General features: G+C 45.3%; 5 protein-coding genes, 3 long non-coding RNA genes, 5 other non-coding genes and 2 pseudogenes across 34 annotated transcripts; 9 read left to right on the forward strand and 6 right to left on the reverse strand.

The window, feature by feature from the left end:
• Positions 1-1,420: 1,420 nt before the first annotated feature.
• On the reverse strand, positions 1,421-170,166 carry LOC109551151 (uncharacterized). 4 transcript variants are annotated; one of them, XR_012325722.1, is made up of 6 exons: positions 169,818-170,166; positions 167,423-167,484; positions 90,161-90,341; positions 10,830-10,942; positions 6,730-6,920; positions 1,421-6,092 (listed from the first exon to the last, which is right to left on the reverse strand). It is a non-coding gene; the product is annotated as an uncharacterized lncRNA (long non-coding RNA). The 4 variants fall into 4 exon arrangements; XR_012325721.1 differs by having other exon boundaries at positions 1,421-6,920; positions 169,818-170,161; XR_012325720.1 differs by lacking the exons at positions 1,421-6,092; positions 6,730-6,920 and adding an exon at positions 7,489-10,436 and having other exon boundaries at positions 169,818-170,158.
• On the forward strand, positions 89,371-98,975 carry LOC141276345 (uncharacterized). 2 transcript variants are annotated; one of them, XR_012325724.1, is made up of 5 exons: positions 89,371-89,489; positions 91,754-91,910; positions 94,482-94,569; positions 95,461-95,727; positions 96,096-98,975. It is a non-coding gene; the product is annotated as an uncharacterized lncRNA (long non-coding RNA). The 2 variants fall into 2 exon arrangements; XR_012325723.1 differs by lacking the exon at positions 89,371-89,489 and adding an exon at positions 90,974-91,127 and having other exon boundaries at positions 91,750-91,910.
• HAAO (3-hydroxyanthranilate 3,4-dioxygenase) lies at positions 169,167-196,011 on the forward strand. Of its 4 annotated transcripts, none has more exons than XM_073791410.1 (10): positions 169,167-169,389; positions 185,589-185,667; positions 189,040-189,123; positions 189,419-189,525; positions 192,100-192,189; positions 192,523-192,566; positions 192,852-192,997; positions 194,830-194,898; positions 195,090-195,172; positions 195,271-196,011. In XM_073791410.1, exons 1-10 carry the CDS (start codon positions 169,376-169,378, stop codon positions 195,347-195,349), a joined length of 795 nt encoding a protein of 264 aa, XP_073647511.1. In that variant the 5' UTR covers positions 169,167-169,375; the 3' UTR covers positions 195,350-196,011. The 4 variants fall into 4 exon arrangements, with proteins under 4 accessions (XP_073647511.1, XP_073647512.1, XP_033694537.1 ...); XM_073791411.1 differs by having other exon boundaries at positions 169,168-169,496; XM_033838646.2 differs by lacking the exon at positions 169,167-169,389 and adding an exon at positions 184,402-184,665.
• TRNAI-UAU (transfer RNA isoleucine (anticodon UAU)) lies at positions 169,716-169,808 on the reverse strand. The gene is given in 2 exon segments: positions 169,716-169,751; positions 169,771-169,808. It is a non-coding gene; the product is annotated as a tRNA-Ile (tRNA).
• On the reverse strand, positions 194,234-364,138 carry MTA3 (metastasis associated 1 family member 3). Of its 14 annotated transcripts, none has more exons than XM_073791408.1 (19): positions 363,755-364,138; positions 363,060-363,082; positions 362,036-362,103; positions 352,909-353,002; positions 316,747-316,873; positions 300,017-300,080; positions 298,862-298,979; positions 287,288-287,390; positions 283,077-283,176; positions 261,927-262,115; positions 248,137-248,211; positions 246,192-246,250; positions 240,240-240,364; positions 238,089-238,240; positions 236,387-236,609; positions 228,677-228,763; positions 225,518-225,664; positions 197,966-198,106; positions 197,596-197,783 (listed from the first exon to the last, which is right to left on the reverse strand). In XM_073791408.1, exons 4-19 carry the CDS (start codon positions 352,928-352,930, stop codon positions 197,596-197,598), a joined length of 1,920 nt encoding a protein of 639 aa, XP_073647509.1. In that variant the 5' UTR covers positions 352,931-353,002; positions 362,036-362,103; positions 363,060-363,082; positions 363,755-364,138. The 14 variants fall into 14 exon arrangements, 12 of the variants coding, with proteins under 12 accessions (XP_073647505.1, XP_073647509.1, XP_073647508.1 ...); XM_073791407.1 differs by having other exon boundaries at positions 363,060-363,133; XM_073791406.1 differs by lacking the exon at positions 363,755-364,138 and adding an exon at positions 354,841-355,062 and having other exon boundaries at positions 363,060-363,676.
• On the forward strand, positions 198,104-201,927 carry OXER1 (oxoeicosanoid receptor 1). The gene is given in 1 exon segment (XM_033838645.2): positions 198,104-201,927. A coding segment is annotated over 1 exon segment (1,098 nt). The 5' UTR covers positions 198,104-198,277; the 3' UTR covers positions 199,376-201,927.
• LOC117307903 (hepatic leukemia factor pseudogene) lies at positions 216,422-217,410 on the forward strand (annotated as a pseudogene).
• LOC117307980 (U6 spliceosomal RNA) lies at positions 287,906-288,015 on the forward strand. Its single transcript, XR_004521921.1, has one exon. It is a non-coding gene; the product is annotated as a U6 spliceosomal RNA (small nuclear RNA).
• On the forward strand, positions 353,434-356,963 carry LOC109551141 (uncharacterized; annotated as a pseudogene).
• Positions 364,139-397,393: 33,255 nt separating the features above from the next.
• Positions 397,394-405,850, reverse strand: LOC117307904 (uncharacterized). Its single transcript, XR_012325725.1, has 2 exons — positions 405,732-405,850; positions 397,394-399,688 (listed from the first exon to the last, which is right to left on the reverse strand). It is a non-coding gene; the product is annotated as an uncharacterized lncRNA (long non-coding RNA).
• A 773-nt stretch (positions 405,851-406,623) lies between these two features.
• On the forward strand, positions 406,624-434,214 carry KCNG3 (potassium voltage-gated channel modifier subfamily G member 3). Its single transcript, XM_019942749.3, has 2 exons — positions 406,624-407,269; positions 429,778-434,214. The coding sequence occupies exons 1-2, from the start codon at positions 406,638-406,640 to the stop codon at positions 430,421-430,423; spliced, it is 1,278 nt and encodes a 425-aa protein (XP_019798308.1). The 5' UTR covers positions 406,624-406,637; the 3' UTR covers positions 430,424-434,214.
• A 1,577-nt stretch (positions 434,215-435,791) lies between these two features.
• On the forward strand, positions 435,792-435,895 carry LOC117307994 (U6 spliceosomal RNA). The gene has a single exon (XR_004521935.1). It is a non-coding gene; the product is annotated as a U6 spliceosomal RNA (small nuclear RNA).
• A 3,564-nt stretch (positions 435,896-439,459) lies between these two features.
• Positions 439,460-439,566, reverse strand: LOC117307965 (U6 spliceosomal RNA). Its single transcript, XR_004521906.1, has one exon. It is a non-coding gene; the product is annotated as a U6 spliceosomal RNA (small nuclear RNA).
• Positions 439,567-489,618: 50,052 nt separating this feature from the next.
• Positions 489,619-500,128, forward strand: COX7A2L (cytochrome c oxidase subunit 7A2 like). 2 transcript variants are annotated; one of them, XM_073791416.1, is made up of 4 exons: positions 489,687-489,777; positions 494,418-494,593; positions 498,311-498,442; positions 499,886-500,128. In XM_073791416.1, the coding sequence occupies exons 2-4, from the start codon at positions 494,444-494,446 to the stop codon at positions 500,024-500,026; spliced, it is 423 nt and encodes a 140-aa protein (XP_073647517.1). In that variant the 5' UTR covers positions 489,687-489,777; positions 494,418-494,443; the 3' UTR covers positions 500,027-500,128. The 2 variants fall into 2 exon arrangements, with proteins under 2 accessions (XP_004310910.1, XP_073647517.1); XM_004310862.3 differs by lacking the exon at positions 494,418-494,593 and having other exon boundaries at positions 489,619-489,777.
• On the reverse strand, positions 494,976-495,082 carry LOC117307970 (U6 spliceosomal RNA). Its single transcript, XR_004521911.1, has one exon. It is a non-coding gene; the product is annotated as a U6 spliceosomal RNA (small nuclear RNA).
• Positions 500,129-514,801: the final 14,673 nt, after the last annotated feature.

The raw sequence follows: 514,801 nt of genomic DNA on the forward strand, positions 1-514,801 counted from the left end.
CTCTCACGCGACGCGCCCTGGAGCTCCTGCACCACAGGCAGCGCTCTCTCCTACATCTTCAGCCTCTTCGTGGAATGCGTCCTTCTCCTCCTGGCCCCGAGCTACCACCTCCCAGCAGCCCTCTCAGGTGGAGGATGTTTAGTCTCACATTCTCTGCACCTCAGGGTGAAAAGATGGAGTTGTCCGTATTATTCCTCATGGTCATTTCCAGCCCATTACTCCCATCCTCTTGTAAAGCCCTGAACCATTGACACTGCTGCTTCCAGCTATGCCATCCTCCCTCCTCGGCCCTGTCATCTCCCAGCCTCCCAGGCTTGCTCCCTCCCCCACTGAAGACCCACGTTCCAGCCTCCTCATCTTCTCCTGTACCCCCTCCTGCCACTATCCTAGACAAATAGAATGACCTATATCCACACTCTGACCTCTTGCTTCCATCACCTACATCTCCAATAATTCCCGCCTTAGCTATCCATCGCCACATTTAGCCCTGAAGACCTTATGGCCACCCAAAGCCTTACTTCTGAAATCAGAACGTCTCACCTTCCACTATCCATCCATCCATCCACTGCCTCCAAGCCTTTCTGCTTCCTGGCCCAGGTGGCCCTGCCATAGGTCTCTGGCCTCATAGAACTCTCCAGTCCACTGATTCCTTCACTTTGTCTCTATCCATCAGCCCCCTCCTGCCTTCACTCCTCTCCTCTCCCTGCTTAGAGTCCATGGTTTGTGGATGAATAAACTGTGGGATGTTCACACAATGGACTATCACAAAGCAGGTTAAATAAATGAGCCACAGCAAAGTAAAACAATGTGAATAAATCTTAGCCATATACAATTAAGTAAAAAAGGTCAGTCCCCAAAGATTGCATGGAGAGCAATACCCTTTTAATGAGGTTAAAAACAATTAATATAAAATGTATAATTTTTGGAAATATATGTAGATGCAATAAAACTATATAAAAAGGATATCAAGGGAATGTGGTACACAGACTTCAGGATGATAGTTACTGTGGGTCGGGGGAGGTAGGGGGCTGGGATGGCGATGAGGAATTGTATGGAAAGATGTGGGTCATTGTCAAGGCTTTGGTTTGGGTGGTGGTTCTGCAGGAGCCTATTTAATCATTACAAATAACGAATTAAAAATATAGCACGAGGGCTTCCCTGGTGGCGCAGTGGTTGAGAATCCGCCTGCCAATGCAGGGGACACGGGTTCGAGCCCTAGTTTGGGAAGATCCCACAGCAACTAGGCCCGTGAGCCACAACTGCTGAGCCTGCGCGTCTGGAGCCTGTGCTCCGCAACAAGAGAGGCCGCAATAGTGAGAGGCCCGCGCACCGCGATGAAGAGTGGCCCCCGCTCGCCGTAACTAGAGAAAGCCCTAGCACAGAAACGAAGATCCAACACAGTCAAAAATAAATAAATTTATTTATTTATTAAAAATATATATATATAGCACAAGTGGATCAACGATGAGTGCGTCAGGGAACAAAGGATGTGTGGAGGAGTCCAATGAAATCAAGATTCCATGGGTTATCATGGCTTTACTCTCTTGCAATTATATTGAACCTCCCTCACCTTCCCACCACTAAATTCACAGATATCCCCGTGTCTGCCTCATTACAATGGAAGAAGCGTCCCAGTTTTTCAGTGAAAGAAAAATTCCATCTCTTGTTCCCTGAATCCCATTGCTTCTCATCTTCTCAAGGGCTTTTTTCCTTCGGCTATCTCCCCACTCTCTTTCCTCATCAATCTCTTCCTCCTTAATGGGTTATTTCCACGAGCACACAACATGCTCTAGTCTCTCCCATCTTAAAAACAAATAAACTGGGAATTCCCTGATGGTCCAGTGGTTAGGATCCGGCTCTTTCACTGCCGTGGCCCGGGTTCAAACCCTGGTCGGGGAACTGAGATCCCGCAAGTCATGCGGCACGGCCGGAAATAAAAAGGAAAAAACAGATAAACTTTCTGTATTAGTTAGGATAACGTTAGGCTGCTGTAACAGAGAAATCACCGAAGACTGTCTCAAAGGTAGAAGTTGACTCTCACATGAAAAGCCTAGGAAGGCAGTGTAGGGGTGATATGGTAACTTCTTCTATCTGTTGCTCTGCCATCCTTAACTTGCAGCTTCTCTCCAAGATGGATGCCCCAGCCCTTGCCAGCACTTCAACCTCCCAGCCAGAAGGAAAGGGGAAAAGTGGAAGGAGGAAATAATGCTACTTCCTTTGAGGGACACGACCTGGAAGTTGCATACATGTCCAATCACAAGGTATTGCCCTCAGACTTGGTCAAAAAACACACCTAGTGGCAAAGGAACTTAAGAAATATGGTCTTCGTTGGGCAGCAATGTGTCCACTTAAAGATTCCATCACTATTGAAGAAGAGGAGAATGGCTATTGAGGGAAAGCTGGCGATCTCTATCACCCTCTGCACCTTTGACCGCCCAAATAAATGCACGCTCTCTTCTCACACGTGCAACATGCTAATCCCCTTCCCAAGCCCAAACCCACAAGGTTTCATCCATGACTGCAACCAGCTCAGAGCCCAGGCCTTCCTGACACTTGTCAGATCTTTATATGAAGTTCAGATGTTGGTCTGGTGACATACAAACTAAAAACCAAGTTATCTATTTGTTCCCCTTTACCAACCAGCAACACATACACATATACTCTACAAGGCAGAACAGGATAACCCCAATTAATCTGCCATTTGGAGAGGGAAAAATAGAAAACACATAGCAGGAACATAGCAATTTACAGATCCCACTGGGCAGGAATTCCAAGGGTTCCCTATCTCAGAGAGGAGAATGTTCTTTGGTATTGAATACCTGAAAACATTCTCTGTGGCTCTTGGCTCTGCCTTCGGGGCAGTACTTCTTTGTCTACTTGTTGTCCTCCAGGGCCACATCTGAAAAGGGCATTGGAGAATATACCCTTCTGGGTGGTGAGGGTGCAGTGTTCACAGCCTGTTTCCTGCCGGTGCAGGTTTGGGAGCTCACAGCTTGCTTTAGGAGTTGAGCAATTCTAGAGTTGTACTGGCCAGCCTTGTAGACTTTTGCCAATGACTTTCCCTCAAAAACTTAGCATAACATTAATAAGTGAAATACAAAACATAATTCAATGTACAATCATATAGAAAAGAATTAAATAGGAATAAATCGAACAAGGCTTGTACATTGAAAACTATAAGACATCATTAAAATAAATTGAAGAGAAACTAAATAAATGGAAAGTCATCCTGTGTCCATGGATTAGAACACAATATTGTTAAGATGGTAATATTCCCCCAAATGACCTACAGACTCAATGAAATCCCTATTAAAATTCCAGCTGCCTTTTTTGCAGAAATTGAAAATGTATCTAAGATTCATATAAAATTGCAAGGGGCCCAGCATAGCCAAGACAGTCTTGAAAAAGAAGAACAAAGTTGGAAGACTCACACTACCCTATTTCAAAACTTACTGCAAAACTATATTAATCAACACAGCATGGTACTGGCATAAGAACAGACACATAAGTCAATGGAACAGAATTGAGACTCTGGACATGGAGACTTTGACACATGGTGAAAAAATAGTCTTTTTCAAGAATGGTCCTGGGACAACTAGATCTCCCTATTCAAAAGAATGCAATCAGATCCCTACTTCACACCACATATAAAAATTAACTCAAAGTTGATTATAGACCTAAATGTAAGAAAGAAAAATATAAAACTTCATGATCTTGGATTAAACATTGACTTTTTTTTTTTTTTGCGGTACCCGGGCCTCGCACTGTTGTTGCCTCTCCTGTTGCGGAGCACAGGCTCCGGACGCGCAGGCTCAGCGGCCATAGCTCACGGGCCCAGCCGCTCCGCGGCATGTGGAATCTTCTGGACCGGGGCACGAACCCGTGTCCCTTGCATCGGCAGGTGGACTCTCAACCACTGCGCCACCAGGGAAGGCCCAAACTATTTTTTTTTATTTATTTATTTTATTTTTGGCTGCATTGGGTCTTCGTTGCTGCATGCGGGCTTTCTCTAGTTACTGTGAGCAGGGGCTACTCTTGGTTGTGGCGCGCGGGCTTCTTATTGCGGTGGCTTCTCTTGTTGTGGAGCACGGGCTCTAGGCACACAGGTTTCAGTAGTTGTGGCACACGGGCTCAGTAGTTGTGGCTCGCAGGCTCTAGAGCGCAGGCTCAGTAGTTGAGGCGCATGGGCTTAGTTGCTCCGTGGCATGTGGGATCTTCCTGGACCAGGGCTCAAACCCGTGTCCCCTGTGTTGGCAGGAGGATTTTTAACCACTGCGCCACCAGGGAAGTCCCTAAAACTATTTTTAAAAAATTAGTATGACTACAGTCTATTTGTTTCTAATCTGTTCCATAAGCAAGTAACCCAGCCAAAAAAGCTGGAGCAGACATAGTTCTTAAACCTGAAGACATTTTTATGCACATTTATTTCCCAGCCTCTATACTCTGCCCATCCTACCCTGTCTTAACTTTATAATAGTTTATGAGGTTACCTAACCTAGTAGGCCTGGGTGGAAAGGCAGCACCCTGAATCTGCTCTGGGCTGTTGAACTGACTCCCATGGTCGGGCAGGGTGTTCCTAACTGGAGCTAACTGGGAAAGGCTTGGGCCACAGTCTTGTCTCCTGGGAAAGCTGCCTCTTCAGGGCTCCTTCACGTCACTTCCTCAGTTTGGGGTGCAAAAGCAGTTGACTTCCTCAGCACCTTTCCAAATACTGGATTCTTAGTCAACTTACCTTACTGGCCACAGGCAGGAAGAATCTCCATGAACAGAGCTGTTTATTTTCATCTATGCTTGCAAACTGCTGTCTCTCTTCTGAGTTTTTCTCTCTTCCAGGACCTTGCTATAAATGTGGGGAGAAGACTACCCACCAACACTTGCACCTTTTCTAACTACTTCCTCTAGAACTAGAGGCTCAGTAGGCATGTGAACTGTCTTCCAAGACATCAGAGGAGATAGTGTTATCAACTGTTTTGCATAGCACGGGTCACCAGCTTTCCAACCTGACATATCTGCTCACCGCACAACGCCTCATGTTTAAAATTTTGCCACATCCAACATTCCACTTCTGGATGTCAAATTCTATGTTAATCAGAATATAGTTTAGACTACTGTAACAAAGGCCTCAAACTACACTGGCTTACACAAAATAGAAGGGTTTTTTTTTTTTTTGGTTTTTTTTCTCTCATGTAGCTTGATGGTTCAGGGCTGATACGGGGGTTTAGTGGTTTTGGAGGACTCAGGTTTCTTGTATCTTTTTACTTCACTACTTTCAACATGTTGCTTCCAGCACTCAGTCTAAGACAGCTTCTGTCAGAGGTTGGATTACTCAGGAAACAGACTCTGAGACAGATTTGCAGCCAGGTGTTCTACTGGGGAGTGAACCCTGATGGCAGGGGGAGTGATGGAGGTAACACTGGGCAAAGGGCAGAGCTGAGCTGTGATGCAGTCACAACAGAGGACTCAGCCAATCCCAGAGGAGCTCTGGTGCTGGGGTGGCCTTCATAGTTGTCTCAATTAAAGCAAGGAACTAGGTTTGTTACCCCACAAGTCATTGGATATGGGCCCCCTTTTGATACTCCCAGGGAGGAAGCATAACTTTGGGCAAAGCAGTTTCTGGGGCAAGATTCAGCTGAGCTGTGAGTGGACAGTGCTCCTGGCAGTTGGGGGAAGGAGGGCCTCGGTTTTAGATGGGGTATCAGGCAGTGTCCACTGGTGTCCAAGGCTACAGAGTCCATGGGAGCTCCCAAGGTTCTCATCACCAGGTTTGCCTGGTGGGAAATGGAAAAGCCCACACAGTACTTCCACTCACATCCCTTTAACCAGACTTAGCCACATGGTTGCACCTACCTGGAAGGTAAAAACTCGAGAAAGAAAGCAAAAGTGAAGTCATTTGGGAGTCTCTGCCATGTGTCCCTTGATTCGGTGTCCTTCTCTAGCCACTGTCTCATTTGTCTGTCCCTCCTCAGAACCTGGCTTCCTCCATTTCTGCATCTGTCTTTGCTCCAGAAGCCCCACCTGACATCTCCTGGATGCTGTGTTAGACTTATTGGATTGTCTCTTTCAGTCACCTGCAAAAGTATTCAAACTAGCTCCTAGGGGGAAAAAAGATTTTATGAGGTCATGTATTGGATCAAAGAGAGGATCTACCTTCAGGCATGGATGGACCCAGAGGTTCAAATGATGTTACCAGAGTTGTCTCTCTCCATTTCCTGATCTGTCTTTCCTGTGTTGGTTTCATTTTCTGACTGAATGATGCCACTGACAGTGCCAGCCCTACATTTTCTTACAGCTCACAAACTCAGAGAAGAGTGCAATCCTCTCTCCTTCAGTGTCCCCCATGTGTGCTCACCCAAGGACCAACCTTTGTGTCCAGGGGGTGAGTGCTCTGACTGGCCAGCCTGAGTCATGCCCTCTGGCGTGCTTGGGGAAGTGAGGCCGTATATGTGATAGCCCAACCAGAAACACTGGCTGGGGCGGGGGCATAGGCAGTGGGCTTCTATTGCTAAACAGGAGGGAAGGGATGCTGATGCTGTTATAGCCTGGGCATCTCAAACTTAACATATCTACAGCTGAACTCTTGGCTCCCCTCCCAGCCCCAAATATGTGCTGTCTCCACTCCTCCCATATGGTAAGTGGCACCTGCATCCACCTAGCTGCTTAAGCAAGATAACTGCGAGCCATCTTTATACGTCCTTCCCTCTTCACCCCCACATCCCAACGTTCACTTACAGATTCTACCACTCAGATGCTCTTCGATCAGTCCCATCGTCCATTTTCTCCATCGCCAATAGGTTGCACAGCCTCCATCACCTCTTCCTGTGCTATTCTGATGGGTTCCCCTGTCTCTGTATGCTCACTCTGTCTTGTTGCTGGTTGTTACATGGCAACCAGAGGCATCCTCCTGAAACCTGCACACGAGACTGAATATAACATGATGACTAGGGGTGTACCTGGAACAAACGGGCACCAGTGCAAAGTATCCAATTCTTATTTTCCACTGGAGAAGTCCCAGATTAGAATTCACTGTCACTCATCACAGCGCTTGGCACCTGAAGACTTGTTCAGTACCCATTTCCTCCCCCAAACTGGAAGTTCTGGGAGGGCAGGGATCTTGCCAATCCCATAGTCCACCTCATCCCAGGCACTGTTTGGAGCACACAGCCCTGGGGGCTCAGTGAAGGCAGGATGATGTTCTTGGTACGAGTGGGAGGGGGTCTTGGAGCCAACTGCTTCCCCCAAGGCACCTTAGATTTTCCAAAGAGGCCAGAATCCTGGGGTGGGTTGGGGACCACAGAGCTGCCATCTGAGCTCCCTCTATGGGAGAAGACCCAGGGAGAAGGAGGAAGATGGGAAGAGAGGCTGGGCCTAAGGAGGAGGAGAGCCTAAGAAAAAAGGCAGGAGAAAGCCAAAGATATGAAGGGCGCAAAGCATGGAGCTGATCTCCCTGTGCTATGCAGCTGCTTCCCACTAGCTATCTATTTTGGGATAGGGAGGGTGGGAGGGAGATGCAAGAGGGAGGAGATATGGGGATATATGTATACGCATAGCTGATTCACTTTGTTATACAGCAGACACTAACACACAATTGTAAAGCAATTATCCTCCAATAAAGATGTTAAAAAAAAAAAAAAAAAGAAGGGCAAGCAGAATGAGAGGGATGGAGAATTCCAGAGAAAGGGGCAGCTAGGATCAGAAGGAGGTAGGCTGGGGGTGGGAGGTTTGAAGAGGAAAGAGAAACCATTCTTTTTGAATGGGTCAGGGTGTGTGTGGTGGGTCTCCCAACACACTGATTCCAAGGTGTGGGAAGCTGAGATCGCCTGCCTTGTGCTTGTGTGGTTTTCTCAGTCAGCCCAAGACCCCTGGGAGGAGAGTGGGGGACACCCAGCCAGAGGCTCCCCCAATCAGGAGCACCCACAGTCTATGGTGACTATCCCAGCACCCTAACTCACTGTTGAGCGGTGGCCCAAGCCCAGCAATGCTCTATCGGGACATGCAATTACAGGGCTTGGGTTACAGTTCCAACATTGGCAAGGGCTCGGTGGCCGGAGATAGGAAGGTGGCACCCGGAAGGGTTGTGTGTGTGCTGAACTGCAGGCTCCCAGCACCACCCCCCAAGGCCAGCTCACAAGGCCTCCATTGTTGGGGGCTGGCTCCCAGCCCATCACCGGCCAGATAGGAGCTGCTGTTCTGACAAGGCAACAAAAGCACACCCCAAGTTCATACAGATGCCGTTACCCCATCCTTATCAGGCGGAGGGAAGGGAGCTAGCAAAGCTAATGTTGATTCAGAGAGAAAAAGGAAAAAGGCATATTAACAATCATGGCAAAAGTGAGTTCCGGCAGCAGGGGTGAAGACCACGGGTGCTAATCTGGGGGTTTTATAACGAGCAGCTGGAGGCAGGGGTGGGACGGTGAGGAGTGTCCGGTGGGTGGGGGAGGAGCCCCCCCAGTGTGCCCGGCCCTGTGCCGGGGACAGAAGCCAAGCAGGTGCATTCTGCCGCTTAGAACTTGAAGTCTAGTTAGGAAAACAGGGCTCTTTTCTTCACCCAATATAATCAAGGGTCCACCACTTGCAGGCTCTGTTTATAAATGCTGGGGGTTCCCAGGGCTGGCGTTCTAGTGGATTGTACTGGAAAATAAAGAGTCCTGAAGACCAGCACCTAGGAGAGCAGGTCGGGACTCAGACAGAGAGAAGGGGGTCTCGGAGATGGCAGGTCAGCAAAGGCACTGAGGGCTGGGCCTGGGCTGGGGGATGAAGGAGCAGAGCTCCTACCCCGGCTGCCTGCTTCTAGGCAAGGAACCTTGTCTCAATGAGCCAGTTTCTTCTTCTGTAAAATGGGGACAAGAGAAACTACCCAAGGGAATTAACATTGAGAATGGAAAGAGAACCCAGGTAAGCACGGAGCATGGTGGTAAATCACGATAAGCCTTTGGTCAGTCAGATTCACAAGGGTGAGAGAGACGCAGCCACCACGTGCAGGGGGCCGACAGTCAAAAAAGGGAGGTAAGACATGGGAAAGGTGGGGTGGACCCAAGTCAGGGTGGTGGGCTAGGACTGGGTTAGCTGGTGAGGAGTGGGGAAGGCAGCTCTGAGGACAGGAAGAGCGGGAGCAAAGGAATGGCGGCCCAAAGGAGCCCAGCCCATCTGGGGGTGGGAGGTGGTAAGGGCGGGACCATTCACATACCATTGTCCCCTCCCTCATCCCATCCCCAGAGGCCCCAGCGTGAGCACACCAAAGATGGTCACTCATGGGGATCACCATTTAAAAATTCTGCTGTGCCCTTTGGGTATGCTTTGAAATATAGATTTGGAAAAAAAGCACTTTAAAGATGAAAAAGGGCTTCCCTGGTGGCGCAGTGGTTGGGAGTCCACCTGCCGACGCAGGGGACACGGGTTCGTGCCCTGGTCCGGGAAGATCCCACATGCCGCGGAGTGGCTGGGCCCGTGAGCCACGCCTGCGCATGCGGAGCCTGTGCTCCGCAACGGGAGAGGCCACAACAGGGAGAGGCCCACGTACCGCAAAAAAAAAAAAAAAAGATGAAAAGTCCCTAGAAAATGTCAGTCTGTAGAATCTGCTGCCCTTGAAATAGAGACACAGATGTAGAGGACAAAATTATGGACACCAAGGGGGGAAAGTGGCCGGGGGGGTGGGTGGTGGTGGGATGAATTGGGAGATTGGGATTGACATATACACACTAATAAGTATAAAATAGATAACTAATAAGAACCAGCTGTACAAAAAAATAAATAAAATTAAATTTAAAAGAATAAAAAACAAAAAAGAATCTGCTTCCCTCAAGGCAGTGAGTAAAGAAGCCCATTCAATGGAGAATGGACTTGATTAAGAGGAAAGGGAATGGACTGCCTGGAAAGTTGGTTGCTGGGGAAACCTGCTATTAGAAAGGGGCCAGGGTTGGGAGGGGGGAAAGCATGTCCTGTGCATGTGTGTCATGCACTAGCAGCAGTCTGAGACCAAGCTGCCACGGGCAGACGCGGCATGGGAGGAACAGAGAGCCTTATTTGTCCACTCGGGCTGCCGTAACAAAGTACTGCAGACTGGGTGTCTTCAACAGCAGACATTTATTTCTCACAGCTCTGGAGGCTGGAAGTTCAAGGTTAAGGTGCCAGCTGATTTGCTTCCTGGTGAGGACTCTCATGGCTTGTAGACGGCTGCCTTCTCTCTGTGTCTTCACATGGCTTTTCCTCTGCGCAGGTGCAGAGTGAGAGAAATCTCTCGTGTCTCTTCCTCTTCTTATAAGGACATCAGTCCTATTGGATTCGGGCACCACCCTCATGACCTCGTTTAACCCTAATTACTTCCTTAGGGGCCCCATTTACAAATACAGAGTCACAATGGGTGGTGAGGGCTTCAGTATATGAATTTGCAGGGAGGGGGGCTCACAAACATTTAATCCATCACAGAGATCTCCTTTAGTCTGCAAGAGGCAAGAGAAAGTAGTGTGTAGAAAATAAAGTTTTCCCTGGGATTAGCAGAACAGATCACACATTTAGTCCTCCTCTTGGGGCAATTAACGCTGACAGCACAGGAAGAGCTACAGATGGCCCATTACTCCCTGGGAGTACTGAGAACACTTTCCAGAGAAATTCTTACATTGGAATAAGGAAAACAGTTTTTGCATTCATTTGCGAACAGTAGAAACTTAATGATGGAAATACCTGACTGTACCCAGATATTAGTTTTTCTTTAGATCTTAACCATCGGTGAGTAACAAGTCTTTATGATTCTTAGTTTAAGAAAGCTTATAAATACAGGAAATCTCACTGGGATATTAAAAGAGTATGATGTTCCATCTCTTAATTATGAATACCTTAGAAAATCTTGGGACTTCCCTGGCGGTCCAGTGGTTAAGATTCCGCTTTTCCACTGCAGGGGGCAATGGGTTCAATCCCTGGTCAGGGAACTAAGATCCGGCATGCCGCGCTGTGTGGCCAAAAAAAAAAAAAGACTTAACTGGTTGGTCCACATTATATAAATGTTGTTGCTCTTATTTTTCATGTGATGACTGCTGTGTGAATAGCAGGTGTGGTGCTTGCAGGCAAAGAAAAATAAACCTTTACACAGCCAATTATGTGCCTGTTATTTTATTTACATCATCTCATTTAATCCTCCCAACAATCCTGCAAAATTAGCATTAGTCCCATTAATTTGTTGGTTTGTTTGTTTTAAGGTAAGGCTAGGTGGAATTTTCCCCATTTTGCAAAGAGGGGAACTCAGGCTCAGAGAGGTTATGTTAACTCAGTGGAGATTAACCAGCTAGTAAGTGGTAGAGTCAGGATTCGAACTCGGGTGTTTCTAAAGGTGATGTTCATGCTCTTTACATCCTTTGCTGCCCTAGTCTTGCAAGCCCAAACCAATGAGACAATAAGAGATGTCATGCACTCAGGCACCCGGCCACTTCACCCAGCCGTACATGCTGACATGCATGTACATTCAGGTCTGTGTCTGGCCATAGTCCCCTCCCTCACATCCAGCCATGGGTTGGCTAACTAAGTCCCAGCTGGGGTGTCATACAGTGGAAGGGAGGATATCATGGTGGTTCCTGACACAAGGTCAAGGTGACACCTGCCATTTCCCCTTCTGAATGCCAAGCATTCAATCTGTAATTGATTCTGGGTCCTTCTTTGCCTCAGCCTTTTATAGAAAGCATAGGCTACCCATACAGTTGGAGTTTCCTTTGTCTCTACCTGCCCTGTCTTGCATGCTAGCCTTGGCTCTGGCTCCTTCAAATGCCTTCAGTCCTGTCCCAGTTGACCGCCCCCCCCCCCCCGCAGCCGGTAGAGAGCCATTTAAATGTGGGGGTCCCTGTGCCAATGCACAGAATTGCAGCCCGTCTCTCCCGTCCCAGTGCTCACTGTGGCTCCCCACCCCCGCTGAGTTTTTATGACTCATTGTGGACTGAATTTTTGTGTGCCCCCAAAGTTCACATGTCAAAATCCTAACCCTGACAGGATATTATTAGGAGGTGGGGACTTTGGAGGTGATTAAGTCATAAGGGTGGAACGCTCATGAATGGGATTAATGCCCTTATAAAAGAGACCCCAGAGGGCTCCCTCACCCTTCCCACCATGTGAAGACACAGCAAAAAGATGGTCATCTGTGAACTAGGAAGCAGGCTCTCACCAGATACTGAATCTGATGGTGCATTGACCTTGGACTTACCACCTCCAAAACTGTGAGAAATAAATTTCTGTTGTTTATAAGTCACCCAGTCTATGGTATTCTGTTACAGCAGCCTGAACGGACTAAGACAAGGCTTAACTCAAGCACCCTTCCTCCCGGAAGCCTTCTCTGACCTCCCAAGACCAGGGTGGCTTTCCCTTCCCTGGGCACCCATGGCACCCTGAAATTCCCCTATAAGAGCCCCAGCCCTCCTTGTGGTAGGGCTGTATTTACTTGTCAGTCTCGCCCACTACACTGGAAGCTTCCTGAGGGCAGACACTGGCTCTGTCGTCACTGTATCTCCCAAGCACAGCTCACAGTAGGTGCTCAGTTAGGTCCCCACGTTTAGCAAATAAAAATGCAGAATGTCCAGTTAGATTTGAATTTTGGATAAACAATGAATACTACTAATAACAAATACTACTAAGAATGAATAAAAATACTGCATTATTGTGTCTGGTAACCCTAAGCTCAATAAGTGTTTATTGTACTCCTTACTATGTGAATGAGCAAAAAGCACAGAGAAAGGAAAAGGTCTTGTCTTTGGAAGAAAGCAAGAAGCATCAGTTTGCCTGGAACATAGCCCTGGTGCAAATCTGTCACAGAGTGAAATGAAAGGAGCCCAGCACGCCTGTGCTCAGAGCAGCACCCGTACCTAGTAAGAAATCCATCATCATTGATGGAGGGATGCAACAGAACGAACACATTGCAGGGGGGCGAGGGGGGGGGTTAAGTGCCAGAAAAAAGTAGTGAAGATGTCAAAGCAGAAATGGAGGGCGTGATGATGGCAGTGGCTGTGGTCACGGAGGCTTTTGAGGGGGTCAAGTGACCAGCAGGCTGCAGCCTCCACACCCTTACAGAGTGGCCATGTCCTGATTCCACGAGCAGCTGAAACTCTCCTCCCAGACATTGTAGGGGTCTGTGCCCATCTCGAGCAGGAAAAGTGCAAACCCCGATTCTCCTCTCCCCACCCAAAGAGTGGAGGGGGTCCCCCGTCCCTCTGGTGTTCCTGAGGCAGGAGTTACATCCCCCCATCCCCGCCCAGGCTGGAGTTTTCCACGAGCCCCTCATGCAGAACCTGGCCTCTTGGGGAGTCTCTCTAACCCTCTGCAACAGGCGGCTGGGCTCCCAGGCCCCAGGGTGGAGGATTGCAGGGAGAGGGAGGAAATAGGCCCCCTTTGTCCCCTGGGCCTGGCAGCACAGTGGGAGCCTGTGTCACGCCAGCTGCTCTAATGTGGCTCTGACTCTGGTGGACACCAGCCTTGGAGGAGCACGTAGCCTGGGGGACCCCATCTGCTTCACGTCCCTCCGAGTGGGACCTGTGGGCTGGCTGTCTGTGCCTGAGGGACGACCCGTGTCTGGGGGGTGCTGGCTGTCTCTAGGAGTGCGTATACGTGTGTTCACACCAGAAGGTCTGACGGAGGGCAGGCAAGTGCATGTGCTTGTGTGTCTGCCTGTGGGACACATGTGTGCCTTGGGCTGGCCGCGTGAGTCTGCAAGTAGGCACAGACGCGGGTCTGTGCGCGTGCGCTGAGGACAGGTAATGCTTCTGAGCACGTGGGGGGACACGTGCCGAGGTCTTCTCCCGTTGCCAGAATAGGGAGCCTTTCCCAAGCACCAGGCCAAGGAGGGCAGAACTGGCTGAGAAGCTTCCTTGGAGAGAAGTCCTAGAAGATGGGGACCAAGACTCTGTTCCATTGAAACTTGTGTTCTGCACACACACCCCCTGGGGCTCTGGGTTTGGCTGTTCCCTTCACTTGGCCCCTCCCAGCCTCTCCCTGCACCTGCTTCCCTGCATGCTGGACCATCAGGGACCCTCATCTGGGATGCGGACCCTCAGCCACGTAGCGGCTGGAAGGATGAGAATGGCTGAAGCTCTTCGGGGTTCAGGATGTTCCCCTAAGGGCTGAGCTGCCCAATCTGGCTTTGCTTCCCTCCCACTCCACCCCCCACAAATCAGAGCCCGGCCCACCCAGCCTTCCCTTCCAACCTGGCTGGAATCAGGAAATGAGATTTCAACTCCATTCAACTAAATCCAACAAATATTTACAGAGGAGGTTCTAGGCACAAGGCTCTGTAAAGCTGGAAGCAGTGGGGTGAAGCCCTTCTACCAGGGCCTGCCTCCCAGATGACTCCAGGTTTAGGGTGATAAGGTCCCACTTTAGGGCTTTGCTCCCTACCAACACCCACAGCTGCTGCCTCAACCGTCCCCTCAACCAGCAATTGATGGAGGCCCTGCCTGGTGCGGGTGCACCTGGGAACCTCCCAGAGAAAATGCCCGCAGCACTGGCAGCCCCTTCCCTGCCCCCGGGGGCCCTCTCCCCACCCTCCAGGATCAAAGGACCCCTCCGAGAGGCAGCCAGAGGAGTAGGTGGCAGAGGAGTGGCGGTCCCCTGCCCACTTCAGGAGATAGTACCGGGGACTGAGGGACTTGGGAGTCTGGGTTTTCCTTCTGGTTAAAAGGAAAAGCTATTACTCCCCCAAAGGGGGCCCTCCAGCCTTCAGGGTCCAACCTGCAGGCAGGCGTCTCAGCTGATGCCCCAGAAGTCCCTCCCTATATCTTGGTCTCCAAAGTGAAAACTGCAATATGATCCTTGGAGTGAGGCATAAAAATATTGAGTCGGGTTTTTTTTTTTACTCTAGAAATTTAAGACTTACCAAATATTTAATAAATGGGTTGACACTGTGCCCTCCCTCAGTCCCAGTTTCAGATTATCCTGAGTCCCAGAAGGTTCTCTGGGAATCCTAGAGGTGAGGGCCAGCTCCTCTGTGTGGGGCATTTAGGGAGCGCCTTCCTACTTTGGCTCCCTGTCAGCACAAGGCTTCATTTGTTCCTAAGTGCTCCAGTGTGCCACCAGTGCGGTTGGTTTTATAAAAGCGATGCCTTATCCTATGATAAACCATAATGGAAAAGAATATATATATATATGTGTGTGTGTATAACTGAGTCACTTTGCTGTACAGCAGAGATAGGCACTTGTAAATCAGCTATACTTCAATAAAAATAAAATAAAATAAAAGCGATGCCTTAAACAGAAGTATATTTTCATACTTTGTAAAAGAGAAGGGTATAACAGGAAACTTTCTGAACCTGCAGGTCTTCTGGGAATCAAATCTAAGGACAATTTGTGCATTTTTCTTTTACAGAAAGACAAGTATATTCTAGACTCTCTGACCTTTTCTATGACAAGTGTTTATTGGCAGTGTGTGACCCCAGCCAATATTTCAGACAAAAAATGTCCTTCTTATCAACCTGTAGGGAACATTTCAGCAGTGAGTGAGAGAGGCACATCTTTTCAACTAAAATATAGGCTAAGGAGAGAGTATTTTGAAACTGGTTATTTGGAACTGTTTCCATCATAAGGTGATGTTATTCCTGAAAACTAAGTAAATATGTCACCTATTAAAAATTCTATCTACACTACACAATTAAAGAAATAAGCTTGGACAATTTTCCAGAGAGTTTAAGAGAATGTTGAATTGGTTGGCTAAAAATATAAAAACACAAAACCTTCCAATTATTTTGCAAGAATAACCAGGAAAGGTGGAAATTTACTAGCTAAATGTCAAATTAAATTGCACAACGGATGGATGGGAGTGAAATACAAATGCCGTGATTTAATGGGCCCAGCGAATGATGCATGTCTATCATTTGGTGACGTATCTCTTACAGCTGTGGCCATTATGAATATCAAGATTCAAAATGTATAAAGTTAAACATTCACTTAGCAAATGATTCAGCAATCCTACTTCTAGGTATTTACTCAAGAGAAATGTAAACACATGTGCACACAAATACCTGTATGCAAATGTTTATAGCAGCTTTATTCACAATTGCCCTAAACTGGATACAACCCAAATGTCCATCAACTGGTGAATGGATAAACAAACTGGTATGTCCATACAATGGAATACTACTTAGCAATAAAAGGAACAAATTACTCATATATACAACATGCATGAAACTCAAAAGCAATACGCGAAGTGAAAGAAGACAGACACAGAAGATTACATACTGTGATTCCAAATACGTGATATTCTAGAAAAAAGGCAAAAGTATAGGGACAGAAATCAGGCCAGTGATTCCTTGGGGTTGGAAGAGGGGAGTGACTATAAAAGGGCTTGAGGGAAACTTTTGGGTGATGAAAATATTCTACGTCTTGACTGTGATGGTGGTTACATGCCTCTATATATTTGTCAACACTCATCAAACCAAACACTTGTAAAGTGAATTTCACCATACATATATTTCGATAAACCTAATGTTAAAAAAAACAGTGCTTAGCATATAATGCTACAAAAACATTTAATAAAGCAAATATTTTAAAGCATAGAAAAAAATCTATAACCAAAGGGAATTTCCTGGTGGTCCAGTGATTAGGACTTGGTGCTTTCACTGCCCTGACCCGGGTTCAGCTCCTGGTCGGGGAACGGAGATCCCGCAAGCCGTGCGGCCAAAATTAAATCAAACAAGGACTTAAAAAAAAAGAAGTATACAACCAAAATATTATCAGGGATAGTCTCTAAGTGGTAAGATTATTGTGATTTTTACTTTTTTCTCTGTGTTTTTTGTATATAAAAGTAAACAGAGGTTTGAAAACTGACTCTAACATTCATACGGAAGTGCTAGGGACCGAGAATCATCAAAACAACTTTTGAAGAGCAAAGTTGGAAAACACTACCTGGTTTCAAAAGTTATTAAAAGGTTACAATAAATCAAGACAGTTTGATATTGGCATAAAAATATACATCATTGGAACAGAATCAAGAGACCAGAAATAGACCCTACACTTTTTTAAAAAACAGCTTTATTGAGGTGAAATTGACCTATAAGTATTATCCTATACTTACAGGACAAGTGATTTTCAACAAAGGCACAAAGGCAATGCAGTCCAAAAAAGATGGTGTTTTCAACAAATACTGCTGGAACAATGACACACCCATACGCAAAAAGGTCTCTATCTATACTTTGCACCATATACAAAATATAACTCAAAATGGACTATAGACTTAACTGTAAGTAAAACATCTAGAAGAAAACCTTTGCAACCATGGAGTAGGCAAAAATTTCTTAGATATAGCACCAAAAGTATGATCCATAAAAGAGTAAATTGATCAATTGGACTTCATCCGAATTAAAAATGTCTGCTCTTAACAGACACTATTAAGAGAACACAAAGAGGAACCACAGACTTGGAGAAAGTATTTGCAAATCATATATCTGATAAAGGACTTGTATCCAGAATATATAAAGAACTCTCAAAACGTAATAGTAAGAAAATAATCTAATCAATAACAGATAAAAGATTTGAGATACCACCAAAAACCTATTGGAATGGCTAAAATAAAGGGACTGACCCTATCAAGTTTTGGCAAGTGCATGGAGGAACTGGAACTTGCATACATCGCTGGTGAAAATGTAAAATGGTACAACCACCAACCACTTTGGAAAACTTGTTGACAGTCTCTTAAAAAGTTAAATATATACCTATCGTGATCCAGCCATTCCACTCCTAGGTATTCACCCAGAGAAATGAAAGCATATGTTTCTCAAAGACTTATTCATGAATGCACATAGTAGCTTTATTTGTAATAACCAAATACTGGAAACAACCAAAGGTCCATCAACAGGTGACGGGATACATAAACTGTGGTATATCTGTACAATGGAATATTACTCAATATTAACAAAGGATTAACTATTTATATGTGCTGCAACGTGGATGCATCTCAAAAATAATTATGCTGAAAGAAAGAAGTCAGACTAAAAAGAGTACATATGATATGATTCCATTTATATAAAATTCTAGAATATTAAAAAAAAAAGCAGATCAGTGATTGCCTGGGAATTGGTAGATGGGGAAGGGGTGGGAGAAGAATTACATGAGAGGAAACTTTTAGGGTGATGGAAATGTTCATTTTCTTGCTGTGGTGATGGTTGCAAGGGTGTATAAATATGTCAAAACTTATCGCATTGTATACTTTAAATATGTGCAGTTCACTATAGGTCAATTATAGTTCAATAAAACTATTAAAAATAAACAGATTACTTTTGTAACAATAAATTCCTTAAAGGGTAGAAATAAGAGACTAAAGTCATTATATTATATTATACATATCTTTTTGTGGTTAGTTACTGTGTGGCCCTATTTAATTATTCATATACTGTTTAGAAACTTTGTAATGTAGAGATTATGGGTATACCATTATAGTTCCTTGAGTTTGGTTTTGTGGTCAGTTCTATAAAAATCTGTATGTCAGACCCACGGCCAGGAGCATAATCCTCTTTTATAACATTGTTTCTGTGGGAAAGTCAAAATTGACTTGCATTACATTTACATAGTGCCTTTCCTCTGCCCCCAGGCTCTCTTTTCTCAAATCCATCTTAAACACAGTTGCAGACCTATTAAAAAAAAAAAAATTAGATCATGTTACTTCCCTGTTAAACCCCTCCGTGTTTCCAAATAATAAAGTCTAAACTTCATAGCATGACATTCAAGGTCCTTCCCAACTGACTCCATCTAAGTCACCAGTCCCATCTCCCAGAACGGCCTCTCCCTTTATGCATCTTGAGCCGTTTGACAGGTGCTTTCACCACTTTGAGCCTTTGCTCATACTGTCCAACGTCCAGGTATGTCCTTCCCTTTCGCCTCACTTGTGCATCTGGAAAAATCTCTCACCCTTCAAGATGCATTTTAAATATCATCCCCTCCTGGGAGTCTTCCCAGATTTCCCCAAAACAGAATTAATCACTCTTTTCACTTCACTCCCATAGCACCTTACATATATGTGTACTAGAGCTCTTACTCCACGGTATTGCAGTAATTGAGGTGCTGTATTACTTAGGTTAGAGGCTCAGACGCTACAACAAAAACAAATAAAACCTCCAAATACCAGTGATTTGAGCAAGTTTATTTCTGTCTCACTTAAAAGTCTCAACTGGGGCTTCCCTGGTGGCGCAGTGGTTGGGAGTCCGCCTGCCGATGTGGGGGGCGCAGGTTCGTGCCCTGGTCCGGGAGGATCCCATGTGCCGCGGAGCGTCTGGGCCCATGGGCCATGGCCGCTGGGCCTGTGCGTCGGAGCCTGTGCTCCGCGGCGGGAGAGGCCACAGCAGTGGGAGGCCCGCATACCGCAAAAAAAAAAAAGTCCCAACTGGCATGCTGCCTCAGCTCTGCAATGCTGGGATTCAGGCTCCTTCTATCTTGTTGCTCCACCATCCTTAGGGTTTGCAGTCATATGCGTGGACCAACATGACTCTCCAACATGTCTGCCTTCTAGCCATCAAGACAGGGAAAGGGGATGGAGAGAGTGTCTCCTGCCTTTCTATGATATCATCCAGAACTTGTACCATCACTTTATTCACATCCCACTGGCCAGAACTTAGATTTATGGCCACATAAAACTTCAAAGCATCAGGGAAATGCAGTTTTATCCTGGGCGGCCACTTGCTTCACTCTACTTCAGGTGTTATATTATTAGAGAGACAAGGGAAAAATGGATCTTGGGGCAAATTAGCAGTCTCTGCCACAGTTCACCCCTTTGGCCACCTTACTATCTGTGATCACTCTTCTTTTCACACATAAAACACGAACATTGTCTTCCAAGACAAACAACCTCAAACACCAGGTCATCTTGCACCCAACACCTCAATCAGATCTGGATGTGGTTACCTGTGGCCTGGAGAGCAACATGCTTGAAAGACACAACTGGAACTTCCCTGGTAGTGTAGTGGTTAAGAATCCGCCTGCCAATGCAGGAGACATGGGTTCGAGCCCTGGTCCGGGAAGATCCCACATGCCACGGAGCAACTAAGCCCGTGAGCCACAACTACTGAGCCCACGTGCCACAACTACTGAAGCCTGTGGGGCTAGAGCCCCTGCTCCGCAACCAGGAAAGCCACCACGATGAGAAGCCCGCGCACCGCAACGAAGAGCAACCCCCGCTCTCAGCAACTAGAGAAAGCCCGCGTGCAGCAGCAAAGACCCAATGCGGCCAAAAATTAAATAAATGAATAAATAAATAAATTCATATATATAAAAAAAGACACATCTGCATCCCACCCTCCTCCAGCAGACAATGATGGAACAAGAACCACATATCACATTTTAAAAACAATTCTTACTCGGAAAATAAAACAATGGGAACTACACAGATGGCCCCAGTCCACAGCAATTACCAAATCATGCTAGTTAGACGTTATAAAGACTCCTGTCCTTCTGTTTTCTAGAAGTAACTCCCTTGTCCACTGTCCTCCTTGGCTCTTGGCTTTGTCCTCTGGGAGACTCTTACTAGGTCACTGACCTCCATAACCATATCTGAAGTGGGCATCAAAGAATATGCCTCCCTCGGGCTCCTGGCCTATTTGCTGAGTCAGTTCCATGTGCAGGTAACTCAGCCAAAGGTCTTGTCCTGACAGAGCTTGTCAGGCTGTATTTTTACTGTCTTCCGTGCTCTGCCCAGACCCCTCTCTCAGCTTCATGGCTGCTATCTTCAGGCCATCTGAGACAATAGGCCAGGGTGGAAAGGGAACACCCTTAATCTGATCTTGGCTGCCGGGCTGGCTCCCACAGTCTGGCAGAGAATTCTCACCTGGGAAAGCTTGAGGAAGGCTCAGGGCCATAGTCTTAACTCCTACTAAGGCTGTCTGTTCAGAGCCAACTTTGGTCACTCCTTCCATCTGGGGTGCAGAAGCAGTTGGCATTGCCAACTCTTCGAGGCTCCCAAATTCCAGACTCTGAGTCAATTTAGGTTGCAGGCAGCAGGCATAGGTGCCCTCAGCAGAACTGTATTCCCTTCCGTCTCTGCTTGAAAACTGGCTAGGTCTAACCCGAGTTCATCTCTCTTTTCTAGGAATCTGCCCAACGCAGCAAGTAGTCAGGACCTCCCCAGTTCTCAAGTTCTCTACAGGCTCAGAGAGCATGTGGTCTTCCCGTCAAGGTACTGATCAAGATGACAGTTTACTAAATCTTCTGCCAGAGCATAACAAGGGTCCCCAACTTCCCCGTCTGCCTATCTGTGTCTGCCCTACCTGACTGTGAAGCCAGTACCACATAAGTGAGTATTTTTTATGACAGTCCTCTACTTCCAAGTAGTCGAAATCAAATACGGAAAAGATTTTGGCAGCTATAACTGGGAGACCAAACATGACAGCAGCTTCGACAAGATGGAAGTTTACTTCTCTCTCGTGAGAAAATCAAAGCTGGTCTGATGGTTTTACTCTGTGACACTCTGCGCTTCTTTTGCCCTTTTGCTTTCCCATCCCGGGAGGGTGTCCCCGCCTACAGGATCCAACATGGTCACCCCCAATTTTCAATTCCAGGGAACAGGAAGGGGGAAAGGGGCTGGGGAGTATGCAATTCAGAAGTTGTACACACCACTCCTGTTCACCTCCCTTTGGCCATGTGGCTACGCTGAGTTGCAAGGGAGACCGTGAAAGGCAGTCTTTACTCTGGGCTGATGTGCCCAGCTGAAAACATGGGGGTTCTATCACAACGAGAAAGAAGGGGAGGCAGTGACGTAGGGGACAATTAGTCATGTCGGTCACAGCCTGTCGTCTCTTAAGAGGACTCTCGGAGGGGCAGAGACCTGTCTCACCATCATCACCTGTGGGCACAGCCAAGTGCCCAGCGGGGGGTCAGTGACTACATGTGTTCAACCTCAAGTTTCCCAGACCATAACCCCATCCCATGACGGCAGCCGTCTGTGGCATGATCGTGTTTAAACGGCATCTTCACTGATGTAACCAGGTGCCCCTGGTCTGTGTGTCTTCAAGTTCTCCAGCCTTCTGGAGTCACCTCTCACGCTCTGTATTCCTGAGGGCTTTCTGAGGTGGGCGGCTGGTTTCTCCTGATGCAGCCGGGATGCTACTCTTTTTTTTTTTTTTTTTTTTTTGCGGTACGCGGGCCTCTTACTGTTGTGGCCTCTCCCGTTGCGGAGCACAGGCTCCGGACGCGCAGGCTCAGCAGCCATGGCTCACGGGCCCAGCCGCTCCGTGGCATGTGGGATCTTCCCGGACCGGGGCACGAACCCGTGTCCCCTGCATCGGCAGGCGGACTCTCAGCCACTGCGCCACCAGGGAAGCCCCGGGATGCTACTCTTCATTGTGGCCCTCAACCCTGCGCCTGGCATCCCGTTTGAGAACTGCCTCTTGCTAAGCTGATGCCAGTCTCTTCCTTCATCCCTGCACAATGTAACAGAACCCAAGGCTCATGGGTGTAGCAGATATTTAATCACATTTAGGAATAATGGACAGTGATTTTAGCATCAGGTGGAAACGACTTCAAATTCAAGGTCACATTCTACATTCTCAAAATGTGTTGGTCATTCCCTACCCGAGGAGCTTCCCCTTGGCAGTATTCTTCTGTTGGCCTCTCCTCTGCCCCACAAGGTATTTTTCAAGCCTCCTCTCCAGACTCCCAACATCACTCTGTTCTCCCCTATTCCTGGGTCCCTTGAGCGCTCCCAGGAACGGTCCTCACAGCATCACAGTTCTGCCCACTTGCTTCAGCTCAGCCTCACCCCTCCAGGCTGCGCTCACAAGCACTCTGTTTTCTAAACTCTAAAGGCCGATCACTGTTTAAGTAAAAGGACCATTAACCCAGAGATTAATCATGCCCTTCCCATAGAAGGCAGAGGAGGCTACAATCCGTGTGAACTTTAGTCACTTTATTTCCTCCCCACTCTAAGTACAAGATCTCATTCGACCCTTGAAACCCCCCTGCGAGGAGAGGTGAGGCCCCTGAGGCCCAGAGGTGTTAAGCCACCGTCCAAGGCCACAGAGCAGCTGAGAGGCAGGGCTGGCCCACACACTGGGCGCCAACGCCCCTGCCTGGGAAGCGTCCAGCATCATCTTGGGTCAACTCGAGTGCTCTGTGACATGAGTCTCATCTCCTCTGTGCGTGGCTCCCAGGGGACGGTGCTCCCTCTTTCTCCCAGACACCTAGCCAGGCTGGGCCCACAGCAGCCTCGTGTGGGCCCACCTGTCCCGCCAACTGAATGAAACGGTCATTGTGGTGAAAACCACAGGGCAACCTGCCTCAAGGATGCTCTCCTTGCCGCATCCCACTAAGTCCCCCAAACACACCCGTTCGGACTCCAGCCTCGCACTCCCTAATGCCCCGTCCCCGCTCACTGGCAGGGCCAGGTCAGTCCCCATGGCTGGGGGAGGTGGAGGCCGCAGGTGGGAGGAGGAGGGAAGGGGAGAGGCTGGGGCAGGGGACCGGACTGAATAGCTGCTTTCTTCTCAGAGGCTCCCCCCACCCACAGTGGTCATTGATTAACCCTCCAGACCAGATAACCCCTGTATGGGAGAAAAAAAATGTGTGTTTATCTTGGGTCATAAAACATCAATATTGACTTCTCACAGGTGAAGCCAAAGGGGAAAGGGAGAGGTGGGGTTGAGGAGGGGGGGTGAGGCTCGCCACCCCTCCCTCTCAAGGCCTGAGACACACTTGCCTGACACCCAGGGGCCGGCCCACCTGGTCTCCTTCCCTAAGGAGAATACTGGGTGATCGGGCTGAACAAGCTGGATCCCACCCCCTTCCACCTCAAAGGCATCCCCAGGCAGCACCCTCCTCAATTATTCTCCACTCTCTGCTACTCAGGGGGGGCCGTTCCCCTTCCCGCAGCCCTCCCCCCTGCCCTGACCCCAGGAGATAAGGGAGTGGTACAGGTCACAGGGCTGGAGTCAGACTGCCTCTGCTCTGCTGTTTCCCAACTCTGGGGCTTGGACAGATGACCGGCTTGTGCCCCAGTTTCCTCAGCTGTCAGATGGGGTAGACACAGCAACCGGTTCAAAGCTCTTTAGGATGATTGACCGAGATCACTTAACTCTTATAAAGAAGCCCTAGGAGCTGGAGCTGCTATCAATAGCATCGCCCTCCCCTTCTCGTTCTCTCTCTGCTCTCCTCCTCTCCCTCCTGTGGCTTGAGATGCCCATCACAAGGTACCTTCGTCCATGCTCCCGGCTGAGGCCTCCCCGACGTGGCTTTGGGGTGAACAGTGCCTGACTCACCCAGGGCCAGAGACCACAGGTGGTCTGACCAGGGCTGGTGGTCCTTAACCCTCTTCCCTCTGGCCCAGGAGTCAACCCAAACATTCTCTCTGGCTGGCATTTTCCATCGGGGGCCTGAGGAAGGGGTCTGTGGCCACGTGCTGTTTGGGATGGGGCCACTGGGTCTAAGAGTCCAGCTCTGTCCTCCTCAGGGGACCTCACACCTGCCTTCCAGGGTATTCTCTCCATCCTCCATCTCCTTTCTTCTTGGGGTAAAGGTGCTGCCCCTGCCCCGCCCTGTCCTTCTGGAGGGTCACAACTACGAGGCTTCCCGCCACCGTGGGCTGGGCCCTCTCTGCACCTCACATGATTCTGGGCTTGGGGAGCAGTGGGGGAGGCATCGGGCTTCTTTGAGCCTCACCTAAGGCCAGGATTCTCTCCTCCCCCGGCCCCAGGTGAGTCTCACCTGATGCTGTGGGAGGCCAAGGCCCCAGCCCTGAGTGCCCTCCATCCAGCTGGCCGGAGGGGGCCCTGTCCCTGGGCACCTGGTCAATTATTAACACTGAGCAAACTCAGGCCGGCAGGCCTCCCAGCAGGGTCAGGACCAGACAAAGGCCCTGCTGTCTCCCTAAGCTGCCATCTTGGTGGGGGGTTACTGGCCGGTCAGTCACCCCATGGTGGCAACACCCCTGCCTCTCCAGCAGGGCGCTGGAGTGGCTGCCACTCTGCAAGGAATTGGCTAGAGACGGGCCCTGGAAGAAGAAGACGATGGGGTGGGGTTTGGCCACAAGCCTGTTTTTAAGCCTCAGCTTCATATTTCCGAGCAAGCCCGGGATGGGAGCTGGGGAAACGAGGGCCTGCCATGCGGCTCCCCAAGGGGCGTGCTTCTGCAGCTGTCAGCCCCAGGGCTAATGGGGGGGTGACCTGCCTCTGAGAGCAGCTCTCTGCCCTCCCCTCTCTCCCGCCTTCCCCTCGCCCCCGCTTCCTTCCTTAGGAAATCTGTTGAGTGTCTTCTGTGTGCCAAGTCCTTCCTTAGTGTCCCCCACCACCTCTCCCCATCCCCCCAAACTTCCACTCCTTCCTGATGCCTTTGCTTGCACTGTTCCATAATCTTGGAAACCCTTCCTCTTTCTCCATCTGAACCTCCTTCCTCTCTCAAGAAGTCCTCCTTGCCCACCCTGACCCCATCCCCCTGGTTCCTCCTACACTGAAGCTCTTACATCATCGTGCCCGGGCTGTTTCCCCAGGTGCACCGTAAGCTCCTTCGGGGCTGGGAGCCGTGACTGCCCCCTCTCCCCACCATGGGCAACGAGCACCATTAGTAGGTTTATCAGAAGTGTCACCCTCAGCCATAAATCAAGCAAGAAGCTACTTTCTTGCAGAACAGCAACTCGGAGGACAACTTTTACCTCAGTCAGAAAATTCCAGATATACAGCAGAGTCCCAGAGTCAGCCTTGCCAGCCCAGACCTCCCTCCAGCTGGCTGCCCAAGACATCTGAGGACTCTTTATCATCATCCCCTTCCTCCCTCACTTCCAGCCCAGCCTGCGTGCTCCCTGGATTGGGAACAGACGAGGACACTCCTGGCTGACCTTTATGACTGCCCATCGATCCCGTCCTGAGTGCAGGCCCACCGCTCCTGGCCCCTTCCTCCCTGCGGCAGCCCCACGCCCACTGCTGGGGCGCCACTGGCATCCTTTCCTGAGCAGCGACAGAGCAGTTGACAGTGACACCCTTTTCTTGCCTGGTTGTCTTTGCCCCACTTTCTCTGATATCCTCTCATCTCTCCCCCTCTGTTCACACTTCCTCTCTCCCAGCCACTCAGCACCGACCCACCTGCCCCTGCCCAGGTGCACGTTGAAACAAGAGTTCACATCTAACCCACAGACTCACCATTGCCTATGAAACACTGACCACCTAAAAGTTCAAGGTGAGCCAGAGCTATTAGAGAGAGGGCAGCCCATCCCTAGGAAGGCTGAGTGTGACAACTGGCTGCTTATTTAAGGCTGAAATACAACGCAGCAGCCCACCCACCTCCAGCTGAGGTAAGGGAATGGATGGCAGCTTGGGGACAGGTGGTGTGGGCGCCAGGGAGGGGAACTTCTTGCTACCAGGCAGCCCTTCTGTAACATATTCTGCCCTATTGTCTCATAGACGGCCTCGTTCTTATCAAACCAACAGCACCAATTTAAAGTCTAAAAAACACGGCAGCTATCCTTGAGGAATCCCGATCAGGGGAGTGGCAGGCGGGGCACTGTGTATCCCAGGCGGAGATGAGCCAACACACACACCTCTTGCCCCTGCTCTTTTCCCCAGGAGCCCTCATGCCCCTAAGACCCCGTGCTAGGGACTCTGAGGTTCCTTTGGAATCTTCCCTGGAGGTCTCCCCTTGGTCCTTCTGCCCCGGGCATCCTTGGTTCCCCAACCCATTGCCCTCCTGGGCCCACCCCCAACTCCGTGTACCGCCAGCACCAGCTGACACCCGCTCTTTGCCTCGAGTGGGCTGCCCCACCCCAAGCACAGGAAAGGAAGAAGTGGAGAGAGAAAGGGCTCTTCAGGTTTTCCTTCTTGACTAAAGACCTAGAGACTGGGAGATACCAGGCACTGTCATCAGCGGAAGTTTCCCCACCATACTGAAAGCTGCTGTAATTTATTTTGTCATTCGTTCACTCAGAGCGAACGCCCTCTCTACCCTGCCGCTCCTGCCACCATCCTGGTTACCCCCTCCCCTAGTGAGGAGCACTGAGCACCTCCTGAGGACATAAGATGTGCGCAAGCCCTTGGGTGCTGCTCAGGGAAGACCCCACAGGGACATTCCCACTGGCAAACGCATCCCCCCTGGCTGGGCCTGGAGTTCCCTTATTCTGTGATGATGCCTCCAAGTGAACCAGCTCCCGGACGCTGACCCCAGCTGAAGGCAGAAACGGAGGGTGGGGGACAGCGAGGGAAGCAGGGACTAGGGGAGAGACAGCAAGAGGCTGGCCATGAGGCTCAGCCAGTGGGGAGGAGTGAATGGAGCGGCCAGGCACGAGGTGAGGGGCCCAGGGAGCAGCAGACCCTCCGGGAGGGAGGCAGGACTGGGGTGCCCCCTTCCACCCCCTCCAGCAGCTCCCAGCGCGGGCTCCCGGCCCCTCCCAGTCCCAGGCAGGGTTTCCGGGCGGGATCCCTCAGGCACCTCGGTCACCAATCCCAGCACGATGGCGCCATCTGCTGTGAGGAGGGAACAGCACGGCTTACTCCTTTAAAGGGTTTGAGAATTTGGGGTGGCAGTAACTCCCATCTTGGGGATCACAGCCTTGGTTCTGGGCCATAGGAAATAGCCTTCAGTATGGCGCCATCTCCCATCACTCCCAGGCACCTCTCAGGTGGCCAGTGCTCTGGGCGCCCAGAGTCTTTCTTTCTCCTCACTTTCCAGGTGCCCACACCGCTACTCAGGCCCACTTGGATAGGGCTGGAACCCTGCCCGTGTCTCTGGTCTTTGGCTGGACCTCTCCTGACTCACTGACCCCAGCCCAGTGCCTCCTTTCTTCGGGCTGACCTGTGGCCGCAGCTGCCTCTCCACCCCAGCACTTCCCGACTCACAGGTCCTCACCACCTTCCAGCTAAAGGCCGGCTTCTACGAGACTGAGCATCCCCCGGCAGGAGGGCAGCAGGCTGGGGTAGGGGTTTGGCTGGGTCCATGTGAGGCCAGGCTGTTGGGGCCACGAGATCTTCTGAAAAGCAGAGGGCTGGGTTTGTGCTCGACCTGGATTAGACAGTTTCTCTGAGATGAGCTGAGACGGCTCAGTCTGTGGTCCGGGCTGCCACTCAGCCTCTAGGCAGGAGTGGATGCTGCCCAGCCTTCTAAAGGCCTCTTGGGCTCCTTCTCTCCTTTCCACCCCTGCTTCTTCCCCCGCAGGCATAGCCCGGGTTAGTGCCCTCTCCTCCTGGACTCTCCCTCTGCAGATCCCCGTTCCCACTGCCCGGACACTCTTTCCAAGTTTCCGAGCAGATCCCTTCATGCCTCTGCTTAAATTCCTGCATAATCTCCCTGTTGCCTTCTGGAAGAACTCCAAACCACCCCGTCTGGCGGGCAGGGCCACATCTCTTCTGGTCCCTCCGGGTTCATCTCTCGACACTCTCCCAGCCGTCCCGCTGAGGCAGTGCCAGGGATGCCTCGTGCTCTGCCACACCTGGGCCTGTGAATGTGCCGGTTTCCCAGCCTAGAACACCCTGCCTTGCTTGGCTTAATCCTCCTCCCCTTCAAGAAGCAGCTCAGACCTCACCTCCGGTGAGAAGCCTTTCCTGACAGCCCCCCGACCCTCCTTAAGAAGGTATGCTCCTCGTACATAAACAACCCTCCAGCTCCGACCTCACAAGAACAGGGACCTGGACTTTGTAGCAAACAGGCATGCAGGAATGAATGAATGAACGAATGCATCTGTGGCCGGGGGTGACAGCCAGGAAGATGGCATGCTGACCAACAGAGGACCATGTGGCCCTCTGGGTTTTCTGCCCTCCCCCACCCGCTAAGCCCTGTCTCTCACCTGACCACCCCATTCCTTGTCTCACTTTTAAGTCCCTCTGGGGCCCTACCCTGCCTCGCGCCCAGAAGCCCCCTGGCAGCCTCTCTCCAGTCTCAGAGTGCCCCCTTCTACACACCCTTGGTTGTCCAGTGAGCACGAATCAGTCCTCTCACTCAGCCAGGCCGCTGCAGGTTTCCCCATCTGACTGGTCTGCAGGTACCAGGCCTCCTTCCACGAGGAAGAGCCACTTGGGGCAGGACAAGGGGGCAGGGTTTTTCTGCCCATTCCCGGGAAGCCTCCTGCTGCCTGACTGGTCAGCTCATGTTGTCCTCAGAGAGCTCATATCACTTCTCTTGGACCTCAGACGTCGCATTTTGCGGTAGGGACATTTCATCTAGCCTGCAATACCATAACATTTTTGAGAGCAGGGACCATTTGGGAAAGTGCGACTTCTGGGGCCAAGTTGTCATGAAAGACATTGCTCGTTCCCATGACTTATTCTGGAGGAAGTAAGTCATCATGTCATGAGGACACCCAAGCAGCGCTAGAAAGAGATCCATGAGTTGAGGAACTGAGACTCCCTGTCAACAGACAGCACCAGCTTGGCAGGTGGGTCCTAGGATCAGATCCTCCAGCCCCAGTTGAGCCTTTAGACCACATCTTGATTGTAACCTCATCAGAGACCTGGAAGCATGTGTGATAATACATGTTTATTTCAGCTAAATTTTGGAATAATTTATTATGCAGAAATAGATAATTAATACAGATTTGATGATGTGATGATTCTCAGCTCCTCAAGGAAAGGTCTGACGGATAGAATTAAAAGTACAGGGGACTTCCCTGGAGGTTCAATCCCTGGTTGGGGAACTAAGATCCCACATGCTGTGGGGCAAATAAGCTCACATGCCACAACTACTGAGCTCGCGCACCTCAGCTAGAGCCCGCGTGCCGCAAACTGCAGAGCCCATGCGCTCTGGAACCCTCGCGCCACAACTAGAGACAGAAAACACGCATGCCACAACTAGAGGGAAGCCCGCATGCCTCAGCGAGGAGCCCGCGTGCCGCAACTAAGACCCAAGGCGGCCAAAAATCAATCAATCAATCAAGAAATAATCTTAAAAAAAAAAAGTACACTGTTGCCCCAGCAAACTCGTACAGACATGATTGTGGCAGGGCTGAAAATCACACACTCCTACCCAGATGGGTCAAACCAGAATCATTCTTAATTTTTCTTATACTCTTCTCATCTTGATCTGATGATTCCTACTATTGACAAGAGGGGAAAAAAAGAAAAGAAAACAAACAAAAAGAAACCTTTAGACTGCGCCTTAGACGTACCTCCATTTCTGTATGTTTAACTCAGTCTCCTTTGAGTAAAATTGCTCAGTTTTCACCCCTCCCTCATCTCCTAGCCAAGATAATTTCCTGGTGCAAAGAGACGTTTACGGACCTCATGGTAGTGGGAAGAGGAGGTGGAAGTTCTGAGTGGAGTCCTCTGCATTCTTACAAACACACACAGGTGGGACAGGGCTGGTCCCGCCTGGTCCCTGGGGCTCGCTGGTTGGGGTGAGGAGGGGTGATGCTGAAGTGTGTGGTCCCCACATGTGGCTGGTGGTACAGATCTTGCCTCTATGGCCGCCGGGACCTAGGACCACCTGGCCGCATTCTTCCCAACCACACCGGAACAAGCAGCGTTCCAAGAAGCCACTTCCCAGACCCCTTTCCTCAGCCATTTCAAACCACCTCCTGGTTGGCACCATATTGCTTTGGCACCATTTGAATCTCTGCTTTGCAAAGGGGAGTGTCATTAAAATTTCCTCCCCACTGCAGTCTGAGTCAATCCCCACCCATTCCTTGCAGCGAGATTTTCCCTCAGAGCTGACTGGGGTTTCTCCTGAGGTTGAAGGATGGTGCCGCCTTTTTGTTTCTCATGTTCCCTCTTCCTTGGATCCCCCTTTCTGGTCCCATTGCCATCAGAAGCAGCTTCTCTACATCATGTCTGCTTCACCCCTGCTTGAAGCCTTATTTTGAATCCTCCCTCCAGTTCAGTGGGCAATAAGCCTCACTGAGAAGGGCTACAGGAAAACAGTAATCACGGGGAGATAAAAACACATCATTTTACATATCTGCATGCAGAGATCCATAGACACGAATACCAAGACCCTTGCCTATCTAGACGCCCACCACAGACACCCTGGGGTGAAGTGGGACCAGTTCAGGGATTTCTCAGTGGTACCCGAGGAAACCCACTCCTGGATCCTTCCTTTTCATGCTCAATGTTTTTCTCTCCCCATCTCTCAAAGGCCTTGGGAGGGAGGCAACGATACCTCTGTTCAGATCTTCCTAAAGATAAAAATCTGGAGGGGTCCTCTAGCTGGTGGACTTCCACAGCTTAAATGCCTCCTGTCCCTTGAGGCTTCTGGATGCATCCCCTCTGCTGAGCTCCAAATCCCTCCATTGGCTGCGCTGAGACTTTGCTAGCTGGTCTCCCAGCGGCTTCTGAAATTCAGCCTGTCCCAAACTGATTCATCCTCTTCCTCAGAAGTACCTGCTCCTCTCTCCCCAGACCCACACGCATCTGGTCCTCTCTTCTCCGTAAACAGTTCTCATCCCTCCCTCCCTCCCCCACTGCACTGGATCAGCCCTCATTTTCTGCTTCCCATCTGGGTCTCCTCTCGCCACCTCCCTCCCAGCCCTTCATGGTGACCACAGGACTTTTCTTAATGGGAAATTAGGTCTTAAGCCCTCAAGCTTAAAATTCTTCCCAAACTCCCCAGTGTCTACAGGATAACAACCTTGGCAGAGTGGCAAGCTCCTTCCCAATGCGGCCTCCCCTGGCCCTTCTGCTCTGATGTTGACGAGCTACTTCACGGGTCCCCAAACAGACCTGGCTCTCTTGATTTGGCCCCTGTCACACCTGGTGTTGGAATGCTCACTCTCTTGAGTGACTGCTGAACCGCTCATTTTTCAAGATCCTGCTTGAGTCACATCCCCTGGGAAAGCGTCCTTCGTCAGACTTAATCACTCCCTTCTCCCGTTACCATGGAACCATATTCAGGTTTCTCCCGGGGTGCCTCTCCCATCCTCCACCGTGCAGCCTGGCCACAGCACCGTCGCCTCCCACCTGGACTGTTGTAAGTGTCTCCTGACTGGTCCCCCTGCCCTTGCCCTAGCCCCTTCCAGGCTACTGCAGACACAGCAGCCCAAGCGGTCCTCTGAAAAAGCCAGTCAACACACATCTCCCGGCTTAAAACTCTCCAGCACCTCCCATCTCACTCACCATAAACGCTAGAACCCTACAGTGGCCTCTGAGATCCTCCTGGCCAGGTCCTCCTTACCTCTGGACCTCCAACCCTACTCACCGTTCCCTCTCCACCCCAGATGCACTGGCTTCCTTGTTGCTCCTGAACTCCCGAGGCCGCCTCCTGCCCCCGGGCCCTTTGCACACCCGCCAGAAGCCCATTCTCATCTCCCCTGTCAGCTTCAAGTCTTTGTTCCAGTCTCACCTTCTCAGGAAAGTGCACCCTCCCAGCCCTGTGAATACCGCAACCAGCCTGTGCCTCCTGACCCCCCTCACCTGCTCCGTTCTCTTTTCTTATAGCACTTTTCACCTTCTAAACATATTATTTAACTTATTATTTATTTATTTATTTATTTATTTATTTTTGCGGTACGCGGGCCTCTCACCGCTGTGGCCTCTCCCACTGCGGAGCACAGGCTCCGGACGCGCAGGCTCAGCAGCCATGGCTCACGGGCCCAGCCGCTCCGCGGCATGTGGGATCTTCCCGGACCGGGGCACGAACCCGCGTCCCCTGCATCGGCAGGCGGACTCTCAACCACTGCGTCACCAGGGAAGCCCTATTTTTTATTTTTATAGTCTGTCTCCCCTTGCATAGATGCTATGAGCCTAGAATACTGCTGACACATGGTATACACTCAGTAATCAATCAGTCAGTCAAAGCTGTTTATTGGTGGGCTCCCTCAGCAGTCAGTGAAGCCCTAGAGATGAAATCCATGCTCAGTCACCTTTGGATCCTCAGGGCTTAGCCCACTGCCCTGGCCACCGCGGGTATACAAGAACCATTTACTTATTGAATGAATGAATGATTGAATGAATGGGGTCCTGCCCCTTTGGCTGAGGGAGAAGAGCAGAGGCCTGAGCAGAGACCCCTCCACACAAACCATGCCATTGCCAAGTCGTTCCTGGGCCCCTCCTCTGCCAGGATCTCCAGCCTCTTCCTCCAGAGCCTTGCCTCTGCCCTTTCCCCTTGGGGCCAGGTCCCACTGGCCGTTTGTTTAGAAGAAGGTGATAAGTTAATCTCCACTCAGGTAAGGTTGCCTGAATACTGCCTAAGACCGGATGCTTTCCCAGAAAGGTTATGCATTGCAACCAGGGACAATCCCTTAACACAAAGGACTGGAGCAAAGCGGTGAAACACCAGGTGTTTCAGGCTGTAAAAGACATCTGGGGCCTGGGCCGAGCCTCAAGCCAGCCCTGGGGGGAGCCTGCTGTGGCCTCTGTACAGGGTGCCTTGGCCTTCCTGGGTGTCCTCCAGAGGACAGGGACTTGCTGCTGGGGCTCAGCCCTGAGCTGAGGGGCAGAAACTACACCCCGCCGCCCCCTTACAGAGTGAGAGTGAGAAGGCCTGGCAGCCAAGGCCCCAGTCTCCCTCAGCCCCTCCTGTCTCACGCTCCCTCCAGGATCTCAGGGGCTACCCAGGAGGTAAAGTGTGGGGATGAGGCTTGGCTCCCCAGGCCTGGGGCGGACCCCCAACGATGTGGGGCTTGGGGGTTTCAGGCTGTTTTTGTAACCACAGTCACGTGTTCCTTCGTGTAACCTGAGCCCCCTGACACGGCATAAGCCTGCACCCCAGCTCCCGAGCCACATCTGCTTCTCATTTCCGCCCAAAGAAAATGGCCCAATTTCCACGAGTCTCTGGCCCAAGCCAAGCCTGGAGCCTCTCAGCAGCCAACCCCACTCAGCTGGGTTCCATTACTGGGGTGGGGGGTGGAGGCCGACAGCATTAGAGGCAATGGGTGGATCATGGCGCTGGACAGGGGGCCAGGAGGCCAGAGTGCTTGGGGTGGCTCTGTCAAGACCTCACTGTGTGTCCCTGGGAGAGTCCCTAACCTCTCTGAGCCTCAGCTTTCTCACGAGTAACACATGTGTTACTCTACTGATGGACGTATTATTAGGACTTGGGGACCAAGGTGGCTCTTCAGGGATAAAAACAACAGAATTTCCCCAAAAACAGAACAGAGAAGGAATTGGCCTGGAAACAGAACCACCGGAGTTGGCCCATGTCAGGAAGCTGGTGGGGTCCAGAGTCACTTCACTACCTGAGCAATGGATTGGGGGACCAACCCCCTTGGTAGTTTGGTAGTTTGGGCCTAAGTCCTCGTGCTGGCAGGCTAACCCCAGTTCTCAGTTCTTGGTCTAACAGCATTTATTAAGCACCTAGGAGGCGTCAGGCCCTGGGCAGGGGTTGGGAGACCAAAGTGATAAATACAACTTCAGCTCCTTGTGGGGGGGTGCCTACCAGTAAATAAATAAATAGAGTCCAACCCAGCAGAACGGAAGAGATGGAGTGAGGCCAGAGCTGGAAGTAACACATTCTATTTCGAGACTTTCAGTGGAGACTCTTAACTTTTAAGATGTTCTTAAGTTGATATTTTTTTCTAATAAAATCTACAGCAAACTCCATCCTCCTTCCAACAAAGACCAGGAGGACCTTAACAAGCACCCTCCAGACACCTCCCGTCCTCCACATTCTAAATCCCAAATCAACTCCCTCTGTGGGAGCTTGTCAGTGACTCCACAAAGGGAGGTCCCCTCCTCCCATGCCGCCCTGGAGAGCCCTGGTGTCACCCTGCCACCTTTGCCCTGCATGGGCCATGCCCCACCGTGCCCCTGCTTCCCAGTCACCGGGCAGCACCTGAGCCAAAAGCCACAGAGGGTCTGGTAGAGGCAGAGGAGGGTGCCGCATGAGAGCCTCAGCTTTGCCCCCAGTGCACAGGCACGAACAGCAGGACAAGAGCACTGAGTACAGCTTCTGGGGACATTGTGGTGTTCTCACCCTGTGAACAGGTCCCTGACAGCACCCTAAACCACCCCCTTGGGAGGCCCATTTTGTAGGTGAGGCTCCGAGAGGCTCTGTAATTCGCTCAAGAACAAGAAGTCGGTAGGTCTGGAACCTCATCTTTCTGACCCCAGGACCGGGGATCTCTGCACCAGCTTGGTACGCCTCTTTAGCCTACGTTAAAAATCCTAGTTCTGTCACTTACTAGGAATGCGACCTTGGGCAAGTTCTCAAAGTCTCAGTTTTCAAAATATGTTTTTTAATAAATCAACTTTATTGAGGAATAATTTACACACAGTAAACGTGCAGATTAAGTGTACAGCTTGATGAATTTTGACGAACGTCTACATGCACGTCACAAACCACACAATCAAGATAAAGAACATTTCCCTCACCGCAGAAAGTCTCTCCTTCTGGGCTCAGTTTTCCCATCCATAAAAGGGGCAGACAAGAGTACCTCTCTCTTGGCGTGTTAGGAAGATCAAATGAGGTAATACTGGCAAGATACTTAGCAAGGCACCTGGCGTGAAGTAAGCACTCACTGCATTGCTTTTATGACCTCGTGCTGCATCTTGCCTCCCTGGTCGCCCGCTGGCGGCTCTGGCAGGGATCAGGGCAGGTGCTGAGATGCTGTCTCAAGCCTCCCCCTTCCCAGTGTGAAGGCATCAGACCACCTAAGAGAAGACTTGGGGGGGATGTCCTGGAAGAAACTCAAAACTCCCGTCTGCCCCCAGGAGCCCCGCGGGGCTGAAGACAGAGGAACGGGCCAGCTTTTGCCCTCAGGCTGGCCCGGAAGATAGGTACTCTGTTCTTCTGAGACCTTCCCATGTCTGTCTCAGGCACTGGGGGCAGGGCCAGCTTCATGAGTTTGCAACCTGTCGGTCACTCAGGACTACGTGCTCAGAAGGCCCTGCACTTGGTTTAATGCTCTGATGTCACCTTCTTGCAATCTTTAATCATTTTTGAACAAGGGGCCTTGCGTCTCTATTTTATATCGGGCCCTGCAAATTATGGAGCACGGGATGATGGCAGTGAAGGCGGGGCGAGCTGGCTGGTTTCCTCCCTAGAGAAGCTGGCGCACACCCCCTACACAGGCATGCACGCGCGTGCGCACGCGCACACACACACTCACCACACACAGTCACCACTTTCACTGTCCTTTCTCTGCTGCTCCCCACGGCGGGGCAACTGGAGGGCCTGGGTCACACAGAGCCCTCAGCCGCCAGGAGGCACCCACAGAATCTGGCAGCCTGCTCGGCCTGGAAACCCCCTTGGGGACAGCTCTTGTTCACAGGGCCTGTTGGCCAGGCCACCCGAATTCCCATCCTCTGACAGTCCTCTCCACCCGCCTCCGCCCGACTCCGCGGCTCAAGTGTGAAACCACAGCTGGGCACCAGCCAAGGGGGCTTGGGTTTCATCACACTCGACTTCCCACACCTCGGCCAGAGGCCAGGGTCTGATGGGGCCGCTGGCCCGAGGCCTGGGCTTGAAGGCAGAGTAGGGGTAGTTGGTGGGTCCCAGTCCCCTCAGCTTCCTATGCATCCCAGAGCGCCCTCTCTCTCAGGCCTCAGTTTCCCCTCCATGCAATCGGACAGGATTCCATAGGACTGGAGCAGATGTCAAGGGGGCAGGGAAGGTAGACCTCAGAGACAAAGGCATTGAGGGAGATTCTAGAACATCACTATGCAGGGCAGTAGTCGCCATGAGCCACAAGTGGCTATCTGAACTTAACTTAAATGAGAGCAAACTTAAATTTCGGTTCCTCAGCCACTCTAGCCACACTGCAAGTGCTCGACAGGGACATGTGGCTTGTGGCTGCCATGTTGGACAGCACAGACATGGAACATTTTCATCAACACAGGAAGTTCTATTGAGCTGTGTCTGCCAGTTGGGAAAACCAAGATGCAGGGAATCCTGGTAGCTTTACTGACCCTGGGGGTGGGTGGGCAGAGGGCTATGGGTGGGATACACTTGAGAAATGCTCTCAGTCGTCTCTGGACCTCAAGAGTGAGGAGATGGACATGCCATAACGGAGAGTCAGAAGTCAACCTCCAAGGGGCACAGAAACTCTCCAAACTCTCCTAGAGTGGAGAGTTGGTTTCTGGGCCCTTCCTGAGTGACTAGAGGCCCCAGAGAAGAAGGAGGTGGCCAAAGCAGGTGTCCTTCCTAGCAAAGGACTCCCAGAGCCATTTGCAAGTAAGAAATGTCATCGCTCCCTCCTGCCTCACCTCTAGGCTTGGGAGCACTTACACACTCTAGAACAGTGGTCTCAAACTTTAGCCTGCCTCGGAATCACCTGGAAGCTTGCTAAAGCACAGCTAACTAAATGAAAACTCGAAACACATACACTTTTACTTTGTTTATGAGTCACGCTGAAATACAGATATTTGGGTTCAGTTCACCTGAGAGTTTGTTCTCGTTTGGATGTCTGGGTAAATCACTGAAAGATATTGGATTGGTTTCACCTGGGTCCCTTTTATAGCTATCAATGGATGCAACGGAGGGGTGATGTGGAGACCTCAGCAGAGAATGGAGGGGGTCCTCGAAAGGGGAGGGAGGGGGAGGGCTTTGCGCCTCCCCTGCTGAAGTTGCCCTTCCTATGCCTTATCTCATCTACTCCTCACAACGTCCTTATAAGTTGGCAGATGTGCAGCTCCGAGAGGTTCCACAACCCCCGAGCAGACGCAGGGTCACTGAGGAATCAGGCTGGACTCTGTTTCTTCTTCCTCCTCTCTCTCCGGCTCTGAATATTTTCAAATGAAATAAGCCTGGGAAGCGGGGAAGGCTGAGAGCTGTGAATACGTTTTGTTGTTTTCTGGGCGCATTTGGCTTTGACAGGAAGCTTGGCCGAGTGCAGGCGTCTGGGCCCTTGCTCTCAATGGTGCTTTTTAGGCATGCCTCACACAGAATGTAAAGAGTCGCCGTTAAAAGCATCGGCAGGCCTTGGTGGCCCACTCAGTCCCTGAGGCCCACGCGCAGCCGGGACAAGGTGGGACTTCCCGCCTGCCCTTCCCAGCGCCACCTTCCAAGCATCTGGGGAGGGTGGGGAACCATGGATCCTGAGTCGGGAAACCACGGCTCAGGGACACCCGAAAGCTGGCCTCTCATTTCAGGAGGACTGTCTTCAGCCTCGGGGGAACTACAATCATATAGCCAGCCGTGAAGATTCTAGCATGACCCTCATTTGCAGGTGAGGGAATAGAGGTCCCTCCAGAAAATTTTTAAACCTCCTCTCCCCAGACCCTCCCTCCCAAGTGGGAATGAAAGTCCCACCTCCTACTTTGTCTCTCCTCCATCCTCTCGCCACAGCTGACCCGTGAGGAAGGCAGGGCGAGGCATGGTCCCATTTTACAGATGGCCAAGGAGATGAAGTGAACGCACAACTCATCACTGGGAGGGCTGTCTGCACCCACCTCCTGATCACACAGGCGAGCTTTGGCAGACTGCCACCCCCCGCTGCCTCCCAACACACCTCCTGTCTCCTCACCAAGACCCAGGAGCACCGCTGATTTAGAATTTCCGGCCCTTCTGACAATCTGTGTGCACAAGATGGGCTTTATTTAAACCACTTTGAGAGGGCATCTCCTCTACCCCTTCCTCTGCTTCATTAAGCCACTAATCTGAAGCAGGATAAATCATCGGCATGTAACAACCTGATTACAAACATGTTCCTGATTCCTGTCCCTTCCCTGATGGGAAGCTCATTTCTCAAAGGGTTAATTAACAGCCTTCACACAGGCCGCATTTAGCAACGAGTACAAAGCCGCACACATAAATAACGGCTGGAGCGGAAGAAGAGGGCGCAGATGGTCTGTGACTTTGCTGTCCAGAGTTTTTTAAACCGGTGTGAACCACGTCCTGTCGGGACCCAGGACCGTGAGTCAGGGTCAGGCTTCGAGGTGGGCCAGGCCAGAGACACTGGTGGCCAACTCTGGGCTCTGTTTGAAAGAAAGTCTTAAAGCAAAACAGAGCGCGGAGCCAAGATGTGGGAGAGAGAGGGCGGGCCTGGGCTGGGGAACGGGCCTGCTGACTGACCCGGATGGAGAGGAGCCAGGGGAGAAACCGCACCAGAGACCCAGCTCCCTGCACTTGATGCTGGATTTACCAAGGGGGGCTCCACCCAGAAAGTCAGACCCCGGGGCACAGAGGCCCGCGCAGGCCCTGCAGCCTGGGATGCCAAGAGGGCCCAGGCTAAGAGGAATTGCATGGGGCTGGGAAAAGGGCAGCAGAAAGTACAGCCCTGAGGAAGCTGGGAAAGTTCTGGAAGTGGTACAAACTGGCAGTTTTCTGCCTCCTCTGTCGGTAAGCGAAGGTTCTGTTCCTCCGCAGAGCCTTCAGTTCTCAACTCCCATGACCACGGGGACACATCTGCAATTTTATCAAGCATCACACTGATTTTATCAGCAGCAACCTAGGACTCACTTTACAGAAATCAGCACTGTTGCAAGGGACCTGAAGCCAAAAAAGAGGAAGACGAAAGCCAAGAAACAGAGGGAACAATGTAAATACACACTGGACATCAATGAAAATGAGAAACAGGAAAAGGCAGAGGGAAGAAGAGGTCAGAACACAAGCTTGCAACATTCTGTCTTTTCCCATTTTCTTTGTTTCTCTGGTTCCTTATGTTCGTCCGCTCAGCCCTTAAGTGGATCCCCCTCAGCTTGGAGAGCCCCCCACCATCCTCACTCAAACCCTCTCCTCCTGGGAGCCATCTGGGGAGGCGGACAGGGGGACACCCAGAGGCTTTCCACCCTGGAGATGAGGGCGCCCCCTGGTGGCAGAGAAGAGCCCTGTCTCAGCGGTAACCCGGCTGCCCTTCCTGACCCAGGGCTGAACCTGCCCGGCTCGGGCCAGGGGCTGTTTCCCAGTGCCAGGCTCAGCGCCCTGGCGGGGTGAGGGAGCAAAGAAAGAGATGGGGGCCACTGGACACTGGCCTAACAGCAGGGCTCTGTGTCCAGGAGTGGCGGTTTCTCCCTGACTAATTTTCCACAGTTCGCCCTTCTCTCCGTACAGAGTCGTGCTCACAGCGCTCCTGTGGTGGCTGCCATCCTCCAGAGGGTTATTCTGGGCCAATCACCTGCTCAGTGACCCCACCTGCTTTGATTTCTGCCCCCATCACTCATGCGGCTTTGCTTCTCAAAGCTCCCACACCCATCCCCAGGATATGGTCCCTCTGGATCCCAAGGTCCCCATCCCACCCCCTCAAGGCCTAGCTCTCCGGTAGTTCTGCGAAATCCCAAAGGCATCACTGTTGCTGGGCTGAGGGCAACATTTCTGTTTTCTCAGAAGGATCAAAGCCCCATCCCAACCCTGCCAGGAGGAAGCAGTTTTGACTCGTGCAAATATCTGCAGTCCATTTGGGATTTGACTTTGGTGAGAAATAAATACACAGTCATCTGAAGATGATGGAAATATGACTTAAGTAACTTTTTGGTCAAGGCTGTTGGGCCACAGCCCAGATGGAAATAAGACCTTGTATCTCAGTCTCCCCCTGCACACTTCTGAAAAAAAGAAAAAGCAGAGGAGAAGATGAAAAAAAGTTGGTGGAAACCAAAGTTCAAAATGGAGTATGCTCTATTTCTTGGCCTGGGAAAGGAAAAGTAAACACCAGACAGCTACTCCATTCAAGCGTGTGTTATCTGGCTCATCCTCGCCAAGAATTCCCTCTCCTCCCTTCTCTGACCGGGAATTACTGTGCCTAGAAACAGCGCCCACGCCCACTCCTAACCCGGGGGCAGGCAGACAATGGGCCAGAAAACCCGGCTGGGCCAAGGCCTCTCCCTGCAGCCCCCAGAGGCTGTAAGATTGGGAAACACAAAGCTATTTTTAATGTCCTGTTTGTCTACCAACTGCGGCTCCATGAACCTGAGAAATGGTATCATTTGTGGGAGATGGCATTGATTTCTTTTTTAACTTGCTCAAAGCCACATTTTCGCAACTTTCAGAAAAGCCAAAAATGCAACTTTCCAAGAGTGACCTCTTCCCTGGCTTGCCCTCCTGCCCTAGGGGAAGGGCTCTCTCAGGTGTACCTGGGAAAGCAGCCCCCTGCTGCTATGCGCTGGTCAGCAGCAGGCATAGATCCAGGGCCGAGGAAATGGAATTAAAGGCCCAGACCTCCTGCAGGAGAGCCAGTGAATGAGGAAGGAGCAACGCAGTGAGACAGATGTAGGATCAGAGAGGGGTAGGGTCCTCCACCTGTGAGGAAGGCACAGCTCTGCCCTGGGAGGGCCCATTTGATAGAGAGGATAAGCAACCACCTGCCCTGGGGAGCCCCAGAGAGAAAAGGGTGAGAGGTCACACCCGGGAAATGGCTTCCCAATAGCCATCCAGTTCCTCATAACCATGGATGGAAGCTTTGTGTGGTGGATGTGTCCGGGGTCCGAGGGTGCCCCCAGGTGTGTCTACTAAGCTGAGGCAGACCTTGGACTCTGGGCCGAAAGGATCCAACTGCAATAACAAGAGCCTCTCTGTTCTTGAGTCTTCTAAGGGTTTTGGCTGCGAGGGCACAACCCCACCTGGGCTCCAGAGGCCTCCCCCTACCCGCTGCCAGGACAAAGAGATAGAGAAAGATGGATGGATGGAGAGAAAGAAAGAGATTTGAGTGAGACACAGAAACAGAGGAAACAGAAGCGTCAAGATGCAGAGAGATGGAAGGACAAAGTGAGGAAGAGAGAGGAGGGTTTTCTTTGTTGATACCCACCCCCAGCTGACAACTCAGGACAGATGGAAGGGTGGCCACTCACGAGCACTAGAATAGAGGGACACGCACAGTGGACCATTTCCTTTCTCCACTGGGCCCATGGCCCATGGCCTAGAGGCGTAGTGAGGGCGAGGAGTCTCCAGCCGCTGCCTGGGCACCAGCCCTACTGACCCTCAAGAAGCTTCTTTCCCGGCTCCTTCCCCGCACCTGGGATGCCCACTCAGCCCACATTCACTCAGACCTTCCCTCTGCGCACTGGCTGCATGACCTTGAATGGGTCTCTTCACTTCTCAGTTCTCTCATATGCAAAAAAATGATAACACTACCTTCCTCCCTTGGGCATTTTGAGTATTAATTGACTTAGCACACATGTGCGTGCGCATGTGTGTAAATGCTTCATACGTGCCTGGCACACAGTGAGGGCTTGATAAATGGCAGCTTTAATGCATGTGGCATGCGGTCAATAAATGGTGGCTGTTATTGCTGGGATTCCCGGGAGACAGGCAGGGCTGGGAATGCTGGGGGGGAGAGAGGAGGGCAGGCGGGAGGGAGAGGCAGAGGAGTCCGGCGAGAAGGGGTCAGAGGAAGGCACTGCAGAGTTAGCAGAACCGTATGTCCCAAAGCTGGATGGGCCCTGAGTCCACCCTGACCCACCTGTGGCACCCCAGGTGCTGATCCTAACACGGACACTACAAAGGGCCTGAGGGTGTGGGGAGCAGGGCCCCCCTGCTGATGGCTACACGTCCCTGGTTCCGCGGCCCTCCAGGCTGGGAGCGCAGGTCAGCCTCCCACCAAGCCCTGAGCCTCTCCATCCTGGGGAGGTCTTCCCTTTGGTGGGACAGTTTGGATAGTCGAGTGCCCAGAGGAGCAGAACAAGAGCCAGATAGGCCAGCAGGTGACTCAGGGCCTACCCCCAGCCCCCAGTGCATTTGGGAAGGTCAAGAAACCAAGCAGAGTCCATCATCCTGGCTGATCAGAGAAGCCAATTCTTTGTGAAAAAGGGCTCCCAGCAGCCACTTTAGCTGCCCTGGCGTCACTATAAGGAGTCTGGTCCTTCTGTCCCAGGAAGCCCAGTTCTGGGGAGGGGACAGATCTTCATCCCTCTTTATAACCTTCAAGAAGCACCTCCTCACCACCCACCTAAGCTGACCCAGAGCCTGCTCTGCCTCCACAGCTGCCCCTTGGGGACGCAGGTGCACCCCCACCTCCATTCCAGAGAGGGACCCCAGCAGCAACACTGCCCTGTCCCAGGAGGCAAGTAGACGAAGGGGAGTCAGACGGTGCGGGCTGCCAGGAGGAAGTGTGGAGACCTGAGTCCTGAGTCATAATCCCTTTAAGAAAAGCCGCTCACCCTCTCAGAGCTTTATTTTCCTCCTCCAGAAAATGGGAATAATAATTTTTACATGTTGGGGGTTCGGTGAGACAATGGCATATGTCTAACCACTTACATAACATTCTGACCCATTCCTTTCGTGGGTGGGGAAATAGAGCAATTGGGTGTGTGTTCGTTGGCAGCCTAAAGACCGTGGCTTTCAGCACAGCTGGGTGTTTGCATTCAAACCACCCACTGGGAGGTGGGTAAAATCAAGAGGTGGGTCCTTCCGGAACCTGGAGGCTGCACGGCGGATGAGAGTGCTGTGTCTGGAACCAGATGGCATGTCCCCTGGACTAGGTTAACTCTCCACACCTCGATTTTCTCATCTGTAAGTGGGGACGATAAGAGCGCCCCAGGCATTTAGGTTGAGGTGATGATATCCACATGGATCCTTCAGCACAGCATCCAGCAGCAGCAAATACTCAATGCAGGTGGTCAGTGATGGTAAAGGCACAGAGACACCTTCTAGGAACTGACAGGGAGAGATTGCCACGATGGATGTTGAGTGGAAAGCATGGTGTGTGGGATGCTACCATCTGGGCAGGGAGTGGGGAAATCAGACCACATGCCCTATTTGCTTGGATTTACAGAAGGATATTCTGGAAGGATACCTAAGGAACTAGCAAATGGGGTTACCTCGTGTTGGGAAGGTGAAAGGGGATGGGGTGGGAGCAAGGCTTTTGACTGTACACGTCTTCATACGGTTCTGATCCATCAACCATGTGAGTGAATTACCTATTGCACAATGTTTTGAGCTGACAAAAGCGTGACCTACTGGTATTACTCTGTCTGAGCTTCAGTTTCTTCCCTAAGCGAGGATGGTGATTTATGCCTCACCCGCCTACCTAGGGTTTTGCAGCAATTCAGACAGAAAGTGAATACACAAGTGCCCTGAGAAAGAGGCTGGGATGGTGACGCTGAGGAGGAGTGCAGGGATGGGAGGCCCCCAGTGGGAGAATCACCGAGCCATTGTCCCAGGAGCTGAGCCTCAGTAAAGTTGACACGCCAGCTGGACACGTTTTGCTCTGGCCTCAGCCCTTGGCCTCTTTCCTCAAACATCCGTGGTCCAAAGGAGGCCCCTCGTCCTGCCAAAATTTCCAGGGGAGGTGGCTGCAGGTGGGTGGGGCCAGGGGTAGGGCTCATGGGCACCTGCACGTGACCCTTGACAGCTGGCCAGAGCTGTTGGGAGTAGGAAGGGGTCCTGGGAGTGGAGTCGTGAGATGGAGGAGACACTGCCAAGGAAAAAGAGAGACTCTGCCCAGCAACAGCACAGAGCGGCTGGACCTCACCAAGGGTGTGGCTTGTGTTGCCTGGTCCTGGGCTCGGTGAAAGGAGAAGGGGGGAGTCGTCTCATTTATCACACCCTCACAACCATTCTATGCCGTAGACTGGATTACCCTTCAGATGAGGAAACTGAGGCTCAGAGACTTGCAGGTATGTTTACAGCCAGCCACTAGGTAGCTCGGATCCAGGCCCAGGCAGCGTGGCTCCATCTCAGCACCACCACATCCCACCTCATCGCCCCAGACTAGGGCTGCCCGCCTTCCAGGGGACCCCGTTTACAGCAGAACAGAAATTACCAGCGCTGAGCTCAGAAACTGCAGCAGCAGCAGCATCTGTGGCCAGAGTCCCTCCTCCAGGAGGTTTCCACACTAGTTAGATACCCAGAGCCCGCAGGCAAAGCCTGGGAGGGACCGGGCTTGGGAATCCCTCCGGACCCCATGCCCCTGAAACTTCAGGAGCACAAGGATGAGAGAATGAAAGCACTTTTCATGGGATTCCAACAGGAAAACCACGAGAACATTCCTGCTCGTGGGATTCCAACAGGAAAACCAAAAGAACATTTCTCCTCGTGGGGTTCCAGCTGGGAGCCAGAGTCCATGCTCCCTGATAAGGAGGCTGGCCAAGGGGTGGAGGGGAGGGCTTGCCCCGCCCTCATCAGCGGTCCCCAGCCCCTCAGACACATTCAAAGATTCCTCTGGCCTCTCCGGGATTGGATGGGCCATTCAGGAACCGGCTTGCTCGGCTCCCAGCCCTCCTGCCTTTGCTCCTGCCACCAGCTTCCACGCAGAACTCACAGCCCCCTGCCCCTCCAAGGGTCTTCGTAATCAGGGTGAGGACTTGCAAGCATGTAACTAAAACTATCTTAAACTTAACTGCTTCTTGAGATGCCTCAGTCAACAGTCAGTTGCACCTGAAGACATATGGGACACACACCTGATTCTGCCCACCCTCCTCCAAGTAGCTATGGTGCCCCGGCATCAGGAAGCTGCCTGAAGCTACATACTGGGAAGGGCCCTGAGACACAGGACAGGTTCTTGACCTCAAGAGACTTCCACTCTAGTGGAGGAGCTGAGAGGCACTCCAACAGGAAGTGCTTTTAGCGTGCTGCAAGAGAAATGACCATTAACCCCAGGCGTCATCAAAGTAAGCCATGTTTATGAAGTACCTACCTCGTGCCAGGCACTGTGTTAGGCTTCAAGGCAGAGTGACATAGTTTGTCCTCCAAAAAACTATGGCCTAATGGGAGAGACCCCAAATAAATGGCTATATCACAATGAGAGAAGAGTTACAATCAAGGTTCACTCAGGATGCAGAGAGAGGGGGGAGATCAGGGAAGGCTTCCTGGAGGAAGTGATGCTCAAACGTGCTGAAGAACTCGGCTGGAAGTGCAGTGGGACTTCAGGGGTGGGTTGGGAGGTGGCAGGTTTGATGGAAACCTCAGTAATGATGGTTAGGATCTGGTTCATGAAACAGTGATAAGACCTTAATAAAGGCAGGGAGGGAGCATGGAAGAGTAGGTTTTGGACACAGGACAGCAGACGCAGACACCAGATGGGTGGATCCGAAGGGGAGGGTTGGAAAGGACAGAGGTCCCGGAGAGCCAGAGGGGCTGTGGGTCAAGTTGAGACGTGTTCCTTCACTCAGTGAGGGAGAGAAAGTCAGCGAATGAGGGCATGGGAGAGGGTTGCCCTCAGGAAGACAGGAGGGAATCCAGGCTTTGAGGGGGTCTCAGAGCACTGCGAGGGAAGAGTGTGACATTTGGAAAATGAAAGAAATTCAGAGTGAGATCCCTGGGCCTCTTCATCTGCAACTATCCAGACACCCCAGTCCCACATCATGGGGTGGAATGTTATGTCCCATTCGAGGCCCCGGGGCCCATCCAGGCAGGCTGCCAGGGACACGGAGAAGCTGTGGCCAAGGTAGGAGGGAATGGGTCCTACAACACGCCATCCAGCCCGTTACCAGGAGAGGCCAGGGGCAGGAATCTGGGGTCAGGATTAAGGGAAAGCAGAGGCGGCAAACCAGAGATGAGGGTAGGAACACACATGGCAGCGTCAAGGTGGGGGGCCACGAGCTGAAAGCCCACAACCAGGGTCGGGGTGGGAGAGGGACAGACCTGCCAGCAGAAGGCAGGAGGGGGCCTGTGGGCCTGAACTAAGTCAGGATGGGGGGGCCGGGGGCGGGGGGCTGTGGTGGGCGCTGTCTAAAGCAGAGGTGTGCTGGAGCAGGCTCCTATGGGCTCCAAGAGCCGATTGTTAAATGCCAGTAATTCTGCAAGCAAGCTGTTTAAGTGTTGGCAAAATCAGCCACGGCGCATTTACACCATGGAAATCAGCAAATGCTACAAATCTGGGCTACTTGTTTTCCACTCCCAGAAAGATGGCTGAGACCAGGGTTCTGGCCTTCCCCCACCGTGTGGTTTTGTGCTGCTGTGGCCTCATCTGTAAATGACAGTTCTCAGCCCTGCCGACCATGAAGGACTGCTGGAGGGTCATATAAGAAAGTGTAGCTGGATGTGCTCTGTAGGCCAAAGCGTTGCAGAGAGAGAGAGAGAGAGAGAAAATTGCAAGTGGATTTCCTAGCCTCTCCCTGGATATCTGATCTAAATTTAGGTCCTTTTAGTCTATGTTGAATCCCAGCCACTGCCTTTCCTTCCTTCCTGCAGGCTCTCTGGAGACAGCCATAAGGAAGTCCCTGCTGGAAGGCGGCTGCCCTTTGTTGTTCCACCTGCGAGTTTGCATGTGTGCTTTCTGGTCAAAGTCCCCCCAAACCTTCCCTGTCCCTCCCCCAACTACCCCTTCCCTCATGCTCAGAAAGTTTCAGTGGCTCCCTACTCCTCTCCTGGTGTTCCAGAGGCCTCACCCCTGCCCCAGGTCTACCCCCTGAGAGGACATGTCCTTTCACATCAGGACACCTCAGGCAAGTCCTTAACCTCTTCAGGTCTCATCTGTACTCTAAGGGTAATGTCTATAACAGAGCCTGTGTGTTTTTCTGCAAGTAATAGAAACTGACTAACAGGGACTTCAACCATAAGAGGGTTGCTTACTAAGAAGTCTAGAGGTAGGCAGTTATCAAGCTGGCTTTGCAACTTCAAGATGCCAGAGCTCTGGGTCAGGGTCCAAATTCTCTCAATATTCTCCCTTACAGTTGCAAGACGGCTGCCACAGCTCCAGATATCATATCTTAAGACTTCCTCCAAAGTCAGGATGTAGGGTGATGGTCAAAGTGGAAAGAGCTCTCTTCATGTGCTTTTCTTATTTGATCAAGGATGAAAAATCTTTCTCAGAAGCTTTTCCATTGCCATTCCCCACAACTCCAGGCAAAATTTTCTTACGTCTTGTTAGCCAGAACTGGGTTATGTGACCATTTCATGCCCCAAAAGAGGCTGGGAAAGTGTCGCTTTTTCAGCCTCTAAGGTTGGAAGAGGGCAGGGGAGGGGGGGCGGGAAGAAGTTGAGAATGGCCTTTGGGTGGTCAATTAGCGTGGTGTTTAGAGGGTAACTGAAGATCAGACACGATGGCCATGAATGTCCTCTCTGTTGTTAGGAGGGCTCACAACCTCCCAGACCCCTGCTCTGCCCTCCAGTTTGTCACCCCTGGGGCTGTAGGGGCATCGTCTCCCCTAGGGGGGCTATTCATCTTCCTCTGAAACAACAGTGAGTGAACAGGCTCAACTCCAACTAAGCAGTCGCAGGGCCAATTGTATCGATGATTCCAGGAGAAGAAGGGAGGTCTGAGTCTTGTCACAGACAATCAACAAGTCTGTATTGGCCTCTCTGTGTGCCCAGCCCAGGGTGGCAAGAACCTGTCCATTGTGTGGTAATCATCTGGGTAATGTGTAATGTATACATTCAAGCCTGCGCTGCAGACCAATGACATCAGACCACTGCTGGGGGCGCCTCTGGGCTTCCCCGTTCAGGTTTCAGTTCCCCAACTTCTTAGCATCTCAGAGACTCTTGGATTCCCTGTCACTCCCGAGGCTGCCTTACCTTCCATTCCTCCCCAGCGGATGGCGCAGCAACAACCTGCCTGGTCTCTAGGCTTTTCCTTCCCTGGCACGACACTGGCAATAACCCTGGGGTCCCAACTGGATCTTCCCCCAAAGAGTCTCCAGCAGGAATCGGGCTCCCAGATGGGGATCACAGTGAGGGGCAGAGACTGGTTGGAGGAGAGCGGGAGAGAAGAGCCACTCATACCCATGTTAGGTGTGCTGGCTGCTCCTGAAGGCAAGTCCCTTGTTTTTTGCCAAATTTCAATTGATGAGAACGAGGAGAAACATGGTTACGCAGGAAGTGTATGAAAGCTGAGGGAGAAAGCTGCGTCCCTTGGAGATCAAAACTCACACAGATTACACAGAACACTAGAGTTAGGAGAACTGCAAATTTTGCAAAAATACCTCCCAAAGAATGGTGGAAATTTAGAGGAATAGCTATGAACACAGGCTTTGGGGCCTGACACGTTTTGGTTCAAATTCTAGTTCTGCTGCTATTAGCTGAGTGATGTTTACATCAATCAGGATAGGCTAAGTTATGCTGCAGGAACAAATAACCCCCAAATCTCAGTGGCTTAAAACAAGAAAGGTCTGCTCACAGACACAAAGCCTTGCTACATGTCTAGGTGGCTCTGTGCAGCTGCCCTCCATGTGGAGACCCTGTGGTGCCCCTCCAGACGGACACGGCCTTCTTCGACCACTGTGGAGAGGGGAGAAAACTGGGGGTCGAGCACAAGCGATTCAGTGCTGCCACTGGGAAGTGACCCATATCAGGTCCATTCACATGAAAGTCACACGACCTCATTTAACTTCAAGAGGACTGGGAAGCACCATCCTCCCATGTTCCGGGAAGGAGAGGGGAACTAGGTGCTGGTGAGCAATAATAATGTCCTCCATGACTTTGGACAAGTAAATGAACCTGTTTCCACATCAGTTTGCTCATCTGTAAAATGGAGGTAATGATATTTACCTTAGAAGGTTGTTGTGAGGATTGAATAAGATCATCTAGGCTGGCTATTCCAAGTGCACCGTCCTCTTGACAAATTGATTGGTTCGGGGACGGACACATCCCAGTGATACCAATCAGGGTTTTGCTTAAGATTTCTTTATGGATGTCAGCGAGAGTTTCTCTACCTCCGAGATACTGAGCGGTGAGGATCAAGAGGGCCTGAAGCTCTTGCACATAATAAGCCATTCTTATAATTTGTCTTGATAGAAAATAAATTCCAAGGACTGTGAGAGTCCCCGAACTCCATTTAACCGTAAGACTAAACTGCACCTAAGGAGGTTTCCTAAAGCAACTCCCTCATTCAGTAAAAAGTATCATTTACTCCCATGGAATTGATGAAATTCAGTTAAACGGATTCATGGAGCCCAGTAATTTCCCTTCATAATGTGTAACAATTTGTAATTAAATATAGAGGTTAATCACGCCACAAAATTTACGGTGCAAGAAACGTTGCATTTTAAAATTTCCCCAAATAGGTTACATCTTGCTAAAACCTGCATTTGTCATGATGATAGATAAGTTATCGAAGGACCCCAGGCTATGCCTGGCCCATGAAGATTGATGGCGGGGGCTTAATCGTCAATCCATGGTTGTCCCTGCTGTCGCCCACATGGTCCCTGCAGAGGAGGTACCTTGATTCTGAGGCAGACTTGGCCTGGAGACCTTTCTCAAGGTCCCTGAGCCTCAGCACCTGGGGTCCAGTTCTCGTAGGCACAGAACAGCCCCTCTCCCATCCAGCAATTCTTGGGGGCCTATCTCTGGTGTTCACACCCCACAGAACCTCCAACCCTTCTCTTCTTCAGTCCAAGAAGGCCCACACTCCCCAAAGGCCATGCCCCTCTCCTGGCCCTACCGACAGATTCCCCGTTTAACCACCTGATGGGCACAGGCCCTCCAAATCACAGGGCAGCCCACCCTAGCCTGGCAACTTCTCCATTTGGCCGGAAACACAGACCAAAGACTGTTATTTCCCTCATGCTGATAAGGAAAGCTCAAACCTCAAGAACTCAAAAGCTGGGCTTTCCAGACGTGTAAAGGAAAAGGCACACACTCCCTCTTCTATCCTGATAAGCCAGCAACCTAAAAAGTAGAAAAATGAGACCCCATTTCTCAACAGGTTGTTCTCCGACTTTACACTGGCATCTGTGTATGGGGACAGGAGGTCCTAGCATCTCGTGTCTAATGTGCTCACCACTTACCCCAGCCTCTGGCTCACAACATGAGCTGTAGGTCTCAATACATATTGGCTCAATAATTACTTATTAATCAGAACTCTCTCAATGCTAGGTGACAGAAATTCAAACTGAATCAATTTTATAAAAAAGGTCATTGGCTCTTGCAACTGGGAAAACTGAAGGCAGGCCTGGCTTCTGCGAAGATTGCAATGATGCAGAGTTGGATCTTCTCTCTGGCCCTTTGGCCTGCTTTCCTCGAAGTGTTGGCTTCATTCTGCCAACAGCTTCTTCTTGTGTCCTTGGGCAATGGCTCCAGCAGCCTCAGGCTCTCATCAGTCAGTACCTCCTCAACACTCAGGATCTCAGTGGAGGAGAGACTCTCTTTCCAGCATCCAAAGCCTGAATCTTAAGTGAGACCGATTGCATTATGTATCTACCCCTGAACCAATCACTTGGCCAAGAGGATGGTGTACGCCAATGGCCACTGGATCACATGCCCGCCTCTGGGTGGTGGTGAAGAGACCCCATAAGAAATAACTTCACCGAGAAGAGGGGTGGCTCCTTTGATAAAAATGGGAGCTATGACCAAGAAAAGAGAGAATGGTGCTGCACAGGCAGACAGAAACAGCAGGCACCCCCTACACATGGTGTTGGGAGCTGAAGCTGGTGGGACATGTATTCAGTTAGTTTCAGTCATGGTGAGTGTATCAATTAGGGTGAATTAGCTGCTGTAACAACCTCCAAATCCCAATGATTTAACACACCAGACTCGCTCACATCACAGTCCAAAGCAGGGTGTTGAGGTGCTCTTCATGTGGTCATCTAGGGACGCTTGTTTTATTGCCTTCCTCATCCTCCAGGGCTCTAGAGTCCTCTAGAGTTCTAGTTGCACAGATGGGGAAAAGGGGAGTGCACAGAAGTACATACAGGAAGTTTTTAGGGGTTAGGCCTGGAATTAGTATACATCACTCTGGCCAGATATCCATTGGCCAGAACTTGGTAACTGCACATACTAATTGCAAAAGAGGCTGGAAAAAGTGCTTAGGAAGAAGAGTACACAGCATTTGGAGAGTTCATAGGCTCTGCCCAATTGAGAGAGGGCCCCTCACAGGACCAAGGTGGGGTTTGGGGGGGTGGGGCAGGAAGGAAGGGTGAGCTGGGCCTGGAACGGAAGGCTGCCAGCCTGTGCCCTCCAGATTTTTCACCCTGGGCAGGTCACTCTCCCTCTCTGAGCCTCAGTCTCCCCATCTGTCAAATATAACCCCCTTTAAAACGCTATGCAAGCAGTTTTTGCTTCTATGATTTACCCCCTGCCTAAAGCCTCCATAGCCTTTCCCAGCAGAGTTTCTAAGATCTTATAACTCTGACTTTCCCTTTAATTTCACTACATCCCCCCAACCAAGTCCTTCTTTTCCCCCTTCTCTGCTTTATTTTTCTCCATAGCACCTATTATCACCTGATATACCAAGTGTTTTTCTCATTCGTTCACCATCCCCCTGCACGAGAATATAAGCTCCAAGAGGGCACAGATTTCTGTGTTTAGTTCACAGCTGTATCCCAAGTACCTAGAAAGTGCTTGGCATATTGTATGTACTTAGTAAATATGTGCTGAATGAATGAATGAATGAAATTTAAAACTTTTCTCAGAAGAGAGGGTTGTCTAAAATTCATAACAGAGCAACACTGCCATCTGGTGCCAGACACTTGAATTGCAAGCACATAGTCTGGGTGGTTGGGGGCTGGGGGACAGAATCCAGGGACAAGACTTGTCAAATCAACCCTACTTCATTGCTTCAAACACCACGGTCTGACTTTGGGTGTTTGGATGGCTCAACAGGCCCATAGGGTCTGATTTTCTGTCCCATGAGTGCTTCCCTCCTGATCACTAGATGTGACCTCACTAACCATTCATAAGGTCCTCAGATGCACTAGGCACTCAATGCTTGCTCTGACACGGCTAAAATATGGGCAGCGCTATCTCTTCAGAAGACAAAAGCTCAGAAAACAAGACTCCAGTCCTGAGAGAGGATGAGAGAATACATGAGGTGAGACCAGTAAGAAGGACCAAAGCAAGAAGAAAAAGCCACTGGGAGAAGCCAGGACACTAGGCCCTACCTCAAACCTGACCTTGAATTCACTTTGGTTTCCTCATTTGTAAGATGATGGTGATGGACTAGATGAGCCCTAGCGCATACAGGTAGGTAACCCAGCCCTAAAGTCTTTGAGAAGGCACAGAGAGGGTCATGGGTGGCTCCAATCTCTAGAGTTAACCTCTAGAAAGAGAGGTAAGTGGCTCGTCCCCCGGTCAGAAGCTGGTGTCCTCAGTTGGACACCAACTGGGGGTCTCCTCATTACCAGGCAATTGTCTCAGTGCTGTGGAGGGCCTCTCCTCTCCAGGGGAGGACTTGGCTGTTTAACTCAGTTTCCCTCTCAGAACCTCACCCAGACTTTGGCCCAGCCTTGGTGGGTGTGGCCCAGTGCCCTTAGTGCCATGGCAACCAGGAGCCCACTCCCTGCTCCCCCCTGACCCCGACACACACACACACACACACACACACACACACACACACACACACACACACACACCATGTTTTGTTTGCATTACTCTTTCAACAGCCTGAGGATTCAGTCCAGCTGATCTCTGATTTCCTTCAGCAAGGTTTGCTCCTCCAGTTCCCTCATTTGGGTTGGCTGCCTTGGGGGATGAAGGGAAGTGGCTCTAGATGGACTTCTGCCCCTCCTTCCATAGCCTTGCCCATCGGCACGGAGCAGCCTAGGTGACTCTGCTGATATCCACGGACCTTTCCTTCTGGCTTCTGCCACAGCTCGGTCCAGCCCAGATATATGGAGCACCTTCCAGAAGTGTGTGGGATTTTGAGATAGCTTGGGCCTCTGATGCCAAAGGGCTGCATGGGGGACACAGCACACGCAGAACAGCAAGCAAGCCATGACAGTGCGTGTGTGAGCAAGTGTCAAAGCAGGGGGCTCAGGCTGAAGGGAGAGTGGACTGGGAGGTCTTCCTGGAGGAGGTAGGACTCCTATGGCCTTTTTTGTAATAGTTTTTTTTAATTTTATTTATTTATTTATTCACCTATTTATTTATTTGGCTGCGCTGGGTCTTTGTTGCTGCACGCGGGCTTTCTCTAGTTGTGGCGAGTGGGGGCTACTCCTCGTCACAGTGTGTGGGCTTCTCATTGTGGTGGCTTCTCTTGTTGCAGAGCATGGGCTCTAGGCGCGCGGGCTTCAGTATTGTGGCACGCATGCTCAGTAGTTGTGGCTCGCGAGCTCAAGAGCACAGGCTCAGTAGTTGCGGCGCACGGGCTTTGTTGCTCCACGGCATGTGGGATCTTCCCAGACCAGGGCTCAAACCTGTGTCCCCTTCATTGGCAGGCGGATTCTTAACCACTGTACCACTAGGGGAGTCCCTCCTATGGCCTTTAAGTTCAGAGAGCATCTGAGACCTTGGGAGCAACCACCTTGTCCCAGCAAACCTTAGCATCTAGAGTCAGGGGGAGGGACAACTGTGAGCACCTCCTCCCTCCCCACCATGGGTGTTATTGAGATATAGTCCTGGCCACCTCATGACACTGGGGCATCTGGATGCCCAGAACAACTTAGGGGCCCCACCATTCTCCTCCCTCCATCCTCCTCCTCCTCTGCTTCCCCTACCACCACCAGAGACTCCTCTCCTCTTGGTTTATTCAGGGTCCTTGCTCTACCTACTGCCTTCTCTCCCTGTCTGTGCTCTGCTTCTGCTGCCCCTCCCATCTGGCAAGTCCTCCTACTTACTCCTAGGAGCTAATGGAATAATAGGCAGATCATCTGTAGTCAGCTCAGCATCACTACCACCCCACCTTAGGTCTCCTCTGTGGCACTGAGAAAGGCTGGGAACTACAATTCCCAGAATCCCCTTGATTGTATGGTTCCATCTCGGAAACACTAAGGAGAAGCTCTGGTCCAATATCTGTCATATTTGTAAGAAAAGGAGAGGTCGTGATTAAATCTAAATCAAGAGTTTTCTATGAAAATTTAGCAGCCAAACTGACATATGCTATAAGTGTAAAATACATTCCAGATTTTGAAGACTTTGTACCCCAAAATGTAAAATACATCATTAATAATTTGTATATTGGTTCCATGTATTTTTGATATACTGAGTTAAATAAAATACTAATTTTGCCTGTTTCTTTGTACTTTGTTAATGTACAAAAAAGCACTGAAATTCTTAAATTACGTATTAGCTCACATTATATTTCTATTGGGAAGAGCTGGTTTAAAATGTGTGGAAAGTGGATGGAAAATAAACACACAAAACACTGCATAGATGCACGAGACAATGAACAATGTCACAGTGTTGAATGTGGATTAATGTCACACGAGAGAGACACAGATGTCAAGAGTTAAGAGCTCAAAGGAGAAAAAGAGGTCCCCGAGGACTGCTGGGCAGGGAAGGGAGGTGGTGACGGCAGGACCACCGGGAGGATGCGGACCAGGCAAGGGCATTGAGGCCATTCCAGGCAGTGGATTCAACATGCTAAGGGAGGAATAACTCAGGTATGGCAAGATGCAAAGGCCTTGGGGTCTCAAGCAAATGTGAAGGAAGGGTCGCTGTTTCCACCTGTGTCTTCAGTCACCCCTCCATTCATTCCACCCTGTGGCTAGAGTGCTGGGGAGGGAGAGAGGCAGGTAGGAAGGTCCTGAGCTGTGTGCTACGAACATGGGTCCCATCACCTAGGGCACCAAAAGGGTCTTTGAACACCAGGTCACAGTGCAAACTCAAACGCAGATCCAAACACCTCCTCGGCTTTGTCTAGAGTGGGTTCCCTGAGGGACCAGGTTTTTCAGGGGTGCTGGGGTCAGGGTCCAAGCTCCAGCAGGGCAGGATGCTCTACCCAGGTCCCAACCCAAGCAGCCCCATGCCAAGCAGGTTCCTGGGGCGAGTCAGAGGGGAAACACACGCTCCAGTCTGAGATGAACTCACTCCATCTAGGCAACATGGAGTTTGGTGGAATGAGGCCGTGGGGACAGAAACACGAAGCCCACGGCTTGAAAGTGCCTGCATTTGCATTTTGCAGAATTTCTGGCATGGCTGTCCCTGATCAGAAGCAAGATCTTTCTGAGAAAAGCTGGGACCTCTGTGGTCCTGGCCTGGTCCTGAGGGACTGGCCGCCGGGAGCCGGGGGAGGAGCTGGAGCTGAGTCCAAGTTGGATGTTGAGTCATTTCAGGAAGGGCCGCTGTGGTTTCCAGCCCAGGCCAGAAGATAGGCCCAGAGACTGGACCCAGAGGAGTGGCAAGGCCAGCCAGACAAGAGGGGGCACCAGAGCGTCCACTGCAGCACAACCAAGATCAGGTAGCACGGTGGCCTCAAAAAAGCGCTGATCCCCAAACCCTTGGACAGGCCTCCTTGTTGGGAGATCTTTGAAAACAGGAGAACTTTCCCACCATTGCCTCAAGGGACCTTCACTCTTGGTTCCAGAAAGAGGAAGCCTTAGCAGCTCAATAAACCCTTCCTAAGCACCTATCTGTTCCCCAACACTGAAGCAGGCACCATGGGAGAAATGAGAGGAAAAGGAGAAAAACTTTAAATCTCAGCGCAGAAAGAGCCTTAAGAGGTCATTTTAAAGTGACTTTCCAAGGACTTCCCTGATGGCCAAGTAGTCAAGAATCCAGGCTTTCACTGCAGGGGGCACAGGTTCAATCCGTGGTCAGGGTGGGCGGTGGGGCCTAAGATCCCGCATGCCATGCAACATGGCAAAAAAAAAAAAAAAAATGTGACTTCCTAAAGTAGAAATTCTTGCAACAGCATCCAGGGCAGTTCCATGTGGCCTTGGTGCTCTGAGAGCAAACAGTTTAACAAAATCGAAGACTTTGTAAGCAACCTTTGGAGGACTGGCCCAGGATAGGAAGGGGCACTAAAGCATGCAGCCCAGACTGCAGGTGCCACAGAGCCCTGAGCCAGGATGGCCGGTGACAGGGACGGCCAGGGTGACGGGGATGGCCAACTGTGCATGGGAATAGGTAGAGGAGGCCTCCTGGACAAGGGGACTGGAAGTGGGCCTTGAAGGACATGCAGGCTCCGGGGGTGGGAAGAAGAAAAGGGGATGCAAAATGGTTTAAAAAATAAAAATTAAAAAAGAGGAAGAGAAGGAGGAAGAGGAAGGGAAGGGACAGGAGAAGAAGTTGACAATAGTGATTTGAGAGGCAGCAGGACGTTTTCCAGCCCCAAAATCTCTGTTGACTAAACTCTCACCATGAAATTTTCATTTGGTGGCAGAAGTGGGGAGGGATGACTAAGCTTTTCATTCTTTATTTTCATCTTTCAAAATGAAGCTTTCCTTGCTGAGATAACATGTGAAATCCCTAACAGGACATAAGATGGTGACAATCAAATAACAGGCTGATAGGAACGGAATAAAGACGAACGCTGCCACTGTTTTGCCACCAATTAGCCAGTTGGACCAGCGGCTAGTCATGTCCACAAAAACGCTATGGCAGTACGGAGGGGAGAGAGATTGGGTTGGTCCAGGGGGCAGGGTCGGTGTGGATCTCCACCTCATTGACTCAAGAAAACCCCAACTTTCTCCCTTCAGTCTCTATGAAGTTCAGCCCTCCAACCGAATCTCAAAGTGTAAAGAGAAGCAAGGTCTCTCCGAAGCGATGTGTTCTTGTTGGCCTGAACAGCTTCTGTGTGATCTCAATCTCCTTTCCAAAGGGCTCATAGGACAAAAGCCCTGAGAAAGTTTCGCAGCAAAATTGTTAAGTTCCTGGGCTCTGGAGTCAGGCTGCCTGAGTCTGAGTCCTGGCTCTCCTGGCTGGATCTAAGACCTTGACCTCCATCTCTCTGAAGCCAAGTTTCCTCATTTGCAGCATGGGGCTGATAAAAGTACTTATTTCACAGGGTTGCCACGAAGGTTAAAATATATAATGCACTCAAAGTATGTGGAACAGCAGGCATTATGCTGGATAAATGTTGCTCTTAACATTCTCACAGATTTTCTGCAACCAACCAATACAAAGAATCCTTTGGGTCTTTCAAACAAAGACAGAGTCTACCCAACCAGGACAACAATTTTTAGCATCGTTCTTCCATTTATTCACTTCTTACTTACTGAATACCTGCGACGAGCAGGATTTTATAAAGAGTATAAAGACACAAAGGTAGTGTGGAGAGCTACCCTGTCTTGAAGGAATGTACAACCTAAGTAGGCACAATAAGACATGGTCTCAAGGCAACACAACATGACACAGTGAACAGAGCTGTATGCTGAACTTACAAGGTCCCATATCATTTAGGATTGGGTTAGGCTGCAAGTAACTGAAAACCCCAAATGATGGTGGCTTAACCGAGGTGAAAATTTATTTTTCTTTGCTATAATTAAAGTCAGGAGGCAAGCAGTCTGGGCTGGTGTTTGTGGCTCAACAAATGTTAGGGTCCAGGCCACCCTCAACATACGGCTCTACCCCACCATCCGACATGTCATTCAAGCTCCAGCCTGCTCATCCCCTTCTTCATCCTCATCACCGTCTTCCTCACCAGAGCCACACTTGCAGAGCACATACCATGCGCTAGGAACCATTCTAATCACGCTTCAAATTTCAATTCGTGGAATCCTCACCCCAGCCCTATTATAGCAATATTATTTTTACTCCTGTTTTGCTGCTAAGAAAACTGTGGCACAAAAGGGTTTAAGTAACTTGCCCGAGGTCAGGCCCCTAGATGGCAGGGCTAGGATTTCAACTCAGTCTGGCTCCAGAGTCCAGCTACTAAGAAGAAGCTAAGAAGGGCATTCCCTGCCCTTTAATGACATTTTGGCCAGACCTGAGTCATATGGCTGTATCCAACCACAAGGGAGGCAGGGAAATGTCGTCGTCATTCAGGCCAGCAAAAACTGGGAGTTCTTTTACTAAGAAAGACAGGGACCAACTGCATCTGTGGTACGGATCCCCATAAATTCATCCCCTCTCCCACAGTGCGGCACCCCCAGCAAGAATCCTGTATCACATGACCCCTTCCCTACCCTTATCCAAGAGAGGCTGGTCAGAGCTCCTGAACTGGGACCGAGAGAGATTCTATCTTGCTGTATTGGACAGTGGCATGTGCCCTACCAGGGCAGTGGGCAGAAGATTTCAGCCAGCTCTTCAAGGCTACAGTCTATAAAGAAAACACTTAAGTGGATGTTGCCCAAGCAATATTTCCAGCTGCCAATGCCAGGGCCCTCTGAGGTGCCACAGCGTTCCTGCCGTTGGGTGCTAGAAGACCCACCATATGCTTGTGATAAAAATCTCCTTGTTTGTTCCAGTGGATTTCTGACCATTTCCCAATTGTCATCAAAGAATTCTAACTCCATAACCAGGCAAGTGTGGTGAGTGCTACCAGCAGTGTCAACAAAAATGCTATGGAAGTATTGGCCCTGGGGGATCAAAGGAGGCTTCATAATCTGGGTGATTATCGCTGACTCATAAAGTGCTGACCACGTGCCAGACACTGTTCCACGTTACAGAGTTACCTGGTAAGACAGGTGTTACTATTATTATTATCCTCATTTTACAGATGAGTAAACCAAGGCACAGAAGTGTTAAGTAACCAAAAGCACAAACAATAAAAGTAGTAGAACTGGGTCTTGTACCCGGTCAGCCTGGCTCTAGCTTCCTTGTTCTACCTTTTGGGTTTGGGTGTTTGGTGCCTAGGCTGGGTCTTAAACAAAGGGTAGGACTGTGATCGGCAGAGGCAGGGCTGTCCATGCCAAGCAGAAGGCACGTGGGAGCCACATCACGGAGTCAGTAAGAGCAAGGCTGACTCAGGAAATCTGGAAGAGTTGCAACACATGGGTTCTAATAAGCAAGAGTGGGCAACCAGGGGAGGAAGTGGGGTTGGGAGTTGATTCAAGGTGGGGACTGTGAATCTATGCTAAAGATTTTTGAGGGTATTCTAGAGGTACTGGGGAGCCATCAAGAGTGTTGACATTGGGAAGTAACACACTCTGGGCCCGGCTTGGGGATGACTGCCCAGGAGCTACATGACTGGAAGACTTTCAGGAGGCTCTTGCAAAAAATGATCCAGTCCATGGGATTTTGAGAGGGATGGAGAAGGGACGATGGAGATGTGACCTCTGGGGTCTAGAAGCAGGACTTGGGGCCACCTGGGAGACTAGGGAGAGGGAGGTGCCAAAGGCAATTCCAGAGAGGTTCTGGGCCCACTGGTGGGGTGGGGTGGGGGACAAGGGGAGGATGAATTTGGGTTAGACAGCACGAGTTTGAGGTGCCTGTGGGGCACCCTTGTGGAGAATCTTACAGGCAGACATGGAAGAGAAGTCAGGACTGGAGGGCTTCCCTAAGGGAGCAGTGGTTAAGGATCCGCCTGCCAATGCAGGGAACACGGGTTCGAGCCCTGGTCTGGGAAGATCCCACATGCCGCGGAGCAACTAAGCCTGTGAGCCACAACTACTGAGCCCGCACGCCACAACTACAGAAGCCTGCACGCCTAGAGCCCATGCTCCGCAACAAGAGAAGCCACTGCAATGAGAAGCCCGTGCACCACAACGAAGAGTAGCCCCTGCTCGCCGCAACTAGAGAAAGCCCGTGTGCAGCAACGAAGACCCGATGCAGCCAATAAATAAATTAATTAATTAGTTTATTTATTAATTAATTTAAAAAAAAGGAAGTCAGGACTGGAGACACAGCTCTGAGGTCATCCACAGAGCGTGATTCCTGAAGCTGTAGGCACAGACGATACCCCAGGACGGAGACGCTTGACTAGAACCTGGTGAGAGGCAGCAGAATGAGGCAGAGGAGCTAAGAAGCAGCCGGCTCAGTGGTCTGAGGATAGTCAGGAAAGCGTGTGCCCTCGACGCCCAGAACAGTCTCTCAAGGAGGAAGGCAGGACCCTCGGCGCCAAGCAGGGTGGGGGTAGGAGGGCGGGAGGTGGCCCAGAGCTCTGGCCTCCCCTGGGGGCCAGGCTTCAGCTTCCTGCAGGCCCAGCCCTGTTAGAGCTCCAGCAAGCCTTCCTGTTGCCCTGGAAATGGCTCCAGCACTGGGGCTCTGCAGAGTCCAGTTGTTCAGATTTATGATGGAAAATGGCCTCAGGGACTGGGGCAATTTACTGGTCACAAACGAATTCCAACTTGCCCATGAAAGTGCCTCATTCTGGTCCCCACACCCAGGCCTGTTTACACCTCTGGTAAGGAGTCAAGCCTGCCCGGAATATTAGCGTGTGGGCCGGGCTCTGCGGGGGGCAGCTCTGCGTCTAAAGGAGGCCGGACAGCCGTCAGAGCCAGGCCTGTCTCCCCAGAGCATGACGAGGGGACGGGGGCTCCTGAGGGTGGGATCCCAGCACAGGGACCACTGAGCCAGCTCCCCACTGCTTACATCCGTCTCCTTCCCAGAGGAAGAGCCCTCATTCCCCCGTCCCTCCCCTGCTTACCTCTGAGCCACAGCCTCCATTCTCAGGCAGGCCTCCCTTCCAGGAAATGGGGTGTAGTGAGGGCCCAGCCCAGGGGAAAGCACCTGTTCACAGTCCAAACCTCCAGGCTGCCCAGGTGGAGGCGGAGGCAGGCGGGCGGGGCCAGCAGGCTTTGGAGGGACCGGGGCAGGACGGGAGGGGCACCCTCAACTCCTTAAGCCGCTGGCCTTGCAGGCTAACCGGCAGCCCAAAGTATCCTCCCCAGGTTTACATTGTGTTTTGCTGTTTCTTCTCTCCTCTCTCATTAAAATTCCATTTCCCCGGCCATGCTGTCTTTACCAGTCTATACGAATATGGAAGCAAGTGACCAGTTTCAAAACAACGCAGAATTCTTCATGCTCTTGCCTGACGTTCACCTCCCTGGACTGCTGACTTCCCCCACCCTTGGCTCAGCCCCAGGCGGGCTTCTTTTCTTTGCTGTTCTCTTTTTTTGAAAATTGGGATTGGAGCCAGGATGAAGAAACAGATTGGGGATTCGACTGTTTCCAGCGAGATGCCCGCCCTCCACCCGCTTCGCTGGAATCCACACCGGGTGGAGTGCGGAAAGGCGCTTCCCGAAGGGAGACATCACCCTCTTGCCTCCTAGCCCTCTGCCCTTGCACCCATCCCCAGTGTGTGTGGGGGGCTGCATCCCAAGATAGCTGATGAGGCAGATAAAGAAAGGTTAGATGTGTTCCAGTGCCCTCATCTGCCAGCCCTCACACAGACACCCTGGGACAAGGGTCCTTAGCCACCGTGGTGAAGGCCAAAAACTCATCAGCCCCAACCCAGACCCCAGGTGGGTCGTGGGAGCAAAAGGGGGTGGTGACCAGGGCTTGTGATGGGCAGGAAACCCAGTTCCTGCCCCAAGAAGGTTTTACAATGTGCAGCTAGAGATGAGATTGACAAACGTGAATCACTTAGAAACAGAATAAGATGTAGGATTTTAAAAGCTGAGGTTCTAGAGGCAAGTCCTATCAGTGTTTGCAGGGACACAGTGGGCTCCAGGTAGGGCCCTGGAGGGTTTGAGAGCAGGGCAGGCCTGCACTGCTGCCGTAGCGGGCAGTGAATGAGGGAGGGCGGCTTGGGGAGGGAGGCTGTCATGACCACCCCGCACAGAGCCCCCAAGCACCCAGTTATGAGACTGTGTCTCAACACGGTGGCCAACCGTGACCCGCTATGGCTGAGGTGGGCCGGCTCCTCTCAGAGCCACTGGGGGAGGCTGAGGTTTGGGTTTTGTTTGGGGAGAAGCTTAAACTTCAAGAAGGGTTATAAGCAGACACCTGACTTACCCACCCATGAGCCCCTCACCATGGTAGAGGCCCAGGAACGCCCAGAGGGGCGGGGACTAAAGGGGGACCGAATGCTGCCAGCGCCAAGGGCCCCCTGGCGTCCCTGAGTGGGGATGGGTGACGTGAGCTTTCTTGGCTGGAGGAGGACGAGAAGATAAGTGGAGACAATGATCTCTGGGGTGGCGGAAGATGGCCCAGCAGATACTGAGTCCCACAGCCAGTTGCAGAAAAAACCCCAACCTCACTTCAAGCGACCCCAGAGGCCCTAGCATCCCTGATTAAAGAGCTCGGGTCGCCTCCTAACACCCCCATTGCCATCCCAAAATCAGCACTAAGGGCGACCAGGAAGGCTTGCTCCTGACACCCTTGACTGATCTCTCCAGAGCGGAGGCCAGAGCCCCTGGAATCACCCAGATGCACCCTGTCCAACGTGGCCCCCCTCTGCAAGCCTGCAAGGGCAGGAGCGGAAACCAAGAGCGTGCCACCCAAGATAAAGGTTTCCGTCTGATTTTGCGGTTCTGCTGAAGTCGTGTTCCTAACTGTCCAAATAAACAGTTTTCAGCCTGGAGGCCAGGACGTGCCAAAACATGCCACTTCCATTTCCAGCACCAACTGGGTGCTACGGGCACAAACCCATTTGCTAAGTCACCGCCAGCACTAAACAGTGCCCAGTGGGCCGTGGTCGCCAGCAGGGAGGGCTGGCTACCAGCTGTGTGACCCTGCGCGTAAGGACATGAGGCAGGGCTGGGCAGTAGAACGTCCGCTGACAGGGAGGTGAGAATCCTGCCCTCCCAGCTGCACCATCACCCCCTGCTGACCTTGCTCAAGATGCGTTGTCCCACCAGGTCTTGGTTTCTACATCCATAAAATGGGAGAGGAGGGCTAGTACCATGGTTCTCAAAGTGTGTCCCTTCAGCACAATCATCACTTGAGAACTTGTTAGAAATACAGATCCTCAGACCTCACCCCTACTGAATCAGAACCTCTCAGGCAGGGCCCAGAAACCTGTGTGGGGTTTTTTTTGTTTTGTTTTTTAAAATTTATTCATTTATTTATTTTTGGCTGCGTTGGGTCTTCGTTGCTGCACGTGGCTTTCTCTAGCTGCGGTGAGCCGGGGCTACTCTCTGTTGCGGTGCGCAGGCCTCTCACTGCGGCGGCTTCTCTTGTTGCGGAGCATGGGCTCCAGGTGCGCGGGCCCCAGCAGTTGAGGCGTGCGGGCTCAGTAGTTGTGGCTCGAGGGCTCCAGAGCACAGGCTCAGCAGCCCTGGTGCACGGGCCCAGCTGCCCCGCGGCACGTGGGATCCTCCCGGACCAGGGCTCAAACCCGTGTTCCCTGCATCGGCAGGCGGACTCCCAACCACTGCGCCACCGGGGAAGTCTCCAGAAATCTGTGTTTTAACAAGCCTTCTAGGTGACTCTGATGCCAGCTAAAGTTGGGAGATCTATACATTTCTGTCCAGCTCTAATATCTAATGAGCTGTTTTCTTTTACCCAGAAGAACGATTTACCTCCCAGGTTATGTTATACCCTTGAAAGAAGGACCAGCCCTTCTCTTGAGAGAGACTGAGAACTCAGCCTTGTCCCCAGCTCCAGCCTCGTCTGAAGCTGGCATCACCAGAGCTCTGGGATCTGCCTGAACTCAGACCTTGGTCCTGCTGTGCTCTGGGAACTGGCCTGGGCTCAGGACTCTGGATTCTGGGTGTGGCCTGAGATATAATAGCCCAGAGGAACCAAGTTCAGCCTCTGTGGCTGTCACAGGGCAGCAGAATCTTATTTCCAGACAGACTACCAAGTCAGCTCCATCAGGAGAGTTGGAGGAGGCCAAGAGCTAAAAGGAGGCTGTGCTAGCTCTGGGGATCACAGGCATTAGGGTGAGAAACAAATTTTATTTCCTTGCCACCAGCCTTCACTCAGAAAAAAACTCCAAGGAGAGCACCCCGCTATAGAGACACCAGCTGTGTGTGTATGCTTTCTCTGCAAGGAACTTCTAAACGCAAACAAGGCCTCTAGGCCCATGAAGGGTATTAAGAGGCATCCCTTCCTGGCTTAGATCCAAGCCCTAGATCTGTCCACAGGGACATCCTCAGACATCTGACTGTCCCCAGCATGGTGGCCTTAGCTGAGTGGTCTTCAGGAGCTGGATTCCTGGAAAACACCAGCTCTGGGACTGGTGCAGGCCAGCTCACAGACTGATTGAGATCGAAGGGCGGACCCAGGAGGGCCAGGGCCCAGCCTGGACTATAGGGGAACCCTGGGAGCTGGGCCCAGAAACAGAGGGTACAGTGAGCAGGGACAGGAATCTGAGACAGCAGCTGGACAGGCTACAGACTCTCATGGCCTAATAGGCCCCCTCGGCCTCTCTAGTACAGGAGGAATTCCGGTGGGGGGGGATTGGTGGCGTGGGGCAGGTGATGGGGCTGCTCTCTGGTGAGGATGCAGAGAGGTTGGCAAAGCCAGACCCTTGGTCCAGTCAGTAATATCTTCCTCCTTGGGCCCTGGGCCACTGAACCATAGGGCCCATTCCCACTGAAACACATTTCCCCCAGATTTCTGGGGCCTGTGATTAAGGTAACACAGTGAGTTACTAGCACTCAAGGAAGAGGCAAGGCTGAGAGAGGGAGGAGGTGGGCCCGACTGACACATCTGTCACTAATCACAGGCCAAGGCTCAGACCAAAACTCATTTTGGACCCAGAGGCTCTGGGCCTGTTTTGGGAAAGTTGACTAATCACGTAATCCTGCCCATCAGACAATTTTTCTGCCTGGCTTCCAAGTGGGAGTGGGTGAGAGCCCTGGGGGTAACTGTCCTGCTGAGGAATGTATTCTCTTAAAGGGGAAAAGCCACCTTAGTTAAGCTTTGTTTGTTCCACAGAGGCCTATGGTTTAGGAGTGTCAGCAGCTGGGCCTTGATGGCAGCGCCAGTGCCGGGTGGAGGCCAGCCCTCAATGCAGCGGAAAGGCGTGGGGAGCCCCGCAGGACCACTGCCACCTCTCTGGGCCTGCTACTTAGACGTGGGCCGGGACTAACAGCTCAGCCTGGCCAGGAAGCTGTTACAAACGCAGACTCTCAGCCCCTCCAAGCCTGCTGCACTGGTCCTGGAGCAGAAACCTTGCTCCCTGGCCCGGGGCCACTTGGGGGATGGAAACAGCACAGCACCTTCCTCCAAGAACTGCCTTCATGGGCTTCCCTGGTGGCGCAGTTGTTGAGAGTCCGCCTGCCGATGCAGGGGACGCGGGTTCGTGGCCCCGTCCGGGAAGATCCCACATGCCGCGGAGCGGCTGGGCCCGTGAGCCATGGCCACTGAGCCTGTGCGTCCGGAGCCTGTGCTCCGCAACGGGAGAGGCCACAACAGTGAGAGGCCCGCGTACCGCAAAAAAAAAAAAAAAAAAAAAAAGAACTGCCCTCTTTCCAGTCCAGACAACTCAGGTGGGAAATGACAAGTGTCCTCAGCTTGTCCACATCCCCCGTGCTGAGGTGACCCCTGTTCAGGGCAGAGACCCTCAAGGCAGCCATCCGGCACCCGTGCGGACTCGTGCACACACAAGTACACGTACACGCACATACCCTCACCCCTGCCCCACAGTGAGTCCGTCCCACCAAACCAACAATACACAAACGATACAATTTAAGACCACAGCCTCCTCAAGTCACAAAGTAGCCAAGTTCCAGGCAGGTTGTGTGCAAACGAGATTTGTCCCACGGATCGTATTTTCCCTTCAACTGATGTGATCACTTCAGAGATGTGTTTGCTTGGTGGTGGTTGGGAGGGAGGTTTGAGACGAAAATATACATTTTTTAAAAATCACACTTGAAAAGGAAGGAATCCTTTTCAGATCATACAGACAAAAGAAAATAGTAGTCTCATGGTCATACCTCACCAGTACCTCAAGGCAGGGATCAGGGAGACCTCTGCTAGTGCGAAACCCTGAACTATTTCCTCCTGGTCTGTGTCCTCCAGCGAGGTGTGGGAAAGGAGAGGCATCTCCTAGGACACTTTTTTGGTAAACCGCTTAAAGTCAGCTTCTTCCTGTGAGTGTCCCGTAGTGATCCCTCGACACCCTTAGACCATCACACCTGGGTCTCTCACAGACTGAGCAGGAATGAGCAAGCAGCTGGCAATAAGCATGCACTGTCCCTTTAAGAGTGTGGCCTGAGAGTTTATTTACCGGGAGGCTTGGTTGGGTCTCAGTGGGAGGAAAGGAAGATAAAATGGGTTGGGATACTAGAAAGACAGAAGACAAAAAAAAAAAAAAAAAAAAAAAAGAATGCAGAGAAAGCAAGATTAGAAAAACTAGGTCTAGAGGGAAAATTTATTTTTGCAACAAGGATTCTAGTTCCCCAGGGGCTGTTTCCACCCAGCAACTTAATCACCAAATGTGTAGGTTGGTCAAACACAAGTCGCCGGGTGAGCCTGACTGAGGCAGCCTGAGCCTGGCTACTGGGAGCCACCTGCCCAGCTCAGGCTCTGGGCCCAGGGGCTGGCACTGCAGGTTGAAAGGAGGACAGGGTGCGGGTAGCCTGGAGACAAACCCAGCAGCTGGGCCTGTGGGAGGGACAAAAGTTCCCAACCTGGGCTCTGGGGCACCCAGGATCCCTGCAACTATTTGTATCTTTGTGTGGTGGACACACATGTGCTCTTGAGAGACCACAGCTTTCACAGGCTCCCCTGATCTTTGAGACCAGCAAGAAGAGTCCAGTTGGGGTCAGGCCTGACTCAAGCCCCTTGTGATGTGAGGTAGGCCACTGGGACCCTCTGCTTTAGGTGTGCTGGTAAATCTGTTTCCCCAGGAGCTGGGGAGCCGCTGAGGCTGACCAGGCACAGAAGTGGTAAAATGAAAGCTGTCATTCCAGGTGGAAAAGAGGGGGATTTTCAGGTGGCTTTGCCAGAGGCCAGAGTCCAAAGATGGTTGACACTGAGTGAGCTTGTGGGACAGGGGGAACCCTGTAGGCTTGGACCCAGTCTCTGGTGAGACATTCTGGGTACAAAATAAGACCATCCACAAGCAGGTTGGACACACAGCACGCACGTGTGCACGCACGCACAGATGCCGTCCCCTTCCTCGCCCAGCCCTCCTGGACAGCAGGCTCCCTGCAGAAACGGATCTGCCCATGCTGGCTCTTTGAGGCCGTGCCTCTGCAGGGAAGACAGCTGAGGGCTATGGGTCATGCTGAGGACACTATCCAGCCCCGCTTGAAGGGGCAGAGGCCACCAGGCCCTTCTCAGGGGACAGCTGGGCCCTGATGTTCCAGGAGAACTCCCAGAATTTGTCTTCATGTCATATTCTGAGGATTGGGGGACAGCCTCTAAGTGGGATTATACCATCAAGGCTGCTTTGAACTCTAGCTGCACCGGCTCCAAAGCATGTCCCGTCTCCTGGCAGTGGAGATGAGGAGGGGCGTATAGGGCAGAGACTGGGTCACGCTCAGGTCATGGGACTGGGCGGCCAACACCTCTGCCCCTTCACACCCCCCAGTCCCCCACAGACTCTAGCACCTAGAGTCCTGGCCCTGGGGTGTCAGAGCACCTCTGTCCCCACTGCCACCTGTCAGAGGCATAACTCCTTAAGTAGGGAAAAGTTGCAGTTTGGGACCTCAAACCTCACTCACCAGGAAACTGGGTGATTACACTGCCTCAAAAACTCAAAGTGGGGCTTCCCTGGTGGCGCAGTGGTTGAGAGTCCGCCTGCTGATGCAGGGGACACAGGTTTGTGCCCCGGTCTGGGAAGATGCCACATGCCGCGGAGCGGCTGGGCCCGTGAGCCATGGCCACTGAGCCTGTGCGTCCAGAGCCTGTGCTCTGCAATGGGAGAGGCCACAACAGTGAGAGGCCCGCGTACCGCAAAAAAAAAAAAAACAAACTCAAAGTGTTTGATTTCTCCTGGGGAAGCCAAGGGCAGTTTGCGTAAAAGGTTACTAGACTGCGCTTCTTGAGGGCAGGGGCCGTGCCATCCCCCCCCACACACACAGAGCCCCATTGGCGCTGATGTCGAGCACACAGGCAACTTAATACGTGTGTTGGCTAAAAGGATGGGACGATGGGCAGGTGGACAGGCTATATCCAGTCTTCCATTTTGGGCCCTCCATGACAGCCAGTTCAGAGAGAAGAGGCCAAAAGAGAGTGAAGCTGTCAGAGGGAGGCAAGGGACCCTCAGGTGGGTGCCCCTGGGGGAAGGAGAAGGAAACATCGACTGGTCAAATCAAAATCCCTACAGCCCCAGAAATCCCTGCAGGGCCTGGCAGGGACTGGGCTGCAGTGTCCACTTGCTCCAAACCTGCCTCAGGCTCCCATCCTCCTGCCCAGCTTTCAGGGTGCCCCTGTCAAGCCGCCTCTTGCTAAATAAACCTGCCTTTGTGTGTGTGTCCTGGAGGAGAGAGAATGGACTGGGGGAGGGGAAGAGGATCTGTTTGTCAAAGTAGACCTCCTGAATGCTTTTAAGGTCCTGCAGTTTGGATGAGTAAATATTTTCCCCTTTGGATGAAAGGTGCAATCATCACCGTTTTTTAATTACTTTAATTAGAAAAGATTGCCTTAATCTTTTACTTATCTGTACTATTGTGGGAACTGCCGGAAAATGAAGTGCAGGGAAAACAGGTGGAGTTTGACCTTTGCTCTAAGCATCTTGAATTTCTTCTAGGCTGGTAATTACGAAGAATCAGGGGAAGTTCCTTGCAGAATCTAGGAAACGCAAACACACACACAGTCGCGGATACGAGGGCACGCTGGCTCGCTCTCTCCCCTCCCCTCACACACAGGCACACTCTCACGCACGTGTGTGTACATGAGTGGAAGGGAAAATGGACCGCAACGGGGCAGACCAGAAAGTTCCAACTTTGGGAGCAGCGTTCCTCTCAGAGCCCTGAGATGTGGCTTAATGAGTTTCCCAGGGTGGCCTAAAATGATTAATTAAGCAGACAGCTCCTCACCCCCTCCCCAAACAACGGAAACCCAGTAACGGTCTGTTTGGGGAGGGAGCGGCAGGGGCCCCCTGACCCCAGGGGTGGCTGGGGACGTGATGTAAGAGCCAGGAGCCCAGATAAGGGACGATAGCAACGGCCTATAACGGCCACCGAGGCTCACCCTGCCCAAGCCCTGACTAAAGGGCCTCTCTCTGCTCCTGGCCTCTGGCCTCCTGCCCTGTGACTGGGCACTGCCCAGGCCCAAGGGGACCCTTGGCAAAATGGCAGATTGGGGACAGTTGTCTGTGGCCTCTGTCCCTCCCGCTCAGGAGCCCTCCTCCTGCCCATATCTATCGTGCACCGTTCCTGGGCTCATAGCTGAACACTGGGAAGGGATTCTAGAGTCTGGCTGGGAGTCCAGACCCACAGGCGTGGAGCATGATGGGAAGGGAAAGAGGAGAAGTGGATGGGGGTTTCCTTGAGGGCTTCCCTCTCAGACCACCTGTGTGTGTGGGGAAACTACTCTGTCCTTCAGAGCTGTCAGAGGCCCCCAGAGCCCAGCATCAGCCAACATGTACTGAGCACTTCCGGTGTTCAGGACACAAGGGGTGAGCAGTGGTGTAAAATGCAGGTTCCCAGGCCCTAGCCACGGGGATCCAGCTTTTGTTGCCTGAAGGGAGTCCTGGGATCCAGGTGATGCTTGCACACAAGCAGAGCTAGGCACTCGGGTGTCCAGCGGCACCTCCATTTTCTATCACCGGGACAGGCTGCCTCCAGAACCTGGATGTTTCTCTTGGAAGGTGCCCCAAGGATTCAGCCGTGGTGCTGCCGTTGTATCCTAACCTCTTTTCCACAGACAAGGGCATGGCCTTCCTTCCCAGACAGTCACATCCCCTGGGGACCGGGACAAGAGCAGGACAAAGGGCTTCTCTGGCATAAGGAACACCCAGCTGGGGGTTTGCAGTCTGCCTTTGTAAACAGGCCTTGCAAAGGGGACAGGGGCTCCAAAGCAGGCCCAGACCGGGCCAGCCTGCAGGGTGGGAGGAGATGGAGGTGGAGGTGTGGGTCAGGCAGAGCCAGGAACAGTGTTTTCCTTTCTAAAACGTTCCGGGTGCTTGGAGCGGATTTCCAGCCTTGTGTTTACAGCATCTGCAGCCGCGTCCGTGACCGCGTCTGTCTGTACCTGTGTCTTTCTCTCCAGGTGTCTGTCTGTGTGTTTGCGTGCTCTAGCTGAGTCTCTGATCACACCTGTGGGTGTTGGTCCCTCTGTGTCTGTAGGAGGCCTTCTGAGAAAAATGGCTCTGGCTTCCACTTGTGTGAGCGCTTCCGCCTCAAAACGTGGCTAAAATAAACCTTGCTGAAAAAACTTTAACAACGATTTTTTTTTCCTGTCCCTGGCAGGGGCAATAACACCAGCGGGTCTCCACGGTCAATTTAGGAAGCTTGGGAAAACACTGCTTATAATTAAAAGTCTAGAAGGGCCTCAATTAGGGCAGTGTTTGCCCTGCCGGGCCCGTTCCCAAACCCCGCTCGGCAGCATTCCTCTCCTGGCTGGAAAAAGCCTTTGATTCGCACCAAATGTTCAGCGGTCACACTGGACCGGGCCTTGGCACCGCAGCCCCTGCCAGCTGCTCAGGGCACAGGCAGGCCTCTGCCCCGAGGCTGCTACCTGAGATCCCAGCCCTCCCCCCGCCCCCGACTTCTAGCCCCTCCGTCATCCTGAGCTCCTGAGGTCTGGAGGTGCAGACACCCCTGGAGATGGAGCAGCCCGGCCCACACCGGCGCCGACTCCCTATCCAGGGCGGCAGTGCTCACCCTAAGAACTGAAAGCTGAACGTCAGGCCTATCTGAGGATGAGGCGGCTGTGTCAACGTGGAGAGAGGTGGTGTTAAGACAAAGCAAGGGACACCCCAGTGCCCCTTCTTACTCCCCAGAGGCTGCCTGCATCTGAGCACAAGCCAGCCTTGAGTGACAGCCACCTCAGGAAATTTAGCCAGAGGGCTCCAGATGGTTCTTCCAGGACCAGAAAATACAGGGCTTGGCAGAGAGGGTCAGGAAATAGCACAAGCCTCTGACCTCTTGAGTCCCCAAGGATTAAAGACAAGGATCTAACTGGGATGGGGCCCAGGGTGCCATGCCTGCCCCCTCCTTTTGGTGGAGGTGGGGCCTCCAAAGACAGAAACACGGGGACCCGGGGTGTTGCCTCCTCTCTGGGGAAAGGCTCAGCCCACTCAGCTGGGTGGGCGGGAAAGAGAAGTGCTGAGTCAGCTCCGGAGCAAGCCTCTTCTCCCTCCCAGGACACACTCACACACACACACACACACACACACACTCTGAGGCCACAAGTGGGCCCTTGGTGTCCCAGATCACAGCCACCCACACAAACTCACATTTCTGCTCAGGCTCATACTGACACCCACTCACAATCACAGACACGGCAACAGTCGGACACACAGACACTGCAACAAAGGCTGGCAGGCCCCGGGCAGGACCAGGCTGCCTTCCGAGGTCCCTGAGTCCTTGGCAGCCCCCAGCACCTCTTGCGAGAGCAGAGGAATCATTGGGCAGGCAGATCCTCAACCCCACTGGCCGCACCCCCGGGGGGGGGGGCGGGGGCGGGAGAGTTTGGGGAAATCTTGAAGAGGGCAGCCTAGGTGTCCGCCCCAGATCTGCTGATGCCCCAAAGGGAGGGCCTGTCCCCAGCGACAGGGAATGGCAGGGGAAGGGTTACAGGCTAACCAGAAAAAACAATTACTAACGGGAAAGGCAGCACATTCCAGCCCCGCTTAGCAGGGCCGCCAGGGCCGTGGGTGGTTCTTGGATTATGCATTTCCTTGAAAACAAAAAGGAAAGTTCAGGGCAGTTCAGCTGTGCCCTGAATCTCACTCTGGGGCCTTTGTCTCCAGCCCCCTCATAGCCCGCGTGACCGCGTGCTCACACACACACACACACACACACACACACACACACACACACACGATCCCACTGGCCCAGCCAAATGTCCACTGAGAAAGGGGGAACATTAGTACCACTGAAAGCTTGCAAGAAAAGTGGGGAAAGAAGAACTGAAGCGAGAAAGGGGAAAGGGTAGGGAGTGGGGACCCCAGAGAACTCTCATCGCCCGCAAGTCTCCATTCTGTGGGTACTGTTGTGGGGAATGTCTGTTGCTTCACTCAGCAAACCTATCTGGAGCCCCTGTTCTGTTCCAGACACCGTGCCAGGTACTGGGCTTATCCTCGAGGGCTTCCTGTCAGGAAGACCTGCTCTCCCATTTTCCCCACAGTGGTCTCTTCTACCCGTTTCTATCTCAGATCCCAGCTCTCTCATCTATGAAATCTGGTCTCCTGAGAGATTCTGATGATCGAATTCAGACTGAGAACTACGCCGCTGATAAGGCTGAGAGGAGGTCCTCCCAGGGTGGTTTACTTTTTAAGGAGCATGAAGATGGTAGCACTTCCCTGTGCAAGAACTGGAGGGGAGCAGCTGTCTTGCCATAAACATGGGAACAGATTCAAATGGCCGCTGAGCCTGACTGGACATGTCCTTTCTCCCCGTCCTTCACCAGAGCCCTGTGAGGACACAGCTTCCCCACCATAAACGGGGAAACGGAGTCATGAAGAGGGATCAAGCAACTCGCTCAAGCCACAGCACAGGCTGCCTCCACCCCCCCCCCCCACCCCGCTCCCTGGGAGCTCTCTCCCTCCTCGGCTCTCTGAGTGGCATCTTTGAGGTCTTAGTTTAAACACTGTCCCTCTGAGAAGGCCTGTCTGACCACCCGTCCGAAGAAGTCTGCTCCGTATTGCCTCTTGTCCCCTTCCCCTTGGGAACGTGCTGATTTTGTATGTGTTTATCTGAGGTCTGTCTTCCTGGCCAGACTCTCACCTGGAGGGAAGGGCTTGCGTCCATTTTGTTCACCACCTATATCCAAGCTCCTGGGATAGTGCCGAGCACACAGTAGGTGCTCAATAAATGTTTGTGGAAGGAATAAAGAAATGAGCGGCTACATAGCTTGGGTAGGTGGAACCAGGTCAACTTCCAGGCCTCCCTGTAGATTTCTGCCGCTCTCCTCCATCGAACTCCCTCCAGAATGACAAAGTGAGAAGGAAGCTTGGGGCCTCTCCATTCCAGCCCTGGGCTGGATCTAAAACAGCCCAAACTTAAAAAAATAAAATCAGATGCCACAGCTGGGCTGCATGTTGCTTCTGTTAGGCCCAGATACCTGGTACGTAGGGGTCCTGATGGGACCTCGCCCAGAGGGAGGGCGGGGGGCACTGGCCCATGGGTTCCACCTGGACAAGCTCATTCATGTCTCTGCTCCACAGGCACTGACCAGGTGCTGAGCTGGGGTCTCACAGGTGGTGCCTGCCCTCAAGCTGCACCCAGGCTTTTCCAAAAAGACACTCAAAGAACCATACTGGTGAACTATGCTCAGACCCTGTGGAGAGTGAGATGATCTGGGGGCCACAGCTCTGCTGGCGACGTCAGGGACAAGGAGGTTGGGCGTGGGCTGAGAGAGGGGCTGACCAGCATGGGCGTGCCAGGGACAGGGGACAGCATGTGCCAAGGCACAGAGGGAAGAGAGCGCCTGCGTGGGCCTAGGTCACGCCAGGAGTTCACTGGGCCTGCATCAGAAAGTTCAGGGAGCGGAGATGCCGGAGAAGGGGCTGGAGGAGGGATGGACCAGGTCACGGGCGGCAAGGTCACTGGGGGGCAAGCCCTGGCGCCTCAGGCGGACCCAAGGAGCCAGGGCTTTATTGGGTAGGCAGTGGAGAGCCCACCAGGGCTTTTAAAAGGGAAAGGGAAAAGACATAGGCAGCTTTGCATTTTAGAAAGCTCAAACTACCAGAAATTTGCAAAAACCCTGGTGGAAAGTAAGAGTGGACAAGTTGGGAGTCTGTGGCTGGCACCTAGGCAAGCACTGATGGCTGGGACTTGGGGCTGCGGGGTTAGAGGTGAAAGGGCAGATGTGAGAGGCATTTAGGAGGGAGTGGGAGAGCCTTGCGATGAACTGACATGGTCTGCTCAGCTGAGTGCAGATGGGCAGGCAGGAATCCAGGGGGAGAGGATGATGTATCAGCCTTAGCCATGTATCTGGGGGCTGTTAGGGATGTGGGTCTGGAGGGGAAGGTGCTGGCCTGGAGCTCTGGAATTGTCTAAACCCAGACCTGGGTGTTGCCCAAGGAGAGGACCAGGCAGGAAGATTGAGCTGAGTGACAGAGGAGGGCTAAAGGTAGAGCTGCCCCTCCCTCTCGGCCAGATCAAATCCTAGCATCCGCTGAGATCCACTTCATGTCCTCCTACCCCATCCTATGTGTGAGAGACAGCATGTGGCAAAGACAGGAGGGAGGAAAGGAACTTGCACCAAGCCCGAGGGGCGGGATTAGGATGGGTGGAGGGCCTTGGATGGGGGAGCAAAGGTGCAGAGGTAGGATAAGGGGCCATGTTCCAGAACTGTAGGGGTCTCCCCAGCCCGGGCCTGGCCAAGGCTCCTGGGAGGCAGATGCTTAGAATGACCTGCCTTTGTTGGGGGGGACAGACCCCAGCCCACTCAGATGCAGTGGCCAGATGCTATGGGGGGCAGCCCTTCCTCGGGGGGCTGTTAGCCCAAGGCCTGCTGGGTCCAAGCCAGGGTCTCTTGTTTCTCTCCACGTGGAGTCTCCATGGGCCGGGCACAGAGGTGACAGGGAGAAGTACGTGTCCGGAAACAGGAACCTTGAGCTGAGCATCGTTTTCCACTCCTTGTCCTTTCTGTGATGTCGAAGAGAGGATTTTACTTCTTCGCATTCTCCAGGCTGCACCCTAGCTTGTCCCAGCCAAGGGGGCCGTGGTCCTCAGGGATCTGCCACCAGCCCTCAGCTTCTCTCCCTGAGTCACTCCAGAGAGGCCAGGCGAGGCCTAGGACCCCAGCTGGCTCCCCACTCCCTCTCTCCTCCCAGACCCCACTGCAATCCCACCTTTTACCTGCTCTCCCCCTCTTCAGCCAGGCACTCCCGGAAGAAGGCCCTGAGGACAGGGCTGTGAAGGACCCACATGGCAGCTGACATGGCCAGCCTACCTCCCTTGGCTCTCCTAATGATGCCGCTGTTGCCAGTGGCTGGCTGCTAGTGGTCCACCCTGTCCCACAAGCCTGTGCCCAGCCAACCTCAGATGCCAGCGGATGGCCCATCCTCTTTGGTACCCTTGCCCATCCCCATCCATCTCTCCCTCGTTTCTCTTTCTGATATTCCTTCCCCTCCCTGCTCCTCAGCCTATGTGTGTATATGGTGGGGGGAGGTGCCCCAAGCCTCGATTCTGGCCGGTGAGACCTGCCCATCGAGGTGGAAATCATTGCAGTAATTAACAAGCCTCCCGGGCGGCGCTGGTCAGGGTGGAGAGGCGAGGAGACAACTAGGGCGGCTGAATCGTCTGGTGAGCCCCCTGCCTCCCGCCCCTGACAAAGGCCAATGCTTCCCAAGCCATGCTTGGGGCCAGAACAGAGAATGAGCCCCTTGTCCTTCGGAGGTGTCACAAGGCCTGGGATCCAGCGCATTCCTTGGGGCAAGAGAAATGGAGGCTCAGGGTGTCCGGTGGGGAGGGCCAACTCCCAGGCCAGAAATGGGTTTAGCCAGGGAGGTGGGTGCTCCAGAGATGCCCCTAGGGGCCTGCTGAGTCACCACCATCCCTTTCAAGGCACTGGTCTCCCACCCATGATCCTGCCTTGGACAGCTGGGTGGGGGGGGCCTGAAAGGGCCTAAACCACACAGTCTGGAGGAGCTGGAGATGGGAAACCAGCTGGCCCCCAGCCTGCTTCCTCTGGAGCCACTCTGTCCTCAGCCCAGGCCTCTAGGTGTGGCCTGTCTCCCCCTTCTTTTTTTTTTTAGATGTTGGAGGTAGGAGTTTAGTAATTTATTTATTTATTTTTGCTGTGTTGGGTCTTCGTTTCTGTGCGAGGGCTTTCTCTAGTTGCGGCAAGCTGGGGCCACTCTTCATCGCGGTGCGCGGGCCTCTCACCATCGCGGCCTCTCTTGTTGCGGAGCACAGGCTCCAGACGCGCAGGCTCAGTAGTTGTGGCTCACGGGCCTAGTTGCTCCGCGGCATGTGGGATCCTCCCAGACCAGGGCTCGAACCTGTGTCCCCTGCATTAGCAGGCAGATTCTCAACCACTGCGCCACCAGGGAAGCCCTGTCTCCCCCTTCTTACAGCTCTAGCAACAGATTTCAAAAGTGGGAGCTCCCCACTCCCAACTCAACTGCCCCCTCCCAGCGGTGGAATTAAGCACAGGAGAGTCATCTTCAAAACCTCTTCGTTGGGCTTCCCTGGTGGCGCAGTGGTTGAGAGTCCGCCTGCCGATGCAGGAGACACAGGTTCGTGCCCCGGTCCGGGAAGATCCCACATGCCGCGGAGTGGCTGGGCCCGTGAGCCATAGCTGCTGAGCCTGCACGTCCGGAGCCTGTGCTCCACAACGGGAGAGGCCACAACAGTGAGAGGCCCGCGTACCGCAAAACAAAAACAAAAAAAAACCTCTTCATCACCATGAGGCTGGCACCAAGGTCGCGTGGGCTCTGCCACCCACCACCCCAAGCAGGACTTTGGGCTGGGCCAGGAGAAAGGGGAGGGGGCAGTAAATATTTATTGCTTTCGATTGAGATAAGCTAAAGTGATGTGTGTGACAGCTTTTCCTCTGGCTCTGCTGGTGTGCTGTGGGTCTTCCTGCTTTGGGCCTCAGCTTCCTTCTCTGTAAAATGAGGATTTGGGATGAGATCTGTGGTTTTCAAACTCTGCTCTCAGAGCCCAAGCATTCTATAGGAAAGAATCAGGGCTAGAGCAACTCTGGTCTTATCAGTTGCGGACTGGGCTTCACCCCTAAGATTTCATGTGCGGAATGAGTTCACAGCTGAGAAACATTTGATCACCTCTGGGGCAGGTGATACCTGTTTCTGTCCCAGCTTGAAGTTTCCAGAGACCGGCAGCACCACATCCACTGCAGGAGGGCTCGGGCTGCCTGGGGAGAGAGGAAGGACCCTAGAAGGATGAACCAAAGGGACTTACTCCTCAAACCTGAGGTTGGGTACAGTACTGGACACATAAATACATATATATGTCCAGGACACAGAGGGACGAGGCTGGCTCAGGAGGGTCAGGGCAGACCCAGAGGAGAATGTGTACCCATGTTCACTCATACATGCTTATGTGCACACACACGCATACACACACGCATACACATAGGCATAACACGGTTGACCCCTGCAGCCCTGCCTCCACGGCAAGGCTCCAGCTGGAGGAATTTCCTTGTGTCTCCCTCTGAGCCCCGCCCCACTCCCACTTACCTCCTCTTTGGACTCTTCAAGCTGACCTGGCTGAGCTCTGTCTGGTGATGAGGAAAATGCCTCTATCTGTTTTCAAATATCTGGGGCTCGCTAAAGACCAACGCATTTTTTTGTTTAAAGTGTGTATAATTTGAGGGCAATTTGATCCATATGTTTCTGATTCTCTTGCACTTAAATCATCAAAATATTGATTTTTAAGAGCCATTTGATGTCTACGGACCTTTTTAATAAGCTTTTAAAACTCTTTAAACCCAGAGACTGGAGCCGGTGCCAGGGCCCGGGCTGGCTGCTGGCTGGTCGCAGCCCCTCCCTGGGTTGTGATTACTTGGAGCTGAGTCTCACGCCCCCGCTGCAGGCCTCACCTCTGCCTGGACTCCCTGCCTCCCCCAGAACTAGCCAGGGGTTCCAGCTACAGCTTCTTGCTATCCTGACAGAGGGGCTCACCCCCCTTTCTTTTCACAGACCTCACTCATATTTCCTCAAAGCACCATTAAGACACAAACCAAGAGGAGCAAATAGGATTTTTAAAGCCTGCATAATATTTTGCTGTAGAACTATGCTACGATTTATTTAACCAATCCCTATTGAAGAACATTTAGGTCATTTCCAGTTGTACACCTCGCTGCACATTTCTGATTATTTCCTTTGGATACGTTTCTAGAAGTGAAAATACTGGGTCAAAGAGTATGCACGCCCTTAATGCTCTTTCCACACATGTTGCCACATCATTTTTCCGAAAGATTACACCAATTTATACTTCCACAGGTCTCCCCTCCTGTACTCTTGAGAGGAACGCTCATTTTTATTCAAACAATGCTGTCCCATTTGAACACAGAGAAGCTCTCTCACACAGCACAGATCCAAGAAGGCTCTAAAACCAGAAGGCCTGCGTTTGAATTCCAGTTCTGCTATTTACTAATTGGAAAAGTTACTTATTCTTTCTGTGCCTGTTTTCCCAACTATAATTTGGGGCTAATAATGGCACCACCACATATGTTTATCATGGGGATTAAATGAGATCATGTATATAAACTTAAATAACTTGGTGTCTGATGCATAGTTGGTGGTGAATAAATGATGGCTAATATTATTACTATACCTTAGCTATTCCTTCAACCCAGAATGCCCTTCTCTTTCTCACCTGTTTTTTTTTGAATTTTATTTATTTTTTTATACAGCAGGTTCTTATTAGTTATCTATTTTATACATATTAGTGTACATATGTCAATCCCAATCTCCCAATTCATCACCCCACCCCACCACTTTCCCCCCTGGGTATCCATACGTCTGTTCTCTACATCTGTGTCTCTATTTCTGCCCTGCAAACCGGTTCGTCTGTACCATTTTTCTAGGTTCCACATATATGCGTTAATATACGGTATTTGTTTTTCTCTTTCTGACGTACTTCACTCTGTATGACAGTCTGTAGATCCATCCACGTCTCTACAAATGACCCAATATCGTTCCTTTTTATGGCTGAGTAATATTCCATTGTATATATGTACCACATCTTCCTTATCCATTTGTCTGTCGGTGGGCATTTGGGTTGCTTCCATGACCTGGCTATTGTAAATAGTGCTGCAATGAACATTGGGGTGCATGTGTCTTTTTGAATTACGGTTTTCTCTGGGTATATGCCCAGTAGTGGGATTGCTGGGTCATATGGTAGTTCTATTTTTAGCTTTTTAAGGAACCTCCGTACTGTTCTCCATAGTGGCTGTATCAATTTACATTACCAACAACAGTGCAAGAGGGTTCCCCTTTCTCCACACCCTCTCCAGCATTTGTTGTTTGTAGATTTTCTGATGATGCCCATTCTAACTGGTGTGTCTTTCTCACCTTTTTGATGCCCTTTTTTCCCCCACTCACCTTTTTTGATTCACTCACTACCCGGGTCATTACTTGTCTCTACAGTTAGCTAAGTTCCATTTCAATTCAAATCAATTCAATTCCATCTCAAGAATTCTGGCATTGTGCAAGCCAGGGCCTGGGGAGCTGGGCAGACACATAAAATAGACCATCTCTGAGGTACAGGCGAAGATGTGCTCTTTGAGATTTACAGTGGCCCCCACCCCAGCACACTCCATTCCTTGTGCTTTGATCTCCTATAACACTTTGTGTCCATGAGGTCATTATGGAAGAGACTATGTACCGCTCTCCATCACAGCTTAACTGTGTGTGTGTTTGCATGTGCATCCATGTTCTTGTACACACGTGTTTGCATGTGTGTGTTTCTGTGGGCACGTGTGTGGGTGTGCATGCTTGTGTGTGCTTAGAGTTTAAGTTCCTGAGGTGCGAAGATAACATGGTGAGTTTCCTCTGACTTTTCCACAGATCTTACCCAAGGCAAGGCACAAAGCTGCTATTCAAGAAACACACGAATGAATGAATGAATGAACAACTGAACGAACGAACTAACGAAGGAACGAACCATAAACCCTAAACTGGCGCTCAGGCTGAGGATGTGGGAAGAGGGTTCCACTGGGAGTCAGGAGTTCTGCATTTGAAATGCGACAGGTCCTGTGTGACATGGGCAGGACTTGCCTCTCCTATTCCTCCGTGTTCATCCCTGACAATTGCAGGGATTGGATTAGATAGTTCTTCCCAGTTTGGAGGACGCTCTGAAGCCTCCATTCCCCAGCAGGCTCTGTTCCCAATTGTCAGCCCCACTCAGTCCCTCCAGACGCAGACTTCATCAGACCCATGAAGGCCCCAGTCCAGCTTGGGGAGGGCCTCATGCTCCCCTGCCTCATGAGGCTCAAGGATATTTTGTCTAAATTCTCCAGGAACAGAGAAAAAGCACAGAGGCTTTTGCTAAAACCCAATGAGCGGGTCTCTCTGAGGACAGGGATTAAGTTTGTCTCTGCTGATCTCCCCTCTAGTCGCCTCCCCTGTCTGGGAACCAGCTTCGTATTCTCTGGGGTTTATCCTCCCTCATATGGTTCCACTCCCTTTGTGTTACCCTTGTGCCATTTTCAGCCATCCCTTTGGAGCGCCTCTGCGAAGAATAGATCCCCAAAGAACAAAGCAAATTTTGGTCCAGGCTGGTTCGAAATGAAGTCCCCCTTCCTTCCATAATTGCAATTTGGGAAAGAAATGAGACCCTCCTGACTCCCTGGCCTGGGGTAACTCTGCCAGACCTCTCACCAGACCTAAAAGACCATCTCTACTGGCGAGGAACGGGACAGTCTCAGGGGCCCAGCTTCCCTTCATCCCAGCCCAGGACATTTCAGGCTCTGACAGAGCTGCTGGTGATGGGCTGGTGGCTTGATTCTTACAGGATTATCTGGATTTGGAGGGTCTCTCCGGGGTCAGCAAGTCTGGGAGGCTCGAGCCTAACTCCACACAGAAGAGGTAGGCAGAGGGGTCTCTATCTCTGAGTGACCCCTTCTGTCTCAGAACTGCCTCTGCTCAGGGAAAGAGGCCTGATGGCTCTCAAGGGTCTCACTTCCCCCACCTCACCCTTACCTCCCAGATATCACTTTTGGGCTATAAGGTGCTACTTCTGTTGACGAAACAACAACAGGAATGTGAGCTTTATGTAAAGAGTGGAGGGTGCTTTTGAATAATTGATGTGATATTTTTAATCCAAGTTTTAAAAATCCTAATGTTCCAAAAACAGAGGAAACACTGATGCTTCAATATTCAAACTGAACAATCTTTTACTTAAAAAAAATAAAGTCTTGGAGTTCATAACCCATTGGCGGGCTCTCAGAGAGCCCCTTTTAAAAAACATTTTTTGGCCGCGCAGCAAGCGGGATCTTAGTTCCCCGATCAGGGACTGAACCCAGGCCCACGGCAGTGGAAGCGCCAAGTCCTAACCACTGGACCACCAGGAAATTCCCAGAAAGCCCATTTTAATGACCTTGATTCTGACTCACCTTACTTAGAATATATGACTTTTATGCCCCTCTTTTGTACACACACACACACACACACACACACACACACACACGCAACACACTTGCTCTGTGATCCTGGGCAAGTTTCTCAATATCTCTGGGTCTCAGTTTACTAATTTATAAAATAAACATAATTTACCTAATAAAAGATTGGATAACTATGTCCAAGTTCCCTTCCAACTCTTGAATTCTATGATATCAAGGGAATTCTGAGCATGCAAACTTACTGCAGCAGCTGTATAACAAGCAAACTATTTTGCCCTGGATAATCCTCAGGGCATCCCTCCAGCCACGGGCTATGGATGGGGCAGAGCTGAGTGAACTAGTGAGGGAGACAAAATACTGCTCATGCTTTCAAGAAACACCTCTGTGAGCTACCCGAGGGCAACACCACATCTACCTTGCTCACTGCTGAACTGCTGTCACCTAGCACAGGCTCCTGTACATAACAGCTACCCAAAACAGTCGTTGAATAAACAAGGGAATTAACTAATTCATTAAGGCATGCATGCTGTGTCTCTTCCAGGATTCAAATAACTCTTTTCCCCCCAAATGCAAAAGTTTTTGTCACTAGAACACCTAAGATGAATTTTTTTCAGAGGATTCTAGACCAGATATTGGTAAATGTATAACATATTAAAACAGATCCAAAGTAATTCCTATGAAAAGCCTCCTCCCCCAAACGTAACCTGTGATGATACAAGCAAACAGATTTACTGACCCACTGCACCCAGGTAGAATGTTGCAGAGAGAATCCTGAAACGATGTCTCATTAGGAGAAGTGAGGCCACGGTTTTCATTTTAGAGTTTAAGTTCCTGAGGTGCGTAGTAGATATCCACCTAGTAGAAGGTGGATATCAGAAGTGGAACCAGTATTTGGACTGATTATTTTCTTAAGGCAAAGGTCGGTTCAAGTGAGGTGAGGTGATGAGTGAAGAACAAAGTGTTACAGAAATCCAGATATGCTGTGGTGATAACTGCGTAATTGATGGGAGAGGGGTACTGGTTCTTATCCTCCAGACCCTCCCCTTTATGGCCATTCTCTGGCCAAACCAAAGGGTCAGCCACAAAAGCAGCCTCTACACCACTGTCAGGATGCTGGGCGACATTATCATCTCAGAAACAACAGTTTGGAGTTGGACAAATCTGGCCTCCCTGCTCCGTTCATCAGGTGATGAGTTGTTGGATCGTATGATGTGATTATACTTGTTCACCCACAGTCAAGACTCCGGAGAGTCTACACTCGGCCACCACCATGGACATGGAAATGAAAAGGGTGATGTTTAGGCTTTGTGGAATCCCAGGTTAAAAATCATGTCCTAGAGTCCATTTGGGTTTACCTTAGAGAGAAAGGTGGCCATCTCCTTCAGTTTCAAAATAGATTGTTATACCTAGTCAGTAATATTTATCCAGGTGTAACACAAAATGTTGACAATGGCACAGATAATTCCCTGGCCCTTTACAGAAAAAGTTTCTTGATTCCTGGTCTAAGGCACTATTATGATGGGCCATTTGGGTCATATTGTAAGTTCCCCAACCTGGCCACTGTAATTCCACACTATTCTTGGAGGGGTTCTGCCATATTATAAAATATGCACAAGAATTTGGGTTACAATGAGACCCCTACAAAGAGTGGGCCTCTAGCCTATTGGAGAAGCAGACTTAGATTGAGATGACCCCACGTAAGTTAATGACAGTTGGCCAAATGAGCTGCTTCTGCACCTCCTGTCTCGGGCTCCCAACCAGAGGGTAGCTATCTCCAGCTGCAGTCCCTCAGCAAAAGAGGTGTTTGGAAATTTTGTCTCCCACATCTACCCTCTGGGACACGAACTCAGGATGGAGGCAAACATTTTCAGATGGAGAGCCAAGCTGAAGTTCATCCTCTGAAGGTCACCTTGGTCCTTGGGGCTGGTTTTGGCCATCGACTTATTGGTACTCATCTGCTGACTATGCTATGGCCATTTTTTCCCCTTAGAGACCAAGAAAGTTTATGACTAAACAGAACAAGACAAAGGTGAGATCAGATGAATAATGTCTAAATTGGAGAAAGCCCTTGTTCAGTTAGAGAAAGTTGTTCTGATAGAAGGAAAACTGACTTTTACTGATCTAGTGCAGCACGGGAGAACACTACACTGACAGTTCTTAAATGACCTCTTGTTTGGAGAAATGAATGCATTTTATTTTACTCCTCCTTGTGGGGCTCAGAAGCTCCTAGAGCAGGATATCAGAATAGGACACACGCTTAGACTGGTTAATTTCTTAAGGTGAGGGTCCGTGTATAAAAGGCAAGGTTCTAAGCAAAAAAAGGAAGTCTTGTACTAGTCACCAGGTCTTCTGATGTTGCTACTGCACAACTGATGCGAACTTCTGGTTCTTACTGCCAGTCATTCTATAGTGATAATGGCTGTCACTTCTTGAGCCAGACAATGTAGATGGTTTACCTCTGTGTACCCTGTGCCAGACACTGTCCACATTCCATCTCATTTAAAGCTCACAACAACACTGTCAGGTTGGCATGATTCTTCTTTCCATTTGACAGAGGTGGAAACTGTAGCACTTGCCCAAAACGTAGCAGTTAGTAGGTGCCCAAGCCAAGGCTAGCTCTTTCTCTGCATCGGTGTCTCACTGCCTCTCCCGTGGGTGTGACCCCGTGAACACTGAAGCCCTCATTCCCAGATTCCCCTTCTACTTGGTCTTCAAGTAGTGGAGATGCACCTCTCAAAGTCCCCATACCCAGCAGTCACACACCTTCACACTCAGAAGGCCTCTTCCCATTTCTCTCACTCAAAGTTCAAAGATAAAGCCATGTCAAACAATAATCACTTAAAGGGTGCTCAACCTCATTAGTCAAGCAGGAAATGCAAATGAAAACCCAACCAAAATGAGATACGATCAAACTCCCACCAGACAGAATGGTTCAAATGAAAAGCACTGATAATAGCAAGTATTGACAAGAATACGGAGCAACTGGATCTTGTATAATGGCGGGAATGTAAACGGGTATAACTTCTTTAGAAACTGTTTAGCAGTGTCTGCTAAAACTAAACATATACCTTCCCAGATATAGATCCAACAGAATTGGGTACATGCTCAAAAGAGTGCTATTTCTAATAGCTAAAAACTAGGGATTACTCAAAATATCCATCAGTAGTAAAATGGATAAATATACTATATTCACAAAATGGAATACTATACAGCAGTGAGCATGAATGAACCACAACTCACATAACAACATGGATGAATATCAAATATAATATTGAACAAAGTTGTGCACACGAGAATATATACCATATGATTTCATTTATAGGAAATACCCAAACCGTTTTGATCAGCATAATGGTTACCCTTGGCAGGGGGATATAAAGACTGGAAGGGGGCGAAGAAAAGGGCTTCAGTAATGTTCTGTTTTTTGATTTGGGTGAACACAAGTGTGTTCCCTTTATGAAAATTCATTGAGCTCTACTCATAATTTGTACCCTATTCCGAATGCATGTTATACGTAAAACTGAGAGCTTAAAACAGATGAAGGCGACTTCCCCGGCGGCCCAGTGGTTAAGACTCTGCGCTTCCACGGCAGGGGGCGCGGGTTCAATCCCTGGTCGCGGAACTAAGATCCACAGGCCGCGCGGCACAGACAAACAAACAAAAAAATAAAGGTATATAGCCTCTTCTTTCCATCCCACTCCATCCATCTTCACCCAGTAAAGTCCATTTTCAAGGGGAAGGAGTTACAAATCCAGAGGGCCTGTGTCTGAAATGCCATGTTCATTGGTCCCTGGGATGGAGGTTCCCAGGTTCTGAATACCCTGCCCACCCCAGTGTGCAAAGTGTGCACACTCTGCAGTGCACACTTTGGTCTTGCACCATGAAGATGACAGACTGGAAGTAATGCGGCTTTTAGAGCCAGATAGACCCCAGCTCTGCTACTCACCTATATGGGGCATTGGGCAAGTCCCTCCCTCTCTCCAAGCCCCTATTCCCTTATCTTCAAACAGAACAGTAGCACATGCTGTTCGTTGTCTACCCCAAAATCATTCCTTCCCACTTCTCTGCTTCCCACTACAGCTGAGCACCCCCGTTGCGTGACTTCCTAGCCTCTCAGGTTGCTAGATCAAGAGCGTGTGAGCCTTCGAAATGCAGCATGGGAGGGCACTTGTGTTCTTGGTTGGCACACTGTTGTGCCAACCTGGAACTCTGGCTCTGGACAACTGGAGGGAGACAGAGGCCCTGGGTGGCCTGTGAGGCTCAGGGCGCAGGCTCTCCTGAGGGGCTTGAGAGGCTCAGCTCCCTCCACTAGAACTGAGAGGTGAGAGAGCTTTTTCCAGACTGCAGGCCAAGTCCCAGAGGAGGATGAGGAACCAGGCCTATTGCATCCAACTGTGAGTTGTTCAGAAGTGCCTTCTTATGTCATTTTCAATAAGTATTTGTACAATGCCTACGAGTGCCAGGTACCCTACTGTGTGCTGGGGACACAGTGGTAGACAAGACAGATAGGTTCCCTGCCTATCCAATGGCCACAGCAGTTCCAATGAACACAGACTTCCCAACTTTCTAAATCACTGTGAGCATAACTGTCAGCATATTCCCACCTCTGTGTTTTGAAATCCATCAATAATCCAAGGACACTCCCACAGTCCCTGGCTTGATGTTGCTCAAGATGAATTGTTTTGCAGGAAAGTGAATATTTATTGAGCATCTTCTACGTGTAAGACTTGTAAGACTTGTAAGACTGTGTAAGACTTGGTTCTATAAACATGAGGTCCATTTTCACCCCTCAGGGAGCTTACATTCTGGGGTGGTTGGAAGAGGACAAATGTTTGATCTGAGTAACACAAGTTATCATGCCTGAAGGAACCATAGGGAAGGTCCAGAGCAGCTGCGTCTGCTTTGGGGATGAGGTGACCCTAAAGGTGGTAGGATTCCATCAGGCAGAAAAGGATAGGAGATGACCCACAAGAACAAGTTAAGGGGCAATGCCCAAATGGGGAAAAAAAACAAGCTGAGGATGGGGATAGGAATCAAACTGGCCTAGAGACGTGGTTTGCAACCTGATCGGAAGACCTTAAATACTAAGCCAAAGAATTTGGACTGCATCCTATGGGCAAAGGGGCATTTCAGGCCAGGAAGTAATGTGACAGACCCAGTGCTGTGGGAAGATTACTTTGACATCTGTGATGGAGATGATTAAGGAGGAGGAGACCCTGGAAGCAGCAAACTGAGGCCTGAGCAGCTTCAGAGCTTTCAGAGAGGGGCTCACACCCTCCGGGTTTGATTCCTGGCTCAGTTGCTCTGCTAAGACTGAGCACATCCTGCTGTGGAAGACTGCTGGTTGCCTCTCAATATCCACTTCCCTCTCTCTCCTTTCTAACAAAATCTTGAGTTTGTCTGGGGCAGCAAAATTCCCTGTTAAAAATATTCACCTCCTCCAAATCTAGCTGAAGATGTCCATATTTCTGGCCAATGAGGCATACAAAGAATTTTATAGTGGGGCTTCTGGAAAGGTTCTGTTTTCTTGATAAAAAGACATTGATCCAGCCAGCACACATTTTTTCCTTACCCACTTCTTCCAGCCTGGAACTCAGTTGTGAAGCCTGGAAGTGGTGCAGCCATTTGTGACCATGAGGATAAAAGCTACCAGTCAAGGATGGCAGAGCAGGAAGAGAGCAGGAGTCTTGATTCTTAATGACTTTCGTGAACAGCTGTACCAACCTGGACTGCCTATCTCTAGCCTTCCTATTATGTAAGAAAAATAACTGTTTAACTTGTTTAAGGTTTCTCTTAAGCAGCCAAATGTAATTCCTAACTGATATACATGGCTACCCTGAATGCCTCACTTTCTCCCTCTTTTCATGATCTCACAGCCTGGCACAGGAATGGATTATCCATCGACCACGTGCTTTTCAGAAGCTGCCCACAAGAACAGCTGAAGAGGCCCTCAGTCTATACTGCCCCCTCGGTCCCAACTCTCTCAGCCTTGCAGGGCCTCCCTAGCTTGCCTGGATCTTCCAGAGACCAGAAGGCAATGCCAGCTGGGACAGCCCCAGGAGATCTCCAGCTGTGAATCTAAGGCAAGAGTCCTAGACCAGCAGTCAGAAGTCCTGGGATGCCGGGCCACCTCTGCTACTAATCAGGACATGACCTTGACCCAGTCACTCCCAATGCCCTTGGGCCTCAGTCACCCTATCTTGGGAATGTGGGGACTGAGCTAGGTCAAAGTTTTCAAAGTATGCATCAATTAGTTCGCATTTAACTGTAAATAATAAAAGCAAGCAAAAAATGAACAGCAAAAAATCAAAACCAAAAAGATAGTGTATTCAAACAGGCTTAAACAATGAAGAAAGTTATCATCTGATAAAGTCCAGAGACAGGACCACTCCAGGGCTGGTATGGTCAGCTGCCCACCAATGTCGTCAGGCGCTCTGCAGTTCTCCATGGATTAGCTTTGCCCCTGATCTGGCTTTCTTCAGGGGCACAGGTTGGCTACCACAGTACCAGGCAGCACAACCAAGGCACACCCCTAGCCAAGAATGAAGTGGATCCATCTTTCTTGTGTTTGATTTTTAGGAGCAAGAAGTTTTTCCCACAAGGCCCTATCAGACTTCCTTTTACCACTCACTGGCCAGAAGTGCCCCTTTCCAACCCATCACAGAAAAGGAAAGATGGGATTGCCATCTGGTCTGAACGTATTCCGGAGAGCCAACCATGACCAGTGCAGAAAGGGAGCCCTCTTCTCTAAAGAAATACCACATGACCCCATGAGGCAGAGCAGATAAAAGCAGAGGCCCTTGGAATGAAGTTAGGAATGGGAAGAAGGCTAGCCCCACTCCTACTGTCCTCAAAGTCCCAGTCGGAGCCCTTAACACCAGTTTGAAAGCCACTGGGCTTGATCTCTAAGGCAGCTTCTCACTCCAACACCCCATGGGTCTCTGCTTCTATGATTCATGGCTCTAGCAGAACGGGGTCAATAAGAAAGGGGAAACTACCCACATCCCCTGAGGTCACCCTGAAGACGGGTCCAGTCAAAGGGCCTGGGGGCTTCTAGCCTGGCTGCAGCTAGGAAAACTCTATAGATTGTGTTGTACACTCATCATAGTGACGCACACTCATACAACCGTTTCCAGTTTGCAGGCACACATAATCTCATCCAGTCTAAGAAGCTGCCTTATGAGTAGCGTATGGCGCAGATGGCTCTAAACGAGAGCCACAGAGGTGGGGAAACCGAGGCATAAAACAAGGAGGGCCTTGGCTCGCAAAGCCAGGGTCTGGAAGAGCCTAGCTGGAACCACAGGCTGCCAATTTGGCCTAAGGGTGAGTGACGCTCCTGGGAAATTGAGGATACAAGGAAAAAAGACATAGGCATGACGGCAAGGCCCCAGATCACGGAGGCACGGGCTTGCTGGCTGGGTGATTGGGTCTCTCAGTCTCTCTGAGCCCCACTCCCCTCAGGGTCACTGGGAGGATGGGGCGGAGCCCTGTGAAGGGTTGTTTAAAAGAGCTGTGGGATCTTCCAGGCTGAGGCTGCAGACAGCTTGGGGAGGGCAAGCTCTGTTTCCTTACTTTAGACTATACCTGAAGGAAGACTGGGCCCCAACCACAGACTGCCACCCTGTGCCTGCCACCTCCTCCTGGGCACTTCCCCCACTCCCCGGAGGCAGACGGCTGCTGAGGGCGCTCCCCACAAGCCGGCTCATTAAAGATTTGCTCTGTCAAGCAGCAATCAAAATAAACAGACCAGCCTGAAAGCCAGGGAACTAAAAACCAATTAAGAGGGAATGGAGATGGAAGGAGGGGTGGAAGCAGGAGGGGAAAAGAGGCCGGGGCTTTCCAAAGACTCAGTTCCCATGGCAGCCAGCTTCCAAAATAGTCTGGGAATGAAAAATAATGAAAACCACAGCGGAGAGAAAAGCGATCCTGGCAGAAGAGTCCCGACCTCGGGATTGGCTAAATCCCCTTGCTCCTGGCTCCCAGAGGGCGCCTCGTGGGTCAGAGCACCGGTGACCTGTCCCTCGCCACCACCACCCCCCCGCCCACCCGTTCCTCGTTCCCTCTCAAGGCTGTGAATGGTGCAGACCCTTGCAGGCCCTGCTGCCAAGGCCCCAGGGTGAGGGAGCCACAGTCAACACCTGCCCCACAGGGAAACTGTGATGGAGACGGGGAGGGCTAGGGACAAGACCGGAAGGGGAAGTTCAGGTCTGCCAGCCTGGTTTCAGAGGGCTTCCTGGAGGAAGTGACATTCAGACTGAGATCTGAAGTAAGAGCTGGCCAAGAAATGAACAGAAGGAAGAGCGCCTCAGGAAGAGAGAAGAGGAATAGAAAAGGCCCGGGAGTGGAGGAGCAGAAGAGAGAGAAACACCAGAAGTTGGGTAGGGCTGACAGTTATTGAGCTGGGCATGCTCTGTGGCAAGCTGAGTGCTTTTTATGCACTGAATCCTGAGTGGTGAGAACCCCAGCAGGCTGTGACTCCCAGATTTTGTGAAGGTGGTGGAGCCAGGATCCCAGCCCACATCTGCGGACACTACACCTGCCCCCTTTCCCCTCTGCCTGGAGCCGGGCCTTCCGGGGAGCCCCCAGTTCCCTGCCCCTTCTCCTACCCGGGTGACAGGGGACCCTGCATGGCATTTCTAGCGTCACTTCCTAATGATATCTCCGAGGAGGCCCCTCAGCCCACCAGGAGGCATCACCCGAGGCATCACCGTTTAACCATCTCCAGACCCCCTTGTGGTCTGGTTTCTGTTTCATTGGTGAGGCAACAGGAAAGCTGAGATCCTATTAAGCTCACTTGCAGTTGCCAAAAAGGAATAACGGCCAAGATTAAGTTAACCCTTTCACACTCCCTCGCTTCCTGAGCCACAGAAATAAGAGCCCTGAACCATATTACCATCAAGGGAAGCAACACCTCAGCCCCAGAGGAACGGGTTCCCAGGCCCAGAGGGACACCTGGCCTCCCCAGGAGGCCGGACCGCTCGGGAGCCTGTTCTGCACCAGCGTAAGCAACGGCGTGATAACGGGCAGTGCCCTGCCCAACAGCAGTTACTCAGTGGACGGGCTCCCAGTTGGGAAGCAGGACGGCGCTAACTGGACCTGGGTCTTCCAAACAGGAAGAGGCGAGGTGAAGGCTGTGGAGTTCAGTGGCAGCTCTTAGGCTCTGATTTTTCACTCTCTTTCCAGGAAGCCAAGCCAGCACCAAGTGGGAGTCCACTGGAAACGGGGTGCACCTGAGAAGGCAAAAGCACAGCCATCAGATCCCAACTTAGTGTCCTCTGAAGTCTCGAGCAGGACAAGGGGAACGTGGGCCAAGGAAAGAGCACTGGACTCAATGTCCAGAAAGCTGGCTTTGAGTAGAGTACCTGTCCTGTCCTCGTGGTGAATGAAGCATAGACTTTGTAATCAGAGCCCCCCAGGCATCAACCTTAGTTCCATCATCTGGTAGCTGTGTGATCATGGGCAGATGACTCCTTCTGAGCCTTGGGTCTCCTCAACAGTAAATGGGCATAATAATACTGACCCCATAGGGAGGGTCTCTATAAGGGTGACAAAAGGTGCCAGAGTGCCCAGTGTAAGCTGGGGGTGGAGTAGGAACTCACTAGCATTCCTTCCTCCCCTAAGCCTCAGCTTCACCACCTGTAAAATGGGGTACCAACTCTCCTGGGTTAAGTGTGCAAAGCGCTCGGAAAACTGCAAAGGCCTATGGATTCGTGCAAGGGGCCTCTGGCTGGGGAAGATGCTGAATCCCTCCCTTACCAGCCCACGCTACCCTCAGCATTTCTCTCACCTGCCATCAGCCGTAAGGCCTTCCTTACCCTGCACAGCCCCTTCCTGGGTGGCCTTGAGGAGTCTCTGGGGCCACAGAGTTAAAAGAACATTTATGGGGCAAATATAAGAAACTCCCAGCAAGTATAAGAAATCGGGATTATGATGCACCCCCGCTCCCTGGCTTCCCACTTATTGTGGAAGGAGATGGGGCCCGCACACAGAAGGTGATCCTCCTGAAGTCATGGCTTGTAAGTGTCTGGGTTTGGAACCCCAGGGCTGTCCCACTCCGAGGCCATTGCTCCTGCCCCATCCACACCCCCAGTTCACTGGCTGAATGACTCCCAGGCCTGAGGGGTCTGTCCAGGGCCAGCACAGGAGCCTCCTGAGACCTGGGGTGGGTCCCTCTGCCTCTGGGTGCCGAGAGTGGTCACCCTTCCGCCAACGGGAGACAGTGACGTGCTGAGTTACCACCAGCTTCCTCGCTGGCCGAGGGCTGCCCGGAAGTAGCCCACAACGTGATGGGAAGGACAGCCTGCCCGGGAGGTGGTGACCCTCAGCCCCGGGTTTGAATCTGCACTCAGCTGTGCAAACTTGCACAACCCTGAACCTCTCTGGCTCTCAGTCACCTCAGCAGTACATCTGTAAATCCAGGAAAAACGTGCCCCATCTCACAGGCTGTGGGAAGATTGGAATGAGATGACTGACAGGTGTTGAAAACAGACAAACCTTGTTGTCTTTCGTAATTAGCACACTCATTATTTGTTTGTGTTTCTAAGCAGCAGATTCACTAAGTGGGTTAAACAGCTTCTCACTCCCCACTCCTTGGGCATCCCCATCCTGTTGACACTAGTCCTCTTTGTGCACCAACAGTGAGAAGATGAACCCGTGCCCGAGTCAGAACATCCCGGTGGAGCAGAGTCGACTGCTTATCTCAAGGGCTGGCTGTGCTGACCCTGGGACGAACTGAGCTGAGAGAAGCCACGTGTGGTTCCTCCATCTGACTCTCATAAATTAATAAGATGACGCGTCAGGTCAGTAGCCACCTGACACATTTGCGAGGGGCACGGGGCTCGCCCTTTACAGACAGAATCCTAGGAGCACCACATCACAGCCCTGTGATGGAGCAGTGACTGACTTATTTCCTCCCTCCCTCCCTCCCTCCCCCACTTCCTTCCTTCCCTCAGATTTCCACCTTTGATCCCTAAAGCCACATTTCCAGGCAGTCCCAGGGCTGTGCCAGGGGAGGAGGGACTGCTGGCCTCAGGGCCCCCGTCCTGGGCAGGCAGGAAGGGCCCAGCCATCTGAGAGGACCCAGGGGAACTGACCCAGTCAGAGCAGCAAAGGGAACAGAGCAGGGGCAGAGATCTGGGGCTCAGAGAAGGCGTTTGCTTGGAGATTTGGGGCACCAGGCCAAGTAGGGAAGCCCTTCTGCCTGGATGTCCATGAAGGAACGTTTCCCAGCCAGCCCCACAGATCCACACCTCGAAAGCTAATGCCAGAGGCTCCCGCAGCAAGGCCTGGGGCACCAGAGGCGCACAGTCAAGGAGTTATCAAACCAAACCAACCAGGCAGTTAGATGAAAAGGCAGCCCCCGCCAGCATCAGAGGAAATCAGGGGAAGCACCCAGACAGCTGGGCCAGGTCTTGAGGAAGAAGCAGGGAGTCAGAGAAAGCCCAGAGCAGCTGAGAGGGAGGCTCTGGCCCCGAGAAGCTGGATTCTGGGGCTGAGGGGAAGCCCCTCATCCTGGGGGGCTCCGAGGAACACATGTCCCCTAGGCTCTAGGTGGCTGCACTCCCATGTCCCCGGGGGCCACAGAGAGATATGCTCAGCCACTGGGCTCAAGGGGACCCTGTGTTTCTCATGGGTCATCCATTCAACTCTCACAGCCAACCCCATGAGGCAGGAATCATCATGCCCAGTTAAATCTAAAGACTCTGCAGCTCAGAGAGGTTAACTAACTCACTGAGTCACACAGCGTCCTTGTCAGGTTCACCTGGCCGCAAAGACTCTACATACTTACTGTTTGACGGGTTAAAATCATTAACCAGTGACTGTTCCCAGCCTCCCTCTTCCCCTCTCCTGCTAAAGGGACTCCGGCCGACCCACCTCCTTGCCTCTCCTTCCCACCCTTGAAGTCATCCCTGCCGGGGAAGGTGGTTCCCTGGGCCTTTGAAAAGCAGAAATTGGAAGAAAAGGGGAAAGGAGAGAAAGGTCCGAGAGGCACTGGGTGGCTTTGAGGTGGAATTATGGGGAGAGGAGAAAGCTGTGTCCTGAGGAGGCACAGAGGTGGAGAGATGTGTGGGCTCAGAAGTACCCGCTTCCGTGACTGAGAAATCCAAGGACAGAACTGAAGTTCTAGTGACATCATGTTTGGCTTCTGAACTCTGTTCTCTTGAACCAACACTACTGAGGCTGGCCCCCATGAATCACAGATGTGGAAGCATCTCATTTGTAAGAAGAGAGGAGGAAAGGAAAGGGAATTGGGACTGAGGCAAGGCAGAGACCAGCCTCCTCTCACAGCATCTTTGCTTTCTTTTGTGTGGTGTTCTCCTCTGGGCACTCACCACTTGCTTTGTTCACTTTTAGTTTCTGCTCCGGTATGACTTCGGTTAGCACACAGCCCACCATGGCCACCTGCAGCATCTCTTCAGTGCTTTTCTAGAATGATGACAATTCTGTTTGCGTTCCCACTGTGAACTATTTCATTGTACTCATGTTTCCTGGTTCAAAAATCATTTTCCCACAATTAGGTCTCTTTTTGACGGTTTTATTTATCTTTAAAGCTTAACCTTCAGCTGTTCTTTTTTTTTTAATTTTATTTATTTGATTTATTTATTTTTGGCTGTGTTGGGTCTTCATTGCTGTGCGCTGGCTTTCTCCAGTTGCGGCGAACGAGGTGCCACTCCTTGCTGCGGTGCGCGGGCTTCTCATTGCGGTGGCTTCTCTTGTTGCGAAGCACGGGCTCTACGTGCACAGGCTTCAGTAGTTGTGGCTTGCGGGCTCTAGAGCGCAGGCTCAGTAGTTGTGGCGCATGGGCTCAGTTGCTCCACGGCATGTGGGACCTTCCCGGACCAGGGCTCGAACCCGTGTCCCCTGCATTGGCAGGAGGATTCTTAACCACTACGCCACCAGGGAAGCCCCCTTCAGTGGTTCTTGATGCATCGTTGTGGTCTCGTTTTGTAGCTCCATTATCAAGTCTAGGGCTTGTGAATCTATAGAACTGTATGTTGATCCTTCAAAAATTCACAGACATAACTGGTTTATTGAAGAGTCTCAACTTAGTGGGAAATGAACACAAAAATGGCTTTATGTCTTCTATCCTCCCCTATCTATACTATGACAAATTCCTTTTCTCATTGGTTAAAGGCTCCCTTAACTATAACTCGGTCCAACCCAACTATAACTTGGTCCAACCCATACATTTTAGTCTTCTTGAGTTTCCAGGACAATCTGGTTCTGTTCATCAAGACGCATTTCTGCTTATTGGTTTGTTTCTTCTCCTCCTCCCTTTCCCAGGAGAGGCCAGAGCTGTAGCCCCAGTTAGTTGCAATGGAGAAGGGATCTGATCTGATCTTCACACACTTTCCCCCACCTCCTCCTAGGTCCAGGTCATCCAGCATTTGGGACAAAGAGAAGGAGGTGGAAAAGGGCACACATCTTCTAACTCGTTCAGGCTGAAGTCCTCTCCAGGTTGGTTGCCTCTGCTAATTATTTAGTTAAGCCAAATGACCTCTGGCGCCTCCAGTGCAGCAGGCATCCACGGGCTGGCTCTCCCATGGGATGCAAGAAGCAAAGGGCCATTTGCTGCTGGTACTTCTCCCTCAGCAGGCAGCCTGCTGCGGGGGAAGGAGGGGGCAGGCAGTGAGGGGGGGCGTTGGTGGGGAGGAGATAGGAGGAAGGGAGAAAGGGGAAGACAGGAGGGGGTAACAGTAAAGAACTCAAGACCAGCTGCCTTATCCTTATCCGGCATCCACTAAACCCACAGGAAACTCGGGAACCCTGGCTTTGCCAAATAGCGGGAGAGCCGCTGCTCCATCTCCACTCTGCCAGCCAGCCCTCTCTCCCGCTCGCGTCACACAGGGGCGGACCAGAAACTCCCTTCTCCCATTTTGTGGGCCCCTTCAAAATATAAAAAGACTTTTGCAAGCACCTCCAAAAGATTTTTTTTTAACTTTCTGCAAAGAGATTTAAATGTGGGCAAATGATTTTTGAACCATTTTGAACCATCCAGGAGACATAAATAATGGGTCCTTTAAGAAAGGATCTCTTGCATAGAGAACAGACTTGTGGTTGCCAAGGCGGGTGGGTGAGGGATGGACTGGGAGTTTGGGATTAGAAGATGCAAACTATTATATATAGAATGAATAAACAACAAGGTCCTACTGTGTAGCACAGGGAACTATATTCGATATCCTGTGATAAACCATAATGGAAAAGAATATGAAAAAGAATGTACATATATATGTATAACTGAATCACTTTGCTGTACAGCAGAAATTAACACAACATTGTAAATCAACTGTACTTCAATTAAAAAAAACAGTAATGGGCCTCTTGGTGTCCCCCTTTTTTGGCTTTAAGGAAGAGAAAGGACTCCCTTTCCCTCTCCATTAGAAGGGGAAGAATGGCCTCTCCCGTTATGAGAGCTGCATACTTCCCCCAAAGCCACCAATTCCCAGCTTTCTCCCAGCCCTCTTCTACCAATCGAGGGGTTGGGACTTCCACCCAGGGGCCCAGGCAACTGCAGGAGTTCCATCTGTATAAGGTGAATGTGTCTGCATACAAGGAAATGGTGCGCGAGACAAGACTGCCAACCAAGTTGCAGAGCGGATAGCTTTGCCCAAAGAGGTATGTGCTGAATCCCGTTGGCATTTTAAACTGGCAGGCCAATTATTTGTTTCTGTCTGGACTGAATGTGCCTTCATGAGGGGCTGTGGATAACTGTGATCACATGAAACTGTCAGACAAGCTCATCTGGACAACCTAGGGGCAGGTCAGAGTGAATTATCGTGCTTCACAGTACTTTTGAAGAAAGGCAGCTTTACTGCTTTTATGTAGATACAGTAATGGGAACCAGGTGTGACTGCTTCAAGGACCAGCTAAGAATGAGTTGTAGCCAGCAAAGCAGTTGTCTATATGTGAATGATGTGACTTTAAATGTCTTGTGTGACTGTCTCTCCTAACATCGTTGTCTATCTTTTTGTACTTCCATGAAGAAAGGCTGGCTAAGCAAAGGTTAACCTCTTCCCAGCAACATCCAAATTATTCCAAACCTCAGATGACCACCTCCCGAAAATCAAAGATGTTTGCCTGAGCTGGCAGCTCATGAGGAAGCTTGCGTTTCACAGCAGGAAGAGGAGTTTAGCCAAAATTTCCACATTGAGACAACCTTGATCCCAGCCCTAACCCATCTCAAAACGAGTATCTCCAGACTTGGGTGCTTAGTAATACGAGATGAACTTAGCTGAGTTGAAATATCAAGAGGAGAAAGAGGGAAAGCTGAAGGTTCCCCTATGGGACCAGACCTGGACCAGATCCAGAAAAAGGTACTGAAATCGTGAATCATTTCAATTCAGTGACTACTCTGTATCTGATTCTTTTTGGGGGGATGCTCTGATGAACAAGCCATGGTCCATGTCCTCCAGGAAAATTGAATCTTGTAGTTGAGAAGGGACATCCGTCATAACAGCGGCACAAGGCAAAGTGAAGGAGATGCAACAGGACAGAAATAAACAGCATTCCACAGTGGGGCAGAAGAACCACAAGAGGCCCTATGAAGGAGAAAACTTCTGAGGTCAGCTTTAAAGCTAAGTTTTTATTTAAAAAAAAAACTAAACTGATAACGGACACATAAATGAGTATCATTAGAGCACAAGTATTTGAAGAACAGTTTGGCAATATCTCCTACAGTTGAGGATATGCATTCCATCACCCAGTAATTACACATCCAGGTATATACGGTAGAAGACTCTCCCACGTGGGCTAGAGGAGACACCCACAAAGATATTCAACACCACTTTCTATGTGATGTCAAAAAACTAGAAATGACCTAAATGTCCACTAATAGATACAAGGATGAATAAATGGAGGTATATGCATACAATGGAAAACTATACAGAGGTTGAAGTGAATGTTCTAGAGCTTCATGTATCCATATGGAAAACTTAGAAAATTTTGTTCAAAGCATTTAAGGATATCTCTGATCAATCATGAGTCGGTCGCTAGGCTGACCCAGCAGAGACTTCAATGGCTGCACATACAGGAAATACGGCTTTTATGGAATTAGTCCAGCAAAGTCACTAAGCAAGCCGATAGCAACAGCAAACAACAAACCCTTCAAGGAAAGGAGAATCTGATTTCCAGACTTGCCATGTTACATCATCTACGCCTAGACACATCATAGCCAAACTGTCGAAAGATAAGAAGAGAATCTTGAACACAGCAAGAGAAAAAACAAACAAACAAAACTCATCATATACAAGAAACTGTCAATCAAGAATTTTCTATCCAGCAGGACTATCCTTCAGAAATGAAGGAGAAATTAAGACATTCCCAGATAAACAAATACAACAGAAGTCACAATAAATGTACATGAGCCAACCTAGCCAGATTGTTAAATTGGATGTTTTAATCTAGCTATACGCTATTTACAAGAGACACACTAAAATATATGGACCCAGAAAGTGTGAAGTAAAGGGATGAAGTTAAAATATAACAAAAAATAATCACGGGAAGAAAGCTGGTATAGTAATATCAATATCAGATAAAAGAGATTTTAAGGCAAAAGGCATAATTAGGAATAAAGAGGATCGATACGTAATAATGAAAGGGAATTCACTAGGAAAGATAGAAGATTTTTTAATGTGTAGACACCTAACAACATGACTGCAAAATATATAAAGTTTGACAGAATTACAAAAAAGGAACCAACGTTTCTACAATCGCAGCAGATCTCTCTATAACTGAGAGAGCAAAGAGATACTATTAGTAATGATTTAAATTAACAATCTTAACGTAATGGACAAATATAGAACACTTCACTCGGTCATTATATTCTTCTTTTTTTTCTTGGAATACTTATAAAGACTGACCGTGTATTATGCACAAACTAGAAATTAGAAATTGACAGCAAGAAATTACTTTTAAGACATTATTTTGTAAATTGATAAACACATTCCTAAATAACTCAAGTGTTAAAGAAGAAATTATAATGGAAATGAGAAAATCTTTAGAACCTAACAATAATTAACGTAACGACATTTCTAAATTTCTTGATGCATCTACAGGGATGTTAGAGAGAAAATCCACATTTTCACTTACGGCTTATGTAAGAAAAGTCAAGGCTACGACTTAGAGTTAATTGTCCAGCTCAAGTTAGGGAGGAGGGAAACAACAAAGTAAACCCAAATAATGAAGAAGGAAAGAAATAATAAGGATGAGAACAGAGATTAATGAAATAGAAAATGGACATAGCAAGTAACAATAAAACCAAAAACCTGGTTCTCTGAAAAGACTGCTAAAGGAGACAAATCTCTGGCAAAGTCGATCAATGTAAAAAGAGTGAAGGTACAAATGAACACTGGTGGAGCCAAGCTGCCACACCAACCATGAACACCCATCTTGAGGATGTTACGTACTTTCTGTTAAAATAGCTTTCTATCTTGTTTAAGCCATTGTCACTTTGAATGTCTGTTTCTTGCAATCAAACCTAATCCTAACCAACACAGAGGGCTCATCCAGGCCTGGGCTGAATCTGGGCATCCCAACTAGGCTGGGCAGGATGGAGGATGGTGGGAGACAGTGATCAGGCAAAGGAGGGGTGGCAGGTCAGGCGGTAGCCAAGTTGGGTTGAGGTGGCAGCTGGGACAGTGGCCGGCAGGACAAGCGGTAACCACACTATGTGGCAGACTGCCAAGCCAGCTTCCAAGAGCCTCCTGGCTTCCCAGGTGAGCTCACCCCTGAGCTGACTCTTGGGGCCCAGACCCACAGGGCAGGTCTGGTTCCTCTGGGACAGGGGCCATATACCAGACTTTTACTTGCAAGTCTCAGGAAGCCCGACTCAAACTGGTTTAAACAATAAAGACAATGTATTCATTCACTCATTTGGCTTAGTTCAATTCAATGGCTCAAACTACGATTCCAAAGACCCACCACGCTGGCCCCACATGGTCTCATGCTACCCACCCTCCAACAGCTCCAGATTCTTCTCTAGTGAGAGAAAAATAGCTTCAGCAGTCCCAGACCTCCCATCCATACCCCACACCATCCAGGGAGAAAGATTTCCTTTCCTAGGACCTCCCTTAGTCTAGTGATTAGTGCTCTCTCATTGGCCAAAATTAGGTCACGTGCCTTTCTCTAAGCCAATCAACTTGCTGATTGACTTCAGCCAATCAGGACCCACCACTGGAGCTGCTGCTCAGCTGAGTAACCTGGACAATTTACTGAGCCTTGCTCTCCTCATGTTTCATAGAGGATGTTAATAATACCTAACTCGTAGTGTTTTCAGACATTATAAATAAAATCAGAATTTAGCCAGCACAGTGCACGATACTCTCTGCATTTGATCAATGGTAGCCATTAATAGATATTAGCACTGGAACTTCCCTGGTGGTCCAGAGGTCAAGACTCTGTGCTCCCATTGCAGGGGGCCCGGGTTCGATTCCTGGTCAGGGAACTAGATCCCGCATGCCACAACTAAAGATCCCACACTTGGCAATGAAGATCCCATGTGCCTCAACTAAGACCCAGCACAGCCAAATAAATAAATATATATATTTTAAAAATAGCTATTAGCACTAATACTAAAAACTGGGGCTCCATTCTCAAACCTGGAGTGAGAAAGTTGAGCTAGGGGTTTCAGTTTGAAATAAGTGTCAGTCTGGGGCTTGTTCCTGAGAAGAGGGACTGGTATCAACACTAAACTTGACCCCCAGCCCTAGGAGGTAAACTGAGGCAGTATGCCCATAGTACAGCTGAAAGCGCAGGGATCCAGGGAGGTCCACAGTTCCCCCTGACCCTCAGCAACCCCAAGAATGAAGAGGCAGAGGTGACTCTGCCCAAACATGACTCTCCTCCCATTTTGTGACCTCCCTGGGGATCATGCAGGCCCCTGGGGTGGGGCTGTCCCATTAAATGGCCACACTCAAAGTGAGAGGAGCAGAAAGGCTGCAGATCCCCCCTCTGGCTCAGCTCATGGTGGGTGACAGGGTCATATGCCCTGACAGGCCTTTACCCAGGGAGAAAAATCTTTCTAATAGCCCAGAAGAATGCCCTAATCTGACATCTCGTTTAGCAGATTATTGGGCCTGGCTTTGATCTCTACTGGGCATAATGAGTGCACCTCTTGGGCCAATCAGCAGTCATTAATTAGCAGAGTGGCCTGCAGCTGGGCCTGCCCGGGAATGGGGCCCTAGGCTTGCGAATTGGGAGTTGAGGGTGATGTTTGTGAGCAAGTCAGACCTGGAGTGAAGCTACGGGATAGATCTGGGTCACCAGGACCAGCCCCGGGGTCTCTCTGGGAAAGTGCTCTAAGCTGGGCCTTCACATGACACATGTGATACACCAGGGACTGGGCAGCGAGCAACGGCCCCCACTCCCTGCAGTGCATCACCCGACAGTAAGAATACAGCACCGACTCAGCACAAAACAGACGTGTGCGACACCACAGCACAGCACCAGGACGTGCAGGCAGACAGCAGAAACCACCTGGTTCTGCATCTGGCCCTCTCCTAGAGGTCAGACCCTGCCTCTCTGACTTATTGACTCTTGACTCCCACTTCTCTCTCTTCTTGGGTCCCCAGCATCCACGCATGTGGATGGGAGCTGACAGGCAAGAGAGTTGGTTCTGGGTCTTGTGGTTTCATCGTCTCTAAGAGTAGCGGGACTCAGTCCTGCCTTAGGATTGGGGTTTCAACAGGGACGTGACTGGGAACACAGATGAGGAGGAACCACACTGGTGTTCCTGGGTCAGAGGGCCTGGCGGCAAAGGGCGGGGGTGCATGCTCTAGGCTTAGCATAGGAAGAGCTGGATTTATATGCCATCCTCTGCCATTCACTAAACAGCCACGTGACCTTCGGGTAAGTCCCCTTAACTTCTCTGTGCTTTGTCCTTTGTGTCAGGACAAGGTTATTTTTCCACATGGTGGTTGCAGTATGGGCTATACTTAGTTTTTTAATAAAACCAAAATACAGAATTACTTAATACATGTATTTTAAGTGTTCAGAATTATTAATAAATTTCTAAATCAGTCAAACTAAACATTAAATTTATTTTAATTTCAAAATTAATAAACAGATAAAACGTGAAGTAAAACATTCATTTATAGACATATAAACATTAAACTTAATATTAATTCAGAATAAATCATTAGGAGACAAACATTTTAAAATAAATAATTATTCAAATAATTATTATTATTCAAAGGATAAACAAGAAATGTAATTACCTATGAAAATTAAATATTATTTGATCTTTTTAATACAATCCTGAAAAAAAAATTGTGTCATTGTTAAGGCAAGCACGTCTGTGTGCAAATTTTCCCCATTGTTGTGAGTGCTCTTTCTGATTCTACACCATTCAGGGCAACAGTGAGGAGAGAGTTATAACTAACACCAAATTCTTCTTTTGATATCATCATAAGGGGAAAAAAAAATCTATCTCTTGTTTAATAAATTTTTAATTTGTTTATAGCTCTTTGTTTCTTTCTGGCAGAAATGGGCAGAGACTGAGGCCTTTTTTTTGATAGTAAGCATTCACTTTCATTTTTTTAAACGAAAGCCTCCTTTACTCTCATCAGGTATAGAAGGAGACTCCCACACCATCGGCTGTATTCCTTTCAATGCTCTTGTGCTCTTTGAAGTAGAACTAGAGCTTCAGAAGAAGCTTTGCTGTGTTGATTAGCGTTTTCTTTCTCCTCTTGAGAATTATGGAAATGTAAAAACAAAAATGCTTTCTAAATGAGTCTCCCTTTGTTCTATTTGGAATTTTAATGTAGCATAGAACTCTCTGGGTGGTTTCAAGACAAATTACTCTGATTTTAGATTTTTAAAAAAAATATGAACTAATAGTATTACACTAAAAAACAACTGGTGTGTGATACATTAAAAACCCACACAGAGAGACCAATAAAAACTGGCTTTGTCCCGTGCACAGCAACAAAGACCCAATGCAGCCAAAAATAAATAAATTAAATAAATAAATTTTTAAAAAACACAAAAACCTGGCTTTGCAATGGCTTGTTCCAAATAGATCGTTTCCAAACCTTTTCTACTGTCAGGATCCTTTATTGAGGGACCTGAATGTAGAAAACCAGCAAAAGCAGGTGTCCTGGAACCAAGTGGATGCAAGGGCTCAGAGCCACTCCCCCTCCCTCACACCCCCTACACACACTCACACACATCAGCATGACGAAGGGGATAATGGCCAAAATGCCCCAGTGGACGGTAGCCCAACATTTTCGGGGGTCTTTAGACCTCTATCTAGAACCTTTCCATCCCTGAACCTTGATGAGCAGGCATGTCCTGTCTCATTCACTCCAGCCAGATGGCTGATGCCATCTTCTTCCAGGCCTCACAGCCCTTCCTGACTTCCAGGGTTTGGGTTCAGATTTCATGAGAATTGCTAGTTCTTCATCATCCTCATCACCTGATCCTCTCCTCCTTCCTCTATCATTGTCATCACCTCAATCACTCCTTGCTCCTTGCCCCGCTCCCTGCAGCCTTCCAGCTCCTCGATGGCACAGATGGCCCTAAGACGGCGCATCCATGGACACACACACACACACGTACACACACCATCCACAAGTCTGCACAGGACCTCCTGGAGCTCCTGACTTAGAGATGAGAGAAGGGCTTGGCAGCCCTGCCTGGCTCCCTCCATCTGCCTTTGTGCATTTATTTATTTATTCAACTCATTCTTTTTTTTTTTTTTTTTTTTGCGGTACGCGGGCCTCTCTCTGTTGTGGCCTCTCCCGTTGCGGAGCACAGGCTCTGGACGCGCAGGCTCAGCGGCCATGGCTCAGGGGCCCAGCCGCTCCACGGCATGTGGGATCCTCCCGGACCGGGGCACGAACCCGTGTCCCCTGCATCGGCCAGCGGACTCCCAACCACTGTGCCACCAGGGAAGCCCTCAACTCATTCTTCTGATAAAAGTTTATTAAGCCCCACTCTATACCAGCTGCTGTGCTAGGTTCTGGGATTACAGTGGTGAGAGAGACAAACAAGGTTCCTGTCCTCACGGAGCTTACAGTCTACTCAGGGAGATGAACATTAAAGAAATAATCATTCAACAGACATACTTGATAACAATGGTGTAAGAATGTCTTCCACTCCCTGTGGTCCTCCACACTGCCTGCAGACACACATGGAGAGAGATCTAAGGGCCTTTAGGGTACCAACTCACTCACCTCCTACCTTCAGGAAGTTCTGACAGCCTGAGAAGCCTTGCAAAAGAGTCCAGCTGTTCCAGCAGGTCCTCCTGGGCCACAGGAAAGACGTGGACAGTGGCCGAGTCCACTAGGCCCCTCCCCAGCCCTGCTTCCTGACTCAGGGCATCCTCAGGGCAGGGGGAGAGAGGGGCGCTCCCTCACCCCATACCCACAGACAAATGTCAGCAGCACCGAAATGGATCCAAGTTTTGTGGGGCCTGAAACTTATACAACTTAGAGAGCCGTCTTTAAGAAACCAAAAACAAAATACAAAAGTAGGGTAAAAGTGAAAATTTATTTCTTTAAAATGCTTCTCATTCTTTTCTAGAAGTCCCATCACTCACTCATTTTGTAAAAAGCTGCGAAATACACAAAAAACAGAAAAATGATATTTTAATAAATTCCCTCAGCGACACATCCTCTACATTTTGGGCTGTATGTTCTCTTTGCCTCTTCATACGGCGCACTTTCTATACAGAGTATAGAATGGTCTTTCCTCCTAATATAGTTGAGCGAACTATGCACTTTGTTATTCAGAATTTAGGAACGTTTATTTCAGCTTCTCAACCAATGTCATGTGAATTTTTAGGACTGTTGTCAGTCGGGTAAACCCTTAACAAGTTTCATATATGAGCTGTAAGATTAAAAGAACTTTCCACAGACTAGCCTCCGGCTCCGTACATTTCAAATCTTATTTCCCTACCACTTCCCACAGCTTCCTGTCCTGAGAGCCATAGGACACGTTCTCACTGCATCACACCAGGTGAGTCAGCACCACAGGAAGTAGTTGAATTCCTGGAAACCATGCCTCCCCCAATAACTGTAACGAGACACAGAAGTGACCAAGAGCCACATTCATGAAACACTATATACATATATCGCATCCCACATAAACACCCGCCCATTCGCCCACACTAAACGCATCCCCAACTCAAGTTTCCCTAAGCTGGATCCCAAAAATGCCCACAGCTATTCCAACACCACCTAACAGGAGGGAAAATGTGACAGGGGGAAAGTCAGGGGGAAAAGAAACAGCAGCCTTCAATGACTGTGGTCGAAATAACACACTTTTTCAAGTTTTTACAAAAATATGAGACCGTGTGAAAGCATCGCCAGGGCCCCTCCCGAGGCCTTGGAAGGACCCAACAAATGAGGGGCCCAGTACGGCTCTGCAAAGGGGGAGCAGCCCTTGGAGATGAAAGAGGTGAGGAGAAGGGTAATTACTGAGGCGGGGGCCTCGGGCTGCAGCCGCTGGCACAATTATCTCAACAAGTTAAATTAGCCTCAGATAAACCTGTACCTAATAAACCTGGGCTGCTCCTGCCTGGAGCCTCCAGAAGGAAGGAGGACTTCAAAGCCCAAGGCCGGGTCATCAGAGGCAGTTGTCTCCCCCCAGGCCCCAGGCCCCAGGCCTGTCCATGGGCTGTAGGCCAAGGCAGGGCCTGAACCCCGCCCTCACATGCCCAGCACCCAGCTCACACAGGAGCACCCCACAGACGTCTGTACCCAGATACACCTTTGCCGCCCCTCCCCACAACGTTTTCATACCCAGCACCTCATCAGACAGGCTTCCTGGACTGTCAGGAAGCCCAGGACTGGGGTCGCCTCAGGGCCTCCTTGTGGGGGGTGGGATGGGGCAGGCGGGGAAATGCAGAAGGGCCTTCCTTCCTACTCTCCACTCACAGGGTGGGAGTCACAGTGTGTAGGGGGCACTGGCTGCCACCTTCCTTTTTTTTCTTTTAACTTCACTGAGGAATAATGGACACATGATTGTATATATTTAAAGTACACAATGTGATGATTTGATATACGTATACATTGTGGAATGATTATTAAGATCAAGATAATTAACACATGCATCATTTCACAGTTAACATAGTTAACTTTTTGTGTGTGTGGTGAGAGTGCTTAAGATCTACTCTCTGCAACGTTCAAGTCTCTAATACCGTACTATTAACTAGAGTCACCAGGCTGTACGTTAGAGCCTCAGAACTTACTCTTCTTACAACTGAAAGTTTGTACTCTTTGACCTTCATCACCCCATTTTCCCCTCCCCCAACAGAATGGCAACCACCATTCTATTCTTGCTCCTGTGAAATCCAGCCTTTCTTCTTTAATGCCCATGCCAGCACTGGGGTCTGAGGCTCTGCAGACCTGGTATGCTCTCCTGCCCTTCCTGTTCTTTTAGCCCATGTATCTCTTCCATCCAAGGAGCAGGGACCAGACAGTGGACAAGATGCTGACTCCGTGGTTCAGAGAAGAGTTATGTACTGAGCCCAAGATCATGCCAATCTCACAAGATACAGGCTGGAGAAGGGGGTAATGTCACCCACTGGCCCCAGCCTCCACCCAGGACAAGTGGGAAACCATGGGGGTGACAGGCTCAGAACCTTCCAGGGCTGAAGGGCTGGCCAAAGTCCTGACTTGCCTCACGCAGGCCCTGGGGCCCAGAGACTTGCCCCATAGCCCTGGCTCCTAGGCTTCAGGGCAGCACAAAGCCCCAGGTTTTGCCAAGGAGCTTGGCTGGTCAGCAAAGGGTCTTCAAAGAACACCAAGTTGGAAGTCAAGGCCATGGGTTCGAATTCCAGGTTTCAGGAGTTTGGGGAAAGTGAGGGGAAATAATGGCCACAAAGATCCTTGGATGGTTAGGTGAGGGGGTTCATCATCCCGAGTAACAAGAGCCATGAGCAGGCGGATTGGCCAGAACTAGCTGGGAGTGGGCCAGGTCTTTGAGGCTCTTCCGCTCAGGAAAACCCTGTTCTTCGTCCTGAGCCAGAGGGGGAAGGAAAACAGGAAACACATGTTCTGTAGGGGAGGCTGAGCACCCAGCCCCAAGAAGCCTGCAGGGAGGACCTGCCCCCAGATGAGAGTTTCCCAGCCCCACCTGGGGACCCAGCCCTGACCAGCCTTGAGGAAGAAACATGCTCATCAAGCTTATATCGACACAAAGAGCCCAGAGCGGCTAGGCCATCTGCGTTCTCACTCACAAACCTCTGTGCAGCCTTGGGCCAGGAGCTCGGCCACTCTGGTCCTCACCTTCTTCCCCTATCAAATGGAAGCGATTGACCCTGCCTCCCTGTCTGCCTTGCCTGCCTAGCTGGCTTTGGAAATGACAAAGCATCACACCACACACATGGGAATACTGTCGGGAATCCCAGAGGGCTTCCTCCCTACCTATCCTTCAAGTCTCAGCCTCCAGGCCTCAGGCTCCAGGAAGCCTTCCCTGGTTGCCCCAAAGGGAAGGACTGACTCGCTCACGTGATCCCCTCTGGCCTTCACTGTTTACCCCTCTTTTAGGGGCCTGACACATACTCTGCATCAGACAAAAGTAGTGACATCTGGTCATCCTACGCATAGATCATGAGCAGCTTGAAGCCCAGCCAGCCCTGTTATCCTTCATGTCGTCCTCGGGAGCCAGCAGGTGTGTAAGAAGCCCTGGTTGGAGGCACAAGGTCTGGGTCAGATGATAAGTCATCCCTGCCCTCCATCCCACCCACACCGCTCCCCCTTGATCCAGTCTTGACCATCAGGGACTTGGGATATTACCAGCACAGTCACCAGGGTACCCAGGGAGAGCAGCCCAGAAAATCCCAGGGGATCCCTCTGAGATCCCTCCTGGCTGCCTTTGGCCTGGACAGGAGGAGCCCCAGGAAACTATCTGCCCACACCCTCCTCAGACCCACACTGCAGGCCCGGCTCACGGCGCTCTGTGTCTCTGAAGGCCAGAGCCTGGTGTGGTTTGAGGGGCTCTGAGAAGGAGGCTGCCTGAAGTGTGAGGCCACGGTGTGAGCATGGAGTGCATCTGCCTGTGTTGTTCCCTAGTGAGTGTCCACTTGTGTTTCCTCTGTTCCTCTTCAGCAGCCCCCTCAGAACCTGGCCTGGCCATGGTGACCAGCAGGTGGCTTGGGGAAGGGTGGGGCCTGGTAGGGAGAAAGGAGGCCAGGTTGCTGGGTCAGCTCTCCCTAGAGAGTGGGAGCAGGGAGAGACGGCCACCGTAAACCAGTGCTCTCCCTTGCGCCGTGCAGAGTCGTCATCTCCCGGCCACTCTTGCATCTGGGAAGACCGTAAGACTGGTTCTCATGGCGGGAATGTGAGCTATCGCATCCTGGCCAAGGTGGTTAAGAGAGTTGCCTTCTCTATTTCTTCCCTGTCTGCCTGCAGGATGCAGAGAACCCCGAGACCATGAGGGAGGGCGGAGCATTGATGCAAGGAGCCTGGATCCCTGGATTACCACACAGAAGGCCCCCTGCTGGCCAGGAACATCCACCTTGAATGGTTATGATTGAGAATTAAAGTCTGTTGTGCTCAGCTATTGACATTTTGGGATTTATTCATCAATAAACATTATCTTAATTCAGTTGCCTTAGAGGAGCAAGATTGCAAAGAAAAAGATGAGCTCGACACCCCAGATCTGCCTCCCTAGACCCCATTTAGAACTTGCAACATGATCTGAGTCCACCCCCTCAGTCTTACCCATTGGTCCGGCTCCAGTTGGGGGGAATGCTTTGAGTTCAAAAACTGAGAGCAGTACTGTCCATTTCTCACTCATCTGACTCCGCATCATCAATCCGGCTTCTCTCCAGCCCCACCTATCCCAGGCCTTCCAATTTGGCATCCTGACTGGACCCTCTCTGGATTCCAACCTCTGGCATTGTGTCCTGGCTAGTACAAGGTCTCTCCACTCACCTTGGACCCTCCCCAGGGTCACAGTTCCTACACTTACTTGGTGCCCTCACTCTGGCCCCTTCCTTCCTGAGAGGCTGCTACGAAAGTCCAGAGGCCAGATCAGGCCCATGATGTCTACAGCAGGCTCGCGGTACGGCGAATGCCTCTGTGCTAAGGGCTTTCTGTGCCTCGACCTAATCAACACTCACAACAGCCCTGTGAGGGAGGTAGACACCTAGATCACCATCCTGATTCTGCACTAGGGTGTTACAATTCCCATTTTACAGATGAGAAAACCAAGGCATGAAGTGGTAAGTCACTCATTCTAGGGTATGTAGCTCATACATGGTAGAGCCAGGCCTAGAATCCAAGTCATCTAGACTCTGGAGCCCACACTCTGACATCACCAAAGGCCAAACTAAGCCCCCTGGGTTGGTAATGTGAGGTGGCCCTGGGACATTCTACGGAGTCTTCCTAGAGAAGATGGCGTTTGGGGTCAAGTCACACAAGCTCACTGCGCCTGGTTGTCCTTCCAAGGTTCTGCCAGTTGCTAAGGTAGGGGTGTGTGTGTGTGTGTGTGTGTGTGTGTGTGTGTGTGTGTGTGTGTAAAATCTACATAGGCTTGGACATGGAAATACAACAAGAAGGGCTTTAGAGCAGTGCTAGCCAATAGAAATAGGACACAAGCCACAGGTGCAAGCCATGTGTATCATTTAAAACTTTCTAATTGCTACATTATAAACATGAAATTAACTTTAATAAATTATTTTATCCACTATAGAATATTGTCATTTCAATATGTAATCAACGTGGAAAATTATGAATGAGATCTCTTGCACTCTTCTGTGCTAAGCCTTTGTTCAAAGTCCAGTTTGTATTCACCATGAAGAACACATCTCAGCTCAGTGCAGCTGCATCTCAAGTGGTCAAGAGCCACAAGCGGCTGGTGGCCGCTGTCTCGGACAGCACAGCTCTGGAGAGGGTCTGGGCTTGGAGGTCAAACTGACCCTAGGAAAAAGGCTCTAGGACATGGTGGGCTTCCCAGGCCCTGAAGGGCACACATGCTTTGGCCCAGCTTAGCAGAGAGCTACACGAGTCTGGAAGTAGCACGCAAGGCAGTAACTCCTGCAAAAACACAAACCTCTAAGTGTTAGGATTCAGGGAAAACAGCGGATTTTTTTTTTTTTTTTTTTTTTGCGGTACGCGGGCCTCTCACTGTTGTGGCCTCTCCCGTTGCGGAGCACAGGCTCCAGTCGCGCAGGCTCAGCGGCCATGGCTCACGGGCCCAGTCGCTCCGCGGCATGTGGGATCTTCCTGGACCGGGGCACGAACCCGTGTCCCCTGCATCGGCAGGTGGACTCTCAACCACTGCGCCACCAGGAAAGCCCTCAGATGGTTTTAATTTGCTGCAAAATCGGCATGTGTTTGTACTGTCCTATTTACAGTAGGCCCCCTAAGAGGCTTGTAGACAACTCAAGGAGCGTCAAGGAGTCCAGCACTCCATACAGCCGCTCTGCGTTCCCTGACTACCCCAGATCCCCGCCTTACAAGCAAGTGCAGATTAAACCCAGAATGTTTTCACGACCAAGGAGTATGGTCTATGAAATGTGAAGGGAAAGAAATCTGAGCGAAAAGCCAGGTTGGGAAATTGTTGCCAGCTGTGGTATGTGGGAGCCAGGGATGGGGATGGGACCCCAAAAGGAAGCCCTGAGTTCCCCCCCACCCTGTATCATCTGGGGTCTGTGTCTAACCCCGGAGGTATCACCCAAGAGAGAAGTTTCAAAAACTCAAGTTAGCCTGCAGAATGAGTGTGAAATTATCTGTCAGAATCAGTGGTGGCCTGGCCTGGGACTTGTGTGCTCATACAGGTTCCCTCACTTACAAGGGCCCGTGCCCAGTAGGGCCCCATGTTTGGTTTAATGCTCTGCTGTCGCCATCTCGAAATTCTTATTAGTTTTGGAACCAGGGTATTTTCATTTTGCACTGGGCCCACAAATTATGGAGCTTATCCTGAATGGAGTCCGCTGCAGGAAACAAGAAGTCCCTTCTGCCCGGGGTCCCCGGCTGGGGAGGGGCTCAGCATTCTTGTGACCTTTCCAGGGACCAGTCCCCTGGTCCAGCCCCTTCAACTGTGCATAGAGAGACCATCTGGAGGAAAGGCAGAGCCGGCCTGACAAGGGCTGCCTAAGACCGCCCTGGAGAACAGCACCAGGATGTTGTGTATTTTCCAAAGTTCGATTCACAATGGTCTCTTTTCATTTAAAGAAAATACCGCAACCATTTCCTAGCAAAGGTTAAGTCTTTACACTTAAAAAAAAAATGTTTTTTACCCTGCCAAGGAATGTGCTTTTTTAAGCTTGCTTCCTGCCTTTCCTGAAGTTGAGGTTCCCTCCCTCTCACAGGGGGAGAGCCCAGGGGTCCTATGAGAGCAGTGAACGGCCGAGCAGTCACTGCCCCTAAAAGCAGGTCAGGGAAGGGGCAGAGGGCAGAGGCACTGGGAGCCAGTGTTGGGTGGCCATCCCCTGATTTACCCAGAGCCAGCCAATCAGGACAGGAGCCCCTGATGCTCAAAGTCCATCAAAGTCTCTTATTGTAGAATCTGTAGGATCTGTATTAAAGTCTTCTTTCTCATTGTTGACATTAGTTTCTCTCTCTCTCTCCCTGATTAATTTGAGCAGAGCCTTATTAATTTTACTGGTCTTTTCATAAGATCAACTTTGTGGATTCTTTCTATTGTTTGCTTGTTTTAAATTTCATTAATTTATGCTCACATCTTCATTATTTCTATCATGCTACTTTCTTTGGATTTAGTTTGCTTTGGGTGTAGTTTATTTTTCTAACTTCTTGAGCTGGATATTTAAATCATTGATTTTCAGGGGCTTCCCTGGTGGTGCAGTGATTAAGAATCCGCCTGCCAATGCAGGAGACACGGGTTCGAGCCTTGGTCCGGGAAGATCCCACATGCCGTAGAGCAACTAAGTCTGTGCGCCACAACTGCTGAGCCTGCGCTCTAGAGCCCATGAGCCACAACTACTGAGCCTGCGCTCTAGAGCCCGTGCGCCACAACCACTGAAGCCCGCACGCCTAGAGGCTGTGCTCCACAACAAGAGAAGCCACTGCAATGAGAAGCCCACGCACCCCAACGAAGAGTAGTCCTCGCTCACGGCAACTAGAGAAAGCCGCGCACAGCAACAAAGACCCAACGCAGCCAAAAATAAATTTATAATAAATAAATTTATAATAAATAAATAAATAAATAATTGATTTTCAGCCTTACTTTTCTACTATAAGCATTTGAGGCTATACATCTTCGAAGTCTGGCTTTAACTACATCCTTCATGTTTTGCAATGTAGTCTTTTTATCAGCATTCAGTTCAAAGTTCTTTCTAATTTCTATTGTGTTTTCTTCTTTAACCATCAGTTATATAAAAAAAAATATTGTTTAATTTCCAAACATTTGAGGATTTTCTAATTGTCTTTTCTGTTGCTGGTTTTTAAGCTTAATTCCAGTGTAGTCAGTGAGTATATTCATTTCAGTCGTTTGAAACTTGTTGAGATGTGCTTTATGGCCTCACATAGGGTCAATTTTTGTAAATATTCCATCTGCACTTGCAAGAAATGTATATTTGAAGTTGTTGGAAACTATGTTCTACATATATCAATTAATTCAAGTTTGTTAATCATCTTGTTCATATGTGTATCCTTACTGGGTACTTTTTCTGCTTGATTCATACACCTCTCACTGAAGGAGGTATACAAAGTCTCCCACATATATGACTGTGGATTTTCTATTTCTCCTTTTAGTTCTGTCACTTTTGCTTTGCTTACTTTGAGGTAATATTATTAGATTCATACAACTTTACAATTGTTTTAGCTTTCTGGTTAATTGAACCTTGTATTGTTGTGAAGTATCACTAACTCTAGCAGTGGTTTTTTGTCTTAAAATCGATTTCATTTGATATAACTATAGCTACCCCAACTCTCTTTGTACAGTATATTTTATCATTTTTTTCTTCCAGTCTTTCCGTATACTTATATTTAAAACCTATCTCTTGTAAGCAGGATATATTTTGTTTTGTTTTGTCATTTGCTCTGACAATTACACATTTTAAGTGGAGTATTTAATCCTTCTATGTTTATTTTAATTACTGTTATATTGGGCTTTAATCTACCATCTTATCTGCTTTATACTCATCCTGCCTGTTGTGACCCTTTCTTGCCTCCTTTTGAATTGATTCAATGTTTTTATAGTGCCATTTGACTCACTCTTTTGAGAGTAATACACTTTGCTGTTTTTGCTATTTTTTTTTAATGTGATATGGTTGCAACATCTGTCTTTGACTAATCAAAGTCTGCTACAAATTAAGTATGCCTACCACTTCTTGGACAATGCAAAGACCTCAGAGTGTTTTAACTCTACCACCATCCTCCAACAGATGCTATCATCATATGTTATTTCAGATATTTTAATTCACCATACATTTAAAACCCCACAAGATATCATCGTTGTTGTAACTATAGTCAATATTCATTTACATTCACACATGTATTCACCTTTTCTATTGTTCTTCCTTCCTTCCTGCATCTCCCAGATTACATTTGAGTTTATTTTCCATCTGCCTAAAGAACACCCTCTAGTATTTCCTTTGGTGTGGGTCAGCTGGTGATGAGATTTACCAAGTGTTGTTCTTCTAAAAGTATATTTACTTCCTCTATATTTTGGAAGGATCTCTGTGCTTCCATAGACTTCCACTTGGTAGTTTTTCTCTTTCAGGGCTTTGAAGGTATTACAGTATTATCTTTAGGCTTCCATTGTTTCACTTGAGAAGTCAATTGTCAGTCTTCTGTGTCTTTTCTCTCTGCCTGCTTTTAAGATTGTATCTTTGTTGTTTGCTCTTCAGCATACAGTCAATGTCCCTGGAAGGGGTGAGAAGAAATCTAGGGGGTGGGTAGGAAGGGGTGCTTCTGTGACCTCAGATCCTTCATACAGGCCAAGGGAAGCCCTAAGAGATAGTCACCACATACCTGGAGGCCCTAGGATGGTGGCCCCCAGAACTTGGGTCTTCCCCAAGGAGGGTCTTGGGTCTGATCACTGAAGAGCAGGATAATAACTCCAGGGTTGTGTAGAAGAGGATGGAAAAAAAGGAGAGAGTAGGGGAGGGAAGATGCTACCTGAGCCATTTTAAACCAACCACAGTGTTGAGTGAGGACCTTGACACCTAAACCCCACAGACAATGAATGAAGTCACATCACAACACTAGAAATTCAGTCCCATGAGGGCAGTGATTTTTAGCCCTCAAACAAAACCCCCAGGACTTCCCTCGTGGTGCAGTGGCTAAGAATCCATCTGCCAATGCAGGGGACATGGGTTTGATTCCTGGTCTGGGAAGATCCCACATGCCCCGGAGCAACTAAGCCCGTGCGCCACAACTACTGAGCCCGCGTGCCACAATTACTTAAGCCCGCGAGCCTAGAGCCCGTGCTCTGCAACAAGAGAAGCCACCGCAATGAGAAGCCCACGCACCACAACGAAGAGTAGCCCCTGCTCACCACAACTACAGAAAGTCTGTGTGCAGCAACAAAGATCCAACGCATCCAAAAATAAAAATAAATATCTTAAAATTTTTTTAACTAAAATAAAATAAAAAGATGTATCAAAAATAACGTAAAAAAAAAAACCCTAACTACACGATCAGACTTCGTGGATCCTCCCTGGTAACCCCCTACCCAGCCCTTATAACACACATTAGGAGAGAAGCCTGTAGCCTCTAATTTCACCTCATGCCTGGCCTTTGGGTGAGTATGTTGCAGTAACACGTGTGGGTATGTATACAGATAGCTAATAGTGACTAGCCATACAGTAGTTAGTTTAGAGAATGTTTTTATTGTAAAGGAGAGGAAAACTCTTTGACACAATATTCAGAAGCTGTGCCTTTCCTGCCGTGTCAAATCCCAAGGCTGCCAGTAGAACGACACCAACCACAGCAGTGGCAGATAAAAGGCTCTTAGCACAGCCAGCTTCTTCAGCAGAATGTACACTGGCTGAGAGTCCCACCCACTATTTCCAGTCTCCAGACAAGCCTGTGCTCTAGCAAACAGCAAAGAAATAGAGCTATGAAGCCATGCCTACTAAACAATGTATTCTAAGTCTAACCTTGGGAGATCAGAGAAACTAAGAGCTCCTAGGCTGCAGACCCTAAGAAGAAAGGGAGCAGCTGGCATGGAACCACATGAGACTGAAGATGGTTTGGAACAAGAGGAGGACCAGAAGAAAGATACTGCCTGAAACCTGGGCTAGAACAGGGACTGGAACATTCCTTCCTCAATCCCTCATTGGGGAGGGATTGGAAATGAACATCAGACACATACCCTTGTATTGTCTGAGACTGCAGTGCTTAACTGTTTAGGGAAACATATATAGTTTATCTGTACTATAGGTTAGGTTTTCTCAACAAGTCCCTTCTGCTACCATTACTAAGTTGTGTGTAAAGACCCCCTTTCCCCCAGACATGCTTTAGGAGACACAGGTGGGCCTGCCTAACCATCTCAGACGAAGACCCTAGGTCTGGAGTGGGAAGCCATGTCAGCAGCCACCAGCTCAGGGCAGAGGGCCAGGACCCGGCCCGCTCCCATCTGGGGTCCCCGGGCTATGCCACACAACATGTGGGCCATAGGTTTTGTTTCTTCTCTTAAACTGGTCTTTCCTTGTTTCCAGAAAAAGATAAACACACCCTGAAAACTCTTCTGCTGATCATTAAAGGGGAAAAAAGAGACTCAAAGGATCCTGATCTCCATCTTGCAAATGGCCAGAAAGGTGTCATTTGAAATGAATAATTATTTCTGGTTTAGACGAGAGGCTATGTTTCTCTGGCTTGTCCAGGCAGTTCCGGTGCTCTCAGGCCATGATAGCCTGGCCTGGAAAAGCTGGACTCTTCTCCCTGCCCTGTGTCCCGAGGAAGATCAGGGTCCCACACCTCAGAGTACTACCAGTGTTGGCTTCTAAACGCATGACAGATGCCATCCAGACCTCTCCTGGTGGCCCTTGCAGGGCAGTGAGGACTCTGAAAGGCCTCCAGCCAAACCCTGGCCTCTGGCGACATCCTCTCCTCCTGGCCCCAAAGAGCAGAAGGGCAGCCGAGGGGAAGCAGAAACGAACCGTGGGTTTTTCTGCAACTGCTTTGATTTTTTGTTTTTCCAAGAAGAAAACACTCAGCCCCGATCCCAGGGGAAGCAGGGAGGACAGAAGTGAAGGCTATTTCTGAGCCTTCTACCTCCCCCAAAGGAAGGGTGGGAACAGTGCAAAGAGTCCAGCCCTGGCTTCCTGGAATCAAGCATGTGGGCAGCCTGTTGCAGTTTGCAACTATGCTTCAATCACTTTATCTCCTTTGGGGCACTCGCAGTAACCCTGGTAGGTGAGAGTGGAAAGGAGTTGTTATCCCCACTTGACTAGTGAGGAAATCAAGGCTCTGGGGTGGTAACTAACTTCTGAGAAATAGATGAAGTTCGAATCCAAAGGCAGGTCCTCTGCTTGCAAAGCTCCTGCCTCATCCACCACCTGAGTGTGCCCCTCTGGTCTTTGCCCCTTCCACACCCCTGTGCCCAGGCCCTGAAGGCCAGCATCCCGGAAAATTCCTCACTTAGAGAGAAAAGAATCAATTCCCTGCTCCAGCCCTGCCACCATCTGGCTGTGCAGCCTTGGACACAACCCTGAGCCCTCTGGGTCCCAGTTTCTTCATCTGCAAGTGGTGATAACAGTCCTCTCCTTGCCCACCTCTATCAAGTGATGGGAGGATTAAATAACGTACCTATGTGAAATGGCTTTGCAAATTCTAGCATATTCTACCAATATGGGGCTGATGAGTATAACCTTCGTGATAGGAAAGAGCAGAAAGTCTCCCAGCCTCAAATTGTCTCCCTCTCCTCCCTTAATGGGCAATCCAGCTTCCAGTGAGTCTCTTCCCTTATTAAAGGGCAGATCCGCCTGGGAAGGCACACACTGCTAACCATTATCAGTCATGAGTTTCGCGGAGTAACTGAGTTTATCAGCCATCCAGGGCTCGGGGGAAAGCTACAGCAGATGGTGTCCAGTGCCTACCTTGGTAAAAACCACATGGGAGATGGTCACAATGGTGTCTCCAGGCCTGGGGGGCTTTTTTTCAGTTCTGCACACTGTGGGTTCTGAGAAAGGGGTGGGCTGAGAATAGGAAAGATCTCACCTCCTCCTCAAATCCCCACCCCACTCACATACCCCGCGCAGAGATGCCCAGGCCTCAGCCGGGGCAGGAAGTGTTCCTGGGACCAGGGCCCTCCTCCCTGACCACCCAGCCTCCAACAGAGACACCCTATGGGGGCAGGGCAGTGTGTGACCCCTCAGACCCACCCTTCCACAGGAGCCCAGCTGGGAGCAAGGAGACTCAGCTTATCCCCCCAGGTGCTCCCATTCCTGTCCTCCACCTGCCCGGGGACACAAGCCAGATGGACTCATCCCTGTGCCCATTCTGGGCTGCACCCTTTTCTGCTGCAACTGTAGGGGGTGGCCCAGGCCTGCTAGAGACAGAAGCAGCAGAGGGCAGGGTTGGACTCCCACCTGGGTCACTCCCCCCACCCCTTTCTGTGCCCCCGTCCCACCTCCAGGAACCTCTCCTCGCTTCCCAAAGTCCCCAGTGCCTTCCTGCAGCCCTGGCTCTAGTGATCACAAGGGACTCATTATACCGAGGTCTTCTCAGCTTAATGTGGGACCTTCCCGACATCAATGTTCAGCCTTTTGGCGTGGGGTTCTAACGGTGGGATATCAGGCGTCTTGAAAGCGGGGTGCGATGAAGTGATGGGAAAGAGGCCTTCCCACTCCCTGCACGTCCACTGGGTGGGACAACCTGCACCTGTTGTAAAATCAGCCCAGCCTGGTGGCCCCAGCACCCCAGAACGGAGTGTTCTGCAGCCTATAAATGAACAAAACGTGGCCGAGCAGAAATGTGCCCGGAGGGTTGGGGGAGGGGGTGCCCCAGCTCCTTTACATGTAGGGTGGATGCGGGCACCTTGTCAGATGGCCCCTCACTAATTCACAGCTCCTTCGCCCAGGATCAACCACTGAGACCCCACCGAGCCCCACCCATCTGAAAGAGGAAGAAATAAAAGAAGGCAAGGGCGAGGAAACCACTTTATAGCTCTTTAATAACTGTTTTGCTAGGTTCTGTTTATTCTGTTCAAAGTATGTTATAAAAAATATTCTGTAATTAAGGGAAGAAAAAAAAAAACAGGAAAGTCCTTTTAAAAACAGGTTTGAGGTAAAGAACAGGTTGATGCTATCAGCTTGGGGAAAACACCTCCTGCAGAGACATCCATGAGTGTGCGCTCACTGGGAGAGGGCCGGTGATGGTGAGGCCAAGGGGACACAGAGCCCCGGGTCTGCTTCAGTGCTGGAGCAGGAAGACAGAGTGGCTCACACCAAGGTCAACCTACAACACACAGCTTTTCCCCCTGGGGATCTGGTCTTCACAAGCACTTCACCCCACAGCTCATCCAGCCCTGCAAACGGAGCCTGGGTCAGTGACCCAAGCTGTCCTTTCAGCCTCTGCAGGAAACCCTCAGTCTTTCAGCTCACACCGCTCTCTTCAAGATGTCTGGGGATTCAAGGCGAGGGGAGGGGACTACTGATGTGAATTTGTGTTGATGGAAAAGCAGCCTGGTCCTGTGGTGGATTCTATTCTTATCTTCAACTCCTCTCTCTCCCTTCCTGAAAGAGAGTGATACATCCCTGCTCGTGGCCATGGGACTTGCAGTGACTTCTGTGGGAGGACCATCCTTTCCCACTCCACTGATATGGCCACCGTGTGACTTGCCTTGGCCAGTGGCACATGAGGGCAGATGACATGTGCCATGTCCAAGCAGATGCGTTAAGAAACCAGTGTTGGTTTCCACCAGCCTCTTACTCTTTTCCCCTGCCCTGAGAAGGGCATGTCCCACATTGGGGTCCCAGACTAAGAAGACATGTGGGGCAGAGCCCAGCCAACTGCAGCCATTAACAAGTAATATGAATGCAAAATAAAATGCTATGTTTTAAGACGTGGAGATGCAGGCTGTTTGTTACTGAGGACTTACCTAGCCATAGCTGACTGATACAAGCCTTGTCTTCCTCCAAATCCTCCAAAGTAGTATCTCTGGTCCACTTGCCTAAATTCCATGGCCAGAGAATCCCACTCTGCTTTCTTTGTCTCGGATAGGGTCCTCACCTCACCCATGATCCCCTAACGTCCAACTGTGACTCTCATCTGATGCCCAGCACAGGTGGTCTGCCCTGTGACCCTCAGCTATAGGGCACTTTACTCTTGTTGCCACAAACCCTCTGGTAAGCTTCCCAGTCACACTCTCAGCTAATTTCCAGGCTCCTTTGGGCTCGCGTGGACACTTCCAGAGCCTATGCACACAGCACAGACACAAAGGCAGCTGGAGAAAGCCCTACCTCTGCCTGACCACACTGTGCCTCCACATTTACTCTGATGTGGCCACCCACAGCTTGGTGCAGGGGGAAGACCTCCTTTAACACCCCATGAGGCAGAGTAATGCCCTTCTACCCTCAGCATCCCCTAAACCAGACCTGAATAGGGCCAGGGTAGAAGAAAGCAGAGCACACACTTCTCACCCCCTGCCACACTCTTACAAAGATTCCTCCATAATCCCTGGGCTTGGAAGGAGGGGCCCTCCATGTCCTCTTTGTCCTCACCTGAGCCTTCCCCACCTGGGGAGAGGTAAACTCTGTTATCTAATCCACCAAGCCTGACCTGAATATGCTAAAGAAGGATCTGTTAGCCATCCCTCTATTTCCACAAAGCCCGGATTTCCACCCCATTGTTTCAATAATGAGGTCAAGAAAGTCAGTTTGAGCCCCCAAGATGACCGTTTCTCCCACCCCATTCCCTGTGGCAATGTCTGATGGCTCATCTTCTGAAGTGAAAGATGCAAGAAAATATGACTGAAAGGGTGATATTTAAAAGAGATCAGTTTTTGTACTATGTGTTTTAACCAAAAAATAAATTTTTTTTAAGAAATCAGTACAAACTCAATATATTTTGCCAATTACGTTTCCCCCTTACATCACCTAGACCCATTTGCAGAGGAGATAGGAAGTAAGGTCAGTACCTAAATATCCACTTCTCTTAAATGTTACTTCTTGTGGTATTCCTGTTTTCTCCTTCTTTGGGATTCTTAGAGCTATCACTATCTACATTCTTCTGAGGAAGTGTCCACTGAATAGACACTTCACCACCAGTCAGCCTGCTGGGTTAGCACTTAAGAGTGGCCCTATCCATCTCATGTGACTCTCTGGCCCCAGACCCCAATAAAATCCCCTAGAGTCTCCTTGCCACAGACACAAGGAACTCAAGAGACTTGACATATACACTAAATATGCTCGGTGTCATTCAGGAATTGGGTTGGCTGCATAGAACAGAAAACCCAAATAACAGTGGCTTAAACAAAATAGGGCTCATTTTTCTCTCACATAATGAGAAGATCAAAGGTTGGAAATTCAGGACAGTCTAGCATCCCCACGATGTTGTCCAGGTCCCAGGCTCATTCCAGCTTTCTCTTCTGCTACCGTAGGGTATGACTTCTACATTAATGATTACAAAGTAGTTGCTGGAGTCACTACCATCACACCCACCCTCCAGGCAAGAGGGAGGGTCAAGGGCTCTTGTGTGCACACTGGCTGAATGTCCCCCACCTTTAAAGTAGTTTTCATGGAAGCCCAATCCAATTTCTGCTTCTATCTCATTGTTCAGCACAGCATACATGGCTACCCCTAGCTTCAAATGACGCTGAAAAATGTAGTATTTTAGCTGGGCTAATTGCCAACTCCCCAAAGAGTCCAGATGCTATATAGTAAGGAAGAAGAGCAAAGGGGAGAGTTGGTCAGGAACTGGCAGCCCCTGTCACTCATTCCTAATACCAATGTTCCGTTGAGAGCTCCTGAGGCTGGTGTATCATTTGTGTCTCCTTTCTGCCCCCTTAGATGATAAACCTCTTTGCAAACAGAGACTAAATGTTATTCTTGGGCTTCCCTGGTGGCGCAGTGGTTGAGAGTCCGCCTGCCAATGCAAGGGACACGGGTTCATGCCCCGGTCCAGGAGGATCCCACAGGCCGCGGAGCGCCTGGGCCCGTGAGCCATGGCCGCTGAGCCTGCACGTCCGGAGCCTGTGCTTCGCAACAGGAGAGGCCACAATGGTGAGAGGCCCACGTACCGCAAAAAAAAAAAAAAAAAGTTATTCTTTTTTGGTACTGTCTCTTCCCCCACTCCAGCCTTTCAATCCTATTGTCCCAGCTCAATAAATGCAAATTTTTAAAAAGAAAAAGAAATGACTCACTATTAACTATACACACCTTGTGGCATTTCCCATTACTTACTTGAATCACTCACTCTTCTTTCGTCATTTTACATTTCCTAAGTGTATGTAGTAACTCCTTAACTCAGTTGTAAACTCCTAAGAGTCGGGAAGTGCCCCAATCCATTGACCTTCGTGCCAGGAGTGCTTTCAAGGACTGTGAGACTATAGGACCAGGGTTTTAGTGGTTATCAGTAACCACAACAATAGTAATTTGATCTCCTTGTGATGCTTCAGAGTTTACACAAGCTACTTCGGCCTCATTATCTCATAGGTCTTTTACATAACTCTTTTAAGTGAGGAGGGTTGCTGTAATTATGCCTTCTTTACAGATGATGAAACAGAGGCTAAGTGAAGGTACACAACTTGCCCAAGAGCATGCAGTGAGTATCTAGTCTAGAACTTAAGTGGAGGTCTTTTGACTTCAAGTCTGGCGCTCTTTCATCAAACTTTTGGCCTTAATTCCCTCACTTTCAAAATGAAGAAATTAATTTAGGTGATTTCTCATACACTGTTGTCCAATAGAAATAGAATGTGTGCCACATATGTAATTTTACAATTTCTAGTATTTTTTTTAAAGTAAAAAGCAATGGGGACTTCCCTGGTTGTCCAGTGGTTAAGACTCTATGCTTCCACTGCAGGGAGCACGGGTTCAATCCCTGGTTGGGGAACTAAGATCCTGCATGCTGCAAGGCAGGGCCAAAAAAAAAGGAAAAAGAAATGATGAAATTAATTTTAATAATAAAACTTTAATCCCAAATATTATAATTTCAATATGAAATCATGATAAAATTATTAACTAGATATTTTACATTCTGTTTTTTTAGTCTTTGAAATTCAGTGTGTTTATTATACTTTCAGCACATCTCAGTTTAGACTAAGCACATTTCAGGTGCTCAAAAGCCACACATGTCCAGTGGCCACCGTGTTGGAAAGTTCAGCTTTAATGTTTGAAGGGTAAATTTAAAATTAAGCTCTGAAATTTCATTACCAACAATTTTATAATTATTTTCTATACATTCTTGCAATAAAGAACTGTGTCTCCAGCAAACGTGGAGGGGGGGGAGAACCTCTCTGCTTAGATCCATCACAAAGCACCACTGCCATCTGGTGGCAGCCTCCTGAATTGCAAGCAAATTCCCCAAGACGACGAAATAGTTAATTCAGGTCCTAGGAATGTGCTTTTCAAAGCATGTTCTACTGACCAAATATGATTTACCATGGAAGTTTCTTAAAAATGCACATTTCTGGACCCCACTAACTCAGACTCTCCAGGACAGATCCCAAACACCATATGCATACTGAAATTTGAGAGTCGTTGATCTAAAGAACATGCCTACGTAACGCAACCATAGAAAATTCAGTGGCAACAAATGTCAGATGGGGAGCTCATTTTTCCATGATGCTGCTCTTATATTTTGAAGACCACTGCTTTCCCTTTGTAGTCTGCTGGGTTCTAAGGAGTTGTGTTGTTGTTTCTAAACAGAAAAAACACCCTACTCACCCAACACACACAGAAAGTTGATAAGAATCCATAACTTAATCACGTTAAAAAGACTTAAGGAAAGAGGTTTATATACCACCCCCCTCTCATGCAACCCTGTTGAGATATATATATATATTATATATATATATATATATATATATATATCAAGGCTGCACACAAGCCAGCCTCTGCCTCTCCTCCTGCCCCTGCTCCACTCACATCCTGTGATCCAGCTCAAGGCCCTCCCCTGCCTGAGACTTTGCAAATGCTGTTCCCTCTATCTGGAACGGCATTTCCCCATCCCCCAGTCTCAATGACAACTCACCCCTCAGGATGCAGCCTGGGTGGGCATCACCTACTGAGAAGCCCCCCAAGCCTTGGGCTAGGTGCCCCCCACTTTTCCTCCCAAAGTTTCCTGCACAGTCATTGGCTGTGTTTGACTTCCCCACAGAACTGTCAGCTCCTAGAGGGTGACGGCGTGTCTCTTTTCTCTGTATCTCTACAACTAGCAAAAACTAGCAAAAACTCTGCCACAAAGCAGCATTTAAAAATATTTGCCAAGTAAATAAATGTTTTCTATGGCAACAAGTAGTTAGTCTGATTTTTAAAATAATAACCATGATGCTAATGTGTCTGGAAGAGACTCACAAGGTGGCCCTCCCTCAGTAAATGCATTTCACAGGCATCTTCTGAAGGCATCCTGGCGATCAGTGACCACAGTGGACCTTGGAGCCTGTAACTAACTGAGCAGGAGACTCTGTTTGGGGGGCTGGAGGTGGACACCCATGAGGCAGTGAGACAGGGAGGGGCGCAGGGAGAGGGCAAGAACAGAGTAACCTGGGAATGTCCTCACCACCTCCCAGGAAGGGAGCCATTTCCCCAGAGGACAGAGGCCTGTCACATCTCGCCCAGTTAATCTGACAGAAGCCAGCTGCAGCGCTGGCTGGGCCTGCCCCTGCAAAGGCGTTCTCAGGCTGGGAACCACAGACCGCTGTTTGCCCCCAGGGACAGGGGCACAGAGGGAGGGTAATTGACTTGTCTCCCAAATTTATTTATTAATTCCTAGCTGCACCATTTGATGTGGTTTCCAAGAGGCATGCCGTTGAAATCTGCCCCCTCCCTCTACCTCCCCACCCCCTCCCCCCGAACCTCACTAAGCTTGTGACGCATCATCCCCCAGGCAGGTGGGTGAGGCTCAAAGCCAGCCCCACAGGGAAGACTGCGTGCAGGCGGGGGGCTGGAAAGGGTGTCCACTGTGCAGAGGGGCTCACAGCCCCCAGCTCAGGCTTATGAACAGGTTTGAGAAGCTGGTGGGACAGCATGCTCAGGAGGCCTGGGTGGGACGAGGCAGGGTACACATCGGGACAAGTCTTACTTTTCTGCTTCAATTTCGCAGCTACGAAAAGGAGAAAACGGGGACTGCTGATGGCCCTTCATAAGGCTGTGCCACAAGATCGAATGTGACAAGAACAGGAAGGTGCTGTGACAAGTATAGGGCACCCACAGCCGACGGGAACTCAAACGTGGTGGGCATTCCGAATGGACAACGGTGTGGCTCTCCAAGAGCCGGGTTTAAGCCACTACCATGTTCTACTTTATGCTTTCCCAATTTTCCATGTTTCCAACAATTAGTATAAATGAGTTTTATGACCAGGGAAACACCAGAATAAACAAAAGATGGGAAGATTGTGGACCAGAGAGGGAGCACGTGCCTAAACTTGCATCCTGTAGGAGGCAAGCCCTTGGGGCTGAATCCCAACAAGCAGGGTGGTTACAGGGTGGAGGGAGAAAGGGGGTCCTCTCTCCACCTCTATTGAGCCAGGTAGGAGCTCCCACGTGGAGGGAGAGGGTAGAGACTTCAGGGTAAGGGGCAGGGTTGCTTTCTTAGGTAAATGTAGCCACAGACCCCAGCCGGAGGTAACAGGAGTCAGGCCCCACAATTCTCCATTGTTAACCCACCTTCAGCCTTTGCAGGATCAGTACAGGTGCCCTCGATTTAGCTGGTATGCTGGGAGCCATGTGGCTCCCAATTCCCCAGACCCTCTCTGAGGAGAGACTCCACCCCCTTCCAAGATGGAGGAGGGCGTGACAGCGCAAGACAAGGTGAGTTGACTACAGGGGTCAGGCGGCCTTGATGCTCTTCACACACACACATACCCTGGCCCTAGCACCCTAGGAATCTGTGTGTGTGTGTGTGTGTGTGTGTGTGTGTGTGTGTGTGCGCGCGCGCAGCCCGGGTAGGGTTATGAGCTGAGGATGCAGGCTGGGTCCAGTACACCCTGATCCCGAGGAGGCAGGAAAGGCTGCTCCAGAGCACAGAGGCCCATCCGAGGCCTCAGGCCAGCTTCCCTGGCCCCTCACCACAGCCTGGGGCTCCCCTGCTCACCCCCGTCGACCCTCTGGAGAAGCTAATGAGGAAAAAAACGTTCAAAGGTCTCAAAGTGGGCAGCAAGCCAGGGGCCTGGCAGTCCTCAAACTGACAAGACATAGACACACATGCCAAGATGCCTGCCCTTGGAGATTCCAGGAGAACCGGCCCGAATCCTGTCACTCACACCTGCCCAATACAGGTCTGCCTCTCGGCCCTGGCTTCCGCTGGAAAGTTCAGCAGGCAGATAGCATCCCTGCCCACGTTCTCAGCCCCACTTCCACACGGACAGGCTGAAGCCCGGGATCCACCCCTTCCCTTTACTGCCCCAGCAAAAACTCACTCGCACAAGGCCAGTGCATATGGAGCGAACCCCACTGAAGGTCGGGGTGGTGGAGGGCTTCACGACCCCCTGTAGCTCTTTAAGGCCTCCCAGCCTTCACATTTTCTAGTCTCATCCCCTCAAGCCCACCTCCATAGAAATGAATTCTTTTCACTTCATTTCACAGACTTTTTTTTTTTCCCCTCCATTCCAACCCTGCTCCCTGCTTCTCTTTCCACTGCAAAGACCCACCCTCCCACTTGGTGGAACCCTGGGCTGGGCCCCTTCCCCGAGGCCCTGCCCCTCAGCTCCATGGAAACATTAGCAGAAGCTCTGAAATCTGTCAGTCGTTTTCTCTCCCTCCTTCCCCCACCCCCTCACACACACCCGCATGCTCCAGCCTCTACAAGCCACTCCTAGAAAGGAAGAGTTCCAGTCAACTTCCAGTCCTGGACGTTCCAGGGCCCTGACCAAGGAATCCTTTCTCTTTGCACTCCCCTCAGGTGCAAACTCTTAGGGACACCAAAAAAGTCAGTAGGCAAGACAAAACATATTTTAATGCAATACTTTTAAAGACCAAAACTAATGCAAAAATCCACGATGGATGAATGAAATACCAGATTTTTCAATAAAGACAGGATCCATATTACTGATTTTTCCTTTTGCCTCAGGCTCCAACACAGTGGAGCCCAGCACTGCGTGGACTGTATGTCGAGATGAGACCATCGCAAACAGAAAGGTACTCCCCAAAGGTGCCAAGAGGATGACAGAACACGCAGCTCAGAGTAGATTTAAGGAGACTCTGCAACCAGCCAGATGATGAGTTTTGCACAGGCTTGAGCAGTCTGTGCAGCAACACCCATGAAGGAAAAGAGCCCCCAAAGCAGCTAGAACCTGAAAAAGCCAGCTGGCCGGACGAGGGCTACACACTCCAGCTTCCTGGGAAGGGAGAGGCAGAGGGGTAAAGGGACAGACATGAAGCTGAGCAAGGGGACAGGGAGGGAGAGAAGCAGAAAGCAGGGCAGGACCTGAGCCTGCTCAGGCCTGCCTGCATAACTCGGGCTGGGCTGGGCCTGATAAGGCACTAAGTGCTCCTGTCAAACACCAGGCCACCTCCATCTCCCCCAGGGCCACCAGGACGCCTCCAGGAAAGAACACCTGGCTCCAGAAACCCCTTTACAGAAGGGGTGGGCACCAGAGGCTGGGCAGGCCATGAGTCCAGGGGACCCTGACCTAGGAGCCCATGTGGTAGGCCAGGGCCCAGGAGTATAGGAGTCTCAGGGTCCTGCGTGCACAGGGATCCCATCACCATGCCTGCCAGAGAGGTTCACTTTTCCCAGCTTGGAAAAAAATTCACACCAGCTCATGACTCTGCCTCTTGAAGACTGAACTCATCTTCGTCTCCAGAAGGGAAGCCTGTGTCTGCTCAGTCAGACCACAGAAGAGAGTGGACTCCTGCCCCCATCACCCCTGGACCTTCCCAAGGACAGCTGGGGAGGACAGGCTGACAGTGTTCTCCGGTCAGGGGAATCCACACACAGCACCAAGACCTGAAGAGCGTCCAAGAGTCACAAAACGTGAAGCAGAGTTAGTTCTGCCACCTTTGACCCCACTCATCCCCAGGCTTCGTCACCCCGAACACCCACTGCCTCCACTCTGCTCTGCTCTCACAGCCTCCATCCCCACCTACCACGTGACCTGACCATCGGCCAGGTCACACGTGGCCAGAGCACACACATGTGCAGGCACACACAGATACAAACACACAGGTGAGCAAGCACATGGTCTCAGACACAGGCATACATATCACCATATACCCCCACAAACAAACATGCACGTATGTACACATATGCACAGACAGGAGTACCTGTGTAAGCACAAGAGACGTGCACACACAAACACACAAGTAAATGCAGACCGGCACAGACACACACATACACAAGCACACGCACACCACACACCCTGCTGCTGGTGGGCTGGGTGGTCCAGCTACCTCTGATGGGGCCGAATCTCTGGCAAAAAGCCCATCCCTCCTCTCCCCAGGGCAGGTCAGGAAGGGCCAAGACCTGATTTGAAGCATGGCCAGATCATTTTTCACAGCTCATCTTCAAACGGCCTCAGCCCCAAGAGATAGCACACTTTTTAGCAGAGACAAAATAAAAGCGTTCCAATCATCCTGCCCCCACCTGTGGCCCAGTGTAGGGACACTACGGGGAGAGAGAGAAGGAGTGGACAGGCCAGATGCCACACATCTCTGGGCTTCTGGAACACGGTGGCTGCAGCGGCCCACGTCTGCCCATTGGACAGCAACATGGGAAGGGCCTCACTGTCCCCTCGGAAAGGTCTGCTCAGCACTTGGGTGCTGTCTGCCTGCCAGTCTTGGAACTGAGAACGCAGGAGGGGGAAGAAGCACAGGAGAAGTTGGGGGAAGTGCTCATCCTCAATCCCACGGCCCAGCAGGGCCAGCCAGGGGCCAGGGCACCAGGCAAGTAGCTGCAGGGCAGCAGTGACACGTGTAGTACAGGCTCTGATGGTGCAGAGCCAAGCAAACGGCTGCACTCGCAGCTGGGGAGTCACACGGGCCTGGGTCCCAATGTCGCTCTGCCGATAACTGGACGTGGGACTTGGGGCACCCACCTGACCTCAGTCTGTGTTTGCACATTTGTGAAATGAGGATGATAGTATCCACCTTCCAGGGTGGCTGTAGGATGGAGTGTGGTGGGCTAGGGGAGAGAGTGCAGCGCAAGCACTGGTTTGAACCGCAGTTTGATTGAGTCAGACCTTTGGCATTTGGGGAGCCAAGACTTAGGAGTTGAAAACAACCTGGAGAGAATGCAGGGGAGTGGTGGTCTCTCTGTCTCTGAGATATGGACCCTAAACGATTCGTGCACTTCTCTGGTAGAATCTGAGGTGTCTGAGAAGCTTCACCCCCTCTACTCTCCCCACCACAAGCCTAGTTCTCAGAAGTCCCCAAGGGTCTCTCACAGGGGAACCAGGCAGAGAGGAGGACAGGCAAGCCGTGAGGACGCCGCCGTGCTCCTAGCTCACAGAGCTCACCCGAGGGCTGCAGGTCCCCTTCCCTCAGCCCCCAGCCAGCCGCCCTGGCCCCCACTGGCCCCCACTGGCGCCTCTATGACTCTAGGCTTCCCTGACTCCTTTCCCTCTTCCTTCTCTTCTCCCAACCTCCCCTGCAAAGGCCAGCCCCTGAATGGGGATATCAGGGACCAGATGCCATGTGCTCAAGGCAATGAGATGTGCAACGAGATAGAGCTTTCTAGCAGAGGTGGGTGGGCTCCAGAAGCCCCTGGGGCAGTGAGGAGGATCGTGTGGTCATGCCAGCTTTGGCCACCAGGCTCCCAGACAGTTCCTGGATGGTCAGAACAGGGATAATTCAAGACCACACCTCATATTTCCCTCTATAGATTGGAGAGGCTTTGAAAGTAGATTCTATCAATGTTAGAAGGAATATGGTCATTACAAGACCAAGAGAAGCCATAGCCACATGACCAGCCCAGTCTAAAAGGTCGCTGGCGTCATATGACCTGCTCCCCCCATCCTTCGACTTAATCCATGAAAGTGTGACAATCACATGACCTGGCTCAGACTCAGTCAATATGGCTAACTGGGCTTCCCCGGTGGCACAGTGGTTAAGAATCCGCCTGCCAATGCAGGGGACACAGGTTCGAGCCCTGGTCTGGGAAGATCCCACATGCCGCAGAGCAACCAAGCCCATGTGCCACAACTACTGAGCCTACGCTCTAGGGCCTGCGAGCCACAACTACTGAGCCCAAGTGCCACAACTACTGAAGCCCACACGCCTAGAGCCTGTGCTCTGCAACAAGAGAAGCCACCGCAATGAGAAGCCCGCGCACCCCAACGAAGAGTAGCCCCCGCTCGCCGCAACTAGAGAAAGCCCGCGCGCAGCAACGAAGACCCAACCCAGCCAAAACTTTTTAAATTAAAAAACAAAGAGGTGATTAAGTGAAAATGAGGTTCTTAGGGTGAGCCCTAATCCAATCTGACTGGTGTCATATAAGAGGACATCTGGACACACAGAGGGACACCAGGGGTGCCTGCACAGAGTAAAGGCCGTGGGAAGAGGCCACAAGAGGGGTGGCCACCTGCGAGACAAGCAGAGAGGCCTCAAAGGAAACATAACCTGTTGACACCTTGCTCTTGGACTTCTAGCCTCCAGAGCCATGAAAAAATACATTTCTGTTGTTTAAGCCACCCGGTCAGTGGTATTTTGTTACGGCAGCCTGAGCTAATACATCCCCTTCCTTAGTTACTGTAACCATCCCATTGCCTCATCCCCAAGACAGAATCAGGTCTTCCCTCAAAATAAACCCCTTGGGCTGGGGAACCATCCAATGGCCCTGATAATGCAGACTAACACACCCTTGACCTGTACACAGAAGATCCCACCTTCACCTTGGACAAGCCCTAGGGTGGATTCCCCACCATAGGCTACAGTCCTTTAACAATTCCAGTACAGGGTGATCTGGAAATGCCACCCACCCAACACCAAACAAAGGCACTGAGGAGGATCTGCCCCGTGGCCCTGTGTAGAGAACTCAGGCTGCCCCCTGCCCCCATGAGGCGGGCCACGCACAAAGCCCCCTGTTCACGTGGCACCCAAGCCCCCATGATGGGAGAAGAGGCCTGGGGAGGCTGGGGCTTAGGGAAGCCACGCCCACCTCCCCTCCAGCCATGCAGGGAAAGTGTCCTGGAGAAGAGAAGGGTGGCAGTCTCCATAGAGGGAGGGTGTTGGAGGCTCCACAGCGGCCATCAGGGTAGACTTCTCCCTTGGCAGGCCCAGGGCCCATGATTCTTTTAGGGGCCCCCCAAAATATTTTCATTTCTTTTAAAATCAGGAATTTAAAAAATATATAATAATAATGAATATATAATAATGAATCCAGCCTCGATTGTATTCACCTTTATACCAGCACAGTCTGAATATTATTTATTTAGAATAAAGTATAATTTTAAATATTTTTTTATGGAGGAAGAACCCCACAAAAGCAAAGGAGCTCTCTGTGCGGCGGGTGTTGAGTGCTGGGGTCTGGACAAGCGTGGAGCCTTGCTGCCTCTCTCCTCCTCTTTTTCTATTTCTCCTGTAACAAGTCACTATACACTTAGTGACTTAAAGCCACACAGATTTATTATTTTACAGGTCTGGAGGTCAGAAGTCCAAAATGCATTTCACGGCGCTAAAATCAAGGTGTTGGCAAGAATGTGCTCCTTCTGGAGAGTCTCGGGAGAGCCTGTTTCATTGCCTCCTCCAGCTTCTAGAGGCTGCCACCATCGCTTGATTCCAAGGCTTCTTCCTCCATCTTCCAAGCCAGCAAAGGTGGGCTGAGTCCTCACATGTACCCACTCTGACTCTGAATTTCCTGCACCCTCTTCCACTCATGAAGACCCTATAATCACATTAGGCCCCCCCAGATAGTCCAGAATGATCCCCCATCTCAAGATCCTTAACTTAAGCACCTCTGCAATGTAAGGTGACATATTCACAGGTTCCAGGGAGTAGGACACAGACATCTTTGAGAGCCATGATTGTGCCTACCATAGTCTTTACAGCAAGACAATCATAAAATATAAATTATAATACTCTTTTATGGAGGAAAGGGTCCACGAAGGCAGAATTACGTAGACACACGGAAGTCATCGTGTGGCTTTGGGAGCTCTGGGTGCAGCGGGTGTTGGGGGTCGGGGTCTGAACTAGTGTGGGGACTTGCTGCCTCTGTCCTTCTCAAGGGTCTAAAATGTAAGCCCATCAGGACAGGCTGCCCCCGAGCAGGTCCCAGAACCTCACTCCCCCTCCCTCAAAGCTGCTACAACAACCTCCATCCTCACATCCACATGGCCAAACCCATCCTGGATGCCACTGGACAAAGCAAGAGTGGTCAGCGCAGAGAGGAGTGTGGGCCTCGAGCCAGGGTCACCACAGGGGCTCTGCCGGGGGCTGTGGCTGCTCCGGGGTCTCCCCATGCACTGGAGAAGGGCTTGCCAGCACGTCCCAGTCAAAGACCCTGTCCATGTGGAGCACACAGCTCCTTCCATCCAGGTTCGAAACAGCCTGCCTGGCTGCGCTCAGCTGGTTGCAACTGCAGCCCCATTGGGCTAGGGTTTCACTTTAAACATTGATTTATGGCAAACACAAGGTTGCCTGAAATCCACTCAAATTCCTCCTCCGTGAAGCAACAGTTCTGGGAGGGGAAGAAGGGCTCTGGCACCCTAACATGGGGTGGGGGAGATGGAGGTGGCGGGCATCCACACAGCTGGAGCTCCCTGCACAAGGCAGCATCCCCAGGGAGCAGAGCCACCCCTCAGCGGGCTGGGAGGAGGTTTCCTTGGAGAAATGATGTAGTCACGCAGTGGAATTCTACATAGCGCAGAAAATAAGCGAGCCAGAGTCACACATGTCCACGTGCTGGAATCCCTAAACATATTGAGAGGCAAAAACTGACTGCACAAGAATACATATTAGAATGATATTATTTATACAGAGTTTCAAAGCATGCAAAACAATTCTGTAAATACGTCAAGAAAACATGCATATGTAGTAAAAAGTTAAAGAAATTTGTGATGCCAAATACTGGATGGTAATTACTTCTTGGGGAGGAGGGGATGCAGTGGAAGGGAGCCATGTTCGGGTGGTGCTCATGGAGGCCTTCGACTGGATTTGTAATTGTATTTCGGAAACCGGTTTGTGGCTACATGAGTGTGCATGATATCCCTATTTGTTCTGGTATTTTCAGGAGAATGAGGCCTGAAGAGGGTGGAGGATGAAAGAAAAATGTCCAGTTTCGCATCCACTATCCCCCAGATCCAAAGACCCAAGGAGCTTTCCCGATGACTCACCCTCACAGCTCAACCTGGGTCCCTCGCGTCACTCCTCTGCTGCCCAGGGATGAGGGCGGGAGGGGCTGGTGAGGTACTCAGAAGAGACCCCTGGCTGCCCCGAAGCGGGGTGCGGGCACTCAGTGGGGGTGACAGCGAGCTCCTTGAGGCCCCCAGTGTGTTCGAGGCCGGCGTGAGGAAGTGCACCCCAGGACCCCTGCCTGAGGTCCCAGAGCCCCACTGTCGCCCTGTAAGCTGATTCTCCCAGACGGCCCAACCCTCACAGCCCTAGGCCTTCCCGTCTGTCCACACAGGCCTCGTAGGAAAAGCAGGGGCCCCTGTAGCTGTTCAGGCCCAGAACCCAGGCCGGGGCCACAGCTGCAGCCGCAAAGCCCAAAGCTACCCAGAGGGCCCGGGGTACTGCCGTCTCCCCCTCGTGCTCCTCCAAGAGCTCGGAGACCAGGGGTGGGCCTGCTCCTTCCTGCCTGCAGCAGAGAACTGGTGACTGAGTGTGTCCTAGCTAAAGGCTCTCCCTCCAACGTGCCAGCCTGGCCCAGCCCGGGGCCCAGCTGCTCCCTGTGATGTCGCCAAAGGGCTGCATCTTAAAACCTTAAACATTCAGAGACAGTGAAAGGACTTGGAAAAGTGGTCACTGTGGGGCAGTTCTGGGGGAGGGTGGGGCGGGGCAGGGCCGGGCTGTAGAAGATGCCGGGCTGGGAGACGGGCTCCAGCCTCCAGGCCCCAGCAGCCCTCAGCCTGCAGGCGCCCTCGCTCCCAGGATGAAGCCGCAGCAAAAGTGTTCCCTTGCCCCAGGGCTCTCCTGCCTGCCTCGTTCTCTGCTTGTGGCCTGCTCCCTGCTGCCAGGGAGCTGGTTTTGCTAATTTATTCAACAAAGACATGCTAAGCACCTACGATGTGCCTTGTGCCTTGCTGGACACCCGGGAGTCAGGGGTGAAGCAACAGTCCCATCCGATCTTTGAAAGACGCGTCAAATGGCTCTACGGCAGCAGCTGGCAGCAGTCATTGTCAGAGGACTTGGAGGCTGGATGGAGGCTACAGACCAACGAGACAGACCCATCGACAGACAAGGGACTAACTCCCAGGAGGTGACATCCCTGGCCAAGGTCACAAGCTAATAAAGTGCAGAGCTGGGACCCAAGCTCTTTCCCTGCCACTAGGTGATCCCAGAAGCCTCAGTGACCGTGAAACCAACATGAGTATCCCTCCCAAGTTTGGTGTGACTGCCGGGCTGTCCCTGGGGACTCAGGCTGAGCTCAAGAACAGCTTCTTGGGACAAGACTGGGGCTCTGGGTCCTGCTTTCAGCCTCCCGGAGGCTACACAGGGGGTGAAGCAGAGGCCACAATCGCAATGCCCCATCTCAGGCCAAAAGCTGCCCTCCGCCTTCCTTACAACCTAGGAAAATGAGGCAAAACCTACAGATGTCCAGCTGTTGCCCCCAAACCCATTGATTCTCCAGTATTCCCCCTTTCCGGAGGAGGTACCACATCCCCCCATTGCACAAACCAGAACCCTGGAAGCCGTCCTTGACATCCATCTGTCACCTGCATGGATAAGGCATCCTGACCCAGGATGGCCACTGCCCGCCCTCCCTGCCCAGGCTCCCCAGAGGGGCCTTCCACAGGACAACGCTCAGCAAAAAAACAGGGGTCTGCATCCCTCCCTGGAGACCAAGCAAACCTATGCTACCCCAGGACAGTGTAGGCTAAACATCCAGCTCTCAGGTAACCGGCTGTGTCCAGCTTTTAGCAAAGAGCGTGAGCCCTCACGGCACCTGATGGAGGGATTCCCCAGTTAGCTGAGGGCCGAAGGCCTGCACGTCGCCATGTACATCCCCAAACAACCACAACACAAGCTCCCCGGCATCTCACACCAGCAGAGGGGCAACCGAGCCATGACTGGCCAGCAGGCGTGTTTTGCTTGGCCCACACCACGTTTTAAGCTGGACTTGGTTGCCAACATGTAACATTAGGAGAGTCCACATAAAAGTCCAGATGTGAAAATAGAAGAACTGGCTTCACTGGGCTGGCATTCCAAAAATCGTAACCCTTTCCTGCTGTGAAGGGGTCACCCCTGTGGACAGAGCATGTGCTCCAGGGAGCCTCAGGGCCACCCCTCCCCACTGCCCCCAACCCTGGGGCCCTCCCCTCCTCTCCTTATATTACCTCCTGGGTCCCTGCGGGCAGTGGGGCTTGTGGATCCTCAGTTTAGGACCTGAGAACAATTTTGCTGATGGGAAAATATGGCTTTGTGATGCATATGTCCAGCGGGATGGCCCTTTCCCTGGCCTGCAGCGGCCAAGGTGGGAGGTGAGCACCCCAGTTAGGGAAGAGAGCCTGGGTCGGGGGCAACCCCAAAGGCCACAGCGAGAAAGGACAGCTTTGCCACACAGCCTACAGTCAAGCAGGGAGGAGAGGCTGGTGAGCCCAACCGTCAGACAGCTGTGCTGGTTAGAGCCAGAAAGGCGATGGATGGTTGAACCTGGTGAGGGCTGTGAGCTGGTGCCTTTCTTCTTAGATTCTAAAGTAAGCCTCTTTCCAGAGTACACCCCTCGCTCCTTCTGCCCCCCACCCCGAGACTCAAAGCTCCCCACTTCTCCCTAGTCACAGGCCCACAGGAGAGGGAAGGAAGGGCTGGGACTTAAGACCCATGCAAGGCCTGAGCCTGCTCCAGAGATTTCCAAGACAGCGGTGGCTGGGAGGCTCACTTACCACCGAGGTACGGCCACCGGCCTAGGAACAAATTCAACTGCAAGAAGGAGTTTAAAATCCCAGGGTGGGGCTTCCCTGGTGGCGCAGTGGTTGAGAGTCCACCTGCCGATGCAGGGGACGCGGGTTCGTGCCCCGGTCCGGGAAGATCCCACATGCTGCGGAGCAGCTGGGCCCGCGAGCCATGGCCGCTGAGCCTGCACGTCCGGAGCCTGTGCTCTGCAACAGGAGAGGCCACAACACTGAGGCCCGTGCACCGCAAAAAAAAAAAAAAAAAAAAAAAATCCCAGGGTGACTGGAAAGAGGGACGAAAGCAGAAGGAGGAAGAAGGGAGGGGCTCCCAGGGCACGAGGAAGGGGCGGGGAGGCCTACTCTGAGGACAGGGCATTCCACGGAGACCTTCAGATCAAAAGGGCAAATCCCAACTTTTCAAATGCCTCCCCACTGTCCTACCCTCAAGTCTGTCCAAGTTGAATTGTTACTGGAAACCAGAGTACTGAGTTGATGGACATCCTTCTGCTCCTCGCCTTGAATACACCCCGGCCGAGGGGAAGAGCAGGCCCCGAAGTCGAATTTGCTCAGGTCACAGGGAGACAAAGGGATGCCCATGAATGTCACCTGGCCAGAGAAACCATGAGACAAATGGACGGCTTCCCCTGACCACCCCAATTCACAGTCAGGTTATGGATGCCAGAAAAAATCACCATTGGAAAGCCCAAGTCCATAAAAACAAGCTTTCAGGCAAAGCACAATTGTACATTTCTCTATGTTTATATAAATATCAACTGACGTATCATTCGACAGGCACCAGAGATTTAATGAAATCTTACTGGCGGAAAACTCAAGAGGGAAGAACTCCAATATTTTCCTGCAGATTGGGACAAAGCAACCAAGATTTGGTCTGAGCTGTAAGAAGACATCTGTTTTGAGTAATGAGTATGAGGGTTCCTCGAGCACGTGGTTTGGGAACCACTGTCCTAATTAATACGCCATTACTCCTGCTGGGTCATTTAGGGGTGACATAAAAGACATCTGCCATCAGGGCCACCTCCTCCATGCCAGTTGGCCATGGACATCCATGGATGGTTTCCCAGCAGTGGGAGGGGTCTACATGGAGACTTCTGGACTCTCCTGCCCAACGCAGACTGGTGCATTGACTGGCCAGGGTCAGAGTGACCAACTACGGGATGAGATTGAGGACCACAGAGTCCACCAGGCCCTTCCCCAGCCCAAGTCAGCACCTCTTTTCCCTTCTGGCAGACCCCACGCACTCAGCCTGACTCCTGACCCCCACCCTGGCGGGGACATGCCCCTCACAGCCTCCCGCCACGGTTTGGTTCCTTTTCCCAGGAATCTGCTTGTGCAGCAGGCTCCCTCCTTTCTTACCGCGCCCCCCAAACAAGCCCACAGAGCATCCTTTTCACTCTGAAGGTTTACTGTCAATACTGAAGAAAAACAGAGTGGGAATGATAAAGTTAACAACCACAGGGAAGGGATGCCTAGGCCTTCCTCTGCAGTTTTATAGTTACAGTCCTTGGCTGGACAGTGTTAATGTTCCTTTTGCCCTGAAGCCAATCATCCTCCCTTTTAACCTTGGTTCCCCCTCCCCTCCTTCCTCCAAACTCCTCCTCCAGGCATTTTAACTGCCAACAACTTACTTTCCCAACTTTGATTTATCTCTACCGGAGGGAATGCGAAGTTACATCCAACCCCGCCCCCACCCAATACCTTTTAAACCCAAACACACCCCGGCAGAACTCTTAGATTCAGGGGTAAACACTCAAAGCCACTCAGTCCCAGACAGACAGAGGCGCAAAGACACACATCCATATACTCGGAGACAAAGCACGGGCCCACACACTCCCTCACACTCAGGACAGACACACAGACACGGGCAGGCACACACACCAGAAGCCTGCCCTGCCCTGTGAGCCATTTGGAATATCTTTTGAGGAAAAACACTCTGTTCCAAAGAAGGCTCCTGACACGGCCTTTTTTTTTTTTTTTTTTTTTCCCCCAGAGCGGCTGGATAAATTGCTTTTGTGCAAAAATAAACACAAGTGAACTGCATTAGCTGAGTGAGTGACACATTAGTTACAGATGTGGGGCCTGTCAGAGCATTGAGAGAACAGCTTTTATTGGGGAAGAGCTGAGAGACTCATAAATAACCGGTTGGCAATCTTGCATAAACATTTGTGCATTCACATAAACACCGCCTACCACAAACGCTGGCCTGGCTGCCAGCTCGGCCTGGAAGAGCCCTCTCCCCCTGTCCTCAGAGGAAAACCAGGCCGGAAGGTGGGGGAAGGGTCACAGGCGCCTTTTCTCAAATAGTCCCAAATCAGAGGGAGGGATCCCAGCTCCGTCCTAAACGTCTGCCAGAAAATGAGCGTCGAGGCCCAGCCACAATAAGACAAGAGGTCTGCTTTCTTCTATCTACACAGAACAGGACAGAATAGAGGATGTTATTGCACTGGGGACTGCGTTATTAAATAAAGCCAAGTAAGGAATTGAAAAAGAAAATGCCTTGGAAATGACTCCCGGATGCAACTCCAGTGGTTCCCGTTGGAATCATGGAGAAAGTGGAATGAGGGCAGCACCACCCTTGCTCCAAGGGCAAAGTCCGCACAAGTTGGCACCAGCCTTGTCCAACCATCAGGGCTTCCTCCCATTGGCTCTTGGGGATGCCCTTGCCTTGGGCCCTGGGGTTCTCTACTCTTGAGTCGAACACCTCAGAGCCACATGGAGCTGATCCCATAAGGAAGGCAAAGCAGGCCGTGTGAGCTGACAGGAGGCTGTCCCCTCTGCTTCTCCTGTGGTACCCTCATATGCCATACCTGCCGCAAGCAAAATCCACTCTCTAGAAAGCATCTGATATACTTATTTGCCCAGAGGTATAAGTAATAGTCAATGGCTGTGTGTTTCATTCTTACCCCTCTCCCTCCTCTCTGTCACAAATGCTTAAGGGACAAAGTATGAAGTGGTAGGATTTAAAGCAAATGGCTAACACTTAACATTTCTGTTAAATTTTTGAATCGGCCAAGAGGGGAGAAGAGTTGGGATCTTTTCAGGAAAGAGAAAGCAGAGAATGCTCACTGGCCCCAAGATCACATCACAATGATTAGCTTCAAAATCAGCTCCACCCTCCCACAGCTCAATAACTTTCCATTGATCGTCCACTTCCCACCATATAAAAGGCCCAAATCCTTGGACTGAGTGGCCTTTTCCTTTATCCATCACATTTCTTGATCTACTCCCACTCCACCCTTCAACCTGATTTCCCTCACTGCCCCTCAGACACCTTGGGGTCCAGCCCAACTGAATCCATTCCTCTCCTCTTCATCCACGCATTACAATTTTGCACTTTCCCTGACATCAATCCCTCTTCCAAGAAGGCCTTTTCCTTCCAGTTCTGGGGGTCTAGATCCAACCCATCCTTCCAGACTCAACTCAAAAGCTGCTTCTCCCTCCTCTGAACTCTGGGAGAACTTTTCGGTACCTTGCTGTTGACTTTCCTTCTTGTTCTGAGTTATTTGTACATCTGGCCCATCTCCCTGGAGATTTTTAAATCTCAGATCTGTGTCATATTAATTTCCCAGGTTTCCCTCCCTCCCAAACCCTAGCCAATGCCTGGGAAATGGTAGGTGTGTTGCATCCATGAAGGGTGATCATGATGGTGTCTGGATTCATGGTCATGACGGTGGTGGGGATGTGATGGTGGGGTTGGAAGGAGGGAGATGGCAGGGGTGACGGAAACTAGCCAACAAATCTTCCCCTGGGCAGCCTCCCTTTGGGCTTTCATTTTGCAGTTCCAGAACAAGCAGAGCTGTTGTTCCTTCGGAAGAGAAATTAAGATACCAGGCAGGTACAGACAGCCAAGCACCATAGCTCTATTGAGTCAACCTCGGCCTTCTAGGCCTTTTCTTGCCATCAACAAATGGAATGCTTTATAAGAAGAGACAAAGCACAGACACAGATAGAAATATTGAAGGCTCTTTGGCCAGGACATCCCTCAGGAGAGAACACAGTGTAGTCATAATTTATTGCATTCAATATTTTTGCTTCCAATCTTATTTTTATAAACATTATTTCTTAGGCTGCAGCTTAAACACAGATGGAAAAGATTCCGGCTTTGTAATAAGAGAAGGTTTATGGCGCCCCAGCCCACTGCTCTGTGTTTTTGTGTGGGTAAATGCACATTATCATGTCCTTAGGTGGGGCAGGGAGATGCCTTTATTATGTGCTTGGACTTTGATCCAACAATTCTGCCTTCATCTCTCCCCTTGGCCAGGGCCTCCAGATGCTCCCAAGGGGAGGAAGTGACAAACACCACAGTGGGGCAAGGGGGAGGAGGTATGGACCAGCCTTTGAAATGCATGCCTGTCTCTGGCTGGATCTGCCATTCCTGCGGTCTTCAAAGGGCCTTGACCCAGGGACAGGGCCTAGACCCCAATGGGTAGAGTAGAAAGGAAGCGAACACTATGGTGCTATATATATGACTGTGTTGTGTGATTTGCATTGTCTTTGGGTGTGGGGAGGGGCATTTAGAAAACTGAGCTCATACTGCCCGTAATGCCTTGTGAGCCCCTCTTCCCTCTGCAGGATATTCACGGGTAGGTTCATCTCAACAAACATTCTTAAAAACACGATTTGACTTACGATGTTCATAGTCTGGACGTACTAAGTTTTGTTTACCCAACCTCATTTGGGTGGGGTAGAGGGAGAGAGAGCAGGAGAGGAGGTGGGGGGGGGGGGGGCTATGGCGAGATCTAAGGAGGAAAAAGGAGAAAGGGAGAGGGAGTCAGAGAAGAAGGGTGGGAGGAAGCATTGCGCAGACCCGAGCAGGCGGTCAGGCACGTCTTGGCCCAAGGTGTGACCTCCACACATCCACAGATGCACTGCCCGTGGGCAGTGGGCCTAACGGAGCTTGGGCAGGCAGCCTGGAAGACGTGTCATTCCTGCCCCTCCTTTCTTTCCTCCCAGGGTTTTCAGCTGGCTCTGAGGAACCTTGGGAGTGTGTGTCAGGAAACACTGGGGACTTGGGGCTGATGGGGGAGAGGGGAGGAAGGAGCAATGGCTACATTCAGCTGGGAGGGTCAGTGGAAAGTGAATCGAGGGAGGGGAGAACTGGGGAGGGACCTGCGGGGCCTTGGGAAGGGTAATCTGTCCTACCTGCCAGGCTTCTGGGGGAGTCCATGTGGAGGAGCAGCCGTGTGAAGGGAAATGTTACGAGAGGCCGTCCACAAGGGTCTCCGTCCACAAATGGCCTGTCGTTGGAGCTCTGGGGGAGGGGAACGACCCCCTAGTTGCCTGGCAGAAATGGTGTCTTCGCTGTTTACCGTACAGACAATTCTACTGCGCACAAGTACAGGGGTATGATTCTGGGGGAGCCATCCTTGGAGGATCCCCGAGTGTTGACACAGGCCAGAGGAAATGGTAACCCACACCTAGAAAGCCTTCTGCCTTCACTGGGCTCAGTCATTTCTGCCCTGCTGGTGACTGTCACACCTGCCCCAGGGGCTTGGCCAGGGATTGAGAGCTTTGAAACAGGAGTGGGTGAAGAATCTGCTTCAGGCAGCCACCAGCTTTAGGAAGACAGTGCCTACTACCTGGGCTGCTTGAGAAACCTGGCCCAGGTGCCCAGCACAACAGACCAAGAAACTGAATCTGGCAAACAGTTACAAGCAGGCGTGGAGGGCATGCTGGGTTCTGGCTGCCTCCCTTCCTGGGGGCAACTAAGCGCACTTGCCCGCCCCCTAACTCTGGGAGGTGAGCCGTCTGTCACGTGGCTTCCCAAACCCCACCCCTAAAAACAAAGTGTGAGCACTGTATCTCTGCCCTCGGACTCCCCAGTTGTGAGAGCTAATGTGTTCTCTTTCTGCTTAAGCCTGTTTGAATTGGTCTGTTGTCACCTACAGCTAACAATGTCTCAATGGATACACCGGGCTAATGACTATGAAATATGTTTCAAATGGAGGAACTAAGAGTGAGAATGAGTCTTCCAAGGGTCAGGGTTCCGCAGAAGTTCAGGAGAGATGCACACCTCTGCCAGACCTGTACCGGATGGTCGGAAGCAGCAATCACACACGTACGCACACACACAATTAAAGAACACACGGATGCCTCTGCCCTTGGGACCCAGCACTCAGCACTAGCACAGGTGATCTCTAACCCTGGACATCCGCTCTCCTGGGTAACACCGTTCGGGACCCAGGGAGATGCTTCTCCACATCATTCGTGTTAAGTCCTTGAATCAAAAGGAGACTGTGTCTAATTGCTATAACAGTGTGTGGGTCGTGCTGCTACTGACATCAGAGATGGACCCTGCTCCGGAGTGTAGGGAGGACTGAATGGCAGAAGCACTTAGGTAAGAGAAAAGACAGCCTGATTTATCGAATCCTTCCTCTCAGATAGCTAGAATGCAGTAGAAGTAGCGTGTCTCAATAGCGGTAAACGTGCATTTTCTTGCTTCTCTTTGTGGTTCCAGAGGTACTCATAAATTAGCACAGCAGTTGTTACAATTGCACGGGCAGCTGAGGAACATTTTCCAGTATAAATAATTCATATTTCTCCTACAGTTGTACATATGCAGGTCAAGATGTAACATGCAGTGCGATACTCTTCACGTTGGCAACTAGACAGACAGGGAACAACCCTAGAACTGTGAATGATTTTATTTTTATAAAACTATTTACTAAGATTTAACTAAATTTTCAAAACTTAAATTAAAATTCAGCTTTAAATATTTCATTAAAATTTTTGCATGTATTAGATAAAATGTAGTAGCTATACTATTAGTTATATTTGCCTTTTAATTTTAATAGATAAATTTGAATATTAAAAAAAGTTTAAAACTTATGCAGAAAGGAATTTGAACCGTTGATCTCACAATTTAATTTACATTTTTTAATTAAAATATCAGGAATTTTTTTTTACAGTTTCAGTTATCTATTGCTATATAGCAAGTCCTAAAACTTAGTAGCTTAAAATAAATTACTTTTCTCTCTCACAGTTCTGTGGATTCGCTGGCTCAGTGGTCACTTGGAGTGGGGTGGGCATCTCTTGTGTGGTTGTAGCTGGTGACAAGGTTTAAAGTCAAATGCAGGTTCAGCTGGACTGTACGTCTAAGATGGCAGCATCTTTACTCTCACATCCAGTGCTCAGCTGGGGTGGCTGGAACCAGTGGAGTCTGGCTGACTCTACTGCTTTCTACTGTGACCTGTCCACATGGTGAGCTTGGCCTCCTCAGAGTGTGGTAGTCTCAGAGGAATCAGCCTTCTTACAAGATGACTGGCTTATCCCAGAATGAGCATCCTAAGAGACCCAGGCAGAGAAGCCAAAAGGCTTCCCGTGACCTGTCCTCAGAAATCACGCAGCACCACCACCGTCGCTGCTTTCTACTGGCTAACAGTGAGTCACAGGGACAGCCCAGATTCAAGACAGAGGACTACACAAGGTCATGCGTACCGGAGATATGGCTCGCTGGGAGTTAGCTCTCGAGACCACCACAGTCTGCCCTCTGGGCTCTAATGAATCACACCCCTCACACTTACAGAAGACGCTCACTGTCCGAGACCCCCAAAGTCTCATCCATGAACGAGACTCATCAGGCTTAGACTCCAGACCAGGGCCTCAACATCTACTTCAGGTCCGCTGCAGAGGAGGGCCCTCGGGTGTGGGTGCTTAGGGATGCTTCCTCTTGATTTGAGGATCTGTGAGCGGAAGAGACACGTTGTCTTCCTCCCCAAACTCAACCCACAACAAGGAGGTCAGCACAGGTCAACTGCAATGGACACTCATTCAGAAAGGATGAGAACATTGCTCAGAGCAATTCTGCGATCAAGCCAGTTCCTTTATTAGGGTCTGGTCCTGCTCTCTGGGGGTGGTTGTCTGTGGCTCTCGGCTCCACACTCTGAATTATCCTTCCTTTTCCAGAAGAAATGGTCAGTGTCTGCTACCAAATGCACTTCTCGGCCTGCTTCCTGCCCATAAAAAAGGTCTCTTCATTTGGGACTGTCTCTGTCCCTTTCAATCCAAGCTGGAAAAATTCTTTTAAAGATCTGTGGGTTTCTTACATATCAAATTATAACCTACTCCTTTAGACAAAAGGCACACCCTCAATTATCTCCAAAAAGGCCCTTCCTACCTTAAGCCACCTGTGAGGTTACTGTGGGATTCTTAGTCCTGCTCTCCAGCGGAGAAGACCCGAGAGGTACACCTTTGGCCTTCTTAGAAGCCCTTTTGTCTATCCAAGGGATCTAAAGACACACCCTTAAATATTTCTAAAGGGTCTTAACAGCCACATGCATGACTCTGCATGAAATCACACTTTTCTGGCAGCACCCTGGATGTTCTCTTTGCCCTGAGACCATTTCTTACTTTTCCAGCCTTTTGCTGGCTGGGACAATAGACCTGGCTCCTTAGATTTCCTATATTCTGCTCCAAAGCTTCTTTAGTTCATCTCTACCTTTTCCTGTTTTATCAGAGTCAGCTGGAAGAAGCCAATGAGCACGTTCAACATTCTGCTTGGAAATCCCCTCAGCCAGATCACAAGGTCATTAGGCACCCTTTCTATTTTGCCCATTCTCACATAATCCTGAGTGACTATCTCAGGTCCCCTCTTCTCCAGCCTCCAATAAGTTTCCCCACTGTTTTGAGCCGTTAGAAACACTCTTCAGCTTCTGCTCTCCAACTGTCCCAAAGTAAACCACAGGCTTAAGGCTTTTTGTTACATCACTCACTTAACAGCACTCAGGTACCTAAGTCTCCAAAGAAGGCCCCAATGAACAAGACCTCCTGAAATGTATGCCCTGTGTGGTCCCCCCGCACTGAATCTGGCCTGACCTGTGACTCATGCTAACACATGAAATGCACTGGATATACGTGGCACAAGTTTTGGATGTGGACTTTAAGGGGACTGACAGTTTCCTCTGCCTCTTTTTTGAAATACTCCCTTCTGGGAGTCCTGAGTTGCCATCTGGGAAGTCCAGCTACCCTACTGGAGAAACCACATGGAGAGAGAGAGGCACAGAGATTATACGGAAAGAAGGAAAGGACCAGCTGTCCCAGCATCCCAGTTGAGCCTCTTGATGACTCTAGGCTAGCCCCACCCACCACCCAGGCACAAGCACATGAGAATTCCCAAGCAAAGCAGCAGAAGAGATGTTCAGCTAAGCCCAAGCAACCCAGAGAACCATGAAAGATAATAAAATAGTGATTGTTTTAAACCACCAAGCTTTGGAATGTTTTGTTACACAGCAATAGGTAACTGAAACCACTCTGAATACAAGCACATTTTATATTTAATCCTTTAGGTCATTACTGTCACTAGAACACAAATTATGAGTTCTCTATTATAAAAGCATGATTACTGGGCTTCCCTGGTGGCGCAGTGGTTGAGAGTCCGCCTGCCGATGCAGGGGACATGGGTTCGTGCCCCGGTCCGGAAGATCCCACATGCCGTGGAGCGGCTGGGCCCGTGAGCCATGGCCGCTGAGCCTGCGCATCCGGAGCCTGTGCTCCGCAACGGGACAGGCCACAACAGTGAGAGGCCCACGTACCGCAAAAAAAAAAAAAAGAAGCATGATTACTAATTTTGCTGAAATTAAGGCCAGAAAATAAATTTTAAAGAATAAATATATACTAATTTACGAATCATAAATGTTGTTATAAATGTCTTTATTATTCATTCAAACATCACTGGTCCATCAACAGAACCCCTGATGTGCTCAGAAATAATTCAATTCAGTGGTCTTCAATATTTTGCAAACTTCCAGTCGTATAAAAATCATAACTTTACGTGTCTTTTCAGTTTTATCATTTTGAAGATAAACTTCCCAAGGTTGAAGGATAGAACAGATTTTAATTAACAGTTTGTTAGTTGGACTTAGAACTTTGAAATATTTAGACATATGGTCTGTGGACCTCCATTTTACCTTTCCCCAGGAGTGGATATCACTAGAACCAACGAAATAGGTGCCTAACCAAGGTGGGGGCCAGAAGAGATGCTGGGCATTTTCAGGGCTGGAAGGGACACCTGAGCCAACACACCAGCAAAGACCAGAGAGGAGCACTGAGGTGGGCTGGGATGTTGAGAAGCCCGCTTGCCCCACCACTGCTCCACTGGCCATACCCAAATGGCATGGCCTGGCCTGGGACCAGGTATGGGAACATCCCCAGAGTCATCCTAAAACCTGACTTGCACTGAAGAGCATCACATCCTTCTGAGGCCCCCAGGTCTGGGCCCAGGGTCTAGTGTTCCACTCAGAGGAGTCTGTAGTCAAACAGAGTCAGAGTCTCCTACTGATGAGTAACTGAGATCTATGTCTTCCACATTGACCTATTTCTACAGTTTCAAATGTGCTTCTTTTCCCTAATAGTTTTCTTCCAAGTATAAGTTCTGAAAAACCCTAATCTTTTCTTTGCAAAATTTAGGTGAAAAGGATTTGTCCCTATTTAGTCAAAAGTGTAGAGTTGGGGAGAAGAGAAAGGGGGATGGGGAGCTTGGATTGAGATGGTAACAGCCGCAGCTTTTTTTCCTTTTTTTTTTTAATCTTTATGAGGGCTTTTTTTTTTTAATTTAACATCTTTATTGGAGTATAATTGCTTTACAATGGTGTGTTAGTTTCTGCTGTATAACAAAGTGAATCAGCTACACATATACATATATCCCCATATCTCCTCCTTCTTGCATCTCCCTCCCACCCTCCCTAACCCACCCCTCTAGGTGGACACAAAGCACCGAGCTGATCTCCCTGTGCTATGCAGCTGCTTCCCACTAGCTATCTATTTTACATCTGGTAGTGTATATATGTCCATGCCACTCTCTCACTTCGTCCCAACTTACCTTTCCCCCTTCCCATGTCCTCAAGTCCATTCTCTATGTCTGCATCTTTATTCCTGTCCTGCCCCTAGGTTCTTCAGAACTTTTTCTTTTTTTTTTTAGATTCCATATATATGTGTTAGCATACGGTATTTATCTCTTTCTGACTTACTTTACTCTGTATGACAGACTCTAGGTCCATCCACCTCATTACAAATAGCTCAATTTCGTTTCTTTTTATGGCTGAGTAATATTCCATTGTATATATGTGCCACATCTTCTTTAACCATTTATCTGTCGATGGACACTTAGGTTGTTTCTGTGTCCTGGCTATTGTAAATAGTGCTGCAATGAACACTGTGGTACATGACTCTGTACCGCGGGCCTCTCACTGTTGTGGCCTCTCCCGTTGCGGAGTACAGGCTCCGGACGTGCAGGCTCAGCAGCTATGGCTCACGGGCCAAGCCACTCCGCGGCACGTGGGATCCTCCCGGACCGGGGCACGAACCTGCGTCCCCTGCATCAGCAGGTGGACTCTCAACCACTGCGCCACCAGGGAAGCCCCATGACTCTTTTTGAATTATGGTTTTCTCAGGGTATATGCCCAGTAGTGGGATTGCTGGGTCATATGGTGGTTCTATCTTTAGTTTTTTAAGGAACCTCCATACTGTTCTCCATAGTGGCTGTATTAATTTACATTCCCACCAACAGTGCAAGAGGGTTCCCTTTTCTCCACACCCTCTCCAGCATTTATTGTTTCTAGATTTTTTGATGATGGCCATTCTGACTGCTGTGAGCTGATACCTCATGGTGGTTTTGATTTGCATTTCTCTAATGATTAGTGATGTTGAGCATCCTTTCATGTGTTTGTTGGCAACCTGTATATCTTCTTTGGAGAAATGTCTATATAGGTCTTCTGCCCATTTTTGGATTGGGTCGTTTGTTTTTTTGATATTGAGCTGCACAAGCTGCTTGCATATTTTGGAGATTAATCCTTTGTCAGTTGCTTCATTTGCAAATATCTTCTCCCATTCTGAGGGTTGTCTTTTCATCTTGTTTATTGTTTCCTTTGCTGTGCAAAAGCTTTGAAGTCTCATCAGCCACAGCTTCTCGAAGGCCAGGGAAGCTGGGACGTGTGCGTAGCCAGGCTCACGTGTCGGTCTCAGCTCTGCAAGGCTATGCAGGTCGATGATCTGGATCTTAAGGTGGCACAGTGTCTGGGGCTCGTGTGCAGCTCTCTGGCTGCCTGAGCTTTCTTCTTACTGCACCAGGGGGTCACTGGGAGTGAGACTCTCAGAACTGTCTAGGGGAGCAGCTGGCGGTGATGGCTGACCATTCTACTGGAGGTCCAGGCTCACGGCTCTGGTGTGGAAGGGGCACTGCCTGGGATTGGGCCCTCACTCTGCCCCTTTCTAACCTGGGGGCCTCAGGCAAATTACTAAATCCCTTTGTACCACAGTCTCCTAATGGATAAAATGGGGATGATGATGATGATGAAGATGATGATAGTTGCTGGGAGGATTAAATGAGTAACAGGTAAAGTGCTAAGAACAGAGCCTGGCTCACAGGAAGTGCCTATGTTAACATTTGCCCATAGAGAGAACAGTCCAGGAGAAAAATGGGGTAAACGCAGATTTGCATTAGGGTTGTTTCTCAGTTAAATGCAAATTCATTAAGGAGGGGTGTTCAGATCTTTCAGGCCAGAAGTCATCATGTGGCTCAGCGCTGGGGCCCTGACCGGGAGCAGAGGTGTCTTCCAAGTCACAGCCACGCAACTGCCCGAGTTTTTTCAAAAAGGGGTCCTTGGGTCTGGATTAAAATTGTAGTCGGTCACCCAGAGCAAGGATGCCTGCATCTCTGGTTCGTCCTGAGTTTCCATAACTTGTGCACTTAGGGAGCTTTAGTCTTCCCCCCACGGAGGCTCAGCCTGTGATACGCTGAAATTAGAGTCGGAGTTAAGACTTGAGGTTGGAGATTCACGGGGTGACCTCAGGCACATCCCTTCCCGTCTCAGAGACTCGAGCTTTCTAGCCTATAAAATGAAGTGGCTGGACTAGATAACTTCAAAGCCCCCAGTTCACTCTAACATTCTGGGACATGGAGCCTCACTACCCGCCCAAGCCTAGCCCTGGGTCAAAGCCCACGTTGGGAGCAGTGTCCACTCAGCCAGGGCCTCTGGAAGGCCATTGAGGTGGCCCCTTGGGCTTGGTTGAGCCACCTTGCCCTCCCCTTCGTGCAGAGACCTCTCCCCCAGGTCCCAGGATGCCCAAGGGACTTCCCGGTTGGGCCCTCCTCAAAGCCTGGTCCAACTGGGGGACACCTGGCCCTGGGGATGGAGATGAGGAACAAAAGCCAGTCTTGGGCAAACACAGAGAAATTGAGACCATCACCCAGGGGCAGTATCCTGCACTCACAAAGGACAAGGGGGTGGGAAGAGGCCAGGGGTCCTAAAATCTCAGGCAAGGCCAAAGCTTGGTTTAGTTCCTGGAGATGAAGGCAAGTCTGGCCTCCTCCCCAAAACCATGCTGAGCCCCCAAAAGAGTGGGAGTTGTGAATCCAACATTCACTACAGCAGGTGGCAAGATTGGAGCCATATGAAAGTCCACTCAGGAGAATAAACACTATCACGTTAGGCCAGTTAGTCAGAAAGCTAGACAGTTCTGCAAGGTTCAGCACGCATGTGGTGGGGATTCCATGCCTCGTGACGTGTCTTGTGGAAGTGCATCTACCTGTATGTAGGAGGTTTCTTCACATCTGTAGGAAAGTCTGTGATGGGCCTGGGGTGTCTGTGAGAAAAACAACAGAATAGCTGGTGGTTCCCTATGTAGCCTCTGAGGCCAGACTGACTGGGCTTGAATCCCAAGTTTACCCATTATTAGCTTTGTGACCTTGAGCTGTCACCTCTATGTAACTCAATTCACCCATCTGTTAATTGGGATAAATAACAATACCTACTTCATGAAGTTGTTGTAATCCTCTTGTATAGTGTTAGAACAATGCCTACTGTGTAGGAAATCTCCAGTAGGTTATAATTACCATGCGTGATGGTATATCCACATCGACAGATACAGATTCAACTGTTTCTACATAAAGGTTTAAGGGTGTCTGTATGTCAGTATGAATATGTACACATCTGTGTCTCTCTCTATTTGCTTAGGTGTCTGAGACCTTTCTGTGCATCAGTGATAATAACGGCTGGCATTTATTTCGTGCTCACTATGTCAGGCACTACCCCCAAGAGTTCTACAGGTAGTCACGTGGAAACACATGTGAATGTGAACGGCTGAGCACGTTTCCAGACACATGCCAGTGAGTACCTGTGAGTGTGGCCTGTCAGCCCTGCCCGACGAGACCCCCTTCCTGAGTGAGAGATGAAGACTTGCACCGTGGCCTGCCTGCCCACAGCACTGAGTTGGGAGCAGTAAATTACACCCACCACCCACCCCCTTTCCCAGGCTCTGAGTTAGCTTGAATCACCTGCATCTTCTTTCTTCCAATAGGAAAGGGCAAACAGGAGCCTGGAGAGAAGCCCACCAATCACAGCCTTCCTTTCATCCTACGCCTGCCTTGGTCTTGCCTTGGCCCCAGGGAGCTCAGGAAGGATTCCCGCTTGGCCGGGCCATCTTTTCACAGTGTGTACCGTTTTTATGCTGAGTGGCATCTACTTCTGACTCACTGTGTATCCTGCCTGAAAGGGCAGGGTCTAACACGACCAAGATAGTGAATTATCCTTGTGGAGAAAGCCTTCACATTTTAGCTGTTATGTTTCCTTTGGTTCCATTATCCAATGCTGGTAACATTTCAAGCATAAAAGGATATTTGAAAATTTATGAATGTGCTTTCCTTTCTTGCCTTTATGAATACATGACCTTCATCTTCCTTGGCCCGAGGCATCCATCTCTGCCTGGGGAGAGACTAGGATGGAGGTTTGACATAGAAAGCACAAAAGAAAAATGCTGTAATGTTTGGCATCTGACACGCAAAATATGATTATGCGGTAGGTCAAAAGTCTTCTAAACCAGGCTATTCTCTTCAGAGCATATTTTCTGGATGCCTTCATGTCTCTCCTTGGGTGTGATCATGACATTTTATGTAATGGATGTCCAGACAAGAAGAGGAAGTCCCATCTGCTTTGCTCCAGAAAGGGAACCCTGGTGAGGGCCCTGTCCCAGTCTCCCAGGCTGCTCTGAACCCACCTGGCCTCTCTGCCTCTGACGCCAGGGCTCTGGGTAAGGCAGAGGAGCCTCCGGAGTTCAGCTTCACAGGCCAACTGCAGTTCCCACACGCCTGGCTACCAAGCTGTGAGCCCGCAGTGTGGCCAGGGTCATGGCTGCACAACAAGGAGATGCCACAGGAAGGGAGGGGGCACTGCTGGGTCAGTGGGAGGCCCTGTGGGAGTTTAACCAGGAGAATCCAGTGGGCTGGGCAGCTGGGGGCACCACAGGGGCTCTGGCCAGACCAGGAGGGACCAGACCACGAGTTACAAACTCAGCTTCAAGTACAATCCCTGGCCAGCAGGCAGAAGGGACCTTGCCGGGAAACCAGAGGACGCCACACCACAGGATCCCAACACCTCGCTCCTACCAGATGTCACATAAGCTGCCCTTGTCCATCCACACACCTCGACCTCATCTTCGTGGGAGGAGCTTAGGAAGGCAATCTGAAAACTGAACACTCTTCTCTAAGAGAAACAAACATCACTTAACAGGACAGGCTAAACTGTTGGGTGCCCTGACGTTTAAATCAAGTTGAACATTTCATTGTTTTTCTCACTACTCATCAGATAGGGCTTGGGGAAAAGGCCAGATTAGTTACATAATAAAGAAATTACTTTTTATTTTGCACAGATGAAGTGTGAGTGAAATTTTCAACCCTACTGCACACACAAAAATAGACGACTCTGCCCTGCCCCCACTGAAGTTCCAGCTGGCCTGTCCAACTAAAGACAACGATCCTGGCAGAGGACAAGTCCTGGCCTCCTCCAGGTGGTGTGGGACAGGTCCTGGCAGAGGCATCCCTCCCGCCCAAGCGCTCACATCAACCTTCTTGGGCTCACACACAACGGGTCCCTTCCCCCTGCCCTATCTGTGCCTTTTTGAGGGAAAGAACAAGGTTTTAATTCTCTTTCCAGGCCCTTCCCGTCCAGGCATTTGGGCTCCTAGCCCTGGCCGCTGTCTCAGAGGCCTTTCCGATCCCTCCTCCTTCCCCTGGGAGGTGGGAATGCGGGGTGTGAATTGAGTGAGGTCCAAGGTGTCTGGGAGGAGGGGCGGGGGTGGAGAGCAGCCCACGCAGATGGCGATGCTGCCACCTACTGGAGTCCCGGGGAGAGACAGCCCAGCTGGGGAACCATGTTCCACTGGCCCAGGGTGGACCACCTCAGAATCCTGACCTCGAATGATTCGTTTTCCTTTTTCCAGAACACTGTCTCACCTATTCCTCCATTTGGTCATCGGGTTTGCTGGTTGGAGCAATATCATTCGTCCCATTTTATGGATGAGTAAACTGATACTCAAGAAAGAGCAGAATGTTCTCTGACATCACATGACTGAGGATGGCTTGAAGGCAACATTTAATCTCAAGCCTCCTGGCCAAGAACTGAGTCCCCAACTCAGTGGTCAGACTAGGGTGTCCTGGGAAACGAGAGGGGCCCCCTTAGGGTCACCCCCAACATCCAGGGAGATAGTGTGAGGGAAGGGGGGCATCTACATCCTCCTGCTGGGACTAAGGCACCAGGCAGTAATAACGACCCTGTAGTAGCTCAGGGCCTGATATATGTTCACATTGATACGTTTTCTAAGGATGCACACACACATTAGCACACAGATCATTTCAGCTGCTCTGGTACCATCTTCTGAAATGCCACAGAGCAGGCTGGCTGCCGGGACCAACGCCTGTCCTGATTAATTGGGTTCCTCCATATCTCAGAGGGCCCATCCCACCTGCATGGTCCTGTTCAGAGTTCTCAGTCTTATGGCCTCCCTGGTTCCCCATTCTCTAGGATCTGGATCCCAGCTCTGCCCTGTGGCTGGTGGGCAGGACTCCCCAAGTCACAGGCTGTCCACCAGAATTGCCCACACTTGGCCTCCCTAGGCACCTCAGACCAGCTGACAAAGGCACCAGCTGACAAAGGCACCAGCTGACAAAGGCACCAGCTGACTTGCACCTCAGACCAGCTGACAAAGGCACCCAGACGTTGAACAGAGTTGGCCCTACCACGTCCCAGGTCCCCACGGCAGAGTCGGTTTCCCCAGGCCCTCTTTTCCAGCAAGAAGGACGCTAGCCCCTCTCAGCCTTGTCCTGCTGTGAGTAACTGCCAAGTGGGGAGAGGGTGTACGGTTCAGAGCCAGGGCTGGAGTCTGAGCCCCAATGGCCTTCAAAGGCACCACCCTCAGGTAGCCACACCAGCCTTCCATCTCAAAACCACAGCACGAATAGAAACTTCTCTGAGGTGGCTTAGGGGGCAAATTGTGAAGCCATGAAAACACAATTGAAGAAAAAGACTATTGAACTGATCTCAGGATAGGCAATGACTTTCCAGGCAAAGAAGAACTCGTACAGGGAAAGACATGGCTTAAAACGTTGGAACTTCTGTACATCAAAAACAACTCAAAATAAAAGGCCTCAGAGGAAGTTTTCTATACCCTTAACATGTTTCTTCCACCTACATCTTTTGGTGTCCTTGCTGGTTTTTGTTGGGAACATTAGGTTGTGCTTTTATATATTAAAGGAAAAGTTTACTTACTTTGAACTCTTTGAATTTTGAAACTTTGAGTGTATTACCTACTGACTAAAAAAGAAACAGATGGCATTTTAAAGATAAATCAGACAAAATACTTTAATTGAGTCTATGTGAACAGTTGATGAATGAAAATTTAATATTAAAAAAAATTCCTGGGAATTCCCTGGCGGTCCAGTGGTTAGGACTTTTTGCTTTCACTGCCAGGGCCTGGGTTCAATCCCTGGTCAGGGAACTAAAATCCCACAAGCTGTGCAGCATGGCCAAAAAAAAAAATTCCTAAGGGCACTTCTGCCCCAGCCCTCAGCCCAGACAGCAGGGCAAGGCAGAACTGTGAAAGTGACCAAGTTTGTCTCTAGCAGCCCCACCCTCTGCTTTCTGCTCCCCTGTCCCGCTTCCAGGCACCCCTCTTTCCCAAAGCCCCCCTGCACCCTCCCTCCCTCTCTTTCCCCACCCTCACAACCTGCCCTCAGATGGGCTTTGCTTGACTCACGCGTGCTGAGTGGCTGAGGAGGGCCTGACAGGCCACCGCCCACTCGGGGAAGCATTAAGGAGCAGGAGGAAAGCTGCAGCCATCGAGGTCGGACATTATTTTAGGTTTTGAAATCAACCCTGCAGGCCAAGCCCACTGCTAAGCAGCTGATACATAGCAAATCATGGCTTTCTGGCACTGGTGTGGGCGTTAAGGAAGAGTTAAGGGGCTTCCCTGGTGGCGCAGTGGTTAAGAATCCGCCTGCCAGTGCAGGGAACATGGGTTCGATCCCTGGTCCGGGAAGATCCCACATGCCGCGGAGCAACTAAGCCCGTGCGCCACAACTACTGAGCCTGCAAGCCACGACTACTCAGCTTGTGTGCCACAACTACTGAAGCCTACAAGCCTAGAACCTGAGCTCCGCAGCAAGAGAAGCCACTCCAATGAGAAGCCCACGCACTGCAACGAAGAGTAGCTCCCACTCGCCACAACTAGAGAGCCTGCACGCAGCAATGAAGACCCAACGCAGCCTAAAATAAATAAATTTATTTTTAAAAATCGGGTGCTTCCCTGGTGGTGCAGTGGTTGAGAATCCGCCTGCCAGTGCAGGGGACACGGGTTCAAGCCCTGGTCCGGAAAGATCCCACATGCCGCGTAGCAACTAAGCCCATGCACCACGACTACTGAGCCTGCGCTGTAGAGCCCACGAGCCACAATTACTGAAGCCTACAAGCCTAGAGGCCGTGCTCCGCAACAAGAGAAGCTACTACAATGAGAAGCCCACACACCGCAACAAAGAGTAACCCCCGCTCGCCACAACTGGAGAAACCCCACGTGCAGCAACAAAGACCCAACTCGGCCAATAAATAAATAAATAAATTTATATATATATATATATATATATATATATATATATATATATATAAAAGAGTTAAAAGTTTGTCGCGGTGATGTTGTTTTTTGATGACAATCTCGAAAAGGCCTGAGCCCTGGGGTAGAGCCCTGGATGAGTCCTTATATAGGAAACAGGTGATAAGAGATCCGGCTCCCAAGGGCCAGCATCCTAGGAGTCATTTTCCCAAATGGCAGGCACAGCCAGAGAGCGGATGGGGACCTTTTCTGTGCCCTGGCTACAGCACGAGGTTGACAGGCAGATGACTGGGGGCCATCCCTCCCCACAAGCCCAGACCTTCACTGGACAAAACAGCCTATAGGATAGGAAAAGCACCTCTTCTCTGTCCAAGCCCCAAACCTGCACCCACCATGAGGGAGCAAGTCCACTTTTCCCTATGTGTTTCCTGCACACTGGGAGATGATTTGTGCCAGAGTCCCATTAGTCCCGGGACAGAAGTCCCTGCCCCTCCTCCTGACAGCGGCACTCAACCGTCACCCTCACTGCCAAGACTCTGCATTGGCCCAAGCCTCCTCCTCTCCAGACCTCCTGTCCCTCTCTCCCCTCTCTCTTCTTGGCCTGCTAGAGTCTGGGAAGGGCAGAAAGCTCTGGACAGGCCCTAGGTTGCCCTGCAGGCTGCAGATAAAACAAGGCTCAGTGGCTGGACCTGCGGCTGGTCCTGTGGCTGGTCTTGTGGCTGCCCTGCTTGGGCTCCACTCCTAGGGGGAGTCCCCTACGGCAGAGCCACAGCGCCACCTGGTGTACAGAGCCATCTGTGCAGCTAGGCCGGAGCCTGCCCAAAGACAGAGACACCTCCTGGATGCCTCTTCCTTAACTATTTCACTGTCTAGTCACTGCGGGTCTTCCCTAGATCCCAGGAGAGCCCCATCCTGAGGGCTGATGGATGACCGTCAAGCTGAGGTCCCAGCCACATCTCTGACACACACAGCCCCATACACATAGCAAAACACACAGAAAGGGCCTGGGCTTCTGTGTCAGGTGGAGTGGATCACTCCCATCTCCTCTGGTTGGTGTATGTCTGAGCTCAGGCAATTACATAACCTCATGAGCCTCAGTGCCCTGCCTCTAAAATGGGAGCAATAAAAAGGCTGCTGAGGAATAGATCAGGTAATAAAGGTCCTACAGCAGCCACTGGCTCATTGCAAGTGTTCAAGAAATAAGGGTTTCCTTTCCCTTCTGTCTGGGCTCGGTGCTTGGGAAACCTAGACTTACCCAAAGGCAGGGCCGAAGAGATAGCCAACACCCAAAGTCTAGGATGGGAAATGTTTCTATCTCAGCTCCTCCAAAAAGCCATTCCAAGCTACTCCACCAACTGCTATTTGCCTCTCTGAACACCTTCAGTTGAGGGTGACCAACCCACCTCATTTGCCAGGGAATGAGGGATTTTCAGGAAGTAAGAGACCTTTGGTGCTAAAACTGGGGTGTCCCAGGCCAGCTTGGATGCATTGGTCACCTAGTCCTTATCTTTCCACACAGTCTGGTTCTAGGGCTTCACAGAATTGCAGGCTGTAGCCCAGGAATCTGCGTTGTAACATTCCCCAGGTTATTATAAACACCAAGTCACTGTCCCTACTCTCTGTGCTTTCTCTTCAGCTTCTGGGGGGAACACTACTCTTCAACTAGATGGGAAGCCACCTGAGGCACGGCACCCACCTTGGAAAGACTCCAGAGAACTTTGTAAAAACCAGGCTCCAGACCTGAATCTGCAAAGTAAACCAGCAGCAACGAGGCCCACGTTCTCCATTCAGCTTCAGCGTTTGCACCCATGTGTTGCTCCTCTATTATCTTGCACTCATTCATTCATTATTTGTTGAGTGCCTATTAGCTCAGCACAGGAGGAACTAATATTCTAATGGTGGGAGATAAGCAACTGCCACTTACATAACACAGTAATTTTTTTTAATTTTTTAATTTAATTTAATTATTTTTTATACAGCAGGTCCTTATTAGTCATCAGTTTTATACACATCAGTGTATACATGTCAATCCCAATCGCCCAGTTCATCACACCACCATCCCCACCCCCCGCCGCTTTCCCCGCTTGGTGTCCATATGTTTGTTCTCTACATCTGTGTCTCAATTTCTGCCCTGCAAACCAGTTCATCTGTACCATTTTTCTATGTTCCACGTATATGCGTTAATATACGATATTTGTTTTTCTCTTTCTGACTTACTTCACTCTGTATGACAGTCTCTAGATCCATCCAGGTCTCTACAAATGACCCAGTTTCGTTCCTTTTTATGGCTGAGTAATATTCCGTTGTATATATGTACCACATCTTCTTTATCCATTCATCTGTCCGATGGACATTTAGGTTGTTTCCACGTCCTGGCTATTGTAAATAGTGCAATGAACATTGGGGTGCATGTGTCTTTTTGAATTATAGTTTTCTCTGCGTATATGCCCAGTAGTGGGATTGGTGGATCATATGGTAATTCTATTTTTAGTTTTTTAAGGAATCTCCATACTGCTCTCCATAGTGGCTGTATCAATTTCCATGCCCACCAACAGTGCAAGAGGGTTCCCCTTTCTCCACACCCTCTCCAGCGTTTGTTGTTTGTAGATTTTCTGATGATGCCCATTCTAACTGGTGTGAGGTGATACCTCATTGTAGTTTTGATTTGCATTTCTCTAATGATTAGTGATGTTCAGCAGCTTTTCATGTGCTTCTTGTCCATCTGTATGTCTTCTTTGGAGAAATGTCTATTTAGGTCTTCTGCCCATCTTTGGATTGGGTTATTTGTTTTTTAATATTGAGCTGCATGAGCTGTTTATATATTTTGGAGATTAATCCTTTGTCCGTTGATTCGTTTGCAAATATTTTCTCCCATTCTGAGGGTTGTCTTTTCATCTTGTTGATGGTTTCCTTTGCTGTGCAAAAGCTTTGAAGTTTCATTAGGTCCCATTTGTTTATTTTTGTTTTTATTTCCATTACTCTAGGAGGTGGATCAAAAAAGATCTTGCTAAAAAAAAAAAACCATCTTGCTGTGATTTATGTCAAAGAGTGTTCTTCCTATGTTTTCCTCTAAGAGTTTTATAGTGTCTGGTCTTACATTTAGGTCTCTAATCCATTTTGAGTTTATTTTTGTGTATGGTTTTAGGGAGTGTTCTAATTTCAATCTTCTACATGTAGCTGTTCAGTTTTCCCAGCACCACTTATTGAAGAGACTGTCTTTTCTCCATTGTATATCCTTGCCTCCTTTGTCATGGATTAGTTGACCATAGGTGCGTGGGTTTATCTCTGGGCTTTCTATCTTGTTCCATTGATCTATGTTTCTGTTTTTGTGCCACTACCATATTGTCTTGATTATTGTAGCTTTGTAGTAAGTGTCTGAAGTCAGGGAGTCTGATTCCTCCAGCTCCGTTTTTTTCCCTCAAGACTGCTTTGGCTATTCGGGGTCTTTTGTGTCTCCATACAAATTTTAAGATTTTTTGCTCTAGTTCCATAAAAAATGCCACTGGTAATCTGATAGAGATTGCATTGAATCAGTAGATTGCTTTGGGTAGTAGAGTCATTTTCACAATATTGATTCTTCCAATCCAAGAACATGGTATATCTCTCCATCTTTTGGTATCATCTTTAATTTCTTTCATCAGTGTCTTATAGTTTTCTGCATACAGGTCTTTTGTCTCCCTAGGTAGGTTTATTCCTAGGTATTTTATTCTTCTTGTTGCAATGGTAAATGAGAGTGTTTCCTTAATTTCTCTTTCAGATTTTTCATCATTAGTGTATAGGAATGCAAGAGATTTCTGTGCATTAATTTTGTATCCTGCAACTTTACCAAACTCATTGATTAGCTCTAGTAGTTTTCTGGTGGCATCTTTAGGATTCTCTATGTATAGTATCACGTCATCTGCAAACAGTGACAGTTTTACTTCTTCTTTTCCAATTTGTATTCCTTTTACTTCTTTTTCTTCTCTGATTGCCGTGGCTAGGACTCCCAAAACTATGTTGAATGATAGTGGTGAGAGTGGACATCCTTGTCTTGTTCCTGACCTTAGAGGAAATGGTTTCAGTTTTTCACCATTGAGAATGATGCTTGCTGTGGGCTTGTCGTATATGGCCTTTATTATGTTGAGGTGGGTTCTCTCTATGCCCACCTTCTGGAGAGTTTTTATCATAAATCGGTGTTAAATTTTGTCATAAGCTTTTTCTGCATCTATTGAGATGATCATATGGTTTTTATTCTTCAATTTGTTAATATGGTTTATCACATTGATTGATTTACATATATTGAAGAATTCTTGCATCCCTGCAATAAATCCCACTTGATCATGGTGTATGATCCTTTTAATGTGCTGTTGGATTCTGTTTGCTAGTATTTTGTTGAGGATTTTTGCATCTATATTCATCAGTGATATTGGTCTGTAATTTTCTTTTTTTGTAGTATCTTTGTGTGGTTTTGGTATCAGGGTGATGGTGGCCTCATAGAATGAGTTTGGGAGTGTTCCTTCCTCCACAATTTTTTGGAAGAGTTTGAGAAGGATGAGTGTTATCTCTTCTCTAAATCTTTGATAGAATTCACCTGTGAAGCCATCTGGTCCTGGACTTTTGTTTGTTGGAAGATTTTTAATCACAATTTCAATTTCATTACTTGTGATTGGTCTGTTCATATTTTCTATTTCTTCCTGGTTCAGTCTTAGAAGGTTATACCTTTCTAGGAATTAGTCCATTTCTTCCAGGTTGTCCATTTTATTGGCATAGAGTTGCTTGCAGTAGTCTCTTAGGATGCTTTGTATTTCTGCGGTGTCTGTTGTATCTTCTCCTTTTTCATTTCTAATTTTATTGATTTGAGTCCTCTCCCTCTTTTGTTTGATGAGTCTGGCTAATGGTTTATCAATTTTGTTTATCTTCTCAAAGAACCAGCTTTTAGTTTTATTGATCTTTGCTATTGTGTTCTTTGTTTCTATTTCATTTATTTCTGCTCTGATCTTTATGATTTCTTTCCTTCTGCGAACTTCGGGTTTTGTTTTTCCTTCTTTCTTTAGTCCCTTAGGTGTAAGGTTAGATTGTTTATTTGAGATTTTCCTTGTTTCTTGAGGTAGGCTTGTATAGCTATAAACTTCCCTCTTAGAACTGCTTTTGCTGTATCCCATAGGTTTTGGATCGTTGTGTTTTCACTGTCATTTTTCTCTAGGTATTTTTTGATTTCCTCTTTGATTTCTTCAGTGATCTCTGGTTATTTAGTAACGTATTGTTTAGCCTCCATGTGTTTGTGTTTTTTACGTTTTTTTCCCTGTAATTGATTTCTAATCTCATAGTGTTGTGGTCAGAAAAGATGTTTGATATGATTTCAATTTTCTTAAATTTACTGTGGCTTGATTTGTGACCCAAGATGTGATCTATCCTGGAGGATGTTCCGTGTGCACTTGAGAAGAAAGTGTAATCTGCTGTTTTTGGATGGAATGTCCTATAAATATCAATTAAATCTATCTGGTCTATTGTGTCATTTAAAGCTTCTGTTTCCTTATTTATTTTCATTTTGGATGATCTGTCCATTGGTGTAAGTGAGGTGTTAAAGTCCCCCAGCATTATTGTGTTACTGTCAATTTCCTCTTTTATAGCTGTTAGCAGTTGCCTTATGTATTGAGGTGCTCCTATGTTGGGTGCATATATATTTATAATTGTTGTATATTCTTCTTGGATTGATCCCTTGATCATTATGTAGTGTCCTTCCTTGTCTCTTGTAACATTCTTTATTTTTATTTTTTTTTTGCAGTACGTGGGCCTCTCACTGTTGTGGCCTCTCCCATTGCAGAGCACAGGCTCTGGATGCGCAGGCTCAGCGGCCATGGCTCACGAGCCCAGCCACTCCGCGGCATGTGGGATCTTCCCAGACCGGGGCACGAACCCGTGTCCCCTGCATCGGCAGGTGGACTCTCAACCCCTGCACCACCAGGGAAGCCCTAACATTCTTTATTTTAAAGTCTATTTTAACTGATATGAGTATTGCTACTCCCACTTTCTTTTGATTTCCATTTGCATGGAATATCTTTTTCCATCCCCTCACTTTCAATCTGTATGTGTCCCTAGGTCTGAAGTGGGTCTCTTGTAGACAGCACATAGACGGGTCTTGTTTTTGTATCCATTCAGCAAGCCTGTGTCTTTTGGTTGGAGCATTTAATCCATTCACCTTTAAGGTAATTATCAATATGTATATTCCTATGACCATTTTTTAATTGTTTTGGGTTTGTTTTTGTTAGTCCTTTTTTTCTCTTGTGTTTCCCACTTAGAGAAGTTCCTTTTGCATTTGTTGTAGAGCCGGTTTGGTGGTGCTGAATTCTCTTAGCTTTTGCTTGTCTGTAAAGCTTTTGATTTCTCCATCGAACCTAAATGAGATCCTTGCCGGGTAGAGTAAACCTTGGTTGTAGGTTCTTCCCTTTCATCACTTTAAGTATATCATGCCACTCCCTTCTGGCTTGTAGAGTTTCTGCTGAGAAATCAGCTGTTAATAGGAGTTCCCTTGTATGTTCTTTGTCATTTTTCTCTTGCTGCTTTCAATAATTTTTCTTGTCTTTATTTTTGCAAGTTTGATTACTATGTGTCTCGTCACGTTTCTCCTTGGGTTTATCCTGTATGGGACTCTCTGTGCTTCCTGGACTTGAGTGGCTATTTTCTTTCCCATGTTAGGGAAGTTTTCGACTATAATCTCTTGAAATATTTTCTCGGGTCCTTTCTCTCTCTCTTCTCCTTCTGGGACCCCTATAATGCGAATGTTGTTGCGTTTAATGTTGTCCCAGAGGTCTCTTAGGCTGTCTTCATTTCTTTTCATATTTTCTTCTTTATTCTGCTCTGCAGCAGTGAATTCTACCATTCTGTCTTCCAGGTCACTTATCCGTTCTTCTGCCTCAGTTATTGTGCTATTGATTCCTTCTAGTGTAGTTTTCATTTCAGTTATTATATTGTTCATCTCTGTTTGTTTGTTCTTTAATTCTTCTAGGTCTTTGTTAAACATTTCTTGCATCTTCTCAATCTTTGCCTCCATTCTTTTTCCGAGGTCCTGGATCATCTTGACTATCATTATTCTGAATTCTTTTTCTGGAAGGTTGCCTATCTCCACTTCATTTAGTTGTTGTTCTGGGGTTTTATCTTTTTCCTTCATCTGGTACATAGCCTTCCGCCTTTTCATCTTGTCTATCTTTCTGTGAATGTGGTTTTTGTTCCACAGGCTGCAGGATTGTAGTTCTTCTTGCTTCTGCTGTCTGCCCTCTGGTGGATGAGGCTATCTAACCAGTAATTTTTGATAGTACTAAATACTACTATAGTATATCCAAAGGCACCCCTGAGGAGGTGATATCGGACTGAGCCCTGAAAATTAAGGAGCCAGCCCCCTAAGATTTGGGCAAAGATGTTCCAGGAGAAGGAATGGCTGTTACAAAGGGCCTGAGGCAGAAACAAGGAATAGAAAGACTAGGGTGGCTGGAGCATAGTAAGCAGGGGTAGAGTGACAGGAGCTGAGGTTGGAGAGGCGGGCAGGGGCTGGTGCAGACACCACTGCAGGCCTGTGCATTTTATTCTGTATGCAATGGAAAGCTGTCAGTGGTTTTAAGCAAGGAAATGACAGGATCTGATTTGTGTTATTAAAGGCCCATTTGGGCTTCTGTGTGAAGAAGAGACAAGAGAGCGATGAGAAGTGGAGACAGGGAGTCAGTTCAGAGGCTCCTGCAGAGTCCAAGCAGGAGATGACAGAAACTGTGGATGGAGGGAAGGGCAGGGTCCAGGATACATACTGGAGGGAGACTCGGGACTTGATGGATTAGATCTAGGGGGGAGCAAAAGGGGACCATAAAAGCTGCCACCTAAGCTTTTCACTTAGAATCCAGGTGAATGGACGAAAGGACCATTTGTGGGATGGGAAAGACGAGGGGAGAAGCAGGTTTGGGAGGGGGAAAAAAATCAAGTGTTGTGCTTTGGATGAGTCACTCAAGTGGAGATGGCAAGTGTGCTGATGGGGAGGGCTGGGCTTTGTACAAAGGCATGGAGAAGTATCTATTAACTTTATCCCCAGGCCTGTTTAAGTGATTGGATACTGCCTTTTCCTTCTTAAAGGAATACTCATTAAGAAATTTGAAAAATCAGTCATCGATGTAAAATGATATTTTGTACAATAACAGTTGCACAAGTCGAGACCCCTTTTGGTTACAAGTGAGAAACCCTTAACTGGCCAAATGCAAAGGGGCACTTTTTTTAATATATAAATTTATTTATTTTATTTATTTATTTTTGGCTGCATTGGGTCTTCGTTGTTGTGCGCGGGAGTTGCAGCAAGCAGGGGCTACTCTTTGTTGCAGTGCACCTGCAACTTCTCATTGCGGTGGTTTCTCTTGTTGCAGAGCACAGTCTCTAGGCACACGGGCTTCAGTAGTTGTGGCTTGCGGGCTCAGTAGTTGTGGCTCATGGGCTCAGTAGTTGTGGCTCGTGGGCTCTAGAGCGCAGGCTCAGTAGTTGTGGCGAACGAGCTTAGTTGCTGCACAGTGTGTGGGATCTTCCTGTACCAGGGCTTGAACCCGGCTTGAACCCGTGTCCCCTGCATTGGCAGGCGGATTTTTAACCACTGCGCCACCAGGGAAGCCCCAAAGGGGCATTTTTTTAGCTTGAACATTCAAACCACAGAAAGAGAACTGATGAAGCTAGTCGTTTAGAATCAGAGACTCAAACACTTGCCGACCTCTTTATCTCCCTGCTTCGCATTAAATGTAGCCTTTGTTCTCCCAGGCCAAATAGCTCAACTAGAAAGATATCTGAAAGCTGCAGGAAGCTCTGGATTTATATTCTTTATGTTTCTAAACAGAAAGAAAAAAAGTCTCCTCCCAGATAGCTCAAGATAGAAACATCCCATGGAAGGACTCTGGTAGGTTTTGAGTCACATGCCCGTCTCTGAAAGGGGAAATAGGAGCTGGGAAGATAATAACAAAATCTAAGGTACAATGTCTCTTTTCTGAAAACAGAACTAAGAATCGTAGCATTAAAAGAGATCTAAGAAGCCTCACCAACCCCTCAACCAATGCAAGATTCTCTTCTACTACATTACAGCTTCAGTTTAATCACTTTTAAAGTTGGGAAACACGCCCCTTCACCAGTCAACCCATCCCATTTCTCAACACTGCTAATCATTTTAAAAGTAAATTTGCTTCCTTGTCATCATTGCCCATGGGCTATAGTTTTTTTGGGGGTTTTTTGGTTTGTTTTTTAATATTTACTTATTTATTAATTTGGCTGCCCCAGGTCTTCGTTGTGGCATGCAGGATCTAGTTCCCTGACCAGGAATGGAACCCAGGCCCCCTGCATAGGGAGCATGGAGTCTTAACCACTGGACCACCAGGGAAGTCGCCGTGGGCTGTAGTTCTAAGTTCATGTTCTTCCCTCTAGGTCAAGACTGAATATATCTACTCCTTTCATGAATATCTGAAAGCAAGTCATATAACCGTCTTCAGCCCGCTGTTCTCTGGGATCCATATTCCTTGGAGTTTCAACTGTAGTCATCATGGATGGCTTAGTGTTATGGGAAGTAAGAGGGGCATCTGGATCATTAAGGTCAGGGGTTGTCAAGGACTCTGTGGGGAAAGGCAGGAAACCAACAGAAGAGGGGAACGATCCTCACCCCACCAGGCTCGCCCCCAGCATGAACTCCACCCCAGCTGCCTGCCTCTGCTCCCAAGGGGCCCACCAGACAGCAAGGAGCATAGAAACACTTAAAGAGAATTCAGTTTTACAGTTTATGTTAAAAAGAAGAAAAAAATAGACAGGAGAAGATAAAAATAAATTTAGAAGAAAAAAGGGAAAGAAGGCTAAGAGCAAATGAATGAAAAGACTAGGTATGGAGGGAAGGGTGCAATGAAAGTTTTAAATAGAAGGAATCAACTCATTAACCAGAGTATTTAAAGGAATGTAACAGTTAAGGGGCTTCCCTGGCGGCGCAGTGGTTAAGAATCTGCCTGCCAATGCAGGGGACACGGGTTCAAGCCCTGGTCTGGGAAGATCCCACATGCCGTGGAGCAACTAAGCCCATGTGCCACAACTACTGAGCCTGCTCTCTAGAAGCCACCAGCCACAACTAATGAGCCCACGTGCCACAACTACTGAAGCCCGCATGCCTAGAGCCCGTGCTCTGCAACAAGAGAAGCTACTGCAGTGAGAAGGCCATGCACCGCGACAAAGAGTGGCCCCTGCTCGCTGCAACTAGAGAAAGCCCACCCGCAGCAACGAAGACCCAACACAGCCAAAAATAAATAAATAAAAATTTTATTTTTTCAGTAAGCGGGCCTCTCACTGTTGTGGCCTCTCCCGTTGTGGAGCACAGGCTACGGACGCGCAGGCTCAGTGGCCATGGCTCACAGGCCCAGCCGCTCTGTGGCATGTGGGATCTTCCCGGACCGGGGCACGAACCTGTGCCCCCTGCATCGGCAGGCGGACTCTCAACCACTTCGCCACCAGGGAAGCCCAATAAAAATAATTTTTTTTAAAAAAAGAGAACATAACAGTCCTAAACATGTATACAGCCAATAACAGAGCTTCCAGCAACATGAAGGAGGAAAAGATAGAACTAAAAGATAGAAAAACCTATCATTGCAGTCGGTTATTTTCATGCCCTTCTCTCAGTGACAGACAGAACAAGCAGGCAGAAAAATCAACGGTATAGAAGGCTTGAAGAGCCCTATAAACCAACTTGATATAATTGACATTGACAGAGCACACTGTCCAGCAGCAGCACAGTATACATTCTCCAGTGCATCAGAATCAGATGAAAAGCAGGAAGACAATAAAGAAAAACCAATGAAACCCAAAACTAGATATTTGAAAAGATAAATAAAAGTGGAAAACATCTTCTGAGACTGATCGGGGTGGGGAGGGAACCATAAATTACCAATATCAGAAATTAGAGGGGAAAGCACTACAGATCCTACAGACAAGAAGGGAATATTATGAATAACTTTATGCTAATAAATTCAATAACTTTAACGAAATACACAAATTTCTTGAAAGACACAAAGTACCAAAGCTCACTCAAGAATAAATAGGTAACTTGCATAGCCCCCAAATCTATTAAAGAAATTCAGTTTGGAGGGTTTTAAAGAGAAAACTTCCTACAAAGAAAACTGCAGGCCCACAGTGCTTCACCAGTGAATCCTGCCAAATATTTAAGGAAGAAATAATACAACATTTCAATACTGAAAACAACAAAACATTGCTTAAAGAAATTAAAGCCCTAAATAAGTGGAGACATGTATAACTTGCTTATAGCATCAGAAGAGTCAATATTGTTAAAGAGGCAATTCTCCTCAAGTGGATCAATACCTTCAACAGAATTCTTGTAAAAATCCCAGGATATTTTCATAGAAATTGGCAAACTGACCCTAAAGTTTATTTTTATATATATACATATATATATAGCATTATGTGTGGATTACTATAATCATATAATTGAATCATGATTCATACAAATTATATGATTATAGTAATCCACACATAACACCACACTGACATATAGCTCAACAGAATAGAATGAGAGTCCAACAAAAGACCAACACAGCTAAGGTCAATTCATTTTTGACAACGTGTCAAGGCAATTCAATCAGGAAAGGATAGGCTTTTCAACAAATGGTGCCAGAATTGGATATCCACATACAAAAAAAGAAAAATTTAGACCTCTAACTCACATCATATACAAAAGTTAACTCCTAAATGTAAGAGCTAAAACAGAGAATAAAATCTTGGTGACATTGGGTTAGGCAAAAATTTCTTAGATATAACACCAAAAGTATCATCCATAATGGAAAAAAATTGTATAAATTGAACTTTATCAAAATTTAAAAGTTTGCTTTTCAACAGACACCGTTAAGAAAATGAAAATTCAAACCACAAACCGGGAGAAATTATTTACAAAACATATCTCCAACATAGGAATTATATCTAGAATAGACAAAAACTCTTATAACTCAATAATGAAAAGACAAACAACCCAATAAAAGACAGACAAAAGATTTGAATGGACAATTCACCGAAGAAGATATCTGAATATCTAATAAGCACTAGAAAAGCTACTCAGCATCATTCAGGCAGTTCATTGTATGTCAAATACTTTAAAAAAAAAAGCTGTAAAATTTAAAAAAACTAATTGGTCACCTTTGGGAGTTGTTAGAGCATCAATTCATTATTCTAAAGACTAGCAGAAAAAGGAAAAGAGTCCAGGAATATTACCTGGTCTTTTCTATGTGAATTGTGCTTTAGGAAAACCAAAAAGTCGATGGAAAAAGGGGGTTTTTAAGAATGACAGTTATAAATACAGAAGGAATAATTGAATTAGAAAACCCTTGTTGAGTAATCCTTAATACAATAATAAATCTAGACAAGGAGCATCAACAGATGCTAAAACCATTAGGTTAGAGGCTGATGTGGCATTTTGTAATGGATGGACCAGGCTGACCACATCTGAAATCACCAGTAAAATTAACATCAGTAAAAGTGGAACAACCAGACATTATGTACTTTCTCTCTTGTGATACAATAGTATATAGTACCACCTACAATCTATTTTTGCAAAAAGAAAAAATTGCATCTTAATATTACCAAGCTTCTAGATCTAATTGTCAGGGGGGACTGAAGAACTTGTGAAAGGATTCCTTGAGGATGGAATTAGCCAAATCCTGTGGGAGATTCTATAGATCAATAAATATCAAAAAAGGGAGTGGGTAATTGGTAAGAAATTTAAAAGATACATTGATCGAATGTAATGTATGGACCTTGTTTGGATCTCGATTCAAACCAACCAACCATAAAAATATCTTTCAGAGATAAGTGTGGACATTTGAACACAGACGAGGTGTTAGATGATGCAGAGTTTCTATTATTACTCTTGTTAGGTGTACTAATGGTACTATGGTTATGCTCTTTTTAAAAGCGGTTACCTGTTGGGTATACATACTGAGGTATTTACAAGTTAAATTAAACCATAGCTGGGGTTTCCTTTAAAATATTCTGGTGACAGTGCTAGGGTAGGGGAGAATGTTGTGGGAACGAGATAGATGAAATAACGTTGACAATTCTTGAAAGTAGTGATGGATGGATACAGGGTGGTTAAATATACTATTTTCTCTATTTTGGGTATGTTTGAAATTTTCCATAACAAAGAACTGGAGTTTTGTTTTGTTGAATTTTAAATGGGCTGTGTTCACCCAGATCACAGCCCTCAGGCTGACTTCAACATGAGTATTCCCTACCTTGATCCACACAGTCAACGTAGGTCACAAATGAGAGAAATGAGTCAGGGGTTAAGAAAACAGCAAAGCAAGCAGCTGGTACCCACCTCTGCGAGGATTAATGGAGAGTGGTAGGACCACGGCAAACGAAAGATCACCTGCCCATCCAAAGGGGGCAGCCAATGTTGCCATGTGGGAATAAGGGCCCGAGATGGCCAAGTCTTCTAATTTTTCATTAGAAACTTGAAATCTAGGCATTTCAGTAAAACCTCCCAATATGCAGGCAAACGATTTTTAAAAATTTAAACACTTGCAAGTCAGTGCTAGAAAGCCAAACAAAACCTGTCTGTAGGCTGGATTTGTTCCACAGACTGTTGTTTTGTGATCTCTGACGCCACACCATGTAATGCATTATATATTAATGCATTAATAATTGGCTGACATTCTTAACAGTTGAATCACACGGCCAGGACAACTGAGGTTGTGCATATCCGAAATGCCCAGATCCTTTATATGCAAACAGCTGTCAAGCCAGGCACGCCCCACACTGAACTCAGAACTGAACACAGGCTTACAGTTATCTCCATCAAATTGCATCTTGTCATTTGTCAGAAATATTTGTCCCTGGATTGGCTCCACTCTTCCTCGAAATTCTACTGAATTTGCACTCCCTTCCAGCTTTGTATCACACACAGTTTTAATAAGCCCATCCAAAGCCATTTACAAAGCTAATGTCAACCTGTGTGCATAGTTCAATAGAGTTCAACGGATTTCAACGGGTAGGTAGGTCAGGCTTGTCTCCAGCTAGATGTCTACAGCTGTTCAGCTATAACTTCAACCTACCTTCTGGGTTCATCCACCTCATATTTACCCGTCTTCCTCCTTAAAGCCACCATACATTGCATATAGGCCTAATCCACTAGTTTTGTGGTGATAGGAATGTCACCTCCTTACACCTGTATATGGAGTACTTTATGGTTTTTATAGCATGTTCCCATAATTTTCTGATTTGATCTTTATCACCCATCACACCCTTTAAAAATCCTATCAACCTCACATTAAGACATTGATCTACAAATCTGCCAGTGGTCTATTTGTTTGTTTATAATCCACTAATAATCTATCTGGTGATTTCCAGATTAAATAGAGCAAGGGCAACTATTGATAATTTAGCTTCTTACCTTCCCACTTGACCGTCTCACCAAAAAAGAGTTCCCCAAACCACCACCATTCCAGCAATAACCTATAGGGACAGAAACAATATTTAAGAGGAAGAATGTTCTAACCATGAGAGTTGACAGAAAGTGGAATGCATCATCTTGTGAAGAAATGACATTTTGATGCTAGAACTTTTCAAATAGGAGCTAGGGTTTTGCAGAAGGGACTCCAACATGGATAGGGAGTTGGGCAGAATGACCTTTCATTCATGCATTTCTGTCCACGTGAGGAAACTGCTCCGTGCTCAGCTCTTGGCTGAGCTCTTGGAAATATCTTACCAGTTCTTGCAGTGATAACCTCTTAAGGTTAAAAACATACACTTGGCAAGGGTGACTGTTTTTATGCTTTGTACATTTTAAAATTAATTCCCTTATAAAAAGCAGTTTTCAGCAAATGTGTTTAAAATGCCAACCTTTTCTCCATTGTTCAAAATTGGGAAGAATCCATATAACGGAATATTATTCAGCCGTAAAAAAGAAATGAAGCACCAATACAAGGTAGGATGTGGATGAATCTTGAAAACATTAGGATAACTGAAAGAAGCCAGTCACAAAAGACCGCATATTACATGATTCCATTCATATGAAAGTCCAGAATAGGTAAATGTAGATACAGAAAGTAGATTAGTGGTTATTTAGGGGTAGGGTGAGGTGATAGCTAAAGGATACAGGATTTTCTATTGAGTTGATGAAAATGTTCTAAAATTGACTGTGGTGATGGTTGCACATATCTGTAAATGTACTAAAATTCGTTGAATTGTACATTTTAAATGGGTGAATTGTAGGGTATATAAATTATATCTCGATAAACCTGTTTTTTAAAAAAAATTAAGCAAACTTTTTTGGTGGGGGTTGGGGATAGATGTTTGCTTCCAGGCTGGCTAGAATTCTAAAGGGGAGCACTCAACCATCTGCTGAGGATGAGCCTGTGAGCGAAAAGATCCGGTTCAGCGAGGAACTGGCAGCCAGGTTGGGTGAGGTGGAAGGATTTTCTCACATTTCAGGAGGCATGGGGCTCCCCTTTCGGAATCTGGGGCTGGGATTAGCAGCCGAGGAGACAGACAAGAGCTCCACCTTCCACCCACTACCTCCGAGCTTTCTAGGTCTTGCTTCTCACCGCTCCTGGTAGTATTTCCATCCCAGGAGTTAACTCCTAGCACGCCCATAAAAACAGCTGAAACCACTCTTTCGGGAGAACACGTCCGGGAGGCCTCTCATCCCAACTAAGCTTGCTCCCTACTTCACCCCACCTCCTGAGGATGTGGGGCATGCGTCCACCCCCTGACAAAGCGGCCCCCCTGCCTCAGAATGTTCGCGTGCTGGAAGATTTCAAAACCCAGCTGGCATATTTCCTGCTCCCCGGGGGTACTTCTGAACCTGGGGTGTGCAGCAGGCCGGAAAGGATATCCCTAGAAAACGTCTGTTCTCCCGTCTGCCAGCGAATTCCACCACTCCTGACTGACACCGGGGAGCAGGGGCACAGATAGGGGGAGGGAAACGCCCAGGCACTTTTCCCAAACTGCAAATCCGCCCAGGGAGGCCTGGAGGCCTGGGTAAGGGAGAGGGGCCCGCGGTCTAGGGGTTCTGCAGATCGGGGGAAGGCGGCAACGACCAGTTATCAGCATTGAGTTGGCCAAAAAGTTCGTTCGGGTTTTCGTTCGCGGTTTTGGTAACGATGTTACGGAAGAACCCGAACGAACTTTTTGGCCAACCCATAGTTAAAAAGGAGGAGAGCGACTGCTTCACTTGAGGCCCTGCGCTGGGCCTCGGGCCCCAGCTCGCGGGAGCGGTCGCCCCGCTCGGGCCCCGACAGCCAGCGCTCACCACGCCGCTCCCGGCCCTGGGTGAGGGGCAGCAGCAGGGAACCGGCGCCGGGAACTCGGGCACGCCCCGTAGAGAGGGAACCTGGAATTTTCGATGACGAGGCCCAGGTAGGGTCCCATCACCGGTGCAGCGCCCCGGGACTTCCCGTCCTCATCCCCGGTACCGGGACCCGGGACTGCCGTTAAAGGAAATGCCTAGGAAGAGGGAGCAGCAGGTAAACGTACGGGTTCGGGCGGCTGGACGGTGCACTGCGCGGGGGCAACAAGTAGCTTCGAAAGCGAGTGAGGCGCCAAGGAGAGCGGCTTCCTGCCTGCAGCGAAGCAGGACGTGCAAACAGAGCAGTGAGAGACAGGAACTGAAGAGACTAAAGAGAGACTGACTCGTTCCCTTGAGCAAGGGGGTAAAAGGGGGGTGCGGGTATCCAAAAGGGTCGTGCTCCAGGTGAGGCTCGAACTCACAACCTCGGCATTGCTCTGCATGTACTGCTGTATAAGTACCGCGCGCTAACCGATTGCGCCACTGGAGCTCCGCTTACCCCGCCTCGCGATGGCTCTATCAGGGTTCACCCGGGCCCTGTGCGGGCCTTCGCGGAGCATGCGCACCCGCGGCTTGCGGCTAGGCGAGAACGAACCGGGGCCCCGAGACCCCGCAGCTTCCGGTCCGGCGGTCCCCGGCCTAGTGTAGGAGGGAAGGCTGCTAGGTCTCCCTCCGGCAGGGCGGGGCCCTTTGGCGGGACCTTGAAAAGAGCACAGCCCGCCTCCCTGGGTAGCGCAGGAGGAGGAGCCCGGGCGCTGCGGTCTGAAACCACCTCCGCGCCCTCAGTGTGGAGTTTCGCCTCCCAGGAGCAGGCCCCGCGAGAAGCAGGCCTAGTCCGGGAACCGGGCTGCGGCCGGCGGGCGGGCCTTGTTCCGAGGGGTGGGGCCGAGCGGGGAGATGCCCTGGACTGTCGCCTCTGACCCGCGCCCCCGCGTGACCGGTGAGCTGGAGGAGCCCACCCCCCTACCCCCCGCGCCGCCCTGGAAGTCGGCAGGAGCGGGAAACCCCGTGAATGAGCAAAGCCCGCGCCTGCCGGTGGGGCAGCCAGGGAGCGCCTGGGCCGGAGTGGCGACCGAGCTTCCAAGACCGGACCGGGCAGAGATTTAACCGTCAGACCCTTGTCCTGACCCGGAGGCTTTCTCCTGCCCCTTCTTACATCCTGAGCGGGGTGCTCGGATCGTGTCCAACCACGGGCATTCTGGGGACACGGTGATAGCCCAGGCCTTCAAGAGGGTGCAAGCTAAGCTCCACGTGTTTTGTTGGGCCACGACGTGTATGTTTTGTTTAATTTTAAAGCGAGTTCCTAATATTTAAAAACAAGAGGTCCCCTACAAATATCTGGATATCCATTTCTTTTTTTAAAACCAGAAAGTGTAAACCGTACCCAGGGCCGAATTATGACTGTCCTGTGCCTTACACACTTTTGTCTTCGTGGGCCACTTTGTCCATCAAAACAACAAAAATTTTTTAAAATTATATTTTGCTACTACAAACCACAAATATAATCCAGGCTGGATTTATTGTTACATTCATTATTATATTTATGATTTCAAAAAAAATTAAAATGTAAACATTTGGGGGGCTCTAGGCACTGTGCCTACTGCCCTTGACTGATAACTCTGCTAGGAACCTGCATCCCTCTGGGAGGGTAGCTGTAGCCTCCTCCACAAAATGCCCCCCTCCCCCCTCCCTCTCTTCCTCTGGCGTTGCATCAGTCGATTGTCTCCTGGGCCTCTGTTGGCATGTTGGTCACCCTGTTCCGGTGACCTCTGCTTTCCTGGGAGAGCCAGAAGAGTAAACAACAGAGCACCGTGTCAATAGATTTCAGAACCAGTATGAGCAAGTGATGGGGGCAGAATAAAGATCATGCATAATCACCTTGATGGTGACTAACCCACATTAACAGGTTGTGTTCAGGTGATGAGGTCGAGAGTACGATTGTAGAAGAGCCTTGAAATTGGAGCAGAAGAGATTAGAGAGATCAGGCAGATGATGAGACAAACACAGGTTCTGTTTAAGGCAGAGGCCTCCTGAAGGTGTTTTCAGGAAGTTCATTGCTTTGTACAGACTGGGTTGTGCACCCAGAGAAAGGAGATAGGCGAGCCTCTCCTGGTGGTTTGTAAACTGTGAGAGACACACATCCAGAGCAAGAGCTCAGAAGGGGGATGGTCAACACCCTTGCAAGATCCCATCAGGTACTAGGCAGATGGTGGGATGCAGAGCTGTTTACAACACACCAGGATTAGGGCTCCTTGGAGCGTGCTTTGGCAAGTCCTTGGTAAATCAAGGGCAGCAGAGAGTGAGCCTTTGAAATAAGTCCCTCCCAAAAGATGGAACAAGTTCCAAAAGTAAATGCATGATTTGCCCCCAGGTGGGAATAATTTTTCCCCCTAAATTGAAAGGGGTTAATTTCCTGAAAGACAAGAAAGTAAGTTGTAGACTCATACACAGCGTCTTCTCAAATCCAGTAGCATCTGCCGAGTCTGCTCTTTCTCCCTCCTGAATCCCTCAGGTAGAATCTGCCTGGTGAACTATAAGCAGCAAAAATGGCCCCTGAAAAAAAAAAAAAAATGGCCCCTGGTGGTCCAGCTTCCCTTCCCACTCTCCGCTTTCATGGACTTACTCCTTAACAGTATTGGTTCAGCAGATACTGACTGACCCTGGTTGCATGGGAAGGGAAGGCAGCATCTGATACAGCCTTTGGGAACTAAAATAGCTTAGTCCCCAAGGAAATTGGGGCTCTAAGGGAGGAGTGAGGGCAATGTTGAACCTAGAGGGGGCAGTGTCAGAATCTCTGCCACCAGAGAGATTTTTCAGCAAGAACAAGTATACTGAGAACTTCAAATCACTTAACCTCATACACACTCACCCTGAAGAGCAAAGAACTAAGAGTGAGTCTGAGGCCCTCCCTGGCTCTGTGACCTTAAGTAAATCTCTTACCCTTTCTGGGCCTCAGTTTCCTCATTTATAAACTGAGGGATCTAGACCAGATAAGAGCTTTCTAGCTTAACTGGAGAATGCCTTTTACCATGTATACTCTTGATAACAACTTGCAATTATTTAAGCATTTAATAATTTGTGTGATGTGTAATAAAGAAGTGATTTTTAAAATAAAACCTATTTTAGATATATGTATAATGTTAAAATAATCTTGAGTAATACCCATACTGTAATAAGACTAGTCTCAACCTTCTTCCATTTACCATGTAATGCAAAATGTTTAATTTACTTTAATTATGTAAGGGAAAAGCATGCTTTGTTAACAATAACTTTTAAAAGAACATATATCATATTGGTCTTAGGACAAATGTATATTAAAATGTATGAAATTTAATGACTCATTGTAGCATCAAAAATAGACACAAACTGCTTTCCTAAACGAATGTTTAGAATTTGTGCTTTTTGCACTTTAAAAAACTGGTTTATTTTTATTCCTTTCATGGTTTTGTGTCTAAATGATGAGCTAAAACAGAAGGGTTCTGGCTGCTATATGTAAGCACCATTCTGCAAATAACATGAAGAGGGTATGGTTGGTCTTCATCCCTAATAACGAAAGACCAAATTGGATATAATGATCACTATATTTTCTCTTTTGGGCTTTTGTTTCTGACATACAAGATATTTTGATTAGCAGAATGCAATTTGCACGTTTAGTAAATGAATATCATCTTGAACCAAATTTGTAGAATTTTCAGTATATGGTCTTCTTTTACTTTATTTCAGCAAACTTTTTATGTGTTTAGCCAGCGTTCCATTATGGCTGTATATGAAGCAGTATATGACTTTTAAAAGTTGCTGTAGAGGAGTCACAAGTCACCTACGACCCACCTCTTCAGCTGAGTCATACGCACACTTCTTGTATGCAGGGACCACTGCAGGTGCTGGTCAACAGGCACTGAGACGCTCCCCAAGTGATCGCATGTTGATGGGGCAAGAGGTTGTCTGAAGAATTATTTTAATTATTACTTTTCTAAGTAGAAATTGAAAAGATACTCTGCCACCTGTAACAGTGAAGACCGTCTTGAATGTCTTTCAGAACTCCTAGGATTTGGCAGTGTCTAAGATCCCTTCCTATCCTAATAGTCCATGATCCTCACCAGCACCACGTGGAGAAATGACCCTTTATTTTTCCTTAGGAGGAGAAAGATGTGTAGGTCTTAAGGCCCAAACTCTAGGAAAGTATGATGCAGATTTGAACCAATTACACATAGGAGTGGAACATGATGATACTTTGGAAATCACAGATTCCCTTCACTCTGGACTGAAGCTGAAATGAGGACATGGTGAGAGCCTGTCAGAGGAGAAAAGTCTTAAAGATTGGTAACGTTCAGTGTTGAGGAGAGTGTGAGGAAATGGACACTGTTCAGGGTTTTTGTTTGTTTGTTTTTAAGTCAGTTTAGTAGAATCTATCAAATATATGACCTTTGACCCAGCAGTTCCACTTCTAGGAATCTCTCCTATAGAGACACTGTACGTGGGAACAAGTATACCGTAGGAACAAATAGACTGTATTTCATCAAACCTAAGTGGCCATGACCTGTAAAATGTGCCATCACTTTACGTAGCGATAAGAAAGATGCTGCCGTTTTAACAATGACACTGTGCTTGCATGTCAGACTTACTTTATGCTTATTAAAAGAGCTCTTTTAGACAGACTCCGATGTACAGTTTTAAAATCACATATTACCCTTGAGAACTATTGCTTTTGGTTCGGCTTTTCAGCCTCTTAGTTTCTGCCACCTCCAAACCGGCCAGCGCTGCAAGGGGGAATCAGGCCGCCACGCTCACCTCAGTGCCCTTGTCTTCTCCCTGAATCTTGTGGCTTCTCCACACCTGGGCTGTCTTCAAGCAAGTTTGTTTGTGTGTATTTATTGTGTCTCTGGCGACTATCCGTGGGAATACTATTGTCTACGTGACCACACACTTCATCCTCCCAACAGGGACATTTCTGAGAGAGAGGGGCGTAGGGGTGGGTGGCTGTAATAATACGGGCTCAACGGGCACGACTAGTGACTACAGCGGACCGCCGGGAGCACGGGACTGCCCTAACCACAGCCCCCTTCGTACCGCTATCAGCACATGAAACATAAACAGGAACCACTCCCAGTTAAACGTTGTTTAATTATGAGGACGTTGACGGGGTGTGCGCCTGTTGTGAACTTGGTGCTTCTTCAGCTCCAAGTACACCGTCTCTGCCCTGCCCTGCGATCGTGCCAGCCAGCACCACGCTCGCGCCGCGTCAGGGGGAGGCGTCCGCAGAACACTGAAGGGCCTTCTCCCCCTCTTGCCAGGGCTTTGCTTCCAGCTTCTACTGCACAGCTGCCGCTTCCGGTCAGGCTCGGCCATCACCGTTTCCTGCTCGCCAGCCCCAGCCTGCCCCTCCTCAGCAAACTTCTCCCGCCACGCCCCACCCGTGAGTTCTGAGCCTCAGCTGTGGCAGGGAGCGAGTTTATCCTTCCGTGGGTTTTCTGTGTCACCTCTGGAGGTAGTGGCTGCTCCCTTTATCCGTTATTCCTGTGTCCCTTAGAGTCCCGTTGACCCCTCTTAGTAGGTAGTCCCCGTTAACTGGTGGTTAACAGTTGTTCATGTTGAATTTTCCCTGTTCAAAGTACTGGTGTGGTTTCCGCCTCCTGACTGGATCCTGGCTGGATCCTAATTATTTCTTTCACTTGTCGTATGAGAACAAAATCTTTCAAAGAATATGGAGAACATGGGGGTAGGTGGGTAAAAAAATAACGCACTTACACAGCACTTACCATGTGCCCGGCACTGTTCTAAGAACTTTACACCTTATTAACTAATTTAATCCTCATGCCAACCCTATGAAGTAAGCAGTAGTAGTATTTTCTTTTACAGATGAGGAAACTGAGGCAAAGGGGGGTTACCTAAGTAAGTGGTAGGGCCAGTTTTCAAATACAGATTGTAAGACTCAGGAGTCCATGCCCTCAACGCTCTTCAGAGTACAGTGCTGAGTTTGCCTTGGAGAAAGAGACCCATGAGGGGTCACCCTCAAGAGAGGCACTAATCAGGGCTCACAGAGACCCCACATGATGGTGGCCAAAGTGTTCTAACTTGAAATATGGGAAAGACCAGGTAGAACTACGACCCCTAGAGAGATGAAAACTGGGATCCAGGTATGCTGGGGCACCCAAATAAATGCCCAAAGCCCTCCTGCTGAGAAGATGGGGTACAGGATGACAGGTCTTAGAGACTAAGCACAGATAATGATGGGGTCTTCCCTTTGAGAGGAGGAAGGAAGAGTCTTAGCAGAGGCACCTATGGAACTCGGGAGTTTCAGTAACATTCAGGGCTGTCCTTAGGTCAAAATTTTGGAGTGAGTAGGAAAACTCACCCTGTGCGGTTGAAGAAAGATAAGGAACTGGAGTAAAACAACCTTTGTTCATATCTCTGTTTAGCCAACAACTGACTGAGTGGCTTCAATAATATTTCTTTACATGTATACACCGCAGTTGCTTAGCCGTTCTCCTATTAATGGACATCTTGGGTTATTTCCTGTTTGGAGCTATTATAAACAAAGCTACTAGGAGCACTCTTATACAAGTCCTTTTGTTTTAATTTCTTTTCAGTAAATACAGGAGTGGGACTGCTGGGTAGTGCAGCCAAAGGAAAAGTGTACAATTCAGTGGCATTAAGTACATTTATATTGTTGTGCAACTGTTACCACTATCCATCTCTAGAACTTTTTCATCATCCCAAACTGAAAATCAGTACCAATTAAACAATAAACTCTCCATCCCCCTTCCCTCAGCCTCTGGTAACCTTTATTCTACTTTCTGTTTCTACAAGTTTGACTGTTCTAGGTACCTCATATAAGTGGAATCATCCAGCATTTATCCTTTTGTGTCTGGCTTATTTCAGGTAGCATAATGTTTTCAAGGTTTATCCATGTTGCAGCATGTGTCAAAATTTCATTCCTTTTCTATTGTATGTATACACCACATTTTTTTATCCATTCATCAGTCAATAGACACTTAGGTTGCTTCCGTCTTTTGGCTATTGTGAATTATGCTGCTATGAAGATGGGTGGACAAATATCTGTTCAAGGTCCTGCTTTCACTTCTCTTGGATACATACCCAAAAGTGGATTGCCACATCATATGGTGATTCTGTTTAATTTTTTGAGGAACCATCATACTGCGTTTCACAACAGCTGCACTGTTTTACACTCCCACCAGTAATGCACAAGGATTCCAATTTGTCCACATCTTTACCAACACTTATTTTCTGTTTGTTTGGGGTTCTTTTTAGTAATAGTCATCCTAACAGGTGTGAAGTACTATCTCATTGTGGTTTTTATCTTCATTTTCTTAATAATTAGTGATGTTGAGCATCTTTTCATGTGCTTATTGACCGTTCGTGTATCTTCTTTGGGTAAATGTCTATTCAAAATCTTTTGCCCAATTTTAATTAAGTTGCTTATTTTTTTGTTGTTGAATTTTATGAGTTCTTTGTATATTCTGAATACTAATCCCTTACTAGATATATTATTTACAAATATTTGACCCATTTTGTGGGTTGCCTTTTCAGTCTCTTGACAGTGTCCTTTGGTGCACAAAAGTTTTTAATTTTGATGAAGTTCTATGTTTAGTTTTGTAAGAAACTGCCAAACCCTTATTTCCAAAGTAGTTTTGCCATTTTATACTCCCACCAGCAATGCTGATCATTCCAAATGCTCTGTATCCTTGTCAACACTTGGTGTTCGCAGTCTTTTTAATTTTAGGCATTCTACTGGGTGTGTAATAGTATCTCCTTGTAGGTTTAACTTATATATCCCTGATGACTAACGGTGTTGAGCATTTTTTGACGTGCTTGTTGGCTATCTGTGAATCTTTGTGAAATGTTTGTTCAGATGTTTCACCCATCATTTTGTTGTTTTGTTTTTGTCTTTTTTGTTTTTTGGGTTTTGATCATTTTTTTTTGATCATTTTTTAAATTAAGCTGTAGGAGTGACTGATATTTCTCAGTTTCCTCATCTGTAGGTAGCAGGTATGAATTCCGCCATGACACCTGGGCTACAAGAAATGCCAAGCTTAGCCACTGTCCACACAGCCCTGGACTCATAAGAGCCCACATATGTCCACTCCTGTCCAAGGCATGTGAGATCCATGCTAGGAAGAATGAGGGGGATGCCACAGGATGTTGGGGGATGCGGTAAGAGGGCAGTGGAAGTGTCTAACACAGAGTGATTTGAAGGGAAGTAGCATTCATGGCCCCTGGCAAAGAGGGAAAAGAAGACCAGCAAGCTAAAGAATATTATCTCCACGGGAGGAAGGAGGGAGGGAAGGGAGGGGGGAGAGCTCACTGGCCCTGGAGCCAGAAAAAAATGGAAATGTAGCAGACATATAAGCCAAACTGAAAGCTCATAGCAGAGCTGGCCTGTGAATGTCTCCCTGAGGACTTTCCACCTGTGAGGTGACAGGGAGACATAAACTTCCTGCTCTATTTGCAGAGAGCCCTGAAAAGCTGACAGTGACCAGCATGCAGTTGCAGGGCGTTCTTCTCAGCTGCCCTGCCCTGCCCTGTCCAGTGGGGTCTTAGCTGCAGTTACTGGCTCCATCCCAGGGCCAACAGCCAACTATGATCACATTAGAGAAGTAGTATATTGGAGGGTATATCCGTTTTATTATTTGATGCCCCGATTTTAGAACCTAACCCTCCCTGAGTTGCAAATCACAACCATAAAGAAATCTTTTAATACAGAGAATTAAGCTTATAAAAGTATATTAGGAGACAGAAATCATGCCAGTTGTTTAACAAAGAGAATGTAATACAGAGAACTGTTAACTAGGTTTAAAGTTGTTAACTAGTAACTGAAAAGTCAAAAAAAAATCTGCAGTATCACAGAAGTAGCAACTGTAAGAAGCAGTTATACCCGCTAGGACTGAGGGAACCAAAGAAGAAGGTGAATTACTAAACCTTGGAAAGTGGAGAATGACTTCTGCAGAATTGAAACTCAGACCTCTGACAGGGCATGCCAGCTTCTGGAACTGGTAACTCTGATGGGGTCACTTTAAAGCTGATTCTGCGAGAACTGGAAAAATTGCAAATTGGATTTAGAAATTGCCAGGGGAAGAAGCCAAGGTGATGAGCCCAGGAGCCACAGGCAGCCAGGAGACAGGAAGCAACCAGGAAAGAGCAAGTCCCCTCTCCTTTCTCCATCCCTGCAGTCTCCCTCTATTACCTCCACTTTGCAGGGGTAACAGAACCAGCTGGCAAAGCATAAATGGAGTTTGCAGAATCCCAGGCCCTGCCTTATAATGCAGAGTATAGAAAGTGAGTTTGGAGCTGAGAGACAGTAGCTTAATAATTGGTTAATACATTAGAAAAACATATAAAAACATCTAACTCTTGCCTGTATAAAACTTTTAAATAATAATCTAAACAATATCAACATAGAAGTTGCCAGTAGGGAGTTCCAGCAGGAAGTTAAATCTTGCCCAGATTCTTTTGTCCTTGACTTGTTCTAGGGGTCGATACAGATGCTTATTAACAGTACACATTAGAAATTACAAGTTTACAGACATGCATGTATTTAAAAAATAACCACTAGGACTTTCCTGGTGGTGCAGTGGTTAAGAATGCACCTGCCAATGCAGGGGACACGGGTTCAATCCCTGGTCAGGGGAGATCCCACATGCCGCAGAGCAACTAAGCCCGTGCGCCACAACTACTGAGCCTGCTCTCTAGAGCCTGCGAGCAACAACTATTGAGTCCGCGTGCTCTAGGGCCCTTGTGCCGCAACTACTGAGCCCGTGTGCTGCAACTACTGAAGCCTGCGCACCTACAGCCCATGCTCCGCAACAAAAGAAGCCACCACAATGAGAAGCCCGTGCATCGCAACGAAGAGTAGCCCTTGCTCACCACAGCTAGAGAAAGCCCACGCACAGCAACGAAGACCCAGCACAGGCAAAAATAAATAAAATTAAAAATAAATTAAAAAAATATATACATATATATATAAGGCTTCCCTGGTGGCGCAGTGGTTGAGAGTCCGCCTGCCAATGCAGGGGACACGGGTTCGTGCCCCGGTCCGGGAAGATCCCACATGCCGCGGAGCAGCTGGGCCCGTGAGCCATGGCCGCTGAGCCTGCGCGTCCGGAGCCTGTGCTCCGCAACAGGAGAGGCCACAACAGTGAGAGGCCCGCGTACCGCAAAATAAATAAATAAATAAATAATAACCACTAGACACATAGGACTAGAAGGTAGAGGGGGGAATGGGTCAAAGAAAACTTAGTAAGTCAGGTGTAATAGACATGGTTCACTACCTTCCAAGCATCATTTCCCACCTCCCAGTCATGAGGCAGAGTTTTATGTGAATATCCCACCCCACCCCCATGGCCACAGACTTTGGGGGAAGCCAACTCTGCCTCCAGTTTCAAGCACAAATCTTAATTTGAATAAATCAATCAGAATATCTCTCCCTTCACTCCAGTAATTGGTTCAGGTTGGGGCATGTGAAACTTGTATTGCCAGTAAACACACCTGGTTCTCACTTGGGGGCAATTTTGCCCCCCAGGGACATTTGGCAATGTCTGGAGACATTTTTGGTTGTCCCAACTCGGGGAGAGATACTGGCATCTAGTGGGGAGAAGCCATGAATGTGCTAAACATCCTACAATGCAAAGGACAGCCCCCTACAAAAATTATCCACCCAAAATGTCAGTGGTGCCAAGGTTGAGAACCCTTCATCTAAAAGAAAAGCTATGGATAGTTTCCATCTCTTGACCCCTCAGGGAATCAGCCTTGGGATGAAGCTGATGCTGCGGTTAGCAGATCTGAGGAACAGAAAGAACCAGGGTCTATTATGACACCACTAGTTCACAAGCTCATTCTTCCTCTGCATATCCAGTTATATAAGTCTTTAACTTTCTCTTGGTTAAGCCATTGTTTAACTGGGGCCTCTGTTATTTGCACCCATGAGCACCTTGATAAACTAGAAAAGAGATAATTTATGTAACACCGCAGGTTAGGCTAACAGAAACCTTTAAAACTACATTCCAAGCAGAGAATACACATTCACAAAAATTGACCATAGACTAAGCTGCAAAGGAAATCTTAACACATCCCCACTGAAAAATAATACACAGACCATCTTCACTCACCACAATGCAATAAAATTAGAAACAATAAACAAAACAAAATGATAGCTAAACAAAAATCAAAACAAAAAAACCCCCTCAAACCAACCGTATGTCTAGAAAATTTAAAACAGACTTGTCAATAATACAAGATAAAGAGATAGCAGGGCCAGAACCCAGATTTCCAAATAACCAGTACAGTTCATGACCTAGCCCTTTTATTCATGTTTGTTCTTAAACATTTGCTTAATTATATGAAAGGGAGGGAAAGCGGGACAGAGAGGCAGACAGAGACAGACCAAGGTGAGCTGGGATAGGGATCGGCTGGAGAAACTAGTTCTGTCCGTTGACAGATTGAAGAGATCAGACTGTTAGCAGCCAGACTCAGCGAAGCCTGGAAGTATCTACTGGCTTTAGTGACCTGGGCAGGCAACCACCATCCAGGGGAGAGCAGAGCCAGGCACCAGCAACCAGGACAGGCTCTGATGAGCTTTGGTCCTCGGGCAGCGACTGCTTCTTGCTCCACGTTGCACATGAGCTCCTGTGTGCAGAGAGGAGAGCTGGCTGCTGTGAGTTGGTAAGAGCCAGAAACTAGAAGGAGCCCATGGGTCAATAACTGGAAGGAGTCCGGGTGGCTGTGACTAAACAATGCCAGCACACCCAGAGAGAATTCGAATTGTTGACTTTCTGAACATTGGAGTCAAATGGTGCCCAGCATCTTTTCATATGTCTCTTGGCCATCTGTATGTCTTCTTTGGAGAAATGTCTATTTAGGTCTTCTGCCCATGTTTGGATTGGGTTGTTTGTTTTGATGATCTTAAGCTGCATGAGCTGTTTGTAAATTTTGGAGATGGTTAGCAGGGTGGAAGGGTGGGGGGCAGGGATAGTTAGGGAGTTTGGGATTGACATGTACACACTGCTATATTTAAAATGGATAACCAAATAACCCAATCAAAAAGTGGGGGGAAGATCTAAATAGACATTTCTCCAAAGAAGACATACAGATGGCCAACAAACACATGAAAAGATGCTTAACATCTCTAATTATTAGAGAAATGCAAATCAAAACTGCAATGAGGTACCACCTCACACTGGTCAGAATGGCCATCATCAAAAAATCTACAGGGCTGGGCTTCCCTGGTGGCGCAGTGGTTGAGAGTCCACCTGCCAATGCAGGGGACACAGGTTCGTGCCCCAGTCCAGGAGGATCCCACATGCCGCGGAGCGGCTGGGCCCGTGAGCCATGGCCGCTGAGCCTGTGCGTCCGGAGCCTGTGCTCCGCAACAGGAGAGGCCACAACAGTGAAAGGCCCGCGTACCGAAAAAAAAAAAAAAAAAAAAAAAAAAATGTACAAACAATAAACACTGGAGAGGGTGTGGAGAAAAGGGAACCTTCCTACACTGTTGGTGGGAATGTAAATTGGTGCAGCCACTGTGGAGAACAGTAGGGAGGTTCCTTAAAAAACTAAAAATAGTTTGCCCCATATGCCCCAGTAACCCCACACCTAGGCAGAGATCTGGAGAAAACCATAATTCGAAAAGATACATGCACCTCATGTTCACTGCAGCACTGATTACAATACCAGGACATGGAAGCAACCTAAACGTCCATCGACAGAGGAACGGATAAAGAAAATGTGGTACATGTATACAATGGAATATTAGCCATACAAAGGAACGAAGTATGCCATTTGCAGAGACGTGGATGGACCTAGAGATTGTCATACAGAGTGAAATAAGTCAGAAAGAGAAAAGCAAAGATCGTATAATATTGCATTTGTGGAATCTAGAAAAGTGGTACAGATGAACTTATTGGCAAAGGAGAAATAGAGTCACAGATGTAGAGAACAAACTTATGGTTATCAAGGGGGGAAGGTGGAGGGGTGGGACAAATTGGGAGATTGGGATTGACATATACACACTATTATGTATAAAACAGATAACTAATGAGAACCTATTGTTTAGCACAGGGAACCCTACTCAATGATCTGTGGTGACCTAAATGGGAAGGAAATCTAAAGAAGAGTGGATATATGTATACGTATAACTGATTCACTTTGCTATACAGCAGAAACTAACACAACATTGTAAAGCAACTATATTCCAATAAAAATTAATTAAAAAAATAAAAATAAAATGGATAACCAACAAGGACCTACTGTATAGCACAGGGAACTCTGCTCAATATTATGCAACAACCTAAACGGGAGAAGAATTTTAAAAAGAAGAGATACATGTATATGTGTAGCTGAATCGCTTTGCTGTACACCTGAAACTAACACAACATTGTTAATCAACTATACTCCAATATAAAATAAAAAGTTTAAAAAAATAAAAAGTAAAATGCAGGGTAACTGTCATTCTTTTCTTTGAACTGCATATCAGAACATCTGTTGGGCTGAAATCATGGAGGTTTTTTTTCCTTGTAGTGGGAAGTCATTCATGCCTTTATCCACCCACCCACCCATCCATCCAGTTAACAAACATCCAATCATCTCCTCTGATTACTTGTAGATGAGAAAGACAAAGAATATGGTTTGAGTTATTTTGGTGCCAAACAAGATTCTAGAAAGAAATTGCTCAGAAAAAAAAAAAAAAACTAAATAAATACCTAAAAAGAAAAAGGAGAGAGAAGCGGGGAGGGGAGGGGTATGTGAAGAGGAAACAGGAGGATCCCAGCAGGGGAGGGCAGGAGTCTTGTTTGCTATCAGACTGGGGTTTTTTTGTTTTTGTTTTCCAAGCTAAAAAATTTATTTTTTCAAAAAAATATATATTTATTACAGAAAATTTAGAAAATACAGATAAGCAGAAATATGAAGAAATCATAACTCAAAGATGACTTGCCAAAATTTTGGCACTTCCAGATTTTTTTCTATGAAAAAATATCTTTAATTCAAACTGCAAGTATTATCTTCAAATACAGTTTTTACTTAATAAAAGTAATTCGTCTGACTGGGTTTTGATTTGCACAAGGAGCCCCTGTGTCTGAGGGTGCTGAGAAAACCCGCCCACCCCAGGCAGCAGGGAGTGGCCAAGATGGGATGGGGGACAGGAGTCGGAGGAGTTTCGAGTTTCTTAAGCTCTACAGTCTGGATGCTGGTGTCTGAGCTATGTTCCTTCTCCCCCACCCTCACCTCCCTCCTCCAACACACAGGCGCAATCTTCCTAAGAATTCTGAGTCGGGAAGAAAGCAGGTGTCCAATCGTCCTTCCCCCTCCTCCGCACCCACACAGGCAAGCATCGGGTCTCCCTGCGCCCCGAGGGTCCCGGGTTAGCGCCTCTCACCCCAGGCTGGAATCGTTAGCCCATTAGGTTTGTCCGCCCTCCGCACCCCGGATCCCAGATTCCTGAGGTCCAAGTGCCCGGTTCTTCATCTGTAAAACTCCTCATAAATTGTGGTGTGACTTGAATATGCCCCCAAGACACGAAAGGAGCTGAGAACAGTGCCAGGCACCTTGTCGGTGCTCTGTCCGCCACCTGCGAACGTAGGTGAATGGACGGCGCCCCCCAGCCCGGCGCAGCGAGTACCTGTCTTGCGTCCGGGGCTCCCAGCATTGCGCCCCCCGCTGCTCCTCCTGTCCTCTCCCGACCCAGCCACAGGTAGAGCCGAGCAAGCAGCCCCCAAGAAATCTGCGGACCCTGGCCCGACCTCTGTCCTCGTGAAAGGATAGGGGACTAACATCAATCGGGGCCTATGGTGGCCGCTATGCAACCCCGAGATGGCTGTGTAGACATTCCCAGTTTTCAGATGAGGAAACTGAGGCCCCAACCCAGTGCCAGCACCGCTGTATTCAGGCGCTCTGGTTTACAAACCCGCCTTCTCCCCCTCATAGGATTTCTTTGGGTTTCTCTGGGGCCCAGGCGGAAAGTCTGGGGACAAGGGACCAGGAAGTTTCTCGATCCTGTGACTTACGCCCGGATCGGGCGCCCTACTCCGGCGCGGGTGGGCGGGGCGCCCAGACTGTGCTGCGAGGCTGGACCAGGCGGCGCGGAGCGCGCGGGGGCTCCAGACCAAAGTCCGAGAGGGGCCACAGCGCGTCACGGGTGGTTGCCCCGCCCTTTGACCCTCGGGATGCTGATTAACCAGGCGGCCAATAGGCGGTCGGGCAGAGGCGCGCCCCTCCGACGGCGCGGAACACACGGCTCTGGAGCGCGGCTCCTGGGGGACCATGGAGAGCCCCGTGAGAGTGAAGGCTTGGGTGCAGGAGAACCGCGCCTCCTTCCTGCCCCCGGTCTGCAACCAGCTCCTGTGAGTCCCACGCACGCCCCCACCCTCCTGCCCTCTGTCCTCACCCCCTTCTTCTCCATCTGCACCCCTCAACCTCCAGCTCGGAGTTCGTCAACCCAGAAGCTTGCAGAAAGGGGGATGCCATTCTCGTGATGTTCAGGGAAGGGTGAGGACGGGCTGTTCCGGGTTTCACCACCTTTGTCTGTTCCTCTTTCTGGTGACTGCGTGATGCCTTGACGTCTGAGGATGGCTGGGTGACGGAGACTAAAGAGATGCCGATGCCAGACGGCAGCCCTGTCCCCCAGGGCTGAGAAACAGCGCTCCAACCCCCACTGAAATTGGGGGGTGGGGAGGATACCCCAGAATCAATTGTAGAACGGAGGCCTGGGGACAGCCCAGTCGTACACGCACACTCCGTTCAGGAAGCTGCAGGCAGAGGGCGAAGTCAGAGGGTCAGCTCCTGCGGGGGGATCTCCACTTGGTGCTCTTCCCAGGCCCCACTTTGCAGCTGGGCGCTCACAGACCCCCACCAGGCCCTCCCTGGCCACCTCTGCCCCAGCACCCAACAGGGCTGACCGTCTTCCTCCGGCAGACCTCTGAGGCCCTCCTCTGTGGACCCTTCACCTCCTTCCCCCTCATTCGCCTGGGTGGCCCTGCCTCGTGTGCGCCCCAGCTCCGGGTTCACAGTCCTGAGTTTGCTGGGTCCGCTGAACATCTCCAGCAGGGCGGCTCCTCAAACCACACAGCTCCAATCACTAACACCTTGACAAGCCCGAGACTGCCAAGTGTTTTCACATCCTCTCATTTAATTCTCCAGTAGCCCCATGAGGTGGGATTTTTTTTTCATATCTTTATTGGAGCATAATCGCTTTACAAGGTTGTGTTAGTTTCTGGTTGTACAACCACGAGCTGGTTCAGGACCTCTCCCCTCTCATCCACTGCAGGCACCAGAAGCAGCTCAAAATCATGTTCGTCGGGGGTCCCAACACCAGGAAGGACTACCACATCGAGGAGGGTGAGGAGGTAGGCCGCAGACTGCCCCCCTCCCCCCCAACCCCGCACCGACCCAGCCTGGGGGGAGGGGACACTTCCCCTGCCAGGGTCAGAGCCTGTGGATGAGAGAGGCGGGTGGTCAGATGACTGATGGGTGAAGGGGGCACAACTGAAACCACAGGGTAAAACTGCTGCCCCGAAGTTGTGGGCATCCAGTGACACCCTTGACAACTCCCGGGAAAGAGTCCAGCCTCTGCGGGTGTGAGAGGTTCCAGCTGTTGGGCATCAGCCCCCAGGCACAGAGGCCGTCCATGCTCCGGGGGAGGATGCCCTGGCCCCTCGCCCCCAAACCTGAGTAATGCAAGATTGGCCTCCAGAGTGAGACCCCCTCCTTATCTAGAGGGCTGGGAGGCCCCCTCCTTATCTAGAGGGCACAAGACACATCAGTTGCTAGGAGCGATTTGATGGAGGGGTGGGCAGGTGGGAGGGGGAATTTGTACTAAATACCCTTCTGTACCTTGAATTTTGAACTGTATTTCTGTGCTATCAACCCCAAAGTAAACAAACAAAAGTAAACTCAAAAAAAAAAGATGGGCCCCCTCGAGAGACACAGGTGGGTTCCCAGCTATCAGAATCTCTGGTGGCAAAGGTTCAGTATGGGGGGCCTGATGCTGGGGTTCAAGGTCCGGGGTTCAGCTTGGTCACCAGCCTCCACCCCCCACCACTGGTGTCTCAGCCGCACCCGGGGACTGGAGGGAACATAGGAGAATCACTCGCTTAACAAGCATTTGCCGAGCACCTAAGGCGTGGGTGAGGGCAGAGCGGGGAGGACCCCGGGCCAGCCAACCCCTCGCCTCTTCCTGTCCTAGGCCCCGCCCCTCTCCCGCCACCCACTTCTCACAACACACCTCACTGGAGGCCATTTTCCTCTGGAAAAAGTCAGCAGGAAAATCGAAACTACAGAGAGAAGATGGGATTGGATTGGGAGTGGCCCCAGTGGGGGAGATGAGGCCAGTCACAGGGTCTTTCCTGCCTGCCTCAGTCAGCCTCAGGACCCCCATCTTGTCTTCCAGGGGCTTCCACCTTGTGAGCCCAGGTCTCAGTGCCCACCTCTCCCGTCTCCCTCCCTCCTTCCTCCCCTTCTTGCCCCCTACCACCTCTGTCCCAGCCCCACCTCAAGGTCTCCCCAAGTGGATGGTATCCACTTAGGGGCCGAAACCAAACCCTGACTCAGCTGGGTCGCTGGCAGGTGAGGAGGGCTGGCTTGAGCAGGTGTCCCCACTCTGGAGGGACCCTCAGGTGGTTGGGAGGAATTTGGGAATTCCCATCAATCTGTGATGGCTTGGTCCTACCTGCGGCGGGGGAGAGTGCCAGCCACAGGCCCTGGCAGCCACAGGGCTGAGGGTCAACATCCTCTCTGTCCCTGCATCCTGGGCACACTTCACAGCAACATTCTGAGTAGATACTGTCATTTTATAAATGAGGAAACGAGGCACAGAAAGGCTAACTGAATTGGCCAAAAGTACACGGTGACCTGGCCGAGCTGAGGGCCAGGTGACACTGGATGCTATGCCTTTAATTACTGTGTGCTGTGATACGGTATCATGTATCAGCCATGTACGTCGGCCCTGAGGCACGTGCATTTCTTAAGATTTTTTTTTTTTATGTGGACCATTTTTTTTAAAGTCTTTATTGAATTTGTTACAATATTGCTTCTGTTTATATGTTTTGGTTTTTTGGCCGCAAGGCATGTGGGATCTTAGCTCCCCGACCAGGGATCGAACCCCCGCGCTCCCTGCATTGGAAGGCAAAGTCTTAACCACTGGACCGCCAGGGAAGTTCCGAGCCAGGTGCATTTCTGATTCACTGCAGCCACTTTCCTAGAGGTGGAATGACTAGGACAAGCTGTAAGGTGGCCAACTGTCCTGGTTTTCCCTGGACTTTGACAGTTTCAGCGTGGAAGGTCCTGCATCCCAAGAAACCCTTACAGGGGTGTGAGCTGTGAAGGCTCTTCCTGCCCTTTGCCACATTGCCCTTCAGAGGGGTTGTGTCAGCTTGTCCTCATGTCAGACTGTAAAGCCACATTTCTCTAGTTTCCCTGAGCTCACTTGATTTCTTTTAGTAGACTCTGGGACAAGAACCTCTATCTCCTCTAACTCCTTACACGATAGTAATAATTATTACTAATAACACCTCTTCAGCTATTGGCTGGGGCTCTTAACACCCGTGCAATGTGTGACTGGTAAAGAGAAAATGTGTCTTCCTCCTCCTCCTCCCAGTGCCATGGGTAATCTCAGTAAACACGTTAATTAGGGACTTAGGATGGAATAAGAAAATGCGGTAGGAGCCCTGCGGCACCCGCTCCCCACCCCAGGGAGACAGCAGGGGGCGAGTGCTTCCATCCCCAGAGCCCCCAACTCATCCCAGCTTCCAGCATCAAGACCACCATTTACATGGCCATTTATGTGTCCAGTCGACCCCCAGAGGGATTTGGACCAGCATAGCCCCATTCCAGGGCATCACTGTGGCCAGAGGAGCTAGCACTGGCTCCAGAGCTATACTCAGACTCAGGTCCAAACTGCTGCTCCAGGACTAACTGTGTGACCTTAGGCAAGTTGCTTCACTCTCTGAGCCTCAGTTTCCCTTTTTTCTTTTCTGCAGAATGGGGCTAGTAATATTTTTGGAGGTTGTCACAAAGATTTCTGATAATGTACAGGCATACCTAAGAGATATTGCAGGTTCGGTTCCAGACCACTGAAAGAGAGCAAATATTGCAATAAAGTGAGTCACATGAATTTTTTGGTTTCCCACTACATGTAAAAGTTATGTTTACACTATACTGTAGTCTATTAAGTGTGCAATAGCATTATGTCTAAAAACAGTATACATACCTTAACTTAGAAATAATACTGTTGGGAAAATGGCACCAATAGATTTGCTCAATGCAGGGTTGCCACAAACCTTCAATTAAAAAAAGAAACGCAGTATCTGGGAAGCGCAATAAAGCGCAGCACAATGCAACACAGCCTGTCCGTATAGGAAAGTGCTCGCCCAGCCCCTGAGATGCAGTAAATGGGTAGTTCTCCTTACCTGGCTGATGGGTCCCTGAATTGTCCGCTAAGCATCTCAGCCAGCCTCCTGCCCTCAAGCCAGACACCAACTGTTACGTCCTGGGTACTTTGGTCATCACTTTAATGTCAAGGTATGATCCTCATGTGTCCCCAGCCCTTTTATCTGTGGCCTGTGTCAGGGGAGGCTGGGGCCTCATGCGAGAGTGACCAAGGTGCTCATGAACCCTGAGGCCTTCAGGAAGTTCCTCAGGTTTCCTGGTCAGAACTCAGGCCAAAGACCTGGAAAAGGGACTGGGGAGGGTCCAAGCCTGTCTGCTGTCCTTTGCCACAGGTGTTTTACCAGCTGGAAGGCGACATGCTTCTCCAAGTCCTGGAGCAAGGGAGACACCGGGATGTGGTCATTCGGCAGGGAGAGGTAAGGCTGGGCCCCAGAACAGGACCCCAGCATGTCCCCTCTCCTGGCTTTTGTGGTGGTCTTGTGCTCCCAGCCTCTTCCTGCCCTCCTACCTGCCCAGCCTGCCTCGGCCCCGTCCTCAGGCACTTCCTCCTCAAGGCTGTCCATCTCAGCACAGCCTGACATCTCCTCTAGTCTCCGGGTGGAGGCTTGGAAGAGAGGGGGCTGGGCTGGACTGTGGTCAGCTGGGGAGGCCTGGGATGCTGCAGCACTGAGGCCTCCGTGGGGGGCTGGCACCTTGTCCCCACCCCTGCAGATCTTCCTCCTGCCCGCTGGGGTCCCCCACTCTCCACAGAGGTTTGCCAACACAGTGGGGCTGGTGATTGAGCGGAGGCGGCTGAAAACGGAGCTAGATGCACTCAGGTAAATGGGCCTGGTCTGGGGGTCTGGCGCAGAGATGGGAGGGAAGCAGCAGGATCCTAGATAGACCCAAGAAAGCCACTCAGTCACCGAGAGGGTTGGTGGCAATGGGGATCCTGCATTTGCTGGCTGATGGGGAGGGATTGGGGTAGGTGGGAGGGTGGGTCTGATGATGCCGGGGAGGCGGGGTGTTCTCTGTGACCGCCTGGGAGCCCATCAGCCTGACACCTTCTGGCTGGGCCCAGAACATGTGGGATCTTAGTTCCCCGACCAGGGATTGAACCCACGCCCCCTGCAGTGGAAGCGTGGAGTCTTAACCACTGGACCGCCAGGGAAGACCCAGAACCTGTGCTTTCTGCACTGAGGTCTGCTGGGTAAGGGCAGGGGGATGGATGCCAAAGTCAAACCCATCTGGCCCAGGGCAGCCCGGAACAGTGCCTCCCACCCCAGAGCTGAGTCTCTGCCAGTGCGCCCCTCTTCTTGTTTCTCTACCCCAGCTCAGTCCACACCCAGCACTGACATTTGAATAACCCTTACTGTGTGCTGGGCACCGCTTTATGTGTATTTATTCCTTTAACCCTCTCAATGATCCTATCCGGTGGGTACCGATCCTATCCGGTGGGTACCGTTACGTACTTTACAGATGAAGAAACTGGGCCCGGGGAAGTTGAGTTTGCTAGAAAGTGGCCGAGCTGGCATTATAGAGAAATATGAAGTTAGGACCGGGATAGCCTAGATGGGAGTGTGAGTAAACACCAAGGAGGGGACGAATATGGGTGCAGAGATGGGTGCTCTGTTTCTATAGCAGATTTCTAGAACAGAGTTCCCATCTTGTTCCATTCAGTCACCCGATTATTATCCTCTGAAAGGAGGACTCAGCCTGTGGTTCAGGGGGACCCAGATTTTTCCAAAAGCTAAGCTATTTTTTATATTTTTTAACTAAGAAAATTAAAATTTCCCAGCAAGTTACTGAAATCAGAAAACTTTGTTATAATGGACATTTTAAAAATGTCCACATCTTGTGTTATAATGGACATTTAAAAAATTCTTCCCCTTTTTTCTAATTACCAAAGTCATACATGATCAATCTTGAAATCTGGAAAAGTACAAGAAAGCAAAATGAACAAAATTAAAATGACTTGTCAGGTAAAAGGTAAATTTGATAGCATGTGAATGATATCTCAATAAAACAAAATAAAGAGAAAACAAGCAGAAAAAAGTCATCCCGCCAATCAAAGCTAACAAAGCACTTAGACGTCCATCTCATCTTTTTTCTATGCATATCTATACCTTACAACATTGCAGTCTTATTGCAAGCATGGGTTTGAGTTTTGTTTTTTTTACATAAAAAAACTCATGAGTATCTCTCATGCTATTAAATGCTTTGCAAAAAACGCCATGTTAATGACTGCATACTAATCTACTGCAGAATAGTCTGTTGTAGAAATAGCTGCCTGGCCTTAAATTCGAAAATAAATTGTTGACATGGGGCTTTATATGGGGAGTCTTCAGTGATGGAGAGGACGGCGTCTTCAGTAACACTTTTACAGCAAATTCAATAACAGATTTCATCTGGCTGCTTTTGACCTTTAATAAAAGCCAGGGGCTCAACATTAAAATGCCACTCTGAAGGCAGTTCCTGGAGGGCATCAAGGTCCAGTTATGAGGCTTTCCAGTGGCCAGCTCCATCCCAGGATAGAACTTAGGGTGTCAGGCAGGGTGGATGCACTGTGTGTCTACAAACCATCGCCCATAAGCAGGACCACTTCTCTTTTTCAGGAGGAGCCGAAGAGCAGAGCTGGCCCGGCACTGGGAGCTAAGCTTGGGGATTAGGCATTCAGTCAGTAGATGTGCTGCATACACAGGGCCCTGAGGCCCAGCCCCGGTCTGCCCCGCGCTCCTCAGGCCAGTGGAGCCGCACGCCAGGCCGGGCTGCGGGCCTGGGTGGGCCTCAGGGAGTCTACTAGAGGCTATGTGTATAGGCGTATGGACCTTCCTCCAGAGAAGAGGCCCAGCGCTTTGCTCCAGTTCTCAGAGCCATCCATGACCCCAGAAGAAGGACCCCCTCATCTGGGGGACGTCTTCAGCACGTTGGTTCCTTAAGGTTCCGTGTGCTCTGACCTAGAGTGCCGGCACACTAGGGCCCGGATCAGGCTCAGCCTCAGCTTCCCCTTTTGGAAAAGCATTTGTCACTAATGCTGTGTTTCTAAGACTGTCTCCAGTCTGCCCTGCTTCTGCCACTTAGAGGCTGTGTAATCCCTGCCAAGTTACCCAGCTTCTCCCTGAACCTCGGAGTTCTATCTACTTTGTAAATGGTCAAGTTTGGGGAACCAGTAAGAGCTATGGGAACGGGGTCGGTAATAGCCCACCCACGTTGGGGCCACACGGGGGCTCCTGGGAGAGCCGAGTGTGGGTGAGCGTGCATCGGCCACTAGGTTGCGCTAACAGGATGAAGCAGGCCGTCAGCTCTGTAGGGCCAGCCTGGGCCCGGCCAATCACAAGCAGAGCCAGGCCCGAGGGAGGCTGCCCTGAGGACGTCCAGGTGGGGAGCTGGGTGCCCACTTTTTGTTCTGGCAGGTACTACGTAGGCGACACCACTGACGTCCTGTTTGAGAAGTGGTTCTACTGCGAGGATCTCGGCACACAGTTGGCCCCCATCATCCAGGAGTGAGCCCCCCAGCCCAGCTCCTGCCCCTCGCTCTCCTGAGGCCCCATGCTCTGGCTGGGGAGAGCAGACCCAGCCCAGCAGTGCTCCTCGGCAGTACCTGCCAGCCTGGAGCTATCAAGTCCAGGATTTAGGGAGAAAGTCTGCCCCTCCCCAGGGTGGAAAGCCCCCTGGGGAGGGGAGGGAAAGGATGGTGGATATACAACAAATTGTGTGAGGGCACCATGAGTGTGTGTGGGCTCCTGCACCCCGGAGTGTATGAGTGTGTGTGTGTGTGTGTGTGCGCGCGCGCGCGCGTCTCACTAGCCACTACTCTTCCCCCTTTGTGCCTGCAGGTTCCTTAGCTCTGAGCAGCACAGAACAGGAAAACCCAACCCCGGTAAGGCGACTAGGAACCATCTTTCTCCCCTTCCCCCTCCCTCCTTTTCCGGAGGAGGGCGGGTCTTGGCTCTGGGTAAGCAGGGAGTCTCCCTTTGAGTGCTCTGCCCTGTACCCCAGGCACAAGAGGATGGCACCAAATAGTACCCCCCATGGCTGCTTGGTCCTTGAGCTGGAGCCAGAGCCCATTCCAGCCATTGGGAGCTGGGACCCCTGGGAACTGGGCCCTCTGGGGCGGGGCCGGTGGGGCCAGAGGACGCTGACCACAGCTGTGGTGTGGGTGCAGACCAGCTGCTCAAGGAACCGCCATTCCCCCTGAGCACACGGTCCGTCATGGAGCCCATGTCGCTGGAGGCCTGGCTGGCTGGCCACCGCAAGGAGCTGCACGCTGGCATACCCCTCAGCCTGTTTGGAGACACCTATGAGACCCAGGTAACACAGCCCTGGGCCACCCAGGGCATCTGCCCAGCAGCCCCAGGAGATGGGAACTAATTACACATGGACACACACACACACACACACACACACACACACACACTCTCACATGCCAGTCTTGGAGGTTGTGGACACAAGCATAGGTCTTCTTGTTTCCTCCCTGACTCTGAGAATGATGGCTTTGCTGTGAGTGGAAGCCCATGGAGGTTATGTGGTCCCCAGCAATCTTTCTTTGCCTTCGGAGTAGGGGGTTGCCGCATCCACTGAGAGATTCCTGGGGTCTGGGGTCATCTCCCTGCCAGGATTTCCTGGGCCTTTGGCCAATCATAGCCTTGGCAGCCAGAAGGGAAAGAGATATTTGGGGGTGAGGGTTGGGTGGAGAGTTGCACAGAGAGAGACCCAAACAAGGCTTGCCTCCTTCCATTCAACATTTATTGAGTGCCTATTATGTTTCAGGCTTTAGTAGGAAAATAAGATAGAGTCACTGTCTCAGAGAGTGTATGGTCTAGTAAATGGAGAAGTTAATCAACAATTGCCACGATCATGTGATACATTCTTTGGTAGAGAAGCTACAGGAAGCCATAGGAGGATAAAGGAAGAACCAAGCTGTGAGGGAAGTCAGGGACGACTTCCTGGAGGAGGTGATATATAGGCTGAGTTTTAAAGCTATTGTAGGAGTTTGCAAAAGGAAGAAAGGGAGATGGAGAGCCCATTCCAGGTGAAGGAGAAGCCTGAGCAAAGGCATGGAGGCTTGAAACAGGCTGACATTGCAAACAGCTGATGTTGGGGAACCAGGACAGGGGAGTGGGGGCAGCAGATACAATTGGTAGATGGCCAAAGTAGCAGGCAGTGCCCACATGCTAGCAGCTCTCCTGGGCTGGGCAACGTGCAAGGACGAATCCTGGGAGCAAGAGAGCTTCACCCAAGTGCTGAAGCGGGGAGCAGGGGGCTGACCAGGCTACAGTGGTGTTTCAGAAAGATCACTGTAGCCTGAGTGAGGACTGGATCAGGAGGGCAAGTGTGGCAACGAGGAGACCTGACAGGAGGCTCACGTTCACTTGTGCTTTACCGTTTGCCACTGGTACATCCCTTGGAGTTTGAATTAGATACCCCCGTGGAGGGATGATCACTGGATGCAAACCTGCCCTAAAAGGCCCAGCCAGCCGAGCCCTGAGCTTACACAGGGATGTGAGAGCCGGCGTGCCCCACCACGCCCCTCCCACCCCATTCTTTCACACCCCTCCTTCTCCCTGCTTCAGTTCACTCCAGCCAACATCTACTGAGTCCCACCCACTCTGGGCCGCTGGGAGCGTGGCCTGCACAGCAGCTGTGGGTTCCGGCTGATGCAGGTCAGAGGTGCTCGGCCTCCCTCTCGCTCTCATTCATCCCCTTCCACCTCCCTCCTCCTCCTCCTTAGGCCAGACTCCTAACCTCTCACGAGGAAGGGAGGTGGGCGTCCTCTGGGGAGTTCATGCGTGTGTGCTACGTGCATCTGCACTGAGCCATGTACACACACGTGCCTCGTGTGCCCCTGGTAGGCGTGCCTCCACATGGGTCAGCAGTAGTTGTGTCGTGCATCCGAGGGGCCAGAAATGTAGGTGGATGTGGAGGGCAGGCACGTGTGATCCCCAACAGCAGGTGGCCAGGGGGCCCTGTGGCCTGGGCAGCCTTCCTCTCCAAGGCCAGCTGTCTGCTCCGCACCTGGAAATGAGGCTGTGTTGCGGGCCCCATCGCTGCCCCACGCAGGCCTGGTGTCTCGGGGCCAGGTTCAAGGCCATCTCCCACGTGGGGCAGGATGTGCCGGAAAGCTCTGTGTCACTTCCCCGCAGGTGATGGTCTGTGGACAAGGCAGCAGCGAAGGCCCGAGACAGGACGTGGACGTGTGGCTGTGGCAGTTGGCAAGTGGGCCCGGGGGTGGGGCGGGGGGGCGGGGCACAGCCTCCTGCCTGCCCGTGAGGACCAAGCTGCTCCTGGGGTGCCCACAGCCCGGACCGGCTCCCGGGCCTCCTTGCCAAGGCTGACTCAGGGACGCTCGGACAGGTGCTTGGCCTGACAGCCTCCATTTGTTTCTCCTATTCCTCTTTCCTAGGAGGGCTCCTCGGTGGTGACGATGGAAGGACAGCGCCTGAGCCTGACCCCCGATGACAGCCTCCTGGTGCCAGCTGGGACCGCGTGAGTACCCGGGGAGGATTTACCCCCAACTGTGGGACTGCCCGCCTTTCCCTGGGATCCCAGCCTTGTCTGAGCCCCGCCCACCTGCGTCGCCACAGGTACAGCTGGGAACGAGGGCAAGGCTCCACGGCCCTGTCTGTGACTCAGGACCCTGCCCGCAAGAAGCCCCTGGGGTGACCTATCCTCATGCTGCGGGCCCAGAGCTGCCACAGGTGCCCCCGAGCGCCACCCCTGCCAAGTAACCCTCCCAGCCCCACCGCTTCTACGTGCACTGCTGCCGAGTGACTCAGGGTCTCCTGGGCCGGGTCCTGGACATCACTGCCATCCATCCTCCTCCTGTCCTCTCCAGGATTGCCAGGTTCCTGGGGGCCTAGCTCTCCTTCACCCCTAACAGCCTTCAGCCCACTGCCCTGCAGGGTTCTGCTGGGCGGACTGCTCCCTGAGGCCAGGGTCCTCTCCATCCCTCTGTCCACAGGCTCAGCACAGCACCTGCCTGCTGCCCAAAAGGTCCTTAGTAAAGGCTTCCTGACAGACGGGCACCTACGGGTCTGCACACACACAGCCTGTGATCTTTGCCAGACACCTGGTGCTCCCATGACTGTGTGCGTGTGCAGGGGGGAGGGAGATCTGGAGCGCTGGGTGACCGTGGACCTCGTGGAGGGTCTGTGATCGGGTCCCCCTGCTTGTAGAGAAGCCCTCATGCTCTGTGTGTGGCGCCTCCATGCGAGCTCCTATGCCTGTCCTGCGGCACAGCTGATGTCCCTCTGCCTCTTTCTCTTTCTCACTTACTCTTTTTACATAACTTTAAAATATAGCATCTGTTGAGGTTTCTCTCCCCAGTAACTGAAGTGACTTGTGCTCATTGTAGAAAACGTAGAAATACTAAAAACACAAAATCCCCCCAGCTGGAGTTAACCACAGTTAATACACAGACATTGTGATGAGCCTTCAGAGGGGCGTAAAGCTGTTCAGGAGCTTGGCAGCAGCGGGGGAGGGCTGTCTGGCCTCCTCCCCCTTCTCCCCCCTGCTATGTACAGGCCCCCGTGGGGTCCAGGAGTGCTGGGAGCCCGGGACGCAGCAATGGGTAGAGACGAATCATGCAACCTGCAGAGGGAGATCTGGGCTCGGTTTCATGGGGCTTCAATGAGAAGTTGGTGAGGGGTCGCACGTGGGGGGAACTGAAGCTGGATCTGGATGAAACAGGTCCCTGGGTAGAGTCAGCGCTTCCTCCAGAAAACCTGGGTCTGAACCCTGCCTCCCCCGCCCCAGCCTGCCGGCTCATTGCTTCGATCCCCTCCACTGACAACGGCAAAGGAGACCCTGACTTTGCTGAAAGGACTTCCGGCCCTGAGGGATGTCGGGACCTTCACCCACCTACCGCTCTAGAGGATTTCCTCTCCTACAGGCAATGAAGAAACACCACCAGCCTCCCCCTAAGCTTCCACCAGTTCAGGGCAGTGAGGGCAGAGGCTGGGCGTGTGCTCGGGCTGCAGTGATGTGTTTCTCTGTACAGGAGCTGAGGACAGAACACACGAATGTCCCAGGGAGGCCCCCTGGGCAGGGTGCACGTGGCCACGAGAAGGGGCCCCTAGTGCCAAGGGTGGGCCTAATCCAAGACAGAAAATCACAAAAATTAGATCTCCCGTTTTTCTGAACACCAACTCTGTGCCAGGGAATTTGCTAGATGTTTTCACATATATGACCTCATTTAATCCTTACAACTCTCCAAGAAGGTGGTAGCACCCCATTTTACAGATGAGGCTCAGAGAGATTTGGAAAGCAGGCAGCTGTTTCCAGCCCAGGCTTGTCTGTATTCAAAGCTCAGTCTGGTGGTCCCACCACCCTGCACCCCGTGGTTATGGCCTATCTGCCCTCAGCCTTGGCCAGTGGGAGCCCAGGGCAGTGGAAAGCCCTGGAGGGTCTGTGGGAGAGGGGCCAACGGCCACTGCGTCTGAAACCCAGAGACTCAGAGTTGGCAGCACGTAGCGCCCTGCTGACCACAGCCATTTGGCATGGAGGCAAGGGGGCGGGGCATGTCAGATCCTGGAGCCTGGAAGCACAGCCTCTCTTGGTGCTGTCCCAGGTTACCAGGAGCCCCGGGCCCTCATCTCTGCCCGCAGGCCTGGTGCCATGGGCTCATGAGAATACCACGCAGAAGGGAGCAGGACTCGTACCTTATCTGAAGCCAGCCACAGCTCCCCACTCCCCTCTCCGCAGGGAGTACTGGGTGATGGTCGGCTAAGTGGGTTGGACAGTGGCAGGGAACCTTGAGGACTCTCAGGATTGTTCTGTTTGTGGGAGAAGCCCCCATGTCCCCAGGCCATGGCAGTAGAAACTTGGCAGGGGAGGCCTCTGCCTGTGGGATGTACTTCATCACGGATGTGGACCCAAAGTCTGTGGGACCCTCACAGACTTTGGAAGCATCAGGAATCTGGGAATAACGACAGCAGGCTGGCGGACGTACAGCAGGCTGTTCTCACCAGGCTGTGAGCACGACGGTCAGGGTGTTGACTGGACTCCCGCCTCCCTCTCCCAGGACGATGTCTTGTTGGCTCCACAGTCCCTGCTGCCAGAGCTGGTGGGGGCAGGGAGGCAGCCACCCAGTCTGCGTCTATGATGGGGTGGGAGGGGTCCAGGGTGGTCTGCATGAACCGGAGGGCTCTGAGTTGCCAGGACAAGCTCCTGCCTTCAGGCAGGCCAATGTCTGACCACTCAGGGCTGTGAACACTCTCCCCAACCTCACCCCAGCTGGGCCTTCCTCCCACTTCAGGGTTTCTCTGAGCCTCCACTCACCCTGATGAGCCCTGCATCCTCCTCTGCCAGGGGCAATGCAGATTCCAACGGAGGCCGAGCTTAGAGACCTCACACGCAGGCCACTCGGTATGCGGGAGAGGCGGGGAGGGAGGGAGGGCAGGCTGCAGGGTTCCACTTTGCCTGCAAATAGGAACACAGCGTTTCTCAGTGGCTGCGAGGATGCTGAGGAAAACCCCAGGATACTGAGTCATCGCGGTGGCCGGCTGATAGCAAGCACTAATCCTTGAACACTCTCGTGCGGGGGTAGGATGACGGTAGAAACGTCTCTCAGACCCCCGGCGCAAGCAGCCCATGGAATTTCATAACCTGAGCTCTCCCTCTCCCCTTCCTTCCCTCTCTCCCTCCTCACTCCCTCCCTCCTCCTCGCCCTCTGCCTTCACCACTGCCTTGGGGTCACCTGAAGAGGCCCCGGCTCCCTGCCACCCGGCCTCCTCCCTGATGGTGTCTGCCTTCCTGGCGCCAGTCCTGAGCGTGGAATTTGTCCTGGGCCTGGTGGGGAACAGCCTGGCCTTCTTCCTCTGCTGCTTCCACGCGCGGCCCTGGACATCCAACACTGTGTTCCTGGTCAGCCTGGTGGTGGCCGACTTTCTCCTGATCGTCAACCGGCCTCTTCGCGTGGACTACTACTTCCTCCACGAGACCTGGCGCTTCGGGGCCACTGCCTGCAAAGTCAACCTCTTCGTGATCGCCACCAACCGCTCAGCGAGCACGGTCTCCCTCGCGGCCGTCTCACTCGACTGCTACCTGAAGGTGGTGCGGCCTCAGCACGTGCTGAGCAGGGCCTCCGTGTGGGCAGCCGCCCGGGGGGCCGGGTGACTCTGGGGGGGCATCCTGCTCCTCAACGGGCACCTGTTCCCGACCACCGATTCCAGCCACTCCTGCCTCAGTTACCAGCTGGGCACGAGCCCCTCGGCCTCACTCCCCTGGCACCAGGCCCTGTTCGTGCTGGAATTCTTCCTGCCGCTGGCGCCCATCCTCTTTGCCATCACGAACATCATGCTCACCACCTGGCGCCGAGGCCCGGACGTGCGGGCGGGCCCGCGGAGGGCCGTGCGCATGCTGGCCGCGATCGTGGCCATCTACACAGTCTGCATCTTGTGCAGTATCATCTTCGGCAAAGCTTCCATCGTGGCCTTCCGCCTGCACGCCTGCTGCACCCTGGACATCCGCTCGCAGCTCTTCCATGGCTCCCTGGCCTTCACCTACCTCAACAGTGCCCTGGACCCCATGCTCTACTGCTTTTCCAATCCCAACTTCCTCTGCCAGGGCCGGGCCCTGCTGGGCCTCACCCAGGGCTGGCAGGCCTCCGCCAGCGACGAGAACACCTACCAGCCCTCTGCCTGGTGCCGTGTGCCCTCTGGGAAGGTGGTGGCCGCAGAGAGGCTGTAGGCAGAGGTGTCGCTGGAGATCTCGGACGAGGGCTGACCAGGAAGGCCCTCTGAGGACGGGGGCCCTGCTGCGGTACCACAGGAGGGAAGACTGCCAGGCTCTGGGCTGGAGGGACAGGGTCACTCCCTGGACTGTTGCCAGCACAGGGTCCCTCAACCAACCGGACAAGGGACATCTGCAGGAGCCAGGTGGGTGGCAGGGAGAGAAAAGCGTCTTGGCTTGGAGTCGTGTGTCCCAGATGATGTCCCCAAAGCACAGAGCATGATGGCAGGTGGAGACAGGCAGGGGCTCCGGGACTCCAGCTCAGGCAGAGGGCCACACAGCTGCCCTGGCCCGGGCCGGAGCTGGAGGACTGTGAGAGCAGAAGTCTTGCTTTAGAAATTAGACAGCTGCATTTTCTGTCATCTCCAGTTTGTCTTTTTCAATACTAACAAACTTCCTTTTGAAAATGCAAGGCTGCCTCAGCTGTTCTAAGGAAAACCAGTAAGTTACCTTCGGGTCCATCTGGCTCTGGCATCAGGAGGGTTCAAAGCCAGTTCCCCAAGATGAAGGGACACTCTGGGGACAGAAGCAAGAACAGAAGCTCCCACATTGAGCCTGGAGCCCTGGTGTGCCCTTAAAGTCAGAACGCTTCCCTGGGAGAGGTCCTCAGGCTCACGGGATGGGCTGCCCACCTGGATCCCTGGGAGGCCCCTGACTTACTCTCCTGCGGGACCACGTGAGGATCTTCAGCCTGGGAAGTTACCACCTCCATCCAGTTCAGGCTCCTGGCTCGGCTTGGACCCCCTCCCCTGGCTTTCCTCAGCCCCAAGTACCCTTCTCTGGCCCTGGAACCCGTGGTGGCTGCTACCCCACCAGGATAGGATGCTGGATGGGGGCAGGGGTCTCCAGGTCACCAGAGCAAGCTCACCGCCCTCCCCCAGGCCCAAAGCCATCTTGCCCATCTCTCCCCTTCTGTTCTGTTCAATACGCCTTTGTCAGTGTCTGAGACCACCTGGGCTAACACATCTGTTGACCTGGGGCCCCCAGGCACAAGGCGTGCACTGGGCATGAATCAGGGGTTTCTTTGGCGGGGAGAGTGGTTGCCCCTGTTGTCCACAGCCGAAGTCATTGGGGGTGCGTGGCCTTCAAGGCTTCCGAAGGGCTACACAGAAGCCACTAAAACCCCAAATATGCACCTCCTGAACGCCATGTGTCCCCAGCCCTAGCCGCCTCAGGAGAATGAACGTCTGCCCCCAGTAGACATACGTCCTCCCTGCTGCAGGGGACAGAAGGGCCTGGGACTGGTTCCCTACTCATCATCCCAGCCACAGGCCTCTAGGCCTCAGATACAGGGTCTGACGATGGGGGCCAAAGCCCCTCCCCCCAACTGTTTTAATCCTCTTAGTCCAACCCTCTGATATTGTGGACAGGGATGCCCTCCCTCTGTTAAAAGTCCTCAGGAGTGGTGGCCAAGGTCCAGGAGGGTCACCCACATCCCGGGAGGGAGGCAGATGGGTGCCGTGTGGATGCTGAGGTGGGAGACAGAACATGTCAGGCAGAGGGAGGTGGCCTGGGGGACAGGTTGGATGGGTATTAAAACCTGGTGTGTCTCCGGCCATCTTCCCTTTTCTGAAAACTCACCAGCCGCTGTCAGAAACCCACAGAAATACTGAGAACCCAAACCAAGTGATGGAAATGGGTGTGCCGGCCAGGCCCCTCCAAGGGGGCTCCCCGGGTGTCTCTGTCCCACATGGCCCCCTGCTCCAGTCCTCCACTCCGCTGCCGCCTTTTTCTCGCTGGTAGAGCCACTCCTAGGAACTCCCCGCCTCGCCACCCCCTGCTGCCACAGAGGGGAGCGGGCCAATCCTGCGCCAGCCGGACCTGAGATTTGTCATTTCTAAGTCAGACATTCTTATGAGAGGTCCAAGCGCTCCTGGAGGCGGGGCGCTGAGCCCTTTCTCGCGGAGCACCCCCTTCAAGGGGCACTAACGTGGGTGCTGAATGAACACCAGGCACCTTCCCTCTGATACCATCTCTCCCCACGTTTGTACCTGCCTGCTTCCGAGCAGCTCTAGGGGCAAATGGGGCTCCACGTGCCATTTCCTTGGTCCTCCCTTCCCTGGGCCCTTCCCCTCAACACCGCCACCCCCTGCCCTCTCAGGAGCCGGGCTCACTCTCCCGACCTGACGTCAGGGAAATGACCAGATGGTCCCCGTGGCCTATGTGCACTGCTGTCTCTCCCCCTCGAGAAGTCCCAGGTAGAGGCTGGTCACAGGCTTTGGGCCCACACTCCTAACCCTCCCCGGGATCCTTCTTGCCCCTCAGCTCTCCCCACTGACAAGGCACTCTCTAAAGGGGGTCTGGGTGTCCCCTCATGGGAGAGAAGCGGGGCTTCAGGCTGCCTCCACACTCTCCTTGCATGGAAGGACCCCCTGGTCCTAACCTTGGTCCCAACCCACTGTACCCCTCCCAGGACTTGTTCTCCATGTGTGAAATGGGAACAGTGACCCTGGCCCTTGCTCAACTCCAGGGGTTAGAGATGGAAATAACTGATATGCCAGAGCACTGAGTGAGGAAGGTAGTTACTACCGGGAGGGGGGAGGGGACAAGGGGTGAGAGAGGATGGGGGGAGGGGTGGGGAGAGGGCAAACTGTTGAAGTGCAGCTTTTTCTACTGGTGGGAGGGTACTGGCTGTGGTGGTACAAGGTGAGTGGGAGGCGGTTCAAGGCTGAGCAGAGACCCTATTCCCTGCATTTGGCTTCTACATAGCATTTTGGTCCCTGGGACGGGCTGCACTATTCGGTGAACATGTTGGGCAGCACCTCTCTCCCCTTCCTAATGTGACCCGCTGTCCCCTTGAGGGGTGAAAAAAACGGCTTCCATGACTTTAACCCGGGGACTCGTGTGCAGGGGGTAGGCAGGCATGGCTGGGCTGACAGGCCTGAAGCCACCAATCATCCAGCATTTGCTGGGCACACACCACGGCCCAGACCCTAAGCCACAAAGTCAGATGATAGGTCTCTGACCTTGAGCCCTGCCAGGCCAAGCCTGGGAGAGACAGACCTGCAAAAGGATCAAATGCAACCCAAGCCAGTGGGATTGCGAGGTAGTAACACACGGATGACAGCACAAGAGCACAGGGGTTGGAGGGGGGGGTGACAGGGGGCGATGCACGTGAGCCGAGTCTTGGAGGATGAGGAATGTAGCAAAGGGAACGGCATCCCTGGCACAGGGAAGGGCATGAACAAGGGCACAGAGCTGTGAGAAGACTCGGTGTGCAGGGAAGGGTGAGGAGATCACGGAGGCAAGGGAGGAGGCGGCCTAGGGACAGAGTTAGGAGACAGGCAGGAAAGACAGGCTGGGCCCTGCAATCTCAGGAGCCTGGGAGGGTCCTGCAGACAACCCAATAAGGCAGGAAAGGGAGTGTGTGTGAGGTTTTTAAGAAGCCGAGGATGATCTGTCTTGCATTGTGATCAGTTACTCTGGGAACAGTGTGGACAGACTGGTGAGGGGTGTGGGAGATGACCTGAGTAGGACCTGAGTAGGAAACAGTCTGTATTCCAAGCAAGGGCAGTGGCAGTCTGCAAAGGTACGGACAGAGAGGCACAGCCCACGTCAAGGAGAGAGGCAACTTTGGGATGATGGGTGGACACTGACGCATTAAAGAAACAGGTGGTAGAGCAGGTTCATAGGAAAAGATACAGAGTTAAGACAAGTTGGAGGGGCTTGGAGGACGTGCAGGTAAACACGTGCAGCACCACACTTAGGGCTGGAGACTGGATTTCAGAATCTCCCTCTTACTGATGAGAGGTGACCTTATGGGGATGGATGGGGTCACCTGCGGGAGAATGAAGAGGACCAAGAAACATCCTTTAAAAAATCCCCACAAGTAAGGGACACACAAAAGAAGACCCAGTGAAGTGCCCAGAAGAAACCTTTAAGTAGGAAGAAAACCAGGAATGCAACAATAAAAAAGAGCATGGAAGTAAAAAAAAAAAAAAAAAATTAAAAAGAGCCATCTTTTATGAGGGTGAAAGCCGAACATAAAACACCCAGACAGGGGCCTCCCTGGCGGCGCAGTGGTTGAGAGTCCGCCTGCCGATGCAGGGGACACGGGTTCGTGCCCCGGTCCGGGAACATCCCACATGCCGCGGAGCGGCTGGGCCCGTGAGCCACGGCCGCTGAGCCTGCGCGCCCGGAGCCTGTGCTCCGCAACAGGAGAGGCCACAACAGTGAGAGGCCCGCGTACTGCAAAAAAAAAAAAAAAAAAAAAAAACCACCTAGACAGACTGCAAAGTGCCCCATGCAAGAATAAAGCATTCTCAAAAGTCCTAATTGCATGCTGAAGAAAGCTGATGTGAGAACCGAAGTATGTGTCTGACACTGTCTGGTCAAGCATCCTGGACCGACACCCTGGATTAACACTGCATGGTCTGTGCTATTAAAAACAGCTTTTCGGGGCTTCCCTGGTGGCACAGTGGTTGAGAGTCCGCCTGCCGATGCAGGGGACATGGGTTCGTGCCCCGCTCCGGGAAGATCCCATATGCCGTGGAGCGGCTGAGCCCGTGAGCCATGGCCGCTGAGCCTGTGCGTCCAGAGCCTGTGCTCCGCAACGGGAGAGGCCACAGCAGTGAGAGGCCCGCGCACCGCAAAAAAAAAAAACAAAAAACAAAAACAGCTTTTCGGGGACTTCCCTGGTGGCGAAGTGGTTAAGAATCCGCCTGCCCATGCAGGGGACACGGGTTCGAGCCCTGGTCCGGGAAGATCCCACATGCCACGGAGCAACTAAGCCCGTGTGCCACAACGACTGAGTCTGCGCTCTAGAGCCTGCGAGCCACAACTACTGAGCCCACGTGCTGCAACTACTGAAGCCCGCGTGCCTGGAGCCCGTGTTCCGCAACAAGAGAAGCCACCACAATGAGAAGCCCGCGCACCGCAGCAAAGAGTAGCCCCCGCTGGATGCAACCTGTGAAAACCCGCGCACAGCAACAAAGACCCAACGCAGCCAAAAATAAATAAATAAATTTATAAAATTTTAAAAAACCCCAGCTTTTCAAGAAGTAATAGATTGTTGTTTGTATAAAATTTAATTATATGCAAAACATGTTCTGTATTGGTTGTGGATTCATACATTTGTATTAATTGTATAAAATCATGCGTTGGGATGAGAAACACCAAATTAAGGAAAGTGCTTACTTCTGAAATGGAGGGACACGGAAAGGGGGTATGCAGGTGACTACTACTGTATCTGAAATTTATCCCTGTAAAAAATCTGGGGAAATGGCTGTAATATCTGAATGTTACTTAGCATTGCTCTGGGTAGAGAATAAAGGGGTCAATGTAATGAAGAGTACAAAGAAAAGTAACATGGGGACAACCGTGTCAAGCGCTCAAGAAAGCTCAAAGAGGATGACCAAAAGTCGTGCTGGATTTGGCATTTAGGAGGTCTCTGGTGACCGTGTGATGGCAATCTCAGTGAGAGGTTGGGGTGGGGGCAGAAGGGAAGCCATATAACCCACTATAATGGGTGGAGGAATTAATGAGATTTGAAGGAATGGAGACAACTCTTCCCTCTTTCAACAGATTTGCTAGTAAAGGGAGATAAGGCTAGCTTCAGATGAAGCTGAGCAGAAGACAGATGTGGTGGTGGTTTGACGGTTCTGTGATGTTGACTGGACGGAGAAGTGTAACAGTATGAGGAGAAGGGAGAGAGGGTGAAGATGAGGAGAGAGGGGACAGAATGATGACAGGGCAATCATAAACACTCTGTCCCAGGCCCCATGCTAAGCACTTTACACACACTAACTTATTTAGTCCTGTAAGGTAGATACTATGATTCCCATCTTACAAATGAAAAAAACTGAGGCACAGAGAGGTTGAATATCTTGCCCAAGGTCATCCAGTAGTAAGTGGCAGTCTGGCTTGAGTCAGGACACTCTACTGCAAGCTCCTAAGGCGGGTGGGGAGAGGAATGGATCCAACATGTGGGTACCAGGAGGGTCCTCTAGAGGCCAAGGGGCACAAGGGGAAGAAAGGTGAAGGGATCTTTGGAAGGCTTGGCTCTCAGGAGGTGAGAGCTTCAGGAGTAACAGAGGATTGGAACAGCTGGTTCTGGAAATAAGAAAACAAGCTCCTGAAGAACATATAAGTGGGCTGCTCAGTAAGAAGCCCAAGGGGCCTGGTGAGGTGGGTGCTCACAGCTCTACGGTAGCAACAGTGCCTGCAGGTTGGATGGTTTCCTCCAGCAACTCCCTGTGGTCCAGGCGCAAGATCAGAACAAATGGAAGATAAAACTTATCAGAAGAAACCTCTTAAGAAATTGGACCAAGGACTTCCCTGGCTGTCCAGTGGTAAAGAATCTGCCTTCCAGTGCAGGGGACGTGGGTTCGATCCCTGGTCAGGGGACTAAGGTCCCACATGCCGCAGGGCAACGAAGTCTGTGTGCCACAACTACTGAGCTCAGCTGCCCCAACGATAGAGCCCACGTGCCACAACTAGAGAGAAGCCCGCACACCACAACGAAGACCCAAGCAACCAAAAAAATAAAGAAAATATTTTTTTAAAAAAGTTTGACCATAAAAACCCAGTCCTGAAGATGGATCTTAAGGCTGGTACACCTTGAGAGATAGTGCATGTGACACTCTATAGGTGAGCTTCCAGAAGGAGGGAGATATTTGGGTCAGGATAAAAAGTCTTTTTTTTTTTTTTTTAAGATTTATATATTATTTATTTCTTTATTTTATTTTTGCCTGAGTCGGGTCTGCGTTGCAGCACGTGGGATATTCGTTGAGGCATGCATGATCTTTCATTGTAGCACATGGGCTCTTCATTGCAGTGCACGGGCTTCTCTCTACTTGTGGCGTGCAGGCTCCAGGGCACGTGGGCTCTGTAGTTTGCGGCACGCGAGCTCTGTAGTTGTGGCACGCGGGCTTAGTCACCCCGTGGCATGTGGGATCTTAGTTCCCTGACCAGGGATTGAATCTGCGTCCCCTGCATTGTAAGGTGGATTCTTTACTACTGGACCACCAGGGAAGACCCAAAAGTCTTAATAAAAAGACACCAAGAACCACAACGTTAGGGATTTCACGGAGGGAGCTGCTGTGTTCTGCCTTGAGGGTCCCTCTGCGTCCACAAAACCTTCCCTGACCACTAGTCCAGCCTTGCTGAGCCCTCTCTCCTGGGACTCCTACAAGTACCAGCACAGCCTTGCCTTACCTACAACCTTTTCTATTGTCCAGTAAACTCGCGTGTGTATGTCTTGCTTCTCTAGTAAAGCTCTTGAAAGAAACTTGGTGTATCTTTTTAAAAACACCTCTCACAAATGCCAGCAAACAAGGGTTGCAAACAGGCATACCTCACAAACAAAGGCTGGAGGGGTCCCAAGGGCGCCTACGATGGCCCTAGCACAGCAACCGAGGCACAGTCTACACTGCAGTCAAAAAGGCTGGAAACAACAAAATACTCAACAGAGAATAATTTCTACCAAGCGAGTTTCAGGGCCTGGGAAACAGTGAAGAACGCCGGGCATTTAGATCAGCCTCCTGATAGCTTTTAAGTCAACTCAGACATGTTCGTTTCTGACTTTCAGAGCTGAGGAGGGTGAGATGCAGAAGAGGGTGCTGGGCTTCATCTGTGTGACATGCAGCTCCTGCGTCCACCTCACTGGCATGGGAGCCTTATTGTGAAAGCCCCAGGTGGGAGCACAGCACGCTCCCTCAGCTCACCACAGGAGCGGCCTGGCACACGTCCTCCACCTGGCTCTAGGCACAGCAGCGCAAGAGTGAGAGATGGGGCAAGGTCTGCCTGTTGCTTCTCATACCTCCAGGCCTTGGGGACACGGTCAAAAGCCACCTGCTGGGGCAGCCTGGCCACATGAAACCTCCATGTCCTCAGGATGTGGTTTATGAGACAGCAGAAGAAAGTGCGGACCCTGGGGAAAGGCCTCTGAGCGGCTGGGGGGACATCAGATTAACCTGCCTGGCCTCAGAGCTACACAGGGGAGGAAGCAACTGATGCTGAGGGCTGGGGGCCTGCCCCTGCACCCAGCCTTATAGCTGAGCCACTGTCCCAGCAAAGGGCAGCATAAAACCAGATAGAATTTCCAGAAATTTATTGGAAACAGGATACAAATTGATTAGTAGATGGCATCTACTTACAGACAGACGGTCCACACTGTTAATATCACGCTCTGAGTGAATTATCCTGGGTAAATACTCATGACCACTGATGCATGGTCTGGGCTGGTGTTCTCTGGCAGGGAAAACCAGAGATTAGGGGAAGAGGAATGGGGAGGGGTAGGCAGAAAACTGGGATGCAGCTTTCCTGAGGGGAATGGTGAGGTGGGGCTGCTAAGTGGCTAAACCCCCCCAATGGAAAACTGGGACAAGTGTTAAGAATAAAGTCCCCACTGCCTCCCCAAAGTGCTTTCCTGCCTAGGCAGAGCGGAAGAGAAGCTACAAGACACATCTACCCTCACCAGGGTCTTAGGACAGCATGGGACATAAACACCAGTCTTGGACATGACACAGAGAGGACCAAGGCCATGCACATCCTGGGCCTGTTTGCCCTCTGATCTGTGCCCCCACCCTCCCCTGCTCTGCTCTGAGTGGTGGGGGGCTGACCACAGGTTGCCTGTCCCCAGCTCCCAGGTCAGCTGGCTTCCAGCTGGGTTTAGCTAACAAGAGGCAGCTGCAGAAATCTGGAGAGCACGAGGAAGTGAGAAGCCAGGCTATTTCTGCTCCCTCTCTGCCTGGGGGGACCAGGCAGGGACCTGTTTCTGGCACGGACCATGCCTCTTCATGGCTCCAGCTCCCATCACATTGGCCCTCTGTGGTCCCAGGCCCCCACCAGTGGCTGTGACTCCCGAGATCCAGTAACATGGCCTCTCCCTTCTGTCCTACCAGCTGTGGTTCCCCATCTCCGCATTGCCCCTCACTCCCCTGTCTGGCATCTCAGCTCTTCTTGTTTCTGTATTAAATGATTCCCTGGATTAAAACCCCTCTGTTTTTTTTTTTTAATTTATTTTATTTATTTTTGGCTGTGTTGGGTCTTTACTGCTGCCTGCCGGCTTTCTCTAGTTGCGGTGAGTGGGGGCTACTCTTCGTTGTGGTGCGTGGGCTTCTCATTGCGGTGGCTTCTCTTCTTGCGGAGCACGGGCTCTAGGCACGCGAGCTTCAGTAGTCGTGGCTCGTGGGCTCTAGGCATGCGGGCTTCAGTAGTTGTGGCGCACCGGCTTGGTTGCTCCGCGGCTCCCGGACCAGGGCTCCAACCCGTGTCCCCTGCACTGGCAGGCGGATTCTTAACCACTGTGCCACCAGGGAAGTCCCCAAACCCCTGTTTTAAATACACAGACTGATTCTGTTTTCCTGGCTGGAGGCTGATAGAAACCAGGCTGGGGACTAGGCACAGTTGTGAGAGGCAAAGCTAAAAACCACTATGTCCCCCTCCCTTGCACCACCTTGGGGATGCAGGGGGGCGGGCGATGACGGGGGGAGAGGGAAGATGGCTTGCGGGCTTCTGCATCCCTGTCCTAGGGAGCACAGACCAGGCTCAGCACAGCACCCCTGTGCACGTCTGCTGGGAGCTGTGCAGACAGGTTCTGCATGTCACCCCACAAGCTCACTGCTCACAGTGGTGACATGCCACCAACGCCTACAATGGTGACACTGTGGCCCCAAGAAACGGGGTGGCTGGGAAACCCTCTCCACGCCAACTGCTCAGGTGGCAAAGGCAGATACTAGCGGCTCCTTGGTGTCCCTCGTCCATTCCCTGGAGGTTCAATGCTGGGGACTTTCCAGAGGTGCAGTGAGAGCGCGAGATCTTCAGCATCCTCCCTGAAGGAGGACGGGGCTGCGGAACCAGGGGCTTTTACTACACGGCGAAGGAAGAACTTCATGTGGCTCAAAATGAGCTGCCCTTGTCCCACAGCTAAACATGAACTGGAACCGGGCTAGGCCTCCCTCTTCTTCCTTCAGACCCGGCCTGGCCCCGGTCTCCAAATCTCCTGGCCTGGGGAAGGAGGGCCTCCCCGCAACAAGCTGACAGCAGAGTCACGGGCAGCTAATTGCTCCTTTAACCACGAGTCACCATTTCATGTGGGTCAGGAGAGGAAAGGGAAAGGGTGAGGGAGTCATTCCACCTTCTATTGTCCATGTGCACAACAAATCCAGGGCAGGGCACAGGGACACAGCTTTGCTGTGTCTCTTTCTTTAGAGGAGAACGTGGCACATGACCGGTGATGCGAGAGCTGGTTGCCTTCTGTCCCTGGGTCTCTTCAGAAAGAGCTTCTCTGTGGGACCCCGAAGGCAATGCCTGCCACCCTGCCCGGCTCGCCGAGCACCTCTGACACATGCCCACCCACGGGGCCCCAAGCCAAGAGCCGGAACAGCTCCAGGAGCTGGCAGTGGTGAGAATGCCCCCAGGGTCACCCCGCCAAAGCCTAAGATGAGAACCGACCCCTCCTGGGAAGAGGAGCCACGATGACCGCAAGGCTGGAAAGGGAAAAGGCAGCTCCAGCTCCGAGAGTCGCCCTCAGCCATCACACATCACATCCTCTCTGCTGAGCCGAACCCACGCTCTGAGATCTAGGCATCTAGAGGGTCATCGTCATTTTAGGGATACCGCGCTCTGCTTGGGTGGCGGTGGGGTGTTCAACGCAATTGGAGCCACTCTGTCCTGCAACCACCTGGCCGTGCGGGGCACCTACCACCAGCCACCTAGCTGTCTCCCAGCTGAGGACTCCAGGGATGCCTGGGAGGTCAAACTCCAGCTGTCTTTCACGCTGCTGGGACCCTGTGCCCTGCAGCCAGAACCTGCAAACAGAGGCAGGGGAGGGGCCAGACTCACACCTGCTCAGGGAGCCAATGGGGCACTAAGTTACTCCTGTCCCCGTGGCTGTGTACACAGAGCCGCAGAGCACTCTGCCTGTGATGCCAGCAGGGCCGGTGCCGAGCGCAGACAGTAGAAACCAGGTCGCAGGCAGGTCTCCCGGGGCCTAGGCACAGGGGCTCACAGGTATGTTTGGGTTGGAAGGGTCGGGGGGGCTCATGGTGTCATACACACAGACTCACCCGCAGACACAGTTCTCTCACTTCACCCTTCTAGGCCACACAGACTCCACCTGCTTAAAATCTACCTGGGTGAATGGACTCACAGAAGGGCCGACCTGGCTGCAGCTGCCCGTCAGCTGCTCTGGCTGTGAAGGAACAGGGCAGGACACGATGGCTGGTCACAGTGATACCCACACTCAGCTCAGGTTAACACCTGCTCTTGCTGGAGCTGCATGGAGCCGAGCAGAATGCCAACTGCTCTCCAAAGACAAAGTACAGAGGACATAAAGAGCGCACAGGCTTCCCAAAGACGACTTATCTTAAGTTTTGTCAGAACCGTAGGTAATTCTGTACCTTGGCGGGGGGGTGGGTGGGGGAGGGGGTCAAATACAGGAAGCCTGGGGTGAAGGACAAAATTTCCCCATTAAAAAAATGGGGAATGAAGCCTATTGAGGTCAAAGCTGAGTGACAGTGACAGCAAGGATGTGGGGAAATATCATGAACTGCATAAACACTGGCACATTCTTAAGAAAAATCCATTCAGAAAGATGCCGTGTCCCTCGTGTACACATCCACACAGCTGATGACAGAGCTGAGCTGGCACATGCAGGGCAGCAGCGGCTCTGAGCCCGCAGCAGCCCCACTGCCCCAGGAGCCGCAGTGCCCAGGGTGCGGAGCGCCGGAGAAGCGGGGACGTGGAGTGGCTCCCTGAGCCCCTCGATTCCCCAGGCAGGTCCCCCCTGGGGCAGCGAGGTCTCTGAGAGGAAAGCAAGGTGACACTGATTCACACGAGGAGACACAGCCTTGGGGATGTACACTCCTGCAGTCTCTTCCCCTGCCCCATCGAGTCTCCATGGGGCGCGTGGAGGTCTCCCACTGAAATGCTCTGGGGAGGGGGCTGCCTCGTGGCACGGCCGTAAACATCAGCAGAACAGAGTAGCAAGTCTTGGATTATAGGATTAAACAGGGATAGCTCAGTCTGACACGCAGCATGTGAATTCTGGAAAAGGAAAGAAACAGGGTCGAAGTTAAACAGGTTCCGACGGCGGAGGCAAGGTGAGAGGAAGGGCGGATCAGGCCTCCCACCACCACCATCACAACCTTCAAGGAAAGGAGGTCGGGCATTGATTCAAATGAGAGCTCGCAATGTCGTTTAGGGGTGGACATAAGGAAAGTTTAATTGAGGCCAAGAAGATATGTGAATGACACTGAAGTACCTTTAAAGCTGGGATTTGGATGGGCAGGTGTAGTGGTTACCGGCAAGGCGCTGCAACACACCAGGCAAGTGCTGACATGCGTATCAGAGCAACATCACGGAACCTCTCTGACTGGACGCTGAGAAATGGGGAACACACCTGGCCTGCAGGAGGCACACCCTGATCTGAGGTAACCACAACTAATCATATGATGTGGGCACTCGGAGGCTAGGGACATATTTTTCTGCAGAAGGGGAGTGAACTCAAACACCCACAGTGTCACAGTGTCTGTCGTTCCCACCCCCTCCACTTGCCCCCAAACCTTCAACTCTCCTGTCCCAGAGCTGGGCATCCAGACACTCTCAAAAGAAACAAGTAAATGAAAAGGAGAAGTGCTGGCAAACTACGTCACCATCTGGTGTTACACAGTATGTTGTGAAAACTTCTGTTATCAGGAAAGTGGCTAGGAGGGAAGTGGGGGGTGTCTGCTGAGATGGGATCAGCTGCTCGGGCCAAGGCAGGGCTCAGATACTCTCCCTCATCACACGCTCTGCAACCAGGAGAGGACACAGGGTTAGGACACAGGGACGCTCACCTTCACAGCCTCCCGCCATCCTGAGGAAGGTCTGCAGGATAGAGCAGAGCTGCACCTTCACTTCATGAGCCTTTCTAGAATAGGGGAGATATATGCACACAGCCTGGTATTTGATAGGGCTCAGCACATACGTGTTAAATTAAAACCCAGACAATTCAGTTCAGGACTGGGCTAACTTGCTTTATTGATAGGTTACGGAACTGCCTTATTTAACTTTCACCAGAACCTTGTGAGAGTCAGAAAGGTTAGGAAATTGCTCAAGGTCACAGGGCAAGTAAGTTGAGGAGTCAGGATTTGAATGCAGATCTTCTTAATTCAGGTAAAGTTTTTCCTACTACTCCAAGCCGCCCCATTCTCCATCCAACCCAGTAAGAGCATACTGCCCTCTTCAGTGTCTAAATTAAGGGTTATGTGTGTGTCAGTATCTCCAGTATCTCTCAGAAGCCTCTCTCTTTTTGTCCACCCCCCTATGGAATTAAGCCATCTGCCAGAAGAGTCGCTTGTAAATAGCTTTCCAAGCTTCCGACCTGCCATGGTAAATTACGCTTTCTTCTATCTGTGCTAAACTTACCTGCTCCAGGTTCAAAAGCAACCCTCTCCTCCCAGCAGCTCGGGATCTGGCGTCACACCTGCCTTCTCCACACTGGCCATGGTTTTAAGTTGAAATATGTCACCTCTTTGCACTCTGGGCTGAAGAACCCCAGTGCTTACCACCTGCCCTTGTACCGCTTCACGTCTCCCTGCTCAAAGCTTCCTCAGCCCCACTGTGCTTCCTTGAAGCAACGAACCAGAGCCACGTGCAGGGTCCCAGATACACAGGCCCCAGCATGGCAGAGGGCCCCAGGAAAAGATCTATACCCATTCTCAGGTCTCCTTCCTAGATGATGTAGCCCAAATCATTTCCCTTTATGCTTATAAATAAATTCTCAAATGTATCAATCTACATATGCTACTTTGGTCTATACTATCCCTGATTCATAAGCACTTTTTTTCCCTTGTTTTTACAAAATTCTCCCTTTTGGTTTGACTATTCAGAAGTACATAAAATCCATGGCCTTGGAGATTCTGCACTCTATCTAACCAACGGATGCAATGGCAACAACCTTTTTTAAGGTTTCCAGCTACTGGCGTCTGAGTTAATTTCCCTCCCTTCTAAAACCCAGAGGAGAAACCATTATCAGGATTTTGGAGCCCAGAAAGCAGATAAACAAGTGACAACAGACTAGGTACTCAAGAATTCCAAGGCTGAAGCTGGCAGTGTGAAAAGCTGAGAACCCAGTTTATACAAAGGAACTGACACCAGACACCTCTGGAAGTGGGGGAGGGAGACTGCAGTAAGGGTTAGTTGAAGGCTGTTTGAGAAGCTCTCCTGACTCCATACCCCTAGGCAACTGCCCACCTCCCATAAGTCTGGATGTTTATTCTCTAAAGAGGACCAAACAGAGGGTCTCAGGCCTAAGGGACACAAGGCACCAAGCGCAGTTGAGGGCAGAGCTACCAATCCCCAAACCGAGGGATCACGTGAACATATACCTACTGAATGGTGAGACCGCCAGCCTTCTTCCCCTTGAGTTCCCAGAAAGCAGACGGCCAAAACTTTATTCTCTGGAAAACAGACTGCGCTGTGGTCTGAATGTCTGTGTCCCACAAAATTCCTATGTTGAAATCCTAATGCCCAGTATGATGGTATTAGAAGGTAGAGCCTTTGGGAAGTGCTTAGGTCATGAGGGTATAACCCTCATGAATGGGATTAATGCTCTTATAAAAGAGACCCCACATGTCCCCTAGCTCCTTTCATCATGTGATGACACAGCAAGAAGATGGCAGTCTGCAACCTGGAGCAGGGCCTTCGCCAGAACCCAGCCATGCTGGCACCCCGATCTTAGACTTCCCTGCCTCTAGAACTGTGACAAATTCCTGTTGTTTATAAGCCACCCAACTGTAATATTTTGTTACAGCAGCCTGAATGGACTCAGATAGATGGGAAGAATCTTCTCTGGGAAACTTGACCAGTCTGTAGAAAAAGACCTGAAGATATTGGCATTTGGGCCACCCAACAAACAGCTCGGCCTGATCACCACACTGTGAAGTGCACTATTGGCTCAAGCACAGAGATTTCATCTTATTTTAGTCTCCTACTCTTAAACATTATTACACAACCAAAGGTCATCAGGAAGAAGCCTCGAACACAAATATTAGAGACCAAAACACACAAAGAGAAGAACACAAATTGGAAGACACAGATTATTCATGGAGAAGAAAACTCAAGAAACGAAAAACACTATCATTAATATCCTCAAAGAAGTAAGGAAAGATACAGTCTCCACAAAACACAAACAGTATACTATTAAAAAATAGCTTCATAGGGTTTTTAAAATCTGTGCTGGAACAACATGTGCTGGCTTTAGAGATGTGATAAGAATCATTTTATTTTGAGTTTAATAAAAATAGAAAAATTCACTTATAAAACTAAAAACAGGGCTTCCCTGGTGGCGCAGTGGTTGGGAGTTCGCCGGCCGATGTAGGGGACGTGGGTTCGTGCCCCGGTCCGGGAAGATCCCACATGCTGCGGAGCGGCTGGGCCCGTGAGCCATGGCCGCTGAGCCTGCGCGTCTGGAGCCTGTGCTCCGCGGCGGGAGAGGCCACAACAGTGAGAGGCCCGCGTACCGCAAAAACAAACAAACAAACAAAAAAACCTAAAAACAGATTGGGACTGACATATACACAATACTATATATAAAACAAATAACTTGTAAGAACCTGCTGTATAGCACAGGGAACTTTACTCAATACTCTGTAATGGCCTATATGGGAAAAGAATCTAAAAAGAATGGAGATATATATATATATATATATATATATATATATATATATATAACAGATTTACTTTGCTGTACACCTGAAACTAACACAATATTGTAAATCAACTATAATCCAATAAAACTTTTAAAAAAATCTTATTGTTTTCCAAATTATATATGAGGAACAGCATAAAAAGGGAATTCTAGTAATTATGTATTTTCAGACTCAGTTCTAAAATAAAATGTAAACTTTTCTCTCCATAAAAAAATGCATACATACATACATGTACGTGTGTGTATGTCTGTGTGTGTCTGCGTATATGAAAAATAAAAGGCTATTTTTAAACCTTTAAAAAAAAAGACTAAAAACAGGAGAAAAAGAAAACTGGCGTGTTCATAATAATATCAGACAAAATAGATGAATTTAACAGAAATAAAAAGGATCATTTCATAGTGATAAAAAGGTCAAAAAGACATAAAAATTCTAACTACATACTCAGTAACAGAATTTCAAAATTACATGAAGTAAAAATTGGCAGACTTAAAGGGAGAAATTAGACAAATCTGGTTTGAATATAAAGTTGAGTAAAGTAGTACTCTCCAGAAAGTAGAGAAAAAAGCTGCAGGGAAAGAAAACTGGAGAGAAACAAGAAGAAAATTAGAAGAGCAATGCAGGAGGCCCAACATTTTGCTCCTTTTTTCTGCTGTCTGGTCCCAGATGCCTTAAATGTAATCAGCCCTGTTTCCCCAGGACTGGCTCTTGGCCCAGCTCACTGACTGCCCCAGAGGGGTTCCTGTAGGCGCTCAGCGCCGCTGCAATCAGACCATCACGGAAAGGGTCTTCTCAGATATCTTCTTAGGAAGCTCCATCTAATAACAAAGCTGCCTTCAAGCTTGCTCTTCAGTTTTACATTAATTACTTTTCATATTCATGGATATGTAAATAGTTGCTGATAAAAATAAATATTTGGTTGAGGGAGGAACACGCATAAATTATAACTCATGTTTTCTGAGCTTAAAGAGTGCTCAGTCATCTGGAAGGGAAAACAGGAAACACTGAAGGAAAATAATGAGCAAGGTTGGGAAGCTTAAAATAAACCCAGTGGGAGTCTCCAGATCAACTAGGCTGTGACAAATCCTTCCATTTACATTGCCCCTGGGGCTCTGCAGATTCGGAAGACTTCTGCTCACTTCTTTACTGGGATCTAAAGAGGCTGTAGGCAGCGAGGCCGGGGGAGCAGCGGCCCCCGGCGCAGGGAGGGGGTGGGGTGGGAGGGGGAGGGGGTGGGAGGGGGAGGGGAGGGGGAGGGGGGTGGGAGGGCCCGATGCGGCCGGTTGGTGCGGTGCCTTCCGCCCTCTGCAGCCGTCTGCGTCTTTTTTTTTCCTTTTCGCAATTTTGAACATTTTACAAGACGAGGGGTTCGAGGCAAGTGAGAGCATCCTGCACGTCGTCGAGGAGCCCACGGGCACTTGGCGCGCTCCCTGGGGACTGCACTGGGAACCTGAAAGTTTTTTGTTTTTATGCAGATATATTTATATTTTTATGCAGATGCATTTATAAAGACATAGGTAATTTTTTTTTCCTCCCTTGTCTCCACCGCCTTGAAAGCGAGAACTTTTGGCAAAGGACGGAGGAAGAAGCTCAGCAACATTTTGGGGGGAGGTTGGGGTGGGTTTTTTTTTTAAGAAAAAAAAAAAATTGAGTGCATAGCGATGGAGAAAATGTCCCGACCACTCCCACTGAATCCCACCTTTATCCCACCTCCCTACGGCGTGCTCGGGTCCTTGCTGGAGAACCCGCTGAAGCTCCCCCTTCATCACGAAGACGCATTTAGTAAAGATAAAGGAAAAGAAGCTGGATGATGAGAGTAAGAGCCCGACGTTCCCCCAGTCAGCATTCTTGGGACCCACCTTATGGGACAAAACGCTTCCCTATGACGGAGATACTTTCCAGGTGGAATACATGGACCTGGAGGAGTTTTTGTCGGAAAATGGCATTCCCCCCAGCCCGTCTCAGCATGACCACAGCCCTCACCCTCCCGGGCCGCAGCCGGCTTCGTCAGCTGCCCCCTCCGTCATGGACCTCAGCAGTCGGACCTCTGCACCCATTCACTCCGGCATCCCATCTCCAAACTGCATGCAAAGCCCCATCAGACCAGACCAGCTGTTGCCAGCCAACCGCAATATTCCGAGCCCCATTGACCCTGACACCATCCAGGTCCTGGTGGGCTATGAGCCAGACCCGGCCGACCTTGCCCTCTCCAGCATCCCCGGGCAGGAAATGTTTGACCCTCGCAAACCCAAGTTCTCTGAGGAAGCACTGAAGCCACAGCCCGTGATTAAGAAAGCTCGCAAAGTCTCCATCCCAGATGATCTGAAGAGCACTGGAGGAAAAAGTACCCAGCAGATTTAAGTCACTGCTGTCATCCAATACCTCAGATTACCTTCAGTGATGCAGAATCATAAAATGTCCAGGTTTTGGGACTTCCCTGGTGGCGCAATGATTAAGAATCCACCTGCAGGGACTTCCCTGCTGGCGCAGTGGTTAAGAATCTGTCAGCCAATGCAGGGAACACGGGTTCAAGCCCTGGTCCGGGAAGGTCCCACATGCTGCAGAGCAACTAAGCCTGTGCGCCAGAACTACTGAGCCTGCGCTCTGGAGCCCGCGAGCCACAACTACTGAGCCCGTGCGCCCGAGAGCCCATGCTCTGCAACAAGAGAAGCCACCGCAATGAGAAGCCTGCACACCGCAAAGAAGAGTACTAGCCCCTGCTCGCTGTGACTAGAAAAGTCTGAGCGCAGCAACGAAGACCCAACGCAGCCAAAAAAAAAAAAAAGAATCCGCGTGCCAATGCAGGGGACACAGGTTCAAGCCCTGGCTGGGGAAGATCCCACATGCCACAGAGCAACTAATAAGCCCGTGTGCCACAACTACTGAGCCTGCGCTCTAGAGCCTGCGAACCACAACTACTGAAGCCCGCGCGCCTACAGCCTATGCTCTGCAATGAGAGAAGCCACCGCAATGAGAAGCCCCCTCACCGCACAGAAGAGTAGCCCCTGCTCACCGCAACTAGAGAAAGCCCATGCACAGCAACGAAGACACAACGCAGCCGAAAATAAATAAATTTATTTTAAAAATAAAATTAAATAAATAAAAAATAAAGAGACTGTGTAGGGAGATGCCTAAATCAATTGGTTTCTGGAGTTGGTCTTTATTTCCCTGGGGCATCAAGATCTAATACTGATGTCCCAATAGCTTTCTCAGACATTTGTGCCTGCTCTTTGGATGAATGAGTCAAACCTCTGCTGAGGAAGAACTGTTTCTCAGGGACCCAATTCCCTCCCTCTGCTGTCTTCCCTTTCCTTTTCCAAGCATCTACCCTTCCTGCCAAAATTGGGACCCAGCTATCAAGTCAGAGGTTCACTTTCTTTCTCAGAGGTTCACCTTCTACGTCACTGAGAATGGGAATACACAGGGATAGGTTGGTTAAAAAGGTTTCCTGTAATGACCCTTGCAGGTAAACAGAGACACTTATTGAGGAGGCCAGGGCTGGCTCTCACAGTTGATGGCCCTTGCGTAACTACCACGGACTTCAGTCACTCTTCTAAGACCTCCATATTGCTGAGAGGGTCTCAAACCTAGACCTCTTACAGGCTCACACACTAGCATTTTCCTCAGGGGTCAGGACAAGACTATTCTCTGGAAGAAACTGTGATATTTATTAGTAAACCCAGCAGTGGTCCCGGGGTGGCCAATTTGGCATCCTTCCAGAATGTGTCAAAACACCAAGGTGTTGATTATTCACACCTAAGGTACTTGGGCCTGTCTTCCTCTACAACCCCCGCTCCTATGGCTTCACAGTGTGAGAGAACATCCGCTGCCCTCAGAAGATGCTTCAGCAGTCCTTACACTCTCCAGATACATTAGATAAGCTTCTATAATTGCTTCACATTCAACAAACTCTGGGCCATAATGATCCATTATAAAAACTGAAAACAACTTGAAAGGGGCTTTCCCTGGTGGCGCAGTGGTTAAGCATCTGCCTGCCAATGCAGGGGACACAGGTTCGAGCCCTGGTCTGGGAAGCTCCCACATACCGCAGAGCAACTAAGCCTGTGTGCCACTACTGAAGCCCACGTGCCTAGAGCCCGTGCTCCACAACGAGAGAAGCCACCGCAATGAGAAGCCCACGCACCGCAACGAAGAGGAGCCCCCGCTCCCGCAACTAGAGAAAGCCCGCGTGCAGCAACAAAGACCCAACACAGCCAAAAATAAAAAAAATAATAATCAATAAATAAATTTATTAAAAAAAACAAAACTCCAAGGTACTTTGATATATTTAATCAGGTTATAATATTATACCTTGGGACAGGAGACCAGAGGTGAGTCCAGGGGCACTCAATGTTCTTCCATAAAAAATGGTTTAGTCTTCTGAAATGACATAAAAATTTTGACAGAAGGCAGCCTGGGCCGAAGCATGCCGAGAAGCACCGTCAGCCGCTCCTGGAAGTCTATTTTTATTGGGATTTGTGAAGACAGCAGATGCATTCCCAGAGCTCTCTCACTGGTACAATGGCCCTCACCACCACCCATTTCCCAGGGTGGGAAACAAACAGTTGGAGCTGCTGAATCACTGATTTCAGAAACAAGTCATCAAAAGGACAGTCTTCACACACCAGATCATAATATTATACTTAGAGGCATCCACATTAGATACCCTCTTCATGGTATAAAGACATTGAGAAATGTTGTTACTCAATGCAGAAAACGAATAAGAAAAATAACGATCTGCAGTATACTCACATACCGCAGGGGAAATAAGCCAGAGGAGAGCAGATTAAAAAGAAGTTTATTGTACAATTCATCAACTTCCTCGCTCAGATGACCTGACTCTGTCCCACTGAAAACTCACCTCTCTTCTGAACCTGTTCCTTTGGTTTTCCTGACACACTGAGTCCTGCTTCAGCAGTACCCTTGGAACAAAAGCCATGCCATCTCAGAGAAAGGTTAAGAGCACCCCCAGCTGATGCTCCCTTGGTCTGTTATCACTACACAGCAGAAGCTATTCTCAAGGGTCCCCATCTGATAAAGATGGAGACATAGCAGGAAGTCCCCTCGTCCCTGTGCAGTGCAATGGAAGATCTGCTGATTGACCAAAACTCAAGCATCTTGACAGCGGGTGGGGAGGGGATCCCAGGCATCTCCTTAGGGGGTCAGGACAGGGTGAGAGATGCCTGTACAACCCCTCTGCCCTCTCATCTCTGGAGTCTTTTCTGACCCAGCCTTCACTCTGAAAAAGATTTCGCTGCCTCAGGTGGATGGTGTTCCATCCCCTTTGCCGTAGGGTCTCTCATCACAGGAACCTACAGGAAGTTGAATGAGCCCTCTTTAGAAACCTAATTTTGTCTTTAATACTCTTCTAAATAACTTAAGGGCAATTTTTCTTTATAGATACCATCCCCTTTTATGTGCAAATATACATTGGAACATACCGATTTACCTTCAAGCAAATCCAAGAGTCATTTTTTTTGAGAATCATACCTTTAGGCAAGAAATCAATGTAATTATAAGGAAAGTATTGACATTTTATTTATATACAATTCACATATGACTAAAAAAACTTTGGTTGATATTGTAACAATTTTCAAAATAGAACATTAACAATAGTTCTTCTTTAAAGGAGGGGATGGAATCTTAACACTTAATGAACACCTACTATGTGTCAGAGTCAATGCTGGGAATATCATATAATTTAATTGAAACACATCTCACCTTTAAGTGATTGTGGCTTTTCTCTATTACTTTTTTCTCCCCTCTCTCTGACACTAATATAGCTCCTATCCCCTAAGTTCCAGAAAAAGGAGGGGGTACGATATGGGCAGAGGAGCTTCACAGAGGCAGGAGATGGAGGTGACGGCTTTGATTAGACAATAATGGCTTACACTTCGCAGTCTGAGCAAAGAAAAATTGCTCTACATTCCTCTCTATATTTGCAGACACAAACCCATCTCCGATACACAGAAAACAGAAACATGTCCCAGGTACGTGCTGTACTCAACACACAGATCAGGGATGCTTATTTACCCAGTGGAAACAACCTTAGACTTGGAGTTTATATCTCATCTCTGCTACTTGCTAGCAGTGTGACTTTGGGCAAATCCCTTCATCTCTTTGAGCTTCAGATTTTTTCATTATTTAAATGCAGGTTATAACACCTACCTCATAAAGTGTTTGGAAGATCAAGTGGTGTAAAGTAGGTGAAAATTTTTAATCATTATAACAACACCGTTAAGGCAAATGAAATCTGTACTTTACGGAAGAGGGGGAAAAAAAAAAAAAGGTTAAGGAAACCAAGTGATTTACCCAAAGCCACATAGGAAATGATCAGAGAAGCCAGCAATTAATCCCTTCTGACTCTGAACAGTCAGATGTGCTTTCTTCCATGGCACAGACAAATTCCACCTCCCCTGCTGCCCTCCCTTTTGGGCTCTCAGACATGGAAAGTAATGCCTCTTCTATCCCCACTGATCTCAGGGCCTTCTCTCTTCACAGCCACCTGGTGTTAGCCAAAGTCAGCCAAATGTGATAGATACTTCGTTGGCTGGCATTAGGAATGTCATCAAAGCATCTGTAAGTCAGAAAAGGAGACAGGATTTGGAAAGCATGTGCACACCACTGGACCTACAGCCTGACAGGAAAGGCTGAAAGTTGGGGGACTGATACGGATCTGGGTAAGTCTACACTGACTCCAAAAAATGAGGCTTCTTATGTATGCAGGTTTTGTTTTTTACCCTTGGAATTTAAGCTCAATTCACAGAGGCCTGTGTGTGGCTGGGTGCCACAGGTTCAGAGGACACAGAGTGCTGACTTCCAGCCCCCAGTCATACCAGGGCCTTTAAAGGACCAGGGCCAGGGCCAGGTGAAAGACAGTGAGTTTCAGAAGATAAGAAGGAGCTGTCCATCTTTTTTTTTTTTAAATGTCAGGTAAAATCCTTTCTACCAGCAGAAATCCAGAGACTCTCTTCCCATTATGAAGAACCTCCAACTGAGGGTGGAGGCTGAGCAAAGGGGGCAAGCTGCTAAGGGGACAGGAAGCCCTAAAGCTGAGAGACCTGGATATCTCACTACAATCAGGCTTTGCTTCCAGTTAGATTAGTTCTGCCCACCAACATCCTGTTTGGTGTGCTCATCTGTCTGACATGCTGATAATTACAGCAGTGCTAACTGATTTTATTATTGGATCACACAGGGCAAAGCTCTTCCATGAATTTGTACCTACCAATTCCAGTGTATAATGGTATTAACTCTCCCATGAAAACTCACTATTAGCCTAACATTTTTTTCTAGTACTTTGAGTTCACCTTGGAAACTCACGTTAGTCAGGATCTTATATCCTGAGGAAACAAGAAACAGATGAATTATCCCAAGGAAAAGGTCCACAGGGAATACAAAAATGGGGACATTTTCTAAAATATGTGTTTCTGTTCCACTTTTGCCTCTCAGCTCCACGTCCGTCCACTTAAACTCAGCTTTGCGATTCTGGGTGGGGTTGGGACTCTGTAAATCCATTTCAGGTCTGCCATCCAGATCCCTGTTGCACCAGCAGGGGGTGCCCGAGGGCACCTACAAGGCAGAGGCTTGCTCCTTCCTGCTCCTGCCAGCATCACCCCGAGGAGCAGCAGCAGTGTGTGTCGGTCCCCAGCTTGTCTTCACACGCCCAGAAGCAGCCGCATCACACTTTCTGAGTGATGCCAGCACCGACAGAGCAGCGCCCTTTCCTCAAGGGTCTGAGTTCCAGCTCTTTGGGCTTCTAGCTGTGATAACCCCAACTTGTCCCTTTTGCTCTCGCAGCTCTAGTGATGGTGGCTGTTTCCTGTCCCCCAGCCCATGCTCCCCATTTACCTATTCTGTCCTTCAATATCTGTCATATTGATTTCTGATATTACAAGAGCTGTTAAAATAACTTATGTAGTTTCTACCTTGCTGACTAATACAGCACGTTTGAGAGCCTCAACTTCATTTATAACAGTGGTTAAAAGAGCAGACTCTGGGGCTTCCCTGGTGGCGCAGTGGTTGAGAATCTGCCTGCCAATGCAGGGGACACGGGTTCGAGCCCGGGCCTGGGAAGATCCCACATGCCACGGAGCAACTAGGCCCGTGAGCCACAACTACTGAGCCTGCGTGTCTGGAGCTTGTGCTCCGCAACAAGAGAGGCCGCCACAGTGAGAGGCCCGCGCACCGCGATGAAGAGTGGCCCCCGCTCGCTGCAACTAGAGAAAGCCCTCGCACAGAAATGAAGACCCAACACAGTCAAAAATAAATAAATTAAAAAAAAAAAAAAAAAAAAGAGCAGACTCTGAAATCAGTCACACCTGGATGGGAACCCCAACCCATTTACGGAGTACTTGGTAACTCTGGAAGAGTTAATTCACCTCTCTGGGTCTCATTTTTCTTAATCACTTTCATTTATTCAACTAACATTTACTGAGCACCCCCAAGTTCCAGGCACTGTGCCAGGCAGTAGAGATACCATGTTATGCAAAACAGTTAAGTCCCCTGACCTGAAACCTTCTGTCAACGGAATCAGATGAGATAATGCAGGTAAGGCACATGTCAGCAGCCTTCCTCTCTGTACCATGACCGGGGAGCAAAGACAAATGGGTTTTGAAAAAAGTGTAACATCTAGGTCTCTTCAGAAAATGAGACAAGTGTCTGTTCCTCAACAAGGCTGAAGGATTCAGTCAACATAACACCAGGGATTCGTTGTGTGCCCTGTCCATTCCTCCTGTTCAGAGCAGAGAAGCAATGACCTCGCAAAAGTATTCATTCAGAAGGAAATGGGACAAACAGCCCATAGAGGAAACACTACATAATGGCATTTTTTAGAAATTCCAAAGAGACAGGTTCCTGTGATACAAGGAAAGAACAAAAGGAGCTGCAATGCAGGAGTAGGACTGGGGCCCAGAATGACCATGACCATGAGGTGTGAGTGGAGAAAGATAGTAGAAAGCTGCGTTCCAGCATCAGTCACAGCGAGAGTCTTTTTACCATAAAGAATATATAAATATATAAATATATTTTATATATATATATATTTATATATATATAAATATCAAATAAACCAGAACTTACTTTCCGCAGTAGGACTATATACCTAGACAGTCCAGGGAGGTGATAAGATGGAAAAGAAAGATTCTTTATTCCATTTAAGCCTGAACCTAAAGGTCCCACGCTGTGGGCAAGGAAAAGCTGGAAAGAAATCCAATCTCCACAGTTTGACACAATCCTTCCTTGGACTTCTTCTGACTAGACATCAGGCATATCGAGGCAAGGATGGCCGATGTTCTCATTAGCGAGGAAGTATTTCTGCAAAACTACTGTGTAGCTAAATTCTTGAAAGCACAGTGCCTGGAACTTGGTGGGTGCTCAATAAACGTTGGTTGAATAAATGAAAGTGATTAAGAAAAATGAGACCTAGAGAGGAGAATTAAATCTACAACACATTGATATCCTATAAATGCAAACTAAACTCTTCACCCTCAATTTTTTATTCATTTTGACATCACCATAACTATCAAAAGTCATACTGAAGGAAAATAACCATGGGAAATTATTACTAGAAGGTCTATTCCACATCCTTGCTCCACGGCCTCGTTATAAATAATTTACTGTCAATGAAGGAATTTAGAGTCCCACAAGGCATGAAAAGCCTGGAGACAGTTTTATTCATAAATAAATGCCAACATTTAAACAATCAAGACATCTTCAAACTCCAGGAGTTGAAATCAATATTGAATATTGAAATTCAATACTGAATATTGAGATCAACAATATATACTGCCTGGATGATTTGTTACACTTGTGTTTATAGTCTGAATGGGAAGATAATTCAGTTCCACCTGAAGAGCCATTATATGGCCAAGCCCAAGAGAAGCACTTTGCATAAGAGGTGATATCTCTCAGTTTTTCCATTTCAAACAAATTATTCTCTCTGTATTTAAGACATCAACCATGCAATTCTTTTCGTGACTTGTAGTACTCTTGAGCAATTAAGAACATTTATAAGGTGAAAGAAGTCAGGGACAAATGCCAAATTTAAAATGATCCACAGAACACTGAAGAACCCCCAGACAGCACTGCTGTCTCAGACATAAGGCGAAATAATCCCTTCTGCTCAAGAAAACATATAGGAGCAGTGAGTGTGCATCACAGCAAGAGCATTATCGCCCAGAAGAGGCAACTGCTAAATACAGACTTCATTTTCAAACAAGCCTCCTAACAGGAAATGTGAACCAAAAGGTCCCTTCTGAGGAGATGGAGAAATGGCACTTGGCAGCATGTCTTCCCTGTGGCCCATGGCAGCCTTCCCTCATATCCCCCTTCCCACACAGTTCAATCAGGGCGTAGAAGAACCTGTTTGTTACACACTCCTGGACGTGGCAGACAACACTCGGGAGCAGGCAAGGGCAGAGAAGCCCTGCCTACGGGATCAGCCCCCAGAATTCCTGGGCTTACATACCATCCAGGCCATTGTGATGACTGTAGTTTCTTTTCCCCAAAATGCTCAGAGACGTGTGATTCGGGGTGGTGAGCATCCGCTTGGTAGCTGGGGTTTGTAGGCTTGGTGTAGATCGAATTACATTAGGTTTCTTCGAAGGATGGATCTCTGACAGGGGGAAGAAAGGTTTCTCAACTCAGAACGTGGTATTAAAAATCTGTGTGCACTTATATCGGCTAATAGGCACACATCTTATTCTTATTTCTTAATGAGCTAAGAGCCAGTTCCTTATGAACCAGCTTATTTTCCCAAGTACTTGCATAATGAATCAACTTCAAGTGCTGTTACCATGGCTTTATTTATCAAAAGGGAGCTGGTTCTGCCCCTGCTAGCTGAAGCTCTGAGCTTCACGTTGTTGAGTACAAGACAAAAAAAAAAAAAAGAAAAAAGCCACTTCAGAAGGTCACTTAAACATGAGATTTATGAGGGGAATAAGGCATCTGACTCTTCAAGGAATTAGAAATTCAAAGGCTATCTGGAGAGGTAGCCTTAAAGGAAACTACCCTTGTGCTCCATCAAACCAGGAACATAGATAGCATGTAGCACATCTGGTGTGTGAGAGCTTTCTGAGAAAACAGGATTCCTCCTCTGGCTCTGCAACTAGGATACAGGACCAGGGTCAATCACTCCCAGCGAAAAACAATTTGATATAGATGAAATCTGACACCAAACTCCAAATACTAGAGTTAAGAAGTAGCAGACGATGGGACTTCGCTGGTGGTCCAGTGATTTAAGACTCTGCACTTCCACTGCTGGGCCCTGGGTTTGATCCCTGGTCAGGGAACTAAGGTCCCGCGTGGCATGGCCAAAAAAGAAAAAAGCAGCAGAAGAAAACTTTGACAGAGGATATATCACAAAACTGTAATGTGCATATGGTACATGTGTGTTTATGTGAAGTATGTAGTTGTCAGTAGATGGACAGAAATTGCAACACTGTAGCAATTGGATTTAAGGACCTCAGTCTACCAGGCAACCTCTTCTCTAAAGCTAAACCTGCTCACTGATTCTGAGTCACTACCCAACATGCCAATCATGCACAAGCCACCCTGTCTTCCCAGGTGAGGGCCAGGATATCAGCCTTATTTACTGAAATTTAGGAAGGGCTGTTAGGAGTATTGGTCTGGTCAAAATCCTACACTTGCTGAAATTTAGGAATGGATCAGGTACTAACCAAATTACAGTGCTGATTTTTTTTTCAACATGGTATTGAAGGTTTGCCAACCTCATATTTCATCACAACCTCCATACGCTATGCTCCATCAGGACCAGAAAACCTGCCTTCCTTGATCCGATTTTCAAGCACCTTTGTTCATCTAGTTCTCGTGGCCTCATAAGGGGAAAAACATTCTATCTATTCAAATACTACCTATTTTTCAAGCTTGAGATCAACTATTACTTTCTTCACATAAGTTGCCCTAACTCCCATCAGAAACAACTATCCCTTCCTCCAAGTGCCCAATGCTTATTACCTGTAATTCGTTTATAGGATCTAATCCTTTGCTCAATTGTTCTCACCTGTGTGCCTTCCCTGCTAGTTGAAGATTTTTGAGGGCAAGGTTGTATTCATCTTGGTGTTCCCCAAATCACTTAGTGAAGTGTCTTGTACATAGTAAATACTCAGAAATATGTTATATAGGGAAGTGGTTCAGTTAGTAAGGACAGCACTGCTTTGGGCTTATCTGGTAGAGACAGAAACCAATTTGCCCATAGCAGGAACACATAATTACCTATGGAAATGCTGACTAATATGCAATTATATTCTATTTTTTATGATCATAAACTTTCCCTTGCAAGGTGGGAGGGGCTTCTAGGATTAGGCCCTGCAAGGGAACACAGATAGCAAACTTCAAGGATTTGATCACCATGAGCTAGGTCGTGCCTGTGATAACCATGTGATATTTTGGGGGGCTATCAAAGCAACTCTTTAGGCCCTGAGGAATAAAACAGGAAAAAAGGTGGCAAAATAACATCAAAGAAGGAGCTATGCACTTCTGACTCCTAGGATGCTCTGATGAGGACCAGATAATATACCAACTTTAAGGCTACACTTTGATTTTGAAAAGACTGGATGTCTTAAGTCTGAACGCTTCACAAATATAAATCTTTCTTTTTTTAAAAGACTGGATGTCTTAAGTCTGAACACTTCACAAATATAAATCTTTCACAAATATAAGTAATAAGGTTCAATGCAACTCTGAGAACATACTTCACTTTTACTGAGAAGATGAAAAAGCAAGAATATCAGAAGCATAAAAACATGCGATTATAGCTTCTAGGTATAGTAGGAACCATTTTAGCAGTCATTATTTTGTAAATTATTTATCTTAAAACTTTCCAAAAAAAAAGGTTATTGCCTAGTAATTTTATACTATTCCTAATTATATTTCAAAATGTAAATGGAACCATCATCTTTGGCGACTTCCAAGTTAAATAACATGATAAAAACCAGAAAGCAATACTAATGCTTTCCTTTCAAGTAACCTTAATTGGCACATTAAAACTATAAATATTGTTTAAAGGTGGGTTAAAAGCCAGTTTTATCTGGTTTTTTTTAAAAAAAAAAGTAAATAAACCAATCTTTCTCTATTTAAGGGGAGGGGTGAGGTGGGTTTGAAATAGTGGAAGGATCTAAATAAAAATATTAAGAATATTCATCGTTAATTTTATAATAACCTAGAATGGTGACAGATGGTAATTAGAATTATCACGGTGATCATCCTGTAATGTGTACAAATGGCAGATCACTATGTGGTGATCCTGAAACCAATATAACATTGTAAGTCAATTACACTTCAGTTAAAAAAAAAAATTCATCCTCTAATAATTTAGTGATTCTTATTTTCCTCTTTTTGCTTAATCTGTATTTATATCCATAAATATACATTACATTTTTATTCAATGATATTTTCAGAAAAAGTAAACCTATCTATATCTCTGTATGTTTTGTGTGTTTTGGTAATAAAAATAAGTTTCTGAAATAAAATAAATTGACTATATATATGAAGGTATCCAATTGCAGCTACTTGAAAGGCTTGCATTTAATTTAGGTATGTCAATTTTGAATAGCCGATTATAAGATACAGAAATTGTTGAGTTTTTCTTCTGTTAGGAAATACCCACCTAAATACCCAATGATACATGCCAAAGGTTTCCTAGTGCTTTTGCTTTTCAGTGGACTTCCAGATAGGTCCGCATGTCTGTCTGCATCTGAGGAGAAAGAGAAACACGGAGACAACCAATGAGGCTGATTTCTCTGCCTATGCTACATACACCGCAGAAATAAAATGTGCAAGTGGAAAACAGTGCAAAAAATCTGCCAGATTCCTCCATAATTTCCTTTGGGGCTTAAGAAAACCGTTTTCAGTTCTGGTTCAAATTACTGAATGGGATTTTACCTGGAGAATACTCACTTTAAAGTCCCTTATGAATGTAGCTAACACACATCTTACATGCACATGCTTTCTTTCTGTGCATGCTCATCTGTAAAATAGCCATGGCATTTCTACATTATAGTAGAAAAGCTTCCATAAAGTATGAGGTGTTATCAGTCCTAATGGAGGATAAATCTGGCATGGAAGACAAAAATGACAAAGGCAACACACTTGACCATCCCTGACCTAGATGGAGTGGGTCTCTATGGAGGAGTCTTCATCTAACGCGATTAAATTCAATTCCATTAGATTAGAGCTTCCCAAAAGTAAAAATGGGTCATTTGGTTTTATCACTAGTATTCTAGCCTTCATATCCTACTATGATGTCATTAGTGCTGAGATTTAAAAGGTTACCTGTATGCAGACAGGTATTTCATCCAACAGTCAGAATAGTAAAGTACTGTGATGGATGTTAGTTCATAGAGGTCACATCACATTCCTCATACCCTACCATAAAACAGTTCAGAGAAAAATAAAGCACACAACACAAACACTCTCTGCGTTTTAATTTTTAAGCTCTCATTAGATGGAAGAGTAGATGTGAAACATGGCTGCCTCTCATACCAAAGAGTTAAGCAGTGGAGTCTGAAGCAACAAAAACAATGTGTATTGAAATGTTTTTTAAATTTGCAGATACTGTCATAAAGCTTAACAGAGTAGCTTTAGCAGATATGATTCTGCTATGTTTATGCCTTTTCCCACCTTCACATTTTTGACAAAAATGTCCTATAGATTTTCTGTGGCTGAGACCACATTTCTAGGCCTACATACAGGAAATTTTCTTTGACATCCACAGGGATTCTCTGCACTATTAGCGTTAAAATGTATAATTTAATCTGGAACTTCAAATGATTTAAAATTAAAAATTAACTTTTTCATTAGCTCTAGCCCTCTCAACAAGGAAACTCTTTTCCAATAACTATTAAACAGGAAAAGGTGGGAAAGCAGCATTTAAAAATATTGAAATAGACAAAGCACAAACTGCAGACAGCCTGGAATCTGAATATATATCCCAAGCACTGGCTAATTACTATGCAACCACTTGACAACTATAAATGGTCCAGTTTCTTTTCCTCCTACTCAGCTGATTTCCTTTGAGCAAAAAAAACTTACTAAGCTATGAAGCTTTTCACCTGTTATTGAATAATAGTGAAGATACAGTCAGAAATATAATAAGCGTATTTTGGAGGAGTAATCTAAACAAACATTAAAAAGCAGCCCAAACCCTGCAAGGATCAAACACCTGTCAAATCACTGTGTGCTAACAGTAATAATTCCTTCCTAATATTACTAATTCACCAAATATTCAAGTTCTGCTTAGGAAGAGGACAAGAGAAGACATTTATTTTCTATTAATAAAATAAAGCTTGAATGAATCATCTTAGTATTTGCTCAATGTTTTGGACAAAAACCATTACTGTATTACTAGTAGTAAGATTAACTTTGCTCTTTATTCCAGTCTATAAGGCCCAAAGGAAAACTGCCAATGTGACTTCAAGTGATGAACTCCCACATGACTGTCACCTTGACAATGATCAACATACCCATCAAAGGAGTCACCAACACAATACCCATAGACATTTCACTTTATATTAATCTGCTTTTAATTTCTCACTAAATTAGTAGGATTAATTATGTAATGTTCCAAGTGAGAATTTACAGAGCACCTGAGTGGGAGATCAAAGCTTTTTAGAGGGATCCATATTTCATCAATCTTCATTATATTTTATAGGAAGTAGTTGGTGGCAAGAACTATCAGTCTCAACTGTGAATAAATTAGGATGAAAGGTGGGTGCTAAGACTACCGCATGACTGTTTAACATAAAAATTGCATCCATTCAGTGATTATACCGAATATAAAGAGAAAAAAATAGTTTCTGTCCGGAAGAAATGATCATAAACATAGATGATCAGGTCCACATTTGAGTTGCTTAAAAAGAATCCTGGTCTGTACTCAAGACCAGGCCAGTGGTACCTTGCTCTCAAATTATTCACCTAACTATATTTAAAGAGATAATTAATTAGTACCCATTAAAAGCACACAGGTAAAGAAAGCAACCTGAGAAATGCCCGAAGAAACCAGAAGGAATCAAAATCTGGCCAGAGGGAGAGCATTTTCACCTCACTCAAATGGCTTGACTGAGCACGAGGCATATTTCCCTGGCCTCCTAGAGGATGAGCTATACCTCCCTGAGGTAAACCTGGAAAAAGTTATCTTTTTTTTGCAACTCATGGCTATCTTTCTAAAATGTTTTGGAAATATTAGAAGGGAAAATAAAACAGAAAATTTGCAGAAAGTACATACTGAATTAAAATTCACAAAAATATCTCACATGGGTCTTCAAAACTGCTATCAAAGTAAAACCATCCATAGAATTTTCTTATAGGAATTATAAAGGCAATTTCTAAACAAGACATAAAACGCATGTGCCATTAAAAAAATTTTTAAAAAAAGATAAATTCAGCTACTTAAAACAATCTGCTTGGCAAATACGTCAACAAAATCAAAGACAAAATGGGGGAAATATTTGCATTACAGATCAAGAGCTAACTTCCTTAAAATATAAAAAGTTCCCATGAGTCAGTAAGACTTTTCATAGAAAACAGGCCAGGGGCAAAAACAGTTGACAAAAAGGGAAATACAAATGGTTGTCAAATATATGCAAAATTTTCCACCTCATTCAAAATGAGAAATGCAAGCTAATATAACTTACATGTCACCTGTCAACTAGTTAAGGGTTTCAGAGATGGATAACACTGCTGGCAAGGTTCTAGAGAAACAGGCACTCTCTAGACACTGGTGGGAGTGTAAATCATAGTTTTTCTGAGGGCAACTGGGCAGCAACTATCAAAATTCAGAATGGAAGTTGCTTGACACAGATGTTTTCCTCTTAGGGATTTAACCTGTAAGCAGCTACATGCACATTTCACACATCATTTTTTTTTTTGCGGTACACAGGCCTCTCACTGTTGTGGCCTCTCCCGTTGCGGAGCACAGGCTCCGGACGCGCAGGCTCAGCGGCCATGGCTCACGGGCCTAGCCGCTCCGCGGCATGTGATATCTTCCCGGACTGGGGCACGAACCGTTGTCCCCTGCGTCGGCAGGCGGACTCTCAACCACTGCGCCACCAGGGAAGCCCCATACATCAGTCTTAAATGATATCTGTATATTTGCTGCAACACTACTTGTAATAGAAAGGGATTGGAAACAACGTAATTTTTTTTTAAATAGGAGAAGTACTGGCTCAAGTACAAAATAGACTATTATGCAGCTGATAAAAAAAGGAGGTGGGACTTCCCTGGCAGTCCAGTGGTTAAGACTGCACTTCCAATGCAGGGAGCACAGGTTCAATCCCTGGTTGGGGAACTAAGATCCTGCATGCCACGTGGCCAAAAATAAATAAATACACTTTAAAGAAAAAAGAAAGAAAATCACCCCCCCACACACAAAAAAGAGGATGTAGTTCTCAATGTACTGGTATGGGCTCCAAGATATGTTAAGTAAAAAAGGCAAGGTGCAGAACAATGTAGACATTAACGTCTGTACAAAAACAAAAAATACACCTACTTAGTTTCTTAGAGATACACAGGATGTCTCTGGATACTTCAGACACTGATGACAATGGTTACCTCTAAAAGAGGTAGGAATGGGAATGGCGTTAAGATTTGTAACTACTTTCGTACCTTTAAAAAAATTTTAAGTATCCAAAGACAAATTTTTATTAAAATAATAAACTACCAAAATAAACAAGCCAAGACTGTTCTCCTAATGTTAGAACTTAAAATTTCACAAAACTTTATACAATTATTAACAGTAACTTTCACTGAGAAACCTCTAGATATCTCATAAAATATATAACAAGTTTCTTCTTCTGAATATGGGCCCTTGGGATAATACTTCTGAAGTTGATTTAGCATCTTCAAACAGAAAAAAGGGGCTCCACGTATCCCTTGAAAACATTCATACTGGGGAATGGTGCTGTCATTCAAGTCTCGTGTGTTATCAACCCAGAAAATACTTAATTATCCATGCAAGCTACAGAGGGGGCAGGTAAGTCATTTGGATCCATTTCTCTAGGAACTTTTGCTTCATCTCTGAAATGCTGCTAATATACTACTTCTGCTTAACCTTAGTCTCTGGATCTGGAGTCTCAGAAGCCCTGTGCTCATCAGGTGTTGGGTGATTTTACAGATCTTTGACAAATCAGTCATCCAGTAACTCAGTGGTAAAGTCTCATGATAGTAACAAAGGAGGAAAACCATCATCATTATATTATGGCTTTTTTTAATGAGGGGAGGGGTGTCAAGGGGAAGCAGGGGCAGGCTGTCTGAAACTTGATGCTGTTACAACCATGCAGTTGGTCTGCAAATCTTGTCAAGGACATCGTACTTTTCTTTATGCAACGTTTTGGGTTTTGGTCTAGCAATCCATTTTTATTAAGCACTATCTACATGGTAGAACTGGCTCAGGCACTGTACTGGTGCTAGCAATTTTTCGCATGGACTTATATATTTACACACAAAGGTATACCATTCAAATAAATAGGTATTTGGGATTTGGTTTTAACAGTCATTTTTTACATCTATATCTATATCTATAAAACACATGTTGGTCATAGTGTATAGTTATTTCAAGTTTTAAAAAAAATTTTAATAGGAAATATATTCCCATGACTTTTTAATAGGAAATATATTCCTATGACTCAAAATCAAAAAGTTTAGAAGGATGAATAGTGGTAAGTCTCCTTCCCACCCTTTTCCCTCAGCCTCCCAGTTTCCCTTCCCAAAGATATTACTTCTTACATTTTCCTGCGATGCTTCATGGACATGCAAACAAAGATTCCCCTGCTCACTATACTGTATTCCTTAACACCGGTTTCTTAGTGAAAATAAAGGCCAGAGAGCACTGCTGTAACAAATTAAAAAAAAAACTTCCTCTAAACAAGGATTAACTTGTAAGTCGAGATCTGAAAGTTATGACTCTGCTCTCCCCCATGTAACTGAGAATTTATCTCCTCAGTTCCCCACTTCTTCACTCTTCTGTAGTCTGATACCCCATCAACTCTGGCTGTGATACTGGCTGTGGTGTTGCTGCCAAGGCCAGGAGCCATGGAAGGGGTCAACTTCTATACTTCTTATAAGAGGAAGATTCCCAAGTTCACAGGCAAAACTAGTTTCCTTTTCCAATATTATAAAGAATTATTCTAAATGCATTAATTGGAGCTCTTGATCCATCAATGTCTTTAGAATTACAAACTTTCACCTGATTTGAAAGTCATTCACCGTCACGGAGGTTGTTAACTTTTTGGGGGAGGGACAGGGTCACCACTGCCTTTGAGAAACCAAGGAAAGCTTACCAAAAAAACCAAAAAAACAAATACAGCTTTAACCTCCCCCTGGACCATAAACATGGTTGCATACAGACATCGGGTTATTAACACCTAATCTTGCTAACAAGCCAAGATCAAGGAATCTGCTAAAGAGGTTGTGACAAGGTACAAATATAAGAAGGGAGAAGATAATGCAAGAAGCAATTAGATGCTAGGAAAAGAGTTCATTAGCTGCTTGCTGGGTGGGGGGACTGGGACTGAGTAGGTGGCTGCTGAAACTTTATAGTTTTAAATTTCCAGGTAAAATTATTCTGAGAATCTGATTCTATGTGTAACTTGACCAATGAAGCTAAATACAAAATAAAATATGCTCCTTGACTCTCATCACAACAAAGGAGTCTGTTCTTTTATTACCATTATTATTATAGATATATGTTTGTAGAAATAAAATACAGGTAATTTAATCTCGACTCTTTTATAGTAGCATGGCCTTTTAACTGAGAAAAATTAAAATAAGGTGACACAAAAACATACTTCATTGAAGAATCATCAAAATAAAACAATGTGCAAATTAACTGAGAAATTAACAGAAGCTTAATGAGAAACAGAAGCTTCCTCAGAAGCCAATTTAGTTGGTGATAGTTTCTTTTCCACTCATAGCAACAAAGATGATCCTGGAGCCTGGCCAATTTTAATGGAAGAATCTCATTCACTTTCTTTCTCATGTGTTTTTTATTTTTTATACTTAATAAATTATATATAAGCGTATATATTTTAAATCAGCTAAGCCGTATATTCATGGACATAAATATTTTCTAGTTCCTTAAAATGGTAAGAAAGTGATAACATAAATCCATGAACTCAGAAATGCTAGCACAAAACCTCAATATACATGCCTAAGTTCTCACATATACATGAGTTTCATGTAGCTAAGTTTCCCCTCCATGGGACGCAGAGATTACTTCCAATTTCTACTCACTTTACAAAGCACTTTTCTTCTTCTTATAAAGCTTTTACCTGTAAGTTTTAAAGCCTTTCAACTGTTCTGTTGAAAATTATCTTTAGGAACAAAAAACACTTTTCAATCATCACTCCTTTTACAGATACCCTCTTTAAATCAAAATGGAACATCTCATAATAAGAAATTTCTTATCTCACAGAGAGAGTTATCTACTGAATGTCTTTAAGATTTCCTACCTGTTAAGCCAGACAGCAAGTTTTCTCATCCCATAGGGAAAAAAAGTTTCATGGCTCTAACATGCTAAACAGGAATGTAACTAAAAGTAGCAAGACTTAGAATCAGAGTTCACACACAAATTATGGACACATTTAGGGGTACATGGTAATAACAGAACAACCTGCAATTCATCGGTACATATGACCTTTGTTCTAACAACAACAAAAAAACATAAGCAAGACTGAATGTGTTGATAATGAGTAATAAAGTCATGTAAATGTTATGTAGTAACGTATATGGTATATGATTATGAAATGGAAATCAAACTGGACAAATAGAAAGAATGCTCAACCACAAATTCAGACACTAGCTTGTAAAAATTAAATGTGTTTTTCAGAAAATTCACCCAAAAAACTTTAAAATTCATTTATAATTTGCTAAATCTTCTAATTTGTTATGAAACACTGTGAATTTCCAGAATATTGTATGATAATTGTAAAAGGTTTGTGGGAAATTGAGAAGTTTACAAAGACATACAATTTCTCATTAGTGTAAATTGGCAAATTTTATTCTACCTTATAGGTAAAAATCCCTCTTCGATAAGGGCTTTCAGGTAATTCCATCACAAAACCCCACTGGATAGGATCACCTCCCACCAGTCTTTTGCTGAGCACTGCTTTCTCATAAAGACTGCAGAAGTTTCAATGTTTTCAGGTTGGCATTATACAAATGGCAGCAGACAAAACAATGTTAAAAAAAAAATAAACCAAATAAAAGGCTGTACACAAGAACTTATGTTTATTGCAAACAAAAACAAAAAGAGAGAGAGAGGGAAAGAGAGGAAATGGTCAGAAGCACAACATATAAGGTTAAGAATTTAAAAGCATCTTACATTCTGCCCTAATGGCAGCATAATTAATAGGAACAAACGGCCGTCTTGCTGCCTGCCGCAGCCGGAGGGTATTTTTGCAGACCTGACGAGCAAATTTTGTGAAATATGTAGTGTGAAGGAAGAAAGCTTGACGGGTCTTCACTGCAGACTTTGGGCTCCCAGTGTTTCGGACCGGCATCCCCTGCATGGCCTGGCGAGACATGTGACTTCGAACTCGAGGGTCCTATAAAATCAGACACCAACAAACATGTAAAGAACAGAACTTGTCAAAATATAATACTCCTCCCGGAGATGGAAACAACCTAAGTGTCCATCATCGGATGAATGGATAAAGAAGATGTGGCACGTATATACAATGGAATATTACTCAGCCATAAAAAGAAACAAAATTTGTGATGAGGTGGATAGACCTAGAGTCTGTCATACAGAGTGAAGTAAGTCAGAAAGAGAAAGACAAATACCATATGCTAACACATATATATGGAATTTAAGAAAAAAAAATGTAATGAAGAACCTAGGGGTAAGACAAGAATAAAGACACAGACCTACTAGAGAATGGACTTGAGGATATGGGGAGGGGGAAGGGTAAGCTGTGACAAAGCGAGAGAGAGGCATGGACATATATACACTACCAAACGTAAGGTAGATAGCTAGTGGGAAGCAGCCGCATAGCACAGGGAGATCAGCTCGGTGCTTTGTGACCACCTAGAGGGGTGGGATAGGGAGGGTGGGAGGGAGGGAGACGCAAGAGGGAAGAGATATGGGAACATATGTATATGTATAACTGATTCACTTTGTTATAAAGCAGAAACTAACACATGATTGTAAAGCAATTATACTCCAATAAAGATGTAAAACAAAAAAAAGAATATATTTTTAGGGAAGCATAAAAAAAAAAACCTCCTTGCATCCTGTTCAAAGAAAAGCGGTTTTTAAGTCTTTCACTGAAGAATCTATAACTTATTACGGGGGAGAGAATTTAAAAGTATGTACTTTGGAGTAGGAGGTGGGGAGTAGAGAAGGAAACTGGGTGGAAGTAAGGGTGTCTGTGATCCTATTTTTTCTCCTAAATTGACCTTAACAATCCAAAATCACATTCACAACAGTAAAAAATTGCCAGAGGAGAGACTATTTTTTAAAAAAAAATATCGAAGGGGGTCCTTAAATCTTGCTAGCTCTCAAAAAGAACAACCTCCCTCTGGTAGACATAGGTGCTTGATACCTGCCATCTATGAGAATTTTACCAAAATCATATTTTAACTGTTGTTCACCTCAAGATTGAGCCCATGCCCTCTTGTCCCTCCTACGATAGCCCAGGGACAGAAAGAATGCTCAGTTTGTATTTATTACTTTATGCAATAAAACACATTTTCAACAGTACCGAAAGGTTGCAAACTGTTTCCAAAAAAGCCATTAAAACCAGTATTTAATTTGTAAGCTCTCTACTCATGCTAACACCTCCCACACACATTGTTCTTCTTTTGAGTAATCTCTCAAGACCGATACTTTGAATACCTGAAAAAATTGGATTTGTCCCTGCCCCTATATCCATACCCACCCTCAACGTTTCAGTACTACATTTAGCTATAATAGCTTTGTTTGTTTTTAACTTATCCTATACTGTACTTCTGTTTCCAAGGAATGATCCAGGCGCTGAAAAACACTACATTTCTCAACACTAAAAAGACCATTGCTTGTGTACCTCTGTAGCTGGGCTGGGAGGTAACTTCTCCTCTTCCGACTGGGTGGGCATTTTTAGGCCTCCGTATTTTTTCCAATAGAGCCAACAGGTTGCACATAACCTACACTGCATATTAGGTGGGCCCCAAGAATACCACTGATGAGACTGTGTAGCTAAAGACGGAGGAAAAATAAGAAAAAACAAAGAATGCGACATAACTTGTAATATCAATACACATATGGTCAAATATTTAAAAAATATTCCAAAGCCATCTTTAGTTTACAATGTTATTTTTCTTCTTCCAGTTTACCTGACAAACAGGAAAGTCTAATACATGTATGTATTTTTCAAGTGAGAATTCATTAAACCATTTATTTCTATAGATATCAAGTGCCTGTGGCCCTTACTAAGAGGGGCCATTAGGTGAAGAGCCCTATATTATACATTGTGCTGCTGAAGGAGTTTTTGTTGGTTCATTAAAAACATTTTGTACAATATTAAATATTAAAAATATTGTGTAAATTTCTGGAAATAAGTTATCAGAAAGGTATTATTAAACTAAATCCAGGTTTTCAAACCTGTGGTTCAGAAACTACCTCAGGGTTTAAAGTGCTTAGAGGGACCCCTCAGATAAAGGTAGAAAGAAGTCTGACAGAAACAGGTATCTATTTTCCATTCCTTTATTTTAATCAACAGAAAATAATTATTTTACTCTTTCTCTCTTTAAAAACAGAATCCTTTTCCAGACTGTAAGTCCCTGTCAACTGAGCATGCGTAGCCAAAAGCACGGCATGCTTAAGACCTGAGAGCTCGACTGATTCATTCCTGAGCTAAACACTACACACCTGTGTTGTTTTGCTCTGAAGTTTAAAATACTGCCATATAACATTTAAAGTATTCCCACAAGGGATCTGAAGTTTAAGACAGAAAACACTGATGATGAACACTAAGTTAGTAAGGTACATAAAATTATGATTCTGTAAGTTTGCCTAGGAATATCCTTCCCTTGATCTGTAAGTTACCCTTATCAGGTCAAAACGTTCAAACAGCACATCAGGGTGTCAACTAACACTTCATAAACCAATGTCAAAAAGAGAAGATACAGTGATCATTACAGTCAAACTCTCTCTTAGTTTATTGAAAATGATACTGTGAACCCATCATGTATTATTTTGGGAGGACTCCTTGCAAATAGCAGCCTAAAAACCTTTCCTCTTGTAATTTAAAAACAAATAGTAAAATAAGTTGATTTTCTTTAAAACACAAATTTTAAGAATCCTAAACATTGGGCATGGGCCTATTTTGGATTCTGAACATAAAATTTCACTCATATTTAAATATTTATTTTCACCCAAATTAATCATGACATGTCATTTTAGTATGTCAACAAATGCCTTTCTCTTTATATAATTAACTCAAATTCAATGAAAGTGACAAATAGAAAACACCAAATTCTATCTTTCTATAAAGATAAAACTTATATGTATATTATAGTAAGATACATTTTATAATAGATTATTTAATATATGGACCTAAAATTAAAATTGCTTATTTGTCACACACACATAAAAATGGTGAAATAATTATTTAAAGGGATATGTGAGACTACATATAACATGAAAGGGGTTTGTAAGGCAAAAATAAGACACATTAAGCCACTACCACTTGTCTGCAGGATTCTTCTTATTCTCATTTAAATATAAATGAAGTTCAAAATCTAATTGCCAACTCAAAAACAGTTACGCAATCCATGTAAAATTTTGACCAAAAGAATCTAATTTTCAGGCTTCCCTGGCGGCACAGTGGTTAAGAATCCGCCTGCCAATGCAGGGGACACGGATTCGAGCCCTGGTCCGGGAAGATCCCACATGCCGCAGAGCAACTAAGCCCCATGCGCCACAACTACTGAGCTTATTAGCACACAGCTTAGCACACACTGCTCAACAAACCCAGGACACCACAGAAGCAAATCAAAGGAAACCCAATACCTAAACTCAGTGCCCAGGTGGAAGGTAAGGATGGGCACCTGTCCACTCTGAGGCTACATTATTCTGCCCTCTGCGCAGTGCTGACCTCTCGCACCTCCTGCCCGGCAATGCCAGCACAATTCCCTGCCCTTCACCCACAACAGGCATCAGAGGAGCTGGGGAAGCCCTACTGGAGAAAACTTACCATAGCAGCTCTCACAGGCTCGCCCTAGGAGAGGGTTCTGCGGCTGGAATGCGGATCCCACGGCTCCATTCACAGCACCAGGTTTGCCATTGCTGGTGGATATTTGGTTGGGATTTGGTTTGCTGCTTTCAATGAAATATAAAGTGAAGTGATAAAAATGACTTGCATAACAAGGTAAAAGGCTCTACATTTCGTTATTGATTTACCTTAACTACACATAAATAAACATTTGAATGTTTGGTGAAGAAGAAATAAACTGGTAAAAGTAAGGTGTTAAAATGAACCCAAACCACTTATCTTTACAAACCAACATCATGTAAAAACTAATCTCTTGGGCTTCCCTGGTGGCACAGTGTTTGAGAGTCCGCCTGCTGATGCAGGGGACATGGGTTCGTGCCCGGGTTTCGGGAAGATCCCACATGCCGCGGAGCGGCTGGGCCTGTGAGCCATGGCCGCTGAGCCTGCGTGTCTGGAGCCTGTGCTCCGCAACGGGAGAGGCCACAGCAGTGAGAGGCCCGCGTACCAGGAAAAAAAAAAAAACAATCTCTTAAGCCTGACACTCACAAAATAAATACACCGTATCTCTTCTCCACCCAAACACAATTTCCTTAGGACACCCTCTGATAAATTTGAAAGATACAACTTATTAAACTTTATCACCTATCATAAATTCTCCTGAGAATATAATTTTTGGATTAAATAATTGAGCCAAGGGTAGTGTGCTGTGTTTAGAGAAAACCACTGTCCCATTCCTGCTGCTGGTGTGATAGCTGCTGACTCCACGCATTGGCTCTCAAGGGAACTGCACGAAAGCCACATGCCCAACAGAGACACTGTGGATATCAGCAAAGGCATATCTCGAGAGGTAAAAGTTAGCATTTCAGGAGATTGTGACCACCCGTGATTTCTATCATGTTTGAATATTTATTACGAAGATTAAGTAGCACTTGAAATTAGAAAAACCAATAAATGTATTTGAGGCATTTCTTTTTAAGAGGAAAAAGTTATATCTATCAGATTTCCAGAGGCCGTAATTCCTCACAAACACGTAACCCAGATTGTCTTGGTACTTACTGAGCAAACATGGCTCACTTTTTCCCATCTGGGGTAGCCTAACTCCCCTGCTTATCAGCCATGCCTAAGAATACTGTACAGATGTACATAGTGTGTCCTCAATACACGCATAATTCATTTAACATATATTTATTCAGTGCCCAGTAAACAAAAGTGCCAACATCAAGGAGCTTGCATTCCAGAGGAGCTTTCATGTCTATTTGCTGGGCAAAAAATAAGCAAAGTAAATTAGCAAATTATTTGTTAGTAATGAATGCTGAATGACTAAATGCAGACCATACTCTGTCTTCCTGTGGCTTGTGAAGTAATGAGAATTCACAACTCTTAAGACACCTGGAGTTTCAGCACAGAGTAGGCTTGTGAGTTCCCTTTTTGCTGTTTCTCATTCCCACACTTACATTTACCAGTGAAAGCCTAATATGTAAACTTGGCCTGATGACAAATTAAGATTTCTTTCTGGGCTTCCCTGGTGGTGCAGTGGTTAAGAATCCACCTGCCAATGCAGGGGACACGGGTTTGATCCCTGGTCCGGGAAGATTCCACATGCCGCGGAGCAGCTAAGCCCGTGAGCCACAACTACTGAGCCTGCGCTCTAGAGCTTGCGAGCCACAACTATTGAGCCTGCGTGCCACAACTACTGAGCCCGCGTGCCACAACTACTGAAGCCCACACGCCTAGAGCCCGTGCTTCGCAACAAGAGAAGCCAACGCAATGAGAAGCCCGTGCACCACAACAAAGATTAGCCCCCACTTGCCGCAACTAGAGAAAGCCCGTGTGCAGCAACAAAGACCCAACACAGCCAAAAATGATAAAAATAAATAATTTTTTTTTAAAAATAAGATTTCTTTCTGGCACTGTTACTATAATTCTTAGTTGATGCCCCATCACCACCCCAGAAGAAATCATTTAACCTCTGTGTGCACTGAGGGCCCTATTCTATAAACAGGGCTATTATTTACACTTCAAATCTGTTCCAGCAATGTATTTTGAAGACAAATTGGTTTCAAAGACACATTTTAAACCAGACAGAACGTATTTCTCCTCTTACAGTTTTCAGTTGGAAAAGTACAAAATTAAAAGTGGTGATTCAGAATGACTAAGATTTCCAAGGGTATGTAAAAATATTTCTGATTTTTAAAATCTACTATACATAGAAAGAAGTGGTAGCCCCTTGAAGTCAAATGGCTGATAATGTCAGAAGGCTTTCTCCAAATAGGAACATTTCTGACATTTTACACAGGGCAAAATATATGTGTTAAGAGACCTAATACAAATTTACAGTTGAGCGGCCTGAAAAAAAATGAGAGTAAACACAACTTTAGTTGTTCAACTGAATCTAGAATGTTATTTGACTGAATAAACCACTGACCTTAATTCTAATAATCACAAAAGGAAAATGAGTGTGCAAAGATGGAATATAGACAGGTGAACCAATTAAAACATGTTTTGCAAAACCAAGTACCTACAGGTTACTTCTCGGGGGACAAATGGTTAATGTCAATGTGACCATTTGAATAAAGACAAACAGTTTTTTTTTAAGTTTTTAAAGCTGCATTATATGAAACTGCCCTTCCTTTATCTAATGCCCAAACCTTTCCTCCCCTCATCTATGCTCCAGATTGCAGCCCTCCTGCCCTCTTGAGAACTTTGTACACTTGATTCTCTTTCCTGGACCCTCCTCATTACCATGGAAACAGATTTCTCCATATTTAAAAAACTCCCCCATTACTCTATCCAAACTCACCCCTCAATGCCAAGAACTCTCTCGACTGCCTTTTCCAGCCAGTTTTCCTGAGAGCTGCTAATCTTCACTGTCTGCAGCCCTTAGCACTCTATTAAAGATTACCATCGACCTCCGTGTTGCTAAATTCCCTGGCTATTTTTCATTAGCATTTGACACCGTTAACCTCTTTCCCTCCTTGAAAGACACTCCTCTCTCAGGTTGTGTGATAACGCACTCACCTGGCTATCCTTTTTCAGCTATCATACTCTATCTGATATATTGAACAGATTTCCTCAAGTTTGGTCCAAGGCTCTTTTCTCTTATTACTCTAAGAAATCTCATGCACAGTTTCAAGCACAATATTATCTGCTGATGAAGCTCAAATACAGACCTCTAGCCCAGAACTGTCTCCTGAGTTTAAGACCAATATATCTGACAGCATATTCAACACCTCTTTTTGGAGAAAACAAACTCAAAATGACCCAACCTGGTTCTCTGCCGCAGCTTCTCATCATGGTGAACAGCACAGCAATCCACCTAGTTAATTGAGCTAGCCAGAAACCTGGGACTCAGCTTGACATCTCCCCTCTATCTCTCCATACAAGTCAATCACCTCTAAGTAGCATACCATTTCCAGGCCACAGCTCCAGGTCAAGCCACTATCATCTTTCTTCTCCAAGAACTTTCATAATTGGTGTTCTTACATCCACTCCCCTGCTTCCCCATACCATTTTCCAAAATGTAGCCGGTAATCTTAAAGTACGTAGAAATTTAATCATGATACTTACTTGTTTACAATCCAATTCCACTGTTTATCAGATGGCTAACTCCTGGCCCTTGCCTACCGTATTGGCCTCCCATGGCTCACCACTCTCTTCATACCAGCCACACTGCCTTTCTCTCACCTCCGTAACTCTGTTCTGCCCCTTCCCATCTCACAATCCCATTGGCCTGGAAAGCCTCCACCACCTGAATGATCCCTCCTCTACAGTTCACTCAAACTCACCTCCACAAGGAATCTTTCCTGACAGCATCACCTGAGTGTGGTCCCCAGAACAAACTGTCACACCATCTCTTCTTCATCATCAGAGTACTCAACACACTGGGTGACTAGCTGTTGGGCATCTGTCTCCCCCACAATAGAATGTAGGCTCCAGAAGACAACGTGTCTTCTTAACTGATCTACCTCTAGTAGTGAACAGAGTGCTTTGCATGTATATAGGAGACTGCCAGTCTCAAAAGAATGACAGTATAAAATAATTCTTGGGGATTCTCTGGTGGTCCAGTGGTTAGGACTTTGTGCTTTCACTGCCATGGACCTGGATTTGATCCCTGGTCGGGGAACTAAGATCCCACAAGCCATGTAGCACAGCATCCCCTCCCCCAAAGAACTTAATCTATTATTTGTTTTAAAATAATATTTCAGAGTTAATTGGGAAATTCTTCAAAGAACTCAGATTCTTATCCAACTCAACAGTACAGATTCATAACAGAATTTATTATGAATAATAAATTCATAATAAATAGAATTCATATATTCTATTTATATACATGATTTATATAACACTTTTTAAAAGTATGATTAGAAACTCTGTCTTGATCTTCAAAAGTCATTCACTTGGATCAGGGATTGGCAGAGTAAATGTTTTAAGCTTTGTGGGTATTATAATTTCTGTCGCAACCATTGAGCGCTGTCATTGTAGCACAAAAGCAGACAGAGACAATACATAAATGAATGAACATGGCTGTATTCCATAACACTTTATTTACAAAAACTGGTGGCAGGTCAGATTTGACCCACATACTGGTCTTTGACTTAGTCTTTGACTTAGATCAAGGCTTAGATCAAGACTCCAAAGTCAATGCAAAACAGAATAGCAACAATTATCTGGGTTATTTGCTGAAAACTGGCTTAATGTACTTTTCCTTTGATGTGACAGCACTGCAAAGTATAAGAAAGCTGGTATGCTTGTTTTTGAAAATCTAAGACACATGAATCACAGCAGTGTTTTCTTTGGGGAGTTGTTCTTTTATAGATTAGTCAAATAAAACATATAATTTTCTAAAATATTAGAAACCACTCTGCAGGAAGGACGTTACAGCTCTGAATAAAAATTATGGACCCTGTAAATTACATGTTATCTATCTTGAGATAAAAGATTCATAAGAAATATAACAATTCAGTGTCTATGAGGCCTCCTGTATATAAAAATATATCAAAATTCAGTAAACAAAAGGGGAGGTATAAAACAACTGTACTGAGCTCAAAGAGTGAAAAAGCTCAAATCAGTACACAGAACGCTGTAGTAAATTTCATTTTAATCCCCAAAGAACGTAGGATAGCACTATATACATGGTGCTCAATAAATTTTCCTGAACAAATGAACTGTCAAACTCGTGACCTCAAAAAAAGATAATTCATTTAAAATGTAGCAAATGAAAAGAAAATTGGCATTCATTTTGATATGACAATGATTTCTAAACCAAAAGGACAATAATGATAGAATGCTAGGCATCTGAAACCTATTCATTATTTATCCAATGATTTACAAAGTTTGGTTCTAATTACGTCCCCTAACCCTTTCCCCAAGCAAACAATGTAAAATTCTCAACCAAATAAACGACATACCTCAAAAGGGCAACACACATTACCCAAACAAAATACATTAAACAATACAGAAGTTTCAAAAGTTGCTAGCTTTCTGAAACACATTTGCTTCAAATAATATTTTCATAGGTTAGTTTTCTAACACTTTCCCTGAAGCTTTTTATTAATTTAAATTTTTTTTTTTTTTTTTTTTTTTTTTTTTGCCACGCTGTGTAGCATGTGGGATCTTAATTCCCGACTAGGGATCGAACATGCACCCCCGTGCAGTGGAGTGTTAACCACTGGACCACCAGGGAAATCCTCCCTGAAGCTTTGATGGCATGTTTCCTCTGGTCCTTTTGTTAGCTGACTTGGGGTTTCCCCCACCAGCCATTTTTCTTTCTAAAAAAGGTCATTTAAGTGGCACTAAAATGGAAAGCAAACAGTGCTTTGTAGTGGAAGAAAATAAGATACGTAAAGAAATTCAAATTTGGCTGAAAATGTTAATATTTTGTTTTGAAGAGAATTAGTACCATGGCAAATATTTTAATAGATTTCCATTACTTACTAAGTTGGGATATACACTTGTTTCAGCTTACTCTCAGCTTCTGCTGCTTTTAGACGTTTCTAATTCAAAAGATAGATAAAATATTTTACACATGATGTCGAATAATTATTACCACTTCACCTGCCTTAAAAAATTCACAAGAAAATAAAACATTAAAGTATACTTCAAAAATTGCCTTTTTAAGATGAGCTTTTCTTTCATGCACGTAAACTGCAATGGTTTGTAAGAAAAAATCACTAGATTCTGAGGTACAGAACTACAAGTATTAAAAACATTTTAGGCACAACTTTTAAAAGTAAAGCAATGAACAACTGTTTCCTATTCCTCCATGAGTAAATAAACAGGACTTATAAGTAACCATTTTTACTTTTCACAGTTTCTATTTATTTCTTTTTTGCCTTTCTCAGAGGGAAAAAAAAATACATAACCTTTGCTTTTAGAAAATTATTCAGAGATGATTAGTTTCCAAAGTCCATGAAAGAGAAGGAGACAGTAACTAATCTAAGTCCAATTAAATAAGCATGTACCCTCAAGTGTTGGGAGACATGCAGTAAACTTTAAAGCTTGGCTGAACTCATGTCGGATTTTTAGGAACCAATTAGGAGCCAAATGCAGGGAAAGGAATGGGGAAAAGATTATAAAATCACATCCAGAGAGTGATCAACACAATAATAAATGCAAATAGGGAAGGAAAATAATGTATGGTAGATACTCAAAATGAAGACAAATCAGAATATAAGACAACCCTCCATTTGCTCAATGAGAAGAAAACAAAAACATTTAAGGAGACAACTTAAAACTTTTAAAGAAGGAGTCCAGATTTTGGGAAATAATTTTTATCCAAATACTTTCAACCATCCTTGATGCCATCATCACCACCATCTATCTTCAGGGACTCTTTTCACTTTGAATAACACAGGTTTTCCAGAGCACATGGTCTTCATGCTACCTAAGTTGTTTGAAGTAAGTATTTGGGGTGGTGGTGGGGTGGTGGTGGGGGAACAACTTTATTAGGAAAGCCAACAGGCGAGAAGATGGCAGACTAATGTCCTAAAGAACCATCTTGCCTGGATTTGGATGCTAGTTTGAAATGAGCACTTTCTGAATTATATATGATGTGATGCTGGGAATTTTTCAACAAGCCATGGGTATTTATTCACTATTCACAACCTCAACAACTCACTATGGTAATTTTTAAAGTGATCTTTAAATTGTATTTTTACAGCATCTAACACTTGCCACTGGGTGATCATATACTTAGGAAAAATAATGTCTGTGTTAAATATACTTGCCCCTTTACCAGTTCTGACATGTTAACTAGAAGAATATAATATACTGACTGAGGTCACTTGAGGAAAATGTACCTTTCCCCCAAAAGTAGTATTACTCAAAACAGGTAACTGATTACCTCAATTTGGGACATTTGGGGAGAATTTACAAAATAAGTGATTCCCTGCTTTTAGAGATAATTTTGGAAAAAAAAGTTGCGTGCTTTTGCACGAAGTATCAAACTAGTAAAGACTAACTACTACAGTTAAGGTCAAAGACCTTTGCGGGGTATACCCTATACTGTGGGGTATAACCACAAAAATGTCTAGGAGGGTTCAGAAGATCTTTTACATAGTTTAAGTCATTCCTGTCAACTATACTCACAAAGAGATGAAGCACCAGGCACCTACAAGGAAAACAATACCTCTCTATTGGTATCTTTCCCTGTTGTCTGTCCAAAATATTTATCATAATGGAATCTGAAGTAAAGAAAATATCGAGACTAAAATCTTAAAATAATATGTTAAAGATATGAAATCATGTACTTTAAAATGGTCTAGAAAAGATAAAGCAAACAAAACAAATTTAAAACTAAGCATATTGCTAAGAAATATTAATGTATAAATAGAAAGTTCATTTTAATGCAATTGTATTGGTAGCAATATGAAAAAATTACCTGCTGCACATATCTGTCAGTAGTTTTCCACATGTAATAATATTCAATGATGCTAGTCAATGATTTCCAAGGGAGCTGAAAAAAAATTTAACATGATAATGAAAACAAGCTACCGTAGAAACTCTTTTCCTTTAAAACCACTTCTTAAAAATAAGGAGGTAATAATCCACATGGAAGATGCATTCTAGAAGAAATGTTTGAAAAACTGAAATTAATTCTGAGCAAAAGGGTCCCCAAACAAGTTCTATTCAGCTAGAGATGCACATTCCATTTCTCAACTTCCATTCTGTTAAAAATTATAAACCTTACGACTGAAAATATTTCATGACTTACTCAGTTTTTCTCAGGCTATAGGTGGGGTGGAAGTACAATTTTTAGAAATGATATTTTAAAGAATCTGGACTGAGTTCTTCAACTTCCAAAGATGCCACCTACAACTGGGGGTCATTGGTCTCTGGTATAATATTTCTCATCCTTTCCAAAACTGCTCTATTCTGATCTATTTTGTTGTAAATAAAATGAAAACCTAAATCTCTGAAAAAGAACATAGCCAAGTGTGGCACATATTAGAAAAATAGGAAGCTTGTCTGCTATGTTCCATAATTATTCAAAATGGCCAAATGAGCCTTTACTTATGAGACCCACGATGAAAGAATATATTTAATATGTCCCTCTGTAAAGGGAGATCTGTTAGTCTTCCAAGATGCAAATCAGGGCAGATCAAACAAAATGACTGATAACATTCGAGTTTTAGCTGTCGTGGCAGATTTTACTGATAGATGACTCAGCACCCTCTGACTCCCAGCTTGCCCTAATGCACCACTGGGTTTAGAGTTAAAATAGTTCTTCCCAGACCCCAGTGCAGCTAAGGGTCTGTTTATGACCCACATGTACAACAACCATGCAATTCCTGTCATCTTCACGTTTAACTCACCTGTTTGGTCTGAAGAGAAAAATAAATGGAGTTTAGAAAAAGGACGTTATTTTAAAACTTAACTGGGTGGCAACTTCAACAAATGTGATCTCCTTACAGGAACAGATCGGCACAGCTGGCATTTGGATTGCAGTTAAAGCAAACATAATTTTCTCCCATTTAACAAGCAATCTAATGGAGCTGAAAGTGTCTGAGGGATGGCGTTAAGGAGCCAACTACAGCAACACCTCACAGGACAGCTGAGGCATAGTCGCCCAGGGTTTTAAGCAAGCCAAAACCTCTTATCCCCTTAATTATTCTTCTTCTGGGAAATAGGCCCGGGCATGCAATTTACCTGGAAGCCTGAGAAAAGAAAACCAAGTGACCCTGTAACCTGAGCTTCCTCACGAGCCAGAGTTTATCCAAGCCATAAAGTCCTAATCAGCTGGACTCGGCACCAGCACACTCTCATCCAGGAGCAGTGTAGGTCACACTCCTGAGGTAGTATCCTTTCTCCCTCAGCCCTCACTCAGCTTTCATGGGAGTTCCAACCCGTCAACTGAAGAGGAAAAAATCCGAATGTGGCAGATGGCTCCGCATGATGTAGGGGCACCGACTGGAATTATACTGCTGCAGCATTTCAGCCCCAGGCCGGAGTGACTGTGAAGCCCAGTGAAGAAGGGAGATCTTTTTGGAGGGCAGAACGTTAGAGTGGACATCTGGTTTTCTACTTTGAGTTGCAAGAGAGATGGCCAGAGGTACTAATCCATACCCATCCATGGACAATGGTTATTTACTTGTCACAATGATCAGGGACTTGAAAGGAATGAGATTAGAGGACTGGTAACAATGATGCTTATAAAAGAGGTTTGTGGGTCAGACATCTGAGGGTGGGCCTGGCTGTGAGGATATTTGAGCCCCCATGGTCACAAAGGCTCCTCTGCAAAGGAGGTTTTTCACTCGTCTGCTGGATAAGATGATCCCTATGGCTATAAGCCAGTCTCTTTCCCTAGCCACCCAATGACTGCTCAAAGGACACGTAAACAAAATGGACACACCTGTGGATGCCACCACAGGGACGTCCTCTCACCCATTCTGATCTGATTACTCCAACTGTCTAATCTGCAAGGAACAGAGTACACTGGGCCTCCAACATGGAACCATTCCTGGTAACATGTCAGTTAGATTAGACTCTCAGCAGTTACCTGTTTTCATTGAATGGACAATTATTCTAGATATGATTTGCCTTTTCTGTGCTATTGACTAGCAATAGCACACACAGACTTATGAATGACTTACTCCCACAAAACACTTCTTGTAACCCAGGGCCCACAACCTGCAAGAATGAAGGTTTGGGTCACCCCACCAGACTAAGAACTCTGGTCATCTAAGATACGGAGGGGAGAACAGTGTGTGTGTGTGTGTGTGTGTGTGTGTGTGTGTGTGTGTGTGTGTGTGTGTGTGTGTGTGTGTGTGTGTGTGTGTGTGTGTGTGTGTGTGTGTGTGTGTGTGTGTGTGTGTGTGTGTGTGTGTGTGTGTGTGTGTGTGTGTGTGTGTGTGTGTGTGTGTGTGTGTGTGTGTGTGTGTGTGTGTGTGTGTGTGTGTGTGTGTGTGTGTGTGCTGTTCTATCCTGAATGACAATGAAGGCATCAGGAAGAACGGAAGACTAACGAAGCTATCTGTGTTTTCTTCCTTGCTCAGTGTAATTATTTTCCTTCTGCACCCAATTCCCTTTCTATTTTTTATATAAGGTCTGTTGGTGGTGGTGTTTTTACCTTTATAATTTAATGCAGAAGTTACAAGCTATAAAGACAGGGTTGTGGCTAAAACCAGAAGAGGAATAAACAGCAACCAGAGATGGATGCTGTGACGTTAAATTTAAGCCTCCCCATTTAAGGAAATAGTACCATATTTTCTAATGATTCAGGGATAATTACTATTGTTTTAAAGTTGATGTCTGGAAAGGAAGCATGTAGAGACGGCAAGGATGGATGTTAAGTAGTCAAAGAAGTGGGTGGTGGCATAAACTGTACACCCATTTCCAAACTACTTCCAGCTTACCTTCCTTGAAGCTCTAAATACATTTTCCCCAGATACTCTTGAACAAGGATGCAGACATACAGGCCAGGTTTAGCCAAGCTGACAAATGTGAATGACATTTAGGTACAGGAGTTAGCAACATCAGAATAAGGCTGCATGCAGGGAGACTGGATAGTTCGGCAAGAACAATGGCTGCGATACCACGTTCTTCTGGGGCATGTGTGTTGACTTTTCTGCCATCCATGTTTGACATCATGGATTCCAAGCAGCAGAGGGCATGGGTCTTTCCACTGTTTCTGGAAGTGCAGCATCCAAACCTGGTTCTCTAGTCTTCCCAGAGATTTTACGAGAACCTAATATCCTATATGCCTTTCGGTTTAAATTATAGTGAAATCTGTACTTACCAACTAAGAACCCTGACTAATATAACCAAAGTATCTATCCTTTATTCTAAACTAGATGAGGGTGAGTTTCTCTCACTTATAATCAAAAGTACTCTAATACAAAAATTGGTAAAAAGTGAAGCGTTCTGAGAATAGACCCTAGATACGTGGCACTTACTGACAGAGTCAAGGTAGAACAGAATCATGCAAGATTGCTGAGTAGAGGTAGCAGATGCTGTAGTGGGGCTCCTGCTAGAGCACTGCCATTGTGGGGTTAGATACTGCTCTTGGCTTCACAAGTCCTGTCTGTGAAGCATCGAAACGTGGATCCCTGGCTAACGTCTGTTAGCCTTCTGACAGCCTTTAATAAATTTCTGTCTCCTCATAATAGCTCACTCAAATGGATTCTGTCGTCTCTAATTATGACTTGCTCAGTATCCTTTCCAACTTCCCTCTAGTTCACTTGCTTATGCTACAAAGGCTAGAAATCCAACGTTATATTTCCAAGACCCCCTTGGATTTATCTCTGCCAATCAGATGTATGTGTATAAGACAAATTCAGAAGTGAATTAAGCAGGCATAGAGTGGATGGTGCACAAGGGATCCATTTTGCTGCAGCAGAAGTAGGAGGCACAAAATTGTTCTAGAGCCAATGACGCTGCTAGAGGTTTCCTGATCTCAAGATCACGGCTAAAGTAGTGTGATCCTGGCCCAGAAGTTAACCCAGCAGCTTCTCAATTTCCATATGGGGCAGAGGTTAAGAGCTCACTTGTGGAACCATTTCTGTGGGACTATTCTGAGGTCCAGCTTGAGCCTACTTCTCCAACCCTATCAATGATTTTAAGCATCTAATTTCTAAAGTTAAATCCCATTCTGTTTAAAACAGCTCCAATATTTTTGTCATCTGCAACTGAAGTCTAAATGATACAACAGCCAGGAAATGCCCTTTGCTAAAAGAGTTTCTATGGCAAAGGACTCACTCCACTGTATGAAGAGGGAAGGACTTTGCTGTTTTGCACTTCGAATTTTTCAGGTTCCTCTGCATATTTCAGGTTCTGTTTAGGATGTAGAAATCCACAAGAGAATGTCATCCCCACTCCAAAGATGAGGAAAGAAACAGATAATTTATAAAACCACACCAACTCTTTAGTCCATCAGAGAGCTAAGATTACAAGACAATCAACTGAACTAAATTCCCAAGTCACTCCAAGGACAGACAGGACTCTAAGTATTTTTACTTTGGCAGAGCATAAAAGAAACAGGTGATGAACAACAAAAAAGTTACCAGATTATTAAAGGTCAACAGTGGGCTAGGACAACTGTTTAGCATCTGTGGAAGCTCTAGACACAAGCGGAATCCAAACACATTTGCCAGAGATCTCTATCAAGTGTCCATCAGAAAGAACTGAGCCAGTGGAGGAGACCTGAGAAATCCATAGGTGGGGGTGGAAATTTGAATGTACACAAAGAAATGAAGAGGGGCAGAAATGGTAAATTTTTAAAAAATAAGTAACAATAAGTAAATAAACATGGGGGGGGATTAAACTTTTTAAAAGATCACTGATTGCCTAAAGCAAGAAACAGTAATAATGCACTGTGGGGCTTAGAACATGTACAGAAATAAAATGTATGACGACAAAAGCACAAGAATGGGAAGGAAGAACTAGAAGTGTACTGTTTCATGGTTCTTATAATCTATGTGATCTAAGCAGAATTTGATTGAAGGTAAACTGTGGTACATTAAAGATATATATTGTAAACCACTAAACAAAAGTTTAGTTAGTAAGCCACCAGGAGAGATGAAATGAGCATCATAAAAAATTAATCAAGAAAGGGGGTGGGGGGCTTCCCTGGTGGTGCAGTGGTTGAGAGTCTGCCTGCCGATGCAGGTGACACGGGTGCGTGCCCTGGTCCGGGAAGATCCCATATGCCGCGGAGCGGCTGGGCCCGTGAGCCATGGCCGCTGAGCCTGCGCGTCCGGAGCCTGTGCTCCGCAACGGGAGAGGCCACAACAGTGAGAGGCCCGCGTACCGCCAAAAAAAAAAAAAGGAAAAAAAAAGAAAGGGGGAAGAGGGGCTTCCCTGGTGACGCAGTGGTTAAGAATCCACCTGCCAAGGCAGGGGACACAAGTTTGAGCCCTGGTCCGGGAAGATCCCACATGCCGCGGAGCAACTAAGCCCGTGTGCCACAACTACTGAGCCTGCGCTCTAGAGCCTGCAAGCCACAACTACTGAGCCTGCCTGCCACAACTACTGAGTCCGCATGCCACAACTACTGAAGCCCGTATACCTAGAGCCCATGCTCCGCAACGAGAAGCCACCGCAATGAGAAGCCCGCGCACCACAACGAAGAGTAGCCCCTGTGCAGCAATGAAGACGCAACGCAGCCAAAAAAATAAAATAAATAAATTTTTTTAAAAAGTGTGGGGGGAGGAATAAAGGACAATGGGACAAATGGAAAACTCAGGGTAAAATGATGGATTTAAACTGATAATTATATTATTAATAATTATATTAAAGGCAAGTGGTCTAAACACTCTAAGTAAAAGGCAGAGATTGTTAGATTGGTTGGGGGTGAAAAGAAAATTCAACTGTATTCTGTTTACAAAAAGCCCACTTTGGAAATAAATAAAAGTAAAAGGATGGAAACAAAATATATCATGTAAACAATAAATCCGGAGTGGTTATATTAATAGGAGAAAAATTAGACTTTGTCACAAGGTATATTACCCATGGATAAAGAAGCATGATGTGAAGATAAAAAGGTCGAATCATCACAAGAATATAACAATCCTAAATATGTACGTGTCCACCAACAGAGATTCAATATATTTAAAGCAAAAACCTAATACAATTGAAAAGAAAAATAGAAAGATCTACAATTATAAGCTAGAGACTTTTAATATTGCTCTCTCAACAAGTAACACAACAAGTGGGCAGAAAATCAGTAAGGCTCCAGAAGACTTGAACAACATTATCAATAAACTTGACCCAAGTAGCATTTATAGAATATTATACCTAACAGCAAAATATCTGTTCTTTTCAAGAGCACATGGTGCATTCACCAAACCAAACCATATACTACAGTAGAATCAATCAAGTCTTCAAAATGTAAAATTTATGTGTGTGTGTATGTGTGTGTGTATTTAACAAAGTATGTTTTCTGAACACAACAGAATTAAACCAGAATTCATAACCAAAAAATATATGGGGAAAAAACCCTACAAATATGTGGAACTTACTTCTAAATAATCCAAGGATCAAAAAGGAAACCATAAGGAAAAATCAAGGAATGAAAATGAACACACAGCTTATCAACCTTGGTAAGAAGATGAAGCTAAATAAAGCAGTGCACAGAGGGCATCGACACACCCCCTTTCCTCCATCAGATGTTCAGCAGAAAGAATTGGGACAGGGCAAGAAACCTGCCCATTGGTGGTGGTGTGCGTGTGCACAACGGTGATCTGCTGCCACTGGGGACCAGGCCAGAAAACCGCTTCCCAGATCCTTCTCTTAGATCCTTCTCTCATACAAAGCAAAAGTGTCTGCCACTGGAGACGGACTAGAAACCATCCCACCCCCAAGTCCCAGGCAAAGTGCGGTGGCCAGTGGAGGGGGACAGGAAATTTGCTCACATCCAAAAAGCCCTGCTAATAAAAGGCTACACAAAGCAGAGACCGGTTGCCACAAGGGAGCTGGGGGAAGAACAGAACTGCTGTGGGAGCTCCACCGCTGAGACTCAGGCACACAAAGCCTACCAAAGTCTGGGGCAGGAACAGGACAGCTAAGAAACTCCCTGTGCCCTCACCGTGGACTTGCAACACCATACTACCACAGGGGGAAGGGCAAAATGTGGAGACAGGCTCTGCAGTGCAAGGCCTGCTAAGGATGGCACAGGAACACAAGAAAAAGACCCTTCTGCTTTTCAGGCCCTACATTAAGCATAGGTAAGTCTATGAAGTCTGTGGATGTTCAGTTCACCTCCTATTCATCCCACCAGCGAGGGAGGGAGGGACCCGCCCCTCAAGACAGTGGAAGGTGCTCAGACATACGACACATGACACTGGAGACAAACTAGATGAGACTGACAGCAGTTTATTAGTCACTTATACTCACGGTCTGGGGGAAGAGGACACTACACACGATGTAGGGCCACACAGGGGTTGTACTTGGGAATAGTGAGCCCAGTAGGGGCTGTGGAAGTGCGGCTTTGCATAACAAGAGGGTGCGGTATGCCCTGGTTCCGGAAGAAGGTTCCCACAGGAGGATGTGATTGGCTTGTGAGAATAATTCTGCCTGCTGGCAAGGGAAGTGAAACCCATTAGGTTCAAGGCTGGGTGGGGGTGTAGGTGAATTAGCCAGGCAGGAAAGGATTTTGCATCTCCGGCAAAAATGGGGAGATTCAGTTAAGCTTTGGGGGCCCTGTGAGGCTCAAAGATATAAAGGTCGTACATGAAATATTAAGCCTTCCAGTACAGTGGTACACTGAAGGTAACCAGAACAACAATGAGATCCAAACCTGGCCAACTAGAGACTATATTAATATACTAAAGGATCTAGTTGAAAAGGCAGACAGTGCACATGAATAGATGGGAAATTTATACAGAGATAAAAAGCATAAAAATAAAATATGACTGTTAGGAAAATATATCCTATTTGAAGAATTCCTTTAACAAGTTTATTGGTATACTGGACATAGCCAAGAAAAGAGTTAGTGCACTAGAAGACAGATCAATACCAATTATACAAACTAACACATAAACAACAAATCTCAGCTCTAGGAGACTCAGTGAACTACAAGTAGAATAATTATAAAGAAAAGCCTGCCAGGGCTTTTGGTTTACTACTACAGGTTCATACTGTAGTAGTAAAACAAAAGTAAAGGGAAAATCTTGAGCACAAAGAAAAAGAAACATTTACATACATAGGAACTTCTCATCAGAAACTACGTAAGTCAGATAGACAGACATCTTTAGAATACTCAAAGAGGAAAAAAATTTTTAGTGGATTCTATAAAGAATGAAATCTCTCTTCAAAGGGGACAGTAAAGTTTTTCGGACAAGGCAGAAGTCATTCTCAGTCAAAAGCTGAATTCATTGTCAGCCAAGAGTATTAACAATAAATGGTTACATGAGAAGCAAAGTTTCAAATTAATGATCTACGCTCCAACCTTAAAAAAATACTAGGAAAAGATAAAAGCACAGAAGCTCAGAGCAAGCTGAAGGAAAGAAACAATAAACATAAAAGCAGAAATCAATGGAATAGAAAACAGAAAAATCAATCAAATCAAAAACTGGTTCTTGGGATCTCCCCGGTGGCGTAGTGGTTAAGAATCCGCTTGCCAACGCAGGGGACACAGGTTCGATCCCTGGTCCGGGAAGGTCTCACATGCCGTGGAGCAACTAGGCCTGTGCGCCACAACTACTGAGCATGTGTGCAACAACTACTGAAGCCCATGCGCCTAGAGCCCGCCCTCCGCAACAAGAGAAGCCCCCGCTCACCACAACTAGAGAAAGCCCACGCGTAGCAACGAAGACCCAATGCAGCCAAAAATTAATTAATTAGTTATTTTTAAAATACTGGTTCTTTGCAAAGGTCAATAAAATTGATAAACCCTTAGCCAGACTAATGAGGAAAAAAGAAAAGCTAAATTACCAGTATCAGGAATATCTGAGGGGATATCACTACAAATCCATCCCACAGAACTTAAAAGTATAATGAGATTATGAACAACTTTATGACAACAAGCTAGACAAAATGGACAGCAAGAGATACGCCAGCAAGAGGAGGACATACCAGCCTTTGTAACCCCACAAAAAAATGATAATTAGATAGCTATCAACAAATGAAAATTGCCCTGGGAAGATGCAAGAGTCAAAGAAGAACCTACAGCAACACAGTGCAGCAAAAAATGGAGAATAACTGCACAGAGAGTACACAGAGAGGATCACTGAGGAGACGGACTTCAGCTGAGACATCTGGAAACTGCTAAGAACAACGAAGGGTGGAGGCTATCAGTATAAGCCACACACTGGATACCACTGCAGTCACCAGTGGCCTGCTCTGCAGAGAAGCCTGGCAGCCCTGGTCACTGAGGACCTCAGGAGCACCCCAAGACAGCTGCTGAGGAATCCCTACAGCTTGTACAGTAGAGGACTCTGTAGTGTTTGTTGGAGTGCACCTCAGCAGGCTCCTGTGCAGAAGAAACCGGCAGCTCCTGCCGCCGAGGTAATCAAGAGCCACTGCTGCTGCTGGCCTCCTAGAGAAGGAGACGCTGCTGTACTCCTTCCAGAAGATGTGCACACCCCAGACCCCAGAGCCCTGGCTGCTCGACATGCACTCACTTCACAGGCACCAGATCATATGCTTCAGTCACTCTGTGAGCACACACACTCCACTCCCGGCTCAGGGACTGACCCAAGCATGCCCACACCTCAGGCACCACTGCCACCATGAGGGCACTCCAAGCCAGACCCAGAGCCAAGAGACATCCCCTCGCCGATGACATATGCTGTGGGAGAAAGAGAGATCAGGAGGTCCCCAGCTGCCTTTGCCATTGAAGACCCCAACAGCCCTCTCTGTTGCAGCAGACACCTGCACCCTTGGCCGTTGCAATCTTTACTGACACTGACCTCGGCTGATAAAGCTGAATGTGCACTATGCCAATGGGCCTTCCCAGGAGCTAGAACCAGTGCACCCTACTTGCCTGGTACCCTTGCACCCACCTGCAGGTGAAGGTCTTTCCCACTAAGACCAGTCTGTAATGTCTGCTCAGTCAAATGCACGGAAATTAACACGAGGTTATGAGAAACATGGAAAATTAAAGAAACATGACACCCGCAAAGGAACACAGTAATTTTCCAGGAACTGATCCCACAGAAATAGAGATCTAGGATTTCCCAAAGAATTCAGAATAATTGTTTTAACGAAGTTGAGTGAGCTACAAGAAAATGCAGATAGAAAACTCAATGAAATTAGGAAAACAATATACAAACAAAACAAGAAGTTCAACAGAGAGAAATCATTTTAGAAAACCCAAACAAATTCTAAAGCTGAAGAATACAATGAATTAAATGAAAAATACAAGGCAGATCATCAACAACAGACTTGATCAAGCAGAAAAATCTGTGAACTCAAAGACAGGTCCTTAGACATTATCCAGTCAGAGGAGGAAAGAATAAACAAAGACTGAAAAGAGTGATTCCAATTGGCAGAAAAAGAAGATCACAGCAGAAATAAATGAAGTAGAAACAAGGAAAACAACAGAAAAGATCTATAGACTAAGAGCCGGTTTTTTGAAAAGATAAACAAAATTGACAAACCACTGGCTATACTAAGAAAAAAGAGAGAAGACTGAAATAAATAAAATCAGAAGTGAAAGAAGAGACATCACAAATGATATCGCAGAAATATAAAAGGATCCTAAGAGACTGCTATGAACAATTACATGCCAACAAATTGGATAATCTAGAAAAAATGGATAAATTCCTAGAAATATATAACCTATCCAGACTGAATCATGAAGAAATAGAAAATGTGAACAGAAGACTGAATCAGTAATCAAAAACCTTCCAACAAAGAAAAGCCCAGGACAAGATGACTTCACCAAACATTTAAAGAAGAATTAATGACAATGCTTCTCCACATCCTCACCAACGTCTGTTATCTCTCATTTTTAAAAAAATAATAGCCATCCTAAGAGGTATGAGGCAATATCTCATGGTGGTTTTCCCTGATGATTAGTGATGTTGAACACCTTTCTCGTTTGTCTGTTTTGACCACACCATGCAGCATACAGGACCTTAGTTTCCTGACCAGGGATCAAACCCATGACCCCCGCAGTGGAAGCAAGGAGTCTTAACACTGGACCACCAGGGAAGTCCCTTGAACACCTTTTCACGTACCTGCTTTTCACCAATGAGGATGATGTTAGCTGTAGGCTTAGCAGAAATTAACACTGTAAATCAACTATATTTCGATAAAAATAAATAAACAAACAAACAAAACAAAGCCTAAGGATCTCAAAAAACAAACACCCAAAACTACACAAAACACAAACCCTCTGAAGCGTTAGCCTCCTGATGGTCTATCTAAGCTTTTTGACACTGGCGGCCAATACCAAGCTCCAAAATACAACAAACCTAATGTGGACTGGCTCATCAACAAGCATTCTAACCACCTTCAGAAAAACTTGATCACGCCACAGATTGACAAGAATTTTGTTAGATCATGAAGGTAACAAAAAACCATTTAACAGCATTATCGCTGTGATACTCGTTTTCACACCGTTATTTTACCTTCTATGAATGCCAGCCTCTATGTCCAAGTATATTGCACCAAGCTACTGTTCAGAGTTATTTCCTAGTCCTGTATTAAGTGCCCAGGAAGGCTGTCTAAAAGTTTCACAGCTCAGTGTATACCCGTCAATCTGCTGTTCTCTCCCGTTACCATCAGAGGTCCAGATCAAATGCCAGTTAACTCCGTGAAGACACTCCTGAGTTGACTGGCACAACTAACAGTTCCCTTCCCACCACTTCCATAATACTCGTTCTTACTACTGACAGAAGTAATTACATTATATTTTATTTGAGGGCTTATCTTTCAATCTCTTGATCTTCACTATGAATCATTCCCTAAAGTAAGGACCACATTACATTTCTGATGCATGTCTAGTGCACACTTAAGGGCCTGGTATGTTGCAGGTGCTTAATAAACATTTGCTGAATTGAGCTGAGTTCAGAATGATGATCAGGACATAAAATGAGCATGTCACACTCAGTGCAGGGAAAACTAGTTTCACTTTAGTATTTCTCATCTTCTACTCTTTTATCAGGCCTGCAGCCTTTGTTCTTTAGGGGGTTTTGTTTTTGCAGTTTCTATTTAGTGGTGTAGCTATATTAGTAGCATTGCACTGCTGTGTTATTCTGACCACCTGAAGCTAAATGCCACCAATGCATTTTAAATTCCCAGCTGCACACCCTGTAAATTGAAACCATGACATATAACAATCTGGGTGTCAGTAAAGTTTTGCCAAAAAAAATACCAGTGACACTAACAACTTTAATTATCATGTTTAGGATTTAGTACATCAACTCATATAGATAAGTAAAATTGTCCTTCAGAAATAATTTTAAAAAGATGCAACAACATAAAAGGCAGGATCCTAGCTCACATTAAATACTTCATAGGCTATAATGAGTCTATTTTCATAATTTTTAAAAAAGAATGGCTGCTGGGACTTCCCTGGTGGTCCAGTGGTTAAGAATCGGCCTTGCAATGCAGGGGATGCTGGTTTGATCCCAGGTCGGGGAATTAAGATCCTGCATGCCATGGGACAACTAAGCCGTGTGCTCTAGAGCCCACTTGCCACAACTAGAGAGCCCATGTGCCAGAACCACTGAGCCTGCATGCTCTAGAGCCCATGCGCTGCAACTACTAAGCCCGTGCGCCACCAGAGAGAAGCCTGTGCACCGCAACAGAGAGCCTGCGTGCCGCAACTAAGATCTCACATGCTGCAACTAAGATCCCATGTACCACAATTAAGACCTGAGGCAGCCAAATAAATAAATGAATAAATAAATAAATATTTTTGAAAAAAAAGAATGGCTGTTATAGATAGCTATTTATGAACTTCTCAAATAGAAATTTCCCCATTTCAAAGAGACTGTAAGGTTAATTAAAGACAGCAATTCCATAAATACAAAGACAAAGGAAGTACATAATAGTAGACAAGATTACCTAGTATTTAAAATGCAAGTAAGATCCTGCATATCATCAAGAAGAGTAAAGATCAAAAACCCATAAAGCAAATTCTTCTGCTCTGCTTGATACAGGTCGTTTCTATAATAGAGGTCTGTATCAAATTCCAGCTCAATGATTGGTAAGATAACTAGAAAAATACCGAAGTTCTAAAAGACAGCAACAAGCTTAAAAAGCAGAGATCGGGGGCTTCCCTGGTGGCACAGTGGTTGAGAGTCCGCCTGCCGATGCAGGGGACATGGGTTCGTGCCCCAGTCCGGGAAGATCCCACATGCCGCGAAACGGCTGGGCCGGAGCCTGTGCTCCGCAACGGGAGAGGCCACAACAGTGAGAGGCCCGTGTACCGCAAAAAAAAAAAAAAAAAAAAGCAGAGATCAGAAATATTTAGTGCAAATGGTTAGAAAAGCTGTGCATATTTTTAACTTGGAACTCAGAGAGAGGTGAAGAGGATTAATTCATATTGCCAAAGTTTATAGCAAGAACTCAGGGCCTCCTGACCCTGGGTCTTACAATTACTGCTCAAGACAAATGTCAATTTCTCCCTCCACAACACTGGCCTGCATTCTACGTTGAGCAGATGAAAATTACTACGTCAGAGGCTTGCTAGATGAATAGTTTAAGATTTGCCAAATTTTTAAAACAGATAAAATATTCCCACCCCAACTTTTATTTAATTCACAATTTTCTACTACTTACAAAGTCTTGACGTATGTCGTTGAAGTCTTTGCCATATTTTTCCAGTGCCTCTTCAAATAAACTAGCTTCAGAGGCCGACCATTCTTCCATTTCATCTCTGCATAAAACAGGTCCCCCAAGTGGTACTAAGACACTAATTGCACTGCTCAAATCATAGCTGTGCCTATACAACGTATCCATAGCATGAAACTAAAAAAAAACAAAGAAAATGGAGAGAAAAGATCAGCCAGAAATGCAAACTTGCTAGATTATTTAAGAACAGAAATATTAAAATGCATGATGCACTTAATTAGCAACAATATACTTAGTATTTACTTTTTTAATAACACAAGAAAAAAATTTAAACAATGGATTTATGCAGTTATTTAAAACACCACGTATTGCTTTTAAGAACATGTTGATTTGTACCTTTTAAGGTTTTTCTTTCTTTTTTTTTTTAGAAGATGTTGGGGGTAGGAGTTTATTAATTAATTAATTTATTTTTGCTGTGTTGGGTCTTCGTTTCTGTGCGAGGGCTTTCTCTAGTTGTGGCAAGCAGGGGCCACTCTTCATCGTGGTGCACGGGCCTCTCACTATCACGGCCTCTCTTGTCGCGGAGCACAGGCTCCAGACGCGCAGGCTCAGCAGTTGTGGTTCACGGGCCTAGTTGCTCCGCGGCATGTGGGATCCTCCCAGACCAGGACTCGAACCCGTGTCCCCTGCATTAGCAGGCAGATTCTCAACCACTGCGCCACCAGGGAAGCCCTGTATTTTTTTTTAAATGCATTTGTTTGTTACAGCAACCTAACTATGAAGATCTAGGACCTCCAGGAATTAAAATGCGAACCCAGAAAGTTCCATCATCCTTTTGGTTAAAAGTGCCAGAGTCACTTCAGCTATTGTATAAGGTTGGCACAGCCTTCCTTGACAAGGGAAAAATATGTAGACAGAGGATGTATCAGAGTGAGAAAAAATATTCTCAGGTTGGAGCAAGAGAATGATATACTAAGAACAAGAGATGGAGAAAAAACAATGAAACTGAGAATGGTGAAGACAAAATTACACATCCATGTTAAACAAAACAAAACAAACAAAATTATATATCCACGTAAAAACAGTAACTTGGTTGAAACTCTGTAAGACCAAGAATAGATGACCAGGCTTGCTTGGAACAGCTACCTGGGCCAGTGTGGATTTCATATATATTTCAAGGGTGAGTGATTTGAAAGGAGGAAAGATAGATTAGAATAATATAAGTGGCTTTTTTCAGAAGTACCTTGGGTCTAGCTAAAATTTTTAAAAGATCCATTCATAATATGCATGCGTATTTGTATGTGTAGCAGGAAAACTGATGAACAGGACAGTCAGTTGTGTCTGGATAAGCATATAGGTGTGGTACAGATTTGGTTGGTGATCAAATCCTTGCCAAGTGAGAACTAGTTCTGTTTAAACTTTCTAACATGTGAAAGCCAAGTTTTACACCTTTTACACAAAGTATCTTCTGATAATTATTAAAAATTTCATAAATGAGGATAGAGTCATATCTATGTTTCTTAAAAATTTAGCTTATAAATGATCCCAAAATATCTGGTAGGGGACAGTGGACAGTTCCCCACTGGTACAAAAGCATAAAATAAGCTCCAATATCAACTAACATCTATTAAAGAGAAAAAAATTATTAGCTAAAATACACATTAAAAGTATGTATTTATACTGTGATACATAAAGATGCTGAATATGAATTTGTTGACAGAGCTAAAGGCAGAATTTAGGACATGATTAGGAACAGTAACTAACTGCTTTAACAAGGGATGACATCTCCCCTAAAATAAATCGGATTCCATAAAACAAAAGCAAGTAAGGATTTCATTATCAATTTCCTAGTTATAATCACAGCTAAGACCATACTGACCATGTGCAGTCTTTTGCTATATGTGTCACAGTCATGGAATAATAACTTCAACTTTCAAGTGAATTTCTTCTCACCCTTCTGCAGCAGGGGTTACAAAAATGTTAGAATTGATCTTGATTCTTCCTTTATGCTCTGCAAACTTCAGAATCAACTAAATTCCACGTCTGTAGCTAACCTCTCACTTGACAGATTCAGCAGTTTTAACTGTATGTTACAGTTACACACTCTTAACACCATCCCTGAAACTAAAAAACTATTGTTTCTAGATAACTGATCTATAAAAATGAACAGATCAACAGCATTGAGGGGTCCCTTCAAATAATAATGTATTTCCATAAACAACTATTTTTAAAACTCCTAAATTTACACTGGATAACTAAAAAAACAAAAGTATTCAAAATCAATAATTATACAAATTAACTGCTGCTGAGATTCCTCAGGAGCTACAAGTAATTTTTATATTGAACAGGTGCTCTGAAACCAAAAGTCACAGAATTAAATGAGCTTTTCTCAGCTGTTATTATACCAACCACTCAAAGCGTGAATGGATTTTCAGTCTTTTGTTCATGGTAGATGAATGCAAATGCCTTCCTTATAGGCACTTTTTAAAATGACGATGGGCTGTTATCTAATAAGGCTTTGGTACTTATTATCTAATAAGTACCAAAGTAATATCCTAGCCTCTATAAGTGACTGTAATCAAAATCCCAAGTGATCAGGTTGTTTTTAAAGGTTCTGTTCTTTACAGAGTGTGTTTGTGTTACTGAACACTGAAGTAAGCATTTGCTTTTGAAAACTAGCTCCTGCATTGTGTCACAGATCAAATGGAAAGAGTGGGTCGGACTAAGGCTGACCACAGCTATGAAACCTCCATAGCCCTCACATTTAGACCGCAGCCCAGGGGAGAGTGCAGTAATGATCAGTATGTGTAGAAAATAAACATCCCAGGAGACACAGGTACTGTGGAATGCCTAAGGAATAATCCTGTTAAAAATCAATGGCCAGGTTTACAAAGGAAACCAGAGGATCACATTATTTGCTAGCAGTCCATATTAACTCTGTCTTTCTGACATACATAGAAGCTTCTTCTTAACGAACTTTTGTACAGTCTAATCCAACCACAAAAAGCTAATAAGTAAAACACAAAATATAGTTTCTAAAACAAAAGAGACAACATCCAGTGAAGACTCACAGAAATAAGCTAAGAAAAGACGTAGGAGTTTGACAATGTAACCAACAACTTACAGTTTATCAGTTAAGATAAAAACTCAAAGAGCTAGACATATAAGAGAACATACTGGCTGATTCCATTTTTATGAATTTTGAGAAAAATAACAATTAATTTACGATGAGAGAAGTCAGAATAATGATTACCTCAGAAGAGGGGATCATTGACTGGGAAGAAGCATGAGGGAACCCTGTTCGTCATCTACATCTGGGTGGTGGTTATATGGATGTAGACATATGTAAAAATTTATAAGCTGTGCACCTAAGTGTACTTAATACACTTTATTATATGTATACCTCAATTTAAAATAAGATAAAGAACTTGAAACTGAAAATCCTCCCTCCAGATAAATACTTTGCAAAGATATCATCTTTTCAATAGAGATATAGATACACATAAATCCATTCAAATCTAAATTTTGAAAATCATAAGAACTCAGCACAAGCTGTTCTCTCTGCCAAATAGTGGTGAAGGTGTTGTCACATTTCATCTCATTCAAAACAGATGGAGATGACAAACAGAAGTATTTTAGGAGAAAGAGTGACAATGAAATCTTGGCAGTGGAATTCTTATCTTTTGTTCATTAAGCAGAATCACACTTTGGTAAACTGGACTATTGTTTGGCAAAAATTCACTCCCTCTCCTGGACCTCCAAGGGAGCATATTCTTCCACTCTGCTGAGGCTGGGCCTGGCCATGTGACTTGTGTGGCCAACTGGCTCTTAAGATGTGTGACATAACAGAGCCTTGACATGAGCCTGTGCATTTGGACTTATGCTACTGACTTCTGTCAACAGAGGATGAGAGATACATGCATCAGATGTGGACCTAACCTGCAGCTTCTCACCCGAATCAGCACAGTACAGTTCAGCAGAATCCTAGACAATCTGTACAGGGGTGCATGAGAAATTAATGTTTGTTGTTTATAAGCCAATGAAATTCTGGGCATTGTAATAGATACTGCATTTTCCCTTTTGAGAATTAAGAGCTTATTCACCCAATGCTTAGAAGTGCTGTGAGCAAACAGCCTACAGCGCTGCTCCTCTTTGGAATGATCTCAAATTCAGAAAGGTTCATCATGCAAGGTCATGCCCTCTTCCTGGGGCAGCCAGCATCCAATGATGCAGGAGGGTAAAGGGTGAGGCTTTCATTCACACTGTATCAGAGCCTACCTTCTCCCTCTGTTCAATCCTGCCTCCTTCCCTTCTCTTCCACAGGTGTTGATCCCAAGAGTACTCCCTAATAAACTTCCAGCATGCAAATCTCATCTCAGAATGTGTTTCCCAGGAACCCAATCTGTAACACGTGACATTATTTTTGGCAATGGCTAACTGAGTCCCATATATATTCAATACTATTGATTTGCTCAGTTAAGAGTTTTACAAAAATTTTACATGTATAACTCCAGCACAAATTATAGCATTCAGACCATCAAATCTATTTTAAAATTAATGAGCATATGGTTTTTTCCAAGTAGAAATAGAAACTCTCATGAGTAAATCTCAAACCACGAGCAAGGCAAAAATTTTTATATATGAGAAGTATGCCATCCAGTCAATTTTTGCTTCAATGCACAGTACTCAAAGCAAAATCCCTCACTCATAATCAGATTTGTTGACTTGGTTGTCATTCACTAAAATCAATCTATAAGACACCCAAGAGCTATGTTCTTATGTGTACTCATACCTTTTGATTATTATCACGAGAAAGCTCCAGGGGCAGCAGGCCATAGTAGCCCCATGGCCCTAATGTCACTTCCAAACCTACCCTGAGCATAACTGTGGGTTCTTCCCCCCCAGCTCTGATTCCGGACACAAACCAGGCAAATATGAAATACAGCTATGTGGAGACACTGGAGAACAAGCAATGCAGGCAAGAAGGAGAGGCTAAGATAGTTCAGGAAGAGGAAGTATGAGAGATGAGCTTCCACACTGACCCGAGCTTTAACTTTGAGGTATTTTCTAAACTGCTACAAGAGAGAACAGACCAAACAGAAAGTTAGCTGTGACTAGGCTGAGGTGAAAGTGGGCAAGGCCTAGGCAGCACAGTCCTCAGGAGGATTATATTCCAGGCCCTAAAGGAAATCACGATATGTTAAAATAATTGGTATCATACATGCTCTCTGATCACAACCCCCAAAGCAATTAAGATAGATTTATTAATTTAGACAGAACCACATTTCCTTGGAAATTAACTCTCAATCAAATGCAAAATTATAAAGTAAATTAGGAAATACTTAGAACCAAGTGGTAAAGAAAATACTACATATAAAAATATGAGATACAGAGGGACATTTATAATCTTACTAATAACAGAAAAGTAGATAAATGAAATTAATGGGCTAAAAATTGGTCTTGTAAAGCTGGTATAGTTAATATCAGGGTAAAGCCAAAGAAAAGTAGAAGGAAGAAAATAATAAAGAGCAAAAATAAACAGAAAACAGACATACAATAAAGAAGATCAACTAAACTAAAATTTCATTCTTTTAGACAGTAAAAGAGAAATTTCTGGCAAAACTATCAAGGAAAAAAATGGGAAATGACACATAAACAATAACAGGAATAAAAAGTTATTTATAACTACAGGCATCAAAAAATTTCCTAATTAAGAAATACTATCGGGGAATTCCCTGGTGGTCCAGTGGTCAGGACTCTGCGCTTTCACTGCTGGAGCCCAGGTTCAATCCCTGGTCAGGGAACTAAGATCCCACAAGCTGCACCATGTGGCCAAAAAAAAAAAAAAAAACACCTATGAAAAATTGGAAAACCTAAGGAAAAATGGAAAATCTCCTGATGTAACTGACCAAAAGGAACTTTAATAGAATAAAAACTTACTCTAATTATTAATCAAATTATAACCACAACCCAAATGGAGGGACATGGTACAAAATAAATGGCCTGTGCTCTTCAAAATGCCACAAAAGAGAGAAAGAATGGTCACAAAAGAGAGAAAGAATGAAGAACCGTTCAGGATTGAAGGAAATTAAAGAGATATGACAAGTAAATGCAGTAAGTGATTCTCAAGTAGATCCTGGATGAGAAAAAAGAATTTTTTTCTCTTATTCTAAAGGATGTTACTGAGACAACTACGAATCTGACTAAAGCCAGATTTATAGTACTATATTGTTAGTGATATTAAATCGTTATAGTACTATTGTTATAGTACTATAACAATGTTCATTTCCTGAATCTGCAAATTGTATTGTGGTTCAGTGAGAAAATATCCTTGTTCTTTTAGGAAATACCTCCTCAAATAATACTTGGCAATAAAGGGACATCCATTTTGTAACTTACTCTCAAACTGTTCAGAAATAATAATAATATGTATACAGAGAAAGAATGATAAAGGAAAGGTGGTAGATGTAAACATTTGGGGAATCTGGGTGAAGGGAATACAGGAAATCTTAGTACTATTTTTGTATTATCTCAAAATACAAAAATAACAAGTTTTAAGAAATTATAACAATAAGCCTTCATTAACTCACACTTGTAAAATCCAAATCTCTTCACCCTAGACAAAGAAGTTAAAACAATTTTCATTGTATTTCTCCATAGTTCAATTCTATGGTGACTTTCTAATGTTTCTTATATTAGTTGTCAAATGCATGGGAGAAAAGTAAAGTAAAAGGCAACATACACCCAAAACAAAAAATAAAACAAAAACAAATTTAAGCTTAAATTTAAAAGAAAGAGATGGATAAACAGACCTTAACACAAGCAAACAATTCCCCCTAAGACAGTCTGCAGTGTCTCTAAGTCCATTTAATATCATTTTAAAATTCTTATCTGCAATACATCATCAGACAAAAAGGAAATGTGCCTAATGTAGAATATTATTGCCTTAATGATGTATTTAGAAGGAAGGAAAATTTCACGTTTCATACTTTTTACTGCAGTGGTAGTCCATTAGTTCAAATTCTAATTTTACAGTCTTGGAAACATGGATAGTACTCATAAGTTTTAGCAAACTGTGGTTTTTGTTTGTTTGTTTTGCAGTATGCGGGTCTCTCACTGCTGTGGGCTCTCCCGTTCCGGAGCACAGGCTCCGAACGTGCAGGCTCAGCGGCCATGGCTCACGGGCCCAGCTGCTCCGCCGCATGTGGGATCTTCCCGGATCGGGGCACAAACCCGTGCTCCCTGCATCAGCAGGCGGACTCTCAACCACTGCGCCACCAGGGAAGCCCAGCAAACTGAGTTTTAAAAATTATGTGAATTCTCATTTAATCAATTTTACATTCATTTTGAAGACTAGATTTTTTTATGTAAGTTGATGCCTAAAATGTTAATCAAAAGATTCATATATTCTGCTGAGTACAATTTATATAAACGATGTAATGACTATGATTTCCAAACTGTTCTAAATTCCTCAAAGCCCTAAATGAAGTGTGTGATTTGAATAGGAATCACAAAGAGATTGTGAAGTGCATGGTCAACAGCTGGCATTTTTACAAAGAGTATCTGAAGAATAAAACTATTGTTGGTTAAATCAACTTTCTCTTATCAGAAGAATAAGTTAATTATCTTTTCTAAGGTCTTCTTGATGGGAAAATTTTTATTGTAAAAAGTATAGCTTGTTTTAAGCAGAAGATTTTAAACTGTATAGTGATTTCCTTGTAACAATTATATTAATATGTATGGTTAATTATAGCCTAATGACCATATTCAAACTTGATAACCTACTACAATGAGAATAAATATGGCATGAAAAAACCACTTTCAGACAATCGATAATGCTATAAAATCAGAAGAAAGTAAATGAGACTCAACAAAGACGGGGGAGAGGGGAATGCATCATTGTCATCAGCTCAACAATAACAACTAATATTTACTGAGCTCTTACATTGTGCCAGATACTGTTCCAAATGATCTACAAGTATTACCTTGTTTAATCCTCAAGTTGATATCAAAAGGTAAGTCAGAGACAGCCTTTCCCAGAGGCTGGAGGGGGACACTGAGGCACCACCTACTTTCTCTCCTAGTGAGGACAGGGCCTCAAGAGCCAGAAGAGCCCAGTGTTTGTAAACACTGCCTTCAATGAAGGTGCATAAACTGCTGAACGTAATTTCTTCTAGAATTTTGATGGAAGCTCAAAAAGACTTGTGACGTAGCAATAAATCAGTTGTCTGCCACCCAACCTGGACAGCCAATGGCACAGGGAGCTCTACGCTGCTCCAGAGAACGCAGGGGCCCAGGCCCAAGGCATGCTCTGGGGAGCCAATGCAGTTCCACCAAGTTCTATATGCTTGGATACATGTATCAGCAACTTATAGGGGTATGCCTGCATACCCTCTTCTTGTCAGTCCATAACCTCAGGGCAAATAGATTTTATTTCCACTGCAGATGAGGAAACTCAGACACAGGGAGGTTAAGTAACTTGCATAAGGCTATATGGATCAAAAGCTATAGCTCTAAGGGGAAAAACAGAATCATAAAAGTAAATCCAGTGGTACACCAAGGTCCATAGCAGCATTATTCACAATAGCCAAAAGGTAGAAGCAACCCAAGTTTCTACTGACAGACGAATGGATAAACAAAATGTAATATACACATACAAGGGATTATTATTCAGCCTTAAAAAGAAAGGAAATGCCGACATACGCTACAACATGGACGGCCTTTGAAGATGTTGTGCTGAGTGAAATAGGCAAGCCACAAAGGGGCAAATATTTTATGGTTCCACTTCTATGAGCTACCTAGAGTAGTCAAATTCAGAGAGATGTAAAGTAGAATGGTGACTGCCAAGGCCTGGGGACTGTTTTAAGGATCTGGTTTTTTAAGGATCTTAGGTTTTTGCCCTAAGTGCAACTGAAAGCCACTAAGAGGATATAAGATAGGGGACAGCAAAATCAGAATTGCATTTTTAAAAGACCAGATATAATATGGAATTAGAGACGTTCCAGCATGCAATTTCCTCCCTACTAAATCAACATAGCCTGACCTTTCTTAGAACCAGAATTTAGCATGAGGAAACCTAAGTTTCTAGTCTTATATAAGTTACTTAACCATTATCTCTAATATAGTCTATCCCAGAAGATTTCTAAGGCCCCCAAAAACTCAAAAAGCTTTTATCTAGAATCGTACCCTCCAACCTGCTTTAGTCCTCAGAGTCCAGACAAAAGAGAAATCCAGTATCTCTGCAATTACCTATTCTCTGAGAGAGAGGCTTTGTTCCAGCAATAGCTCCCTAACAGTGCACACGGCACTTGGCCCTTCCAGCCATGAACAGGAAGTAACAGGCTAGAAAGTCCAAGAACTACTCTTAAGTAACTACTTCAGGGTTTACTCTGTTCTAAGTAATTTTGTATCCATAATGCAGGGGGACAGGGGAGTGAATGTAAGGATTACTGAACACTAATTTCTTTTTCTTTGCAAATTGCACTAAGTATACTTCCCATTTTACTGAAACAAAGGTGAAATCTATGAAGCCTCTGTGGCTTTAATGTTTTAACAATTATAAATCTCATTATATGTCTTAGACTAGCCGTGTTTGAAATTCACAGCCCAGCTACCTGAAAATGAGGAAGTTATATCCAACAATCCTGCAGGCAGCTTAATTACCTGCTCCCAAAATATTAGTGGTGATTTGATAAGTAGCATATATTGTCTTGGATAAACAGATATGTCAGATAGGAATGCTGAAAGCCGACTGCAGTCCTCACAGGACAAGACACAGGGAAAATCACCTGTACAAGCTACCCAGGACCCAGCAGTTCCACAGCCTTGCCCTCTCCATTGTCTCCAGATCCATGGTCTGGTCACCTGATAGAGAAAGGTACTAACCTGACCTGTGCAGGCATGTGAACACTGAGAGAAAAATAAGACCCCAATTCTTCAAATTCAACTAAACAATGAATCCATTTTCATTTAGTGGCACAAAACAACTTAGCAGCCTTTCATATGTTCTTCTTGGAAAACAATCTGCAAAACTCATCAACATATTACTAATTTTTAACCACTCCCATTCAGTTTTACAGAAATGCCTCAATATCTTATATTTTAACATCAAAGTAGAAGGCATGATATCACCAGGCAAATAGGATTGAAGGTGTAGGTCATGGCATCTGAAATAACAAGAGACAATGACTTCTTCCTGCTTTTGACTTCTAAAAGATGTCAATTTTATGCAACTGAAAATAATATAATCTCAACACAATAACATACAGAAAGAGTCCAAGTGAAGTTGAACCTAGAATAGTTAGAGCAGGAAACCAAGACCCATAAATGGTGACTCCCCTGGTGGCACAGTGGATAAGATTCCACACTCCCAATGCAGGGGGCCTGGATTCAATCCCTGGTAAGGGAACTAGATCCCACATGCATGCTGCAACTAAGAGTTCACATACCACAATTGAGGAGCCCATCTGCCACAACTAAGAGCTGGTGCAAACAAATAAATAATATTTTTAAAAAGACACATAAATTTTGCAGACAAAAGAAGAAATCTTGTGGACTTCCCCGGCAGGCCAGTGGTTAAAAATCCACACTTCCACTGCAGGAGGTGTGGGTTCAATCCCTGGTCAGGGAACTAAGATCCTGCGTGCCGTGCGGCGTGGCCAAAATAAAATAAAATAAAATGAATTTTTAAAAAAGAATAACGGGATTAGGAACCAAGACAGCAGAGTAAAAGGACGAGCTCTCACTCCCTCTTGAGAGAACACTAGAATCACAACTAGCTGCTGGATAATCATGGACAGGAAGACACTGGAACTCACCAAAAACGATACCCCACATCCAAAGACAAAGGAGAAGCCACAATAAGATTGTACGAGGGGCGCAATCACAGTAAAATCAAATCCCATAACTGCTGGGTGGGTGACTCACAGAATGGAGAACACTTATACCACATAAGTCCACCCACTGGAGTGAAGGTTCTGAGCCCCACGTCAGGCTTCCCAACCGAGGGGTCCAGCAACAGGAGGAGGAATTCCTAGAGAATCAGACTTTGAAGCCTAATGGGATTCAACTGCAGGACTTCGATGGGACTGGGGGAAACAGAGACTCCACTCTTGGAGGGCACACACAAAGTAGTTTGTGCATCGGGAGCCAGGTGAAGGAGCAGTGGCCCCACAGGAGACTGAACCAGACTTACCTGCTAGTGTTGGAGGGTCACCTGCAGAGGCAGGGGGTGGCTGTGGCTCACCGTGGGGACAAGGACACTGGCAGCAGAAGTTCTGGGAAGTACTCCTTAGTGTGAGCCCTCCCAGCGTCCGCCATTAGCCCCATAAAAGAGCCCAGGTAGGCTCCAGTGTTGGGTCGCCTCAGGCCAAACAAGCAACAGGGAGGGAACGCAGCCCCACCCATCAGCAGACAAGTGGATTAAAGTATTACTGAGCTCTGCCCACCAAAGCAACAGTCAGCTCTACCCACCACCAGTCCCTCCCATCAGGAAACTTGCACAAGCCTCTTAGATAGCCTCATCCACCAGAGGGCAGAGAGCAGAAGCAAGAACTACAACCCTGCAGCCTTTGGAACAAAAACCACATTCACAGAAAGATAGACAAGATGAAAAGGCAGAGGGCTATGTACCAGATGAAGGAACAAGATAAAACCTCAGGAGAACAACTAAATGAAGTGGAGATATGCAACCTTCCAGAAAAAGAATTCAGAATAATGATAGTCAAGATGATCCAGGACCTCGGAAAAAGAATGGAGGCAAAGATCGAGAAGATGCAAGAAATGCTTAACAAAGACCTAGAAGAATTAAAGAACAAACAAACAGAGATGAATACAATAACTGAAATGAAAACTACACTAGAAAGAATCAATAGCAGAATAACTGAGGCAGAAGAACGGATAAGTGACCTGGAGGACAGAATGGTGGAATTCATTGCTGTGGAACGGGTTAAAGAAAAAAGAATGAAAAGAAATGAAGACAGCCTAAGAGACCTCTGGGACAACATTAAACGCAACAACATTCGCATTATAGGGGTCCCAGAAGGAGAAGAGAGAAAGAGGACCAGAGAAAATATTTAAAGAGATTATAGTTGAAAACTTCCCTAACATGGGAAAGGAAATAGCCACCCAAGTCCAGGAAGTGCAGAGAGTCCCATACAGGATAAACCCAAGGAGAAACACGCCGAGACACATAGTAATCAAACTGTAAAAAATTAAAGACAAGAAAAATTATTGAAAGCAGCAAGGGAAAAATGACAAATAACATACAAGGGAACTCCCATAAGGTTAACAACTGATTTCTCAGCAGAAACTCTACAAGCCAGAAGGGAGTGGCATGATATACTTAAAGTGATGAAAGGGAAGAACCTACAACCAGGATTACTCTACCCGGCAAGGATCTCATTCAGATTCGATGAAGAAATCAAAAGCTTTACAGACAAGCAAAAGCTAAGAGAATTCAGCACCACCAAACCAGCTCTACAACAAATGCAAAAGGAACTTCTCTAAGTGGGAAACACAAGAGAAGAAAAGGACCTACAAAAACAAACCCGAAACAATTAAGAAAATGGTCATAGGAACATACATATCAAGAATTACCTTAAACATGAATGGATTAAATGCTCCGACCAAAAGACACAGGCTTGCTAAATGGATACAAAAACAAGACCCATCTATATGCTGCCTACAAGAGACCCACTTCAGACCTAGGGACACATACAGACTGAAAGTGAGGGCATGGAAAAAGATATTCCATGCAAATGGAAATCAAAAGAAAGCGGAGTAGCAATACTCATATCAGATAAAATAGACTTTAAAATAAAGAATGTTACAAGAGACAAGGAAGGACACTACATAATGATCAATGGATCAATCCAAGAAGAAGATATAACATTTATAACTATACATGCACCCAACATAGGAGCACCTCAATAAATAAGGCAACTGCTAACAGCTATAAAAGAGGAAATCGACAGTAACACAATAATAGTTGGGGACTTTAACACCTCATTCACACCAATGGACAGATCATCCAAAATAAAAATAAGTAAGGACACAGAAGCTTTAAATGACACAATAGACCAGACAGATTTAATTGATATTTATAGGACATTCCATCCAAAAACAGCAGATTACACTTTCTTCTCAAGTGCACACAGAACATCCTCCAGGATAGATCACATCTTGGGTCACAAATCAAGTCACAGTAAATTTACGAAAACTGAAATCATATCAAGCATCTTTTCTGACCACAACACTATGAGATTAGAAATGAATTACACGGAAAAAAACGTAAAAAACACAAACACGTGAGGGCTAAACAATACGTTACTAAATAACCAAGAGATCACTGAGGAAATCAAAAACTACCTGGAGACAAATGACAATGAAAACATGATGATCCAAAACCTATGGGATGCAGCAAAAGCAGTTCTAAGAGGGAAGTTTATAGCTATAGAAGCCTACCTCAAGAAACAAGAAAAATCTCAAATAAACAATCTAACCTTACACCTAAAGGAACTAGAGAAAGAAGAACAAACAAAACCCAAAGTTAGCAGAAGGAAAGAAACAATAAAGAGCAGAGCAGAAATAAATGAAATAGAAACAAAGAAAACAATAGCAAAGATCAATAAAACTAAAAGCTGGTTCTTTGAGAAGATAAACAAAATTGATAAACCATTAGCCAGACTCATCAAGAAAAAGAGGGAGAGGACTCAAATCAATAAAATTAGGAATGAAAAAGGAGAAGTTACAACAGACACCACAGAAATACAAAGCATCCTAAGAGACTACTGCAAGCAACTCTATGCCAATAAAACGGACAACCTGGAAGAAATGGACAAATTCCTAGAAAGGTATAACCTTCCAAGACTTAACCAGGAAGAAATACAAAATAAGATCAGACCAATCACAAGTAATGAAATTGAAACTGTGATTAAAAATCTTCCAACAGGGCTTCCCTGGTGGTGCAGTGGTTGAGAGTCTGCCTGCCAATGCAGGGGACACGGGTTCGTGCCCCGGTCCGGGAAGATCCCACATGCTGCAGAGCGGCTGGGCCTGTGAGCTGTGGCTGCTGAGCCTGCGTGTCCAGAGCCTGTGCTCCGCAATGGGAGAGGCCACAACAGTGAGAAGCCCGCGTACCGCAAAAAAAAAACCAAACAAAAAAACAAACAAAAAAATCTTCCAACAAACAAAGGTCCGGGACCAGATGGCTTCACAGGTGAATTCTATCAAACATTTAGAGAAGAACTAACACCCATCCTTCTCAAACACTTGCAAAAAATTGTGGAGGAAGGAACACTCCCAAACTCATTCTATGAGGCCACCATCATCCTGATACCAAAACCACACAAAGATACTACAAAAAAAGAAAATTACAGACCAATATCACTGATGAATATAGATGCAAAAATCCTCAACAAAATATTAGCAAACAGAATCCAACAACACATTAAAAGGATCATATACCATGATCAAGTGGGATTTATCCCAGGGACGCAAGGATTCTTCAATATACACAAATCAATCAATGCGATAAACCATAATAACAAACTGGAGAATAAAAACCATATGATCATCTCAATAGATGCAGATAAAGCTTATGACAAAATTTAACACCCATTTATGATAAAAACTCTCCAGAAAGTGGGCACAGAGGGAACTCACCTCAACATAATAAAGGCCATATACAACAAACCCACAGCAAGCATCATTCTCAATGGTGAAAAACTGAAACCATTTCCTCTAAGATCAGGAACAAGACAAGGATGTCCACTCTCACCACTATCATTCAACATAGTTTTGGGAGTCCTAGCCACGGCAATCAGAGAAGAAAAAGAAATAAAAGGAATACAAGTTGGAAAAGAAGAAGTAAAACTGTCACTGTTTGCAGATGACATGACACTATACATAGAGAATCCTAAAGATGCCACCAGAAAACTACTAGAGCTAATCAATGAGTTTGGTAAAGTTGCAGGATACAAAATTAATGCACAGAAATCTCTTGCATTCCTATACACTAATGATGAAAAATCTGAAAGAGAAATTAAGGAAACACTCCCATTTACCACTGCAACAAAAAAAATAAAATACCTAGGAATAAACCTACCTAGGGAGACAAAAGACCTGTAATGCAGAAAACTATAAGACGCTGATGAAAGAAAGTAAAGATGATACCAATAGATGGAGAGATATACCACATTCCTGGATTGGAAGAATCAATATTGTGAAAATGACTATACTACCCAAAGCAATCTACAGATTCAATGCAATCCCTATCAAATTTCCAATGGCATTTTTTACAGAACTAGAGCAAAAAATCTTAAAAGTTGTATGGAGACTCAAAAGACCCCAAATAGCCAAAGCAATTTTGAGGGAAAAAAACAGAGCTGGAGGAATCAGACTCCCTGACTTCAGACTATACTACAAAGCTACAGTAGTAATTAAGACAATATGGTAGTGGCACAAAAACAGAAACATAGATCAATGGAACAAGATAGAAAGCCCAGAGATAAACCCACGCACCTATGGTCAACTAATCTATAACAAAGGAGGCAAGGATATACAATGGAGAAAAGACACCCTTTTCAATAAGTGGTGCATGGAAAACTGGACAGTTACATATAAACGAATGAAATTAGAACACTCCCTAACACCATACACAAAAATAAACTCTAAATGGATTAGAGACCTAAATGTAAGACCAGACACTATAAAACTCTTAGAGGAAAACATAGGAAGAACAGTCTTTGACATAGATCACAGCAAGATCTTATTTGATCCACCTCCTAGAGTAATGGAAATAAAAACAAAAATAAACAAATGGGACCTAATGAAACGTCAAAGCTTCTGCACAGCAAAGGAAACCATAAACAAGATGAAAAGACAACCCTCAGAACGGGAGAAAATATTTGCCAACAAATCAACAGAAAATCTCCAAAATATATAAACAGCTAATGTAGCTCAATATTAAAAAAAACAAACAACCCAATCCTAAAATGGGCAGAAGACCTAAATAGACATTTCTCCAAAGAAGACATACAGATGGCCAAGAAGAACATGAAAAGCTGCTCAACATCACTAATTATTAGAGAAATGCAAATCAAAACTACAATGAGGTATCACCTCACACCAGTTAGAATGGGCATCACCAGAAAATCTACAAACAACAAATGCTGGAGAGGGTGTGGAGAAAAGGGAACTCTCTTGCACTATTGGTGGGAATGTAAATTGATACAGCCACTATGGAGAACAGTATGGAGGTTCCTTAAAAAACTAAAAATAGAATTACCATATGATCCACCAATCCCATTACTGGGCATATACCCAGAGAAAACCATAATTCAAAAAGACACATGCACCCCAATGTTCATTCCAGCACTATTTAGAATAGCCAGGTCATGGAAGCAACCTAAATGCCCACTGACAGACAAATGGATAAAGAAGATGTAGTACATATATACAATGGAACATTACTCAGCCATAAAAAGGAACGAAACTGGGTCATCTGTAGAGACGTGGATGGATCTAGAGACTGTCATACAGAGTGAGGTACATCAGAAAGAGAAAAACAAATACCGTATATTAACACATATATGTGGAATCTAGAAAAATGGTGCAGATGAAGTGGTTTGCAAGGCAGAAATAGAGACACAAATGTAGAGAACAAACGTGTGGACACCAAGGGGGGAAAGCAGCGGGTGGGTGGGGGTGGCAGTGTGATGAATTGGGCGATTGGGATTGACATGTATACACTGACGTGTATAAAATGGATGACTAAAAAGAAACTGCTGTATAAAAAAATAAATTAAATTAAAGAAAAAAAGAATAAGGGACTTCCCTGGTGGTCTGGTGGGTAAGACTCTGTGCTCCCAATGCAGGGGGACCGGGTTCAATCCCTGGTTGGGGAACTAGATCCCACGTGCATGCCGCAACTAAGAGTTCTCATGTGACATGCTGCAACTAAGAAGCCTGCATGCCACAACTAAAGATCCCGCATGCCTCAACTAAGACCCGGCACAACCAAAGTAAATAAATAAATAAATATTTAAAAAACAAAAATAAATTAAAAAAACAAATCTTCAGTGCTGCCTGATCCACGACAGACAACAATGATACTTAAACCCAAGCCATTTTAACAAGAATAAAACAGAAGAGGTAATCTAGTGGAGAAAACTCCTCAGCAGGAGTTAAGATCCAAATCCTATCTCTGAAACCAGGTTTACAAACAAGACAAAACAAAATTTCCTAAACCTGAGTATATTTTGGCTTAAAAAAATTTATAATATAGTAAATAATTTAAGATAATGTAATTAAAAAGTGACTCCAAATTGCTAAGTATTAAAGGAACTAAAACAGAAGAGACGGAAACACTGGAGGGTGTGAAAGTACTAGAAGGAGGATAATAGGCAAGTATTACAAACAACACACACAAAATGATATTTAAACCAATTAAGGTATAAAGGTTGTATGCCCTTTAAAATGTTTCTTTCAGGGCTTCCCTGGTGGCGCAGTGGTTGAGAGTCCGCCTGCCGATGCAGGGGATACAGGTTCGTGCCCCAGTCCGGGAAGATCCCACATGCCCCGGAGCGGCTGGGCCCGTGAGCCATGGCCGCTGAGCCTGCGCATCCGGAGCCTGTGCTCCGCAACGGGAGAGGCCACAACAGTGAGAGACCCGCATACGGAAAAAAAAAAAAAAAAGTTTATTTTATAATGGCCTTCACTAACAAAAACAAACACTGCTTCTTGAAGACTCTGCCCTCTTCCAAAAGAAATTCATCTGCCGTCCCAGCAGTCACCAGCAGTGGGAAGCAGAGAGTCGCTGCAGCTGTGAACCAAGAGCAAACACACCTGGCTCTTCACCTGTCAGACCCATCTTCAGGCAAATCCCAGCCCCAATTGTCACAAGAGCTCTATCCCATCTCAGGAACAGGCTTTGCACTCTGCCTCCTCAGTGTAGAGGGAATTCGCTGGACTACAACAGAGATAGCACCCCCCTTTATAATCTGGGAAGCATTATCTCTTAAGAACGGTGTTAAGTCACAAGACACTGGCTACATAAGTAACAAGATCATGCAACATCATGCAACACTAGAAAAAAACTTTGCAGATTTTTATATGAAAGAGTGTTTATGTTATACTGTTAGGAAAAACATGGGGTAGAGGGGAGACAAAATATAAAACTCTATTTTAAATAACTTCAAGTATATATTAAAAATAAAGTGACGTGGAACTTGTCTTACCAGCTATCGGAATTTATTATACTGTGGTGCTTTCACAGGGACAAACAGATCAATGAAACAGAAGAGAATAGATTAAGAATCCTAAGCATATCTAGGACCATGAAATAAGATAGAAGGGGCATTACAAAATCATGAGGAAACAACAAATTCAATAAAAGGTGCTGGAATAATTAATTTTCCATATGGAGAAAAACAAAATTAGACCCCTACCTCACTCCATTCTTAAAAATAAAGTCCAGATATATTTACAGTCTGAAAATATGAATAAAACTTTAAAACTATTAGACAAAAATAGAATAATAATGTAAGTGAAGAATGGACAAAGGATACATGAATCTAAACTACAAAGACGAAAAAATCTGAAGAGCCAATATGAAAATATGCTTAGCCTCATTAAGTAATCAGGGAAATACAAATTAAAATGAGGCAGCATCAGGTTAGTGAAAAATTTTAGTCTGAACATACCAAGTGTCCAAGTGTTGAAGACAATGTAAGAAAATAGATGCAGAAAGAAAAAGTCATTAACTGCTTGTGGGATTATAAATTTCTAGTATGGTATATAACAGAATAATTTGGCAACACGTGGTCAAACTGAAAATGAGCACCACCCTACAAATAATTATTCCAATTCTAGTTACAGCCTAGAAAGCTCGCACACATGATCAGAAAGGACATGTGTTAGAATTTCCACTCCAGCATTATGGGTAATAGCAAAGGAAAATGTTTTTAAAGCACTCCAGATGTTCATTGGTAAGAGAATAATGTGGTGTAGTATTTTGTGAAAGAATACTACAAATACTACCAAGGAGTTAAAAATGAGTGAAAGAGGTACATATTTATTAACATGGCTACATCTCACTAATAAGCAAATAGCAAAATGTTACAAAGTAGATTTAAACACATGTAAAACAATGTTCATGTTGTTTTTGGAAATAACAATACATAGTAAAACTAGAAAAACACAGACTAGATACACAGCAGATTTGATATAGTAGCTGCCTCTTGTCAGGAGACAGGGATGATCAGGGCCAGGGGTACAGATGGAGGATGGGGAATAGGATTAGGGAGAGAATATTAGGGATTTCATCATTAATATAGTGGTTGGGGGCTTCCCTAGTGGCGCAGTGGTTGAGAATCCGCCTGCCGATGCAGGGGACATGGGTTTGTGCCCCGGTCCGGGAAGATCCCACATGCCACGGAGCAGCTGGGCCCGTGAACCATGGCCACTGAGCCTGCGCGTCCGGAGCCTGTGCTGCACAACAGGAGAGGCCACAACAGTGAGAGGCCCGTGTACCGCAAAGAAAAAAAAAAAAAAAATATATATATATATATATATATATATATATAGTGGTTGAAAATCTGTTTAATCCAAAGAACTAAAATGTTAACATCTGCTTTAGGTGGCATTGCATACTATTTTATTATATCATCTTCTGTACTATTCTGTAATTTGCTAGTATATTATTTGCAATGCACAAAAAGTGGCTGAAAGGAAACATAAAATGGTAAGAATATTCTACTCTGGGTGATGAGGACAAAACTTTTTTTTTTTGGCTGCTGCTGTACTTTACTTTTTAAATTCTTAGTGTATAAGAATACACTAATTTTAGAATTGGAAAAAAATTTTTTAAACAGGTAGTGATTAGATTCCATGTAGTTCTGGTTCACATAAGTATCTGTTGACAGGATTTAAGGTTGTTACAAAGTGACACGTGTACTCTTGCATCTTCAAAAAAAAACACTCTAAAAGTGCTAAACAACCAAAATACAAACCTATTTTGAAATCCCTAAACTTTCATAAAATTTTAATGTACCAACGGAGAGAACAAAACTTGTTTCTATAAACAACATTCTAGTCTTTGAGAAAGGATAGAGAAAAGGGTTCCTTAAAGGCTATAGACTATTAATGCTTTCATCATCATCTATAACTGTACAAAAATACAAGAAAGAATTATAAGAAACAAATTTGTTGTGCATTCTACTACAAGTTTTTACACTGTCATGATAAATATTCTGTGGAAAACATTTCAAAATGGAATATAATGAGAAAGTAATAAAACCTATCATTGTATTCCATTCCATCAGAAAAGAAAATGCTAACTTTTATTACGTGTAATGAATATCAAACAACTTAACCTTGCCATACATCAGTTTCCTCATTTGTAAAATGAGCATCCTACCATGCCTATCTCAGAGGGAGTGGCAATCAATACAGTTAAGGAACTTCAACAGGCAAAAACATGCATGTCTGCTTTGCTGGAGGGTGCAGAGAAGGAAGCAAGTGCCAAGCCCGATGCCCAGCCACAGCAGGCATCAGTGGTATAATTAAGCTGAACGTGGGAAGTCTCATTTGATCACCAAGGGAAGAAAGGAAATAGCCTTAAAAGATAGCAACCATAATATAATTTAAGAAAACAGAACCTCTTTCTAATGAACAGACAAAAAAAAAAACTTTAAATATTTAATACTGACTAATGGCATGATAACAGAATAACTATAGCAATGGTTTCAAGAGATGGCTACTTTCACTTAAAAAAACTGTAGAGCACTATGTGTGAGCTACAACTATTTATGTAGTTTGGTGTAGATGGAATATAGCAAAAAAGCACCAAAGTGAAAACAGATGAATCAGAATATTGAATTGTTTTCCCCAAAATATTTTTTTATCATTTTGTACCTACTCTGTGATAGTCATTCTTACTTGTCCCAGCTCACAAACACAAGGGGTGACGTAGGAGTGAGACACTGCAGTTAATCAACCAGACAAGCCGAATCAACCTAACGGTCAGCAGAGCTTAGAGCCAGGAAGTCCTCACGTCTACAACATTGCTATATTGGCTTTTAAATTAAACAAGTAGCAGAAGAAATAATAACCCCCGAATTTCAAAAAGCATCTTACCAGGGTGATGTCTCGAGAAGCTGCAGCTGCACTCATATGCAAACTAGGCTGCCGTACAGAACTGCTGCAATCAAGGGCTCGGGCGAATGTCCCGACGGCACTGGATAAACCACACAAACAAAGAGGAAAGATTAAGGCACTGTTGTTTTTTTATCTTTACAAAAAACACATTTGGGTAGCAAATGAACAGTTGTAAAAGTCAAGCAAGTTCTTTGATGTTTAAGAATCAAATATCAGACAAAAAGTATTTTCTTTACGATTTAAGAATTGACAAGCCAATTCACTACACATATGTGTCATTACAATTAAATTAAGAAAAAGGGGGACTTCCCTGGCAGTCCAGTGGGTAAGACTCCATGCTCCCAATGCAGGGGACCTGGGTTCGATCCCTGGTCGGGGAACTAGATCCTGCATACATGCCGCAACTAAGAGTTCGCATGCCGCAACTAAGAAGTCCGCATGCCACAACTAACACCACTGCAGCCAAAATAAATAAATAAATATATTTTTTAAAACAATTAAGAAAAAGAGGCTTGTGTGGCATAAAGAAGGGAAAGATCTATAATGAAATGCCATGGAATAAAGAAGCTGGTTTCCAAATATGCTTAAAAAATGAGAAATAAATTTGATGCAGAATTTCACTATTATTGCAAAGCAAGTTCTGACCACTTTTTTAGCCCAAACGGTGAAATCCCAATAACATTTTTTCCTTGAAATGAGATATCATCAACTGCAGCAACCTCTTCTTTCAAGGACTCAATATATAACAGATTTCCAAAAAAAAACCCAAAAAACAATTACCACAACACTGATTTTCATTTAATGATTTAGAAGGCCTTCCCATACACAGAGAACCCTCACTTCAAGAAATAAAGTGTGGCCTCCGCTGGTGGCGCAGTGGTTAAGAATCCACCTGCCAATGCAGGGGACATGGGTTCGAGCCCTGGTCTGGGAAGATCCCACATGCCGTGGAGCAACTAAGTCCATGAGCCACAACTACCAAGGCTGCACTCTAGAGCCCGTGAGCCACAGCTACTGAGCCCACGTGCCACAACTACTGAAGCCCACGTGCCTAGAGCCTGTGCTCCGCAACAAGAGGAGCCATCATGATGAGAAGCCCGCGCACCGCAACGAACGGTAGCCCCCACTCGCCGCAACTAGAGCAAGTCCGTGTGCAGCAACGAAGACCCAACGCAGCCAAAAATAAAATAAAATAAATAAATTAATTAAAAAGAAATAAAGTGTGAAATGAAGGTAAGGCTTCCCGCTTGTTGTCTGGGTTTTAAACATGTTAGCTGAGGAAGAGATTTTTTTTTTAAGGTTTTAATTAAAATATAAAAACACATGCAAAAAGCACACATTGTACAGCTATTCAGTTACCACAAAGTCAATGCATCCATGCCACCAGCATCCAGGTCAAGACACAGATCATGACAGCACCCAGAAGACTCTTCGGGTTCCTTCCCAATCACTACTTCCTAGTGGAAGGGAACCAGCATCCCAGATTCTAACATCAAAGATTAGTTTTGCTCAATTGAAAACTTAAACAGAATCACATGCTATGCACACTTTTCATATCCAGTTTCTTTTATTCAAAACTATGTCTGTGGATTCACCCGTGCTGCCTGCTGTGATGAGCTGCGTTCGTTCATTTCCTTGCTGTGAGCATTACTTTGCACGATGCCCCACCCCCACCCTATTGTTGATGGACATGTGTTTCCAAGCTGGGGCAACTATGGATAGTGCCATTACTGCCATCTGTATATGTATCTTTTTGGCACACAGGTGTATGCATTTCTGCTGCATATATATTTAGGAGTGAAACTTAAGGGATATGTGTGTTAGATGACAGCAAACAGTTTTCTAAAGCAGCTGTACCAACTTGCACTACAACCAGCAGAATATGAGAGTGCTGGTTGTCCCACATCTTCACCAGTGCTTGGCACTGTCAGCCTTTTAAATTTTTTTTTAATGTATTTATTTTTATTATTTATTTTATTTTTGGCTGCGTTGGGTCTTCGCTGCTGCACGTGGGCTTCTCACCACAGTCGCTTCTTGTTGCAGAGCATGGGATCTAGGCGCATAGGCTTCAGTAGTTGTGGCATGCAGGCTCAGTAGCTGTGGCTCACAGGCTCTAGAGCACAGGCTCAGCAGCTGTGGCACATGGGGCTTAGTTGCTCAGAGGCATGTGGGATCTTCCCGGACCAGGGCTCGAACCTGTGTCCCCTGCACTGGCAGGCGGATTCGTAACCACTGTGCCACCAGGGAAGCCCAGTCTTTTAAATTTTAACCATTCTGGTGGGATGTGCAGTGGTGCTTAACTGGGTTTAATTTGTGTTTAGATTTTTTTTAAAAAAACAAAAATTGAAAAAGATACTAGGTGCTTCTCATTGGTGCCTCTCATGCTGGCTTCAAGAAAAAAGAAAACATGGCCCGTCGTAATCAGGAAAAGGAAAAAAACAATGAAAATCAAATCTGAAACTGCAAAATCTACTAAATAATACAAAATCCAGATAACCTGTCTGGAGTCTCTAGGGCAGCAGTTCCACCAGTGATTCATTTCCACTCCCAAATCTTCAGTCTCCTCTATTCCACTAACTGGCTCCTCCCCAACAATGTATATATATATCAAGTCTCTTCATCTAAGCAGTTAGTGGCTAGGCGTGTGGGCTCTGTAGTCTAAATGCCTACCCACCGATACAATGTATGACTTCCATGGTGACTGGCACTATGAACAGTGCTAAGGATGGGCTAAGACCCTTTTGTCCTTTGTATTATAAAAAACATTCGACAAAAAATTAGAGAATATAATGAAGATGCTTGTAATCATGTCCAAATCTACCTCATTCTAATATTTTGCCATGTTTGAAGCAACAAGTATATATTGTACAGCACAGGGCAATATAGCCATTATTTTGTAATAACTTTAAATGGAGTATAATCTATAAAAATACTGAATCACATTTTGCCACATTTGTTTTTTTCTTTTTTTTTTTTGGCTGCATCAGATCTTAGTTGCGGCACAAGGGATCTTTTGTTGCGGCTCACAGGCTATTTGTTGCGGTGCACGGACTTCTCTCTAGCTGTGGCACATGGCTCCAGAGCACACGGGCTCTGTAGTTTGCGGCACGCAGGCTCTCTAGTTGAGGTGCATGGGCTCATTAGTTGTGGGGCGCTCGGGCTTAGCTGCCCCGTGGCATGCGGGATCTCAGTTCCCCGAGCAGGATCAAACCCACGTCCCTTGCATGGGAAGGCGCATTCTTTACCACTGGACCCAGGAAGTCTCTTGGTTCATTTTTTTAAGGAAATACATTTTATCAATACACATTCCCAGAACTCATACATATATGTATAATATGCATATGCATACATATGCCCATTAATGAAATAAGACAATTGTTTGCACATTGTAAAATGTTTTTACCAGTGACCATACTGTATGTATTCTTACTCAACACTGTTTTTGAGGTTTATCTCTTTGCTACATATAGCCCTAATTCATTCATTTTCATTGTAAAGTAATACTCCATTACTAAATATACCTCAATTTATTCATCAACTGCTTGCTGATGTACTTTTAGGTTTTTTCCAATTTTTCTGCTATTACAATGCTATGCTAATCTCACTTACTTTGCAGCAATTCCCCCATGAACATGACTTACTTTTATAATTCAAAAAATAAAAATAAACTTCTGTCCACTCATTTTCTCAAGAAAAGGGGTTGGGGGGGGTGAGGGGGTGGGCAAGGCAGCTAGGGAGCCAGGCTTAGAACTCTCAAAGGACAGACTTACACCTAGCCAACAGACATTACTCACACGTGGGTGCAAGTAGAGGAGCACAATATTACTGACACCTGAATAATCCCTGACTAGCGTAAAGGAGATCACTGCTTTAATTAAAGATATGGGATTTCAGGTGTTGAGTTTCTACTTTATACTTTTCTGTAGTGCTTACATTTTTACAAGGAGCATTTATTTTCTTAATCAGTAAAAATTAATAAATCTATTTTCATTTTTAAAACAGAAACTAATGATAATAAACCATATTATTTAGGAAGAGGTGTGATATATATTTGACTGTCTTACACAGTTAGAAAAAGAAAAATACAACCAATGAAAAATAGAACACAAAAAAAGGAAAATTCATAAAATTTCTATAAATTCTTTTATAAAAAGAAAAGACATCTCTTGACTCCACAGTGCCATACTCACCGTGCTACAACTAAAAATTGGTCAATCTGTCGATCTGTAAGTGGGCTATTTGGGTCCCAAACTTTCACTTCCAATTTTGACTGTTCCCTCTCATCTGATTCTCCTGTCCAAGAACAAAGAAAATGGAGTCTTGTTACTCACAAGGCACATACATTGTCACATATGATTGATGACTGAGGTCACCAAAGCATTAAAAGTATAAGGTAAATGTACATGGTTTGCATACATTCTATCAGACAGCAGATGTAGAACACTCTGTAAAGTGAACGCTGATGATAACACAGCCAAACCGACCATGTGATGTCTTCACTTAGTCATTAACATGTCTTTCCTGTGTATTTGGATGCGTGAGGCCCCAAGCCTCACTAAGGGATACAGAGACAGAAAAGAAAGATGCTCAAGTTATGATAAAACTTACTCATAAATAACTATGATACACACGAAAAGAAACAGATGTCACAGAGACGTATAGATATGACCATAAGATCCTGAAGATTAGAGAAATCATTTCAGGCTAGTTAGGGAAGGATGTCATGCACGAGGTGGCATTCCTGCTAAGAACTGAAGGGTATGAATGCACTGGCAGGGGGAGAGAACTTAAAGTAAGAAATGAGAATGGTGCTCGCTTTGGCAGCACATATACTAAAATTGGAACGATACAGAGAAGATTAGCATGGCCCCTGCGCAAGGAGGACAACACGCAAATTTGTGAAGCGTTCCATATTTTTTTGTGACCACCTAGAGGGGTGGGATAAGGAGGGTGGGAGGGAGGGAGACGCAAGAGGGAAGAGATATGGGGCCACATTTATATGTATAACTGATTCACTTTGTTATAAAGCAGAAACTAACACACCATTGTAAAGCAATTATACTGCAATAAAGATGTTAAAAAAAAGAATATATCAGAACAAATTTGGCAGAAATTATCAAAAGACTGTTGTAAATAATAAAAGAATTGATTAAAATTTAAAAAAAAAGAAATGAGAATGTGAACAAAGTCATGGGGCTTTAAGATGTGGTAGAAAAGTAGCTAATTTTGTCAGGAGTACATCAAGGGGAATGAGAATAGATAGCTAAAAGAAGTGGGTTATGAAAATATTACTGAAGATTCTGCACAGATTTTCTGAATAGATTTTTATTTGGAGGTAATAAGCCCTTGCCTTTTTAGCAGTAGAGTGACAAAACCAGAAACAAATTTCACATCCAACACTTAGCAATGGAATAATTTTCTCTACAGAGATACATGATACAGACAGGGAGACATGGTATTGACAGTGACAATAAAGAGCTAAGAGAGAATATTTAGAAATGACAGTGACAGACTGGTATAATGGGTAGGTTTCCAGTCTTGAGAACTACATAGATAGTGTTGGCATTAACAGAAAGAAGGAAACAATCGAGAGGTTGAGGAAAAGACTGAGGATAATACAGGATGCTTTGTTTTAGGAACGTCTCAAGAGGAGATATAACCATCAGGCAAGACTCAATGTTAGGATAAAAGATGGTAATGGAAAACAGACTTGGGAGTTGCTTGGATTCCAATTTACAGCTATGAATTTCCTATCAGGCTAGGAATTGGTTTGGGCTATGTTTTGGTTTTGATCACTGCATCTATAATATCAGGCAGAGAGTCTTGCACTGACTGACATACTAGGAGGCTGAACATCCCTTGGTGACTGATGAATCCAGGCTATAGGCTTATTAATGTGTTCCCTCCTAGAATGGGAGCAAGCAGGTACTGAGGCTCAAAAGGAGAAAGCGGGAGGGCAGAACCGGCCAGCCCAACTGCAGTCTCCTAAGTCAGCCACTGCCATCAGGTAGGGGGCCTGCCCATCCTGCTCCTTGTTCAAAGGCAGGTAGGTAACGAAAAAGTCAACTGCCACCCCCAACATAAAGAAGCACAAGCAGCCCAGAGTGAGTACTAGTCCAAAGACATATCAAGTGTTTAAAAGGATTTCGTTTTCCATTGTTTTTGCTTACAATGCATGTGACCACCTAGAGGGGTGGGATAGGGAGGATGGGAGGGAGACGCAAGAGGGAGGAGGTATGGGGATATATGTATATGTATAGCTGATTCACTTTGTTATACAGCAGAAACTAACACACCATTGTAAAGCAATTATACTCCAATAAAGATGTTAAAAAAAAGATTCAATTGGTTCATTTTTAAAAACCATTTACAAACCCAAACGTTTGTAAACTGCATGAAACTTTTGAAAGGAAAATGACACAATTATACTCCCCAGTATCTCCAAGAAATACATGTTAAGTAGGATAAATAGTAAAATAGAAAAGAAATATAATAATAATTATCTGCATTTTTAAATAATACAAGATGAAATGATGATGCTATTCAGTATTAAGCCCCTTCTATTATATATTCTAGAATGTAAGGGTAAAACTGATATTTACTTTTCAAATTTAAGTCAGTTAAATTGATAAACTTCAATCCTATCCATACATTCTGCAGCATACAGAGGAAAGATAATTCAGTATAAGAATGCTAAATAAATTTGCTATAAACAATAAAACACTCCTGAATGCATTTCTACTAACAACTAAAACATACAATATCATGGGATGAGAACAAAAATAACAAGAACATAAAAAGAATACAGAATGTTCTATTCAAACAATCACTCTAGGGAATTCCCCATTTTGGATTCATCATATCATATAATTACATTTATATCAATTTAATCACTTTTTCACAAGGGAAAAACTTTTAAGAAGCTCTGGAATCTGTATAATGAAAGCCTCAACTAAGCTGTCAGCACTCTGTAGAATGGTCTTGGGAAATGTATGAGCCAGAGACTGAACCAAGAAGAATTCTAGGCTCTGGTCATGTTCATTCCAGTCACTGCAATAATCTCACTTTCCTCCTCCATTTATGATAATCTGGGCAATTACAATCTGCTCTAGTCCCACACCAGCCCATGAAGCTCTCTCTCTCTGTGAATTCCTACCAAATGTATTTACCAACTACTTACACGATTATATATAGCATCCAATTTTTTGCTTCATACGTTCCTCTTCATCATTTTGAAGAAATGTAGATTCAACAATGATTTTATATGTGTTAGCCCTAATCCTTCAGCTATACTTTAAGATTTCTAGAAAATAATGGCAAAGTACTTCTTCAGTATACCCTCAAAGAGCACAGACCATTGTTCAAAGACTGAAGAACTAGGGCTGGATGGATCTGTCATCCTATAGACCCTTTGCTGGACAACTAGAAATATTCTTTGTTCTAAATATAATTCATTTTCTCTGTAACAACCATCAGAGTATATTATATTTAATTCAGAAACACAGAAGGCTGCCATTTATCACCATTTTTATTAATGTTCTGAAAGTTCTGGGCAATGTTTTAAGTGATGCATCAAAGGATAATAGGTTACTAGAAACAAATACTGTATGATATCACTTTATGTGGAATCTTAAAAAGCCAAACTCATTAAAACAGAGCAGAATGGTGGTTACCAGGGGCTGGAAAGGGGGTGGGGTGGAGGGGGATGGGGAGAGGTTGTTTAAGGGTTGCTCCAACTGCTAGGTAAGTAAGTTCTGGAGATCTAATGCACAGCACAGTGATTACAGACAATACTGTTATTATAAACTTCAAAGTTGATAAGAGACTAGATCTTTGTTCCCACCACAATAAAGAAGTGATAATTATGACACGATAGATAGCTAATGCTATGGTGGTAACCAACCTGCAATACCTAAATGTAATCAAATCAACAAATTAAACATACACAGTGTTATATGGCAATTATATCTCAATAAAAATAGATTTTAAAAATAAATTACAAGAAAGGCACAATAAAAAATGAATATATAAAACCCAATGGCATTCCAAAGAGAATGAAAACAAAAATGTAAAAAAAAAAAAATCACATATATTATGGCAACAAAAATATAAAATGCTAAGAAACAAAATTGGAAGTATGTTTATATAAAGAAATTACAAAACTTTCAGAGAACATAACATGACTTAAATAAAGAAGATTTTAAAATCTTAAGGCTGTCATTTTTGTACAAGTACTTGAAGTTAAATTTAACAAAATTTAGTTCTGAAAGCCCACAAAATAATTCAAATATTAATCTCTACAAATAAAAGAATATTACCATTATTAAAAGAGTAATATAAGAGGATCCTCCAAACTGAGTGGGATTATAATATATAGCAACAGTAATCAAACAATGTGGTACTGGCACAAAAATAAACAGAATCAAAACCACAGAAATAGACCAGGTAATATAATTCATATTTGAAAATTTAAATATTACTATAACTATGTAAATATTAACTAACATTTATTTAGTGCTTACTATGTCCCCAAAACCCTTTACAGTAGGGTTCCTCTGTACACAGTGTGCACTGTTGACACTTTGGGCCAACAACTCCTTGTCATGGGGGCTGTCCTGTGCATTGTACTATGCTCAGCAGCAGTCCTGATCTCCACCCACTAGAAGCCAGTAGCATCTCCCGCTCCACCCAGGTGTGGCAACCAAAAATGTCTACAGACATTGTCTAATGTCCCACGGAAGACAAAACTGCCCTGGGTTATGAACTACTGCGCTCACATGGTTGCAGCCGATATCTGCTTACACTTACTTGTTATGGTCTGGTGTTTTTAAGTTAATTAACATCTACCACATTGCGGAAAACACATTCTGCAAAATTACACACTTGAAAATAATAGTGTCTACGGAAAAACAGGACAAAAATTTTTAAAACCTAAGAACCAGAGCACTTAAAAAAAAAAAAAAGTAACAATCATAACAAAAATACCAACACAGTTAAATCTCCACTGACATTTGCACCAAGCACAAAGGTCAGTCAATCCTTTATCTTCTAAAACCCTGGACTTATGCTTCCTCCACCGAGATGTAGGTCATTGTGTAGTTTCAGCAAAATAAAAAATAAAATCTAGGGTATAGGCTTTTATAAACACTGGGGAAGATATTTTTCATTCCTTTATCTGTAACTCTAAGATGCGCCATATACTGTTTTTTTTTCTTAAACGCTCTTCATCTGTGAGAATAACTGCTTAGAAAAGCCTCAGATGAACTGACAATTTCCACACTATACTGACATTTTTCTATTGACTGTATATGAGCTAATTCAAGTTTAAAAGGCATGTATTTTAGCATAAGAGACTATTCTAATGTAATTCTTTAACTTTCAAAGAGAGACACACCCTAAATTCCCAAATACAGACAGGAGTTACTTAATTAGGAGCAGTAGACAGTTGGTGGCCCGGGAGAAGCAACTGTAATAGCGAACACTGAGCAGCAGGTGCTGTGCTAAATGCTTTACAAGGGCTTCCCTGGTGGCACAGTGGTTAAGAATCCCCCTACCAATGCAGGGGACACAGGTTTGATCCCTGGTCTGGGAAGATCCCACATGGCACGAAGCAACTAAGCCCGTGCGCCACAACTACTGAGCCTCCACTATAGAGCCCGCGAGCCACAACTACTGAGCCTGCGTGCCATAACTACTGAAGCCTGCCGCGTGCCTAGAGCCTGTGCTCCACAACAAGAGAAGCCACCGCAATGAGAAGCATGCGCACTGCAATGAAGAGTAGGCCCCGCTCGCCGCAACTAGAGACAGCCCGCGTGTAGCAACAAAGACCCAACATAGGCAAAAATAAATAAATAAAATAAATTTTAAAAAATAAAAAATGCTTTACAAGAATTACTTCATTTGATCATCACAACACTATGATGTATGCACATACATTATTACTCACTTTTTAAAGAGGAAGAAATGGGAACTTGGAGAGGTTAAATAATTTTCCCAAGGTAACTGAGCTAAAACATAGTACAGCCAGATTTTACCCAAAACTGTGAATCCAAAGTCATTTTTGTTTAATAATTTTTTTTTTTGCGGTACGCGGGCCTCTCACTGCTGCGGCCTCTCCCGTTGTGGAGCACAGGCTCCAGACGCGCAGGCCCAGCGGCCATGGCTCACGGGCCCAGATGCTCCATGGCACGTGGGATCCTCCCGGACCGGGGCACAAACCCGTTTCCCCTGCATCAGCAGGCAGACTCTCAACCACTGCGCCACCAGGGAAGCCCCCTTGTTTAATAATTTAATGTTATAATACTTTTAACAGTTACAAAGTTTAATATGTAAATAATTTCTTAAAATTCCAATTTTACAATACAGCTAAATAATAATTCAAAACTTACTACATATGACATCTTTTTTCTATGGAAAATTCTCTAGGTAGTTATTCAAACTCAAAAAAGATTTAAAATCTAAAAAACAAACCTTCACCTTCGCTTGCAAGCTACATACTGATCTTTCCAGATCTCAAGAGTTTGCTAGATGGTGGGTAGCCATAAATGAATTTTAAAATTCTAAAGCCACAAAAAAGAAATATTCACCAGCAAGACAAATGCCACAACAATGTCTTAAATTCATCAGGACACATTCACAAAGAAAGCAAGACTGTAATATATTCTGGCATGGAGCTGATGCTTCCACCTACTCAGGATATTAATTCAAGTTCTACATCCCATGCCAATGCAAATTGGAGTGGGGACTGGTCTAAACGTACCCACTCAAGAGTATCAAAAGGGTTAGTAAGCACAGACTGCATCAAGTCCTAAATATCTGTTCTTGAATATGATGTTTTCTATGATTTAATTCCCCTGCAAACAGGTACTGGCTGTGTATGAAAGTTTCTATGATGGCAGTGTCTGTGTTTTTCAAGTGTGGTTTAACTGCTGGAGTACCTATCTGCCACCCTACTCCTTCTTCCCAGAAAATATACTAATTAGAAGAAGGGGTTCTTTAAATCTTGCATCTAGTTGGTTTCCTGATTACAAGTGAAAAAAACATTTTGGATACGCTAAATGCTTTAAGTTGAAATAAGAGCCCAAAGTGACTTTCATTTATGTTGAAAAACACAATGTTTTTCATTGCTAAAGATGAACACGTATAAATAAAGCTAACAAGTTATAAACTTGGGATTTCCCTGGTGGTGCAGTGGTTAAGAATCCGCCCGCCAGTGCAGGGGACACGGGTACGATCCTGGGAGGATCCCATATGCCGCGGAGCAACCAAGCCCATGTAGCACAACTACTGAGCCTGCGTTCTAGAGCCCGCGTGCCACAACTACTGAGCCCACGTGCTGCAACTACTGAAGCCCGTGCACCTAGAGCCTGTGCTCTGCAACGAGAAGCCACCACAATGAGAAGCCCACGCACAACAAAGAGTAGTCCTTGCTCGTCGCAACTAAAGAAAGCCTGCACACAGCAACTAAGACCCAAAGCAGCCAGAAAAAAAATAATTAAATAAAATAAACTTAACAAGAAATATATAAAATCTGTATTAAAACAAAACAAACAAACAAAAAACTTCCACAAGACCCAAAAGTAGCCTTGAACAAAGAGAAAGAATCCCTTGTGTCTGGATAGGATGTTTCAAAATCATCAATATGTCTGTCTAACTTAAAAATTAACTGCATCCCCAATAAAAACAGGAAGGAAGATTTTTTTTTTCTGGTGTTAGTCAAGCTTGGAAAAATAAGAGGGGAACTAGCCTCACCAGATATTAACACATACTACAAAGCCTCTATAATTAAAACATGGGTTACTAGAGCATGAACAGACAGACAGACCAGGGGAATAGAACAGAAACCTCAGAAGCAGACCCAATATTATAAAATAATCAATCACCTCCCAAAGTAATCTTAATATTAATACAATTTCAATCAGAATCCTAATGAAATCTGGAAAGGAAGACATTGACAAATTGATGATAAACTTTGACAGTAAGAAAAAAAAATCTCATCGACATGAGAACCCTGCCACAACCAAGAAATTTTAAAGAACAACTGAGGGGAAACTTACCCGGCCATTAAACACATAAATAGATAAAATAAACGTGGATCTATCACACAGTGGAATACTACAGAACATAATTTCGTGGATCTCTATACATATTTATATAACAAACTGTCTGGGAGAACATGTTAAATTAATAACAGTGGTTAATAGTGGGTTCGAAGGGATGATCTGAGGGACTACTACTTTTTGTTTCCAATATAATTACATTTTCTATCACAATTCATACTGTTTGCAATAAAATAAATTTTAAGATTTAAAAAATGGGAAAAGGCAAAGGGAAAACAGTAGAGCCCCTTCGTTATACTATGTTACAAAGGGACTTCATCATAAGCGCTTCTAACTGCAAGGACTGGGGGTTTTGACTGTGCAATGAAGAGACAGGATTCTAATCGGCACAGTGGCCTTCAAGTTGATTCTCTGAATCCTAAGGTTCAGTAAGGTACCTCAAGAGACTCAACAGGGCCTTCTCTTCCGCTTCACCCACAACAACCTGACTTTCTTATTTAAGGTCATACTGCGTAATAAGAAAGGGTTCTACTGCCTAAATAAAGTTTGTAAACCACCCACCCGGAAGACTACTAAGAGAAACGCAATGTTAAAGGCAATTAATACTTGTTAATGAATTATAAGATCTATTATATTAATGAATATTTAGTCACAACTGGTGTAACTGCCCAAATGCCACAAGCTGTTAAGAATCTTTCCTTTTACCTGGAAGAAGAACCTCAAGGTTCTTACCCTCAAGAATTCAAATCCTTATTGAGAAGTACTGTAGAATAAATTATTGCATTTTATATATGATTTCGTTTCCTAAAATAATTTTGTAAATTCTAAGCTAGGTAGATATGCTTTCCAAATTACTAACTCTAACCAGCTTTATGCTTTTCAGGGGCAATATCATACGTAAAAGTTTTGCAGATAAGTGGGAACTCATGAGATTCCATGATCTGATTTTTATGCGCCCCCATTACTTGAAATATCCCAACTTTATTACTTGGTTCAGCATTTATCTTTACATGAGCAATACACAAAATTTTCTAGGCTTTCTATACACCTAGGCTTATGTCAGTGCTCAAGAAAGAACCAAACATAAAAAAAATAAATTAGGGAGTTCCCCGGTGGTCTAGTGGTTAGGACTTGGAGCTTTCACTGCCATGGCCCAGGTTCAATCCCTGGTCAGGGAACTGAGATCATGCAAGCCACGGCGCACCCAAAATAAAAATAAATAAATTAAAATTAAAAAATAAATTAAAATACTTCAATAAAATATATATATATAAATTTAAAAATCAAAAAAATTAAAAAGCACAACATTGTAAATCAACTATACTTCAATAAGATATATTTATATATATATATAAATTTTTTTCTTATGAAAAAGAGATAGAGGACCACACAATCAACAGCTCAGGCAGTCCAAAATTTTAAAAGTCAAATAATAAAAATAGCACACAAGATTACATGAACGACACAGTCTGCAGAGTTTGACAAGGGGAGAGATCAAAGTTCAGGGAGGAGTTAACAAAGGGCTGCTTAGGGGATGTAGAACTTGGGTCAGGCGACAAGCACACATGAGCACCAGGGTCACTCCTGGCTTTTGACCTGTGCATAGATGGACTTGCTGAACTATCTCACTAAGAGTGTATACATCTGCCCCAAACTCAAAGAACTGTCACAAAAGAGGGTGAAATGTACTACATATAAATTATACCTTAATTAAAACAAGGAAAAAAGACACCTGTAAATAATTACTTGGAAGACAATTACCATTTTGTATAAAATTTCAGAAACACATGCCTTATGACTTAGTAATTTCATTTCTGGGAACATATTTTCCAGTTATATCCAGAGTACAAAATTATGCATTATATAAAGGATACAATGCAGCACTATTTGTAAAACTTAAAAATCAAGTGTTTTTAAAAATAAAACAATAAATATTTAGTGAACACTTACATGTAGTGATAAAAGTCTAAGATCAAACATTACGGACTATAAAACATCCAAAATTATTTCTGGAAGAAAAGATGGTTTGTACAGAACAGAATGCTAATAAACGCAATCTCTCAGCCTATAATAAACCGAGTCACTACTTACAATTTCTTCAAAAAAAACTTCTAAACACAGATGAGTGCAGACATGGCATTCTGTTCTCAAAGCTTAGTCGTTACTGACTGACCTTTCCTTGTAATGAATTCATGAAAATGCAGAAGTCTGCAACCTGTTATTATTCACAGCCACCTCACCTACCCACCACTGACAATGACAACACAACTCTATCCTGAGTTGATTTAACTTTTCTGCATATACTTCCTATAGGTAAGGCAAGGTAAAGAATGCTAATTATATAAACCTTAAGGGATAAATTCTAAACTTCTGTATGACAAAAATTCTCAATTTCTGTATAACAAAAATAAATAAAACAAATTTAAAATCATTAACATTTTTTAAGTGAGGAGGCAGACAAAGGGCAAATACTTTTATATTTGTTTACCTTTAATATGCAAAATACTCTTGCCAATACATATAAATAACCAAATAGAAAATACACAAGAAATTTACAGAAGAGTAGTAACGGAAAGCATAAGTAACTTTTAAAAATTAAAGAAAAAGAAAAAAAAAACAACAAAAAAAATGAAAAGCCAAGACAACAGTATCACAAAATGGGCAAGGGGGGTTCTTTAATAATCTAGTGGTGGAAGCATTTGGTTCACTCATATGAAAATTAACAGCCTTTTTGAAGGGCAAAGAAGCATTTTCAATATCTTCCAGGGAGCTATGCTTGAAAAATATTTACACAGCGTAAGTATATGTAAAGCTTTTCTAGAAGCATCATTTGTAATATCAAAAAATGTAAACACCTGAAAGTCTGTCAATAGGGTACTGGTAAAGGAAATAAATTGTGGCACATCCATGCAGACTTAAGAACTCTACAGTCACTGAAAAGAATAAAGCCACTCTGCTCATCAGGAAAGATGCTAAAGATACACTATTAACTGAAAGAAGCAACTGCAGAGCAACGTGCAACTTGCCATCCCACAAAGACCACACCTGAATGGGTTACGAGCCAGAGACTGTACCAAAAAAAAAAAAAAAAAATACCCTGAACAATATTAGTAATTAAATATGGGTTTGGAAAGAAGGAAAGGGGGTGGTGTTCATTTTCTATATTACACGTTTCTTTGTGTTTTATTTTTTAATGGTAAGAATGTCTTACTTTTGAAATCAGAAAATAAAGGTTTTAAGTATATAATTATGACAGAAGAAAGAAAAGTCTTGCTAGGAAGATCTGTGTTTAAAATGCAAAGCTCTGAATCTCTCTGGTATAGAAACTACGCAGATCTGCCAAAATTCCCACCAAAATGTAAATGTTCACTAGATTGCAAGGCTACCATAGAGAGATGACATGAAGGCACTCAGGATCTCAAGGCGTGAGCGTGTCACACTGAAACACAAGTTCAACAACACTAACATTCTTAAAGTTGTATTTAAAAGAAAAACACAGGCAGAAAACTCATGAAAGTGTGAAATAAAAAATGAATAACTGATCGATTAAATTATTTTTCATTGCCGTTTGTTGTATTTCTAAAGTTGGAAGAGCCCGTTACTTTTAAACTTTAGCCTGAAAGTTGTTTCTTCCATATGAGGAAAATATTTGAGTTTCAAGGTACATTTGTTTTCATAGGATTTGCAACCCAAAGGAAAACATACCTTCTAAGAGCATTTCTGGAATGTCTGCTTGATATCTAGGTCCCACTCTGATTTCACCTTTGTCAGCTAACAGTGTTTTCACTGAGGGATCATAGACCAATGAGTAGAAAAAAGTATCCTGGAAAAAAAAGAAAAGACAGAAAATACCTAGGTAAACATAATTCCTTCTACTTTTTATAAAGCAATAAATCCAATGTCACAATAATGAAACCATAAAACTACAGAGTAGAGCTTCCCTGGTGGCACAGTGGTTGAGAGTCCACCTGCCGATGCAGGGGACACGGGTTCGTGCCCCGGTCTGGGAAGATCCCACGTGCCACGCAGCGGCTGGGCCCGTGAGCCATGGCCACTGAGCCTGCGCGTCTGGAGCCTGTGCTCCGCAATGGGAGAGGCCACAACAGTGAGAGGCCCGCATACCGCAAACAAACAAAAAAAAAGAAAAAATGTCCCTTTAATTCTGTAAAAAAAAAAAAAAAAAAAAAAAAACCTATGTGTAATAAAGATTTTGGGAAAACAAACACTATGTAATTATAAAGCTTAAATACTGAAACATTATCAATAGTAAAATATTTTCTCCACAACACAAATGATAAAAGTCACATAAAACTACAAAATGTGGAATAGCCTTGCTTACAAGAATTTCCTCCCTTCAATGAAGTGCTTGCTCTAATTCAACTTGTTAAAAATGTTTAAAATGTTTCTTGAAGTTTACAGAAAAAAATATTTTTAGTTGACAAAGTTTATTAGGATTCCAGGGAAGAAAGCAGACCACCAATGGTAAAATCTCATCTGCAAACAGTCTAAAAGAAATGCTATTTATTTAAAAAGAAAAAAAAAGGGAGGAGGACCAAATATACTGAAGTCATTTATTTCATAAAGCCAAAAATAGTTCTTCCACTACCAACTAAATCACGTGCTATACTTTACAAGCTTTTCATTACCAAGCAAAAGAGACAGACAGACATGGGAGTTTTTGCCAACTTTTATCTCAGTTAACCAGAAAAATAAAATTAACTGAATGCAGTCCAGTCATTATACTTTTACTATAATACTGCTATCATTGTACAATAATTTGTTAGAAGAAGAAATAATACAAAAGTATGGGCTTCTTATGAAATAGAGGGAAAACCAAAAACAAGTATAATTGTGAATTACCTCTTTATCAAGATATGACAATACAGACTCTGTCTCATTCAGAAGGGCAACACTGCATTTCCCCCTGTTGAAAGAGGAGAAAAGTGAATAAATAAAGGCCACCTCACCCTCACAGTGATGATATATATAAAGTTAGGAATATTCAAAATGTAAAGGTGGTATTAAGAAACTAGATGGCTTTTAGGAAAATCTATATATGTATATACTTGGACTCTCTACCATCTTGGTTTTGTGTAACCTAAAAAATAAGGCTGTGTTTGTAGACATTTATTGAGAGGTTAATCTGGGGAAGGAACAATGTTAGGCAGTAAATCCTTGTAACATAAAACACTTTATAGGTATTTCCTAATTTTTCAAGAAAAAAAAGAAGAGTACAATGCAATATTCAGACCAAGAGCTAGTTTCTGAATCTGTGAAGAGTTCATATGAGGTAATTTTATACAAGGGATTTTCAAAGACAACACCATGCAAACCAATGCCTGAAATAACCTTCAAATTTTTAAAGTAGCCACTGCATATGAGAACCTAAAATAATATACATTCACATCAGGATTAAGTAACTTACCTTTATTGAAACTGTTCTAAAGACTAGTTAAAATTTAAATACAAGAAACTCCTGTAGAGCAAGGGGCAAATAAGATTCATGGACCTTGAAGTCTCATGGCATTTACCTTTGATAATAGCTGGGTGTGTGCTTGGAAAAGAAATGTCTATTTTAAAAAAGGCTTACAGGATATGGAAGCAACCTAAGTGTCCATCGACAGATGAATGGATAAAGATGTGGCACCTATATACAATGGAATATTACTCAGCCATAAAAAGAAACGAAATTGAGTTATTTGTAGTGAGGTGGATGGACCTAGAGAGTCATACAGAGTGAAGTAAGTCAGAGAGAGAAAAACAAATACCGTATGCTAACACATATATATGAAATCTAAAAAAAACCAAAAAAAGTTCTGAAGAACCTAGGGGCAGGACAGGAATAAAGACGCAGACGTAGAGAATGGACTTGAGGACACGGGGAGGCGGAAGGGTAAGCTGGGACGAAGTGAGAGAGTGGCATGGACATATATACACTACCAAATGTAAAATAGCTAGCTAGTGGGAAGCAGCCACATAGCACAGGGAGATCAGCTCGGTGCTTTGTGACCACCTAGAGGGGTGGGATAGGGAGGGTGGGAGGGACACGCAAGAGGGAGGAGCTATGGGGATATATGTATATGTATAACTGATTCACTTTGTTATAAAGCAGAAACTAACACAACACTGTAAAGCAAGTATACTCCAATAAAGATGTACGTATGTATGTATGAATAAATAAATAAATAAATATTTTTAAAAAGAGGTAAAAAAGGCTTATCTAGACCTGAGAAAAATCAGGGTTATTCAGGTAGTTGTATTTATTACCACTTTTAAAATTATCCTCCCAGCTTGAAAACTTCAATATAGCTACAAATTTGACACGAAAATTTTGATAGACTATTCAAGTTACAGATATTGGTCAGGGCTCACAAAATATTTTTTAAATGTCATAATATCATTTGATTTTCTAAACAAAAGTCACTACTTGCTCCCCATGAAATAGCCTGCAAAAACAAATGCATCAAATATACATTAAATAGGAAGCTTGTTGTTAGATTATCAGAGTGAAATACAATTCAAAGGAAAAAATTACCAAAAGCAAAACTTTTGCAAAAGTAAAATATTAACACATAAGTAAAAACTTACAGTTTACTAAAAAAAAAAAAATTATAGTTTACTAAACATTTTGCAACTGTATATTCCTTAAATCTAAAAAAAGATTTCCTCTCATCAAAACATCTTTCTCTGTTAATCATCTTAGGTTGTTATCACTTCAAAAGATTTCTCTCAGGGACTTCCCTGGTGGCGCTGTGGTTAAGAATCCACCTGCCAATGCAGGGGACATGGGTTCGAGCCTTGGTCCAGGAAGATCCCACAGGCTGCAGAGCAGCTAAGCCCGTGCACCACAACTACTGAGCCTGCGCTCTAGAGCCTGCGAGCCACAACTACTGAGCCCACGCGCCTAGAGTCCGTGCTCCGCAACAAGAGAAGCCACCACAATGAGAAGACCCTGCACCACAACGAAGAGTAGCCCCTGCTCACCGCAACTAGAGAAAGCCCGCTTGCAGCAAAGAAGACCCAATGCAGCCAAAAATAAATAAATAAATTTATTTTTTAAAAAAATAAGATTTCTCTGTGAGCATGTGGTATTTCCATATTATCCTGTCAAATCTCTAATTTGATTACCAGAAGCTATAAAGGTTTTCTGCTTTTCTAATATATTTTATTCATGCATATTACTGAAGCAGAAAAATTAACATTATTACTTCAATGCATATGTAAAGTCAACAATTACATGACAAGCTCTTACAAAGGACCGAATTACGAGCAGGGAAATTGCTCTGTTGCTGTTACCGCATCTACAGCTGCCATAGAAGAACCTCTTATGACCTGTGAATACATGCTCATACATGCAAGAGTGCTTAAGCAACAAACGGGATTTCCAAAAATAGTTTCATTTACTTCTCTTGCCTCAATAACTGCTGACAAAGCAGTATTTCTAACATTTAATACTTAATCATCTAGAAAAAATATTTTTTTAAGTTCTCTAAAGTCAGGTTTGTTTTTTTTTTAAATGGAGAGGAGCAGATGCTGTAAATGTTATTCTAACAGATATCACTTGAATTTTATAGGATAACAGACACTGAAAATTCATTAAAAGAATATAGCATAGGGCTTCCCTGGTGGCGCAGCGGTTGAGAGTCCGCCTGCCGATGCAGGGGACACAGGTTCATGCCCCGGGTCCGGGAAGATCCCACATGCCGCGGAGCGGCTGGGCCCATGAGTCATGGCCACTGAGCCTGCGCGTCCGGAGCCTGTGCTCCACAACGGGAGAGGCCACAACAGTGAGAGGCCTGCGTACCGCAAAAAAAACCCCAAAAACAAACAAAAAAAAACAATATAGCATAAAGTTGCCTCCATACTGTCTGAAATGACAAAAGAATTTAATAACTAAACCATTATTTTCATATTTATATCAGGAGATAAGGAAACACTGATTATACTGTTTTAGAGGCACAACATGATTACAAAACCAATAGAAGGATAGATATCCCAACCAATCTAAAATGTAAGTTATTTTTGGAAATGCAGATTTTATGCAAAGAGGAAAGGATAATAGGTAATTTTAGTTCTTAATTTTTCTTTAATGTAGTATATTGTACCTTTTCCCCCATTAAAAATGAAAATGTGACACTTAAATTTTCATGTACATATATTAACAGCTAACAAAGTAAGAGGTTCAGTCAGAATTATTTTATGAAGTAAATATGAATATGTAATTAACACATGTACCACCACGCCAAGAGTTGTTGATAAAAGTAGTTTAAAAAGAGATTTAAAGTGTTGGCTTCCTTTATGCTGAACAAATCTTGGCTCACAGGAAAAAGCATGATAAATTTTAAGCTAACAGCAAACTAAGGGAACTATTATCAACTTCTGAATATAGATAACCCAATTGTTTTACCCTGAACCTCAAGCAATGAACCTAATTGTAACTTTGTATGCGGACAGATGATTACTAGACTTATTGTGATCATTTCATAATGTACGCAAATGTCAAATAACTATTTAGTACACCTGAAACTAACATAATGTTGTATGTCAACCATATTTCAATTTTTAACATATGCAAAAACAAACTATTTGCCAGTGTGGCGGGGGGAAGACGCTCAACATTCTCAGCCATTAGGAAAACGCAAACTCAAAACCACAGTGAGATACACTTCACAGAAAACCACAAGGATGCCTACAATGAAAAACACAGACAGTAACTAGTGTTGATGTGGATGTGGAGAAACTGGAACCCTAACACTTTGCTGGTGAGGATATAAAACTGTGCAGTCACTTCTGAAATCAGTTTGGCCGTTCCTCAAAATGTTAAACAGAGTTGCCCTCTGACCCGGCAATTCCACTCCTAAGCGTGATACCAGAAAAGAAAACATACATCCACACAAAAACCTGTGCACGGATGTTCACAGCAGCATTATTCATAACAGCCAAGAAGTGGAAACAACCCAAATTTCCATCAGCTGATGAATGGGTAAACAAAACGTGTAGTTCTGGTCCAAGTCCAAAGGCCTGAGAACCAGGAGTGCTGATGCTGTAAATCCCAGTCCGAGGGCAGGAGACCGAGGTCGCAGCTTACTCAGTCACACAGAGAGAGAAGTCTCCCTTCCTCTACCTTTTTGCTCTTTTCAGATCTTCAACAGATTAGAAGAGGTTTCCCCCACACGGGGTTGGGGGGGGGGGCAATCTGCTTTACTCAGTCTACTGATTCTAATAATCTCTTCCGGAAACACCCTCACGGACACACCCAGAATGCTTAACCAGATATCTGGGCCTCACATAGCCCCAGTCAAGTTGACACATGAAATTAACCATCACAATATCTCAATAAAGTTATTATTAAAAATATATATAATATATATATATTATTCTTCAAAACTGTCAAGGTCATGAAAAACAAGGAAAGACTGGGATACACACCAGAGGAAACTATGGAGACATGATACCTAAATGAAATGTCAGAGTAAATCGTGAAACAAAAAAAGGACATCAGAAAAAGAATGGTACTATCTGAATAAAGTCTGGAGCTTAGTCAATAGTAATACATCTATGTCAATTTCTTGGCTTTGATAAAGATGTAATGATTCTATAAATCATCAACATTAGGGGAAACTGAGTGAAGAGTACACGGGAACTCTCTATACCATCCTTGCAGCTTTGTTTGTAACTCTAAAAGTATCCCAAAATAAAATGCTTATTTTTTTAAGACGCCCCCCAAAACAGGGGCATTTGTGTCATTGGTCTTATGAGTCTTATATTAGCCACAAACTGAATTCTGAGCATTTTTTCATGTAAAGAACCATGCCTGGTTCTGTGACTGGAAATTCAGCAAACAGTTTTATACAGCATTTAATCCACGGAATACAATGAACAAATTTTTAAAAACTTAATGAAGTTCAAAGATCCAAAATGCTTTCATAAGATTACATTTCTCAACAGCAGCAATGTAAGATAGGTCAAATGAAAAGATTCAAAATTCTGAGGGAAATTATTTCCAAACCAGAAATATATGCCTAAACAAACATCAGTCAAGTGTGACAAACATTTTCAGATAAGCAAGAACTAAAATTTTTTACATTTTAGAAGACTAATCAAAAGGAAAAGGCAAAACAATTATTAACTCCAAGGAAAACATGAGATTGTACAACAATGAATTATGTGAGGAATATTTATGCCTTCATAAAATACAGATTATTAAGTTAAATAAAATTGTGATATACTGGAAATACAAAGGAAAGGGAATGGAGAAGAGAAAGTGAAGAGAGATTTCTAAAATTTTTAGAAATGAACAGTAGCAGTATCAGAGTAGTATAAATGCCAAGGTCAATGTCAGAGAAGTTGCGTGAGTAGGTAAGACAGGAATGAAATGCCAAGAAGAGAAGTTTGAGCTTAATGTGATAGCTCAATGGATTTTGTGAAGAAGCATGACAAGCAGTGCTTTGGAAAGCCCCTTCCGTCTGTGGCACGTGGAAGAAAGCAAAGCAACAAGTTATTAACCCATGATCCTGGAGATCTGGTAACAAACATGAAAGAAACTATCAAAGAGGAATTCAAGGGGGAAAAAAATCCTCTCTTGGTGCCACCTTTCCCTTTTATAACTAGGAGAAAGTAGAATGTTCAAAAGAAGGTGCTAGGATTAGGAAGCTCCTCTTCTCCAAGACAGGATGACAAACAAATTGTTTTGATTACTAGGAAAATCTCACAAGCATTTCTTTCCACAACCATGTGGAACACCAGTACTCGGGACAATATGTAGGCTATCCTGTGATACAGCCCAATGCATTTCTTTCTTTTTTTTTTAGTCTTTAAATTTATTTATTTATTTATGTCTGTGTTGGATCTTCGTTTCTGTGCGAGGGCCTTCTCTAGTTGTGGCAAGCGGGGGGCCACTCTTCATCGCGGTGCGCGGGCCTCTCACTATCGCGGCCTCCCTTGTTGCGAAGCACAGGCTCCAGACGCCCAGGCTCAGTAGTTGTGGCTCACGGGGCCCAGTTGCTCCGCGGCATGTGGGATCCTCCCAGACCAGGGCTCGAACACGTGTCCGCTGCACTGACAGATTCTCAACCACTGCGCCACCAGGGAAGCCCCAGCCCAATGCATTTCTGCATTATGACTTTAGTTGGAGAAGAAAACACTTCAACCCACAGGGTTGATCATTTCAAAGGAAAGATTATATAGTATAAACACAACATTCAAGAAAAGGTGTGCTAAACATGTAGACTTTAAAATGTTAAATTGTGATATGATTTTTCCCATTTCTATGTTCTTCCTCTAGTCCTCCTCTTCCTTAGCAATCCTAAGAGCCTAAGCGTACTAAGAAAATAACTATCTTTATGTTACATTCATCTCTTAAGTAGCACTACTTATAGTCTCAATAGCACTCTTCTGGCTAACTTAAATTTTGTTTACAGATACCAAGAAAATTGCAAAAATGTAACATCTTAAAATAAAAATACTGACACAATGAAATGTACAGGAAGAAAACTGCCTTTGTTTGAATTTTGTTTTAAAGATTCCAAGTAAGTTTCTTTAACGTTAGTAGCCAAACTGGAGAGAGACTGCTAATCCACAGTGGAGTTCTATTTTATTACTTGTATACTTAAAACTTAGCATTACTACTTATTTATCAATAAACATAAATCTGTAAAAATTGGTTTTCTCTGAAGATTTTTAAAAGGCCTCAACACAGACTTCCCTGGTGGTCTAGTGGGTAAGACTCCATGCTCCCAATGCAGGGCCCGTCCCCCCCCGCCCCCCCACCCCGTTTGATCCCCAGTCTGGGAACTAGATCCTGCAAGCATGCCACAACTAAGAAGCCTTCAGGAAGTGAGGGGGGAAGGGAGGGGGGAGGGAGGGAGGAAAGAAGGGAGGGAGGAATAAATATTTTTTTTTAACCTTTAAGCTTTAAAAATAAAGAAATAAAATAGAATAAAATGATCTACCAAATATCCTCACCATTGAGGCATCCCTGAAATTTCAGGATACAATGGATAAGAGAATTCTAAGATTTAAAAGCTGGAAAAAAACAGGTAATATGCAGAGTATGGAGAATCTATGTGATATAAAACTACTTTCAATGACAATAGATGTTTGAGGACAATGGGGTTAGTCATCTTCAACTCAAAATTAAATTCCAAGCCAAACTATGTATCACATGTGTAGTAATAAATTATCTATGAATTTCATTCCAGAATAGCATAGGAAGTATTAAAAAATATGTAAAAGAGAGGCTGAGTCTGATAAAGTTGATAGCCTCTGCTGTAAGTTGTTATACACTAAAACATAAAACTAAAATTAAGAGTCATAACCAAAAAGCACAGAAGCCTTCCAACTAGTATATGAAGAACAGTATAATTAGAATATCACCACTCTATAACTGTGATTAATGGAACTCCAGGCAATAAGCATCAAATAAGTGCCAGTAACATCCAGAAATGAGAGATTATGTACCTCCTAATGTACAACACCGCCTATGAAGAAGTTTTTGTCTCTTGTACTTCACTCTTCCCCAAGGCAGGGCAGGAGGAATGAAGGAAACCACGTCCTCTATTACCAATTCACGAGAAATATGAGGGAGAGGGGAACGTGGTTGAACACAGGGGGATACAATCAGCAAAATCCAAACGGTGAGAAACAAAATCCTCAATTCATCAACAAAAAAATAGCGGGGGGGGGGGGGGGAGGAGGGGAGAGAGAGATAGGGAGAGACAAAGGGAAGCCTTCATTTATTTTCCCCTAGGGCCCCAACTGATTTGGCACCATACACTGAAAAGACCACCCTTTCTCCACAACACTGCAAAGGCACCTTCATCAAATATCAAGTTGTACTATATATGCGGGTCTGTTCTGGCTTTTCTATTCTGTTCCACTGGTTTATTTCACAATCCACTTACCTGTACTACCCTACATTAATTACTGTAGCTATACAAGTGTCTTAATATCGAATGATATAAACCTCTAACATTTTTGTTCTTCAAGACTGACTTTATCAATGGTTCTCAAACTTTTTGGTCTCAAGATCTCTATTTTTTTTTTATTATTTTTTTATTTATTTAGGCTGCGTTGGGTCTTTGCTGCTGGGCGCGGGCTTTCTCTAGCTGCAGTGAGCGGGGGCTACCCTTCATTGTGGTGCGCGGGCCTCCCATTGCAGTGGCCTCCCTTGTTGCACAGTGCAGGCTCTAGGGTGCTCGGGCTTCACTAGTGGTGGCATGCGGGCTCAGCGGCTGTGGCTCACGGGCTCCAGAGTGCAGGCTCAGCAGCTGTGGAGCACAGGCTTAGCTGCTCCGCGGCACGTGGAATCCTCCCGGACCAGGGCTCAAACCCGTGTCCCCTGCACTGCCAGGTGGACTCGTAGCCACTGCACCACCAGGGAAGCCCCCTCAAGATCTCTTTTAAGTTCCTAAAAATTATTGAGAACCTCAATGAACTTTTTGCCTTTGTGGGTTACATCTATCAATATTTACCATGATAGAAATTAAAACTAAAAATTTAACATTAATTAATTTAAAATAAAAATAAACATATTAGCAAATATTTGTTATTAATAATTACTATATTCCCCCCCCAAAATTAATGAGAACAGTGGCGTTATTTTACATTTTTACAAATCTCTTCAATGTCTGGCTTAACAGACAACTAGGTTTTCACATAAGTAACTAGTTTACTTCATTTTCAAAGAACATCCATCAAATACTCATGTCTCAATAACCACAGTTCGGGCTTCCCTGGTGGCGCAGTGGTTGAGAGTCCGCCTGCCGATGCAGGGGACGCGGGTTCGTGCCCCGGTCCGGGAAGATCCCACATGCCGCGGAGCGGCTGGGCCCGTGAGCCGCAGTCGCTGAGCCTGCATGTCCGGAACCTGTGCTTCGCAATGGGAGAGGCCACAACAGTAAGAGGCCCGTGTACCGCAAAAAAATTAATTAATTAATTAAAAAAAATAACCACAGTTCATCTCTAAGTGGTTATTTCAGGCAAAAATGGTGTTCCATGAAAAAGGTAGCTAGTTTAGCTCATATTTCAAACAAGCCCATGAGTTTTTTCTCAAAATGATCATCACACTTTCATATGCAGCAGAAACGATTTATGCATGCTTCCCTTTTCAGCACATGGAACATTAAAAAGATGTGTAATCTCTTTTTTCTTCCAGTTTTATTGAGGTATAATTGACATACAGCACCATGTAAGTTTAAGGGGTACAGCATAATGATTTGACTTACATACGTCGGAAAATGAAGATGTTTAATCTCTTGAAATAAGGGAGAGGTGATGGTTGCACAACGTTGTCAGTATACTGAATTTTTTATACTGAATGCCACTGAATTGTACCCTGTATACTGTACAGTGGTTAACATGTGTGAATTTTTCCTCAATCTTTAAAAAAAGGCATTTGAGACTTATTAAAATTAATAAATGGTACTGTTTTGCCAAGAACATTCTTAAGTGGAACTTGTCTTTTTTTTTTTCTTTTCTTAATTGCAAATGCATACAGTACAGTGACGAATATAGCACAGTTTGGTGACACTGACGTGATTCCTGCTGACTTGGTGCCAGCAGTTTATCCACCACTGCTTTTGCACATGATTTTGCTTTTGCAAAATCAACATGGAGAAAAGGCAAATAACATCTTACTGTTGTTATGAGAATAGTTTTGATCTCAAAAAGGCCCTCTTGAATGGGTCTACAGGGACATCCAGAAGTACAAGAACCATGATTTGAAATGTTCTTGGTCCTTTTGATTCCCAGAGATTTTGGACTCAGCTTCTCAATTTATACACACATACACATACACAGACACACACACACATACACACACAACCCTGCTAAGCTTTTCTTTGGAATTACATGGAATCTTTGGATCAATTTGGGAAAAACAGACTTACTGTCATTTATTTACTTAATCTTTAATTCCTTTACCAATACTCTGTAATTTCTGTGTGGAGTTTTTACACATCTTTCCCTTTTTTTAGACATCTTTTATTTTTTTTAATTTATTTTTATCTTATTTTTGGCTGCGTTGGGGCTTCGTTGCAGCATGCAAGCTTCTCACTGAGGTGGCTTCTCTTGTTGCGGAGCACGGGCTCTAGGCATGTGGGCTTCAGTCGTTGTGGGATGCAGGCTCAGTAGTTGTGGCACACAGGCTTAGTTGCTCCGCGGCATATGAGATCTTCCCGGACCAGGGCTCGAACCCGTGTCCCCTGCGTTGGCAGGCGGATTCTTAACCACTGTGCCACCATTGAAGCCCTGGACGTCTTTCTTTAGATTTATTCCTAGGTGTTTGATATTGTTTGATGATACTGTAAACAGTTATCTTTTTAAACTTAATTTTCTAACTGACCTCTCTTCACACCATATGCATAAAACAGACCTAAATATAAAAGGTGGGATAGTAAAACTTCAAGAAAACATAGAAGAATATCTTCATGACCTTAATTAAGAAATCTCTGCCCATTATAAGATCGTGACACTTGGATTGGTTTTTGAATAAGCACTCTTTCTGAGTAACAAAATATTAATTTTTTGGTTTTTTGTTTGTTTTTCGCAGCTTATGGGATCTTAAGTCCTGTCCCATCCCCCTCCCCCCGTCCCCCCCCCCCCCGTCCCCCTACAGTGAAAGCATCGAGTCCTAACCACCGGACTGCCAGGGAGTTCCCCAAAGTATTCTTACTCTAGATTCATTCTGCTCCTTCATATATATCAAACCTATCAGGCATGTCTATTAATGTCTCAAGAATGGAATTTTTCCAGCCTTTATTTAACTGTCCTCCTCCCCTCCTCCTGCTGTTCCATCATTCATTTTCCTACCAAATTTCTCACATATTTAAAAACAAACCAACCAACCTAGAAAGAGCAAAGATGACAATAGCAGTACTGAAGAATAAGCACTGCTTAACGACAGGAAGCTGCACACAAGGAATGTAGCTCCTCTGCCATTGAGTAAACTCCAACAATGTGCAGCCCAAATCCAAAGAATACACATAAGATTAGGAATGAAAATGCACTGAAGATACACCAAAATGTCAGTGCTGCTTGGTGGAGGGATCACAGGGGTGTGTGTGTCTTTTTTGTGTGTTTTTCCCATTTCAACAATAAATTATAATTCTTCCATTATCATAAAATAAACAATAAAAGTTTACTTTTAAATTTTAATATGCAGTGATGGTGAGGAAACAGCAAAATGGGCATATTCATAATATACTGTGGTGGGAATATAAACCGACAGAATAATTCTTGAAGGAAACAGCATTTTGCAACAAAAACATTTGGAAAATGTACCCCTAAATTAGAAACAGGTCTGCTATCAAACAGTAACAGGAGCTAATGTTTCTATTGTACTTTACTACTACTGGGGAAGGGAGAATAAAGATGAGTTTAGTTTTTAGTAGATTCCCATCTATTCTGGGAATCAAAACCAGCCAGGTTGTCACGCAAGGCAGGGGATTAAAATGGATGCAAAACGGCATTTCCCCTCTCTAATGTCCAAATGTACAAACTTTTTCCTTTTTCTCTAACATCTCTATTGGAGTATATTTGCTCCACAATGGTGTGCTAGTTTCTGCTTTACAACAAAATGAATCAGTTATATATATACATATGTTCCCATATCTCTTCCTTCTTGTGTCTCCCTCCCTCCCACCCTCCCTATCCCACCCCTCCAGGCGGTCACAAAGCACCGAGCTGATCTCCCTGTGCTATGCACTGAACTCCCTGTGCTATGCCGCTGCTTCCCACTAGCTATCTACCTTACGTTTGGTAGTGTATATATATGTCCATGCCTCTCTCTCGCTTTGTCACAGCTTACCCTTCTGCCTCCCCATATCCTCAAGTCCATTCTCTAGTAGGTCTGTGTCTTTATTCCTGTCTTACCCCTAGGCTCTTCATGACATTTTTTTTTCTTAAATTCCATATATATGTGTTAGCATACGGTATTTGTCTCTCTCTTTCTGACTTACTTCACTCTGTATGACAGACTCTAGGTCTATCCACCTCATTACAAATAGTTCAATTTCGTTTCTTTTTATGGCTGAGTAATATTCCACTGTATGTATGTGCCACATCTTCTTTATCCATTCATCCGATGATGGGCACTTAGGTTGTTTCCATCTCCGGGCTATTGTAAATAGAGCTGCAATGAACATTCTGTTACATGATTCTTTTTGAATTATGGTTTTCTCAGGGTATATGCCCAGTGGTGGGATTGCTGGGTCATATGGTAGTTCTATTTGTAGTTTTTTAAGGAACCTCCATACTGTTCTCCACAGTGGCTGTACCAATTCACATTCCCACCAGCAGTGCAAGAGGGTTCCCTTTTCTCCACACCCTTTCCAGCATTTATTGTTTCTAGATTTTTTGATGATGGCCATTCTGACTGGTGTGAGATGATATCTCATTGTAGTTTTGATTTGCATTTCTCTAATGATTAGTGATGTTGAGCATTTTTTCATGTGTTTGTTGGCAGTCCGTATATCTTCTTTAGAGAAATGTCTATTTAGATCTTCTGCCCATTTTTGGATTGGGTTGTTTGTTTTTTTGTTATTAAGCTGCACGAGCTGCTTATAAATTTTGGAGATTAATCCTTTGTCAGTTGCTTCATTTGCAAATATTTTCTCCCATTCTGAGGGTTGTCTTTTGGTCTTGTTTATGGTTTCCTTTGCTGTGCAAAAGCTTTGCAGTTTCATTAGGTCCCATTTGTTTATTTTTGTTTTTATTTCCATTCCTCTAGGAGGTGGGTCAAAAAGGATCTTCCTGTGATTTATGTCATAGAGTGTCCTGCCTATGTTTTCCTCTAAGACAAACTTTTAAATAATACTTTTTCCATTATATATCTAATGTGCTTTCATTTCAGAGAAAAGTAGAAATATAGAAAAGAATAAATATGAAAGTTGCTTGCATTTTCTGATAGTAGTGCAATCCTGAAATCTATCAAATACCAAGTTCCTACTTACATTTGTGATGCTGACTCCTATCTATGAATGAAAATGACCTCATTTATTTGCAAAAAAATCTTTAACTAAAAAAATAAAACAAAACAATTCTGCAATAAACATATCAGTATATATATTTCTACACACTTGCATGAGAATCTCTGTTAGATAAAATCAAAAAAGTGGAATTGCCGGGTCAAAGGATATTCACACATTAAAGTTTGATTTCTCTGATTATATTGACATTCGAATATAGAAGAGTTATCTATTTCCCCACCCTCATCAACACTGAGTGTTAAGACAAGAACTTCAGTATTCCATCCCCCAAATACCTCTTGTTGGCTAGAAACTTTTCCGTTTCTCCCTTTCTCATGGTTGCTATATATGCTTTATAAATTCATTTCGTTTGGTGACAAAAAATATGTACACAAAACAGATTTCCTATCCTCTGCTTAGCCCTCCATGTGAAAGTTTGAGGTTGACTCTGCTTAGCCCTCCATGTGAAAGCTTGATATATCATAATATTGTATATTTGCCCCCACGTGATCTGAATTCAAGATCTGAATCTGCCATTTAAAAGCCGTGAGACTGACAACTTCACCTTTTTGCTTCAGTTTCCTCATCCGTAAAATGAGGATAATAAGAGGACCTACATTACAAAGTCATTGGGAAGATCAAATAAAATACATGTAAAGCAACTGAAATAACACCTATCACAAAGGTTCAATAAATGTTAGAATTTTTAAAAGCCAAGTTCAATAAACATGGGCTCTATATAACTGAACACAGTATTCTACACACACAAACACACACACACACACACACACACACACACACACACAGTGACAGGTCTAGCACCTGGCATAACAATAAGTTTTATAGTGCTTTATAGCCCACGCAGCATATAATCTATTATTAATGACCTAAGGCACTGTGCAAGAAGCATGCTGTCTCTCCCCTTCACCCCAAAAAGTGTTCCAAAGGAATTCTCATGTTCAAATCCTATCTATCCTAACAAGATAGATATAAACAAATCCTCAACAAGAGCTGAATCATTAACTCTACCCAGAAAAGTCCTGGTCCTATTCATTCTCTTCCAATGAAATCAGAAGGTAGGAAGAGTTGCCTCCCTGCCACTTTGGGAAGCTTGTAGCACCCAGTTAGTATTATAGCTCACAAACTACAAAGGACCTCAGGAATGCCTCAGTCAGGTTTTCTCCTCTGTTCCATACAGCACCAAGGAAATTCTGGGCACTTAATAATGCCCCTAAGAATAAAAAGCCAGTATTCATCAAATTACCCCTCTTTGCTGCCAAAGAACAATGGGACTTCAGTAATTTTCTCCTGTTAAAGCACAGATAAATAGGGCATGACTTCAACGTTAGCAAAATGTCAAGATCACTCCAATGTGCGCTTGTTCTACATCAGCATGAGGGCTGGTTAGCACAGCTTTGTGCTTTGGCTGGAGACTGCCCCTAAGTCCATTCAGCTGTTTGAAAATGAGAGCCATAAATGAGAAAATATGCCTCCACACTACTCCCTCTCAGCTTGGAGAACAAAAAAATTAAAAAAAACAAATGCTTCAAATGTCTATATCTCTTCCTCATAATTCAAAATAATTGCCACCAGGTAAACTCCTTAAGTTTACAAGCTGGGGAACCTTGTCTTATTTATCAAGCAGTTAGCAAGCTCCCTAATTGAGAATATACTCAGGAAATGTGTGCAACATGACTGAATGATTGTATATTCTATGTAATTTCTATGTTCAACAAAGGGGTGTCTTGATAATTACATTTCAATATACTCTCTCAGTCCTTATGAAACATGAAAAATACTTCACTAGTTTTTCCATTCCAAGCAATCTGTTAAAGGAAACCAACATTACTTATAAACAGATTCCAAGCTATCAGGAGGGTAAATTAAAAATATACTTGCGTGTTTTGGATACATTTTTAAAACCATTTGTCAGATTCCTGTTCTGGCAAGAGTCTTATGACTGGCCACATAACTTCTTGAGCTTAAAATGAATCTTTATATTCTAGCTTCTTCCAATTAAATGATAAATGCATATGGCTCTTCAGCATTTATTAGTTACCTATATCTTTAAAACAATTTTCTTATTTCTTGAAATACCCCTATTTTTAGGTTAAATACTATTCCCACATTATCTGGCCTGATTATCTTTTCTAACACAGGACGTAAGTCACACAGAACATACTAACTCTAGCCAATCTAAACACAGTGTCCCCATTTTTACATACTTTCTTGAATTTGATTATTTTCTAGTTATCAACATACAACAGAATTTTTCTGTAACAACAGAAATCTAATATTCTGTTGTAGTTGCTGTATCATAATACATTTAACCAATTCCCTACTAATGGACATTTACTTTCAATTTTATACTACTAAAGGCAATTCTGAAACAAAGATAAACACAGTGTCCCCAAAAAAACCTAAATAAAGCAATGATATGATGTTAACTACTGAGGAAGATCAAGTTATCTCTGAAAAGATTTGGAGAAAAGTGATTCTGGTATCTTTGTGATACACTTCCTGCCTTAGAAGATCTCTGTGTCCATTTCTGAAAAGAGAAGTATAAGAATACACAAAGGTCCAGGGAGTTGCAGCATGTGTGCTTGTGTTACAAAGACCAAACTGGAGCTTCAGGAAGTCTCCAAACATGTCTGAGCCCAAAAAAGACAGACTTAGATACAATACCGACATTCACGGCTTAAGAAGAGGGGCCAATTTTTTTTTAAATAAACAGTTAATACATTTTATTTCCATATATAAACAGTTTTTAAGACAATAATAACTAGTGAGGAGTTGAATAAAAGAAGTAAAGATTGTGAACAACAGTTGAAGGAATTCCTTTAACGTTAGGGGATAAAAACACTGCATCCTGGACACAGGCTGTTCCCTGCACACACCCATGCTTACCTGTTCCCTTTACCTGAAACATGCCCCCTAATCTCTCGAAGGCTGAGTAGATGCCAACTCCTTCTGAAGTTTTTGAGTTCAGAAAGAGCTCAATTGTATCTATGCTTAAATCTTACCACTACCGGATCAAAAAGACCACCACCATTCTCCCAAAACTACAAACCAGGGACTGGATTTCACTTTTACATCCCATCATTACACAGATCAGATACAAGTGAGTGAGTAATAAAGAATATAAAGTTTTCATCCCAGAGGACCTCAAAAATAAATAAATAAATCAAAAGTCTTGTATCCTACAAGGTCAAGAGACAAGTGCCGGGAACCAGATCTAGAATCAGGTTCTAGTTCTTGGACTCCAATGACTATATTATTTTCTGGGAATCGGGAGAAGACCAGCATTTCCCAAAATGGTATCTGCTGGACACTGTTCTGCAAGATGCTAATACATACTTAAATAAACTGGAAAAGTCTGGACTAAAACAAAGCTAACACGGTTACTTTACTACAGAACATATGCAGGGCTTTAAAATGCTAATATACACTATAAATTTCCAAGATAAGATTACATAATGAAGCCTTTAGTGAACTAATTTGAGCAAGATTGTTGGGGAGAGTTTGAAAAATGCTTCAAAAAGGTTGTTTTAGTTTGTTTGTTTGTTTTTCCCAATTGTCACAATATTACTGAGTACTTCAGATCAACTTCTAGAAAGTTCTTACCTGATATGTGTTGCAGGCAGAGATTCGTATTGGCGAGACAAAAAGAGCTCCCTATGTTTCAACTGATGTTTCTGTTTATCCGTCAAGTCAGCCTCAATTGTTGTTTCAGATTCTTCCTCAATTTCTTCTACACAAATAAAATTCAAAAAATGCATTATTACAAAGTACATTACCTATTTGGTTATTAAGATAAGACTTAATCAGCCTTTCTTTCATTCAATATTTTTTTCAAACGAACTGATTTTAAATTTACACATTTAACTTGTCATTTGAATTACAACCATAAAATTAAGCTACCCAGGCCTCAAAGGAAGAACTCCAATTTTAAGATGGCAGATGGAACATATGCATCTATCTCCTCTTCTCCCATGAAACTACACCAAAATATCAATGAAAATGTATTAACATTTCAATTACAATAAAAAATGAAGCAACAGGGCTTCCCTGGTGGCACAGTGGTTGAAAGTCCACCTGCCGATGCAGGGGACACGGGTTTGTGCCCGGGTCTGGGAGGATCCCACATGCCGTGGAGCGGCTGGGCCCGTGAGCCATGTCTGCTGAGTCTGCGCGTCCGGAGGCTGTGCTCCGCAATGGGAGAGGCCACAACAGTGAGAGGCCCGTGTACCGCAAAAAAAAAAAAAAAGCAACAATGGAAGAAAGATTTTCAAAAACAACAACAAAAGATGGAAAATAGATTAAAATAAAAAGGAAAAGTACACACTTAGTCAAGAGAAGGAAGTGAAAATCTATGTGCGTACAGAGAGGGATGCCACGGAGAAGGTGGGCACAGGGCGAGTACTGACTTATCCCTTGAAGCTACCAAGTATTATGAGAAAGAAAGTAGGGTGAGAGCAAAAAAGCAGGAGACACGGGTTGAAAGTCTATCTATAACACAATAACTTAATCCCAGAATACTCCAGTTAAAAAGAGTACAATCAGAAACAAATAGTATAACACATTTCAAATTTGATAACACAAATAAAAAACTAATAGAAGGATTAGAGGATAATGTTAATGAAATCTCCTAGAAATTAAAACAAAGAGATAACTGAAAACCAAAAGATTAAAATAGTAAAGAAGAATGCATGAGGTCCAACATCCCACTAACAAAAGTTCCATAAAGAAACAACAGAGAAAACAGATTCTTTTACCTCTTTGTTTGTTTGTTTTGGGGGCAGGGGGGGATGAGGGAAGACCTATCAAAGAGACGATTCAAGAAAATTTCCCCTTACTAAGTGTCCAGTGAGACTGAGTGTCCCGACTGAATTCGTGTCATACTTAACTTTTTTTTTTAAGTGACAGCATGAGAAGATTGCAACCATTTACAGGAAAGAAGTGTAGGCACAAGCAAAGAAACCAGAATCCGAGTGGAATCACAGATGAACAGCAACATTCTGTGCTAAGACAGCACAGCAATGCCATCCAAGAGGAAAAATGACATTCAACCTAGAATTGCATAGTCAACTATCAAGTCTTAAAAGAGAATAAGGACAAACTTTTTGCATTCATTCAACCAAGATTTACAGTTCACCCTTGAACAATGTGAGTTTGAACTGCACGGGTCCACTTATATGTGAATTTTTTCAATAAATACAGTACATTGGAAAATTTTTTAGAGGTTTGCAACAATTTGAAAAACTTCACAAATGCGGACTTCCCTGCCAGTCCAGTAGTTAAGACTCTGTGCTTCCAATGGAGGGGGCGCAAGTTCGAACTCTGGTTAGGGAACTGAGATCCCACATGCTACACGGCCCCCCCCCCCCAAAAAAAAAAAAAAAGAAAGGAAAAGAATTCACAGATGAACCACGTAGCTTAGAAATATCAAAAAAATTAAGAAAAAGGTATGTTGGGACTTCCCTGGTGGCACAGTGGTTAAGAATCCGCCTGCCAATGCAGGGGACATGGGTTCAATCTCTGGTCTGGGAAGATCCCACATGCTGCGGAGCAACTAAGCCTGTGCACCACAACTACTGAGCCTGTGCTCTAGAGCCCGCGAGCCACAACTACTGAAGCCCACACGCCTAGAACCCATGCTCCGCAACAAGAGAAGCCTCCACAATGAGAAGCCCACACACCGCAAGGAAGAGTAGTCCCTGCTTGCCACAACTAGAGAAAGCCCACGCGCAGCAACGAAGACCCAACGCAACCAAAAATAAATAAATAAAATAAATTTATTTAAAAAGGGATTTTTCACTTAAATGTTTATTAAAAAAAAAGGTATGTCATGAATTCATAAAACATGTGGATAGTAGTCTATCCTTATATAGGCATAAGGTGAATGATATTTAATAAAAACTACTGTGTTAATTTTCTTACTGTTTTATAATTTTCCTTTCAAAGAATTACATTACCATTCATTATATTAAATTGCCTCTCTCTCTAGTAACTGGAAAAACTGCTTATCAGCATATTATCACAGGTAGGTGGGGTTTTTTTAAAAATTGTATCAATGTTTCCAATAGTGTACTATGAATATAACTGTAATACTCTATGCCATAAAACTTTTTAAATGATTCATTCATTATCGTACAGGCTAGGCTACTGTGAAGCAATCATATCAATTACACTAGGCTACCATAAAGAATCATATTGCTGGGCTTCCTTGGTGGCGCAGTGGTTAAGAATCCGCCTGCCAATGGAGGGGACACGGGTTCGAGCCCTGGTCTGGGAAGATCCCACATGCTGTGGAGCAACTAAGCCTGTGCGCCACAACTACTGAGCCTGCACTCTAGAGCCTGAGAGCCACAACTACCGAGCCCACGTGCCACAACTACTGAAGCCTGTGCACCAGAGCCCATGCTCCGCAACAAGAGAAGCCACTCCAATGAGAAGCCCGCGCACCACAACAGAGATAGCCCCCACTCGCCAAAACTAGAGAATGCCCACGTGCAACAACAAAGACCCAACAGAGCCAAAAATAAATAAATAAATTTATTTACTTATTTAAAAAAAAAAAGAATCATACTGCTGATTCTTCATTATCAATGAAGATCACTATAGCACGGATCACTATACCTGTAAATAAATATGAAATTCTTTTCACATTTTTTTTCCTTTTTAATGTCTAGTGTTAGTAACACACATAACATCTACAGTGTTTTGTATTGTATAAGACAATACTGATGTAGGTACTGACAGACGATTCATCTTATAATTAGATTTATGGTATCAATAAATACAGCATAGTACTGTAAGTATATTTTCTCTTCCTTGTGATTTTCCTAACATTTTCTTTTCTCTGGCTTACTTTAAGAATACAGTATATATTCTGTATGACATACAAAATATGTGTTAATCAACTGTTTATGTTACGTATAAGGCTTCCAGTCAACAGTAGGCTATCAGTTAAGTTTTGGGGGGAGTCAAAAGTTTTATGAAGATTTTCAACTGTGCAGGGGGTTGGTGTCCCTAACTCCTGCATTACTCAAGGGTCAACTGTGTTAGGCACCAAAATCAGGCACTAATCAAGGTGCTGGAGGCAATCAGTGAGCAAAAAAGTTGCTACTATGAAGAAATTATTCAAAGTGTTTGCCTCTGGGAAACAGAGCTGGAAGAAAAGGATGGAAAGGGAAGACAAAGTTTTGCCTGAGATTTTTTTTTTAATGCTGTATTTAATATTCTTTTTAAAGAAAAAAATTACTAGATGTCATTTACAGATACAATTCCAAATAATTTTAGATATAAAGTTTTTAAAAATATAATACCTGTAGAGGCTCACAGATCCTCTGCAACCTTACCTGGACCGGACCAGAAGAGACTGTGTAGCTATGGGAATAGCAGGAGTACTGAGAACTCAGAGTCAGGGAGGGGGTGACTGGATTCTCACACAAGAAGTAAAGCCCAAGGTTAGGCCTCAGAGCCTTCATTTCTGGACAGTGACAAAACAGACACACACACGCACACAGCAACACATTTCTGTTCCTCAAAATTGTCTCTTATAAATTTCTTACGTACGGACCCAGGACCACAAGAGATTTTATCATATGTGACCCCCTAGTTGTAGTTCTTCTGAGTTGTATGAGGGCAATTAATAGGCTAAGTATCAAATCTTTTCTACCTTCAAACTTTTAAAACTCTGAATTGAAAATGGACCTGTAAAAATTAGAAACTGATTTAGAAAAACATGCATCCAGCTCCAAAACAGAATAATGTGATTTAAAATTCTTTGATTGTTCTTTATAATGAACTACTCAAAGAGAAATGAAGCAATAAAAGAGCCATTTACTTGCAAGTCTAATAACATCTCACCAGTGGAAATCAATGAAGTTACTGCTGCATTGGCACTATTAGCACCAGCGAATATCACATACAAAATTATACTCTTTACCTAATTAGGATTTGATAAATTGTTGTTCCATAAAACACAGCTAACTGAATTCTAACGTGTACCCTATAGAGCTAAAACAGCAACAAGCTCTAAAAATAATGGTAACAACAGCAAATCTTATTTTCTTGTACAATCTCTTGATACTGGGTGAAAAGGAATAAAATCTCTCAAGTTCAATCTAACCAAACACAGAAATCACCACAACAGCATCTGAAACTCATTTTTTCAAATTTACAAGTTAATTTCATTTACATATTTGTATAAATTTCTACTGGCTTCTGAACAAGAAATGATTCCCATGCCATTAACATCCTAAAAACATTAAACAACCGCAATGGCAAGAATTGGCATTTAGACAATGAAAAATTTAAAAGAATAGAACCATCATCAAAAATAACAGGGCTTCCCTGGTGGCACAGTGGTTAAGAATCTGCCTGCCAATGCAGGGGACATAGGTTCAAGCCCTGGTCGGGGAAGATCCTACATGCCGCAGAGCAGCTAAGCCCGTGCGCCACAACTACTGAGCCTGTGCTCTAGAGCCCGCACACCACAACTACTGAGCCAGCGTGCCACAACTACTGAAGCCCACACACCTAGAGCCTGTGCTCCGCAACAAGAGAAGCCACCACAATGAGTAGCCCCCTCACCACAACTAGAGACAGCCCACGTGCAGCAACGAAGACCCAACACCACCAAAAATAAAAATAAAAATAATTTTTTTAATAAAATAAAATTAAAAGGGCTTCCCTGGTGGCGCAGTGGTTGAGAATCTGCCTGCTAATGCAGAGGACACGGGTTCGAGCCCTGTTCTGGGAAGATCCCACATGCTGCGGAGCAACTAGGCCTGTGAGCCACAACTACTGAGCCTGCGCATCTGGAGCCTGTGCTCCGCAACAAGAGAGGCCACGATAGTGAAGAGGCCCACGCACCGCGATGAAGAGTTGCTTGCCGCAACTAGAGAAAGCCCTCGCACAGAAACGAAGACCCAACACAGCCAAAAATAAATATATAAATAATTAAATAAATAAAAGATTACTATTAATTAAAGAAAGAAAGAAATAAAATTTTAAAAAAAGAAATTAAAGAAGACTTAAGTAAATGGGAAAACTATGTTCACAGATTAGAAGATTTAACATTGTTAAGATGGCAGTACTGCCTAAGTTGATCAACAGATTCAATGCAACCCCTACCAAAATTCCAACTGTCTTTTTCACAAAAATTAGCAAACTATCCCAAAATTCATATGGACATGTAAGCAACCCAGAATAGCCAAAATAATTTGAAAAAGGACAAATTTAAGAGTACTCACACTTCCAGATTTCAAAGCATTCTTCAAAGCTACAACACTTAAGACGGTGGTACTGGCATAAGGATAGGCATAGATTAATTAGAATATAACTGGGAGTCCAGAAATAAGCCCATACATTTATGTTAAATGATTTTGGATAAGGATGCCAAGACAATTCACTGGGGGAATGAATAGTCTTTTCTACAAATGGTGCTGAGAACAACTGGACATCCACATACAATGAATAAAGCTGGGCCCTCACACCACATACAAAAATTAATTCAAAATGGATCAAAGACCTAAATGTAAGACCTAAAACTTTTATAAAACACTTAGAATAAAACACAAGTGTAAATCTTCATGACCTTAGACTAGGCAATAGTTTCTTCACTATGGCACCCTAAATAAATCACAAGCAACCAAAGAAAAAACAGGTAAATTAGGATTAGTATTAAAATTTTTGTGCTTAAAAAGTACTCTCAAGAAAGCAAAGAGACAACCCATAGAATGGGAGAAAATGTTTGCAAATCATGTAACTCATAAGGTTCTAGTATCCAGAATATATAAAGAACTCTTATAACAATAAAAAGACAACCCAGGGCTTCCCTGGTGGCGCAGTGGTTAAGAATTCGCCTGCCAATGCAGGGGACATGGGTTCGAGCCCTGGTCTGGGAAGATCGCACATGCCGTGGAACAACTAAGTCCATGCGCCACAACTACTGAGCCTGCACTCTAGAGCCCGTGAGCCACAACTACTGAGCCCACGTGCTGCAACTACTGAAGCCTGCGCACCTAGAGCCTGTGCTCCGCAACAAGAGAAGCCACCACAGTGAGAAGCCCGTGCACCACAAGGAAGAGTAGCCCCTGCTCACCAAAACTAGAGAAAGCCCGCACACAGCAACAAAGACCCACGCAGCCAGAAACAAAATAAATAAATTTTTAAAAAACCATTCACAAAAAAAAAAGAAGACAACCCAATTAAATAATTGGCAAAGGATCTGAATACATTTCTCCAAAAGATATACAAAGAGCCAATTAGTACATGAAAAGATGTTCAACATCATTAGTTACTAGGGAAATGCAAATCAAAATTACCATGAGAGGACTTCCCTGGTGGTGCAGTGGTTTGAGCCCTGGTGAGGGAAGATCCCACATGCTGCAGAGTAACAAGTCCCGTGCACCACAGTCCGTGTGCCACAACTACTGAGCCTGTGCTCTAGAGCCCATGTGCCCCAACTACTGAAGCCCACGTGCCTAGAACCCATTCTCCGCAGGAAGAGAAGCCACCGCAATGAGAAGCCCACGCGCTGCAACGAAGAGTAGCCCCTGCTCACTGCAACTAGAGAAAGCCCACGCGCAGCAGTAAAGACCCAATGCAGCCAAAAATAAAAATGAAATAAATTTTTTTTATTTTAAAATTAATTATTTAATTATTTAAAAACTACTATGAGATATTTCACATTGACCAGAATGACTATAATCAAAAAGATAACAAGCAAAAATGTGGAGAAATTGTAATCTTTGTACATTATCAGTAGAAATGTCAGATGGTGCAGCTGCATTGTAAAACAGTTCAACAGTTCCTCAAATTGCTGAACAGAGTTGCCATGCAACCAAGCAATTCCATTCCTAGGTGTATATCCAGGAGAACAGAAAACATGTCAATACAAAACCTGTACATGAATGTTTATACAGCATTATTCATAACTGCCAAAAAGTGGAAGCAATCCAAATGTTTGATAAATGGATAAATAAATGTAGTATATCCATACAATGGGATATTTACCATTTAGCCATAAAGAGGAATGAAGTGCGGATTCATGCTACAACGTGGATGAACCTTGAGACATTGTATTAGGCTGTATTAGTTTGAACAAAGAAACTTTTTGGCCAACCCCATACTAAATGAAATATTACAAAAGTGAAAGACACAAAAGGTCACGTATTATAGGATGCCATTTATATGAAAAATACAGAATAGACAAATCCACAGAGACAGGAAGTAGCTTGGTGGTTGCCAGAGGATTAGTGGAGGGAAATACAGGGACGGCTAATGGGTACGGGGTTTCTTTTTGGAGTGATAAAAATGTCCTGGAATCAAATAATAGTTATAGTTGCATAAATTTATGAATATACTAAAAACCACTGAATTGTACACCTTTTAAAGTGGTAAGTTATATATGGCATGTAAATTATATCAAAAAGAGAACAAGCTAAACCTTAAAAAGGGCGGGGGGGTGCAAATGAAATGCAAAAAGTCAAAAGAACAATGGATAAATTTCAGCATAGTCATGGAATGGGATTCTACTCAATAGCTAAAAGTTAATGAGTGAATACATATATCAATATGGACAGATCACAAAAACTTGATATTGAGCGAGAAAGCAATCTGTAGAAGGACACATATGTAAAACACCATTTTTTAAGGTGCAAAAACAATGCTCTAAATACATACATATGTAACAAAACTATAAATACACGAATGGGAAAAAAAAAAACCACACATTAAAGTTGAGATAGCAATTCACCTATGGGGAAACCAGGAAAGCAATGGAGTTGGGAAGGGATGCACACAGCACTAAAAGAATCTGAAGCAAATATGTATGTCACAATAAGGGAGGACAAAGTTGGTTGGTTCGTTCATAATTAGCACATTATTCTCTCTTTTCTGCTTCCTAAAAATACCTCAAAAAGTGAATAGGACTCAAGAGAAGGAAAACTGTAACTAAACTTTAATCCATGTTAAACTGTTTTTTTCCTTAATGAGGCCACCACCACAGTTGATCATTTTTATGTTTTAATTTTTTATTATTTATTTATTTTTTGGCTGCATTGAGACTTCATTGCTGTGCGTGGGCTTTCTCTAGTTGCGGCTAGCAGATGCTACTCTTTCATTGCAGTGCACGGGCTTCTCATTGCAGTGGCTTCCCTTGTTGTGGAGCACGGGCTCTAGGCACACAGGTTTCAGTAGTTGTGGCACGTGGGCTCAGTAGTTGTGGCTCACAGGCTCTAGAGCGCAGGCTCAGTAGTTGTGGCACACGTGCTTAGTTGCTCCGCGGCATGTGGGATCTTCCCGGACCAGGGCTCAAACCCGTGTCCCCTGCATTGGCAGGCGGATTCTTAACCACTGCACCACCAGGGAAGTCCCGATAATCATTTATTTACCTATGTCTTCCTTCTCTCCATATCTTTGTATCATCTTGCCAAAATATTAATTTCAACTGGCATTCTGTATAACGTTAATTTCCGAAATATATACAAATAAATATACATAATTATAACTATACAACTAAATTTTGGGTTTGAAGATTAAAAAAGGAAGGGAACAAAATAGAAATGTGGCCCATCTTGGGAGATCAAAAACAGGTAAGCACCAAGAGTTGACTGCTTCTATAAAGAAATGCATGAGATAAACAGGGAGAATACTGGAGTGGATGAAAAGTTAATAGAAGTAAGAAGATCACATGTAAAGTTGAAAGGAGTCTCTGAGGTTCTGGTACCTAATCCATGAGACTTTCACCAACCTCCAGGTGGAGGAGTCCCCTCCTCTTTGCTATAAAGCAGCACCCACATAAGCTTAAGGTACTTACTTGTCACAGTATGCTTTGTGCAACAGTCATCTGATTCACAGAGTCCCTTGAGAACAAAGATGGGTCATTTATCTTTGTATCAATGCTGATTTTCTCATGGGGTAGAAGAGACAGAACCTCAAGAAATGTTCACAGCAGACCAGGTAAAAATTATCAGTAACACTCAAATCAGCTGCTGCGACGACAGACTCACAGAGTTATGACATAAAACACCGCAAAGAGTAACCATCAGAAGGTTACTGTTCAGGCTTCCCCAGTGGCGCAGCTGTTGAGAGTCCACCTGCCGATGCAGGGGACACGGGTTCGTGCCTTGGTCCGGGAAGATACCACATGCCGCGGAGTGGCTACGCCCGTGAGCCATGGCCGCTGAGCCTGCGCGTCCGGAGCCTGTGCTCCGCAATGGGAGAGGCCACAACAGTGAGAGGCCCGCATAACGAAAAAAAAAAAAAAAGGTTACTGTTCAAGGGCTCTGTCACATCTCATCCCAGTGCTTTCCACAATTCTTCCCAGATCTAACACAAGGTGGATGGGATACCAGGCTTCAGAGTCACACTTGAAATCAAAGTCTAGTTCCATCCGTTCCTAGTTGGGGGCAAAATTATTTACTCTCTGTAATCCTCAGTTTCATCATCTGTAAAACGTGGACATAATTTCTCCCTTATAAGGTTATTGTGAGAATTAAGATAGTGCACATAATTTGCTTAGCACAGTGCCTAACACAGTGCTAAATTTTAAAATTTGCTATTACAATTTTTTAATGAATTCATATAATTTTCTTTGACATTTGGGAAACAATTCTTATCTCCTAAGACAATGGTTCCTAATTAAGAAAGCAAATCATGTTAAAATTAAAACAAATTAAAAATTGCTTTCACTTTTTGTAAACAACCAAAAACAGATATCCAGACCCCACCCCTGGAAATACTGATTTAAAACTTCTAGGGTACAGTCACACCAGTTAAGCCTCAGTTAAGAATCATTATTATAAAGCACTAATTTTAAAACATTTTTCTGGCAGAACACCTATGCCAGCAATTCTCAAGCTTTTTAGTCTCAGGACCCCTTATATTCTTCAATTCTATCAGGGGTTTCAAAGAAGTTTTGTTTTCATTGGTAACACATCTACCAATATTGTGTTAGAAATTAAAACAAATAAATTTTGAAAATACTGGAAATCACAAGCACACAATGCATTATCATGAGTGATGAAGTCATCACATGTCATAAAGCCTGGAAAAACTCTGCTATACACTCCTGAGAGAATCAGAAAGACAATTAAATAACAGCTTAGTATTATCAAGAAAATTTTCACCACAGACACCCTGAAAGATATTCAGGAAAAACTGACTTATGCAAAAGAAATATTAACTCGAAGTCTAATTTGAAAAGAAAAACAAGAACTGGCTAAAGCAAGGTTTTTTTTTACTCTATTGGGTTTAAGAAACCTGTCACAGAAATTTTATCTTCACATTGTGAGATACAATGACTCATAAGTTGTTATATAGCAAGTTAGGATCCCATCAGAAATTTAAGCTATTTCTGCTTTACATTTATTTATTCAAAGAACACTGCATCTGGCAAAGGCTGCCCAATCTTATAATATATTCAAAGTCCATCTGGAATTTTATGCAGCCTTAACATGCCACCATGCATTTTTCCGTTTGCTGTCAATTTCAAAACTTAAGAAACAAAACGATTTACAAGCAACCATATTTTCCGGCACCACAAGACCACCACCCTTCTCCCATTCATTTCAGACACAGCAGCCAGCATCTTCCCACAATGCAACTCATTTCTCTTGCTTTGATTAATAAAGAGTCTCATGGTTTATAAATCTTCTAATGATCTGCCCTGCCATATGTTTTACCTACTTCCCCCACAACTACACCCCATTCCCAGGGCAGAAAAGAAGAGCGGCCCCCGCTCGCCACAACTAGAGAAAGCCCGCGCACAGCAATGAAGACCCAGAGCCGCCAAAGTAAACAAATAAATTTATTTTAAAGAAAAGAATATAGCCCGGGACTTCCCTGGTGGTCCAGTTGTTGAGAATCCACCTTCCAATGCAGGGGAACTGGGTTAGAGCCCTGGCCGGGGAAACTAGGATCCCACATGCCGCAGGGCAACTAAGCCCATGCGCCACAACAAAAGATCCTGCGTGCTGCAACTAGGACCCAATGCAGCCGAATAAACAAATAAAATAAATAAATATTTTTTTAAAAAAAAAAGAATACAGCCCGACCAGAATTCACATAAATTGACAGAGGAAGCGAAAATTGGTCAACCACTGTGGAAATCTCTTTGCAATATTCTACTAAAGTATATTTATACCCACCCCATAAACCAACAATTCCCAATCCTTGGTATTTATCCAAGAGGAATGAGAGCTTAAGTATACCAAAAGAATGTTCTCAGCAATTTTATTCACAGGAGCCCAAACTGGAAACCATTTGAATGTCCATCAACAGGAGAATAATACTGCTGGGCCAGAAAGAAGAACAAGTGATACAAGCAATAACATAGACGGATCCCACAGACACGGTGCTGACAAGCAATAACATAGACGAATCCCACAAACACGGTGCTGAGTGAAAAAAGTCAGACAAAAGGGTAAATACAATAGGTACTCCACTGTGATGAAGTCAGAAACCAGGCAAAACTAACGGGTGGTAGTAGACATCGGAGCAGTGGTTATCTGGGGAGGGGGGAGGAAGAGGGTACTAATGGGCACAAAGGAATCTGTTGAGGTATTAGAAAGTTTTTCTATCTTAATCTGAGTGGTAGTAATAGAAATGTATACGTCTGTGAAAATCTCTTGACCTGCACACTTTACCTATTACACTGTATTTTATACCTTGATTTTTAGATATTTTGTAAAAGGATTATGATTTCTCCTTCTAGACAATGTAATAGGGATCAGATCTACCCACCCGTATGAAACCACCAAAATTTACAAATTTTGGTTTTTACAAATTTACCCCCCAAAATCAAAACTTAATAAATAAGTTTAAAAGCAGAAAAAAATACATGAAGCATCAGGCCACGGGCACATCAGGCAATGAAGAACAGTGATCCCTGAGAGACGGAAAACAAACAAGGTGAGCCCTAACACTGGCCCTTACTTATTGCCGTGGCAGAGTTTCCAGGCAACAGTGAAGGAGGGGAAACTGAGGCAGAGCCTGGCAGACTCCCAGAGGTGAGGAGACGAAGGTGAGAGACCAGGGAGACCAAGGCAACTAGAGTTCAAAAGATAGAGTACCAGAGTACCAGAGTGAGAAAACCTGGAGATCACAGACGGTGATCCTCGAGCACAGCAGCCATCAGTGAATGCATGTGAGGAAACTGCCATAAAACAGGGAAGAATCAGCGGGAACAGTGCACAGTGCTCACACGGGGCCACGAACAGTGTTTGTTTGCAAACAACCACACTGGTAAAACTGATAATTCACAGTGTATTGGGTAGAGTTCATAGAAAGGTCTTGCCTAAATAATTGGGAACAATTAAAGCCCTAGACTGAGCACTGACTGCTCTGTGCCCACTTAACCAATGTACATTAAGTCATAAACGCAACAACCAAAAGGACCAATCTGTTTCCAAGTAACTTAAGTGCATCACAAGGGTCAAGAAGATTTACAGGAGCATAAAAATACCCAGGACACAAGAAGGTAAAATTTACAATGACGGCTACATACCTATTAGGAGGCCTAAAATTAAAAAGACTTACCTTATGAAGTGCTGGCAATGATGTGAGGAAACCAGAACTCCCCTACACTGCAGATTAGAATGTAAAATGGTACAATCACTTTCGCAAACAGTTGCAGTTTCCTAAAAGGCTAAAAATATCCAGACCATATGATAAGGCTATGCCAGTACCAACCAAGAAGAAATGTATGTCTGTACAAAGACCGGCACCAACTGTTCAAAGCAACTTTGTCTGTAATAGCCCCAAACTGCGAACAACTGAAATATCCATCAACAGATGAGTAGACAAATTGTGATACATCCACACAAAGGGATACAATAAAAAGGAAGAAACCAGTGATCTATGTATTCAAGGATTAGAAGACTCAGTATTGTGAAGATGTCAATTCTGCCCCAAATTGATCAATGGATTTAATGCAATCCCAATCAAAATCCAAGCAGACTTTTTGTAAAAACTGACAAGCTGATTCTAAAATTTATATAAAAATGCATAAGATCTAGAATAGCCAAAACAACTCTAACAAAGAGAAATCAAAGTTGGAGGGCTAACATTACTTTATTTCAAGAAGTATTAGAAAGCTAAAATAATCCAAAGTGTGTTGACGGTGAAAAGAGTAACAGGTGGATCAAAGGAACAGAACAGAAAGGCCAGAATAGAGCCACACATATATGACCAACTGATCTGACAAAGGCAAAAAAGCAATGCAATGGAGAAAGGATAGTCTTTTCAACAAACAGTGCTGCAGCAACTGAATATGCATGCACCCCCCCCAAAGGAACTTAGCATGGACACCTTGTACCATAACACAAAAAGTAACTAAAGGCTTCCCTGGTGGCGCAGTGGTTGAGAGTCCGCCTGCCGATGCAGGGGACATGGGTTCGTGCCCCGGTGCGGGAGAATCCCACATGCCACGGAGTGGCTGGGCCCGTGAGCCATGGCCGCTGGGCCTGCGTGTCCGGAGCCTGTGCTCCGCAATGGGAGAGGCCACAGCAGTGAGAGGTGTGCGTACCACAAAAAAAAAAACAAAAAAACTTCTACAAGAAAATATAGAAGACTAAATGATAGCAAAGTATGAAAGTAAAATGATTCATACTTTCTGGAAGACTCTTTAGGAACACTTGTTAAAAATCTTAAAAACTGTACATGCACTCTGATCTAATCATTCCACTAAGAAAAGACAGATAAATTCATGAAAATGTATTTGCTACACAGTAACTGAAGCATTTTTCTAATTTTTTCCTGTAAACTACTAAATAATCTAAAATAATTCTACAATGGTACATGCTATTTAAAGTTGTGAATTATGTGATATATGAATTACCAATATAAGAAACATGGGCCACCTCATACTACAGGATATCATATTTTTCAAAGCTTGGAACACTGAGGAAACCAAGGGTCAGAAAATTTATAGTCTAGCATGGACAAAACAGAAATAAGAATGAATCACAGAATACAGGATTACAACAACATTTCTTACACACATTTTCTGCAGTATCTTCACTCTTAAGAGCCTTACACTAATGAGCTTCATAATTTCTAACAATTTCATTTAATTCTGTCATCCTTTGCTGTCCTGTTTATAGTAATTTATATGAAAAGGTATACAACACTGAGCAAGTTTTTAAAAAGTCTTTTCAAATAGGGAAGAATATGGAAAATATTTCTCCAACTGTAGAGGACTGAGTAATCTGAAAACAACCTCAACAAAAGAAAAAATGGATTTGCTCCTTGAACTATGAAAACGCAACAAAGGAGTCAACCATATTACACCTTAAAGGCAAAAACAATTATTAAAAAAAACAGGAAATAAAATCTTTTATTTATTATCACAAGAGATGTCTTTCTAACACACAACCTTCAATAACTTTCTACCAGGTTGAAATTAATTCCTCTCAGGAGTTGCAGTTTCACCCTCATGAATTACCGATACTCTTAAATATAAAGCAAGTTGGGCTAACCAGCTATTTTTACAGCCTTGCCACACAAAGACTCACAAATCTCCACAATGTGAAAATATTCATGCAGCTTTAAGACTATTGTAGGACTTCCCTGGTGGCCCAGCAGTTAAGAATCCACCTGCCGGGACTTCGCTGGTGGCGCAGTGATTAAGAAGCCGCCAACCAATACAGTGGACACAGGTTCAAGCCCTGGTCCGGGAATATCCCACATGCCACAGAGCAACTGCGCCCATGCGCCACAACTACTGAGCCGGCGCTCTGGAGCCCGTGAGGCACAACTACTGAAGCCCGCACGCCTAGAGCCCGTGCTCTGCGACAAGAGAAGCCACAGCAATGAGAAGGCCGCACACCGCAATGAGGAGTAGCCTCCGCTTGCCGCAACTAGAGAAAGCCTGCATGCAGCAACGAAGACCCAATGCAGCCAAAAATAATATAAATAAATAAATAAATTTTTAAAATAAATAAATTTAAAATAAAGACTATTATAAGTATTATACACTGGGTCCATGAGGGGGAAAAAACACAAGACAAAGCAAGAGATCATGGGGAAAAAAACTATGTTAAGAAAGATGAATTTGGGACTTCCCTGGTGACACAGTGGTTAAGAATCTGCCTGCCAAAGCAGGGGACACGGGTTCAAGCCCTGGTACAGGAAGATCCCACATACCACGGAACAACTAAGTCCGTGCGCCACAACTACTGAGCCTGCACTCTAGAGCTCATGTGCCACAACTACTGAGCCCGCATGCCACAACTACTGAAGCCTGCGCGCCTAGAGTCCGTGCTCCTCAACAAGAGAAGCCACTGCAATGAGAAGCCTGTGCACCGCAATGAAGAGTAGCCCCCGCTCGCCGCAACCAGAGAAAGCCCAGGCACAGCTACAAAGACCCAACGCAGCCAAAAATAAAAATAAAAAATAAATAAACTTATAAAGTCCCCTATTATGATGGTGTTACTGTCAATTTCCCCTTTTATGGCTGTTAGTATTTGCCTTGTGTATTGAGGTGCTCCTATGTTGGGTGCACAAATATTTACAATTGTTATCTCTTCTTCTTGGACTGATCCCTTGATCATTATGTAGTGTCCTTCTTTGTCTCTTCTAATAGTCTTTATTTTAAAGTCTATTTTGTCTGATATGAGAATTGCTACTCCAGCTTTCTTTTGATTTCCATTTGCATGGAATATCTTTTTCCATCCCCTCACTTCCAGTCTGTATGCATCCGTAGGTCTGAAGTGGGTCTCTTGTAGACAGCACATAGATGGGTCTTGTTTTTGTATCCATTCAACCAGTCTATGTCTTTTGGTTGGAGCATTTAATCCATTTACATTTAAGGTAATTATCAATATGTATGTTCCTATTCCCATTTCTTAATTGTTTTGGGTTTGTTATTATAGGTCTTTTTCTTCTCTGTGTTTCCTGCCTAGAGAAGTTCCTTTAGCATTTGTTGTACAGCTGGTTTGGTGGTGCTGAATTCTCTTAGCTTTTGCTTGTCTGTAAAGGTTTTTTTTGTTTGTTTGTTTGTTTTCATTTTATTTTTTTTAACATCTTTATTGGGGTATAATGCTACACAATGGTGTGTTAGTTTCTGCTTTATAACAAAGTGAATCAGTTATACATATACATATGTTCCCAAATCTCTTCCCTCTTGCATCTTCCTCCCTCCCACCCTCCCTATCCCACCCCTCCAGGCGGTCACAAAGCACCGAGCTGATATCCCTGTGCTATGCGGCTGCTTCTCATTAGCTATCTACCTTACGTTTTGTAGTGTATATATGTCCATGCCTCTCTCTCGCTTTGTCACAGCTCACCCTTTCCCCTCCCCATATCCTCAAGTCCATTCTCCAGTAGGTCTGTGTCTTTATTCCTGTCTTACCCCTAGGTTATTTTTTCTTAAATTCCATATATATGTGTTAGCATACGGTATTTGTCTCTCTCTTTCTGACTTACTTCACTCTGTATGACAGACTCTAGGTCTATCCACCTCATTACAAATAGCTCAATTTCATTTCTTTTTATGGCTGAGTAATATTCCATTGTATATATGTGCCACATCTTCTTTATCCATTCATCCGATGATGGGCACTTAGGTTGTTTCCATCTCTGAGCTATTGTAAACAGAGCTGCAATGAACATTCTGGGACATGATCCTTTTTGAATTATGGTTTTCTCAGGGTATATGCCCAGTAGTGGGATTGCTGGGTCATATGGTAGTTCTATTTGTAGTTTTTTAAGGAACCTCCATACTGTTCTCCACAGTGGCTGTACCAATTCACATTCCCACCAGCAGTGCAGGAGTGTTCCCTTTTCTCTACACCCTCTCCAGCATTTATTGTTTCTAGATTTTTTGATGATGGCCATTCTGGCTGGTGTGAGATGATACCTCATTGTAGTTTTGATTTGCATTTCCCTAATGATTAGTGATGTTGAGCATTCTTTCACGTGTTTGTTGGCAGTCTGTATATCTTCTTTGGAGAAATGTCTATTTAGATCTTCTGCCCATTTTTGGATTGGGTTGTTTGTTTTTTTGTTATGGAGCTGAGTCTGTAAAGGTTTTAATTTCTCCGTCAAATCTGAATGAGATCCTTGCTGGGTAGAGTAATCTTGGTTGTAGGTCTTTCCCTTTCATCACCTGAATATGTCCTGCCACTCCCTTCTAGCTTACAGAGTTTCTACTGAAAGATCAGCTGTTAACCTTATGGGGATTCCCTAACCTTATGGGGATTCCCTTGTATGTTATTTGTTGCTCTTCCCTTGCTGTTCTTAATATTTTTTCTTTGTATTTAATTTTTGATAGTTTGATTAATATGTGTCTTGGCACGTTTCTCCTTGGATTTATCCTGCCTGGGACACTGTGCTTCCTGGACTTGATTAACTATTTCCTTTCCCATATTAGGGAAGTTTTCAACTATAATCTCTTCAAATATTTTCTCAGTCCCTTTCTTTTCTTCTTCTTCTTCTGGGACCCACATAATTCAAATGCTGGTGCGTTTAATATTGTCCCAGAAGTCTCTGAGACTGCCCTCAATTCTGTTCATTCTTTTTTCTTTATTCTGCTCTGCGGTAGTTATTTCCACTATTTTATCTTCCAGGTCACTTATCTGTTCTTCTGCCTCCACTATTCTGCTATTGGTTCCTTCTACAGAATTTTTATTTCATTTATTGTGTTGTTCATCATTGTTTGCTCTTCAGTTCTTCTAGGTCCTTGTTAGACGTTTCTTGTATTTTCTCCATTCTATTTCCAAGATTTTGGATCACCTTTACTATCATTATTCTGAATTCCTTTTCGGGTAGACTACCTATTTCCTCTGCATTTGTTTGGTCTGGTGGGTTTTTACCTTGCTCCTTCATCTGCTGAGTATTTCTCTGTCTTCTGATTTTGCTTAATTTACTGTGTTTGGGGTCTTCCTTTTCGCAGGCTGCAGGTTCATAGTTCCCATTGTTTTTGGTGTCTGCCCCCAGTGGGTAAGGTTGGTTCAGTGGGTTGTGTAGGCTTCCTGGTGGAGGAGACTGGTGCCTGTGTTCTGGTGGATGAGGCTGGATCTTGTCTTTCTAGTGGGCAGGACCGCGTCCGGTGGTGTGTTTCGGGGTATCTATGACCTTATCCTGATTTTAGGCAGCCTCTCTGCTAACGGGTGGGGTTGTGTTCATATCTTGCTAGTTGTTTGGCATGGGGTGTCCGGCACTGGAGCTTGCTGGTCATTGAGTGGAGCTGGGTCTTAGCATTGACACAGAGATCCCTGGGAGATCTCTCGCCGACTGGTATTACGTGGAGCTGGGAGGTCTCTGGTGGACCAATGTCCTGAACTCCGCTCTCCCACCTCAGAGGCTCAGGCCTGACACCCAGCCAGAGCACCAAGATCCTGTGAGCCACATACGTGCAGAGTTTCTTCCCTTTTGGGAAGAAACGTGCAGAGTTTCTTCCCTTTTGGGAAGTCTGAGGTCTTCTGCCTTCAGTAGGTATTCTGTAGGAGTTGTTCCACATGTAGATGTATTTTTGATGTATTTGTGAGGAGGAAGGTGATCTCCACATCTTACTCCTCCGCCATCTTGAAGGTCTCCACTTGCAGTTCTTTTGACCCTGAGTTTAATTATAGGAGTTGAAATCTTTGCAGTTTCTGTGATTACTTCTCCTAGAGGTTTCCAGATTTGAAATGTGTAGCAACCTGCAAATCCAAGAGCTGCAATACCCAGCCCCACAGCTATAGAACCCCTTGCCAGTCCCTGGTCAATGTCAGCGTCCACCCACTTGGTCGGGGGCGGCGAGTACTCAGCGTAGCGCAGGCCCTCACCGGCGGTGGAAGAGTTCATATTCTAATTCCACTAAATGTTGCTATGACTTTTGGTAAGTTACTGACTTCTCTTTGGGCCACTGTAGAAATAGAGCTAATAACAACCTAAATTAACAAATTCTAGTAGTGACGATTAAAAGAACAAAATGAATATGTGTCTAGTGTACCATCTGAAACACAGAGTTCAAAATTGTTAGTTTTCAGGACTTCCCTTGTGGTCCAGTGGTTAAGAATCCACCTTCCAATGCAGGGGATGTGGGTTCGATCCCTGGTCAGGGAACTAAGATCCCACGTGCCATGGAGCAACTAAGCCTGCACGCCATAACTAGAGAGCCCACACGTCACAACTGCTGAGCCCACATGCCACACCTAGAGAGCCTGCGCACTGCAACTACTGAGCCCGTGTGCTCTGGAGCCCATGTGCCACACTACAGAGAAGCCCGCACGCTGCAATTAGAGAAACCTGCGTGCCACAATGAAGAGCCCATGCGCTGTAATGAAAGATCCCATGTTGCAACGAATATACCATGAGCAGCAACTAAGGCCCAACGCAGCCAAATTAATTAATTAATTAATTTTTTTAAATGTATTAAAAAACTGGGGGCTTCCCTGGTGGCGCAGTGGTTGAGAATCCGCCTGCCAATGCAGGGGACACGGGTTCGATCCCTGGTCCAGGAAGGTCCCACATGCCATGGAGCAACTAAGCCTGTGCACCACAACTACTGAGTCCACGTGCCACAACTAGTGAAGCCCGTGCACCTAGAGCCTGTGCTCCACAACAGGAGAAGCCACCGCAGTGAGAGTCCCACGCACCAAAGCGAAGAGTGGCCCCCGCTCACCGCAACCAGAGAAAGCCCGCGCACAGCAACCAAGACCCAACGCAGCCATAAATAAGTAAATAAATAAACAATTTTTAAGAAAAATGTTAGTTTTCCTTCCTTCTCAAAGATAAAGTATTGATGGGTTGAAAGTGTTAAAATCTCTTTTGGTATACAATATAGGTTATTATCACATTTACTGAAAAGAAAAGTCTGTGAACAAAAGGCCAGATAAAATAATACTGATTTACAACCAACAGAGCAAACATATCTTAATTAAGCTTAAAGACTGCACAAAATTAGAACTACATTCAACATCCTGTAATAAACCATAATGGAAAAGAATGTGAAAAAGAATATAACATATATAACAATCATTTTGCTGTACACCAGAAACTAACGCAACACTGTAAATCAACTATACTTCAGCAAAATAAATTTTAAAAAAAATTTAAAAGACTGCACAAAATTAAAATCAAACAAAACACTGTAAAAAAATGTACATTTATTAATGCTAAGAAAAATGGAAAATGAACAAATAAGGCCCTTTTCAGTGCCTTAAATTTTTGTTTATTACTTTTTATCCTATACGTGCAGTAAACACATAGAATAAATGTAAGGAGCCCCTTCTCACATCTTGGACAAAGAAACTGAAGATAATAGGGGAAAGGGTTAGAGAACATCTGAACATCTGAACATCTGGAGTGTAGGCCTAGAGTGTGAGTTATGCTATGGGTGCCTGCTTGAATCTCCAGGGAAGGAATATGGCCCCTGGAAGCCCTCCAGGTGAAGATGAAAGACAGGTGATGGAGGGGGCCATCAAAGATGCCTCCTACCTCAGCTCCACAACAAAACTGGCCAGATCCAAGAGGATGTTCTCCTCTTAAGTATCCTCTCCATCTCTTTACAAGAAGAATTTCCCATCTACACTGTCCTGTTATTACCAAAACTTGTTATGAAAACAGTTCTCTTTACTCTTTTATAAAATGTATAGGCAATTGGGGTACTTTAACTTGTGAATGATCACTTCCTAAAATGATCTGGTGTCACTTTAGAAGCCCCCCTGCTAGGGGTCAGGAGTCCTTCCTGGGTATGTCACCTCTACCACAGCATTTACTACGCTGCAGTAAAACAGCCTACATCTGTAACCTACAGGACTCAGCCTTTCTGAGAGCAGGGACAGTGTCTGGTCATTGTAAACATTCAGAGCATCCAGAACAGCCATCTGCTCATACTGAGACGCTCAGTGAATTACTTACTTAACGAATAAAGAATAAGATATTAGAGGGAGTATAGCCCACTGAAAAGAACTGGATTTGGAATTTCCAGTTCTAGTTCTAGAATATCACTCACTTGATATATAATTCTGAATGAGGTATACTGAACCCAGCAATAATAATCCTTATCCACCACCATCACTACTATCGAGCTTAATACCACTACAGTAAATATTTGGATTTTCTCAACCTCCTTCCTTCCCTTTGCAGAGATCAGAAAGCTTAAAATTAGCTCCCAGCTTCCCCAGCACCCCGAGTTGTGCATGGGAACTGGCATGCAATGGACTGGGAGGCTATGAGACAGGGGCCATCTTCCTGAGACTATTAGCCATTAGCAAAGTTGAAAGTGAGGCTTTTATGCAGCAATGTCCATTCTCCAAGTTCCTAGGTGTCAAGAATGCGGCAGGCATCAGCAGCTTCTTGATATGACCTCTAAAAACCTGGACTGAGGCTTCAGGTGACCATTTTCCAACTTCCTGGCTGTGAGGGGCAACCAAAAAAGCATGGTGCTTGCTAGCTTGGCTCCGGAGGGACCAACTTCCCACGTGGGTCAGTTCTTTGTACTGTTATGGGAGTCTTCCAGAGGCCCAGCCTAGGATATGTTCCTTCAACCATTCCACCATTTGGGAAGCACTTAATTCCCAGTAATAGACCAAATCCAGATTGGTTTCTGTTTCTTTCAGTGACACTGATTCAAAAAGCTACCATTTTCTGTACACCTCATGATCTGCCAGACACTTTATTCATTTAATTCCTACAACAACTCTCAAGACAGGGAGGGTAATAGGTAGAAAGTATTATTAAGCCCCTTGTAAAGATGAAGAAACTAAGGCTCAGCAAGGTTAACTAATGTGCCCAAGGCTACTAAATCACAGAACCAGCATTAATATCCAGGTCCGACTCCAAAACTCCTTTTTTCACAAGGCCAAATTGGACAAACATAAAATGAAGTACAGTCATATTTATCTCCTCCAAAATAAATTTTAGAGATAAATAAAAGAAAGTGTAGAAAAACAGGAATCAGAGGATAGATCATTAGTCCAGCTAGGTAACCTTGGGTCAAGAACTCAGCTATAGGGCTTCCCTGGTGGCGCAGTGGTTGAGAGTCCGCCTGCCGATGCAGGGGACACGGGTTCGTGCCCCGGTCCGGGAAGATCCCACATGCCGCGGAGTGGCTGGGCCCGTGAGCCATGGCCGCTGAGCCTGCGTGTCCGGAGGCTGTGCGCCCCAACAGGAGAGGCCACAACAGTGAGAGGCCCGTGTACCGCAAAAAAAAAAAAAAAAAAAAAGAACTCAGCTATAAAACAGAGAGTTTAAACAGATTATGTATAGGGTCCTTCCAGATTTAAAATTCTAGAGTCTGAAATGCTAATGAAAACATCCTTTGGGCTATTCTAAATAAAGACAATATGTAAATGTAAAAGCACTAGCAGAAACAGGTAGTAGTAGGAAGCTACAGAATTCAATATCTATACTATACTTCAATGGAAAGATTTTTTTTAATGATAACCTGTGGAAAATTTTAGATAAGCTACTCTGACTACAAAAATGATATTCATTCAACCAGTCATATGAAAATATAAAACATGAAGTCTATATCGTTCCATCCCACAAATTAAGTAAAGCTAACACAAAGCCTTTAGAGAAGCTTAAGAATATCTAATTATTGGAATGCCTCATTTAATAATCAAAAAGCAATGTGACATCAATTTTAAAGTAGTAATAGAGTACTTGCTTTGTTTAAAAAGATAATAGCAATCATTAACATTCAAAGTAACAGATCAATAAGAAAATGTGTATCATAAAACATAATTAACTTGCCAAATAATAAACCTCTGTAATATTTACAGTTGATAATAATCAGGTTAATGAGACATAAACTTGCCATAACTACTAACTATAAAATGTCATTCACAAAAATAAAAACATTATAAAATAGCAAGAGAAAAATGTCCTTATAAATGAATGTTTATTACTTTTTTTTTTTTTTGCGGTACACAGGCCTCTCACTGTTATGGCCTCTCCCGTTGTGGAGCACAGGCTCCAGACGCACAGGCTCAGCGGCCATGGCTCACGGGCCCAGCCGCTCCACGGCATGTGGGATCTTCCTGGACCGGGGCACGAACCCGTGTTTCCTGCATCGGCAGGCGGACTCTCAACCACTTCACCACCAGGGAAGCCCAATGTTTATTACTTTTAATGCAGTGACAGAAAATAGATCTTTGTGCCAACTCCAATCAACTGGTAGTAGATGCCTGGAAAAGACTGAGAAGTTTCTCCAGGGGCAGAGTTAGGGCTCAGTGTCTCAGATTAGCCACATTTGGACCTGGATTCAAAAAAAGGAAAGTGTTGGGACTTCCCTGGCAGTCTAGTGGTTAAAACTCCACGCTTCTACTGCAAAGGGCGTGGGTCTGCTCCCTGGATGGTGAACTAAGATCCCACGTGCTGTGCAGTGCAGCCAGAAAATAAAATAAATAAATTGTTAAAAATAAAATAGAGAGAGAGAGAAAGGCTGAGGTCTATGCACCTAAATACTTTATAGACTAAGATACAACAGATCTATGGGCTATGTTCTCATAATGTCAAAGTTCAGAAGAATACACAACAGATATCTAGAAATCAAATATGTTTAGCCTTATCCCTGCTAATAAAATTTGTGGTCAAAGCACAAAAAAAGGTTCTTCAAATACCAGGGTAACTTTCTGTTGTTGTTTGTGTTTCCCCTTCTCTCTTTAGTATTACTCTTGGAAGTATTACGGTTTCAACAACTGAGCTGAATAAATTCAGAATAGATACAGCTGTTGATCAAATAAGTGAGCTGGAGTATTAAATCAAAGAATTCTTCCAGTAAGCTACATAAAAGGCCTAAGAAATGAAAAGAATGAGATCAGTTAACAGAAGTCACAACTTTTGTTACTAGGAATTCCAGAAAGAGAGACAATAGAGGGACAACGAAGAAATAGAAATCCTAGAAGAAAACATCCCTGAGCTGAAAACAAATTACAGGTCCTCCCTCACTCCAACACATTCACCAAAAACACATAGAATGGTTTACTGAAGTAAGTGCAACATGCAGACAATATTCTGGCATATTCTGGCAAGATTTCAGAATGCCAAATCTAAAGCTGTGTTTTTCCAGAGGGAAAAACATGTTAAGAATAAGAAGAGTTACAAGAATAAGAATTATATTGACATCAGAGTTGTTATCAACAACACTGGATTCCAGAAGACAATGGAGTTAATTGTTTCAAAGTTCTGAGAGGAAACTATTTTGAACCTAGAATTCTATAAAGAGACCAACTAGCATTAAGTATGACGGTAAGATTTAGAAAGCTCACCACCCACAGACACTTTGTGAAAAAAATTTAGATAAGGGCAAAGCAAAACATAAATGTAGTCCAAAAATAAAGAGAGCTTGGATTCCAAAAAAACAAACAAACAAAACCGTATTTATTGAGTTAACTGAAGATTTTTTCCACTACACATTAATTTAGCAGAAGTTACTCAATATAAAAAAGGCAAATGATATAAACAGTTCACAGAAAAGGAAACAAAAGTGGCTTTTATAAGAAAGCCACATTTTCATAAGAAATGTAAAATAAAACTATACCAAGGTATCATTTTTTACCTATTAGGTTAAGTAAAGATCAAAGGCCTGATAGTAAACTATATTGGTACAGGTGGGAGGGAATAGACACTTATTTGTTGCTGATAGGTCTAAACTGACACCCTGGCTGAGGCAGGCAATTTGGCAATATCTATCAAGATTACAGGGCTTCCCTGGTGGCGCAGTGGTTGACAGTCTGCCTGCCGATGCAGGGGACACGGGTTCGTGCCCCAGTCCGGGAAGATCCCACATGCCACAGAGCGGCTGGGCCCGTGAGCCATGGCCGCTGAGCCTGCGCGTCCGGAGCCTGTGCTCCGCAACGGGAGAGGCCACAACAGTGAGAGGCCCGCGTACCGAAAAAAAAAAAAAATAATAATAATAAAATAATAATAAAAAAAATTACAATGCATAATCTTTTGATCCCACAACTGCAATTCTAGGAATCTATCCTAAATATAGATGCTGTGCTCATAACATGTGCTAAATAATAATGTACTCTGCAGAACTATTTGACAGCAAAAGATAAAAAACGCAATCCTCCACCAGTACAGACTGGTTAAATTATAGTAAAAACATCAAACTGTGGAATACAATGCAGCCATTAAAGTACATACAGATATGGAAGGATCTCCAAGATAAGAAAAAAGCAAGGCCCAGGAAAAGTGGTATAGTGTTAACAGAAGTCTTCAGAAGGTGAGCCTGAACACTTCTAAGGGTACAGAAGACACTGTAAGGGATACACAGAAACACAGGTTTAAGGAAATCAACTTTTAGATCAAATTCCACATGTACTAGCCTGAGAACTAGCACAGGATCCTTCTCTTCTCATCTCCACCACTCTTCTCTTACCTCTCCACCACTCTAAATCTTAAAGTACAGCACAGTCCAAGGGAGTAAAAAACACCAGAGCACCAAACAAGGAGACCACTGGTGACAAAACAGGGACACGATAAAGATATCAGAAATTCGCAGAATACGGTTTTGTGTCTTACACATACTTTAGTCACAGCAAAGTGTGGTAATAGAACTGGGGTATTTTGGCCAATGTTAGCATGTTATGAATTCAGAAATATTTGAGACTATGGCATCAGATATCTACCTGTTGATCAACTGATAAATATATGAACAATTTATACTTAAAGACTTCACTTTTTCCAACCCCTGGATGGTAATAAAAAAATACACCACTCCTGGGCTTCCCTGGTGGCGCAGTGGTTAAGAATCCGCCTGCCAATGCAGGGAACACAGGTTCAAGCCCTGGTACGGAAGATCCCACATGCTGCGGAGCAATTAAGCCCGTGCGCCACAACTACTGAGCCTGTGCTCTAGAGCCCGTGAGCCACAACTACTGAAGCCCGCGCGCCTAGAGCCCATGCTCCACAACGAGAAGCCACTGCAATGAGAAGCCTGTGCGCTGCAGTGAAGAGTAGCCCCTGCTCACCACAACTAGAGAAAGCCCACGTGCAGCAACAAAGACCCAATGCAGTCAAAAATAAAATAAATTTATTAAAAAAAAAAAAACCACTCCTGAACAGTCCCAAGATAAAAAAAAACAGAGTCTGCAAAAAATGCTGATGGCCTTAGTCCATCACAGCAAGGCTCTGAGCATTATCCAGGAATCTATCTTAGAATTCAGAAGGAGATGGTTGCCTTGGGGATGCACAGTACTCATTTATTAAAATTGGAAAAAGACTGACAGAAAGTATGATTTAGCTGCCTGGTTTTTGTCAATAAGGACTGGCTTTGTCATTAAAGTTTTACTGTTAGTCATTTTCCTTTGAATAAATGAAATCCACAGTTCCAACAATCTGATGTACATATATTTAAATACAGTTCATATTATACTTTATATATCAATTTACATGTCATATATATTTAAATATATAAGTACACAAATGGTATAAGATCCAAACATTTTATCAGACTTAAATTTAAAATGCAAAGGTTTATTTTTATATTTTTGGCTGTGTTGGGTCTTCGCTGTGGTGTGCGGGGTTCTCATTGTGGTGGCTTCTCCTGTTGCAGAGCATGGGCTCTAGGTGTGTGGGCTTCAGTAGCTGTGGCTCGCGGGCTCTAGAGCACAGGCTCAGTAGTTGTGGTGCATGGGTTTAGCTGCTCCGCGGCATGTGGGATCTTCCCGGACCAGGGCTTGAACCCCTGTCCCCTCCATTGGCAAGCGGATTCTTACCCACTGCGCCACCAGGGAAGTTCCGCAAAGGTATATTTAAATGAACACTATTTCAACTTTCCCAAACCTTTCTGAGTATACTGGTTTAAATAAGGTCCCTATGATGGTTAGTTTTATGTGTCAAACTGGCTAGGCTATAGTCCCTAGTTATTCAAATATTAACTAGGTGTTGCTGTGAAAGTATTTTGTAGATGGGATTACCATCAGCTGACTCTGAATAAAGGAGATTATCCTCAATAATCTGGGTGGGTCTCATCCAATCAAATGAAAGATCTCAGGAGCAAAACTGAGATTTCCCTGGGCTTCCCTGGTGGCACAGTGGTTGAGAATCAGCCTGCTGATGTAGCGGACACGGGTTCGTGCCCTGGTCCGGGAAGATTCCACATGCCGCAGAGCGGCTGGGCCCGTGAGCCATGGCCGCTGAGCCTGTGCGTCCAGAGCCTGTGCTCCGCAGCGGGAGAGGCCACAACAGTGAGAGGTCCAGCGTATCGCAAAAAACAAAAACAAAACAGAAAAAAAAAAAACCTGAGATTTCCCTGAGGAATAAGAAATCCCACCTGGCCAGACCCACAATAATTTATTCGTTTTGCAATAAATAAATCTCTTTATATATTTATACAAACCAGTTGGAGATTACATACGTGTACAGGATATTATGTATTTATATATACACAAAATCTCCAACTAGTTGTTCATCTGGTAGACCCCTAAGTGATACAATCTACGTAGGTCAAAGAGTAGGAAGTAAAATTAACAGTCATTTGTTAGGTCTTGGTAAAGCCTTTTTATTCTGCTTCTCAAAAAATGAGATCATGAATGACTAATGACTGGGTAACAAACCTCTTCCAACTCTGGTGGTTTCAAATTCTCTGCTTTCAACAAGACTGAAGTAGGACATAATTGAATTGTCAGCTGCTAAATCATTAAAAATCACTTTTGATGAAAAACTGCTATATGATTTTTCACATACAACTCAGAAGAACAAAGAGACACTTGTAAACTCTGAGGGCAGGGACTTCTGCTTGTTCAGTGCTTATCACCAGAACTTAGAGGAGTCTCATAACACAGGAGGAGCTCAAAATGTATTTGATAAACGAATAAATGAGGAAAACATCACCATTCTCATCTACTTAGATGAAAAAATTTTGTCAGAAACTACACCTATAAACACAAAAATCAGGAACAGAATCAATACCAAACCCTCTCATTCTAGCAACCAGTTACATTAATGCAAGAATTTGTTAACTAAATGAGGTGAGAAGAATCCCCATCCATCTTGTTAAGAGATGATTTCCAGTAAAAATGTATTTTTATGTTTAGTAATTATCAAACTTTTTACAGTAATTGTACTGTAATTATAATAAATCCAAAAGAAATTAAGACTGAGCCTTATAAAGTCAAGAAATACAAAGTGTTTTAAAATTTTAATTTATGTTGAATTTTTGCTGCAGAGAGTAATATGATGATAAACAAAACTTTTCAAGCATAAAATACATTTAGGCTAGAATACTGCAGAGAAAGCAAAATGGAAAAGAGCTCAAGGAGAGAAAGGGATCGCGTAAAATTTCAAACTGTTCAACAGGAGCTTGTTCACGCTTTTTTTTTTTTTTTTTTTTAACCTGTGATGGTGGGCAAATTGTTACAGTATTTCTTTTTTTTTCTGGCTGTACTGCACCAAGCAGCTTTCTGGATCTTAGTTCCCTGACCAGGGATGAACCCCGGCCCCCAGTAGTGGAAACGCGGAGTCCTAACCACTGGATGGCCAAGGAATTCCATAGCCATTTATTTATTTTTAATTTTTGAATTTTATTTTATTTACTTTTTTATACAGTAGGTTCTTGTTAGTCATCAATTTTAAACACATCAGTGTATACACGTCAATCCCAATCGCCCAATTCATCACACCACCATCCCCACTCCCCGCCATTTTCCCCCTTGGTGTCCATACATTTGTTCTCTACAGGGAAGCCCACAACTATTTAAATTTTTGATGAAAAATTTTAGATGTCAACTTTCAAACGTATAAGGGAGGGACTTCCCTGGTGGCACAGTGGTTAACAATCCGCCTGACAATGCAGGTGACATCGGTTCGATCCCTGGTCCAGGAAGATCCCACATGCCGCGGAGCAACTAGGCCTGTGCGCCACAGCTACTAAGCCTGCTCTCTAGAGCCCACGAGACACAACTACTGAGCCCGTGTTCCCTGCATTGGCAGGCAGATCCCACATGCCGTGGAGCAACGAAGCCTGTGCGCCACAACTACTGAAGCCCATGCGCCACAACTACTGAAGCCCGTGCACCTAGAGCTGGTGCTCCATAAGAGAAGCCACTGCAATAAGCCCACGCACTGCAATGAGGAGTAGTACCCGCTCGCCACAACTAGAGAAAGCCTGCATGCAGCAACAAAAACCCAACGCAGCCAAAAATAGACTAAATTAATTAATTAATTTTTTTACAAAGCCCGTATCAATCCTAGCTGAATATAAATAACTTTTAACTTTTTTATTACTTGCAACTTTAATCTCTAATTTGGAGGAAGTAGGTAAACTATTAAGAGCTTTTTCTGGTTTAATTTGTACATACCGAGTAACTTCCATGTTCCCAAAGTTACAGTGAATGTCAGCAAATGTGTTAGTCAACAATACAGACATAGGTTTTGTTTTATTATACTGCATTTAGTGCCCTGGTTCTTAAATGGGTACTAGTCTACACCCCAAGGACTCCTTTGGAAAGGGTGAGGTGGCGGCAGTACTACCACAGTGGGAGCAGTATTAACATTTCACAGATGGAAGACAAGGATGTTAGATATCCCATAGATATATAGGTAGACAGCAGAAGACAGTCCATGATTCATATGACTTTGAAATGTCCCTCTGGACATTTATGTAAGTGAAAAACATGATTCTGTTACCTGAGACTAGAACTAATTCCACTCTATGTATGAGAACACAAAATGGTTTTAATATAACTGACTTTTCCAGCAATGTAGCCATCATATAAAAAGAGAAAAGACTATTTTGTTTTGTTCAAAACTTACCAATAGTACCATTTTGAAAAAAAATCTCAGGAAATATTAGAGTTCCTAGTACAAACTATCAGTCTAATTTATAACCGCTGCATTGCTAGTGATTCTATGCATATATGCAAACATTCCACAATTTCGTTACAGCTTCCACTATTGTCATGCCTCAGCATTTACACATATTGAAATACAGTATATATGATCCTAGTATATATAAATTTTTCTCTTTTATATTGCAGTCAGAACATAATACTGAGTTTTAATTTTGTTTTTACATTATATGTATAAGTTATACTATCAATAAATTTCACTTCAGAATAATAAAGAGGGCATTTTTCCTGACTTGTGCTCAAAGTGACCAAAAATCATTTATAAGGAGTAAGGCATTGGGGCAAAAATCTCTTCATTTAATCAGTCTGTCGAAAGAAAATGAAGTTTACTTAAAGAAAACTAATAGTTCATTAAATACTTTTAGTTGGCAGTCATAAGCTTAAATATTGATTTTAAACTGTCACTGAAAATATCCCATTACAGAAAAACCTACTATGATCCTATTCCAGTTATATCGTCTACTGTTGAGTTACAAATCATCCCAAAACTTAGTGGCACAAAACAAACATTCTACTTTGCTGATTCAGTGGGTGAGGAATTCAGACAGGGCACAGCACAGAACTCTTGTCTTTGCTTCACAATAACTGGGGCCTCAAGAGGAACTCAAATGGCTGAGCCTGGATCAGCTGGTGGCTCGTTCAGGCATATGTCTGGCACCTGGGCTCACATAGGACAGACCATCAACCTTAGCACCTACAAAGGGCCTCACCATGTAGCCTGGTTTTCTCACAGTATAGTGGCTGAGTTCCAAGGAGAACTATCCTGAGAGCAAACATTCCAAGAAAACCAGGTAGAAGCTTCATGGCCTTTTCTGACCTAGCCTTGAAGAGTCAGACAGCATTACTTCCACAATACTGTTCTGGTCACAGCCCCACCCAGATCCAAGCGGAGAAGACATGGACTTCATCTATCAATGGAAGGAACGTCAAAGAAGTTGAGGACCATGTTTTAAAACACCACAGATAGAGAGATAGATAGACAGACAGACAGACAGACAGATAGATAGATAGATAAACACCACAGACTCTTTTCAGCCAACCAAGATGCTAAAACAAAACAACTGGTAGCCTGGCTGTTCTTCAAATTTGTTCCCTTGGTAAATTTAAAGCTACGAACACTTGTGGAGCAACTATATATATATAATGAACAAGATACACGAAAGCTGTAGAGATGATCAAAACCATCGTTAAAGAACTTAACACTGGGCTTCCCTGGTGGTGCAGTGGCTAAGAATCCACCTGCCAGTGCAGGGGACACGGATTCAAGCCCTGGTCCGGGAAGATCCCACGTGCTACAGAGCAACTAACCCCACGTGCCAGAACTACTGAGCCTGTACACTAGAGCCTGTGAGCCACAACTACTGAGCCCGCGTGCCTAGAGACCATGCGTGGCAACAAGAGAAGCCACCACAATGAGAAGCCTGCGCACCGCAACAAAGAGGAGCCCCCGCTCGCCGCAACTGGAGAAAGCCCACGCGCAGCAACAAAGACCCAACGCAGCCAAAAATAAACAAACTAAATTAAAAAAAATTTTTTTAATAATAAAATAAACAAATACAGAGAAACAGGCAATGATACATTACAGACCTCATGACAGAAGTACACAATGCTACCCATGAAGTGATCTTGTACCCACACCCCAGAAAAATAAACCTAGATTCGATCCTCTAGAATCTGTATCTAACTATCTATCTACAGAGAAGCATGGTAAAGGACACAAGAGAGATGCAATGAACAAACTCGAAGCCAAAAGAAACTCAACAGGATTAACCACCTGCTATCTTCAACAAAATACTGAGAGAGAGAATATGAAATAATATGTATCCAAAGATTAAAAGACTGGGCTTCCCTGGTGGCGCAGTGGCTGAGAGTCCGCCTGCCGATGCAGGGGACACGGGTTCGTGCCCCGGTCCGGGAAGATCCCACATGCCGCGGAGCGGCTGGGCCCGTGAGCCATGGCCACTGGGCCTGCGCGTCCAGAGCCTGTGCTCCGCAACGGGAGAGGCCACAGCAGTGAGAGGCCGCGGGGGTGAAAAAGAAAAAAAAAAAAAAAAAACCACAAAGGGACTTTCCTGGCAGTCCAGTGGTTAAGACTCCACTCTTCCACTGCAGGGGGCACGGGTTTGATCCCTGGTCGGGAACTAATCCCGCATGCTGCATGGCGCGGCCGAAAAAAAAAAACAAACACAAAGACTGAGCTGGTTCCATATCAAGGATACATGACAATAAAATACAATGTGTGGGGACTTTCCTTGTGGCGCAGTGGTTAAGAATCCACCTGCCAATACAGGGGACACGGGTTCAAGCCCTGGACCAGGAAGATCCCACATGCCATGAGCAGCTAAGCCCATGCACCACAACTACTGAGCCCGAGCTCTAGAGGTCGTGAGCCACAACTACTGAGCCCACGTGCTGCAACTACTAAAACCTGCGTGCCTAGAGCCCGTGCTCCGTGACAAAAGAAGCCACCACAACGAGAAGCCCGCGCACTGCAACAAAGAGGAGCCTCTGCTGGCCACAAATAGAGAACGCCCACGTGCAGCAATGAAGACCCAACGCAGCCAAAAATAAATTAATTAATTAATTAAAATAAAATACAACATGTGATTCTGGATTTTATCCTAGACTAAGGAAAAAATACATAGCTACGCAGAACACTGCTGAGACACTAAATTTGAATAAGGATTGCAAATGAGACAATAGCTTTGTGTAAATATTAGGGTTCCTGAGATGTTTACTACACTGTGGTTATGTAAGAGAATTTTCGTACATTTAGGAAAAACACTCTAAAGTCTCCAATTTACTCTCCAATGGTTCAGGAAAAATATATATATAATAAAGCATATATATATTATATATATATAAAAAATGACAAAATGTTAATTATTGAATCTGGGTAAAGGGCATACTGGAGTTCCTTGTATATTCTTGGCATTTCCTGTAAGTTTGAATGAGGCCATATCTTTCAGAAATACATTGTGAAATATTTACAAATGAAAAAGTAAGATTTCTCTGATGTGCTTCAAAATAATGGGACAAGTAGGGGTCTAGATGAAATAATTGGTCATGTAGTAATAACTGTTAAAGTAGAATAATGGAAAAATCAGGTGTATTATACTATTCTCTGTACTTTTCTATGTTTGAAATTTTCTGCAATAAAAAGTTTTAAAGAGGTCCACAATGAGGGACATCCCTGGTGGCACAGCGGTTGAGAATCCGCCTGCCAATGCAGGGGACACGGGTTCTAGCCCTGGTCCGAAATATCCCACATGCCGCGGAGCAACTAAGCCCATGCGCCACAACTACTGAGCCTGCGCTCTAGAGCCCAAGAGACACAAATACTGAGCCCGTGAGCCACAACTACTGAGGCTATTGAAGCCCACACACATAGAGCCCATGCTTCGCAACAAGAGAAGCCACCTCAATGAGAAGCCCACGCTCCGCAACGAAGAGTAGCCCCCGCTCAGTGCAACTAGAGAAAGCCCACACACAGCAACGAAGACTCAATGCAGCCAAAAATAAAAAGATAAAATAAATTTATTAAAAAAAAAAAAGAGGCACCCACATTCAGGACTCTAGTTTTGAAATGTTTCTAATATATGACACTCTCTCCATTAATCCCCCTTAAAACCTCTTTATAAAGCATGAACCATTCAGGCAATTTTATTTGCCCCATGTGAAGTTTTATTCAATACAAAAACAGAAATACAGTTGATACCTCTAACTCTACTGTATATGGACATATAGTTACCGTTGAGAGTAAAATCAATAAATAATGGAAGAAAACAGGTAAATGTAGATAGAAGTAATCCACCCAAAGAGATGATCTACAAATCACAGAGAGAGAAAAACCAACTGACATTTGTTAAGCACCCATTATAAGCCATTCCTTAGGTCATTTAAGCTTCACATCAATGCTGGCATAATTTTTCCCTTAATTTTGTTTTTAATTTTTTTCCTTGAAGTATACAATTTTAGATTTTTTTTTAAAAAAAATTTTTGGCCATGCTTCGTGGCCTGTGGGTTCTTTGTTCCCTGACCAGGGATCGAACCTGTGCTCCTGGTAGTGAACGCACAGAGTCCTAACCACTGGACCACCAGGGAATTCCCACCCTTAATTTTTTTTAACTGTGGTAAAATACATATGATTCAAAATGGGGACTTCCCTGGTGGTCCAGGGGGTAAGACTCCACGCTCCCAATGCAGGGAGCCCGGGTTCGATCCCTGGTTGGGAAACTAGATCCTGCATGCATGCTGCAACTAAGAAGTCCGCACGTCCTGCACGTCACAACTAAAAAAGATACCGCATGCCGCAATGAAGATCCCACGTGCCACAACTAAGACCCAGCACAGCCAAAATGAATAAATGAATAAATAATAAATAAATAAATATTTACTTTAAAAAAGAGGTGATTTTTTTCAACCTCATTTTACAAATGAGGAAAATGCAGATGAGTGAGAAGTTAAGACATTTTCCTAAGGCAAGCAGCAAGTCACCAACCAGAATCTGAACCCAGGTCTTTCTTTAAACTGCATGACTGCCATTATATAATTTCACTGGTTCTTAAGTTTCTTAAAATTTCATTTCTCTGAGTCAATACTAAGAGCCTCATTAATTCTAAAAAGCCTGATTTTCTACATTTACAAGCCTAAAATAGACAGCACCAAAAAAGGCAGCCATGCTGAGACCCTCCATGAACAGTCAACAGACGCCCAACCATCTTTACACCTCACTACCTTTGCAACAACAACTTTAGAAGCTATGTTAGAAGCTAAATTAAATCCAAAAGTACATGAATATAAATGAGACATTTTATCTTTAAGTTTATGTTGTAAATGGTGAATAAAATCCAAATAATTTTGCATAGATACTTTAGTAACACACTGAATTTCTAGATTTCAGGTATAGCTAAAATAACTGATTAGTATGTCATTTTAAAAAGCAATACTTTGGTCTCATACATGAGGAGCAAATATGATTACCCTGAATCTGTGAATATACAATTTGTAAATACTACAGAATAACCTATATCATAATTAACACTTTCTCTACAAAAATGGAAAGAAACTGAAAAACTCTAGGAACTACAGCAGAAAATATAGTAGGAATTTAACTTATGAGACAGACATCCAGTGGGGAAATCATTCTCAGGCAGACAAAAAACAAACCTGTGCGCCAACAGCCTCCCTTCCCCCATTACCAAAACATTTCAAAAGCTTCAGGAACCCCAAGACCAGAGTTTGAGACACTACGGTATTAAACTGAAAAATACATTTACATATGGTCCTAGTCTCATTACATATTTTGTAGGACAAAAATGGCTTTCAAAATAAAGTACTTATACTTCTTTCTTAAAATTTAGATCACTTTTTTATTGATTGTTTAAAAAAAAGTCAAAGGGGCTAAAATATGTCAAAGCTGTTGACTGCAGAGGGAGAAGCACACAATGAAGATTAAACTACAAAGAAATGCTCAGAGTTGCTATCTGCAGGAATTTTTTTCCATATCTATCACATTGCACTTCTTTCTTTAGCAAACTTTTTTTTCCACACATACCTAATACTATAAATATATAATAAATACTCAGAATTTTAAAAACTGTAAATACAACCCAGTTGTTTTAGAGAGGAGGGAAAAAGAAGTCCTCCAAAATACGAGTGAAGTAAAAATTTCCTCATATTCAAACCTTCAAACCGCCATGGAAAATTGGAGATGGCAAAACACTGCTCCAATTGTCCACTAAAGCCTATGTGCAAAGACTTCTATTTCAACATTTCGACTAACTAATAAACATATGTTGCATCCTAAAAAATATATACTAAAACCAAGAACCACCCAAAAACCTACTCCCATCTAAACTAAGAGGAAGACAAATGGGAAACCAAAAAGCTACAGGTAACATAAAGTACTTTTCCTCATATCATGGAAAACAAAAGGCTCAAAACACATTTTAATTTTCCAAGAAAAAGACAATTAACTTACTAGCATGCTTGTCTGCAAGCATTATAAGCGTGTTGGAAATATCTCGTCGTCTATAAAAGCACACTACTTTTGCTTCCACGTTGCCAGTTGCAGTCTAAGAAATAAGAAAAATAAAAGTCATCTATACTGAATATTAGATTCAAGTAGTTTATAAAACAAAACTAGAGACAGCATAATTGTAAGATCACTGTCATTTATTGTGCCAACCACAACTGCAGGATAATCAGAGAGCTTAAAAATTCAAATCAGGACGAGTAACGTTTGTAAAAGTTCCAAGTGAAACAAATGTCAAACATAAAATAACTCATTGGCATCAATTAAAAATTAAACTAAAGTGATCAGAGAGCTTTAATGACTAAAACCATACTTAACTCTGATTTACCTTAAGAAACTAATCCCCAAAATTTAAAAAGCCACAACATAACTTAAAAGACAGTTAAACATAGTCCTCCAAACCCTCTTCCTGAGGCACAGGCTAAGTGCAAAATCACCCAGCCCCATCCTAAACACCCTCACGTTCGACTGATGGTGAAGCTCTGCAGGTGCAGGGCAGTCAACACGTGAGGTGGACCAGATAACTTGGAAATGCATTCTCAGCCCAAGGGAGTCCATGAATCCATAACGGTCAACATTCTTAGTAGTACTTACTTTACCTTCACATATGAAAGTATTAAAAACCTTGAGTTATGAACACTGAAGCTCTTATTTCTTTTTGACTACAGTCTAGAATACAATCAATATTCAGTTAGGCTGTAATTTACTGCAGCTGGGGCCCAGGCTCCTACCCTCCTATTCTTTATGAATTCTGAGAGATTTCAAGGTCAATTGTTCACTACAGAGTTCACTGTAAAAACACACAGATTACAATAAAATGCTATTGTCATTTCCAATTTCAAACAAATTTGAGAACATATTTTCAAAATTTCTCTGGGCTTACAGATACACTCAGAGAAAAAGAAATAAGTATACGTGCTGCAGTAAAGTTGTCAGTTTTATGAAGTTCAGCGGCAGTATTTTAAAGTGAGAAATAGTCCTGTAGAAATATTGCCCCTTAAAACTGAAATCATATTACATCCTAACCAAAGTGCTCCTATATTTCACAATATTGTGATCAAATACATCCTCCAGAAGTAATGATCCAGCAATCTGCTAAATGAACAGTCCAATATTCATATGTAAATAAAATCTATCAATGACTTCAATTATCAGTGCTTTATCATTTTTGTCTTCTTGAGACAAAAGCATGTTAATGGACAACTAATAAGAAAATAAATAAATAAACATTTAAAAAAAAAAATAAAAGCATGTTAAAAACCCAAAGCAAGAGTTTTAAGGCATACGTGTTTTTTTTCTACCTTACTGGTGAGTTCCTCCAATAGGGGTATTCTGTAAAGCTAATTAAATTCTTATTTGAACCTGCTTGGGGTGGAGGGGCATAGTTCAAAATAAATATTCTCTTCTGAACCACGCACACACTTGGCTATTAGGCAGTGTACAGTATTACTCTTCTTCTCTACTGTACACACACACACCCTCCCTTCGAACATTCCTCTAAAGTTGAGCTACTAAAATTGTGGTCCAAGGCCCAGTCCACAGCTGTTACTATGTAATGAAATGAGTACAGAAATTAAATGAATTACAGTATTTGAGAGTTAATTTTATATCTATTGAATCTAATAATGAAAAATGGGGCTTGCATTTTTATAAGCCTACTTTAAATTTCATTTTTCTACTGTCATTTTTAAATTTTACAAAAGCAGTCTAAGATACTGAAAATTCTTAAAATCCTCCACCACAAATAATTTAAGAAGTATAGCTCTGAAGACCTAAGTTAAATATTTTGTATATATAAAGTCACCAAATTTCTTGTGTGCGCTTCCTATGTGCCCCTGCACAAGCTAAGCACCACGGATGCATGGTGTCTGCGCTCACCGAGCCTCTGCTCCAGCAAAGATGCCTGTCCACGTGTCATCTCGTCTCCAACCTTCCAAAGCCCAGCTGTAATCATGTCCCTCACCCAGAAACCTTCACCGGTTCCCCACAACTGAAGCATAAGAGTAAAACATTCCTGACAAATTCCCAGCACTATTGTCTTTACTCCTTTCATTTCCCCTCCAGACTTCACTTCTCACTCATGGAGGCAGGAAGTAGCACCTGTTGAGGGAAGAACAGAAAAAGCTTCAAGGAGGAGGAAAGGGGGCAGAAGGTCCCTAGCTAGCTAGGAAAGAAGGAAAGGAGTCCAACAGGTGAAGCCCGGAGGACTGAGTAGTCTTAAGAAAAAAGAAGGACCTGAACAAAACCCACAGGTGGGAAAAGTGGAGACAGGTATAAAGAAGAACCTACAATGAACAGCAATTTCTTTCCTGTGTTCTTTTCTCCATTTAGGTTGCAGCCTCTTAAATCTCTATTCTGTCAGACACGTTTAGTTAAACATCCTTCAGCAATAAGGGGCTTTTAGTCAACCTCATACTCACGCCCATTTCTAACCCAGACTTAGAAAGTACATTATTAAAAAACAAAAAACCAAACGCTTTCCATTTTGGAAAGTCTATGGTCTGCTCGAACTAAAGAACAGATGGAAAAGAACTTCCTTTTCCCAATTTCTGTCCTTCCCAACAGATCCTAAACGTCAGGAGGGGTCTTAACTTGGGTTCTATAAAAGGGCTTTGAAGGGATCTCCTGAAATTATATGCAAAATCTTGTATGTGCAAATATAGATTGGGATGGGGGACAAGATTAGATGCTCAAAGAAGTTAGTGGCTCCCTTCTCCCCACCAAAAAAAGACCCAAAACATTAAAATGAATTTCAGAGCAAACTGGATGGCTAATAAAACATACAGAATATGAAAAAAAAATACAGAATATGAAGAAACATATAAATTATACAACATAACACACCAAAAAAAAAAAAAAAAACAATAGCAAATAACATTAAATTTATCCATAAGCATAACTTCCAAAACTTCCTGAGACTGTATCCTCATTCTTATGTGCACAAAGCCTTCTTCCAACATGTGTGCAGACTAAATCTTTAGAAGAGCAACACCCAAGCTAGACAGTGACTAAATAAAATTTACCGTGAAGTTGTTTTCTATTTTAACTTTATATTCTTCCTCCAAAAGATCATCATCACTGTATCTGAGTACAGTTTAGAGGAGAGGAAAAGAGGGTATGTAAGATAAGCAATGTCGGTGAGAAGCGGCTGCAGCTCTGGGCAGAGGGGGCAGGAACCCGAAGGCGAGCAGGGGCCGGGTGGGCACCACGGCCGGGGTCACCACCACGGAGGCGGTGAAGCGCTGAGACCCAGGTTCCGCAGCTGCAGGCCAGTGACGCGGAGGAGAGGGCCGAGTGCCTCCCGCGGAAGTGGAGGGAGAAAGGCGGCCCGGGAACAGGCTCAAGCTGACGCGGCCTCCTTGAACCGCAGGATGCAGCTGGTTGAAAAGGAGCTGGACAGTGCCCAAGAGCACCTGGCCACTGCCCTGCAAAAGCTAGAGGAAGCTGAGAAAGCTGCTGATGACAGCGAGAGAGGTCTGAAGGTTATTGAAAACCAATCCTTAAAAAAGGAAGAAAAAATGGAGCTCCAGGAAATCCAACCCAAAGAAGCTAAGCACACTGCAGAAGAGGCAGGTAGGAAGTACGAAGAGGTGGCCCTTAGGTTGGTGATTATTGAGGGAGACTTGGAAGGCAGAGGAGCGAGCTGAGCTCGCAGAGTCCCGTTGCCGAGAGACGGATGAGCAGGTCAGACTGATGGACCAGAAGCTGAAGTGTCTGAGTGCTGCTGAAGAAAAGTACTCTCAAAAAGAAGACAGGTATGAGGAAGAAAGATTCTTACTGATAAACTCAAGGAGGCAGAGACCCGTGCTGAGTTTGTTGAGAGATGGGCAGCCACGCTGGAAAAGACAACTGATGATTTGGAAGATGAACTGAAATGCACCAAAGAGGATCACCTCTGTACACAAAGGATGCTGGACCAGACTCTGCTTGACCTGGATGAGATGCAGAGCGCCCCAGTCCCGCCCTGCGCTGACCCCGACTCCGCTGAGGCCAGAAGCTGACCTTTAAACTGACGGCTGATCTTTAACTGGAAGGCTGCCTTCTCCTTTCGCCACGTCTCCCACCCCCACCCCTGTGTCCTTTTTGCCAAACTGTCTCTGCCTCTCTCCAGAGATTCCATTTGGGCTAGAGGCTGAGCATCTTTGGGAACAACGTTTAAGGGAATGTGAGCACAATGTTAAGTGTCTTTAAAAGCATGCTGTGATGTACACATTTTGTAATTACCTTTTTTGTTGCTGTTGATGTAGCAGCCATTTGTAAAACATTCCAGATAATTCCATAGTTCTGAAGCAGCAGTCTAATCCCTTTCTCACTTTTGGAAGGTAACTTTTCAGCTTAATGCATACTGCCCTCCCCGTAGAGGAGGGGAAAAGGTATGGGCCTGCCTTCCTGAGAGCCAAACAGCCCAGAGAAGGACTCCATTTTGGGAAGCCTTATTGCTCTGTAAAAAGTACCTGCCAAACCAGAAAGGTGATTCCAGAAGGAGTTAGCCAAAAAAAAAAAAGCGCTGTTCAGGTTTTCAGCTTTACGGTATCTTTGGGCAACTTTTTTTTTCCATCAGAAGTGACCAGATGAGATTAAGATGGTGAGACCTCTGAGGCCAAATCCTTGTCCCAGCTCTACCCCATTCCCAATCACTCACAGAATGGATCATGTGCCCCTTATTTTGAGGTGACCACTTATTTGCTCTCCCGCCTCCTTGAAAGAAAGGAAAGAAAATTATGTTCTACCACTGATTTCGCCATATGAAACTCATCTCATCACCCTTTTCTGGGTCTGAAGCTGCTGTCTCTAAAACTGCCATCTCATTGTGTGTTGTAGCAGTTAGTCCTGGAGAAATCTTGAATAGCTTATACACAAAATTGTTTTTAAATTTTATATTACTTTGAAATTTCGCTTCTTTGGGGCTGGGGCACACTGGTCACCCCACCTGGCTGTGACAGCCCTCTACAGTCTGGGCTGGCAGTGTGCTGATCTTTCAACGTTTCTTTCCCTACCCAATCTCCCCTTTTTGGTGAGGGCTCAGTGAGGTCAGTTAGGTGTGCATCCTACAGCTTAATTGGCTTAAGATGTACTCCCCTTTGGTGTGGTCTCCTTGGGGGCCAATTGGGGAAAGAAAAAACAATAGTGTAACTGTTTTGATACTGAACATTGATAAATGTCTTTTTGAAATAAAGAACCAGTCCCTCAAAAAAAAAAAAAAGAAGAGAAAACAATGTCGAACTGTGTTTATCAACCAATATATTCAGTTTTGCACCTAAAAGTTCTGGGGAAGAAAAATTGAGACAAAAGTCTATTTCAGGACTTCCCTAGTGGTCCAATGGTTAAGAATCTGCCTTCCAATGCAGGGGATGTGGGTTCGATCCCCGGTCAGGGAACTAAGATCCCACACACCACAGGGCAACTAACCCTGCACACTCTAGAGCCTGCGTGCCGCACTACTAAGCCTGTGCGGCACAACTAGAGAGCCCGCTCACTGCAACTACTGAACCCATGCGCACCAGAGCCCACTCGCTGCACTAAAAGATCCCACATGCTGTGGAGCAGCTAAGCCCATGCGCCACAACTACTGAGCCTGCGCTCTAGAACCGGCGAGCCGCAACTACTGAGCCCATGTGCCCCAACTACTGAAGCCCGCGTGCCTAGAGCCCGTGCTCCACAACAGGAGAGGCCACCGCAATGAGAAGCCCACGCACCGCAGTGAAGGGTAGCCCCTCGTTCACCACTAGAGTAAGCCTGCGTGCAGCAGCAAAGACCCAATGCAGCCAAAAATAAATTAATTAATTTTAAAAAATAATGATATATCAAGTGTTCTTAAATTCATTATTTGGATTTTCTAATCATGTTAAATTTCCCCACTTAGCCAACTTGACCTCTGACCCGCTCAAGGCCTTTCTGGAACTCCTGTGGCCCCTTTTCCTGAGGCTACCTCCTTCTCATCCTTTAGGCCTCAACTTCAATGTCCTTAAAGTCCTTCACTCCCTATCCAAAGGAAGCAACCTCTGTTATTCTCTATGTCAAGGGTCAAGGCCCTTGCTTATTTCCTTTCTAGAAGTTAACACCATTTATCGCTATTTTCTTTACACCTGTTAACTCATCTTTTCATGTGTCTCCCTCATGAGAACGGAGACCCTGTGTGGGCAGAGACCATGTCCATATTGGTCACTGTTGTACCTGAGCCTAGCATAGTGCCTGCTACATAACAAGTGCTCGAGAAATATTTAATTAATTACTTAAAATGAGATCTCTCACATCCCTTTAGAAATAAAGGTCCTATGTAAATATTTAGTAATTAATTAGCCTATTGCAGTTCCTTTTTATCAATACTCCATCCAAACTGCCACTCTCTGGAATTACAGAGACTCTGATCTCTCACAGTTCAGTCACCCTCAGTCCCCTAAGGACTGCTCGTATATTAACCACTCTTTGAGAAAGCAGAGGCGCAGGGAGAAGGTGAGAATGTGGGGGAGGGGAGGGACTTTTGAAGTGAAGAGTAATATAATGATAAAGAAGTGCGAAATGATCCAGGTTCCAGCTAGATGTGTAACCCAGGCATTTAAGTTGCTTAACCACAGTGTGCTTCACAACAATCCATGATCCATCTACCTTAAAGGTTTAAGGTACTGTGAGGCCCAAAAGAGGTGACAAACGTGAATCCCCAGATTATATGCTTCCAGAGCGCCATGCTCTGATGTTTGTAAATTTAGCACAGATGCAATTTTCCTTCTGCCTGTGGAATTACTTAGCTGATGTCCATCTCCACTACTAGACCTATCTTGTTCATCTTTCAGTTCCTAAAAGTGCGTCTCTAAAAGCAGTAGGTCCCCAGAAATATTTGTAAAATGAATGAATCAAAGTACTCTGTAAACAGTAAAGCCATGTACAAGTATTAACATCAGACATCTGAGAAATTCATTAATTCAAAAACTGTTTACTTAACTATGTGCCAGCCACTACTCTAAGGCACTTCGGATGCATTAGTGAACAGAAAAGATCTCTACACACATAGAGCTTACATTCTAGTTTGGGAAAACAGGCAATGAAAATATAGGCACAACTCATTTTATTGCGCTTCGGTTCACTGCACTTCTCAGATATTGTGTTTTTTTTAACAAATCAATGGTTTATGGCAACACTCGGTGGAGCAAGTCTACGCCATTTTTCCAATAGCATTTGCTTACTTCGTGTCTATCCCATTTTGGTAAATCTTGCGGTATTTCAAACTTTTTCATTATTATGGTATTTGTTATGGCAACCTATGATCAGTGATCTTTAATATTATTTTATGAAGGCTCACTGAAGGCTCAGATGATAGCTAGCAATTTTTAGCAATGAAGTATTCTTCAATTAGGCCTGTACATCTTTTTTTAGACATAATGTACACTTAATAGACTACAGTATGGTATAAACACAACTTTTATATGCACTGGGAAACTAAAAAATTCATGTGACTCGTTTTACTGCAATATCTGCTTCATTGCAGTGGTCTGAACTGAACCCACAATATCTGAGGTATGCCTGTAAACACATTAATTAAGTATATTTGAAGGTGATAAATGATGTGGGGGAAAACAGCAAGGTATGGGGGGCTGGGAACAACCAGACAGTCCTAAGGTGGGTGCATATGAGAAACAGCCGAGAGGGTCCAGTGGTTAGGACTTGGTGCTTCACTGCCATGGCCCTGGGTTCAATCCCTGGTCAGGGAACTAAGATCCTGCAAGACGGGTGGCGCAGCCAAAAAAAAAAAGAGAGAGAGAGAGCAACAGGCAAGAAAGAGCTTACTGCACTTAGAGCCGAATGAACAAAGCAGGGAGCAGCCAGAGAATACAGGTCTCATAGGGCAATATTTCTCCTAGAGTCCTAGTTAAGTTTCCAAGTAAGCTGATGCAGTGAACAGTGTGGAACTGCCTAAATTCTTTTTTTAAGCCTTTTATTTATTTATTTATTTGGCCATGCCGAGCGTGGCTTGCAGGATCTTACTTCCCCAACTAGGGATGGAACCTGGGCCCCAGCAGTGAAAGCACCGAGTCCTAACCACTGGACCACCAGGGAATTCCCTGGAATTGCCTAAATTCTTTTACCTTACATCAATAACATAAAAGAGAAGCATACCAGGAAGACATCTCAACAGTTCCCACCCGCAGACTGACCTAATCCTGAGGCCATTTTCTTCATTTGGGGGTGGTCTCAAATACTATGGAAATTTTTAAAATGCAAGGTCCCCGGGGTATCCCCAAAAGTGAACCAAGACCTCAACGCTCATAAGCCAGGCATGCCCTTGGCCAATCTGGTTTCCTGGGACTCAAAACGGGACCAGAGTCTCCAGATGGTATTTTGGGGGAAAGGTATTAGCTAGACAGCCCCCAAAATTTTAACGATGTGAATTCTCACCAGCTACACAAGTAACCCTCAACCATCAGAAATCTATGGTCCATGTCATTTATGATTGTTTGAGTGCCTCCACTGTGAAAGCTCAGCTACTGCCAACACATAATGCTTCCGATGTCCTGGACACCTGCGATTAGGGACAAACCTTGATGTAAAAATTTTATTTACTTGGGCCTAAGGTGCAAAAAGTCACTTTATAATTATACCAAAACTGTCTTCTTATTAGTTAGCCTAGTCTAGAATTTTACAAATTCCCTTAAATATCATATTCCCTAACTTCCTCCTTCTCAAGCTGAAAGAGGAAAAAATTAATTTAAAATTAATTTTTAAAAATTTTAAAAATTAAATTAAATTAATTAAAAGATAACTAAAAAGGGAGAAACACAAATTATGACTTCAAATATAAACAGGGACTGAGTTACAGGAGTGACCTGCTCTGAGAAGCTCAAAGCAATCTGAAGAAATCTTACAGATGTTACATATTCAATATCAACATTTAATATCAGAGGTAATTATAAAAAGCAAAAAAATATTCAGAATCCTGCATAATTCTCTAGTCTGAAATCTCTACTTTCAAAGAGTGTGGAACTTAAAGTAAAATCACCTCTTATGCCCTTTACCCAATTACCCTTCAATGGGCAACAAATATTTCTTAATATTAGAATCAAGAACACTCAGTGTATACCTTGTTGAGTTCTTCTATCCTTCTGATGAGGTACGGATTGCTAGAGGAATTCTCAAAGTAGACATAATCTGTAATTAAAGGAAGTAAAGAGCTTAATCTTTTCAACATAAAGTTCACGTTTGTCAATTTATGACTTTTTATATTAGGTAATTCACATTCAAAATGAAGCACGCCCGTGATTCATTTCCTGGTAAAAAGCAAACTGAGTAATGCAGCCTCAATATATTATCTTTCTTATGTGCTTACCATTCACAGACCCTTATTTTCCTGGCATTTTCATTTCAATTAATTCATTAATTCATATTCATTTCAAGTTCTCCTAGACTTCTGTCCCACATGTGTCATTTCTTTAATAAACAAAAAGACACCTCTTATCATTGAGTAGTCAGAGCTGACTAAACATGTGTCTTTCATACGATAACTGCTTCCACATCTTTTCACTCCAATCCAATTTGCCCTGGAGTAGGCTTCTCACATAAAACTATTGACCTAAGACAAATTCAGAGCATCTTGAAAGGCTTAGCAGCCCAACGTACATTTCAATCACCAACTTACAAAAAAATCAGGTGAGCAGAGCAGAAGCACATTGACAAACTTTTTCACAGCTCTTTCTAGGAAGATGAGGGGGCGAAAATGGAGAGGGGTCACTTTTTGAGAGGCAGAGCTCTGTGGAGGTGATAACCAGCCTTTCTAATACCATATTTACCATATTTAATCCAGATCCATTTTGGGTCTCGTTATAAAGCAATTGCTGCAGCCTTTCAACAAAAAGGATATAAATTTTCAAGTGTGGTTTTTCCTCTCATCTAATAGGCTCACTGGAAACTTCCCACTGTGTGTTTATTTGAGAGGCTGGGCTGCAGTGTTATTGTCTATCTTAGTGGCTCTTTCCCGTCTCCCTTCTGCAAAGTGGCCTCATTTAGCCAGGCCATTCCCACCACCATCCATCAAGGAGCTCGGCTAATGAGCAGAGAAGAGCCAGTCTTACACACAAACACGTCACTTATCTGAATTATTATTTTACCAGGAAAAGAGGGAGGAGGGCGTCTTGAGTAGGGAGAAAGTTTGTTTGACCTTATTTCTCTCTTCTGCAGAAGGCTGGGAAGGAGGCAGACAGCAGAGCAAACGTCCAGGCAGAGCTCCACTCCCCACCCCAGGCTGCGGTGCCCCGGCCCCTCTAAGCCCCATTCCTGGGGGGGGGGGCTGGACAAGAAACGTAAGGGAGAGGGACGAAGGAGAGGTGCAGGGCCCTGTCCCCGCAAACAGGCCTATCCAGCTGGGCCCCTGGCTGGGCCCCCATCGCCCCCACCCACACCCCCAATGAAGGGGAGCAGTAGAGGAGAGATGTCCCTCCACTCTCTCCAAACCCCCAACGCCTAGAAGCCACGCGAGGAGAGACCACCCTCGTAGGCGGCTCGACGGCCCCTGACCCCCATGGGGGTTTCACGGGTTGAGGTGGGGTGGCATCTGATAGTTCATACCCCCAAGTACAGGCCTGGTCTAAAACCCTGGTTGGGATGTGGGGGTGTGGATGGGCCCCGGCCCCCTTGTGGGCCACGGTGGGGGAGGGGGGCAGCCCCGGCCCCCTCCGCAGGCCCCCAGCCCCATGAGCCCTCAGCCGGGGCGCCCGTGGCTCCCAGCGGTTAGGGTGAACTCGCCCCTACCCCCCACTCCCGTAGCCCGCTCCCAGACGGGCCGGGTCGGGCCGAGCCTTCCTACCTCCGACCCGGTACATGTTGGCCGCCATGTCCGCCCGCCCGCCCGCGGAGCCCGAGCCGAGCCCCGCCCGCTGCCGCCGCCACTGCCGCCGCCGCCGCCGCCGCCGCCTCAGCCCCGGCCGCCGCCGCCGCCGCCGCCGCCGCCGCCGCCGCCGCCGCCGCCGCCGCGCCTAGCCGCGGGGGGGAGGGGAGGGAGGGAACAAGGGGAGGGGGAAGTGAAGGGGAGGGGGAAGTGAAGGGGAGGGGGAAGTGAAGGGGAGGGGACGCCGAGGGGTGGGAGCAGGTGCCCGCCCCCAGCGCCGGGCTAGCGAGGCCGACTTCCCGGCCCCCCGGGAGGCCGGAGCGCTTGGGGCCAGCAGGGAATTGGGGAGGGAGGGCGGCCTGGGGGACCTAACTGGAAGTGGAGGGCGTACCAGCGTACCCCGGCACCTGCCCACCCCGAGACAGGGCTTCCTCCCCGCTTCTGTCCCTGGAGAGACCCAGTCTGTGTGACCTCGAGCACGTGAGCCCCTGTCTCGGTGCAAACACTTGGATGCAAATAAGTGCTCGCAGCAGGGCGCCTTCCTCGTGGTGATGTTAATGCGGCAGGCCTGGAGATGGCAGGCCCTGGAGCCAGGAGGACCCCAGGTGCCTGCAGCTTCTCCGGGCAGAGACTTATCTGGGGACAAGGCTAGAAAAACAGGCCCCTTCCAAGTCTACCGTAACTACGTTGTCAGGTCTATCCGCGTTCACCCCAAAACCGGGCTGAATAAAACCTATTTCCCCACACCTGGAGGCCTTGCCTCTAGACAGGCTTGCAGTGCAGCCCGGCTGGGAGAAGAGACCATTAGAGGAGGGGGGCTTCCTTTGCCCTTACGGGAACAGGGCCCTACAGTTCATCATCACCACAGACCCTCAAAAAAGAGATCGTGCCAATCAGCTTACTGTTGATGGACTGTTAACTGGTTATGTACCTAAAGCTTTTAAAGTTATTATTTTCCCATGCGAATTCTCTAGACAACCCCTGTTTTCTCAGCCTTCATACCCTCACAGAAACAAAGAACCAAGTAGAGTTGAATCTGAGCTGGCTCTCCCCCAAAATGAACACAAACAACTTTCTTTAGAGAAGCCAATCCATTCCAAGCTACTCCCAGACGTTGTTGTAAAATACACATGAAGATGATCCCTTACTGTCCTAGGTTGTTAGGAGTTTCTGGTGCTTTACAGCTGTGTGTTGTTGACTCTGGCTTTGGGGTCTGTGCAGGGATGGGAAGTGTCCCCAGAAAAGAAGATTGTGTTTTGTTTGTCTGGTGATGGCATTTGTGACGGTCCATTATCACAAATTACTGAGGTGAAAAAAATAATTTTCTAGATAGCTGAGGGAAAGTAAAAAAATAAAATAAAGTACCTTTGCCTGAATTACCTTGATTGTGTGACCCAAGTTTCTTTAAGTATAAAATGGGGGCACACTAATTCCACTTCACAGATAGGGTAAGGATCAGTTGTGATATCTTAAAATGCTTTGTAAACCATTCAGCACAGAGCACTATGCAAATACAGGTGTCCGTTGCTTTTTTTTAACTCAAGAAAGTTTCAGATTCCCAAAGGTTTTATGCCATGAGTCAAATTGTGATCCTGCATCAGCTCTTTTGACCTAGAGAAAAAAGCAGAAGTGTTTTGTTATGCACACTAAATAACTGTTATTTCTCATAACCCTTTTACGGGAGATCCCACGGAAAACATATTGTGACGTATCTGACATCACCCTCTCCATTTCTGAGCTGACACCTAAATAGGTTGAATAATTTAGCTGGAGTCAAACCATAAACTGGCAGCAGTATTGGGATAATTCAGCCCTTTTCCTTTGGCCTAGAAATCTCTTAGCCAGGAAGAATTTCTCCAAGTGAAAAGGCCACCTGGAAACCATAAACTGCAAAGGAATAATAGATCACAAGCTCTACTAAGGGGTTTTCCCATTATTTTTGAATAAATGAGCAATTTCTCCCCTTCAAAATATTTCTGTTAGTTCCTTGTCTCATTCTCCACAATTTTGTGCACCTTACCAGGTACTAACCACAATAAATGGGCAAAAAGTGCCAGGAAAACTCCCTCCATCCGTACCTACCTCCTCCCCTTAGGAACAGCCTTATCCAGGAGCCCCAACCCCACGCCCTCCATGAAAGGGCTCAGAGTTTGGGGGGAAGGGGATGAGTAGTAGGAGGTAATGATGGTGGCAGAACCCAGGCTCTTCCTTCCTCTAGATTCTGTGTAGTTTTTTTTTTAATTTAATTTATTTATTTTGGGCTGCGTTGGGTCTTTGTTGCTGTGTGTGGGCTTTCTCTAGTTGCGGCAATCAGGGGCTCCTCTTCGTTGTGGTGCACAGGACTCTCATTGCGGTGGCTTCTCCTGTTGCAGAGCACGGGCTCTATAGCACAGGCTCAGTAGTTGTGACTCACAGGCTCTAGAGCGCAGGCTCAGTAGTTGTGGCGCACGGGCTTAGTTGCTCTGCGGCATGTGAGATCTTCCCAGACCAGGGCTCGAACCCGTGTCCCCTGCGTTGGCAGGCGGATTCTTTTTTTTTTTTAATAAATTTGTTCATTTATTTATTTTTAGCTGCATTGGGTCTTCGTTGCTGTGCGTGGTCTTTCTCTAGTGGAGGCGAGCAGGGGCTACTCTTCGTTATGGCGCACGGGCTTCTTGTTTTGGTGGCTTCTCTCGTTGCAGAGCACGGGCTTTAGGCGTGTGGGCTTCAGTAGTTGTGGCATGCAGGCTCAGTAGTTGTGGCTTACAGGCTCTAGAGCGCAGGCTCAGTAGTTGTGGCACATGGGCTTAGTTGCTCCACGGCATGTGGGACCTTCCCAGACCAGGGCTCGAACCTGGGTCCCCTGCACTGGCAGGTGGGTTCTTAACCACTGTGCAACCAGGGAAGCCCAGATTCTGTGTGTTTAACCTCTTTCATCTCCAGATCCTGGGCCAGTGTCTTCTACATAATAGGTGCTCAATATCTGAAAGAATAAGTGCCTGTGAATGATGGGCTCAACATAGAGAACCAGGTGCAGGGTTGAATGCAGGGACTTTGTCTAGGAAACTTTTATACCTCCTAATATCAAAGAGGTATGCACATAAGAGAGTTCAGCAAATGTCTCTAGATTGGAAAAAAAAAAACATACGAAGAAGGGTGGAAAAGCCTGTGCCTTCAAAGAAAGCAAAGGCACTTCTACCTCCTCAGGCTGCATGGCTCAGATCACAAACTTGTCATCAATCAGCCCAAACTTCACTCCTAGTTTGACTGTTCAGCTTTAACACCTTGAGCAAGTTGCTTAACCCCTCAGGTCCTCAAGTTCTACAAATCATGACTAGTGATTGACACCTATGGCGAATGCTTATGCTAAAAAGTGAAATATACAATGTGTTGGGCACATGTTAAGCTTCATACTTACATGTCACTTCTCTGCATTCCAGCCATCCTCATTACTAACAAAGAGGGGTCTCTCAGATCATGCCAGAAACCCCAGGGAAAATCCAGCCTCCGCAAGGGTAAAATTTCCTGGCATGGCCGTTGTGATTAAAGAACCATGATAAGGGATTGCCAAAAGGGCCAGAATCTTCCTTGTGCAGTCCCCAGCATCCCACAGCTTAGCTGGAAAAAAGTGGATGCTGCAAGAAAGCTATAGATAAGACAGAGGGTTGGTTTTTGTCTCAACATCAGGATGGAATTTTTATACATGCAAAAAAAATAAAGGCTGGCCAGAGTCTGGGAACTTTCTGATATTGAACTCAAGAAAGCAGCCTGGGGGTCTAGAATGTAATTAATCTGAAACCAGATGCCAGTCTTTAGATAAGTACCATATCTTGTCCTTTGTGTTTTCTTTGATTTCTCTCTCTCTCTCTTTCCCTTTTCTTTCATTAACTTATGTGTTATTTAGTAAAAATTCTTCTGGAAAAAGGCCAGTCTCTCTCAGCTATTCCAAGGTGGTCCTGGGTTTTACAAGCAGATGACTGTATTCCAGAAGAAAGCAAGAATCAAAGCAATGGAGCCCCTAAGGGAAAGGAAACCAGAGTTGGAGTTTCCTAGCTTCTTTAGCCATGGAGCTTCTCCTTCCATTGATCCCCTGTGCTAAAAACATGAAACCCAGGACCAGTCCCAGATCTTGATTTTTGGAAGTGTGTGTTTTAGGATTCCATGGTTCTCTCATGCCCTCAAAGAGGAGTTAGCTCAGCCATTTGGTTGCATCCACAAGGAGGTTCCTTCTCTAGCGACAACATTGCCTCCAGATACTGGAAAAGGGACTGGAAATCACAACGTAGACAGGGATGAGCCCCTGGAAGGGTAACCTAATTGACCTAAGTGCTCTTATTTTTCTTAATCTATAAAGTGCTGGAGTGCTGTGGATTTGAATTGGTGATGATGACAGCACAGGGTGTGGGGTCAGGAAATAGAATCCTAAAAGGCAACGGGAAGCGTTGAAGGGATACAACAGGGAGTGTTTGTAGGAATGACTCAGATAGCAGCAAAGAAAGTGGATTGGAGAGGCTGGAGAGTCGAGTCGAGGCTGTGAGATCAGTCGGCAGGTTGATGCAAAGGGATGATAACCTAGAGTAGAGGCAGTGGGATATGAGAGATGTAGATGGGTTTGAGAGAGACTTAGGGGGTGGGAGCTACAGAATCTGGTGCCTTTGGGGAGGTTTGGAGTAAAAGGGTAACATCTGGTTATCAGCAAGTGGGTGGAGAGAGATGTGATTCAGTGAGTAGAAAGTACAGGCGGGGAGGCAAGTTGTGGGGAAGAGGGATGGTTGACAGGTTCAGTTTTAGACAAGTTGTGTACAAGGTGCCCTTTGAGCGACTTCCCTGGCGGTTCAGTGGTTAAGACTCCACACTTCCAATGTGCTTCCAATGCAGGGGGTGTGGGTTTGATCCCTGGTCCGGGAACTAAGAACCCACATGCCGTGCGGCACAGCCAACAAAAAAGAGGTGCCGGGCTTCCCTGGTGGCGCAGCGGTTGAGAGTCCACCTGCCAATGCAGGGGACGCGGGTTCGTGCCCTGGTCCGGGAGGATCCCACATGCCGCGGCTGGGCCCGTGAGCCATGGCCGCTGAGCCTGCGCGTCCGGAGCCTGTGCTTCGCAACGGGAGAGGCCACAACAGTGAGAGGCCCGCGTACCGCAAAAAACAAAAACAAAAAAAGAATGAGGTGGATGAACAGACCTGGAGTTTGAGAGATCTGGGCTAGAAATACCCTCTTCTGTGTCACCATCAGCTGAGAACCAGGTCTGTCTTGTCTGAGGAATAAACCAAACCCTGCCCCCAGGGGAAGAAGCAGGTTCCCTGAGTCCTTCAGCTTGGGAGAAAACAGGTTTAGCCGGTCTAGGTCCAGGAGATCAGAGTCCAGGTCCAAATGTGCAAACAAGCAGGGCACAGGCAAAGAGCCACGCAAGTCACTGACCAAGACAGATGGTGAAGACAAGGGGGAATGCCCAGGGCTGACCTCCCACAGGCAAAATTCTCAGTTGGAGAGAGTTCTGCTCCCAGGATGAAAAAGGCAGCTGGGGTAGGAGGGTGGGAGTGGGGGATGAAAAGAACAGGAAGAGAAGGGAAGGGACACAGCCTAATAAAGCAAATCTGCCTATTTCCTAACTTAACCCTCTTGCCTCTAAGATGGTATAGTGGGTTGAATGGTGGTCCCCCAAAATATATATCCACCTGGAATCTGCGAATGTGACCTTATTTAGAAAAAAGGTATTTGCAGATGAAATTAATGATCTGGAGGTAAGATCATCCTGAATTAGGATTGTCCCTATATCCAACGACAAGTGTCCTTGTGTGAAACAGAAGAAGAGAGGACACAGAGTGAAGAGGAGAAGGCGTGTGAAGGTAGAGGCAAAGACTGGGGTTCTGAGCTATAAGCCAAGGCAATGCCAAAGACTGCCAGCAACCAACAGATATTGGAGAAGAGGCGTGGAATAGATTCTCCGTCAAAGCCCCCAGAAAGAACTAAGTTTTCTGGCACCTTCATTTCTGGCTTCTGGCCTTCAGAACCATGAGGGAATAAATATCTGTTGTTTGAAGCCACCCAGGTTGTGGTAATTTGTTGCGGCAGCCCTAGGAAACTCATACAGACGGTAACCACCCCTTGATTTTAAGTAAACATAGATTCAGCCAGGAAACACTGAGCACTATATACAGAGACTAAGGGACATACAGAGACTAAGCTGAATAAAAGAGAGATACATAGGGAGAAGAGGGCCCAGCACCGCTCCACTTAAGTCCTGCTCAGATCCTTTAGAGCTCAATTTATCTCATCTTGGTTTGTCTCTCCTTCTGGCTGACATGGTTGGCTTAGTAGTGCTAAGAGAAAGGAACACCCAGAGGCGATGCCCCTCAGCTAAGTGCCAGTGTAAGCATCCCCCCATTTTTTTCTTCCCCATCACACCTGTGAGCTATCACACATTCCCATGAGCAACAGCAGATTACCAATAAGGTAATGCACCTTTTAACCCCTTAATTGTGTTTGTCAGGAAGCACTCTGGGAGTAGGGTGGAGGCTACCAAGAATAGAAGTCTCGTCTACAAAAGTGCCCTTTTCATTCAACAAGTAGATAATGAGTACTGTTAAAGGCATTGAGGATACACCAGTGAACAAGATAGACAAAGCAAAAAAAAAAAAAAAAAAAGATAGACAAAGCACCTGTCTCCCTGGAGCTTATATTCTAGTGGAGAAGACAGAGAATGACCAAGTAAATCAATCCATAGATATGCTAGTATACAATCATAAATGTCCTACAGAAAGTAAATCCGGATAAAGAAACAAAAAGTTATGATGGTGGTCAGGGAAGGCCTCTTGGACATAAGAACTCAAAAGAGACCTAATGATGGGATGAAGTGAACTACTGGGACATGTGGGGAGCAACATGCCAGGACAAAGGAACAGCAAGTGCCAAGTCCCCAAATCAAGACTCAGCCTGACCTGATCGTGACCTAGGAAGGCCAGTGGAGGTAGGAGATGAGATCAGGGAAGTGAGCAGGGTCCAATCATGTAGGGCCTAGGAGGCCACGGTAAAGTGTTTGAATTTTGTTCTAAGTATAATGGAAAGGTTTTTAACACAGGAGTAACAGGGATCTGATTTATGTTTTAAAAAGATCAACTGGAATATGAAGAACACAAAGTAGAAAGGGGCTAGTCTTGACTTCCAATTCAATAAAGCATGACTGGAGGGCTTCCCTGGTGGCGCAGAGGTTGAGAGTCCGCCTGCTGATGCAGGGGACACGGGTTCGTGCCCCGGTCCGGGAAGATCCCACATGCCGCGGAGTGGCTGGGCCCGTGAGCCATGGCCGCTGAGCCTGTGCGTCCGGAGCCTGTGCTCCGCAACGGGAGAGGCCACAACAGTGAGAGGCCCGCGTACCGCAAAAAAAAAAAAAAGCATGACTGGGGACTTCTATGACAGTGCAGCGGTTAAGACTCTGAGCTTCCACTGCAGGGGGCTCGGGTTGATCCCTGGTCAGGGAACTAAGCTGCCTTGGCCAAAATAACAAAAAAGCATGACTGTGTTCTCTGGAGGCATCAAACCTCCCTGGGCACTAGGAATTCAAACCTTACCAATCCAAAGTTTATATGATGGAAAACCAAAACTCCTCCTGTGTTTCATTTGGCATAATAGTGAGAGAGACCCCTTCCAGCTCAAACTGTGGTACTGAGACCTGTATGTAATGGCAACATACACTGGCTACCTTTTAAAATCCTATACCAAATCATATTGGACAACATCTTGTCATGTAGGCTGTACTTAGTTCCCCTTACATCCAATACTGTCACTGAGTTTTTCCTAGGCCATTCACCTTTCTTTCAGCTACAAGAACCAAGTTCTTTTTTTTTTTTTTTTTTTTTTTTGCGGTACGCAGGCCTCTCACTGTTGTGGCCTCTCCCGCCGCGGAGCACAGGCTCTGGACGCGCATGCTCATGGGCCATGGCTCACGGGCCCAGCCGCTCCGCGGCACGTGGGATCTTCCCGGACTGGGGCACGAATCCGTGTCCCCTGAATCGGCAGGCGGACCCTCAACCACTGCGCCACCAGGGAAGCCCAAGAACCAAGTTCTGAACCAAGTTCAGACCAAGAACTACATCTTGGTCATGGGGAACATGGTAAGACCAGTGAATTCCATGAATATGAGCCACTTACTGCATTTTTTCATGTTAAATAAAGTGTCTTGGTTATAAGTGATGCTGCCTATAATATCATGACCTGAAATAAAGCCTCCTGAAAAGTTCACACAAAAAAATAAACCCCAAAGACACCAAACGTCACTTGGGCTGCTGTACAGAGGATGGACTGAGGGGAATGGAAACACAGAGGCTTGTTAGGAGGCTAACATACTTTGAGAGAGAGGTGACAAAGGCTTGGAATAGAATGATAGCCGTCGTGGCTAATAAAGATATATTTTTAAGATAGGGCCAATAGCCCTGGCTGAAGGGTTGGATGTAGGAGACGAGAGGGCCAAATCCATGAACATTAGTACTTTCAAGTGCTTGTAGATATCTGTTTCGAATAGACAGCTGGGTCTGGGCTCTGGAGCTCAGCAGAGAGGCCCAGGCTAAAAATGCAATCTGGGAGTCACCACTATGTAGAAACTCTGTGAAGCTGGGGACTGGTCAGATCACGTGGGAGAGAGTATAGATGGCAAAGAGCATAGAAGCCTGAACCCTGGGGCAAGCCAGCATTGAGGGCAGAGGTCAGTTCTGCACCTTGGCTGCACCAAGGAAACTGCTATTATAATACCCAGGCCCCACCCCCAGAGATCCTGATTTAATTAGCTTGGAGTTGACCATGATTTTCAGTTAAGAGAAAAAAATCCTCAGGTGATTTTTTTAATAAATTTATTTTTTAAAATTTATTTTTTAGTTTTGGCTGCGTTGGGTCTTCATTGCTGCACACAGGCTTTCTCCAGTTGCGGCAAGCAGGGGCTACTCTTCATTGCGGTGCGTGGGCTTCTCCTGTTGCGGAGCACGGGCTCTAGGCACCGGGCTTCAGTAGTTGTGGTGCACGGGCTTAGTTGCTCTGTGGCATGTCGGGATCTTCCCGGCCCAGGGCTCGAACCCGTGTTCCCTGCATTGGCAGGTGGATTCTTAACCACTGCACCACCAGGGAAGTCCCTCCTCAGATGATTTTAATGGGCAACCAAGATTGAGAACTATTCAAGCAGTGATCAGGAGAGGAGAGCCGCAAAGGGGGACTGAGGGAGCAATTAAGGAACTAGGAAAAAAGCCTGACGAGTAGAGTACAGGTTCCAGGAGCCATGTGACAAAGGGAGGGGCCCAACAGTGATAAACCAGAGCAACCAATCGACCACTGGATCTGGCAAGATGGTGGTCTTCAGAGACCGACTCCCCTGCCATCTTTTCTTTTGGTGGTTTCTGACTGTCGAAATCCTAGGCAGCTGGAAAAAAATTGGTAGGGTTCTGGCCTTAGACATCCTACGGTGTAGATGACTCCAAAAGCACAGAGGGGGGCTCACGAACCCCCCCAGACTGAGGGATGGAGACTAGAATTTGCTCCTTTCATCAGCTCCTTTTATCTTTATCCATAGGTTTCTAGCTGCTGCCCTTTCTAAAAGAGACTGAGGGACTTCCCTGGTGGTACAGTGGTTAAGAGTCCACCTGCCAATGCAGGGGACACGGGTTTAATCCCTGCTCCGGGAAGATCCCACATGCCGCGGAGCAGCTAAGCCCGTGTGCCACAACTACTGAGCCCGTGTGCCACAATTACTGAAGCCCATGCGCCACAACTACTGAAGCCCATGCGCCTAGAGCCCGTGCTCTGCAACAAGAGAAGCCATCGCAATGAGAAGCCTGTGCACTGCAACGAAGAGTAGCCCCCCCTCGCCGCAACTACAGAAAGCCCACACACAGCAACAAAGACCTAACACAGCCAAACATAAATAAAATAAATAAATTAATTAATTAAAAAAATAAAATAAAAGAGACTGAGGGAAGTTATCTGCATCTTAATTTCAAAAAGGATAGAAAATGTTGGAGGGCTCAAAGCAAAACTTTGAATTCCCGGATAAATAAATCGTTATTTATGTTTCCTTTTATCTCTGTGAAGTTTTGGAGGAAAAAACATGAGTAGTACAGAGTTGCCCCAAGGAGCTTCTTTTACAAAGCCAGGACAGGACCATATTATTAGTGGCAACTGATGCGATGTTTCCCGTTCAATTGCCCAGATCAGAGCGCTGAGGACCTGGCTCCAAAGAAAGGGCACCTAGAGGCAGTATAAGCTTTTTGAGGTTTTGGCAAAGGATGCCCAGGACCCATCCAGCCAAATCCTATCATTGGTTGTTTTCTGTAAGAGGAGACCAAGTGTCCATCCTCTGGAAGTCCTGACTCCCCTCCATCCCCGACAGGCTTCTGGTTTAGTGGGTGAAATTTAGACTGTGTTCATGGAATAGAGGGTGGAGCCCACATTAGGAGCCAGAATTCTGGAAGCCAAGGGAAGAGAGAAGGCTCCAGCATTTCACAGAGTCTCCTTCCTGTGCCCTTGAACCTGGCTGCTTCCTCACGTCAGGTGTCCCCGGTCTCTGCTCCACACTCACACAGAACCTATGTTGGACCCAGGTCAGAGCAACTTCAAAGGCAGAGTCTGAAGACTCTGTGGCCTTGGTGTTCCCACCTCTTCCACTCTCCCCACCAACACACACCCCCTCGCACCTCCACAAGGCCCCTCACATCTGGGCTGGAGTGGGGGCTGCTTGCCTGTCACAATCACTGCCTCCAGGAGAAGATTTGAGGTGAAGCTTTCAAAGCTCCACTGACTTCTGCATGGTAGCCCAGCTTCTCTCAAAGCAGCTGCAGCAGAGGCCAGTCCCTGAGACTTGAGGGATGGAGCGACTCCCAGCCAGTGGCATGTTGCTGGGATCTGATGCATTTTTTATGATGCTGGTGTCAGTGTGGCTCCCAGGCACCAGGGGAAATGGAAAAGGCACTTGGGCCTGTGCTGATTAAACTAAATATTTAAACAGGAATCAGGAATTGAGGCAAAATCCATTTTTCTTCAGTAAAGCAGAGAGCACCACAAATGACTTCAAGGGTGAGGACTTGATAAACACCATGCAGATCATAGGGGAAGGTTGGGCGCCCCTGGTTTATGGCTTTCCTCTGCTGTCAGATCCCAGTTCCCTCTCCAGGGCAGATCTAAAGGGTTTGCAGGGGACTTCGGAGTCGAGAGGGAAAGGGGAGTTGCAGGATCAGAGGAATTGTTCCAGAGCCAATGTGGGAATGAAATTAGGAGACACCAGAACAAACTCTGGCTGGATTCATGCCTCTGGACCCTTTTGCGCCATTCCTGTCTTGCGATATCTGTTCTTCCCGGTCTGGTCTGGAGAGATCTGTGCTACAGCATCTGCCCACAGGATCGCGCTTACCTTTTGATTAGCTGGAAGGAGGATGATGGGAAGTTGGGCAAACATGGACCAACCCTCTTGTCTTGAATCTTCTTATTCCACCTGAGACAGGTCCCAATTAGGAAGCCGTCCTCCACCCGCTGCACACAAACACAGAGGAAACCCTACACAGAGAAGACACAGGGGAACAGGGCCCTCTATTTACAATATCCAGAAATCTCCAGATATGAGGAAAGAAAGATCTCAAAAGATGATTTCCTGGTGGAAAGAAACAGTTGTCATTTGGCCTGGCTTCTCCCGCTGTGCTTTTTCCTCCCGGTGGTTTCCCTCACTTCTATTTCTACAGCAGTCACCATTCCTGGTTCCCAGGGACGTGCTTTTTCTCAGTCCCTGCATGAACAAACATCCTTACCCTCCTTTCCTCTAAAGATAGCCAAGACGGCTGACATTTTCAAAATTAACTTTTATAAGAACTTAGGCAAGAAAAGGAAGTAATTGCAGGAAGTACAAATGCAGAAGTTCAATTCAGTTCAAAATTTATTGAGAATGTGTGTTTAGTCGATGTGTTATACTCTGGGTTACCTTGGTAGATGAAAATAGATTTCTGATCCTCAAGCAGTTCACTGTCTGATGGAAGAGGCAGGCAATTCGTGTATGATGAGTTACAATCTAATAAAGTAAAAGAAATAATTGCTCAGAATTGGTAGCAATTAATATGGCCTGCTGCAGGGGCAGGGCTGGTCAGAGAAGTCTTTGAGAGAAGGTGTTATTTGATCTGGACCATCAATTAAAATAAAAACTTTGCATGGTAAAGAGTCAAAAAGGACATTCCAGACAGAGGGAAGAGCATATAGGAAGTACATGCATGACATATGAGAACCAACTAGAAACTTGGTTCAAAGCCAGATTGTAAAGGCCTTAAATGCCAGGCTAAGGAGTTTGACCTAATGCTGTAGGGCCTAGAGGCCATGCGGAGCTAACATTGTTATATTTGTATTAAGTAAGAAGGATAGCAGTGGCTAAAATTTAATAAATTGGCATTTTATTTTTATTTATTTATTTTTTGGCCACATTTTGGGGCTTGTGGGATCTTAGCTCCCCGACCAGGGGTTGAACCCATGCCCCCTGCAGTGGACATATAGAGTCCTAACCACTGGATGGCCAGGGAATTCCCAGTAAATTGGCATTTTAGTTTTTGTAACTAACATGTGAGTTAGGTTAGTATAAATACATAAAATTTCTGGGCCTGCAGAGCTGACAATAGAGCACAGGCAGCCATGCTCCCTGTAAGACTTATCTTTAAATTCAACAGAGAAGTATTTGAAAAGACAAGGGGTAAATTAGAGCTCATCGTGTGAGTTCCATTTTCTTTTATCTTGGTATTATGGACTGAATATTTTTGTCCCCGCAAAATTCATATGTTGAAATCCTAACCCACAATGTAAAGGTATTAGGAGGTGGGGCTCTTTGGGAGATAATTAGGTCACAGAGTGGAGCCTTCATGAATGGGATTATGAAAGAGAGAGACCCCAGAGAGCTCTCTAGCCCTCTTCCTGCCATGTGAGTCTACAAGTCTGCAACCCAGAAGAAGGCCCTCACCAGAACCGGTTCCTACTGGCACCATGATCTCAGACTTCCAGTCTCCAGAACTGTGAGGAATAAATTTCAGTTGTTTATAAGATTCCAGTCTATGGTATTCAGTTATAGCAGCACAAACTATCTAAGAAAATTTGGAAAGGTGAAAATGACCCATATATGAGGAGAAATGGTATTATTGCCTGAAAACCCTTCCTATGTGTTGGCTCCCACTTCAAAAAATCCCAGCTGTCTGAGGTCTCAGGAGTCCTGGAGGATGAGGTCACCTATGCCCTGGAGAATTTTTGCGAGGGAGAAGCAAATGAAGGTTTTGGGGCTCCTATGAGAAGTGATTATTTAGGTTTAAGAACTGGAGAGAGGTGGTTATTCAGGCCTGGTGAGACTTCCGACGATAGGAACTTGGAGATGTTTAGGAACCAGGAATCATTCAAATTTGAGAAGTATGTGGACAGAGTTTGCCCAGGCCTTTGGAAAATTAACTGAAGAGATAACAGATGGCAAATTATAGCAATTTTTAAAAATGTAAATATTAAGTAACTTGAGAAGAAATGCTGGCTGAGGAGTGACGGACATTTACACTAGTCCCAAGGATACGGCCCTGTGTTCCCTCTGCCATCTCTCTCTGGGCACTAAAGATGGATGAGTTTGCACCTTCAGGTAGAGGGGCCCTGATCCCCTTTCCTGAATCAAGTATAGAAACACATTTTAAAATTTATCTGTTCACAGAGACAAGGTTGGACATTTCCAAGATAATTTCAATGTCTAAGAAATTTAGGAAAATACCCACTCCCCCCACCAAAAAAAAGCACCACCAAAAAAAAAGGTAAGAAATATATAATATTAAGTGAAAAAAAGCAAGCTGGATTAAAATACATATGGTACAATTGCATTTAGGAAAAAACAAAAATTATATATTTGTAGTGTAAATACATAGGCAAATAAATGTATAGAAGATGGGCTAGAAAGATCTGCAACCAACAGTAGTTACCTCTGGGGACAGGGTGTGGGAGGCGAGTGAAAATAACTCGATTTTCTTCTGTGTACTTCCATACTGTTCAAAGATTTTTACGATGAGAATGCATTACATTTTCATCAAATACATTTTAAATTTTTTTTATTTATTTATTTATGTATGTATTTATTGGCTGCGGGGCATGCGGGATTGAACTCGTGCTCCCTGCATTGCAAGCACAGGTTCTTAACCACTGGACGGCCAGGGAAGTCCTGAAATACATTTTTTTTATTTAACAAAAAAATTTTAAAAACTAAAGACATAGACAGAAAATTATACAGTAGAACTTCCTGAAGCCAAGTTGATTATTCAGTTCTCTTGGGTGTCCAGCCTGCACCCCTATTCCTTGCACCAAATCGATTTTCCTTTTTTTTTCTTAAATTAACTTAGTTTACATAAACCAAAAACAAACAAACAAAAAGAAACTACTATAACTAAGAAGATGCCAGATCATGAGTGCCTGTGTACACCAGGCTAAGGTGAAACTTTATTATTATGTAGAGACCACAGGGAACTACCGAAGGGTTTTAAGCAAGGATGTGACAAGCATTTTAAAAATACCTCTCAGAAGCATTAAAGAGGACCAATCTGAGAAGAGCCAGACTGAAGCAAGGAGGCCAGTTACAAAAAGCTTTTTCAGTAGTCCAAGTGAGAGGTGGTTTTAAGACAGGCTTCTTCATAGTCTGCTCTAAACTTGCTGATTGACTTAGATTCACTTGCATTCTGAATTATTCATTGATTTACCCATGAGAGAGAAGGAAAGAATAACTGAATCCCTACAACAGCTGTAAGAACTTGCACTATTCTATCAAGGTCTGGGTGTGCATAAAAGTAACCTTCTCTGGTCCTCCAGTCTCTCTACGATCAAGTCCAGACTCCTTAGCACAATATTCAAGGCTAGCCCTTTACAATCTGATCCCAACTCCCCTTTCTCAGTCTTATGTCCCATCCGTCTTCCCGTACTCCACCACCTTGGAGCCACCCTCAGCCGTTTGAGCAGGGCAGAGGCTTGCCTTGGCTTCAACTTCTGCACCTGTGTTTCCATGACCTGGCCTTCCTTCCTTCTGCTCTGCTGGGCGAACCTCTTAGCTTAAATATAAGCTTCTCCCTAGAGCACTAACACCCCCATAGCACCCCTCTATTATAACCCCCCATGGTTATTTGGGCCTGTCCCCCCACTGTACCAATGGGCTCCAATGGCTGACCATCAGAAGCACAAGACAGTTTGTTTCCTTGTTGTTGTGTTGTTGTTGTTTTTAAATTTATTTTATTGAAGTATAATTGATTTACAATGTTGTGTTAATTTCTGCTGTAGAGCAAGGTCAGTTATACATATATATATATATATTCTTTTTCATATTCTTTTCCATTATGGTTTATCACAGGATATTTAACATAGTTCCCTGTGCTATACAGTAGGACCTTGTTGTTTATTTATTCCGTATATAATAGCTTGCATCTGCTAATCCCAAATTCCTAAACCATCCCTCCCCGACCTTCCTCCCGCTTGGCAACCACAAGTCTGTTCTCTATGTCTGTGAGTTTGTTTCCGTTTTGTAGATAAGTTCATTTGTGTCATATTTTAAATTCCACATATAAGTAATCTCATATCAATTTCTCTTTATGACTTACTTCACTTAGTATGATATTCTCTAGGTCCATCCATGTTGCTATAAATGGCATTATTTCATTCTTTTTTTATGGCTGAGTAGTATTCTATTGTCCATTCAACTGTTGATGAACATTCAGGTTGTTTCCATGTCTTGGCTATTGTGAATAGTGCTGCTATGAACATAGGGGTGCATGTATCTTTTAGAAGTAGCGTTTTGTCTGGATACATGTCCCAGGAGTAGGATTGCTGGATCATACGGCAACTCACTTTTTAGTTTTTTGAGGAACCTCCATACTGTTTTCCACAGTGGCCGCACCAATTTACATTCTCACCAACAATGTAGGAGGATTCCCTTTTCTTGACACCCTCTCCAGCATTTGTTATCTGTAATTATTTTTTTAGCTGTACCAAGTGGCACGCGGGATCTTAGTTCCCTGACCAGGGATCAAACCCATGCTCCCTGCATTGGGAGCATGGAGTCTTAACCACTGGACCACCAGGGAATTTCCTGTAGATATTTTTTTTTTTAAATTAATTTTGGTTGTGTTGGGTCTTCGTTACTGTGCTCGGGCTTTCTCTAGTTGTGGCGAGCGGGGGCTACTCTTTTGTTGCGGGTGCGCGGGCTTCTCGTTGAGGCAGCTTCTCTTGTTGCGGAGCACAGGCTCTAGGCACCGGGCTTCAGTAATTGTGGCTCCAGGGCTTTAGAGCGCAGGCTCAGTAGTTGTGGTGCACGGGCTTAGTTGCTCTGCGGCATGTGGGATCTTCCCGGACCAGGGCTCGAACCCGTGTCTCCTGCATTGGCAGGCGGATTCTTAACCACTGTGCCACCAGGGAAGGCCCAAGGATCTGTATTTTTTAAAAAAGTCCTCCATTGACTGTAGTCATCACTGAGAAGTGTTGGGGGGGGTGTTGGGGGCGTCTCTACAGCTCATAAAACTGTTGACTGAAAAAAATGCACAACCCAAAAGTTGAAAATTTGGCAGACAAAACTGAGGCCTGAAGCCCAGGACGCAGCCTCTCAGTTGACAGAACACGACACTGTGAAGCCTCCCAGACCAACCCCACTGGCTCCCATAGCACTTTGCTCCCACTTTTGTACAACTCTTGCTGGGGGATCCATGTGACACGTGCCCCATTCTGCCGTATTGTATATTTCTTTGTCTACCATGTCCCACCCTGATTACATTCTGCCTCCTGTCTTTCCACACAGTCTATCTCCCATCCAAACGTGAGCCTTTGACAGCAGGGAACCCATCAGGTACCACAGATTCCATGCACATGGATGCTTGGGGAAGACTTGCAATACGCATAAGGCATGAAAGCAGGAAAAACTTCTCAGTACAGTACAGCCCATGTAAGAAACTACAAATAATTGTTTTCAAGTCTTTCTGGTTTGAGTAGGAAAAAAACATGATCAACAATCTAGTTGCCAGGCTGGACTGTAGGCGTCAGCCACCCCTAGAGTTGATTATATACATTTTACTTAAAACAACAACAACAAAAAACCCACAGAGGTCCAGGAAAGTGCAGGCTCTTGCTCCGAGTCACAAAGCTGAGTAGGACAGAGGAACACATTCTAAGTCAGGGCCCAGGACTGCCACAGACTTCTGACCCAAAGTGGGACCAGGCCACACCCTCCACTAACCTCCCTGTGGCCTTTGAGTGAAGCCACTTCGTTAGCATATAACAATGGAGACCACCAAGGTGCCCTCCCATTTCATTTACATTTAAGTGCCCAAAGCAGTCACCAGGTGCCTCTATTATCATTGCTATTAGCTGAAGTTAAAGGGTTTTTATTAAGACTCTAAGACCCTCCTTCTCTCCCTCCCTTCCCCCCACCAGGTGAGCTACAGAATGAATTTCCAAAACAGTCAATCACTAGTACTATTATCATGGTGATCAGCATTATACTGAGCCCTTCTTTTATATCTTGGAATCTTTCTGAGAAGGCAAGTTCAAGATGCCCTGCTTAAAAGAATTTCAAAAACCAGAATTTTCAGCTGGAAGTACTTCCAGAGGTGTAGAGGTCTCAGGCAGAAGGCCTGGTCTGGGATCTCAACCCCACCCACCACTGACTTGGGGGAGCTGGAACCTCTGGGCCTCCATTTTTATATCTGAAAGCCCTCTGCCCTTGTATTCAACACTTCTGAGGATCGTAGGATGCAGTCTCTGGAAAACGGTTTATCAACTTTAAACCCTCTCGAAAATCTGCCAAGCACCAGCCCCAAAACTAGAAGCCTGACATATTTTATCGAATGAGTGAGGAATTATACTATATTCTTATCTTACATATAGGAAGCTAGATTCCTCCTTGACACTCCTCCCCATGCACGAGTTCCCCCCTCCCATTTTTTTTTTTTTTTTTTTCTGTACGCGGTCCTCTCACTTGTTGTGGCCTCTCCCGTTGCGTAGCACAGGCTCCGGACACGCAGGCTCAGCGGCCATGGCTCACGGGCCCAGCCGCTCCGCGGCATTTGGGATCTTCCCAGACCGGGGCACGAACCCGCGTCCCCTGCATCGGCAGGCGGACTCTCAACCTCTGCGCCACCAGGGAAGCCCTAAAAATCTTGATGGTCTCATGACCAAGCTGTTTTCTGTTGCTGCCATCACTGGGACCTGGAGTGCTAGAGGCCTCTAATCTCTGAGACTTAAAGCATTCTGCTGATCAAAGAACGGGTGGTTCAACGTCAGATATCAGTTGGTCGTCAAATACAGGCTGTTGCCAGATAGTTAGGCAAGAAATGGAGGGAGTGGTCCTTGGTATTCAGTGCTACTCTCTTCACACTTGGGGATCTGTAACAGGAAGTTCTCAGGAAGATTCTTAACAATGTAAGCCCAAGACCTGCATTCTCTAAGAAGCCACTCACGTTCCCAGCCGCCACACAGAGCTGGGCCATGTTTATCATTTGGGACTCTGTTCCCCTGACCATAGATGACTGACGTAGGGAGGAGAACACTGACTCAAGTGGGCCAGTTACTCAGGAACCTCTGGATGGGACAGGTACTTGGGAGTCGGTGTACTTGATCGAGGAGTACATACACATTTTGGAATAATGGGGTGGGGGGCAACTATTTCCCCCATGAGCACAGAGAAAGTTCATCTGCAGGGAAAGCAGAATAAGGCAGGGGTCATCAGTGTAGAAAGGAGGAAGGGAAGAAAAGAAGAAAGAAAGAAAGAGAGAGAGAGAGACAGAGAGAAAGAAAGAAAAAAAAAGAAAAAAGGGAGCACACACTGAAAAACTGAAAAAAATGGCTGCCTTGGCTCCTCACAGTTCCCCCATTTCCAGATTTCAATCCCTCCTAAGCCCAGTTTTTATAACTTATGAGTTCTGTCTTCCTTTTTGCCTAAGTGGATCTGAACAGGGTTCTGTTATTTACAAGCAAGGAGCCGTCATTAATTGACAGGTCCTGGGTAAGGGCCTCAGTGGGAGAAGTGACTAGAATAGATATTACTGAGAAGACTTCGGAAATACCTAAATCCTATCAAGAGGCTGAAGTATATCCTTAGGATTGAAATGGATTTAGTGAAAACTGTAACCTAATCAACTGTTACTGTGACCAAAGAAAGGATACCGAAGGACACAGGAGTCTTGTGCAAAATGAGTGCTTTGCAGTGTTTATTAAATGACTAAAACTAAAAGGCAAACATCAAATTGGGGGAAAAAACTCGCAACAAAGGGAAAAGACTTTTTGTACCTATATCATTTTTACCTCTCATTTTAGCAAAGATTTCTACAAAGTTAACACCTAATATTGGCTGTAATATTGTTTTGTCCATCCACAGTTGGACCCCTTTTCCTCCTTCACCAGACTCAACCCTTGATGACTGAATACGGCACGTGATGTACACCAGAGCCCTCCCCTGGTGTTTTTTTTTAAATTCCAGCCAGAGAAAGGGAGGAGAGTGGTAGATGTGAGGCTCTGAGGCTGATACGACAGACAAATTTCCAGTTGAGCAGAAGCAGCCATTCCTCAGCAGGAAGCAAAGATGCAGACAATGCAGAGAGAAAGTGGCATTTGAGTATCTGATTCCAGTTGTCTCTGAGGCCAGCTGCCCCTGCCCTTCTCACAGTTTGGTTACATGAGCCAATAAAGCCTCTGGTTGGGACACCTGTGCTCTGGTCAAGCCTGAGCCATGAGGGACCACTATAAATTCCTAATCATCTAATTGCCTCTGAGGCAGAAGTGCTGTAGAGATGGTCTACAACCTGCCCCTGTGCACAGACATGATTCACTCTATGCCCTCTCTATTGTATGAGGCCCAGGGGGAGATCTTTGGAGGGCCAATGCTCCCATGGTTTATCTTTTGTCTACCCGCTCATGCTGAAAGCTGCAGGACCACTCTGTGGGTCCTTTCAGAGGGACGCAGATCATCAACATGTACTCAAAAGGTGCAAATGTATTGCTTATGCCAACATTTATTTTCTCTTCCTTCTTAGTTGCAGAACTCTGATTTTATTCAAGGCAGCAATTCACCTATCTAAAGGTATTTCCAGGAGGAGGGATAAATCGGGAGATTGGGACTGACATATTCACACCACTATATATAAAATAGATAAATAATAAGGACCTATTGTATAGCACAGGGAACTCTACTCAATACTCTGTAATGGCCTACGTGGGAAAAGAATCTAAAAAAAGAGTCGATATATGTATATGTATAACTGATTCACTTTGCTGTACACCTGAAACTAATGCAACATTGTAAATCAACTATATTCCAATAAAAAGAAAAAAGGTATTTCCCATCCTCTCTTGAAGCTAGGTGTACCACGTGACCAAGTTCTGGCCAAAGACATGCAAGTAGAAGTGTTGTACGGTACTTCTGGGGAGTCTCCTTAAAAGGGAGGAAAATGTCTTATTCCCTCCTTTTTCACCTTTCTCCTGCTTCAAATGTGGATTTCTAATACTATCTTGAACCATGAGACAATAAACCAATGATAGCTCCACTACCATCCAGGACCTGGGTTCCTTCTACCTTGCTGTTCACCTTCATTAGCTCATTGTCTCAAGGTCCAAGATGGCTGTAAGAAGTCCATGCAACACCTCCAGTTGCACATAATAGACAAAGTCAAAAAAAAAAAAAATAGTGCATAAACAAGATTAAGGTTTGTCTCAAATTTTTTTCCTTAAGAGATAAAGTTCTGGGAATTCCCTGACGGTCCAATGGTTGGGACTCTGCACTTTCACTGCCAAGGGCCTGGGCTCAACCCCTGGTTGGGGAACTAAGATCCCATTAGCCTCGCCACAGAGCGGAAAAAAAAAAAAGAGAGAGAGAGATATAATGTTCTGTCTTGTTTATGCTGCTGTTATTTTGAGCTTTGTGTGTTATATGCAACTGAACCTAATCCTCCATCAAGTAACCTAGGGTAGGCACTGGAATGTACTGGAGTCAGTGATGGGTCCAGTTCTAGGCTGATGTGAGTAAAGAAGTACTGCCCCATGGGAATCTGCTCCCCACCTTCAGAATCCTCCCAAATTTCCTAGAATCTTCCATCAAGCAAACTGAATAGGTAGACTCCATCTGAGCTCCTGACAGGAAGAAGACTGAGAGATGTTGCTCTTTCTTTAAAATATTTATATTTATTTATTTATGGCTGCGTGGGGTCTTAGTTGTGGCACACGGGATCTTTCGTTGCAGCACGTGGGCTTAGTTGCCCCGCAGCATGTGGGATCTCAGTTCCCTGACCAGGGACTGAACCCGCGTCTCCTGCATTAGGAAGGCAGACTCTTTTTTTTTTTAAATTAATTAATTAATTTTTGGCTGCGTTGGGTCTTCGTTGCTGCGCGTGGGCTTTCTCTAGTTGTGGTGAGCGGGGGCTACTCTTCGTGGCAGTGTGTGGGCTTCTCATTGCGGTGGCTTCTCTTGTTGCGGAGCACAGGCTCTAGGCGCGTGGGCTTCAGTAGTTGTGGTTCGTGGGCTCAGTAGTTGTGGCATGCAGGCTCAGTAGTTGTGGCTCATGGGCTCTAGAGCGCAGGCTCAGTAGTTGTGGCACATGGGCTTAGTTGCTCTGCAGCATGTGGGACTTTCCCGGCGCAGGGCTCGAACCCATGTCCCCTGAGTTGGCAGGTGGATTCTTAACCACTGTGCCACCAGAGAAGCCCCTGGAAGGTGGATTCTTTTTTTTTTTTTTTTGGAACGTGGCTTCTTAATCACTGGATCACCAGGGAAGTCTCCAGGTGTTTCTCTTAAAATTTGTCTCCTTATTGAGGGCAAGACTTCAGATTTCCTATAACAAGGTCCCTGCTTCTTTGTTTCCCCATCTCAGGAGATCTCTCTAGGGCCCAGAGTCTAGACTACCACTACCCAATAATGTGAGCCACATATGCATTTAAAAATTTTCTAATAGCCACATTAATAAAAGTAAAAAGAGATAGGTAAAATTAATTTTAATACTATACTTATCCTGTATATACAAAATATTACCATTTTCAACATAAGCAATGTAATCAATACAAACAGAATTATTATAATTGTATTGGATCAAATGTAATCACTATAAAAATTATTAATGAGATATTTTACGTTCCCTTTTTTGTTCCAAGTCTTTGAAATCCAGTGTATCTTTTACACTTACAGCGCATCTCAATTTGGGCTAGCCACATTTTAAGTGCTCGGCAGTCCCATGTCACTACCATATTGAACGGAGCAAGTCTAGACTCTGCCTCTTCTCTCCTTCCAAGCCAGCCAGTTCCATCTTTTTGTCGCTGGTTGTAATCTCATTGTGAGGTTATTGTCTGTCTGCCTGACTCCTTTGGATTGATGTATTGTTTGGAGTGCCCTTAAACCTTTTAGATCTTCTTTGCCCCCTAGTCCATATAGTCATGGACCAGCCCATCTCCATTCTTCTCCTAGCCTGGACAAGCCCAGTTGTTTGAAAGGGAAGTTCAGAGGGGTGAAGTTCCTTAGGTGCTTCTCAAATACTCAGCTGATCCTTCACATGGGCAGTCTCACACTACCGCTACCTAAATGCCAAGGGTTAAGATCTTGAAAAGGAAACAGAAAGAGTGGGAGGTAAAAATCACCCGATGAGTGAGCTTATTCTTCATGTCAATCACTTGGAAAACTGACAAGTCCTCAGATTGGAAATAAAAACTGGGATACAGGCAAGGTGAAGGCAAAAGGGCTTTCTCTCTTTTGCATATCAGTTGCCCATGGGCAGGTGGTTGTCATATGGCCCTTGGTCCCTAAAGACAGGTGAGGCCCTGGAACATAAGGGCTCAAGACCAGGGGCTGGTGAAGTTGTAATTTCTGTGGGTAGAGCAGTAATCTTCAGGGAATTCCTGGGACGTCCAGTGCTTAGGGCTCTGTGCTTTCACTGCCAGGGCCTGGGGTTTAATCCCTGGTCGGGGAACAAAGATCCCACAAGCCATGTGGTGCGGCCAAATAAAGAAAAATACAAACAACAAAACACAAGAGCAGTAATTTTCAAACAGTGCCCTGTGGAGTTCCCATTTGCAGAGATCTCTGGGGGCTGCCTGGAAAAGGACACAGCGAGAGAAAAGGGGATGCCTAGTGGGTAGAACTCTGTGGTCTCCAAGCTCCGCCTCAACCTGACGGGGCCTCTATTATCTATTTAAACATTAAAGTTTTACATACTCTTCATTTTTTAAATGGCTTCACTACTTAAAAAAGCAAAACAAAACCATAGAAAATGGCTGAGAGGGCTTCCCTGGTGGCACAGTGGTTAAGAATCCGCCTGCCAATGCAGGGGACACAGGTTTGAGCCCTGGTCCAGGAAGATTTCACATGCCACGGAGCAACTATGCCCGTGCACCACAGCTACTGAGTCTGCACTCTAGAGCCCGTGAGCCACAACTACTAAGCCTGCGTGCCTAAAGTCTGTGCTCTGCCAACAGAAGCCACCACAATGAGAAGCCTACACGCTGCAACAAAGAGTAGCCCCCGCTCGCCACAACCAGAGAAAGCCCGCACACAGCAATGAAGACCAAATGCAGCCAAAAATAAAATAAATAATAATGTTTTTAAAAAAGAAAATGGCTAAGATAGATGAAAAAAACGGATGCTCAGAGAGGGTAGGTGATTTTCCTGATATCACACAGCTAATCATAGGGAAAGCCAGGATTCAAATGACCAGGTCTATCTCCTCATACTAAGCTCTTTTCACAAGAGAAATAGGTAATTTCTTTGGCTGGCTGTAAAGATATGTGCTGTCTAGAGAGTCATGGGACCATGGAGAAAGCCCATGCTATCTCATGGAAGGATGGCTCTTTAACATGTAGTGATAGTAATTGGGTATTACAAACTCCTGCTGAGAATGTGGCCCTAAGAAGAAGAGGAGAGGAAGTCTTGGGACTCCACAAGAGAATACTGACATTTTATTTATCAAGAAACAGCACTTTGGGACTTCCCTGGTGGTCCAGTGGATAAAACTCCATGCTCCCAGTGTAGGGGGCCAAGGTTCAGTCCCTGGTTGGGGTACTAGATCCCACATGCATGCCACAACTAAGAGTCCCCAGGCTGCAAGGAAGATCCCTCGTGCTGCAACTAAGACCTGTGCAGCCAAAATAAATAAATAAACAAACAAATAAATAAATATTTTTAAAATTTGCCTTAAAAGAAAAAAGGCACCGAACATGTGCCCCCTGCAGTGGAAGCACGGAGTCTTAACAACTGGACTGCCAGGGAAGTCCCAAAAAACAGCACTTTTTTATAAAAAATAAAAATTGTTTGAAATACGTGAGAAGGTTGAACTTTGAGTTAACGTACCTTCTCTGGGCTCTTCAAGCCTGTATTGTCTCAGTCGACCTACAGCACCTTGGAGGTCAAAAGGACTTATGCCTTAAAGGGTTCATAGCTGCACATGAGTGTGGTCTCAGGACCACATCAAGCGGTTCTCCTTCCACTCTGAACATTAAGACACGTTTTCAGTAAAGAAGGGAAGGAAGGAAGAAAGGGAGGGAGAAAGAGAAGAGAGGAAGGGAGGGAGGAAGGAAGGGAGGGACAGATGGAATGACCAACAGGAGACATAGTTAAGCAGGTCTCTGTATACCTCCAACACACTAAGCATGTTGCTGCCTCAAGGCCTTTGCACTCCTTCCCTCTTCTCCAGAAATCCTCACACCTCACTCCTTTCCTTCACTGACGTTTCTGCTGAATGCAGAGGCCTGCCTTGACCACCCTAACCAAAAGAGCACCTACCACTGTGCCCCTGCTTTTTCTTCGCAGCACTCATCAGCATCTAACATACTGTATGCTTACGTTAAGAAAATTATTAAGTTTTATTTCACAGTTGTGAGGAGTACTGGCAGGTATTTTGTATGTTTACTTTTTTTTTTTTTTTTTTTGGGGCTGCACGGCATGTCTTATGGGATCTTAGTTCCCCAACCAGTGATTGAACCTCGTCCCCGGAAGTGAATTGCTGCAGTCCTAACCACTGGACCGCCAGGTAATTCCCTATACTTACTTTTTTTTTTTTTTTTGCGGTACGCGGGCCTCTCACTGTTGTGGCCTCTCCCATTGCAGAGCACAGGCTCTGGACGCGCAGGCTCCACGGCGTGGCTCACGGGCCCAGCCGCCCCACGGCATGTGGGATCTTCCCGGACCAGGGCACGAACCCACGTCCCCTGCATCGGCAGGCGGACTCTCAACCACTGCGCCACCAGGGAAGCCCCTATACTTACTTTTTAATGTATCATTTCCTTTCTCCACCAGAATGTAAACTCCCAAGCTACAGTAACTTCATTTTGTTCTTTTGTTCAGTGACTTCTTTTTGTTCTATTTTCAGACAATAGAACAGTGCCTAGTACATAGGAATTTCTGAATGAATGTTAAATAGAAGAATGAACAAAATGAACAAATCATCGTCCAGGCATAATGGGGGTTTGGGAACAAATTCTAGCACAGGCCATCTTCCAGGGCGCCCGGAGACGAGGGTGAATACGGCTGTCCTCAGGGTGCCTGTCATTTCTCTGGATTCACATGGCAGAGCACACTGAGTATTGGCAGGGCCAAGAGACATTCCAAGGTATGCATTAGTCATCTTGGCAGGACCCTGGAGGCCTCCAGAGAATAGTGGGACACAGAACCATGAATCCTGGCCTCACCCAGAAGGCAGACAACCAGCTATGGGAGTTGGCAGCCACCCCTGTACCTGCTTTTCTCTGGGGCTGTGTCTGGATGATGGAGCTCCTGGTTATCAGATTGGTGTTGGTTCTGAGCAATGATTTCTAGGTCTGGGTGGGGTTATCTGGCAGTGGACTTCTTCAGGTGGCATTTGGAGTCCTGGGCACTCAGGCTACCTGGGAAAGCATGGACTGACATGGCAGTTCTTTCTCTGTGGCAAAGGAGAGGTTGAAATTGAAATGCAGAAGGAATAGGACTCCATGCACCTGCCATCCCTCACCCTCAAGTGACCCAAGAGGGTTCAGGTTTTGGTAATTCAATTGCATGTCCTAGAGTATTGGGGGCTTCAGGTTGAAAGTTGGCCTTCAGACCTGGAAGGTGGCCTTACTGCAGGTGTCTCTTTTTTTTTTTAATAATAACCAGAAAAAAATTTTTTTTTCTCTTCCACCAATGCCAAAATACAAGGTTTTAGGGCCTTAGTGCTTGCAGATTCTGAGAGAATGTAGCACCACCTCAAGACTGGATGCATCCATCTTTAGTATAAATCGTGGATGAGGGTATGTGCAGACAGAAACAGGGTGAAGAGGGTCTTAAACTTCCCAAAATGATGGTTGCAACCATTCCAGGTGAATAGAAAGCTTTTTTTTTTTTTTTTTTCCGGAGACCAATCAAAGGGAAGTTGTCGGAAAGAGAGGAATCAGACCAGCGGTATAGTCTGCAAAACCCGGGAACCGTTCTGTATCTTTGATGCCTTCAATAGTTTCCAATCTAGAACCATGATCATCTTTGCTAGTCAGCATGACCTGGCTGAGGAAGTACCTTAGGATGGACACCTCAGGCCATGATAACACAGTGTCTCTGTTAATGGAGAGGTGATTGTATTAGTTGTGGGAGAGGGGGTTTCTAAATGACAAGTCGAAAGAGAATCCCCAAATTCCGTGGCTTAAAGATCAAAGAAGCTGATTTCTCTCTTATATAACCTCAGAGATGAGTGTTTACGTCAGCAGGTAACTCTGCCTTTTTTTTCTTTTTTTTTTAAGGTAACTCTGCTTCTTGAGGTCATTTAGGGGCCAGGTTATTTCCCCCTGTGGCTCCTCCGTCTCCTCTGGCTTACCTTATCTCCCTGGTTGAAGCAGGGTCTTTCCAGATTCCAGCAGCAGGGAGGGAGGAAAAGACCCTGTCACAGCCCACATTTCTTTTTTCTTTTTTGGCCATACTGAGTGGCTTGCGGGTTCCCTGACCAGGGATTGACCCATGCCCTTGGCTGTGAAAGCGCAGAGTCCTAACCACTGGACTACCAGGGAATTCCCTTTTTCTTTCTTTCTTCCTTTCCTTTCTTTTTCTTTCTTTCTTCCTTCCTTTTTCTTTTTTTTTTTTACATTTAGCATTTTGAGGCCAAGTTCAAAGAATATAGGTTGAACTGTGAACCCCTTTAGGGTAAAGACTAATTAAAAACTCATCTTTGTATCCCCAAATTCCCAGAATCTAGCACAGTAACTGTACATAAAGGGTGCCCAATAAATATTTGTTGAAGTTCGTGTTAAGGTTCTTTTGGTTACAAGAAAATATTATTGGGAGCTTAGTGGAAAGCTTCTCTAGAACTGAAATATAGGAGCTAAGTAATCAAGTCTTGGAAAGAATAGGAACTAGCATAGCCACAGGGACCTTGGCAGCTAGAGGTCATGGACACTTTCTCTAGGGCAATACTCTGGTTTCTGCTCCCCAAGCCCTCAGGCTTGATATTGATTCATTGAATGCTCCAGATTTACAGGCAGGAGAACGTGACTGCTCTAGGCTGGACCATCTGTCAAACCCTATCAGCAAGCCCCAGCCTGGAGCAGGGAGGAGAGACACAGAAATGACCCCTGGGTGCCACCCATGTATTGAACCTGTTTCCAGAGAAAGGAAAACTGTCAAATGAATTATTATCCAAATGCCTGACCACATCCTGGTTCAGGAAGCCTTACAAGCTTCAGTCTGTAAAGTGCTGATGCCCAGCAGGGGAGCTGCAGCAGCCAGGGTAGGACAAGTCACTCAAAGTAGCTGAGCCTTGGAGGTGGTTTTGAGACTGTGGATGAGTTCGGCACACACACTGGGCGGTGATCTTGGCGGAGCCCCAGCTTGCCACTTTTACACCTTACAGCTTTCCCAGGAGACTCTGGGAGGCACCTTGAGGGTCTGATAAACCCCAACCAGGGACTTGCTGAGTCCTGACTGCCGGACTGCTGGGGAATTCCCAGTTATCTGTTTCTGGGGTCAGGAATATGGGCATAGCTTAGCTGGCTGCCTATGGTCCAGAATCTCTCACAAGGCTGCAGTGTATTTGTTGACTAGGGCTGCAGTCATTACAAGGCCCTACAAGGGGTAGGATCTACCTTCCAGCTCACTCCCATGGCTGTTGACAGACCTCAGGTCCTCTATGACTGTTGGCTAGAGACATCAGTTTCTTGTCATGTGGGCTTCTCTGTAGAACAACTCAGAACATGACAGCTGACTTCTCTCAGAAGATAGAAGCCATAGTCTTTTTGTAACCTAATCTTGGGAATGACATCCCATCATTTTTGCTGTATTTTATTTGTTAGAAGTGAGTCACTACGCCCGGTCTACACTGAAGGGGAGAGAATTACCCCAAAAAATCATTGGGAATCATCTTCCAGGAAACCTACCACAGCCAGTCCCAGAGATGTGATGTCAATAAAGGGTTTGTCACTGGTCTGTCAGTTCTAGGAGATGCCAGGACAGAGGAATGAGATATTTATCTAAGTCAAGGACTGGAGGTCAAAGCTAGGAGCTGAGATTCCTGGGTGGAGGGGCCACGCAAAAAGGAACCAAAGAATGAGGGAGAGCCAATAATAGAAGTGGCCTGAGATAGGAAAAAGTACAAATGATTCAATGGGGCACTGAGAAACCAGTTTTGGGAAGCCTGCTCAGAACACACAGATGTTCTCTTATGCTTATGGGGCAGAATCTTGAGGCATGAGGCTGGGCAGAACAGATGCAGGTGGGTGGTGGTACAGTTACACAAGCTAGGAAATAATGAGGGTCACTGATTTGTTCTGAGACAAGCTGATTTTGTAGTGCCTATGGAACATCCAGGTGGTGTTCTCTGGGCAATTGAAAAAGGATGGAAGATCTAGAAAGAGCCTGCACGTGTAGGGTTGGGAACACAGTTAGATATGGGGGCAGAGGCAAGAGCAGTGGCCAGCAAGGTAAACTGAGGAAAAGTCAGATCCTTGGGCAACTACTACTAAAAGTGTCTCTAACACACTTGCCTTCCCCCTTTGAGACCTGTCATGAACCTGCTACTACCCTGATTTGTGTCTACATTTTTCTTGAATTCCACGGCATTTTTTAAAAAAATAAATTTATTTTATTTATTGTTGGCTATGTTGGGTCTTCATTGCTGCACGCGGGCTTTCTCTAGTTGTGGCGGGAAGGGCTATTCTTCGTTGCGGTGTGTGGGTTTCTCATTGCGGTGGCTTCTCTTGTTGCGGAGCACGAGCTCTAGGCGTGCAGGCTTCAGTAGTTGTGGCTTGCGGGCTCTAGATCGTAGGCTCAGTAGTTGTGGTCCACAGCATGTGGAATCTTCCTGGACCAGGGCTCAAACCCATGTCCCCTGTATTGGCAGGTGGATTCTTAACCACTGTGCCACCAGGGAAGCCCTCCACTGCATTTTTTTCCCCCCACTGCATTTTTTAAAAGAATAAACTTTATTTTTAGAACAGTTTTAGATTTACAGAAACATTGAGACAGTAGCACAGAAAGTTTCCATATATCCCACACTCAGTTTCTCCTATAATTAACAACTTACATTAGGATGGTACACTTGTTACAATTAATGTACCAATACGATACATTATCATTGACTATAAGTCCATAGTTTATTCAGATTTCCTTAGTTTTTTAACCTAATGTCCTTTTTTCTGGCCCTGGATCCCATCCAGGATACCACATTACATTTAGCTGTCATGCCTCCTTAAGCTCCTTTGGCTGTGACAGTTTCCCAGACTTTCCTTGTTTTTGGTGACCTTGTAGTTTTGAGGAATACTAGTCAGCTATTTTTAGAATGTCCCTCTGTTGGGATTTGTCTGATGTTTTTCTCATGATTAGACTGAGGTTGTGGGTTTTGGAGAGAAAGACCACAAAGGTGAAGTGCTATTCTCATCACCTTGTATCATTGGTGATGTTGACCTTGATCACCAGCTGAACTTGTTTGCCAGTTTCCTCCTCCTGAAGTTACTCTTTTTTTCCACCTTTCTATACTGTACTCTTTGGAAAGACGTCACTATGAGCAACCTACACTTAAGGAATGAGGAGTTATCCTCCACCTCCTTTCAGGGTAGAGCACCTACACAGGTTATTCAGGATTATTCTGCATCGGAGGTTTGTTTTTTCTCCCTATTTAATCAATCATTTATTTATATTAGTATGGCCTTATGGATATTTATTTCATACTCTGGGTTATAATCCCATACTACTTTATTGTTTTACTCAAATTGTTCTAGCTCTGGCCATTGGAAGCTCTTTCGGTTGACTTCTCTGTTGCTTTGACATACCACCATATTGTGATACTTTTTGTTTGTTTTCGCTTTTGTTTTTTATAATAGTACTTCCTTACTTTCTGGCAGTTTACTGTGTATATTTCCTGCCCCAGGAGTAGAATCAGCCATTTCTCCAAGGATTCCCGGTTGCTTATATTTGAGAATGGTATTAGAAACTAAGATCTGGGCACTGGGTGGGCTCAACTGTATTTTCATCCTTTACTATTCCCTGACTTAAGGTAAAGTGTGCTACACGTTTGCATAAGCCTACTTTTGTTTCCATTTTGGCTTCTAATTTCTTTGTATACTTTGCTACCCATTCTCTCATTTGCTTTCTCTCTACTTTTATTTTATTTTATTTATTTTTAAATTTTTGGCTGAGCTGCACGGCTTTAGGGATCGAACCCGGGCCCCAGCAGTGAAAGCGCCAAGTCCTAACCGCTGGACCGCCAGGGAATTCCCATCTGTCTACATTTTAAAGCTGCTTAAATGGGCTTTGGCTAGACTGATATCCATGGGTTGTCACCACTAAATTCTTCAATCACATTTACTGTTTCAAGTCTAGTCATAAGATCCTGAAGCCATTTTCTTCTTCCGAATGTAAAGGTATTGCCATTTTGTAAAATAAAACTCTAACATTTGCCTTGAGTTTGTAAACCTGTAAAAATTAGAATTCTATGAAACCTTTGTTGGGGAAGGAGGGAGGGAGTCATTTGGACACCTAGAGCACTGGGTTGGTTTGGGACCCTGAACTAGAAAAGGCTTGAGTTTCACAAAGATATGTCCATTTTCTGTGCTTAATAAAAAGCCTGGAATGAAGGAAAGGGGAGCAGTATTTATGGTGCTTTTAATAATTTATCTTTGCTGCTGCCACCCTGAAACCGAAGCAAGGCCAAAAATCCCTCTCCCTTCAGTTTTACACAGACTGAGCTCTTACATAGAGCTTTTCAAAATACACACACCCCCCCCACACACAAATGAAAATGTAAAAGTATAGATTCTTTACAAATAGCATAGAAATAGAGAGCTAACAGAATACAATTTTTTTAAAAGCACAATGGAAATGTACAACTCTTTTATTTAAAAAATTATAAATTATTAAAGGACATAAAAATGAATAAATCGATAGTTAAATTACACCCATCAATTGATCCAGTATCATGATGGTGCTAATGCTCCCCAAATTACTATGTTCCATTAAATATGTTCATGTCCTATGACCCAATAATACTTCTAGGAACATAACCTATAAAAACTTCCTCAGAGACATGTGCAAGGAAATTTTAGCAGCACTCTTTGTAATACAATTTTCTTATCCTAAGGTAACCATGATTTGCCCAATTGTCATTATTGCAGACCTGGGATTCTCCAAGCTCTCACTTCTGCCTCTCAGCCTGAGGTGGAGGAAGGGGACCAGTGTTGCTGGGTCTGATGGGAGTCTGAGATCCTTCCAGGGCCTTCCTGGGCATGGGTCCCCATTTGCCCCACGGAACAGCCTGGGTACCTGGTCCTCTCCGGTTCTCCTAATTCTCAGCTCCCTGAATTCAGCAGTCATCGTCTGGGCTTCAGGTCAGCTGGGTCTAATTTTCCAAATATCCCTCCTGGTGGCCCTCTTTCTCTGCCCTGGAAATTCTACCCTTTTCTCTATCCTGTGGTCGCTATCCAAAGAATACTTCTGAAGGTCCTGATAAGCCTGGTTATACTCTTCCTTATTGCTGAGTCTCTGGCTAGCTTTATTTATTTACTTATTTTAAAATATTATTTATTTTATTTTATTATTATTATTTTTTTGCGGTACGCAGGCCTCTCACTGTTGTGGCCTCTCCCGTTGCGGAGCACAGGCTCTGGACGCACAGGCTCAGCGGCCATGGCTCACGGGCCCAGCCACTCCGCAGTATGTGGGATCTTCCCGGACCGGGGCACAAACCCATGTCCCCTGCATCGGCAGGCGGACTCCCAACCACTGCGCCACCAGGGAAGCCCCTTGTTTTGTTTTTTAATTTATTATTTTTTTGGCTGTGTTTGGTCTTTGTTGCTGGGCACAGGCTTTCTCTTGTGGCGAGTGGGGGCTACTCTTCGTTGCATTGCACGGGCTTCTCATTGTGTTGGCTTCTCTTGGTGCAGAGCATGGGTTCTAGGCGTGCGGGCTTCAGTAGTTGTGGTATGCGGGCTCAGTAGTTGTGGCTCTTGTGGCCCTCAGGCTTAGTTGCTCCACAGCATGTGGGATCTTCCCTAACCAGGGATCGAACCCGTGTCCCCTGCATTGGCAGGTGGATTCTCAACCATTACGCCACCAGGGAAGTCTCTTTATTTTATTTTTATTTATTTATTTTGGCTGTGCTGTGTCTTAGTTGCGGCATGCGGGATCTTCATTGCAGCATGAGGGCTTCTTAATTGTGGCATGCGAACTCTTAGCTGCAGCATGCATGCAGGATCCAGTTCCCTGACCAGGGATAGAACCCAGGCCCCCTGCACTGGGAGCGCTGAGACCCACCCACTGGACCACCAGGGAAGTCCCTCTGGCTAGCTTTAGATATATTGTCACCACTGTTCAGGTGGCCTCTGGAGGCCACTGACTTCTTAACTTGGAGTCCATCCCTTTTCCGGGGTGCTGCCACTGCTCTTTCCTTCCCATGCCTTCTAGTGGCTCTCTCAGGTTCTTTCTTTAGCTTCTGAAATGCTCAGTTCTAATGATATTTGTTAAACCAAGAAGATTGACCTACTCAAGTTCAATGACTACAAATCCTTTCTCAGTCAAATTGTGAATAGGGACCAGGTATTCCAAGTAGTTCTCATTTTATCCCTTAGAATCCCTCCAATCCCAGTTGGTTTTTGCAATATAAATCACTGCAGTTTAACATCAAAAAAATACTTTAAACATCTAACAAGGTGCTTGCTAAGACAGAGATAAAATGGGGTGTCCACTGAAGGGGTAGCTGAAAACACTAGCCTCTCCTATGTGCCTAGTTGATTACTTAGCAGGTGAGAAGTGAGGGCAGAGTGAACATTCTTCTGGGAGATCTCATGGTGACGGAATCAAATTAAGTGGCAAAATTACTTGCATACCTCACATTTTCACCGTCTGAGAGAATTGACTGCTTGCCTGGCACCATTAAAACTAGTTTTCTTAAGGGTTCTATAAGTAAGGGGATGTCTCATCTCAGTAATGTTTAATCTATATAGAATATAAATATCACGCTTGAGCTGGTTACTAGGGTGAAATCACAATGAGCTATAAATTGAAAGTCTTGACTAATATTGATTCAGTGGAAGTTGTATTCACAATTTCTCCCTTTCTATAGTACCTGTCACTATTGAGATAGACCACTAGTTCAGTCATTGACATTGTCAAAGTTAAAGGCGCACTGTGTCTAGAGAAAAGAATGCCTTGTCGGGCTTCCCTGGTGGCGCAGTGGTTGAGAGTCCACCTACCGATGCAGGGTACATGGGTTCGTGCCCCGGTCCGGGAAGATCCCACATGCTGTGGAGCGCTGGGCCTGTGAGCCATGGCCGCTGAGCCTGTGCTCCGCAACAGGAGAGGGCACAACAGTAAGAGGCCCGTGTACCACAAAAAAAAAAAGAAAAAAAAAGAATGCCTTATCATCAAAGGAAACCTGGTAAACCTATTTTCTTCTTTCTTTATAGATTTACGTGGACATTTGCTCTGCTGCCATTGTTCTTGTAATTTCATCCATCACAACAGAAGCTAGTGAAAGGATATAAAAAGCTTCTCAGTGTCTTGATAAAGAGATTTTTATTTGTGATTACTTTCCTCTGAAAAGGAAAAATCCTACCTGGAAGACCTAAGGTACTAGCAAATCTTAAGCAGAGGGCAAGGTTCCTTGCAAGCAGAGGAAGGTCCTATGGGGACAGGATCTGAGGTTGCACATCCACACGGGCACATGGAGTTAAAGCCAATACTTACTTCAGCATTTTTTTGCTGAGCCATAGGCTCTGTTCTCTGACCCAGGCCTGAGACAGGCTTATACCAATCTAATTGCTTTGGCTCCAAACCTTTTAAAACTGCAAGTCTTCCAGATTGCTATACCTCTTAGCTTTCCACTAAGAGCTTATATATATATATATATATATATATATATATATTTTTGTTTGCTACCCTGTGAGAACATGTATCTCAGGGAAAACTGAGGCAAATGCCTGGGGGTCTTGCCATAGTAGGGTAATGGGATCACACACACCAGAACTGAATTATTTTATCTCCAGTTAAGAACTGGAGAAAAAGTCTGTATTTTAAATCGTGTACCTTGGAGAAAAATGCAGTTGCTGTTGAAGAGTAGATCGATTATTAATTGTGGTACCAATGCTATTTTGGTTGCATCTACAATGAGAAGATCATTTCCAGGAATATCATACGCTTCGCTTCAGTCAACCACAGCCCCAATCTTTCCTCTGAGGCAGAAATAATAGTGCTGAGCATAGAGGGGGAGGAGGGCTGGATTGTGGGGCAGGGAAATAGATGGTTACAGGGACATAAGGATAAAAACAGCAGGTGTTTTTCAAAGCTGACTCCTAAACCAGTTAATTTTGGTTCATTAATGTTGGTAAAGGCAGCTCTCCTCTTTGCAGAATGGATAGAACACAGCAGGGAACTTTCCATTCATTCTGAAAATGTCTTTGATTTTTCTTGTGAGTAGAACCCTCTCTCAGGCTGTTGAATATGCCCTGTGATGTGATAAGGGGCAGAGTCTGGGAATTCCTCTCTCTCTTACTTGGCTCTCCCACTTCCTTCCCATCTGGGCTCAAGACCTGCTTTGCTGGAAAGCTTCACTTCGTTAACCTTGAGCACCCAATCAAGCACTTGCGTCTCTGAGATGTCCTTCTACCACCAGGGCAACAGCCTTTTAAATTTCTTTCTTTGTTTCCTATAGTTTGTGAGCCAAGACACACAGAACTGCTAGATCCACATCCAGTTCCTTCTGGACAGTTTGTTTTTTTGGAAACAATTTTATTGAGATAGAATTCACAATTAGCCCATTTAAAGTGTTTAATTCAATGGCAGACAGTTCTTCTTTCCTTGCAGCCCCTGCTCTGCTTCCACACTCTCTCCTTCCTCCAGGGACAGGAATGGGTGGATGGTGGAACACAGACATGACTGGAGCTGATTCTTAGAACTTTTCTAACTAAAGCACCTGCTGGGTAAGGAATATAGGGGCACCCACTGACCCAGGGTTGGGGTCACCTAAATGAGTAGGGCTTCCACAGGAAGCTGGCATACACTGTAGTACAGGGGGAAAGCAGCGCCAAGATCTCTGCCAGGATGCCAACCAGTTAACAAAATTGAAGTGGTTTTTCAGAAAGAGCCTGGATTTCTCAACTTGGTCAATTCCTCCCTCACTATATGCACCCACTGATACTGCCAGTTCAGCTCTCAGAGAACATTTATTTATTTATTTATTTATTTTAAATATATTTATTTTATTTTTGGCTGCATTGGGTCTCCGTTGCTGCGCGCAGGCTTTCTCTAGTTGAGGCAGGCGGGGGCTACTCTTCGTTGCGGTGCACGAGCTTCTCATTGCGGTGGCTTCTCTTGCTGCGGAGCACAGGCTCTAGGCGTGCGGGCTTTGGTAGTTGTGGCACGAGGGCTCAGTAGCTGTGGCTCTTGGGCTCTAGAGTGCAGGCTCAGTAGTTGTGGCGCACGGGCTTAGCTGTTCTGCTGCACGTGGGATCTTCCTGGACTGGGGCTCGAACCTGGGTTGCCTGCATTGGCAGGTGGGTTCTTAACCACTGCACCACCAGGGAAGTCCGCATTTAAAATTTTTAATAGACATGGTCAAATGTACTGAGCTTTTTTATACTCTGGAGAAATTGAAGGGAGTCGTCATGACAGATACTATGAAATAGTGCATTCAGGTCCAGTCTGAAGGAATTGTCAACATTCAAAGATAAGCTTAGGGACTTCACTGGTGGTGCAGTGGATAAGACTCGAGCTCCGAATGCAGGGGGCCCGGGTTCGATCCCCGGTCAGGGAACTAGGTCCCACATGCATGCCGCAACTAAGGAGCCTGCCTGCAACCAAGACCCGGCACAACCAACCAAATAAATAAATACATTTTTCTAAAAAAGAAGTTACATTCTAATGAAGAAACAAAAGATTAAAAACAAATGAAGTTCAAGGTTTAAAATAATTTTTTTTAACTTTTTTATTATGGACAATTTCAAATAAATACAAAAGGGGAGAGACTAATATAATGAACCCTATCACCCAGCCTCAACAATTATCAACTCAGGGCCAATCTATTTCATCTATACTTCCAGTCCACTTGCCCCTGCCCTTGGTTATTCTGAAGCAGATAGCAGACATTATATCATCTCCTCCTTAAATATTTCAGGATATGAAAGCGACTTATTGAAGATTAGTTGTCTTGCAGAATGACCCACATTCAAGATTTGTCAGATTGCTTCCTCTGGTATCGCCTAACTTGTTCCTCCCTTCCCAGGGGTGTTTGATGCTGGGTAGAGAGGAGAGTTGGTGGTGAGCCAGCATGCAAAGCAGGAGAGCCTGCAGAGACTTTGGGTTTCAGTACTGGGTCTGGTACTTACTAGGAGCTGTGGGTTCTTGAGCAAGTCTAACATTCTGAAGCCTCATTTCCCCATCTGGAAAATGAGGGTAATAGTAAGAGCCTTTTTGTGGAAAGCTGAGCATGTGGCGCCACATAGAAAGGGCTCTTGGTCACTGTAAGAAGCAAGAGACCTGGAGTGACGGTGGGCAGAAGGGTGGTCACATCATAATGCAATATAGTAGCAGGATGGGGGTGAGAGCTGGGTGAAGGTAAAGGAGAGGGGTCTTTCTGCAATGGCACCAAAACTGTATTTTGCTGTTAATGATGAAGGGTAGAAGAATATCCCACCCTAAAATACGTCACTTTGGCATAAGGATTATTTTGAGCACTTAAAAAACATCAGGTACAAAAAGGGTGCTCTGACCTCCCCCTTTTCTTTCTAAAATCAGGAGATAAAACCCCAATTTGAAAGATGTCTTCCCTGTACCATGAGGAAAGTACCATTCTTATCATCAAGGACAGAAGTTGCAGCTGAGGGAATTGTGTATAAACAGACTTTGTTAAAATAATTCTTATCTTCCTTTAGCCTCCCCATATATTTTAGTTACTTTTCTACAGTTGCCTCTCTTTGTTCAACCTTGTATAAAAGGATTTAGGGGGCTTCCCTGGTGGCGCAGTGGTTAAGACTCCGCCTGCCAAGGCAGGGGACACAGGTTCGAGCCTTGGTCCGGGAAGACCTCACATGCCGCGGAGCAACTAAGCCCGTGCGCCACAACTACTGAGCCCGCGTGCCATGACTACTGAAGCCTATGCACCTAGAGCCTGTGCTCCGCAACAAGAGAAGCCACTGCAATGAGAAGCCTGTGCACCGCAAGGAAGAGTAGCCCCCACTCACCACAACTAGAGAAAGCCCAAGCACAGCAACGAAGACCCAAAGCAGCCAAAAATAAAAAAATAATTAACAAACAAACAAAAAAAGTGTTTAGAGTTGCTGAAGGACCCTGAACACATCCAGTCGTGCAGTGCAAAGTGATGGAGGAATCCATGTTCAATCCAGACTCAGCAGTATATGGGTCACAAGTTTTCACTGAATTTTTGATGTTTCAGGTTACTTTTTGTGATTGGTCACATTTTTAGATGAATCAATTCACTTGTCTGATTTGTATTTATTTACAACCCAGGAGTGAGAATGAGCATGACCTGCTTGGGCTGGTGGAGGCACACATGAAGTGAGATATTTTCCAATGTCATGCATTGAGCCATCTACCACCCTTGCATCGTCTCATTCAATCCTCACATCACCCCTTTGATGGAACCATGTTATCTCCATTCTCGGGATGAGAAAATGGAGGCCCAAAGAGGTTAAGGAACTTGTTTGTTCCAAGTCACTTAGCAAATAAGTTGTACAGCCAGGATTTGAACCTAGAGACAGCCCTTAGAACCACTGTGGACTTCATTGTAAGGACAATTTGTAATTGTAGATCCTTAGCCACTTTAGGTTCTTGAACTGGGGAACGACTTGATGAAACTGAAGGAAAGGAAGAGCTGTCCAGTGGCATAATACAGGATTCACAGACAGAGGAAAAAACTGGAGTGCAGAGATCAGATAGGAGGTTGTGGCAGCAATGCAGGCCCTGGAGACAGTGATTAGGGTTTGGAACTAGAAAATCTGGTTCTAGCCTTGTCTCTACAGTGATGCTGCTGGTTGGGGAACCTCGGGCAAGTTACAGCCACATCTCTGAAGCCGTGTTAGTCCTCCCCAAATAATGGGCTTATAAATTGAGACAAGAAAATCTCTTTCAAACTCTAAAATTCTGCTTGATGTCTTTAAAATATAATGCAGTTTAAAGATTTATATTTGAAGACCCTAAATATCATCCAGAATCCAGAAAAGAAATTAAATGTAATAATTCTCAACATAAATATTTTTTTTCAAAGTTCAAAGGAAGAAAATTGTTTTTAAGAATGCTTTTTAAACCAGATTATATTGAGACAAGCCAATCATCTCAGCATCTTATTGTTTTCTTTGTTTAAAAAAAATGACTTGGGGGGACTTCCCTGGTGGCGTAGTAGTTAAGAATCTGCCTACCAATGCAGGGGACATGGGTTCGAGCCCTGGTCTGGGAAGATCCCACCTGCCATGGAGCAACTAAGCCCATGCACCACAACTACTGAGCCTGTCCTCTAGAGCCTGCAAGCCACAGCTACTGAAGCCCACGTGCCACAACTACTGAAGCCCGTGCACCTAGAGCCTGTGCTCCACAACAGGAGAAGCCACCACAATGAGAAGCCCGCGCACCACAACTAGAAAAAGCCCGTGCACCACAACTAGAAAAAGCCTGCACGCAGCAACGAAGACCCAACACAGCCAAAAATAAATAAATAAATTCATTTAAAAAAAAAAAAGACTTGGGTATTGTTGCAGTAGTGGTTGATATTAAAATCAAATAAGAATATTACTCTTGAAACAAATGAAATGATTTAAACCTATCTAAGACATTTTATGAAAATATACCTAGGAGACACAATCTGTATTGTCATCAAATTAATTTGCTTTCTTTTTTTTTTTAACATCTTTATTGGAGTATAATTGCTTTACAATGGTGTGTTAGTTTCTTCTGTATAACAAAGTGAATCAGCTATACATATACATACATTCCCATATCTCCTCCCTCTTGCATCTCCCTCCCACACTCCCTATTCCATCCCTCTAGGTGGACAAAGCACGGAGCAGATCTCCCTGTGCTATGTGGCTGCTTCCCACTAGCTATCTATTTTACATTTGGTAGTGTATATATGTCCATGCCACTCTCTCACTTCGTTCTAGCTTACCCTTCCCCCTTCCCGTGTCCTCAAGTCCATTCTCTATGTCTGAGTCTTTATTCCTGTCCTGCCCCTAGGTTCATCAGAACCTTTTTTTTTTTTTTTTCAGATTCCATGTATATGTGTTAGCATACGGTATTTGTTTTTCTCTTTCTGACTTACTTCACTCTGTATGACAGACTCTAGGTCCATCCACCTCACTACAAATAACTCAATTTCGTTTCTTTTTATGGCTGAGTAATATTCCATTGTATATAGGTGCCACATCTTCTTTATCCATTCATCTGTCGATGGACATTTAGGTTGCTTCCATGTCCTGGCTATTGTAAATAGAGCTGCAATGAACATTGTGGTACATGATTCTTTTTGAATTATGGTTTTCTCAGGGTATATGCCCAGTAGTGGGATGGCTGGGTCTATGGTAGTTCTATTTTTAGTTTTTTGAGGAACCTCCATAGTGTCCTCCATAGTGGCTGTATCAATTTACATTCCCACCAACGGTACAAGAGGGTTTGTTTTCTAAGCTCAAATTTAATTTAAAATATGATATTTCTTCAGCTGGTTCAATCAACAGATTTTAAAGGGATTTTAGGTAGAGAACATAGGAAATAAATATAGTAGCGTTGAAACGAATAATTAACAAAATAGTTGTTCTGTGTTCTGCTGCCTGTGACGCTTCTAGAAGCCAGGCTCTTCACACTGCTAGCAACTGCAAACTTTTCTCCATCCTCATATCCTATAACAAATCCATTTCCAAGCCCTACTGAGTTCTTGGTCTCAGTGTTTCTCAGAAATAACCCTTCCTCATCTACAAAGATTTAGGGGTGGGGTTCCCATTCCTTGGTTGCAGAAGTGGCCTTCTCCTGAGGGCAAATGGCTCTTCCTGATATAAAGTTGGTTCTATTATTAAAACCTTCAAGGATCCCATTAGCTTGTAGGATGAAATCTAAATTCTACAGTGGAGATCCCCATCCTTTCAGCCAAGCAAATGCATTAGCTTTTTTACACACTTTAGTCCTCCACACCTGAGATTTTGCTACTCGGCAGGCTCTCCTCCTTCTCTCTGCCAGTTTATGACCATCACCTCCTTTGATTCTGTCTTGAAACATTTCATTCAGAATGTTTTCCTGGGTTAGTAGATATTTAGCAAGTAAACAACTTCCGTTTTTGAGTTTTTAATCACATTAAGTGCATTTAAGATAAATTATCCAGGTCTAGGGATAATATCCAAGTCTAGGGAAAAACAACTTATAGAGATTTTCATTCTTTAAGAAATCACCCAACAAGGAAATATATTCAATATCTTGAAAAAAACCTTTAATGGAAAATAATCTGAAAAAATTATAGACATATAATCTATCTATATCTATATATAACTGAATCACTTTGCTGTAACTTGGAACATTGTAAATCAACTTTACTTCAGTTAAAAGGAAAAAAGCACACAAAAATATCACCCAGAGTGATTTTACTTTGTGAGGAGACAGCACTCCAATTTTTAGGTGTATGCTTTTTCGCTAGGAATCCACATTAGAATCAGAGCAAAACGACTCTTGATGGTGACCTCTAGTGGGCAGGGGACAATCCTACCAAATTATGAAAAGTGAAGGGCAAAGTAAAACCTTTCTCAAGTAACCAGCTGGGTTTACTCTGAGGTCAGAAGACCGCATCCACTCCATCCCACCCCACTCTTATTTTTTCTTCCAGTACTTGTTTTACATTTAACATAGCTTGCCTTACAACTCACCTGTTTCGCCTCTGGCGGGTACTGCGCGGGCAGGGCTGCCTGTATCGGGTGCCGTGTGAATTGCTGGGAGCAATTTAAAATAATCCCTGCCAAATGGAGCCCACTCCCAGAGCATCGAGCAGTGCCCAGGGCAATTCGCTCTGCAGAGCCTTAAAGGGCTCTTCAAGCTCCGAGGGCCGGTGCTGCAGCCGACTTGGAGGTGCATGGGGGAAATCAAGACATTATGAAAAGGAGGAGGCAGACGAAGGCAATGCGAAATTCTGTTCTTGCCAGTGGCAAGGCAATTCTCCCCAGACTTTCACGCCACTCCGCAGGAAGCGTCACGAGAGGGTCCAGCGGCGCTACACTTCGGCGCTCTTTTAGGACCCGCGCCCCAGAAAGCGGGGGCTCGAGCCGCTCCCCTCCGAGACAGGTCAGGCGGGAAGGCGGCACCGAGACTGGGTGCTGGGATGTGTGGCCGCCTTCGGAGCACGCGGTACGTAAGTCTCCGCGCCGGGAAAGGAAGAGCAAAGTCGGCAAGAAAAGAATTGCTGGGGTGCCTTGTCTGAGAAATCCTTTGGGGCGGTCTCAGAAACCAAGCTGGGCTCCGAATAGCTTCTGAAAAAAGCTCTCCCAACGCCGTCTGTCCCCGCCCCTCATATCCCGCACCCCAGTCCTCACTCCTCCTTACCTTCCTGTCGCCTCCCTTTGGGGGCCGTTAAAAGGGCCCTTGGAGACTCCCCAAGTCATCCCGATGGTCCGGGGCGGGACGCTGGAGCCGAGACCCCGGCCGCGGGGCTTTGCTACCCCTTCCACCCGGGGCTCCAGGTTCAGCACATCCCTGCTCCGCAGACCCCTCCTGGCCACTGGGGGCGGGAGCGGAGGGGGAGGACGGCGTCACGAGGCGGGGAGCCCGAGGTCCAGGGAGGGGCGCCGGGGAATCCCAGCCCGAGCGAGGTGAGGGCGCGGATGGGAAGAGGAGGGCGGCGCGTGGAGGGAGGTGAGCAGAGCGGAGCCAGGAGGCAAGGAGGGGGAACCGCGAGGAGGCCCCGCCCCCGCCTCTCGGAGCCGGCTCTTCGCCGCCTCCGAACCCGCTCACTTTACCTCTTGCCTCTGGACGGTGGCGGGGCGCTAGCTGGAGCCGCGGCCGGAGGGAGCGCCAGGGACCCGGAGACATCCAGCGCCAGCGCCTCCTCTCGGCACGCACGCCCCCCAGGGGGGAAAGCGCCGCCGCCTTGAAAGGGCACCCCGGCCTCGGAGGGGTTTTCCTCAGACGCGAGGGGCGGCGGCGCTGGCAGCTTCGTTCTCGGCCCGTGGGGCTCAGCGCTGGCGCCAGAGGGGACTCCCTGGCCACCTACAGGTACTGCCGTGCTGAGGGAGCGTCGCTAGCAGCCACGCCGGACTGCCGAAGAGGCTAGAGCCGAGGGGCTCCCGGGCCAGCGAAGGGCAGCAGCGGAGCACGGAGGGAGAGCCGAAGGGACAGCCTGCGGGGCCCGACGGCGCGCTCCCCGGTCGGCCAACGGCAGGCAGGCCCCGCGCGGCGGCCGGGGGGGCGGCGGCGGCGCCGTCGGGCTTCGGGGCCTCTGGGCTGCCAGCCATGACCTACAGGCGCAGCGGGGCGGCCTCGGTGGTGCTGAACGTGGGCGGCGCCCGGTACTCGCTATCCCGGGAGCTACTGAAGGACTTCCCGCTGCGCCGCGTGAGCCGGCTGCACGGCTGTCGCTCGGAGCGCGACGTGCTCGAGGTGTGCGACGACTACGACCGCGAGCGCAACGAGTACTTCTTTGACCGGCACTCGGAGGCCTTCGGCTTCATCCTGCTATACGTGCGCGGCCACGGCAAGCTGCGCTTCGCGCCGCGGATGTGCGAGCTCTCCTTCTACAATGAGATGATCTACTGGGGCCTGGAGGGCGCGCACCTCGAGTACTGCTGCCAGCGCCGCCTCGACGACCGCATGTCCGACACCTACACCTTCTACACGGCCGAAGAGCCGGGCGCGCTGGGCCGCGACGAGGCGCGACCCGGCGGTGCCGAGGCGGCTCCCTCCCGGCGCTGGCTGGAGCGCATGCGGCGGACCTTCGAGGAGCCCACGTCGTCCCTGGCCGCGCAGATCCTGGCCAGCGTGTCGGTGGTGTTCGTGATCGTGTCCATGGTGGTGCTGTGCGCCAGCACACTGCCCGACTGGCGCGCCGCGGCGGCCGACAACCGCAGCCTGGATGACCGGAGCAGGTACTCCGCCGGCCCTGGGAGGGAGCCCTCCGGGTAGGACGCACTGCTTCTTTGCCCGTCCTGTCCGTCCTGTCGAGTCTGTCCGTCCCGTCCGTCGGTCCAGTCTCCGTCCTGTTTGCCTCCGGGAGGCCAAGCCAGGCCGGGTTCTGGGCCGAGCGCGGCCATAGGCGCGGCGAGCCAAGGGGTGGGTTGGTCCTCACTACCCCCCACCCCACCCCGCTTTCCCCAGCTCTAGCCGGCTCTGGTACGCCCACTAGACGCCCCTCCTGAGGGCGAATCGCCAGCCTTGGGGAGACGCAGATAGAGATGAACAAGCCTCCCATGTTTGTAGTTTACTTTTGAGCAAATTAGCAACCGGTTAATTAGATTTCTCTAAACTTTTATCGTTAGTATTAAACAATTTAACCTTGGGCTAAGAGCAGTTTGAATTATTTGCCAATTTCTGATGGTGTTTGAAAAGATGAAGTCTTGTTATCATGGTGTGGTCTGCTGTACACTGCCCACACACTCTATATACTCTGCATAACATTAGTTGTAATGGAATTTTTATAAAGGAGATTAATTTAGCGATAGACTCTAAATAATGGTTGTCCGTGCCCTTTTCCTCTTCTTTTCCTACCAAGTATGGAGTTAGCAAAGCACCTGTCCACCGTTTGTTACCAGATTCACACTGTAACTTCCGGAAGATCTTCAGGCTGGGGAGGGAAAAAACCATGGGAAACTGCCCTAAGTTCAGAAACAGTATCCAGTATTTAATCGTTTTTCTTTTCACTTTAGTAGGATGAAAGGAAAATATTTCGATCTTTCCTTTGATAGTGCTTACCTTTCAGTAGTGATAGCATACTTCTGTTTTTAGTACTAGTGAGTTTATTTTGCATATTTGGTGGGAGGAATAAACAGTAAAGTTGGGCTTTCAAGGGAGACAGCCTCTTTGGGCACAAACACAAAATTGTATCATGTGTTTTACCTTGGATCTTCTTTTAAGATTTACTCTCCATTCATTTTAAAAACTTGGTTGCTTGCCTGGTAATCTTTTCCTGATAGACATGTGCATGGTTCCACTGGTGCTATGTGCCCTGATACTGGAGTGGATTACTTCCACATAATATTCTTCCTTTGGAGAGTAAAGATTTTTATTTAAATTTAGGAAGTAAATAAACTATCTGGGACCATGGAGTCCATTACTGATATGCTATCTTGACATGAAATCTAAGACACATGCTTTGAAAGGAAATTAATTAGAAAACTCATTTTGTTTAATGTATTAGTTTCTGAGTTTTCAATTTACAGATAAGAATTACTTATTTGGTACTCCATCAGTACAATGAAATTAATTTATGTACTTATGAAAGAAATGAGAGACATGAATAATAATTTTAGGGGGAAAGAGAGAAAGAAACCAAAAAGGGAAGAGACAGATGGAAAAGAGGAAGACTGCAAAAGAAGTGAAGGAAGAAGATAAATGTTTAATTTGTGTATATGTATTTTATGTATGTATATAATTATTCACGTCAGAACTGTTTCCTAGATACGCAGATATTTCAGGCAGAGACATGTTTTTCTTGGCTTAATGGCCCAGTTTTAAGCTTCACTCTGAGTGTAGGTATATGAAAACCATTATCTGTAATCCCAAACAGATAAGCTGAGGGATGACTGAATGACTTGAGGAGGCTGCACATTACAGAGGGAGCCTCCTACAGGCCCCCTCCAACAGACAACTAAGGTGGTACTTTGAGAATAGTGTCTCAAACCCTGTTTGCTTGTGGTTGCTGAAATTAGGCTTTCTTCCTAAAACATCTTTCTGATCATATTCTGATCATCTCCCAAATGAAGTCGGAACTTCTCTCTTGGCCTTCAAGGCTCTTTACCTTTGGTTTGTTTTGTTTTGTCTTGTTTTGTTTAGCCGCGCTGCGTGGCTTATGGGATTTTTAGTTCCCTGACCAGGGATCGAATGCTGGCCCTTGGCAGTGAGAGTGTGGAGTCCTAACCACTGGACGCCAGGGAATTCCCCAAGGCTTTTAAAAAATTTTTTTTTATTTAATTTATTTATTTTTGGCTGCATTGGGTCTACATTGCTGCACTCAGGCTTTCTCTAGTTGCGGCCAGCGGTGTTTACTCTTTTTTGTGGTGCGCGGGCTTCTCATTGCGGCGGCTTCTGTTGTTGCGGAGCACGGGCTCTAGGCATGCAGGCTTCAGTAGTTGTGGCTTGCGGGCTCAGTAGTTGTGGCTTGCGGGCTCTAGAGCACAGGCTCAGCTGTTGTGGCGCCCAGGCTTAGTTGCTCCGTGGCATGTGGACCAGGGCTCGAACCCGTGTCCCCTGCATTGGCAGGCAGATTCTTAACCACTGGGCCACCAGGGAAGTCCCTCCCCAAGGCTTTTTGCCCGTTAACCACAATCTGCCTTTGTTGACTTACCCACTGTAATTTGCAAGCATCTTTTGAGTATCCGCTGTGTTCAAGGTACTCTCGGTATTCCAAATATTGTAACATTTTTGGGTGAGGAAACCGTGTCAAGCTGGCAATTGATGTAGGAATCAGAGGCACAATTGATCAACAATTGGGTTGAGCTGTTCTGGGAAGGTCTCAAGGTGGAAGAGGATGGAAACAAGCTGTCTTTGGAAGGTTGCAGAGGTTGTGCACTGCCCAACACTGGCAGGTGGTATCATTTATGTAAACTACAGTGTTTGAAACCTGTACAACCATGTGTACCCCACCTGGGAACAAAATACGGAGATTTTCCGGGTAATAGGAACATCTAGGGCCTAGGCATGAGATTTGTATATTACGTTTAGGGAGTGTGAGTCCAGTGATGGAGTGAGAGATGGAGACAGGGCAATGTTAGAAGGTCTGGAATGAGAGGGAGAATAATTTTATTTTGCAGGCAGTGGTTAGCTGTTGGCAGGTTTGGGGTGAGTGGATCATGAGTATAAGGTAACAAATGTCATGAGTTGTACACCATAAATTGGAGATGGTGGAGACTGGAAATAGGAGGATTAATTTGGAAATTTTTGCAGAGGGAGGGAATGAGAGCTTGGATTGCTTTCAGGTTGGTGAGAATGGAGATGAAATGACAACTCTGGGAGATAGTAGGAAGAATCAAAATAAATCCAGGGCATTGGAAGGATACAGGCTCAGGGACTGAGTAAGTGGATTTCCAGGATCTAGGAGCACTCCCTGCCACCTGCAGGCTCCATTTGTCCAGACCAGCCTGTTCACTTGCTCCTGAACCACCTGGATGTCCCTTACTGTGCAGTCAGTCCCTTTTAGATCATCCATCAAGCCCAACTCTGATTCTGTTTCCCTTTTGAAGCGTTTCCTGACTACCCTAGTAGATGTGATATTTCCTCCTGAGTTTCTTGAGAGACTGCTTACTTGTGTGACTCATTTGGCAGCTGTAATATCCTTCCTAGCATGGTGGTTATTTTTTTATATAACCATGTCTTAGCCACCAAACTAGATGAGATGAAAAGCCCTAGAAGGCATCTAAATTCTCTTATATTGTACTATTTATTATGATAGCATCTTTTAGAAAAAACTATTATTCAGGCACAATAAATATCTATTGTTTATCTACATTTCAAAATATAACCTTCCAGGAATGTATCTTCTCTTGCATAGATTGAAGAGATCTGTGGGTTAAGGCTGAGGCATTCAGGCGGTAGAACTCTTAGTTGAGGAGAATGGGATCCTGTGCTAGAATGAGAAAAAAGTCTGTTAAGTCAGGGAGTCATTATTTATCAAGTACTTACTGTGCAAAAGGGATAAAGATAAGAATATATGGTTTGGGGACTTCCCTGGCGGTCCAGTGGTTAAGACCTGACCCTTTCACTGCCAGGGTGGGTTCAATCCCTGGTGGGGAGCTAAGATCCGGGAACTAAGACCCCGTAAACCACTCTGCGCAGCCAAAAAACAACAACAGAAAATCCCAAGAACTGCTTAGTTCTTTTATGCAGCTGCATGACGTTCCGTTGTATGAATGTCCTATAATTTCTGGACACTTAACATTGTTTCTTGTCTGTAGGGAATGCTGTAGTGAATATCCTTGTACATGTACATTATTTTGCTTTCATGAAAGTATATCCATAGGATAAATGCCTGAAAGTAAGTCATTGGGTCAAAGGACATTTGTACTTGCCTTTTAAAAAATTATATATATATAATTTTTAAAATTTTTATTGAAATATAATTGATTTAGAATGTTGTGTTAGTTTCAGGTATACAGCAAAGTGATTCAGTAACATATATATGTATTCTTTTTTAGATTCTTTTCCTTTATAGTTATTACAAGATATTGAATATAGTTCCTTATGCTACAGTAGGTCCTTGCTGGTTATCTACTCCATATTTTGTACTTGTCATTTTCATAGATAATTCCAAATTGCTCTGCAAAAAGTTGTATCAATTTATACTCCCACCAGTAGTGTGTGAGAGACCATGTTTTTTCATACTCTACAAAGCGTTATTATACTTTTGATTTTTTTTTTAGTTATTTCTGAGATACACATTTTAAAGTAATAACTAGAATTATGACTTATAACATACCTATACTTTTGATTTTTTATCATGCTGGAAGGTGAAAAATGGTGTCTAGTAGTTTTAATTTATTTTATTTATTTATTTATTTATTTATTTATTTATTTTTGTGGTTCGCGGGCCTCTCACTGCTGTGGCCTCTCCTGTTGCGGAGCACAGGCTCCGGACGCGCAGGCTCAGCGGCCATGGCTCACGGGCCCAGCAGCTCCATGGCATGTGGGATCTTCCCGGACCGGGGCACAAACCCCATGTCCCCTGCATCGGCAGACAGACTCTCAACCACTGCGCCACCAGGGAAGCCCAGTTTTAATTTATTTTTGCCTTGAGTAAAAATGTGCATCTTTACATATACTTAGGACTCACTTATTTTACTTTTCAGTGAGCTGTGTAAATTTTGGCGATGACTTTCTTAGTTGGCGATTTTTAGAAAGAATTAAGAAATTAGCTCTTTGTTAATGACATAAGTTGCAAATATTTTGTTCTCTAATTTAGGACCCCATTCAAAGAAAACTACAGGGACTTCCCTCGAGGCACAGTGGTTAAGCATCCGCCTGCCAATGCAGGGGACACGGGTTCGAGCCCTGGTCCGGGAAGATCCCACATGCCGCGGAGCAACTAAGCACGTGTGCCACAACTACTGAGCCTGCACTCTAGAGCCTGTGAGCCACAACTACTGAGCCCAAGTGCCACAACTACTGAAGCCCGTGTGCCTAGAGCCCGTGCTCCACAACAAGAGAAGCCACTGCCATGAGAAACCCCTGCTCACTGCAACTAGAGAACGCCTGCGCACAGAAACGAAGACCCAACGCAGCCAAAAATAAAATAAATTTAAAAAAAAAAAATAAATAAATAAAAGAAAAGGAAAAAAAGCCTCTGTGCTCCCAATGCAGGGGGCTTGGGTTTAAAAAATAAATAAATAAAAAAATAAATAAAAATAAAACATGGACCAGATATAAATAAGTTGTGCGTTTTACTTTTTGGTCCCTCAGTTTTCTCAGCAGCAGTGTTCTCTCTTTTTTTTAAACTTTTAAAAATTAATTAGTTAATTAATTTTATTTTTGGCTGTGTTGGGTCTTGCTGCACACGGGCTTTCTCTAGTTGCGGCGAGCAGGGGCTACTCTTCGTTGTGGTGCATGGACTTCTCACTGCGGTGGCTTCTCTTGTTGTGGAGCATGGGCTAGGTGTGTGGGCTTCAGTAGTTGCAGCGGGTGGGCTCAATTGTTGTGGCTCACAGGCTCTAGACCGCAGGCTCAGTAGTTGTGGCGCACGGCCCTAGTTGCTCCGCGGCATGTAGGATCTTCCCGGACCAGGGCTTGAACCCATGTCCCCTGCATTGGCAGGTAGATTCTTAACTACTGCACCACCAGGGAAGCCCAGCAGTGTTCTCTTTTGAGTTTTAAATCTCTTTAGCATGCAAAGCCTTGCTGTAATTTTAATCTGTTCTTTAGAAATTTTATTCTAAAAGTTGCTTTGTGTTGTGAGACTTTGAGATGTAAAGATAATTAAATTTCTTTAGGTGTTATTTTAAGCCCAAGTTTAAAAAATGAAATAAAGATGAAACAGCAGGGGATAGAAATTTAAAACTCAACTGTATTATTTCTATTGCCTTTTAGGTCAATATTATATAAATTCAATAGGTTTTTTAAAGTACTTTAAAAATAAAAAGCAATATTTGAAACTGAAGATGAAAGTCTCAGTGCTTTTACTTTGCAGATAAGGTGGATATTTTCGGAAACCAGTAATTAATAGATCTCTGATAGGATTGAACATAACCCAGAACCTCAGTTAAAGTCTGTTCTTTCACAGTGGACTGTTTCTTTTAATATGTGTACAGTGTTTTTCTATCTGCTGCCAATTTTAGAATTCAGTGGAAACTTCCTTTGTTAATACCTTTTCTTTAATCAAAGTGCTTTTTTTCTCCCTTTTGGTAAGCAAGTTATTTTAAACATTATTCTTTTTTTTTTTCAAATGAAAACTTTGCTCATTGGAAAAAAGTACAGTTCTAAGTGTTACAGAGTAAAGAGTAAACATGCCTCTTTCTCCTGCATCCTATTACCCAGTTTCTGAGTATTCTTCCAGAAATTTTCTTTGCATATATACAAATATACACACTACGTATATATGAGTGTATATATGTGTATATCCACTATCCACATAATTATATATGCATATTATACAGATGTCTCTTATTTATTTATATATATATTTATTTATTTGACTGCACCAGGTCTTTGTTGCAGCAGGTGGGCTCCTTAGTTGTGGCATGCAAACTCTTAGTTGCGGCATGCATGTGGGATCTAGTTCCCTGACCAGGGATCAAACCTGGGCCCCCTGCATTGGGAGCATGGAGTCTTATCCATGCATCACCAGGGAAGTCCCTACAGGTGTCTTTTTATTTTTATTTTTTTAATAAATTTATTTATTTTTTATTTTATTTTTTGTCTGCTTTGGGTCTTTGTTGCTGTGCACGGACTTTCTTTGGTTGCAGCAGGCGGGGGCTACTCTTTGTTGCAGTGCGCAGGCTTCTCATTGTAGTGGCTTCTCTTGTTGTGGAGCACGGGCTCTAGGCACACGGCTTCAGTAGTTGTGGCACACGGGCTCTAGAGTGCAGGCTCAGTAGTTGTGTCGCACGGACTTCGTTGCTCTGCGGCATGTGGGATCTTCCCGGGCCAGGGCTTGAACCCATGTCCTCTGCATTGGCAGGTGGATTCTTTTTTTTTTTTTTTTTTTTTTTGCGGTACGCGGGCCTCTCACTGCTGTGGCCTCTCCCGTTGCGGAGCGCAGGCCCAGCGGCCATGGCTCACAGGCCCAGCCACTCCGCTGCATGTGGGATCTTCCCGGACCGGGACACAAACCCATGTCCCCTGCATCGGCAGGCGGACTCTCAACCACTGCGCCACCAGGGAAGCCCTGGTAGGTGGATTCTTAACCACTGCACCGCCAGGGAAGCCCCCTTACAGGTGTGTTTTAAATTTATAACTGGGATCATTCTATAATCTTGTTTAGCAATTTGCTTTTTTCACTTAACATCTAGGAACTCTTTCCACATCAGTTAATATAAATCTTCCTCCTTCTTTTTAAAATTTGTGTAGTATTCCATTGTATAGATGGGCCACAGTTCATTTACAAGTGTCTGTCCTATCAATTATAGTAATGGCTGTAATAGTCAGTATTTATTGAATACTTATAATGTGCTAGTCACTTGTTAAAGTTTTACAATTATTTTATCATCTAAGCCTCATAATAATCCTACAAGGTAGCACCATTGTTATTCCCATTTTATGACTGAGATTTAGATAGATTAAGTAGGATGTCAGACTCACATAGTGGTTAAGTCGTGACCTGGCATTTGATTCCCAGGTCCCTGCTCTACTCTGCTGTGGAATGGTTAGCTTGACTGTAGTTTTTCAAAAATGCAAACAGGAGTGCAGAACACAGTCTTTTTCATGTTTCTTTGCAAATTGGTATAAGTGCATATGTTGGATAAATTCCAAAATGGAAAAATAGCTGGGGACTATTTTAATAGCTGGTGCAGTGGTTAAGAATCCGCCTGCCAACGCAGGGGACATGGGTTTGATCCCCGGTCCGGGAAGATCCCACATGCTGCGGAGCAACTAAGCCCGTGAGCCATAACTACTGAAGCCCACGTGCCACAACTACTGAAGCCCGCATGCCTAGAGCCCCGTGATCCTCAACAAGAGAAGCCACCGCAATGAGAAGCCTGCGCACCACAACGAAAGAGTAGCCCCCGCTCGCTGCAATTAGAGAAAGCCTGCGCACAGGAACGAAGACCCAACGCAACTCAAAATAAATAAATAAATTTATAAACAAACAAAAAAAACAGTACCTTATACAATGGGCTTTTAAAACAAATTGTCCCTATTTCTCATTTAATCTGTATAATTTATTTAAATGGTGGATGTTGGTGCTTTAACATTTCTACAGCAAATGCTCTAAAGAATTATTTTTAACTTAGGAGACTATTGAAAATAAAGCAAACTTCAAGCATTTTTTTAAAATGTGATTTCTTTATGCCAATCAAAATTTGTTTTCTTTGAATACAGTTACCAGAAACTTAAAAAGCAGAACAAATCAATCTGTGAAATAAAGGAAATACACGTTTTACGAAGGCAGAAGAAGAAGTTATGCATAAAACCATCATAAAGTCTTTCAGGCATGTAAAAAAATATAGATTATAGTACATTGAGCACCTGTGTACCTACCACCCATCTTAAGAAATAAAACATAAAAAGTACAGTTGAAGTCTACTAGGTGCCTTTTCCCCATTGAAATCACTTCCTTTTCCACAGATATAGCCACTTTCCTGACTTTGGTGTTATTATTTTATGCATTTAAAAACACTTTTAGGGAATTCCCTGGCAGTCCAGTGCTTAAGACTCTGTGCCCGCAATGCAAGGGGTGTGGGTATGATCTCTGATCAGGGAACTAAGATCCTGCATGCACAGAGCACAGCCAAAACAAACAAAGAAACAAAAACACACTTTTTAAAAAATTAATTTATTTTTTGGCTGCTTTGGGTCTTCATTGCTGCGCGGGTGCTTTCTCTAGTTGCAGCGAGCGGGGGCTACTCTTCATTGCGGTGCACGGGCTTCTCATTGCAGTGGCTTCCCTTGTTGCAGAGCATGGGCTATAGGGGCACGGGCTTCAGCAGTTGTGGCACGCGGGCTCAGTAGTTGTGGCTCACGGGATCTAAAGTGCAGGCTCAGTAGTTGTAGCACACGGGCCTAGTTGCTCCGTGGCATGTGGGATCTTCCCGGGCCAGGGCTTGAACGCGTGTCCCCTGCATTGACAGGTGGATTCTTAACCACTGCACCACCAGGGAAGCCCACACTTTTTTTTTTAAAGGAAGCGCGTTTTAATCATTGCTCATAATTGGAATTAACGTAAACATGACAATTCTGAGTACAGCTACAAAAAAGTTCCTTAAGATAGTACGGATTCCCTGAAGAGAGATTTCTAATTGAGAAACCTGTCAGTAATCCAGGAAAGGAGGGACATACGGAATGTTCTGCCCCACAGTCTTCCAGGCTCATCCCAGAGCAAGGTGGGGCCCAGGGGAGGAGTCCAGACAGGGATAACGAGCCCTCCACTGGGATGACCCAGGCCCCAGGCCAGGGCATGTGTTGAAGGGGCGATGTGGGCCAGGCAGAAGGCCACGATTCTTCTCCTTGCCGAGTTCCACAGGGCTTCAAGCCTCTACAGGGTTTCCGCAGCTTCGGGGTGTGGGTTGGGAAGCGGCCTGGGCACTTGGAGGCGATCTGGCTGCGTGTTTTTTGGCCTCCGCTGCTGCTGGCATCTCCTGGCTATTCAGGCCCTATTGTGCCCTGTGGTGTTTGTCTTTGGCCTCTTCTTGACGGGACTGTCGCTCCATCCTGGATTAGCCACTGGCTCCTGGACGTGCGGGTCTCACCAGTGTTTTTGGCCGCTCTCCACCTGGGGACCGTCTACATGTCCGGTGCAGGCGTGACGTGGCAGCCCACATGCACAGTAGTGCATGTTCCCACAGAACTGGGGGCTTTGGCAGGAGGGGCGGCTCAGCGCAGGGAAGTTATCCAGAGCCCAGGCCCAGGCTTGTTCTCAGTTCAGGCCCAGTGGCATGTGGGGCTCTGGATGTGCCCTCCTCCAAGACAGCTATTCCAAGGTGTAGTATGCGGGGGCTTCCATGGCTTCAGCCTCCTCACCAGGCAGGGACGCCTAGCAGGTCTAAGCAAAGGGGCAAATCAAAAACATTTTTAATATATGCTTGTACATACATATGTATTTACACATAAAACATAGCATTGTTTTTGCATTTTTAAAACCGTTTTTAGGGACTTTCCTGGCGGTGCAGTAGTTAAGAATCCGCCTGCCAATGCAGGGGACATGGGTTTGAGCCCCAGTCCGGGAAGATCCTACATGCTGCGGAGCAACTAAACCTGTGTGCCACAACTACTGAGCCTGTGCTCTAGAGCCCGTGAGCCACAACTACTGAGCCCACGTGCCACAACTACTGAAGCCCACGTGCCTAGAGCCCATGCTCTGCAACAAGAGAAGCCACTGCAATGAGAAGCCCGTGCACTGCAACGAAGAGTAGTCCCTGCTTGCTGCAACTAGAGAAACCCCGCATGCAACAACGAAGACCCAACACAGCCCCCAAAAATAATAATAAATGAATAAATAAATAAATTATTTTTTTTAAAAAGAAAAGAATTGGGGGAGGAAAGGACTTGGGATTAGCAAATGTAAGCTATTTTATATAGGATGGATAAACAACAAGGTCCTACTATATAGCACAGGGAATTATATTCAATATCCTGCGATAAACCATAATGGAAAAAAATATTTAAAAAAGGAATGTCAGGGCTTCCCTGGTGGCACAGTGGTTGAGAGTCCGCCTGCCGATGCAGGGGACCACGGGTTCGTGCCCCGGTCCGGGAAAATCCCACATGCTGCGGAGCGGCTGGGCCTGTGAGCCATGGCCGCTGAGCCTGCGCGTCCAGAGCATGTGCTCTGCAACGGGAGAGGCCACAACGGTAGAGGCCCGCGTACGGCAAAAAAAAAAAAAAAAGAATGTCAAAAAATAAATAAAAAAATAAAAAGAGAAAGTAGAAAAAAAAAGAAAAGAATTGGTATCAGTTTTTATAAGATGATCATGTCTGAGGAGGATGGTCTCTTGATATCATTTCTTTTTTAAAAAATTCTTTTACTAATGCATTGCCAATGAAATTTAAAAAAGAAGGAGTAGAACCCATCGGTAGTTGCATATGGATTGGGAACAGATTAATTCTTGCAGTGAGTTGATCTTGCATCATTATTTAGATGGATTAGTGTCTCTTTGGAGTGGAGGTGAAGGTGCTGGGGGAGATTATTGTACCTGCAGGATGAAGGGCGCCCACCCGGAGTGGAGAACGCTGGTGGCCTGGATGGGCAGGTGTTGATGGGTCTGGGTTTCTGTTGCTCTCATCTCTGGGAAGTTTTTTAGTAGTGAGAACCAGAACCGCAGATTTTGGGTCTCTCCACTTGTTATGTGTAGGTTCACCTAGAACATGGTGGTTTACTGAAAACTCATTCCTCAGCATCTGGTGAAGAAAAGCTGCCCTGGTGTCCCCGACTTTGAGAGCATCTGGTAGAGATACACACAGAAATGTGGATGGTTTCTTCAGAGGCAGCCCAGAGCCAAGTCCTCGATTACAGGGTAATGAACACAAACACTGAAGCATGGTGTTGATGAAATTCTTTTCATAATTTGGCTCTGGAAAGATGATTTCTGTCTTTTCATCTGTTAGGAAAATCAAGAGACTGGTTCACAGCAGCCATCTCTTTTTTGTTTGTTTGTTTTTGTTTTTGTTTTTGTGGTATGCGGGCCTCTCAGTGTTGTGGCCTCTCCCGTTGTGGAGCACAGGCTCCAGACGCGCAGGCTCAGCGGCCATGGCTCACGGGCCCAGCCGCTCCGTGGCATCTGGGATCCTCCCGGACCGGGGCACGAACCCACGTCCCCTGCATTGGCAGGCGGACTCCTAACCACTGTGCCACCAGGGAAGCCCGGCCATCTCTTGTAGTAAGATTTTGCTGGGTGGTTTTCTTTTCTTCGCTTGCCTCGAGGCATCTGCCTGGTTCCCTCCGACCCACACATCTCTCCAAGGTCCAGGATGGTGTTGAAGGTCTGCTCAGTCTTGGGCCATCTGCTCATATCCTTGCAGCTGTAGCTCTTTGTGCCCTTCACAGCCAGCCAGTGGCAGGGTCTTGTTGAAGTCTTCTGCCATCTATCCCCCATTTCATTTCATTGCATTATTTCGTTTCATTTCATTCCCATCATCTGCCAGCTTGGGCCCTCCATTTCTCTTGCCTGTGTCACAGCCTCCTGATTGTTCGCACCCTCCAGTCAGCCCATAAACATCTGCCCGCTGTATATTCCCACAGTACACTTGGCCTCTTCCCAGCTCACAGGCCTGGCAATATGCCCAGCACATGGTAACCTCTTAAGAAATGCTTATTCAACAAATGAATCCACCTGTTGCCAAATCTTTAAGGGGTTCCCTTTGCCTTTAAAGCTATAACTTGACTTTGAAAATCTGTCAGCTTTGCCATAAGGCTTCAGTGTTGCCATAAGGCTTCCAGCCATAAATCCTACAATCACGCCTCTCTCCACTGCACATCTCACTTGGCAGCCCAGTGAGGATCCCTGTTCTCTGCGTACTATGCATTCAGTTGTGAGAATTAAATGAATTAATATGTATACATTTACAGAAGAATGCTTGGTACTTGAGTAAGTACCTAATGTATGTTTTTGTTTATTTTCATTACTGATCTAGAGTACAAGATAAAAATATATGAGTGGTATGGATTTTTTCTTTCTGTAAGGTAATTAAAATATATAAGAAAAAATCAAGTTTTTTTTTGTTTGTTTGATTCCTGCCTTTTTCCCCCATTGAACTTGTGGAGAAACTTTTATAAGGACATGAAAGAGACTGTAGAGAATTTGGTGGACGGTGATGTAGTTTGTTGGAGATTTTTATTACACCACGTATCATCACACTGTATAGGCCTGCTAGAAATGCCTCATACGTTCAAGCCTGAAAGCTTGGGGTAGGAAGGGTGCAACTTTTCTTTTTGTGCTACTCCTGGGGCTGTGCTGGTTGATTCAAGCCACTGACAACTTCATTATGGTGATTGCTGTTCTAGTTGGGCATGCTTTTCACTTTTTCTTTAAAATTTTTCTTAATTGGAAAAATAATATGTGCACATGGTAAATCATTTAACGGCACAAAAGGTAATAAAGTAGAACGTGAGTTTCCATCCTGCGGTCAGGCTCCCTCCCTAGAGGCAGCAACTGATATTAACAGTTTCTTAAGTATCCTTCCAATATACGCAGACACAGACACACACACACACACGCACACGCACGCACACACACAATTAGAGCATAATATATGTACTGGTCTGCACCTGTACATCTTGAAGACTGTTTCACATCAAAGCTCAGGAATGCACCTTAACTCTTTTTCGTGGCCACATGGCATAAGGTAGAGTCATAAAATTTCCAATGTCAATTTCATATGGTTCAACCTAATAACTTTAGGAAGTACATTTATGTAATCAATCTCCTCTGGATAGATGTTTATATATTTTTTTATCCTTGGGTATTACAAACAGTGGATCTCATTGTACATATTCTTATGTAAATATGCAAGTGTGTTTGTAGGATAAATTCCTAGAGTAGGTGGCTGGGTTTCATGTGCAGTATAAAGCTTGATAGGTTCTGCCAATTGCTCTTTTAAGTGGTTGTACCGGTTTATGCTACAGCCAGCAGTGTGTGAGAATATAGGCAGAATTCTTGGGAGAAGAGAGAATGAAAGGATGGAGCTTCCATTCTTGCCTTCTCTTTGCACTCAGGAAAACACTGACATGATCTCCTTTTGAGTGTGAAGGGAAGACCACAAGCCCAGAGATGGTTTGTAATAATGATAATTATAGACACGATTTATTGAGCACTTACCATTATTTCATATTAATTCATTTAATTCTTAAGACAATCTGAGAGATAGGTCTTACTGTTATTCTCATCATTTAACCATTGAGGAAAATTCAGGAAGAGAGATTAAATAGCTTATCCATGGTTTCACAGCAAGTTACAAGTGGAGAAGGGCTCCTTGCTTCAGGAGCCTCCTGTCTTCTCCCCTTCGTTGGACAGTTTCATGTACGTATTTTTATTTGGGGTAAAAAATACATAACATAAAATTTACCATCTTGCAATTCTGAAACTGTGTTAAGAACCAGCAGTATGAAAAATGCTACTCTAACACATAAACCATGGAGACTAAGAGATTGACATATTTAATAGTAACAATTAACATTGTCATAAAAATCATTAGCACTTTCAGATGTTCCTTAGTGCTTCAAAACCCAGTAGATCCGTGTTTTATTACCTGTGCCACTGCAATTTCTTAGTTGTGTGATCTTGGAAAAGATGTTTGACTTTTTAACTTCAGTTTTGTAATCTGTAATATGGAGATATTAGGGGAAATACCCGTTAAACAACAACTTGTCTTTTTCCTCTTCCCTCAGCCCCTGGTAACCACCATTCTATTTTCTGTTTCTCTGAATTTTGTCACTTTAGATACCTCCTATAGGTAGAATCATACAGTCTTTGTCTTTGTGTGTGTGTGAGACTGGGTATCTTTCACTTAGTATAACGTCCTGAAGGTTCATCCATTTATTAGCATGTGACAGGATTTTCTTCCTTTGTAAAGCTGAATAATATTCCATGGTAAGACTGTGACACATTCTATTTATGGAGTCATTCATTAATGGACATTTGGGTTGCTTCCACCTGTTGGCTATTGTGAATAGTGCTGCTATGAACACAGGTGTGTAAATATCTCTTTAACACCCTGCTTTTAGTTCTTTTAGATATATAACAAGAAGTGGGATTGCTGGATGATATGGAAGCTCTGTTTTTTATTTTTATTTATTTATTTTTTTGCGATACGCGGGCCTCTCACTGTTGCAGCCTCTCCCGTTGCGGAGCACAGGCTCCGGACGCGCAAGCTCAGCAGCCATGGCTCACGGGCCCAGCCGCTCCGCGGCATGTGGGATCTTCCCTGGCCGGGGCACGAACCCGCGTCCCCTGCATCGGCAGGTGGACTCTCAACCACTGAGCCACCAGGGAAGCCCTGTTTTTAATTTTTTGAGGAACCTCCGTACTGTTTTCCACAGCTGCTGCACTATTTTACAATCCTACCAACAGTACGCAGAGATTTTAATTTCACCACGTCCTCATCAATACTTGTTTTCTGGTTTTTGTTTCTAATAGTAGGTATCCTGATGTGTGTGAGGTGATACCTTCGGATTGGTTTTGATTGCATTTCTCAGATGATTCGTGATGTTGAGCATCTTTTCAAATGCTTGCCGGCCATTTGTATACCATCTTTGAGAAGTGTCTGTGCAAGTCCTTTGCTCATTTTTAAATTGGGTTATTTGATTCTTTTGTTGTTGAGTTGTAGGGGTTCGATATGTATTCTGGATATTAATCCCTTATCAGATATATGATTTGCAAATATTTTCCCCTATTCTGTAGCTTGCCTTTTCACTCTGTTGATTGTGTCTTTTGAGGCACAAAAACTTCTAAGTTCGATGTAGTCCTATTTGTCTATTTTTGTTTTTGTTGTTTGTTCTTTTGGTGTCATGGCCAAGAAATCGTGGCCAAGTCCAATGTCATGAAGCTTTTCCCCTATGTTTTCTTCTAGGAATTTTTAAAAAACTTGTTTTAGGTCTTACATTTAGGCAGTTAATCCATGTTAAGTTAACTTTTGTATTTGGTGTAAGGTAAGGGTCCAACTCAATTCAGCACGATTGTTTGAAGAATAAATTTATTTTTATTTATTTATTTTTGGCTGCACTGGGTCTTGGTTGCTGCACCTGGGCTTTTCTCTAGTTGTGGCGAGCGGGGACCACCCCTCGCCGCCGTGCGCAGGCTTCCCCTTGTGGTGGCTGCTCTTGTTGTGGAGCACGGGCCATGGCACGTGGGCTCAGCAGTTGTGACTTGCGGTCTCTAGAGAGCAGGCTCAGTAGTTGTGGCACATGGGCTTAGTTGCTCCACGGCGTGTGGGATCTTCCTGGACCAGGGCTTGAACCCATGTCCCTTGCATTGGCAGGCAGGTTCTTTTTTTTTTTTTTTTTGTGGCTGCGTTGGGTCTTTGTTGCTGCGCACGGGCCTTTCTGTAGTTGCGGCGAGTGGGGGCTACTCTTCGTGTGGTGCGCGGGCTTCTCATTGGGTGGCTTCTCTTGTTGCAGAGCACGGGCTCTAGGCGCACGGGCTTCAGTAGCTGTGGCTCGCGGGCTCTAGAGCGCAGGCTCAGTAGTTGTGGTGTACGGGCTTAGTTGCTCCACGGCATGTGGGATCTTCCCAGACCAGGGATCGAACCCGTGTCCCCTGCATTGGCAGGCAGATTCTTAACCACTGTGCCACCAAGGAAGTCCCCTCAGCACCATTTTTTGATGACAGGCTTCAGTTATCCCTTAAAGCTCCCAGAAGAGCCATTCCAGTCCTTCAAGTTCTGTCAAAGTCACTACATTGTACTGGACAAAAAGCTGTTGAGCACTTGTATGTCTGATGGGAAGTAAGGGCAGGAGATACAAAGATGAGTAAGGCAGGGAACTCTCAGGTGATGTGATTGCTCTATATCTTGATAGGAGTTTCAGTTATAGAGGTTACACATTTGTCAGACCTCAGTGAGTGTGCACATAAGGTTTGTGCATTCCATTGCATGTAAAGTTCAAATCAAAAGAAAGAAATGAAACAAATATTGAACTCTGGTTAATAATATGCACTCTGAATTTTTTAGATGGAAGTGCACCGATATCTGGATTTATTTTAAAATGCATCCAAGAAAGAAAGGTTAATAGATGGATATAGGGGTGAATAGGTGATAAGCAAGTATATTTAAAATATTAATTAATTTGTTCCATGTGTGAAATTTTTCACAATAAAATGTTGAGTGAAAAAGATGAGAAGTTAGCACCCAGAGGGAGACTGATCTTCACCTCATACAGCATAGTTAATGGCTTTTTATGTCCTGTCCTAGTCTTTTTTGCAGGCAGGAGGGGATGGTTAGCACTAAAAGCATTTGTTCTCCTGTGGAGCCTGTTTGTAAACCTCTGAGTCATTGCCGGAAGTGCCTTCTGTCATGACGGATCAGTTGGGGGAATTAGAATGACTGATGATTGCCAGCAATTTTTGAGCTCCTCAGTGCCTATGGAAGGGAATACATTTTACATCGTAACTTAGTACACAACTATATGTAACTGAAACAAAAGTTTTATGAAACTATACTTTGATGCACACTAATATTTCTATTTAATTTCCAAAAAAAACCCTCCATCAATTTTGATCCATTAATGGGCTAAGAACCAGCAGTGTGAAAAATGCTGCTCTAATACATCAACCATGGAGACCAAGAGATTGATGTATATAATTTAATATTAACAATGAACATTGTCATAAAAATCATTAGCATTTTCAGATGTTCCTTAGTGCTTCAAAGCCCAATAGATCTGGGTTTCATTAGCTATGGCACTGCAGTTTCTTAGTTGTGTGATCTTAGAAGAGATGTTTAACTTTTCAGCCTCAGTTTTGTCATCTGTAAAATGGGGATATTAGGGGAAGGACACACTCCATAAAGTTCTTGAAAAGGGTTAAATGAGATGATGTCTACAAAGTGCTTAGCACAGTGCTGAACTGAAAGGCCTCTCTCTCTCTCTCTCTCTCTCTCTCTCTCTCTCTATATATATATATATATATACACACATATATATATATATTTAGCTGTGAATTCATGAGCTTCTATTTGTTTGGGCCTCAAAAGAAATCAGAATGGGCTTCAAAGGATGCTGGTATCCTCAGTATCTTCTTCCGTTCTTTTTTTCAGTTTGTTTTTTATAGAAGTAGCCCTCGGAGTGCCCAGTCATTTGCTGTAGTGCTCAGTAAAACACAGCGCTTAAGTTTTCCAGCAGTTGCTGGAGGTGGCACTGGCAAGAGTGCCATTTGGAAACATGGGGAGTTTTGGCAGGCTTAGTGGTGTTTGTTTTTGGAGAATGCCTTGGCATAATCCTGGGTGAAAGAGGGATGCCTGGGGTTTCTCACTTATTCATCTCCTTAGCGTGGAATTCTGGATAAATTGTGTCTGACTTGGGGGGTGGGCAGGAGGAGCCCCATGGGCCTCATTACAGATGGGTTTACCTCTTTGAAATTCCCTTACTGAGAGATTATTTAGTGTCATTTGGATTTCCTCCTTTTTAATCTGAACAATTTGGCTGCTGGTGGAAGTAATTAGCTGAAAATGTTCTGGTGTTTTTGGCACAATTAAAATTTTTACTCTTCTTGGGCTTCCCTGGTGGCTCAGTGGTTGAGAATCCGCCTGCCAATGCAGGGGACACGGGTTTGATCTCTGGTCCGGGAAGATCCCACATGCCGCGGAGCAGCTAAGCCCGTGCACCACAGCTACTGAGCCTGCGCTCTAGAGCCCGCGAGCCACAACTACTGAGCCCGCCCCACGACTACTGAAGTGCAGCCAAAAATAAATAAATAAATTTATTTAAAAAAATCTTTTGGCTGTGTTGGGTCTTCGTTGCTGTGCGCAGGCTTTCTCTAGTTGTGGAGAGCGGGGGCTGCTCTTCGTTGCAGTGCACGGGCTTCTCACTGTGGTGGCTTCTCTTGTTGCGGAGCACGGGTTCTAGGTGCACGGGCTTCAGTAGTCGTGGCGTGGGCTCAGTAGTTGTGGCGCACGGGCTTTGTTGCTCCACGGCATGTGGGATCTTCCCGGACCAGGGCTCGAACCCGTGTCCCCTGCGTTGGCAGGCGGATTCGCAGTCACTGCACCACCAGGGAAGCCCCTACTCTTCTTAATTTAATAGGGTCTTAGGACTTTATTGCTGGGAGAGCCCTTAGAAGATCAGAGTGAGAAGAGCAGCAGGGCTCCCGGCATCAGGTCTAGTGCTCTTGCTCATGTCTGGCTAGAGAAGAGACAGTACTTTAGCTCGAGAACTGATAAAAACCACAGCCGATCAGAGAACACTATTGCTGTGACTGCTTTGTGCTCTTGCAATCCTTTTTGAGTGTGTATCTTATTACTTACTGAATTTACCAGTTTATTACTTAGGATAGCAACCAACTTAGAAATTCTGGTGGCTTAACACAACAAGGATTTATTGGTTGCTCACATACCATGTCCCATGTCCAATCAGAGTCAGGATGGGGAATGTCTGTCTTTCTTTGAACACATACTCAGTGACTTGAGCTGGTAGGGACCCCACCATCTTGGAGCCACTTAGGACACATGCCTTTCAGGTTGCCGTGGCAGGGAAGAGAATTCACACCTACTCTTCCATGCCTCTGCCCAGAACTGTAGTCATTTTGCCCACAGCTCATAGATCAGAACTGGTCATGTGACCTTGCCTAACTGCAAGGGGCTAGAAATATGGGGGAACATATGGAGTATTTGATGAGCATTACCAGGGAGAAGGGATGCCTTTAATATGTTTATTAAAACTGAATATTGAAAAAATGCAGCCTCCTATCTTCTAGATCTACCAAGTTTCATTACCCTCCCAGTTCTCTAAGCCTCCAGGTTCATAGAGGTCATTATGGCAGCAGCTTTTACTGATAGCCTGGTGGGGATAGAGAAGCTGCTGCCAACCACAGAGTAATGGGGTCTCTGTGCAGAACGGCAGGTAATACACTAGAGAAAGAAATAGGGGCAGCTGTGACCTCATCTGCTGATCTTCCTCACTGGGCGGTAGGTTGGATTACTTTCACTGTGGGCTGTATCTTCTTGCTTAGTTTGTGTGTAGGCTGAAGAATAATCCCTCCCTCCCCACAAAAGATATCAGGTCCTAATCCTTGGGAACCAGTGGATATTACCTTATATATCAAACGGGATGTTGCAGATATGATTAAATTAAGAATCTTGAGATGGAGGATTGTCCTGGATTATCGCAGGGGCTCTGCATGCTATCATGTGTATCCTTACAAGGTGGAAGCAGAGGGAGATTTGACATGGTGAGCACAGAGGCAGAGATAGGAGTGATGTGGCCTCAAGCCAAGGAATGCCAACCAGGAGCTGGAAGAGCCAAGGAATGGATTCTCCCCTAGAGCCTCCGAAGGGAGTGGGCCCTACTAACACTTGATTTTGGCCCAATGATAATGATTTTGCACTTCTGACCTCTGGGTATGTGAAAAAATAAATTTCTGTTGTCTTAAGCCGCCAAGTTTGTGGTAATTTTTTTGTTGTTGTTGTTTTGTTTGTTTGTTTTTGCGGTACGCGGGCCTCTCACTGTTGTGGCCTCTCCCGTTGCGGAGCACAGGCTCCGGACGCGCAGGCTCAGCGGCCATGGCTCACGGGCCCAGCCGCTCCGCGGCATGTGGGATCCTCCCGGATGGGGGCACGAACCCAAGTCCCCTGCGTCGGCAGGCGGACTCTCAACCACTGCGCCATCAAGGAAGCCCTGTGGTAATTTTTTCAGCAGCCACAGGGAGTTAATATACTCAAGTTACCACTTTCTTGTTGGTCAGTGGTTCTTGCCCTTCTGACCAGTGAGGAATTGGGACTGGAGTGAATACTGGGGTACCAAGTGACTGGGGAATAGGGTGAGAGTGAGAATTTTCTTTCTGTACTCTTTTTTTTTACCTTTGAAATTTAAACCATGTGAATGTACGACCTATTCAAGACATAAATCAAATTAATCTCTATGGCCCTAGGAACCTCCATAGTAGGGGAACATGGTTAATTTTATTTATTCATTTCCCTGAGAAGCATTCAGTGCAATCTGTGTTCTGTGCCGTGCACTTTGGGTACTTCTTTTCAAAATGTTGCCCCACAGACCTTACCATCCCACCTGCTACATTTTCTTCTCTCTCCATCATACTTCTCATGTTTGGGTCTAGGTCAATAGTAAGACAGAATTATGTGGAGAAAAATGAATGATGGTATAAGGACAGTAACTTTAAATTTGAATTTTAAAATGTAATTTAATTATAATTTTTTAAATGCCATGTTTAAAACATTTTATTAGTCATATTTGTACTGTACTGTACAGACATGTACTGTAGTGCATTTTCTTTTCTAAAGCTACTGCATGAAATAACTGAAATAAAAATATTTACAAATAAAAAAGTGTAATTTAATTAAAAATTACCTTAGCATTACCTCTCACTCTGGGTCAGGGCTTCCTAACCACTGTGCTGAGGTTTAATTCCTCAGCCTTGGGGAGTGTGGGGCGAGGCTGGTGGCTTCCACTTCAGGAATGCTACCCCTTGACGCCAGTAGGCTATGTAGGTAATATTCTTTTCAACGTGTGGAGTGACATGGAAGGGTTGGTAAATACTGCTCTAGATTAAATGTGGCCCTATATTTTATTTATTTATTTATTTATTTATTTATGGCTGCGTTGGGTCTTCGTTGCTGTGCACGGGCTTTCTCTAGTTGCGGCGAGCGGGGGCTACTCTTCGCTGCGGTGTGTGGGCTTCACATTGCGGTGGCTTCTCTTGTTGTGGAGCACGGGCTCTAGGCTCTCGGGCTTCAGTAGTTGTGGCATGCAGGCTCAGTAGTTGGGGCTCACGGGCTTAGTTGCTCCACGGCATGTGGGATCTTCCCGGAGAAGGGCTCAAACCTGTGTCCCCTGCATTGACAGGCGGATGCTTAACCACTGCGCCACCAGGGAAGTCCATGGCCCTATATTTTAAAGATACATGTTGAATCAAAATAGCTATGGAAAACAAACAAACAAACTTGTTGGGTCTTAGTGATTGTTTTGCTCCACTGCAGGATTCCTCAGCCTTTTTTCCACTGTAACGCTTGTGATGAGGATGGTCATGACCTGGTCCTCTTCTGGTGAGGGCACTGGCATTCCTGAAAAGCCCAAAAGGCAGGCTTAGATTCAGTGTCTCCCACACAGCCTGTAGGAAAAAAAAAATACAGTAACATTTTCGGAGATGATATTGAGTTCATTCCTATTTACCAAGAAGTAAATCATTGAAAACTTGGGTGTGTCCACTGTCTGTAGGAACCAAGTCCTTCTGACCTACCTAATAACTTACATCACAGTAGAGAACCACTGCCCTCATGGAATAACATTTCATAGTGTGGCGAGCTGAGTATAAGTTAATTTCAAGCCACCAAGTAAGAGAGAGATTTTTTTTTTAAGTATTAGTGACAACAAGCAAACAAATGTTTCTTTCAATGCTATTACATGCCATATATAAATAAGAACTTCATCAAGTTCAGTTTTCACTTGTTGATGTATTTGTTGTTCTGTTGCATCCCGATGAGTCTGATGATGTTGGTAATGCCGTCTGTTCTTTTATGTTTTCTGGAAAGGTAACTGAATGTGTATGTCAGTGTAGTACTATCTGAAGAAATCTGAGAGCTATTAAAATGCTTAAAAATAAAATGATCAATTCTTCTTTTGTTCTCTTGACAGGATAATTGAAGCTATCTGCATAGGTTGGTTCACTGCAGAATGCATTGTGAGGTTCATCGTCTCCAAAAACAAGTGTGAGTTTGTCAAGAGACCCCTGAACATCATTGATTTACTGGCAATCACGCCGTATTACATCTCCGTGTTAATGACAGTATTTACGGGCGAGAACTCTCAACTCCAGAGGGCTGGAGTCACCTTGAGGGTGCTTAGAATGATGAGGATTTTTTGGGTGATTAAGCTTGCCCGTCACTTCATTGGTCTTCAGACACTTGGTTTGACTCTCAAACGATGTTACCGAGAGATGGTTATGTTGCTTGTCTTCATCTGTGTTGCCATGGCAATCTTTAGTGCACTTTCTCAGCTTCTTGAACATGGGTTGGACCTGGAAACATCCAACAAGGACTTCGCCAGCATCCCTGCTGCCTGCTGGTGGGTGATTATCTCTATGACTACAGTTGGCTATGGAGATATGTATCCTATCACAATGCCTGGAAGAATTCTTGGAGGAGTTTGTGTTGTCAGTGGAATCGTCTTATTGGCATTACCTATCACTTTTATCTACCATAGCTTCGTGCAGTGTTATCATGAGCTCAAGTTTAGATCAGCTAGATATAGTAGGAGCCTCTCCGCTGAGTTCCTAAATTAACGCATTGCAAATCAAATCTTGCATACGCTTCATTTGATCGAGTTGACGCTACTTCATATTCATGCATTTCTCGTTGGGTGAGCACTGCAGTGGTACTGTCATCACCTTGGTAGAGTAAAAGTTGTCCTTCCCAGCTGAAGGGGTAAAGCAGTTTACTTATTATGGAGTAAATAAGATTGAGACTGCACAGGAAAAGGAATGACTCCTAGAGTAAATTTTAGGATCCTGTTTTATTTAGACTTGTCTCTTCCTTGCCTTGAACAATTACATGTTTCGTGTTTGTTGTAAAGTATATTATTTGAACATTTTAAAACCGAAAGCTACTATTTTCCAAATGTTTTTCCGTCTTGTGAATGCAGAGGAAGCTTGGAAGTTATAGTGTTTTTTGTTGGAGAGTAACATTTTCATTTCTAAATGTTTTATAATCTCTCATATCAATGTCAGAAGTACCCTGGAAACATATGTCAGATGCAGGAAGTGTTTAACAACTACTTTAAAAATTTGGCCACATTTTAAACTGTATAGTGGAGCTAGTAGATACAAGCAAGAATAGTATTTGAGAAACTTCTCCAGCATATTTCTCAATTATCTGATTTGTGTTTGCTTCTGTTATTCACCTTATCATACAGCTTCATATGGAAGATTGAGTGTGTTCTTCCTTTTCCATTTTGGATTTCTTTTTTCTCTGTCCTGATGTGACTAAAAAGAGTATTTGTATTGTTTAGCATTTTATTGGAGTTCATTTTATTTGAATTCATTGCCGTTACTAGGTGAGAATTATCCTAAGATTTGGATGTCCAAACAAGATTTCCAACATTAAAATGATAATGGAAATAGTTTGATATTACAACCCATACTTACCTTCTTCTGCTCTTAATTTTTTTTTGCCAAACACCATGGCTTTAATAAGACTTAAGATGAAAGGATATTTATGTAGCCGTTTTATACCAAAGTCATACTTAGATGTTGTCACTAGATTATCACAAGAAAAGAAATTATTTCCTTACCCTTGGTTGCTGTGTAGCCAAGCCAGTTTTAAGTCAGCTAAAAACAATGAATACATAATTATTTGGGCTGATCTTCACCACTGTCAATTACAGCTATGCCAAAACTTCTTGTAACAATATTGAATAATATGCCATACTAATCTGGCTAGGTTATTAGGACTAGATAATATAAAACTGATGATTGTTTGCTGCTGAATTTTAGCAATCTGAATTAGGATTTTGCTTTGTTAACCAGTTGCCGTAAAGCCGTCAGTATAGAAACACAAAAAATTAAAGTCATAGATTCATGAATAATTTAATGTTACACACTGTAATTTAGTGGGGGTGGGAGGGGGAGCAGAGGAGTTGGAAAGGGGACCTGGATATATTTATCAAAGAAAGAGTTACCAGACGTGTTCATTAAAGGAATATTAGCCGTCGTCTAGTTCCAGCCTCAAGCAGTATGGGTAGAAAACCAGGGCAAGAGAGGATATGACCGTGAAGGAGTTGGGGCTAAAACCTAGATCTCTAGGAACCTAGCCCAGCAGCTTATTCTTAACACACCTCTGGGTTTTAAGAAAAGCCTTGAGAAACCACACTCTTTGCTGTTGTCACTGCTGAGGTAATAATAGCGAAACCATTCCTTTTCCCTAACTTCCTTTCCTGAATTTAAGTGATATTTTGGCCATTAAGACTGTCGCCCCATCTTGCCTACTATTGCACACTGGTATGTTACTTATTACATACTCAAAATAAGCTCTGTTATTTATTGTATTTTAATATATTTGAAATAAGTAGCATGGATTTATTTTTTCTTACCTATTTTGATTAAGGCTTTGTGATTTATGCAAATAACAGGCAGGTGATAGCACCCCCACATTACTAACAAGAATAAGACAGCCAGCAATTTTTCTGGCACTGAGAACTCTTCATGAGAATGTATGTCTTATCTCCCCAAGTAAAGTATAACTATCTTGAGGGCTGGGATCCTCTCTCTCACACACACCTTCATGTCCCCACAGCATAGGTGGTAGACATAGACTTGGGCACAAACTGTTGACTGATTTGGGAAGAGAAACTGCTTTTTGAAGAGGCAAGGAGAACTGTATACCTGTATGGGTATGTGTAGAGTCACACATGTAAATACACAAGCAGACTTTGAGGCTGCCCTTAAGTAACTAGTAAGAAATCTCTTGTTGGTGATGCCAAAGTTTTCGTAAGACCAGTTCTCATAAAGGAGCATGTTAGATAAATGCTAATGTCAGTTCAGCCACCCGTGTAGTAAGGATGATGATGAGACCTGATAGAATAGTTCATTCATGAGTGAAAAAAATATATATCATGGATGTTGTAGTTTTTTAGGAACAGAGGCATTTTCTTATAGCTTTCCCTGAGTTACTGCCTTAAAAAATAATAATTGAGTAACACTTCTTTCATAGTTGTACTTCTAGAAATTTCTCATAACTCAGTCTTCATGGCAGAAATGCTTTCATTAGGACCTATATTAGTCTCAGTAAGTCAGGTATCTTAAATTAGAATGCCCAAGGAGGAAAGAGGAATCCCGAATGTTTGTTCTCACTGTACCGCCCGTGAGCTTGTGTGACTTGATCTTATTAATATATGACTTGTTTTGTATCCTCTTAAGTGGGATTTTTCAGAATTAAAGGTCCAAAATTAGGAAACATATTTGAAAGTAAATATACTCTAACAATTCAAGGTCTTCTTTATCTTTTATTTATTTAATTAATTTATTTTTGGCTGCATTGGGTCTTCGTGGCTGCGTGCAGGCTTTGTCTAGTTGGAGTGAGCAGGGACTACTCTTCATAGCAGTGCGCTTCACTTGTTGCAGAGCACAGGCTCTTTATGACTCTTTTGTTATTGCTGGTTGCTACAGTTGCATTTGCTTTTCTCCTGGGTTTTGTAGTTACTTGTAAGCACACATTTCTAAATTCTTACTTTCTTAAAAATGTGGAAATGTATTCTTTCATGGTGGCAGTAAGTCAAAATAATATTTCCTGTTTTTAAACTTTTGTCCAGATGTCCTAGGTCTCCAGTGATCTGGGAGGAGGAGAGATGGGATTAAGTTGGATGTTGGTATTGGAAGAATTTTCTCTGTTGGCTTGATATTTTCTAGAAGCAGCTTATTTTTCCTCTTTACTATAGAAATGAAAAATAAAAAACTGGAAACTCCTAGCTCTGTTTTGCTATTAAGCATATATAACTCCAAATTTAACGCATAGCTTCACAAAATATTTCCAGCACCCTCTGACCCTACATAAAAGTACATTCACTTATGGTATGAAATATACATTCCAATCAAATGTGGTATAAATATGTCATAGGGTCATAGTAAATTACAACTAAAGGGCCCTGGAGACCTTCTGGTTCACCTTGCCCCTTCCTATGTCCTTTATCCCATCTAAATGTTAGCACAGGCCGCTGTGCTCCCACTGGGTTGTGATTTAGCCGTCGTCACCCGTAGGGAGACCAGCTTACCCTGGTTTGCCTGGAACTTTCTTGGTTTTAGCACTAAACGTACCCCCATCCTGGGAAATTCCTTAGTCTCAGGTGAACTGGACACTTGGTCACCCTAGTGTCAGGGCACACCTCAGAAACCTGGTTTTCAGACTTGATTCAGTACTCTTTGGACATACTTTTTTTTTTTTGGTAACTTCAGAAGGCACGAAGGATTTCTCTTAAAAATATTTTCTTTGGGACTTTGGGGCCCCTTTTTATAGGTCATATAAAAATCAGGGGCTTCCCTGGTGGCACAGTGGTTGAGAGTCCGCCTGCCGATGCAGGGGACACGGGTTCGTGCCCTGGTCCGGGAAGATCCCACATGCCGCGGAGCGGCTGGGCCCGTGAGCCATGACCGCTGAGCCTGCGCGTCCGGAGCCTGTGCTCCGCAACGGGAGAGGCCCGCGTACCGCAAAAAATAAAATAAAAGAAATCAGATGTTGCTTTAAATGCTCTAGATGTCAGGAAGGAGGACTTGGGACCAGTGTATAGGGAACTCAGATTTTCAATAGAGTTTTTTTTTAATTAATTTATTTTATTTTTGGCTGCATTGGGTCTTTGTTGCTGCGCACAGGCTTTCTCTAGTTGCGGCGAGCGGGGAACTACTCTTTGTTGCGGTGTGCGGGCTTCTCATTGCAGTGGCTTCTCTTGTTGTGGAGCACGGGCTCTAGGTGCGTGGGCTTCAGTAGTTGTAGCACATGGACTCAGTAGTTGTGGCTCGCGGGCCCTAGAACGCAGGCTCAGTAGTTGTGGCGCACGGGCTTAGTTGCTCTGCAGCATGTGGGATCTTCCCGGACCAGGGCTTGAACCCATGTCCCCTGCATTGACAGGCGGATTCTTAACCACGGTGCCACCAGGGAAACCCTTCAATAGAGTTTTTAAATTGCAAAACTTCACAGTTGTGCATTCATTCACATACATGCAAATAAGTGCAGTTATTTCATAGTTTATCATTGCATTATTTAGAAGGGCCAGGCTGAGAAATGTCATAACTGAAGAGGAAGTAACATGGGTTGAAACTTTAATGGAATGTTCTTGAAAAATTCCATTTTGGCCAGGGAAGGTTTCATACACTTCTCTGTTTGTTCAGCATGCTTTCATATGGTGTTTTGCTTCCTGCCTTTCCAGACCCATCTGTACTTGGAGGACTGGGCATATCAGTTCTGCCCCTGAAAAGTAAACTAATAATTTGCTGCCCCATGCTGTTGAGCTTTCCATAGACTTGTGAAATGTCATCCACAAGCACGATTATATTGTCCCATTCTGTCATTAACTTTTATTTTTCTTTTAGCAATTCCACACTTATGCCTAAACTTTCAGATTTTTCCAATTCTCCTAGACATTCCCAATAAGCACTTAAACTTTTGACTGTTGGTGTAGCTCAATTGTGAGTTTATTATTTGTTACGGAATTGAATTGAATAATCTGCATTTATGCTATAATTTGAACAAATTAATTTTATGTAGCTTTGATGAGCATCCTTTGATTTATATTTTAAACTATCAACACTATACCAATATACACTTAGTGGATGAAAGCCAGAGGGAGTATATATTATTTGGAGTTCACCTACCAGGACTAAGTAATGCTATATCATTTATGTCTGGGGTAGTGCTTTTACTTAATTTATGCAATGTTGTATTGAAACTAAAACTAAAATTTACCATGACTTTGTACTTGGTAGGTTTTCCCCTCCTACACTTCAATTACCTTAATTGTTTTGAAATAATTCTATAATTCTGCCCATGACAGAGTGGAGGCCATTTGTAGTGTTTAATGTTATAAAATGTTTTTTTTTTTTTTCCATTAGAGAAAAGAAGTGTTAGTAATGACAGGTGTTTTGCTGTATTAAAATACAGGGATTTTTGCTCGCTTCAGCAGCACATATACTAAAATTGGAGCAATACAGAGATTAGCAGGGCCACTGCGCGAGGATGACACGTAAATTCATGAAGAGTTCCATATTTTATTTTATTTATTTATTTATTTTCGCGGTATGCGGGCCTCTCACTGTTGTGGCCTCTCCCGTTGCGGAGCACAGGCTCCGGACGCGCAGGCTCAGCGGCCATGGCTCACGGGCCCAGCCGCTCCGGACCGGGGCACGAACCCGTGTCCCCTGCAACGGCAGGCGGACTCTCAACCACTGCGCCACCTGGGAAGCCCCGAAGTGTTCCATATTTTAAAAAATAAAATAAAATACAGGGATTTATTCAACTTAACATATTGCTTTTTAACTGTATGTTACAAACTTGATCTTGGAGCCCCAACGGAATTGCATGCTTTCCTTCTCTACAATGCAGAGGGCAGGAGAATTTTACTTCCTTAGTGGAGAGCAGTATTTGAGTTTAAATCCTCGACTCTGATACAAGAGAATTGTGTGTGTGGCCATAGCTGTGCATATTTTTTTTTTCCTCATTTTTTTAGCCATAGCCACTCTTTCATATGAAACATTTGGAAGTAAAATGCAAAATTATGAAATCAATATAAGGCTTAGCTTTCAGGTCCATGTGAAAGGCTGTTTATTTTTGTTCATTGAACAGAAGTGGAAAGTTTAGATTTTTTTTGTTTTGAGATAAACTGCCTAACTTCTTACCTGTATTTTTTTCTTACCTGTATTTTTATTCATTCGATAATCTTTACCATTGGAAGGTTTTTTTAAAAAAATAATAATAATACAAATTATATAAGTATAGTATAGTTTTAAAATTAGAATAATGGGTCATCGTCCCCTTCTTGAGAGCTTTGGCTTACATAAGGGAAATCACCTTTAATTAGCTCTTCCAGTCACTCAGTGTAAAAAGGTCGGAAAGTGATCGAGCATCTGTATGTTTGTGTCTTTTTATTAAATACAGTTTTTATTTATGCACTTTTCTGTGCTGCAGTGCATGGCAGAGATAGGAGCATTGTAGCATGCAAGAAATAATTAGGTGCATCCCCTTTTTGTAATAAATAGGTTTCCAAACATTAGTATGAAATTTTTTTTTGTAAATTTCATCATATTTCATATACACCATAATGGATGTGTATAGGAATTCGGTTAGGGAATCCTTTTAACCTGTGAGTCATCCTTCTGTTGTGTTATTGTCCCCTGAACTATATGTTTTTTAGATTTTACTTTTCATGTATGTAAGAATGAGGTCTCTTGTGAAGAACATACTTGCATGGGGATCAGACTCATATCAAATTATGGAAAAGCTGCTATGTGTGAAATAAGATTTGAGGAATTAGAACATTTAACTTAATGAGAATTGTTATCAGCTAATTTTTATTAGCTTTTGGATGTGATTTCCTGATCCCCTCAAAAGTTTTCTAAGGGGTGGGTGGGGATGAAAGGGTGGATACCTTCTTTTTATTACCTCTTCTAAATCTTTTCTGCCTTTCCCTTTCTCAGTTTAGTAATTCACATCTTATTCTGTTTAAAACCACACAAGTGAGGTTAAACATGTCTTCACCATGCCAAGAGGCAAGTGAGTGGCTAGGGAGGGGAGTGAGAAGTAGTAACTAGATATTTGACTAAATTGATGGATCAATTGTAAGCATTGTGGTTTTGTTGATAAGCTTTAGGTGATTTTGGAAGGCTAGTTAGGGGAGTTAAAAAGTGGAACTAAATAAATATGAGGTGGTCTTAACAGTATATTTATGTATTTTTTACAAATTGAGATATAATTCACATACCATGAAATGTATCATTTTAAAGTATATAAATCTGTGGGTTTTAGTATACTCGCAGAGCTATGTAACCATCACCACTAAATGTGCTAATTCTAGAACATTTTCATGTACCCCATACTCATTTGCAGTAACTCCTCATTCCTCCCTTACCCATCTCCTGACAACCATTAATCTCCTTTCTGTCTCTAGGGATTTGCCTATTCTGGACATTTTGTGTAAATGGAAACATGTGGCCCTTGTGTCCATCTTCTTTCACTTAGCATAATTTTTCAAGGTTCATCTGTATTGTAGCATGGATCAATACTTCATTCTTTTTATTGCTGAATAATATTCTATTGTATGGATGTACCACATTTTGTTTATCTATTTCTCTTTTGATGGACATATGTGTTATTTTTACTTTTTGACTGTTGTGAACAATGCTGTTATGAACATTCATGTACAAGTTTTTGTGTGAACATAGGTTTTTCATTTTCTCGGGTATATACCTAGGAATGAAATTCCTGGTCATATGGTAACACCATGTTTAACTTTTTGAGGAACTGTCATACTATTTTTCAAAGCAGATGAACCATTTAGCATTCCCACTGGCAATATATAAAGGTTCCAATCTCTTCACATCCTCCCCAACAATTATTCCTTGTCCTTTTTTTTTTTTTTTAAATAATAGCATCCTGGTCGGTGTGAGTTAATATCTCACTGTGATTTTGATTTGCATTTTCCTAATGACTGATGATGTTGAGCATCTTTTCATGTGCTTATTGATTATTTATATACCCTCTAGGGAGAAAGGTCTATTCAAATCCTTTGACCATTTTTAAAAAATGGATTTTTTTAATTGTTGAATTTTAAGAGTTCTTTATATATTATGGATACTGAACTTTATCAGATATATGATTTGGAAATATTTTCTCTCAGATGAAGGGGTTGTCTTTTCATTTTCTTAATGATGTCATTTGCAGCATACAAGTTTTAACTTTTGATGTAGTCCAATTTATTTTTTCTCTTGTTTTTTGTGCTTTCAGTATTGTATCTTAAAGAACTCAAGGTAATGAAGATTTACTCTTCTGTTTCCTTCTAAAATTTTTATTGTATTAGCTCTTACTTTCAGGTCTCTGATCCATTTTGAGTTAATTTTTTATATATGGTGTGAGGTAGGGGTCCAACTTCATTCTTTGGGAGGTGGATATACAGTTGTCCCTGTATCATTTGTGGAAAAGACCATTCTTCCCACCATTGAGTGGTATTGGCATACTTGTCAAAAACTGGATGACCATAGATTTGTGGGTTTATCTGGATTCTCAGTTCTTTTCCATTGATCTACATGTGTACTCTTATGCCAAAACCACATAGAAGACTGTAGCTTTATAGTAAGTTTAGAGATCAGGAAATATGAGTTCCTCTTCTTTTACAAGACTGTTTTGGCTATCTGGGTTTCTTGCATTTCCATATGAATTTTAGGATCAGCTTGTCCATTTCTGCAAAAAAGGCAGTTGGAATTTTGATAGAGATTGCATTGAATCTGTAGATCAATTAGGGGAGTTTTTGCATCTTGACAATACTAAGTCTTCCGATCCATGGACACAGGATGTCTTTCCATTTATTTAAGTCTTCTTTAATTTCTTCCAATGTTTTATAGCTTTCAGTGTACAAGTCTTGTGCTTCTTTGATTTAATTTACTCTTAAGTGTTTATTCTTTTTGATGTTAATAAGTGGAATTGTGTTCTTAATTTCTTTTTCAGAGTGTTCATTGCTAGTGTATAGAAATACAACTGATTTTTGTATATTGATCTTGTATCCTATAACCTTGCCGAACTTGTTTGTTAGTTCTAATCGATTTTTTTTTTTTTTTTTTTTTTTTAAAAATATGGAACGCTTCACGAATTTGCGTGTCATCCTTGCGCAGGGGCCATGCTAATCTTCTCTGTATCGTTCCAATTTTAGTATATGTGCTGCCGAAGCGAGCACCTAATCGATTTTTGAGGAATTTTTAAATTGTTTTCTATATATAAGATAATGTCATCTGCAAAGAGAGATAGTTTTACTTTTTACTTCCTTTTCTTTCGTCTCTTGCCTAATTACCTTGGCTAGAACTTCTAGTACAATGTCAAATAGGAGTTGTGAGAATGGACATCCTTTTCTTATTCCTGATCTTAGAGGGAAAACTTCTAGTCTTCCGCTATTAAGTATAATGTTAACTGTGGGTTTTTCGTAGATGCCTGCGATCAGGTTGAGGAACTTGTATACCTAGTTTGTTGAGTGTTTTTATCATGAAAGGGTGTTGGATTCTAACAATGTGTTTTAATGAAGAGATGGGCAGATTTTCTTGTGAGTTGAGTTCTTGTACTATCTGTGTCAGGAAATAATTTTCTTTTTTCTTTTTTTTTCTGTACGCGGTCCTCTCACTTGTTGTGGCCTCTTCCATTGCGGAGCACAGGCTCCGGACGCGCAGGCTGAGCGGCCATGGCTCACGGGCCCAGCCGCTCCGCGGCATGTGGGATCTTCCCGGACCGGGGCATGAACCCGTGTCCCCTGCATCGGCAGGCGGACTCTCAACCACTGCGCCACCAGGGAAGCCTAAGTCTGACTATCTTTTAATGGACAGAGCTCCACTGGCATTTTTTTTCATGAGTAATATTGCTAATGTAGTATTTGACTGAATACTACAGTTCTCTAATTTTGTACATATGCCCCAAGGGCCTTTGGTTAATGGCTACATTTTTAATAAATCTCAAGAATGTGCTGGGTGAATATTAATAATCTTCAATGGAAATGCAAATATCAAACCTAGTGGAGTTATGATCCTAGATTTTGGGCATGCTACATCTGTAATGTTACATGTTTACTAAAGATGTTTGGGGAAAAAAGGTTTCAAAGAGGTGTACTTTCCTACAAATGTTTTCAGTACTATTCTTAACAACTGTTCTTAGAAATAATAGGATTTCCAATTACTAGTCATCGAATGCTTGAATAATAGCCACAATTCCTAAAATTTATAGAGCAATGTAAATTATGACAACTTTTTCTTAAGAAATAATGTACTGATGTTTCCTAATTCTTTTATTTTTGCTTAGTACTTTTATTAAGTATTCTGAAAATAAATCTCTGACCCTAGTTGGTCATCCCAAGAAACAAAATTTGCTAAGAGAAAAAAAAAGTATAACTAGCAGTATATACAGGGAAGCACGCAGGGCACCAAGGTAGTAGGTATTAATTGTAAAGATGCAGCAGCAGCTGCCTGACCAAGTCTGGCAGTTCTGATGTCTCTCCTCCTGCCTCTCAGGGTTGGCATCACTCTCAGCAGTGTGGCATCTCTGCACCTCTTCCAGTATCTTCTCTGCTTGTTGATTTCCACTGGTTGAATCTATTCTCTTTTCCCTGTTCAAATTCCAGAGTAGTATTAGCTTAGCCTTACCATCACACAGGTTGGAGAGTGGTCTTCCAAGCTTGGGGACAGCAGTCTTTTTGAGGTGGAGATGTTGCTGTGGGCAGGGCAGCTATAGGAAGAACCATGATATGGTCCGCAGAGCCGCTGCACAGAACCACTCCCTGGGCCACCACGTTTATGGTTTTGCTGATTGGATGTGATGAGCAGGCAGTAGCAGGCACTTAGTGATTGGCCTTGTCTGGTGTGCTCAAAGGAGAAAGCTCAGCCAGAGCTCCAGGTGCGGTTGTGATTAGCCACAGGTACAAGAGTGAATGGTCCTGTGGACAGAAGCAGTGGCTGGTTGAGGTGTTAGGAGAGCAGGGAGCAGTGGGCTGAGTTGGGGGTGGGACTGAAAAAAAAAAGAAGCAGTGGCTGGTTTGTGGCTGTCTCTAGAGGTGCTGCAAGTGTTTGAAGTCAGTGGTATGTTGGGTTAACTACTAAATAAGCAGGTTTCTAGATCCCTTCCAACAAAGGAGCGCTTAACTTGGTATTTACACTTACCACTCCTTTCCTCCCACCCTCTGCTGTTAACCAATGTCAGGACAGTTTTGCAAAGAATCGAAAACTTGAGGGTGCTTTGTGCCTGTTCCTGTAGGAATTGACAGGAGGCTTCACAACCAGGTGATGCCTGACATCACTGTGGAAGTGGAATTCAGTGGTTGTGAATCTTTCTGGTTACTCTGTGTATTCCTCTTTTGATGGAAACTTCCATTTTCCCATCCACAATCTTAAATTCCTTTTGTTCATATGCCATCAAGGATGAGGTTACCAAAATGTTTTGCTCTTAAATTTTCCAAATTCGGGATATTATTTGTCATTATTGTTATTATTTATTCAGTTACATGGTCTAATTTTTTTGAACCCCATTTTGTTTTTCTTATGTTGATCTAATATGGAAATGTAATAAGCAATTCCTGCTGAACTTCCTTTAGAACAGTATTTTTCTAGAGTATTTGATTAAAGTATTCGGTGAAAATAATTAGAATATTTTTTCTTGTTAATATCATCGGGACTTAGAGGAAATGAATGCTGTCATTGTCAAACTTAAAAAAAAATTTTACCTTGTCATTAGTTTACCTTTGTATTTAAGCATAATGAATACTGTCAATTTGCATTTTAAGGAAAACATTTTAATGTGAATACAGTTAGTAATCAGATTTTTCACTGAATGTCATTGCATCAAACTATTCAATAATTAAAAATACTTTAAGTTTTTGGACTGTAAGACTAAGTTTTTGGACTAGAGCAGAAATCTGGGGTATATTTTTTCCACTTTATGTAGTATTAATCATTTTTTCTCTTTTAGGGCCCCAAACTGATGACTTACATGTAAATGCACTGAATGGCCTATGACAGATTTGTATTATCTCTCATTTTATACAGCCATTGACTGGAAATATCCAAAGATAAACGGTTACACTGTTTCTAACTTGAAAGTAAAGAATAGATCTACTTTTGTAAAGGTCATAGAATGTAGATTTTTAAAAATATATATACCAAGTTATGGATTATATTCCATTTAAATTATTATGTAAAGGGGTGTCTGTTTTGCCCTAAAAAGTACCTTACGCATTCAGTCTTTTTTTTTTTTTTTTAACTTGCTTGTTTATTTATTTATTTATTTATATTTGGCTGTGTTGGGTCTTGTTTCTGTGCGAGGGCTTTCTCTAGTTGCGGCAAGCGGGGGGCCACTCTTCATTGCGGTGCGCGGGCCTCTCACTATCGCAGCCTCTCTTGTTGTGGAGCACAGGCTCCAGACGCGCAGGCTCAGTAGTTGTGGCTCACGGGCCTAGTTGCTCCGCGGCATGTGGGATCTTCCCAGACCAGGGCTCGAACCCGTGTCCCCTGCATTGGCAGGCAGATTCTCAACCACTGCGCCACCAGGGAAGCCCACATTCAGTCATTTTTATATCACAATAGTTTAGCTTTATGTTAAAAAAATGATAGGAAAACTTTTTATTTGATGTATTTTAAAAATTTGCTTTTTCCTAAATTTAATTTTGCTCAGTAAGCTCATCACCTCACTATCCCTCATGAAACCAAGTCCTCTCTCTTTAGTTAAGAATAGCTTGAATTTTGGTGCACATTTTTGCTATTTTCAGACCAAGTTTGAAGTAGCCTTATATCAAAGGTAGCCTTATGTGGAGAGCCTTATTGCAAAGATTTTAGAGTATTTAATTTCTAGTATTTTTTCTAGAATTCAGAATCTTGGGTATTTCTGGCCATATAAGAACTTTGAGAAGAGTTCTCTATTTAGTTTTTGGTGAAATATGTTAAGCACTTTGAGAATGTTCTTACACTTTCTGACAATTGTATTTATGTTAAGTAAAGTTATACCTCAGTTTTTCTGTTGAATTTTGTACTGTCATATGATAAAGTTCACCAATGAATAAATTGTTATGTATGTATGTGATAAAGATACTTGCCTTAAAATAGAGCACTCCTGTTTTGCAAACAGTCTACAGTCAAATCGTCTTTCCAGTTACTAATATTTCTGTGCGCCTGGTGAATGCAGGCCTGATTAAGTCCATGGAGGTAGGAAAGAAGGTGGATATCTTTTCATTGTTAATAATCTGAACCTGGATTAAAAAGTATCTTGGACATGTAAAGATTTTATGCAAAAAGTAATATGAGTGTTGTGTGGCGTTTACTCCTAAAGATAGCAAATGACTGAACAGATAAAATGCCCGTTGGTTTTAATCATTATTTTCATTGACCCTATTCTCAGTAGGAGTAGTGATTCAAAAATGTGTATGTCAGTTGTACCGTATGGTCTATACTTCTGCTGTGTATACATAACTACTGCTAATTGTCATCGTTAATGGCCATTGCCTTTATCATAGAGGGACCAGCCAATAGAGAGGGTAATTTGGATAGTAAAGATTGTATCATAGTTTGGGATTTAAGGTAATAATAATTTTATTGTTTAGAAGCTCTTTTAGGAATGTTGGTTTAAATGGACATCACTTTTATCTTCTAATAAAAAGATTCTTAAAATCAGCTCAATTTATGTGGCATAATTTTGTTTTCTACTTTAATATGGGATTAGTAAAGTATACAATCATGGGTCATAGCTTTTCTGATTCGGCTATATGACTTACATATTTATGTCAAATCTTTAGTAGTACCTATAAACGTGCTTCAAATATTTAATTAATTAGTGGTTCCTTTAGTCCCTAAGGAAATATTTTATTTAAAAATAACTTTGTTATGATATACATATGTTGTATGTACATCTGAAAAAAATCTGTACAGCTTGACCATTTGAATAGTTAATAAATTTTGACTTTGAGAACCACCTACAGCTGATACTAAATACATGTTCCTGCCTGGTGTGTTGACTTCACTGATTAGTGTAATTCATTCTTGGTAGACTTATTTCCTTTTGTTTTGAACCTAAACTTCACTTTGCAATAGACCAATAGTGGATGAAGCACAAAAGGTGTCTCCTGGCTGTGATGGTGCCTCTCATGGTCGTGAGGCTGTGAATCGATCATTTGATCTTCTTCTGACCTGCTTTCACATTCTCTCTTTCTCCCTTTTAACTACTCTTCTCTGTGGTAAGAACATAAGTAATTATGTGAGGTAAGTTTCCAGTCGATGATGATGGGTACCTGTAGGCACGTAATATGTGTTGAGTTGAATAAAAAGTCTTGGACATTGAACCTTCTAAATGCCATACTTGTTTAGAGTATGTTCCCAGTGATACAGATGCCTGCCAGACCCTTTCAGTTTTCCTAGTGAAAAGGCCACATGACCCTCTCCAACTCCCCTCTTACCCCATGTCTCTCTCCTCTGTGCGATCCCTGCCCACACCCCACACCCACAACTTCCAGGAGAAAAGGGAGTCCAGATTTGACCTTCTTGTACTCCAGTGGCCCCTTTGACTTGGGTGATGCTCTAGCCCCACTGGCAGAAGCACTTTGCTCTGGTATCGCCAACAGCTTGGTGGAGTCATCCCCAGGATGGAGGCCAGCCAAGACTCAGGCCAGGATTTCCTGAGGGCGGAGGCCCTGCTTGTCCTGATTTTCTCAGCAGGCTCTAGCAATGGGCTTAATTGTGAAGTTTACCCCTCCGGGAGCCAGATGCAAGGACTTCTGAGGGTAGAGAAATAGGTACCTTCCTGGACAGCTCTTGAGCCTGGTTTGAACACATCATTCCATGGTCTCTGTTGACTGAGAGGGGAAACAGTCTAGTCAGCCTGAGTGCTGAGGTGAGGTTTCTTTTGCTTTATTGCTATTAAAGTTATTGCTTCAAGAGCTGGACATAAACTATGAAAACAGTGGGGATCACGAAAAATTTGTTGATAATTGCATCTGAGATAAGAATCCATTCATCAGGTAACACTTATGTGTTGTTAATCAGAGTGATGATTTCTGAGCCACAGGGTTTGCTTCTCAACTGAGCCTTTATGTTTTATTTTTGGAACTAATCAGGTTTTTGTTTTCTTCTAAGGGAAAATAATAGCAAATGTCAGACTGAACATTATATCGTTGGCTTATTCCTCACAAATTTAAAAGAATTACAAGCCAGTGTGTATGGTTGAAAGTTTAGATATCTATCTGAGAAGACAATGTTTCAGAAGAATTTCCAGAGTTTTTTTTTTCTTCCCTGTCTTTCGTTGATGTCTCAAGTTGACAAGTTGGTGGATATATCACTCAGAAGTTCCATCATCTCCATCCTCTTTACATCTTAGGCAGGGTCTGTGAATGTACCTCTTCATTTGTGCTAGGCTGTGAATACAGTGAGGGTGTGATGAATTTTTGGCCAAAAATGGGTTTTGGCACTCTGCTATTAGGGCAATTTAACCTTTTCAAGGCCAAGGAATTTATGTGTGTGTGGGTGGTCCTTCTGTCTGCTGAAAATGTTGAAGTAAGTGTTTCTGCTTTGCTCAGTTCTGAAGAATTTGTGGAGCTTGAGGTCTTGAGCCAGAGGGATCTGAGGAAAGACAAACTTTACTTAGGCAGCAGGATCTCTTATTGGAGCTCTGTAGGAGAGATTGGACACATCTTAAAAATGACCTGATTTTTAAAAAATGTATAAAAATTGTATAATCCACATACTAGAACACATAGGAAACTGGAAGAGAAGACATAAGCACATGGTTCCCTATCAGTGTAACAAATTATTGTCATTTCTTGGCTTTATTTTCTTCTTTTTGCCTCGTTTCTCTCTGCGCTCTGCTCTAGACACACATGTAGAAGACGTGCCCCAGCCTTGAGGAGCTCCCAGTGGGGAAAGTGACAAGTAATAAAACATTAAAGAGGTCTGGGGATAGGATCAAGGTTATGAAATAGCTGCTGTGGGTCCTGGAGGATGGTCACCTCATTCAGCTCAGGAGTCTAGGAAGGTTTCCTGGAGGAGTGATTCTTAAATTCAGTTCAGGAAGACAGGCCCTTAAGGATTTGCAACACTTAGAGGGTTTAGAACGCACCAAAGCAAGAGAACGTGGCTTGTTCTGGCCATTTCACTCGGTCAGCTAGCGCACAGAGAAGTGTGTGAGGGGTGCAGTTGGGTGGGTAGAGGCCAGGTTAGGAAAGGCTTTATGTGCCAGCCAAGGAGGTGAGCTTTACCCTATAGGCACAGAGCCATTGAAGGATGTAAGTCAGGGGAATGGCATGGCAAGGTTTGTCCTTAAGGAGGATCGCTGGGAATTCCCTGGTGGTCCAGTGGTTAGGACTCTGAGCTCTCACTGCTGAGCGCCCGGGTTTAGTCCCTGGACAGGGGAACTAAAATCCCACAAGTGCAGCGGGGTGGGGGAGGGGGGGGAGGATCGCTCTTTCAGGTAAGTCAAGGGTGGAGAGAGACTGGGAACAGTAGGACCAATTAGGAAACTATTGTGCTCATCATCCAGGCAGGGAGGAGGTGATGAGAGAGGACCCAGTAGCAAAGACGAGAGGCGCAGGGCAAGAGTGAGTAGCTTTTGATGGGAATACAGGAAGTAACCTGGATTCTGCTCCTGGAGACTGACAAATGGGGCAAGAGGAAGAAAGGACGTTGAGGGGCCCAGCAGGGAGGTGGGGATGTTAAATGACCCCCAACAATCAGGTGAGTGGAGAACTGAAAAGTAGTCATTGGATTCAGCAACTCGGAGCCCTAGGTGGCTCAGCTGAAATTTAATCCTAGGTCTTCTCAGCCTAAATCCTCATTTTATACAGATTGCCCTACGGTAGTGAAGGGATCTCCAGTTACTACTGACCAGCAGCCTGAGCTCTTAGGAGTTGAGCTGGTTTTGAAATCACTTCTGGGATTTAGCCCCGAAGCACATGATTGCTGTCTGGTCTTTTCAGTGCCTTCGTTGGTTAGTTGTGAGTAGTTATTTATTCTATTGCAGCTGCCTCCAACAAGCCCAGCACGTGAACTAAATGGGAGATCTTCCTGCTAGTCAAAGGGCTGAAAGTGTAACTTGCATTGAGTAGAAGATGAAAGTAGTTGGGCATTAAGCCCAGGCTTTCCAACTCTGATTCAGCAAACCTTTGATTCAAAGTTTCCATTTCCCTGAGCCTAACCTTTTCCAAGATATCAGGAAGCACCATTTGAACTTTATTCTAATCACCTGGGAAATTACAGCACATGAGAATGTCCTGTGGGCCTGTCAGGAGCAATGTTAACACAGTTTGAACAGCGGAAACCACAGTAGCATTTTCAGTTAAAATGCAAAGGGCAGTTCCACACAGGTGGCATTTTACTACAAATGATGCAGCTGGAACTGAGTATATTCTTAATCACATTTAGACTCTGGGGAGTGTGGTACTATAATAAGCTTCAGATTTGTTCGAAAGGGACTGTTATTACTAATAATCATTAATCATTATGAGCCATAAAATCTGATCCGGAAGAATACGAGGAAAAAAGTGATAGTATTATGTGCAAGAGTCTCATCTAGTGATATACGGTTTCCAGCAGTGTGATTTTAATTTTTAATCAATGCGCTTCTTCATGTATGGATGTTCTGCGGCTGACTGACTAGTGGAACCACCCTAAGCTTGTACTAATAATTTTTAAAAACACATTTGCAGTGATTCGTTAGGTTTCTTGTGAATCCCCCTTCTGATCAAAAGGAACTATTTATTTTTAAAAACCCTTATTAGTTTTTTAAATTGCATAAAAATTATTGTAACTAAATAATTTTGGAATATAAAAAATGAAGAGTAAAGGTTTTCTCTATTCCATATTGAACCCAACAGGCACCACGTGATAGTGGTTTTGGTGTAATATTTCAGGCTTTTTTCTATGATAGCATGTTTTTGGCTGCTACTAGATCAAAAAACACAGTGACAATAGCCATAAAGATGGCCACAACTCAAATGTCCATCAGCAGATAAATGGATAAACAAAATGTGGGGTATATACACACAGAGAGACGCACACAAATGGATACACACAGAGAGACGCACACAAATGGAATATTACTGAGGCTTAAAAAGGAATGAAATTCTGATATATGCTACAACATAGATGAACCTTGAAAACATTATACTAATTGAAGTAAGCCAGTTGCAAAAGGACACGTACTGTATGGTTCCACTTATGTGAGGTACCTGGAATACACAAATTCATAGAGACAGAAAATAGAGCAGAGGTTACCAGGAGCTGGGGGTGGAAGAATGGGGAATTATTGTTTAATGGGTATAGATATGTTTCTGTTTGGAATGATGAAAAAAGTTCTGGAAATAAATAGTGGTGATGACTGTACAACATTTTGAATGTACTTAATGCCACTGAATTGTACACTTAAAAAATGGTTCAAATGGTAAATTTTATGTGTATTTTACTGTGATAAAAAAGAAAAGCACAGTGACTATGTAATTTTTGCATCTACTCTAAACACTTAGAAGTTATTTAAAATGTGATACAACATATTTTTAAAATGTGGTTATACTTGACAACTTGAAGTCTGTATCCGTCACCTTGGACTAAGTTATGCAGTGATAACCAACACCCCCCAAATCTTAATTTCTTACCACTACAAAGGCTTGTTTTTTGCTCATGTTGCATGCTTTTCACAGGTTGGCTACGATTCTATGCCATAACCTCTTCACTTCAGGATCCAGGATGAAGGCATGGTCCCTGCCTGGGATGTTGCTATTCTTGAGTCAGAGGACAAAGAGAAGATGGTGAAAGCACTCAGACCCTTAGAGGGTCTACTCAGAAGTGTCACACTTCATTTTTTTTTTTTTTTTTGCGGTACGCAGGCCTCTCTGTCACTGCTGTGGCCTCTCCTGTTGCGGAGCACAGGCTCCAGATGTGCAGGCTCAGTGGCCATGGCTCATGGGCCCAGCCACTCCGCAGCATGTGGGATCTTCCCGGACCGGGGCACGAACCTGTGTCCCCTGCATCGGCAGGCGGACTCTCAACCACTGCGTCACCAGGGAAGCCCAGTCACACTTCATTTTAATCCACATTTTTACTGACAAAGCTAGTCACTTGACCCAGCCTGACATTATTGGGGTGAGAAAATATAATCCTCCTATAGGGAGGGGCAGTGAATATTTGGGAGCAATAATACAATTACCTTAGGTTTGTAACTAGAAATATGACATTTGTCTGTGGCCGTGGGAGGAACTGAAGGCATCTGTACATGTGAGACCTCACTGAGCTGGTGAAGGGTCTGGAATCACACTATCCAAATGGGGCAAAAGCCCTGAGCCCTAATGCGAGGTCTAGCTCGGATCTCTGTACCTGCTTAGGCTAGATCATAGCACCAGAGAAACCAGTTGACAGGAAGGGGCACAGCAGGATAAAATTCCCAAGATGAGCTCTCAAACATAAATTACAAAGCACTTGTGGTCCAACCCTATGGAAGAGAATCAACAATTCCAAGAAATGGGAGAATTTCTATCAGGAAATAGAAATAATAGGCCAATTCAAAAGATTTTAAAATAAGTATATTTTAAAATGCTTAGATATAACAGAGGGATAATTCAGTGGAGTAAGATCTAGAGGCAATGAGACAAGAACAGATATATGTAAAAAATATAGCCATCAAAATGAAAAACTACTAGACTGGACACATTCAAAGGAGAATTAGTAAAATAGAAAATGGAACTGAGAAAACCTCTTTAAGTTCCAGAAGGAGAGACTAGATAGAATGACAAAGAGGCAATATTTGAAGACAAAACAGGTGAGAATTTTTCAAGATTTAAGGAGGACTCAAGTTATCAGATTGAAAACACTTACTGAATGCTGAGACAGATTACTAAAATATAAAGAAGAACAAAACAAAAGAAAAAAAAAAGTAAACGAACTACACTTAGAACATTGCAGTTAAACTACAAAATATTAGGAGTAAAGAGTCATCTTAAAAGCTACCAGAGGGAAAGAATAGATTATCTGGAAAGGAATGACAATCAGAATAACAGTATGCTTCTTAGCACAAATAGTTGCTGAAAGACAATGAAATGACACCTTCAAAGTACTGAGGGAAAATAATTTGGATGTAGAATTCTATACTCAGCTAACCTATCAATAGTGTGTGTAAAATAGAGATCTTTTAAGACATGAAAAGGCTGAGAGAACTTACTACCAAGACTGGAAGAATTCACAGACCCTCACTGGAAGGACAGCTAAAAACTATGCTTCAGCAGGAATAAAAATGAATCAGAAAAAGAAAGGGCATCATCCCAGAAGTAAAGGAGAAAAAAAAGAAATTGGTAAACCATGTTGGCGAACTTTGAATGGAATAATTATTATTATAGCAACAGGTTTGTGTGTGTGTGTTTAAAGGCAAGCAATTCTTCACTGGAAGAATAGAAATGGAATATAGCTTCTTAATCACTAGAAGAAGAAAAGTGGAATAAAAATTTTATCAGTTCAATAGACAGCAGGAGAGAGAGAGAAAAAAACAAAGAAAAAGTATAGTAAATAGAATAAAAACAAGATGGCAAATATACACCCCAATATATCAGTAATCATAATTAATATGATAAGGTTAAATTCCTCTATTAAAAGCAGAGATTCTTTTTTTGGATTTTGAAAAATCCAGCTACATACTGTTTTTAAGAAATACTTCTAAAAAACTTGATATGGAAAGGTTAAAAATAAAGGAATGGAAAAAGACATTCCAGATTCCACTGAGGGAGAGAACTGGGTAACTGGTAGCTTCCATGGATGGAAGACATCACTGGATAACCTATTAAATTTTGAACGATATGAATGTTTTGCTTTCTTCAAAAAAAAAAAAAAAAGGCAAAACCCCTCAATTAGTAGGCTAAAGAAAGTTGGCATATAACAATATAATATTATATGTAACAAATATTATAATAATATCAGACCAAAGGAATTAAAGTGCGCAAAGGTTATTTTGTGCTATTGAAAGAAACAATCTACCAAGAAATTATAAGAACCATATATTTTACACCTTACAAAAGAATATTAAAATATTTAAAGCAAACCTAATAGAATTCGCCAAATTTACAATCATAATGGGAGATTTAAACGTAGCTATCTAAAGAATTGATAGATCTTTGTGTTTACAAACACAAACAGAAGATATAATTCCAGAAGAAGACCTTATTATTCAATAGTCACACAAAAGATAAAATACTGAATCAGGGTTCCATTCAGGAAACCAAAACCACTCCCAAATATTTCAAAGCACAAAGGAATACAAGGAATTAGGAGCTTCCAAAATCATTGCCAGGGCTGGAAGTAGTGTAAGTAATCACAGATATAATTTTAAAAATTTGCGTATACCAGGTTCTGGCAGATGGTATGTGCTATATGAGTGTTTATTAGATAAAATTTGAAAAGATATATGAAGTTGAGGGCTGTCAGGGGATTAACGATCTCAAAGTCAAATCGTCATAGCCGTAATTCAGAGGTCAGGAAGCTGTTGCTGCTTCTGCCACCACAATTTCCTCATGTCCTTACAGGTGGTGATGAGATACGGGAATATCAAGTCCAGGGACTGGAAACACTCGTGTCAGTCCAGCCTTACGTCCAGCCACCACAGGGTGTCCACCTTCCTGCTCTTGTATGTACACCTGTGATTTGTCAAAGCTAGTTATATCCAGAACTCCAGCTGTCACAGTCTGGGAAATGTGTTTTTTTGTTGTTGTTGTTCTTTTTATTTTTGCCTTTCAGTCCCAGCAGTTGAGAGGGGAACAGAGAGTTAGGTGGCAATGAATGTCAAGTGCCAATTAACTGTATCAAGCACAAATACCTAAGAATCCACCTAATAAGAAGTGTCTAAGATCCTTATGAAGAAAACTTTAAAATACCGCTGAGGGACACCATAGGAGACCTGAATGAATGGAAAACATTCCATGTTCTTGGATCAGAAGGCTCAACATTGCACTTAATTTATAGAAGTGATGCAGGACAATACAAATGCTCTTATTTACGACTGGAAATGGTGATGCTGTGATTCATATGGAAATAAGAACAGTGTGGAAAACTGAAAAAGTAGGTCAGTGAATGGGAAATAGCCCTTCCAGATCTGAAAACACACAAACTCTCAAAAATGAAATCAGAGTATTGATGAATGAATACAGACAAAGCAATGAAACTGAATAAAAAGTTTTAGAGGATTAAAATACGTAAGAAAATGTTTATATATGTTAAAGGACTATCCCAAATCAACGGGAAAAAAGATTACCATATAGAAAAAAAAGTTGAATCCCTACCACAAAGCGTACACCAGAAAAACTCTAAATAGTTAACGATTAAAGATAAATGTACAACATAAAACCATAAAAGTAGAAGGAAACATAGGAGAATTCCTTCATAACTGAAATGAAGAAAGTCTTTCCAGCTTTGACCACAAAGTTCTGAGTAGGAAAAAAAAGGAGGGGGAGGAAGAAAAGAAAGAAGCCCCCATAGTAAGCAAATCAGTCAAAAGACAAATGAGAAATTCAGGGAAAACACTGACAACAAACCCTGTACAATACACAAAATCTCAAACACTGAGGGATGCAGATAAAACAGTGCATTTAGTAGGAAAAAAGGAAGATTGAAAGCATATTATTTAGGGTTCAACTTAAGGCTAGAGAACAAAAAGGCTAGAGACTAAACCCAATGAATGCAGAAGGGACAGAAGGATAAAGATGAAAGCACGAATTGATGGAACAAAACAAACAAAAGAGGATCAATAAAACCGAAAGCAGGATTTTTTAAAAAAGACAAAATAGGCAGATATCTAGCAAACCAACTGAGAAAAGAGAGAGAGAGGAGGCAGGGATAAACGACCTTCGGCTAACAGAGTGCCCATAACTGCACATAGAGATTTTTTAAAAATCACGAGATGGATTAGATAGAGTTGATTGGCAGTTAGCAGTTATTTCCACCTGCTTCGAGTGTGTCTTCCTGACTACAGAGGCTGCAAAGCTGAAAACAATATTTCAACGAGCTTTCTAGATGAGAATTAGATTTGGCCAGTAGCTGCCCTTGTGTGAGATTTGGTTGGCAGAAGAGAAGCAGTGGCCATGATCCCTTTGACTCACTTCTTTGGCTGCCAGACAAGGGTGTGGAGACTCGCAGTCCGGGATCCAGCTTTGAAGGTGTCAGTAGGTGTAGCCACCCTGGCGGACGCTGGAGTCAGTCATGGCTTCCTGATTCTGGGTTGCAGCCATTGCTGTGTGTACCTGAATTCACCTGTTGCCATGGCAGCCTCTGGCTCCCCACCTTCCTGATGTCGGCATAGTTGGCAGTTCCTCTGGAGGGTCAGTTCTAGACTCTCCTGGGAGTCATTTCTGGGGGCCCCACCCAGAGCTCACTCCTCCAGCCCTTTCAACAATTTCGTAAGCAGCTGGTTTGTTGTGTTGAACCCGTGGTTCCCCTTCCCTGCACTCAGACACGACCGATGGAAAGAATACTATCACCAATTCTGTGCCAAGAAATGTGAAAACTTAGGTGAATGGATAACTTCCCAGAAAATACAGGTTACTAAAATGAACCCACAAATATGAAAAGCTGTATAGACAATAACAATAAAACTGAATAGGTAATCAAAACTGCCGGCTCCCCTCACAACTCATACAAAGGCTCCTAGGCCTCAACATTTTTATGGGCCGGTTTTCCAAGAAAAGATAACCCTTATATATCATGCAAATTGTTTTGGTGACAAGAAAAATAGGGAAAGTTACTCAATTCACTTTGTGAATATTGTATATAACCTTAGTACCAACACTGGATAAGGAAAGGACAAGAAAAGGAAATTAAAGTCCAATCTCAAGAACGTAAATGCAAAAATTCTAATTAAATGAGCACATTAAATCCAGTATTGTATTAAAAAATTCATCGTGACCATACAGGGTTTATTTCAGGTTATTAGAAAATAAATTAATTCATTATATTACATTAACAGATCTTTTTCTTGGTGCCAATTTTAAATACAGTTGTATTTAAGACATTGCATTTTCCACTTACAATACAGTGCTCATAAAGTGCAAAGCTACTTCCTTTCCCTGTGCTCATATTCAATATTCACATATCAAGAATGTCCTATTCTTTTTTTTCTAGTTTTACTGAGATACAATTGCCGTGCACCACTGTATGTGTTTCAGGTGTACAGCATTAAGGTTCGATTTATATAATTGTGTAATGAGTATCACAATAAGTTTAGTTAATATCTATCTCATATACACACAATGAAAAGAAATGAGGAAAATAAAGAAAACAATTTTTCTCCTTGTAATGAGAGCCCTTGGGATTTACTCTCTTCATTGCTTTCCTATATAGGAAAGCTTATGGCAGTGGTAACTATAATCACCATGCTGTACATTGCATCCCTAGTACTTATTTATCTAACTGGAAGTTTGTACCTTTTGACCACTTTTGTCCAATGCCTCCTCCCCCTATCCCCTGCCTCTGGTCTGATAACCACAAATCTAATCTCTTTTTCTATGAGTTGTTTTTTTTTTAAAAAAAGATGCAACGCATAAGTATTGGATCATCCAGTACTTGTCTTTGTCTGACTTATTTCACTTAGTATAATGCCCTCAGGGTCCATCCATGTTGTTGCAAATGAAGAATGCCCAGTTATTCACTATAGCAGCTCAACTTTGAAGCTACCGTGGAATTTGCTACAAATTTAGGTCCTTCGATGCTTTGTGTGGAACAATGCTCAATCTATGCTCAGGTTGCCTTAATCAACCTCTTCTATGATGGACCCAGGGAAGACACCACCAGATGGAGCAACTCCACCACCAGGGAAGCCCCCAGGCGATCCTCCTGGCACGCCTCCTGCACTCCGTACAGCTTAGTAATCATGGGGTTTGCAGACTCTCTCCAGCTCTTTCTGCTGATGTTCAAATTCTTCCTTCTCAGCAGCCTGGTTCTTATCAAGCCAGTTGATGATTTCATTACACTTGTCAAGGCACTTCTGTTTATCCTCATCATTGATCTTGCCTTGAAGTTTTTCATCTTCAGCAGTTGCTTTCATGTGTTTAGTTGTTGCTGTTTTGTTTTGTTTATTTATTTTCTTTATTTCTTGGCTGCACTGCGTGGTATTGCAGGATCTTAGTTCTCCGACCAGGGATTGAACCCATGCCCCCTGCAGTGGAAGCGTGGAGTCTTAACCACTGGACTGCCAGGGAAGTCCCAATGATAGTTGCTTTCACGTTGAATGCACAGGATTCAAGCAAATTCTTGGAAGATACCTTGTCCCATTGCTTATCTTTAGCTTTGTACTTTTAAGCTTCCTGGACCATATGCTCAATGTCTTCCTTACAGAGAAACACCATATGATTTAAGTAGATTCAGAAAAGGCATTTAGCAAGATTCAACACCCATTCATTACATTTCTTGGCAAACAAGGCATCATAAGGGCCTCCTTAGCTTGATAAACCAAAAGCCCACAGCAAATGTCATTCTCAGTGGTTAAACTGTAGAAGCAGTTCCACTAAAGTCAGGAACATGACAAGGACACCTGTGCTTATTACTAGTATACAGCACTGTGCTGGTGGTCCTAGTCACACAATATTACCAGAGAACCAAGAAACCAGTAGCAGAACTAATAAGGGTATTTGCGAGGTGGCTGAATTCAAGGTCAACATAAAGAAAGCAATAACATTTCTTTGCATGAAAAATAACCAATTAGAACACGTGTGAAAAAATAAGAGAGAGGGAGACACTTATTAGCAAGATTATACATTATTTGGGAACATTGTCCTCGGAGCTGTGGATCTAGTCCAGGTCCTAGTGTAAGCAGGACTCCAGGGGGTCTGTCCTGTTGGCCCTGAGTCCCTAGAACAAGTCCCCTCTCCTGTCCCCAGGGCACATGGAAACCTTTCCCCACTCCATCTCTCACCTTTGTGCACGTGTCCACAGCTTGGTATCATCTTGTGATTCCCCTCATTTACAGAGCAGAAGGGATATACCTCCTGTCGCAAATTGTATTGTTTCATGGCCATTTCAGAATTAATAATTAGATTACATGTGTCAAAAATACCCACTGCTTTACATTGTAATGGGGTTTCCTTTGGAAGCAGCTGCTACATTTTGCGGATTCCTTTTCTGTGTTCTTTGTCTCTAAAGGATTGGCTTATGTTGGAAGATTTTTCATTTAATTTGGAAGGTTATGATAGTTATCAAAGCCATTCTGAGTCTTCCATAATGTGTGTCTCAAAAACCCATTGTAGAACTTAGGTTAGTCACAAGTGGTGGAGCCAAATCTCTGTTCTCCAGGCATTTCCTGGGGGGCTGTTTTCTCATCTCTAGCCAGAGGAGAAGGCTCGGGCTGAGCGCAACAAAGACCACGTGAATGCTGGAGGCAGCAAGGCAAAGACCACTGATCTCAGGGTCCAACTCCAAAGTGTTATTAACTTGCCTTGATTTTTTTAAAATTTATTTATTCATTTATTTATTTTTGGCTGCATTGGGTCTTCGTTGCTGCTGCCGGGCTTTCTCTAGTTGTGGCGAGTGGGGGCTACACTTCGTTGAGGTGCACGGGCTTCTCATTGCGGTGGCTTCTCTTGTTGTGGAGCACGGGCTCTAGGTGCATGGGCTTCAGTAGCTGTGGCTCGCAGGCTGTAGAGCGCAGGCTCAGTAGTTGTGGCGCACGGGCTTAGTTGCTCTGCGGCTTGTGAGATCTTCCCGGACCAGGGCTTGAACCCGTGTCCCCTGCATTGGCAGGTGGATTCTTAACCACTGCACCACCAGGGAAACCTTCTCGCCTTGATTTTAAAGACAGTGTCTGCCTGTTAGAGTTGTGAGAATTAAATGACGGGAAATGCATGAGTGAACTGTAGACTCTAAAAGGACCATAGAAATGCAAGGTTTTCTAATATATAGCACAGTCGGACATGTCTTCTTAAAAATAGATTCTCGGGCTTCCCTGGTGTATCCTTTACAAATTCCTTTACTGATGCTTTAGAGGAGTGTGAGGAGGGAGCAGGAGAAATACATGTATTTACCCACCAGCTTTATCCCCTCTTTCATTTAGAAAAACGCTTCGATTGGTCTGATGAACATGTTGGTTGAGAAAGACATGCATCCAGGTATTCAGATATAGATGAGGGCAGTGCCATGGGGAAGCCAAATTGCCCAGCATCACACTGAGGAGAATTTTGAATTTCTGGAGGGAAGGAAGTGTCTGAGACTAGGGAGAAAGTGGAAGGTGTGAGAAGGGTGCAGATGTGACAGAGGTCTAGGGAGACAGACAGGAGCTAAAATGATGCAGGTAAGCCAGCGCACAAGGAAAGAAAGGTAGCTGATGAAAACTTTCCTGCGGGAGGGGCTCGCTGAGGAGCTTTGAACGACATGCCTAATATCCAATTTTAGGTTGTGTGCTATGCTGTGATGTTGTGGCAGAGACTGTTTTCTCTCTCTACGTTTATTCTTCCCTATCTTTTTCATGGTTCTTAGCTGGGCACGTTATCACCTGGAATAAAGAGCACATTTCCAAGTTTCCCTTACAGCAACTCAGGTCATGTGACCTGCAGAGCCACATTCTGTCTAATAAGATATAATCAGAAGTGTGAGGGCTTCCCTGGTGGCACAGTGGTTAAGAATCCACCTGCCAATGCAGGGGTCACAGGTTTGAGCCCTGGTCCGGGAAGATCCCACATGCTGCGGAGCAACGAAGCCTGTGTGCCACAACTACTGAGCCTGCGCTCTAGAGCCTGTGAGCCACAACTACTGAAGCCCATGCACCTAGAGCCTGTGCTCCACAACAAGAGAAACCACTTCAATGAGAAGCCCACACACCACAACGAAGAGTAGCCCCTGCTTGCCGCAATTAGAGGAAGCCCGTGCACAGCAACACAGACCCAACGCAGCCAAAAATAAATAAAGTGTGACTAAGTTCAGGCCAATAAATGTAAACTGAACTGTTAGGTTGGAATCCCAAGAGGGATGATTAAAGGAGAGCTCATTCAGCTGGATAAATCTCTTTTTGCCCATCTGCCCTTTGTCTTTCTTCCAGACTGCGATTTGGATGCAATGGCTGGAGCTCCAGCAGTTATCTTGTGTCACGGGGTAACATTGAGGAGGGAACAGAAAGACAGGAGTATAGGCCTAATAGTACCATGAAGCTGCCAGCAGTACCAGCTCTGGACTGCTTACCTCTGGACTTTTTTTTTTAATGTAAAAGAGAAATACAGTTCTTTGGGTTTTTCCCCCCTGTTTTATTGTAATAACCACTTATCACATGACAAGTAGTGTTCTAAATGTTTGTCTTACATGCTAATCTAATCTTTACACTGCCAACCCTATGAGGTACGTACTATAATTATCTCTGTTTTACAGATGAGCAATGAGGAACAGAGAGATTGACTTGCCTATAGTCACAGCTAGTAAAGACTAGTACACCAGGCAGTCTGGGCTTGTAAGCACTATGTTATACTGCATAACTGTGGCCAAACCCAATCCTCATTGATACAATTGTGCAATGCCACCCAGAATCTGCCACCCACCACAGTCATATATTCTCAGTGAATTTTCAGTATTCCTGGTGAGTGATTTACAAGACGCAAGGCCCACCCACCCCCAGTACCCCCAAGTCACCTGTCCCCTGACACTAATGTGAAGAAAAGAGATCCCGAAGTTTTAGTTTGTGACCAGTAGTGGTGCAAGCAAAGGCCCAAGGAGAAGCAGAGACTGTAGGAAGGAACCAGGTGACCTGGAAGGGCAGGGGGATGTGGGCTGCAGGGGGACCGAGAACAGATTTCCCCAAATATATTAGAGGAAGGTGGCTGAGAAGGATGCTTGTATTCACGCCTAAAAAGCATTTCCCACATTTAGCTTCATTTCCTCAGGACTGCTTCCCAGGCATGGGCTTTGACTTTATTTGAATCGAATTGATGGAAGAATTCTTTAGCCAATTTCAGATGTTCTATTCGTTATAAATATAGTGATCACCACAGATTCTGCTATATCCCTGGTAGGTAAAATTAGGGGCCAAATTTTAAGATACTAATAAGAGCTTGACACCATAAACCGTCTTTATTGATTGAATTCATCAAAGACAAGAGATGTAAAGCATTAAAGAGAGAGATCAGTGTTTGGTAGACGTCACTCCTTGGATGAACGTGCAGCTTTCTCAGGAAGCTGTAGTGAGAAATTTAGGCTGTTCCTGTGCTGCTTTCTCTCTCTCATACTTCCGATACCCAGGTGCGTAAGTTCCAGTCGAAGCTGATTGTAAATAGGCCAACTTCAAGGACACCCTTTGCAAGCTAGCAGGTGCTTTGGGGCAGAGTTTGAGTTCATGCTAATTAGTTGCAAGGGGGCTAAGCCAGGTGCCGGTTTGCCCTGGGTTGTCAGGCAGCTCTCAGGGGCTTGTCTCCTGGTCACAGAAGTGAGGAGAGTAGAGGAGGGCAGGCTCCTTGGGGGGCTCCATAAGGAGGCTGAAGGATCTTACACATGCTCTTCTGCTCTGATTTTCCCCCTCATTCTTAATAAAGACACGAAATACGAGGCAAATGGGCCCTGCATTTGGAAAGCAAATCTGACCTGCAGAGCCACATTCCGGCAGAGCTGCCCTGGGAGGAAACTAGTCATAGAAGCTCTCACCAGAAGAGTCCTTCTAGAAGATTCCCCAGGAGAACCCCGAGCTCAGGCCACAGCACTTTCCCTCTGAGGGAGGGGGATGGCGATGGCCTGGAGGAAATCAGAAGCCAAAGCTGGCCTGCCTGGAGAAACAAATGGTGTCCCCAAGGAATCTTGCTGAAGAGTCCAAATTGGACTCTCAGAGAAAATGAGAGAAAATGAAAATATGAGCGAATCAATCATGGCTTCAGACATATTTGGAGCTGGGAAGAAAATTCAGGCTATGAATGCTGGGCCGAGGATTGCTGTAATAGCTCACTAAATATTTGTTAAGTGTCCGAGTCACCTCAGAGAAACAGGCCTTTCTAAGGAGAGAACAAAGACTCTCGAATAGACAGTTCTGAGAAAGGCACAGAGCTGCTTCACAGATCGAAATGGCCTTATTCAGAGGAGTCTGATAAACAGCGCAGCAGCCTTTTCTTTTCTCCCTCGTGATCATTCATGTATTTCATGACTTCTTCTTCCTTCATTCACTTTAATCCCTGGGGACAGGGTTGTGGAGAAATCAGGGATACATCGAAGGACAGGATGTTAAGGGTACCATCCTTGTTTTGCATTAAAGACAGAACATCGTAGAGCCATGGAAAATGAAGCCAATCATTCACCTAGGACGGCTCAGGATAGATCATTCCCCGGGCTCTGCACCCACCATTCCTAATCGAATCCAGAGCTTTTCTACAGGAGCTTGAAAGATTTTATTCCTAATCCATTCCCCCATCCCCCACCCCAGAGCTTTGGAAATATGGCTCTGTAATTTAATGATTACAGGAGATGAACAAAAGAATGAACTAAATAAGCTAGCATCAAATTTGTAATGAAGGGACAAATTTTCCAAATATAGAGTAAAATCCAATTGTGGTGCAGTTGTTTATGTTTCCTGCATAGCACTGACACGAGAGACCCCTCGGGAAGGCACACATGTCCTCGCCCACATAAGGAGCCTCCCCTTTGGCTGTTTACAAAGTTTGGGGAAGAAATCCACCCTCACTGCCTTGTACCATAGTAACTTAGCTGATGGAACAAGCATAAGCTGGAACAAGTCATACCCCGAAGCAATGAACAATAACCACTAGTTAACATTAGAGACAGCATGCCCCCAAAACACCACGGGACTTTTCTGCGGCTGATAAAGAGTAAGATTTAAAAAGCGATGCCAGGACTTTCCTGGTGGCGCAGTGGTAAAGAATCCACCTGCCAATGCAGGGGACACTGGTTTGATCCCTGGTCTGGGAAGATCCCACATGCCACAGAGCAACTAAGCCCATGCGCCACAAACTGAGCCTGCGCTCTAGAGCCCGCAAGCCACAACTACTGAGCATGCGTGCCGCAACTACTGAAGCCCATGTGCTCTAGGGCCTGTGTACCGCAACTACTGAGCCCACATGCTGCAACTACTGAAGCCTGCGTGCCTAGAGCCCATGCTCTGCAACAAGAGAAGCCACTGCCATGAGAAGCCTGTGCACCGAAACGAAGAGTAGCCCCCGCTCGCCACCACTAGAGAAAGCCCGTGTGCAGCAATGAAGACCCAATGCAGCCAAAAATAATAATAATAATAAATAATTTTTTTTTAAATGTGGAAACAATTTAAAAAAATAATGATGCCACACAAAACAGAGTGTGGTGCCTTGGATTGAATCTTGGCATCATAAGAGGACTTTAGTTGAAAAACTAGTGAAATGCGAATAAAGTCTACAGTTTAGTTAATAGTGATGTACCAGTGTTAATTTCCTAGTTTTGACAAATGCACCACGGGTGAGTAATATGTGAACATTAGGAGAACCTGGGTGAAGAGCATACAGACCACTGTCTGTACTCTGGACTGTCCTTGCAAGTTTTCTGTAGGTACAACTTTATTCCAAAATAAAAAGTTTAGAAAAAAGTGAAGCCACATTTTCATGTGCTACTAGTGGGAGTATAAATGGGTACAAATGTTCTGACATTACTCATCAAATGTTTTAGAGGTGTCCATGCCCACTGACCTGTAGTTTCACTCCCAGGCATTTGTCCTAAGAAAATAGTCAAGGATGTTCACCCCAGTACTCGCTGTAATTGGGAAAGTTGGCTACAAACTCCAAGGCCAAAATGAGGGACCCTATGAACAATGATGTAGCCACACTGAAGAATTTACGCAATTACTAAAAGTAATGTTGGAGAAGTAAACTTGATGATGTGGAAAGACTGTCACCATATATTGTTGAGTGGAAAAAGCAATCTGCGTGGTATGTTCTCATTTTAAAAAATCTATGTGCTTCGAAGAATGGGAAAAGATATACCAAAGTATAAAGAGTGGTTTTTTCTGGGTGAGTGAGATTGTGGGTGCTATTGGCTGAATTGTGTCCCCCTCAATTCATATGTTGAAGCCCTAACTCCTAAAGCGAATGTACTCGGGGATGGGCTTTTAGGAGGTAATTAAGGTTAAATGAAGTCATAAGCGTGAGGTACTAATTTTGTCAGATTGGTGGTCTTACAAGAAGAGGGAAATCTCTCTCTCCCCGTGCACATGCATCGAGGAAAGGCCATGTGAGCTCACACCTAGAAGAGGGTTCTCACCAGAACCAACCATGCTGGCACCCTGACCTCAGACTTCCAGCCTCCAGACCTGTGAGAAAATAAATGTCTGTTGTTTAAGCCACCCAGTCTATGGTATTTTGTTACGGCAGCCTGAGCTGACTAAGATGGTGGGTATTCTAAATTTTGTTATTTTTGCTCTCTTGCTTTTCTGTAGTGAATATAAATTGCTTTATTACTTGAAGAACAATAAATGTGAAAATTTTATGCTTAGGGTTTCACTTTACTATTGACAGAAAGAAGCACAACTCCCTAGGTCTCCTTCAGGAATAGTTCTTGAGAGGGGATAGTAAAATCACGCAGAGATCGTTTCCTTCATGGAGTCAACCTGTTGTCAGGCTCCTTATGCCCCAGGTCCTCAGGGAGGGGATGGAGCCCTTCATCCCTGCCACAGCCAGTAATTCATAGTTCAGTCTGTACAGTGACATACAGTTTAAAATGCCCATCAATAGGACTTCCCTGGTGGCACAGTGGTTAAGAATCCATCTGCCAATGCAGGGGACACGGGTTCGAGCCCTGGTCTGGGAAGATCCCACATGCCATGGAGCAGCTAAGCCCGTGCGCCACAACTACTAAGCCTGTGCTCTACAGCCTGCGAGCCACGACTACTGAGCCCATGTGCCACAAGTACTGAAGCCCACACGCCTAAAGCCCGTGCTCCACAAGAGAAGCCACCGCAATGAGAAGCCCACGCACCACAATGAAGAGTAGCCCCCGCTCGCTGCAACTAGAGAAAGCCCGCACGCAGCAATGAAGACACAACGCAGCCAAAAATAAATAAATAAATATTTTAAAAAATGCACGTCAATAGATATTAACTTAGTTGACTGTCATAGCAGTAAGCAGTAAACAAGGCCGGTAATATCGCTCCTCATGAGTGAGGTTTGGGAAGGTTGCATGACTTGCCCAAGGTCACCTGCCTAGTGATAATGGAACTAGGACCAGGAACAGGGCCTCCTGAATCCAAGACCATTGCCTGTCTCTGCTATCAGTTACTGCCTGTCTAGCTCTTTCTTTCGCAGCAGCCCTGGGCCATCTCATGAGTAGGATTCAGAGAGCTGGCTCAGTCCTCCAGAGTCCCCCCCAACCCCCAAATCCCTAGGCAAATTCTGGTCCTCATACATTTCATATTGGAAATAGAAAGATGTTAGGTTCTCCCACTTCCATGCCAACCATGAGCTATTTCTGGGTCGTGTGTTTTCCAGAACCTTAAAGGCTGTGCTGGCTTTGATAGAGTCTCGAACAGCCAGCCTTGATTTACCCTGTGCATCCACCTGGCTGCAAGGTGAAGCCTGGACCCTGGGCCCCAGAAGGAAGGCGGCACTTACTGAAAATGGCTCTGCTAGAGAAGGAAAAGCCAAGATCTGTCAGTGTTGGGATCTAGCTCAATATCTATCTATTTATGTATTTGTTCTGCACTGGCAAGTATGAGCTTGGGTAACCATCTTTAAATCCTCTTAGGGATTTTGCAGTTTTTGCATTAGTGAGTGAGAGCAGTTCCAGACATTGGCACTCTTTGCTAGATTTCTTAAAGTTAAGTAAAAAATTTGATGACTAAATGGAAGAACCAGGAAGAGATTATTTTGGCATGGGGATTGCTATTGCTCTCTTTGACTATGGAACTTAAAAAATGAGTTTACTTATTAAGTAGGAAAATAAAAAGAGCATCGTACTATATGTGCATTCAGCAGACATATCAGTGCTCGAAATGTGCAAGGCATTGTGCTAGGCTTATAGGAAAAAAAGCTGCACTCAAAAATAATACCTGCTCTCAAGGTACATGCAGCCCACTGGGGAGATAGACATCTACACACATCATTGTTATCCAAGGCAGTGGTGTTTTCAATCCCAGAAGGTGGTTGGAAATGTGAGAGGGATCATTTTATTTTTTAATTTTTTTTAACTTAATTTTTTTTTTTTTTTGGCGGTACGCGGGCCTCTCACTGCCGTGGCCTCTCCCGTTGCGGAGCACGGGCTCCAGACGCGCAGGCTCAGCGGCCATGGCTCACGGGCCCAGCCACTCCGCGGCATGTGGGATCTTCCCGGACCGGGGCACGAACCCGTGTCCCCTGCATCAGCAGGCGGACTCTCAACCACTGCGCCACCAGGGAAGCCCTATTGTTTTCTTAATGAGATTTTTAAAAATTGAGGTATAATTGACATATATTTGTTTCAGGTGTACAACATAATGATTCGATATTTGTATATATTGTAAAGTGATTACCATAATAAATCTAGTTAATAGTTAATCAGTCACATTATGTAGTCACAAAAATTTTTTTTTGCGATGAGAACTTTTAAGATTTTACTCTCATAGCAACTTTCAAGTATGCAGTACCGTGTTATTAACTATAGTCACCATGCTGTGCATCGTTTGTACCTTTTGATCCCCTTCATCCATTTTGCCAATCCCCTTACTCACCGTGCCTCCCCTACCCCCATCTCTGACAGCCACCAATCTCTGTATCTATGAGCTTGTGGAGTTTTTTGTTTGTTTGTTTTTAGATTCCACATAGAAGTGGGATCATATGGTATTTGTCTTTCTCTGACTTATTTCACTTAGCATAATATCCTCAAGGTTCATCCATGTTGTTGCAAATGGCAAGATTTCATTCTTTTTTATGGCTGAATACTATTCCATTGTGTATGTCTCACAGTTTCTTTATCCATTTATCCATTGATGGACACTTAGGTTGTTTCCATATTTTGGCTATTATAAATAATGCTACTGTGAACATGGGTGTATATATATCTTTTCGAGTTAGTGTTTTCATTTTCTTCTGATAAATACCCAGAAGTGGGATTGTTGGATCATATGGTAGTTGTATTTTTAATTTTTTCATTCTGTGTTCCACAGTGTCTGCACTAATTTATATTCTCACCAGCAGTGCATGAGGGTTCCCTTTTCTCCTCATCCTCATGAACCCTTGTTATTTCCTGTCTTTTTGATAATAGCCATTCAAACAGGTGTGAGGTGATATCTCATTGTGGTTTTGATTTGCATTTCCCCGTTGATTAGTGATGTTGAGCACCTTTTCATGTATCTGTTGGCCATCTGCATGTCTTCTCTGGATATATGTCTATTCAGATCTTCTGCCCCATTTTTAAATTGGATTGTTTGTTTTGCTATTGAATTGCATGAGTTCTTTATGTATTTTGGATATTAACCCCTTACCAGCTATATGATTTGCAAATATTTTTTTCCCATTAGGTAGGTTGCCTCTTCATTTGTTGATGGTTTCCTTTGCTGTGTACAAACTTTTTAGCTTGATGTAGTCTCATTAACTTTTGCTTTTTTTGGTCAAATCCAAAAAATCACCACCAAGACTGATGTCAAGGTGCTTATTGCCTATGTTTCTTCTGGAGTTTTATGGTTTCAGCTGAGAGTAATTACTTTAATTATTATAATCACTAGAGGTCATGATGGAGGCAGGTCCAGAGATGCTGAACGTCCTGCAATCTTGGGAAGAATTCCATATAACAAAGAGTTGTCTGGCTCAAAAGGCTCAGGGTGCTTTGAGTGAGGATCTGGAAAAAGGACAAGCACAGGGCTAGGTGGAGAGGCTGAAGCTTCTGGGGGGAGGACACTGAGGTGATACCTACAGACAGGTGGGGTTCTGACAGGCACAGATAGGCACAGGGATATTTTATTTGGAGGAGCAAGGTGAGCAAAGGCCAAGAACGCACAGGGCATAGTCTCAGAACGACAGTTCAGGGTTTGGGGAGTAGAAATAAGACTGGAAACATATACTAGGTCATGAAGTACCATGCCAAGAAATCTGGATTTTATTTTCTGAGGAGTGAGTAGGCTCTGGAAAGAAGTCCATGAATGAGACAGGAACAAAAGCAAAACCGCGCTTAGGAAGATTAAGTCTGGGCCCAGTGTATGGGACGGGGTGGAGAAGTCTGCCCACCACGTCTGGGGTCTGTGACTCTCGGCAGCCTTACTTCACCTCTCTTGGCCTGAGTTTTCTCATCTGCAATATACCTAGCACGAAAATTGCTGTAAGGTTTAATTAAACAGACATAATGTATGTGAAGTGCCCAGCACACGTTGCAGAAGCCCAGTAAACAGTGGTTGTTACTGCTTGTGGTTTTGGGTTTATTGGTTCTTGCTGCTACCACTACCAGCTACTGGCTGGTAAAGCTGACCATAGATGTGCAGACTGGTGTGTCTTGGCCCACAGGTGTGTTAGGGGTTATGAGAGGAACAGTTCTGGTCTTTTCCCCTTGACCTTCCTTCCCACTGGGGGACCAGAAGAGGCTAAGCTGGAGCCCAGACCCATCCGTGTTCCCAAATGGGCCATCAGGTTGGAGCGCTCAGAGTGGGACAAACCTCAGAGTCATCTTGCTCAACACTCTCTACTCCAGAAGAGGAAATTCATACCAGAGGGGGACCGGCCTGATGTCACACAGTGTGATCAGAGTTGGGACGGACCCCTGTGTTTGAATCCCAGCCCCTGCCTCTCTACACGGTCCCACAGGTGAGGAGAGAGGGGGAGGCTGAGCCCTGGCCCCTTCCCTACTCTACGCTCATGCCTGGAAGGTGAGAGGGCCCTAAACGGGAATGGAGTGGGGTGGTGGTGGTGAGGGGACTCGAGTCAGAGGAAGCAAGAATATGGGACGGAGGCCCTCCCCTCAGAAACTCCCCATGGCTCCCAACATGTTCAAGTCAGGTTCAGAATCTCCAGCACGGCCTCCAAGATCCCCCCCACCGCCAGCGCTACCCCCGGCGGCCTGTGGCCACAGCGGCAGCACATCTCTCCCTGCTCCTCTGCACGCTCCAGTGGCTTTCCTTGAAGCCCTTCGGCGCTTTGCTGCCACCGGGACTTTCTGCATCCCGTTCCCGGGTCACCTTCTTTCCCCCGCTGAAATCCTGTGCCTCTTTCTCAGTCCTGCTCAGATGCGTCAGCCTCCGGGAAGCTTACCTGCGTCCCTGCCTTGGGAAGGGCCCCTCTGCCACCTCGAAGCACTTGGCCACGGCCCGGTGTTCAGCCTTGTGTCCCAGCTGGTTGAGTGGCAGACACCTAACCATTTGTCTCTGGGGCCATACGTTCCTTAAGGGTAAGGACTGCGTCTTCTGTCAGCATCTCAAAGGTGGGAGGCACTTGCGGCATTCGTTTCGACATTCTCAGGGCCGACCTCAGCGCCTTGCGTATCCTCGGTAATGATAAATATTTCTTCAGCGGGATTGCAGTTTTCTCTCCTCCTCCGTTTGAAGCTTAGGGACTGGCCAGCAAATCTTTGTTGAATTGATTTGAGGAGGGACTGAGGAAAGACAAGCGCGAGAGAGGCATTTGTTTCTCCAGTTATTTACAAGAAATAGCCTAGGCCTGAAGTTATAAATGACACTGGCAGCCCTGCTTATGGTCCACGTGTCCCAGCTTCCTGGAGCGGCAGCAGCAGCCTTGCTAATGACCGCACTCAAGAAACCCGCAAGGCTGGTGCCCTGCAGAGCCTGGGGGAGACAGATGGGCAGGAGAGGGGAAGGGAAGCTTGAGCACTGTGACATACTCTTCCAACATTTCCTCTCATAAAGCCAGTAATAGAATCATTAATGCTGGTTTTTAATTTAGACAGTCCCTTTCACCTGAGCAATTCTAGGGTTTAATGACCAGTAAGCTGATGGCTTGGGAGGTTGCTCTAATAACTTTATTTAGGCAAAATGAAAGAAAATGGCCCCAACAAACTAAGTGGTGTTCAGATAACTGCACAATAGGTTCGGAGTCAAACCAAAACTGGAGATCCAACCCCAACTCCCAGTTTCAGTAAACCCACATGGCTGCTCTGGTCTGGAAGTCTCAGAGCTGTTGTCCATATGTTTAAGAACTAAGAAGTACTGTGGTGTGCCTTGTACCAAATTCTCAGGCCTTCGCTCTTCTCCAGAGAGTCCCCGAGGAGGAAAAGTCTAGGAGGGTGGCTTATTGACCTGCAGTGGAACTCCGCGTACGGGCCTCACCCCAAGGTGTCAGGCCTGTGAACACTTTGGCTGGTGTTTCCATTGCTGTGGAAGCACAGTCCATTCCCGGCCCTTTACTGGTTTCCCTTGTACCACAAGCTTAACCGGCTTCTGCAACCCAGGGAGTTAGCTCAGGCTCAGGTGGCAGGCCCTGTTTGTTTATCTGAACAATTGGCTCTACGCTGGAGAAAAGAAATGAGCTTAGGTCACAGAAACTGTCTTAGGTCACCAAGAGGTGAGCAGAGACCAGAGACAGGGCTAGAGGCTGGGGAAAGGATGTGGGGTATGATTCCCAGCCTTCCTTCTCTAAGGACAGATACAGGGCAATGACAGACCCATTGAAGTTAACCTTTAAATGCCATCTCTTGATATCCAGGCCACACTGGCCTCTTCCCCTTGCAAAGCTTACCACAGACTGCAGCTGCATAGCTCAAGGCTATTGGAAAAAGTCATTTGTTCTTAAAAAAAAAAAAAATCCTTTTTTGAAGACTGCAGTGCATCCCACCACCCAGGGCGTGTGTCATGGAACAAACACGGGTCTCTTGGGCTCTGTTTCAGGCCATTAACTTAATGGCTCTGGTTCTTGGAATCTCTGCTCTGGACAAGTCACCCTGTTACATAAACATATTCATCTGGCTAAAAAATGTGTGTTATTGTTTTCTGAGTAAGGGTCGTTTGAAGTTAATGTGTGTGTTTTTTCCCATCTGATTATTGTGAATATTACTTAGGCTCCTTTGGAAAAATAATAACAGCCCCAAGAAACTCAAAGAACAGCAGAATTTCCTTTCCTCCCAATCAGATCGGGTATTATAATCATCTTGCACAAGTTGAGGACTGGTACCCAACCATCACTGCTGAGAAGATAATCAGGAGATAATGTCAGTGGCAGAGAAAGTTGTCAGAGCAGGGTGGTCTCCTGCGGCTCTCAGAGTGCTGAGTGTATATGCCAGGAGGGCAGTGGGAGTCAGTCCCTTAGTGGAAGTAAATTTGGAGGAAAAGCCAACTATTCCTTTGCACCAATATCCTGCCTACGGCGTTTCCTACCAAGTGCCCACCTAACCCCCTCCCTTGAACTCCCTTACATGGATGTGGGAAGAGGGGGGCACAGTTAAGATAAGGAGGCAGCTAATTGAATTTAATTCACTAAGGAGGCAACCAATTTTGTGATGAAGCTTAACTTCTGGTTGCTAAATATTTTGCACTTGGTGCTCATCCCCTGAAAACTGAATGCCAGTTGTTTTGCAAGACAGATTGCACAGTGGATGGGCAGAACAGTGGGCAATCAGGGAACCGCAGGCAGGCGACCCCAGGCCCGGGGTCTAGCCTGTGTTAGTGGGTTGGCCTGGTCCCCTGGCTGCCAGGGCCTGCTGTATGAGGGACACAGGCCTGATAGGGACCAGGGTCTGTGAGGCAGGCTTTGTGTTGAGACTGTGGATCCAAATTTAGATTTGCCAAAGTAAACAAAAATGCAGCCCTCCTTCTCCACTGTGTGTGACATGCCAGTAGAGCATTCTGGAATGTGTGTGTGTGTGATGCTTATTTATGGAAGCACTATGTTCTTTAAGGTTTTAGATAGGATGTGATACCCTGTCTTTGTAAACTTGGTCAGTCACCAGCTGCCAGCAGTGGGCAATTTGCTATGACTCCAGTACTTCTCTTGGGTAGGGATTATTTGCTCCCTCTCCCCTTTCTGTTTTCTCCCCACCCTTATCTGTTCCATTTCAGAGCTGACCAGATAGCATCCCAGGCATCACACATTTTTTTCCTCTTGGGAAAAGTAATTCCCATTTAACCTTTGATTGAGTACTTAACACAGTGCCTGGACCATAGGAGATACCCTACAAGAATTTGTGGGGTGGGGCTTCCCTGGTGGCGCAGTGGTTGAGAGTCCGCCTGCCGATGCAGGGGACACGGGTTTGTGCCCCTGTCCGGGAGGATCCCACATACTGCGGAGCTGCTGGGCCCGTGAGCCATGGCCGCTGAGCCTGCGCGTCCGGAGCCTGTGCTTCGCAACGGGAGAGGCCACAACAGTGAGAGGCCCGCGTACCGCAAAAAAAAAAAAAAAAAAAAAAAAAGAATTTGTGGGATGAATAAGTGAAAAAAAGTTTTTCGTATTCTTTCTCTTTCTCTTCAAGAAACTAGACAGGAGGACTTCCCTGGCGGTCCAGTGGTTAAGACTCCACGCTTCCACTGCAGAGGGCACGGGTTCGTTCGATCCCTGGTCGGGGAATTAAGATCCTGCAAGCTATGCAGCGCCGCCGGAAAAAAAAAAAAAAAAGAAAGAAAGAAACTAGACGGGAGAAGTGACTCCAGTGCCTTTAGGCTGTGATGTTTCTGGTTTGACCCTTATCCACCCAAACCCAGGTGTCCCCTGGGGGAGCTGTTATTATGATCTGCACCTGGGAGTGACCACAGGGACTGCTGGTAGGGACCTGCTGTGTTGTCACCGTGAACCCCAAGGGCACCCACAGAGCCTGGCAGTTCACTCGAGTTCTTCATACTCAGAAGGTCCTGTCACTTATAACAGCTAGTTATATGGTCTTCTTCTTCATAGCCCAATACTCCAGAATCAAGGAGTTGAATGTAGATATTCATGCAGACAGGTCCCAGGGTGGGGTATTGTCTGAAAACAGTCAGATAAAAACAAAATTCATTTTAGCAAGAAAATAAAAGAAAAAAGCTTATCCTAACAGAATGAACTAGATGACTTTGTAATTACTGATATTTCTTTTCTTTCTTTTTTTTTTAATTTATTTTTGGCTGCTTTGGGTCTTTGTTGCTACGCGGCCGGGGGTGGGGGGCGGGCTTTTTCTAGTTGCAGCGAGTGGGAGCTACTCTTTGTTGCGGAGCACAGGCTCTAGGCATGCAGGCCTCAGTAGTTGTGGCTGCAGGCTCTAGAGCGCAGGCTCAGTAGTTGTGCACGGGCTTAGTTGCTAGGCGGCATGTGGGATCTTCCCGGACCAGGGCTCGAACCCATGTCCCCTGCATTGGCAGGCGGATTCTTAACCACTGCGTCACCAGGCAAGTCCCATATTTATTTTATGTTGAGAAGAGCCTATTAATGATGAGAGATGGACTCTGAGGAACTGTGATGGGAAAATGATAACTGTATAAAGATCGTGGCAAACAAGGGGGGTGAGAGAGAATTTTAGTTAAAGTCAGAAATACCAGAGGGATGTTTTCTCTACATATATATCAGACTAGGAAAATCAAGGTGGCAGCTTTCTTAGAAGCTGAAAACTGATCCTTCTCGAAGGACCCAACTGTAGAGTAGGATCTTGAGGGGTGGAGAATACATATTTCCTTTAATTATCTATATTTTTTACAAAATGGAAATATTCCTCTTTTTAAATTTAATTTGTTAAAAAAATTATTAATTTTTTTTTGGAGTACAGTTGATCTACAATGTGTTAATTACTGCTGTACAGCAAAGTGATTCAGTTATACATATATACATTTTTTTAAAAATGTATTTCTTTATATTCGGCTGCATTGGGTCTTCATTGCTGTGCGCAGGCTTTCTCTAGTTGGTGGCGAGCGGGAGCTACTCTTCGTTGTGGTGCATGGGCTTCTCACTGCGGTGGCTTCTCTTGTTGCGGAGCATGGGCTCTAGGCCCGCGGGCCTCAGTAGCTGTGGCTCATGGGCTGTAGAGCACAGGCTCAGTAGTTGTGGCACATGGGCTTAGTTGTTCCACGGCATGTGGGATCTTCCTGGATCAGGGCTTGAACCCGTGTCTCCTGCATTGGCAAGCGGACTCTTAACCACTGCACCACCAGGGAAGTCCCTATTACAGGATATTGAATATAGTTCTCTGTGCTATACAGTAGGACCTTGTTGTTTATCCATTCTATACATAAAAGCTTACATCTGCTAACCCCAACTTCCCACTCAAACCCTGCCCCAACCCCTCCCCCTTGGCAACCACCAGTCTGTTCTCTATGTCCGTGATTCTGTTTCTGTTTTGTAGATAAGTTCATTTGTGTCATATTTTAGACTCCACATATAAACGATATCATACAGTATTTGTCTTTCTCTTTCTGACTTACTTCACTTACTATGATAATCTCTGTTGCATCCATGTTGCATTATTTTGGGGTACATGTATCTTTTTGAATTATAGTTTTGTCTGGATATATGCCCAGGAGTGGGATTGCTGAATCATATGGTAATTCTATTTTTAGTTTTCTGAGGAACCTCCATACTGTTTTCCACAGTGGCTGCACCAACTTATATTCCCACCAACAGTGTAGGAGGCTCCCTTTTCTCCACATCCTCTTCAGCATTTGATATTTGTAGACTTTTTAATGACGGCCATTTTGACTGGTGTGGAAATATTCCTCTTTTTTTAAAAAAAATAATTAATTATTTTTGGCTGTGTTGGGTCTTCGTTGCTGCACGCGGGCTTTCTCTAGTTGCGGCGAGCAGGGGCTACTCTTCGTTGCGGTGCGCGGGCTTCTCATTGCGGTGACTTGTCTTGTTTCATAGCACAGGCTCTAGGCACACAGGCTCAGTAGTTGTGGTGCACGGGCTTAGTTGCTCTGCTGCATGTGGGATCTTCCCGGACCAGGGCTCAAACCTGTGTCCCCTGCATTGGCAGGCGGACTGCAACCATTGCGCCACCAGGGAAGTCCCAATATTCCTCTTTTTAATAAAATTTTGTAAAATTTAAAAATATTACAGGAACTTCCCTGGTGGTCCAGGGGTAAAGAATCCTTCTAATGCAGGAGATGCAGGTTCGATCCCTGCCCGGGGAACTAAGATCCCACATGCCATGGGGCAACTAAGCCCATGCTCCACAACTGCTGAGCTCGTGTGCAACTAGAGAGCCCGCATACTGCAAACTACAGAGCCCACACGCTCCGGAGGCTGTGTGCCACAACTAACAGAGACCACGCACCTTGGAGCCGGCGCACCACAACTAGAGAGAAGCCCGAGTGCTGCAACGAAGAGCCCACAAGCCACACTGAAGAGATCCCTCATGCCTCAACGATGATCCCGTGCGCCTGCAACTAAGACCCGATGCAACATACATAAATAGATAAAATATTTTAAAAAACAATAAAAAAATTACAAAAGTAAGTAAAGTCAAAGGTGTACATCCATGTAATCTCACCTCATAGTAATAACCATGTTGAACAGACAACATTGGTCCTGCCATATCCCTTTAGGGCCCCCTTCAGGTCATCTGTACACATCTCTCATATGTACAGTCCAAGCAAGGGCAGTGAATGTCCCTGTAGACGCATCTCTGTGGGACAATTCTGAGGGGTCCCCAGGAGGTTGGGACCCAGGTGCCCGCAGTGCCCATCAATGCACTCTTACTTGGCTTTATGCCATCCAATCTCATTACTCCACTCCCTCTCTGTGCTTCCTGGGATCGTCTCCCAAATAATGTTCTTGCACCCAAATCCTTGCCTTAGGGTGTGCTTGGGGAACCCTGCCGCATTCACAACTACCTCCTAGACTTAATACTGTCTGCACCCAGGACTCAGGGAGGGGCCATGGTTGGGGGCACTCCTGCCCTTCCACCTCACTCTTTTCTCTCCTACCCAAGCCTCTCCGCTCTGCTCCTTTTGCTGCTCAGAATTCTGGTCCAGAGGCCATTTCTCTTCCCACCAAGTCACATTCTCACCTAACCCACCTTTTCCTGTTTATTTCCATAATATAAATACATCATTAGAGGGACACCTTAATTTACAATTCAATATGTATTCAGTCAGCATTTGCTCAAGCACAGGTGTTAATCATCACTGTGTCAAGCACAGGGCAGACTTGAGATGAATAGCTCTTGTCTCTATCCTCAAAGCAGGGGAGTAGGGAGACAGACCTTTGTGAAATAGCCACGATATCGAATGCCAAGTGCTCTCATACAGATGGGTGAAGAAAGAAGTGTTGGAGTTAGGAACTCAGAATGTCTTTTGCAATAGAAACAATGTAATGTGTGATGGGTGTCAGGCAGGTGTAGTAGGTTGAATAAGGGTTCCCCAAAGATGTCCACATCCTAATGCCCAGAACCTGTGAATGTGTTACTTCATATGGTAAAAGAGATTGCAGATGCGATTAAATTATAGCTCTTGAGATGGGGAGATTTATCCTGGATTGTCCAAGTGGGTCCCATATAATCACAAGGGTCCTTGTAAGAGGGAGACAGAAATGTCAGAGTCAGAGAGGGATTTAAAGATGCCTCACTGCTAGCTTTGAAGACAAAGGAAGGGGCCATGAACCCAGGAATGAAGGCATCCTCGAGAATCTGGAAAAGGAACCAGTCCTGCCAACACACTGTCTTTAGTCCAGTAAAACTGATTTTGGACTTCTGGCCTCCAGAATTATAAGAGAGTAAATTTGTTGGGTTTTCTTTTTTGTTTTTTTTTTGTTTTTTTTTTTTTTTGCAGTGTGCGGGCCTCTCACTGCTGTGGCCTCTCCCACTGCGGAGCACAGGCTCTGGACACGCAGACTCAGCGGCCATGGCTCACAGGCCCAGCCACTCCGCGGCATGTGGGATCTTCCCGGACTGGGGCATGAACCTGTGTCCCCTGCATCGGCAGGCGGACTCTCAACCACTGCGCCGCCAGGGAAGCCCGATTTGTATTGTTTTAAGCCACTAAAGTTGTGGTAATTTTCTACAGCAGCAATAGGAAACTAATACATCAGGTTAATAAAGAATATCTGGGGACTTCCCTGGTGGTCCAGTGGTTAGGACTCTGTGCTTCCACTGCAGGAGGCAGGAGTTTGATCCCTGGTCGGGGAACTAGGTTCCTGAATTCCGCGTGGCAGAGCCAAACAAAAGAAAAAAATGTGAAAAAAAATTTTTTCTTGTTACAAAAGCAACACATTATAGAAATATTGAAAAATACAGAAAAACACAAAAGTAGAACACTTGTGATTTCACACCCCCTCCATCCTCCCTTCTCATGGAACATATAAAGTAAAATAGAAATAGAAAAGATCCTCCCACTGTCCCAGAGCTAAACCCTGTGAGTTAGATTTTGACACAAACCAGGCAAGACTTTTGTTTCTATGTTTATACTAAATGTAATCTCTCTCCATATTCATCTATCTACCTATGTATCTATCTACCTAACATCCTGATAGACAGGAAGCTTGTATTCCCTCACTCTTAGCAGTTCTTATGCCCAGAACCCAAGGAGTTTCTGCTATGCTCTCCCCTTTATATTTGCTGTCAGAAAGCTCTGTGGAACATGGAAAGGTGCTCAATATCATGAGTCATTAGGAAATGCATATCAAAACCACAATGGGATACCACTTCGTTAGGATGGCTATTAGAAAAAAACAAAAAGACCCTAGAACACAGGTGTTGGTGAGTACGTGGAGTAATTGGAACCCTGTACATTGCTGGTGGGATTGTAAAATGGTGCAGTCACTGTGGAAAACAGTATGACCATGCCTCAAGAAATTAAATGGAATTACCATATGACCCAGCAATTCCACTTCTGGGTATATACTCAGAAGAACTGGAAGCCGGGTTTTTTTGTTTTTGTTTTTAAATTTTTATTTATTTTATTTATTTATTTTTGGCTGTATTGGGTCTTCGTTGCTGTGTGCAGGCTTTTCTCTAGTTGCGGCGAGCAGGGGCTACTCTTCCTTGTGGTGTGCAGGCTTCTCATTGCGGTGGCTTCTCTTGTTGTGGAGCACGGGCTCTAGGCCCGCCGGCCTCAGTAGTTGTGACATGCGGGCTCTAGAGCACAGGCTCAGTAGTTGTGGCACATGGGCTTAGTTGCTCCGCGGCATGTGGGATCTTCCCGGACCAGGGCTCGAACCCATGTCCCCTGCATTGGCTTGCGGATTCTTAACCACTGCGCCACCAGGGAAGCCCCAGGAAGCTGGGTTTTGAAGAAATAGTTGTACACCTTGTTCACAGCAACATTATGCACAATAAGCAAAAGACAGGAGTATCCATTAATGGGTGAATGGATAAACTAAATGTGATATGTATGTACAATGGAATATTATTCAGCCTTAAAAAGGAAGGACATTTTGACACATGCTACAACATGGATGAGCCTTGAAGACGTTGTTCTAAGTGAAATAAGCCTGTCACAAAGGACAAGTAGTGTACAATTCCTCTCCTATGAGGTACCCAGAGTAGTCAAATTCGTGGTCGCAGAAAGTAGAAAGGTGGTTGCCAAGGGGAATGGGAAATTATCGTTTAATGAGTACAGAGTTTCAACTGGGGAAGATGAAAAAGTTCCAGAGATGGCTGGTGGTGACGGTTGTCCAAAAATGTGGATGTACTTAATGCTACATAACTGTACACTTAAAAATGGTTAAAACGTTAACATTTATGTTGTGTATAGTTTATCCTCCCCCTCCTCCCACCCCCCTGCCACACGCAAAGCTTTGTAAAGAGGAAGTCAAGGGTGGTCTGTTCCACAAAGAAGCGCAACTGTTCTAGTAATAAAACCTACCACTTTTCAGTCGTCAGTATGTGCCAGGTACCTAAGTCAGCAGTTTATATGTATTCTTTTGTTTTCTCCTGTCAACAACCCTGAGGTAGGTACGACTATCATCTTCATTGTACAGAGCAGGAAACTGAGGCACGAAGTCTAAGTGACTTGTGCAAAGTCTCCAGCTAAGAAGGTACAGTCAGAACTGGAACCCTGGGTGGCTGGCTGCAGAGCCTGATCGTTGGCCTTCATGATACACCCTCTTTCCCATAAAAGACAAATCCATCATCCAAATAGGCCATAGCTCTTGGTAAGGGGCTAAATGCAGGTTATGAAAAAGTGAGCACCAGTGGAGTCTTGCATTCATGGGACTTGGATAAATCCCATGCATTTGGAGCAGTCCTGGGTTCCCAGAATTTTCGGGCAGAGATGACGGTGGTTCCCTGAACTTTTCACAGTACACTGTATCACTACTGCTGCCACTATTTTTCCCCTGCGGTGCCCCCCTCCCCTTCTCTTAGAACCCACTGCTTATTTGACATGAAAAATGTACTACAATGAGTCTCCTGGCTAATTAATTAAAAGGGGGAAAAAAATCTCAATCTTCAAATATGAAATGATTGATTACATAAGCATTAACACCTCTGCACACTCAGAACGGCATGTCTTCAATTTAAAACTTTTCCGACACATTATTTTCTGCCGACGTGTGTGTTTTCTGCCCTTACAAGTCCGATTTCTCATACATCTCAGTCCATTTCACAGCAAATGGCCCCAAATGGTGTTTTTCCTGCTCATTAGGAGCCTGTATCAATCAAGCAGGCCTGGCCGAGCTGCCTCTCCAGGCCTGCATCTCCTGGGCTGGCGTGTCTGTGCTCTTCCCACCCGAGAGCTGGCTGGGACATCCCCCACTCTTCCCCGCCACTGAGGGGCCCCCCTGCCACTTAGGGGCCCTGGTGCGTTTCACAAGACCAGGGCAGAGCTCTGACGTCAGTGTTCTTGTGCAGTGCTTGCGCTCTATGGAATTTTAAAAGCTTATTGTCTGGCTCAGACACGTGGCTCCAAGCTGCTGTCTGACTGGTTCTTTCAGTTGTTTGTTTTTAACCCAAAGAGCCTCAAACCAATACCCTCCCAGCCCCCACAAGCTTCCCAGCCTGTGCCTTGCTTGAGATGCCGTTTTTTTCCACCTCACTCATGCTTGACCTTTGTCCCTTGAAAAGGGGGAGGCCTGGGCTCAGGGCTGCCACCGTAAGGACCAGTGGGGGCTTGAGCTGTGGGTAGGCAGCAGGTGTCCTGCCCCTTCCCTGGTGCCCGCTGTCTGTGGGAAGAGGCCACTTCCTCTCTCGGGATTTGCCCAGGCCCAGGGGTAGCGCTCAGAGCCGCTGATGTGAGCTGGCTGCTGAGCAACAATCAGTACGTGTGAAATGTTTCTGAGAGGAATAAGTTGTCACTTCACAAGCAGAAATGTTGAAAGGCAATGAATTCTTGGATGGAGCGGTTGTCTAAATCAGGGTGGGAAACCTGACCTCTCATTAGCAACAGAACTTGTTTGTGCTTCTGACTGTAAAAATCATAACATGACATTAGAAGCCTGCAGAGACAAAGCTCTACGGGGCTGGAAGACGGAGATATTAATGGTGGGCACATGCTGAGAATGACACTTCTATTTTCCAGAAGCATATAATGGTACTTTTCCCACCGAAACTGTGAAAAAGAGAAGCTATTATGGTTCAACATTTAGACAGGCATTAAAGCACACTTTCAGTACAAGTTGAAATTATTTTTTACTCCTGTGGCCTGAATTTATTAGCAAATGAGTTGGATTTCCTTCTTTCAGGACTTGAACAAACGGGGAGGTTGTTTTTGGTTTTTTGTGTTTTTTTTGCGGTACGCGGGCCTCTCACTGTTGTGGCCTCTCCCGTTGCGGAGCACAGGCTCCGGACGCGCAGGCTCAGCGGCCATGGCTCACGGGCCCAGCCGCTCCGCGGCATGTGGGATCTTCCCGGACCGGGGCACGAACCCATGTTCCCTGCATCGGCAGGCGGACTCTCAACTACTGTGCCACCAAGGAAGCCCGGGGTAATATTTATTGAATAGCATTTTTGTATCCTATAAGTAATTTAAATAACGAGTCAGTGAAACACTTTGTCTTTTTGTCCCCTAAATCTCCTCCTCCCCAAACCCCACCACAAATGCAGACCCCACCACCCCAATGCTCTGGCTTCATGGCTACACGAAATTCTTTTTCACTTGGCCCTTCTCAGAAATGAAAACTTCTCCATGATTTTCTAAATCCTAGGTCTGCAAGCCCAGGAAAGGACATAAATGTCCAGTGGCCTCAGACCAGCATCCGGACATCCCTCAGCCACCCGCTTCACTGTGTCAGGGCCACTGTTGCTGTCCCGCCTCCAGCTGCCCCCTGAGCCCCCTAAGATCCTAATCAGCCTGGCTCCACCCATTTTCCCTGGGGCCCATCCCCTAATTGTTTGGACAATGTCATAGTGGTGAAAACTTGGCCTGAGGCCATAAGGGCAGAACTCCACTTGCACCCATGAGGTGCTGCTACATGGCTGTGGGCCTCCAGTGCCTGTCAATGCAGGTTACACGTGGCTTCACCAAGGGAATTTAACAGAAAGTGATTTCTTCACTACAATATTTGCAATCACTATAAAAGTACATTCGTAGTTTTCTGCTTTGTTTTTAATTCTGAAGCACAGAATCATCACCGAGAGTAGCTGTTTTTGCATCATTTGACTTAGAATCCTACTGGGCTGTTCACCTTGAAGCTAGCAAGATAAATGACACTTTTACAACCCACCAGAAATTAGGGGCTGGTTGACTGACAGCATGACAGCTCTCTTGGAAAAGTCTGTGGTCGCTGCTCTCAGTTCTCTAATTTGATCAGCTTCTGGAGTGGGTTTGGCTGGGGATGGACAGCCTCCAGCATTTCCAGAGCTTGAAGGAAGTAGGCCTGCTGGCCTGGTTAGCATTCCTGTGGCTAAGACGTTGTCCTGGGACTGAACGTTGGCTGGACAGGCTTTCAGCTCATAGGGCAAAGTACCTCTGTGGAACCTCAGGGAGAGAGGGATTTGGAGAGCCCATGGCACCCCAGAGGGCTCCTTGGGTTCTCTCCAGGACTGGCCCTGGCCTTGCTACCCTGCCTTTATCCGTTTCCAGGCTGGCGAGGCTTCCCTGTACCTGTTTGTGTTGTGGAGAGTCTGAAAAGCCCTCCTCTAGATGAACGCCCTCTGAAAATTCAGTCCCATTAGCCTATTGAAAAGCAGTAATGCTCTGTTGTTTCTGAAAGAATCCTTGCACTTAGAGCCAGCAGAGGAGAAATTATTACCGAACTAAGTTATTAGATCCATTCCCTGGAACATTTTATAAAACCCAAGATCGTTTTCCTGAGGGAAAATGTAATGCAATCTCTCCCTCCTTTATTTATTTATTTATTTATTTTTAAAATTTATTTTATTTAATTTATTTTTTATTTTTGGCTGCGTTGGGTCTTTGTTGCTGCACGCAGGCTGTCTCTAGTTGCAGCGAGCGGGGGCTACTCTTGGTTGCGTTGCGCGGGCTTCTCATTGTGGTGGCTTCTCTTGTTGTGGAGCACGGGCTCTAGGCGCGCAGGCTTCAATAGTTGTGGCACGTGGGCTCAGTAGTTGTGGCGCTCAGGCTCTAGAGCACAGGCTCAGTAGTTGTGCCACACGGGCTTAGTTGCTCCGCAGCATGTGGGATCTTCCCGGACCAGGGCTCGAACCCGTGTCCCCTGCATTGGCAGGTGGATTCTTAACCACTGCGCCACCAGGGAAGCCCCCTCTCCCTCCTTTAAAGCACCTGATGCCATCATTCTCTGCCTCTAGCAGCAAGCCTGCTGCCCCAAACAAGGGAACATCACAGCGATGTGCCACTGAGAACGTGGCTGGGGGCGGGTACCAGGGAGGACAATGCCGAGAAGCTAAAAACAACAAGAGAAGAAACAATAAAGTGAGACCCATCCTGACGGTAAACACAGCACCAGAGTTCCACAAACGCACACACCCCTTCGAGGGTGGGGGAGTAGGGGGGAGCCGCCGGGCAGGACAGTGTAGAGAGGGACAGAAACTGCTGGGGGTCCAGGAAGACTGGGGCACTGACTGGGGTTGTTATCACCATGCTAAGTCTGAGAGGCACCCTTTGTTGTGTGTCTGCTCTGTGCCAACGTTGGTGGAGGGGTGCCTCAGAGAAAAAGATTCCTAGGATCTGGCGAAAGCCTACTCCATCCTGTCTGCACAGTAACAACAGTAACTGCTATAGTTTAATAACGAGTGCTTACTATGTTCTAGGCATGCAAGCTCCACAAATTAGATATAATGCCCATTTTATAGATAAACTGAGGCACAGTGAAGTTAAGTGAAGAATCCTGTGGTAGGTGCATAAATCACCAATTAAACCCTGCTAATAATTAGCATCACAGGACTGGCAATTCACTGGGCTAACAAGATCCTCCTTGTACAATGACGGAGAAGGGAAAGTGATTTTTATGATTTGGGAGCAGTTATGAGCTTGGTAAATAATACGCAATGTTCAAATTCAGTTGTTACATGTGTTATTCATAAATCATTTATTTTGACTGAGTAAATGAAATCGGTTTAGAGAGACGCTTTATTTAACCTATTCTTTAAATTTGCGGAGATTTTTGTAATGCTCTCAGTGTTTCTTTTTAGTGGGTGTGGGAGAGCTGGGGAGAGGAAGGAACGTGGGGTATTCAAAGGCTAACATAGAAAAGATTCTCCATAAAAAAAGAAAACACGTCTAGAGACGATCTCCATAAACAAAACATGAGTGCACACAGCAATTTCATGTTCTCATTCCACCCACTTGGTTGTTCTTAATGATTCAAGAACAGAACCGCCTGGGCAGATTTACAGGCTCGACATTCCTGACATCTGTGCCGAAACAAGGCTGTCTGTGTTTGCAGAGCGCTTGCTTCTGCTTGGGGGAGAAAACACAAACACCTTGATTCAATTTTTACTTTTATTATGTTTGCATCCGTGGGCTGTTGGGATCTAAGAATGGGTGTCAGGAAAGAGGACAATATAGCCTTGAAGTTTGGGGGTTGAATGAGACGTGAAGATCACACATTTACACGCCAACAATCACGTCTTCTTCTGCTGTTAGAAAGCCGGACTTCAGGTGGAAATCTTTGGTTTGTTTAGATTGGTGCTTTAGCAAATTCCTCTACTGGTTCAGAGGGCAGGGGTGTGGCTGGGAGTTCCAGGCCCAGGGCCGGGGCCTCTTGACTTGGGCTTTCTGAGTTTCTCAGCTGGGGTTTTGGGAATGTCATATTCTCTCCAGCCCCCTTTCTTTTAAGGGGAAGATTTGCTTTCCATTAGACACTTTCCTCAGATTTATAACTTTCTTCTACTCTTTTTCGTGGCCTAAGCTTCCCAGACTATCAAGGTGATAGTAAGACGCCTGTCCATTTCTTAGGAGAAGACCCAGGCTGACCTCCCTGGCCCTCTTCCCCAAGTTATTCTGGAATCACCTGGCAAGCTGCACCCAGGAAGCAGTGAACACAGGCTGGTACTTTTGCTGCCTCATAATGCACTGATAATCCTGTGATTTATAACCTTCATTTCACCTCTGAGACTCAGAGTGGGGAAGTAACTTTCCCGAGGTAACAGAACTTGTCAGTAGGAAGAGCTGGGATTCAAACCTAGGCTGGTCTGGTGTTATAGCTCATGTACCCGTCAGCCACCTTAGAAGGTGATCTTAAGTTAGGGCTATGACTTTGGGTTTCATGCCAAATCTCCACTATTTCAGAATCTGTGGTGGAAGGGGAGGTGAGTAAAATTATGGATTTGGCATTTGAAAATGATGTGATCTTTTATTTTAATGCCGATGCTGAAAGGTTGGTTATATTTTAGTGGGACACCTGACTCCTCTCTTTAGCCTTCAGACTTTAAAGATAGATTCCATGTCTTTGGGAGCTGTTTTCATACTGGGTTCCACCTGACAGCTCTAGTCTGGTTGTCCCATGGCCTTTGCTATTCTTGGGGAAAGCAGAAAGGAAGAGGGAAAAACAAAAGAGAGAAGGGGATGGGGGCTGAGGACATGGAAAGATTTTTAGCTTACAGTTTTTATTATAACCAAGTACTGGGGCTTTGCTGGTGGCGCAGTGGTTGGGGGTCCACCTGCCGATGCAGGGGATGTGGGTTCGTGCCCCGGTCCGGGAAGATCCCACGTGCCGCGGAGTGGCTGGGCCCGTGAGCCATGGCCGCTGAGCCTGTACGTCCGGAGCCTGTGCTCCGCAACGGGAGAGGCCTGCGTACCGCAAAAAAAAAACAAAAAAAAACCAAGTACTGTAACTTTACCAAACACAAAACCCAGTAGACTTAAAATTCTAATGCTTTATATCATGCAAAATTTATTTTTGTCATGTATTGGTGACTACAGATCCAGTTGTATTATTTTTACTCAATATTATTTCCCATATAGACTTTCATATATTTACATATTTTTTTAAACTTTTTCAGCACATATCATCTAATGTAATCCTTGCATACACCTTGTTAATTTGAAATTTTTGCTCTGTGGCCAAGAGAGGTTAAGGAACTAGCCTAAGGTTGCAAATCTAGTGCAGGGCTGGGATCTGGATATATAGGTTTCAGTGTCTATGGAGCACCCCATGTTTTTTGTTTTTTTTCCCACACCTTTATTGGAGTATAAATATTTTACAATGTTGTGTTAGTTTCTGCTGTACAATAAATTGAATCAGCTGTATGTATACATATATCCCCATATCCCCTCCTTCTTGAGCCTCCCTCCCACCCTCCCTATCCCACCCCTCTAGGTGGTCACAAAGCACCGAGCTGATCTCCCTGTGCTAGGCGTCTGCTTCCCACTAGCTATCTATTTTACACTTGGTAGTGTATATACATCAGTGCTACTCTCTCACTTCATCCCAGCTTCCCCTTCCCCCTCCCATGCCCTCAAGTCCGTTCTCTATGTCTGCGTCTTTATTCCTGCCCTGCCACTAGGTTCATCAGTACCGCTTTTTTCAATTCCATGTATTTGCGTTAGCGTACGGTATTTGTTCTTCTCTTTCTGACTTACTTCACTCTGTATGACAGATTCTAGGTCCATCCATCTCACTACAAATAACTCAATTTCGTTCCTTTTTATGGCTGAGTAATAGTCCATTGTATATATGTGCTACATCTTCTTTATCCAATCATCTGTTGATGGACATTTAGGTTGCTTCCATGTCCTGGCTATTGTAAATAGTGCTGCAATGAACATTGTGGTGCATGTATCTTTTTGAATTATGGTTTTCTCAGGGTATATGCCCAGTAGTGGGATTGCTGGGTCATATGGTAGTTCTATTTTTAGTTTTTTAAGGATCCCCCATACTGTTCTCCATAGTGGCTGTATCAATTTACATTCCCACCAGCAGTGCAAGAGGGTTCCCTTTTCTCCACACCCTCTCCAGCATTTATTGTTTGTAGATTTTGCATGGCAAAGGAAACCATAAGCAAGACGAAAAGACAACCCTCAGAATGGGAGAAAATATTTGCAAATGAAGCAACTGACAAAGGATTAATCTCCAAAATGTACAAGCAACTCATGCAGCTCAATATCACAAAAACAAACAACCCAACCCAAAAATGGGCAGAAGACCTAAATAGGCATTTCTCCAAAGAAGACATACAGATTGCCAACAGATGCATGAAAAGATGCTTAACATCACTAATCATTAGAGAAACGCAAATCAAAACTACAATGAAGTATCACCTCACACCGGTCAGAATGGCCATCATCAAAACTCTGCACCCCATGTTTGTTTTGATATTGGATAGAGTCACATTTTCCTGAAGACAAAAAGTTCTACTATTTCAAAAGAAAATAATCCATCAACATTCACCTTCTTGAGACCAGGGTGTATGGTTCTTAATCTCCTTTTCTACTTGATCACCAATTTTCATGTAATCAGGGCACTCATGTTAATAACAGCCTGGTATGGTTGCTCGTTTTTCATGGCCATGTGTGGAGATGATGTCCTTCCTTCCTTCCTTCTTTCCCTCCTTCTTTCCTTCCTCCCTTCCCTTCTTTTCTCCAGCAGCCCTATGAAGAACCACTACAGTGTTAACTCTCATTTGTTTATTCACTCATTCATTCTTTTCTCCAAAAGCTTTGTGGAGAAGAACCACCAGAGTATTAACTGTAATGGTCAGAATGGCCCTCGAGTGACCCTTCCTGTGGCTTAATACTTGGAGACTGTCACTCAACAGGCTCCTCACATCTACACAAGGGATGATTAAAGAATATTCTAAATGAATTGGTAGTTTAGGGTAGAAGTACATGGAAACATTTAAAAATTCTAATTTTTATGCCTTTTGGGGATTTTGTATTATTTATCAGTGCGTATATGGACTTACAAGAGTCATACATGCCCACTGTAAAATATGCCAACACTGAAGACACTTGTGATGCACAGAGTGAGAATCTCCGGTCATTAGGAACAACACTCCGACCCCAAACTGGACAAGGCCACTGCTAATCCTTTCATTCTATGTATGGGACAACATTACATCTACTATATTTTTATAGATGATGTTCATGTAAGATTGCATGAATCTTGTCCTGGATCTCAACTTTTTTCTATGCATAATTAAGTGTATTTAAGATGATTTAAAATAAATTATGAGTCATCCCTCAGCCTTTCTTAACCAGTGAAATGAAATGTGATGTGTCAAAATTGAGTTAAATCCATAATCTTGGTGGATGTGCTTTTGACTTGCACATAACGAAAATCAGGCAGGCAAAAGTGAGGCAGCTCACACACCATATTGATATCCAACAATGAGAAGGTCAGAGCAGGGAGTTGATGTCAATATGTTCATCCCAAACTGCAATAAAGCTGTCCCGGCAACTGTAATCTCAGCTGCCCGTTCCCCTCCTTTGGGTGAGAAAGGCACCATTCAGACCCTCAACTCCTTTGCTATGAAAATACCATGCTTTAACAAAGGTTTAATTGTTTTTCAATCATATCGATATAATCTAGATTTCAGGTTTCAAAGACAAACTTAAAATTTCCACACCAGATAGGGCTTTACTTGACAAAAAGACTGAGAGATGACAGCTAAGATTTCTAATTCTGCCACATGAAAATTACCGAATAATTGCACAAACGGTGTCATCGTTCTGAGAATCATAAAGTGCATGTAGCTTTCCATTTTGTTTTCCAGTATTTTACTGGGGATGTTTTCCTTGGGATATCACTAGCAGTTTTAAATGCTAGGAAAGTGTTTTACCTCTACCTTCATTTTTTGCCAAAGAGAGGGCAGACACAGCCACAATAAAAAGGTAACACTACACCATAACATGACACTATTATAGTCTGTTTTCCACCAGGGAAACTACCTTAGAATGGGCAAAATCTGCGTGCACAAACGTGCTTCTCCAGGTTGGAAAGTTTCTACAGTTTGCAGATGTGGCAGCAAAGAAACAGTAAAGTGTGGGAAAGCAGCATCTTCTGGACATCCATATCCAGGAGATGCCCTCCCCATGGTAAATCAGCCTGGAACATTTGTCACCAACTGGTGACACCAGAGCCAGGTGATAGATGGCTGAAGACAAGGAGGGACTGAAGGAATCAGTAAGAAGGGCCCACAATGACCTCAACAACTACAGGGCTTACACACTTTAACTCTGCCAGACTCACTAGCGTCAAATTTGTAGAAGTCAATTCTGAGAAAATTGGAGAATTAAAAAATTAAGAACTATTTCACAAGGAGTCATTCCTATCTACATCCAGTACGGCCATTTAAATTTTATATTGGTCTTCCATCCATTCCCGAGTGCTTTCACAGAGCGACCTGCCAGAAGCCATTAGTGCACAGCCCTCACAAATGGAAAGGCAGCAGCATTCTGACTCACTCGGAGCCAGACTGGCATTTGCACTCACTCAGATCACTTGGCGATTAACAAGCTTCTCTGCACTAGGAATCGTGGTCACTTCCCCTCAGAACAGGATCTAGGAAACAACCTGAAGGGATCATGATCTAAAGAAAGATCATGCTTTGATGTTGGGTGGGATTATGCAAATAAGAATGAGAATAGGGTGCTTCAGTGCTGTCAGAGTGTGCTGTGTTTTATTTGGGAAATGAGACAAAATCTTCCTATGATCAGCCACTCCATGTGACATCCCAACCCACACTCTGCTACTGACATTTTATCTCCCACTGAACAGCCCGGCTGTTGTAACATTTTCAGGATTCTTAATTTATGTCTTGCAGAATCTAAAATCAGTTGGCAGGAACTTTAAGAAAATAACCAGTGTTGACAGGCACCTTTATACTTCAAGAAGCTGGTACACCTTAGTGCTGCTAAAAGCTAGGGAATGTTCTCTACTTTTTTCTTCCAAAATATGTCTAGAAGACAGTGGGATGGAGATAGGGAGCTGTCGTAAATCATTTGATTTCTCTTTTCAATCTAAACTCTGTGAAAGACCTTTCTTTCCACCCAATATCTGCTAACAAGCTCATTCTCCTTTCGTGGTATGAGTGACTCCAGCATTTAATTAATTAATTAAATTAGAGTAACAAAGAAAAATTAACTGAGGTTCTTATATGTAGCCAAGAACCATGGAAAAGTAAAATGACTCAAAAGTAAGATCAGCAATGTAACGTTTGTGTAAGCTTCATAACCTACTGAACTGTTGATTCTCAGAACACTAGGGAGGGAAGATAGTCTGATGATGACGATTCCTACTTTACAGAAGAGAAAGCGAGGCCCAGAAAATGTAAATAACTAGCTGCAAATCACTCAGCCTTGAAGAAATTGCGACTCAAACCCAAATCACAGGTTCTTTCCATTATATCACCGTGCTGCTTTGTAAAAGTAGCGACTTTGAATTGGTCAATCACATGAATATGCTAAAACCTTTGCTCTTGAGTCTTGGCAGTGCTGAACACTTGGCGCTCTCGGGCTTATACCTGTCAAAGCTAGGATGCTGGTGTACACCCTAACTCTGGAGAACTCAGCCTCCATCCTCTTCTCAGAGTGGAGTTATATCTACTTATCCATTATGTAGTGCTTCAGAGTATAGACTCTTGAGCCAGGTGACTGGCTCTGCCACTCACTAATAACTGACCTGGGCAAGCTACTTAACTTTTCTGGGCCTCATTTTCCTGTACAGTAAGATGGAGATGATAACAGCGCCTATCTCATAGGATTGTTGTAAAGATTAAATGAGTTTATGTAAAATGCTATGTACAGGTTAGTATCACCCATCTGTTTGCCACATGCTTTCATAAGTGCACTATAGGGTCTTCCCTGGTGGTCCAGTGGTAAAGAATCCGCCTTACAGTCCAGGGGATGCAGGTTCAATCCCTGATCAGGGAACTAAGATTCCACAGGCCGACGGGCAACTAAAGCCCGCACGCCACAACTAGAGAAGAGAAAACCCACACGCCACAACTAGAGAGAAGCCCACGCACCACGACGAAGAGCCTGAGCACTGCAACGAGAAAAGATCCTGCGTGCTGCAACTAAGACCCGACACAGCCTAAAATAAATGAATAAATAATAAGTAAATCTTTAAAAAAAAAGCCAGTGCTTTCTTTCTAAAAAAAAAAATTAAAAAAAAAAAAAGAACTATAAATGCACCTGTAATATGCTTATGGAAACCTCTGGTTAGATGATAAAGCCAAGAAAAGCTTTGCTCCATTCCAGGAGGTAGGAAATTAGTATACTCCTTTTACACAGTACCTGGCACATAGTGGAGATTCAAAAAACATTTTTAAATTGAACTGGATAGTACCATAACTGAAAGTGGTAGTCCTGATCTTTCAGGCTCAACGTCCAGATTTTTCAAGTATTTCTAGTCCACCTCCCCTCCACTCCCCACCTCATCTATCTCGAAGGGCAGAGACCAGGAAAAGGATGGGCAATCAGTTCCCACAAAGCTCAAGTAAGAGTAAAAATCAGTTCTGAGAACTGTGCAAAATATATGTCCTTGTGCCTGAAGTTCAAAGGGCACGATGTATTTCCTCTACAAAAAGCCCAGGAGGCTATCTTTATATATTATTGGGGCGAAAATCCTAACAGCCCTCAGTAACAAACAGCTTGCAGCAGGTGTTTCCAATTTTTCTTATTTGCTCCCCCGACTCCTAGACTGCCAGAGAAGCCTGGCCAACGGATCCATACTCCTGAGCCCACTGAGCGAGAGTGGGACGCTTCACGAGGTGACCTAGGTTTGGGAGGAGTTAAGTTTGGGAAAGGGAGAGACGCCTTCAGGACAACTACCAGGTGGCGACCCCACAGCACCGGCTCTCTGGAAGGGAAAGAGCGGACTCACCCCGCCCAGCCCCTCCCCTCCCGCCCTAGGCCCCGCCCCGAGCCCGCCCCCTCAACCCCGGCAAGTCCCTCAGCCTCCCGCATGATCGGCAGGGCGCTTGCGCAATTCTTAGGGCGTCTTGGTACTGCCCGAATCTAAACGTGACGGAAAGAGGCAGGCTCGTATTCCCCACACACCGCGCTACAGAGGCTTTCCGCGCTGCCCTAGAACTTGTTTTGCCTTTTTGGCCCGGAGAACCTGGCTTCTCATTCCGTTATGTGGCTTAAGAGGGCATGTTTTAAATTAGGCGATCCCCGGGCAGCCTGCCTTTTGGCGCAGGGTCCTTGGGCTGAGTCTTCGGCAGACACCCGGGAAAGCGGGGTCCTTCTCTGGGGCGGTCGCGCGGGCAGTGGCTCCCTGAAGTCGACACCGGGCAACATGTATTATAAGTTTAGTAGCTTCACGCAGAAACTGACGGGAGCGTGGGCTTCCGACGCTTATAACCCTCAGGTACGGGTAGCGCCGCGCCGGTTCGGACGGGAGAAGTGGCGGCCCGAGTCTGCACCTGGCAGTTTCAGCGCCGGAGCCAGGCGAGGCTTCTGCCCGCGCTTCGGTTTAGTTGGTCCCTCATCTCTTGTCACGCACTTGCCGTGGCCATGGAGGCTCCTTAATTCTGTAGCTGCTCCCCGGCGAGGCTGGCCTGGTGTGGAAGTTGGGCCTGGCACTCAGCAGCGGTCAAGGTGACCCCCGAGGTCGTTGCTGGTGGCTCGTGAGGTCGGCGGGGCCCAGAATGTGACCCGACCGAGTCCGAAGTTTGGCCCTGTCCTTTTTTTTTTTAAGGAAGTCCAGCTTTCATTCTCCTCAATGCCCCATTGTCATCCTCCTGCCTCAGCCCCAAAGACAGCCTCATCCAAGCACCAGATTTGGGAGCTGGGGTGATGGTACCAGCGGAAGCCATAGGGGCAGAAGGGGCTGTGTGATCAGAATTAGAAGACTTAAAGAGTTAATTCAAATGTTTGGGTGAGTCTTCGCAGTTAACGTGCAAAGAGCTGACATTTTTCCAGCTGTAAAATGGTTGATGGTTGCTCTTGAGTGGTCTGAAAAGTATTGCGACTTCACTCAGATTTTGCCAATGGGATTATCAGTCTCTAGCTTGTAGTGTAGAGATGAAAAACTTTAGAGTCCCAGACTCTTAATTTGGGCTCACATCCTGGTTTCGCTGCTTTAATTTTATGACCTTGATCAAGTTAATTCATTGTGAGCTCAGTTTCCTTTAGGGCAGCTGGAGTACAGATTAAAAGAGGTGTGTGTCATGTGACTAGCAATCGTTGGCAGGTGGCTATTACTGGATAAGTGGTAGCTATTCTCGAGAAGCTAAGTCTGAGATACCATCATTTTCATTCTCAATTCTCAGGGTAGGTAGGGAAGGGTTGATGAGATATGCAGTTGGAAAACTGGACTGGAACAATAAGGGCCCCAGGTGGGGTGTAAAGAATGCTCCATTGTTGTTACCTTTTCTTTCTTCTGTGAAACACCGTAACTTGCTCAAGGGGAAGGATGTTTAAGGATGATTTCGATGTAAGATTAGATGTGCTGTTAACTAGGATAGGGAGGGCAAGAAAAAGCACGTTTTTTTGGGGGTGTGGGGTTGGGGAGGAAGGGTCCAGGTTTATAAATATTGAGCTCGTGATGAGATGTCATGTCTGATTGCAGCTGGATTTATGAATAAGGAGTTTAATAGATCTAGGTGTCTTCAGCCCGTAGGTGGTAGTAGAAGCTGTGGTGGGGGAGATCATCCAGGGAGCAAGCACATGGGAAAGAAAGATGGAGTTACGATTAGATTACAGAAACAGGAAGGGAGAGTGGAGGAGGAAAATTTATCATAAGAACAATCCAGGATTAGAAGGGAAAGCAGCGTGGTGTCGTTGAAACCAAATTGATAGTGAGGTCTAAAGAAGGAATCGACAACAGTGACTTATCTTACAGATTATAAGAAATAGCTATTTCTATTATATTTGCTTCTATAAAGAAGCAGGTAGTCTTAAAACATAAAGGTGTGTGTTTTTCAGCACATTTTTGACAAACACACTGTGTAACCCACACCCTTATTAACATATACAATATTACATCACTCCTAGGAAGTTCCTTTTTACTATTGCCCTGTCAATCCATGTTCATCTTCCTATTCATATTTTTATCACTATAAATAGTTTTGCCTGTTTTTGAATTTCGTATAAATGGAACCACACAGTACTGTTTTGTGTAAGCCTTCTATTTCTCAATATTTTTGAGGTTCATTCATGTTATGTTTATTAGTAGTTGGTTTCTTTTATTGCAGTATAGGATTTCACTGTATGAATATATCACAATTGATCTATTCCATTGGTGATTGTAGAATTTCTTTCAATAGAGTTTTAGCATAATCTAGATTTTGTTATCTAGTAAGAAAAAGTGAAATTTTGAACTAAAACTGACACATCTTGAAATTAATTGGCACTTAGAGCAGATATTACCCCAAGATGCATTTGGTACAGAGAGGGATTAAAGATTTCTAGCTCCACTTGAATTGTGTTTCTCTTGAGAATTTGGACTTCTTAATTACTTAAGGATTTCTTAAGTTATGTTGAAAGAAGTGATATTATGTAGGCTTTATATGAATATTGTAGGCTTTATATGAATTGCAGATTTCAGAGTGATTGTGACAGGTATCCCCAAACCAAGGGTTCTGACTTTGGTAATCAGGAGTACTTCAATTTTTCCTTTCTTGGAAACTTTTAAAATGTTAGCATACTGTAAAATGTAGGTGTAACTTTCAGTATTATGTAAAGTGAATAATCTAACATGCATTGAGTAAACTTATGGAAAAGCTAGTTCTCTAACAATAGTACAGGTAGAGATTTATAAATCAATCTGATGGCAAGTAATTGTCGGGAGGGTATTTCCAGTGGTTGAGTGAAGAACATTTTGCTTACCTTTCTGTGTCCTTTGTTAAAAATAAATTGAGGCCAATAAGCATATGAAAAGATGTTTGACATCATAAGTCATTAGGGTAATACTAATCAAAACCACAAGGAGATACCACTTCACACCTGCTAAAACAAAAAAGACAACAGGTGTTGGTGAGAATGTGGAGAAACTGGAACCGTACTACATTGTGGGGGGAATTTAAAATGGTACAGCCTCTTTGGAAAACAGTTTGGCATTTTCTAAAAAAGTGAAACATAATTTTACCGTATGATCCAGCAGTTCCTCTCCTAGTTAAGACGGCAGGATATTCTAGATTAAGAGAACTGCGAGAGTGGAGGAGGAGAGGGGGGCTGCAGGGGGAATCATTGAGTAGGTAAGTTTAGCTGTGGTGGATGGAGGTAGATCATGAAGGGCCTAGGATGGTAGGACTTAATTTTGTGAGAAATGAATAAGAATTTACAAAGCAACTTGATGCTGAAAGTTGTGGTAGAGTCTTGTCCAGAGGTTGAAACAAGGGCATGGCCTCTTCCCTTTAGTTTCATGAAAGGTTTATGATGGAGGAGTACGTATCATAACCAGAGCTATGCTTTGAAAAGATAATCTGACTGGGAGAGACCAGTGCCGGGGGATGCCTGTTATACCCATAAAAGAGTTCAGGGTCTTCTCAGTAAGAATGGAGAAAGAGTCAGAGGCTGGAGATGAGTACTTAGCGCCCGGTGAAGGAGATTTTGGAAATGAGGAAGGAGGACTCCAAGATGACTGGGTAATGGTAGGATGGTGGTGTTTCCCCCAGAAACAGGGAGCTCCTGAGTAGGCTTGTGAGAAACTGGGTGAATTTTGGATTCACTGAGTGTGAAATGTCAGGGAAACATGGAGGTGGTGGTACCTAGCTGGCAATTGGAAATGAAAGGACTCGATTACTGCAGATTGAAACTTGTTTGTAGTCCTGAATCAGAATGAAAGAGCTCGTAAGTTTCTATCATTTAAAAATTAAAACATTTTTGGGATAATTCTCTTATTTCTCCACCCTTCTTCCTCCTCCTCCCCAAAATTAAAAGGTAGAAGGAAAGGGGAAACTTTGGGCCAGTCAATTTTGAGGTGAAAAAAATCATGTTTACTTTTCTCTCTTAAAATTTGGAGCAGCTAAAGTAGACTAGGAAGAACTCAGCTACTAAACGTGGTAAAACAGTTGAATGGCTCTTAATCAGTTGTAGAGGTAGTGATTGTGTAAACAGCTAAGAGATTTGATACTCAGCGAAACCTGTGATTTCCACTTGGTCTACAGTCCACTTTTTTTTTTTTTTTTTTTCCGGTACGCGGTCCTCTCACTGTTCTGGCCTCTCCCGTTGCGGAGCACAGGCTCCAGACGCGCAGGGTCAGCGGCCGCGGCTCACGGGCCCAGCCGCTCCGCGGCACGTGGGATCCTCCCGGACCAGGGCACGAAACCGTGTCCCCTGCATCGGCAGGCGGACTCCCAGCCACTGCGCCACCAGGGAAGCCCCATCCTCTGTTTTAACACAATTACTGGTTGCTGCATTAAGAGTAGACTGTAGGGCAGCAAGGATGGAATAAAATCAGGATGACCAGTTAGGAGGCTGTTTTAAAAATCTAGGAGTTTGGACCAGAATGTGGATTGGTGAAGATAGGTGAGAAGTGGTCAGATTCTAAATATAATTTGAAGGTAGAGCCAAAAGGATTTTCAAATGTGTGAGTGAGAGGTATTAAGAACAATTTCAAGGTTTTTGGCCCAAGTACCTGGAAAGATGGGGCGTTATCATTTATTGAGATGAGGAGGGGCATATTTGAGGCTCATAATTCCTCTAGGTTGGGGCATCCGTGGCCCTGGAAGAAGGCCTAGGCGAAGGGATTTGCTGTAGATCCCTTCCTGTAAATGTAGCTTCCTGGTCTACTCTTGAGAACCCTAGTGCTAGTCTTATCTAGCTGCCTTGAAACACTGGAAACCTTGACTGCTCTTATATTGTTAGGAGGTTTAATTATGCCTAGGGTGAAATACCTTAGCACCGTTTGGATTCTTTTTACCTGTGGGGCCGAGACAGCTGATTACTGATGGTGTGGTGTAATAAACATGTGTGGGTTTGAATCCCATCTTACTTGTGACTTTTTTTTTTTTTTGCGGTACGTGGGTCTCTCACTGTTGTGGCCTCTCCTGTTGCGGAGCACAGGCTCCAGACGCGCAGGCTCAGCGGCCATGGCTCACGGGCCCAGGCGCTCCGCGGCATGTGGGATCCTTCTGGACCGGGGCACAAACCTGCATCCCCTGCATCGGCAGGCGGACTCTCAACCACTGCGCCACCAGGGAAGCCCCTGCTTTACTATTTTTTTAAACATCTTTACTGTAGTAAGTATAGTTGCTTTACAATGATGGGTTAGTTTCTGCTTTATAACAAAGTGAATCAGCTATATGTATACATATATCCCCATATCCCCTCCCTCTTGCGTCTCCCACCCTCCCTATTCCACCCCTCTGGGTGGTCACACAGCACTGAGCTGATCTCCCTGTGTGATGCAGCTGCTTCCCACTAGCTATCTGTTTTACATTTGGTAGTGTACATATATCAGTGCTACTCTCTTACTTCGTCCCAGCTTATCCTTCCCCCTCCCCGTGTCCTCAAGTCCATTCTCTGTGTCTGCATCTTTATTCCTGTCCTGCCCCTAGGTTCATCAGAACCATTTTTTTTTTTTTAGATTCCATATATATGTGTTAGCATGCATAGTTGTTTAAAAATATGGAACGCTTCACGAATTTGTGTGTCATCCTTGCTCAGGGGCCATGCTAATCTTCTCTGTATCGTTCCAGTTTTAGTATATGTGCTGCCGAAGCGAGCACACTTAGGACATTTCTGAGCTTTGTTTTAATCATCTGTAACATGGGCTGGTAATAATTTATGGGGTTGATGTGAAGAGTAGATTTCGTTATGAAGATTGTTTAGGAACCTGAAAAAAAATGTTTATTATAAGTGAAAAAAGTAGAATGTGGGGTTTTGCACTGTGACTATAAAGATTAACATATGCCTATGGGGCTTCCCTGGTGGTGCAGTGGTTGAGAGTCCGCCTGCCGATGCAGGGGACGCCGGTTCGTGCCCCGGTCCGGGAAGATCCCACATGCCGCGGAGCGACTGGGTCCGTGAGCCATGGCCGCTGAGCCTGCGCGTCCGGAGCCTGTGCTCCGCAACGGGAGAGGCCACAACAGTGAGAGGCCCGCGTACCGCAAAAAAAAAAAAAATATATATATATATATGCCTATGAAAAGATTGGAGGAGAATATACAATTCATAATAACTGATGGGATAAGATAATGGGATTATAGGAACTTTAAAATTTGATATTCTGAACTTTTACAGTATTATAAATGGAAATATGGAATTATTTTAAGCTGTTAAGATGGTTGATAACTCCTGTTTTGAGATGATCGTGTTCGAAAACTTTGCTATAGTTTTGAATCACTTAACAGGTAAACGAATACAAGGCAGCTAGGTATAATCCCATCTAAAAATGCTCTCACATTAGTCCTGTCAAAACATGAGTTTAATTTCAAACCAGTTTTGGAGTTGCTTGGTAGGAAGGGTTTTAAAATTTTTGCATTCAAGGGAAAATGATCATAAGGAGAAAATACGAAGAGCTCACAGAATGATGAGGGAGTGTCTAAAATTCTCCAGTTTAAAGAGAGAACTTTCTTATAGCCTTGTTATCTCAGTAGTTGGAGCCCCGGTTCTGTCCCTGACTCCTAAGTCTCTGTTATATTCCAAATGTAGACTAACAGCTTACTAAGCAGACTTTCTCTTCAAATGGATTGTTGTTTTTGAGCAGTAGTTGACGAGAGGTAGCAGGGGCAGGTAGGTACTTAAATGCCAGGGTTCTGGACTTGAGAGAGGCTTGAGTTCCCACACTTGCCTCTTTTTGTTATGGAGTCTCAGGCAAGTCACCCTCTCTGATCCAGTTTTCTCCTCTGTAAAAAGGGAAAGGTAACATCTCCCTAGGATTGCTGTAATGATGCGTATGAAATGCTTAACATGATGCTGGGCACATAACAAGAGCTTGGTAGATATTAGCTGCTATTATTCCATAACACTGATATCCATAATGGCAGAGATTGAATGTGTCCTATATATTTTCAGTATAGAGTAATTACTTAGTAAAATATGTTGAATGAGTGAAAGAACAGAAAAAAAGGCCGTGATTCTTTCCCATTTATGGGACTGTGTTAGAAGAAATAGAAGCCAAAATTACTTCAATGCCTTTTTGTTGCTCTGTTGATCCCAGTGCCTGCCTGGTGGGAGTAACATTGAGGTTTTCAGTATGTGATCTTTAGAATAGGTCTCTTGTCAATTATAGGTAAGGTTAGATTTTTTTGAAGAGATCAAGTACAATCTGACAACTCTTATTAATTTGAGCAAAGGATTTCCTTTTTCATCTGTAAAAATAGAAGAGGCTGAGCTTTGTTTGCTAACTTTAAGATTTTATTTTTCTGAGTTAGAATTTAATATAAAAGGATAGATTTTATTGATTTGTAACTCTGAGTTCCTTAGTGTGATCTGTAGGTTATTTTGGAGAATCATTTATCTATCCGCCACTGTAGGTTTACTCCATCAGATAGAAACCCAGAGTTCCCTTTAGGTTCTTTTTTTTTTTTTTTAAACAGCTTTGTTGAGATGTAATTCACATACCATACATTTACTCATTTAAAATATATGATTAAATGGTTTTTAGTGTATTCACAGACAATGTGCAACCATTACCATATTAATTTTAGAGCATTTTTATCACCTCAGAAAGAAAGCTGTACCTTTCAGCTATCACCTTCCTCTTCCTTAACACCTCCCGCCCCTCCTCCCCTGTCCCTTAGCAACCACTAATTTACTTTCTGTCTCTGTAAATATCCCTATTCTGGACTTTCATATATTTGTGGTCTTTTGTGACTGACTGCTTCTACTCAGCGTACTGTTTTTTTTTTTTTTTTTTTGGTGGTGCGCGGGCCTCTCACTGTTGTGGCCTCTCCCGTTGCGGAGCACGGGCTCCGGACGCGCAGGCTTAGCGGCCATAGCTCACGGGCCCAGCCGCTCCGCGGCATGTGGGATCTTCCCAGACCAGGGCACAAACCCGTGTCCCCTGCATCGGCAGGCGGACTCTCAGCCACTGTGCCACCAGGGAAGCCCAGCGTACTGTTTTTAAGGTTTATCCATCTTGTAGCATGTATCAGCACTTCATTTTTCTCCCCCCTTAGATTCTTTTTAAGACTGTGTGTTTGTCCTTCCTTTCTCTGTCACATGTGGCTGAGGCAGCTGCTGAGCCCCCGAATCTCATTCAGCTTATGTTTATTGAATGCCTGCTGTGTCCCAGACACTGCTTTAGGCACATGCTACTTCACGCAGTCCTTTCAGTGGTAGACACTCTGTGTATGTAGTACATGTGTATTGTCGTACACACGTCACAATGAGAACACTGAGTTTTCCTTTTTTATTTTTACAGTATATATTTTTTAACTTACAGATTTATTAATGCCAGAAAGTTCAGTTGCTCTGCTGTAATTGTTTTGTTTTGTTTTCTGGTCCTGAAAGACAGCTCTCTTCCCATTACAGGCTCTTCCAGATTGAGATATTTCTTTACTGTGTGTCTGGAAAGTTTCTGAAGTCCACTTTGAGATTCCATGTTGGTACACCTACTCACCCAGAGGAGAAAAGGGACAGCCAGGTTTCTTTTGAAATTTAACCCAAAGTTCATATAGATGATAAATGTTTTATTGGTTTGATGAGAAGATAGACACAGTGGGTTTATCTGGAAGCTTAGATTGGGCCTCTGTTGTGGTTTGCTTCTCCCCCGTCTGCCTCCCCCACCTTAACCAGCAAGAGAGTTCTTGACTGTGTTTGCTCTGGAAATGGGCGCTAGGGTGTTTTAGGGACTTTAAACCTAAATGCTTTGTAATGCAGAGTTGGGGACTTTCCTTCTCTCTTGTGTGGTGGAATCACTGACTCCACTCTTCTGGACAGCCTTCTCCTGGAAAGGCTTGTTCACATGCCCAGGCATACTTTCAACTTGACCTTTTCCTTTTTTCCTGCAGGGATTAAGGCCTGTGGTTTCCACAGAAGCACCGCCTATCATATTTGCCACACCAACTAAACTGAGTTCCAATTCTACTGCATATGATTATGCTGGGAAAAATAAAGTTCCAGAGCTGCAGAAGTTTTTCCAGGTGAGAGAAGACACTAGAACAGTGAAGGCTGTGAAGTAAATAGACCTAAAAAACCCTACAAAATGGAGTCTTAATCTAGTTTGCTACTCACTTCCCTGTTTTTTCTTAAATAGAAGTTTCTTGATTTTAGTTTAAGCCATAAACTGGTAGAACTTCATGTAGGTAGAAACTGATAAAAGAGGAGAGGGTGATTAATTTCCTCATCAGTATTTAAGGTTATGCAGATTTTTAAATTGCATATGTAGCTGTTGATCATCCATTGGATGGAGGAAGCAATAGCATATATATAATAATACTGTGAATAATCCAGTATATATTAGGCTTTGTGGCACATGCAGTGACTTTTGGCAATAAGTTTTCTTCTAGTTGATTTTTGCTTGCTTGATATTAAAATTCACTGAACTGTTCCTAGAAGTGGGGGAGGCTCTCTTGGGTTTGCTGATTAGCAGAGAAGCTAGGATTGGACTTAAAAATATGATTAATGTTAATCTACCTACAGATAATTGAGAGGTCAGTGACTCAACTGTATCTCAGGTATCGTGGGAGTGGCAATAGCTGTTACTGCTGTTGCTGGAAGGTAGCTTCCCCCTCCTCAAAAATATGTCCAGATTTAGGACCACCTTGGGGACTTTTGATCAGTTTAATCTCCTTTTTTTTTTTTGTGGTACGCGGGCCTTTCACTGTTGTGGCCTCTCCTGTTGCGGAGCACAGGCTCAGCGGCCATGGCTCACGGGCCTAGCCGCTCCACAGCATGTGGGATCTTCCCGGACCGGGGCACGAACCCGTGTCCCCTGCATCGGCAGGCGGACTCTCAACCGCTGTGCCACCAGGGAAGCCCAGTTTAATCTCTTTTAATCTGATAACTCAGACTTGAGTGGGCATTTGGGGTCTTGAGTTGCCGTGGGGAGGGATTTTGGAGACTGTGCAAAATAATGGATTAAACATTTTATGGAGTCTCATTATTAAATAGGGGTTTAGCAGCTTAATAGAAAGAAGGTAGTTGAGTACAAAATGGACATGAACCTGTTAACTGACCTGGTGTGCTTAGACTTAGTCCACTAATGATCAGAAGTCAGACTAAATGTAGAGCATTTCTTATGCCTACAGGTCTTTGATTAGCTGCTGATTACCTTTGCCTTTAAAAAAAATTCACCAGTGCTCCTTTTGTAATTAAGCAATATATGATAAATTCCTTAGAAATGTGGATTTGTTGCGCACATGTTCCTGAGGCTGCATTTTGGAGAATGACTTTGGACTTACAAACTTCAGCTACATTAGTAAGAAATACACCAGTGTTTCAGTTAGCATTCTAGTAGATTTGGGCTTTTTCCACTGCAGTGGGTTGATGGATTAGTTATAAAGTAGAGGCATTTGTTCTATATTAGCCTAAATTGTAGCATCTTTTTCTTATCAGCCATATCCTTGATAATTCTTTCTTTCAAGAAATCCGACGGTGTGCCCATCCACCTGAAACGAGGCTTGCCTGACCAAATGCTTTACCGGACAACCATGGCGCTGACTGTGGGAGGGACCATCTACTGCCTGATCGCCCTCTACATGGCATCACAGCCCAGAAACAAATGAGTTAGGCTGCAGAGGACTGGTTTGCTTTTTAGCATAAATCCTTTGAATTTTCATTTTTCATTATTTCTGTAAAAAAAATTTTTTTCTTTAACTTGAATGGCCTACTTAACATTCTTCAAGAAAAACAAATTAAGACAGTATTTTGGTTTGTTATGAAATGCACATGGCCTGGCAGAGCTCATTCGACAGTTAAAACTATTGTTTAAAGAAATGCTGCTGCTCTCTGCATTTGGGCTTCTGATTTCCCTGGAGGTTCTGAATGAAGGTTACACACAGTCTCATTATGGCAGTCTGTGCTGAGGTCCTTGGGGACTTTTGGTGGAGTTTTGAGCTTGGGATGGAGAAGCCTTTTTGGATTTGGATGTGACTGAGGAAGGAAAACAAGCTAAGGCCAGGCACATGAGATGAGAGATTTTGAGTTAGTAGTCACGTTGGGGATTTTTCCATCCTGCAGTAAAATGTTAATAGAGATTATTTGCAGTCTGCCTCTGTTCATTGGGCAGTTTGTTTCAAAGGGTTATTTGCGTCATCTCAGATCTTTAGTGAAATTTCATGTGTAATTGCTATGTATTTATTCCACCATGGGAACAGAGAACACCTGTTTAGTGTTGCACTTTAGACCAATGTCTGTTTTATTAATACAGCTGTGACACAAATTCTCCTTTACCTTTTAAAAATGTTATGGCTTTAAATTATGATTTATTTTAATTGTGGAATAAATACATGAATGAAAAAATCTCAAGTTTGAAGTCCTTTTAAATAAGCTTTCAAAATAATTTCAGAACGTACCAGAGGCATCTTAAACCCGAGTCTAATTTCTTTCTTTTTAATTAGACACTAGATAATCTTTACAAAACGGTTCCTCAAAGTCAAGTAATAGGAGGCGAATGGCATATTCGTGATTACCGTATGGTTCCTTATAAGAAACTGCCTTACCCCTTAGTGAAATGTGCGTGTAGCACACAGTTCATTTAGACAGTAATTTCCTGTGTTGTCACAATTGGTAGACTTCACATACCCTGTATTAATGCTGGAAAAAGGTGGAATTTTATTATATAAAGTGGTGGTCTGTATTTTGCCATAGCAAAGAACAGTAACCTCTTACTGAAGATAAAATACGGCGTGTGAAAAGTCAGTATCATTCTCACAGGCTAGGAAACCCTTATTTGTCTGTACAAGTCTAAACTTCCTTGGTATTTCCCCCAAGTTTTTATTTTGAGAAACTTCAGAAAGATTGTAAGAATAGAACAATATATCCCTGTATGTTCTTCACTTAGATCACCAGTTATCAATATATTGTCCACTTTGCTTTTTCTTGCTCTCTCAAACACAGGCACACATAATATATGTACATAATACACACACACACACACATTTGGTTTTTGCTGAATCATTTAAGATTAAGCTATGGAATTGTAATTCAGCCATAAATACTTTAGCCAGTATCTCCTAAAAATAAGGACGTTTAGTTATCATGTCCCTTTAGTCTCCTTTTATCAAGAAGAGTCCCCACTGTCCTCCATGACATTGACCTATTTGAAAAATTCAGGGTAGTGTTTTGTAGAACATCCTTCGATTTGGATTTGTCTTACTGTCTCATGATTGGATTCAGGTTGAGCAGTTTAGTCAGGAATTCTCTGTATATGGTGTGGTGTTCTTATTGTATCAGGTGGCACTTGGTACCAGTTCGTCCCATTATTGGAGAGTTGAAGTTGGTTAACTTAATTAAGATGTTGTCTGCCTTGTAAAGATACCCTTTCCCCTTTGTAATTAATAAGTAATCTGTAGGGTGATATTTGAGACTGGGAATATCATGTCCTCAGTGGTTTTGTACCCAGTGTTAGTGTTCCTTGGTGATTCCTGATGGAATCATTTATTACTAAGGTGGTTGTAAAAAAGTGATTTTCTAATTATTATTGTTGATGTATCTCAGTGAAGAGGAGTACTCCCGTTTTAAGAGGTTTTATTGTAATTTTCTCATTCAAGGTAATAACCACCCATACCATTGTTCATGCTGATTCTCAAATTTGGCCCAAATTTGGCTTCTGTGTCCCACTGACAGTCTTTGAGCAGTTTCTTACTTTCTGACACACAGAATGCTGTCCACGTTTACCTTGTATTTTCTCTACCCCAGTTTCTTCTGTTCACTTTCAGGTATGTTCTGTCATATATATAGATGCATTTTCCTTCTCTGTCTTTTATTTTTGCCTAACTGATACTGTACATTCCTACTACTCATAGTTTGGAGATTGTTCTCTATCTCATTTTTCTGCATTGTATTCCATTTTATGAATACCCCATAGTTTAACTAGTCTCCTTTTAAAAAATTTTTTTTAATTAATTAATTAATTAATTATTTAAAATTTTTGGCTGCGTTGGGTCTTCGTTGCTGTGCGCAGGCTTTCTCTAGTTGCGGCGAGCAAGGGCTACTCTTCGTTGTGGTACACCGGCTTCTCATTGCTGTGGCTTCTCTTGTTGTGGAGCATGGGCTCTAGGTGAGCGGGCTTCAGTGGTTGTGGCACGTGGGCTCAGTAGTTGTGGCTTGCGGGCTCTAGAGCGCAGGCTCAGTAGTTGTAGCCCACAGCCTTAGTTGCTCCACGGCATGTGGGATCTTCCCGGACCAGGGCTCGAACCCGTGCCCCCTGCATTGGCAGGCGGATTCTTAACCACTGCACCACCAGGGAAGCCCCTAACTAGTCTCCTTTTGATGGTTATTTAGTCTTAAATTTTTTGCTTTTACAAACACTGCCTTAAACATATCTTCTTTACATGTCATTTTACATATTGCTGGATGTATTTGTAGAATAATTTCTAGAAGTGAGACTTTTTTTTTTTTTTTTTTTTTTTTTTTTGCGGTACGCGGGCCTCTCACTGTTGCGGCCTCTCCTGTTGTGGAGCACAGGCTCCGGACGCGCAGGCCCAGCGGCCATGGCTCACAGGCCCAGCCGCTCTGCGGCATGTGGGATCCTCCCGGGCCGGGGCACGAACCCGTGTCCCCTGCATTGGCAGGTGGACTCTCAGCCACTGCGCCACCAGGGAAGCCCTAGAAGTGAGGCTTTTAAGGCAGAGAGAATGTGTATCTCTAACTTTGATAGCTATTCCTCACTGTGAGAGATGGTGTGGATGTACAATCCTATTTAGCCATGATGAGGGTGCCTGTTCCTCCTCACCTTTGTCAGCCAAATGCATTGTCAAACTTTTTCATCTTTGCCAATCTGGTAATGATAAAATGTCTTTGGTTTAAATTGTCTTTCCACTGTAATTAGTGATGTTGAATATCTTTCTTTAATTTAAAATTTATATTTAAAAATTTAAAAATCTTTTTATTTTTAAAGGTAAAATATATTTCCTTTTTTGTGAACTATCTAATCATGTACTTGGCCTCCTTGTTTCCAGGTACTTTTTGATAATGCTGTAAATGTTATTGGTCCATCAGGCCGAATTCCTCAGAAGCACTCTACTGACTCGTCTGAGCCAAACGCCTTCTGATTGCAAGTCTCAGAAATTCATTAAAACCAGCCAATGCAGAAAGGGGGATTTTCTAGAATCTGAGTGGAGCTGGGCCACAAGGCCTACCTTTGGGACCAAGGTGGTTGTCCTTTCTGTTATTCTCTTGGCTGTGCAGCTGTTTAACTCTTGTTTCTGTGGACCAGCTTTATCTCTGTTTCTTGTTGCACATGGTAGGAAATGGTTGTCTAGCTCCAAATTCCAGGAGAGAGAATATCATTGGCCCCTTGTGGGTCCGGTGTCTTCCACTGGGCCAGTCAACTGTTTGGTGCCAGCCTATGGGGAGATGCAGTGAAGGAGCTCAGGGTGTCCTCTTCTTGGGTCTTAACTGAAGGCTCCGAGCCTTTCACCGTGTTCTCAGTTAGGATTATTCCTTCTAAGCATGGTACTTTGAACCCTTGCCAGGTTGGATTGTTTACTTAGAGGGGGGCCATCCTCCTTGTCAGTGCTGTCTCGATGAGATGCTGTCAACAGAGGGACAGTTACTCTCTTCACCTCTTCCAGATCATGTGGTTAGTCTTCACAACAGTGGTCTGAACTCATGTAGCTCTGGGGGTAGGAAAACTCCATGGAGTACCCAGGCAAGGATAATTTTAAGGGAATCAATTTTTAGGTCCTCAACTTCTGTTATATTTCTAAAGTTGAGCTGTCTGAGAACACGCCTAGCATAAGGGGTCTCTTATCACCTTTTCCATTCTGCAAAAGGAAAGCAAACCCTCACCCATTCTAGTCAGGACCATAGTGTGTTGCCTGCTCTCTGGGGTGCCATGGGGATAATTCTAAATATAAATGTTGAGAATATGAGTCTAAAGACTAGGGAATAATCTTTTTATAAGTTACAAGTTTTCTGAGTCTACTTTTAACAAAATTGGAGGAACCAATTGAGTTGTCAGTTGATCATTAAAAATAATTTTGATAACAGATCACTGCATGACTTTGGTGTATAACTCGGGAGTTCAAGGAATTCAGAGATGTTGCTATTACAGAACTTCCATTGCCATCTATTTATTTATGAGAACAAGGTGTCTCAGGGCTTAATATCTATAAAAATGAAAAACAGGAATGGAATTGGTGCTGAAACTGTCTTAACAGTAAGCAAGATTCATCCCTGGAAACATGAACCTTCTTACTCTATCAGGATGCATTTCTAGTGAAATTTTGCTCATTTAATAATGATCAGTATTTATATTCTGTTGTTTCAAAATATGTGCTAATATCAGTCATAATCATGCAATCCAGAGTAAAATATTTTTGAACACTTAGAGCTTATGAGGTCACAGAATATTTGATATGTTACAGGGAATTATAAGTGTGGTCAATAAGAGACTTTCAAGCCTAAAAATGTGTTACATTAGGGTAAAGTGTGGGGGGTAAAATTCTAGATGGAGGAGAGTGATGGAGCTACCAGTTCAAGAAGAAATTTCTGACTTAAATAGACATTTGTATTTTTAACTAGATGAAGGTAGGTGTCTAATTGTGATGGTATTTACAGTCCACTGGATACATTTATAAGACTGACTTAATAGTTTACGCCATTATTTACAATACACCAGAAACTGTCTTTGCAACTATTTAAAATTATAATGAAAAACTTTAGATGTTAAGCTTACATAATACAAAGGGGAATACATAGATTTTCAAAATCCTTTTAGGGTAAACAAGAGCAAGAAAGGTTGAAATGGCAGCTTTATACTTTTCCTTTCAAAGAAGTGCCCGTTTACCCCTTCTCTGTTTTCTCTCTCAGCCAGAGTCCCTTTCTGGGTCCAACAAGCTTTCCCTCTCCTTCCTGGCCTCTCATATCCTGTGACTCCAGTGTGAAGCTGTCAGTGGCCTGGTGAGGGTGGGATTGACTGTTACAGCACTGGCTGGCTTTCTTTGGTTTATATACTTTTCCTCTCCGTTATGTGTGTGGCCCTGGGCTGGCTTCTCAGGCTTGTCTGACGTTGAGGTTCCTAATGCCCAAGTCTTCTATCGGGCTTTTCTTATGGCTGGAAGCTGTGCAAACCTTTCACTTTCTGGCCTGTTGATACTCAGTAGCTAGAGGTTATACCAGGGACAATAATGATTGACTGCTTAGAAATTCTGATACTGTCTGGTTCCAGTGATTTAATACTTTTATTTGACATTTTGACTGCACGTATCCTGGATTGGAGCACTCTTTAATCTAGCACCAAACACTGCCCGCGTCGGGGTTGAGAAGTGGGACCCTGGCCTTAGTGCTCCTCTTGTCAGATTCAGTGGCTGTCAACCTTGGTCATCCAGGGCTGCCTCTGACCCACAGTCAGTCATTAAGGAGTTCCACTAATCTGCTTCTTCCAGATATTTAATTAGCGTGCCAAAGCCTGGGACTCCAAGATGAATCAGATACTTTGCCTTTGTAAGCAAACACTGTGATTATATTTAAGGAAACTGTTATAAGAATTATTTTTAGGTCCTTTTCAGGTTGTCTCTCAATCGCTTAGGGTTGGTAAACCACATGGTCAAGAAACTCTGTTATGAAGGAATTCTGTTATCCTTCACCTGTCCTGATTTGGGAGCTCCATAAGACTGGTGGGGTTTGGTTGCTTGAGGACAGGTTGCCCCCCTGGCTGGGTGCAGGTAGAGGAAGCCTGGCTGTGGCTTCTGTTCCGGGACCCATGTTGCACCTTGGCTTCGTGGGTCGGCCCCATAGTTGGGAGCATCAGCTGACCCTGGCTCTCATTACATGAACAGAGCAACTGGGGTGGCCCAGCCACCTCCTGGCGGAAGATTAGAGGGGATGGGTCATTTGCACTTGCATAAGCTCGAATCAAGAATCCTGACCTTTGTGTGGCGTGGGGGTGCTGTGCTGCTGCAGGATGGGTTGGGATGGCCAGATTGAGATGAGATGCTGTTTGCTCAGGGTCCAGAGTCTGTTAGAGCTCTTTTCTAAGGAAGCTGCTGCAAACTAATGGAAACAGGGCAAGCGGGGTGGCTGGAATATCATTCTTTAGATACTTCTTTTTTTTTCTTGAGTTCTGTCACAGCCCTCCTAGGACATCATGGCCGGACCTTGTCCATTGACACTGAGCTTTGTCATGGTCACATGGTTGTACCTCAGGGCCCAAGCATAGGTCTTTCAGACTGTCCAGCGTGTACTAGCCAGATTGGAATCCTTGCCTACTCCAAATAGCATTATGATGGGAGTCGGCTGAAGTGCCCTAGGCTGTAAGAAGTGGTGGGGTTGCCTCCCAGTTGGCAGGGAAAGTTTTAGAAAGAAGCAGAAGAAGCTCACTGCGAAAGGGCCTAGATATGGCTATAAACTGTAACTGACAAAATTAGGGACCTGGGTTTTCAAAGGCAGAAAAGGAGAGGCTGGTACTGGGGCCGGGTGGTGGTGGTGGGGGCGGTGGTGGGGAGGAGTGCTGTAAGGGAAGTCGTCTCGGAAATAAGGGTGTTTCCTGAGGGCACCTCGCCTGGCAGGAAGGCCACGCCCTGGCTTTTCACACGTTTGCGCACTCTGAGCCAGAGGGACAGACAGGCGGTGGGGGGCAGGTAGGCAAGGGTAGAGAGGAGGTGCCTGCACCGGGCCTGCTGGCCCCAGGGTCCGCTTCAGGCTGTGGCTGTACCGGGCTTATGCTGAAGGTGTTGAGAGATTAGAGCCTGAGCCCAGGACTTTGGGAGACGTCCAAGGAAGGAGGCAGCCTGGTTGCTCAGCTCAGCCTGGGCCCCTCCCCTCAGGGAAGTCCTAGCAGGAGTTACAGAAGTGCCTTGCCACTGGAGAGGGTGGGGGAAGAAGGATGTAAGATGCTCTAGAATTGGTTAATACCTGTCAGGCTCCAAGCCCATCTTCCACTCCCCGACACCTCCCCTGCTTAGGCCACAAAACCTTGTGAGATAGCAGATTAATTTGAAAATTGAGCTGCAGCTGGATGAGTTGATGTCAACTTCAGAGTTCAGTTGTGTTTAATTAAAGCCATCCAGAGACTAAACCTGCTCCCAGGAAATTATTCTGACCGAATAATTAAAAGAGAATAAAGGTTAGATTTGTGTTTCTGGCTAAGTCTCTATTGCATTCGGCATCTACAAAACATGAATTCCATTAACCTTTTGTGAACCAACATTAAATTGCTTTCAGTTAGTTGTCATTCTAATTAAAGTAGAGTCACACAGAAGAGCCTTTGTTTATACTTGGTGTCTGTTCCCTTTTCTTCTCTGGAATTATGTCCTTGAAGAAACGGTCATTTGGAAAATCGGTTCATAACTTTATGTGTCTGCCCATCCCTCCCTTAGTCGGGGTCCTGTTCACTGAGCATCAGAAGGAATTGCACCAGGGGAAGTAGGCTGCAGCTGCAGAGGACGGCTGGGGTAAGTAATCACTGCGGGTGCTTGGACTGAGGTGTGTAATTTGCAAAAAACATGTCCTGCGGCCACGGGAGATAAAATGAAGGACTAGTTAAGGTCGCCTGCCCAGTTCAGGCCAACTTGGGCAGGGGCAGGCCCCAGGGAAGGTCTTCCCAGGAGGGCCTTGTGGGTTGGGAGAGGGTGTCCTGCCATACTGTGACCTAACTCCCCCTGGGCCTCTGTGCTTTGGGTATGGGTGGCTTTGTTCCTGCTGAGTGATGGGTCAGTTCATCCGGGCCTGTCTGCAGCCTCAGTGTCCTGAAGGAGTCAGCACACTCGGGCTCTGGGCTCGTGACTGCAGCAGCGGGGAGGGAGACGGTGAGATAGAAGGTCTGTGTCTCTGCTCTAGGACTTACCTGTACCTTGTCATGCAGCATATTTTCCTGCATGATTGTGGATGTGAGGTGTTATGAACAAGAGTCTCTAAGCCAACCCAGGATTTCTCAAGATGGATCACTCACTCCAGGCCCCCAGAACTCAGGAGGCAGGGAGAGGAGATCTGCTTTCTTCAGCTTCAGGTCCGGACAGAGGTCAGAGGTGCTGACTGTACCCTTATTTGTGTGTCTTGGGAATGGGAATGTGCGGGGGTTGCTTGCCGGTCTTTGCTGAGCTTGTGCTGTGCTCTGGGCCTAGAAGAAGCTCATAGTGGTCTGGGATCTGGACCAGATGCTGCTAAAAACAGAAGGGGCAGCCTGACTCCACTTGGGAAGATGGTCATGCCTCAGGCTTCAGACCCAGGAGCGCCTCGGGTCTGCGGTTTCCTAGTGGTGCCAGGCGACCTGGCCATGTCTGAGCTGGGGCTTGAAGTCAAGTTGGCTCTTCTCTTTCCTGGTGCCCCAGCTCCCTGGGCTGTCTCTGACTCCTGATGAGTTTTCTGGCCTTCCCTCATGGGCCATCAGGTGCCCTGTTGTCTTTTCTCACAGGGCTTTTCCGTGAGCAGATCTGGGGTTACCTGAGGATTGGCACCCCATCTCCCTAGCAGACTGGGGACTTGCCCCGTCTTCACCGTCAGGCATCTTTAACAGCATGTACCATTCATTCCGTAATTGCTGCGTGCCAGATTCTGTGTTGGGCAGTAGAGACCAGAGACAGGTGATGCCGTCCTTGGTCCCCGAGGTCAGAGAATGATGGGCACAACCAAAGTGCAACAGAACTGTCCAGAGGCAGGGCCAGGGTCCAGGAAGGCCAAGGAGTGGCAGGGACACCCTCAGAGGGGACACTGTGGAAATTGCATAGTGATGCGTCAGGAGTTCCTTGCTAAATACAGTGGGGAAGGGCATTTGGCCTGAGGGAAAGGTACTTGCTGATGTGTGAGAGGAGGTGGGGGAGAGGCAGGCTCAGGCCAGGGGCCGGGCCAGAGCGGGCTTGGACTCTAGTCGGTAAACAAGAAGGGTATGTGTTGGGATGGCCACAGAATCCAGTGTTCTTTTGGTTCTTTTGAATCCATGGTGCCAATATGGAGGACAGATTGGAGGGGAAAAAGACTCGCAGCCTTGGGCTAGTTAAGAGTTATAACAGTTCATTTGAGAGATGATGAGAGCCTGGGGACCAGTGGCAGCAGGCATGGAGAGAGAGGCGTGAAGCCCAGGGATGTTAAGAAGGCAGAGTGAACACAGCCTGACGCTTAGTTGGACATCGGAGGTCAGGGTGAGGCAGGCTTCTGGGTGCTCCCGGGATGACTCAGCCTGGCTCCTGGGTGAGTGGAGGTGCAGGACTGGGGGGTCAACAGGGCAGGGCACGTATGGAAAACAGTGGATTGCCTGTGAGCCCTCTAGGCAAGGAATTCCAGTCAGCAGTTGTGTCTGGAGATAAGCCCGGGGGTCTGGACTGGAGGTAGGAACTTGAGAGGTGGCAGGACGCAGGGGCAGTGGAAGCCTGGGGTCTGCTACATTGTTAGGAAGTGTATGAATGTGAGGAAATAGAATGGGGGAAATACCAGTATTTCAGGAGCAGGTGGAGAGGACAAGAGCTTGTGATGGCTCCTAGGGTCTAAGAACATAAGGAACACAGACATCATGTTGAGTGAAAGAAGCTGGACACAAAAGAGAGCATACCCTGTGATTGCATTTAGATAGAAGTCAAAGCTGGGCAGAGCCAATCTATGGTGATAGAGGTCAGAACAGAGAGGGAGTACTGACAGGAGGGTATCACAGGGCAGGCTTCTGTGCCGGGAACGTGCCAGCTCTTCATCTGGGTGGGTGTGTACACGTGTAGGCAGATAGGCAGATACCCTGAGATGTCTGCACTTTACTGTAATTTATACCTAAAAAAAAAAAAAATCTTTAAAAGCTTAAGAAAGAAGGGAAGGAAGATGGAAGTGTAGGGGAGGAAAAGTAATTTTCCTTCCACCCTGTGAGTTCTTGGCTGAGACCCCTGTAGTAAAAGACAGATAAACAAGAGACAAACAGAAGTTTACGAACACATACACCTCATGTGTACATGGGAGGTACTCAGGGAAAAATGAGCAACTCCCCAAGCGGGCTTAAAATTCAGGCTTAAATACCATCTTAGTAGGGAAAAGGGAGGGAGGGAGGCCTCCTAGGGGAGAGTGCATGATTTTTAGGGAAGATGAAGGACCCTTAGAATGGTGGATGGGAGGTGTGATGGTTTGTGACAAGTGTGTCTGGGTGTGGTGTGGACTCCAGTCTCCTCTCCTGGGATGAGAGTCAATCTCCCTTGGTTGATGAAGCTCCTGGGAGGGGATTTTTTTTTTTTTTTTTTTTTTTTTTGCGGTACGCGGGGCTCTCACTGTTGTGGCCCCTCCCGTTGCAGAGCACAGGCCCCGGATGCGCAGGCTCAGCGGCCATGGCTCACGGGCCCAGCCGCTCCGCAGCATGTGGGATCTTCCCGGACCTGGGCACGAACCCGTGTCCCCTGCATCGGCAGGCGGACTCCCAACCACTGTGCCACCAGGGAAGCTCCAGGGAGGGGATCTTTGACAATTGAGTTCCTTTTGGAGCATCTGTCTTTAGGCAGATGGGGAGCTCAGAGAAAGCCTCTCACTGGATTGGCTGTTTTTCAGGTGCCTACAGCTCAGAATAATCAACATACCAAAGTGGCATATTTGGGGCTGGCATATTCTGCTGCTCTTCAGAAGGAAGATGGAAGGAAGGAAAGAAGGGGAAATAAGGAAGGAGGAAGGGTGGATGGAGGGAAGAAAGAAAGAAACCTGAAGCCGGTGGTGCCTGGCAGGAGAGGATAGGGTTTTCAAGAAAGAGGATGTGACCAGTGTCGCTCACACGCCTAGAGATCAAGCCCTGGGCTAGCTCCATAGAGTGACCTGGAGGCTGCCCTCCCAGTCCTCCCATGGTCACTAGAGTGTGTCCCCAGCGCTGCGGAATGAGTGGCATAGAACAGACCCTAACATTGAATCAGGACAGGGAGGGCATACCTGAGAAATCTCCCGTGCTTGGGTCATAGTTCCCAGCAGTGCAGATGGCCCCTCTGGTTTCCTGAGTGTCCTCCCAGGCAAATCCCGGTGTTGAAATTTGATAACGTTTAATAAAAAATGTTATTATCTACTATAATTTAAAAGAACTTCCTTCTGTTTCAGTGTGAGGGTTTCCCATAGAAACCACTTCAGCCTGGGCGGCTGTGAATGGCGGCTTTATTAACAGAGCCATCTGCAGGCTTTCCTAACAATCTGTCGCCCTGCTCATGGCTTCCAGTGCAAACATTGTTTATTGTGATGTAGGCCTCAGCCTGTCACCCGTCACCTGGAGGGGGACAGCCTTCCCTGCGCCCCGAGGCAAGAACAGCTCATCTGCTTCCCTCGAGCCCCTTGGACGCAGGGCCCTCGCAGAGCAGGGGAGGGCAGAGCCCTCGAGCTCATCAGGAGGTCTCTCCCCTGAGAATCAGATGCTCCCGGTGGGCAAACCCTTACTCTCTTTCAGACGGAGACCAGGGAGACGGGGCCTAAACTTACCTAAACTCACAGTGAAACATGCCCTTTTCATTGCAGCCTTAGGTTTTTTATGTCAGATACCTGACTTGCCCTCACGGAAGGGCTGACCCACCTTCAAGTGGGACTGGTATGAGAGAGACCTCACCAATGCTCCAGGGGCCTGAGGGCTTGAAGCTAACACATTCTTTCAAGAGAAAAGGGACTCTTGGCTCAGCTCAGAATTAATTCATCTTTTAAATGGAAATGTCAAGGCCTGGCAAGCACTCCTGCTCATGATTCTGGTGCTGAGATATTCATGGGCAGCAAACAGTAGGCCACATGAAAATGGATTTTGCCATTGAAACCAGAGGGGACTATCGCTCTCAAAGGAGAAAGCCTGATCACCTAATCTCAATTCTGCCGCAGTTTCACCAGGGCCTGCTATATAGTGGAATTCTTCTTTTTCTTGTCATTTTATTACTTCTGAGTAAGGGAAGGTGATTTAGCCCAAGCACCTGAGGCAAGGCGGCCGTGGGGCGGCTTCAGGAGAGCATTTGCAAGAAAGGGAGTGAGCATCAGTGACACTCAAAGCAGTCAGAAGGGGAAGCCAGTGAGGACCCAGGAGGAGGCCTCGAGAAGGGGTGCAGAATGCCCAGCGAAGGGGAGGACTCCTCTGGCTGCAGGGGTAATGCACTGGCTGCTTCTGGGGGGGCAAGCAGGTAAAGCCTCTGTGTTCCCAGACACACCTCTGACCAGCGCCCCTCCCTTGCCTGGGGCTCCTCCAGGCCCACACTCAGCTAGGAAGTCTCGCACAGACCCCGTGGGGGCAGAGAAGTGGCAGGGAAAGCTGCAGGGAGCGCCATTTCACATCAGCAGTGTTTTATTTGATCATAGATGGAGTACCTCAAGTGCACAAGGACAAATTTTATTTAAAAATTTTTGTTGTATTAAGGCCCATATTTGTTTCCATATTCCTTTCAAAAGCATAAAAGAGAAGGGAGTTTCTATATCATTATTTAAAAAAAACTTATTTTGAAATAATTATAGACTTAGAGGAAGTTTAAAAAAAGAGAGACTGGTGAACCCTTCCCTCAGCTTCCCTCAGTGGTGACATCTTATATAATGTGTAGTTTTATGTCCAGGAAATGTTCATTGGTACAACAGAGCCATGCAGACCACAGACCTTAATCAGTATCCACCAGTTCTGCCTGCATTCCTGTGTGCGCGTGTGCAGTTCTGTGCGATTTAGTCCTGCTTATAGATTCGTGTAATCACCACCACAACCAAGATGCAGCCTGTTCATCATCGGAACCCCCGTGCTGCCCCTCTGTAGTGACATCCCCTCCCCTCCGTCCCTGTCCCCTGGCAACCACTAGTCTGCTCTCTAATGTTGCTGTTTCAAGAATGTTATAAATGGAGATGTACAGTTGGTAAGCTTTCCAGACTGGCTTTCCAGGATCCATGCTCCGAGAGGGTAGGGCCTGCATCTTTCCATTGCTGGATTCCACGCCGAGCCCAGTACAGTTTGCACATGGACCCGATGAAACAATGACTCCTAGTCGCATACAAATTCGCCGGGTGCAGACTGGCTACCACTTTGAAGGTGTCGGCAGCACAATACGTTTTTACTGTAGAGTGAGTGAAGTCTGTAGAAGGAAGAGGCCCTGCCCTTCCTGGTCATCCGACTTACACAGTTGCGTTAACCGAGAGAGAGTTCTGCGGCTGATGCGGTAAGAGAATGCCAGCTTCTGGTTTCCCTGCTTCCAACCAGGTCTCCAAGTCAGCCCGACCCAGTGTTGGCTGAATGGGCATCACTGTGCTGAGATGGGCTCCAGAGTACGCTTTGACCCTTCCCAGGATGCACTATGGCTTGGTGGAACATCAGGAATGAAACGGGATGACCAGGTATGAGGGCTTTGCTTTTTATTAAAAAGTTATTTTTCTTCCCTGAGGCCCTTTTAGCACTTTGTCTCCAGCTCCTCTAGTGTGAGATCCGGCAAAAATGAACTCTGCCAGGGGTTGAAATCTGCGTAATCCCGCAGAGATACTGAGTCAACACTGGCAGTTATGCATATTCACGCTTGTCCCTGGGTGGCTCCCTAGGAAGATCTATTTTCAGGACTGCGTGTTTACACTGCTGAGGGAGAGGAGAGGCAGGATCAAAGCCCTCTGGCTGAGCCTGGGCTGGAGGATTAAGGGGAAGAAGCACTTGACTGGTGAAGGAAGAGGCTACTATGCTGCTTTTTTGGTGAAATGGAAATTGCTCAAAGGTTGGAAAATAAGGGAGCAGCTTCTCCACACAAATAGGTTTAAATTGAACATCAGGGACTGAGGACACAGGAGCCAAGAAAGGCAGGAAGGGCAGGGAGTCACTGGCAGCAGGTGCCGCAGCATGCCTGGAAGCTCTGCCCCGCACTCCAGTTGTAGGGATGACAGGAGGGGACTTGTGCAAGGGAAGGGTCCCTCCAACTTTGTGACTGTTCAGAGCCCAAAGACGCTTTTTCCAAAGCCTAATCACTTTCTGTGGTTTCTGCATATACTGGTCTCAAATCCTTCCTACCAGAAGCTCAACCCATTTCATTCTCTTTTTGTTACTAATAATCACTAAATTAACTGTTCTGCAGTGAGCATCTCCTGCAGTGCTGCACAGCAGAGCACGGGGCTGGCCCCAGGAACTCTGGGGGCAGGAGGACCTGCCTTCAAATCTTGGCTCAGCCACTTGCTACTAGGGTAACCTGGCTTCTCATCTGTAAGTTTACTCGTCTGTAAAATGGAGATAATCGAATTCAGGATTGTTGGAAGAATTGAATGAGTTAGTACGTGGAAAGCACTTCAGTGTTACGTTATGTGTTAGCTGTTATGGCTGAGTAGCATTTCGTTCTGTGGGTGTGTGCCATATTGTAATCATTGAGCACTCAGTTTCTTATTTTCCACATTTCTTGATGTTTTTGTCCTTTGAGATACAGAAGTGGCACCCTTAAGTTTTTCTGCTAGACTTTTGGATTGGTAAAATTAAAACAAAA

The sequence above is a fragment of the Tursiops truncatus genome, chromosome 14 (genome assembly GCF_011762595.2).
Source record: "Tursiops truncatus isolate mTurTru1 chromosome 14, mTurTru1.mat.Y, whole genome shotgun sequence".
Lineage (NCBI taxonomy): Eukaryota > Metazoa > Chordata > Mammalia > Artiodactyla > Delphinidae > Tursiops > Tursiops truncatus.

Coding starts and splice junctions, on each gene's coding strand:
- HAAO (XM_033838646.2), top strand. CDS start 184,586: ATGGAGAGCCCCGTGAGAGTGAAGGCTTGGGTGCAGGAGAACCGCGCC. Junction 185,668..189,039: donor ACATCGAGGAGGGTGAGGAG/GTAGGCCGCAGA, acceptor CCTTTGCCACAG/GTGTTTTACCAGCTGGAAGG. Junction 192,998..194,829: donor GAGACACCTATGAGACCCAG/GTAACACAGCCC, acceptor ACTTCCCCGCAG/GTGATGGTCTGTGGACAAGG.
- MTA3 (XM_073791402.1), bottom strand. CDS start 363,782: ATGGCGGCCAACATGTACCGGGTCGGAG. Junction 287,391..298,861: donor TCCAGAAATGCTCTTAGAAG/GTATGTTTTCCT, acceptor GTTCTTGGACAG/GAGAATCAGATGAGAGGGAA. Junction 248,212..261,926: donor ACGACATACGTCAAGACTTT/GTAAGTAGTAGA, acceptor ATTTTTTTTCAG/CTCCCTTGGAAATCATTGAC.
- KCNG3 (XM_019942749.3), top strand. CDS start 406,638: ATGACCTACAGGCGCAGCGGGGCGGCCTCGGTGGTGCTGAACGTGGGC. Junction 407,270..429,777: donor AGCCTGGATGACCGGAGCAG/GTACTCCGCCGG, acceptor TTCTCTTGACAG/GATAATTGAAGCTATCTGCA.
- COX7A2L (XM_073791416.1), top strand. CDS start 494,444: ATGGCTCACGGGCCCAGGCGCTCCGCGGCATGTGGGATCCTTCTGGAC. Junction 494,594..498,310: donor TTTTAAACATCTTTACTGTA/GTAAGTATAGTT, acceptor TTTTTCCTGCAG/GGATTAAGGCCTGTGGTTTC. Junction 498,443..499,885: donor AGCTGCAGAAGTTTTTCCAG/GTGAGAGAAGAC, acceptor CTTTCTTTCAAG/AAATCCGACGGTGTGCCCAT.